Source organism: Dipodomys spectabilis, unplaced genomic scaffold, assembly GCF_019054845.1.
Source record: "Dipodomys spectabilis isolate Male_0828 unplaced genomic scaffold, ASM1905484v1 ptg000054l, whole genome shotgun sequence".
NCBI classification, from domain to species: domain Eukaryota; kingdom Metazoa; phylum Chordata; class Mammalia; order Rodentia; family Heteromyidae; genus Dipodomys; species Dipodomys spectabilis.
This window is the reverse complement of record NW_024870731.1, coordinates 35,128,526-35,705,241: the sequence shown is the minus strand read 5'-3', so window position 1 is coordinate 35,705,241 and position 576,716 is coordinate 35,128,526. Positions and strand designations below refer to the sequence as shown.

The 576,716-nt window shown below is 36.8% G+C and overlaps 1 protein-coding gene across 1 annotated transcript; it reads right to left on the bottom strand.

Annotated features, from left to right (window-relative positions):
• Window positions 1–251,040: 251,040 nt before the first annotated feature.
• LOC122108014 (contactin-6-like) lies at window positions 251,041–505,002 on the bottom strand. The gene is given in 24 exon segments (XM_042679950.1): window positions 251,041–251,241; window positions 251,243–251,303; window positions 252,132–252,300; window positions 253,009–253,121; window positions 261,046–261,232; window positions 263,376–263,491; window positions 263,592–263,826; window positions 269,383–269,453; window positions 272,502–272,651; window positions 273,035–273,193; window positions 274,614–274,731; window positions 275,094–275,269; window positions 292,802–292,929; window positions 311,891–312,041; window positions 314,171–314,300; window positions 315,333–315,469; window positions 317,110–317,294; window positions 337,532–337,634; window positions 339,635–339,838; window positions 355,318–355,413; window positions 390,314–390,489; window positions 397,206–397,332; window positions 444,877–445,012; window positions 504,872–505,002. Coding segments are annotated over 23 exon segments (3,090 nt in total). The 5' UTR covers window positions 444,932–445,012; window positions 504,872–505,002; the 3' UTR covers window positions 251,041–251,198.
• Window positions 505,003–576,716: the final 71,714 nt, after the last annotated feature.

Genomic DNA, 576,716 nt, shown 5'->3' with positions numbered 1-576,716 from the left:
CATTGTCCTTTAATACGGATAGGTCAATATTTAGCCCCTACTTCTTTCATAAGCATTTAAGTTCATCCAAATATTTTGTTTGTATAAACAATTAGATAACAAACATCTATGAATGTTGTTCTGAGCCACAATGACTTCACATTTGAAATTTGAATAGCTAGTGCTAGCCAAGTGTCCAAGGCTTATGACTGTAATACTTGCTATTCAGGAATCTGATATGTGAGGATCAATAGAAGCCAGCCTGGGTAGGAAAGTCCACAAGGCTCTTTTTTTGTTAGTATTTATTTTTTCTTCTAAAGATACTATACAGAGGAATTACAATTACAAGTATATGTATAAAAAAAGAAGTAGAGCTGTGGCTCAAGTGACAGAATGCCAGCTTTGGGCAAATAAGTTCAGAGACAGCACCCAAGCCCTGAGTTCAAGCCCCAGGACTGACACAAAAACACATTCACACACATGTATACATACACACACATAAATGCAGGTGTACATATACACACACATAGAGACACAGACCATAGCTAGTGTTAAATACCCATTTGGGATGGCTGCATAGCACACTTCTCACTTTCTTTCTAGCAGTGGAAGAGTCCATCAGTCCTCATACCCAGACACTGATATTGCCAATTTTACCCAAGTGGTTATAAATGAATTGCCTGTAGATGCTATGGAGAGCACATAGTGTGATTATTTAGAAAGACTAAGTCAAAGCCCAACTAAATAAATACCAGGAAATAGGTATTTGCAGGTAGGGAGAGGGGTAGAAGAATGAATGAGGGAGAGGAATAGAATGAAGGTAAAAAAGCATTGTATATGCCACAGAACTGAGAACAATAAGGGAAGAAATGGGTAAAAGGTAGTGTGAAGATATTGAAGGGATGACATCGATCAAGATACATTGTAGACATAAATTGCTTTGTTAAATGGCACAAAAAAATCAACACAGTAGATAAAGATTTAGAAAGGTAAGGGAAGATATAGGTTGGAAAGATAAGTAAGCATGTTAAAATGGGTGATATTGATTAAGAGACACCATATTCATCAACTGCCCTGTTGAAAGACAACTGCTTTTGTAGAACTACATAAAGAAATTATCTATCTATCTATCTATCTATCTATCTATCTATCTATGTATCTATCTATGTATCTATCTATCTATCTAATACCAGTGCATTGGGTGAAATAAATAAAACCTCCTCATCATTTTACTCTACTCCTGTATCACACACTTTCTTTTATATTCACACATATTTATATACATTTATAACCATATATGTATACATATATCATACTTAATGATTCCAGGTTCAAACACACATGTGGCTCAAATTAACACCTATATATGTGTATGTGTATATATGGCATTGAGTATGCTATCACACAGTCATCTAACTATCCTTAGGAAATTGCTTTCATCAACCCAGTGCTTTTCAATGGGTACCAGAAATCCATAGATGTTCAGGTTCCTTATATAAAGGAGGTACTAGTTGTTTATAACCTCTCTGTCTTCCTATATGCTTCAACTCATCTCTAGATTATCCATAATACCTAATAAATTGTAAATGCTGAGAAAATAGCTCCTATGTTGCAGTGTTAAGGAGATAATAAGAAAAAATCGTCTGTACCTATCCTACGGACAGTAACTTTTCAAGTATTTTTGATCCAAGATTTGTTGACATGGTAGAGAACTCTTAGATATAAGGGCAATAGCACAACTTAAATGTATCCTGAACCCTGAAAACTAGCCATTGTACATATTGGGATGGAAAGTCTCTGGAAAAGTTCCCTCAAGAAACTGTTCTCAATGGTGCCAAATAAAGGAAGTGCCTACTAAGATAAACAATGCCTTGTAAGTGACCTCAAAACATTTAAATCATAGAGCCAAACTTAAACTAAACTAAGATAAATGATCAGGAGTTCCAAAAGTGGTGGGCCACATTCAGGCGGCTAGAGAATGTTTATGTTCACTTGTATTACGAGCATTTTTGGATTTGTTTGCTGTTTCTTGTTTCCATTTCTGCTGTTTTCCATCTCTTTCAAATGTGTTATTTGGATTGTTTGGGGCTCTTAATTTATTTATGGTGTTTTTGAGGTATTGCTTTATATTGTTTATTCGGTTTTATGGAGTTTCCTGGAAATGGCATTCTCAAAATCTGGTGATAGCATCATTTAACCACTTCAAATGGAATGCTGAGAAATTTCTCTCAGGCTCTTTCTCTTTGTGATATATAGGACAACTCCTAATTTGGAATTCATTTAAGAATCATGCCTACTATTTCTTAAATATCTTAAGATATTTGAGTGTGAGGGCATAATTTTTTCTTTCTAATATGAAATACAGTGTGTTGATGGATAGTCTAATGATAAAATATAACCAATTAATAGGTACTTTATATATATATATATATAAGTATATATATTACATTAGAGCATTTTTTTCAAGTTGGGTTATAGTTTAGTTATAATGTAAGATCTGATATTCTTCTCTCTTATTGCTTCTTCAAAGCTAAAATGGTGCATCGTTAAAAATGTCCATGACTATCATACATTTTTTTTCATGAATTTGTAAATGATGTAAATTCTTCTTTGAAGATGGAAATACCCCTTCCTTGTAATGTTTTTATATCCTTACTGTTAAACTTTTTGATCATATTTATTCCTTGATTAAAAACATAAACACTCTAACTTTGTTTTTTTGGGGGGGGAGCGGGGCAGGATTCAGTTGTAGGGCTTGAACTCAGGGCCTGGGCACTGTTGCTTAGCTTTTTTGCTCAAGACTATTGGCCTACCACTTTCAGCCACAGGCCCCTCTTCCAGTTTTCAGGTGGTTAATTGGACTTAAGAGCCTCATGACTTTTCCTAACCAGGCTAGCTTTGAACCACAATCCTCAAACCTCCGTCATTTCAGCCTCCTGAGTAGCTATGATTATAGGCATTAACCACAAAAAACCTAGCAAAACATTGATTTTTTTTTCTTTTTATCTGATACCAGAACTCCAACTTAGTATCTGATACTCGGCTCATTGTCTAGCACTCTAGCAGCTCAGCCATGCCTCCAGCCCTTCTAACTTTTCATTATATCTTGTCGAAAGGACAATCAGGAGAATAAAGCCTTATAGGTTTAGTTTTACCATAATTCAGCTAGAGTTTATGAGAGTGTTGTCTTTGATAGCTGTGTTCATATGGTCATTGTTATCTAGATTTTATTCTCCTTTAAAAAATATCCTCCTTGGTGTGTTTTGTCTTTGGAAATCATTGATTCAGTATTTTCTTTTTTGTCGGTCACTTGAACTCTGGGCCTGTGTGCTGTCCGGCGCTCTTTTGCTCAAGGCTACCACTCTACCCACTTGAGCTACAGCACAGATCCCAGTTTTAAGTAGCTAATTGGAGAAGAGTCTCATGGACTTTTCCGCCTAGGCAGAACCATGATCTTCAGATCTCAGCCTCCTGAGCAGCTAGGATGATAGTTGTGACCCACCAGTGTCCAGCTAATAGTTTCTATTTTAAAAGTCACGTTAGCTTATGAGTAAAAACAGAAATTTCATTTCATAAAATTTTAATTACTTAGATTAGCCTTTAAATGTGTCACTTGGAGGGGCGGTGACACACTTGTTCCCTCTTTCTGAGTTCCCTTTGGTGCCCCTGTGAAATCATCCAGGAGCTAACCAATACACAGAAGAGCTGAGTATCATGCAAATGCTTGCCTCTTCCAGTCTACGCACTCTCCTTTAGAGCCATTATTAGGGAGAAACTAAATTACTTTACCAAAATGAGGAAGAAGACTAGACACAGCACTTATTCCTAGGACCCTGACTTTTAAACAATGTTTCATCCATAAAACCTGATAAGCTTACCCTTGTCTGTTATTTTTTAACTCCCTCCTCTAAGTGCTGGCAAATCCATGAACTTTCATGACCTCTAACATTCATTTCTGGAGTGGAAGAAATAACATTGGCTAACGGAACAAGAGGCATTCATGCATCGGCCAAGGCTCACAAAACACAAAAAGCAACAGCCATTCCTTTCCTTCTTGTCTATACATTAATTTATCCTACAGACAAACTCTGAGAAGGGAAGATTTATACCCTGTGGCAGGTCTTTTCCCTCCATCCCCACTGTGGTTTATGCCACCTTAAGTGGTCAGTGAACCACTCAACATTATATATTGTGCCAATCTGGTAAGGATGCAAGTGAGAGTTACTAATCTGAAGTTCCACACTATTTTTTTTTTTATGGGTGGTGTCAAAGCAAAGGCAAATTCAAAATAAATAAAGCCAACACTCTCATTTGTAAGCTGAGGGCTCCAAATCAGCAACATAGCCAAAACTATAAGCAGTATATTTTGCAGTAACTGTTCTCTTTGTCATTAGGCTTAGTAAAACAACTGATGTCACTGTAGCTACACCTGGTTGGATGCTTCAAAGATAAGATGCTAGAAACTTCCTCTTAGGATGAATAACCAGTCGTTTAGACACATTTTGACCTTATCCCTGTGTTTCTTCCAAAAGGGTGATTTCATGTTTTTTCGAGATGTTTGACAATGCCTGGAGACATTTTTATTTCTTCATTCATAGGTGGTAGAACTATTGTCATCTTAGAGGCCAAGGTTGCTGCTATCAGTTCTGCATTGGATGATGTCGTCCTCATCCCTAACCAATTGTCAGGCTCTGTGGTGAAGATTGAGAAACAGTTTTAGGCCATCTGCTTTTTACATGATTCACTCCTTTGGCAAGTGTGGTTTGTGTGGTTTTATTCAATTTTCACCTTACATCACAAACACTGTCATTTGTTTTTGTTATGTATCCACGGGTGTACAATGAATATATCACTCGCATATATTAATATACTATGATCTCGGTTACATTTCCATCTGATTTTTGTTAGTTACATGAGCATTGCCTTGCAATTTATTATTTGGGGGTGCAATTTCCCTAAGTTTCTTTAGTTCTCCCCTGACTCTCTAGTTTAACACTGAAACTCTGCTGATCCCAGGGAATAGAATTTGCGAAACTTGTTAGTTGTTCTATTAATGTCTACACTCAAGATAGATACCATTCCCAAGTTATCCCTACCATTTCAGAGTAGTTTTACCTCAACATGATTGGGCATCATGCTCAGGATTTATAGCAGACAACTCTTTCATCTGCTTAGAGGTACAATCAAGGAAGACCCAAGAAGTGTTTGAATTCCAAAGAAAATACCTATTCCCTAGGACAGCTGACCAAAGTTCAAGTAATTCAGAGTACAAATCATCAGATGTCTCTTAGGTCCACGTGTTTAATTCATTTAGACCACATTTAAATCCTTTTAAGCTAAGGCATACAGAATATGCTAATTGGCTTGCTCCAATATTCATTAAGGATCTTAAAGTTCACTACAATGTCAAAAGAAACGCTTCTCACCCCCTACTAACCCCCCTTTACAAGCTGATAAGTAATAATGAGAAACTAGTAGTGCCTCACTGTCCTCCTCTCCCTTTTTTTTTTTTTTCCAAATATGAGCCATGGAACCAGAATCAGTAGGATAAAAATCTGAAATTGCATGATCTGTGTTCTATATCAAACTGCACCTCCATAGTTCCTTCAAGCTGGAGTCATTAGTATAATTTTCATTGAAAGGCTATTATGACACAGCTTTTAGCTTTTAGTAAATTTAATCTCCATACCATTTCTGTGTGTTTATTTCCCTTATCAGGAAGCAGATATGCTTGCTCTCAGGTTGAGTACCGAATATGTACACACGTGAAGAACTTTGGAAGTAGAAGAAAATTTCAAGATAAGTTAATCTCAACCTTCTCACATTTTATAGAGCTAAAACTGAGTCCTCTGATGAATACCAGACTGTCATGTGAAAAGAAATCAGGTCAAGAACTTGTAATGCCAGAGCTCACAATTAAGTGTCCTTTGTCATAATTTTATCTCCGTTTGTGATTTCAAAATATCCAGACCCAATTTTATAACATTGCTATTCTTTCCTTACCAAGAAACGCAAGTCATTACTTTCTATTACAGACTATACTTGGTAAGGACATAGTCTCCCGAGGCAATAATAGTCTAAATGAAACATTTCTTTTAAACATGAATTCGTTTTGAACAAATCATTCTCCTTTCCAAATAACTTAGAAATAATTAGTCTTTTGGATTCATTTACAATTAATAAGTTCTATTGGAAGTTATCTTTTATCTACTATCTTGAAATAAAGAATTAATGGTATGGATGTGTTGTTATTTTGCTCTTTTTTAACTACTTCTGTACTTTGGGCAAGCCACTGAGCTTCATTTAGTGTCCTTACCTTTAAGTCATCATTTGCTTTTTTAACATTTGCTTTTCTTTTAATAAGGCCTATAAAACATGATAAAATACATTAAATCACCTGTATAAACTAAAAACATGGGACTTATATAAGTTAAAAATTATCATTAACATTAAAATATTTACTTTGCTCAAAAGACAAAAACAGTATTTTAATCATTCAATTTATTATGTGTTATATTATCTCAATTTATTGTATTTATCATGCTTTTCTCTTTCCCTCTTTTCTTTCTTTCTTTTCTTTCTTTCTTTTCTTTTGTCGCGACTGCCTCCACCCGCAAGGATGACGTGACAACAGGTTCTTCTTTCAGGCGGTTTATTCAGGACCTTGTTTACAGCTTCTTTTCTCCTACTTCTCTCCTGCCCACTTCTTCCTGCTTCTTCCTGCTTCTTCCTGCTTCTTCCTGCTTCTTCCTGCTTCTTCCTGCTTCTCCTTCCCATCCGCCCCCCCCCCCCCCCCCCACTCTGGTTATAAGCCTCCTGGATGGCCAATCCTGAAGCACCACGTGGCATATACTGATAGGGCTGCAAACACGGAAGCAAACTAGGAGCCAAGTCATAGCCATATAAGGAGTTGTTTTTTACAGAGAGCACTCGTCACCGGGAAGACGGAAGGCGGGAGCCCGCGCCATCTTAGGTCGGAGCCGTGCCACGCGGCCCCGCCATTTTAGCTACAATGTTGCTTTTGCGGCCGTCTTTGGTTGAGGCTCCCGCAGCTCTCCACATTCTTTCTTTCTTTTCTTTCTCCTCTCTCCCTCCTGTCTCCTTCCTTCCTTCCTTCCTTCCTTCCTTCCTTCCTTCCTTCCTTCCTTCCTTCCTTCCTTCCTTCCTTCCTTCCTTTCCTCTCCTGGTTCTGGGTATTGAACTCATGGATAATTGGAGATAAGAGTCTCACAGGCTTTTTTGGAATTGTGAACCTCATGTATCAGCCTTCTGTGTAGCTAGGATTACAGGTATGAGCCACTGTGAGTACAATGCTTCTTGATCAATATCACCCCTTCCATCATTGCTATTTAATATACCATTTTTAAAAGAGTTTAAAATTCACAGAAAAGAATGAATGCAAAATTTAAATTTTTCACCTGTAACCTTTGTTCTGGGACCCATAATCTCTTCTACTATCAACCCCATGGTCTACTTGTTACAAGGAATGAGTTTAAAGAGACACATCTTGATCACCTCAAGCTCATGGTTTACATTAGGATTTCACTCAATGGAAAATCTTTAAGTGTTGAGAAGTATATGAATTTTGACACGTATCTACCTTTATAGTATCATACAATGTGTTTTCATTCAATTTGACTTTTCTTGCTTTCCAGTTCCTTGGCACCATTTTGCAGGGAGGAAGGTACCAGACAGGAAGGCAGCCCGGATAGGAAGAGACCCAGCAGTAGCAATAGGTTTGGCTCTGGCAATATTACAGCAGGAGATAATGCTAGAGTCCAGTAAAGGAGGTAGTTGGGCTATGCTATATATATGAAAACCATATTAGAGCTGGATGCCAATGACTAATGTCTGTAACCCTAGCAACTGACATCATGGTTCAAAGCAAGCCCCGGCAGAAAAGTCTGTGAGACTTTATTTCTAATTAACTACCAAAATTCTGTAAGTGGAGGTGTGGCTCCAGAGGTAGAGTATTAACATTAAGTAAAAAAGTTCAGGGACAGAGGCTAGGCCCTGACTTCAAGTCCCAGGACTTCACACACACACACACACACACACACACACACACACACACACACTTCTGGTAAATTATCTACTTTATCTAGAAATTAGCCAAACCTGAGAGATGGCAAATTATCAAATATCAAAGCAATAGTATACAGAAAATGTTAAAAAAAATACTGAAAGTTAGATCTAAATTACACTGGTACATGACATATTAGACAGAACTCTGGGTATTCACACACAATGAGACTAAAGGATACTCTTAGCAGAAGAACACAAGGGCACAATGCCTATGTGCATCTGGTCATACAAAATAATACTTATCAAAATGAACTCCATGAAATCAAAACAAGAGGGTTTTTTTTTTCCCTTTGTTAAAATATTGCAAATAGGTCCTCGTTTAATTTATTAAATAATTGATTCTTTCATTATTCTACTAGCCTTTTCTCTTTCCTCCCTAAGTAAAAATCTAATCCAAACATAATTATCTCTTGAACAGGAGTATTTCAGGAGTTTCAGTATTACCTTCAGTGTGATGCTTTTCCAAGTTTTGTTTTCCTGAGCACTTGCTCTGTTGACCATTTGCCATTTGTCCTATTTCAGCATAACCTTACTGTATGCTTGCTGCTCACATTTGCCCCCTCTAGTTTCAGCTCATTTAATGTATATATTGTAAGCCCAGAAAAACACTAATGAGGTTTAGGGTTCAATGTTTCTACAGGAGACAGGTTTTTCCTTGTAACTGAGTCACTCTAGTCTTAAAATGGCAGCCATAAGAATTTACAAATTTCCTTCATTTGAAAATCACAGGTTATTAAATTGTTCCTAATCCAGAGAATGAACAGTTCCTAACAGAATTCTGCTAAGCGCCTATGAATTGGCAGGCAGAATAAAACGACATCTCTATTGCTGTTTCTGTGGCAGGGTCAAAGGTCACTCAGAGTTAGAGGAATTTTGGAAAATGTGTGAACCTTTTCCAAACTTCATCAGCTTTCTTCCTTCCTCTTAGAAGTAATTACAACTATGTGCCTTTTCTCTCTGTTGATATCGGTTACAATTCCCAGCAGAGCAAGCCATTCTTTGATTCCTTCAATCTCTTCCCTGATAATAGTTATTTTCCTAACTTCTGGAATGCTATCATCAATCATTTGTGGGATGCGCTGTATCACCCAGGTCTTTCACAATGCCGGTTCCTCCTGCACTACAAACTGTGCCTGCTGGCGCCTATCCCACAGCAGGTCACCCTCTGCAGTAGGAAGAAGGGGCGTTTCCGTAACCACTCACACTCTTCATTCTTCAGTTTGACTTTACTTCTTAAACTTTTCACCCATGACTATTGTATCATCAGTTTCGAACAATACTTCTTTTGGAGGTCTTCTAGATATTCCAGTGTTGTTCACTTAGTTCTTGTTGAGATATTTTGCTCGTGTCAGTGCCAGTCAGTCTCCTACACTACACTAGTCATTATTTCTATCTGTAGAAATGCGCCCCCCCCCCCCCGACTCCCATTACTTTTCCTTCAGAGATACTTGTTGCACTCAAATCCTACTGTCTTGCACTCTGATATCACTGTCTCCAGTACAAATATCTTCTAACTAAAACACTGTGATAATTACCTCAATTTTTGACCACCAGTTCATATATTCTAGCTTCACACTTGACCCAATTCTAATCATTCTACTCTGTCACTGTGATGTAATATATTTCTTTTTTTTTTCTTTTTTTGATGCCAGTCCTTGAAGTTGAACTCAGAGTTTCAGTGTTGTCTCTATCTGAGCATTTTTTTTTCCTCAAGGCTAGTGCTTTATCACATTAGCCACAGTTTCACTTTTGGCTTTTTTGGTGCTTAATTGGAAATAAGAATCTCAGGGACTTTTCTTGACCAGGATAGCTTTGAACCATGATTCTCAACTCAGCTTTCTGAGTACCTGGAATTATAGGCATAGGCCACCAACACCCTGCTTTCTTTGATGTGTGTGTGTGTGTGTGTGTGTGTGTGTGTGTCTGTGTCTGTGTCTGTGTCTGTGTCTGTGTGTTGTGTAGTGCTTATGAGAAGTCATGGCCTTATTCATGCTAGGCAATTGCTTTACTTTTAAGCTACAACATCATCCCTCTTATTTTTAATTCTTTCTAAATTTAGTTAAGTAGATTGCAATTTAGTAATAGTTATCCTATGGGTAGGGTAAGCCTTTGTTTCTGGGGTTAACTAACACATTGACAGTGGTGTTTAGCAGTATTTTTATTTTCTGCTCCCTAAATATCAGTGCTCCAATACTGAAAACATTGTTTCCCGGCATTTCTAAGTATACACTGGGATGAAAATTAGCTACAAGTTGAGAACCAATTATTTAGAATAAATTTCACAGTGAAATTTTATTATTCCCTTGCATGCATCCTTGGCTCTCTGATGATTCTTGTTTGTCTCAAATCTGCCATGTATTTCACTTTGCATCAAGGCAATAACTCAAGAAAATACAGAACTCTTGTATAATCATACTCTTTAACGTGATGAAGGTCTTCAAGATTGATGTTTGTAGCATATTCTCTGGCTCCATACTGGACTGGGGACTCTCAGATCAAATTTCTATCCATTCTTTTCTCTTTAACCCATTACCTCTCCACACCCCACCTTCCACCTTGCTGTCTTAATACTGACTCTAAGCGGGATTCTAACATTATTTCTCCTCACACATAGAAAAGATCTCTCCTCTAATTCTGTGGTTCTGTGATTTGTTGTTTAATGCCTGTTGACCTGTTTCCAGGACAAAATAGTTTCACATATTGTAAACACTTGAGACATGACAGTCAACACTGTGAACTATAATTTAGAGGGAATTGTCAAAATGGCTGTCTGTCATTGTAGCCTGTGGTTAAATGAACAGCTTGTATACTCAGGCAGGCCTGGGTTGGAGTGGCAACTTCAATTTTTCCTTTCTGTGTAATCTTGGCTAGTAATGGCAACTTATCTGAATCTCCTACAGCTTCCATTTATAAATGGAGATGGAATAAAAACCCAACTCATCATGTTGTTATGATATTAAATGAGAAAATATATGCAAATGAGTAAGTTGATATATAACTCCTTACAGTACTCCAGAAATAGTTCTCACTGTGGTATAATTTTATCTGAGAAGGCAGTAACCACATAGTTATTCCTATTCCTATTCTATTAGGAATGAAAAGCGGTACTGAGTGATATTTGGGAAAATACTGTTTTTAACATACAGAATACCCAAAATAGAATAATGTTATCTGAACAATAGCTGATCTGAAGGGAGAACCATCATTCATGTTTATACACACAAGACTACATTATCACAGCATCTTTAAGTGATTTGTAAGAATCTTTATGAAGAATCATTATGAGATCTGAGGGACACATGGATGGGCATGATTGGCTGTAAGGGTGAAAGGACATCTTAAATCAAGGAATTAGGTTTCTTGGGGCCAGGAAAAACAGAAATGGATTTTCCTATAGAACTTCCAAGAGAGAACACAGTCCGGAAAAGATATTACTTTAGTCCATTGAGAACCACTGCTGGTATTGCCCGCTGAAATTATGGAGTAATACATATGTTTTTATTTAAATCACTAAGGTTTGTGGTAATTGCTTAGAGCAGACCTAAGATGCAAATACTAAGAGTAAAAAAACATAAACAAGACACATGGAAAACTGTTATTTTTCTCAGCCTGAAAGGTTCAGAGATTCAGAATTCATTTGGGGGGGAAAGTATTTTGAAACAAGATTCATCTATGACATAGGTTGATTACATGAATCTGAGGTCTAATAGAACAGTTAGGAAATCCAGGTGATTCAATCTTTGATAGATGGATTCAGCTGCTATGTTTTTCTTGTTATTTCAAGTGAAGGAAGCTATTACTGTTGATATGCAATATGCCATGAATGTAGAGAGCATTCAAAATGACTCTCAAGGCCTCATACCTGGGTTTGCCCTTAACCTTTTAAATGGAGATAAATGCACCACTCTTGAGATGGAGAGTCAAGTTTGCAGTAACAGGTTCAAAAAAGCCCCATCCAACCTTATTTTTTTTCCTGCTACCTTGAATGCTAGGCCTGCCTCTTATCAACAACACAAACCTTCAACATGGTACTATATGTGAGTCCATTTCATTTGTTGTCTGAATAAGTAATGGATCCAGGAAAGGCTAGTGTATCTCACCTTTCTGCATTGCCAAGCCTTTTCCCCACAAAGGCAATGTCACGCTGATATATTTTAAATCACATTTATTTTGGACCAAGTTTTGACTTAGAATCTGCATCTAACCCATTTACAATAGCACTTCGTAATGAATACACAAGGTTAAGCTAGGTACATTTTGCTGATGAGCACACTTGTATTTCAAAGAAGTGAAAACAGTACTACACACGCAGTGTGGCAGATGGCATCGCATGTGGTTTCCATGTTTGTTAAATTAAAAGCAGAAAGAAAACACGGAAATGTGTGATACTGCTAAGAAAACAATTCAGCAAACCGATTCTTGTTTGTGGTGGATGGAAAGGAGAGGGTTGGTATTCAAAAATCCAACCACTGGGTGCTATAGGTAAAAAAAATCCGTATTTTATTTTAATGGGTGAAAGATCCACAGTACGCATCAATCATTTTTACTTGAGTATTTTATGTCTGCAGATCATCTAAATGTTTATCAACATTTAAATCCTTGTGTCTACTACTTATGGCATAGAAGTGGCAGAGGAGCAGATTTTTTTTAGTACCCAGTGGCTAGTTGATCAGGGGTAGTAAATCTTGACGACTCTGACTTTCCCAAGGTACCAGTACTGATGTGGCAAAGCTAAAGCTCAGCCTCCTAATGCCTTACATTCTCATATTGTTGAACCTGCATTTTTTTCCACCTTGAATTCTGGATCCTAAAATAGGAATACCAATGCAGTTACTATTTTCTGCTAGAAAATATCTCTCTGCTTTCCATTTCTTTTCAATTACTGTAACAACCGTTGTGCAATGTTTAAATCAGGTTTGTACCTCCCCATCTCAAACATTTATCATTTGCAATGAATGGATCTGGAAAATAATTGTGCCAAGTGAAGTAAGTCAGGCTTAGAAATGGAAAAGGGCTCATGCTTTCTCTCATCTGCAGAAGTTAGATCTATAATTAAAACATATATGAAAATGCATAAAAGGACATATGATATATACATGATCATAAAACTGACAATGGATGAATTTTAACTATGGCTGGATTCTCATAATGTTACCCCCTTGGACAATTAACAGACAGTTTAACAACATGAATTCCAGGAAGCTGAACCATGGCTTTGTCTGAGGAGGCTGGGGGTTTAGAGGGGGAGTGTGGACATATGGAGAGAGAAAGAGTGGGGAAATGTCATCATACCCAGTGCATACACGTGAAATTTGGAGCCATAGTAACTTGAGAGTCCTGGGTTTAGATTTAGGTTGGATGGCTGGGAGAAGGATGAAAGGTGTGACAATGTATTCATAAATTCACATGATGAAATCCCTTTGTACAATTATTCATAGATAATTAAAAATAACTTTAACAAAAATTATTATTTCAAAGCCTGTACTGATAGTTCATGCCTGTAGTTCTAACTACTCAGGAAGCTGAGATCTGAGGATTGAGGTTCAAAGCCAGCCCAGGGAAAAGAAAGTCTATGAGACTCTTATAACCAATTGACCATCAAAAAACCACAGGTGGAGCTGTGACTCAAAGTGGTAGAGCATTATCCTTGAGCACAAAAGCTCAGGGACAGCACTCAGGCCCTGAGTTCAAGCACCATGACCAACAAAAATAATGTCTATCATAATAATTATCATTTCACTATGGTGAAAACATTCAAGATCCTCTCACCTAGCTTGAGGAATTCTTAAAAGAGGAAGAAAATCAGGAGAATGCATGGTTAAATTCTAGTTTTCTTAACAACCTCTCTATAAGCAATTTTTCATAGAGTCAGATCATTTTATATTCTCATTCTAAACATACCATTTTCCTTCTTTTTTTCCACTCAGTATCAATACCAGTTGATGGTAAACTGTGCCCATCTTCCTGTTGATGCATTTCAAAATGGCAATGACATGCTTTCCTTAACTTCAGCTTGTTTTATCTCATCTATTCCAAAGGGACCTTATTTTTGCTTTACATCAGAGAGAGAGGGAGAGAGAGAGAGAGAGACAGACAGACAGACAGACAGACAGACAGACAGACAGAGAAGGAGGGAAGAAGAGAGAATAAATAGATCATGCTCTATAGAAGAATCAGACCACTGACCACTGTCATTCTGGCCATTTTCTAGGGCTAAGCTGATGACTGTGTGACATTATAACATTATAACCTTGTTTAAAGAGATATATTACTCCAACCCTTATATCATTGGCAATGAGAATGAGAAATACAAGAAAGCCAGAAGTGTCCGATATAAACAGTCTTTGGCCCTTATGTACTTTGTGTCACTATATTCTAAAACATACACACCGTAGACAACATAGGCCACTTTATATTTTTTTCCTTCCCATACAATTTGGCTTCATGCTCTGTAAGTGTTTAAATCAAAGAATTTTACATAATAAGTTCATCACACTAAATTATTACAGAATTTGTTTATTTCTCTCTCTCTCTCTCTGTATTTTGATCTTATTGCTTTTGCTTTCTTGTTAGTATATAGAAGAGCTTACATTCTGTTCTGCAGAATTGAAGAGAGAGAGAGAATCTGCTTGTCAATATGACTGGCTGGAAAAATCTATAATTAAAAGTTATGTTACTCATTACCATGGAAAAAAATCAAAGTGGGAACAATGCTTACTGGCCGTTTTTGGAAACAATTTCTTGCTCATTACTTTCTGTGATCTTTTGTAAAAACAAAGCTGTGAATTGCCACATTTCACTGAGGTGGCAGCTCAAGAGCAATTTGTATTTATGCAAAAAATCCCATTATTCATTTTTCTTTCAAATTACTTTCTGAGAAGTTCTATCTAAAGGAGTGTTAACACAGGTAATTATTTTAAGATGGGTTAGGTAGCATTTGCCAGAGCAAAACATTCGTGTTCTTGGGTTGACAAAAAACTATCAATGTTGTTCATTTTCCCCAGTATAATAGTGAAAACATGTAAGCCTCAAAATCAATAACATGAATGATTATTTGCCAGTGAAATCAATGGGTGTAACTCCTATTAACTGTGTCCATCATGAATGAAAAACAGTATGATAATGAATGCATGCTGGCAGGATGAGTTTCTGAGAGCCCTTTACTTTATCAGCAGATCAATTGTGGTAGTAGTCATATAGATAGTCTTAACCCAATGAAAGAAGATAATAGAAAGCATATATTAGAATGAAATATCAAACTGATTTCTGAGAGATCAAAGACTTGTCATACAGCCTAGATAATCCTAGCAATCTTTGCTCCCTCCTGCAAAATATTGTCATATATTTGTAGACTGTTACCCTCTCTTTCAGGGTTGAGTGGTAGTTAATGGCATTGGATTTGATCCATTGCCTGATATTCATGTTTAATCAAATATTGGAAAATTCATTCAAGGATGGGAAATTACCGTGTTTCTAGGTAACCAGCAATAGACTATGGGATCAATATTGGAGGAGCAACAGGAATACCCACAGAAAATGTAGCGCCAAAAACACACTCAATGGCAATTTCACTATGAAATCACTACATTTCAAAAATGAGTAATTCATTTGCTACTTTCAAATGTAATTCATTAAAAATAAAGGCATTGACATTTTAAATCTTGTTTATATGGGACATGGCTTTAGTGTTAGAGGTAATTTCATCAAATGCATGACTTCCACACCGATGTGGTAAAAGTAAAACAACTCCATTGCTTTCTCAAGCAAATTCAGCTTGGGGAACAGGCATGTCAGCGGGGAGAAGGAAAAATAAATGGAGAGAGAAAGAGTGATGAAGTCAGTCATAGTATGAGTGGGCCTAGGTGGAAAGGGAACAGGAGAGGATGGTAGGGTTGAGAGAGATGGGAGAGAACAGTGAACAGATGACTTGGATCAAGATTCAATGTACTGGACTGGGAAGGTGGCTCAGTGGTAGAGTGTTTGTCTGGCATGCATGAGGTCCTGGGTTCGATTCCTCAGCACCACATAAGCAGAAAAAGCCAGAAGTGGCGCTGTGACTCAAGCAGTAGAGCGCTAACCTTGAGCTGAAGAGCTGAGGGACAGCGCCCAGGCCCAGAGTTCAGGCCCCATGACCGACAAAAAATAAAAATTAAAAATAAAAAAAGATTCAATATACTCCTAACTTGAATGCATTGAATTGAATTCCCTTTGTACAACTACTTACAGATGATTAAAAAATAAGAACACAGGAAAATCAGGACTCATTATTGCAAAGCATCTACCTGGCTATTGTAGGGTTTATCAAAGAACGAAATGATATTAGACCTCTCTGGGTTAGGACCGATAGGGTGAACAAAACTGAGGGGAATAATTTCCTTTTGAAGCATAGGGTCATGATTTGGGTTGACCTACTAACCTTTTAGCTCTGATGTCACTGGGATCAAAGGTGATTTAACACATGACAAGGCCAGCAGAGGTTGACCTACTGAGGATTTATTAGAATAGAATATGAAGCGAATCATACCAGAGCTGTGACTTGAGCCTGACCAAATGTCAAGCAGCTGCAAGATCCTGGTAATACTAATGCAACAAGGTGATCTCACAGATGAGGTTTCTCTAGAGCAGATCAATGGAACTATATTTATATAGGCAGAAATGAGAAATATCCTTCCCACTTTGAGAGAGCTATAGCCATTAATACATGCGAGGTGTCATTCTAGTTAATGAAGATGGAAATCTGTACTTTTCACACACTGTTTTAAAGGAAAATCTGGAGTGATCATGGTTGCCAAAGAGTTGATGTAATTCTTAGATAGATAATTCCAGAAAGACCTTTTCAAGTCTGGAGTCTGGTCATTTGTTTATATTCATTCATTTATTGAACAAAACTTGATTCTATAATTATAATGGCACTCATGCTATTTGTGTAAAAAATATATCTTTAATGTGGATAAATTAAGTGTTAGGAGAAAACAAAAGATTCAAGGAAAAGAAAAACAGGTAAATCTCTGATCATAGTTTTTTATATATAAACTTTCATAATTAATTAGTTTATTCAATTGATCGGAATATTTACTTTGCTAATGATTAATTACTCAGACACCAGTTTATAAAAGCTGATTAGCACCATTTTATAAAAGTTTTTCAATTTATTATAATAATTATTGCCACAATTCACTTGTACCTTTTCAAATATTGTTTCATCATAAAATCTTTTATTTCTCTAGGAGAACTGCCACATCCCACCCTATTATTCTGCTTTTAGCCTACCTTCTTCACACCACTAAATATTTTCTAGAGTATGATTTTCTTATTTATCTTTTTGTCTCCATTCAGGATGCTGTAAATTCTGTGGGAATAAAGGTTTCTGACTCTTTGAGTACTTTCTGTCTACCTATTGTTTAGACTTCCAGTGAACAGAGGTTTAGGGATATTTGCTACATGATTTGACTAATGATTGGATAAGTAAATGAATGAATGAAACTGACTGCATCCATAGGTAATTCCACATGAAATGAATTTTCATGGCAAGCAGACACTACTTGAATGTCAGAAAGAAAACCAACTGTATAAAATAAAGTTATTTTCCATTTATATTTGGATGTAAATTTATAAACAAGAGAATCAGTTTGAAAATGATTAATGGGATATATGAAAATATTTTCCAGATTTATATATGTGTTCATATTTGGTGCACTTGGGATTGAAGGCAGTGTCTTGTTCTTGGCAGGCGAGAACTCTATCACTGACCTACTTCTCTAGCCAACTTTGAAGAATTTGAATAACTCCTTTCCCATTAGAATTTCATCTTCTTTCCAGACTTGGGGAAAGTAAAGGAAATCAATTGAACAAAGAGTTATAAAACAATGTGGTGAAGCTATGAGCCACAAATTCATCAGCATAAATCTCTTCCTCGATATGAAATTAAATGTGAGATATTTCATTAGTGTAATTTCTACAACAGTTAATTTGTAGAAGCATCTCATCTGTCCATTAGAATTCAGGCTTCGTCTGCCAGAGTAGATAGATATGTGGAGGAAATATCATTGTGCTGCTTGTCATACATTAGAATTTCTCTAATATATCACAATGATACGTGGTCAGTAACATTTTGAAAAACTATGATCTGAATATTTTTTTCTGGTTGTTGCCCCACTGTGGATATTAAATCTTTCTTAATATTTAATGATAATTACTAATTTTCAAAAATATATGACTGTGTATATGAGTGGCAATTGTTTTTTACCATTTATTATCTATCAAGTTATTCACTTTAGCAATCAGTTATAGCAATCCAGCAACCTGGGTTACTTGAAAAACGGCTAAATATGTACCATTGTAAAAAGAAAAAACTCAATTTATCCTATACCTCAGCAAATGGCATGCATAAAGGAATGGATTTTTGAACATTTTTTGAAGGCATTTTGAGGTTATACACTGGAAAAGTAAATAGAAGCCATTAATTCTAAAGATATTTTATTTCCTTTTGAAACATGGCACTGTAGCTCAACCTTTTGCCTCAGATGAAGAAAATCATCTCTTCTAATTAACTTCATATTCAAATGCAGTATATGCAAGGACAAAGAATATGCAGATAGTGCTTGTTTTCCTGAGGAAAACAGGGGCAGTGTGTGGACTAGAACTGAAATAATATCCCTTTCAATGTTCATCAGTGGAACTATGAACCAACCATTATTAATGGAAATCTGATTTGGCCTTCCTACTTCTGAAATGTTATATAAATACCAATTCACAGCATTGATTATTATGCTTTGAAAAATATTGGTATGGAATTTATGCCCACAAAGTCCCAAGGAAATCACTTTAATGGTGCAAGAGACTATGAGTCAGCTTTACAGCAAAATCTGATCGACACATGCAGATAATTGTTGGATCTTTGAGAATTGTGATGATCATCATATCTGACCTCCAGATTTTAAATAAGGAACCTGAGTCTCCAGGAGATGAAATAGCATGAATTCAAACAGCCAAGTAGTAAGACCATAATATCTAACTGATTGTAAAATAGATCTTCACAAATGTGCCCCAAATCGCTTGCTTTTTTATTCCTCTTTCATCATTTTTCAAAACACATTTCATTTCCCTAGCTGACGTTTAGAACATTTGTTCTCTTTCTATTTTATTAAAACAATATATACCCACAGTATTAAAATGTAAGAATCTTAGCAATAAGAGAAACATGTTTTCATAATATTATCACTCAGAAAAATCTAGTTACTGTCTAAAATGGGGCACCTTTCAATACGAATAACTGAGGCTCTTTTTTCAGTTGTTCACACAATAAAATTTCAGAGTGAAAAGAGGAATTGCACAGGATCATTAGAAGGGTGAATATGCTGAGTTTCTCTCTCTTAACAATAGATTATTTTATTGTGTGACGTGTTTTGAGATTCTTTTGATAAGAAGACTGAACCTAATTTTGCATTGGTATTTCATTGGTTGTACCTGGGCTGGTAGCATTTGTGCATCACTTTTCTTTGGGTTTGCCTGATTATTATCAAGTGGCCTGAGCAAACAGGCACACCAAAGAATGAGAAGCTGTCAATTCACTACAAACTGTCATGTAAAATACGTCAGTGTCCATGAGTTTTGATGAGGCTGAAATACTTAGGAGCATCTTGTTGATTAATAAATCACCAAACTCTTTGACTTTTAATTTTTACATAATTGCTTGTGGACCAGGAAAGGCAATAAAAGGAGTAGAGTTCCAATTTATTTATTTAGTCAAGTACAGGCAGGGCTTCTGTGTTGTGGATTGGAGATTTTATTCAATTTTAAATATTCTCATGTCAAAATCATGTGTGAGGACATTTGAATATTAATATTCATTTCTTCCATAAATGACAATAGGTTCTAAATTAGCAACAGAACAGACCTATGTGCATTGAAAGAATCTCCTCTTTAAACCACATTTGCTGATAGCTGTGTTGTCAGTTAAAAAACTATGACACATATACAATGAAATTATGCACAATTTAAACTGTTCTCACTTTACAAAATGGACAATTGGAAAACAGTAATTGATTTATATATTGCAATTTTCATTTCCATTAGCTAGAATATATATTGCAAATTGGAGTTGTCAATCAGTGAAAGTGAATGCATGTTTTGTGTTTTATTGTATTAATTGGAGGAGGAAAAAATCATTCTTTGTACTCAGACTTAACTGGTTTTTGCACGTGTTAGCTATGTGATGGTAAATATACTTGTCCCTCTAAACATGCAATTAATGGGGGCACCTTGGGAAATTTATGAAAACAAATTGACATGCAGCCTTGTACAATAGAAAAAGTGATGTTCATTTCATTTAAGTTCACTGTATTGACTATTTTACTTTTCAAACTGTCATTATATTGACTTAAGCATTTACTTTTGTACTTAACAGGAGTCTATATTTATTCAGAGTTTATAAAACTATACTGAGTTAATAACTCAAGTATGTTATCTCATACTTTGAGGATCAACATATTGAATGATTTGTTAATAAAAACATAGGATAAAATAAACATACATTCAGATAATCATTGTATTGAACTCAAAAGTTATGAAAGTTTATGAGTTCTCCATAATGATCTTTTCCAATGTATGCCCTTTGAGGGTCTGTTTATCTTTTGCCATTTCCTATAGAGTGTTACATCTTTTCAGTGTGTTTGATTTTTAGTGCAATGGGATGCTTTAAGCATCATTTCAAGAGAGTTCGACTTAAGGACTGAGGGAATGTCTCAGGTGGCAGAGTGCTTCTGGAAAGCTCAAGTTGTGAAGTTCAGATAGCAGAAACACATACATACATATGTATATACCTATGCTATTGTTGTGTGTGTGTGTGTGTGTGTGTGTGTGTGTGTGTGTGTGTGTGTGTGTGTGTATTATAGCTGGGCACTGGGGGCTCGTGCTTCTAATCCTAGCTACTCAAGAGGCTGAGATCTGAGGATCATGATTCAGAAGTCAGCCCTGGTAGAAAAGTCCACAAGACTTATCTCCAATTAACCACAAGAAAACCAGAGGTGGTGCTATGGCTCAAAGTGGTAGAATGCTAGCCTTGAGCAAAAGAGTTCAGCGAGAGCACACAGACCCTGAGTTCAAGCTCCATGACTTGCAACAGCAACAGCAACAAATATAAATATGTGTGTGTGTGTGTGTGTGTGTGTGTGTGTGTGTGTGTGTGTGTATATATATATAAAATGTTTCAAGATCAGGTAGTATAGATCTAGATAGCACCAAGCAAGTGACAAATGAACACAAGTTTGGGGCAGGTAATAAGTTTAATTGATCAAATAATGAATCAGTGTTAACTGAATCATTCTAATCTTCATTTGTGATTAAATTTGCATTTTTTGCTAAAGTCATTTATAGGGTGACATAAAAATAATATGCAACATAGAAATCCCTTTAAATAGGCTCAGTTTTCAAAGCTAGACCTCCAAGAATATATCATAAAAGTAGGAACATGCAATGAACAAAATAGTGGGATATATAATGGCAAATCAAACAGAAAAGTCTTTGTGCCCTGGAATTGTGTGGTCCAGATCACAAGCAAATATTACTAAAAATATTGAATTGCAATTATGTGCACTGAACCCTGAGACTGGTTGTTGACACTTCATACATCAAGGACCCTGGACAATGTGCATGTTTGGGAGAAAGGGCAGGAGATGGTAGAATAATTACATTTTCCTAATTGCATGAAAGATTAAGCAAGTACAATTTAATATAGCAAAACACAGGACAATTTCAAATGTACATAACAATGAATGAAGTACCCTTAGGAGAGAATGAGCTGGCATCTTCCCAACTCACAGAAGGCAAATGGAAGAAGTGGGTTAGGATTGCAGAGGAGGGAAACCTCAGAGACCTCTGGGAGACATTGTTCTTTGTCTTTTGTGGGCATTTACCAAACAAAATCTGATTCTGGTTATTCAAAAAATACCAAGTGTGTTAGATTTTGCTGATGGAAGGGTACTCAGAGTTAGCAATTTTATTGTGTCATAAGACGATCTGGAAGAGAATTGTTGTTCAATCCCCAGATACTCTATTAGGAATGAAGGCAATTAACATCTGTTGCAGGCTGGCACTAGTGGCTCATGCCTATAATCCTAGCTATTAAGGAGACTAAGGATTGAGGTTTGAAGCCAGCCCAGACAGGAAAGTCTATGAGACTCTTACTTCCAACTGTACTAAAAAGCTAGAAATGGATCTGTGGCTCAAGTGGTAGAGGGTAAGCCTTGGGCACAAAAGCCAGGGACATCTACCAGGCCCAGCACCAGCACCAGCAATCCACCAAAAAATATCTGCTGCAGAGTGAGAGAAGAAAAATAAGAGACAAGACCACCACAATGATCTAAATTTATGACACCTCCAACTCTAGTCAAAAACACATCCCTTTATGCATAGTTGTATACTTACTTAAATGGCCATTGAGCTATGTGTGTCCTTAATGAAAGTCATTTTTGGAAATTTCTATATTCATAGTGAATAGATACATTATCACTAACAAGGTGTTGGTAGAAACATATACATTAGAAGCGTTTCTGGTAAAGACTGAGGTCATTCTTAATATTCAAGTTTGAATAGTAAAGGTTTTACTAATAAATACAGACTTTCAGGCAAGGAAATTTCCAAGCAAATTTTGAAGATATGTGTTGGTTCCTCTTCGATGTTTATAGTAAAATGTGAGGCAAAAGAGAAAATTGAGAAAGAAACCCGTTTGCGGTGTTCCATCTAGTCACATGAAAATATTTAAACTTAGGAAATTTTCATTCTAATGTATCCCCTATTGTCACTGTATTTGAGTTTGGTAGTCTGTGTCTTGTATATACATACATTTATCTGATTTGGGGATGGGAACAGGGAACAACAAAATGGTGAGACTAGGGACAAAGGGCGAACCAAGGCAACAGCGATAATCACAAAACACTATGTTTGAAATGAACTTTACTACTGGGGGGTCATTGGTGGGGGAAGGGAAGTGGAGGAAAAACGATGCTTGACAAGTAATGTACTCACAACCTTACATATGTAACTGTCATCCCTCTGTGCATCACCCTGACAATAAAATTAATTTTTTAAAAGGATGTTCTCAAGACAGTTCCCAAGAGTATAACTGGGCAGCTTTTGGCTTAATGAAATTAGGTAAGTGAGGTTTGGACCCATTAACTATCAGAGCAGAATCCAGCAATAGAGATGTGGTTACTCAGAAATGATATTGAAGGAACCTTTTGAACTAATGGGCTCCATCTTATTGGAAGAAGCTGTAGAATCACTTGTAAATCTGGAGGCCAGGAATGGACCAAAAGAGGTACCTGGTAACATATAGTAAGAACCTTCAAGGAAAGGAGAGAACAGTTGTCAGAGGACAGTCCCTTCAGCAGAGATACAGGTGGCCAGCATCATGGGTCAAGAGTGTAGAATAAGATACTCTAGAGAAATATGCCTGGTCTTGAAACCTAGTAGAAAGTTCCCCTGCTGTATTTCAGAGTTGTTGGGACTGGCAATGAATTTATGCATTCCAACTGAACTCCTTAAAAAAGAATGATTAATCTAGGCCTATTTAAAAATAGTATTGGGGGAGGGGGAGAACTATTTATTGTCTACTAGCTTCCTTGGTCCACAGATGATGGAGAGGAATTGTGTCTAACCATTGTCTTATTTACATGCTGAGATCTGCGATTTGAAGACTATAGTATCAGTCAACTCTGTTAACCTGGAGTTAATCATAGAACAGGTCCACATTTTGGACAAAGGTGGAAAAAAGGTGAATATTTCATACAGACAGGATGAATATGAATATTTGGAGAGCGAAGAACAGTAGATTCGACTAGCTTTATTGGTGGATCTCAAAACAGATTTTTTTTAAAAAAAATGCTATAATTTCAGGTATGTCGGAATGCTACTTTCTTTGGATTAAAATATACTTGCAGATGAGGCGATCATATGAGATCATACTGTTGTATGTGGGATAGTTTCCTTAGAAGACAAATAGAGAGGAGAGCAGAAGAGAAGACAGAGAAGTGAAAGCACAAAGTGGCCATGCCAGCAGAGACTGGAAGACTGGGAAGACTGAGGCAGCCAGAGAAAATTGGAGGAGAGAAGGAACAGATTTTCCCCTAGAGGCACCAGATGGGGCATGGTGGTTCTGACTCTTGATTTAGGACTTTCTGTTCTTCTGAATCACGACACAATAAATCTCTCTTGTTTTACGTCCCTAAGTTTGTGATAATTTATTTTTAGCAGTCATAGGAGTCTACTAATAACCTTCTCCCCTAACACCATAGATTTCACTATCAGCCTCTAAAAAGGAAAATATGTTTCCCAAGTTAGAATTTGCAGTCATGAAATTCGGATTTATGCTCCGTACAGTTATGAAGACTTTGGGGAATATATATACACAAGCAAACACCTACAGATAATACCCTTTAGGGGATGAGAGGTAACTCATTCACTCCTATGGCATTGGGAGGCCACTCCCTGCTCTACTGGCTCCAGGTCCAAATGTGACATTGAAATGACCTTGGTGACAAATACTACGGTGTGTGAAAAGTTGCTGTGAAGCTGACTTGTATGCCAGAAAGCTGTCATGAGGAAAATGAAACAACAAATACAAACAAACAGGAAATAAAAACCTTCCTGAAAACTGATGTCATTTATTTGTAGAAGCCATAGGGGTGTTCAAAAGAGTCATAGCAGGGGTGATGTGCAAAAAAGCACAGTATGATATATGTTTCAATATTCTATCTAAACTGTAATTCTTTATTCTACATACTCTATGATATTTATTTTTATTTTATTTATGTATTTTCACCAGTACTGGGATTTGAACTCAGAATCTCTCTCTTGGTTAGCTTCAGTGCTCAAGACTGGTATACTATGTCTTGAGCTATGTACCCAGCCTGGCCTTTTAGGCTGTGGAGTGGACATAGAATCTCAAAGCCCTTACTGCCTGGACTGGCTTTAAACTATGATGCTGCAGGACACAACTCAAATCCTAAGATTACACATCTGAGCAACTGGCACCCAGTTGCTTTAAGATTTATGTCAGTAACATGAGAATAATGTTGTGGAAGATGGAAAAAGGCATGCTTTGGCACCCAAACTAGACCTAAGAAATGCAGACTGGTTTATAAAATCAGTTCTGTAGCTGTCTTAAGGTTTCATGTGTTCAGAGAAGGGTTAAGGTATGGAAAAATGAATGAGAATATAGCATCAAAACCCTGCCTCTCCCTGACTTGCTCACAGTTACTTCTATGAATTTCTGTTTTACAAATTTTATTTTAAGTATAGGTCACCACATCAATACCAATTGCAAACAACTGGAAATTACTCAGGGTATTATGTATATTTTGCCCTAAATATTCATCTCCTAAGACAGGACTGGGTCACTGTGAATTTGAGCTAACCTTTCCCTTTCTACACTTTAAATGGTGGTGAAATAAGTGGAATATAAGAAAATATTATTTTCTTGTTAAATATGTAGAAAGGAAAATTATATATTTCAGGAAATTCTTTCATTATTTCTCTGTTTTCTATTAAAATTGCAGTGAAAGATATAGATTCAGACACACGATTTGTACCCTGATGAAAGATATTTTTTTAATCTTGAAACTTTAAGTTCTCAAGTATTACTAATGGTATCCATTAAATTTTGAAATTAGGTAGTTCAGTGATTTGCTTATGTTTCATTCTCCCAAAGTCTTGTTTTTGCTTCAAGCTGGGTCCCCAATATAATGATATTTAGATAGCAAAGTGATTTAGAGGTAGAGTTTAATACAAGGTAATTAAGAGCTGAGAGCTCCACTCTTAGGAATGAAGCAATGTTGCATCAAAGAAATGGATGAGTTATTGTGCCTCTAGTGTCATTCTGCAAACTGTGTTGTGCTAAAGCAAGTTTGGCTGTTGCATTTTCTTTTTGTTTTCTTTCCATATGTCTACCATTCTATGACGCAGCCATGGGTATTCTACCCCTGATGCCAGGGTCAATATCTTTGGACCTGGTCCAGGATCCTTGGATGTTCCAGTCACCAGGAGCACGAGACAACTAGACTTATTTTGTTTATAAAATACTAAGCCTCAAGTTTTTTTTTATCAGAACACAAAAATAGAACTTAGAAGTAACATGTCTTAATCTGTTCACATTGAGGTTACATACTACATTAGGGTACGGCCCATAATTACCAAAATTGTTTCTCACAGTCCTAGTGATCCATAATCAGTCTGCCTGCAGATTTAATGCATGGTGTGTGTGTGTGTGTGTGTGTGTGTGTGTCTGTGTGTGTCTGTGTGTGTCTGTGTGTGTCTGTGTGTGTGTTTATGTCCTTGTACATATACAGCAGAATAGCACAGGCCTCTTCTATAAGAGTGCTTATATATTTCAGGAGAAGTCGGTTCTCCTAACCTGATCATATCCCAAATGTCCCACCTCCACATACTGTCACAAAAGGGGTTAGGACTTCAGCAAAGAGATATTACAGGAGGTAAAACTATTCAGGTTACAACATTGCACCCTGTTCGCAACCCCCAAATTTATGTCCTTCTCACACATATTCAGTAGCCCTCAACATCTTAACTTGTTCTTGAGTTGACGCAAAACTCTGAAGTCTAAGACGTCAACTCAACTGTCATCTGGATCAAGGTGAAGTGAAGGCACACTCATCTCCAGGATTTTCTTTTTCCTCAGTGTGTACTAATTTATGGTACACACACAGGGCAGACATTTCCATTCGAAGGGAGACAATAGGAAAGAAGAAAAGAATGACAAGGCCCTGACTCTATTGGGGTAAATAACATCAAGTGATAAGCCTCAAGAATAATCCTTGTCCATTTACCCTGCCTGGCAGATGCCCTGGGACACAAAGCTTAGCAGTTGGACCTGCTTTGGGATAACTGGGAGAGCCAAAACAATATTCACAAAGCAGATTTTCAGGATTTAGCATCCTAATGATAGGAGACATGCCAGAAAATGATCCTATCTTCAGTTATGCCTGAAGACAATTCTGCCCGAGCCTCCTCATGCTAAATCATATTAAAAGTTTGACTCACTGCATCATTGAATGTGATGTGCAGTATGACATACTCCCAAGTTCAAGGAAGTTATTCCCACCCATCTTTAGTCCTTTACTATGATATGTTTCTAGACTGAAAAATAAAAACCCGTGCTTTTCTAGATAATGCTATTTCAGTATTCCACTTGATGATGGTGAAATCAATGCATCAGCCTCTGTGGCAGTTTCTGACCTAGACTATATTGTCCTATTAACCAATCAACTTGTAAAGACATTCAAAGTAAATCCCCTTTGGCAGTCTCAGAGCTGAGGGAGAAGGCCAGGGGAAAGAAGAGCATTGTAGATAACACAAATCGAATAGGATTAGGCAAAAAAAAAAAAAAAAAGACGTTTAGAGGTCATTCAGACAGGAATGTTACATGATAGCTTTTGGGTTTGGTCAATAAATTGAAGAACTACATTTCCTCCTATGCAAAGCTCAGTGGCACATTATAACTATATTAATAAGTTCTGGTGGGAAAGGAACCCCGGATACTACAATCATGTGAGATTGCATGAGATTGCTATCAAATTTGGCCTTTCGACATGTTAACTCTCTATTTTTCTTAGGGTTATAAATTATTCAGGAAGAATATGGAGATGCAGAGGTATTGTCATGTAATGACAATGTGTTAGTGGCAACGCTAAAAACATATTTACTTCTCCATTTCATCATTTCAAAAGACTTCTTGTCTTCCTTCTATTAGACAGCTCCATTAAGCAAAGCTTTAATTACAGAAAACCTGACACTATTTAATGATGAGAGAGCAAACACAGATCAGTGCGGAGGTTACAAGAGGGTATTCTTTTTACCAGTTTGCACAGAACTCTTTACCAATAGAAAGAACAAACATTCTTTTTAATGAGGGGAGTCACTGAGAGAGATGTAGTGATAGGCTGGAACTTACCACAGCTGATTATGACTGTGCTTTTTAAGGAAATTGCTCAACCATATTTACCATTTCAGATACTAGAAAGTTCATGAGGGACAATGATTATTCATCATCTCTCTCTGTCATTTAAATGTCTTAATATGTCCCCCATTAATGATTCTCTCTCCATACATCCATCTATCCATCCTGCATCCATCCAGCTATTCAGCTCATCTGCATGGGAGTTGCCATAAAATAGGTGTGGTATATAATCAAAACTGGGAGTTATCATTAAAAATATATAATGTAAATGTATTTGATAGACATAATGTGTTTATTTTGTCTGCATAAAGAACATTGAGCTACAATTCTCTTTTTCCCCCCAATAAAGCCTTATGGTTACATTTTGCTCACCTCATTGTATTTAATTCATTCACCATGTTATTTGCACTGTGCCTCATTGAAAGAATCCATTGTATTTTATTGATTACCTTTGTGGCATGCAGCTTTTTTTCATCTGTTTGGGTAAAACTGTGATGCTAAGTATATCCTGTACATGCCATCACATGGATTTACGTATAAGAGCTTCTTCAAGCTGACAAATTGGGAAGCTAGGGAATAATATTAGGAGTAGTACTGGATTAATGCATACTTAATTTCATTAATTTCTTATGGACTGTTGTCTAGAAAGCCTGCATCAGGCTACATTCCACCAGCAGAGTCCCACTTGTCCCCATTCTTGCTTCCATCGTTAGAGGTGAAATGATCTCACAAACTAACTTTGGAGTATTATAAAAATAAAATAAAATAAAACTCCACAGGTGTTTTGATATTAATTTTCTTTTGATTAAAAAGATATACTATATCTCTGCATATATACATACATATAACACACATATATCTATGTCCATCTATATATAGATATATAGTTTCTGATTAGTGAATTACTTTTTAAAATTTTTTCCTATCAAGTCTGGTCTTCTTAATACTACTGGTAATTTAAAGATATGATTATATATCCTGCATTAACCCTAATCTTACAAATTGAAATATATGTTCTCCTAGATTGTTAATTTTGTCCATGATGTCCTATTTGTGAAATGAATCCATAATTTGAATGTGATCAAATCTCTTCTGTCTCACAGTATCTTTTCTTCTCATTTGTAAGATTAACTTTCTTTCCTCTTTTTACTTTATTGTTGGTATAGAGGTGATATGCAGAAGAATCACCGTTACATAAGTCAGATAATGAGTCCATTTCCTTTGGAACCGAGTCTTCCCTTCCCTCATTCTCTCTCAGTCCCTCCCTCCCATCTCCACCCTAGAGTTGTAGAGTTGGCATTCATCAGTGTCCAGAGAGCTCCACTGCTGTACTATCTCACACTTTTCCCCTCCAGCTTTGTACTCTCCCTGCAAACCTCCCAAAGATATTCACCAAACGCATCATACACAATTAAAACAAGAGAATCATCAAAGAATAAAAATTTAAAAACAAAAGAGATCTCTTGTTTCCATATCTAGGAGATCACTTGGATATGTTATTTTATACAATTATAAATAGGTACAACTGTAAAAAAAACTCTAAAAATTCTTTAGATCTAGCCTGCAGGACTTTATTTTAGCTATTTATTTATCTTTGTTTTACTTCTAATGTATTTTTCTTTTCATTAAGTAGCTGTACCAAAGAGTTGCCAAGCAACAGAGCAGTTTATGAATATGGTACCTCCTGACCAACACCATTCCTTTCAACATTCTCCCCCTCCTCCCTCCCCCCTTCCCTCACTTTTCTTGAATTTTAGGGTATGAATTGCATGTTTTTGCCACTTAACAAAGAAATTATGTCCAGGATTTTAGTTGGGCACAATTTCCATGTCTCTTTCTAGTCCTCCTTTCCATCATGCCTTCATATTTTTTATTCTGATTAGAATCAATCATTTGATTTTTAAAATTCACATAATGATGGCCCTCAAAGGGGTCTCAGGAAGACAACTGTTATGCTTGCTCAATGCAGACACGGTACTCGAAAATATTATTATAGAAGTGATGTATAGAGGGTTACAGTTGCATAAGTCAGGTAATAAGTACATCTCTTTTTGAACAGTGTCACACCGCTCTCATTTTCTCCCAGTTGTTCTCCTTCTGATCCCTTCTCCTCAAGATGTTTAGTTCATTTCCAACATGGTGCCTAGTGAGTATCACTGATGAATCTGTTCAACCTTTGTCTTTTTCTTAACCTCTTTAACTCTACCTTGCAGTATGTATCAGTGGTCCATTCTCACTCAGCATTTTCTATCTGCACACACTGCCCCAGAAATCTTATTCACAATTTTCCATACAACCTTATGAGTGCTCAAGTTTTATATCTAGCCTCTAGCAGCAGAATACTGTATCTAAATGCTTATTTGAATCAAACACCAGTCAGAGTTCAGCCAGTCAGTAAGAAACAGAGAGAGTTTTACAGAAGGGAATTTGTTTACTCAAAAGTAGACACTAGATAGAAAAATCATAAATACAGAGGACCACGCATGATGTAGGCTGTCATGGAATTCTCAGGAAAGGAAAAGCCAAGTTCTTCTTCTTGTGGAAGACTAAACTCTGATTGAAGTAGGCCTGCTAACTCAGATTACCCAGGATAAAATTCAATTTATTGGGTATTTAATTACCTCTGAAATAAAGATGGTGAGTGAGTAGTTCCTATGTGCCCCAAGACTGTTCAAAGAACTTTACATGCTTTATTAGTAAGCCCTGTATAATAGCACTGAGAAACAAGTATCTTGCCTGAATGTATATACTTTGGGAGTTAAAGAGATTGTGTATGCATAAGGGACAGTCAGATTTTAGTTTTTGTCTTCAGGTTTATTTACTGTAGGAAGCATTCTACATTCCCTGTTTATAGGGATTAATCAATAAAACAGAATGGGAAGATGTCGCAAAGCATCCTAAGATGTAAAGTAATGCTTTTGTCAAAATAACTGGCCACAAAAAAAGATCAAATAAAATTGGGAGGGTGTGTTCCTTGCTTAAAAAATTCTTCAGAAGAATTAACAATGTTAGGACATCTTTAGCATTTAAAATGTTCTGAGGGAATTAAAGTTTTATTTATAAAATGATGGCACGACATGTCTAAAATCACAAAACCTGGGTGTCTTTTCTTCTCATCAAATGATGTATCAGTATATATCTCATGGCCATTTTCTTTCTCTGTTTTTTTCCCCCCAATTCTATGATGTCCGAGTCTACAAAAATTAGGGAAAGATAGTATTCACAAAAGTAGAAATGAAAGCTGAATAGAATGGAAAGAACCTGGTTTATTCTGTGATGGTAGGTTTTATGACTGTTATTATAATTGGCTTTGTCAATGCATGAAATAAAACTATACTTGAAACTGAGGAATGAGTCTACATTCTATGGCTTATTGTTCAAATCCAGCCAGCTCTCTCTTATCATTCTTTCAATACATTTTAATTTACACATAGCCCCAATCACCATTTATATATTGCTCATGATTCTCTTCATGGTAGTGGACAGAGTAATTTGGGAAGAGACCACAGGGCATGCAAATGTAAAAGTAATTAATGACCCTTTACAGAACATTATATACCACCAACCTAATGAAAGCTATTGAAAATTCTTGTGAAATGGTAAGGTTTAAATTTTGATTACTCGGTCAAGTTTGTTGTGAAATGGCCTGATTCCTTGTGACAATGGAGGAAATTTTTCTATGCACAGGGGTCTGTGGCAAGAGGCAGCAAACAATACTCCTGCTTTGTGGTGATGTACAGGGTCACCATTCCAGGACGGTGAAAGCGCCCCCTAGAGGCACAAGCTGTGGTCCAGAGGCTAACATTTAGAGAGTGAACCTCCTTCAAATCATTTGACACAAATTGTAAGGCAAACTTTGGAGTTCTGCGAACCCTCTGGGAATCATTTGTTTGATTCATCGGCTGTTAAACAGATGTCCTCACATTAGAATTTCAGGGTCCATAAAATGTGATAAGATCTGAGAATACATCTAAAAAAAGAGACTTTAAAAAAAAAGACTGTCTTTGTGAATTTTTTCCCCACTCTCTGCTCCTACCTTTTTGTATGTGCTCTAGCTACCCATGTAATTCAATGTCAAAGCTACAATAATTAGCCATCGGAGACTTATTGACTTTATGTTGCAAACACATGATTAACTGATAAAAATGATCAACTGTTAAAGAGAAACTAAGGATACAGAGGATCAAAACATTTCAAAATGAAGTAAGAGATACATAGCATCCCTGACATAGGATGGTTTGCTTCCTAAGATTGTGTGATACTGCAGTGATGCCAAAGCAGTGGGCGGTGAGCAGTACCGAACCCGTTCTAGGCTACTAAAATGCTGTACTGTACCTTCTTGCAGTGTTGGTTAGAAGCAACAAGCCATGCTCTGCAGGCAGCCAGGAGATCATCAGGGGAAATAACGATACTCTCAGTGTATTGCGCTGAGAAGATTTGATGTTCAGTGGGTACAATGGGTGAATTTTTCAGTGATGACACTTTCAATTCACAATGAGTTTGAAGGGATATAACCCCACTGTAAAGGGTAGGGTATCTGTGTTTAAAAGTAAGCTGCTATTTAGCTAGCAACTTCCATATAAATGAGTGCATTTTTGGCTCATTTCAGTAATTACCCAGGAGTATTATCGTGCAGCATTTTAAAGACATTTAACTGGGAAACTTTAACATGAGACTCGTTTCATTTATCATAAATACCAGCACTCACTGTTGTATGATACATGGTCATTCTACGTTGCTCTGACTGGGGTTTTGATGTGTAATAACTACATAAGAGCTTTTTTAAAAAACTCATTTATGGTTGTGAGGAAACATTTTTTGTTTAAGAGAGGGAAAAACTCTTCATACACAACACAAACTTCAATTGACCTTTCATTTTAAGAAGCTAGAAGTTGGCACAGAAACCTCTGACTTGCATTATTTCCCTGCAGGAGATTTCAGAACACATTTTTCTCTCTTGAACCGGGGCCATGCCCATGCTATACTAGCAGTCTGCTATAGAGCCCTGGGCTCCAAATTCTTTTTCTTTAGAGAACTTCAATGTTGAAATAGTTCTTTTTATGCTGTGTATACTGTTCCAAAGGGAGCATTTAGAAAAGCCTTAGAAGATATAATGTTGATCTGAATCTTGTAGAAAATAGAGTTACTTGTGTTCTGGTCCTTTTCTCAATGATGTCATGATGAACACATGCACTAAATAAAACCTCCTGCGCTACACAAAAGTAAGGTACTATATAATACCAGGAAGTTCTGAGTAAACTTCTGTTTTCTACTCCATGTATATAATAATAATAGTCCAAAATCCTAATTGAATAAAGATCTAATTCATCACAAGACAGTCCTAAAGATGATAATGAACTGTAAATATGTTACACGGGTGATTCCTTTTAAAGTCATTTTTCCCCTTGAGTATCCAAGTAGATATGAGAGGAAGAAGGATTTCTGGGTAGTATTCACCATGAATTTAGGCTATGAACTTCTCATTTTGGTCGGTTTTATACTAGCAGACCTTATTGGTTGTAAAGTAAAGGTTGGAGATAGCTTTGACAATACTCTCTTGTTCAGAAAGGACCAAGTGACAGACATAGAAGAAGGAGATATAGTCAAATTTGGCATTGTTACTAGGTATAAATGTACTTTCTCACAGCAGAAAAGAATGACTTCTTCCAGTTAACAATTATCTGCACAGTGATGTGCTTTAATGACTACATAGAGAGTACAAATGGCATAGAGATTCATCAGGGAGTATATGCATAGTTAATTATGTCTGAAATAATAAATGTATGATTTGCACAGGATAAGGTAAACAGCCAATTAAAATAAGATATGATATAGCCCTTCTCTACTCATTAGTCAAAGCATAAACCATTTTAACATTGCCTAAATAATTTACTTGTGTTAAAATAAAGGGAAATGCTTAAAACATTAATAGGGTACTTTACAATCTTGAAGTCAATAAGTTGTTATATGATGGTTATGTAAATAATTTACAATTCCATTCAGTACTAAGGCTTCTATGAACGGAGCAAATATTTCAGGATTGCAATGGATTTCTCTACTGGGCCAAGCTATCTCCAATAACTTTTCACAAATGAAGCCTGAAGGGGATATGGTGCTGATTGCACTATTTCTGTTTCTTTCCATGGAAATGTTATCTTTGAGTTTTTATTGATTTATGCTGTAATCTTCCCACCACTCCAACTGCTATGAAAAGCTACACATAAGTGCCAACAGGCTACACCTGCCTTTCTGAGGAATTAGAAAATGAGATAAGTAAAAAAAAATAAAAGATAGATATTCAAGAAAGCAAACATACATGACCTGACAATTCCACTCCTGGGCATCAAAGATTCCAAACCAGGATAAAGCAAAACCACCAGCACAGCCATGTTCATTGCAACACCATTCAACATAGTGAAAGTATGGAATCACCCAGATGCTGCTCAATAGATGAGCAGATCAAATCAAGAAAATGTAATATATAACCATATATAATTATATATATGGTTTTATGTTATATACAGTACATATAGTATATAGTATATATGCTGTGTAATATATAATTATTATAGTATATGTAGTATATATAGTGTACTATATATAATTAAATACTATAAAGTATATATGCTATATATAATTATATATGATTATATATAATTATGTATGATTATATATAATTATATTATATAATAAAATGATATATAATATATAATAAAATTAGAAAGAATGATGTTGCATTATTTTCAAACAAATGAAAGGGACTAGGAAAAATTATGTTAAGTGAAGTAAGTCAGGCCTAGAGAGAAAGAAGTTGAATGCTTTCTTTTATATGTGGAAGCTAGAATTTGATTACAAATATATCAGTAAATGCTTTGGATGGCATGCAAGTATATATAAAGGTATTAATTGAAGTTCAGTAGATTTGGGGGAGAACTCAAACTGTGTAATTTCTTCCAATTTTAAAGTCATAGTTCAAAGAAATAAACATCAGGACATGAGTACTTGAAATGGGTGGGGTGGGCTCAAAGGTACAGTGGGTAGAGAAATGAAGAGAAGGGGGAATAATGAAACAATAACATCCAAGGTATATTCTACACAATTTAAGAAAGGTGAAAGAAAGGCTAAGTTGTGAGGGATGGGTGAGAATGTTCAAAGAGGTGACATTGATCCAAACACTTTGTATTGAAAATGGCTTTGTTGCATATCAATTCCTTTGTATAATTTCTTAAAGGTAATAAATATAACTTTAAAGATAAAAAAGTGAAAAACTTAAACATAGATAAAAATCTCTTTTATTAACCGAAAATGAAGCATAAAATAGATTATGTGCTCAAAAGTACTTAATACCAATAAGAAATCAAAAAAGTAGAACGTTGCTGACCACTTCCTATAGTATTTAGTTGAGATGGAAATGTAAGTATAATTTAAAGAAGGGACGAGTTTAGTGCTCCCAAGGGAAGGTAGCATGGCGTGTTGTCCAAATGTAAAGAATTTAGAGACAAAAGCTTGAGGTTCTTCACTGTTGAAGGGAAAATGCCAGACAAACAGCTCCACTTTCCACTAAGTTAGATCAAATACAACTAAAGGACACACAGAAAACATGACGTCATTTCACTTAACATCATTATATGTACATAGCATTGACCTTTTCTACTTGTCCCACACGCTTAAGTTATTTCAAATATGGGTAACCATGAGACCTATGTTTCTTTGGGCCTGGCTTACTTCACTTAATATAATTTTTCCAAGTCTTTCTATTTCCTAACAAATGGGGCAGTGTTATTCATGAATTCCAAGATAGGTACACAGTTTTCATTTTTTCTTTCTTGCTATTGTTCCTAACATTTATAATATTTATAATGTACCATGTGCTTTTTTTTTGTTGCTTATTATGTTTCTCCCCTATGATATAACCCCTGTTTTCACTATATTTGTTGTTGGTGCCCTGCATTTTGTACATACACTTCTCTAATTCAGGGAGGGGAAGGGAAAAATCAAAATGCTTAAATAAGGATACAGGTTGATCTATTGTAACAATGAGATGTAGGATAAGACATTATGTTGAAAATGAACTTTACAACTTTGGCTAGGGTGGGAGTAGTTGTGGAGGTGGGAGAAAAGGGATGGTAGGGGAAAAACAAAGGAGGAAGCAACAATGCTTGATAGGAAATGTACTCATTACCTTGCTCATGTAACTGCAACCCCTCTGTACAGTATTTTTACAATTAAAAATGTATAAAAAAAGAAAATATGATGTCAATATCTTTTCAAACTGTTCCATCTCCTGTCCTTAAATTATCTTAATCTCAAATGAGTCTTCCTAAACTTTCAGTTTCTTAGCTTGTTTAGTCTATGGGTCACAATCTATGTTCAAATGCTGCAGTAAAATATATTGTCAAACAATAGAAATGATTGGATCATATAATAAAGATATGGACATGTTAGATCAGCCCTTTAATTAGATACTTCAATATAAGAGACAAAGCTACTTATCTCCATGCTTTATAAAATTCTGTGAGTGTGTGTGTTTTTTGTTTGTGTGTTTTTGTGTGTGTGTGTGTGTGTGTGTGTGTGTGTGTGTGTGTATGGATGATCCTGGGAAAATATCAAGAACTACATTAAAATAATGCTCCAATTGGCATGTCAATATATCTGTTCTCTTAGAAGTCTCCAACATATTTTTGGCTATATATCTGATCCATGTACCTTATCCACATTTCTTATATATTTTATGAAATATTCAGTTGAACTGTTGAGGAGCTCATCATGGTAGCTTGATCATATCAGGAATAAAAAAAAACTGAAGGATTTGATAATCTGTACTCAATCACTAGTGAAAGTTACAAAAATTACAATGGAATCCACTTGCATTGAATTTATTCCCCTTGAAGATGCAACCTGAGAATTAAAAGCTGATACTAAAAAAGCCTTCATTTTGTCTGGGAAGCCTTTCTTCTGTAGGCTACAATTTTATCAGAATCTCAACAGGCAGGTTATTCTATACCTCTTCGTAACACATTTAAATATACAGTTATTGCTGTCCAAAGTTATTGCTGTAAATATGCAAGGCATCCTCATGAATGAACAAAATCCCATACATCCCACCCCCTCGTTAGCATAGCAGTCAGAAGACAGCCACTGAATTTGACACAATACTCAGTTCTCCCGTATAATGAGAAAAACTCTAAAAACGGTTGAGTTTTCTAAGCTGAAGCACAATAAAAATACACATATAAGAAACTTCCCAGATGGGTGTTTCAATCTCCTTTCCTTAGAGGACATTACATTTTAGAGTAGCAGAAAGTGAATTGCAACTGGTATCTCTATATCATGGTACACTTCTCAAAGACTCTAACAAACAGATATGTTTAGACATATTCATGGTTAAAGTTTCATGATCACTTGTTCTTTGTTTTTAACCTCATGAGACAGAATATTTCAAAAATAATGAACTAGGTTTTATTTGTCTGTTTAAATTCCAAGCAAAGGATAATTTAGTAGATCATCATAGTCTAAGACATATAGTTGTACAAGGGCTCACACGTATGTGGCCTATCTGTAAGCTGGTATCTTCAGTGGCAAACCCTCATTTTATTATGAATATTATAGCTTTTCAAATTTGAATAGCTCTTTTTCCTTGTTTTATATATAAATGTTTGTGTTTGTGTTATAAATGATATTTGAGTGAACTATTTGTGGGTTGACAATATAAAACACCTAAAAATGTCATTAAGATATCTATAACCATCCTTGATAGGTGAGTTTGACTTATATTACCCACTTAAAGCTTCAAATTTTCAAATGATTTTGTCTTTCTGAGCCCCATAACTTTATCTTCAAAGTACAATAGCAGTTATTTCCTCCGCATCAGAAAGAAAATATCTCAAATTAACACTGCTGCAATTGAGGGCACAGCTGATTCTCAAAGTAATTTTTTGTTCTTCCTATGTCTTTTCAGGTATGCCATATAAAAACAACATCCTATTAAAAGACTTTATAAAAATGTAATAGGCAAGACAATCTTAAAGTCAAGTGTGTCAGCTAATAAACCGTCAGAGCTGTAAAATCTATACTGTCTTCTAGCCATTGAGTTTATTCCCTACCAAAATAAAACTTGTACAAATAAGAAAAGCAATTTTAGACTCCCTAAAAACTTTAGACCAAGATAGAAATGGAGATTTATTTTGTTTTTCTAGATGCTACCCAACTCGAGAAAGAAAATGGGGTGAATTGGGGTGAATAATTAGGATGTGTAGGTAAACAGTATTGTTCTGTATAATGGCAAAAACTGTGAACCACAACCACTGCCCTCATGTGCCAAAAAAGACCTAATAAAATTTAAATGGATGAAAATTAAGCTAATTAAAATAATTAACTAGTCAACATTTAAGAAAAATTTAAAATTCAATTGCTCATTCAAGCAAATGACATTTCAAGTGCTCATGTCTAGTGTTTTTTAAATTACTACAAAATAGAACATGTCTATCATTGTAGAAGGTGATCTTACACAGTCTAGAGTAAAGCAATCAAATTAAAACTTAATTTTAACATATCTAAAGTTTTCTTTACAGCTTGAAATAACCTGGCCTTTTGGTAATAGGAAAAATACCAACATTGTGATTTTTATTTACATGTAAGGTGGATTAATCTCTAAAACCCTTTATGGTATACGTGTCCATAGGAAAATGAATTTTTACAAGCTGAAGTTCAACTTGTTCATGTAATCAGACCATAGATTAAAACAAAACATAAGTAAAACAAAATAACCCAGATCATACAAATGCTATTTCATAGCTGCTCATACTCCTGAATTGCTTCCTGTCTAGTTATTTCAACCCAAGAGTATAACCATTACCATAACATCTAACCATATAAATTTCTTTGGGTTGATGCATTATTTTATATCAGGACCACATATTACCTTATTACCTAGTCCTGCATGCTGAATTTTTACCTGGTTTTGCATGAGATTTATATAGTGGCATTGGTATATTTTTATATGTAACAAAAGTCAACAGCCTTTTTGAAAGTAGTCCCAGGTCCAGAAGCCAAATGATCTGTTACCTTGACTCTACTCTGTTATAGAGTAATAGCTGCCATACAGAGCACATACACAAATAAATGAATATAGTGAATATAGTGACAGTGTACCAATAAAACTTTATTTACAAAAAAATAAGGCAGGAGCTCCTATTGATTCATGGTGGGCATTTTATGAACTTCAACTGTATACGTTTCCATTGTGTAAGTTCATCACAGCCTAGCCATCCTTCTGTTAATAGATATAGGAGCTGTTTCCAATATGAGGCAATTATTAGTGCCCTGTGAATATTACTATGTGTGTGTTTATGGTGTAAACATTCATTTTATTCTGGCTTCCCTTCTAACTGGCATGCACCCCTATCACAGTTAAGGTGCTTGTCTTTTAGCAGATAATGTCAATCTTATCCTCCAAAATGGATTGGATTGTGGCCCCTCTAGTGAGTTTGAGGACTTAATCCACAGTATCTTGTGAATGAAACCATAGTGGGACATAGGTCTCTGTAGGTGCTGAAGCGACACTGAGATTGCTGGGGTAGATTCTACTCCAATCTGGTTCTCCTTATACGAGAGACAATAGGACTCAGAGATTAACACAGAGCAAAGATGATGGCACAAATGCCATCCACATGCCAGGGAATACCTAAGCTTCCCAGAGACTGGGGAGGTTCATGGAGCAGGAGGCCTCATGAAACCCCAGGAGTCACCGACTATTTGGACCACACTCTGATCTTACACTTGTAGCATCTTAAACTGTAGACAACAACTCTCTATACTTTAGTATGTTTAATCTACACAGTTTGTACTTCTTTGCTTCACAACAGAAGGGAATTAATCATATAACCTCTTAGGTCTCCCCAATCACATATATCTAAATGAGAACATTCTCGATATTGTCACTCCGACTTGTTCATTTTGCCCATTACTTACTTCCTAGGTTTGCTCTCTGTAAAACTTGATTGAAGTCAATTCTGTGCGAGCAAACCACTTGACTGTCTTTTCTTGGCCTTACAAAGAATAGTATAGACTACCAATTGATATTTTTGGATTAAATCAATGTGAATACTGTTGTAACTTCTCTGCTCTTTGAAACTGGAAGTAAATGGGCTAGTTGGACCCCAGGGCACTGGTGAGCTAAATACAGTGGTTAATGATTTCAAAAGACCTGGAATGAATGACAATGTGAACTCATTAAAAATGAATTTAGAACTGTGAAATATAGCTTAATTTGGTGGAGGTTTTGCCCAGCAAGTAGAAGGCTTAGAGTTTAATCCCAGGTATCATCTAAAAAAGTGGGAAAAGAAAGTGTTAAATAGAAAAATAGAAGTTAATATCATAAGCTAGTGTTTACTAGGTATGGGCTATGAATCAATTAATATGTTTATTTTTTATTTAAACGAAAAGGTAAAGTTAGTATCATTTTGTAGAAATAAGAAAATGCCTACTACTTATGTAGCACACAGATCAGTTCAAGAAGTATATAATAAATGCTAAATTTCAGAATTCTCAACACATTTAACAGAAGAGCTAACAATTGCCCAAAAGCTTACAGCTTGTAAGTGGTAGAAGCAAGTTTTGAACTCAGGGTTATTTGATTCAGCTGATTTTTCTGGATCTTTCTGGATAAATATGTTCTTTCTGAACATTTTCAGTTTTTGGAAATGATCTTTAAGTAGCTGTACAAAGAGGTGTCATTTAACAAAGCAGTCTATGAATACAATGTATCTTAATGTCATCCCTTTCAACATCCTCTCTCATTCTTCCCTGCTCACCTCTTTCCTCGTTTTCCTTAATTTTCTTGGTTATCCATTAGATTCTTGCCTTCATTTCCTTCCCTCTTCCCCTTCATTTATTCAGACCTTTCTTTTACACCCTTTTGAGTTCCTGATTCCTGGTGTTTTATTGGGCTGAACTTTTGACTTTGCCTTTTTAAGGAACTGCATTATTTGAGTTCTCCCCTTGAATCTCCCCTGAATCTCAGTATGGTAGCTAAAAATGTACTTGGTCTGCAAACTTGCATCTGCAAACAGATTCACATGAATTTTCTAAGTGTATGGTGATTTTTATTTTGAATGAAAACAGAGCTTCAGAGTCAGCTACTTACACAGTGAAGAATTTGTAGTCTATGTTGGAGCAAGAAGCCCAAATAAAAATGTCAAGGCTGGGTCCCAGTGTCAGGCAGACAAGGACAGGGAGAGCAGAGGGCCTTTCCCTCATAATACAGGTGATGCTGAGGGCAAGAACATCATTTTCAAAGGTGAGAACATTTGTGACATCAACTCGACAGCTTCACCTTTTGGTATCTGGTGAATTTTAGCCCTAAATAATGATCTTGCTTTCCTTTCTCACTCTTAACTTCTTGTCAACCTGATAAAAATTACTGAAGTAGGTTTTGCTTTGAAACAGTGACTAGTGTTTTATTGCATTAAGAGGCTACAATGTTATTTAAAAACAGGAGTAGAAATCTTGTCTATCAAAAAGACAATGTATGTTTCAGGACAACCTAGCAGAAAAAAATTGGATTCAAAGAAGCACTTAAATAGCTACAACTGAATGGTTCAACCTTCCTAGGACCCATGCAGTTTGTAAAATCTTCATCGTTTAAGTGTTTAGCTGCTCTTGGCTGTCTGATTCAGTGTTTCCTATTCAGGGACATGGAGTCTTCCTCTGGGACATTTTCTGCCAGATGATGACATGGATGCTGTTCCAAAATGAAATTTGGAAGCTACTTTAAATTGAATCTCACCCTCCAGAGTAAACAGTGGATGGAATCTGCCTATTAAATCATCAACTTTTAATTAAATCCTTCGCAGTTCTATGATCCCTGTACTCAACAAGGTGATAAATGCATTGTGTTTTAATGGACTTATTTTTGTACTAAACTCATTTTTTTTAAAAAAAAAAAAAAGGAAAAGGAAATTTGATATTTACCAAGTTACCAATAGGAGCTTCACAATAGCTTTTATTTCTGACTACAACATTGCAAAGTGTTTACAAATCGTAATCAGTAATGCAGGGGCAAATCCAAGGCAGACTAATTTTCTCACCTTGGCAGAGACTAATGCCCGGTACTAACCTCAGATTTTTAAGTTGATTCAATTACAAGTTTCAATAATCCCCCAGTCCTGCTAATATCCACACCACTCTCATAGCCTCGTTATGAATAGATTTTAATACCATTACATTCACTGGATAAGTATCGTCAGGTTTCAAGAGAAGAAGTAGCTGGTGAAATTAAACCACATGATATGTAGCCCACAGAGAGATGGTCAAATTAGACTTCAAGTCGAAGACCCTTGACTCTGGAGCAGGGGTTCTCAAGGTTGATGTACATAAATTCACTTGGAGATGTTAAAATCCTTGGGCTTGGTCTCAGCAAAGAGAAGACCTTTACAACCAGCATGTAAAAATCTCTTGCCAATGTGAAGGTAATTCTAATATGCAGTCCCAGTTGTAACCGCTACCTTGATCTTTCTGTCTCCTTTGACCAGCTTTACCCTTTAGGAACAAACATTGAGAATAAAATTATGCTTCAACTTATAATGTACACACATTTTTTTTCTCCTTAACATTGGATTTGGATTCTTCCAAGAGAGACTGGAAAGATGACAAGTGTTCATATAAGAGCTGAGAGTTGACTGGAAAAAAAAAATAGATGCAATTAGCCTTATAAAAAGAAGAATTTCCAGATTAGCTGGTGGACATCAAGAAAATAATCTCATTAACAATGGCAACAAAATAAAAATATTTAGTAGTTCACTTAGCAAATGAGGTGAAAAAGTCTCTGCAGTGAAAGTGGTAAAACATTAATGCAAGAGGAAGAACACAAGAATTGGAATGGTAGTCTATGTTTACAGACAGGACGGAGTGTCACAAATGCTGACCGAGGAAAATGAAAATCCCCATGCAATGCAAACTTTTTCTTCACCTCCCAATAATCATGAAAACAAGAAATTTTCCAGAAAATAGTGGCTTGTTTAGTAGCCATTTCTCACCCAAGGTTCTGTGGATCACGTTTGAATCTCATGACATGTGTGAAGTTGTTGGGCTTTCATCAATTCACGGACAGGCAAATGTCTTCCATTTCTCACTGTTGTTAATAGTGCTGCAATAAATTCAGGAATGGGCTTTATAGTTGTCCAATGTGTTAGGAATTCTTGAATATATTGCTAATGAAGGAAAGCTTTTTACTATAAAGTAAAATGAAAATTTACCAGCTAGTCATGAATGTTACCAGACTGGAGGTGGAAATATAGATAGAGTGAAATAAAGGAACAGACTTAAAATTCCCAATTCTGGGACTCTCAGAAGGGAGATAGCTGTATACAGCACTTCATATGGAAGACATTTAAAACATTGGAATTGGCATGGAGTTTAAGAACTGGCAGGGGTGGGGAGGTGAGGGATGGAGGCATTAAATATACTATGAAAGACATGAGTTAATAGTTGAAGAGCTGAAACCAGGAAGCAGAATGCAACCTTACATTATCTCAGCTGACTGTGCACAGGTCAGGAGAGTCAACATGTTTACCTCTTCTGCATTCTAAGAATGAAATTGGAAGAAGGTAACAAGAACAACTTTAGTGCGCAAGTACATTTGAAAATAAGAAATCCATAAATAAAAAGAATTGGTTACCTACAGAAAGATTACACATGGAGACAGAATCATCTGCATGTGGTCTAAATAAACAATTTCAATGTCTGACACATTCCTCATAGAGAAATATAAGCTCTGAGGGGTATGAAACATGCAAATGGAATAGAAGGAGTGTGAAAGAGAGCAATCTTCCCCCCTCCCTCATGGCAATCAAAATAGAACTGGCGTAAGATAAGAGATGGTATTTGAGGTACACTTTGGAGATGAAAAAGGGTTCGTCTTTCAGATAAAGGAAAAACCTGTGCAAAGCCCCAGGCCTATGAGTCCTATGAAGCTGTTCTGTTTTAACAGACTGAGGAAGGGATAATGGGAATTTGGAGAGAGTGAGGAAGAAAAGGTAAGTTGGGTTTTGAGTGTAAATTCAGTGCTCATGGAGTAGGACATGCTTGCGGTTGAGTTTGTGAAGGATTGCCACGATAGTGTAGAAGGTGGACTGATGGGGGAAGAGGATGAGAAAGGAAACCCAGGGAGAGCAATTCAGATGGACGAGTGATGTATTTCTAGTTTTAGAAGACACCACCACCATGATTTTCATAGTTGTTACACTAGTTTACAAGTCTATCAGTAAGGTGTAAAGGTTTTGAGCCTCCAAAATACGTTATTGTACTAGCATCCTCTTCCCCCATTCTCCCCCCCCTCCACCGTGTGTCTGTGCACACCTTGGCAAATAGTGTGGATAAATGAACATATGTGAGAAACAGCCATTCTAAGCCTGCATGTATACTATTTATTCTCTTCTGGTTTATAGAGAAACACCAGCGCCCTTATAAGTTACTCCTTTTCCAGTCTTTTAAGTTACCATTATTGAATCAACGTGGAATATACTTTAAATACATAAATCTTAAACTTCAATTTTCAGCAAGGCAAGTGTGTGTGTGTCTGTGTGTGTGTGTGTGTGTGTGTGTGTATGTGCATGTGTGTGGTTTGTATCAACTTCAATCCTTCAGACCTCAGCTTCCTGAGGAGCTTGGATTATAGACATGAGCGATCAATACCCAGCTCCTAATACAGTATTATTTTGAGAATTTAAAGAGTAGACCAGAGAGGAAGATTGAGGAAACAGCTTCTCAGTAGTGACCACATGGACTTTCTTTAGCATTTTCTATGAGTGTTTTTAAATATCCTTCCAAGGCTTTGTAAGAATAAAATAGCATGGGGATGACAAGTCTAATACTGTATGTGTATATGTATGTATGTATGTGTGTGTTGCTGGTACCAGAATTTGAACTCAGCCTCTCTTGCTCTGTGCTCATGCATTCTCTACCACTTAAACCACACCCCAGCTCTAAATGTACTTTTGTTCAAAGTCCAAATTGATAACATTCTTCCAGCTGACACTACTAAAAATATATCATAATTATTAAGAATATCAAAGATGAGCCTTTCTTCCTCTTGAAATCTGGGAAGGGTTTGTACCCCCAAACTGAAGAAATGGCAAGAAAGATTATGCAGTTTCAGAGAAGTTAAGTGGGACTGATTACAGAAATAATATCAGGTGCCTCAGCTATTCTTTGTCAGGAATTAGGAGTACACATTAAAGGTATAACTGTCTTTGCATGAAGGGCCTCAGAGATGACACTGCTCCCTGGGAGTCTTACATTATTTTTCTTAAGTTATCTTGGTTCGCACACATTATTTCTATGTTTACCTTTGCAATTTCCTCAGCTGTCAATTAACTAACCTCGCAAATTATTATAAGCACTCCAAGTACAGTGGTCTAATGCATATTCCACACAGTCCCAATACTCCCTTTTCTTTTTACAATTCATGGAGCATTTAAGTTTCATAATTCTTACTTATGGGCAATAGTAAAACTTTACAGACTTTTTTTTTTCAAATTTTAATTCTTTGGAGTACAAATCCTCTTTTCTCCTATCTTCTGTTCTGCAAGCTAATGCTCTCAGGGAAAGAGAAGTATTTCTGTTCAGAACTCTGGCTCTATATGCAGGTTCAGAGAAAAGTAGGAATTCAAGAGGCAATTTGAAACCATCTCAGACCCACAGCTTTCAAATCTAATTGATAACCTAATAGGAATATATGGTCACAATAAACCTGTTAGCTTACTGTCCTTTCAGTTTAGAGTTCTTCTTTAGTTTCTCTCCAATTAGTTTTTCTCCCCTCATTTACTGAGAAGGCTACCATTTCTAGGCTGATTCTTGGATACATGTATTCCAAAATTAAACCGTGATTATTCAAAATCGAATCTGACATAGAAATCACCATTTTATTTTTGTTCCATGCAGTGGTAATTTCTATTCCAACTCATTTTTCGCATCAGTAGCCTCTAAGGATCCCAGAAGGAAAGGATTAAATGAATCAACATGTGTGAAGTCTTTTGAGCTCACACTTAATGAAGACTTTGAAATTCCCAGGAGTAAAGTACGATCAAAGTGGTAACCACTATTATCTTCTTAATAAATGACTTTTGCTTTTCCTTTCCCTGGTGTCACTTTTTTTTTACTTTTCAGATATTTTTTCAGTTCTTTTGAATTTAATTTGAAATGAGTGAAAATGTCTCTTGTAGATTTTTTTTCCTTTGGCAAATTAGTATGTATTAGTCAGATGCATTTCTGAAGAGACTAATAATATTTTCCTTACATTTAGTTTTGGTCCTGACCATTGTATTGAGTTTTCTTTTCAACTTTGCCCTAAGTGATTGACAGTTATATTCATGGAAAATAGCTTCTCAGAGAATTTGAACACATGATTGTCATGAATGTATGACCATATGCTTTAATCCTATAATTCTCAATACTATATAAATTCCCATTTACAATGAAACAAAATATATTACATAGAAAAATGGGCTGGACAATGAAGGGAAATATGTTTTGAAATGATTTCACTTCACTTAAAAATAGTTTAAACTATGTCAAGAAACTTATTGAAATTAAATTCTAGAATTTAGTTTCAAACCCCCAAATGAGTCTGATGTTTGGTATGTGCAAATTGGATATTAGATAAAAATACCCCATTTGGAAAGACGTTGTTATATCCTGAATATAGGCTTTTATTTACTTTCACAAATATAGAAGGAGACGTTTTGATAAACATTGTAAGATGTATTAAAAACTGGTATGGATTTGTCATGTGCCTTATAATTCTTGGATTTAGGCTTGGGCTCCATGATGAGGACCAGAAACTATAAAGAAGAAAAAGGAAGTCATGTATTTTCCTGACTCATAATACATTTCATGACTGACATCACTAGAACAAAAAATTAACAAGAGAGAAACACACAAATTTACTTAATTCAAATGCTGTCAAGAATCCAATGTATATTCTACAAAATTAAGAAGAGTGAGGGAAAGACTGGGTAGGAAAGGGATGGGTAAGAATGTTGAAAGGATGACATTCATAAACTGCTTTGTTACATGGCAACTCATTTGTTCAACTACTTTAAAAAATAATAAAAAATGACTTTACATGGCATAGGGACCTTCCAAAGGGAAGACACCAAACTCAAGGAGAGCTGCGTTCTTATGAGCAGCCTTGAAGATAGATGTGTGATCAGCAAAGGGATCTAAAGTTAGTGTTCTGGGAAGGAGTGCAGAGGGTCCCTGGTATCTACTGTGTGACATTTCATTTCTTTGGGTGTAAGGCAGGGACTCTGTCACCTGAGGTTTTCAAGGACAGAGGAAGGAAGAATTACGGATGGTGACCATCTGAGATTGTGTGGTCTGTCTCACTGTCAAAAGGCTGACGAAGTTAAGGAAGCTCTTCCTGAATTAACTGTCCAAACGCTTGTGTGGCATCTTGCAGAAGCATGGTATGCCTTGACATTGCATATCATGTTCCTCGGGAAAAATTTGCTTCTCTTCAAGGCATTATAAAAATCAAAAGCAGATTAAGAACATGGGACAAATTGAAAGTTCCATACACTGACCATGAATCCAGCTGTTAAACATGAACTTATATTTTTAATTAAAGGGAGTAACACAATCCTCTCCTTGATCTGTTTATCTCAAGGTTTCTCAACATCTTCTTCCTAACTGTAGTTCAACCTGGGTGTTATGTCTTTGCATTGCCCAATTCTATCTAGAATCATGCAAAGGCAAGTTAGAAAGTATCTTTGTCCCCTGCTCAGTACTAAGTGTTTACCCTGAGCTGCCTACCGTAGGAACCTTGCTAGGTCTGTTTAGCTTAGCTTCCTCTCAGAGGAATGTTGCTTTTTTGTAATTTTCCATTCACTGACCCCTGTCTTCATCCTTGACTGTACATCCTCAATTATCCATGCTGTATTTTGAATTGAGCCCAGTTCTATTCTGAGGTATCTTTCCCTCAACTACAACTGAAATCTATTTTTTAAAATTTTTCAAACTACATTCCAGCTGTTTTTTTTTCTCTAACTGTATCTTAGTTGAAAAGAAAATTTGTATGGAACACTTCCTGGGCAGAATGAGGACTATTATGCATCCTGAAATGATGGCCAACCTTGCATGAAATTCGTTGAAGTATCTTCCTCACCATGTAGCCAAGGTTGGAATGTACCTAATCAGAATTGCAACACAGCTTTATTATTTTTCTTTTGATCACAGTTTCTTCATAGTGTTCATATTCCTACTTTCAACATCAAATCTATAACGAGGACTTCTGAAATCAAGTTAATATTCCATAGTTCTTTTTTATCCATGCATAAGTTCCTACCTATCCAGGTATTTTGGCATTTAGGAGGGGATTTTTTTAAAGTAACATCTTTACAAAAATATTATCAGTCATCAAGACGAAATCTCATTTGCAGATTTATTTGTACTTTACGGATATCATCATAATTTGTACATTCCATGTGCTATGGGCTCTTGCCCATATGAGTTTTTATTGTTTTTGCTGTTCTGTTTGAAGGGGGTACAATATAGAAACCTCCTTCTATTACTTTGTAGCTGGGCTACTCTGTGACCCAGGCTGGCCCTGGATTTAGAATCCTTTGTATCAGCCACCAAAGTGCTTGGTAAATAGTCATGTAGCACTGTGCATGGCCCTTGTCTATGTTATCCAGACCTGAACAACACTCTTATTAGATACTTGTCATTAGTTCCCTGGCTAACAGACTTGAAATATCTCAAATATTCCATCTCCTTCTCATGTTTAAACCAATTTTGCTGTTCAATTTTCTTACAAATCTACATGCCATATTTTCTAATTCTTGAATTATCAGCACTTCTTGATAAGTAGTTTAGTGCCAGAAGAAAAGTGTGTCACATAAAGAGAAAGAAAATAGTGGTTTAGAATTTGGAGTTTTGAATCACACTGCCTTTGGGTGAGGTTCAGCTCTGCTCTTTAATTTGAAGAAAGTTATTTGCAGCTTCTGTGAATGAGCCTCCTTACTGAGAGCCAAACAAACAAACATATTATCTGTCTTATATTTCTAAAGCTTTTGCTTGAGACAATACTAGAAAATCCTTGCAATAAAGAACTTAATAAATTACTATTGATGCTGTTATTACCATTATATGTAATGGTATTTTATGTTATTATATATTTTATTATATATTATATATAATATACGTAATGTTATATAAAATACACATATATCTGTGGTAGCTATTTAACTGTTTTCAAAGGCATCTCTCTAAATTTCTTCACAGAACAGTGAACTGCTTTCCAACAGTGTTCAAGAACATCTGCAAAGCTCCCTGGGCTTGAGAACATGCCAGCACATATTCACAGAATAAAAAAAAATAATCCTTAAATTCACATAGATATTTTTGTTCACTCAAATACACTCACAAAGAAATTGTTGAAACATTCTTAAGCAGAAAGAACCATGCTGGGGCCAACCCAACATCTGATGTTAAAATATACAACAAAGACATAGTATAAAATTATCATGATATTAGAATACAGATTGCCCAATGGGAGAAAATTGAGATCACGAGATAAACCCTATCTGTATCATACTATTTTTGACAAAGATGCAAAGAATACATAGAGAAAGAATAACATTCAGAAGATGGAGCTAGGTAAAATAGATATTAAATAGGAAAGATCAAAACTGGACAATTATTTCTTACCCCAAACCCAAAAACTTTGAAACTACTAGAAGAAAACATAGAGGAAATACTTTAAAACACCTACACAGGTGTATTATTTGGATAAGGCCCCCAAAATACAGGAAAGTAAAGCAAAATCTTACAGGTGGAGTTGAAGTTTGGTTATGCCAAAGAAACAACCAACAGAATGGCAAGACCACTGTAGAATGAGAGAAAAAATTTACCAAATACATATCTGACAATGGAGTGATATACTAAATATGTAAAGAATTCAAAACAGCACATTGTAACAAGGATGTGGAAAAATAGGAGGTTTGCTTATACACATCTAATGGGAATGTAAATCACTGCAGCCGTGATGGAAAGCAGTATGGAGGCTTACCAAATATTTAAAAATACATCAGCTATATGTGATGCTACGAAATTTGAGTATATATCTAAAAAATGTGAAATCAGTATGCTAAAGAGATACCTATTAGCCCTCTGCCTATAGGAACCCAACAGATAAATGGGTGAATAAAATATGGTATATATACACAAATGAAAAGTATGTAACTAAAAAGAATTAAATCTTGTCATTTGCCACTAAAACAATGGAATTTGAAGTTGTCATGTTAGATGAAATGAATCAGACATAAAAAATACAAGTGCTGAACTATTTGTAGGCACATTCTAGTTATTACAGATGAAGGAAACCACACAACCCATGTTTCTTTGGGTGTGGCTAACTTCACTTAATATAGTTTTTCCAAGTCTTTCCATTTCCTTACGGATGGAGTAGTGTTATTCTTTCTGGGGCAAGCATAGAAATCCGTGTTAATTTTCTTGATTATTGCCATTCTAATTGGGGTGAGGTGAAAGTTCAGTGTTATTTTGATTTGCATTTCTTTTATGATCAGAGATGTTGAACATTTCTTCATGTGTCTGTTGGTCATTCTTACTTCTTCTTCTGAGAAGTCTCTCTTTAAGACTTTACCTCATTTATTAATTAGGTTGTTTCTTCAAGGATTTGTTTGGGAAAGTTTAGTTTTTAGAGCTCTAAGAATATTTTAGATATGTGGCCCTTGTCTGATTCATAGCTGGCTGGTAAAGATCTCCCATTCTGTTAGTTTTCTGTTATCTTGTTAGCTATGTCCTTTGCCATGCAGAAACTCTTTTTTTAAATTTTTGGTTGGTTGTGGGGCTTGAACTCTGGGCTTGGATGCTGTCCCTCAGCTCTTCAGCTCAAGGCGAGCACTCTACCACTTCAGCTATAGCACCACTTGCGGTTTTCTGGTGGTTTATTTGGAGATAAGAGTTTCATAGACTTTCCTGCTCAGGCTGGCTTTGAACTGCGATCCTCAGATCTCAGCCTCCTGAGTAGCGAGGGTTACAGGCATGAGCCACCGGCGCCTGGCTGCAGAAACTCTTCAAGTTTCATGCAATCCCATTTATCTAGTAAACCCAATGGATAATAAAAAGGCAAAACATTACGGTGAGACATGATAAATTAAGCAGCACTCTAAACATTCATACAGTGAGACTGAAGGAGGGTATTCTCCAGAGAGGATCAGAAGGGCTCAATAGCTATGTGCAAATGATCATAGAAAATGAGGCTTCTCTAAATGAACTCCAAGAAGTAGAAACAAGAGGTATTTTGTTTTACATTTTGTGTTCTTTTCTTCTTCTATTTTTCCCCTTTTGTCACGTATTTGATTTCTGTACCTGTATCTTGTATGTAAGTTTATCTGATTTGGGGAGGGGAAGAAGAAACAGAGAATTGGTGGGACAAAGGGCGATTCAGCAGTGGTACTCAGTAGACACGATGCTGAAAACGAACTGTACAACTTGAGGGGGAGGAATGCCAAGAGGGAACAAATTGGAAGAAAATGAAGGGACAGGTGACATTGTTCAAAAGAAATGTAGTCAATACCTGACGTACGTAACTGTAACCCCTTTGTAGAGCATTTTTACAATAAAAGAATAGATGCCTCTAATTAATACCAAAAAGAAATACAGATGCTGTATATTCTCTATTATATATAGAAGCTAAGAAACTCAATCTGAAATAAAACAATAGTTATATCCAGGAATTGGGGGGGGGGCAGAGTTAGGGACTGTGTTGGTAAAAGGGCACATGGTTTTGCATGAATATACAAATAGCACATTAATGTGTGAAATGAATACGTCGTAATGAAAAGTATTTTAAAGCATTTCGATGAAAAATTAAATCACTCAAAGCCTCCATGGTAAAACAAAACAGTATCACTACCTCTTTCTCCCACTGAGTTTAGGAAGAGCTTCTAAGAAGAGGTACTTAATGAAGATAATTCAATCATAAAATCATATAATGTAAGAAAGATTACAGCAATAGCTATACAGGGTCATGCAAAAGATTCTGGAGTAAAGAATAAAAATATAATGGCACAGTATGAAGTTAATTCAAGTCTAAAAATAGCACATGGCTGACATTCATAGGCAAAGGACCAGTATGAAAATTACCTCTGTGGCTACACCGAGGTTACGTATTATATAAAATGATTGCAGTTGTTGTGAAAATAGATAGTAACATATAGTTAACTATTATTTTTTTCTCCCAAATGCATTTAAAATCAATTGACCTTTTTAAAACGTCTTTTCATGTAAGATTTTGAATATTTTATTGAAAATCTGAACACTTCAATGAAGTGACTCAGAATGTAAAATACTGACTGTTGGATTTGGATCTCAGCTGCATTACATTGAAGGCACATTGCATTGAACAAGTTGTTTAACTCTGATCTTAGCTTCCTTACTCATAAAATGAAATAGCAGTAATCCTTGCTGGAATGATGTCTAATGAAGTTAACATATTCTAAATACCTAGTGTTTTGGTTGTAAGGTTGAAAAGACAATTTGCTCGGTACTTTGGCTTAAATATTCATAGCCTTAAAGTTTAAGCTCAATACCAAGGAATTGATAGGGGTAGACCAAGTGGAAGGGTCAAAAAGTAATTGGGACAGGAAGATTGTGCTGCCAGTAAATTAAGCCACTCACAAATTAATGGGTTAATTGAAATATGGGTGTCTTCGGAGGATCTTTGCTATATTCTCTCTGGCTTGATTACCTTGTCTTAGCATCTGATACTCTGTGTAGTCTCCAAAAGTCCCAACCAAGCCAGGTGATGATGGCTCACACCTGTAATCCAACCTACTCAGGAGGCTGAGATCTGAGGATCCTGTTTTGAAGCCAGCCTGGGCAGAAAAATAGATGAGATTATCTCGAATAAACTACTCAGAAACAGCCACAAGTGGGTCTGTGGCTCCAGTGGTAGAGAGATAGCCTTGAGTAAACAAAGGCTCAGAGACAGTACTCAGACCTTTAGGTCAAGCCCCAGAATCAGCAAAAAATAAAAAACAAAACAAAACAAAACAAAATCCCGACAAGCAAGAAGGCTTTCACCTAATGTTGATTTGGAACTCTCGCTGAATAAATAAATCTGTATTCTTCATTACATCATTCACTTCATAGTACTGCCTTATAACAACTAAACATACTAAGATTATGGTAGATATTCCCCCCCCCCCATCTCTGCTTATCACATGTAGAAACCATGAAATGAGCTAAGGATTTTTGTGACTTTTACACCTAACCCTCTCCTATCAAGAAGTCAGATGAAAGAGATGAGCTCTTGGAACACAGCAGATTTATGTACATTTTCCCCTGTAGTTATAAAAGTTCTTCACTTCAAAACAAGGCCTTGAACTCAGAATGATTTTCAGATTTGCATTCAGCAAGCCACAGCTAATCAACCGACTAGAGGTGGCATGCAGAATAAAATATATATGTTTTTATTCCTTGACTAGACAGAATAGAAAAGGAAATTATATCAAAGGAATATAAGTTTAAATATATATATGTTTCATTCCACCAGTACATCAGATATTGAATTCATGATTCTCATTTTTATTACAGACTTCACATCACAGAAACCTATAAATAGGACTTTTATTTTTTAAAGGGAAAGGAACCCTGTAAGTTCAACCAAACTGAAAATTCCTCTCAGTTTGGCTCCTGTGTAGCTAAATAGATGAGCATATGACATACATATGTCTTATGAACAAATTTCAAAGCAAATGATTAAGCACTTTTATATGCTTCAGTATAAGCTAAATTCATTACAATCATGGAGTTGATTTTATCATTTTTCCCAAAACATCCAACCCCCAGGTAAGTAATAATCCTTAAAGATCGTTTAAAATGGTGAAACTTTTACAACCAAAGAATTAACAGGGGAAAAAAAGAACAACATGAACAATTGTCAATAATACCTAGACCAAGTAGAACTATGAAAAAGTAACACCATATAACCTATATCTTCATAGTAGTATGTACTGTTAAAAATATAAACAAATATAGTCTTGTTTGTGATCATTTGGGTAAATGCCCAAAAGTGGTATTGCTGGGTCATAGGGGAGCTCTATGTGGAGTCTTTGAGGAACTTCCATACTGCTTTCCAAAGTGGCTGAACAAGTTTACACTCCCACCAACAATGCAGTAGGATTCCCTTCTGTCCACATCCCCTCCAGCATCTGTTATTAGAGTTCTTGATTATAGCCATTATAACTGGGGTGAGGTGGATTTGCATTTCTTTTATGGCTAGGGAGGTTGAGCATTTCTTCATGTGTCTATTGGTCATTCTTATTTCCTCTTCAGAGAAATTTCTCTTTAAGTCTTTAGCCCACTTATTTATTGGGCAATTGTTTCTTTGAGGATTTGTTGTTGGGGATTTAATTTTTTAAGTTCCTGGTATATTTTAGATATGAGAACCTTGTCTGTTGTATGGCTAGTGAAGATCTTCTCCCAATCCGGGGGCTTTCTATTGATCTTGCTAGCTATGTCCTTAACCAGAGCAAAAGCTCTGCAGCTTCATGCAATCCCATTTGTCCAACCTTTCTTTGATTTGTTGTGTTTCTGGTTCTCTATTAAGAAAATTTCAGCTTGTGCCAAGGAGACCTAGGGTTTCTCCTATTCCTTCCTGTAATGTTTTTAGGGTGTCTGCTTTGATTTTGAGGTCTTTGATCCATTTGGAGTTGATTCTGGTGCAGAGTGATATATAAGGATCAAACTTTAGTTTTCTACAGGTGATTAACCAATTTTGCCAGCACCATTTACTGAAGAGGCTGTCTTTCTTCCATTCTATTTTTTTAGCTCCCTTATCAACGATTAGGTGGCTTTATGTCTGTGGGTTCATTTCTGGGTTTTCAATAATATTCCATTGTTCCTAGGATCTGTTCTTGTGCTAGTAACAAGCTGCTTTGTAGTAGAGTTTGAAATTTGGTATTGATATTCCTCCAGCACTATTCTTTCTGTTAAGGATCGTTTTTGATATTTGGGGGTCTTTTATTGTTCCATATGAATTTTTAGATTGCAAAGCTAACAATACAACTATGTTTATTGCAGCAATATTTACCATAGCTAAGATATGGAACCAACCCAGATGCTCCTCATTAGATGAATGGGATCAAGAAAATGTGATATATATATATATACACACATACATACACACATACATAAATACATACATACATATAATGAAATTGACATCTTCCCATTTGTTAGGACATGGAAAAACTTGGAAAAAATTATGGTAAGTGAAGTACGCTAGGCCCAAAGAAATATAAGTCCTATGTTTTCCCTTATTTGCAACAACTAGTATATGTCAGGGACAAGCTAAAAAGGTCAAAAGCTATGTATAGATGACCAGATAAGACGATGTTAAGTGAAATGAACCCCAAGTTAGGGGCACAAGTGCTTTTTATCTTTCTTGCTATTGTTCTTAATGTATTTATAATGTACCATGTGATTTTTTTTGTTTCCTTGTATGTTCCTCCCCCATGGTATAACCTCTGTTTTCACTGTATTTGATGCCGGGGCCCTGCATCTTGTATATACATTTCTCTAGCATGGGGAGGGGAAGGGAAAAAACAAAATGCTTAAATAGGTATACAGGTTGACCCATTGTAACAATGAGATGTACAAGACACTATGTTGAAAAACGAACTTTACAATTTAGGGGGGGCGGGAATGTAGTTGTGGAGGTGGGAGGAAAGGAATAGTAGGGAATAAACAAAGGAGGAGATGACAATGCTTGATAGGAAATGTACTCATGGCCTTGCTCATGTAACTGTAACCCCTCTCTACAGTATTTTTACAATAAAAATGTATTAAAAATATATAAACAAGGCCATGATTATTATGGTGGTAAATAAGGAACTTGGCCAAAATTATGTCCCCCAATTATCAAAGAACTCTGAAGTTTGTACCCCTCCCATGGGAATCACTTATAGTAATTAGAGAATGACCTGATGAATAAACTTGATTGCATTACTATCTTCACTTGAAGAGACTCGATTCATTAGATGGTTCCCAGATCTCTCTCCATGTTGATTTTGCAGAACTTCTGTGACAGAGAAATCTCTCTCTACAGTGGGCCTCACAACATCATTAGACCTTTGCTGAAATATACATCAGGATAATAAAAGTTTTATAGCAGGTTGAAAATACTAATATAGAAATAATAAGAACCATTTTAGGCACTGATCCTTCTATAGGGTAGTTCTGATCAATGATTAAATGGACCACTTTATTTAATTCCTGAAGACTAGTCAAACAGGAATCCCAAAACTTCTCTCTCAGAATGACTATAGAGACAGGCAAATCAAACGAGCTTTGCATTCTGTTTCTACCACTTAATAGGCACTCACTGTGGAGAAGCTTACTTACCAACCCCAACTCTTTTCTTCACATTTAAGATGAACACCTACCATGTGAGAATCAAATGATTTATTTTATAAGATGTGACCTACACAAATGCATAAGTAGTTGCCTTTATTATCTCTATTTATAGACAATATGAAACGCAATCTTCACAAGGGATATAGCTTCTTTGAGCATTGTCTCTGCCACCAACCTCCAGCTTATAAGGCTTCAGAGATAGAAATTATAGACAGGCAGAAATCAGCTCATGACAAGCAGAAAATATACTGTTCTATGATCTTGAACTGGGTACTTGTCCTGTGTTCCCTAGCATGAAATGGAAACTTCAAGAATTATTTGGTGGGAGTCTGATCAAGGACTGCCATTGCCCATCAATTCCCAAGATATCTAAGCAGTTTAATTCTTCAGGTTATCATGCTATGACTCTCTTTTTTCACTAATTTTTGTCTGGTGACTTGCTTTTCCAGTATTTTTTCCAAAAACAAATGTACACAGAGTAGGGTCTTCAAACAAATCACAGATATTATCCCACAGTTTCCATGAGTCCAAAGTAAAACTGACTTCTTTGTTTCAGATCTAATAAGACAGAAATAAAGGGGCTATGGATATAGGATACATGCTGGGCACTGTAAGAAATATGAATTCTTCAGAATTTCAGCATGTTTGTTCCTAGTAAATAAAGAACTAGAAAAGCATAACTCAGAATTGTTTTCTTCCCCATAAGGTGGTTTATTTTAGGTTTTTTTGTCACAGCAATGGAAAACTATGTCCTCTTCTCTCTGTTTCTATTTTGCTTTTCACTGTCTCTCTTTCTTTCTCTCTCTCTCCCTCTTTCTTTCTTTCTCTCCACACTACTACACTGTGTATATCCATACATACATGTATACATACATACATATATACCATATATACATACTTTGGGAAAGGGTCCCTCACCTCTATAATATCTACATGCTTCTGTTTTACAAGCTTCAGGATCATGCATTTGTAAACCAACAAGATACGAAAAATAAATAATAGTACTTCTTTTTGCACCACATTTGCTGTGGAATATTGTTTTGTTGAAATCTCTATTCATACCTCTGACAGGGAGTGGGGAGAGCACAGGTAATACATTGGCATAGGTACCTCGGCCAGCAAATCCAAGATTTGCACGTGGATGACAAAATTAATGAATGATATTCATTTCTGTGACTCTACTGTATTTTTAAAACAATGTTTCTGGGGAAACCAGGGAGATATTTCTCCAGAATACCGTTTCCTTTATAGTCCTAGGCACCAAAGAAACACTCAGCTTCTAGACTCTGCTCAGGAAAGGCCAGCTGTTCTTCTGGAGTGGACTTCTAATATTTGGAATATTTTCCCACTTCTTTTCACCTGTCTTTCTGAGTTTTACTCTATCAAACATGGACCAGAGTGTTCTACTTTCCTTACTCAGAGACTCCCTAAGCAAAAACATTTCCAAAATTATAGCAATATGCATTGCTTTCTAGCTTTATTAAATACATTTCTGAAAATAGCCCTCAAAACAAATAACAACAATGAAAACCACATCATACACACTTGAAACCATGATTTTCTCAGGCTGTATAAAAGAAGGTACCCAGACCATCCATCCTTTGTAAAATACTTATTATCCGCTTTGACTGGACTCTACACATTAGTGACATAATACAGAAGAATGAAGGAATCCATTTCTCAATAGTATATGTCCAGTGTATGGACATGTTTCGAACTCATCTTTGAAAAGGGTATTGAATAAAAAGCCAGGGTGGAAATGGCTGCCAGAATTAAATGAAGGCTATGCAGACGAATTAGAGTCCCAGGTTTTCCACACCAGCACTTCCTCCCAGATTTTGCATATTAATATACTCATTAAATGTTCTTCACTTTGTTGCCACCATCCCACACTGACACCCTATCATTAGACTGCTTAAGAAGAAAAGCTTAATAACAGTGAAATTTGAAGTTTAAATTTCTTGATTTTCCACATGAAATGCTTTCCTGAGTTATTTCAACAGAAGCCAAGACAGCCTAGGGAATTATTTGAAATAAATATTGAGAAAAAGAATTCATTTAAATAGAGATAATCCTTCCAGAAATGGATAGCAACAAGATATTTAATCACTGCATATCTAGTTAAATCACATCCAGAAACTGCTGGAAATTGAGCCTAGACAACTTCCTTAATATAGAGAACAGTGTAATACCTAAGACTTTAATCCCCTTATGATAGATATTGGACTTAGGGCTTGGGTACAGTTTTCATGATAAGAACATTTTCTGTTATTAAGATGTTTTAAACATTAGTCAGTACGAGTCATTTGTAAATCAACCAATGCACTGAAATCATCTCTCCTTCTTCAGGAAACATGAATATGGATGTTTCAAAATCAGACATAGTCAGTTTTTGTTTGAGACTTTTTCTTCTAAGACTCATTAAAAACTTACAAAAGAGGAAAAAAAACACAAGCGTGTGCCTTTCATCATACAAGATTTGAGATGCCTAGAGTATAGAATTTCAGTGTACTTTTTGAGAGCTAAAAAAAAAGATTTAAAAAGCATATCATGTGGCAGTCAGACCAGAATATAGAGACCATATGGTTTGGGCTTTACCCACTGTAATGGGAATAGTAAATTTTGATCTGATATATGTCGTGTAAAAATTACAAAGCATTCAGCATCAAAAGCTCAGCAAATTAAATTAAAAACATATATCTTATCCCCATTCTGGTAGGTAATATAGCCTCTGTAGTGAAATAAAGCCCATGAACAGATTTCAAATTAAATTCCTCATCGTATGAAAATAAAAATCATATAAATAATACAGTTTGTTATATGATTTGTCATCAAAATTGCTATAGTAAGGCTTATATATACTTCTATGACTTTGTAAATCTTTATCCCAAAGTAAACAACTTACAGAATTAAAATCCCTCTGTGAAAAAAGTATAGTAATTTATTACATCATGTAATACCCACATAAGCTAAAAAAATTTACCTCTAAATATCTATAGTCTCTAATGTATTTTAGGAAAGAGCAAAGGAAAAAAAAAACCTAATTTCTAAGGGTCAACTTGGTAAATATAACTGTAAGTATGTTTTATTACTTTAGAGAACATAAAAGCAAAGCTATAGCTTGAGACTGTGTATACTCAATTATTTAATTAAATAACCAAAGTACATTGCTAGAGAGAGCAGAATTTCCTATGGCATTTCACAGTGCTCTTAGGTACAGAAATTGTGAAATTCTGTTATACTAACAAATACTCATTGTGTCTCTTCTCTTGGGTTCTAGCAAATGGTTCATACAATCATTAATCTTCTGCATGCTAATTGGATGACTAGCTAATGGCCAGCCACCCCAGAGACCTTCTTGATCTGGGATGGGAACCAGAAAGACCAAAGCAGGATGAGACTTTGGACTTCCAAGAAGAGAGAGGTTGTAGATCACCATCAGCCAATGATTTAGTCATCCAACGAGGCCTTCATAGAACTCAGAATAATTGGCCATTGTGAGTTTCCAGATAACTGGAGAGAAGTGTGATGGGAGAAGATAGGTCTCTTCTGCAACCCTTTCACCAGGCCACACCCAATGACTGTCCTTTTCCTCTGGATATTCTTTTGTTGTAGACTTTGCAATAGTCTAGGATGCATGTTTCCCTGAATTCCATGAGCCTCCCTAGCAAATCAGATCATGGTGAGAAGGATTTAGTAATTCCTAATTTAGTGAAGAACCACAATCTAGCAGGACTACACTTTCAAATCCTAGGATTCTAAGTTAACTGCAAGTAGATAATGTAAGGATTGAACTGAACTAGACAATCCTTACTGGTTATCTGAGAAAGGCTGGCTTGGTGGGTGAAACTGGGTGTCCTGCTGGGTGTTGGGGAAGGGCTGGAAAATACTGCTTTATCCTTCCATATTGACATATATCTCTTGCCTTTGGGGAACTGCCTCATGTTCAAGATTATATTTGTGTTATTTTTCTGATTTAATATATATTCAGTTCTGTTTAAATTAATGAATGTTATATGCACGTGAGTATATTTCAGCAATCATCTCCTTTGAAGCATGATTTGTGATGGTCACTTTCCCTAATGATTTCAAAATGGAGGTCATTTTATTGTTTTATTTGATTTTAGATGCAAGACCAACTAAGAAGAGTGGCAACCACTTACAGCTTTTAAATTAGAAATGATTATAGTTAACTTCTTTGGACATACACTTCCACATTTGGTTCTGTGTATACACATACCATACAAGCATTTGCTTACACAGTGGTGACATTATACAATATTTAGGGCTTTGCAACTCTCTTCCTATATTCCTTACATTATCAATGTCAAAGATCTATGTCAATCCTGCTATCAGTCATTTTAATTTTATTATTTTTGAATGTGATTATTCCATATTGTTCTATGGTATGTCATTATTTTAATATACAATTGTTTGTTCAAGATTTAATTAAGCCTTCATCCAATAACAACTTCTTTCACTCTTTTCCCTTGATAAAAATATAATAACAGAGGAATTTTCTAATCTTATCTTTTAGAATGTGAATGACCAGAAGGACTAAAAGTGAGAATACCTAGAGACACAATTTGGTTAACAAAATCAACAAGCTTCAGGTTTTATATATATGTCAGAACACACAAATACATATGTTCTGATATTGGAAAAACAATAGTTGCAACTCTTGTGATGAAAAATGTACAAATAAGTAACTCTATTCTTTTTACTTTTTTTTTTTACTGGTATTGGGGCTTGAAGGCAGGGCCTGGAAACTGTACCTGAGCCTCTCCTTGCTCAAGGCTAGCGCTCTACCACTTAAGCCACAGCTCTACTTCTGGCTTTTTCTGAGTGGTTCATTGGAGATAATAGTCTCAAGGACTTTTCTACCCAGGGTGGCCTTAAACTGTGATCCTAGGATTACAGGTATAAGCTACCAGCACCTGCCTGTAATTTACTATATTCTGAAAAAAAAATAACTTGCATGTCATAGCATGACTTATTGGGTACTTAAATTGTGTCAGGGATCAGACAGAGATCTGTAATGAACATATTGTTACATCTGTAACATGTACTATAATATACATACCGTTTCTAGAAATGACAGGATAATGATTCTCACTGTAACCATAGTGAAACACAAGCAGAACAGCAGGTGACAGAACCACAGGGGAGAACTATCACATTTAAAAGGTAAAGTTCATATATAATTCAAAAACAATTGTAGTATGTAGGCCAAGGTAAGAAACTGCTGTACAAAGGTATTGATCCCCAGCATTTCCCTCATAAAGAGAGAGATATTAACTTTGAAAACTCAGTTATTTTTTAAGGTATGATTCCCATGAGTTTATAGTAGCTAAGTACATTGCCAATGACAATTGGTTTTAATCAATTGCTTACACCATGTACTTTCTGAATATAATAACATCTTTTAATCTCAGGATTCAAGATTTGCAAATAAGGGAGCCAAGTTCTAGGGGCCCATACCTGTTAATCCTAACTATTCAGGAGGCTGAGATCTGAGGCTTGCTGTTTGAAGCCAGCCAGGACAGGAAAGTCCTTGAAACTATCTCCAATTAACCAGCAGAAAACTAGAGTGGTGCTGTGGATCATAGTGGCAGAGCATTAACTTTGAGCAATCGAGTTCAGGGACAGTACCAGACCCTGAATTCAAGCCCCGTGACTGCCACCAACAACAACAAAAAAATGATTTGCAAATGAGGAATAGAAGCTAAAGGATCTTTATTTTTCTGACTCACTGGGTGAAAAGTAAAATGCAGTATGTTCTTATAACCTTTCCAAAAATGCTTCAGTTGTATAAAAACTAATTTTTGTCTTTTCTTCATTGTTTAAAAACTTTCCATTGTCTTTCAGATTATTGCTAGGTTAGTTACTTTACTTGCCTGAATAAAATATATTCAATCATTTTTAAAATAGAAAGCATTTGTACAGACTTGTGCCTTCTGCTGGGTTGGCCACTTACTTTATCTTAGAGCTAATTATGACCTGTTTTCCTCAGGAATTGTTTTCTTCCATGTGCTTTGATAGCCAGAATAATAGCTTCTTAACTTCCACAATCTCAGAATACACTAGTTTAGATGGTACTGCAGGTTTAAGTGTCCTCACATACCCAAACTCATGTAGAAATTTAATTCCCATGGTGACGTATTAGGAAATTAGAATAGGAGAATCTATTTAAGAGGGGATGAGCTCCTGAGGATTCTGACCTCAAGAATGGATTAATTTATGGATTAATAGGTTATAGAAAGAGTGAGACAGTCAAAAAAAAGAGTTAGATCTGTCCTTGTGAGCCTGTGTTGTATTATCCTGCCACACCTAGGACTCTACAGAGAATCCCTATTATCTAAAATGACCCTCTCCCTATGTGGTCCCTTGCACTACCCAACTCCCACAGTCATGAACTGAATAACAAAAGTGTTAGTCCCTCTAAATTTTCTGGTATGTGATATTCAGTTCTACTTGCAGAAAACAGACTAAGGCCCATATCACAAAGGAATGAAGATTGCAGATGGAAATGAGGTTGTTGCTCTCTTTGATTTGGAAAGATTTTCCTGAGTTAACTTGGAAAAGCCAGTGCAATCACAGAAACCCTTTAAAAAGTGTGAGGAAGATGGCAACCGCATAGACAACAGGTCGAGAAGGACCTGTCTTCTTGTTACTAGTTTTGAAGATGATGAAAGGATTGTGGATGACCACTGAAAAAGAAAAGAAGCAAATTCTCTATACAAAGAAACAAATCCTTACTGGCAACTTGATTTAGCCCAGTATGACTCACCTCCAACTTAACTACCATTTTGTCATGGCTTGTTAGAGCAGCAATAGAAAGCCATACATCTACCAACTGGTGATAGCAAGAGAATGGCTGCTGTTGAGAATTCAGTGGCATAAATGTGTGTAAAGTGCTTCGTTTAATGCCTTGTGTATAGAAAGAATCAATAGGCAATAGTTGCTATTAATGCAATTGTTTTCATAATTAGCATTACATTGTTTCTTAAATGCTGATAAAAATGATCAAAAGATATTGATTGGACTATCTTCTGCCAGAAACAATAAGAACACTAAGATCTGCTGGTATGTGATATTCCTGAGAATGATTGAAAACCTTAATATTTATGGTAGGCAGGATATAAACTGTGATAAGAATTAACATTTAGAGAAAACAGAAACCACAGGAGAGTCCCAGTATTCTTTTTTTTTCCAACTGGGCACTTTAATGAATATATTTAAATACTTGGAATAAATCTCTGTGTTTATTGCAACAGAATTTGATAGCATCAAAATTCCTAAGGGGTAAAATACTTCAAATTTCCATTTTCATGAATAGCTTCACTTTAGAGGCAACTAAATATATCTAATCTCCATAGGTTGGATTTTGTGATAGAAATCCTTTTAAATAGCACTTTTCTCCCTGGTGTCAAAGATGAGTGAAATCAATTTTTTAACAAATAATTTTATTCCAAATGACTTCAAGTGTCCATAGTTTCAAAAGTGATGGTTCTGTGACACAGATGGGGATATGAATTATCTCAAACTAAAATGAGTTTAATGATATTTATCCTATTCATTTACACAAAAGAATGTTAATACTCTAGGATTTCATGATCTGACAGAATTTTTAGGTTTTTTGTAATTTGTTTTCTGTGAGTGTTTAAAATCAGAAAAGTGCTTTTTTCATAATCAGAGAAGAGTTTTGTATATTAAGTTCACATTGTAATCCTCTTTATTGATACCTCTCCTTAGAAATTCATTTTAATGACACTGATTTTTAACAATTCTCTATTGCTTTCGCTTAAAACCATCACAGCTTTAAGAATGTTTGTTCATCCCTGATTAAGATATGACTGGGTCACACAAATCATGTTTGCAGATAAGAAGCAGAGAGGGGAGAATTTGTTATTCTGTAGAAATTATCTTAACAAAAACACACAACTAGACAACAGACAATAGATGCTTACAGACTTGTATGTTCATTCATTTATGCTATATAAAACATGGCTTGTTTGGTGTTATGGTTTGGATCTTAACTGTTCCTCTGAATCCACCTATATGAAAAGCTTGGCTCCCAGAAAGGGATTCTACGGGGAAGTCATGGAATCTTCACAAGAAAGAGTCTAGTTGGAGGGAATAGGTCATAGGTTGTATTCCCTTAAAGCGTGTATCTGGTCTCAGGCCTCTTCTTTCTGAATCCTGGCTTCTAGGTAACCAGCGTGAGGGGAGAAAATTTGTTCGTCCACATGCCACTCACCAACGGCCTGTGGCAGGCCCAAAGAAAGAAGACCAGAAAACTACAGACTGAACCTTCTGCAGCACTGAACCAAAGCAAACCTTCTTCCTTGCTAAGTTGATTTTCTCTCCTATTTTGATCACAGTGACAGAGACATAACTAATATTCTTGGCCTTGTGATGCTAATGCAAAAATAACTAAGGAAAATTCATAAAGTTAGTAAATCTACCATCAATGAGATAAATGAGATAAATCAGGATCACCACAGAATTTTTATGAAAATAAGATAAAGAACACTGAATAATCCTATGGAGCTGTGATCCTCTTTGGTGTTGATGCAAACCTTCAATTCAAACTAGCAGTTTCAAGGAAAAATTTGGGTTTGTGGCATATGTTCACATACTGAATTATTGTTAGTTTATGTGAAGACACTAAGAGCATAAAATAGCCTTTCTACTCCAGTCCATGATACAATTGACAAGAGTAAATGGGTAGTTCACAGAGTATATTTGAGCATACATAACATATAGTAGCCATCTCTCCTGTGTGGCTTTACACTCTTGTAATTAATGCCAATTGAGAAATGAAAGAAGTATGAAGTATGCTTTAAAATGTAGCTTGAAAATAATATAAAAATTCATCTTAAAATGGTGATCTGTTCAGATGATAATATTTTGGATATATTCTGTTAAATGTGATTTAATATGAAATGCTCATAGTGTGGACTTACTTTTATGACATCTAGTAGTGAAATCAAATTAATTGTGGTACTCAGTATTTTTTATTGTAAAGTACTCTTTCTAGATTCCAAATTTAACTACGCATTTTAGGAATAACTTGTTTGTATGTTTCAAACATGCTGTAATGGTTTTTGCATGGAATATATGGCATTCATATGTTCATTGTTCCTTTCAATTTTGTAATATAACTTGCTTCTCCATTTACTTAGAAATTCTATTCTGTCAATGATTGGGAGCCCTCTGCTTAAGACCCCTTGCTCTATTTTCATCTTACAATATCATGTTAGGCATTTAAAATATTTATGAATAGTATTATTTAAAAGTATAATTTTAAATTTCCATTTCAAATATGCAGGAATGCAGCCGATTTTTGCCTGCTAATTTTATGTAGGTTGCTTCTTTTATGCACTTTATAATCCCAGATTCTTCTTAACTAATTGCATTCCACTTCTATTTCAGATCAATATTTCTTGCAACTTAAAAAGATTGCAAGAGAGCTTTATGAAATTGTTCAAATAAAATATTAAGGACCATTTATCAAACATTTGCCATGCTAGGCTGTATGGTAAACAGTTTACCTGAATTATTTATTTAAATTCTGGTAATTGTATTGCTATTTCTGCTACTCAAAACTGTGAATTAAGGCCGAGAAATATTATGTTATAGTAGTCCGAACCCTCATTCACAGTTTGATTTTTGCAAAAATTTGGTTACCAGCAGACAGCTGTGAGCTATACCTATTAAAGGGAAATATCTAGGAACAAACAATTTGTAAGTTTCATATTGTATGATGGGATCTTCAACTCTGTCACTCTGTTCTGATCAGAATGTGAGCCATTCCTCTGTCTAGTGTATCCATACTCTGTATATCATTCATTCATTAGCAACCTTCTTGGTGCCCTATCTGCTTTGCGCTCATTGAAATGTTTGTGTTTAAGTAACCCTTATTCAGCAGGCGAACAACACATCAGGATATCAGTTTTATCACTGGGCATTTTATCATCATTACAAGCAGGTTCAGTACTGTGCAATATGACATTTTGAGAGATTGAGAGAGACTATGCTCATGCAACTATATTTTGGTGTAATTCATCTATTTTATTATTCTTTTTCATCTCTCACTGGGTCTAATTTAGACATAAACTTTTATAATAAACATGTGTTGTGGTGAAATTATGGTTTTTACTATGTGCTACTTCTGGGATCAGCAGGGCAGGGGGAAGTTAGAATATATTCCTTCTGAGTAAGGATGGACTATTATATATACATAACATTAAGGAACATATAGTAAAAGTTAATATTTGTCTCATTTCTAATTTGTGTCCTTAAAGAACATAGTACGGTGTCTCTTAGAGCTTTGTTTTTTTTCTTTTGGATTTCTACACCAGAGGTCTTTCTATAGATCTGAATCTCTAAAATGCTCACCTAATTCCATTCTTGATTTTTCCCAAATGCTATGTTATTTTACTATTGTTAGTTGCTCATAGTTTAGTGAAAATAAAATTTATTCAAACTCCATTTCTGTTAGAGATTAGGAAGGTTTTGTCCCTCTCAGTCTCTGTCTGGATTCCTTTCTCAGAGACTACAGGACAGTCCACAGCTCTGTCTTCATTCTGTTCTGACCGAGCTTCCCCAATACCCTCTGCCTCTGTCTCTAGGCTCTGGGCTGGAGGAAGAAAGCCCAGAGCCTCAGGCTCTTCTCCCTCTGCATGTGCAAGCAAGCCTTGACTTGTAGGGATAGCCAGTATCAGGCACATGAACCATGGCCATTTGTCCTTCTTATTTTAGGCATTAACAATATCTAACCACACTCGGAGGAGAGGTTTTGCTCATTCTAAAACCTGTGCTTCTCAGGAACATGCAATGTCCAAGAACTTTTAGTAGAGACGGACGTGTGTTGCATCTCCCTGAGAGTTAAGGGGTGAAAGTGGACGGAGGCGGAAGACATTTGAGATGCGCACAGATCAGGTGGGACAATGGTTGCCATTTTCCATGAAATTCCAAAAACTCAAAAGAAGGGGAATGTCTAGTAACAAACAATTTATGTTTTGAGTTGTATTCTATTGGGTTGTATGACAGGATGTTGAACTCTGCCACTCCATTCTGGCCAGAATGTGAGCCATACCTGTCTAGTGTTTCCATGCATTGTATATCTTTCCTTCCTTAGCAGCCTTCTTGTCTATCTCCCTGGCTCTAAATGAAATGTCTGTGTTCAAGTAACCTTTATGTGGCAGATGAACGACATATTACATAATGGATCTGAGAGATTGTGTTTTTCCCCTCTTAATACCTATTTTAGGAAATGAATGAAAGGGTTAAATACATTTTCAATAGCTGCATGATATTTGAAAGCAGAGTCTCTGAATTAATAAATAATCATCTAAATAAGCTGAGAAGTAAATGATGATCTCTGAATGAGAGATTTTAGCATTCACCTTAGCAATGAGAGCCTAATTATCTATATCAATGTATATTTTTACAACATTAATATATTGCACCTCTCAAATTTCCTAGGTTGTATATTTAAAATAATTTTAAATTTATTGAAAATATTTATTTGAAATAATTGTTATTATTAATTATACTTAACATTTTTTTGAGGTAACATGCAAAATATTTATACATTAGGCATAATTAACTAAAACTAACTGATAAAACACTAGAAAAAGAAAAAAACTTAAATCTAAGTATATGTTTAGATTAAATTCACTTTTGAATAAGCCTACACATAGTATTGAAAAACTATGAGTACATTGTGTTGAGATAATCAGTCTGTCTTTACAACAGACTTGTGTCATTGTCTCAAAGGAAAGTTTGTTTCTATTGTCACCGGAAAAAAATTTTTTTAAACATTTCCATGAATGTCCATAGTGGATTCTTGGTGTGATGTTGTGAATGGACATTATCACATGGCAAGCCACTGAAGTGGCCTCAAGACTCATTTAGACAAAGCAGAGCTACAAGCATTACAAAATCACAGGGTGAATTTGCTTCTTTTTAGGAAATAATCTAACATAGAGTTACCAATTAAAAGACAAAATGGATAGCGTATTAAATTCTTCTATTTTTTTCACATCTAAACTTTGGAGCAGAATTGCCAAATAAAGACTACAATCTCTGGAAGAAAAATGAGACACTATAATTTACACGGCTTACTCAAAAAGTAGACCCCCAAATAATGAAAACCAATATTGCCAAAGAGAACATCAATGTATGCTGACCGTATGCCTCAGAGAATGTCTATATTATTTATTCCTGAAAATACTTTGGGCTAACTTAGATACCTAAAAGAGTTTTCTTTGCAACTATATGGAATAAATACAATGACAAGCAAAATAACTAGAGGAGAAAAGCAGCCATTAATATCTTCCTTAAACCACACTGTGAAATAAAGCCTTCACAAATATTTTTAAATATTTTAAATATTTTAAAGCAACATCAGATGATACAATTTTGAAGAAAAATTAATGCAAATGCTATATTGACTAAAGCAATTCTTTATTTGTATGCTAGCTCTAATGTAGCTTCTGTGATTTATAAGGCCCTTAATCTTTAAGAACAGACCCACACATAAAATGTACATTATTAATGTCTTTCTCTCTCTTCTCCAAACTCATATTGATTACACCATATGTTGTAGAGAATCATTGATCACTCAGCTTATCAATTCTTCATGCCTAGCGATGAAGTCCAGTCTATAAATCTATGACAGTAAATCTGTTAGTCCATTTTTTCCCCACAAGAACTTTCCAGCATGCAAATTAATGAAGAACTTTATTGTGTCCATTTCCTAACACAAACCCATTACTAAGGAGCCGGGCATTGATTGGGTGTGTGTCCCTTTAAATCTTTGGATTGCCTGTAGTTGAATGGTTTAGGCATCAGCAGAGTGCACTTTAATTAGCCCTGAGGAAATCACAGTGGGAGAGAAACAAGTTGGCTTGTTATTTTTCTGTTTGTACTAAAGGCAAATAAAAGCATGTCATTGGATTTTTTTTAATGTATCCTCAGTCCTATACTGTATGACCTGTTTACATTCACAATAGTCTCATTTGATACACATGTCACACCTGCATAACAAAGATCTTTCTCGCAGGGTAAAGAAGTTGATACACCAGGAAGACTATGTTTAAATGGTGCAGACCAGACTTTCACCTCATGCACTGAAAAGAAGAGGCTGCCTGTTGCTCAGTATGGCTGTGTCTATGGCTATGGTGTCTTGTGCTTGTTGCAGGCCCATTAGTGTGTTTCTCCACTCAGAGCTACAATTACCCAGAAAGCAAAATCAATGATGGGTGAAAGTCACAGAGTACTACTTGGGAAGAAGCAAGGCAAATGTTTCTCCAATTATCACTCCAGTGACTAGGGTGGTATAAGAAAGAAATTAACTCCCTGTATCCTTGCAGGGACTATTGTCTTTATTGTATTCTTGCATAGAATACTCATCTTAAGCATAGACTACTGAGACTTTGTATGTACATATAAAGTTATCTTTCCATTTTTATGAGGTTTGCATCCATGGGTTGAACTGTAGATAGAAAATACTTGGGGGAAAAATCTATATTTGACACATTCATTTTCTTTCATTTTATCCCCTAGAGTCTAGCTATTTATATATACTTAAAATGGATTAGGCTACTAGGAGTCATCTGGAGATGATATAAAGAACATGGAAGGATAAGAATGGGCTATATATAAATTCTGTCATTTTATAACAGAGAAGAGATTTCATATTTGGTATCTCTGGCAAATCCTGGCATGAATTCTCGACATATTGTGAGGCCTTGCAGCCCTCTACTCCTTTGCTTGGATCTGCCCTTTCTAAGTTATAGGAACAAAATACAGGTGTACTCTAATTTCTAAATTTGTTAGCATTAAATATTTAGTACTGATATTTCTGTGATTTTTGTCTCATGAGTCAAAAGAGTCATACATATAAACACACACACATGCATTCTTAAGAATAAACATTGAAATCCTTAATGTTAGGAAGTAAAGCACAAAAATACATAAAAGTTACATTATATGATAGAAAGAGTTTACCTTACCGTCATCAAATGAGTCTAACCTTTAAGAATCAGTCAGTATAATTTACTATATTCATGAAATAAAGGACAAAATGGCATAAATATCTCAACTGGCACCATCAAAGTAAAGAATTTTGACAAAATTCAACATTCACTCATACTAGAAACTTTCATTATTTTTAAGATAAAAGAAAGCATTTATAACTTTGTGAAGGCTAAAATCACACTTTGTTGAAAAAAGACTAGAATTTTGTGACTAAGACCATCATTTTTTTTTCAATATTTTCCTGGTTGACTTGGCTCACAGGACTTTAAAACCAGGAGTTGGAAAGGTTGAGGGCTGGGGAAGTGTTGTCAGGATTAGTAAGGATGTTGTCAGGATTACAAACCAATTGGAAATAAAAAGTAAAAGATTTTTCCCTCACATGTACAGAGTTAAGTATGAAAAAAAGGCATCTGGACAAATGAACATTGAGTTTTGAAAAGTTTCAGCACATAAGATCAACATATAAATACAATTGTATATTCACAACATATTTGAGAAATAAAATATAAAAACCAATGTCATTTCCTATAGCATCAATATATGAAGCACTTAGAGACAAACACATATATGAATATATTATCTAAGACCTGTAAACTACAAATATCATTGTGAAAATCGAAAGGCTGTTTAAAAATAGAGTGATAAGCCATAATCACAGACTAGAAGATTCAGTATTTCTATTAGTTAACTTGACATTAATTTATAATTTTAATACAATCCTAATCAAATATTCTAGCAAGCTTAATTTTGAGGGGAAGAAACTGAGACACTAATTTTCACATTTGTTGAAGCATGAGAAGGAGCCAAACCAACCTACATTTTAAAAAATCATAATGGAAAAAGATTTTGTTGTTGGAAAATTTACTTGATTTCAAGGCCTTCTGTTACACCTTAGCAATAAATATGTATACATAGGCAGGTAGACTGAGGATATGGAATGAATTTTACTCCAACTAGATGACCTCTCTCTCTCTCTCTCTCTCTCTCTCTCTCTCACACACACACACACACACACACACACACACACACACACACACACACGCATTCAACAGACTTCTAAAGTGTAACTGATAAGTCCTTAGGGAAAAACATAGACTTTTACACAAATGAGTCTGGAACAATTGGGTATAGCCATGGGGGAAAAAAAATGACCTGCAACGCTTACTTCAGAGAAGGAACAAAAGCTATGGAAATATCTACTCTCCTGAATCTAAAAGCTAAAGCTATTACCACTAGGATAAATCATAAGGACTACCTTTTTTACTTTGACTAAGGAGAATTTTTCTAAGATGCAAATCAGACCAGAACAAACTCATAATGTTCATATCCTCAACATTAACACTTTCTGATTATTAAAAGATACCATAAAGAAAAAGACCCGATTTCCATTTGTGATCCCTAGCCTTTTTTAATTGTGAAAATACCGTACAGAGAGGTTACAATTACATGGGCAAGGTAATGAGTGCGTTTCTTATCAAGCATTGTTGCCTCCTCCTTTGTTTCCCCTTCCCATCCCTTCCCATCCCCCCCTCCACCAAAGTTGTAAAGTTCATTTTTGGCATAACATCTTATATATCTCATTGTTGCAATGAGTCTACCTGTATCCCTATTTAAACAATTTGTTTTTTACCTTCTCCTCCACAAATTATACCAACATCCAATACAGTGAAAACTTTATACTGGTCTGAAGTGATGAACATTCAAGCTTTGATTTTGAGCTTTTCCAAGGTACACAGTAGAAATATGGGCAATTAGCAGTCATAATTCTCTACCAGTCAAATAGTTCAATTTGAGGGGAAAATAACCAATATGCTATTATGCTCAGATTTTTGGTAAGTTTGGTATATGAAATACATTTTGAGCTCTCCTACTTTTTAACTTTTTAACAGATTTATCAAGACACAGCCTCATCAACCATAAGTTGAAGAGGGTCTGTATATGTGGATATGCATAGGTGTTTCAATGATCTTATATCCATAATATACAATTTTTACAGCTCAATAAAATGAAAACACCCTTGTACAAGTGGAAAAATAATAAAAATAGAATAATTTCATAAAAGAAATGCATTTAGGTTCAATAAGCAGAGTAATGCTCAATATGATTAATCCCTCTGGAAATTATTCTACAACTACTACAATGAGATATTACTACACAGGACTGACAGTAACCAATATTTATGAGAATATACTGCATTTGAAATACTCATAAACACAGCACAAAATCACTTTGAAAAAGTTTGTCTTGTTCTACCCCATTATTTCCAGCTAAGTAGATAGAACTGACCATTATAATATTTGAAAAAAAGTGAAGATCAGATAGATAAACATAGCTTTTCAGTCATTTGGAAGTACAAGAAAAAAAATCACAGCAGTGTGGCTACTAGAGACACAGAAGTAATAGAAAATTTGGTAACAGGTACTAAAATACAGCTAGAGAATATGTCTAAGTTCTGGTGTTTTACAAAATAGAAAGTGATAATAGTTTACAAGAGTCTTGTAAATTATCGGAAGAGATGGAGTTAAAAGTTCCCAACATGAAGAAATGAGAATTGTTTTCAAAAGATAGAAATGCAAATTTTCCTGGCATACTCATTACACATTCTACACAAATATCAAGTAACCACACAATTCCCCATAAATTTGTGCAATTATTTGTCAACTAAAATGCTTTTAAAATTCATCAGTCTTATTCTATTTCAATATATACCACTTGCCTTATAAACTAGCATACACCTTCCTGCTGATTCATTAAGACAATGAAAACCACAAGGAGATAGAAAAGACAGGGCCATTTCCCTCAGGAATTTGCTGCTCCATGGATAGAATAGAACCTCATGTTAAGTAAATAAATCAGACCTAGAAATACCAAGAGATGATTGCCAGAAAATACCCTACTGAAAATAACCTACTAATCCTTATTCAAGTAAACAGACAATGGTCATTAATACATAGAACTGAGTATTACTGAGCAATAATAAATCAAATATAAGGCAAGTGCCAGTGGCTCATGTCTGTAATCCTAGATATTGAACAGGCTGAGATCTGAGAAATCGAGTTTTGAAGCCAGCCCGGGTAGGAAAGTTTGTGAGACTCTTATCTCCCATTAACCACCAAAAAGCCAGAAGAGCAGCTGTGGCTCCAGGGGTAGGGCACTAGCTAGTCTTGAGTAGAAAAGCTGAAGGACAGTGCCCAGGCTTTGAGTTCAAATCTCAGGAATGGCACAAGCACACAACAACCAATTAAAGACAAAAGTACTGGTGTAAGCAACACCATAGATAAATCTCAAAACCCTGAACAAAAGTCTAAATCCAAATGACTATCAGTCTGTTAGATATTCTGTTTAGGAAAGTGGTTTAAAAAAAAAGATGTATTATTCATGGGGCACCAGCATCCATGAAAACCTTTGATGGATGTCCTTTCTAGACACGGCTGACTGTAGAAGACATGACCTAAAGCCGCGAGTCTTACAGAAACCCACACTAGCAGTGGCCAAATAGAAAGAAGTATTATGAATACAATTATCTTAATGAGAGACGAGGTCACACAGGGTCAAGCACGATTGCCAGGAGGCTTGACCTGCAAAGAGCTACAGAGATGGTTCATAGAATAGAGTTCCATAAGTGTCATACAGTGTGTACAAGGCAAGGAAATTAAAAATGTATAATCAAAGGTTCAGGTTAATCATCTTAATAAAGGTTTCCGGTCCTGACTTAGTAGTCAAGTTGGATATGCCCATTAAAGTAGAACTCAAGTTGCTAGGAAAGAGAGCCTTTAACGGGACAGAAACTGTGCATGTGAAAGATTCTCTCTAGTCTTCGCCCAAACAAAACCCATAGACTTTTACTTGAGAAACCGCACCACTGGGGCATTTTGTTGGACCCAAATGGAATTGACCTGGAGATTCAGTCATGTACCATGTTGACTTCCATGTTAGGGTGATTCACAATCATTTGAGACTTATTCGGTAACCTTTCCTCCAGCCCTCCACATAATTAACATGCATATAAACTGAGTAGTTGGAAGAAGTTTTATACTGACTGCTTGCTGTATGGAGGTGGAGGCTTTCACAGTGAGGAAGAGCAAGCAACTGTCCTCAGATTGTAGATCAGAAAGCAATCAAACGATAGGGGAAAAGCACACACAGGACTGAGCATCCTACACGGTTCTCCTTCAGCATATTCCTGTACTGTATGGGGAAGGGGCGTCCTGAGAGAAGGTGATAGAGTAGGAAGAAACTCTGGCATTTTGGATGAGTACTCTCAGCACCAACTGGACAGTTACTGCTCTCTGGTCCTACCTGGAAGGCCCTGAAAATCAGCAAGGAGTGAAATATTCCTCAGGAACTTAGCTTTGTTCCCATCACTTAACTTGTGTAGGAAGACAGAACAGCTAAAGTGAGAATACATATGGATTGGCAAATGGCCGATGGAATACTTACTCATTTACGAATATAGAAGGAGGAATACTCAAAGACGGAAGAATGAGCTCCATGGAAAAGGCCCATGAATAGAAAGAACATGAAGTATAATGATTCTTCTAACAAACCATCTGGGACACCTAGCAAGTATCTGAGTAGACAGAAGGCCTGGCCAGCTGATGGTGGCAGCCTCTATTTTAGACCTCCTCAGTGAAGAGTCAGGCTGCTGGTAGAAGTGAGGACTCTGTGTACATCTATTATCGTGATCTTCCTTACTTACAATGCTCTTTCACGTACATCTAAGGCAAAGTGTCCTATCCCCTAGCAACAGAGACCAAACAATCAGGTATACCTGGTGGGACAGGATTCCTAGATGTACAAATCATAAGTGGAAACTCATCACATTTCTGATTGGTATTATCAAAATTAAACTATGCGAGTTTGTCTTTGGAGGAATGGAAGGAGAAACACTCTCTAAGAGTGTTACAAGATCCCATATGGGATCTTATAAAACATTTCCTTAGACCAAGGCATCTACCTCAAAGCAAAGGATCTCCGGCAGTAGCCGCAGGAGTGTGGGTCCGTGGATCCTTTGGGCCCAGGAGATCACAGTGGGGAGCTAGAAGTCCTTTCTTCTCTACCACTTCAGAGTATGGCTCAGAAGGGCCTGTTTCTTCTATCAGGATCAGGGATAGAAGCCTATTGAGGAAGAGGTCTTGTCTGCCATTGTTTTTGTCTCCTTGCTGAAGCAGAGAGAAAGGCATCAGCCCAATAGGATGGACTGTCTGACCTTGATAGTATAGAGGAGGCAAAGCTGCTATAAAGAGGCAGAGAAGAATAACTTTGGTAATCTAGTAAGCATATATATTTGGTCAGTTTTTATTTTTGGTTGGCTGTCAGTGGTGAGGCTTGAACTCAAGGCCTGGGTACTATCCCTGAGCTCTTTTGCTTAAGGCCAGAGCTCTACCATTTTAAGTCACATCTCCACTTCCGGTTTTTAAGTGGTTACTTGGAGATAAGTGTTTCATAGGGACTTTTTTGCCCAGGCTGGGTTCCAACCGCAATCCTCAGATCTTTGCCTCCTGATTGGCTAGGATTACAGGTGTGAGCTATGCGCTGGGCTGTGTGCTGGTCACTTTTAATGATAAATTAGCCAACTAAGTAGCCATACATGAGAATTACATACTGATCACACTCTCCCACTCCTCAGGGAGGAGGCTCTATGTCACTCTAAGAGCAACGGCACCTTGAACAAGGGAGCAAGCAGAATGGGAGAATAATCTAGGCTGGGAAGTGGAGGAGAAAGGAAGAATAACAGACAAGCCTCTAAGATGAACTGTAGAAATAGGAATTGTAATGCGCCCCTCACCTTCCACTGTCCTTGGAAGGTCCATAGTGAATGAATGAAAGGCTGTTTTCAAGGAAGGTGAACGCATCCTATGAAGCAAGTACTTTCGCTCTGCACAGGATGCAGGTTCCATTGGGGTACCTTCATGATGTTCTTCCTTCGTACTGAAATATTCATTGGCCAGGGACTCAAGAATATTAGCTCCAGTGGCTTACACATGGATCTGTCCAGAAGCAATACTTTCTTAGCCTACAGCATTGGCCTTGCCAAAGTTTAAGGCATCTTGCAGGGTGAAAACAGTGTGGTTTGACTCGTGTGCGTGTGAGAATACGAAGGCCCCAAGACCTTTGTGTTTCCATCATTACCTTATTACTGAGTCACCTTCTCAGTCTTTCTTCTTCATATACACCTTCATTAAAAATGTGTCTGCAGAGAGCTAACTGAAGATACAGAGCAATGTAGTGTGTATGTCTCACACTCCTAAAACTAGGCAGGAGCACCTGTTTAGCTTAAGCCAATCAAAATGAAGTGAGCTGTGTGTAGTGCGTCTCTTCCTGATTGAAGGCTCTACAAAAGCCATGAGAGCAATATTTGATCCTTCCAGAGTTGGCATCAATTTTGTCCTAGAGAGAAAGAACTTCTTTACAATTCCCTAGCTGTTAACATTTGTTGAAATGGATTTCTCTGTGGGCATGAGTAAGCAATAAAATTACATGTCTTGCATTCTGTTCTCCAATAGGAGATAATTTGTGTAGAAGACATTGGTGTATGTATCTTCTCTGCACTGTTGTTTCTTGGATTTATATTAGAAAAGACTATCTGTTGAATAGATATCAATAGTTGTCTACTGTCCAGACTCCTTGGATTCACGTGTCCTAGCCAGTATATTTTTGTGTCTCTGGGACACTACTGTACAGTCCTGAATAAATAATGAAAACACTTAGTCCCACAGAAGCTTGGTTTTACTTCAACCAACTACAGAAACGTAATGCCTTTCTCTATTCTACTACATGGAGGTCACCACTGTGAGATTTATTTGATTTTGCAGACTGGCTAATTAATTTGTTCATTCAGTGCACTCAGCATCAGCTGGTTTTTGGAGCGGTGCTACCAAAGCAATAGATTAATTTACATGGTACAATGCATCTAGAATAATCATTACCCCATAGAATTGTTATTGCCTGAATTCTAAAGAGAGAAGATGTTTCCCCACCGAGATTAAAAAGTTTCTGCCGCCACTTTGTATTCTAAAAAAGAAAAAGAAAAGAAAATTGAAATGCCAATTTTTTTTGGACAGCAGAATTTTATAGAACTTTTAATTTAATTACACTAGGTTCTATTCCTTTACTTTGCTGATGATTCTAGACAAATTGTTTTGAGTTCATTAAAGGGCTAGAATCCTACTGAAAGTTATTTTACATGAGAACCTTATCAAGGGCAGTAAGTTCAGAAACTTCACTGGAAAAAAGTTACCATATCTACATTTCAGTTTCTCAGTGCTCACCATTGACCATCTTTTCTTGCATGTCATTTATTTTCCTTCGCTCTCTGTGACATTTTTGTCTGTATGTGAATCAGATTTTACTTTCCACCTTCTATTTGGATATAGGTCCACTGAATTTTATGGCAAAATGGCAGCCTAGCTTCCTTAATCCTCAGGGATTTTATTTCAACTACCCATTGTCTTTCACTATCCCAGGTGAACATGACCAAAGATCAGGTAACTAGTACAGCCTCATTTGCTACAGTTAATCAGGAAGTTGGGGTCATGGATTTCAACATGCTATCAGAAGCTGTTCATTCAATGGTGAAATGCCATTCGTATACATGCCTAAATATACCATTAATTGCTGATTCAAAATTTGTCAAGTGTTGGGCGCCAGTGTCTCACACCTGTAATCCTAGCTACTCAGGAGGCTGAGATCTGAGGATCATGGTTCAAAGCCAGCCTAGGCAGGAAAGTCCGTGAGACATTTATCTCCAATAAACCACCAGAAAACCTGAAGTGTTGCATGGCTCAAGTGGTAGAATGCTCGCATTGAGCTGAAGAGCTGAGGGACAGTGCCCAGGCCCGGAGTTCAAGGCTCATGACCGACCAAAAAAAAAAAATTGTCAAGTTTTCTAGGCCCAAGATAAAAGTTTTCTATTATTCAGCTTATAGCTAACGTCAATTACAGTAGCTAATTAAAAATTTATGCCAACTGAAGTTTCATGAGTATGAGTGTAGGCTAAGGAAACACATTTATATCTAAGACAGATTAGGCTATCAAGATCAACTGGTGTATAATAACTGCTGGCTAAATGTTTATAAAATAGTAAAACAAGCTTTCATAATAGCAGACATTTAGCTGCACACAGAAATACTATTTTCAGATTTGTAGCATGTATGCACAAGAAGTTTCTTTCTAGGTCTGATTGCTTCATTCTAAATTGCTCTGTAACAAATATAAATTACAAAGACAAATTCAGGATATAGAGCTCAACCCTAGCTACTCAGGGAGGCTGACATCTGAGCACAACAGTTTAAAGCCAGCCTGGGAAGAAAAGTTCCCCATTAGACTCTTATTTCTAATTAACCACTCAAAAACTGGAAATGGTATTGTGCCTCAAGTGGTAAAGTGCTAGCCTTGAGCACAAAAAGGCTCAGGCCCTGAGTTCAAATTTCACAACTGTCCCTTCTCAAACTAAAAGTGGGTTTTTTAAACCAACTAGCTACTCCCGGCACAAGATATAACTCTGATATGAAAATGTTTGTTTTACAGAATTTTATATGCTTTAAACTATGAATGCTAACCAGAAAAAGTTGTGTTGAATCTAAAGCAATTAGCTGTACGTCATCAATGTTATCGAACCATAACTTATTTGCCACACTTATATCAAATGATTAATAATTTATACCTACTGGCACTACATTTCAAATGAGAAAAAAAGCTGTGAAGGTATGGAAGGTAAGTCAAAGTTCATAAAACAAATCCTAGTCCAATGGGGCAAAAATCCATAGAGCTTTCCTGAAATTTAACTCTTCCATGATACATAGAGTTGTAAAACTTCAGGAAATGCCTTAAAGGGCATTCAGACAAAACTGCTCCATACTTTAGAAACTGAGTCTTCGTGGATGAAGATGTATATAATTGTAGCATTTATATAATGTGTGCAGTTCTAATGTACAAAACTGTTAAACAGTAATTTATTATGTCACAGAAATGTTGGGACAAAAGCTGAACAAATACAGCAGTGATACTCACTAGACGCGATGTTGAAAATGAACTGTACATCTTGTGGGTAGGGAGGGGAGGGAAAAATAGGAGAGAGTGAGGACAGAGATGACATTGTCCAAAAGAAATGTCCTCTTTACCTGACTTATGTAACTGTAGCCCCTCTGCAAATCACCTTTACAATAACTATATATATATAAATTTGGGGGCTGGGAAGATGTCTCAGGGTTAGAGTGCTTGACTCATATGCATGAGGCCCTGGATTCTATTCCTCAGCACTACATAAACAGAAAAAGCTGGAAGTGGTGCTGTGGTTCAAGTAGTAGAGTGCTTGCCTTGGGCTGAAGCGCCCAGGCCCAGAGTTCAAGCCCCATGATTTACAAAAAGAAAATGGGGAGCCAAAAAAAATCAATATGGTTTATTAAAAAATTATGTCAGATTCTCCCAAACTTTAATATTGTGGAAAATTGGTCTGAGCACACATTATCTGGAAGGACTGGTTATGAATTGAAGGCTATTATCTTTTAATGAGAGGGCTTTAATAAGACAATTATTCAATTTAGGACCAAATATCAGTTCCAAATGTTGCCTCTCAGAATTGAACAACTCCTATGGTCATATGCATTTATGAAACCTAAGTAGGGAGAGAGAATTCGGCCTAGCTCAGGGCCTATTCTTGTCCAATCCACAGAATAGACCATTTCATTGGGAATTCTAGCATTTATTCAGAACATTTGCTTAGGGAGTAGCATCTACCTTTACATTGGCCACGTTAAGCTGCCCTCCATACAACTTAAGAGCTAGAAATCTGTAATTTCAAATGCACCTATAAAGCTTCAATTAAACATGTCGTATGTCAGTATATATGTATGTATGTATGTCAGTATGTATAAACATGTAGTATGCCAGTGCTTACAAATGAATTTAAAAAGTAGAGTATACTCTGTGAAGAGCTCAAATAGTATAATTGTTCAGAAAGACTTTAGCCTTTCAAAGCCCAACAAAATAAGTGTCAGGGAATGGGTGCAAGTAAGAGGAGTTAGTGGGGCCAAAAGGAAAGGGGTGAGTGAGGGAAGGAGGGAAGGGGAGGAAAAGGAGTCAAGAATTTATTTATTTATTTATTTTTTTGTCAGTCGTGGGGCTTGAACTCTGGGCCTGGGTGCTGTCCCTCAGCTCTTCAGCTCAAGGCGAGCGCTCTACCACTTGAGCTACAGCTCCACTTCCAAGAATTTATTGTATATACTACAAAATTAAGAAAAAGAATGGAAGGGATGGGTTGGGAAGAATGGGTGAGAATATTGAAAGAGGTAACATGGATCAAGATGTGCTGTCTTCATAAACTGTTTTGTTCAACGCCACGCCTTTGTACATCTACATAAAGATACTAAAAATATGAACCCTTGTTTTCATTGTATTTGATGTCGGTATAATTTGGGGAGGGGAAGGGAAAAAACAAAATGTTTAAATAGGAATACAGACTGACCCATTGCAACAATGAGATGTACAAGACCCTATTGCACAATGGCCTTTACAATTTAGGCTGGGGGAGGGGAGTGTAGTTGTAGAAGTAGGAGGGAAGGGATGGTAGGGGAAAAACAAAGGAGGAGGCAACAATAATTGATAAGAAATGTACTCATTACCTTGCTCATGTAACTGTAACCCCTCTGCACAGTATTTTCACAATAAAAAATCTTATAAAAAATAAAAAATAAACCACGTGACTTGGACATGATGATACCATGAAGGGCTGTTGTCCTGGAGACAGAAGGATGAAGGGTCCATTACTGTGTCAAAGGCAAAGATCTGATCTAAAGTAGCTGCTCAATAAATGCTATTGTGTTCGTTAAAAAATAAATAAAATGGAAAGGAAATATAAAGAAACTGAGGTACACTGCCACCTATTGGCACAACTGTGTAGTAAATGGCCGAGTAAAATCTGAACTGAGGTCTGTCTGATTATATGTTCTTTGTTATATCTCACCGTGAGATTCTTCGAATCACATTCATACATGTGAAAATAGTTGAATTGGAATAACTGAAAAGACAATGAGGAAATTATGCAAACATAGGTTAATTAAAGAACTGCTTATTTTCATTTTGAAAATCATTCTATTTGAAGTTGTTTTCAAATGTTTTACAAAATAGTACAAAGACCCAAAAGAAGTGATTAAAATGATGAGTATTGTATTTACTATGACTAAAGTAATTCATTAGGGAAAGGATTGTCCTTTGAAAAATGATTCAGAAATAATTGGATAATAACTATTAAAAATATACAATGAACTTCAGACCCTACCTGTTAATGAATATAACTTGAAGTATATCAATGACCAAAATATAAGACATAAAAATCACAAAAACCTGTCCACCCAAACAAAGGAGAACATTGTGGTGGCCTTGAATTAAGCAAAGATTTCTTAGGATACAAATGCACAAATCAAAGAAAAATTTTCATAATTATAGTCTCAGAATTAAAACATTAGACTGAATTCTATTATATGTAAATAATATATTTACATACCACAATTTTAAGACAATATATACACTTGTCAGTTTATATAAAGTAGGTATGCAGAGAAATAGATAAAATCTTCTCCCTCAACAAATTCACAGCATAATAATAGTATCTACTAAAATGAGTAGACAGATAATACACATAAGTTCTGAGCATTAATAGGGATTTATCAGAGTACTTTGGAGAAGCTTTCCACTAATTTGACTTGTCAGAGAATATAGAGATAGAGCCAAATATCCAAGAAATTTAATATATAATAAAGATAATATTGTAAGTATTAGTGATAGAGAATTAATTATTCAATAATACTAAGGTAACCTTTAAAAATAGCATAGTTATGGGCTGGGAAGGTGGCTCAGTGGTAGAGTGCTTGCCTTGCATGCATGAGGCCCTGGGTTTGATTCCTCAGCACCACATAAGCAGAAAAAAATGCCAGAAGTGGCACTATGTTTCAAGTGGTAGAGCGCTAGCCTTGAGCTGAAATGCTGAGGGACAGTGCCCAGGCCCAGAGTTCAGGCCCCACAACCAGACCAAAAAAAAAAATAGCATAGTTATGAAAGTACTACTTAAGTGCTCTCTATGAACTAATCTAAGCCAATTCTGTGATGCATTACTGATATTGTTGTTATTTCAATAATAGAAAACTGAAGTGCAAGAATATTAAACAATTTTCTGAAGGTCTCACATGAAACTATGAATAATTCAAAGAATAAATTAGAAAAATGTTGCAATGTCAGTATAGAACACATTATTTTTCTTAACTAGGACCAGGAGCTATAAAAATTATTGATAAAGTCAAATATGAAAATAACAGAATTGTATACCCAAGCAGTACTATGTATCAAGTTGGAAGGCAAATGATAAATTGGAGAAGATATTTCTTTAGAAAGTATAATCATTTAGAACATACACTAGCTTCATCTATAAGGATTTCCTACATATCAAAAATAAACTCTTCAATAAAATGGATAAAGAGCCAGGCACTGGTGGCTCACGCCTGTTATCCTACTACTCAGGAGGCTGAGATCTGAGGATCACAGTTCAAAGTCAGCCCAGGCAGGAAAGTCCCCATGAGACTCTTATCTCTAATTAACCACCAGAAATCCTGAAGTGGTACTGTGGTTCAAGTGGTACAGTGCTCACCTTGAGCTGAAGAGCTCAGGGATAGCACTCAGGCCCATATTTCAAACTCTATGACTGACCAATAAATAAATAAATAAATAAATAAATAAAATTAAATGGATAAAGAACATTGACTTTATTCTGGAAGAAATACAAAACTTCCTTAAAGATCAAAAAGGGAAAAATTATGGGGCTGGGAAGGTGGCTCAGTGGTAGAGTGCTTATCTTGTGCATGAGGGTATGGGTTCAATTCCTCAGCATCACATAAGCAGAAAAAGTTGGAAGTGGCACTGTGGCTCAAGTGGTAGAGCGCTAGCCTTGAGCTGAAGAGCTGAGGGACAGTGCCCAGGCCGAGTTCAGGCCCTACGACTGGCAAAAATAAAAAAGGAAAAATTTCATTTATAATTAGATAAAAGAAAATGAAGCAAGGCAGATGTGCAAAATGGAAAACATTAGAAAATAGTGATGTGGCCTGAGGTACAAGTCTATTTTTATACTGACCTGTATATTTAAATGTTGACAGAATAAAACAGAGAATGAGGAGTCCATGGAAGAAAATTTGTACTATCCATCAATATTTGTGATGCACGTGGCCTGTCTAAAAGCAAAACTTCCCAAGTTTGCTTTAAATTCACAGCCAGTTTTATATAAAATATGTATTTCTAATGATGTTCACAATGTACTGTTTTGCATAACAAAATCTAACAAAAATAAGCAAAAATCAGTCAAAGGTTACCAAGCAAAATTATGAATAGCTTGAGGCTTTTTGTTTTTATTCTATAAGTTGTTTTAATACCTCTCTGCACAGAAGAGAAAAATCAACCAGAGTGGCCTCAGGTTGGCTTTGCCTTGCCCCACAAACCCATTCTACTCTTTTTTTTTTTTTTTTTTGAGTTTACCATTTCATTCAATTCAAATACTTACCAGGTGCTTTCTATGGCATTATATCTTGGGTTGGTTTGCGGGGGGGTGGGGGGGGGGGATTGTTTTATATATATTTTTTGAGCTTCAAAAAGATGCACAAGGGAGTCACATCCCAACACATCAAAAGGGAAGGAAGGGATGATATTGCTCCAAAAAGAAATATATTCATTACCTAACTTACGAATTGAGAACCTCACCATACAACACCTTCATACTAACCGTACACTGCTACTTTAAAGAAATAAAAAAAAAAATAGAGGTTTATCATGCCCAATTTAAGTGTCTAATGCTTCCTGATCAGAATCACCCCTTCCAGCTTTCTTCCCCAGATTCATCTCACACAGTCCACTTTCCTTTATCACATAGGTTAACGGGAGTCGAAATGAAACAAAACAAAACCAGGAAGGTGGAGGAAGCAAAGGCAAAGGCTCTGGCTGTCAGCCAAGCCTTCTTCTGAGACAGATGTCTGTCAATCCTGGAACAAGATGGCTCTCACTTCCTTTCTCAGCCCCGCACGTCAATAGAGCCAGGGTTGCACAATTCCCAGTTTAGTATCTGGGTCTGGGCTTGGAGGTTGATCTTTTCATGAAAACCAGTCTTTCCCTCTCACTCTGAAAAGACAAATTGACAACTTTGGAAGAAAAGCCCATTCAACACTTGAAGACAAGAGGACACATGCTTTCCAAAGATAACCAAAAATGTCTGAACATAAGTATTGCATTTGGGTAAGATGTCATTTCTCTGTAAGTACAGCTGATAGACAAATCTAGCACATAAAAAATTCAGAGGGGGGAAACAAACCCTACTGGACAACAGCTCCAATCAAGTAAGATAAAACAAAATTAAAACTCAACAAAAAAAGACATATTGACACCAGTTTGCAATTTGAAATGACACCAAAGTTTTCTGAGAAGTGTATTGAAGAATACAATGTAAGCGCAATAAATATGCATAATGTAGAATTAACATTACATTTCAATAAAATTGATAAGACTAAGACTGGAATCAGGATGAAGAGAAATCAGGAATAAGATAGTACAATTTTTTATATTTCAAATAGAACAAATAAAGAATAAAATAGGAAAATAAATAAAAGCACTTTCCTACCCTTTACAAGGAATTATTAATACCATTATTTCAAGATGTTTAGCATTGATAATAATGAAATTGTCCCTTTTTTCTACTTATGCTCATATGGATGAGTCTAAATTTCTAAAAATATTTTATAGGTATTAAGATAAATAAAATGTTGTATTATATAAAGTTTAATATAACTAAAATTTTGCACCATAGACCGTGTATTTTTGTTAACCACTGAGCTCAGTTTTTATTGGTTGAGATGGGGATCTTACAAACTTTTTACCTAGGAATCAAACATGATCCTTCTGATATCAGCCTCCTGAGTAGCTAAGATTACAGGCATTAGCCACTATACAGATATACAGAATATAGCAAAATTTACATACATCTATGTTTTCAACAAGACTTTGTTGGCTAATCGTAAGGATGCATCTTAGTTACTCAAAAGGCAAAACAAGAATGATCTTAAATCCAAGGTCAAAAGATAAAGGGAGATGTAAACAAATACAAATGTAAACAAATACAAACACACACACAAATGTGAAGCAATTGGTATAGATTAGGTAGTTAAAGCATAAAACAAAAAACAGCAACAAAAACAGTCCTAGCATGGCACCTGTGGCCCATGTCTGTCATCCTAGATACTCAGGAAGCTGAGAACTGAGGTTTGAGGTTTCAAGGCAGCCCAGGAAGGAATGTCCATGAGACTCTGATCTTCAAATAACCAGCCATACAGCTAGGAGTGGAGCTGTGGCTCAAGTGGTAGAGTATCACCCTTGAGCAAAAAAATCTCAGGGATAGCAACCAGGCTCTGAATTCAAGCCACAGGACTGGCACACACAAAAAAAGTCAAAACCAAGAACAGGACTTTCTGTCCTAGAAATAAACATGTATATAACATGTATATATATGTTTATGTATGTATGTATATATATATGTGTATGCATGCATGCATGTATGTATGTATGCATGTATGTATGTGTAGCACTCATACTATGTTACTGCAACACAAGCAGTCCTTCAATGTCCTTAAGGATCATCTCAACATGGCTGTGAAATGTTAGTACATGAAGAGGAATATGAAATTGGAAGAGTTTTACTCTGTTATGGAAGGCTGTTTGAGAGATGTTCTCAGGCAATAGGCTCACCAAACAGGTGATGCCCAGAAGTAGAGCATGTCGGCACAGTGCTTTATTGGGAGCACAGGAGGAATACCCATGCAGGGGCATGGATGGCCTAGCTGCTGGGGTCCCAGCTCACCCTTTGTGTGCAGGCTGCTTACTCTGGGGGATGTGGAGACATGAGGAGAACATGAAGTTTCAGATTCACAATGCGATGTGCATGAGTGTGTGTCTCTCTGTGTGTAACTTAGATAAATGTTCCATTTCTACCTTTCCTGTTTCTATCTGCACCACACATTAAAGTATAGTTCAATAGCGAATAGACAGAAGCATGAACTCTGAAGACATAAGGACAATGATTACAGTCCTTTTGTCTAATACCTCCTCAGCCTCAGTCATCTTGTGAGGCAGTATAAACACACATTATTCTATGAAATTGGTTTATTAGGCTTACCACTGCTTTAGTAAGTTTGCCTATCTCCCACTGTAAATGTGAGAATTTACAGTAATATAAAGTTCCCTGCAAAGAGCCTGGCATAGGGTGCATGCAGAAAGAATGATTGCAATTTGAAGGCATTGTGTTGTCCTACAGATTCTCAAAAGAAAGAAGAGAGGGAGAAACTCTTTGCCACAAGATGTGCATTAAAATCTTGAGTTGAAAAGCTAAGAAAAAAAATCTTGAACTTGATGTTTGTATCAAACGTGCTGTTTGATAAACCTTAGAGTTAATGCTTATTCTTCCTTTTGTCCCTCCACTTGAGAATTACTGTGACAATTCTTCACCAAAGGTTGGAATAGAACTGATGATTTGTAATCCACTTTATAAACTCACTGAAAAAGAAGCTTTTTGTTTATCTATCTTTTATTCTTCTGTCTATCTTGGCTCCGCACAGTAATACATAAAATAGAAGTGACAGGAAATAACATTTGTTCACAAAACATTACTTTCTTGCTGTCGTGGTGTATTTCAAAATCATTTTTTCCCAAATAACCTTTCTTCCTATTCATTCAATTCCAATTCCTGAGAAATTTCTAATTAGCTACCTGGGAAACAGCCCTCTCTCACCCCAATTTTTTTGGCCACCTTATTAATCTTCTGGATTTGTCTCAATGAAGTATTTATTCACAATCTTTTCTGGCCTACACTTGGTATTTCAAGAGCTGGCATTTCCCTTGCTTGTCTCTGGACACTAATATTTAATCATATAATCATAGGAATTGGAGATGGATGAGACCAAACGGTTCATTCTCCATCTGCCTGCCAAAGCTGCTGTTGTTTTCTTACCATTTGGCATTGATTTTTCAAGAAGCTAGTGATTTATCCAGCAATATAATTTCAAATGCCATATTTTTGCACATTTATCAGTAGTACCTGCTACACAAAGTTTTCTGTTTATTACATAGCTCTTCCTTTTAGACGATGTCACTAAAATTTATGCATATATGTCTTTCCATATGGTGGCTGGAAGCTACCATATAAATATTTAGATGATTTAAAAATTGACACGCAGCTAATGTGTACATAATTGTATATATAGTCATATGTATATATATATATGCATACAAAATTTTATATAATATATATCACTATCCAGTCTATCATTATGCACACTTGCACACACACACATGAACACTCACAGACTTAGTACAAATGCCCAAATCACATGTGATTTTTCTTAGCTTAGTGCACCTGCTATTTAAATGAACAAAATAAAAGTCAATCAAAGAGCCGAGACTGAGATGAATAGCCTCTTAATTTAAAATTTCAGATCCAGTCTGAAATTACTACTACTCTCTGCTTTGTTTTCACCATCAAATAATTTCTCCAGATTTAAAATCACATTATAAATTTCTGGTAGTTTTCTAATTTTTTTAAGCAATAAGTTCTCTTCTGTTAAAATTTCTGTCATGTTCTAGAGAGACTAGCTTAGTTGAGTTTATTAAATTTCAAATATAAAGTGACAAATGGATTTAAAACATCAAAACCAATAAATACTACATTCATCTCCAAACATTTTTCCATCCATGAGACTTACATCCTCCTTTTTGAGAATTTATTGTACTTCTTAGATTTCAGTCCACTAAGAAATGTCAGTATGTCAGAACACTAATATTTGGAAAAAGTACTTTAAAATATAGATTAATGAGATTATTCTGATAGTAGGATTTGATTTATATGTGATTCTTCATGTATTGCTAACATTTCTCTAGGATTTCAGATGTAGGTTAACATACACTTTCTTCTCTGTCCCAATAGCTTTTGTTCTGATTTAAAAGTCAGATAATGATGAATTCATATGTGCTAAGTCAGCTTTTGATTATCTATAAAAGATGCCTGCAATAATCAGCTCCTTATAAGTTTATTTCTGCATATAACTTTGGAGGCTTCATTCCTGGACCAGTTGGCCCTGTGATTTTCAGTTCTGTGGTAAAGCAGCATATCAGTGCAGAAGGTATAGTGGTGGAAACCTAGTCCCCTCATGGCTGAGGTGTTGAAAAGACAGGTAAATAAAGAGATCAGAGGCCTATAATCCTCTATGAGGGAATAGCCATCAACGACCTAAACTAGTCCAGCCTGTTATAAATTCCATTATACCTCCCAACAGTGTCAAGGTGGAAATGAAGACATTCACACATAGCCCTAGAGGACATTTAAGTTACACAGAGTACTAATCCCATACATCTCTGCTATTGCTACTTCACACACACACACACACACACACACACACACACACACACACAAACACACTCACTTTATTGAAATTCACCTTGAATTCATTTTACCTCTTGCATAAGAAGATCCATTTTCTCCCCTACCCACCCTCCAGGTGGTAAACCATTCACAAGCCATCACTAGTACCTCATCATATTCTGTATTTTACATTGCTTGAGCTTTTCAAAACCACATGAAACTACAGTAGCTAAATGACAAATTTAGCTCTGGCTCTGTAGGAATTTGAAGAAATAGTAAGATTTGCTCTCAACAGTGAAGCAGTAAGCGGAAACAGGGTGTAACTGCCGAGGGATTATTGTTGGTTGGGAAGCGCTGGGGATCTGTGAGCTATCGAAGGTGAAAGGCAAGGTGCTGGTAGACATCCCTGTGACCTGACAAGATTCCCAGGTCACCTCATTGCTGTCAGCTGACAAGTTCCACATTAGGTGTACAGTTCATACTCCCCCAAACTTGCCACGTGCGTTGATAAGAAGAACAGCCAACACATTGCTTGACCTGATGTGCCACAAGAACACATCTTTGAGGAGTAATAGTATGATCCTATAACAGAGCAACACACTTAATTTGCCTAACCTTGATATTAAAAGCTTGTTTGAGCTTTTGATTATGAACTAGTTGACAGTGCCCCAACTCTTCTTATTTTATTTTATTTCATTGCAAAGATGTCAGTTCAGCTCTCTGTACCTTGTTTGTACCATCTGTGTCATGATACTAATACTCCATATTGCCTACCAGGCAGGATGGCTATAAGCATTAGATAATATATGCAAATCATTTATTATAATGCCTGAAATAGAGTAACTATACAGTAAAGGGTAGCTACAATCACTCATGTCAACACAAGACATTCTAAGGTTTGCAACTTTTAATCACATTTTCTTCTGAATACTTCTTCCTACTTCCTAAATAATTGTTGTGAGGATGAACAATGTTGTGATGATTGAAACACCTCATACATATGTATTAAAATAGAGTCCATTAAAACTGGTTTAAAGAGGGATGAGAGGGTAGAATGGGGATAATAGAAGGGTTGAATTTGATCAAAGTACATTGTATGCATGTTTGAAAATATCTCATTGAAGAACCCTTTTATATAATACACACTAATATAAAAGAGAGAAAGATGCTTGTTTTATGTCTGTTAGATTAAAATAAGGAACACACATTACTTATTAGAAAGAAGCTTATTGGAGAACATAATCTAATACCTTTAGAGAGTATTGAGCTAAGTATCATCTATAAAATTGATTTGTAAAAATAGGCAAGAAAGTAATCACAAGCAATGACCATGCCATTAGTTATTTTATCTGAGGAGAGATCAGTACCTTCCAAGGTACTTAGAACAAATTTAAGCATTACTGCAATAAAGGAACTTTAGTAAGTCACAATTACAGAAGTAAAACCAAGTTTTAAGATACCTTTATGTAAAGTTTAATAAATGGTTCATTCTGTATACATGTGCCATTCTGAATATTTAGCTCTAAAGATAACTCTATGTATAAAACCTTATGGGCAAGATAAATGCAATGAATTCAATATCATAGAACATAGAATGCAACACTTTTACAAAAGCAATACCCTACAAAAGACTTTTGAAACCTAATAGCTATGTCTTTTTAGGAGGGTAAATATAAAGTGTAAGTGCCTATGTCTCTTTATTCTGAACAGTCATGAACAAACACAAAGGAATAGAAAATATTAAAACAAATGTAGGAGTGATTTGTGGTCAGCAACATTCACATGGTGTAACAATAAGAGAGAAAAGACAATGTCTTATCTTGAAATCAAATAAAATCTTTTAATTCTTTAAATCATTTTTACAAGCCCTCCAGCCTTTTTGCTCTAATCTATTTAAAGCTGTAATGTAGTTGTTATTGATAGATTCTGCATTTACTCTGCAAGGACATGACTTAACTTTGTCACCTTGTAAATCCTCTAAAAATTTTATTAAGAAAAAGAATCATCTTTCTGGGGTTTCTTTCGATAATTTAAAAATTTGTTTCTGTTCTAGTCCACTCCACAAAATAGACTTAGGAAGCATAAATAGAAACATTGTTAATTTCTAAAGGCTAATACAAGTTCCAATACCAGTGAACACATATAATATTTATGCACTCTGCTTTGTAAACATGTGATATAAGGCATACATATATACTAATTGCTGTAAACAGCATAACTGTAATCTCATTACATTGTCACTAATCATCATTACCCACCAGCTGTGTAATCAATTAATTAATGTTATAGAAATTTTTTCTGTTCATTTGGAATGTATTTGCTGGCCTCTTGTGTCAACTACTATTTCCAGTATTGAGGGAAACCAGTGACAAAGTTGAATGAATTCCGCTCTCACAAAGACCTGTGTTCTGATCATTGTACATAGACAGTGGATAAGTAAACCAGGAAGAATGAAATATCAAAGGAAAATGTGATGTTGAATACATTTCAGGTTAATCTGAGATGAGAGAGAGAGAAAGGACATTTCATTAAAGAACAACATACTTACAGAAATAATAAATATATATGCAGAGTGTACATTTTTTATTAAAAAATTGGAGTTTAACTGGACATCAATGGGTCATGCTTGTAATCTTCGGTACTCACAAGGCTGAGATCTGAGGATCATGGTTTGAAACCAGCTTATGCAGGAAAGTTTGTGAGACTCTTCTCTCAAAGTAACTATCAAAATGGAACTATGAATCAAGTGGGAAAGCACTAACCTTGCACACAATAAAAGCTGAGGAACTATGCCCAGGCTCTGAGTTCCAGACTCAGGAATTGCATAATAAGAAGAAGGAAACTCTACCGAACATTGTTGATGAGCTTACTTTTTTGATATGCCTTTGAGAAACTGTTTCCTGTTACTAAACTACAGTTTTATTTGGTATGCACTACTTCTGTTTTACAAAGAGTTCTGCCTAGACACATACAAGCTGACATATGTAAATATGTCTCTGTGCTACATCATAAGGAAATGGAATTTCACAGTCACAAATGATGCTTAATTAAAGGTTATCTTTCAAATAAAAATGTTTTTGATTCCTTAGAAAATGTAATGTTACACTTTATGCTCATTTAGTATCTCGAATACTTATATTTTTTCATTTTTCACATATTTAGTGAGGTTAACTCTTGTTTTCATTTGGGGGATGATGGATGACAAAAGAAGTAGGAGGAAGAAGAGGAGGAGGAAGAGGAAGAAGAGGAAGAGGAAGAGAAGAAGGAAATAGGAAGGAGGGGGAGGAGGGGGGGAGGAGGAGGAGGAGGAGGAGGAGGAGGAAGAAGAAGCAACAGTCACACTAAGAACTAAAGGCAGTACCTCAGCTTGCTAGGTAAGCATGTAGCCATTCGAGCCATTATCTCAGACCTTTCATGCTTTTAGTTTGTTTTCCCAAGAAGGCTCCTTCACTTTGGCTCAGAATAGCCTCAACTGATGATCCTTATATCTCAGCTCCCTGAGTAGCTGGAATGAAAGTCATGTGACCTCATGACAAGACTCTGCCTTTCTGATTGCTTGAGTTGTCTTTTCAGAGCCTTTGTTCATATACTTGTGCATTTTTATGGAGCTCTTTTGACTTGTGTGTGCATGTATATATACACAACAGAATGAATATGTATCATACATAAATGGTAAACCCATACTGCACATACAGAGAGATATATCATATATGTGTACATATAATCATGCATGAATATGTATACAAATATGTATAATCACATGTGTAATTATAATTCAATCTCTGCAACTGTGGGTGATTGAAACTTGGACTCCCATAAATACCAAAATCTTTAGACATCTGCTTAGAACTTACTCACATCTTACTGTATCCTTTAACCTCTACCAAATAAATTATAACCAATAGAATACAAATACAAATACTAGTGAATGGTGGCTACCCTTGGTTGTTTTCAGACTGACAAAAACATCTACATATATTTAGAGGAAACAAGATTTCTTTTTCAATATATTTTACCTGGAGTTGGCTAAAATCTATAAATGTATAAATCAATGGACACAAACCATGAGAAATCTGTAGATTCAAAGGCAGATTCTATATTACTAAATTACTTTCTCCTCTAGGAATGTTACCTTTACAATATTTTAGTGTTTTCACTATAGAATGACACAAATGTCATGTTGTTGATCAGGCATGTCCTTTAATCTCCTTATTGCCTTCATTCTCACAAATTCAGAATACAAATCTTTCCTGTACTGAAAAGTGTATGTTCATTGCTGATCTGTGACCCTCCTTTATTTTCATATTCCTAGAACATTTTCTTAATGATTCTCTCCTTCTCATAGGTTTTGAGGTATGGGAGATAAATCCTTCTTCCTCATTTATCTTACCTCCTCTTCAAAATTAAATTTTAAGAAACGTTCTGAGTTTCATTAATAACAAAAATAAGATTTTAGTGTATTGTGGTTTATTTATAGATTAATTTAGGGATTATTATTATCTTGACAATATTAAGCCATTCAGAATATGGCTTCATTCGCTATTTATTTATGTCTTTTTTATGTCCTTTAGTAAAATTTTATAGTTTTCTTAATGTAGGCTTTCTGCTTATTTTTATGAGAATGATCTTTACGCATTTTATAGTTTGTGGCTATTGGAAAGCAGATCTTATCATCTATCATACATTCTATCATTTCTAGCATATGAAAAAGACAGAGAAAATGTAATCTTTAGTTTCCTGAAAATAATAGCATTTTTTCCCTTCCCAATATTTGTACAATTCATTTCTCATAACTTCTTTCTAAAATTTGTACATCTATTTTGTGGCTCTCTAAATATTGCTTGGTTTACAGTTCACTTGCAAATTTCTAACATGGTAAGAGTTGTACTTATTAATTTTAAACCAGTATTTGGGGAAACATTTTATAAAACCTTTCTTAAATATAATCTCATTTTTCCCATCCTTTAATCATTTAGAGCAATAAATTGTATGGATTTTCTAATCCCACATAAGCCTTGTATTTTTTTTGACAAGACATCCTTAGTGATCACATTCTGCTTGGCTTTGCTGGAGTTTACTTACTGATATTTTAATTAGGATATTTTTATTTGAGATTGTTCTATCTGTTTGTTTTGATGTCTTTGCTCTGTGTTATCTTCAGGTGGATTTAAAAAAAAATTGTATTCCTAGCTGGGCGCTGGTGGCTCATACTTGTAATCCTAGCTTCTAAGGAGGCTGAGATCTGAGGATTGTAGTTCAAAGCCAGCCCGGCAGGAAAGTCCGTGAAACTCTTATCTCCAATAAACCAACGGAAAACCAGATGTGGCACTGTAGCTCAAGTGGTAGCATGCTAGCCTTGAGCTGAAGAGCTGAGGGACAACGCTCAGGCTCAGAGTTCAAGCCCCACAACCAACAACAACAAAATTGTATTTCTGTAAAGTGAATTGTCCAGCATTACATCTTCATGCAATAGTCACAGAGTTTAACCTGGGGATTTCCATCAGTTTATTGTCCTTAAAGAAACCCTAGTTAATTTTAGACTCCTTTCAGAAGTCATTTTTTTTCTATGTCCTTTCATCTTTTTGTTCTTGATCAATTTATGTTACCTCTTTGGATCGCTGATGGGAACTATGTAGAAAAGTCATGGCTATCCATGGCAGCGAGAGAGAACAAATAGGGAAGGAGAAGAAAGGGAACTTTGCTTTTATTCTACTTGCCTCTCCTAAGGCCTGGACTTCTAACTAGCATGACAGCTATAAAGCCATGTTCCTTAACACTAATATTCTATATGAGTAATACCCAGAAAGGATATTCTAAATCTACAACTGAATATAAAAGAGTATCACCAGAGAGAAATTATTTATGAGGGAGACACCAAGGACACAAGAGACACAAGGGACACACACCATAATTTATTTTTACATGGTGATCTCGGTTCAGAACACCGCAGACTCCTCTTCAGAGCGAGTACATCAATTATGAGCAAGAAAGGAAAGGGAAAGTTTAACACTAGAGTATATATCTCCCATACATAGTATATGCTTATGCATACACACCGATAATAGATACTTTGTTGGTTCGAATCATTACAAGCTGTGAACCGTGAAGAGAAATGAGTTATAAATAAAGTCTCAGGATCTTTTAATAAATGTCCCCACGTCACAGCCCACAGAATATTATCTATTCACAATGAACTCATTCATACTCCACCTAATTCTGCCAATATAAATGCTATGCTACCTCTCTCTCTCTCTTTCTCTCTCTCTTTCTCTCTCTCTCTCTCTCTCTCTCTCTCTCTCTCTCTCTCTCTCTCTCTCTCTCTCTCTCTCTCTCTCCCTCTCTCCTTGTGTGTCTTTATCTGTGTGTAATCGGGCCTATGCTCAGGGGCTCGGCACTGCTACTTAGCTTTTACACTCAAGGATAGTGCTCATCAACCACAGCCCTACTTCCAGCTTTTTGGTACTTAATTGTGGACAAGGTTCCGCAACAGAAGTGCCTGGACTTGCTCTTCACTGTTATCCTCAGATCTTCGCCTCTTGATTCACTAGGATTACAGATATGTGCCAAGGGCACCAGGCTATATATGACTTCATTACATTAACTTTCAGAATACTTTATTAAAGTACCATACATAGATATCAAACATTGAAAGAGAAGAATAAGGTTGGTTTTGAATGAGCAGTTATTTAGGCTCTATTCACCAGAAGAAAGTATGTAACAACTATCACCAAATACACTAATGAACTACTGATGTTATAAATCTGTATCAGTCTGAAAAGCTCCCTGAACCAAACAACCACAAACCAAGGGACTTAAAGCAATAAGCATTTATGGCTTCAAATGACTGGAGATCAGAAATCTGAAGTCAAGGTATCTACAAAGCCATGACCTCCATGAAAGCTGTACAGCTTTCCTTTCCTGCTCCTGCCTGCTTGGGTTTTGCCAGAAAACCTGAGCTAACCTAACTTGGCAGCTTTGTAATTCCATTCTCACACAGTATCTGCTCTGCCTGGAACTGTGTTAGAAGGAGTTGGTGTTGTTCTATTTCAAGTTCATCCAGCTTTGCTGTCTTCTTCATGAATCTCATCCACAGGAACTTATTCCCAAATCATCTGACATTCTGAGGGACAGGGTGGTAGGACTGCAACATATCGTACACTTAGAGGTAGGGACATCATTCAAACAACAGTAGTAACTTTGTAGTCGAAATCTAGCATAGAGCTTATTACCAAGTGAAAGACAGTGTCACTGTGCTCAAATTTTATATCAATCACAATTTTTTTTTAATTTCAGGGAAGAAGAAAAAAGTTTTCAGAATTTATAAATGCGCACAGACAAGGTAGGGGTATGTTTGTATGCCGGAAGGCAACCTAGTCTGAAGAGTGATTTCTGGTTCTAGAGAGACAACACAGAAAACTGAAGGCCAAAGGAGCAAGATTCAAGCACAGCCCTTGGGATTCCCTTGTGACATCATCAAGCAGAGACAAGTCAGCCTGGCTCACGCCTTAATTGTAGCTACTCAGAAGGCTAAGATCTGATAATTAAGGTTCAAAGCCAGCCTAAGCAGGACAGTCTGGAGACTCTTATCTCCAATTAACTACCAAAAAGGCCGAAAAGGAACACCGGCTTCAGTGAGAGAGCACTAGCTAGCCTTGAGCATAAAAGTTCAGAGACAGCATTCAGGCCCTGAGTGAAAGTCTCAGGATTGGCATATACACACATTAAAAAAAAGAAAAGATAACTCAAGATCTTTTCCATAAATAACAAAATAAATAACAAAAAAGCCCCCTGCTTCGCTTTACAATAATTTCCAGCCAACTATTTGATACAATATTTGTCAATCATGACTACAAAGGATATTAGAAAAAAATTATTTATCCTTGGATTTGCCAGAGACATTAAGTGTTTTTCTCTGCCTCACAACATTTCCAGGAAAATCTCACAGTAAAGGACTATTTTGCACTTCTTTGCAAAGAATAATTTTGTCATTGTGCCGAAGAGCAAAATGTTTGATCACAGATCTCAAATTCTCTTACAAATCAATGTACACTTCAGTTAAAAGATCTTCATTGTAGAAGAGACACAACCCTAAAAATACCAGTGCTCATTCTTGTTCCATAATGATTGGTTGTAATGATTCTAATTTGCCATTTAACCCAAGATTGGGAGGCAAATCACATCACTGTCACGTCTATAAATTATTAACAATAAGCCGTGTGAACCTGTGACTCGACAGGCAGAAAGAGGTAAGAGAACAGAACCAGCTACAACAAAGGCAGGATTTTGTTTTAGTAACTAAATCTGATTTTGATCAGATGGCTTCGAGCTCTTCACAAAGATACATCCGTCAATGTTTTATAACCCAAGAAGCAATATTAAACTTGATTTGTAAGCTAAATTTAAGTCCTGTGATATTTGAAAAGCTTTCATCTACTTTAATAGCTCAAAATCGATACTTTCATGAGAAATAAATACTACTTAAAAATCACCTAGCAAGTGGAATGAGTTTATTAAGATGTAAAATGTTTTTGTGTGCTGCAGACTTTTAAAGGTACAGACTCACAAAGTTTCTGACAGAAAAAGAGAATCCTGGCTAAAGATAATATATAATAGTATACTAAAAATGAACCTTTTTTCTCTACTATCTAGGAAACAAACTGGTGACAAATAGGTAAATTAGAATGGTAGACAACACTTTTTTAGTATAATGCTTACTTTTTCATTTCTGCTTTAAAAAGAAACTTGTTTCTACTTTTAATTTAAATAAATTCCCCTGTATGCCTCTAAATAATACTTTAGGGAACAGTATAATAGAAAATGTGAAAAATATCATTTAATATTTGATCCTTGGAGACCATATTTGTCATTGTTTGGTATATAGTTTCCAGTATTAGGTATTCACATGTGACTATGCGTAACATACTGTGTGTTTTTTAGTATCATTTCTGTATCTATTGCCTCAGATTTAAGTAATAGAATTCTGTTTGAAATCTCATTTTGCTAGTTCACATACATCCTGGCTCTCTTTTCATACAGAAAATGAGAGGAGTTTTACAACATTGTCTTCCACAGAAGATATTGTACAGTATTCAGAATACAAATTAAATTAATCTGCACTACACATACAAAGAGAGAGAGAGAGAGAGAGAGAGAGAGAGAGAGAGAGAAGAGATACCCTGAGATAGAGAAACAGACACACAGAGGGAGAGATTATCCCCTCTGGTAAAAATTCTAGCTAAGCAATTCAACAGAATAAAATTTCTGACCTCTACTCTTGGGTAAATGCAATTCATTCCTCAGGAGTTTCAAAACTCCTCAGTATGAGTTCACAACAATTTCCCTGGATTGCAGTAAGGAGAACATAATCTTCCTTTAGCTTTTCCTCAGGTGTTATGTATTTATTTTCTTTGGAATCATTGATAATTCTTTGGGATATGGTGTCTAGAAGTGTTGCTAATATTAATTATAACTTATGATTGCTGTATTTTAATTTCTATATGTTCAGGTCTATAAAAAGAGAGTTTATCAAGGTTTTCTTACAATATGACTGGATAATAATTTATTTTGTGGCTACTGAGTATGTTGAAGCACATGTACAGCTTGTAGATATTTCATTTATTTCAATGTCTCATCATTTAACTAATTCTCAATAAATTCTATAGACATTTCATGGGCTCAATCTTTGAAGTGAAATTTACAAACAAAATGATCAAAAGTATATTTTTAAGTTCTCAGTGAATCACAGATCATATTTTGAAGAGAAAGCCTTTTTGGCCATCTGTTGTTTTTTGTGTGTGAGTGTGCACTTTCGTTATTATTAATTTGCTAATGCAAGGCCCAATCACTCTTAAGATACCTGATAATGAAAAACAATATAAATATAGGTGCTGGGTTCCAGGGAATTCTAGAAATTGTGGAAGATGGAGCAGAAATGAATCTGGATAGCAAGACATTTTCAAGGATTTTCAGACCCTGCAGAAATTGTAGCTCATGAAGAAATAAAAGGAAAAATAATACATCTCTCAGGGAAGGTAATAGAATAAACTACTGGAGATGAGACCTGGGGTTGAGGTCAAGCCACAAGGAGAAAGGAAAGAAAATTAACAGCATATTTTCAATCACTAACTCATCCAGCACACTCAGTGCCTAACGATTAAATGAATTTACGTACCAGTGAGTGGAGGAGTCCGCAGAAGCTACCTGAATTTGGAATGGTTCAGGCAAAGAAGCTTAGGTAACTATAAACTGAAGGAAAATATTTTAACTTTTGATCCAAGGGAAACATGGTTTTGTTTAAGGAAACAATTGATAATAGACATTAGTTATTATCTCTTTATTCACTCTTTTAATATTAGCTCTTGGCAGATTATTTTCATATTTAAACTTAGGACTAATAACAACAGATGATGGAGGGGATGTGGCCAGAAGGGAACCCAACTGGACTACATTGTTGGTGGGAGTGTAAACTTGTTCAACCACTTTGGAAAGCAGTATGAAGGTTCCTCAAAAGACTCCACATAGACCTCCCCTATGACCCAGCAATCCCACTTTTGGGCATTTACCCAGATGATTGCAAACAAGGCCACTCTAAAGCTACCAGCACAACTATGTGCAGTATTATTTACCATAGCTAAGATATGGAACCAACCCAGATGTCCTTCAGTAGATGAATGGATCAAGAAAATGTGGTATATATACACAATGGAATTATATGCCTCTATCAGAAAGAATGGCATTGGCCCATTTGTTAGGAAATGGAAAGACTTGGAAAAAATATATTAAGTGATGTAAGCCAGGCCCAAAGAAACATAGGTCCCATGGTTTCCCTTGTTTGCAATAACAAGTATATGTCTGAGAAAAGCAGAAACAGTCAGATAAGTTGATGTTAGGTGAAATGAACCCCAAGATAAGGACTCAAATGGTTTATCTTTCTTGCTTTTGTTTCTAACATATTTATAAAGTGATTGTTTTGTTGCTTTGTATGTCCCTCCCCCATGGTCTAACCCCTGTTTTCACTGTATTTGATGTTGGTATAATTTGTGGAGGGGAAGGGAAAAAACAAATTGTTTAAATAGGGATACAGGTGGACCCTTTGCAACCATGAGATGTACAAGACGTTATGTTGAAAACAAACTACAACTTGGGGAGGGTGGAGGATAGGAAGGGATGGGAAAGGGAAACAAAGGAGGAGGCAACAATGCTTGATAAGAAATGTACTCATTACCTTGCTCATGTAATTGTAACCCCTCTGTACAGAATTTTCACAACAAAAAAAAAGCACTGTGGTACTCACTTGAGCAGGTTTTGAATCTCTTTGGAATGTATTCCTTATTTTCAATACACTATCTCATGGTTTAAAAGACCTCAACATGACCAACTGTTCCTCCATTACACTTAAAGTCCTTAGGCAATTGTAAGCCTATTACAGTGGACTGGAAAACAACAACAACAACAACAAAACATCTCTTATACTTTTGAAATTTGTCTTCAGAACCAAAGATTGCCATTGCTATTTTAACACTTTATTTTTCCTATTCCTTAGTGGGAAAATGATGTGACAATCGTAATTAAGAAGTGAGATTTCTTTGTACAAATTCAATATAACATCCATGTTCCCCTCTGAGGAACTAAGAATCTTGCTTTGTTTCCTAGATGTTCGTGTAATTGTTGCAGGAACACTCTTGAAATTTGTTTTATCCCTATACAAATTAAACAGAAACTAAATAAGCCCTGTCAAGTACAACATATCTTCAGAAATGTAAACACTTTCTGTGGGAATATTAAAAGATTTCCTCCTTTTTCCCCCTTCAATGCAGCATTACTTTATATTACAATAAAAAAGTAAATGAGAAATGGGATTTCCTTCTTGCAATCAACTCTCCAAAGAATGAGAGAGGAGAGAAAATGAACAATTTGAAAGGCCAACTCCTATGTTCGCTCTTCTCCCTTTGTTTTCCTTACCTATGTTCGCTTTGGGAGAACTTGATATCCGGGATAATTCAGAGCTCCTCTTAGCCAGAGGAATTCTGAAGAAATAAATAAATAAATACATAAATAGGGAATTGGGAATTCTTCTTGGAAAGGATTTCACAATCACAGCAGGAATGTGTCCAGAAAGTTTATGTGCCTGAAACAGAATCCAGCAGGCACGTGAGCGAGGAGGTGTGGTCTAATAAGAGCTGAATCCTGAAGTGTTTGCTCTCTAGGATGAATTTTTTATTGTTATGTCGGAAGCAGGCTAAGGATCACAAGTAGTGTATGGGGTCTGAGTTCAGTCCCTTCTTGTTCTTGCTCTTCTCTCTACTTCTTCCAGGAGGGTGAGCTGAGAGATGGGCCCTATTAGGAAGAGATTAGGCCACTAGAGTTCTGCCTTTATGAACAGATATGGGAAGGGGGTTAGTTATCCTACAGGTGGCTTGTTACAAAAAAGACTTTAGTATCTTCTTTTTCTCTTGCTGTTTTATGTGTTTATTTTATCTTGGCCTCTTCTAAATTGCCATAGGATGATCGAGTGTGAAGTGTTTTTCCAGGTGACTATATTATGCTCTGAGAATTCTTAGTCTCCAGATCGATAAGCCAAACGAATGTCTATTCATTATGTTACCCAGTCTCAGGTATTCTGTTGCAGCCTAAAAACACAGATCAAGACAGATGTATTATCTCATCAAATAGATGCTTCAGAGCAGAATGGGATTGCTCCAAGATAAAGATTATGCCCTTCTTTTTTCTTTCTTTCTTTTTGTTGTCAAGTTCCTGCCAGTCCCTTGAACTCAGGGCCTGAGTTCTGTCCTTGAGCCTCTTTGTGTTCAAGATTAGCACTCTTACCACTTGAGCCACAGGGTCACTTCTGGCTTTAGCTGAGCAGTTTATTGGAGGTGAGAGTCTCATGGACTTTCCTACTCCAGCTAGCTTTAAAGCACAATCCTCAGATCTCAGCCTCCTGAAAGATAGAACTATAGGAATGAGCCACCAGCACCTGGCTTTGTGGCCTTCTTTCTATTGATTCATGATCCTTTTTGCCTCTGTTAAGGTTACCTTCACCCACCGGCTTCATCCAAGAAGGAGAAGCTGTTGACTCAGTGTAGAAATAGCTGACTGACTCCTGTTTGTGAAGCTGTCTTTTAGGAAGTGATTACATTAGCACAGAATCAGCTTCTCCAGTAATGAATGTAAAGTACTTCCTGTAGCATGATAGAAAGATGTTTATCATGCTACAGGAAGTACTTTACATTGATCTTCTTTATCATTGATCTATCATTATTTCTTGCAGCCATTTTTTCTTTTGGGTCAAAGGAATGAAACATCTTTAGGGACAATATTGTTGGGTCCTGGAAAGCTACCCAGGAAGAAAATCACAGTATGTAAACTGTGTGATTTGTATCCCATCCATGTTGATGCTAACAAGAAATGCATGCTATTATCAAGTGTTATTTCTCAGTGTCTAAAAGCTTTGTATCGCTGTTATTTTATAGGGAAATTTTCCTTTTAGCCACTGATGTCAAGCAGGAAGTTGGTTTTCAGAGTGGATGTTTCCAACTTCAATCTCCCTTACCTCAGATCATCTAGTTTGAGTGCAATCAATATCAATAACTGGAGAGTGTTGGAAAATCTGTCCTCTTACCACAGTTCTATTTCACCAGATCTAGCTGTTGCAACTGCGAGGTTTGTTTTCATCTTCGAACCTCATTATGAACTATTTCCAATGAGTGAGATGGTGGATATTTTTGTTGTAAAAAAAACTAAAAGAAGACTTGATAAGAGACAGACTCATTACCTTGCTCATGCAATTATAATCCCTCTGTACAGTATTGCCGCAATAAAAAAAAATTAAAAGAAGAATATTGGGATTTGAATAAATTGGATCAACTGCTGGGATAACCCTTGTGAGCTTGGTGGTTTAGAAAACCTTTAAATGCATTCCTAGCCTTCGAAGAAATTCTCTCTGTAAGGTTTGTGTGTTCAGGTCTTAAATTTCCCGAGTCTATAGATTGGACGTGTTGGATCTGCTGTGCTGAGGGAATCTGCTTTCTTGAACCTGGTACTTAAATGTTGTCTTATTTCACGAGGAAGAACTAAGATATGAACAAATCCTCTCTGTACTAAAGCTGCGCTGGACATATATGAACTAAGCAACCCAAAGACACACATACAAAACAAAATTAACTAATTAAAAGTGATAGTAGCCAGGCACTGTTTGCTCACAACTATAATTCTAGCCACTAAGGAGGCTGAGATCTGAGGATCATGGTTCAAAGCTATCCCAGGCAGGAAAGTCCATTACACTCTATCTCCAATAAACCACCAGAACACTGGAAGTAGTGCTGTGGCTCAAGTGGTAAAGTGCTCACCTTGAGCTGAAGAGCTGAGGGACAGAACCCAGGCCACAGTTCAAGCCCCATTACTGACCAATAAATAAATAAATAAAAAGTAAAAAGCAATGGTAATTATAAACTGCCTCTTTTGTTCCAAAGGAATGGGGTAACTTTTCAGTACATGTATTGAGGAATGTACAATGTGCTACTAAATAAAGTAAGTAGAAATCACAACCTTATCATGTCTAGCATATTGAACTTTAGGTTATGGGAGATTTCTCCTTCTTTTCACCAAAATTACCTTCAATGACATTAGGATATATTTTAAAATTATGCTATATACATATGAGTTAGTAACATTTTGGCTATTTTGATGAATATGAATATCATTCATCTTCAAATTTTTGCATCAAATTATAATAAAGATTATGACTTCAAATATTATTTCAGCCCTAAAAGGCTAGATAATAGGGCAATTTGTAACCCAGAATCCATAATGAACATAACTGACAGATTAGATTATAAAACTGTAAAATGTTCCAACGTGGCAATCATTTTTAATGTTAAGAATTTCATCCATCAATTTTAAAGGACAGTGAAGTCAAAACTAATACTTTTTGTGATGCTATTGTATAAAGCACATCAACAAAATGTAAACATTTCAGAGTTTGGACTGAAAAAATATACTAACAAAATCAATAAAAAGGAAATATTTATTAGTAGTCACTAAGAAAATATATGAGTGGAACAAGGAATGTTTGTCAAACAGCTTTTTACTTATTGGTGATAAAACTATCAGACTATATGCACAAGACAAAGGAATAAGTTGCCAGATGCTAAAATATTTAGAAAGGGAATCAGCATTGGCACCAGCTGTTTACTGTCATGTTATATTCAGATTTAACTCTTGAAATTTCCTAGTTCCAAAGGTACTGAAAACAAACGGATAAAAACTGAAAAACTCTGAAAATTATCCACAAATTCGAGTAAAGTACCAGTATGTATTGGTGGAGAGTTTTACACGTATTTGGGAAGTAAAAAAGTATATACACACATTTATATGTAAAATACATACAAGTGTACTTATGAATGTAAGCTAAGTTATTCTTCAAAATATATACATTCTATGTTGCATATTTATTTCATATATATGTCAACATGTATGGAAAGGCATAGTTTATATATATGCATAGATATATATATATAGCAATTGTTTAATAATTGTACAACAATATTGCCATATATACCACTATTACTACCTGTACTTTAACTCAGTGATATACATAGTCTTTACCTACAACAGTAGGGAGTCTCATGAAGATAGCACTAAAGGATGCTGAAAAATTAATTCAGCAATATAATTTCTCAAATATAAAGCTCATAGTCCTTTTCTTCATTTGTTCTCTTCAAATTCCTGTTTCAAAATGTAAAAGGAGACGCCACCCAAAGACCATTTCCATGAATAGTAAATAGAAATCAGCAAACAATAGTGTAGCTTATTAAATTTGCAGTGTCTTTTATGAACCTATCTGTTCACTGTCTGTCTTCAAGAGCTTTGCATTTCCTGTAGAAGATGATAAATATAGCAATAGGTTCCTTTTAAATGTTTAAGTTCTAGAGACCAGTAAATAGCTTCATCTGTTTCCTACTGGAAATTATGATAGTAATCATGATGCAGATATAAAAATGTCTCCATTCATTCCTCTGGATAGGTTCTACTAGATCACGGGCAGGGAAGTGGAAGAAGTGAACACAAGTATTAAAAGACTGTTTCAGTGCAGCTCCAGGTTTGAGAAAATAATCTCAAAATCCAGCATGCTGGAATGTTTAAAACACCTCACCAAGAATCCATATGCATTTCAGGGAATAACTATGATCATTACTTTGGGGATAAACCTCAAAGAAGATTCCCTCAATAGGACAAAGAGTTTGGGCAAGAATTCAAAGCCTCTGTACATCATTTATTAGTCACCCACGAATGGACTTTAAATGAGATTTCAAGATAGTGTTTCACAAAGCAGGGAGTGAGTGAAACTACAAGAACCTTCCTGGCGAATCTTTCTATTTTGCTTTTTAAAAAATTATCTTTAAGTGGATGTACAAAGGAGCTGGCATTTAACAAAACAGTGTTTGAATATAATATTTGATCAATGTCACGCTTTCAACATTATCACCCATCCTTCCCCTACCCGCCTATTCCGTCATTCTTCTTACTTTTGTAGGATAGACATTGCAATTTTGACTGTACTCTCCCTCTCTTCTGTACTCATTTGTCCACTCCTTTCCCCTTGATACCACCCACCCTTTTCTAGTACCCTCTTCCTGGTGTTTAATTTTGGTGAACTTTGTTTTGCCTTTCTAAGAAATTATACTATTTGAGTTCTCTCTTGAATCTACCATTAATATGTTTGTCCAGAGCCACATACCACCCAATGTATTTACTTATAATTTTTAAGCTAAATCTAGCTTCCCAGTGGGTCTTAATTGATTTGTAAACCAATTGTAAGCAAAGAATGCATGGGTTCACACAGACTCAGGATGAAAATAGAACACTGTAGGAGCAGAAAGGCTGCCATAATTATGATCACTGGCACCAAAAACACTATACCTGTGACCATGGAAAAGGTATTTACTTTATCCTTACCTACTTACATCCTGCTTGGATTATTTCTACTCTAAAAATAAAAAGTATTATTAGGTACCTTTCACTGGAAGCACTGAACTGGTAGCAGACATGACTATATTTCTCTGAGGCTATAACACATCCCTATGGAAATATTTAATAGAGGAAACCATGTTAATTTTAAAAGTTGTGGCAAGTTAACAGGGTTATACTACTGATGAAGTCCCCGTGGAAATATCTGAAAATACTTTTTCTTCTAAGTTAGAAGTGCTACACTGATATGAAGCTTTTTGACAATAGAGCTTGGTTTTGTGACAAACATCATTTTGAGTTCAATTTCCTCTTTGTCAGGGAAGGAACAAAACTGCAAATAGTGACCACTATTGTCTCAACCCATTCAAAAACTACTTCCTAGAGCAACCAAGTGAGATTGTGATGATTGATTTTAGGCCAGGCTAGGACTCTTTGACCTGACTTTCAAAACTCATAATGCTTTTATATTTTAATATTTATGAAATCTAAACTTGGCTTTGTTTAATTCACAAGTTAAACAAATGATGAGCATGCCTTCATTCTCGCTTTGTAACATTTGTCAGGTATATTTTAGTTGAAGTAGAGAGACATTAGAATAGAGCTTAATAATCACACAGTGCCAGATTTGCAAGAAGAGCCAATAATATTCTGTTAAGATAGGTATATGGACACATCAATAAAGGATATAAGGCAGAAAGAGTCTTTTTTAATTAATTAAAGTATCCAAGATCATAGGTTTAGTCTTCTTTGTTAAATATCACTGTAATATTTCCCATATTTACCACCATGTATTCTTGGGGAAAAATACAATAAACCATTATTAAACATTAATCTCTTACTTTAATTTTACAGATTAATTAGTCACATAGTAATATCCTAGCTATAAAATAAATGAGGCCTAAAGGAACGTTTCAGGTTACAAATTTCCTCCTTTTGGGCTGGCCTTCCTTCCTTTAGTAGTTTGCTATGATATAGGAGAAATACATTTATTTGTTTTAAAGAAAATAGTACAGAGGACATTAGTTTCTGATTACTTTTTAACAAAAAAGAGGCAAACAAAGATTATTGACATAGGAAATATTCCAATGTCATTTTGTCTGAGTCCCAGAAAATGGTAGAGTTACTAGGTAGGTGTTTGTATGAGGTAAAGGAAATCGCGGTCATATTTGTGGTCCATTCTCAGTTCTTATATACTGGACTTAACAGAAAGACTAGGCAGAGTTTATGAGTCCTTTTCTTTTGTTGGTTTCCTGGTTACTGTTCTTTTACGTCTCCTCTTATGTAATCCCTTGCTTGCAGACAGTTTCATTTCTGTTCTCTCCTCCTAAATGTGTACTGGAAGTCCAGATCTCTCCTCTAAAGAGCTTCCTAATATAGTCAAATACCTCTACAAGATATGTGTGTGGATATCTATGACCATCTTAAGTAAAAGTCTTTTAAAACTAAACAAATGTAAAGGCTTTAAAGTAGAAAAATGCTCACTTCACTCAAGTATTAGCAAGGAAGCTAGCGCTATTAGAGCAAAGTAAATCGAGAGAGAGTAGGAAAGTCTTAGAACTCTTCAGAACTATGGAGTTTTATATTCTCTTCCATGCCTAAATGTTTTTAATGATTACATATAAATGTCTCCACTCCTTCTTTGTAGTCTCTATAACAATAAACTCAACCAAACACAGATTTAAAATATTACAGAAAATATTGTGTGTGTACTGAATGTGTGCAGACATTTTTCATGTTATTCTTAGTTTGACAGTATAATATAACAACTATTTGCATATTATTTATCTTGAATTAAGTACCATAAATAATCTAGAGATGATTTAAAGTTCTCAAGAGAATGGGCATTGGCATTATGAAAAGAACTATGTCTTTTATAAGAGGTACTTAACTATCTACAGACTTGAGTAACTGCAGGAATTTCTGAAACCAGTATCTCCATGGATATGGAGAGAATTCGCATTTCCAGACTCAAAAAATGGTATATATCGAGTTTAAATAAATCAGGGCAAATATTCTGAAATATCTTTGAATCCTTAATTTCTCTCTGACCTTCATTCCTACACCTCAAACTATAAGCAACGTGCAACCACTTCTAACCATTGTTACTATTGTGATCCAAGCCACAATTATCCCTCTCACTTCAATGACTACAGTAGTTTTTTAATTGGTTCCTAAGCTTCTACTCCATCTTTGTCTCCATATTATTCCACCTGAGTGGGAGAAATTCACACAGAAAGAGACTGTGTCACAAAACCCTGTGGTGATTTCACACAAAAACAAAAAACACCAATCCCAACTTGTAATCATGGACTAAAATTGTGTGTGCTATTCTTTCTAATATTAATTCTGTTCCTTCTAACTTCTCATTCCTTTCCTTTTGCTGGCCTATAACCTTTAAAGCATTGCAAGGCATGGTTCCTTGTCTTACTGCCTTATCTCCAGTTATGTTTTGGTTTGTTCCCTCTGTTCATCTAGTTTCCCATTTTGTATGCCACAGCACTCAGAAAATTTTACATTAAAGGGCATTTCCCCCAGGCCCTTATTCTACTTTGTTTCCCATAGCACAATTGCCACCAGATATACAATTATGGTTATTTGCTGGCTACTGTCTTGAGTCCAATAATCTAGAGATATCTATTAAGCTCATAAGATCCTTGAAGACAGGATTCTTCTATGTTACATTTAAGCTTTGCATCTTGCCAGCAAATGCTAGTTACTTGGAAGCATTTCCTGGATGAATCTTTTCTTATGGGGATGGAGATACATGAAAGTATGTGAGCAATGCAGTAAGTATGAGAGGAAAGGCATAGTTATCCACAAGAGGGTAGGTAGAACTGAGGTTGGGCACTACTAGTGTAGTGAGAGTAGAAAGACATAGAGGTAAAATTATAATACATTTTAAAAGCATGTGTCATTTTCTAATGCTAGCATTAGCTCTTCTTAAAAAACCCTTCTGAGCAGTCTACAGGTATATGAAAAGTTAGCATGCTGCACCCATTTTCTGTATTTAATTTCTATTTGCTAAAATTATACCTTTACACTTCTCTGGAAGATTATGAATTGGAATGCTTCCTAAACGTGATTTTCATCCTCAGGAACATAGCTGAAGATTTACAATTGGCTTGCTATAAAATGAATGGGGGAGATTTATTATAAACACCCTTTTCTCTATATTATGTGAGGCAGGTTATGATGGCTTTAAGGTCTTTGAACAATTTACTCTAAGCACCTCTTATTTTCTTATGGCTCACTTATTTATACTACATCTTGTTTATGGTAGAAAAAATCTGGTTTTATTTTTTTGGCACCTGCTGACTTTCTCACAATTAGTTTCTCTACGTTATCATTTCCTACCCTGGGCCCCATCTCTCTGGTAGTGATTATGATATTCTTCCAAAATGCCCATAACAAAATTATGATGTAATCTACATAATTGGATAGTTAATGTCAGAGAGTTCTACTAATTTGTTTTCTCTCATCTCCAGATTGACACCATTGGTTCTCAATTGTAAGCATGGGATGTTGCTTTGAAAAAGGGACAGTTTTGCTTTTGCCAGTTTTCATAATATCCAAACACTTTTGGCCAAGCTGAGAAGGAGAAGAAGGAGAGGAAGAAGAAAGAGAAGGAGAAAGAAAAGGAAAAGGAGAAAGAAAAGGAAAAGGAAAAGGAAAGGGAGAGGAAAGTAGAGGGAAAGGAAGGGAAGGAAGAGGAGGAAGAAGAGGGGAGAAGGAAGAGGATGAGAAGAAGGAGGAAGAGGAAAAAGAGGTAGAGGAGGAGGAGGAGGAGGAGGAGGAGGAGGAGGAGGAGGAGGAAAACTATTACAGCACAACAAGAAGATGGTCCCCCTGAAGATCACGCAGGTTCCTGAGTAAAGTGAGAATAATAATTCAGACCACTCTTTTCCTTGAGAAACAAGAGAAACTGCTAAGGCATGAAGTAACTTGCCCTAGGGCTTCAGTAATAGAAACTAGGAGATGGAAAAGTTTTACTGAGTAAAACACAATAACAAATGTGAAATCTTTCAGTCATCTAAGTTGCTTCTAACAGTAAGAACAACAACAAAACAACCCAGTTTCCTAAGAAATATTATGCAGCACATGCCTTTTTGTCTATAAAATTAAAGTGCTTCCAAAGTTTGTTATCATGCACTGTGTTTAAGAGATAAAAAGCAATGATATTGGTGTATATGTAAATAGAGATATTTAAGAAATAGTTTATTAGACAATCTCAAAGACATTTTATTTAGTCTTTTCAGTTCATTCTGCCCCCTGGAGTTGAGTCTGGTTCACTCTGCCTGTGTTGAAAGTGTATTCAGTCTGTCCTGAGAGAGGCTCCCTAGGTAAAAATCTGTCTCATTGTATTGACATCTGTGGCCCAGCATTCATAAAAGGGAATAGATTTTCTTGGTGTTTCCCTAGCCTTTTTACAGCTACTGGATCTAGTGTGAAAGATGTCATTTAAATGTTCATTCACTTTTCATTTATGAACTCATTTCATATTAAATTATTACCAACTCGTGATTTGTAGTACATATAATCTATATGTACTATATTTGCAAATGTACTACTAGTTTCTGCATCTCAACATAAGAATGATGAAATTTAGTGGGCTGATTTCATATCAAATTTTTGAGGGCTTTTTGTTCAACGATTGAGGGATACAAAAAATGGTCTATAATTTCTCAAATAACATGATGCCCTTATTTCTAGGTATAAACAAGTTTGTAGATGTGTTAACCATGCCAAAAATAGAAAAAAATAAACAAAATAGCAGAGATGGGCTTTGTTGATCTCAAGAAATATATGAAGGAAAGTATATACTACATGTTGATTAAAGGCATTGTTTTATGCAAACTATATTCTATAAACATTAAAGTTTACAAATTTTTCTGAAAAATAGATTTTGGAAGGCTTTGAGCAAGAGTTTCTAAAATTAAAATTAAATACTAGATTTACTTTATAAGCTTATACGTAAATGCATTGGGCAATATGTAAGTTACACAAATGAATTAACTGAATGAAGTATTTTCAAGGAAGAATACAAACATATATAATGTATGTATAATTCCTTAGTAAGGCAAAGTCAAAGTTCAGCAAAATAAAACACCAGAAAGAAGATAGTTGAAAGAGGTCTGCTGGGGTCAAGGGGAAAGGAGTAGAGGAGCCAAGAGGAAAAGACAGGAAGCATGTACTCACTGTGATTCCTACAAAGGTAAAAAGAATGAGGGAAGTGTGAGGTTGGGAGGGATGGATGAAAATGTTGAAAAGGGTGACATTGATCAAGAGACAGTGCATTCATAGAATTCTTGGTTAAGTGGCAATTCCTTTGTACAACTACCTAAAGATAATTTTAAAAAGCAAAAAACATGTGCTGTACAAGTAATTCTATATTATTTTTAAGCTGGGCACCAGTGGCTCACGCCTGTCATCCTAGCTACTCAGGAGGTTGAGATCTGAGGATCGCGGTTCAAATGCAGCCCAGGCAGGAAAGACTGTGAGACTCTTATCTCCAAATAAACACCAGAAAACTGGAAGTTGTGCTGTGGCTTAAGTGGTAGAGCACTAGCCTTGAGCTGAAGAGCTCAGGCCCAAAGTTCAAGCCCCACAACTGACAAAAAATAATTTTCAGTCCATGCCTCCTTGAATCCTGTCTTTCTTCTACATAACATACTATCTTAGTTTCATATAAATTCTAGTCAGCTTCCCACATTTTTACACCTCTCTATCCCCTAGAATTCGTGCTAAAAACCAGCAGAATATCTGGAGGGATAAAATCTAATTGGATAAAGGTAGAGAGAGGCTATGACTTGGGGTTAAGTGATAGGGAAAAGGCACTTTCCGATTACTAAGTCTTATTCTGTTAAGTAGATTTGGAAATCTTTGAATAATGACACAAAGGAGTGCTGATCATGTTTGACTATTGTGTTGTGCCATGTGCTATTGCTTGTAATTTGTATTGCTGGCAATTTGTTCTACAATAGCACATACTTTATTTGCAAGAATCAAACTCCATAAAAGATTCATTGATCAAACAAAATAATAAAAAAATAACAAATCACTACAAAGTTTTGAGCATCACATATGTAATTGGAGCACAAAAATGTTTCAGTAAAAATAAATTAAATAAATAAGGAGGAATAATGTCTTTTTATTGGCAAATAGCCTCTATGATTTTTTTTTTGGGGGGGGTCCGGTCATGGGCCTGAACTCTGGGCCTGGGCGCTGTCCCTCAGCTCTTCAGCTCAAGGCTAGCGCTCTACCACTTGAACCACAGCACCACTTCCGGCTTTTTTCCTTTTTGCTTATGTGGTGCTGGGGAATCGAACCCAGGGCTTCATGCATGCAAGGCAAGCGCTCTACCACTGAGCTACCTTCCCAGCCCTGGCCTCTATGATTGAACATGAGGCATGATAGGATGATCCATTTTGAGCGATTCAGATGTATGCTCTTCTATAAAGCATCTTCAAATTCAGTAGACAGGGACTAAAAGACTAAATTTATAAGAAAGTGTTGTACACTAGGACACATGTCATAGAAAAGTAGAACACCAAGTGGAGAAGAAATAAGACAGGTGATTTAAAAATACATCAAAATGAAAGTAAATTCAAATTCATTTCATATTAATTCTATGATACATACTAAGAATCTATTTAATTAGAGCAAAGCAGAGCATGGACCAAAGAACTTGTTTCCTAATTCTCAGACATCCTTAAAAGGACATACAAACATTGGAGACTGTAGAGTGCCTACATACTTAGGATATTTGGTGAGACTAAAACAAAACAATGTTGAATGGAGGATAATTTTTCAGTTATAAGAGCTATGCCAGGGTCTGGGAAGGTGGCTCAGTGGTAGAGCGCTTGCCTTGCATGCATGAGGCCCTGGGTTCGATTCCTCAGCACCACATAAGCAAAAAGAAAAAAGCTGGAAGTGGCACTGTGGCTCAAGTGGTAGAGTGCTAGCCTTGAGCTGAAGAGCTGAGGACAATGCCCAGGCCCAGAGTTCAGGCCCCACGACTGGACCCCCCCCACCCCCCCAAAAACGAGCTATGCCATTCTTGGGAATTTTAGGTTAGAGAAGCAAAGCTTAGATAAATGGAATAATATTGTCTATTCTTAATAGAATTTGTTTTCCAGTATATCTGCATTTTCCAATGATTTCCAGACTTCTATCTATGTATATTATGCCATAAGCATCTAAATACTTCCTACCAAAACAATAACTACAAAATCCTACTAACTTAATTTACTACGCACTGAGTATTCAATAAATACAGATTAGACACTAATTCTTTCCATACATGTCTTTCTTTTCACTACAACAACTTGTTGGGTGGTTTGGATAGGATTTATGAAGTTGATAAAATAATAGGTAAATATCAGAGTTAGACTATCAACTCAGATTTATCCAAAGTAATCACAAAACCCAACTGTCACACTGATAGTATTATTATTCTGATTCTATAATGTTCAACTAAATGAAACATGGCTAAATGGAGCGTGGAAAATAATATGATAATGAAAAAAGAAAACTTTGTTACGTTGCTCTAACATCCCCAGGTACAGACTTGTAATTCATACATTTTCAAAGAGCATTCAGTAATAATTTGGAGATTTCCTTTTAAATAAGCTTCCTGAGTAAAGCAAGTGAGTGTTTTGTGATATAACAGTCAATTCCTATGATATTACCTTCTAAGCTTAATGCTATCCATGCGCACAGGAAAAATCAGGAATAATTCATCACAATTCTCCAATGCAGTGAATTATACCATTATAATTCATAAATATAGAAAGGTTTCTACATCTTATAGACAAAACTGATTGTTTCTGAGCATACCAGAGCATGGAACTGACCATGCAGTAAAAATGTCTTCATGAAACTCTAAAAAACAAGAAGCTAAGTGAGATTGCTATAGTTTTTTGTTTTTATCATTTTTCCTTTCTTAAAGTTCCTTTTGAAACTTTCAATAAGGAATAAGGGACAGTGGTGGTATCAGAGTAGTTTTTAGTTCCTTTGAATCAAAAGTCTAACAAGAAGATTAACAACAGAAATGATAATACCATGTAGATCAAACTTATCAAAAGCCAGTGCACTTTAATTTTTCCAATGTCCAGAAAAGAATCAGCAATCTCAACTCTCAATCTCTGCATCAAGGATATAGTTTTAAAAATAAAAGGAGAAATGTGTTGCAGAAAAATATGAGATCAATATCTATATGCAAAGAATCTTACTCTAGTTCAAGGAAACCTAGCAGGCCTTTGTAGACTCTTATAAAGCCCAGGTATGTGACATACTAATTCTTAAAAATTTTCAAGTCAGGAAATGATTGTAATAGTTAAACCAATAGTCTAAAACAATGATATATACATATACACACATATATATATTAGGTCAAATTATTTCAAGGTACACTTGGGAATAATATGCTTTGGAAGTAAACCATATGCATTGCAAACTGTGTTGCCTTTATGTCCCAGCTGCCAATAGAAGAGTTAATCTCAAATCAGGAGTTTGAGTCTTGTCCATCCTTTGGCTGGAAAAGAAGGTGCTATTTCAATCTCTTAGGTAATTTGTTGATTCTGAGTATTTTTCCTGACAGATACACAAATAAATAGTCAGAAAAGATTCTCCTACATCTAAGTTAGCCCTCTATAGCCAGGGACAGGAAAAAGAAGCTAACTCACGCCAAAGAAATGGATCACAAAAATGAGCTTGCTGTAAGAAGGTACAGATACTTTGTACAAATAAAAAATGAAATATGAAAGTCGACATAGAATATCAAGGTGTAGCCCAAAGAAATATCCTGGTACCATAATATGTGATTTGAACGGAAACATTCATTAAGTGAAGACGGCAAAAATTAGAAAAAACAAGGGCAAGAATAATACAAAAGAAACATTCTAAATATTAAAGATTGATATGGATAAATATTAGATGGATAAATATTGATAAATATTAAATATTAAAGATGAAGATGGATAAAGCACTGATAAAATATTATTAAAATACTGAAATCCCAAAGAGATGTCATGTAGCTCCATTTGCTCATCTGCAAATAAAGACAATTTTCGTTTTGGTGATATCATGCATGGAGCAGATCAGAGGATAATATTGATAATAATCTCAAAGTGCTTTATAAATTAGAAACTTTCTGAAATAAAAGATGATTATATAGGCATATATTTGTGCATCTATGTACACTTAGGTATACATACCAATTCAGGTATATGTATATGCATTTGTATAGAAATATATATATATATATATATACACATATGCACATACATGTATATGTATGTATATATAATTGGAGATGAGAGTCTCACAGACTCTTCCGCCAGGGTTGGCTTTGAACTGAAATAATCAGATCTCAGCCTCCTGAGTGGCTAGGATTATGATGTTATACATTAGTGCCTGGCTGGTGATATTTTTATTGAACTATGACACAGATGGGCAGTAATCACCATAAAACTAAACACTTCCTAGGATGTTGAAATCTATTATTGGTATAAATAGAATTTTAATCTACTTAACAATCATAAATACCAAGTACATTTTTATTTGAAGAAAAGTCCCTTAAAAAGCACACAGCAATAAATCTTTTACAGTTAATCCTCCTAAATTGAATTGCAATGTTGATCTAATGAGGACCAGATGTCCAAATAAAATTTCTTGTTTTTTAAAATCTATCCTGAGAAAATATTATTTCAGTAAGTGAAATATGAATGAAATTTTTAGAGAAAAATAAAAATACTAAAATAATACTTTCTTTTTCTTACTTGAAGCGTGACTTAGAAGTTGTAAACCCTGGAAGACAGAGCAAAATCCATCATTTGACATTTGAACTGTCCTGGATGTGGCTTCTGGTTTCATTCTCAACAAATGGAAAGGGGAAACAAGATCAGTCCCTGTGCCTTCGCCTTCAGTAGCAATTGCTTTTTATTAGTGACTATGAGCACTGGAAAGAGATTTTCTCTGTGCTTTAATGAACTGAGCTGTGCAGGTGCATGAGAATATGTTCATAAAGAGAGGATGCTGAGGTGCCCAGATCCCTCCCAGATTTCCTCCAATATTTCCTGTTTCTCTTCATGATGACTAAGTAACGATGGTAAAACTAATGATGCCATTACCCCGTAATTGGGAATTGAGGCTGTTTAGTAATGATAAAGCATGTGCTGAGCAGAGTCAATGGGCCAACCAGGCAAGTCCCCCTGGGTAGCAGCCCACAGAGCAGGAAGACAGAACAGTTACCAAGGTAGGCTGCTGTTCATAAGAGGCAGAGAGAGAGCCAGGAAATGGATCTCACCAACTACTGTCGGCTGCTCTGCCAGTCTAGGGACAGTTAAGAGAATTCACACAAGGATTTAAAAGGATTCCTGATGGAAAAATACGAGAAAAGTCATCTTTTCTTCATAATCCCATCTGTTAAAAACATCTCACTGATCTTATTTACAATTAAAGAATCCATTGCTTTCGTCCTACCATGCTCAACACACTGTCATTTTAATGGGGGAAATACACTGCAGATTTTAGAGTTTGTGAGCATGTGCTTTTATTTTGAATGAATATGCCACTGTTGAGAATTATATATTAGTATGGCTATTCTATTATTTAATTAGCCCTTTTAAACATTAAAAATTAGTATTTGCATTCATGAAAAACTACATATGATTTAGATCAATTTAGTGGGAGTACGTTGAAAATTGTATAAATTTTTTTTTGCATTAGAACCACATTTATCCTAGACTAGTCAGACTAAAATGAGAACAGAAATCTAGGAGTCCATAAATTAAGAAGAAGTATTAAATAATGGCTTATGGCTCTAATCCTAGCTACTTGGAAGGCTGAGGATGGGGAAAATTGTGATTTATAGTAAAACCAGGAAAATGGTTTGTGAGACCCCATTTCAATGAATAGAAATCTATGAGGTAGTGCATACCTGTCATCCTAGATACACAAGCAGGATAAACAGGGTGATGTCATTCCAGGCTAGCCAGAACAAAAAATAAAATAAAATAAAATTACATATATGTATAATATATATATTATACATACATACATATATATATATATATATATATATATATATATTCCAACAGCAAAAAAAAAAAAGATAACCAGAGCAAAAAGAGATTGGAGAATGGCTCAAATAATTGAGTGTCTGCTTGCTCATCAAGTGCAAGTTCAAACACCAGGACTGTCCCTCTACCTCCCCACCCCCCCAGCCTCCCCCATTGCAAAAGGAAGAAATAAAGGAAGCAGAAGAGAAAGAAGAGGAACAGGAGCCGGGAGCCAGTGTCTCACACCTGTAATGCTAGTTATTCAGGAGGCTGAGATCTGAAGATCACGGTTCACAGCCAGCCCAGCAGGAAAGTCCTTGAAAATGGTATCTCTGATATATCACCAGAAAACCGAAGTTGGACTATGGCTGACGTGGTAGAGCACTTCCTTGAGCTGAATAGCTCAGGGACAGTGCCCAGACCCTGAGTTCAGCCCCACAACCCACCAAAAACAATAAGAAATGTACTCATTACCTTGCCCATGTAATTGTAACCCCTCTGTATGGTATTTTCACAATAATGAAAAAAACACAAGAATAGGAACAGGAGGAGGAGGACCTTCAGAACCATGCATGAAAAAGGCAGTTCTGTCTCAAGACTTGGTTATGGTAGCAGCATTTTCCCAAGAGTTCTTTTTTCTTTTCCTTTTTTTGAAATTTTTATATCTACTTTTACCCAGATCAGAAATAAAATAACACTACTGTAAATGACATAATCCTTCCTATTAGGAATAACCAAAATAGTGATTATTATTTTAGCCAGCTTGTCTGTTAAACACTTTAGCTAAGTTTTATTGTATGTAAGCTTCACACACATCTGTAAGTTATACTTGACTAGAATCTGAGTTTAGAAGCATGAGATTTATGGAGGCAAAGCAATGTGTCTCGAATTATACTCTTCGTAAGTGATACAAAAGTGATTAAAAGAACACTGGTTGGCAGGGCACTGGTGGCTCACGCCTGTAATCCTAGTTACTCAGGAGACTGAGATCTGAGGATCATGGTTCAAAGCCAGCCCAGCTAAGAAAGCCCTTGAAACTGGTATCTCCCATAAACTACCAGAAAACTGGAAGTGGAGCTATGGCTCAAGTGGTAGAGTGCTTGCCTTGAGCACAGAAAGGATCAGGGGCAGGGTCCCTGAGTTCAAGCCCTGGAAATAGCAAAAACAAAACCACCTGGAAAAAAAAACCACTGGTTCAATTCCATGGTCCTTAACATGAAACCACAAAACCAGGTCTTGATCTGTGTTTTCTCCCTGAAAGCAGTATATCAACTTGTGCCCTGAATAACATATCTCCTAGACAACCCTCAGGCCAAACTTTCAGGCTGAACGGGTTAGACAAAGTTAATCAATGTTATCTTGGTGGAACATGAAAGTCTCTTCCCTCAGCTATTGGTGTTCCTTCCTTTTCTACATTATTCTTTCCCTCCAACAAGAGATGATGCATCCCACACCCCAGGCTACCTCCTTCATCACTCTCAATTTCTTCTGCTAAGTCCTTTTCCTACTCTTCCAGTCACATGCATTTGAATCTAGATATTCAATTTTCCAGGTCATCTTAAGGAGGATCTGTTATCTCAGCTTTTCAATTCACAGAATGCTGAAGGACATTTTGCTGCCCACTAGTCCCCACCAGGCTGGTTGCTCTTCACCCTTCCAATCCCTGGGATTGCTGTGTGACCTGGGCCTTAGACATGAGCAGCAGCAGATGTGAGTTCAGTATCATTCCCTCCAAAGGCTACTGTCATTCTAATAAGCAAGCCAAAGCACTTGCCATGAGAACAGTTAGTCACAGTATTGTACAGGTTCTGGGGCTCTCTGGGCATCTGTTTGCTTTTCGCAGGTATCAGAAGGCTGAAGTGGTTTTCAAAATTAAAATATTAGGTGATACACTCTTCTAGGAACAGTTCTGCTGGCCAAATGGTATATATCCCACAAGATACTTTCCAGTAAACATCCTTCTATCTAGGGTGAAAAATCAACTGCATATCCCCTCCTGGGTTTTTCCTGGGTTTCAAGACATCTTGGTCACTATTACAGATGGACATGCATTGACAGATTCTGGGAATAGGAAGAAGTAATAGTGACAGCTTAATCAAGTGCTGCTGCATGCATGTGGTTTAGAGTGGGGTACAGATGCCACACATGGGGATTTAATGTATGATGCCCTTGATACGGGATATTTACAGATAGAAGCCAGTGTGACATTCCATGGAAGGAATACAGATAAAACACAATGATAAAACCGTGTCTCCGGTTTAGGATGGCAAACATAATTCAAGATAAAAGAAAAGAAAAGCTGGAAAATGATGTGAAGAAACTGCATGGCTTCTTCATTTCTTCCCACAGATGTCCTTCTTTCTTTGCCTTTTAAGATTCAGATATTTCTATCTCCTTTCCTTTGCATGGACGAAAATGGCTGCTTTTGCATTTCCCCCTTATTTGATTTCTGTTAAGTACGTCTGAGGACACTTCTTAGAAAGGTAAGTAGGTCACTCACTAAAATAGCATGTAGATGGGTAAGTTACTTTTGAGTATCATTGAGATGTAGTTACATCTATTCAATAATGATGGACAAACAATCATTCCTGGTAATTGACAACTATCATTTTGGCAATTTGCCATATTATGACTATTTGTAGTCATATGTATGGAAGGAATCAATCCCTTTTTTTGTCCCAGAGAGACTCAAATTACTGAAATAAATCATTACTTCTTCCCTGATATCAAGTAATGTGTTTCTCAACAGAAGAAGGAAGACATTGAGCCTGTTACCTCATTACAAAGGAAAAGACTTAAGAAATACTAATGTAAAAAGAATACTGCCATTATGAAATGTTCAGTAGAAGGTAGATTTTACACTCTGGGTCTTGGTGATCTCTTATCATATGCCTCTAGCAAAAGCACCAGGTGGCTCAAAGGTTACTCGTGGCTATTTATAATTACAATACCACTGAGCATCAAAACTATTTTGTAATAGCGTTATTAAGGCAGTTGAGAAGAACAATCTCCTATCCTCATATCCTCTTTCTCTCTGTACCATCTACAACTCCCTGCTCAGCTTTTACATCTTTTATTATAGATTGTTTTTTTTTTTTTCACCACGAGATATTACTCTTTTCCACCTATTCCAAACCATCTTTCCAGCAAATACCTCCTGTCTATAATCATCACAGTTATTGCTTTCTCTACTGGCTTGTGCTCCTGAGTATAAAAATGGTTTATTATTTTTATTATTTATATTTTTTCTGCTACTCTGTTCTAATTATTGCAATGCTGGTTCTATTCTCTGTGCTCAGTAAAGCATTCAGATGTAGCACCCAAAATGGGCCACTTGTGGTAGTTGTGAGTTTCACATCATTAAACCCAAAAGTTTACCTTTGGTCCTCTTACTGGTGCTGAAGCATGCACTATTGCAGACAGCATTCTTTCTACAAATACTTGATTCTTTTGGCACAATGGGTGGCTTTTTTTCAGCGCCTCCTCCTCCTCCTATCTGGTTGGCATCTCTTTCTAAATCTGTCCCGCCCTACACTTTGACTTTTAATTGATTCCAAAATTATTGTTGGACTTCTCTCTTCACTTTATGATTTCTTTTTTTCTAATGGCATTAAACATGATGCACAGATCAGTTATTTACATATTGATAGCGATAGCTTGGATTTATTAGCGCATTTTAGATTTCTTCACTCCACGGCCTACTTGCTACCACTTACCTTAGACTTAAATGTATAACTCAAGGCAATCACACTTCCAAATGGAAATTTCTCCAACATATATTCCAAATGAATCACTACAAACAGGAAGTCCATCCCTGTGGAATTCCCCAAATTTTCGAGTCAATTTTGACATTTTGACATTTCTTCTCTCACACGTTGTAGTCAATTACAAGATTTTTTTTTTTTTTTTTTTTTTTTTGCCAGTCATGGGGCTTGCTCTCTGGGCCTGGCCCCAGTCCCTCAGCTCTTCAGCTCAAGGTGAGCGCTCTACCACTTGGGCCATAGCTCCACTTCCGGTTTTCTGTTGGTTAATTGGAGATAAGAGTATCACAGCTTTTCCAGCCTGGGCTGGCTTTGAACCGAGATCCTCAGATCTCAACCTCCTGAGTAGCTAGGATTACAGGCGTGAGCCACTGTTACCTGGCTTCAATTACAACATTGTACGTGCTCTATTTTAAAAATACCTCTACACTGGATACTGGTGATTGACGCTTTAATCCTAGATATACTCAGGAGGCTGAGATCTGAGGACCATGGTTCAAAGCCAGCCTAGGGAAGAATTAATTAATGAGACTATTTCTTATTAACAACAACAACAAAATAAAAGCTGAAAGTAGAACTGTGGCTCAAATGGTTGAGCACTAACCTTGAGTATAAAAGCTTGATGATGCCCTGGCTCTAGGACTAGTACCTAAAAAAATCATCCAAAGTAAGAAAACAAACAAACCAATAACAACAATAAACTAAACAGCCAACATCTACAGTCTCTTCTGGATCACTCACATGCTACTAAATTATTATAAGGGTTCCCAACCATTTTGCTGCTTCTATCCTTGCTTCTCTCATTTCTTTGCAGTTCCTTTCAAAACTGTAGTCCACTCACATTTTGAAGCCCTACTTAATGGCATCCTTCTTCTGTCCCAGTAAGTTTAAAGCCCAGGTTCTTGAAGTGGAAAGCAATGTCTTGACCCTCCAATCTTGCTTAACCTCCTTCACTTTGGATATCAAGTTCCCCGACATTCACTCTGCCCCCTCCTCGCTGATCTCAGCCTTGGCTGAATCTTCACCCTGGACTGGCTTGCTATGTTTTGGTAGCACAAATAATTTGCTTCCACCCTTCTTCTCTCTCTCCTTTTAAGTAAAATTTATATTTGAGAAACAGTTAAAGTTATTTGCAATAACTAGCATATGTCTGAGACAAGCAGAAATGGTCAGATAAGTTGATGTTAGGTGAAATGAACCCGAGGATAAGGACTAAATGTTTTTTTTTTCTTTCTTGCTATTGTTTGTAACATATTTATAAGATGATTTCTTTGTTCCTTTGTATGTCCCTCCCCCATGGTATAACCCCTGTTTTCACTGTATTTGATGTTGGTATAATTTGTGGAGGGGAAGGGGAAAAACAAATTGTTTAAATAGGGATACAGGTGGACCCACTGCAACAATGAGATGGACAAGATGCTATGTTGAAAAACAAACTTTACAACTTTGGCAGGGAGATGGAGGGAGTAAGATGGGAGGACAAGGATGGTAAGAGGAAACAAAGGAGGAGGCAATATGCTTGATAAGAAATATACTCATTACCTTGCTCATAGAATTGTAACCCCTCTGTGTGGTATTTTCACAATAAAAAAACATAATAAAAAAAGCTTGTAAAAGAATCTCTGTTAATCATATAGAGTACAAAAGTCACAGAAATCAAGGGGAAATGGGTAAAAAGTGCAGCACTGGGACTCACGGGACACTGATGAAGGTGAACGACACAACTTGTGAATGAAGATAGGAGAGAGAGACTGGGAGAGTGTGAGGAACAGAAGACACTGGATGAAAGGAGATGTACTCATTGCCTGACTCGTACTTGCAATCCCTCTGTACATCACCTTTATAATAACAACAAAGTAAATAAAAATAGTAGAGTGCTCTAATGTATTACACATTCATCTTCTCCTTTTAATATCAAACACTAGTATGACATATGTCATAATTAACCAGTCAATATTGATACAGTACAAATAATGTAAGTCTATATGTTAGGCAGATTTCTATAGTTTTAATTAACAGTATTTAATACTGTTATCATCCTATACATGACTCTAAACTCTATAATGATAAATATATTTCTCCTCTCTTATCAGTGCTTCTAGTAGTGGCTGGTACACGGGAAGCACTCATCATGTTGAAGATAGAGAAGCTAAAAAGTGACACATCTAAAAGTGAGAAACGATGAAGAATGTGCCTCATCTTATAACACACACCCCAGATTCCTAGTATAGGCCTTCACTTCCTAAATGGTAATAGTAATGGAAACCCTACTGCTCAATGCAAAATTCCTTAAACAGTTCAGAAGCAAAAATGGGGGCAGAATGAGGAGAAATGCCAAGCCATGCATTGATCTCTACTTTAGCAATTTGCACTAGAGGCTAGAGGGGCTTTCTGAACATGAGCAATTCAATGGAACACCCTCCTAAGTCAAAGAAAGTAACTTTCAGAGAAGGCAGGGTATAGCTTTGCATAAGTAATCAGTTGATCTAAATTAATTTTATTGTTATAAGTCGAAATCCACTGAACAGGTAGCTGGATGGGAGTTTTTAGCATTCAGAGTTTTCACGATGCTATTAATCTTGCATTTAACAAGAGAGACAAAAGAATAATTTCTTTTTAATCTGTCTGCTACAAATTTTACATTTTCAAATTTACATAAATAAAATGAAAAAAAGAATTACAAGTATAAATGATTAAAAATTATCACTAATAAAATGACTCATTCAAATATACAATTCTTCTAAGCTGGCAGGAAGTGAAAATGTAGTACTTTCACATCACCTTTGAGTTGAGATAAATATTTATTGTAGTAGCAATTATTTTAAAAATGATTTTATGATTAATTCAATTTATCAAATATAAAATGTATACTAGTCAATCTGGTATTCTTAACAGCTGTGAAATATAAATCTTTAAAACGTTTAAAAGGGAAGATATTGAGGTTTCATTAAGAACTCAATGTACACTTTAACTGATTCTTCATATATTTGAAAATGAATTGAGCCTTGGGAGTTAGAGAAGTGAAAAATCTATCCATAAATTATCTATGTATGTGGTGGCAAAGGAAAGGAAGTTTCAGTCTTCACTTATTTTTAGAATAAACTATTTTATAGTCTTACTTCCAGTCATTGGAGAATTAAAACCACGGGAAGTTTCTAAAATACATATACATAGATTTTTTTTAAGTAGACTTTTTAGAGATCACATTGCTACTTTGAATCTGGGAAAACTCATCTGGACATAAAAGTTAATTTCATTTCCTTTAACTTCTTTTTTCAATTCTTTCACTTGTGTCCAAACAAGGAGATGGCCAGGCTTTTGCTAAACACTGTGATCCTGGTGGATCACAAAAGTAAAGTGCATTTAGCAAGTTGAGTTCATGGCTGAATATATTTTCTAAACCCCATTAATGTTTGCTCTAAGTGAAGCACATATGCATGACAGACTTACCACTGGCAGATATTTCCCAATCTTATTTTACAGCATGGACATTGAACCCAATGCAGGAGTCATTCTCTCTTTCCCATCAAGCTAGACTCTCAATCTAGATACACACCTTCCGGTTTGGCATTGATGTTATGGACATGACTTATGGTTCAGCTACATGTCTATGTGTACTTACTGTGTCTCTTTTTCTAAACCTAAATCAATGAATAAAGGAACAAACCATCACTGTCAAAAGAAAAGCCAAAAATAAAATGCTTTGTCCCCTACTGTGAAGCTTCATGACAGTAAATAATTTGTAAATCTCCACTCCCGGCAGTTGAATCAGCAACATATCAAGTGATACATTCAAGCACTTGATTGCTGTTAAAGTGTCAATTAGAGTTTCTACTATCTATGGATATTAACCAAGCTAACCAAGAACGTGGTACTGCATGAGTGATGGCTAATTGTGTAGTGTCATTTTCTGGTTATTATTGCTTACAATCTCCTTTCCCTATTTTATTCATCACCCTCCATATACTGCAAGTGTATTATGTCATCTCAAATTCAGAACTTTTCAATTCTCTTTAGCTTTTGGCACTGGGTGATGACACCCTTGTTTATAGTTAATTCAGCTCCAATCTATTTCAAACCTCAAACATGAAAAGACGACATTTTTTACACATTACAATAAACATCACATCCTTTCTATCACTTTAGGGAATATGCTAGTCGAGTGCTATAATTTTTGCATTTTGCTGTTTATAATATTAATAGCTGTGCAATAAGTAGTGTACTGTTGGACTGTCAGGAATGATTTGTTACCAGCTGTTAGCATAATTTGCCAGCTGTCAACATTTTTGGTAATTTTTTATTTGTGTAAAATGTGACACCTAACTTTCATGGTAAATCAAGACATGTAGAGCAACTTATTTGATATTACTGAAGCTGAGAGAAATCATGGGTGTGGCTTGACAGTTTGAACAATGTGAAGTGAGCACAGAGTTTGCATATAGAATTTGGAATGTAACTTTTGTGATAGATTGGAAACTATGTGCTTTATGATTTTTATATATTGAGCTTTGGGCAGAGATGGACAACTTATAGCTCTTCAGCACTTACATGCTGGATGAAGTGATGAAAAGCTACTTAATAAAATGTCAGTTGCATACCAGTTCATTTTCTATTGCTCCTATCTTTTTAATATTTCAAGAGGCTAAAAAATCCAAGAAAAAATTCCTTTGAAACAAGCAAGTGATTGTAACCACTCTGTACAGTTTTTTCACAATTAAAAAAAACAAGCAAGTGGATGGTAAGGGAAAAACAAAGGAGGGGGTAACAATGCTTGTTAGGACTCATTAGGACTCATTGTAAGGCCTCATTACCTTAATCATGTAACTGTAAACCCTCTGTACAGTATCTTTACAAAAATATATTTAAAAAACAAGCAAGTGTATGTGTGCTTAGTGTTAACTAACTTGCATTATTATTCATGATACATAAAGTTTTTTAAATATAAGTTTATCCCATCCGTAATTTCCAAGGTTCTGTGAAGAAGCCATGACACTGGAGTTATTACTAGATGTACACTACAAATAGGTGTAGAGATATTTGATTGGTGTAGGGGTATTTTGTTTTTTCCCACTTCATATAATGTTATGGGAAAGCTAAAAATTCAACAACAAATTTCTAGTAAATTCACAGTCAACAAAATCTTTGTGAGTGGTTTAATAATGTTGAATTTTATGGGAAATAAAGATAGAAGCAGTAGAAGCAGCAGAAGTAGAACAAGGAGAAGGAGAAGAAGGAGAAGGAGGAGGAAGAGGAGGAGGAGGAGGAGGAAGAGGAAAAGGAGGAGGAGGAGGAGGAGGAGAGGAGGAGGAGGAGGAGGAGGAGGAGGAGGAGGAGGAGGAGGAGGAGGAGGAGGAGGAGGAGGAGAAGAAGAAGAAGAAGAAGAAGAGGAAGAAGAAGAGGAAGAAGAAGAGGAAGAGGAAGAGGAAGAGGAAGAGGAAGAAGAAGAGGAAGAAAAGAAGAAGAGGAAGAAGAAGAAGAAGAGGAAGAAAAGAAGAAGAAAGAAGAGGAAGAGGAAGAGGAAGAGGAAGAGGAAGAAGGAGGAGGAGGAGGAGGAGGAGGAGGAGGAGGAGGAGGAGGAGGAGGAGGAGGAGGAGGAGGAGGAGGAGGAGGAGGAGGAGGAGGAGGAGGAGGAGGAGGAGGAGGAGGAGGAAGAAGAAGAAGAAGAAGAAGAAGAAGAAGAAGAAGAAGAAGAAGAAGAAGAAGAAGAAGAAGAAGAAGAAGAAGAAGATTATTTAAATTTTTAGCTATGACTACCCAAATCAATAAATTATCTTCTTGCCTGAGAGTTCTGATTTTTTTACTCAGAAATATAGCTAAGGCTAAAGTAATGATTATGGGTAAGCTATGATTTTACAGAAATTGTTTATGACATTAGGATGTTTTTTCTCAATATTTTTATAACTTATAGAATACACACAGACAATATTCTAAAAACGGGAAGACTTTCAAAGTTAATTTTGTAAAAGAAATGTCTATAATTTTATATGCAATATTTATATTCTTTTCCAGAACTTTGAATTTTCTGAGATCTGAGATGAATAAACAAATGGCTCAATATTCACCTAATACTAACTTGTGAAAAAATAGTGTTCTGGATATTTTGATTGTATATTTGACCTTGTGTAAGATAATCTCCAAAATTGAGAACCCCCAAAACCCTTGTTTTATATGATCTCCAACTCATATAATCCAAAGTAGGCTTTTTGTCCCAATCTCCATTAAATAAATTAAATACAAATGACAAATATTTCTCAATGCATGATAAAATAATGAAATTTTCTAGAGTCTTTCACATGTACTTGGCCTCCTAGATTATTATATTATGGTAGCTTTACAATGATTCCTATGGGCACTTCATTCTTTATCTTTTTTTTCTTTCCAAGTTGTTGTAAACAATTTGCTTGTTGCAACGTTTATTCTACTTTAAAAGCTGCAATGCCATTTAGTTTTCTTTTATAAATACCATAGAAATAGCTGTTGAATCCCGAGTCAGGTGAAGTAAGAAAATCTCTATAAATACTGGCTTCTAGAGAAGTAACATTTGACTAGTTCAAGGACCTATCAAACATGAAGGGTAATATGGGGAGAGTTCTTGTGCTTGTTTGAAAACTGCTTTAATGGCTATGATGATTTCCAGTCTGTCCGTTTATGAGGGAACTAAGGAACTGAGCGGGTAGTGGACAAGAACAAGCCAAGATGATTACAATGATTTATCCATTTTATTGAACACAAGTTCCTCAAATCATAATGAGCCTTTGGTTACTATTCAAAATGGATTTTGGCCTTCTTTTTCTGGTTCTCACTGGGTTTTCCAAGATAACCTTTCTAAAGTGTTGGCTTTTAAGCTGGTTGCCAATGGGTCACAGGTATTTCATCAGAGCATATCAGGAGGCTGATATCTGAGGATCATGGTTCTAAGCTACCCAGGGCAGGAAAGTCAAGTCTATGAGACTCTTATATCCAATTCACCACCAGAAAACTGGAAGTGGAGCCGTGGCTCATAGTGGTAGAGCACTAGCCTTGAGCAGAAAAGCTCAGGGACAGCGCCCAGGCCCTGACTTCAAGCCCCATGACTGACAACAACAACAACAAAAGTGTGCTCTGAATCCACGCAGTTATATTTACAGTGATTAGGCCTGTAATACGCTTTTCCTAACTTGATTTCTGTACTAGTTGTTATGGTACTTGAACCTATCATGATGCTTCCATTTCTCTCTTAACATACTTTTCTTAAATTCCATCACCCCTCCATTTGACTTGGGTTTACAGCATGGTTGAAGAAAAATACTTTATACACAACCATACCCTTTTTTACAAGTCATTTTTGGGTCCTATTGAATAAAATATCATTTTTACCATAACCTATTGATAAAAGAGTTAACAGTGTAATGCAGACTCAAGAGATTACAGCTATAAATGGAAGAAGTATTAAAGAATTTGTGGTACACTACAAATTTGCCACACTAGCTACTTCATCTTCGCAAAATTTTATGGATTATTCATTATTATGCTTGTTTTCCTAATGTTCAAACTGATGTCAGATGACTTACAAAATATAAAAAGCATAATGAGATGGTATGAATCTGTCTTAAAATATTAGAGCTCTAAACTTGTAACCTTTGGTGATTACAGAGTGGATAAGAGTTTTGTGAAATCTTGTTATTTCATGGAGTCATAGTAGTCTGAAATTTTTACCCAAAGCCTTTGGATAATGACATATTTAAAAAAATAAATTTAGAAATTATATATCTGAACCCTTAATTTGGACACTAGCAATAAATATCGTCATATAAAACCTCCAACCCACCAGAATATACCTGTAAAAAATTTATTTCTGTAAAATGTTCAGGAATGTATTCTGGAAAAGATGTAGTAAATCGTTACTACTTTGATTTACTGAGTTAAGAAGGAACATCATTGTTTAAGTAGAAATTAGTGATTGTGTAAATTGGTTGTGCTGTATGGGAAACATAGAACACAACACCTAGGAATAATGCACTGACAAGACCCTTACTGTAACATTTTATGCTCAGACCCTCTTCTTACTAATATATAACATTGCATTGAAAAATTATTTGCACACTGGGCCTCTGATTTCCCAGATGTGATATGAGTCTAAAACGAATCCCCACTCTTAGGACTCTTTAAGGTGAAATGATAAAATGCCTAGTAAAATTCTTGGCACATTCTGGGTAGTCACTAAATGCATCTGATAGTGGCAATAAGAAACTTGGTCTTCTAAAGTTGAATGGTAGTCTATTGTATTTATGACTTCATCATCCTGATTCAAGCAAAAATTTACTAGTAGTACATTTTTATTCTGGTGGTACTAGGGATTGAACTTAGAGTCTCACAAATTTTTGGCAGGTCATTCTACTATTGAGTTATAGCTCCAATTATGCATCAATTACTTTTTATTGTTGTAAAATACAATAATTATTGCCTGGGAATGTACTTGGACCACAAACCACCTATTTTGGTTTGCCTTCATAACTGAGGTAACATAAATGTCACTTCTCCTGGGTGTTTCTACTGAGATATAGTCTCAAAGAGTTTTCCACCCAGGCAGGCTGGGAATCACTATCCTACTAATCCCAGATTCCCATACGGCTGGGATTGTAGGCATAGGAACTGCACTTAGGTTTTGCTTGAGAATACATCTCACGTACTTTCCTATCTGAGCTAGCCCCAAACAATATCACCCTTTTCAGTCTTGTAGTATGAAATCAGTGTAATTTAATGACAGGCCTCAAGAGATAAGCAGAGAAGAGGCAGATTAAGTTCTCCAGAATCTTCACATATATGAAGATACTCCATAGGCCAAGAGTTGCTTCCTTTCTTTATGTACAAGAACAAATTACAGAGATTGAATTTCTTCATGCCTAATATAACCTACTGAATAAAAATGGACTAGTTGCAAAATAATACATATATGACATTATTTATAATATATAATATAACCCATAAGGAATAAAAATATATAACATAACCTATAAGGAGTAAAAATCTAGAAAATTGTAAAAAGGACTTTTAAAGCTCATTGTAGGGGTGGGCTTTTATTTCTACCCTAAACAATTAATAAAATAAATAATAAATAATTTAGTGAATCGCATAGGGAACTTGTTGTTCTTTGAGTAAGCAGTTAATACAAAGTTCTCTCTGTGAGAAACCATAATAGAGTGCTTTTAAATAAAGATTAATTGAGAAACTGGCAAAAAATAATGTTTACTAATTTTTAAATTAAGGAACTATTATATTTGCATATTTCCTGCACATGAATGGTTGGGGAATAATACAAATAAAAGAGAACTACTTAAAACAATCAGTTGAGTTCTATCAGGTTTATTTGCAAACAATGTTTTCTTCTAAAGATTAAAAGGCTGTATGAATTCAACAATTTAGTAATTTTGCTTCAGTGAAATGAGCTTGCAGATTTGCATGTCATTTTAATTCATGTCAGAAATACCCATGATAATAAGAGCTTAAAAAATCTAGCAGTAAAATAGTATCAAGACCATCAAACACATTTATTGCTTGCCATAAAAATATGACACAATATAAAATGCAGTGAATGCATTAAAAAGGCATCTTATTTATTATAACAATTAAAACAGCAAAGCTTAATAACTAATAAACCCTCAGAGAACTTTGTATTATAATAAATTTTGTGATAAAGAATAATTTTGACAAGAATGTCTCTCATGAAATACCTATAACTCTGGCATCTATTTGTTGTACTTAGTAAATGCTAAAAAACAAAATACATTTCCTTGTATCTAAGCAGCTTAAATATGCATTCTGCAATCTTCTTGGGAAATTTTAGCCAAGTCTAATTAAATGCCTCTAATTAAAATTGTGTAGATAGGAAGGAAATTAATGGTTTTGTTTGAACTATTTGTTTATTTCATCAAGTGTACTGGATGTAATTGCAATGCCAAAAAGAAATCGTCAAAATTATTCTTTACCCTGTTGATTTCCTGTTATATCAATTCATTCAGAACCTTCATAATTTTTTGCAGCTTTAAAGGAAAAAAATCTGAAGGAGCTAAATATAAGACTTTGACTTAGAGAAATTTTTCTCCACTCTATTAGTTAGCAACAATATATCTTACCAAAAAAAACAAAGGTTGAACTTCAATTAAGTGTTCTAAATATATTTAGTGAGATATTGAAAAATGTATAATGCAACCACCTACACGATTCATCAAAAGATTTGAATAAGGCAAATTATAACAGATGCCAAAAGAGTGCTTAGCTGCTAGATGTGTCATGTAGCTCTCCATGATAAATTTGGACTGCCTCCACATTGTATACAGTTGTTTTTATGAAGCAAAAACATGTATCCTACAAAGGAATAAATAAAACTTTGCACATTGCAAAATATCTGTGTGGAGATAATGGAATTTCAAGTTTCAAACTTACAGAGGTATTTTCTCTTTTCCAGATTCAAATTCTCTTGGAGGATCTTGAAACTATTAGTATCAAGGTCACAGACTCACCACACTGAAATCCTTCATTACAGTGAAGACATCAGTCATTTATTTCCTTCAAAAATGAGAAACACTTCTAGCTTCCAGAACAAAACAGAATAAAAACTCAGCAGTGAAATAAAGATTGAGAAAGATATTTTTCCGTGGAAATGGTAGAGATCATTCTTTCTTGGAGCGTCCCTACTTCTGAGAAATATTCATGACATTGGCCTCAGCACAAGTTTTCTGATTCCTAGCTGTGAGCTGTCTTGGCATGTATACTTTTATTTTTGACAACAAAACTCCCTTCGTGGTCTAAAACAGGTGTTGGGAACTTGGTTGCCATTCTGAATACAAAGCCAAGTCTTCTTTATCATAATAGAACACAAGGCTGTCAAGCACAAGGCTGTGGGTCCATCCTGAGTAAGTCCAAAAATATATTTACTTCATATGACATCAAACACAATGTGATTGCTAGAGGAAAGCCTAGAAAAATAGCTAAGTGTCTTGAGTTTGGCAAAGATATCTTCAATATGTCACAAATAAAATGATATATGAAATGAGTACAGAAATATGTTTGACTTCATTAAAATCACAAACTTTGGGTTTTCAAAACATGCTGTTGCAAAAATAAAAAGGCAAGCCTCCCAGTAAGAAACAAATGTTTGCAAACACACATCTAGCAACAGACTCCTAAGTATACCATGGTGAGAAACGATATAAACCAATCATGAAAAGGTAGCAATGCAAAACGGATGAAATCAGTAGAGACTTCACGAAAGAAGATAGTTAGTTGGAAAGTTAAGAATATAAAAAATTTTCCAACATACTTAATCATTGGAGCAACACTCATTAATACATGAGATACTGTACATTTTTCTAAATGGCTAATTGAGAAGACTGAGCATTGTAAGTGTTGGCAGTGATGTGAAAGACATAGAGCTCTCATACAAATCCAACCGAAATATAAAATGCTGCAACTCCTTTGGAGTCATATGTTCTAAAACATACATGCAGCCTAGACATTTTCTTGCTTCATTTGATTGATATTGATTGAATGATTGCTGTACTGATGTTGGAACTCAGGGCCTCACAGTTGCTAGGCAAGCACTCTTCCATTAAGCCACACCTTCTCACTAGGTAGTTTTGATAGGGTCCTGCTTCCTTTCTAGACATATGTCTCGATGGCTGTACACCTTAGGCTTCCCATGATGGTTGGGATGACAGGTATAAATAGCCATGTCCATATTCTCTCCATTGAGAAGGAACTCTTGGGAACTTTGCTGCCTACTCTGGCCCAGAGCTACTATTCTCCTAATCTCAGACTCTATAGAGAAAGTGTCACTGCTCCCAGCAATGGCTTGAGACATTATCTGTGAGACATTATCTGAGACATCTGCCTGTGTTGGCCTTGAACCATTCAATATCCCAAGCAACTAAGTTACAGGTTTGAGCCATCAGTGCTCAGCTTCTGTTAGATATTTAATGAGTATATTAATAAGTGTAATTTAATAAGAATATATTAATATAAAGCACTGTAGATGAAGGTTTATAGACTTCTCTCTTAATAGAAGTCCAAATTGGAGAGCAAATATTCATCAGTAAATGAATGGATACATTTAGATATATTTGTATATTACGATTCAGTGAACATGGATACACTATTGACGCATGAAACTCAATGAGGAATTTTAAGAATAATTGTGTTTAGTGTAACAAATCAACTTAATGAAAAAACTACACACTCTTAGTCCCAGAAAATGCATTTTGTGTGCCTAGAAAACACATGTGGAAAGCAGAGGAGAAAGCAGAGACCAAATGATTTTTTTATGTTCTTTATCTTGATATTGGTGATTCTGTCTCCACACATACCTCCACAATTGTAACATACATACTTTATGTATGAAACTGCTTGCCAATTTTAATAATACTTCAATAACTGTGAAGACAAATGAACAGATATGCAATCAACTTCAGGATTCCCTCCTTGTTTCTATCACCCACCTCAGCTTCCTACCTTGTCAATAATACACAATCATTAGAAGGAAGTACCTTATTCATCCATTCCATAAGTATCGATTGGGTTCCTTCCATGTGCCAGTCATAATTTAGATGTCAGGGGAAAAATGGAAATAAGATGTCAAGGTCTCTAGCCCCGTGAAAATTTATTTTTAGAAATGACAAACCATCAAGTAAAACTCTAACGATGACTGACCTGCACAATACTGTGATAGAGACTAAAAGTAATACCTGTATTGGAGCAACTAAAGGAACTTCTCTGAGAGAGAATATCTGAGCCTCTGTCCTCCATATTGGAGAAAGAAACCTTTATACCAAGGTAATGGAAATGCAAATAGCTGGCATCAGACTAGAAATTACAAAGGCTTACCAATGATAATAAAGGCAGACATGCTACAGAAATTGAAATATCACAGTGGCTACTCTCTTCAGTGACCCATATCTCATACTGCCTGTGACAATAATGACTTCATGTTAATTGTACATTCTGAGGGCTTCCTCTTGGAGCTGTGCTAAAGTATTTTTACCAAACTTTTCTAATTCCTTCTGAAGTCTACAATGCAAGATCAAGAAATCATTGGGAAAAACTAAAATTGAAGAATACACTAGGTCTTTTGGAGTACTGGGGAAGCTATATATATTAGAAAGAGTAATTCTTAATTTAATCAATGCTCACTGCACTTAATCTAAACCAAGAACAACTTATGTTTTCTCTGTGTGCTTAACTGACACTTGACACATGCCCTTTAGCTCTCCTTCAGCTTTTTTTTTTTTTTTTGATCAATACTAGTGCTCTGTAACTTGAACCAGATCACTACTTGTAGATTTTTGCTGGGAAATTGGAAATAAGAGTCGCACAGATTTATCTGTAAAAGCTGCCTTTGAACCACAATGTTCATATCTCCTTTTTCCAGAGGTAGTATTATAGTTGTGAGCCACTGGAAACTGTCAATAATGATTTTTAATTAAACCAAGCTCCCACGAAATAAATGTCACATGTTGATAGCAGGATATAAATAGATCCAATATCAGAAAGGAAAAAAAGAGGAAAAAGAGACCAAGTATATAAGGAAGATAACAAGGAGAAGGAATACCAGGTATATAATTAAAGAAATAAATTTACAGTGAAATATATTTGTCAATATTTCTGATGATAGAACTCACCTCAATTGACTTTTCAAGAATCACTAAAATATAACTGTGAAAACAGTTCTCTCTCTCTCTCTCTCTCTCTCTCCCTCCTTCCCTTTGTCTCTGTATGTGTCTCTCTCTTTCTACCCTGCACATACAAAGAAGCATCAGGAGCACTGAAAATGCAAATACTCATATTTTTACCCAATATTCACTCCTATTTTCACTCATACTATCATATTTTATCACCTATTTTTCATTCGTGAATGTGTTACATGAGGGGGAGGGGCTTTTCCTGCAACACAAAAGATAATTCAAGTTTCCCAGGTGAATATTAACTAAAGCCCAACAATGCATAAAGGCCAAAGGTTGCCATAAAATAATGGAAGTTATTATTATAAATATGTGTCCTGTCTGCCAGAAATCAGGATCTGCAATGCCAGCAGGTTTGGCTTCAAAAGAAACAAAAACATTGACAGAACAGAAACTTTCCTGTAGACTAATGAAACTAAGAAAATAAATTAAAAAAAAATAAATCCGAGTCATATTTTCCTTTGGAAAAAAACTCAGTCTTGCATATGGTCAGATTTAAAGCTACGAACTATATTGAAAAATCTATTACCAAGGACAGAAATCTCTAAAATAGCCCCATTTTCTTGTTTTGAAGTATCTCTTAGGGATTAGTGCCATAAGAACCCTTCCTTCACATTAGCTCAGCAGAGAACTCTGGCTTGGAATTACCAATTAACTTAGGTTGACTCATTGGCCAATAGGCCAATGGTCCCAGAAAAGGTGGTTGGAGGATGCGTGGTGGATTGTATTAGTCAAAGGACTCCTAACACAAGTAAAAGTAGAAACACAGTGTATGTCACAGGAGGAAACAAAGAAAAAAGAAAGAAAAAGAAAGTAGCAGCTGGAGTTTCCACAGGTGCCAAAACACTGAATTATAAAAACGGATAACAGCAATACAAAGCTAAATTGGGGCCAGATCGCCGTTGATCCAGCACTGGACGTCAAACAATTCACATAAAATCATACATATTAGTGCTATCTCTCGCGTGGAATGACATTTTCCTAAGTCTCCAGGAGAGTGTGAGGGCTGAGTAAGATAGATGATATTAAAACACATCTGAAATTGTACAATCCACACAGATGTTAGCCGTGAATATGGTGATACAGCCAGGATGATGCCTTGTGATGTTTGCCATTATATTAGTATGAGAAAAAAAGATTTTTGGCTCAAAATGATTTTGGATGGAAACATAGTTGAAGTCAACTGGTACAATGGTGGAAAAACAACAGCTGGTTGTCTATATTAGTCTCTTTCACTGTTTTCTTCAGCATTGGGCTTCTATCACAGATAATATACCCCCTAATTATCAAACAGCATGTAGCTTGGATGGGCTCAGTGGCTTGTGAAATAAAAACCTACCCAAAGACTTACTGTGGCCATAGCTCACATGGATGGAGAGGGCTTGTCAAAGAGCGACGCATGCCTTAATAACTATGTAATTTGCTTTTTCTCGGAAATAACTAGATTCTTGTGTCTTGTGGAGCAAATAAGACTCTGAACATAATTATGGTCATAAACAAAACATAGAATAAAAATGCATATGAAAAGATCAGGCAAAGTTATCTTCCAGAAAGACCTAGAAGGGGTTAACATGGGAGTAAACAAAAGAATAACAATGACAAAAACTTAGACCCTAAGGTTATTGACTCAAAGACATTTTGGTGGGAAAGATTATGCTTTTCTGTTTCTGAGTTCTCAGTTAAAATTCTTATACTGCACTACCGCAAGAGATACCTTTCATAAGTATAATTCTCGTACTTTTTAGAGATAGTAGGGAGAACTAATAGCATGAAAACCCAGTGTCTACTATTTGCTCTTGCATATTCTTTTGGGGATACATATATTACTAAACATGGATCTTAATGCAGGAAAGGTTGAGTGACTTAGTTTAGTCTATCTCCTGCACTGACTCATATGGAATATCACCTGTGTCTCAAATGCTCCTACATCTCTGTACCATTCTGGGATGACAAGGGCATGAATAAAATGTAATTCAGGGATTGAATATTATTCAATTACATTCTATGCATGTATAGGAATTGTACTATGTACAATTAGTATGAACTAATAAAAGATGCTGATTCTTAAGTGGTTTTCTCTAACAGGAGTTGAGATAAGATACCACAGTGAGCTTGAGAGGAAAAAAGAGCTAATTCCAACATAGATTCTCATCCTTTTTTGTTTTTAAATCTTGGACTTACAGAGAATTAACATAGAAACAGAGGATGAATCTGACATGCTGAATCAGTTACATACTAAATTCTACTATGGACTGTGACTGAGAAGTTATATGGCTTCTCATGACTTCTGAAGAAGGCTACCAACTGTCTTGATGTGTGCATAGGATCTCCTCCACAGAAGGCCAGTGCTAGGTTCATGAAGATCAACAGCATCCACCAACATTGATAATTGTTTTTGTTTCTGGTTAAACAAGACTCTGTGAAAGAGACCTGTGAAAATATTGCACTCCTTAAAATAACAGCCATTTGACTAATTACCCAAGAGAAGTCCTACTTTAAGGATAAGTCAAACAGTAAACATGAGCATAAAGTCAGTCTTTCCTTGTGCCAGATATCTTTAGTTAGAACTCTGCTTCTACTTTTAATTTAATGTTACCTAACATCTTAGTTGTCCATGATGTATAATTTCAATGTAAGTCATAAGTAAATGACTTTAATACAAATTACAGAAAACTAAACGTACAAAGGTGTACATGATGTTTTGTGGAAGTCCCACATCCATTTCCCACGGTTGTGTGTGATTGCTAATAACCCAGATGAAAGTGTCTTTGAGGCAGGGATTCAATTTGCTACATAGCAAAGACTCTGCAGGCAGGTGGAGCGCAAACCGATCAAAGCACTTCAAAATGGAGCTTCCAAGGTTGTGAATTGGCTTCTTTGAGAGGGTCCTGACCTTTGAGTAGTCAGGTAGAAAGTCACAGGCAGGAAATACACACATCACTGTTCTATAGCTAAGGCAAGAAGGAAGAAGAGCACAGAGCCAGTGGCGCCTGCCTATAATCTTAGCTACTTACAAGGCTGAGATCTGAGGATTGCAGTTGGAAGCCAGCCTGGGCAAGAAAAACTATCATCTCCAAGAAATTACTCAGAAAAGACTGGAAGTGGCGCTGTGGCTCAAGTGACAGATCAGATCGCTAGCTGTGAACAGAAGCAGCTCAAGGGACAGCGCCCAGGCCCTGAGTTCAAGCCCCAGGACTGGCAAAAATGTAATAAAAAAAGGAAGAAGAAAGAGCTTTCTTTGTGGTATTTAATTGTATCATAGAGGAAAATCCTTTCCTAGCAGATTTCTCCCCATAGACGACTTGTCAGGATCGAATCACTTAGCAGTATATTCTAGTGGTAACTAAGGTAAAGTAAATATGTATCTGAAATACGCAGTTTCTTATAATAAGTCCTACTTTAATAAAGAAAGGAGAGCAGTGGCTAGGGAGAGCCCATCACCGCTCAGAGACAGGAGGAAGGGAATCTAGGTTCATTGACCTGGAGAGACTATGAGGAAGGAACTCTGGGAGAAGGAATTCTTGCTGGGATGCACGAAGAGCAAATACTTTCACGTGTGTGTGTGTGTGTGTGTGTGTGTGTGTGTGTGTGTGTGTGAGAGAGAGAGAGAAAGAGAGAGAGAGAGAGAGAGAGAGAAACATTTGAAAAGAAAGTGGGAAATAAGACTTTGTTTTTTCCTTCCTAGATACTGAATTCTCTTTATACATACAAAACCTGCAGATAGATCATATGATCATGAATGACAACTAATATGGAGTTTAAAAGCTGATATGATTATTTACTAGTTACTAAAATCAGGATCTGAGAATTCCAAAAACTAGTTATTATTAGCATCAACTGGGGTAGTAATTTTTCAGGTTCTACAGACTGAGAAATCTAAATGCAAATTGACTGATGCCAGGAAGTCTAGAGTGATCGATCAGTTACAGTTCAGTGATGAGAGATTAAAAAGAAAAAGATAAAGAAAAATATGACATGAAGCCTAGTGCATATATATATATATATTAAAAAATAATACATCCATATATATATATATATAATAATACATCCATATATATATATATATACATATATATATATATATATATATGGATGTATTATTTTTCTCCAAGGAGCTAAAATTCCTTATGCTTTTTCAGTTTGCTGCCAGACCGGACATGACTAGGCATGGGGTACACATTGAGCAAACGTGTGATACTATACCTTATGTTGTATTTCTCCCTTGGCTACTCAGATTTCCATGGGGACCAAACTGTACCTGTGGCTGCAGCCAGATATTTTGCATATTCATGAGCTGTGTCTCATGCTACACTTAGCTAAAGAGATGCATTTGTACAATTTTATCTATACAGCCAGAAAAATGTTAAAGGTGTTGGCTATAGAGTTTTCAGAGCAGGAACTTAATGGGATCAGAGTCTAGTTGTCAGGGCCACAGCTATTTTTCTAGAACCTAGAACATAAACTATGAAAAATAGGCAGCTGTGTGATAAACAATCATTGTCTTAGTAAGAGATGAATTTACTTACTAGTTACTAAAATCTTTTTATTTTATTTTTTTGGTCAGTTGTGGGGTTTGAACTCTGGGCTTGGGTGCTGTCCCTGCGCTCTTCAGCTCAAGGCAAGTGCTCTACCACTTGAGCCACAGCACCACTTCCAGTTTTCTAGTGGTTTATTGAGATAAGAGTCTCACAGATTTTCTTGCCCGGGCTGGCTTTGAACCGCAATCCTCAGATCTCAGCCTCCTGAGTAGCTAGGATTCCAGGCGTGAGCCACTGGTGCTTGGCTACTAATTACTAAAATCTAACTGTGTTGATTTTGGGGAGAGAGAGCCACACTGAATACTTATCTTTTAAATGAACCATTGCTAAGAATTTGGAGCTAAGTTTTCTTGCTTCAAATGTAAACTCCTTGTGAGCCTTGTGACCCACACTTCATTTTACCAGGATTCAATATTGTCATCAAAAAGAGAAGAGGATATAACCAAAGGATTTCTTTCTTATTTGTAAAAGATGCAACCAAAGTTTTAATTATGTTTACGTATATCAAACATAAAATTCATAAGGATGGAGAATTCCCACTGCACTCAAAGGCAGCATTGGAAAAGGGCATCTGAAAGAAATCAACATGAAGTGAGGAAGGTTGCAAGCAGTTTCTCCCTGTTCACTTGATTCTAGTTTCTCTTATATTTCTACCTACCTTGTCAAATCTCCACTGCATAAGCCAGAAAACCTTGCCACCTTGGATCTTGTAATAAGATCCAAGTTCCTGAAGAGATAGGTTCATTCATTGAGTCCAGATACCTTAGAGGGAGAGATTATAGCCATCTGATTTGAAGCAGTCTTCCATCTATGGACCAAAAACGAGGTCAGGAAAGATGGTAGATATATTGGGTAGGCAGTGTGGGTTCCAGGTGTGCATTAGGGATGAACTGTAATTAAGAGGCAGGAATTACGGAGGGCCTCAGGGACAGCACAAGTTGTTAAGATTTCAGACTAGAATTCCGTTTAGCATTTCAGCCTCTACAGCAGGCACTGTGGTATTGTGTTACACACCTCATGAATATGAAAGGGAAATCACCTGGCTGGTGATTAAGGATGTATAATCTAAAGTCATAGGCAGTATAAGCACAGGAATCACTATACACCTAGTTATCAAGGAAATGAGCCAACGTCTTAAATAATCTAAAAGATCTGATCATGTAAAGACAATGCCTAGTTTTTTCTTTGCAACTGCAAAGAAACGGAGTTAGCCTTTTAGGTTTTGTTCAGGCCCGAGGATTAATCTTGATTTTTGCAGTAACTATCAATCGCTGCAAGAGAGGGTGAGATCAGTTGTGGGTTTGGATATATACTTCTCAAGAAATCATCCTGAGATTAAAGCAGCTCTGAATAATTCATATATGAATAATTGACAGATGACTGACAAGTGGCAATTGACTGACAACTAACCTTTACAGGTATTTATAAAACTTCCTTTATGAGCACCAAGCATTTCTAGAACGGTGGAGCTTCTGATAATGCTTTCTCTGCAAAGCAAGCAAAGCCCTGACCTTCTAACACCAAGAAAAGCAGAGCTGGAGGTCAGAAATAGAAAGGAATTAGACAGACTTTAAATCCTTAATGTCTTCATTTTAAAAGATTTCCCCAGGATTATGAATTTATTGCAGGTGATGAGTTAGTTTACTGGACTTGCTATATCAAAAATCTGTGAATGAGGTGGCATAAGGAAAAAAATGTATTGCTTCAAAATTCTGGAGGCTATATACCAAAACTCAGAGTGTTGGATGGATTACTTCCTTCATAGGACTATAAGGAAAATCTGTTTTTGGCTTTCTTCTTATAGATGGCCAACTCCTTCCTTCATCTTCATATTATCTTCCTTCCCTGAGTTTCTATCTCTAGCAATACTTCTTATTCTAATGGCATTGCTCATGTTACAGAAAGGTCTACCCTCGTCATTATATTTTAATTTGATTGCATCTTTGAAGATCCTATATTCAAATAGGATTACATTCTGAGATACTAAGAGGAATCTAACATATCTCAATGGGAAACACAAAATTCAGCCTAGAGTGGAAGACTTTATTTAGAAACAATAAAGCAAATGTCTGTACAAAGTTTGCTGTTAATAAAAAGTTACCCCCTTCTTGGTTTTTCCCCTACTATCCCTTCCCTCCCCACCTCCCCAACTCCTCCCTCCCCCCACCCCGAAATTGTAAAGTTTGTTTTCAACATAATGTAGGAAACGGACTCATTACCTTATTCATATAATTGTAACCCCTCTGTACAGTATCTTTACAATAAAAAGTAAAATAAATAAAATAAAAAGTTACTATTAAGTAATGACTCTCTATAGGAAGTGAACAATGTGATTATATCAAAATCCTGCCCTCAACAACCATCCTTGTATGTGAAAAATAAATTTGAAGGGTTTAATGTACAGGTTTTAGATAATCAAAGGGAATTTTTTTAATGTAGCAGGGACTGGATGTTCAGCTAAACAGAAATAACTGCCTATTCATAAAAGAGCCTTGGTCAGGCCCCAAGTACACAAGAGAAAAGAAAGAAGCGAAAAGAAAATAAAAAAGAAGAGACAACAAAAAAACAGAAAAGAAAAAGGAATGAAGGGAGAGGAAAAGAGAGAAAGGAAAAATGAAAGAAGGAAAGAAGAAAGGAAAAAGAAGGATGGAAGGAAAGGAAGGAGGGAAGAAGGAAGGAAGGAAGGAAGGAAGGAAGGAAGGAAGGAAGGAAGGAAGGAAGGAAGGAAGGAAGGAAGGAAGGAAGGAAGGAAGGAAGGAAGGAAAGAAGGAAGGAAGGAAGGAAGGAAAAAAAAATAACAGGGAATCTCATGCAAACTAATTAAAGAGACAGTTCTATTGTGGCTGCCAGAACTCAGAAAATGAGAATGAGTCAAGAGTTAGCATATTCACCCTTTCGAGTATAAGTTTTGACAACCTGTAGCTAAAATAAAAATCCAAAATTCATCTGGTTATAAACTAATTTTTGCCTCTGATACAATGACCTGCTTCAGCACCCTCCTCAATGCCTCACACATAATATAGTAACTCTGTCCTCCTGTCTACATCGAGTAATATGCTGTTCTTTACCATCTCATTTTCCTTCTCCGCTCGCTTCCTCAAATTCAACAAATTCAACCTATTCTCTACTTTTCTTTTTGTGCTAGTGCTGGTTCTGTAATTTTCTTTTGTTCCAGTACTGAGGTTGGAATTGAGGGTCATCTTTTCCTCATTTGGCTTTTTCACTGCAGACTGGTAGTCTATCACTTGAGCCACACCTCCACTTCTAAGTGTTGGCTGGCTAATTGTAGATAAAGAGTCTCATAGACTCTTCTTTCTTGACTAATGTAGAGCCACTCTGCTCAGATCTCAGCCTCCTGAGTAGCTAGAAGGCCTGAGTCATTAAAGCCTGCCTCTATGCTCTAAACTTCAAAGTATAAATCCACACCTATCTTAAAGTAGCTCATAGTATGATGTGAATTACTTTAGAATTAAGAATCATGCTTAATTGGTGACTTCAAAATCAAATTTCTTATTTGTCGAATGAATAAAATATTCAAAATGTAATTTCAAGATTATTTTCAAATAATCCTCATAAGCAAAGTTCGTTCAATTCAAAATTAGGCATTTTTTTTTGCTTCAGTGTCAAATACTAGGCCTAGAATGATCTACATATTGGCTAGAAAACTCACAATTTCAGCCATTTTGGGCATGAGAAAGATCATAAGACAATACTTAAAGAAATAGTCCCACTTCTATTCAGATGCATAGCAAGGTGTGTATATTCTGCAGTGGAAAAATGATAAAATATTCTATTTTACAAAAATTTTATGTTCACTTTTAGGACTTAAAAGTTTTTTTTTATTAATTTTCTCAGTGAGAACTTTAAACTGTTAATCAAATCAGACATGTAATTTGAATATAATGAGATAAGAATCATGAAGATGAAAACTTTGCTGATTAAATCATGTTATACATAAATACTTGGGCTTCCCTAATTCAGAGATAATAATGACAAACCTTTAAAAGCCATAAGATAGTAGGAAAAAAATTTGAATTTCACAAACATTATTTGCAAGCACTTGATTCTAAGAAAATTGCAACTTTAAGAAATACTATTCAGTTATGAAATTTGAAGACACCCCTATCTTTTATGTACCTATGAATAGCCTATGTAAGCAATGTAAGAAGCTAATGATGGCTGATTTGGATACATCATGGAAATCTATCGATTGAGTCTTTCCCTGTGTTTTGCAAAAACAAGATAAAGTTCTCAGTGGGAACAATGAGCAAAATGCTCTGAATCCCACAAAAATGAGATAATTTTTTCTAATAGTCAAGTGGCAAGATTTTTTAAGAGTATTATCCTTTAACATTAGCAACTGGTTTGTAGGTAAAAATAGTTCAATATATTCTACTTTCATTGTCTATATTCATTATGACTTTTTGATTTGTTAAAATTATATAATGTTTTCCTCTCTGTATTGAGTGAAACATGACACAAATCAGTTTTTTCAAATTGTGGGTTTGAGGACAAGAGTGCTTGTCATGTGGAGAATTCGGAGAAAGGAGAATGTTTTCAATTAATACGGCAAATATCCCTAATGAAGATAAATGTCATAGAAAAACATGTGCCTTCATGTCTACAATGATTTTTTTAAACTCAAGAATTTGGCTCATGCTAAAATATTTATAGATAAAGATTAACAGAGAGGCCAAATCACCTGTCATCAATCAAATCTATAGATACTTAGCATTTGGCTGGCATCGTGTTAGATTGCTTAATTTGAGCAAAAAGCTATCTTCTTTTGAATTATTTGCCATAGTAGAAAACAGAGTAAATATCTGCTGAAAGCTCATTTAATTGGAAAATATTTCTTGAGACACCAGGAAATAACATCCTTTGGAACTCTTAATTATATTCATATTTACAGATGCTGCAGAGGTAATGATGGTTTTTCTATGTCAATTTATGTAGTCAGACATAGCAAATTCAAAATTATTATATCATTTTAGCAATACAATAAAATTATTCATCAATACTTTATTAACTGTTTATGCACTACCAAGTTTTGCTTCTTCCACTGCTATTTCAGTTTTTTTTTATTGTGAAAATACTCTACAGAGGGGTTACAATTACATGGGAAAGATAATGAGTACATTTCTTATCAAGTATTGTAGCCTCCTCCTTTGTTTACCCTTCCCAGCCTCCCCCCCCCCAATCCTCCTCCCCCACCAAAGTTGTAAAGTTTGTTTTCGACATGACAACTTGTACTTCTCATTGTTGCAATGGGTCCACCTCTATCCTTATTTAAACGACTTGTTTTTCCCCTTCCCCTCCACAAATTATACCGACATCAAATACAGTGAAAGCAGGGGTTATACTGTGGGGGAGGGACATACAAAGCAACAAAGAAATAATCTTATAAGTGCGTTAGAAACAAATGCATGAAAGAAAAAAAAAACATTTAAATACATATCTTAGGGTTCATTTTCCTAACATCACCTTATCTGACCTTTTCTGCTTGACTCATACATATACCGCTGCTATTTCAGTTTTTAAAGGACCATTTCTAGGTAAGCCTAGACCCATACTAAACTTGAGAGTACATACAGAAGTCACAAGAACAAATCCTCACAGCTTCTAAATCAGTTAGAATAGCATCCTGATAGAGCTATGCAGATACCCAGAAGGCAGTGGGATAATAAAATCAGCAGCGCATGCAACTGAGTCACAGCCTGCAACAATACAACGATCAAAATAAGTGACTTGAAAAGAGTCATAGTAAGCTCAAATAACTTCCATCAAAGCTTGCCCAATTCCAGAACAAGTAAGTATGCAATGGCTTTAACCAATTAGACTTGGACAAGTGAGGGACCCCTTTTGTCTTGTCTGTTTGTAAAATGAAGACTCCAGTGAGTAAGAATCCTGAGCTCACAGCAGCAAGACTCCCTAGGGAGCACATGGCTCAACTTCCAGCTAACATAGAGAACCCAGCGCGCTCACCCAACAAGGCCCAGGTGAAGAGGAGACCCATCAGATGGCCAGGTGCCACATTCTATTACTAGACAGCATGAAGAGGACATGAAGGACTGGCACCTTTGGACAGAGCATTCCCATTTAGAAGAAGCTCTCATTAACATTATTCAGGATAATGACATAATTGTAGAGGGGACATTTGTATTAACAATCCTGATTGTGGACATCGGGAAAATTCAGAGAGGATAAATGGTCCAGCTGCCATCTCATAGCCAGTGGAGCAAATCGAGGTGTTTGGATTTCAAATACAGTGCACTTCTTACAAGGTTCCACTGACTCATATAATGTCCACCCAGATGGCAGTAAAAATCTACTTGTTGCCTATCTGTTTTTTTAAAATAAGTTTTTTATTGTGAAAATACTGTGCAGAGGGGTTACAGTTACATGAGCAAAGTAATGAGTACATTTCTTATCCAGCATTGTTGCCTTCTCCTTTGTTTTCGCCCTACCATCCTCTCCCTCCCACCTCCTCAACTACCCCTCCCCTCCCCTTCCAATTGTAAAGTTCTTTTTTCGACATAATGTCTTGTACGTCTCATTGTTGCAATGGGTCCACCTGTATCCCTATTTAAACAATTTGTCTTTTTCCCTTCCCCTCCCCAGATTATACCAACATCAAATACAGTGAAAACAGGGGTTATACCATGGGGGAGGGACATAGAAAGCAACAAAAAAAATCACATGGTACCTTATCTCTAACTGTGGATGGCAACATTATCATTGGGATGAAGGACTATCAGATATAACATAACAAATATTTCAAAACTGGCCCTTCTGTACTCGAATATTTTTGGAAGCCAATTTTCCTATGATCTAAAAGGGTCTGTTGATAGGCTCATGGATATATTTGAGGAGACACTGTGGTAGAGGAAGGAATGAAAAGCTAGCTAAAATATCTTAAGGGTCATTCAAGAGGAGTCATTATTAATTATATATCAATCAGAAGCTTCAAAGTCAAATATGAGCCTACACTACAAGAGTTAATAGAAACCAGAAAGGTTAGTTGTAATCTCCTACTACATGGACTATTACACTCATTCTCCATTCTTCACCAGTCTCCCTCTCCTACTGTTATGATATTGATTACTAGAACAGTCTTGTAATATGCTCATTATCAGAGAAGCTCGAAAGACTCAGAAAACAACCCTTAATTGTGTGAGCATTTAAGGTTAATTTGGTCTTCATTACTCTCTTTTAAATTAGGCTTCATTTTCATATGAAAATTATTCATACCTTGATTTTTGAAACACAATCCATTCAACTCCCTAAAAAAGCAGAGTGTAGTTATTACTTGGAGCAATTTTTAAGTGTAAGATCTATCAAAAGATTACAAGACTGGAGCAAATGCTGTTTAACACCTTATTGGCCATCTGTCATTCTGTGAATTGTAGTCAATAATGATTTGTCAAACAATTAACAGAGTTAATAAATAGTTGCAGGGTAACCTAATCTGCTTGCCTCCAGTAGATTCTACTTGGGATTTCATGTACTGAGAATATTGTACACTGCACCTGATACCCAACTAGATGGAGAAAAAAATGACTGAAGAAATGATGATTTATGATAAAGATGATATAATTTACTATTCATATATATGTGTGTATATAGCACATATCAGAGTCAAATTTAAGGAGAACTAGCTACAAAATCTTTCAAGTTTTTCATAAATGCTAATGCATATATTTAAAGAACTAAGTTCTAAATTATTTGAGCATATCCATTCTCCACTTGAGTTGTCCCATGATAGGGAAAATTACAATCTGTGTTATTACCAAAATTAAAATGCTAATACTTAGCCAAGTCACCAGGGGTGCTGAGCATTCATGTTTACAAAACCAAGACTGTTTATGAAAACAAATAATCGAAAGGGAAACATCTGAGAATAGGAGAAGAAAGGATAAAATGAAAGAATCAGTCAAACCAGCTTTTTTCTTTATATCTTAGAAATCAGAAGGAAAAAAAACAATTTCTAAATAATTTAATCCAATTAGTTCCTAACAAAGAAATTTCTCTAATAGCATATGAGAAACACATAAACATATACATATGTGAATACATTCACACCACGCGTGCACACATACACAATATTTCCCATTATTCAGGAAAACATGTGCCTTGAGAAGAGCTGTCTCATTCTAAATTCTTCCCCTTCTGTTACCTTGAACATTTTTTGTTTAGTGTTTTCTGTTCTACAGCACTGAGTATACATATGTGCATTGATAAGATTATGGATCATATGGAAAGTATTCAGGTTGTACCAGTACTATCAAAATTCAGTGTGAAGGTTTGCAGTGTGAAGGAAGAGAACGCCTATCTGCACAAGGAAGCTAACTCATTACTGAAAACCTGATTGCCACATACCTTTTTCTCAGGCCTTGTCTAATATGCTTCCTATGTTATGTATCTACTTTTTTCTTTGTACTTATTCTTCGATATGGTGATTCCCAAGGTGTGATTTCAGATCACAGGCACTGTTAGCTGGATACCAGTTATAGAATAAGTGCTCAGGCCCTCTCCTAAGTGTCTGTACCCCTCATGGCTCAAGCAGAAAATTGTTTGTGTAGGTGTATGTATGTGTGTGAAAGAGATACGAGATCAAAGGACAGTGCTCTCCCATGGCTAGAATGGCACAACCTCTGTAGCTTTCAGGGGCTTTGGTCAAGTGCTTGACCTGGTACTATCCATTGACTTGGTACTTTGACCTGGTACTATCCATTGTTGATTCTCCTAAGCATTGTCATTTATCTCTCTAATTTAAAGTGCGCTAATTAATCAGGATGTTACATGCTCAAAATGCTTTCACAGCATCACCTAAATTATTGGGAAGGGATTTTTGTTTTGTTTTTTATTGTGTTTGCATGACACACCATGACAACTTCCTCCATTCCCCCCTCCTTTCGTGGCATACCTGATCAGGAAATACAGAAGAAAGAGAATTATGGGGAATGTAGTTTAGTGTCACCAAACTGATGCACCAATTAAATCAGGAACTTTGGGAGTGAGCCTTAGCTACCTGTGCTTTAACAGGTTTCTAGAGATTCTGAGGTACATTTAAATTTGAAAATGACTGCCTTAAAATAGCATAGGTGGATTCAATATTTCTTCCTTATGGCAAGCACCATATTCTTGAATATGATTAGTATATGGCGATTAGAATATATGCTGTGACATTTTGTAGATAAAACTTGTGAGCTGGTAAAAAAAAAAGGGAGTGCTTCTTTTAATGATATTGCTTCAAAAACGTAGTTCATCTTTTAAACTATGGTATTCTTTTGCATGTTCTTCTTGCTGATTCACTCTGTACTTTGCAAATTACATACCAGAACTGCATCTAATAGTTCATGTAATGACTTTATTATTTTATAATAAGCACATTCACTTAATTGAATCCCATTCATTTGTCTCTAATCCATGTTCCATTAATCATGCATCATTTGACTATCAATCCCAAGGTAAAGGTAATCCATATGTATATATTCACATACTCAGCAAGTGAACCTGAGGGTCCCCATGAGGGGCCCACCTATAAACTTAATGCTGAGTGATTTAGGAATGAATCACATGGATGCTATTAAAGAAAGTGTATGATAGCTCACTATCAACATATAAATATGTGAGAATGAATTAGTGGGATGTGTCTCAGCGCTGAATTCATACCATGGATGCCTTTTGTGAGGTTTCTGTGACCTTTGTGAACATTTCTCTGGTTACAGGTTATCATACCAGTGCACTGTCTGCAGCCACATTATTTACAGTTGCTGACGTTGAGACCCTTGTCCTTATCAAAGTTAAATTTCTGGATGAAACACGTGTCATTGAAATGTGATACGTCACGCATAGAACGTGGCTAAAATCCTGGGAAGTGGAAAGTGGAATATATCACTACATTGTTATAAAGTCAAGGTAAATATATGCCAAAAAAGCATGTTCATGGGTACCAAAGGCTAAAAAGGGTGGATATTTCAGCATCACTTGTGCAATCTTAACTTAGACTTCACTTGGCTACGTTTCCTATATCCTTGATCCTATGCCGTCTGGTGAGGAAGACTTCCTCCCTCCCTTCTTCTTTCTCTCCTTCCCATAGGAGATCTTTCTACTATTCTCCATGTCTCATTTGATTGGAATTGGCGAGTGTTGATTCTGGTAACTCTTCCATTCTTGCCTATTGAAATATGAATTTTTATTTTGTTATGATTTTAAAAAACAGATAGTAAAGCCTCTTTCAGGGATTCCTCAACAATTGAGAAGGTATTTGTGGGGTGAATAACTATTCAGCTTCCTGGGGTGGGTAAATCATTGGAGGATTTTATTCAGCTCACATCTTGGTCTCACTCCTAGATGGTTTTTATCCAATACAAGTTCCATTCATTTAGCCTACTTTCACTATCACATAATATCTTCTCAATTGAATTGACTAAATCCTATAGAAATCCCATTATATAATAGTATATATAATTGCAAAGCAATCCATACGTTTTTATCAATAAAATTATACTTTATTTCCAATTATCTCTAATGGATTTTTCTTGTTTTTCATTTTGAATTTCCCAGTGCATGTCCCTTTGTTCAACAACAGTTTCCCACATACTTTCAAGCTGACAATGTTAAAAATATATTTTTTTAAAATAATATGGTGGCTTCCCTCTTAAGGAAGCAAATCTGTTTTAATAACAAGCTTAGTTACTTGCTGAAATTGACCGATACATTTTTATTCAATAAGAAGCAGATATAATATTTCTGCTTTAAGAAGTAAATCAGTAACTAACAAATTAAGAAATGTTTCAAATAATTAGCAATACAAAATCTGTACAGATAATTATGTCACAGTAACTTTCTGAAAAATTCAACTCACAGAAAAATAGCAAAGCACTCTGAAAGTCCGCAGGGGGAAAAAAAAGCAAACAATGTATTTCATTAGTAAAAGGTTATAAATTTTCAAGAGATGATAAATCACACAATGAAAACTGCTGATTTAGGAGTGATAAAGGAACTGAGGCATACATTAGTTGTTTTTAATAATTTTTGCTCTTGTTAAAGTAGAGTTTCCTGAATAATCAAAAGCTAATAAGCAGGCAAAGTGCTCTATTGGTTAAAAACCACATGTTATCTGAAGAAAATGGAAGATATAAATCTGTCTGTGAAATTCTTCAATATGTTTTATGGACTTTATCTAAGTTGTCTTTATTGTCTCCTACTTTTTGTGAAGATGTAGTCTCCTATTAGGTTATAATTGAAAAAACAAACTGGATTTATAACTGTGAACACAATAATAACACCAATGTTAACAGGAAACAAGCAATTGTGTGGCAAGCTTGGTTTGGTGAGAGGTACCCTAGACTTTTGGAGGCAGAAGCAGAAAGTTATGGATTAAGCAGAAGTGCTTTGGTGCTTAGCTATCAAAGGATGGATTTGATAGCTTTCCTCTTAGTTCCTAGGAGTTACATTAGAGGATTGACAATAGGATGAATACTTGACCATAACATACTCTCTCTTAGATTGGATGGAACAAAAGGAGAAAACACAGTAGTCCAGGAGCCAGTGATTCATGCCTATAATCCTAGCTACTCAGGAGGCTGAGATCTGAGGATCATAGTTTCAAACCAGCCAGAGCAGGAAAGTCCTTCAGACTCTTATCTCCAATTAACCACCAGAAAACCTGAAGTGGCGCTGTGGTCAAGTGGTAGAGTACTCGCCTTGAGCGAAAGAGCCCAGGGACAACTCCCAGGCCCAGAGTTTAAGCCCCACGACTGACCTAAAAAATAAAAATAGTCCAGAGCATAAGCATTTTCTCCCTCTCCCTTCCCCTTTTTCCTGCCTCCTTCTTTCTCCTCTACCTCTCTTCCTCCTCCTCTCTCCCCTTTCCTTTTTTCTCCCGCTCTCCTCCTGCTCTTCTACTTTTCTCTCGCTACTTTTCCTTCTCTCTGTTTCTTGGCTGCCATCAGGTGAGCTTGCTCTATTCCACCATGCCCTCCCTACCACCATGTACTGAAATAATGAGGCAAAATAAATATTTCTTCCTTCAAAATAAAAAAGCCCATTAGACAAATGTGGCCTTTAGTTTTAGTGAGTTTATCTACTGACTGAGTTGTGTTCATTTTGTAGGGAACAGGAAAATTCCTTCCATAGATATAAAGACGAAAGGGAGTGAAGATTGATGGATTTCTCTTCTTAGAGAAGATGACTTCAGAAAAATTTGTCAAAGGAAAAAAGTTTTTCATGATTACAGAATCACCATTTAGACATTCCAGAGGGCTTTAGATTTACTGACCATACAAAGAAGTACTTTATATATGTTAATAACACTTATTAAAAAATCTATACAAGCAAAAGTGGTGGCTTAGAAATAAATATCCCTTGCATAACTGCACAAGCACATAAACTAAATAAAATGCCCACTGGTCATAGGTATTTATTACTAAGAAAGGAAAACAGTTTGAAGGTATAACAGTTTGTATGTTGTGTTTTGAAAAATCACATGTGAAAATTTAATACGATAATGGTTTGGAAACTTTTATATTAAATTACAAGAGAAAGACATGAAAGAAAATGTTTGGCGTGTATAAATAAATTCTAACACAGCCATTGAGTTCTATCCAAATGCAGATCTGAAAGTGTCCAGATGGTGGATTAGCAAATTCTATAATGGTTAAAGAGTAAAAAAAAGTCATAATATAAAAATGTTTAAATGTCATTCAATGGACACTCTTGATTGGGCAAAAGTGTTTTAAAGGAGAGAAACTGAGACATTAAAAATCAATTTCTTAACTGTATGAGAGTTTAAGCCACCAAATAAAGTTTTTAAACTATGCTTATGAAATACAATGACAGAAGAGTTTTGTTTATGGAGGGACCACATGGTAATATTGCTGACTCCATTTTGAAATATATTAGTAAGGACAGTATAAGTTAGTATTTTATGGTTTAATAGCAAAACTTTGATGTGTGTTTGCAATACACCACAGAAAACTAGAGAATTAGACCTGATGATCCTATTTGTGAAAGAGAATATAAGTGGGCTGGGAATGTGACTTAGATGTAGAGTACTTGCCTAACATGCATAAATCTCTGGGTTTGATTCCTCAGTACCACATAAAGCCTGAAGTGGTGCTGTGGATCAAGTGGTAGAGTGCTAGCCTTGAGTAAAAGAAGCTCAGGATCAGTGCCCAGGCCCTGAGTTCAAGACCCAGGACTGGCAAAAAAAAAAAAAAAAGGAGAAAGAGAATATAAGTGATTCTGAGCTTTGACTCCATGAATTCCCCTATAACATTTTGCTTTACACAAAAGAAATATGAGTAACTATCTTGGAGGAATTCAGACTCTAAGATAGCTCCCTATGCATATACACATCAATTAATATAACAAATCAGTGTGCACTATGACAAATACTGAAAATAGCATTATGATTTTAGGTTGTATAACTCTTGCTCAATATGAAAAAAAAAACTAGGATTTATAACTTGGATTTTTAAGATTTGAATAATGGTCATTCACTTCCATTTGAAAGAACGATTAACATTGACTTGGTATATGAAAGACAGACTATGGTTTTAATAGAGGTATATGAATGAAATCCAGGAAATGATCATCACTAGTGATTACTGTTATTATCAGTTATTGTTGGAAATCTAATAGCAAATGAATGAGGTAATAACATGAATTAATTTTAATGAACTATAGCAATGGTGGTAACATTTCAAACTCTGTCATGATTCCTGTCTCCTCCATTCAAGCCAGGAATCTACACATGCTTGGTTGGGTTGAGATTACATGCAGGCTAATAAATAATTTCATAGTTAAATAAAACAAATACCAGTAAACTGGTACCTGAAAGTGGTGGGGGATGGGGTCAAGGGGTTGGGAGGGGAATAGAAAAATGAAGAGCAATGGGAAGAATGCAGGTAAAAATTCAATGTATGCCCGACAAAATTAAGAAAAGCAATAGAAGGGGTAGGTTGGGAGGACAGATGGATGAGAATGTTGCAAAGTGTGACATTGATCAACATGCATTGGATTTATAAACTGCTTTGTTAAATAGAAACTCCTTCGTATAACTACCCAAAGATAATAAAATACATAACAAAGAACAAAGCAGAAAATTTCTATCAATGTCTTAGAAGAGTAGCTTCTGAATCAGCATTTTTAACCTAACAACATTTTAAACTGGATTGTGTTTCTTTTCTTTTCTTTTGCCGTGGTTTTGCCCATTTATAACAAAATGATTGAAGCATACTTGAAAAATTAAATCCTTTGAATTCAACAAATTCAGTTCCATGGGAAAGCTTTCAGTAAACTGTCTGTGGCACAAAATTCTCTTTCCCTCTGGAATGGATTTAGAAATTCCATTGCTGAAAACATTAGCTTCTGTATGTTCCACGTTTGATATAACTTTTGTTTTGTCAGTAACAGGGAATGAACTCAAGACCTTGCTTTTGCTCCCGCTAAGCAGGCCTCTGCTGCTAATACAGGACGACAGCCTTTTGTATCCCATTGAGTTATGAAATTGCTTCCTGTCCTATGCCTGCGATCCCCATACTTCAGGACTTCCATCATAGCTGGGATGACAGGCCCATGGTAGCATGTCCTGATTCCTTCCATTGAGATAGAGTCCAGCAAACATTTCTGCCCAGACTGCCTATAGTAACCCTATCTTCCCAGACTCAGCTTCTCAGGCAGCTAAGATTCAAATGTGAGCTTGGGTGCCTGGCTTTATTTGACTTCCTGATGAGAATCATACCCTCCATCAAATGATCCACAATAATCAGGGATTTATGAATGCCGGGTATTGTGAGACTACATCTCACATTCAAAGCAGCACCACACAGTGGCACAATCGCACAAGTCAGGCCCATATTGGATGGGTTCTACAGGAGTATGGTTTCTGTGAAGCACAGAGAACCCGTTCTTCACACAATCACAAAACTTAAACATTGGTATAATTGTGCCATGTGTATGACTGTCATGTACATGTACCAGATGTCAAGAAATCATAATTCTCAAAGTGTCTGTGCATGAGAATAAGTTCTATTACTTCAGTATTACACTAGATAGAATCTTCTAGAGATTATTGGGTATTTCTGTGAGTGATGTTTATGTCTAGCTAGGTGAGTTACACATTTTGCCATTATCTTTCTAAGGGAGAATGAATATTTATTTATTGATTGATTTATTTTTATTGGTCATGGGGCTTGTATTGCCTGAGCTCTTTTTTTTTTTTTTGTGCTCAAGGCTAACTAGTGCTCTACCACTTGAGCTATAGCACTACTTCCAGTTTTCTGGTTGTTAATTGGAGATAAGAGTCTCACAGACTCTCCAGCCCAGTCTGGCTTTGAGCCCAGATCCTCAGATCTCAGTCTCCTGAGTTGCAAGGATTATAGGTTTGAAACACCAGCTGGCTGAGCTTTTATGTTTTTATACTATACATCGTATAGTCTGAAGTGGAATTGCTTAATTTCTTACATTTGAAAAAAGATTTACATGATAAGTGAAACCAAATATAGTGTGTGTGTATATATATATATATATATATATATATATATGTAAACTCTATACATACTCTGTGAAATCTAAACACATACACATACAAGCTTATATAATCTGTAAGACAAAATGTAGTGTATACGTGTGTATTTATTTCATAAAACCCAGTCTGCTTGGTAAAATCTCCTGCAACATTCAGGAGGTTCCGGTTAGAAGAAGTTACTATCAGAAAACATTGACTTCTAAAAATGACTTGAATACCTGACTCAACGAGATGTAGAACAGCAATAGGGGAAAAATGTAAGCGAATCTTATTTGATCAAAAACGCATAAACTCTTTCATATGTTAGTACCAAATAGACTCCTTGCAAAGTATGTTGTCAAATGCAGTAGTGAAACATAGGAGTGACTGAGTTTGGTATAAATTAACAAAGGACTATCGCCATGAGCTATTGATTGAATAGGATTTATCCCTTTTGTAAAGAATAGAAATGTCACTCAACTTCCCTATGCACATTTTAATGTTAAACTCCACTTGAATTAAAAAGGATGTCATGTAGCTTATTTTGTGGGCAGGCAAAATTTCCAACTTATCTGTTGTGAGGTGAGATAAATATAAAATACATACTTGAGATGCTTTGAAATGAAGGCAACAGCCACCACTGAGATATAAAACAATGACTCAGACTCAAATAGTATTTGAGATAAAGTATTTGGAAGCAGATTCTTAAAAATAAATATTACCTTCCACTTTAATTAAAATTGTCCAGAAAGAAATATATTTAAAAAAAATATGCTTCTAATGTCCTAATCAATAGATGTCGTTGATCACTTCATTTTATTCCTATTTTTTAAGAAGGGGATATTTTTTTTCAGAATCTGATATGATAGAAATGTATACTTGGCTCAAACGAAAGCTGCAAAGTCACAGGAGTGTTCAGACATAAATGTCTAATTTCATCAACAGAAATAGTATTTTAGTTAAAAAGCTAGGATGGGCATCGGCACTATAATTTCTGAGGGAATTAAAAAAAAAAAAACAGAAATCAAGATAAATAATCTCTGAACAGACCAAAAGAGGACAGAAGCAAATGATATCAGATGACTTCTGAGAGCATGGGAGGTAAAAGAAATTGCCTTGCATTATATGATCATTGCTAATGTACACAAGCGAGAGGGAAAGGATTGTTCAGGTCAAAGACATCTCAATGAAGAAGGATGATTTGCACTAACACAGGTGAATTGAATTGGAAAGAACGGAACCAAACTATGTCATAGATCCACTACTTAATAAATGAGAAGTGGATGAAGAAAAGCAGTGACAGAAGATAACTGCTGAGCAAATGCGAATCAAACCAAGATAAATAATGTTCGAGGGTTGTTACTGAGACTTACAGGATGAACTAAAATAGATGTTATAAAACAGCTGACCTGAAAGGGAACGAGTGACAAAATAAGGTCAATGTATCCAAATTTAAAAATATAGAAGTATTCAGCACAAGCCTTTCCAGAGCTAAAACGAAAGCTTTATCGGGTAGCCACCACTATTGGCTTGAAAGACATACCCGGTATCATCATCCATCATTACGGTATGTGAACTCAGTTCTGTTGGTTTATCCATTACTACTCGCTCCTGACCAAATTAATATTTGAATGTACTCATAATATGTAGTAAAACTAGTATTGCTTACCCATACAGAAGAGAAATAATTGTAGCATTCCTAGAAAAAAATGAGAAAAGTATTACCTAAAATTTGTTTCAATAGGTCTTACCTGGCTCCTACAGGATATATGAAACAATGCAGACAGACAACTTAAATTACAAACAACAACAGCCTTTGGACAAAAGCAATCACAACTAGGGCCATTTGGCAGGCAGAAGCCATCATTGATCCCTGAACTAAGCTATTCTGGAGTGTTCTCAAGTTTTTGAAATCCTTAACCTTTAAGTCAGTCTGAGTTTGTTATTTTTGTCAGCAATTATGGTAGAAATAATCCTAAATGATAAAACTTCCTCCTAAAGTAAAAATATCCAACCTCCAACACACACATACACACACGCATGTGCACGCGCACACACACACACACACACACACACACACACACACACACACTTCTGCCAGCAGGAAATAAACATATCAATCTATTTTAGACTACCTCTTCTGAGGCCCATACTCACATTTCCAACAAGCTAAACATTGCCATGGAAGAAAACTCCCTGAGCTTCATTTTCCGAAGGTGAATTGACAACTTTACAAAGTTGAATGAGGTATTAAGTAGAACTTGTGTAAATGTTATCTGAGAAAGGCAAAGTTTGCTTTATATCTAGGCTGATTACTATGAAATACTTTCTTGATGCCACACAGCCTGTCTCCCAGATTTTAACACAGGTGGAGCTCCTAAGAAGCACATGTTGAAGTGGGGTTGAGATGTAAGATGATTTTATTTTATTTTATTTTAATGGATCAACACTTGTGAATGGAATGAAGAGGAAGCAGGGTGGAACAGAAGGTAAATGGGTATCTGACACTTTAGCCAAAGGGACAATGAGGGAAGAGATACCAGAACCAGTAACGGCTTTTAGAAATTTCCCTGGTTTGGCTCATATGACACTGTGTGTGCTCAGAATTCTGGGATGTGAGCTGGACCACATTTCAGTAACAGTACCTGCTGACAGCTAGAAACTGTGGGATCTGGAAGCTAGAATACACCAACTCACCACACTTCCTTGATGGAAGACTCACATAGACACATTTCCCAGGTTAACAAACTCATCGGATGGGAATATATGGTTTCGCTATTTCTATGGATTGCCTAATTGCCTTGACTTAGGACTCTGCTCTAACTCTGATTCTGATTGTGTTTGTGGAAGTGTCTTATTCCATTGGTTTGAAATTTTCATACAGATGTTTCAATCTGGGTCTAAACCTTTTCCTAGATTCTACTTCCATCATAGTGCTATCATAATCTCCAAGGAAACAAAGAACATCCATTTTTATGACTCCGTTTCAAAGATTTCTTTCTTTCTACTTATCTCTATTTCCTAAATTTCTTCCGAGTGTCCAAGAAAACAACTCAAACATCTTCCCTTTGATCAATTATCTGTTGCCAGTGGCTTTCAAAACACTATCTCTGCATATATGGTCTGGCTCTTATTATTAGACTCTCCCCATACATTTTAAAAATAATTTGATATTTGCCATCTCACTTAAAAGCTCTACATTTTAAAGATATTCATTACTTTTGCTATTGACTTGACAACAATAAGTGATATGTTGGTTTTGAGATCAGACTCACAGTTTTACAAATTCTAAAATAAAACCAGAATGGAAATATGAATTATATACCATATAAGGCAGTGGTGCTATATAATTTTTAGAAAGCGTTAGTATGCATTCATGGAGCTCAGTGGGTAGATGAAGTAACAAATAAACAGATAAATCAATGCAATCTTGCTTTGTGTTTGAGAATGGCATGCTTTCCATTTCCTGATTCTACATCAGGAGAAAAAATGTGAAATATCAGAGTTCCAAAGAAAGCTTATTTTAGTAGCTGAAATCTATCTCCCCAACAGGAAGGAATCAAGCAAGAATAGGAGGGAAAGAAATCATGTGCAGAGAAAAACTCAGATGAAAGATTATAAAGGGACATTACTCGCATTGGGAGAAACTGACAAGAGGTTGGACTAGAAGTAGAAAAAAAAAAAACAAGAGAAGTAGGAGATGAAGTGATTGGACAGAGATAGGTAGAAGCAAGAGCAATGAAAGCTGTGATGATGATGGAGGTTTTTTATTTCAATCAACAACCAAAGATACTGAGGAAAATGAAACAGAGGTATAATAGATTTTCCAGAGAATAAAATAAGTCAAAATTCCATTTCCTAGATCATTTTTGACTCTGGTGTAGGAACTCAATGGATGGGGTAGACATGTGCATAGTATTTATGAAACTATTCCTTTGATAAGTTGAGAAGCCAGTGTTACCTCTTAATGTGCTAGGAAGTGAGGGATATGTGTGGAGTGATGCTTTTATCAGAATATAAACCATCAGTGTGTGGCGTTAACTTTGGATTTCAGGAGATGAATTAAAGATCAATTAAAAAAACAAGAAATGTCTGATGTCTGGTTTGCCTAACTGAATATAATGTTCTAGGGGTATAAGAAACCACTGAAGAAGGACCACACTTACAAAATGGAGAGATAACGTGCTTGTGTGTAGGAAGAGGCTTGGTATACTACCACAGAAAGCTTTAAATAAGATGGTGACATGTATTAGTCTGGAACTCAGAAAAGAGATATAGCTTGGAGATCTAAATGTAAGAGTCAATATGTGCTAATATATATGTTCAAAACTCCACGCATTATGGCTGTGGAACTAGAGAAAAATGTGTTCTCTGAGTCCATTCCCCCTTAATCCAGCTCATCTAGTCATGAGGCAAGTGGTTATAATACATCTACCCTCTCATAGCTAGGAGTGGCTTCATAGCTCGTGGTGCCCATCTGTCCTCTTCAATGGAATGTGATAAAATGCATGTAGTGAATTTCTAGGATACCTTTGTGGAAAATGCTTACCATCAATTCATTTTTTTCTCCCCTAAATTGAGTCAAACTAGAAAAAAGTTTAAATCACCTGCCCAAATTCCTAGATTACTTTCTGGAGTAGAGTTGTGAATAGTTACTTTAGACAAACAAACTTGTGTTATAGTGGAGTCATTATATGTTTGAGTTTTTGTTTGCAGCAATTGAGGTTTTGCTTCATTAGGAAAAACTAAGCTCAGGTATCATGAGTGTATGTATTTGGAAAACTTCTAGGCTAAAGACAAAATTTGCAGTGTATTATTTTAGCTGATGATGGTATGCAACTGTTTAGATTCATATTCATCTTACAAGTTAAATTCCTTTTACTTCCTGTTATCAGAATAGGAAAGTGAAGCTTAATATCTTTCAATAAATGGCCTAAGCCATTAAGTTGTTGGATAATCCAGGATTTAAATAAATGTCATCATGAAGGACCATATTTTTCTTATAATTTGTGTGTGTACCTCTAATACTTCAGTTCCTTGAGTAGCAGTAAGATGGTCTTGCACTTTTTGATTTACCAGAGTATCTAACATGAGGCCTCCAACATGGTTGGAGCTCATTAAATATTCATTTGTTTCATCAGAATGGAGGCTTTTATAGTCCAACTGGAGAATTCACTTCCTTCCATAAAATTCAGTTGTGAGAATGAGCCCAAAGAGAGTTAATTTCATTTCAGAGAATCTATATCTGATACCTTATCCCCAATATATTATAGCATGGACTCTTGGTGAAATGGAAGCTCTATTTAGATTTGAGCCCTTCTTTTAATTTTTTTTTCAATTTTGCTCACGCATGTAAATCAGCATGCCAACAAACAAGAGAACTTCCACAACCCACATAGTTGTGCCGTGTGATTATTTGTTTTGTTTTCACTCGAACAACTCTGCCTCATTCCCAAGGAACACATAAGCACTGAAATTGGCACTTCTGCACAACACTCACTCGGTAGAAATAACTAAATAAATGTTCTGCATCTTTGAAGAATAGCTATTTTCAAGAGTATATCATTTACATATTTATTATTAATATCCAACTACTTGTTTACCGTATTATTACAATTCCATGTGGAACTCCTGGAAACTTCTCAATATTACATTCAGCATGTCTACTCATCAACTTATTCCCCCTGCTTTCATTAGCATTCATGCTGCCTTTCTGGTGAGGAATAAGCTAATGAAAACTTAACCTGCACAGACCTGTGCTCACACAGGCAGGCCTGGATGGGAAGTTCATTTTGGCTGTGAATCCACAAGCTCTCTGATTTGCTTGCTTATTAATGTTTTCCTTGTAATCATTAATATACTTTTATCGCATCCTGGGAACAATGTGGGAGCTAAATACGGTCATTAAATAAATTGAGGCATGTGGTTCAGCTTCCCCGCTACTCTGCAGATGGCAAAGAAAAAGACACAGAAATAGATGTATAAAGCACACGTGTGCAGCCGTACCTGCATCTTTATGCCAATATCATGACTTATCAACAGCTCACAGTTGGATATTGAGAAGACTTCCTGCCATAATACATAGTGAATTAGCATATCCTTTGCTCCCAATTACTAAAAACACTCACACACCAAAAAAGGTGTCCAGTAAACAACACACACACACAGAGGAAACAAACGACTGCTCACTATGTCTCCAAAGGAACTCCAAAGGAAGCCGCTGCTCAGAATCATTCACTTGCTTTTCCATTCATAAAAATGGGCTAACTTTCTCAACTTCCCCAAAGATAGCCAAGTTCTGCTTGACCCTGAACATGACTGGTATAAATGAAATAAAATGTGAAAGTTTAAAAGAATGACCAGCAGCAGCTTATATCTAAATTTAACGTGCAGCCTGTCACTGGATCTGTGGACTCTAAACAGGTACTGTGATCATCTTCTTAGAACAAAGAAGTGCTCAAAATCACACTGTATAACACTGTATAATAACTTCAGTAAAAGCAGCTACCAAATGTTGAGACCCAGCTCATTTTAGTAATGAGGTCACAGTCAATCTCATGAGAAGATCTTAGAGAAGGAATCTGATTATATATATTTAATTCTAACAGATCATATCTATTTACTTGGGAAAAGGATATTTGAGACCACATAAATCCAAGGAAAGTCATCAGATATTAACACCAAGTAACTGCAATCTATATTACATATATATATAATATTATATATTATAATTATATTATGATGGTATCACTGATAGTATAAATAATATTGATATCATTATAAATAAGATGTTATTCATAATCATCATATAATACTTAAGACATCATTGATATCATCATTTATCATTATTGCGATCAAATAGCTAACAATCAACAATTTAAGTCGCATATTCTTCTACATTTTGGACAGACAAATTAACTCATTTAGTCCTCAGTATGACTCAAGATACGGGTACTATTAGTGCCTTCATTTTTCAGTGGGTGAAACTGAAATACAGAATGCATTGCTCAGCGCTAGTGAATGTTAGTTTCATGAAACCTAAATAGTGGGGGTGCCAGGTCTTTGTTCTTACTTGACTCTCACACTCACTTTCAGTGTAATGTGCATTTTACTAGTCAATTCACTGATGTTCATCATCTCCAAATATGACAAATAGCCAGTATTTTCTCATAATCTGTGGTCAAATGTGTGAAGATAATCATTTAGAGCCTGAGCAGGCTGTACAAAACAAAGATGTTGTGTGACAGGTAGGATCACATGAGAGATGCATTTTTCAGTATTCACAAGATTAACTGAACGCTGACAGGAACTACTGGGTTAATAGAGTGTTGGCCAAAGCGGGAAATTTTTGGTGAATTATGTTTGGGAAATTAGAAATACCAACCACAGGATAAGGTCTTCTCTTTGCCATGAGGAGAACAATGTTGTAAGATAATCCAAAGAGGAACTAAAAAGCAGCAGCATCAAAATGTATTTCTCTCCTTTCAAAAAAAAATAACGAAGAGGGCTGGGAAGTTGGCTCAGTGGTAAAGCGCTTGCCTTGCATGCCTGAGGCCCTGGGTTCGATTCCTCAGCACCACATAAGCAAAAAGAGAAAAAGCCGGAAGTGGTGCTGTGGCTCAAGTGGTAGAGCGCTTACCTTGAGCTGAAGAGCTGAGGGACAACGCCCAGGCCCAGATTTCAGGCCCCGCAACCGGACCCAAAAAAAAAAAAATAACGAAGAAAAAGAGAATGAAATGTAATCAGATTACAGAATAGGAAAACAAAACCTCATCATTGTATGTTTAAGAACATACCTCGTGGGGGGGGGGGGAGGGAAAATGAGAGAAAATGAAGGAAGAGGTAACAAGCTTGATAAGAAATGTACTTATTACCTTACTTATGTAACTGTAACCCCTCTGTACACCACCTTGACAAGAAAAAAGTGCATACCTCATTGTAATAGTTTAAAACAGAGCATTAGCCAAATAGAATTTAATGGTACTCTCAAGGGACCACACACACACAGATTTTAGAGAACTATATTTGTATAATTTACTTTTCATTATCCTGCCACACATTTGATTAGATCACTCACATATCATTTGCTGGGGGGAATGGCCCTGTTCTAAAATACTGGATCCTGGTATGTTTCCCTCCTCTGCTGTCATTTCAATATTTGAGAAATAAGCATAAACATTTAAAGTCTTTTAAAAAGTGGGTGGTTATGATTTCAGATATGAGTGATACATTCAATGTATATTAATAGAGGCACGTATTGAATTTGGCTCATGTACACATAGATAAATGCATAATTTGGCTTTATGTATGTATGTAGTAAAAAGAGCTCGCTTTTTCTCTCATTTACTCTTGCCCTGTTATTGCCTGCCTCATCAGATCAGGAAGGTGGAAGGAAAATTAAATGAGGAGTAGTGAAAAAAAATAAAATTTAAAAAAAACAACTGGCTGGAAAGAATATGTGTGGCATTTGTCAATTCTCTTTGGAGACGCAATTTCCCATTCTAAAGTTGGAAAACCTCTTGTTGACCTGCCATCTGTGTTTCATGACCCTTCCTATCATGATTCTCATCAATATGGGTATTTCTAGGAAGCATAAAATGTTACCTGGGCAGTTTCAATTTGTCTGGGCATGGCAGATGTAACAGGAAGAGTTGTATATAATGGGTAGAACACTGAATTTAGAATCAAGACCATCTGGAATTTTGAGCAATTTACTAGGTACATCATTCTTGCATGTTATTAAAAATGTCTCCACTCCAAATTCTATTATGTTACATGGAACTGCTGTCTACAGCCCACTACTATCATTAGAATGAACGCACATAAATTATGGGAAAGAAAAAAAAAATTAAAAGGTGTTTCATAGGAATTCAGTGACTAAATATAAACTGAACAAAATTTGTAGTCTGTTTTGGTTGAACTGGGTGTAATGATGCATGCCTGTGGAGATCAGAAAAAAATGTATTCAAGTCAAGCCTGCACAGAATTGGAGACCTCACCTCAAACCATAGCTAGACACAGCGGTGTGTTTCAGTCATCCTAGCTACATAGGCATGTTGTGGCCCAGATTAATCCAGGACATACATGGAGACACTTTTCAAAAATAATAAAGAAAAAGAAAGGCATAGAGTGGTGGAGCTTGTGGTAGAGTATCTGCCCGGCAAGCCCAAAGCCCTAAATTCAACTCTCAGCACCAGATCCTTCCTGTCCGACTTCCTCCACACATTGATGTCATGTTGGAAATATGGCTTCTCTCATGCAATTCCATTCTCATGTCTATGTAGTTATATAACACAGGAATTTTGGTGGTGGTTTGCCTTTTTTTTCTTTGCCAGTTCACCTGGTTGACAAATTACTTCTAACTTTCACTTTTTATTAAAAAGCTTAAATCAGACACAACAATTCCCTGTTGCTATCTGCCTGTCTTCCAGCGGGACTACTCTACAAGTTCTAAATGAAGATTGAGCAGTTAAACAAACATTATTGAGAACATCTCATTTAAAGCCACCCCTAGCTCACAGAGGTAGAGATGCTTTCGAAACAGTGTATCAAGCAACAAAAGAAAAATGTCAGAACAAATGTATAAAAACGAAAGTTTGAGGCTAAAATTCTCCACCATATGAAACTAGGTAGATATAAAAGTGAAAGAGAATAGTGACTGAACAATTTTTTTTAAATAAGGAAACAGAAATAAAAGAAAAATTTAAACTTCTTACGAGTAAATGGCTTTTCAGAAATGGTCCTCTCTTTGGCTATATTTACGTGCCCAACTTCAAAAGCTCAGCACACTGTTTTGTGCTTTTGAAGTTAGATCAGTGTTCAGGAATGGGTATAGTGTGCCCAGAAGCAAAACTACCACTTTGTTGTTATTAAAAAAAAAAAGAAGGCACACAAAGGAACATTCCATTAAAGTAGAGTTGTTGTTTATTTTCAAATGAAGAATTTTATAGGGTCCTGGAGATTCCACTACATGGAAGCAAATCATAAGCAATTAAATTTGACATCTTGTACTGTAGTCAGAAAGGCCAAGAACACAATTTTAAATTATTAAACAAACACATGTAGATGAAAATTACACTTGACTAGCTGTCTTCATGGACCTTCTTCCTGTTCCCACTAATGTACCTTTGAAACATCCACAAAAACGTGAGCACCTTCAAATAACCCCTGAAATGCAACTGGCTTTTCAGAAAGAATTCCAAGAGAGAACTCAAACCTATAGAATTGAGCTGAACACATACAGAAGAGCCCATTGGAATCTCAATCCACAGGAAGGAAACAGATCATTGGAAAGAGAAGAGGAAAATGGCGGCATTTGGTTCCCTGGCACACCACAGTTCATGAGGTGACCCTGTGAAAGGCACTGTTCTAACACCTGGATGAAGACGCTCATCATCTCCTTGGGCTTGAACTCTCATGAAAAGTGGGAAGAAGCCAGGCACTGGTGGCTCACGCCTGTAATCCTAGCTACTCAGGAGGCTGAGATCTGAGGATAGAGGTTCAAAGCCAGCCTGGGCAGGATAAGTCTATGAGACTCTTACCTCCAATAAACCACCAGAAAACTGGACGTGGTGCTGTGTCTCAAGTGGTAGAGTGCTCACCTTGAGTTGAAGAGCTGAGGGACAGCGTCCAGGCCGAGTTCAAGCCCCACGACCAAAAAAAAAAAAAAAAAGAGTGGGAAGAATAAAAACACAGATGCTCTATTGGCGCCCGGAAAGAACACAAAGCAAGATGACTGTGACAGTTGGCCCTGAAAGAGCCATTTGCCGTAATTCCTAACTGCTGTCTTAGCATTGTGCTCCTTAGGCACTGGAAGTGGGCACAGGCTGTGACAACTTCCGGAGAACAACATTTGTAAAGTGGTGGAAGTAAATGAAAAAGAAAAATCAAGCCAAGTACCAAACAAAAGGCATGCAGGCTTAACAATCAGGGCCGCTCATGGCTTCTGTGTACTTCTGGTGCCATCTCCCTAATACTCTGCTCACATTTCCCAGCCTCATCACAGATGTACAGAAAGAGTCAAAAATTAAAATAGATCAGTGATTGAATGTGAAACAGACATGTGAGTCAAGTATAAAAATGGTATGGAAACAAGGAAATAGTGTTTGCTGTGATTCTTTCATAAGTTGAGATTTGATATCTTTCTCTTAAAACTTTAGGTGAGATCCTACCACATCAGTAATGTCAGATAGAGGACACTTATAACCTAACAACAATGCTAAAGACAACCAAGGAAATATAAATAACAGAATTTTAGCTGAGGATAAAATGAATAACACAATTAGTCTTTAAAATCTGGACGGGGGAGGAGACTCTTCACTTCCAAAAATGGGGTCTTACTTCAGGAAAACCTTCTCAAATGCATAAGTGAAATGCTGTTGTGTATATAATTTTCTTTGAAAGAAACCAGCGTAGGATAAGAAGAGAATGGAAGAACCAGATAAAGAATTCACTGCACATATTTAACTAGTGAAGCTAGATAAGGGTACCTACGTGTTTGATATACTGTTCTTTCATTTTCATGTTCATCTGAAAGTTTCCATAATAAAAATTTAAATAGTTCACTGGGTTCATCTTTAACTCAAAACACAATTAAAAACATTTTCCCTCTTTGGATGCATCACAACTTCAATCTCAGTGTTGTATCTTAAGGTTTAGCTTTGCATACAACCTCAAGCATAGCAGGTGTTTAATATAAGTTCACACACTAAATAAGACACATCAAGAATAATAGAGTAATACAAAAGTAGGATTCCTAATAAGTCTCCCTTGACCTTTTTATTATTTTTTCATTAAGTGGCTGTGCTAAGATTGTCTATTTAAACTGCACAGAATGATATGTGAATATAAACATGAGAACAATTAAAGCAGGTTCTTCGCTTCTAGATCGCTGCTTCCTCCAATCACAATTTCTATCACTCTGAACTCTCCTAATGTAGCCTTAGCAAGAATCAGTTAAGCAGTTTTCTGAAATTGTCTTCATGCTAAGTGGGTATATATTTCTGAAAGGCATTGAAAGAAGCTAACACTTTAAGAACTTCAGGCTCCTCTCTCTGACAGCTACATAAAAACACTAATCTGTTATCTGGATCTCACAAAGCTGGCCAGAATCTTCAGGAGGAAGTTTGATCATGACTCAGAACTTTGGTATCTTGATCCACAGTTGCTGCTATACACATACAGATATTGTGTTCTTGTGAAAGCATTTGACTCTAGGCTTGTGGAGATTTTGCATACTTTCTACCCAGTACAACTGAAAATTAGAAACATCATAAAGTATCCCTGGGGTAGCAGACATGAAATAAATTACTCCTATGCCACCTATAACTCAATTGAATGTGCAGATTTTGTTACTGAACCCTAAACTACTTGGTGGTTCAGTCAATTGACAGAGTGCTGAGTATACTTTAGCCACCACAGGCGGTGCAAAGTCAATCTTCAAAGATGTTTGTTCAGGGCAATTTTAATATTAGGTGCGGGAGAATGAAGGTGTTTAAATCCTTTGTGTACTAAATAACATTTCAAGATGTAGTGTTTCCCGAAGACTACAAAGCTTCTCATTTAATTTCGTGTGCCATCATTAGCAACAAATGTGAAATTTGCTGAGACAGATAACTTCAGTCCTTCAAAGTAAATCAGGAATTAACTTCACAGTATGGCAAACTAAGAAATTATCGAAGCAGGTGATTAATGAGGAGCTGGAAGTAAAGGTCAACACTAAATCTTTGTGACCTTCTTTACATTCAGATGAATGATTCTGAAATGGGTCATCCTCTAAAGCCATCCATGATTCTCAAGTGAGCGAACAAACAAACACTGAGATTTAAAACTTGATTGCTGCTGAGATTTAGAGACCTGTGGAACAAAATGTGTTATTTTCACACCTGATCATTTACCTTCTCTTTCCCTCTTCCCCTTATCTAATAAAATGACCAAAAAATATTGAGTGATGAATTAAATTATTACTAGGATCAAAAGTATTTTCTGTCCTTAAAGAGATACATCTTCTACCTGTATCTTAAAAAAAAATATTTAAACCCAAAAAAGACAAGTAACTATACACTCATGGTTTCCTAATTCTACAACTGGTTTTGTTCATGTACATATCCTCCCAAATTTAAAAGCGCAACCTACATATAATCCAGATTTTATCAGTTGATAAACGAGAGAAAGTGAACCCGGGCACCGGTGGCTCATGCCTGTAATCCTAGCTACTCAGGAGGCTGAGATCTGAGGATCACGGTTCAAAGCCAGCCTGGGCAGGAAACTCCGTGAGACTCTTATCTCCAATAAACCACTAGAAAACCAGAAGTGGCGTTGTGGCTCAAGAGGTAGAGCGCTCGCCTTGAGCGGAAGAGTGCAGGGACAGCGCCCAAGCCCAGAGTTCAAGTCTCACGACTGACAAAAAAAAAGAAAAAGAAAGAAAGAAAGAGAGAGAGAGAGAGGGAATGTGAAATAATTCATTGAATTTTATTCATAGTCAAAGTTTGAGATCCTACAAAGGCAACAAATATGTGATTCTTTTCCTAGTAAGATAAATGGTATGTAGGCATAAATATATAGAACAAATGCATTCTTAAATGATACTTTTTCTATATGAGCAGGCCATATTTAGTTTAATAAAAAATAACTTAAAATGAAAACTTTCATTATGGAAGCAAGAAATTTTGTCATTCAATACATTCTGGAGGAGAAGACACTGATTTTCATACCAAGTGTCACAAGTTTAAAGATAAAACAAGGCCCCAGGAATCTCAGCCTTTAAAGCTATATAAATCCATATGGATGATTACCATCTCTAAAGAAGTCTTCACATCTGAACCTTGTTGTGACCTCAGATTGAGTAAATTTCGACCTTATTTAAGGAGAGTTCAGAGGTGTAAGTCCAGTTTGTGACTTTCCTGTCATAATAACAAGTTGAGCTAAAGATTCAATTTTACTCTGAAGTTAGAAAAGGCAGTGAGATTAGATCACATCTACCGAAAAGCAAATTTGTACTAGAAAGCAAGGCACAATGGCATTACGCAAGAGATTATGGTATTATTTTCTAAAGTTTCCATTTTAACATAAACTTATGTGCAAATAAAACCCACATAGATGTGATTTATCTGAAAGCCGTCTATATACACAGGCAATTCTACACATCAAACTATGTAATTTCTGTATATAATTATGTTGACACAGACATTGGTAAGTTAGGGACAGCTACTCAATAAAAATTTCAATGCCAAAGAAAGTAATCTATTGACCATTTAAGCTAGTAATTATCTCAATTTGGATCTAAACAGAATTATTTTTTAATGAAGGGAATGTTATCAAACCTAATCTTTCTGAGAGAGAAAGGGAGAAGGAGAGACAGAGACAGAGAGAGACAGGGAGAAAGAGATCAGACAGACAGACACAGACAGATAAAACCTAATCTTACTGAGACAGAAAAGGAGGAGGTAGAAAGGCAGAGAGAGAGACAGAGACAGAGAGAGACAGAGAGACAGAGAGAGACAGAGAGACAGAGAGACAGAAAGATAGATTGACCTAATCTTTCTGAGAGAAAGGTAGCTGAGGAGACAATCAGAGAGACAGAGAGGGACATTCAGAGATGGGGGAGGGGGAGGGAGAGAAAGACTCAGAGAGAAAGCCAAAGAGAAAGAATATAAGAAAGAAGTATCGGAGGTTTGAAGGTGAGGGTGTTTCATCATTTGAGAATTGATCTCATACAATGCCTTTCTATCTCCAAGGGACCCTGAGTTTCTGAATTCTGATGACACCATTAAACAGCTGTGAAGCACTCATTCTGAAACAAAAACACTCAAGCAGGAACACTGGAATTAACTGTAGAGAATACAAATTAGCTAACAGATTTATTCCTTACCCTGACATAATAAACAAATATTGATGGATTCCTGTGGTGTAATACATCCTTATTCACTGCTTCACAATGCACTCAGACCTTCTTCATTTTCCCTTCAATGCGTCTAATGGGGTGATTCATCCTACACTTCTCGAAATATTAGTCTGTTTACAGTCTTCGGATAGCTAACAGATTGTGTATCATTAAAGCAGTTCCATGATGACTTTCCCTGCAGATCATTGTCACATTTCATTTTTTTAACTTTTGGAAAAATAAATGCAATATCTTTATTTACCAAGATTTTTATTATTTACAATAATATTACCATTGTGATAGCTTTCCGTTTCTTTTAGTATCTTGCATGAGTCAACAAAAAAGAACTAAGAACCGTACAATGTAAAAAACGAACCAAAAATATCTCTTCTTTCTCTTTTTCTAATTCCTTCCCAACTATACAGTTAATCAGAATGGAAATCACTACAAGATCTCTGTCCATCTTGCTCTATAGAGCCACAATAGGATTGAGAAATTGCTGTCATTTCCATAAAGACTCTTGCATATTGGGATTCAAGCTGTCATATTACTCCATGATGAAGGATCAGCAGTAGAAACATTGCATGCTTATTCCAGGCTATGTATTTCATTTAGTCAGAACTACTCCTTTGAAAATCGGTTGGCAAACCACTCATGACACTATAAAGGATAAATAATACATTCTCACTATCAAATAGGTCACATTAACACATGTCCAGAACATAAACAGAGGATTTTGAATGTATAAATATATTCTGACAGCACATACTGTCTATAATAAAGAGTACTAGCATAGGAATCCACATGGCCTTTCTTGCATGCTTGCTGGTTGAACATGTCTCCACACCAGTGTTGACTATTAAATACGTATGTTTTCTGGAATTCACACTAGGACCTAAAAACATCTTTTAACAATACTGCACATTTTATATAAATACTTCCACCCACAATAAAAGTCATCCTTATTGGTCTTTGTTTCTAATAATATAGAATAAGAAAAAAAAATCACATGCCATCATGCTATTGGCCAAAGTATCACAAAATATACTTGGTTTTGGAAAAGACAATTAGATCAGTTGCAATAAAGTTATATCAGTCATAGTTTGGTTCCTATCAATATAGGAACAAGATCTTTACAAAGCATTGTATGTGAATGTGATCCAATATTCTCCTCACGTTGACGCTATGATGTTTGATGAAGCAAAAACAGCTGACTGAACTCAAGAAAAGTAGCTGTCACTTTGGAAAGATATACATTATTAATTGAGATATAGAATTAACTGCTCATTGATAAGATGCAGGAAATAATCCATGATAATCTACTCAGAAAAGCATGATCAACATTCTGAACACACATGTCTATCTTCACCAGGTCACTTATAGCCTGAAATAACAAGAAACAAACAATTGATGAGATGTGTGTATTTTGTAGGTCATGGTTTTCAAACAAACTCAATATGTCACTAAAAACTGATGTCATGTCATACACCCAAAGCCGACATAAGAGGAAGGTTGTCCTCTGAGGATCACAGGAAAGATACAGTGGAAGGAACTTGATTTCTGACACAGAAAACTGTGTGACATCCTTTAATGTCAACCTTTGAGGAAGACATATAAACTTTTTTTGAGCTCAGTAATTTCAACAGATGTAAAATGTGATATGGAACAGTTTCACTGTATAATGAAATATACAACTATGAAATTCACATCATACATGAAATCCATAAAACATGCATACTGGAACCATAGCATAGAGAGACCTATGCTTTAGTCCAGTTGTCATATTCCCCATCATTATGTATTTCCTTCTGACCATAAAATCCACCTCCCTTCTTATGTCTATGAGGCTCATTTATAGCCAGACCAGAGAATAATGAGAAACAGGATGAAATGTCAACATCATATCTATTATCTCTTAATGCCTAGAGACCTGACAAAGTGATTATGTTATCATTTTTTGTGTGGTGGTACTGGCATTTGACCTCAAGGACTCACGTTCTCAACCAATATTTGTATTCAAAGCTGGAGTTCTACCATCTGAGCCACACTTGCAGTTCTAGCCTTTTTCTGGTTAATTAGGGATAAGAATCTTACAGACTTTTCTGTCTGGGCTGTCTTCTAACCTACACACTCAGATCTTACACTCCTGAGTAGTTAGGATTAAAGGTATGAACCACCTGCATCCAATTTATCAACACTATCTTATTTGACATATTAACTCTCTTCTCTAGGTATGAATTTCCTTATATAAAACATGAATCATAAAAAGTCATGATTGTTGAATAGAGTAGAAAATTACTATGATAAGTTATTTGCTCTCTAATAAGGAGTTATCCTAACTCTGTGCCCCATCCTTGCTGACAACGAGACCCTGCCAAAATGCATTGATAATCTGGTGTTGGACCTTCCTTTACATGATAAAACCACTGCCTAGCAGCTGGAATCATTATCTTTTTATACAGTTTCATTCTTTGAACTGTACTTCTTTTCACATCAATTAAAGCAATTAAAGCTGTGATCAAATATAAATTGTGCTTGTAATCATATCTTCATCTCCTAGAGTCTAGACATCTCATTGGACAGATACTAGACAATGTAATTACATACACAAAGCAATAAGGTTGATCTCAGAATACTGATATGTCATATTGCTACACTGGGGATTATTGAAATAATATTCCCTAAAACACAGACACACAGACACACACGCATACACACACATACACCAAAAACATGCACATATTTTGAGAAAGCAAAATATGGCAGTATTTTTGGGTTGCTTTCACAACCATAATGCAGTTATTTTTTAAAAAATCCATTTTATAGGTAAAGAAGCTAATTCAAAGAGGTTCTAAGCAGCATAATAAAGTCATGTTACTATTGAGTAACAACTTAAAAGTTTAGGAACTAAATCACTTGTTACTTATATTAAAATATTAGAAACTGCACATTTTTGTAATTTACATGTGCCATATTTGCCGACAAATCCTAAAATTCTAAGGGATAGTAGCAGCCATACCCACTGTGCAAGTGATACTAGGGTTTCAACAAAATAGGGCTTTTCACTTACTAGGCTCCTGCTCTACCGCTTTTGCCACGCCTCCAGCCTTGTAATTCATTGGAACTTTTTTGGATATAGAATCTAGACAACTGTCCAAACTGGCCCTGAAGTACAATCTTTTGGATTTTAGCCTCATAAGTAGCTAGGTTTATGAAAGTGGGCCACTAGCCCCTAATTTATACCCCTTTATTACGTCTTGTAACTGAGATTATAGGTATGAAGTATGGTTCCCTACATACATTTTGGATACGGTCAGAATACATCATCTGCAACTATAAACATTTTTGAATGTAATAACTTAAGCGAGAATGACTTCCAAAGCCATTCTGATACAGTCACTCACCATCTCTGCTACATTAGTACGTATAATTCATCAAGAAGGAACATCAAATTTTAAATTCTCATCTACTTCTTAAATTAAAAGACATGCGTATATGACTACTGAACTACTACTCCTTACAAAACCAATTTGTTCAACATTTCAGGTCATACAATTTTGCCCCTGGCGACCTAATCTAGAATCTTCCTACCTATCTATGCCTCTTGTATGGCAAGGATGAAAGGTCCACAGCACTCTTTCTGGCTTACTGGTTGAGATGTGGTCTCACTAACATTTTTATTGGGGCTTGCTTTGAGCATCAATCCTCCCAATCCCTAAGATCTAGGATTATAGCTCTGAGCTACGTCCTCTAGCTCATTTTACCTCTTCAAGTGAATAGTTAAGATTTGATGATCTGGAATGTGTCAGTATCTTCCTCATGCCCCATGTTTTAGGCATAACAGAAAACCCAAACATTAGATTATTCTGTTGGTAAGGAATACTTCTGTCCATTTTCTGGAGTGTGTCATTTTCCTTCTGTATTCATGGAAGATGTTGTTTTCATACAGATCTCACAGAGTCACATACACACAAAAAGAAGAAGACAGTAATCCATTTACTGGATCACACAGTCACAAGATATTTCCTCTTCTTCGAAAAGTTATTTATGTTTCCCTGTCTGGATTCTTACCTTTCTTTAAATTAGTGACTATTTCTCCATTCGCTAATAATGCTTACTCTCTTTATGATAACCTTTTAAAAAGTCTGGCTTGCGTATTGGGTATTGCATGGTGCTTTCTGCAACACTCTATTAGTAAAGACTCCTCTTTAGTGGCCGGTGGAATGAGCTGTGACAGTTCATTATCTACACGATCAGCATTTCCACGGCTTCCTTCCTCCTTCATGCTATTAGCCCTCCCTCTCAGTAATCTTAAGAGACTCCTAACTCTATTCCTCGGCATGTGCTTGCTCTGTTGGTATTTTTGTTTTGTTTTCTTTGTTTTGCTGTTTTCATTTTCTTTTTGTTTTCTTTATATGTCTTTGGGAAGGTAAAGGGAAGCACAGCAAACTAGACACTATGTTGAAAATGAACTATGCAACTTGTGAGTGGGGATGGGGAGAAAACGGAGAGAGCGCGAGAGAGGGGGTGACACTGTCTAAAAAGGAATGTACTCTTTACCTGACTCATGTCACTGTAACCCTATCACCTTTACAGAATAACAATAAAATAATAATAATAGTTTTTAAATTTTATTTTGTTGTAAAGATGCTGTACAGAGGGGTTACAGTGACATGAGTCAGGTAATGAGTCCATTTCTTGTCAAGCATTGTTTCCCCCTCCTTTGTTTTCCTCCCACTATCCCTTCCTTCCCCCACCTCCCTCACTCTCCCCCCACACACCCCGCCCAAAGTTGTAAAGTTCATTTCCAACATAGTGTCTTGTGAGTATCACTGCTGCAATGGATCATCCCATGTCCTTGTTTCAACATTTTGTTATTCTCCGTCCCCTCCCCAAATTAGGTAAATGTATGTACAAGATGCAGGGTGCCAAAATCAAGTAGAGTGACAACAGGGGATGTACTATAGGGGGAAGAACATACAAAAAGTCACATAGTACATTAAAAGCAAAGGAAAACCTCTTGAACCCCGTATCTTGGGGTTCATTTCACTTAACATCATCTTATACGGTCATGTGTACATAGCTTTTAACCTTTTCTGCGCTTCTGATAAGATTATCCTAGACATATATTAATTATTGCAAATTAGGGAAACCATGGGACCTGTATTTCTTTGGGTCTGGCTTACTTCACTTAATATATTTTTTTCCAAGTCTTTCCATTTCCTAACAAATGGGGTGGTGTCATTCTTTCTGATGGAAGCAAAGAATTCCATTGTATTTATATATACCACATTTTCCTTGGCATTGGCTGTAATTTTCTTAATAAAGACCCAGAACCACAACAAATAAAAGGTTGAACAAATGAGATTTCATGAAATTTCAGAGCTTCTGCATGGCAAAGGACATAGCTAGCAAGATGAATAGAAAGCACATGGATTGGGAGAAGATCTTCACTAGCCATGCAACGCACAAGGGTCTCATATCTAAAATATACTTGGAACTCAGAAAATTAAATCTCCCAACAACAAATCCTCAAAGAAACAATTACCCCATTAATAAGTGGGCTAAAGACTTAGAGACTTCTCTGAAGAGGAAATAAAAATAGTCAATAGACACATGAAGAAATGCTCAACTTCTCTGGCCATTAAAGAAATCAAAACAAAACAACATTGAGATTCCACCTCACCCTAGTTAGAATGGCTATAATCAAGAAATCTAATAATGACAGATGCTGGAGGGTTTGTGGCCAGAAGGGAACCCTATTGAATTGTTGGTGGGAGTGTAAACTTGTTCAACCACTTTGGAAAGTAGTATGGAGGTTCCTCACAAGACTCCACATAGAGCTCCCCTATGACCCAGCAATCCCACTTTTGGGCATTTACCCAAATGATCACAAACAAGACCATACTAAAGCTATCAGCACAACTATGTTTATTGCAGCATTATTTACCATAGCTAAGATATGGAACCAACCCAGATGCCCCTCAGTAGATGAAGGGCTCTGTTTGGTTTTAATTGCAGCAGTTGGAATGACATCCTCCAGTTAGAAGGGGGTCATGTGGCTCCTCTGCTGGAAAATTTTCACTGTATTCTTATCACTCTTGGGCAATAACTAAACCATTCGCAGAGTACCCCAGGGCTCAAATTAGAACTGCACTCCTATCTAACATCGGCCATGTGCTGCACTCAGTCACACGTATTAACCACGTGGTCTCATATCCCCCTGGACACACACCACCCAGCATTTCCATTTAATTCTCGCTACTGACATCTGCTTGCAAGGCTCTCCCTTAGACACTAATATGGCTCAACCTTTCACCTTCTATTCAACTTCACTCAAAGTCTCTCCAAGTATACTTTGGACACTCTAAAATTTTACCCTATGCTTTTTACCCCTTCCCTACATTTTTTACTAATCATCTACAAAAATCCTCCTATATAGTTTTTTCACCTTCATCTCCCTCCACTGCTTGTATAATATTCTCCTCTGTGTGTAGGGGTGTGTGTGTGTGTGTGTGTGTGTGTGTGTGTGTGTGTGTGTTACTCTGCCTATGCCTGATAGGTGAGCCTTTTTCAATGGAACCATACATAAATCCCTCTTGACTTAATTTTTGTGGAGGGACTCATACTGCCTGGACTCCAGCTTGCGGCTTTTGCGTATCTGGAATCACTGCCAAGTGGATACCAGGACACTAGCTTGTTTAGTTGGGATGTAGTATCACTCACAGTTTTCTTCCTGGTGTTTAAAAGATGATCCCTCTGATTTCTGCCTACCTTGTAACCAAGATTATAAGCATGAGGTACAGTTCCCCATACATTATACATTCTTCTGCCTCTAAAATTCTAAAATAATACTTGATACATAGTATGCACTCAATAATCGTTTGCTGAATGAATCTTTGAGGGACAAGACATTCAGGAAAACAAACACATTTAAGATAACATAAATTGAATACAAAGAGAGTAATATATACCTAAGAATTACTCTAAACCTGAATGATTTGAAGGATCATTCAGTGGATGAATATAATTCTTTTAATTGTTATTGTAGAGGTGATCTACAAGAGGGCTTTCAGCTAGTTAGTACATTTCTTTTTGAACAGGGTCGCCCCCTCCCTCGTTTTCTCCCATTTTTATTCTCCCAATCCCCCTTCCCACAAGTTGTATAGTTTATTTCTGGTGAGCATCATTGCTGAATTAGTTCTCCCTATGTCCCACCCTTTCTGTACTTCCCCTTCTTCTCCCCAAATCGATAAACTTAACTGATAAGACAAAAGGTAATGAAATTAAAAAAACAGCAACCAAAGGGGGGGGGGGGGACAGACAAAACACTGCACAAAGTAAAATTAAAAATCTCTTGTTTCCACTTCTCTGAGTTCGACAAAGATCAACTCCTATGATCCAGTGCACATAGCCACTGAGCCTAATCATCAGCCTTATCTAACTCTTCTGCACTCTGAGCAAACACACATTCCAACAGCTGCAGTGCAGATTTCTGACGGAGAATTCTCTAAGCCTCTCAGCTATTTGTTGGGCAGCTCTCTTGTTCCACTCGTTAGATCCTGTGATTGAGAATCCTGCTCCAGTGGTGATGTTTTCTGGACTTGTGAGTCTTGTTGTCTCTGAGTGATGCTTACAATGCCAGGACATGACTCAAATAGGATGTGAATTTGCCTCGTCAAAGCAGTTTGTGATGAGGCATTTTTTTTCTTGTCATTTCAATCTTCCTGTTTATCTACAGAGAAACCTGTGGAATACAAGCTTTCAAGCAATGTCTCTTAACACAGGATGCATCATTTTGTGTGGGGGGGTAGGTGTGTGTCTCCCCTCAAAAATCAAAGGTTGTCACTAAAGTCGGATGAATTATAGATAATGTAGCTCTTGTGTTCCCCCTGAGCATTGGTTCAATCATCATAGCTCTTCTTTGAATGTCTAGGGTCGGTTCCAAATGCCCAGCCACAGACAACATGCCTGCCTCCTCCACTTCGCTGGACACCCTGGAAGCCCTTACTGGCAGCCTGCACGTGCCTGCCAGGTCTGGCCTTGCTGTCTGCACATAGCTGCTCTATTAAATGGTTTTTTTTCCTACCTTTATCAGCTCTCTCTCTCTCTCAAAAAAAAGATGATTGTCCTTTTTTCTGGGCTATGCATGAAAAAAGCATGCCTGTCGGCTCCTGTACATCACCCCAGAGATTCTGCTCCCTGATTGCTCTTGCAACTCATAGGATTCTAGCCAAAAAAATCGGTTCCCTAGGCTGAGAGGCACACATCACATTCTGAGCATGCCTTAGAAATCTGCCTCCTGGCTTGTGGGTCACTTTCTGGTTTTAGACCAGGCACAGGACAGCTTGCTTCTCTATTAAATTGAAGTGGTCCTCATCAAAGCATAGACCCTCTGCTGCGACTGAAATTAACAGCATATCTGATGCATGGCTGGCACTTGGGTAACAGGGATTGCTGACCACACAGCAGAGTGAATGTGACTTCAATGAGGGTAAAGTAAAGGCTCCACACATGTTCCGATCTTACAGTCAGACAGGATCAACACTCAGCCTAGGCAAAACATGGGAGATGGTGATGAGCATTGTGCTTATATAGACATGTGATTATTTTCTCTTCCCAGTAATCAGTGATATGTTTATTAAATGCTAACTTGATACCTAAAATAAGGTCAATCTGTATTCTTAGCACTGTGTTAATCTGCAAAGACTTTTGACTTTCCTGTGAGCTACATGATAGACAAAAAGGGAGAACTCATAGAAAGCAACACAACTGTAATCAAGGAGACAATGTATATTAGTTAATGAGGGCTGTTACTTTGGGTACCTCACCATGAGTTAGGATAATGGGAAACAATAGTAATCATGGAGATTGTGTACTGATTTTTGACTGGCTAAAAGCACAGAGCACTTCTATAAAGAGTTTTTATTCTTTTCAAATCAAATTTGTAATCTCTGGTCTGACCACAATTTAGTATATTCTCTACCTATACATTTCATTTGTCCAACATCACCTCTGCATTCAGCTATTGGTTTTCTGCAAAGGCTTTGCCATTTTCTCTCTGTTCACAACAGACTGTTAACTCCTATAAGCTTTACCCCTGAAGTCCTTGATCAAACACCAAATTTTCATGTAGCATTTCTAGACCATTTGCAAAAGAATGTGTTTCCTTTCCTTTCTATGCTCATAACATTTGGTAAACAATCCTTTATCACTGTGTGCAGTCTTCTTAGCAGTACAGACACATTATATGTGCATGTGTGTGTCACTGTTTTCCTCTAAGCAGATAATAAAGTGTGATTGTGTGCTCTAGTTGACATTTAAATGGGAGATAGAACATTTCACATATGCCTGTAAAAGCAGTCTAAATGCAAAAATATACGAATAGGATCTCTTTATATAATTGATAGACACTATTGCGTTTATTTTTGTAGTGGTTATTTTCACTGTCTAGATTCCCCCCCCCACCCCAGAGCATTAAATTCACTGTTCTCTTTCTACCTACTTCCTCCAATTTGGGGAAGAAGGCCAAGGGAGAGTGAAAGCAAAGTCAATACTTCGGTTAGGATTAAGGCCGGAAATCAACAGTTGGCTCCTCAAATTCACTCACAGGCTACTAGAATCTAAGTATTGGAGGTATTCAACAGATAGATTCCACTCTCCCAAGCACTAAAGCGAGCAAAATTTGCTCTAGAAAATTAGTAACTCTGTTGGGGACCTCAAAGTATAGTCAAGAAAAGAACTCAAGGGCAAAACATCTAACTATTGTAACCTAGCTTGCTCAGTCTCTTTAAATAACAAGAGTATGTGTAATCCTTGGGAATATGGTAATGCTTGGAGAGACAAAAAGTGAAGGACTCAACAATTCAAGGCCAGCATGGGCTAAAGCAGTTAGGGGACCACATCTCAACAGAAGCTGACTGAAATGCTTTACCTTTTTTTTTTTTTTTTAAATTTAATTTAATTTTATTTGTGAACATACTGTACAGAGGAGTTACAGTTACATGGGCAGGATAATGCGTACATTTCTTACCAAGCATTGCAGCCTCCTCCTTTGTTTATCCTTCACATCCCTTCCCAGCCTCCCCCCTCCCCCCCAATCCCAATCCTTCTCCTTCCCCCCCCCCCCCCCGCCCCGCACCAACATTGTAAAGCTCGTTTTGGACATGACAACTTGTACTTCTCATTGTTGCAACAGGTCCACCTGTATCCTTAAACAACTGGTTCTGAAATGCTTTACCTTTTTAATGCTAGCTAAATAGGAGGTTAAGTAGGAGGATCACAGGTCAAGAATAGACTGGGATAAAAATAAATGTAAGCCCTATCTAGAAGATAATTAAAGCAAAAAAATGGCTGGAGTAGTGGCCTAAGTGGTAGAGTACTTGCTTAGCAGGGACAAGACCCTGAATTTAAACCTTGATAAAAATCAAAAAAGAAAAACAAAGATTGGGAATCCTCAGTCCTAAGTAAGATTATTGAGCTATGGAAGCAATACAGATATCAGTTGAAAGAGGACCTTAAAATACGAAGAACCTTAAAATAAGCCAGATGTTGGTGGGTTGCACCTGTAATCCTAGCTACTTAGGAGGTTGAGATCTGAGGCTAGTTCAAAGCCAGCCTGGGCAGGAAAGTCCATGAATCTCTGATCTCCAGTTAATCCTTCCACCCTCCTCCCTGCAAAAATAATCCAGAAGTATCAAGAAAATGTGGTATATATACACAATGGAATTCTATGCCTCCATCAGAAAGAATGACATTTCCCCATTTGTTAGGAAATGGAAAGGCTTGGAAAAAATTATATTAAGTGAAGTAAGCCAGGCCCAAAGAAACATAGGTCCCATGGTTTCCCTTATTTGCAATATCTAGTATAGGTATGAGTCAAGCGGAAAAAGTCAGATAATGTGATGTTAGGAAAACGAACCCTCAAATATGTATTTTAATGTTTTTGTTTCTTTCATGCATGTGTTTCTAACGCATTTATAAGATTATTTCTTTGTTGCTTTGTATGTCCCTCCCCCACAGTGTAACCCCCGCTTTCACTATATTTGATGTCAGTATAACATGTGGAGGAGATGGGGACAAACAAGTCGTTTAAGGATTCAGGTGGACCTGTTGCAACAATGAGAAGTACAAAATGTCATGTCAAAACCAGCTTTACAATGTCGGAGTGGGGGGGGGAGGGGGGTATGATTGGGTGGGGGGGAGGGGGGAGGGTGGGAAGGGAGGTGAAGGGTAAACAAAGGAGGAGGCTGCAATGCTTGGTAAGAAATGTATGCATTATCCTGCCCATGTAATTGTAACCCCTCTGTACAGTATGTTCTCAAATAAAATAAAATTAAATTAAAAAAAAAATAATCCAGAAGTGGAGCTGTGGCTCAACTAGTACAGCACTAGCCTTGAGCAAAATAGCTCAAGGATAGTATTCAAGCCTTGAGTTCAACCCTAATATCATGACCAAAAACAACAACAACAAAAGTATCCTAAAGTAATTTTCACAGGAGTTGAAAGCAATAGAATAAAAGACAGGAAATACACAGGTACAAAAACTGAAACACTCACATACTGCCACCTGCCAGCTCTGGCTTCATCTTCATATTTCTCATTTATCCCCTACTGAGCTGACAATAAGTAGGACAGTTCTGGATTGGATTCTGGGACATCCATCCTCGTTTGTGCCTTGCAGAGGCTGCCTGGCAGGTGATATACTTTTTCTTGCTCTTCTCTCCCTGTAGATTTTCCAAAAGGCTCCCAAGGCTCGGTAATGCTTTCATTTATGTTTGAAGAATGCTGCTGCAGGCTGCACAGAAGTCTGTAGGCCTCCATGAGGTCAGAGCCCGAAAGCTTCCACAGCCTTATTTATAGAAAAGAAGCTAGAGCTCCAGAGCAGGGAGCTACCCAAGGGCGTCCAATATGTCCCTGACGATGTGTGCCTACACTTTCCAACTCAAAGCATGGAATTAATCAACCATTACTATCACAACATTTCTGGAAATTCAAGGCAGCTGAATTGCCTTAAGTGTTCATCTCCAATCCTTCTCAGGAGCCTACTGGAGGTTCACTTTATACTGACAAATGTTTTATGTCCATATGTACAGATATCCACATATCCTCTTCTAAAATATCTATGTTGGGATCCATTCCTTCAGGAGGTTGAGAGATGACTATTTCCTCATCTGGTGTGCAGGGCCACTCCATAGCTCAACAGGATGTTAAAGACAATGCTACATCTTCTCAAGAGAAAGGAAGGAAGGAAGGAAGGAAGGAAGGAAGGAAGGAAGGAAGGAAGGAAGGAAGGAAGGAAGAGAGGGAGGGAAGAAAAGGAGGGAAGAATGAAGGAAGGGAGGGAGGGAGGGAGGAAGAAAGCAGGAAAGAAAGAAGGAAAGGAAGGAAGGAAGGAAGAGAGGGAGGGATGAAGGAAGGAAGGGAGGGAGGGAGGGAGGAAGGAAGAAAGCAGGAAAGAAAGAAGGAAAGGAAGGATGGAAGGAAGAAAAGAAAGAAAGAGAAAGAAAGAAAGAAAGAGGGTAGAGAGAGGGAGGACGGGAGGGAGGGAGGGAAGGTGGGAGGGAGGGAGGGAGGGAGGGAGGCTCTGTTTCCATTTGTTCATTTTGATAAATATTATTTTGTATGCTCAGGTGCACATAGGCATTGTGACTTTGTTTTCCTCTCCTAAAAGTATCCTCCTTTGATCTTACTGTGTATGAATGCCTAGAATCCTGTAGAATTTATTATTTCCTGTAGTATTTTAGATCTAGTCTCTGCATATGAGATAAAACATGTTCCTTTTGTCTCTCTGAGCTTGCTTACCTCACTTAACATCGTTCATGCTAGGTCCGTCTAGTTCCCTGCAAATGACATCGTATTATTCTTTCTAATGGCTGTGTAAAATTTCACTGTGTTTAGTTACCACCTTTTTTGATCCACTCATCTACTGTAGGACATCTGGGCTGTTTCCACAATTTTCCTATTGTGTATGGTGCAGTAATGAACATGGATATGAAGTGTCTTTATAGTATCCTGGCTTATAATGTTCTGTGCAGACAAATGGTCAGATTTTAGTCTACATCCAGAGTGAGGAAAATGTGCCTTAATTACATTTCACATTTTGTTGATGTGAGAGTCTCGAATTTTTATTCCCTTTGTTTTCTACTTCCGTGACACTCTATCACCACAGCATAACTAATGATTCTCCTACATGTTAAAGTGCAGAGATGAGGTAGCAAGTATGATTCTTGTAGTAGCTCCTACTTTAGTTGAGGTATTATTAAGCAATGGGATGGAAGTATGAATGATGAAAATGTAGTCAGGATCATTATACAGTCTGGAGGAAAAGCCATGACCAAACTCTTAAACCTGGAGCCAAGAGTGCAATTTGCCACTTTGGGAAAATACATGACACAGTATTCCGAGGGATTAATTTTTTTTAACCCCATATCCAGATACACTCATGTGACAGGTCCTTCTGTGCAAACCAATAATCATCCTATTCATGCTTTATGTTATAAACAAAGTAGAAATCTTTTTTTTCCCTACAGGCATTTTCAGATACTCCCCTGCAGTGTATTTTCTGAGTTTCTACTATTACCTAAAAATGAAAATTAAAAAAATGGGTTTTATTTCTGATTCTCATTCTGTATCCCATCCCTTTCTCCCAGCTGATGTTAACAATCTTGACTTATTTGAAAATTGCTTCAGGTGAGATAGCACTGGATACATTCATGCATAGTATTATTTTATGCAAAAGAGCTCGTGAAGGAAACTTATTTGGAACTTTTTCAGTCTACATTTGACAACTTACATTTTTTTTCAAATATTACTTTCAAAAGTGACATTTTGTTTTTGCATTTGTCAGTGATAGATGATAAATCCCCTTGGGCATTCTATACGTTGTTGCTTGTGACTTCCATAAGAGGTCCTATTTTTATACCTGAATTTTAGATTCTCTTGAGGGGAAGTAAGACATATCAGAATATGAATTGCTTCTAGGACATCAAATAGATCACAACTTGGAGAAAACCAGCACATACATTCCACAACTTATTTCAGTTTTTTTTTTTTTTTTTTGCCTGTGATCCATATGATTTTTTTCCTCTCTCTTTTTTTTTCTCAGCCTCTACTAGGCCTTGAGTTCCCACCTCCCTTTGCTTCATAATTATCATTCTCTCTTGATATTAACCTTTACTGAAAGATACTTTGAAGTCAGGCTTGTGATAAAGGGGCAGAAGCATAAAAGAGCATTGAATGCCACAAGCCTGGCCATATCACTTTGACTGTCACAATTCTATCTTGTCAGCAATTTAGCCCAAAACTCATCACAAATGGCCTATTATAAAACTTTGCTAATGATACTGGCAGACAATCTAGAAACCTGGAACACTTATTATGTATGCTAGAGTCTTCCAGATTTCAACTAGAGAACAGTTTTCTCTCCTTTTGAGGAATTAAACAAGAATTCTAATGCCTTTTTCAGCTCTCTATCATTCCACTGGAATGGAACGGTTGAGTGAGTGGCCTTCTTTGTATTAATTTTTACACATACTTATAATCCAAGCCTTGCTAGCTACCATTTCCAAGCTGTCAGAGAGCATGCTGAATTTTATTTTCAAATTACTAACCAATCCTCCTGATTTTACCCCTATTGACTTTGATGGTTTCAACATAAATGATACTCCTTTTGGCAGTACACGGGAAGTAAATATTCGCCAAGAAACTGCACGTATAAGACCTCATACAAGATTTATCTGGTAATCATGTAAAATGAGATGGAAAGGAATGGAACACATATCATTATTCCCCTTCACCAGTGTCCTCTCCTGGATCACTTCTATCCTCTGCACACATCTTACAAGAAGTAATTCCTGAGAAGCCCAAGCCAGCTGTCTCAAACTTGAGTATTGGCTTCAGACTATAATATTCTAAATGAATGCTTTCCTCTCCAAAACAAAGTATAAGAACAAGATTTCATGTATTCACTTCCAAGTGAATGGCTGAATTAAATTCAATATCCACTTCTCACATGAAGTTGGTATTATGAATTCTGTTTTCAGTGACCCAACTGACTTTGTGTATATGGTTGGTAATAGCAAAAGTAAAATAGAGACCTAGGACAATTTGACTCCCAAGGCTATACTTTACCTACTACACAGGTTTGCAACAATGAAGATCAGAGAATATTACCTTGAGGCACCTCTTCTCTGGTCTATATATGTGACAAAAATTAACATCTAAGCATGGCCCTGATAGCTCAAACTGTAATCCTAGCTATGTATGAAGCTGAGATCTGAGGATCACAGATTCAAGCCAGCTCTGTCAGTAAAGTCTTGTTTCCAATTAATCTCCAAAAATCCAGATGTAGGGTTGTGGCTCAAGTGGTAGAGTTCTAGCCTTGGCACAAAAAGCTTAGGGTCTGAGTTCAAGCCCAGGAGCAGCACCAAAATAAAAAATAAAAGAATATGATCTAATATTTATAGATCCCTAGCAAAAATGAGCAAAAGCTTTGGACATACATTTTACAAAAAACTATATAAGGAAAAAGTAATGTGTATGAAAACATTGTTTATAATTAAAAATAAAACAATACAACACTGAGATACCATTTCACCCACTATAATGGTTAAAGAAAAAGACTGATGCTTAACATAAATAGGCTTTGTGCCTAGAGTACTTTTTAATTATTACTATCTTTGTACAAAGGAGTTGTCATTTAACAAAGCAATTTATGAGTGCAAGGCATCTTGATCAATTTCATTGATAAAATGTACTTTCAGCAGGATTTTTGTTAAGAGAATTTCAGAATGGATTTTTCTTGGTGACTTCAGTCATTAGTTAGAATCAAACTCTCTCTTTCTCAGGAAGGCTTCTAGAACAATCTTTCATGTGACCACTATAATACCAGGCATTCTTCATCTACAGTTATGATATATGCGACACATTCAAACAACTGATGTGTGTGGCCAAATCGAGAACAAATCAAACTGAAAAACACCACTAAAATGTAAATTTGATCATTTTTTTTACCAAGTAAAAACCAAGGGGCAGGTACTTTACAAATCACCAGAGAAGGAAACGATTTATGTTCCCTCAAAGTTCTTCTTGTGATTTTCAAGGAGCAGAGAAGAGGGGAATTATTTAGTGTTTAATATCAGTTAACATTGGTGTAAGCAATTGTTTAAATGAAAAACAATCTAAATACAAAGCAGGATTTGGGCAGTGAACATCAAGAGAATGTCAGAGAGAGAGCCACACTCCAGAAACACAGGAGGTAATTCTAGTCCTGCTTTTTGCAGGTCTTGAGGCCTCCTGCCCCACTGTGTTGAATTTAGAAATAAGATCATCACCAAACTGACAGGGAAAAGTCATTGAGGAATAAAGTCTATGATAATGATGTATTTGTACCCGAGTACTGAAAACCTGCTGTGTGCCAGCTGCATATCTGGCTCAATCTCTTCACATGGAGCAGGTGATGATGCAGAATAGTGCCTTTAGATAGTACTAAGCTTTCATCATTTGGTTCAAATGCTGACATTGAATCCAACTCAAAATGAGGAACATGGTATAATAGGAAACTGACATGAAATGGAAGCTGAGAGCCTTGTTTTCTCATCTCCTCATCACAACAATGTGTGTAATTGTCTCCAGTAATAAGGACCCAAAACACCCAGAACAATAAAACTAGCGGAAGAAAATTGGAAATACTCTAGGTCAATGAAAGGACTAAGGATTTGTTTATCTAGACCAAATAAAAAAATAAAGTTTGTACATAGCCAAGGAAATAATCACCAGAGTTAAAGAGATCATCTACAGGATGGGAGAACATATTTCGTAACTCTACCTATGACAAGAGATTAGCGTCCTTTTGAGTGATTTCCTCTTCAGAGAAGTTTCCAGAATTGCAATAATTCTGAGTTCAACAACCAAAATTCAAACAATATAATGTAGAAATAGGTGACAGTCCTCAACAGACATTTCTCAAAAGAAAACAGATATGTGATAAAAAAAAAAAAAACTTTATCGCTAAAAAAATAGGGAAATACCAATCCAAACCACAAGAGGGCTTGGTGGCATGGAACCCATTTTCACCCCCGGCCCTCCCCACCCCAGATGATCACAGCTGCAGCCCAGCCCAGGCAAATAAATAAATACATAAATAAAATAATAATAATGTGATCTCACTTCAACAAATAAACTGTGTAGGAGTTCCTGCCTACAATTCCAGAAAATGGCATGAGTGGGAAGATTCCCACTTGAGGCCAGCCCTGAGTGAAAATGCTAGACCTAAACCCACTAAAGCAGAAGACGGCTGAGTGGTATAACTTAAGTGGTAAAGTTCTTATCAAACACATATGTGGTTCTGAGTGCAAACCCCCAATATCCCTGACTCAAAACAAAACATCACACACAAAAAATCATCTTACTCCAGTAAGAATGATTGTTTAAGTATTCAAATGTTTTTTTTTTCTTTCATGCAATTGTTTCTAACATATTTATAAGATGAATTCTATGTTGCTTTGTATGTCCCTCCCCCATGGCATAACCCCTGCTTTCACTGTATTTGATGTTGGTATAATTTGTGGAGGGGAAGGGAAAAAACAAATTGTTTAACTAGGGATACAGGTGGACCCATTGCAACAATAAGATGTACAAGTTGTTATGTCGAAAAACGAACTTTACAACTTTGGTGGGGGGAGGGGAGGAGTATGGGAGGGGTGGGAAGGGGAAACAACGAGGAGGCAACAATGCCTGATAAGAAATGTACTCGTTAACTTGCCCATGTAATTGTAACTCTTTTGTTCAGTACTCTCACAATAAAATAAAAATTAAAAAAAGACTACAGATAGCAAATGTTGACAAGAACATGGAGAGAGGAGGCCCTTGCTAACTGATGGTGAATGAATGAATTAGTCCAGCCATTCCCATAAACAATCGGCAGGTTCCTCAAAAACTTAAGTAGACAGTTTCTCTATGATATTGCAATCCTACATCTGTGTATATACACAAAGGAAACTAGATCAACACAGGGACAGATGCCTGTACCCCATATCTATTAAAGCACTGTGCACAATAACCAAGGAATGGAAATGAATTCCTTATGCCTCAAGAAATGAGTGGGGGAAAATAATGTAGGACAAAGATGCAATTGAATACTATTTAGCCATTAAAAAAAGGTAATTGACCAGACACCAGTGGCTCACACTTGTGATCCTAGCTACTCAGGAGGCTGAGATCTGGGCATCATGGTTCAAAGTCAGCCCTGCCTGGCAGGAAAGTTAATGAGACTCTTATCTCCAATTAACTACCAGAAGTGGACCTGTGACTCAAGTAGTAGAGCAAAACCTTGGCAAAGAAAAAAAAAAAAAAGCTCAGGGACGATGGCCAAACCCTGAGCTTAAGCCCCAGGACTGGCATTAAAAATGCTATCAGGCATCTATGACAATATGTGAGTGAGGCAGGGTACACACACACACACACACACACACACACACACACACACACACACACACACACATGATACATTATGATGCATATGTATATATACAATACATATGTATATATATAATGTGACTACAAATGGATATTTAAAAAACACATGTACATATATATATATACATACACCCATTTGTGTACATGTTTGTGTGTATGCATGTGAGTGTGTGTGTGTATAGCAAAATAAGCCAGTTTCAGGAATTAAAACAGAACCAGGAACTCCAATAGCTCATGCCTGTAATCCTACCTACTCAAGAGGTGAACTCTGTAGATTGCAGTTTGAAGCAAACCCAGGCAAACAATTCTGAGTTCAAGTACCTTTACAGCACACATGCACATACACATAAACATGCATGCTCACATGCACACAGATTCATACATGTATACACACACTTGTAATTCTTCCTCTGAAACAGTGCAACAAACAAAAAACAAACAAACAACAACAACCAAAAACCACCAGAAAGCCAGCATTAAAAGTCTCCAGAAAAAATCATAAAATGCTGTAAAACAATGTGGTTGCTTATTGTTTGGGGACTAGTGAAATCTGCACTTGAACACACAAGAGGCCAGAATCTAAGCATAGGGACAAACATCAACCAGCTGGGAGAAATTCCATGTAGCACAATATAAAGCCACTACCCGTCTGTGTATATTTCTGTAAAGTAACGGTGCTGTGCATAGCAACTTACCAGGCACTAGGGAGGTCTAAATATTTCATGGTCTACTACCAGGACAGAACTGGTTAGGAGATGCAGATCAAGGATTAGGTCTAAAATTTTCCTGTACTGCAGGATTAACCTGTTCATGGCTGGACAGCTAGCTGGTTTTGCTTCCCGCTATGCTCATAGTTTTGTCTCTCACACTGTGAGCAAGTTAGTGAGGGAACGCTGCAGTCAGATCTCTGCCTTTTCTGATATGACTTAAATTTTAACTCACTCTTGGCCACCCAAGTTTCATTTCATTTCTATATTCTACCCCAGCCAAACATCAACATCTGAAGAGAAAGGAAAAAGAATTTTCTGATAATAATAATGATTACTTATTTCTAGGAATAATAATCTCTCTTAATAATCTTTTTCCCTCCCTCCTTCTCTCTCCGTTTCTCCCCGCCTTCCTCTCATTTGGGGTTCAAACCTCAGACTTATGCTTGCTAGGAAAGTGCTCTACCACAGCTTTCTGTTACTCACAAAAGTATCTCTAACAAATAGTTTTATGACTTTAGTTTGTGACTTTAACTAAGCATCACTATCCCACAATACTGTGAAATTCAGGAAATTATGTAATCACTTAATCACAACAAAGAATTTGAAAAAAATGATATAAAATATCAACTGTAGTTACTATGGTGATATTGTACACCATTGCCTCTCCAGACCTATTTTGAAATGTATGTTCAATGTGATGATGAAAAACGTTCATGTTCCTCTGATTTAATTAGCTGAATGCTTTGTAAACATCATCTATACAAAGTTAGATCAAAGTCAACAGACATTTCATATCACAGGAAAGCTTAAATACATGGACAAGTGTTTTGATTTAAAGGGCTATCACATTTTGTTTCCTTGAACTTCCATAACCCTCAATAACTTTCCCAGAAACTCAACAACAACACATTCATTGGCTCAGCAAGGTTTTCCTCTATTTGCATTTCCACAGAGGGAAGAATTGGAGTAATAGTTTGGCATTTGTGAAATGGAAGGTTCACCAGAGAAAGAAAATCTCTTTTGTTTTGTTTTGTTTTTTACTATAATTTAGAGCTAAATGTCTCCCCATGGGCATTTATCTGTGCATTCAAATCTTGGCCCACAAATAGCTCTTTAGGGGGTGAGTGGAAACTTTAGGAGGTGAGCTTCAGGTCTGCAGGTCATTAGAGGCTGTCTGAGAAAGAGCCTGTGGGGCCTCCTCTCTTCCTCCTTGCGCTCTTGTTCAGAAGATCCGTGAGCTCCCATCATGAATGGCTGCCTTGCTTCAGGCCAATGGAATAGGGTCAACTCATCATAAACTAAAAACTCCAAAACTATAGTCACAATAAACCTTTCTTCCTTGTGCATTTACCGTCCTGAATATTTCGTTATAGCAATAAAACTGTGACGAAGCACACTTTTAATAAGACTTTTTTTTATTAATAAGTTCTTTTTAAATTGTGAAAACACCATACAGAGGGGTTACAATTACATGAACAAGGTAATAAGTACATTTCTTATCAAGCATTTTTGTCTCCTCCTTTGTTTGTCCCCTACCATCCCTGCCTTCCCATCCCTACTACATTACCCCCCCCAACCCCCACCAAAGTTGTAAAGTTCATTTTTCAACATAGCATTTTGTACATCTCATTGTTGCAATGGGTCCACCTGTATCCCTATTTAAACAATTTGTTTTTTCCCTTCCCCTCCACAAATTATACCAACATCAGATACAGTGAAAACAGAAGTTATACCTTGGAGGAGGGACATACAAAGCAACAAAACAATCACCTTTTAAATATGTTAGAAACAATAGCAAGCAAGAAAAAAAAACACTGTGTCCTTATCTTGGGGTTCATTTCACCTAACATCATCTTATCTGACCTTTTCTGCTTGTCTCAGACATATACTAGTTATTGCAAATAAGGGAAACCATGGGACCTATGTTTCTTTGGGCCTGGCTTACTTCACTTAATATAATTTTTTCCAAGTCTTTCCATTTCCTAACAAATGGGGCAATGTCATTCTTTCTGATGGAGGCATAGAATTCCATTGTGCATATATACCACATTTTCTTGATCCATTTATCTACTGAGAGGCATCTGGGTTGGTTCCATATCTTAGCTATGGTAAATAATGTTGCAATAAACATAGTTGTGCTGGTAGCTTTAGTGTGGTCTTGTTTGTGATCATTTAGGTAAATGCCCAAAAGTGGGATTGCTGAGTCATATGGGAGCTCTATGTGGAGTCTTGTGAGGAACCTCCATACTGCTTTCCAAAGTGGTTGAACAAATTTACAGGCCCACCAACAATGCAGTAGGGTTCCCTTCTGTCCCCATCCCCTCCAGCATCTGTTGTTATTAGAGTTCTTGATTATAGCCATTCTAACTGGGGTGAGGTGGTATCTCAATGTTGTTTTGATTTCTTTTATGGCTGGAGAGGTTGAACATTTCTTCATGTGTCTATTGGCCATCCTTCTTTCCTGTTCAGGGAAGTTTCTCTGTAAGTCTTTTAGCCCACTTATTTATTGGGCGGTTGTTTTTTGAGGATTTGTTGTTTGGGGATTTAAGTTTTTGAGTTCCAGGTAAGACTTTTAATGCTACCTTATGAATAGTAAGTCCTTTATTAAAAGTGTCACCATCCTCTATTCTCTTAGCTAAGAATACTAATTAGGCGTAAAAGTAGCAGAAGTAAGTGGCTATCACTCCTCGCACAGATATTCTGTCTCTGAATTCAAGTTTGCAGGTGTCTTGCTTACATACGTTTTCTCCACTTGTAAGACACACTGGACATGGATGATGTTCCTTGTTCACTATTGTAGATTTGAATACATTTATCTGCAGAGCTTGCTTTTGGTAAACATTATAACATTAAATTCAGCATTAGAATCTAGTATAGGTTTTGATAGATGGTCAGTACTCAGTTAATAGATGGGAGCCAACAATTATTGGGAGCCTGTGTCCTCAATGAATAAAAAAAAAGTTATGGCCTTTAAATACCTTCTTCTCAGTTTCAAAGAAAGACCTGACTTTCTGCTAGCCCAATAATATATGGAGAACTAAATTACCTCCCATTTTCATCAAGAGTAGCACAGGAAAAGAAAAATGAGTACCATCAAGGCAAAGAAGAACTATCTGATTAGGGAAAAAGTATTGCCATAAGTTACTGAAGTGAGAAACTTTCTTTTTAACAAGGTTGTTCAGTCAATCATTAAATGTAATTCTGTGTCAGCCTAGAAACTTGGACCTTGTCTCTCCTTATCTTCGCTATTCTTTGATTCTATTACGACCTGATACCTTAAACGTACAGCTCTCTCTCTGGCTTGCTAGCAGTGAGGAACGCTGACATTTCCCATGACGGGAAGCATGGATTGCCTCATTGCAGTGTAATCATTTGCAATTATGCAAAAAAAAAATTGAAAACCAAGATCTGCACTCAAATGTACTGTACAAATTCCATTTAACATGTAATTGCTTATATTGGCAATCTCTCTGTATTGACTTTTCCCAAGCAGGGCTCAAATTAAATTGGTCTGTCTTTCTTATACAAAAAAAAAGAAAGAGATCATTCCATTCATTTTGAGCAGTTTCGTAATCAACATACATTTGTATGATATTCATGATAACCACCTCATTACAGCACAATGCTGGATTTTTGTCTGTTAGCAATTACTACACTATCTGGCATTACATTACAAAAAGTCAACGTGCTATTAAAAAACATAAAACACAACTCTGCTCAACCACAAGTGGAATAACAAATACATTTGTCAAAATTCTTAGCTAACTTAGATTCGGTTCAGCTTACCTCATGTGACATTTTTGATAAATGCTCCTAAATCTCTTCTCCTCTAAGGTCTTTAACAAGGTAAAGGGACAAGAATTGGCGTAACATTTTTCTGCAGAGGATTCTTTAATTAGAAGAACAACTGTCCTCTCCCCTAAAAGAAAATAAACTTAACTGGGGAAAATGCATTTAGTAATATCATTTAGAGAACAATCTGTTAATATGTTTGTTCTTTGAAACTTAGAAGTGTAATACAACTTCTTACAATGCTCATGTAAATGTTCCTATTACTTTGCAAGACTTTTTGCAGTATACCTTATATTTTTCTCAAAAATATTTTTTGCTCAAAAAATATCCAGTCAAGTTAATCTTTTCTAAAAGCATATGGACCTATGTGCTTCAGTGCCTTAAAATAGTCCTTCTTGCTGTCTCTGCCTCCTGCCCTTGTTGAACAGATCCTTATATTATGTGTAGTGAACACTGGTTTTGTTCGTTGCAGTCATAATAAAAGCCCTCCATCACTGGCCACGAGTGGTTCATACCTATCATCTCAGCTAGCTAGGAAGCTGAGATCTGAGGATTATTATTTGAAAACAGGGTATACAAGTCCAAGAAACTCTATTGCCGAGTAACCTGCAAAAAGCCAGGTTGCAGGTATAGCTCAGGTGGTAGATAGAGCAGTAGTCACGAGTAAAAAAATCTGAGCAAATATTTGAGGCCCAGTAGAATCATAACTAACGAACCAATTAACTAATAACTAAATCATTAATAATACACAGAAGTCCTCACTCAATTAATATCTGAAAATTCTCGTTATGCTTGATAGATTATATTATTGAGTCATTACTTTCCCATTTCTAAGTTGAATACATATTTAATAAACTTCTGCTTGGAAAAATATGCATCCATGTCTTGTCCTCTCGGGGGTCTCCTGCCTCCCAGGGGATATTCAAACAGATTTAATGACTTTTCACGTCTCACAATGTGGGTGAAGCTTCTCCTGGCTTCTAGTAAATTCTGCTCCAATCATTTTATATGTCTATAAGTCTCATGTTTTTCTTTTGGCAGCCTCTAACACTTTTGAAAACATAACCTAAGAATTTGACATTTTGTTCCTTAGATTAAAAGGGATGTAACTTTTGAGACAGAATCAATGTGGAAGAATGTACAATGAGAAAGGTGAATCTGAAATCAAGATAATATTCATGCATTCACTTAACCATTAACGTAATCATAAAAACATGACGCATCCTAAGTCTCTTTACAAAAATGGAATCAATGAACTTATTGTTAACCACTAAATGTAATGCTGTGAAAGCATTAGAATTAAAACCTTGAGGTCAATTGCCAGCATCTTATGCTTGTAATTCTAGATACTTGGGAGGCTGAGGGCAGTCCTAGTCTGCTTTGGCTTGTTGGTATTGGCTTAGATACAGCAATGGCTGTTAGGATTATCTACAAAGTTGGCCTATCTTTCTAAATCACTTGAACTACATTGGGTTCCCAGGTCCAAATGTTGGATCGGAATCTGCATAAGAGATTATTTTCTTCAGGAAAATTGAAGGAATATTTGTTCCAATATCAAAATCACTGGGGAGGAACTAAGACTTTCCTCTTTGATGTAACTAGTTAAAATCCCAGGGCCTTTTGTGTCTTCAAAAGGTGCTAATAATTGGGGGATTTTGAGGGAATTAGTAGACAGAACGCACATATGAAAGAGGCTGGAACAAACGGTTTTCAGTCTATCATTAGCATTACTGCCATCCATGGCTAGAGAAGGGGGAATATACCCTATCTCTTCCTCAGAATCTGTCAAGAAGAAAGTTTGCTACAGTGAACTAGCAATTGCAGTGACGGCCTCCACTCCTTTCATTAAAGTTACCCCATCGAATCTGCCCAAGTATTTGATAGTCCACCACAAATTAACACTTTTACGTTTGTGTACCTCAAAGTTTCTGAATTTAATGCTTTATGGTTCTCGGTCCTTAAATTATAGCTTGAAACATCTTTATTGTATCTCAGCTTCATCTGCAGAATCATTTAAAATTCACAAAGGCTTGCATTATCACACATCAAATGTCACAGTCTGGCAGTTAATCTTATTGAAAGGTTAGTTATGTGGCACACCTGCAAAGGTGTCTGAACTGAAGAGTCCCTGGATTTGATACTAAAAAGGGGGAGGAAGGAGAATTAAGTCAGAGATTGGAAAGCAGCCGTGGAGTAATTGGAGTGCTTTTTCATCTCAAGTTCTCAAAACTTCCAGACTGTTTTTCATTCACTACCCATGATGATGATGATGACAACCTATATACACACAAACGTGCATACACACATGTACACATGCGTGTACACAAAAATGCACATGAAAACATAGAAATATACATTCATACATACACGCATTCAATCATAAATGGCCACCAGTCATTCATTCGTACATGAATGCAGGCATACAGAACCACCTGCAAACTTATATGGATGTATGCAAGCTAGACACATACACAAGAGCATGTGTGCATGTATGCATATAAGGTGATGATGTGGAGTGTAAGATTAAAAATTCTTTTTTTTTTTTTGGTCGGTTGTGGGGCCTGAACTCTGGGCCTGGACGCTGTCCCTCAGCTCTTCAGCTGAAGGCTAGCACTCTACCACTTGAGTGTCAGCCCCACTTCCGGCTTTTTCTGCTTATGTGGTGCTGAGGAATTGAACCCAGGGCTTCATGCATGCAAGTCAAGCGCTCTACCACTGAGCCGCCTTCCCAGCCCCAAGATTAAAAATTCTTTAAAAAGCTGCTGGTAGTTCACATCTGTAATCCTAACGACTCTGGAGGTTGATATGTGAGGATTATGGTTTGAAGCAGCCTCAGAAGAAAAGTCCATGAGACTCTTATCTCCAATAAACTAAACCCCAGAAATCCAGAAGTAGAGCTGTGGCTCAAATGGTAGCATGTTAGTCTTGAGCAAAAGAAGCTCAGAGACAGCATCCAAGGCCTGAGTTCAAGCCCCAGAACAGACAGACAGACAGACAGACAGACACACACACACGCGCGCACGCACACACACACACACACCTACATACACACACATTTACATACACATACACAAAAATATTTGTTTATAAAGTATTTGTTTTTACTCATCCACTAAATGAAGGATTTTTTAGAATGTCAAATGCTGTGGATACTTAACTAGATATGTGTACATTACCTTTGGTGTGCAGAAAAGTGGAAATGTTAGTCTAGTCCCACTATGGAGAATGCCCTTGATCTGTATAAATGTGTGCACTGGAAATGTAATCATTAATATTTAACTCATTCCAAATATAATTAGGAAGGACAAACTACAGGGGGAAAGAAAAAAAAGGCAGTTCCCTTTTGGGATCTATACTTTTTTTAGTACCTTAGAAACAGAAACAGCTAGGAGAGAAAATTGATAAGAAAATTGATGGTCATGGGTAAGTTCCAGCATGGCTTTCTGACTCTACTGCTGGCTTACCCCTGACAGTCAGCTACAGACAATGTGAAGCTGTGTTGCTGCTGTTCCTGGTGGTGACTCATTCATTAAAAGCCCACCATGGCGTCCAAATGAAAGCTCACCCAAGACTGAATGTGGATCTGACTCCATTCCTTGATTACTTCTGATTGAGGTGTGTGTGGGTTTGCCATTGCTTGGATTCAGTGAAAAATATACTAGGTCTTTAGGAAACTGTTGGTTTATCAGTCCTCTTGTAGGACAGTATTCTTATGAGCTATGTGCCAGAAAAGTAGGGAATTTTATTGCTTTACAACAATGTTGCTTCACTCTTTGTGTAATTAAGTGGTCAATATCATCCATATGTGATATAAAATAGGAAAAAAATAACTCGTGACTTATAAGACACTCATTTTAAACACATTTTGAACTAATAAGTTATACAGGACTCTGGACCTTTACACATAGCTATGTGCATATGATCATCTAAAATGATGTTTATTGGAATGAACTCCAAGAAATGGAAACAAGAGGGTTTTTTAAAATTTATTTTGCTGTTTTTTCTCCTTTGTTTTCTGCACCTTGCATCTCGTTTATAAGTTTATCTTTTGGGGGGAAGGTAAGGAGGAGCACATAAATGGTGGGACACAGGGTGAATACTGCAGCAGTGATTCTCACTAGACACTATGTTGAAAATGAACTATACAACTTGTAGAGGAGGGGGAAGGAAAAACTGGGAGAAAACGAGGGAAGAGGTGACACTGTTCAAAAAGAATAATACCCATTACTTGACTTACATAACTGTGACTTCTCTGAACATTGCTTTTCTGATAGCAATTCAAAAAAATAAAAATAATTTAAAAATAAAAACACTCATCCCTTGAAAATCAGAGACATAGAGTGGAAATCTCTAGGTGTTTCAGGTCCATTCCATTTGGGATAAAAGGGTCACCATGTGAAGATGGGAGATACATGATTTCATTTGCTCAGATCCTCCTGCACCCATGAAAGCACTGTCTCCTCCACTTCATGTGTCTGCTTCTAATATTGTGGCATTGAGAGAGGCAGCAGTTAGTGCAAGGGGAAAATACTTCTTCTAACTGCTGTTGTAAGGATTTCTTACCCCAAACGCAAGTAGCTCTTCTCTCTGTTCATCAATATATAGACTCCACCATGAAGACTGATAGTCCAGTAGCCTCTTCTCTCATAGCTTAGCACGCTACTTTTCTACGCAAACACTAGGCCCATTTTGTTTTTTTGTTTTTTGTTTTTTTTTTTTTTTTTTTTTAATTTAATTTAATTTTATTTGTGAACATACTGTACAGAGGAGTTACAGTTACATGGGCAGGATAATGTGTACATTTCTTACCAAGCATTGCAGCCTCCTCCTTTGTTTATCCTTCACATCCCTTCCCAGCCTCCCCCCTCCCCCCCTAATCCCAATCCTTCTCCTTCCTCCCTCCCCCCAGTCCCCCCCCCCACCAACATTGTAAAGTTCGTTTTGGACATGACAACTTGTACTTCTCATTGTTGCAACAGGTCCACCTGTATCCTTAAACAACTGGTTTTTCCCCATCTCCTCCACAAGTTATACTGACATCAAATATAGTGAAAGCAAGGGTTATACTGTGGGGGAGGGACATACAAAGCAACAAAGAGATAATCTTATAAATGTGTTAGAAACACATGCATGAAAGAAAAAAACATTAAAATACACATCTAAGGGTTCATTTTCCTGACATCACATTATCTGACCTTTTCCGCTTGACTCATACATATACTAGATATTACAAATAAGGGAAACCATGGGACCTACGTTTCTTTGGGCCTGGCTTACTTCACTTAATATAATTTTTTCCAAGTTTTTCCATTTCCTAACAAATGGGGCAATGTCATTCTTTCTGATGGAGGCATAGAATTCCATTGTGTATATATACCACATTTTCTTGATCCATTCATCTACTGAGGGGCATCTGGGTTGGTTCCATATCTTAGCTATGGTAAATAATGCTGCAATAAACATAGTTGTGCTGGTAGCTTTAGTGTGGTCTTGTTTGTAAACATTAGGGTAAATGCCCAAAAGTGGGATTGCTGGGTCATAGGGGAGCTCTATGTGGAGTCTTTTGAGGAACCTCCATACTGCTTTCCAAAGTGGTTGAACAAGTTTACATTCCCACCAACAATGAATTAAGGTTCCTTTCTGTCCACATCCCCTCCAGCATCTGTTGTTGTTAGAGTTCTTGATTTTTGCCGTTCTCGCTGGAGTGAGGTGATATCTCAATGTTGTTTTGATTTGCATTTCTTTTATGGCTAGGGATGTTGAACATTTCTTCATGTGTCTATTGGCCATCCTTCTTTCTTCTTCAGAGAAGTTTCTCTTTAAGTCTTTCGCCCACTTATTTATTGGGCAGTTGTTTCTTTGAGGATTTGTTGTTGGGGGGTTTAATTTTTTGAGTTCCAAGTATATTTTAGATATGAGACCCTTGTCCGTTGTATGGCTAGTAAAGATCTTCTCCCAATCTGTGGGCTTTCTATTGATCTTGCTAGCTATGTCATTTGCCCTGCAGAAGCTCTGCAACTTTATGCAATCCCATTTGTCCAACCTTTCTTTGATTTGTTGTGTTTCCAGGTCTCTATTCAGAAAATTTCGGACTAGGCCCATTTTGTAAAGGTAGTAAATAATTATCCTCCACCACCCCCCCTTGCCTTGAGATGGTGCTTCTTTGGGACAGCTATAATTATTTAAGGCAGTGAGATCCCCTAAACCGTGCAGGTTCTACAGGGTCACCTGACACAATAGCCAGCAATTCTCTCTTGTGAAAAGGGGTCTTGGGGTCCCTTTGCTGTAATAAACTTTCTGTTGTTATTGTTCTTAGTACCTGGATGTCTGTGTGGTTCTCTGGCAAAGTCTAATTCAGTCTAATCAAGATGAAACTGAGTTTTGTTGACCATGTAGTCCTTGTTGTCACCCAAGAACTAACTGTGAAAGCAATTACCCTCCAAAGCACAACTCAGATGATGTGAACTCAGATTCTCCATGGTATCTCCACATCCAAGAGGTTCTGTAAGCTTGCTTTTGGGTTTCCCCTCTAAGCTTATCTAGCAAGAAATGTATCTTCTCTGTTTCTCTGTTGTTGTTTTTTTTTTTTCCTTGTCCTGGGGCTTGAACTCTGTGCCTGGGTCTGGTCCCTGAGATTCTTTTGCTCAAAGCTAGCAATTTACCACTTGAGCCACAGTGCCACTTTAGGCTTTTTTGAGTAGTTTATCTGAGATAAGAGTCTTACAGACTTTCCTGCTCTGGCTGGCTTCGAACTAAAATCCTCAGATGTCAGGCTTATGAGCAGCTTGGAATAGAGACATGAGCCAGGATTTCTTTGTTCTCTGTAATTGAAGACTTCTGTGCCTTTCCTTTCCAGCTAAGGACGTTAATTTCAAAATCAGATGTGTGTGTGTGGGGGGGAGGGTCTTATGGGTTGAGGAAGCCACAAGGAGTAATTACTCTGATCTTTTCCAAGAACCCTGCTCTGGGAAGGTAGCTGAGATCCTCAAGCTGTTCCCTGCAGAAAATGTACAAATTCCACTCATCCCCAACTGCTTCCAGCCAAGAATGGGAGAATGTAAAGGCATTCCTAACAGCTCGCCCTCCCGCCCAAACCTGGTGAGGAATTCCTAAAGGCAATTTGTTTAAAGATATCTTATTGACCTGGGAGAGAAGCTTTCAGGCCAAATCTGTCATCTGAGGCTCTCCATTCATAATTACTCCTCCAAGCTATCCTTCCTGGTTTGTGACTCCTTCCCTCTGCCCCTCGCAGTGATTACACCTGCCTTATGGATTAAGCCACATTCTCCTCCATCCACATCACTGCCTTTTCTGCTTCACAAGAATGTTCTCTAACATACCTGTTGGACAAACATCTGTTCACTTCCATAGATAAAGTGGTGTGTGTAGTTATTTTATTTTGCTTAAACGTATGTTTACCCCAGTAAAAACTCCATCCTATATGATTGTCATAGAGCAGGGAAATACAATAATATATTGAAATTGCATGAGCATATATTTAATTTTTTCAGCTCTTTAGTATTTTGAAGCCTTTTAAGACAAGTTTTTCCCAACACTAAAAGACAAAAGCCTTTCTTGAAAATAGAAAACCTACATAAGTGCATTTCATTTGTATCAATGATAGCTTCAGGCACCATGAAACATTTTCCTCTCAAAACACACAGTATTTAAAGGCATACCACAGAAAAAGGGAAAGATATTTGCAGGTCATGCATGGACCTTCATGATCACTTGATAAGTTCAAACACAAATGAACACTCAAGGTTTGTTGTTTTAAGCAAATAATAAGAGGAAAAGATATGCTTCAATCTGAAAGTGAAAATGTAGTTTATCAAATATTTTTCACTACATCTTCATAGATGCAAACTATTCTACCTTTAAAAGTTATGCAATGAATTTTCCCAGTACCAATAGCAAAGCCTATAAATCTGTTGTGGTTTGCAAAGCAAAATGTCCTATATACATTTCTAGGTCCTGAAATACATAATCCTTACTTGGAGAGAAAAGTAAAGTAGTGCATCATAACGTTTGCCCTATTTGAAAGCTGAAAAGAGAGATTAGGACATAGAATAGGAAATGTGGAACTTGAGCAATACAAGGAAGTCTTTCCTGATAAGAAAAACTGTAAAATATTACAATATTTAGAAGGATTACAAAGATGATGAAATCAAGAATCAATCTTCCAAGTACTGTACCCTAGGTTGAAAGAGAAGAAAGAAAATGGCCAGAACTAACAATTCACTCACATGCAATTACTTTTTTGTTAGTGATGGGGTATGAACCCTGGGCCTGGGAGCTGTCCCTGAGTTCTTTAGTTCAAGGCAAGCACTTTACCACTTGAGCCACAGCACCACTTCTGGTTTCCTGGTGGTTAATTGAAGAGTCTCATGGAGTTTCTTGCCTGTGCTGGCTTTAGATTGCCTCAGCTCTCAGCTTCCTGAGTAGCTAGGATTACAGACGTGAGCTACTGGCACTTGGCCAGGTACTACTTTTTGTATGACTTTGCCCGATGATTTATATGACCTGTGTTATCCTGTTACCTTCATGAATTGTTTCATGGTTATTACCTTTTTTATATTAACATGTTTAAGAAATAGAAAAAAGCCAGGTGCTGGTGGCTCACGCCTGTAATCCTAGCTACTCAGAAGGCTGAGATCAAAGCCAGCCCGAGCAGGAAAGTCTGTGAAACTCTTACCTCCAATAAACCACTCAGAAAACTGGAAGTGGTGCTGTAGCTCAAGAAGTAGAGTGCTTGCCTTGAGCTGAAGAGCTGAGGGACAGAGCCCAGGCCCAGAGTTCAAGGCTCATAACTGACAAAAAGAAAAGAAAAAAGAAAAAAATCATCACCACTTATTCTCTACTGGTGGACAGAAAACGTGGACAGAAAACGTCAGCTTTTCAATGAAAAGCTCAGTTTTAATTTTAGACTCATTAAGTATTTCTAATGAACAGCCAGTCACGTTATAGAACTGATATATAAGGGCTATGCTGATATTTAAAGCTTAACTGCATGTAATTGTTCTAAAATACATACTTGAAATACCCATCAAGAAGAAGACAAGCAGGGCCCAGTAGTTCATACCTATAATCTCATCAAGCAAGAGGCTATGATCAGGAAGCTCATAATTTGAGATCAACCTGGGCAAAAAGTTTGTGAGACACCCTCCCACCCCACCCCAACCACGACTTCAACCTATAATAATGGTAGTGGTACATATCTTGCATTCCAGCCACATAGGAAGAATTATATAGGATTATGATCCAAGCTGACAAGGGATCCTATGGAGATCCTATATGAAGAATAATGAATGCACAACAGGGCTGGGAACTAGAGTGTCTGCCTAACAAAGTTCTGGGATTGGACCCCAGTATTGCCAAAAACAAAATCAGAAAAGCAAAAATCAAGCAAACGAAAAGCAGGATCAACTGTTTAAAACTCCACATGGAGAGTTAAAGGGACTTCAAGTCCACTGAGTACTTTTTTAAGTTGCATAGTTATCGGCTAGCTTCCTTATTAGAAATGGTAGGTTTTAAATCAACAAAAAGTAAATGTAATTCATTGGGATGCTTGCTAACAAACAGTGTTTGGAATCCAAATGTTAGGAACAGGTGGGTGCCAGTGGTTCACACCTGCCAGCTTAGCTACTTGGGAGCCTGAGATCTGAGGCTCAAGGTTTGAAGCCAGTCCTGGCAGGAAAGTCCATGAAACACATATCCCCAAGTAGTGACCAAAATGCCAAAAAGTGGAGGTGTGGCTCAAGTGGTAGAACATTAATGTTAAGCAAAAAGACTGAGGGACAGTGCCCAGGCCTTGAGTTCAAGTTCCAGAATTGGTACCAAAGTCAAGAACAGATGTTGTAGAAAGTAATATGGGTTAGCCCTCTAGTGGATATTGAATTGTTACTAGGTATGGAGAAGTATTACATTGCTGTATGAAATGAGTGAGTTTAACCATTGTTATCAAGAATACACTGAATACATTGTGGATGTCTGAGGCTACAAGAATTTTCAAGCCAAATGCAGGGGTGAGGTAAGGGCTGTGAGGTAGCTTGTCAACTCCTGGGGGTTGCCAGTACCAAACACAATCTAAACCCTTTCCCCTCATTCGCTTTACAGGTAATAATTCACTGTGGCCTCTAGAATATGGCTTAGGGCTTATAAGTAACTTACATAAACATTTATCTCCTGAATAATTTGAAGACTATTTGGAATGGAAATAACTCCCAAGACATAATTTGACACAAATATTTATATTGCAGGGAAAAGGATTTCCTCATTGAATATCCACAAAGGAAGAAAAGTCAAAATGTAAATTTTTTAAATCATAAATTTTCTTATCAACTTCATTGTAATTACAGACATCTACCCTGTCTTTGGTCTTGGTTATGAGGCATATTCTCTACCAGATGGTTCAGTGATATTCCCTCTCTGTCTTCAACTTCAAATGACATTTGAAGGATGGACAGTTGCCAGTAGGTAGGCTGCTTCTTCCTACTTTAATATTAGTTTAAAAACTGCCCGGATCTGGCTGATTAAATATTAAATCCTTATTCCATTATTAATATGTTATCAACTTTTTTCTGATTATTAAACCTGGATGGAGAAAGCCCTGGTACCCACATGCAATTCAGCATTACTAGTTCACAATCTTGGGATGTCACATATGTCAAATGGTTGCTTTACTGTCTTGGGCATCAAAACCTGGCTCAACCATGCCAAATTTGAATGGAAATGCAATTAAAAACTACTCCTCAAAGTTTCTAGTGAGCGCATGGATCATTTCCAAGAAGGATGTTGAGATTATTGCTCAAGGCAAAAAGACTAGATTATCATTTCACCATTGATCTAACAGGAAAGAATTGCCAGCTAATGAACTTCAGGAAAGAGATTCATTAAGGAATAAAAGATAGCTCCTACCTCTTCTCTCTATCAAATGTGTGTCTAACAATAAGATGTGAAACTCATTAAAATGAGACAGTAACTAAGGGAAATTAAATGTTATAAATAACTGAAATTCTTGATAAGTAGCAGCCTTCTATAAATACTAACTCAATTAACACATGAAGTTCAAGATTTTATCACCTTCACGTTGCCATATTTTCTGTGCTGTTTAACTCCTTTTTCTTAATTTTTATTTTCTTTAAGTAGTTGTTCTAAAGAGTAACCATTCAACAAGAGCAGTGTATGAATACTGTACCTCTAGATCAAGGTCCCCCCTTCCCAACCACCTCCACACCACCCTTCCCTCACTTTTCTTGATTTTTAGGTTATATAGTGATTTTTTTTCACCCTTTAAGCAACATACTGGCTGATCTTCAAGCGGTTGTAAGTGAATTAACTGAAGCATAATAGACTCTGGAGAGTAGAAATAGTACAATTCTTTAGAAAGACTAAGTCAGAGCCATATATATATTTTTAATTCCAGGAAATTAATTAATGAAATGAGCAATAACAAATATCTCATGTCATTTACTGGCTTAAATAATTTTAGAACTCCCCTGTACTCCTGATTATTATTATTATTTTTGCTAAGTTCTTACTAAAATGGGAAAGGGACATTCTATAGAATTAATTTTGAAATAAAAGCACCTTGATATATCTGCTGAGCACCCAGGATTTTCCACATCTTAGAGTAGTAACCTACCTTTCTATAGCTAAATTAGTATAGATGAACATTCTTAAAGTTGGACATGTGTAAAAACATCCAACAACTACCATATCACATGGTTCCTAATAGATATTGTCTATAAGACATGCATAAAGGTATCAACATGAAAAATGACACATCAAACCCAGAAGACTGGTAGCTATATGTTCTGGGCTGGGAGCTCTGCTGACCGGCTCCAGCCATCTGTTACCACCACTCTCAGGTTATATGACTTTGGAAGACTCATAGCATGTCATTGAGAAAAAAAAAAATAAGGGGCTGAGCAAAGTGCTCTTTCTTCTCACCCTATCGTTTTATAATATGTACGTTAATAAAGGGAAATGTGGCTGAAATAATGTTGGGAAATAAAAAAGTCATTAACATTTAACCTTGGGATATAATGGTTTTCTTATGGAAAATTGCTTTCATATTTATATTCTTGGGTTAGTGTTACAACTAGTTTCCATTTCTAGGTCATGTCAGATGACAAAGAAGTCAGATGACTCTGATTTATAGTTGGACAAAAGGCAAAGAATATGCTTTACAACCAGTTAACACTTAAGGATGCATTTGATGTGTAAATGAACATGATCTCCCATGTGCATAGCAAAGAATAAGACATGATTTACCAAGCAAACATTTACCATGTCACTGCTGTGATTGAATCTGTGCGGCCCCAAATAGGATGAAAACATATAGACTAAACTAAGTTGACAGAACTCCAAATGCAAAAGCCCACATCATTTAAACCACTAACTATAGTTGATCAATTCTTACACTGATATGCTGAAAAGTAAATTCAAATATCTTAATAAACATATAAGGACAAGTAAACAAAAAAGTACAGAGGTAACTTATCACTACTCAAAAGGGAGTATCTTATGATAAAAAAATAACCAATTAAAAAAAGTAACCAATTAACTGGAAATCTAATGAAACTTGAGAAATGGTTACAGATATTCAGTTACCAGAATCCCTTTGGAGACAGAACACAAGTACCTGATTTAATTTCAATTTGTTTCTTCATATCCTGTGAGACTGATATTCACTTATTACAAATAGACAGTTCTATATGATATACTTTATAGTAGAAATAGAAACATAAATTTTAAAATATAAATAGCTCTTCACCTTTATGACAGAACTCACTCATTACTTTAGTTAACACATAATGGATTTTAGTTTTCCCCCTGCATTGGGTAGAACAGAGCAATATTTGCTTCAGCACCCAAACTCTAAACCTAAATGGGTCCAGTTCACCTGCTCTGGGATGCAGGTGAGGAGAGAGCCTCACTCTGCAATCCTGTCTCATGTCGTGGTCCAGGAGAGACACTGAGCACCCTAGCGCTGCCTAAGAGATGGGCATTTGCTACAGCAATCACACAAAATAGATGGACCTGGAGAAAGTCAGGTTCAGTGAAATTAAGTCAGGCCCAAAGAAAGAAAGGGTGCATGTATTCTCTCACAGGTGCAAGTTAGTTCTAAATAAATAAGTTCACCTATATCGCATCATACCCATACTCGCATGTGACTCTCAAGAGAAAAAGAATGAGTTTTCTATGTTGTTGGTACGATTTCAAGTATGGAAATACGTTCTTATAGTTAATTAAACTGAACTTGGTTACATCATCTAGGGAATAAGGCTCATCTTCCTTCGGAAAATGAGCTTTGGAATTCCACACACCTGAGCCTGAAGGAAAATTGTGCCATTGGCTAGAGTATGGCATTCCAAAATCCTGAATCTCCATGTCCTTCACACGAAAACACTTTATGCATTTGGGTATTTTCAGGATTTTCTGAGATAATTATGGTGCACAATAACTAACACAGGGCTGGGTGCCAATGGATGATTCACACCTGTTATCCTAGCTACTCAGGATGCTGAGATCCGAGGATTGTAGTTCGAGAACAGCTTGGGCAGGAAAGTCCCTGAGACTCTTTATCTCCAATAAACTATTCAGAAAAATACAGAAGTGGGAAGTGGTGCTGTGGTTCAAGTGGTAGACCACTAGCCTTGAGCAAAAGGAGCAGAGGACAGTGCTCAGGCCTTGAGCTTAAAGCCCAGGACTGACAAATCAAAAACCCAAACAAAAAGAAAAACAACGTGACATAAATTGGATGTCCTAATAATATTTTTGCTGCTGGGTGCCGCGTGTCTCACGCTTGTAATCCTAGCTACTCAGGAGGCTGAGATCTGAGGATCACTGTTCAAAGCCAGCCGGAGCAGGAAAGTCCATGAGACTCTTACTCCAATAAACCATTAGAAAACCGGAAGTGGTGCTGTGGCTCAAGTAGTAGAGCGCTCGCCTTGAGCTGAAGAGCTGAGGGACAGCGCCCAGGCCCAGAGTTCAAGCCCCACCACCAACAAAAAATAAAATAAATAAAAAATATATTTTTGCTAACATTCAATTTTTATTAATATTAGTATTGATATGGTTGATAATTGTGGGTGTCTTCTATTGTGCATAGAAATCCTTTTTAAATTTTAAAATTGTCAAGGAACTCTACAGAAAAATAAACAAAAGACCATGTACTAGAATCTGATAACAGAGTAAAGGCTTCCTGCCTTCCAGACCTCTACAGTCAAAAAAAAAAAAAAAATCAACTCTCTGGATATATAATGAGCATGCCACAGAAAATCAGGAAGTAAATAAGTGTCAAGAAAGTTTAAAGACAAAGTAACTTAAATCACCTCTATTTTGCAATCTATCAGAAGTTTGTGAAGTGTCATTACATTCATTGCTTGACAGTTGAAATTAGAAGCAGAGGGAGATTGATTTAATGGGTCAGCTTGTCCAACTGCATGGCTATTTCAGGTAAAGCAGTATGAGAGTAAAATTAAACTCTGTTACAAAATGAATACCATAATTACACTGGCACACCAGACCTGTACAGGACCTGAAGTGAAATATATATATAACATATAATATATATACATATATATATGTGGATAAAGCACTTGCATTGTCTATGTAAAGAGGGAGGCCTTCCCTTTGTTTAGTTGACACTTGCATTTATATGAGAAATTCAGTGCAAAGGTTTGATCTATTCATGTTCTGTCACCTTTTGATTCATCTCTTGTAAAAGTCAATATGTCACTATTCTGCGTGTGTCGGTGGAGACTGATTGGTACGCTAACTTTAAAGACAGGTCAGAAAGTCATTGCAAGAAAAAGGCAACAACCTTTCATGGGACAGAATGATGCTAAATGTCAAAGAACAAAAGATTTTAGATGTGACGTGAAGAGTGACATGCAAAATGTTCTTACTGAGAGTATTAGGTTCCTGACAGTGCAGTGGACGTTGATCCACACTTAAGTTCAGCCATTGAAAATCTCTCAGTTTTTCTTAGGGGTCAAAGGAAGGACGGATAATTATGTATCTTTTTTTGGGGGGGGAAGTGTCCATGTATCCTAAGCCAGGTGGGAAATGTAAATACAAAATGAAAAGTGTGATTCCAAGTTAAAAATCAAAAGTTTGCACTTCCTTACCATTTTGTGAATGAAAGGTATCTTTAGAGGAGAAGGTCCAGGTTGTTTTTGTTTTCAATTATAAACTGGACCCATCAAAATTTGAAATGAAGAAATATCAGTTTTATTGTGAGTATCTGACCAGTCAGGATGATCTTTTATGAAACTTTTTTGTTTTAAGTCCTGGAAAAGACGATCAACCTTAAATGAACCCTGAACTTCTCTGCATTCTTCAGGCTTGCTTGTGTTATGTAGGTGAGGAGATGAAGAATCAACCCCATAAGACAATGAAGTATGATGTTAAGAGTTTAGTTGGGGTAGAGAATTTTAGCACGTGGCTAGGTTATCTATTGTTTATCAGAAGAGTTAAAACCGAGGTTATTGAAGAAGCGACACAGCAGGTTCTTCCAGTTTGCATGGCTTTTTTTTATATTTCTCAGCAATGAGAATGTGCCACACATTTGGTTCAGTAATGACAGAACATGAGGAATACAACTTGCAATGCCCAAGTTGACCCCCACACAGGCAGTCAGTCATACCCCAGGTTGTCTTACCGCCATAGGCTAAGGTACATGAAGGCATGGGTATTTTGAAGGTACTTAGTGAGACCATCACTGACAGAGTTAGCTTCCTGGAGAATGTAACATGTTATCTGAATCAAAGAGAATGGGCATTGGAAAGGTTCTGTGGATGCACTGTCTAATATGTGACCACGAGACTCGTGGAACAATCAAGCATCACACATAGCTAGGCGAAGAAGCTAAAGACCTAAATCTGAATGGCCAGATGTGGAAAAGTGGCTTCCAGTTGGGGGAGCAAAATTCCAGAAGTGCGTGTTATTGGTACACAGTGGAAATGGCCCTTAAATACAATTCTGAGAACAGTGTAAGGTCCGTGTTCATTTCAAGGGGGCATCGCTGAAATTAGGTTCTAACTCAATGGTGCTGACTACAACACTGCTGGTAAATCGCTTCAAAGGGATAAGGCATGGCTGAGCCAGAGACTGAGTCTGACATCAGTTATTATCCAAGGCAGGGAAAGGACAACAAGGAGAAGAGACTGATTTTTCTAAGCAATTTTTAAGAGTATAGGACTTGGTGAGAAAGAGTGAGAGAGCATTGAAAGATTTGGGATTGGGTGACCAGGTTTAACTGGGGACAGCAGTTATCAGACTGCAGTGGAGAAGAGGAGAAATGGATGTTCACAGCAGTGACTCTTCCAGGAGAAGACGACCTCCAACACTGCCCGCAATGGAACCTCCAGACAAAGACTTAAGCATTCTGAAACCCTGCCAAACTGGCATGCACCCTTTCCCCACACCTAGCAACTCTGCCTTCCTTCAGTCAGAATAGTATTTGACATAGAAGGATGCCTTTCCCCAATTCCATGAGACGGTTCTGAGAAGCCATACGGGAAGCAATGTCATGGGAGACCTCAATAACATTTTAATTGGCACCTAGATCCGGTGATACATAAATTATAACACTAGATGTTACTGGAATTTCCAATTGCATAACTGGTCATTTCCTTTCCATTGTGGTCATCGTTAAATAATTGAGTCTGTGAACATCATCAACGAAAGGATCTTGTCTTCACACCAATCAGGACAAGACCAGTTGACAGGGGCGGTCTGGCCACGCCACTCCATCATGGTGAGGGAATGATGGGATACATGGTACCGCCAAGGGATCATCTGATATCACCCCTGCTTCCCTTTGCACTCTGCCATTTTAGGGGCAAGTAGAGAGAGCACTATTGGTGAACAGGATCGGATGGTCATGTTCATCTCATCAAGCATTCTCCAGGTATCTCCCAAGAACTCAGTTTCTAAGGCAGCAGTTACAACTGGCACCTCAGTAACTCTCCAGAGTAATGAAACTCAAGTTTCTCTGTCATACGAAAGTAGAGAGGAACCAAAATGAAATATCCTTCAATTTCCCCTATTGCTAAAGAAGTCTCATGGGATTACTGTACAAGGACTTTTTCAAATATGAATGTTATGAAAGAATGAATGTTATATATCAATAAATATACTCTTTTAAAAAACAGTTACTGGTATCATGTTCATAGAAAAATGTTGTATGTTTTTTAAGTAAACAAGTGTTCAAAATTGCTGAATAAATGTATTTTTTAATTATGTTGACAGTTTCAAAGAATATCACAGTAGCTGAGGGGATTAGATCTGCATGTCCCTTAGGCCCAGGCTTTACTAGGTGACCTTGAGTTCATTATTTCATCAATCTGTGTCCTCTATATTAAATAAGTTACTATGCAAGTTTTGAATACTCTTTGACAAAAAATAAAATGTTTTAGTTGTGTGTGTGCCTGTGTGTGTGAGAGAGAGAGAGAATGAGAAAGAGAAATAAAAAGAGAAGTGTGTGCTAGTACTGAGGCTTGAACTCAGAATGTAATGTTCTTCCTTGGCATCTTCTGTTCAAGGCTGTTGCTCTACCATTTGAGTCATACCTCCACTCTTCTTTTAATGCTGGTTAATTGGAGGTAAGAATCTCAGAGACTTTTGTGCCTAAACTGGTACAAACTGTTATCTTCAGATTTCAGCCTCCTGAGTAGCTTGGATTAGAGTTGTAAGCTGCTGGTTCTAGTCTTTGAACTAAGTATATTAAGGTCAGATCAGCTAAATAAGAATTTTTATAACCAGTCAAATAGAGCTATATGAATATCTTCATTTGGACTATTCTGGTTAATAGCAGGTACAGACCAGATCTCCCGTGTTTAAATGTTCCAATATCATACTAATTAGGTTTAAAAAATAAAGGAAAAAAAAATCTTATTCTCACCTTAAGGCAAAAAATGCTAAAGGGATTTTTAAAAGCCAAGAGCTATGCAGTAATTAATTTTGTAAAATCAATGTTTGAATTCTAGTTAAAAGTCTAAGGAAAGAGTAAGGTAGAGGATGTTTTAGTGTACCAGCTGATGAGATGGATAAGGCTAGGGTTTGCAGGCTAGTGATCAACTCACAGCTGGTTTACTTTTATTTTTCTTCTCTTTTCGTCCAGAAGCATTATTATCTGCTGATCCGTGTGAGATGACTTGCTGGTAATCTCAGTAAAACGTGTTTGCTGGCTGACTCCTGGTTTTAATTGATTGATGTTTCTGTTATAGAATCACGGGTGCACCAGGAGCTAAGTGATGTACTGCTGGCAGGGTTTGTACAGAGGCCAGGGAATGAAGGGGCCATGGAGAGATAGCCTTTTAGACTAGGCGTTGATCTGTACAACCTGGGCAGGGAGCAGACTCGCAGGTGAAGAAGCAAAGAAAACATCTGGCGGCTGCAGCTGCCTTTGATATTTATTTTGTAGTTGGCAAATTTCAAATAGAGTAAAAGATTAAATTGCTTGCGAGTGTCTCTTCTCTGTGGCTACATAGCAGGACCCAGTGGTATTCCCAATGTGTCTTATTCACATGTCATATGCAGAAAATATCCATGTTCCCCATCACTTACAAGGAGTTTATTATCATGTTGCATCAGCGTGGGGATGGCTTGAAAGTTGGCTCACTAATCTGAACACAATGGTTATAATGTTTAATTTCCTTGAACATCAACTACCTCATTTGTAAATTAAATTATAATTTCAATATCTACCTTATTAAGTTGATAGAACCAACTTACATGTGGAAGGCAATAATGATAATAATAAGAATGAATATAATGTTGTGTAATAATTTTAAATGTTTTGCTTTGGCAAGGGCTTTTGTTTACTTGGTTGCATCATACTTTCTGGGCAGGCTCTCTAACAATTAGCCGTACCTCCAGCCCTTTTCTGTATTCCTTATTTTGGTGATAGGATCTCACTTCCTGCTAGACTGCTGACACAGTATTCTGTCGATTTTGAGCTTCACATCATAGCTAAAATGATCAGACTATTCCACCATGATCAGCTATCCATTGAAAAGAGGACTCATGAGCCTTTCTTCCCAGGTGGACCTCAAGCCATAGTCCTCCTTATCTCAGCCTCCAAACTGGGCTCCAGGTATGAGCTGATGGTACTTGTCTAGGCAAGATATTTAGTATATCGATTTCTTCACAGTAAAATTCAAGGCTTGTCGTGGTTTTTGTATCATCTCCCGGGTAGAGTGAAATAAAATTTAAATTCTCACAAAGAAAGACCACCCAGTTAATTCTCCCTAAAAACATCATGCAGCCACTAAGCATCCATCTGCCTTGCGAGTGTTTCAAAGACTTTTCTAATGTGTCGTGGAATTCAATGCTTCATTTTATTTCAAGGAAGAGCCAAGCCACGCCAACTTAACGAAGTCATTGACAAAGTTTCCTTATGCCAGTAGAGCTGAAGATGGAGGGGAAGGAAGCAAGCACACCTTTGAGCAATGTAGAGGATTTCCTGGGGTAAACCAAACCCAGACACATGAGCTGCTGTGAGACCACCACTAGAACAATAAGTTCCTGGTATGGAGGGGGGTAAGGGATGAAGTGGGCTAGGGTTACTTATGCACATACATAGGGCTGTATTTATTTCTCTCTGAGGGCAATAAGTGAACAATAGAGAGCAAATTGTAACTGCTGCCAAGAAGGTGAGTGGCCAGTCAGTTTGACTTTCCATACTGCCACTGCTCACTTCAAGTGATTTAATCTTTCCAGTTCTGATACAATTACAAGTACTGTTTTTGCCTTCCTGTTTTCTGAATTAGATTAAGATTTTCATGTATCTGTCTTTGTATTTTATCTCCCAGCTCTGAACTAGTATCTATTCTTAGCTATTCATCTATCTCTCTGACTATCTATCTATGTAGACACATACCCTCAATGGTTATATTTTCTTTCTAAACAACTATTAGTTGGGAAAATAAAAGAAGAAGCCAAGACACTATAGGTAATAAACCTTTTGCATTAACATGCATAAATGCTGCTCATCTTCTAGTACTCATGTAAACCCTCAGGTTATCCATACGCAATTACACAGGAAGATCCCTAAAATAATTATTCTCTCAGATCAAAAGCCCATTGTATGTCTCTGATGCCTCACTTAATGTATTTCCTCCTGCATTATATTCCTGTTTACCCTAACAAAGATCCACTTTTTACACCCCCTCCCTTTACCCTTTGGCAACGATGTGCTTATTTAAGGGGTGTACATTTTTTTTTTAGTATGTTGAAGGATTATCTTTTTAAGTGTTATCACTCACGAAATTTCTTCTGGATGAAAATTCATCCAATTTCTAACACCAGAAAAGAACAAGGATGACTTATATTTCATCATTTATGTAATTGGTTTAGTATCCTTCTGGCAGTTCTGTGACATTATTCTGGGCCAGCAAATGCTTCTTTTAGATGTGGCTCATGAGTGGCACAAAAGGCCCTGTGCGTTCACAGGCATATATCTTTTTCTTCACTGACAACTTCAAAGGCCATATTTTAGCTCAGTCACACACACACACACACACACACACACACACACACACACACACACACACACACACACACACACACACACACACACACACACACACAGCACCAGGTAGCTGAGGTCAGGTTCCTTGGTATCCTTAGAATTAACATAAGGTTTGTTATGCAAATGATCATTGATTATATAAACTGATAAAAGTGCTCCACTTTCATCATCCCACATCTTTTAAGAGTAGCTTCTTCTACTCACTTCAAATCTCTATCTCCATCACCAAGAGAAGTATAGCAACCGACAGTACATGCTCTTTGAGGGGACAAATGTGTGAGTGTATTACAGCTGCAACATAATCAATATAAGTCCATGAAGAGGAATTCCAAAGCCCAGTGAGGTGTGCCTGCAATCCCAGCACTCAAGAAGCTGAGACAGGAGATTCTCAGACCAACCTGGGCTACGCAAAGACTTTGTCTCATATAATCAATGGTTGTGCATACAACTTAGTAGGAGAAGATTTATCTAGCATGCTGGATCTAGGCATGGGAATTGAACTCCAGTGTCACTGCAAAATATAAAAAAATAAAACAGGGATTTCAAAGATAGGTTAGTATAAGCTTATTCTTTTTTTAAATTAAGTTTTTTATTGTGATAATACTGTATAAAGGGGTTACAGTTACATGAGCAGGGTAATGAGTACACTTCTTATCCAGCATTGTTGCCTCCTCCTTTGTTTTTCCTCTCCCATCCCTTCCCTCCCACCTCCTCAGCTACACCATCCCCATCCCCATCTAAATTTTAAAGTTCGTTTTTCGACATAGCATACATCTCATTGTTGCAGTGGGTCAATCTGTATCCCTATTTGTTTTTTCCCTTCCCCTCCCCAAACTATACCAACATCAAATACAGTGAAAACAGGTGATACCATGGGGGAGGGACATACAGAGCAACAAAAATTCACATGGTACCTTATAAATGCATTAGAAACAATAGCAAGAAAGAACAAAACCACTTGTGTCCTTATCTTGGGGTTCGTTATTTACCATGGCTAAGATATGGAACCAACCCACATGCCCCTCAGTAGATGAATGGATCAAGAAAATGTGGCATATATACACAATGGAATTCTATGCCTCCATCAGAAAGAATGACATTGCCCCATTTGTTAGGAAATGGAAAGACTTGGAAAACCTTATATTAAGTGAAGTAAGCAGTCCCAAAGAAACATAAGTCCCATGGTTTCCCTAATTTGCAATAACTAGCTTATTCTATTAAAGAACATAATGAAGATATCTACACAATCCAGAAAAGACACTTGAAACCATGAATGTTTCTTCACCATCTTTCCTTTCCCAACCTTTCCTTTGTCTTCGATGTTCCATGTTAGCTACATTTACAGTATTGTGCCCACAACACCACTGCAGAACCCCTGGGCCTTCTGGTCTAGTCCTCTGGTAGTTCTTCATCCAAGGACTGCTCTTACCCTCCAGGATCCTTTAAGCAATACCTGCAGCACTCTTGCCCTTGACATTTCTGAATTGCCCACAGCAGCATTAACAGCATTATTTTCATATCAGCTCTGAAACACAGAGACAATAGCTTGCTGATGCATAGAGACAGATGATGGACTGAGCCTAAGCCACAGCCACTCTGCATGCAAAACACGATCCTCCTGTGATAGTCTGATTGGTTGGTCCTGTGACCTTAATTCTCATCGATTTTTTTTTCTCTTGCTTTTACAAATACCTGAAAGGACTTCAAGTTGTCTTAAGATAAGGAGCATGATCTGGACATAATGCTTCTTTTTCCCTTTTTTTAAAGTTATCTTCCTTCCCTGCCCTCCCCAAGGCTTAGCTAAATATCTTGTTTCACAATTAAGTAGACCAGAGCTGATTGTCTCTGTCCTTAGTGCTGTAAAATGCAACTGAAATCTGAACTGCCAAATAATGTCCCTGCTAATTCCCTTCAAACAAGTGGATGATAAAAAGTTGGATTGTAATCATTAGGACTCATAAGCCAGTTGGGTTTTGGTCTCAGTCTGCTCATCTGCACAATGGAGTGGTTGTGTTACATTATTCCTTTCTGATTTAGTATAGCAGCCATCAATATTTATTTGCTGCTTGGGATATACTATGCTTGAGCAGTCTTAATCTTACTCATAAGGATGGAATGGGATTGGTGGTGTTTTCCCTGCTTTACCCATAGGAATTAGAGTAGCCAAGTAACTTGCCCAAGGTAACACACTATGTGAAGTTTGAGATCCACATGATCTTTCTGTTTTGCCCTCACTTTAATCCACTTTATAATTTTTTAAGGAGTCTGCTCCCTTTTCTGTATTGCATCAGCTCAAGTCCATTTGACCTGAGAAGTCATGTTTACATAACATATTTTCTGAAGTAACCTGTTCCCCTACCTGGAATGACAACTTCGCACTTTTATGACTTCAAAGGGTCATGGAAACAGACTCTGTATCAATATTAATGGGATGTGGAAAGGCCAATAAATCTGTCTCCTGTGCACGCACCTCACAGGAAGAACCAGCATGCAATGACAATCTCATAAAAACATTATTAGAAGATAAAACAGCACAAGTGGGATTAATGGATCAGAGTAATACTGATAGCACTCCAGTGCGGAACATTTGGATTTAATGTTATCTAGAGTATGTGTACATAGACTCAGGGTCCTTCGGATAAATTATGATGATCATCGATGTGGTGGATTCTTCAACTGTGTATGAGAGGGACAACCAGAATATGCTATGGGACAGCTGTTGCAGAGTTTTTGTTTTGTTTGTTTGTTATGGGAAAGACAGACCAGAAAAAATTGCTTGCTCCATCTTTAGGCCAGAGACCAGATTAATTATAGCTACTCTATATAATTGTCATGGTTTTCATACAGTTAGACTTGTCTGGCTAGAGATGGAGCATCTTAAAGTCTTGTTTAATTTCCTCCTTTACCTTCTCAGCCCAAGAGAAATGGGTCATTCGTGGAGAGGGATGGTGAAGTTAGGCAGTGTGTAATGAGATACACAGCAGGAAGTTCAGCACTGTTTTCTAAGATCTCAAATCTATACGATCAAGACAAGAATAGTTTACCAAGAATAGATTTAGAAATCCTTGGGTTACACTTTTGGAGTCCCAAATCACATGGGCTTCTTTCTCAGAATCTTGTGTTTTTAAGACACTAAAGAACTCTGCAATACATTGAGATTATCATTATTTTTTAACCCCTCTGTTTCCGTATGTGACCCATGTGAAATAATATCATCCCACTTCAAAAGCAAATATAAACACTTTAAAAAATAATTAAAAATAATTTCAGGAAATAAATTGGTAAATTATAAATCATTTATTTATAATAATAATACTTTATCATTTTAATTGTAAGTATCTCAAAGCCCAGGTGTCTGGCATCTTTAGAATTAAATGTGCTTTTATGTAACAACTCCTGAGTAAATATATTGAAATTTCATTAAGAAGAGGCATTTTGTAAAAAATTAATTTCACAATTCAGGGTTTGTTTAAATACTCATATTAAGAAATTGAACCAAAAAATTGCCCTACAGTTTATATCTTCATCTCTTCACTGGGATAAAACCCTATAGGTAAAATTGGCATACATTTTAATTCATTGGGGTATACAAAATGTGAAGCAATAAGGGAAAATTTTTATATACTTCTTCTGACTCCTTCGTGCTATAGGGGCTGGCCAAGTATATCAGCATTGAACAAGGGTTATAGCATAGTCTAATTAGACACTATCAATTTCCTTTGACTGTGAAATGATCTTGAAACACACAAAGCATCTAATGTTTGCTTGACAAATGCTTTCTTGTAAAATTTCAAACTCTTTTTTCCCTCTCAGACCTAGACATCTTTCAGCCAGGGATGGCTCAAGAGTGTTCTTCAAAATGAATATACCATAAATAAACATGTCTGGCCTTCTTCTTTTAACAAATTAGAAATCCTAAGAAAATGTCATCTTTAGAGTGTGAACATTGGAAATATTTGAGAGGGAGATAGGAAATCTTCATTATTTTGCCTGCTCTGTTGGGTCAAATTGGTAATCTCTTCAAAGTGGAATCAGACAAGTCAGGAAATAGTTCCTCAGAATGGCACATGGCCGAGCTAGAATCTGACCTTAACAGAGAATCTAAAGTCTAAGCTCAATTTATTACAGATTCTTCATAAGTAATTTTAATCTTGGAAAGAACACATTTATGTATTCAAAAATATTTCACGGTGCTTTATTGCTAGGAAGACATAAATTTAAATTCTCTGAGGCTGTAAATGCCAAATGCCCACTTGTCTCCAAAGGAAATGCAGGATTTATTATTTCCAAGGAAGAAAATTGAAGAAAACACTCTAAATTCTACTTCTCTTTCTGTAACACATAACTATGTTTTGTCCCTTTGTAAGAGGAAATAATAAAATAGGCCTAAAATCTGCTGAATTTATTCATACAAAACATAAAGTTATTATTTATTGTCTTCTCACAACATAGTTGGTTGAAAAGTCATTTCTACGAATTCTGTGAATTTCTATGACAATATATAGGTCTAACATATCATTTTCCCCCAAAGAAGGAGCATCTTGCTTCCTATCTTTCAAGAAGGGACAATGGCATCTTGTTGGTCCCCACTAGTTTTATGCTATGAGGAGGACCCACAGAGGCTGTGCTGCGTTCACTGGAGAGAATCACTAACACACAGTTGTTTGTGCACTGTGAGCTGAGTTCCAGAATGGTGGGAAAACATAAGGCAGGAGAGTTGGTTTCTATTGCAACTGGAAACTTCTCCAAGGCAGGAAGGGCAATAGAGTGACTTATACCAACAGGAAGTGTGAAGACACCATCCGCCTGCTAATAGCATCTGACACACACTAAATGTTCCTGGCCTTGGGGTGGTTTGCTTCAAATAATTGTAACTCAGTGACTAATTAAATTTTGGTGATTTCATGAAGGGTTGGTGAGTGGCGAGACAAAAGCACGATTCTGATCAAATGTTGCCCTCCACGTTGTACCCACCCAGAAGGGAAGATACACAGTACTATTGATGAGGCTGCAGACACACAAAGCTACCACGTGTCAATGTTCTGTTAAATGCATTGAACCTGAAGAAGCTGAGCACTGTCACCTACACACACACACACACACACACACACACACACACACACACCCCTATGAAAGCCATCAGTTTACATGCAAATAAAAAAGCTCAGTACCACCTATTCAGGTGCAGTTCCCGTGTCCACTCCTCGCTCTTGCGATTGACTCATATTTATTGACCATGTCATCAAACTCACGATGCTCTGTGTTTTCAAGTGATACTCCTCTATTTAAGAAAGCAAGCCTATCAACCTAAATTTTCCTGCCTCCTAATGATTACAACACAACAAGACTTAGCTGGATGTTTTGGAAATTAATTTGGATTACCATTTTCCTGTCTCATGTGACAAGCTTTTGAGTTATGGCTTAATAGTGACTTTCAAAAACAACCTTGTGACACCTGTGGGATCAATGATGCAATGGACCAGTTGAAAAGGATTGTTTTTAAAGGATGAAAGCACAAATTGGGATTATCTCAGATAGCAGGACTTGGTACAATCTGCACATGAGACTCACACAAAGATGTAATTAAATTGATTTTACTCCTCACCATTTTTATCAGCATCCATTGCTTGTATGGGGAGATTCCACTGTGATATGTACCTATATGCATGTGATATACTTTGGTCAAACACCGCCCCCCCCCACACACAACTCTTCCTTAGTCCTCCTTTCTCAAACCAATCTCAACAAACATCATCGCTTCAGTTATACACATCTTCATGAAGTATTTGGACTCAATCCACCCTCGCTGACCCTCTCCATTTGTACTAGGATACACCCATAGACAGGACCTGTTTTAAAATGCCGGCATTTGCAATTTACCTTGTGAAGGTTATCTTTGTGACTTTAACTAACTATCACTATTCCACAATACCATGAAAGATGTGAAATTGATGTAATCACCAAATATCAATTTAAAAGAAGAAAAGTGAGCGAAGGGGTGGGTTAGGAGTGATGGGTGACAATGTTGTCAGACACTTTGTATCATACACTGTTTTGTAGAATGGGAAAGTCCTTGTACAACTGCTTAAAGATAATAAAAAATTTAAAAAAATTTAAAATGCCCTCATTTATTTTTTAAGTCTGGCAATTGTTTAAAAGGGTTTTATTCTTCCGTGTGGAGTGAAACCAAACAGTGAACTACAACAAGTAGCTTCGAGTGATGTTGATATAGGCAATCTGGGAGTTGTAGTCAGGAAGCAAGGCTCACGTGACTATGATGGATATCGGTATCTACCCACCATCCTTTTTCAAATTAATCTAACCATGACATTCCTTGCTAATATTCTTGATGCACACTTATGTTCCCTAGCATACAAATGGGTAAATGTAATTCTATTCTCCTAGTAAAGCAGACATCTAGAAATTCTCTTTTACAATATGGCCCATAAATTGCAGAGATTTGCTGTTCTCAGGAAGATATTTTGATTCCCAATAAGCAACATCTGAATGAACGAGGAGTTTTGCATATATTACATGAGGGGCCAGGCAACGAGACATAGGGCAAGGTTGAAGGGGAAAGGTGTGCATTCTATTTTTTCTCAACTAGGAATGAGTTAAGCTCAGTGGAGGGCTCATTCTTTGCTCTGATGGAAAATAAATAAGTGGTATTCCTCAGGGCAGAAACTGAGCTCTAACAAGGAGAAGGAAAGGACATGCTCCCAGTTTCTCATCTTTGTAGGCATTCTGATTGACCCCTGGGGAGCTGGCTTCACCTGGGCAACTCTAATTGGCCTCACTTGGAAATTCTTTTCTCCTAAGTTGGAAAAGAAGTCAGATTATACAAGAAGGCAAAAAAGTGAAGGAGAACAAAATAAGAAAAGAAGGAGAATTAATATGGGAGCTAGTGAGAGAGAATAACTACCATTTTCTTTAGGAAGTGTGTACTGTCTTTCTCTCCACAAGTACAAAAGACACAAAGATTAGCCCAGAATTTTCAGAAAGACTTGGTTGGACAAAGAGAAAATGTGTGTGTGTCTATATCTTTTAGAGAGAGAGAATAAGAGAAACAGAGACAGACAGATTTAATCTTCTTAAAGAGCGGGTACTCTATTTTGTATTTTGTTATTTCAGTAAGTATATTAAAAACATATTTTAAAGAATTCTTTTGATATTCACTATCAAAAAGCTCAAGGTGAAATTAACCATTGCTTGTAAGCTGAAATTACCCAGGCTTATTGGCTTTTCTTTTGTTCTTTTAACTTTAGAAAGCTCAGTCTGAGAAAACCAAACCTTAGAGCAATGATCAAGTAAATTGTCATGCTTAGAATTTTCTGAGGTGCAGAGTTTTTAGAGTAATCAAAATAATTGAGGTAATTTATGAAAAAGCTGTTGAAAACAAAGCAATGCTCTTCAACCTTGGCTGCAAAGTAGAAGCACCTGAGATACTATTAAAACTCTTGACCCTCAGCCATACTAAGATTTACTCAGAACTTTAAATGTTGAACCTCAGGCAGGTGTTACTTGTAAAAGCTTCGTGGTTGATTCAATACACAGTCATGGGTAAAGAGAGATACATTTGTACTATCAGCTCACATTTACAAAGATGACTTAAGTTATTGTTTTAAGTATTTTATGTGAACTATGTAATCCCGAAAAGAAAACTTCAAGATAAATAGTATCATCTCCATTTTAAGGATTGCAAAACAGGCTGAAAAAGGTTTTAAAAAAACTTAGATAGCTAAATTTGCACGTTCAGTAAGCTGGTACAAATCACAAACAAACAAAAAACTTTCCGTCAAAACTTTACAAATCCCCTCTGCCTATAATCAAAGACTCCATTAACTTTCAACAGCATTGGAGCATGATCCAAATAGACATGTTGATTCTCGTAGAGTTTCTCTAATTATGATTTTTTCCCTTCCCGTTTCAACTGTTACAGTGGTATTCTGAAATTCTGATTCCATAAAATCTCTTCCCACCCTCTCGCAAATGCAATGCATCTTAAAAGAAGCCCGCAAACGTCATAAAATTCACCATGACCCAAAAATTCTAGGGGAAAAATGAAGTCTGCACCAGTGTTATTTCAATACTCTTAACAGCTTAAGTTTATGTGATCTTAAAGCTAGTTCACAACCCTGAGATTTTGGCATCTTTTTCCCAACTCTTGCCTTTTTCTTTGCCTAAAAGTAAGGATGAAGACAGAAGGCCAGTGTCTTACCTTACGCCTGTAATCCTAGCTACTCAGGAGGCTAAGGTCTGAGGTCAAGTCTGAAGCTAACTGGAGCAAGAAAGTCCAAGAGAGACTCTTCTTTTCAGTTGACCAGAAAAAAAGCCGGAAGAGAAGGTGTGGCTTAATTGGTAGAATATAAACCTTGAGCAAAATAAGCCAAGGGAGACATCCTGCCCTTAATTCAAGCCCCAGTACCAGCACCAAAACAAACAAACAAATTTAGTTTAAAAATATAAACTTTAATTGTGCAAAAGTAAAACAATTGCTAGAATTCAGGAATTCTAGAGATGGCAGTTAAACAACAAAATTTGCATACTCAGTGCTAATTGTTCCCCTCGTAAATTATGACTTCTAGAGAAAATTGGCATTCCTTATCTTGAAATGCTACTTAAAATACCTAGAAAGACATAATTTCTGTGCAATTTCTGAGATTATTATGTCTTTTTGAAATCATACTATTCTTCCAGGTTGTTAAAAGGTAAATGACCTCTTCTACAAACGTGCATGTCATTACCTTTTGGCAATATATACTAGATTAGCCCTCCACTGTTCAGTGTTGTTGTTTTTTTAAATAGAGTGCTTTTTAAGCAGTTTGCTCTCCAAGGTTGTGTAATGATTTCTATTAAAAAAAAAAAAACTCACAGCAAATCTCTGCCATCCATGTATATAAAGACTCAAAAGGATACACATAATGCTAAGAATAGATGCTGTTGTTTAATAAGAAATATTTGCTATATTTCCCTCAGCTTTCAGGCATCAGCCAAAGTCACCATGGTAGCCAATTGTCTGTTTTAATTCAGGCACCTGTTCATTTACCAAGCCCATTGCATTGTAGGTTGAAGAGATGTGTCCGCAGATTGACTTTTTTTCTTTTCTTTTCTGTTTTTTCCATCCTTGCTGCTGGTACATATGTTGTCAGCATGGATTCTAATCTCTATTCTTTACAGGATAGTTACTTCGTATGTTGCCCTTCACATGACTGGACATTGGCTCAGTTGTGGAAATTAATGGTCAACATGTGAATCATAGTTGTTTCAAAATGATGTAAAAACTGCAACCCAAACATGCTACTACTCAAAACATACTGATATTGAGAATAGGGTTCTTCTGCTGTGCTAGTTATCTTTGGGGCATTATGACAAAATGTCAGCGTGAATCAGAGATTTCATTTGGGTTTGTAGTGTAGTTTGTGGTTGGGTACTCGATTGTTTTGTTCTCTGTGGTATGGCAGATGTGGAGATGCAAGGTGGTTGGCTGACGTCTATTCCTGGGGGCATCTGGGAAGCAAACAGAGAGACAGAAAGAGTATGGTTAGCATGGCAATATCCCTTTCATGAAGACTCCTTCCAATAGAGCCTACCATTCAAAGGCCCTCACCTCCCCAGTGTGCTACAGATGGCTTTAACACGTGGTCTTGTGGGTGGGCAGCATCTAACATCCAAATAGTAACATAGGTCTAGTAAAATATATCTGCATTCCTTGCCATGAGCTGGTAGCTCAAACGTCTCACCCTGAAGTACAAAGATGGCGGTTCAAGGCCAGCGCAGGCAGAAAGGTTCTATACATTCTATTTCCAATATAACCAGCAAAAACATCAACAGATTGGGAGGCATTGCTCGAGTAGCAAAGTGCCATCTGAGCAACCAAGCTGAGCAAATATGATGTAAATCAAATAACAAAACTGAACGACCAAACAAACAAACAAAACATATACTTTACAAGGTTGATGAATGTCCTCATACCCAAAGGATTAATTTATTTTGCCAAAAAGTCTCTTTTAACTGCCAACTCCTACCAACTCTCATTCGAGGAGGTCCTCATTGGAAGGTAGGTAGTACTATTACAGAAGAGTGAAAAAGAAAACAGACTGCCCAAACTCAACCATGAGAGAGGATATGATACTTGATTTATTAGTATGCCTAAGTCTCAGATGTTATCTGGAGGGGTGGGGGAGAGGGATAGGAAAAAAATTAGGGCAAGGGTCTTGTCTGGCAATAGCAGATGTGACTTTGAGGGCAACAAGAAAAATAATACACAGATTTCGCTTTGCTTTTTTGATCATTTTATATTTTTAAAGAAAGTAGAGGTGGTTTCGCTTCTTTGAAAGTGAAGAGTATGCTGTGAGACTCTGTTCAGAACAGAGGACGTCTCAAGGTGGACTGACACAGTTCATTTTCAGCCCAGAGGTCACCATACTTCTGAAGTCATCATCTCCAAACTCTGAGCCTTAACGAGAGTACAATAGTAACAGTGGACTATGTTATGCAATCACTTGCAAAATTGTATGTCACGGCTGCTCTGGGACAGGGGGGGATGCTGGAAATGGTTGACGCCAAGTGTTCAGAAACAGGCCGTCCTGTCTGTGGCTGCTTCAGCCACAGCTTCTGGGCCTAGTGAAAATGGAAGCAAACATGAAGCCCTCTCAATATCCTGGTGCTGATTGCCCCAGCTGGCTGTCAGTAGCCAATTTTGCTATTCTGTACTGCACAGATCAATGGGAACCAGGAGGCCTTAGTTACCATAGCTCAGAATACAGTGAAGGACAAATGTTATTCCCTGCTGCCCTTTTCAGCCTGAAGAAAAAATTTCCAGTGCCGAAGAACAGCTAAATGCTTCCTTTTGTGCTCCTCTGATTGTGGACAGCAGTGACCGAAGCTGTGAAATCAAGTCAGAGGCAAATCGGCAGACCCACCAAGAGAAGTAACAAAACACTCACAATGGGGGCAAATGGCATGTCACAATTGCCACACTAAATAAACTCCTTACATTTCACCCAAGAGGGAAACTTTCCTGACACCCTGAAGTGTTCCTTTGCTTACTTCTCTGAGCTGACTTTGGTAACTCAACTGTTGTGGAAAGAGCGCTGCAAACTTCTTGAATTTTCTCAGCTTCTTCTCCTGGAGTGATTAGGGAAAGAGGTTCATTGGATATACTGAAAATGAACTCTGCTATGCTTGTACAGATTCCTACTATGGAGATAATAGTATAGAGCCGTACCGACTTTAAGAGAGCACTGTTTTAATGTTCAAAACAAAAAGATCTGGGAGTGTGCTATATAATATATAAAAGAGTATCAGGACCTTACATTACAAAGAAACTTTAAAAAAATGACACATTTTTACACAAATATGCAAAGAGATGAGTAATTAAAGCAAACATAGGATTTAGAGATTCCAAGTTTCAAAATGGTATTTTTTCATTAAGATGTTGGTTCATATAATCAAGGCGTGAATATTTACATGTGTTTGTGTGAGAGGGGGTGAGTGGATAATTTTTAAATAACTATTTTTCAAACTGGACGGGTGCAAGGTCTTTGTATTCTAAGCCATGGAAACAAGTGGGAAAATGAGATGACCAGTTAAAAAGGGCAATATATTTTATCTTTACACAAAACAGAAATGTCTCTTTTCATACTCAGATTGTAAAATATTTGATTTCCAAACAAATTATCTACAGTTTGCTTTGCTTGAGTTACCAGGGTATTGAGAGACATAAAGCAATCTGGACCTTACTGACATTTGTTAACCCTCTAGACATTAAACTAAAAATATTGTTGTTAGAATCATTTATATCTTGTTTATATAGTAAATAAAATTAATTTTGCATTGAGAAGGAATTTATTTCATTCCTTCAGTTACTAAACAGTATTTTGATGTGTATTTATCATATATACATGTATATTTTGGTATTTCACATTATGTATTTTGATTATTTGTGTCCCCATAAATGAATACCACACTGGCTAATTCTTATAGATTCACAGTGAGTTGTGAAGGTAGTTAACATAAGTCCTTCAGCCTCATAGGACTTGAGATTGCTTTAGATAATCTAAAGGTTCTTTGGCTCTTCATATCATCGTACAAAAACTTGCCGGATCCTATTTTAAGAAAAACCTTTTTGGGACTTTTATTGGGTCACATTGGTTCTGTAAATTGACTTGAGGAAAATCGATATGTTATACTGAATCTTTTAACTTATGTCCAGGTCATTTCTGAATACCTTTCATTCTTCTATCCATAAAATTCTGTAGGCTGGAGTGTGTTTTCCCACAAGTGCTCCATTCCACTCATTGTCACTACTTTTGTTTTTGTATGCTATTATAAGTCATGCTTTACATATTTCACTTCTCAATTGTCTGCTCTGTTTGTGTGTCACAGTGACTTTGTATTTTGCAAATCTTTTAAATTCACTCCTTAGATTTTAATCATTACTTTGGAAATTCTTCTGGTAAATTCTTTTAGATTTATATGTGTACACCATTATCACAATTATGGTGTCCTTTAGGCTTTAGTGTATTACCAAATTTATGTCTTTTATTTATTTTATTATATTAACAAGAACCTCAAGGTAGAGAAATTATATGAGAAAATATCCTTCCTATTTAGGGAGAAGCATTTCATGTCTCACAAACCATGTAACCTTAGGATTTTTAAAGAGCCTACTTATTGTAGTTGTTCCATTTTTTAAATATTTTGATGATTTTTTTCTATTTAGCTTTGAATAGATGCTGCATTTTTGTTGAATGCTTTCCAGTATCTTTTGGAAATTTACAACTTTACTCCTTGTTATTAGTGACTGATTATAGTTTACAGTTTTTTTTCTTTTTGTTTTGATGTGCTAGTCCTGGGGCTTGAACGCAGGGCCTGGACACTATCACTTGAGCCACAACTCAACTTACAGGTTTTTGGTAATTAATTGGAGATAATAGTCTCATGGACTTTCCCGCCCAGCCTGGCATCAAACCACAATCTTAAAATCACAGCCTCCTGAATACTAGGATTATAGGTGTAAGCCACCAGGGCCTGGCAATAGGTTTTTGAACATTAATCTCACTTTGCCTTCTGCACCCTACTATAATGTAGTATAAAATATGCTGAAATAAGGATACAGGATGACCCATTGTAACAATGAGATGTGCAAGACACTACATTGAAAATGAACTTCACAACTTTGCCAGGGGGTGGGTGTGAGAGGAATTGGGGAGGTGGAGAGGAAAGGGATAGTAGGGAAAAACAAGGAGGGGCTAAAAATGCTCAATAAGAAATGGACTCATTACCTTGCTCATGTAACTATAAGCCTTCTGTACAGTATCTTTACAATAAAAGATATATTTAAAACAAAAAATATATACATTCTGCAGGTTTAATATATACATTTTTGTTCATGAATGATATTTTTCTTATTTTAATTTACATTAGATTTAATTATGACTAGTATTTATATATGTACTTATTTTTATATAATGTATTTAGCAGTAGCAGTATGTTTAACATAGAATTATAATTCTATATAAAATGTATTCTATACATAGATATCCTTTATTGTCTAGTATGATTATCTTATATAAAGTAGTAGAAATTTTTACTTTTCCTGTATTATCTGAATTAAGTTTACAATTGCATTGTCTCTTCTTTCAGTTTATGATAGGATTTACCAACATAGAAGTCTAGGCTCAAAATATAAGAAAAAAAAAGCAATCCAGCCACATGAAGAATGAGAACCAAAGCAATTTAGTGGAGTAAAAATATTTGCTGCAGAAAGTCAGGGAGCCTGAAATGTAACTTTGCATTTATGTCATGCTTGTATTCTGTGAAAATTTGCTCAAGTCCCAAGTTCACCTGCTTTACATCCTTAGTGTAATGAGGGTTCAAATACTGTTTAACCAGTCATGAGGAAGAAGAGGCAAAGTGGCTGAGATTGTGAATACCAAATAGAACTCCAAAACAAGGAAATGTGGGCACCAAAAGAAAGCATGGTCACAAAGAGAAAGGAAGTAGGTTAAAAAATAAGGTTAAAATAAATAAATACATAAATAAATAAAGACAGATCAGAAGTGTAAGACAGATTTCTATTATAATTACCCATTAGCCTGGAATTATTCCACGAGGCTTCACTTTTCTGACTTGGGTTCTCTTTTAAATCCAGTTGTTGGAAGACGATTCATTTCCTGATTGTCATACTGCAGGTCAACTAAATCTCAGCCTTTCCCAAATGCAATTTTTTTTGAGAAGATACTTTTGATCCTCTGATGGAAATACACAAACAACAGTTATCTTGAGGAAATGCTTTTCTCTTAACCTGTGTGTCTAAAACCTACAAGCATTCCAGTGGTTCAAGTTACTAGTTAATCTTTCAATCACTTTCTAGTATTTGTTGTGAATAATAATCTCCAGCAATGCAATGATATCAAACACTAATCCCTTAATCAACTGTACATGAAACAAGGAAAGCATAGATATTTATTCAATAGCCAGAGATTAAAAAAAAAATGTCTTGACAATTCAGAACCTTACATTTAAGGAGAATGTTCATACATCATTTAGGGTACTGAATATTCACACCACATGGATGGATTGTTACATACTACAAAAATCTTGTATATTACATGGAATTTAAATCTCTGAGACTAAGAATTAAGTTATTTACCAAGAAATTATTTGACAGTATTTATTGTATTATGCAATTTGCACTGCAAGTCTTCATTAAGAAATAGTCCTTCATTAACTAATAGTCCTTATTGAGTGAATAAAAAACACAGAAGTAATAAAAAACAAAAACAAAAACAGTGAGTTGGTATCATGTCCTGATAGTTTGAACTAAGTGGTTTTATATTCATATATTCTGTATCACACGATCATTAAACTATATAAATAAAAATGCATCCCAAGCTAAATATCTTACTTCATTCACGATGAAGTAAGTCTTAAAATTAAACATTTTCTCATTAGCTACTATATTAAAAACTTAGTATTTGCTGAGCACAATGGCTCCACTATAGGCAGATATTAGAGGTCCCTATTGGACCCCAGACGTAAATGTTGTTGCAAAACTTCCACAGGTGCACACCTATTATCCTGCCAATGGGAGAATCATGATGGCTAAGTAGAGAGGTGTGACTGTTCTACCCATTCATTCAGGGAAGCACAAGCACAAAGATCAAAGCCTAGACCTATTTGGGCAGAAAGAGCTCTATCTCAAAATAACCAATGCAAAAGTGGACAGGAAGCATGGCTCAAGTGGTAGAGTGCCCACCTAGAAAGCAGGAGTCCCTGAGGTCAACCACAGTACAAAAAGAGCCAGAAAGCTGAGAGCTGGTGACTCATGCCTATAATACTAGCTACTCAGGAGGCTGAGGTCTGAGGTATTTCGGTTCAAAGCCAGCCTGGGCAAGAAAGTCCATGAGATTCTTATGTCCAATTAACTACCAGAAAACCGGAAGTGGCGCTATGGCTCAAGTGGTAGAGCCCTAGCTTTGAGCAGAAGAACTCAGGAATAGCACCCAGACCCAGAGTTCAAGCCCCATGAACCACAGCACCACTTCTGATTTTCTGTTGGTTAACTGGAGATAAGAGTCTCACAGACTTTCCTGCCCAGGCTGTCCTCACCACCATCCTCAGATCTCAGCTTCCTGAGTAGTTAGGATTATAGGCATGAGCCACCGGCACCTGGCTTGCACTGTGTATTTGTGTGTGTGTGTGTGTGTGTGTGTGTGTGTGTGTGTGTGTGTGTGTGTGTGTGTGTGCCTGATAGGGCTTCTTCCAGCTACTTCACAAATTCAACCCAGAAATCTCACTGAGCAGAAACCATGGGGTCCATTTAAACATCTGCCTTAAACTTCACCTCTGATCCAACACTTAGAAACTTTCCTAGCTATTTCCAGCTGCTCATTCTCTTTTGGTGGGAGAGACACAAAGCGTCTGAAGCCAGCCCAGCATGCTGAAATTCAGCTGGATAAGAGATAACACTCCAGAATGTTATCTGAACTTGGGGTTCAAGAAGTCAATATTTAGATAGATTCTCTTTAACAGCCTTACTCTGGCTTATCTTTTCAAATAGGAGTTCCTCTGAATTTGAAGCTTCCTTCACCTATCAACTGTGAGATCATCTTTTGACAATTAGCACTTGATAGAAGTCAATGGCTTACTATGTAGACAAAGGCATATTATCATGGAACCAATAGTGATAAAAGATTTGCCAAGTGAGAAGTACATTAGCTCACCTTTTATCATTTAAAGCACATTTATGCTCTTGGAATACCATGTGGGTATGAATCATTCCTCCTGCAGTGATTTGAGTAGTAACAGTACAATGTCTCTCTTCCACCCGCACCTCCATATTATATTCACTTGCCACCCATTATAGCTTTTCTAAAAACATGTTTTTTCCTGTAAGATATTTACAGAAAATATTCTATGTGTTCTTTAATTCCCAAACTTTAAACACCTAAGACAGAAGAATAGTTGAATAATAAGAGATCTGGTAATAACGATGCTGGTAGCCAAGGAGTCACCATGGAAACACTTAAAACAAAGAATATGATGATGAACACTATTGAGTTAATTTCTTCTCAGGGTTGTGGCATTTTGGTTCATTGACTTGAATGCTGAGATGTCTTTTAGAGGAAGCACTGTCAGAGACAGAAGTTTCTCTCTAACATGACTCATTATGGAACAAAATTCAGAACACATTAGACCAGATGTCTTATGAAAACAGTCACACAAAAAAAGAAAAACCAACAAATAAAATAGCTCTCAAGTGTACAAAGTCCTAACACAAACACAATCATGTGTGACTTGAAACATGGACTATGAGATACACCCCCAAGAAAGTCATTATCATAAGACCACAGTAGATTCTTTCATTTCAGATGTTCTGGCTTAGAATTCCTGTGTGCAATAAGTCATCAACTGAGTGCTCTTCTTACCCTTTAAAGGTTTAGCCATGATGGAGGCACGCTAGAATATTATGCCTATTTCATATTTGGATTCTTTTGGGAGAATGCAGAGTGACATGGATCAGGTGAATTTGACTAGGCTACATTGTATGCCACATATGGAAATGTCACCGTGCATCGCCATGAATAACCAATATATCCAAATGAAATTTGTGTGAAAGTAAATCAATATCAATGATATTTTTTAAGGTTCAACCACAAGCTATATCTTTTAAATTATCTTTAAGTAGTTGTATAAGGGAAGTGTCACCTAACCTGGCAGTATATGAATAGAATGCATCTTGCATAATGAGTCCCTTTTTCAAACTAGAAAATTGTCAGAGGGAACTTAATTGATGGGTAGAAAAATGACTGAACTAAAAGGGACTTAGTACAGCTGAGGCCATCCATAGGCCCTCCAGTACTGAAAGCTCTCCGTCATCCAGGACAGATAGATATCTGCTTTCACCCTAATGTTATCCAGGGAGAAAATGTCAGAAACGTAATTCAATAATCCTTTCCAGGCCTTTATCACCTTGACCATCTACCTATACATCTTTACATCTCACAGAATCTCTGTTGTAGCCCTCCTCTCCATAATGAACACAAAATAAATTATTAACGTGTTCTGTGCAGTTCTCAAAAACATTGCTAGGTACCAGTCCATTGCATCATGATAATGTATTATCTTGGGTCCCTTCTGGGTTTTGTTTTCCTAAACATTTAGTTTGAAATAAGATATAGCTTTTATAGATCTTAAGTTTCAAAGGAAAATAATGAAAGCTACTGTACTTTGCAATATACAGATGGTGTCTCGTGTATTATTTCATTAGCTCTACAACATCAGCCTTGTTAATGAGGCAGGGAATGAAAGCTTTGTTTATATTTTTATGGTTATATAAACTAAGCATAGTCATGTGAATTAAGGTACCTGGTTAAACAAAACCTTACTGAAAATATTGTGCTCCTATTGCTTTATCATATTGTAGCCTATATTTTCTATATTTTGCCATAGTGTTTTAATACTGTAAGGTAGTTTGTTATATCATCTGGTAGTTGGGAAAATTAATTGTTTAGGTACTGGGACTTGAAATCAGCACTTCACATTCTTGTGTGTGTGTGTGTGTGTGTGTGTGTGTGTGTGTGTGTGTGTGTGTGTCTGTGTCTGTGTCTGTGTGTGTCTGTGTGTTGTTTTGTGTTTTTCCTTTCAGGGTTGGTGCTCTTGAGCCATATCCCTGCTTAGTCTTAGTGGCTAATTGAAGATAAGAGTCTCTAGGTTTTATCTGACCAGGCTAGCTTTGAGTCACAATCCTTAGACCTCAGATATATGAGTATTCAGGAATATAGATGTGAGCCACTGGAACCCAGTAGACATTAAATTTTATCTTATTCATAGTACTAATTTATCCAATGGCAAGTATGTAGCAGAGAGATAAGATATACATACATGTCTCTACAATTAAGTGCAGAAGTTTTTCTGTTTTAGATATCTCCTTTTTTCTTGTTATTGTTTCATAGAATGGAGTTATAAAATACCACAACACTGCAAAATACTACGATGAGTACACTAATTAATATTTATGTTTGAATTAATGCTTAGAATAAGATGTATTGCATATTAATTATTCAATTAATAGTTATTTTCATTAGGTTTAAATGGACAGTACAGGAATCAAGCAGTTGTCAATTGAGCTGGTTAAGTAATTAAAAGCAACAAAACTACAATAATCTCTAAGTGTAGTAACTTTTTGCTCCTTTTTATCCATTTTTACAAACACTGATGCACAGCTGAGGGTTATTCATGAAAAACTTAAAAATGTGGAAGCTAACAATAATAAAAAAAATACAGGCGTATTCTGAGACGTGAGGGAAGCTTGATATTTAATAATAATCAAGTGTCTACATTCCTGAGAATACTAGTATCAACAAATAAAATAAATTAATACAGTGGTCAGTAGATCCAAATGTCTACTGCTGGGAAATGTCTAGTATTTCAGAACAAGACGTTTGATTTTCTCTGAGAGAGAAGAATAATGAATAATTTATTCATCTCTTGACTATGAACATCATTCTGTAATATTTCTCATTTTAGCCATTTTGCTTTTAAATATACTCAATCCGATGACATAAGAAATTCTTTTTCTTTGCATTAAAAGAATTTCAAATGCATTATTGCTTCTTATTTCCAAAGGGATTGTGCAGCCTTTGTTCCTCATATTAAAGTCTAAGCAGACTGCTTATTCTGCATGCATGTGGAAAATGAATCAAGATTTAAGAGCTCTGGACCCTCAGCTTTATTTGATAATCAAGTTATTTTAGTAGCTTTCAAATTACCTGTCAAATCACCAGTACATTCTTTTTGAAGAATGTACTGAAAGAATGGAAGAACCCTTTAAAAATTAAGGTAATTTGTACATAAGTAATTTGTACATATAAAGCAAGCATCTACTTCACATACTCCAAAATTAAGAAGAGTGAGGGAAGGGGTGGGCAAGGCATAGATGGGTGAAAATATTCAAAAGGTTGACATTGATCAAGATATATTGCATTCATAGATTGCTTTGTTAAATGGTAAGTTTTTTGTACAACTACTCAACATTAATAATGAAAAGTTAAAAGTCATCCTTACAGTGTCCTAAGTTTATGTCATTCTGTATAGTTTTAAAACAGGCACAATTAAGTTAACTCATGCTCTATCAATTGAATTATGTTGTGTTATATTAGTTTTCCTTCTTCTCTTTCCTTCATTCAGCACTTTTATTGAACGTGATTTATTTATTTAACTCAACTCTAGATTTTTTGGCATGCCCAAAGTTGAAGCTGCACCAAGATCTAGTTGCTTTCTTATTATTAAATATTACAGAGCTGTTAGGACCCTACTTTCAAACACACTGGGCTCCCATGGTTCCTACCGATAGTAATTAAAGTATAGAAAAATGTTTATTTGTCCAGCAAACAAGGATGTGAAAACTGATCCCTTTCTAATATGCAGCACTTTGTCAGAAGAACTTTTACTCCATTTTCAAGTTCAGAGTGAACGGTTTCCAACTCTGGGAACCCTGGTTGACATAACCAAGGCCGAGGTGCTCACCTTCTGAATATGTGTTCTCAACGCTGACTCAAAACCCACATGCTTGAATACCCACTGCTTCATTGGGATGGTTCAAGTATGCCATCAAAGTGATACAGTTGAAAGTTTATAAACAACTACTATCGACTCTGACTCCTACTGCCCATCAGCTGCAGTAGCCAGTGGAATTATTTTTGCCTCATTTTCCCTCTTCCACCAGACAGCTCAAGAGGTGAGAATTGAAATATTTGCCTATCCATGTTATCTGAATTCTGATTGGGTAGCCAGCTACTAAAATAAACCCACCCACCGGGTTTACATGTTTTGTGCTTGATCCATGAGCTCCTAGCATGACAACCAGTGCCAGGGGCTGTCCATTTCTGAGTCTCACTTGACTCCACACTGCTGTGGTCTAGGGTGACTTATTCCTCAAGCATTCGTGAGAGAGAGGCTTTGTTCCCCGAGTAGTAGTGTCAAGAGAATGTGTACACATGTATATGTGTATTTGTACATATGTTTATGCACAGAGATATGCTAGGATGATAAAAGAATTTACTATCATTAAAAACTTCTTTTTAGTTCATAGGCATATGTAGTATACCTCCAAATGCAGCATGGAGAGCACTCTAAAAAGTTTTCCCTCAGTAAAGGTGATCTCACCCTCATTTCATCTAGGACTTCCTAAGTAGAAATGTTGGATAAGCAGGAATAGACTGCAATTGGTTATGGCATTGAATACCTTCATAATCTATATATTTTTAAGTGTGTTAACTGGCTTCTTTTGAGCCTTCTAATCAACAACAAGGTTAAAGATTCATGGTAATCAATGCACATTCACTTAAAGAGATAAATCTTCCGTTCTAATGAATCTAATACCTAGTCCCAAAGCTAATGACAAAATAACAGAATCTGTGGGTATCATTCATTGAGTTTTGTATGTTTCTCCCTGCCATGGACTGTATAGCATACTTAATATTTTCCTTGCATTATTTCAATAGAAAGTAACTGGTACTACCTTCACTTTGAACCAAGGGAACTAAGACTCACAGCTGTGAAATATTGTTTCCCAAAGCCTAGAACTGGATCTGAAATAGGATTTAAGCCCAAGCCCCATGTTTCTCTCTGTATCTTTCTGGGCAGGGAATGCAGAGAGCTGGGCTCTAGGGCTCTGGAATAGAGTTGTTTGGGATGAGTTCTGCAATCTTCAACTTAGCTGCCTGACTTTGGGGCTATTTTTCTAATTATGTTAATATTTGCAAGATAATGATATGATAATGGATCCAAATCTCAGGGTCTTGGAAGAATTCGGTGCTACAATAAATATAAAACTTTTAGCCATGTGCACATTGCAATCTGAATAATGGTGTTTATAATCATTTCTGTTCACCTTCTCTACTTCTGACTCATTTTTCTTCCTATAGAAAGGTAGTTGCCCATTCCTTAGACTCTTCCACAGTGTAGGAGAAAAAAAACCCTGGCATCTTAGTTCATGGTAACATATCAGGGAACAAAAGGGAGGTTTTTATTCATTATTTTCTCAACATACCCCCAAAGCTCTTCCTTCACCCTAATATTCCTGCAGAACTGACTCCTGACTAAAGCTACCTTCCCCTGAGATGCTTTGCTTCTCTTTCAATAGGAAAGATGTCATCCATGAGAATAATACAAATAGATAAAATGATGGGCCCTGTCTCCAAGGAAAATATTCCTTTTATTATATATAGATTAAAGGAAAGAAAATCAATCTTGCAAGATCATGAAAATCTGGGAGACACTAAAGTTGATTTATTTAAGATTTATACCCAGTCTACCTCCATAAAGGATTCAAAATGACAGCAGAGTGGGCTAAAATCCTCTTCTTGTTCTGTGTTTCAGACCGGAATGAGAAATTTGCATCCTAGTAGATGAAGTTAAGCTGATTATAGCAAATGAGCTATTGAAAATCAATACCACAAACCCATTCCATTAGTACCTGTACAATCATCTCAGGATTATAAGTCATATTTATATTCCCAAACGTTGACATTTTCAGGAAATGAGATGCAGAACATTGACACCAGCCATAGCCACTTTCAGTTGCTTGGCTCTGATGATTAAAACATGTGACTAATGAGGCCAAGGTTATGGGCTTGCTCCCTACATAGACCAATTAGCCCTGTTCTTAACCATCTATGAATGGAGCCAGGTTCTTACAGCAGTGTTTTACTATCTATGCAAGAGGGCAAGGGAGGTGAATGCACATTTTTTGATTCGGGCACATGCATCTCCATAGGAAACAAGTACCCCAAAGTGCATGGAATGATGGCTGTGCCTCTTATATGGAAAGCATTAAACACAGATACACACACACCCACACACACCTAATCACCATCCCCACCACCTCCATCTCCACCAGTACTACCAGGGGTAAAAGAAGACAACATAAGGAAGCATACTCGGAGTAAAATGTTTAGATTGGAGGGGGGCGGGGAATCAGAAGAAACCGACTATAGGCATAAGTAGGACAGGTATTAGTAGCAAAGCCTTAGGTAGCCAACTTGTCTCTGTATGCAAAATACAAAAAAATGGGTGATATATTTATCTTAAATTAATGGGATATAATAAATATAATATCTGTAAAGCGTCCTCTTATTGTTGAAGGTTTCTGAATGATTTTATTGTTTTGTTGGTTTTGGTTGGTTGTGAGGCTTGAACTCAGGGCCTGGGCACTGTCCATAAGCTCTTTTGCTGAAGGCTAGAGGGTTATCACTTTGAGCCACAGCTCTATTTCCAGTTTTCTGGTGGTTAATTGGAAATAAAAGTCTCACAGAAATAAAGGAGGAGGCAACAATGCTTGATAAGAAATGTACTCATTACCTTGCCCATGTAATTGTAACCCCTCTATATGGTATTTTCACAATAAAAAAAGTCTCACAGACTTTCTTGCTTGTGCAGTCTTTGAACTGTGATCTTCAGATCTCAGCCTCCTGAATATCTAGGACTACAGGCACGAGCTACTGGCAGCCAGCTATCAATGATTTTAGAAGTAATATTTTTTATTGTTAGCAAGAACCACTATTCTAGTAAAGTTTCACACATTTCTACATACATTATTTTTTCAATTAATTTTTTAAAACACCTGATGAGGGAAGTACTATTGTATTTTTCTATAGTGAATGAAAGCAAGACTAAGTAATATAGTGTGCCACACATTAAGTATTTGTAACTAAAACACCTTAGAAAAGTAAAGTTAGATCCTTATATGTCATCCTGCACCAGAATGAACTCCAAATGGATCAAAGACCTCGAGGTAAAAGCAGACATCCTGAAAACATTACAGGGAGGAAAATAAGAGACTCTAGGGCTCCTTGGCACAGGCCAAATTTTTCTTAATTAAGACTCAGAAACACAATAATTCAAAGAAAGGTTGGACAAATGGGAATGCATGAAACTGCAGAGCTTCTGCATGGCAAAGGACATAGATCAAGACAAGATCAATAGAAAGCCCACAGATTGGGAGATCTTCACCAGCCATACCTCAGATAGGGGTCTCATATCTAAAATATACTTAGAACTCAAAAAATTAAATCCCCCAACTACAAATCCTCAAAGAAACCACTACCCCATTAATGCATGGGCTAAAAAATTAAAGAGAGACTTCTCTGAGGAGGAAATAATAATAGCCAATAGACACATGAAGATATGCTCAACTACTCGGGCCATAAAAGCAATGTAAATCAAAACAACATTGAAATTCCACCTCACCCCAGTTAGAATGGGTATAATCAAGAAATCTAATAATAACAGATGCTAGCAGGAATGTGGACAAAAGGGAATGCTACCACACTGTTGGTGGGAGTGTAAACTTGTTCAATCACTCTGGAAAGCAGTATGGAGATTCCTCAAAAGACTACACATAAGAAATCACCTATGATCCAGCAACCCCATTTCTGGACATTTACCTAAATGACCACAAACAAGGCCATACTAAAGCTACCAGCACAACTATGTTCATTGCAGCATTATTTACCATAGCTAATATTCGGAACCAACCCAGATGTTCCTCAGTAAATGAATGGATCAAGAATATGTGATATATATATATATGAATTCTATGACCCCCAAATCATAGGTCCCATGTTTTCCCTTATTTGTAATAATTAGTATGTGTCTAAGAATCCTAGAAGATGAGCAGAATAGCTCAATAACTATGTATAAATGACCATACAAGATGATGCTAAGCAAAATGAACTCCAAGACAGGGACAATAGAGGTTTTTCTTGTTGTTGTTGTGTTTAATGTACTATGTGATTTCTTGCCTCTTTTGTATTAAAAAAAGTATTTGTAACTAGTGGCCAAACCTAAGGCCAACTTACTTTCTGGCCCACGTGTTCATATACTCTGAGTTATCTATGCCTCTTCTCCTGAAAACTAAATAAGCCACTGTTATCATCCAAGTCTCTGCTAACTGGCCTTTCACACTGCAGTGTATACTCTGACACAGAAATATACTTTCATCTCTCTCTGGTGCCTGCTTCTTCAACACAACATCCTTTCTCTGGAATCGTTTCGGTCACACCTCAGGAATCTGCTAGAGTTGATTTGGATGGTATGTTCCCTCGGGAACCTAAGTGAACATACATTCCCTCTGTCTCTTTTTCTCTCCCTGGTGGCTCTTTCCAGGAAGCTAAATGTTAAGCACATAAAGAAAAGCAAACAAGGACCACAGGCTACTTTCCCCTCTTGTTGCACACATCTATCTTTTTGCTCCTGGGCTTCTACAAGATGGATTTCCAAGGCAGATTTATTGGGAAACTGCACAAACGTCGGGCAATGGCCCATTACAAGCGAGACCGGTGACTTGAAATCTCTCCGACTAAGGGCCAAATACGTTAGATCCATTCGATGGTGTCAAAATATGCTTTTTACTCTTGTGACCCTAATCCCCTATTCTCAGAAAAAGAAATTACAGCTTCAGCAAACCTTTTATGGAATAGAAATCCTGAAATCCCCATGTTGATGCAGCTGGTCCTGAAAGTCTATGGCTGGGGAGCTGTTTAGCACTAAAGTTTTCAATTCCTGACAGAGCTTGATGGCGTAGCAAAAGCATGAATGTTAGAGCAAACAGAAGGTCTAGGTTTGAGTTCTGACCTGCCCTGATTGAATAATATATCTGTTCATATATTTTACCTCTCTAAATTCCTTTCTCATTATTGAATGAGGCCAAAAATGAAACCTAATTTTAGCTTTTCACTGGTAGATATTAGAAACAATGTGAGCAACAGGCTTAAAAGCAAAGACATATCATGTACAATTATATTATCTCTGATTTGGCAAATAAACACTTCTATTGATTCAAGCTTGGGGGCAGGGCCTAGACTAACTGGATCAGATATAATCCAAAGAAGAGTTTGGCTGTGTTTCAGATTATTGTGGGGAGATTTCCAGCCACAGTGTGGATGGCATGCCCCCCAAACTGACAAGGTGAGGGGAGGTTTTGCACAAAAGGAATATTCATAAAGGCATATGCTAGTTTGGTTACTGTATCAATTACCTACTACATAGCAAAACTACCACCAAACTTGGTGGTGAAGGCAATGGTTTATTTGCTTAATTTTGGTTCAACTATTTAGGCTGAAATAAACAGAAGTCCCTCTTGCTACTCTACTTAAGGTTACATGTGTAGATACACGGAGCTGGCAGATTGAGTAGGGTTTAGATACCTGTCCTCATTTTCACGTCTAGAGGTTGGCTCTCATTGGCTGGACCTCTCTCTCTTTGTGGTCAGGCATCCTCAAGAAGTCCAGCCAGACTCCCTTACATGGAAATCTCTGGATTTCTTCCAAGAAGAAAGAGTTGAAACTGAAAGTCTGAGGCTCTGGTATTTGCATGGAGAAAAAAATGTTACATTAACCCCATGGTGTAGCGATAGCTCAGAGTAATGGTAAGGAAATGGTTTCTTCTTCTGTATTAGAGGAGATATGAAATCATTACGACTGTGCATAAGTTTAAGAGGTGAAGGGATAATGGTAGCCATTTCTGCAAGCAACATAACACACAACCCTTGTCTTAAAGAGAAAAGAGAAGAAGGAGTAGCAATATCATAAGGAAGAAAGTATGGAAGTATCTACCCTGAGAAAAACTATGATTGTAGAAAAGAATCAGACAAAAATAAACAACCAAATGATAAAGGCATGCATTTCTCAAATCATCTGTCATGGTACAAATTACATACCACTGTACCCTATTGGCCAAATTTAACTGGAAGAGAGAGAATAAAGCATTCACTAACATAAGATATTCAGCTTAAGAATGGAGTCAGCATAGCCTAGTGACTTAAGAAGATGGATTATGCAAAGGTGTAGACTGTATTTGAACTTGTGGTCTATCATATTCTTACAACATAATGATTGGACAAACCATTTCTTTTCTGTCAGCTTTTGTCTTTGATTTATCCAACCAGCATAAGAAATAGCTTTCTTGAAAAATTCTCATAAGAAATAAAAGAGACTTTATAACCTACGTGTGTGTGTGTGTGTGTGTGTGTGTGTGTGTGTGTGTGTGTGTTCAGAGACAATAAACATACAAAACATGATTAGCAACAGAAGACTTTCTATATCAATAGTTTGGTTTTTTTTAAGGCCATGTGTATTGCTTTGCTCAAATCAACTTCTTATGATTTGGTTGGGTTTTAATTGTCTGGTTAATCATTTTGTTTCTCTTTTGCTCTTTGCTTGGGCAGGCAATTCCTGATGAGGAGACTCTTGGGCCCATTTCAGCCCTCCTAAGAGCCTACAGAGCTCTTTCTGCTGCTCCCTGCCTGGGCTCTCGACCATTGGCTGAGACAGAAGATGATCTTCCTGCAAGGAGGAGAGAAGCTGTTAAGCCAAGGTTTCAGATAATTGTTTGCCCAAAATGTCACAGTTGTCTCATTTACCGACAATAACTCCTCTCAGCCTCCTCCTCCACATGAAGTCAGCGTGCAGTCCCCCTGGACGGGGCACACATAAAGCGACAGCTAGCAAGAACTGGTATGGGCTGAGACAGAGAGAGGAGAAATCTCTGTGTAAATTGGTCCCTGAGAAGCTGCCTCTTCCCTATAGTCCATTCAGCATGCACTCTGGGCCCAGGAACAGTAGAAACTATTCTTCCAGCCACAGACTCTGGCTCTGTGGGAGAGGACAGAGCTACAAAGAAAGAATGTTTCATCCCTGTATCTAAACTAAACCTTCCAGGAAGGACTCAGTACTGGGGGACTTGGAATAGAATCCATCAAGCATATGTCCATGCCTTGTAGTTGGGCATGATGGACGATTATGTGAATTTTCACAAAGAATTTTAATATGATTAAATAATATGGGATACATTATATTCGACCAAGGTATTGAGTTTCTAGATTATACAGCTTCTTGAGCATCATTAGCTCCACAAAGTATCTCGTGAAGCTGCCAGAAAGATTGTGGTAGGTTTCCTTTGAGAAGAGTCTTTCATGGGCTTAGGATTACTCAAACTGCATTTTGGAGAATTCCCTCTGTGGCTCTCTGTCTCTGTGTCTATCTGTCATCTGTCTGTCTGTCTCAGTCTATCTCCCTTTCTCTCTTCACCTCTTTCTGTTAATTACCAATACAGAGTTTCAGAGAAAGAAAACAGTCTCATGTGATTTCTTAAAATATAGGGGGTTGTAACAAATTTTGCACTGGACCACCTTAAAAAATGAAAAGTCAAAAAGAATTTCTTTTTGAAATTGCTCATTCCCTTTGTGGACTAAAGTCTGCCACATATCTAAATGTAGGACATTCCTTTTCAATTCTTTTCTCACAAGGATAACTTGACTGTGGTCAGTCAGTCACCATCTCTGTGACCTTGTGACCTCTGGGCCCAAAGACATGTGCTTTTCTTTACTTTGACCAACCGACCATTTTTAGGAGCCAACAGCTACTCTTTTCATGTAATGGAATAAATGGCAGGTCAAATGATGGAACAACCTAACAGTAATCTCATTCTTGCCTGGTACTTTTAACTCTACATGGTACTTTCGTAAAGTGCCTGTAGTATTTCTCACACAACTCTGCAAAAGCAACAATGAATGAAGATCTTTAAATAATTAATATTTGTTTTAAAGTTAAAATAATGAGAAAAAACACAGATTAAATTAGATGTTCATATAACCTGAAGTTAGATACTAGGACTTTAACTCTTCTAATATGTTTGTCCTCTAAGAGGTGCTAAAATAAAGAAATGTAATTAAATTAACTCAATTTGTTTTAAAAGTGGAAACAAAACTCATTGTTGTATGTTATTTGATAGTAATAAATGTGGAGAAGTAGTATTCTCAAGCATGGAACAATTTGTCAATGGAGAGAGTAGAAGGGAAGAAAGAAAAACATTTATATTGGGCACCTACTCCATCCTACGTGATTTAGAGTACATTGACTTATTTAACAACTACAGTCGCATCACACAGACATTTGTGTGCTTTAAGAAGAGAGAAGCCTAAAGCTCAGAAAGAGGGTGGATATATTTCAATATCATCCTTTTGGAACAGTGACAGAACATTTTGTTTCTTCCCCTCTAGGAAGTAGCCGTTCCTTCCCATCCTCTTAAAAATATCTTCGAGTCATCCCGGCCCTGGGAACTCACACCTGGAATTCTAGCTACTGAGGAGGCTGAGATCACAGTTTGAAACCAGCCTGAGTAGGCACTTCTGTGGGACTCTTCTCCCTAATTAAACACCAAAACGCTTGAAAAAAGCTATAACTAAAACTGTGGCTACCCTTGAGCACAAAAGCTCTGAGAAAGCACTCAGGCCTTGGGCTGACAGGCTAGATAGATAGATGGATAGATAGTAGATAGATAGATAGATGTAGATACACACACACACACACACACACACACACACACACACACACACACACACACACACACACATACACACACACACACACACACTTCTCATATTTCCTCCAAGTAACATCAAAGCTATATTTCTCACAGAGCACTGCCCTACCTCTTCATGGAAATATACACTCAAGCTCATTCTCATGCTTACACACCCTTATCTTACTAACTCACACAAGTCTAAGGACCTGGTATCAGTTCTTATCTATTGCCATTAGTTTGGATTTCAAGAGTTCCTATGTCTAGAGGCTGGGAAGGTGGCTTGCCTTGCATGCATGAGGACCTAGGTTCAACTCCTCAGCAAAATATAAGCAAAAAAAGCTGGAAGTAGTCCTGTGGCTCAAGTGGTAGAATGCTAGCCTTGAGCTGAAGAACTGAGCAACAGCACCCAGGCCCACAGTTCAGGTTTCGCAACGAATAACAACAACAAAAAAAGAGTTCCTATGTCTAAATCATAAAGAATTTATCAGCAATAATTGGCAACAATTATGAACACTTCCCATGTTTAGGAATAGATATGCATGTGCATGCATACATAAATAAACACTAAAAACAAACAGAATCTATAAACTATGATCAATGACTACCTGAGAAAAAATACTGTAATTTATTTTAAGTATTACCTTGTTTGGTTCGTGGTTGGATTCTCACAAATAGGCTATATAAACAGTTTTTAGTATGGCCTTCAGACCCATTATATCTCTGTTCTTTCACTAACATGTTGTTTTCTAATCATCAAAATCAAAGACGAAGCACAGAATTGGTAGTGACATGAATCTATATAATACACACATGCACCTGGGCATACATATGTAGTTGTATGCATGTGTATATTTATATATGTATGTGTGCATGTGCACATTTTTTTTTTCGTTCTTTCTACAAGGACATTAGTAAAATGGGTTCCTTCTTACCTGCCAGGATCTGTTCTTTGTGTCTGTCTATGCCCCATGTGAACTTGTCAAGTTTCTCTCCCCTCCCCTACAAATTTTTACTCCTGTCACTGCTGTGCCACAAAATTACAAAAACACAAAATGGATTTCACCGGGATAAAAATCAAGGTTCTTGGCAGGGTTGCATTTCTTCTGCGGGCTTTAAAGGAAAAATCTCTCTTGTAGCTTTTTCTAGCTGTTGCGGCCCCTTCCTCTGCCTTTGGTGTCAGAAGTGGCCCGTCCTGTCTTTCTTCTATCAGCTCACTGTGACCTTGGTCTTATTTTCCTCCATTATCATATCATCCAAATGATTATATTCGGCTTACTCTGATAATCTAAGATTCTCTCCTTCTAGTAAGATCCTTAATCATATCTTCAAAATCTCTTCTATCACATAAGTTCTCCTAATCCGAAATTCTGGGAATTAAAAAAAAAATGAAGATAACTGAATGATCACTATTATGTCCACAATATTATTCACTCTGAGATATCCTAGTATTAAATGATGAAGACTTCATGCCAGGAATAATCTCTGAGAAATACATATATAATTTATCTTACAAGAAAATAAAAGCTAAATGTCTTTTGTGGGAGCTTTTCACAAGGCTGTAGAAGGACTTTAAAGCCGTTCCTCAAGGTATAGTTGGAATCAAGGCAACATGGATGATTAGAACAATGTTTGATAAGCATTGTACCCATTTTTTTACTTATGTAATCGTAGCCCCTTTGTACATCACTTTTACAATAAAAAAGCAGAAAAAATATATAATTTAAGAAAAAAATAAAAGAAGTGCTTTAGTCAATTTTCCATGGCTATAACAAATAGTGAATTAACTTGAAGGAAAAAAATCTTTTTGTTTAATATTACATTTTTGGATGTTTCAGTCCATGCTCAGATGGCTCAGTCACATCAGTGTGTGTCAGAGGAAAGTGCTCACCCTGTGACATCCAGGAGGTGAGAGAGATGGATGAAAGGGTGAGCCCAGTATCTGCTTTAAGGGTCTGTTGCCAGAGATCTAACTTTCTTGTACTAAGCTTAAAAGTCCCAGCACCCCCAAGAAGATCATCAAAGGGACTAAGTATTTCATATACAATCTAAAAGAATCATCTTAAACATCCCAGAAAATAATTCTTATGAAGTCACTGGTCACAATTTCTTAAAATGTTTTAATTTTCTCCATTAGCTTGCCAGGGATGAATAAAAGATTCATGTTGATAACATATTTTTGATTTTCTTTCTATGCTAAGACACATATTTCTAAGTCTTTTTAAAAATTCAGGCAAGCTAAGCTATTTAACATTGTAATTTCACAGCTCTGTGTTTTTGATTTTTAATATATGGCTAACAATACAGATTCAGGAAACACAAAATTGTATTCCTTTTCTTCTTACCTACTTTCTTGCATTCCTTGTAGTTTTCACAAAGTCATTATGTTCCCAGAATATTAATCAGTGCTGGAGAATTCATAATCCCTAATTAATTTACCCGCAGAGTAGAGAAGCGGTAGCAAACCACCGTTTCAATACTAGGTGCTATGTAGTGTGATGGAGAAGTTTGCCAAGGTCTCAGAGGATACGTGGCCATTCACACTCTGAGAAGGGAGAGCCGACAGAGATCCTCACAGGAGTTGGTGACTGAGATGCTGTTCCAGGGTAGTCAAAGGAAGGAGAATATTCCATGTGGGAAGAGAATGCATTAGCAAATGTCTGAGTCAAAAGAAGAATGTCAAGTAATAACAAACCACTTAGTTCTTCCAAGTTTAATCATTAGAGGTTAGTAAGTATGCATGTGTGTGTGTGTGTGAGAGAGAGAGAGAGTGAGAGAGAGAGAGAGAGAGAGAGAGAGAGAGAGAGTTCTAGGGCTTGAACTCAGGACCTTTGTGCAGTTCCCGAGCTTTTTTGTTCAAGGCTAGTGCTCTACTTTTGGGACACAGCTCCACTTGTAGGTTTTTGGTGATTAACTGGAGGTAGAAGTCTCATGGACTTCCCTGCCTAGGCTGGCTTTGAACCATGATCCTTAGATCTTAGCCTCCTGAATAGCTAGGATTACAGGTGTGAAAGTCTTTTCTTTTCTTTCTTTCTTTTTTAAATGAAGACAAAACCAGTTTTGATTTCTTACTTTGGCACTTGGTTAAACCTCTATAGCCTTTCTCTTCTAAAATGATCAACATTCCATTCTAATTGCCTAATATAATCTGGAATGAAGTTTTCTGCTCATTTGATTTTTATTTAATTATCTAATTTTAAGTTTTTGAAATACACATAAAATTAAAATGTCTCCATCTTGTGCAAGGTGATATTGCCAGCTAGTCAGTAAATCTAGCTAACCAGCAGGCATTTGTGGTAAGAATACTCTTTTATTAGCCATCCACACTTGGTTGCAAACAGGCATCTTGGATTTATACCTATCCATCTTAAAACATGTTACCCTATTTTCTTCCATGAAACAAAAGTTCATGAAAGCTAATATGGAATGTTTATGTTAATGAAGATAAATTAATACACTGTTAAAAAAACAATTGCAATATTAATCAGATCTATGGCATGCAGAAATGCCGTTAAATTAAGAACGGACATAATTAGAATGATCTCAGAGAGGGTCTGACAGCCGCATCTGAAAGTTACTCATACCCTTCATCAAAAAAAGTGAATGTGAAGAGGGTATGAGACAATTGGAGCCACTTCTGATTTTTGAACTCTTGAATCTATAGACTGTTTTTCCGGACATAATTTTGTGCATTCCTTAAAATTACCTCCCACGAGGTCAATGTCATTGTCAATCGTCAGATGAAGAAAGTAAATTTCAGAGCAAATAGGAGTTGTGTTTAGGCAATTACTGTTTGCTAGTCCAGTGGTCTTTATGCCTCAGCACATTGTTATGAATGTATATTACATCGTGTACAACAAGGGTCACAGTTCAAAGGAACTGTGGGAACTAGAAGAGGAGCACAAAGGAGGGAAAGTGCTTCATCTCCGAGAGAAGGTTTATTTACTACTTCACTCCATTGGCCTCATGGAGAAAGGCTGGCCCAGACTCTCCCAGTGCCAACTAGATGCATGCTCAGTCTGATCATAACTGGAAACCGTTTCACACTTCACATCAACAGAGCCTAATACGAATTGTATGTGGTTGCAATGCTCTTGGTCAAAGAGTTAACAAGTTCTTGTCACTCTTAGAACTATTTTTTTTCCTTCATAATTTTCAGAAAGTCCATTGTATAATTTGAGTTAAAGTTCTGGGATTTCAAATTTGTGGTAACTAATTATAGCTCTGTCTTTAGCTATCATCTAGCTTAAAATATTAATTTCAAATGCTGCTTAAAATATAGGAAGCTATGTGCTTGCACTTAGGAATCTCTTTTAGAAGCTTCTGGAGGCTAGACTGCTGGAAGAATTTGGAATTTGAACATGAGAGAGCTCTGTACGTATTTGCAAACCTAAATGCAATGATAATTCAGATGACAACTTGCACTTAGAAAAACATAAAGGAAATAATCAGATTGAGAAGGTTAGTAATATATTCAATTATGCTGTCAACAAAAATATGCTGAATTTAATCTGCTCAAATTTGGCTTGGTAGACTTTGTAACTATCACACTTACAGGCATAAAAGTTGTCTAAAGTTATTATCATTACTATCTGAAGAACTGAAGAATTCTATCTCAAGAATTCAAGATAGTTAGGGGTCTATATATCTAATGTAGAAGGAACAAATTTAGTTGCTATAACATGTGATTCATAAGCTGAAAATTCAATCAGAATAGATTTAGATGGCTTCATGTTTGAATTGAAATTACTTTGTCTATGCAGGCTATTAAGAATTTGTCTACAATTTCAGTATCTCCAAATTATTACCTTTCAAGCTTCCCAATTACTATTTTCCTCCAGGCATAGTACCTAGGCTCAGTCACTAATGCATGCTTTCTCAGAGTGCCATTGCAAAACGTCAATATAGTTCTGGGAAAAAAAGACATCATAATAAGAATTATTAGAATTTATGTAGTGCTTTTCATCTTCAAAGTGACTTATAAATATTAATTAGCACTGCCCAAGAGTAGGACCTTATCCAAAACAACATTCAGTTCCAAACTAATGTGTCAACCTGCAAATATTTCAGGCAAGCCCACTTCCTAGTCTGTGATGAGGGTATGGAGAGAAATAGTTTATAGCAGGGTCCTTTCCTCTCTCTTGGAGCTGTGGCTTGCTACCTTTATTCAGAGTTATCAAGTTTTCCATCTCCAGAGATTTCCTCTGAACAAAATAAACACATTCTGAAGTCTAACTAGATTTTAGAGTGTATGTTATGAAAAATAGCAAAAAAAATCTAGCATTTCTCTTGTTTCCTAGAAAAATTCTATGTTCCCCAAATTTTACTTGTATTTATTGCATTTGTGCCATGAGTCTATTATTTATCCATCCAAGTCTAGATTTTAGGTTAGTTTACTATTGGACTCAGTGATTATTTTCTCTAAGACCCATGTACTAGGATCAGGTTGAATATCAAAATCAATAGAAAGCCAGGTGCCAGTATTTTACATGTATAATGTTAAATACTAGGAAGGCTGAGAACAGGATTGGAGTTCAAAGCCATGCAGGGAATAAAAGTCAATACGACTCCAGTTTCCATTAACAAGCAAAAAGTTGGACTACTGGCATGGCTCAAATGATACAGTGACAGCCATGGGCAAAGAAGTCCATAGAGTGTCAAGTTCTGAGTTCAAGCCTTGGTACTAGGGGAAAACAAAATAAAGAAGATACTCTGATTTCTTTGTTAGAGGTTTTATTTATTTTTTGATTGCACAAGTATTTGGCTAAACACAAACAATGAGAGGACAATGAGAGGACTATGGGTGGTGGCTCCTATAATCTATAATCTCAACTCCCTGTGGTATGAGATAAGGAGGATTGTGTTTGTTAGCCAGCTCTGCCTGAAAGTTGATGAAACCCCATCTCACCCAGTAAGACTGATGTGGTGGTTATAATCTCAGGTATGTGGGAGGCTAAATTAAGTAGGGGGATAATAGTCCAGATTAGTCTACTCAAAAATATGAGCTGGGTACTGTTGACTCATATGTGTAATCCTATCGACTAAAGAGGCCGAGATCTCAGGATCAAGGTTCAAAGCCATAAGACTTTTATCTCCAATTAACTACCAGAAAACTGGAAGTAGCTCTGTGGCTCAAAGTGGTAGAGGACTGGCCTTGAGAAAAAGAGCTCAGAGACAGAGCCCAGGTCCTGAGTTCAAGCCCCATGCCTGACAAACAAAACAAAACAACAAAACCAAAACAAAACATGATCTCCTGCCTAAAAAATAGCTAGCATAAAAAGTCCCAGGGTTATTATTCAAGTGGTAGAATGCCTGCATAACAAGCATGAGTCCCTGGATTCAAACCCAGTACCATCAAAAGGAAAAGAGAGGCAAACCAAAGCCATGGTAAAGCACAGATACACTTAGACACACACACACACACACACACACACACACACACACACAAGACTCATTCTCAATCAATATAAGCTCAGTATGGTGGTATACGTTTGTCATTCCAGCTACACAGAAAGTATACAAAGGAGGACTGCTGAATAGATTGTCATGGATACAAACACAAAAGCCTATCTTGAAAAGAACCAAAGCATCAAAGGGTTAAAAACATGACTTGAGGGGACTTAGAAAGCACAAGGCCCGAGTTCAAACCTCAGTCCTGCTCCCCCCAAACAGTCAGTGTAGAAATAAATATAGTTCTATAACAAGGTACTAAATTACAATATCAGAAGTAGGAAATCTAAAATGAAATAGAGATCACCAATGTAGACAGGTATAAAAGTACTGGATTTACCTGCCAGATATAATGATTATTGGATGTGAAATCCACATGGTTTCCAGGTGATACCTGCTTTGAAAATGGCAGGCATAGTCCTTCCGTAAGCCATGCATTATTAGAGGAGAGACACTCATCAGGAAGGATAATAGTGTGGATGACAGATGAGAGAAAATGGAGTTGTGAGAGGTCAACTTTATCAGGGTTAACTTGGAGCTTAGTTACATGGAGCCACTTTTCACCTGTTGAACAAGTCTCCTTATCCCAATTCTTGGATCCTTTCCTGGATGTTTCCAGACATCATCTCATCTTTGCTCTCTCCTGTAAGAAATATGAAAATGAATTATCATGTGGATAATTCTAAGAACAACCCACTCAGTCAATAAAGGGATCTTCCAGACAACCTTGCCGAATGTCAGAGTGGTACTTACTTCATGAAGAAGATTGTCCCAAAGAACACTGGTAGACAACCACTGATCTCATTGTGTAAGGCTGCTGAGCACCAAGTAGGTAGATAATAGATAATTCCTTTTGCTTCCAGCTATTTTTGGCTTCTGATACAAATAAAGATTGAATTTTCTTTCACAGTATATTAGACAGTTAAGGAACAGCAGTACCATGTTTCACTGGTGCTGACTTCATACTAGCAGAAGACAGCCATTCCACGTTAGACAGCTGATAGGATTCCACACACCATTTCAAATACTGTCACTATTACGTCCTCTAATGCTGAAATTGGGGATGTTAAATTACGTGTCTCAGGCCTAAGGGCAAAGATTTCAAACTGAACCACAGGGCATGGGTAAACACTTCTTTAAAGTTTAGGATGGATTGGGGAAAATGTAAATAATAGGATTGTGAATAATGCAGACTCTTAATACTCCAATACCACGGACTAAAACAGTACTATACAAACAGATGTAACACTGATAAGACCTGATTTAGCTTTTGGAGTTATACATAAATGACTGGGTATCTAACTCACTGGATTGGCAGAAATACAGATCCATCAATTTACTTCATTCTCAACCTCTTCCCTTCACTCCCACCATGTCCACTGTGTAAGGAAGACACAGAAGACACAGTTTCCTCTCACTGAGTTTAGAACAGACCGATCAAGTATGGGGATCAGGAATGGTTCCTACCTGAAATCCATCTTTCCAATGGTTGCAGGGGTTGGTGGGAATGTAGGATTTGGGGGAAGAGGAAGGTTTTATACAGTTTTACACAGATACAGATGTGTCTTAGACACATAGCTGTTCACTAGCATGTGTCAAACAGGCAGCTCCTGGCAGGATTGAGGACCACAGGCTCATTAATCTGTACTTTGTGCTTGGCAGCGCTCCAGGCCAGGAGCAAGTTGTTCTAACTACAGGAAGGTATTGTGCATCTGCAGCTGACCCTGTGGGGGTATTTCGAAGAGAAAGGAAAATGACAGATCGAACTTTGAAGATTGGGTGACTTGAGGGTTGTCAGGATAGTTGGAATGTTTTCAATGCCCTTAAAAGTTTGGACCACATTAAGAAGGCAACATGAGTGTGATTCTTTGGTAGGTAGGTCCCCACAACAAAACACTAAAAAAATTAGAAGTATAGCAGGGCCAAAACCTACCAGGGTTTCATGAAGGAATAGAGAACTACATAGAATGCAATCTATATTATATTTCCTGAATATGTGAGAGAGTTAGGAGGGCTGATAATTGTTTGAAAGGTTTCACCCTAGAGAAAAGTCAGTCCACAAAATTTCATTCTAAATCTTAATTAACGTAGGATCGTGACGATTATGGATTAGTTGGATAAAAATACATTTTGACCAAAATGTAGAACCTGGACAAACTACTCTAGTCCCAAACTGATCTATGGCATAAAAGGAAGTCCACAAATACAGGGTTGCCAATTCATAGTAATTATCTGAAATTCATGCATACAACTTTATCTTAGGATAATATAAAACTCATTTGAAGAGTAAAAATGTGTCATAGTAAATTATTTCCTACATATTATCATTGTTAAAGGGTAAATTTTAGGGGTGAATTCATTTTCTTTCATTTATTTCTTTTCCATGAAGCATTTTTTTTCTGTCAATATTGTTATGAAAACTTCGAAAAAATGAGTCAAGTAAAACAAACGTTTTGTATCTGGACATACATTTCTTATTCCAATCTGATTCAGAAGTTAAAAAATATACCATGCTTTGGAATTATGTCTATCTTTAAACAATCCCTACTACAAACAGATAATCATATTTTATTTCAAATAGGGTTAGCATTTGAAATACTGAAATAAATGTTCTGGAGCTTATAAAATGTGCATAGATTTATACCTACCTCTCATCGCTCATGAGTATTACAGGACATTATTTATATTCCTCATGTAATTAACTTGGACATCAGTGCCCTGTTCCCAGACTAGTTTAGAACCCTTCCATGCAGGGAGCCATGTGTGGACTTCAAGAATTCCAAAGTGCTTAAAACGTTTTTTATTAATGTGTCATAGATATTTACAAGATCTTAATAATATACATTTTGTTTTCTTTCCAAACAAGTCAGTATTAAGAATATGTCTTATGAGAGAGGCTGGAGACCACACGGGCAGAATGATTTACTTTCAGAAAACTCCCAAAGATTACGCTTTTATTCATCGTGTAAATGGGTGAATAGCAAAAGAGTAAAAAATCAGAACAATCCACAGGAAATGAGGGCCTGGTCCTAAGACTTGAATTCCTTTGGAACTTAAACCTGCAAAATATGAAAAAAAAAAGGACTTGAGATAAAACAAAATTGCTGAACAGATTGCTTCAAGACACACAATACAAACTGCTATTGCCCTTCTCACGCTCTATTTTATTACATTTCACTTATGTTGTATTTAATTTTAGGAAGTGCTTTTACCCTCTGTCCTCAGGTATCTGTCTTAAAGGTAAAAATGCAAAAGAGAAATGACAGAATGTGTGATACAGATTAATCTGGAGGACAGATTAAAAATGGACCAATATTTGGACAGCTAGCCCTTGCACTTGTCAAGAGTTTCATTCTGATGAGTAGTGGCTTCTTCTAGTCAAAATAGAGTAAGTAAATTATTGCTGAGTAGCAAGTGTTGGCCTGCTTAAGGAAGCTCATTGAATTCAATGTAGTATGGATGCTGCCAGGACCAATGGGTGACGCCCCGCCCTGCATATGGAAATAAGAAGGTGCATGTACTTCATTTACCATTTCCACTCTAAACACACCTTTCAGAATCTATGCAAAAATATCCCATTTTTGTTCCAATCAACTGACTCATGAAATCATGCTGCAGATATCAAGTTGTTTTATGATTCTTCGTAAAATTTATTTTTTTAAGTGAGGAATCACGAAGACTGTAGATGATAGGCATGTTGGAAATTACTGTAGGTGATAGACATGTTCATCACCTCTGGCTCACAATAAAAAAAAATGGAAGCTTAGCCAATTGCTTTAGTTTTCTTTCTTTTTTTTTTTCTCAGCAATTAATCAAGAATCAGAAAATTTCTTAGAGCCTAGATTGCTGGCTGCAGATGCCCGGATTTCAAATCTGACTCAACCTACTTGACATTTTTGGAATCCTAATTTCTTCACTGCTGCTTCCATCTCCCCCATCGCTGACTGTTCTTATTTCAATCAAGTAGTCTTCTTCAAACGGAACCAGGAGCTCAGCTGACGTGTTGTTGGTTTCCAAAACGTGAGTTTTACTTTGTCTGTTTTGTCGATACAGAATCTAAAGATAAGTATAAATAAAGTTAATAACAGATGTGAGGGTGAGTTGCAGACAACCATGATAGGACATGTACAATTTGAGCATATAAATTTGTAAGTATTCCTGACGTGGAAATATTCTATGGTGTCGTTCTTTAAGCTGATGTGTTCTTAAGGAAAAACTGCTTCTTTGTGAACAGCAGTTCTTGGGAACACCACTAGATTCATTTCTATTAATTAAATAGTTGGATGCTATCTTCTCTGGTGCATACTGTGACAAGGTATTGTTCAGTTTGGAATTATTTCAACTGTGTGACTCAATTCCTCTATCAAGAGCTGATACTCATTACCATGGAAGGAAATGATGTGCTGTGTGTATGCCAAGACGCTCTGGTTAGATTTCCCCTCATACCATTAAAATATCATAACACCTTGCGGTTGGCATTCTAGAGATGCTACTGGAACATAATCTTTGACCTCTTTCTAAGCTCACAGCTACTATTCAAGTAATATCATAGCAAAGTGTGTCATGTGGAGAAAAGAAATACTGTTCAATGCACACCTTTGCTTTTTGATGTTCCGTGATGAGGCCATACAACCTTTCACTGGAGAATTTGAAGGCAGAAATGGCTTCTGTACAATTAATTTTTTCATAGTTTCACATGGCAATGGTATATCTGATTTCTTGGGAACATAATTTATCTGACTAAAGGGAAAACTACCTACTCACCTTGTAACCCAGCACTTCAGACTCGTTTTCCATGGTTTTCACGTGCTCCCAGTTCAAGCATAACTTTGAGTTTGACAGCTTCCAGGCAATGTTTGCTGGTGGTTGGCTTGGAGCTTTAAGACATAATCGAAGATGCAAATGAGTTGTTATTCAGGGTTGTTGTGCCATGCCTACATCCTTAGGAAAAGCAAACACTGGTGATTCACACAGAATGAGCTAGAATGGGTTTTAATATTATTTGAAGTATCATCCTAATTCTCATCAGAGTAAGCAAATATGATCAGTTGGGGTGGTCTATTTTCCCAGACTTATGTATTAACAATGGCTTAATGAATGTCCAGGAATAATTTACTAACCATGCCTATTGAGTGTTTTCATTTATCACATATTCAGAGATGGAAGGTCCTATTATCTAGTGTTTCATTTGGTAATTAATCAATGAGTGTGTGAACCAAATTCAAGTTGTAAACCTTTTATACACACAGACCTACACAAACACATCCCTAGCAGTCTTTTACATTACCACATTAATTTAATGACCACTTTAATTAGTAGTCTTTAACAGTAATGAACACAGAAAATGCAAGATACTTCAAGCAAAAGAATAAATTATGAACAATATAGAGAAAACTTTCTGAATACTTAACACAATGCATCAAATCCACACACACACATACACACACACAGCCCAGAGATTTCTCTCTCTTCTGCGTATAGCCGAGTCTCCTGCATGTTCTTATTGCTGTATAGACCACCTCCATTTAGTCTGAATGTATGTTCCAGAAATCGTAACTGCACAATACCTGAAGTTTGAATTTTCCTATACTCAGGCAAACCCCAGACTAAAATTCCTACAGGAAAGTCTATGAAGTAATTTAGTCATATATCTATCTTTGGTCAATCAACTGTTCCTACACACTGAGAAAGATGTATGCTATTTAATATAAATAGAGCTATCAGGAACCCAGAATAGTAAAAAACATTATGAAATTATTGATTACCCTCTATGATGGGAACTCTAAACCAAAATTATGCCTTTTAGGTCTTTGATATTAATTTTATATTCTTGGAGGAGAAAGATGGTGGGAAATAGAGAAGGAAAGATATAGAATAACCATTCCAAAGTAACAGATCTAATGCAACTAGAGACATTATAATCACCTAAATTGAACCTATCCAGCACACAGGTAATAAGTGACTGAGTTAAATACACATCCTGATCTTTTGGTTTTCAGCCCAGTGTTTGCTCACGACAGCATGCAGCTTCTCAGAGAATTGCACCTACATGATTACTTTTGAGATTAAATAAATAAATAAAAGCAACAACAACAATGAAGAACTAGGAGAGATTTATACAATACTTCAGCCATAAAGCTGAGGCAAAGATAAAACTGTCCAGAAAGATATTTTTAGCATATATATATGTATATATATATACACATATACATATATATGTGTATATATATATACATATATATGTATATATACATATATACGTATATGTATATATACGTATATATGTATGTGTGTGTGTGTGTGTGTGTGTGTGTGTGTGTGTGTGTGTGTGTATATATATATATATATGGGAAGCCAAATGAGCATAATATTTAACTCTTTACAATGCTGATAGCAATGGAAATTACTTCATTTGGAATTTTGCACTGACTGCATTCCAATCTCTAATGCATTCCTGGAATATTTTGATCTTATTGCATGTAGGCAATCTTACACTGCTGACCCCTGTTCCATTTGTCTCCCACGCCCATCACTCTTCTTCATGAAGTCATTTTGACACACTTGGTATGTGATGGATTGACAAGTGTTTCTCCATATTCTCATGGCACTCAGCTTATGTTTCCTAGGGATTTGTCATGTGGAGTTACCGCAGCTCTTGGCAGCATGTTTCTCTAAATTTCTTGTGGATGTGTTCCTTGGTCTACTCTTTTTTTTAAATTTTTTTATTATGAAAATACCATACAGAGGGATTACAATTACAAGGGCAAGATAATGAGTACATTTCTTATCAAGCATTGCAGCCTCCTCCTTGTTTCCCCTTCTCAAACCTTTCCATATCCCGCCCCCCCCACCCATATCCCCCCTTCTCCCCACCCCCCACCCTGGCCAAAGTTGTAAAGTTCGTTTTTCAACATAAAGACTTGTACACCTCATTGTTGCAATGTGTCCACCTGTATCCTTATTTAAATGATTTGTTTTTTCCCCTTCCCCTCCACAAATTATACCTTGGTCTACTCTTAACAACAATTACTAGCACAATGATTAGTGAGTGAGTCGGGGCACACAAGTCAAAGGTCTTTAGTAACTCACTGGAAGAAATCAGCTTCCTAATGAAAACTGCTTAGAAAGCTTGTGTCTCACAGCCGTTGTGGTTATGCACTGGAATGGGGGCTGTTCAGAGGTGACTGAGTGTAGCCAGTCCATTAACTATGCTTCCCTGTGATCATGGCTAAGACTCAGGATCACTGCCATGATGGGACTGTAGCAACCCATTTATGAGATAGACTAGGCCAATGGGATTGACTACGTCCTGGAATGTTTCTCTGCAAATCCAAACCTTAAAGACTTCATGTTCTGTGATTTTAAACAATTGATACTTGCCTGTCAATGCATTTGTGTCTTCTAATGGACTGATTCCAACAGGAAGTTTGTAACTGTCTTTCCTTAATTTTCAAGAAGCAGCTCAGCCATAAGCAACCTAATTTGCTATCTACTATACTCTGGATTCATTTCTTTGATCTTTGTTCTCTAAGCACTAACAATAACAACACAATACAATCAATAGAGAGAAGATAAAAAAGTCTTTCCTTCAACAGCAATGGTAGTGATGGATTCTAAAAGTTGTATTTATCGTCGTGTCTTTTGGCTGTCTGACTATTTTAGAGGTAACATATTGCTTTCTGCACTATGCATACAGTACATTGAAGAAGCAACTGGTAAGGAAGCAGAGAGTTGGATTTTACCAACTTCTTGGACTACTTTTGTGACCTTGGCAGTAACCATGGCATTAACTTGTCCGCATTTGTTCCTTCATTTATCAGAAAGTAAAACATACTACAGGTTTAAAAAAATACAAGACAAGTTCTGTGACTACTGAGTATGTTGGGATGGCTAGTGAAGTATATGGATTACCTACAATGCTGTATTTGTCTTGCTTTGTAAGGGAGGTGGGATGAAAAGTTAGGTTTTGAAGTCAAAAAATTTGAATTTGTCAAGAGCCCCAGTATTTGTATCTATAAAATGAGATCGATAACTCCCACTTCATAAAATTCTTAGCTTATATGAAATAAAATATAAAACCTTCCTTATTTCATTAGTGGTACATATTAGAAATCTCAGGAACTGCACTCAACAGCAGCTCTCTCTGTGATGTTATGACAAAAACATTCTTTTGAATTGTGCTTAACGTGGATTGTCACCCAAAGTATGATCCTCAAGTTTGCAAATGATTCACTTCTTAAATATAATTAACATACATTCACGATTGTGCCTAAGTGGCATTGTTCTTACCTGAGCTCTTTATGTGCTTTGAGAAAGGAAGATAAAATGACAGCTCAGCTAATTATCTGGGAAGTTTTCATCGTTTGAAGCCTTTCTCATCTTTATCTATGGGTACTTTTTACAAAGTTACTGCCATATATCTATTTTAAAAAATCTAATAACAAAAGCTGCAGGCTGCGTTAGATGGTTATCACCTTAACATCAGCACTCTTAACAATTCTGGATAGATGTGGCTGATTAAAGTATATTCCATATGTCTCTAATAAGTTAAAATTTCTATCACCTAAAACATAAGTCACTGTCCCATGAAAATACGAAAACCCATGCCAACTTTTTGAACGGTAAACACAACACACAAGGCCCTCTTCTATTTTGGTTTAATTTTTGCAGGCAATTTCCCAGAGACAAAATCATTTTTTCTATTAATCAAATGACAGAGGAACATTAAACTAGCCCTCCACAGCTCTAATAGTTTCCCTGTAATCAATTTTTCTGTAGATGGCATTTATATTCAGCTGTAGTTCACACTGTGAACTCAATTCAAAAACAACTTCTTATGTTACACTTCTAAGTAACAGCATGGGGTTGACATTTGGGAAAGAGAGAAAGAACATAAGTGTAAGATGGAATAAAGGCTTAATGTTTCCTTTATGTCTAAATATGGATTGATTGCATATTTACAACAAGAAAGAATCTAGTACAGCCTGCTAGTCAGTCAAAGTCAGGGGCCAAATTGAGACAAAATTTGCAAACACTTTGTGCTACTCTCGCAGAATAGGACTGTCTACATAAGCAGTGTTTTGTTTGTTTTATGTTCTTTCTTCCTCTTGCAATTGATGTAAATATTTTTCCATGCTGTCATAGTAAATTTAAATCACATGCAAGCGTTGTCTGCATGGCTCACAGTCGATTTGCTTGTCTCCTCAGTTGTCTTTTAGAAACGCATGGTTTTCACTTAGTGTGGTACTCATCATTATTTCTTTAACGGTAAAAATACCACCATTACCATCCTTGATAGTAATAACTGCATTTTTGAGGAACTTTATAGAGCTGGAGTCATGCTCAAGCGATAGAGTCCTTCCTTTGCAAGTATGAGTCCCTTCTCTACCATCAAAAACAAACAAACAAAAGAAGCTTTAGCTTTACATGAGTTATTCCTTAATGTGGATGTCCTTTTGGCCTGTAGCTCTTCAGAACTCTTATGTCATATTCAAATATGCAGCCTGGCTTACAGAAGGTATACCTTCTTACAAGCATCTTTGCCTCTTGTTTATTTTGTTTGTGGTATTTTTTCCACAGTTTATTACTTCATCTCTTTGTCTTTCCCTTGTTTTAGATTATCTCCCCACTTAAAATTGCCAAAGGCAAAAATCCCAGTGTGTGGCTCTTGGGAGGTGCAATTTCTTGACTGGATGCATGAATGACCTTATTTCAAAAAGAAAAGTTCTGTCTTCTGTTTGGTGAATCATAATGGGAATTTTCCTAAGTGTGAGTTCTGCATTTTCAGACTTTACAATGAAAGATCAGATAACCAGATTGAAAATCTTGATGATGGTTGTCTGAATGTGTGATGGATGTATTTTTTTTTTTTGGCTGCTATTATTCAGAGGTAATTTTGATGTCATCTCAAGGATAAGGGAAATCAAGGTCCAAGGACAGCACTTGAATCAGGACTACCTTCAAGATTTCATTAAAGCTATTTCTCATCTAGGCATTGGGTATCCTTCCAAGATCCTTAATGAAAATTTCTGCAAGAAACATAACAACCAGAAACTAGCTGGGCTTTCCTACTTTAAAAAGATGTTAAAGATCATGAAATCACAATGAAAGGCATATAATACAAGTAATCATGCCTAAACCCTCAATGTTTGTCAGTCTCAGAGTCACCTTGGTATATGCTACAGTGCTTAGACCTCAGACAAAGCTCTAGGAGTTAGGACTATCAGCTCTGCTTTTCCTGTGAGAAAGTGTTTCAGAGTGATTAAATAATTAGACCTGTCACACAGACGGTATATGGCAGATCCTAGATTCACACCCAAACTTCTCTCCCTCTGGAGTCCCATTCTAGCTACAGCACTGACTTGCAGTGGGCCAAAGTTATGGGAATCAATGCTGATCAATGAAAATACATTACAGAGGAAAATCTGGGACATAAATAAAGCAGTAGGAAGAACATTTCACTGTAACAGGGATGGCAAGGATATTGTTTATAAATGAAATCTTATTGAGGCTTTATGTATTTCTTATATGTGAAAACTGATGTAAATTAGTACTTCATTTTTTTAGGCCTGAATAGGCCTTAAACTAGCCAGTCTTATTATGTATAATAAAAGTTGACTTGAGTCTTGGCTCAGTAAGTATACTAAAATATCTGGAAATTTATCAGAATACCTGTATCCAGGTTTTTACAAATACTATTCTTGCTGGTAGTTCATACCTGTAATCCTAGCTACTGAGAAAGCTAAGATATGAGGACTGCAGTTCAAAGAGAGCTTGGGCAGGAAAGACTATGAGACTATTATCTCCAATTAACCATTCAAAAAGAGCCAGGAGTGGAGCTGAGGCTCAAGTGGTAGATTGCTTAGCTTTGAACAAAAAGCTCAGGGAGGGGCTGGGAAGGTGGCTCAGTGGTAGAACGCTTGCCTTGCATGCCTGAGGCCCTGGGTTCGATTCCTCAGCACCACATAAGCAAAAAGAAAAAAAAGCCGGAAGTGGCGCTGTGGCTCAAATGGTAGAGTGCCAGCCTTGAGCTGAAAGTTGAGGGACAGCGCCCAGGCCCAGAGTTCAGGCCTCACGACCGGACCCAAAAAAAAAAAAAAAAAAAGCTCAGGGATAGCACTCAGGTCCTGAGTTCAGGTTCAAGACTGGTACTATAGTATATATGCTATTTATGATATATATATATACATATATATATCTCATACATATACATATACTATACATATTATACATATTATATACTATATTATATATATAATGCTTGAACTGACACTAGCAATATATATATATATATATATATGTATATTCACATACACAGACAACACACACACACACACACACACACACACACACAGACTCCTTACAGATTTCTAATCACCCTTGATTTTGTGTGAAATAGCAAATAACTCCATGAAGAGTTTTTGTGGCTTTGGTGCATCTCAACCAGCAAGAATTAAATGTCTGAGCACTCTAATTGGAGATTTCCATCCAGAAATTGAGATTAGCTAAATACTCCAGAAGAAGCATCAAAGCAAATCATAACAAAGTTACTGACATTGTCTTCGTTGACTTAGCCCATCGTGTAAAATGGGAAGGAAAACAGAGCTGCATCTGTAGCCAACCCATCCCTTAGAATGGCTCAGAGCCCATCCTGTCTTAAGCTAGGTAAAGTGTAGAAAATCTGGTTCACAGATTCCTAGTATAACCTCTATACACAGACAGCTCCTAGAAGCTATTCCTTCATTTGTTTCCTTCTTTTAACAATTCTAAAACACTTCATATTTTCCAAGGTTCTCTCACTATCAGTTCTTTACTTGTGCTTCATTGACAATGTAGAAAGATGATAATGGAAGATTTCCATTTAATTACAGCTTCATACTTGTAATTCTAGCCACTCGGAATACAGAGATCTGTGGACTACAGTTCAAAGCCTGATCAGGCAGTAACGTCCATGAGACTCTTATCACCCAATAACTACTAAAAAAGGCAGAAGTAGAACTGTTGTTTAAGTGCCAGAGCACTGGGCCTGAGCACAAAATCTCAGGGACAATGTTCAGACCTGTGTTTAAGCCCCAGAACTGGTAGAAGAATGAAAGGAAGGAAGGAAGGAAGGAAGGAGGAAAGAAAGAAAGAAAGAAAAAGAAAGGAGAGAAAGAAAGGAAGTGAAGGAAAGAAGAAAGAAAGAAAGAAGGAAAGAAAGAAGGAAAGGAAGGAAGGAAGAACAAACAAATGAAAAAAGGAAAGAAAGAAAGGAAGGAAGGAGAGAGAGAAAAAGAAAAGAGAAAAAGAAAGGAAAGGAATGAAGGAAGGAAGCAGGGAAGCAAGCAAGGAAGGAAGGAAGGAAGGAAAAAATACAGCATAACAAATGTCATGTCCTAGCCTCAGGTCACAAGTCAGTGACATGCAGAGAACTGGTATATATGCAGGTTTTTGGAGGCTGGTTCAAATTTTCCATGTATACCTAGAAAATTTGTTAATTAGGGCTTGTTGACTAGCATAATTTTAAGTTCCATTCACACATGTATAGAAAAGAAGTAACCTTTAATATCACTTGATTTTCAAGTATTTTTCAACTGGCTGTACTTTCTTAATATACAGGAGTAAAAGAAGAAGACAAGTTAATACTCAGAGTTCTTGCTTTAATGTAACATCAGAAGAGTTTATTTTCATTATTCCCAAAGAGTTTTAACAATTAAGGCACAAATGTTTTTGACCAACCAACCAATTGGTAAACTGATGGAACAGGCATTGACGAACAGTATGTTCCTTATAATACATAAACCTCATGCTCTGGGTACTTACGAGACTTTTTGGTGGTGATGTTGACTGGGGGGCTTGAGGGCCCTGTCCCAGCAGTGTTATAAGCTCGAACCGAGGCAAAGTAGACCGTATTAGCTTTCAGCCCTGTGATGTTCTTGGTTGTGACATTGCCACTGACTCTAATCCTACCAACCATCGATTCCTTCGAATCATCTGTCCAGTATAAAATCTGATTATTAAAAATAAAGAATAAACAAGTCATTACTTTTCAACAACTACCAAATGCAAGGAGGTCTGGGAATGTAAAAAACAAAACTTGAGTTTTCAATTAAAATGGCAATATCAATCCCAACGAAATCATCACAGCTGAATACTTATAGAATGGAAAGAAGAAATCGTGTATGTGGATAAACAAATATGATGAAATTTCAGAGAACCTGGGCTTTTGAAGAGTACCAAAATAATTTAATCCAAGAACCATCTAATTTATGAACTATATAACTATATCCGCTTTAACAAAGGACACGTAAGAAAGACAGGTCAAACAGGTTCCATGTCATCAATCAAATTTTTACATTTTGCAACCTTATCATCTCTTACAGTGTTCTTTGAGTCACAAGTAAATCAATAGTTCACCTTATACTGATCAGTTGCTATGCATTCTTGTTGTTATAAGAGGTATTAGAACAAGACAAAAGAATATAGAGTTTAGTTCTAGTTTGGACTTTAGAATATATATGTGAAAAGAAAGCATAGAATGCAGTCCAAAGAAGAGATAAAAACATGAAGAAAACCTTTCCTGACTGGTGAAGGAGGGGATGCAGATGAGCTGTGAAAAATAAGCAAGGTTCACCTTAGAGGTATGGCCTTCTAGGCACAGACTCGGTATGATAGTTATCATATGAATAGAAAAGTTTGTTTAGATTAGAGGATTCATGAGAATGAAAAATAATGGAAGGATGGGCTGGGAAGGTGGCTCAGTGGTAGAGTGCTTGCCTTGCATGCATGAGGCCCTGGGTTCAATTCCACAGTACCACATACGCAGAAAAAGCCAGAAGTTGTACTGTGGCTTAAGTGGTAGGGCACTAGCCTTGAACCGAAGAGTTGGGGGACAATGCCGAGGCCCAGAGTTCAGGCCCTACAACTGGCAAAAAAATAAAAAATAAAAAAATAAAGAAAAATAATGGAAGGGAAAAATGGCAATGATTAGAATTGTACTTTTATTGTAGCTTTAAAACACAATAAAACACATTGTCTATTTTGTGAATTGTTGTACCTTCAAATGGTAAATAATTAATAACTAATAGTATTTCCCTTTCCACATTCTCATCTCTTTGTGAGAACAGTGTCACAAATACATGATTTACTTCATTCTATATTGAGTAAAGGAATCAGAATTTATCAGAATTCTGATAGAAACCGAATTTTTTTAGTCACTTAGCTCCCTTTTCAGAGATGATTACGTTTTTTTCCCAAGTTACATTCCAGTTTCCAGAGCAAATTTCTCACTGAAATTTTTCCTACAGTTTAAGATCATCAGGATTTGACTTCATTTCTCCCTATAAACTGGAATGGATGCATTTTGAGTATTTAAATATGATAAACTTCCTCATCACTTAAAAAAATCATATTGTGTCAAGAATACTTACCATAAAATCTCTCCTAAGAAATTTCACCTTTATAATAACAATTTATCAAAAAAAACCCTATAAACAAAATCAGTGAATGATGGTTGACAAGAGCTGTGACATTACGTAGCACCTCCCTAGAACATCCTCAGCCTACTTATCTGAGAACGTATGCCTTTCTTTGTGGCCATTATTTACCAATTAATTTGCTTAAGATCACCTAGAAAGATGCCTTTCCCTTCATTTTTTTTTTCTTTTCCTCTTTCTATATTACTATAGTTTGGATCTGGAAACTTCCAGTGTTTTGGGATCTTGGTTATCAGCCCTGGATCTATTGGGTGGTGGTAGAACCTTTAGCAGGTGGGTCTTAGTGATAGGCATTTATGTCATAGAGAACATGTACTGAAAGAGGTCCTGAGACCCTGAACTCAATCCCTGTTTCAGTACAGATATTGTTTCTCTGTTTCCTGTTTCCCAGTTTACTCTGACAGGAGTTCCTACTATGCCTCTTCAGCGCAGGCCACAGAACTAGGGGTGTAATCCATAGATTGGAATTCTCTACACTGTGAGCCAAATAATTCTGGCTTTAAGTTGAGTCAGGTATTTTGCTATAGAAAGAGACAGCTCACTAACAGAGCTGTGAGTCCATGCTAAGTGCTGAGTTTGTGATCCAGAACTGCATACAGGAGCTATTGGGTGGTGAGCTGGTGCATTCACAGGGAAAGTCAAACCAATATGGATTACCTCATAGCCCAGCACTCTTCCAGTGTTTCTATTCCAGGCAATAGCATTCCAAGAAACTTCCATTTCAGAAGCAGAGACACTCTGGACCGAAGTTCCTCTTGGAGCCAGTTGAGGTTCTACCGTCAGATAAAAGATATTTTCACCTTGGACAGCCCAAAGTGCCAAGCACATACATAAGACTCAAGGAAAATCATTCCAGAGCTGAGGACAGCTTACCATCTTCCCCTGAGTAGACAATGGATACGGTACTCAACGATCCTTCTCCTTCATTATTATATACACCCACTTTGACTTCAAAGGGAGAGAGGGGTGTGATGCTTTCATTTCTGTAAACAAACCTTGAAGATTCCACAAGTGCTACCCTTTCTTTGGTCCAGGTTGTTGAGCCAACTGGCCGTAGCATGATGAGATATCCAAATCCCTCGCCATTTTGTAGTTCTTCTGGAATGGACTTGGTCAAAATGAGATCAATCATTGAGTATGTGCAAAAATAGTTCACTGAGCTATTATAATATTTACTGACTGTCATTTTTTTGCAGATATAGTTATGGATATTTGCCCTATTTAATGAAGTATTGTAGAAAAATACTTCTATTTGGAATGTCAATTAGGAAAATGATCCCAGCCAAAGGCACTCAGATAAATAATTGTTTTCAAATAGAAATATAAAACATGTTTTACAAATTTATATTTTTCTTTGATGGCTCATAAATTGCAATAATAAAATGATTCACAACATTGCAAGATTTTACAATAGGAGCTACACCATAATTTTCAAACAAAAAATGCATAAAACAACTTCCACTAAGTCTAAAGCATATATCTTTATTAAAAACATTAGGGTATATTTTTTCTGACATAAAAAATACATTTCTAATTCTCACAGACATCAAATTCTACAAAGTACACTTAAAACTACAAATGAATTTAAACTACAAAACAGAAATAGATACAAGTTTCATCAGAACTCTTCAGATATAACAGTTATAGTCAAGCAAATGAAAATAGTTTTGCTTGAATTTCAACAAACCTTCTACCTGATTAGAACAAACTTATACTTCAAAAAACAATGGAATTGAGTTGGCTTTTCCAAAGCAAATGCTCTCTTTTCTTATTGATAGATAATGAGAGATAGATAACTATTTTGATGAATAGATATAGCTATTTTCTAGATATTATACACACATACTCAAATTGGTTCTTGGAGACAAGGTAGCACAAATTGACTATGACCCTGATCTAGCCTAAAATTCATGATTCTTTTGCCTTTGCCTCCTGAATACTGGAATCACAGGCATGAACCACCATATCCAGACTATATTGTAAATGTTGATCAACTAGCATAGATCTACCTGGCAAAATATAATGCTCTAAGTTCCTCATGCTTGCAATACTGTTCCTAGTGTTTTCCTTATCCATGGAAGTAAATGTACTGTATCACATTATCCAGCCATTTGGGCCATTATCTGATTACCAGCCCCATGCACTGGCACCAAGAGCACCATCTTGGGTCAACATACATGAAGATTTCTGGTATAGACTTTATAGCCAGTAGCAAAGAACAGACCCATTCAATTCCTCCTGTTTACAGGGCTTGCAAATGAAACCTAGAGGGCAGTGGTAGGAATACCCCATGCAGGCAATAATAGAAAATATTCAGTAGCAGGGTCACTGGGACAGGAGAAGCTAAGAGAAATGGAGCTGCATTAGAGAGGGAGGAGATGGAACTCAGGTAGCAGCCAGTTGCTCCTGGCTGAAGGAAAGGATATGGAAAGACCAATACAGCAATCGAGGTGGGGCTGAATTGTGAGCACCGCTACTGACAGTTTCCTAGAATTCCTGTGCAGGGGACAGTGATGAACGATGCTCAGCTTCTCCATTTGACCTGCTTGCTTGGTTGCAGGGACTTTTTCCTGTCCTCATTACTTTCCATGTAGCTTTACAATAAATCCCCATTAACCGAGATGACCTCAGCGGGTCTCTATTTGCTGCCATGTGGAGTATGGTAACAAATACAGAAAGTGAAAGATGAAGGAAAATGCAGCTGCTGAAATCTGGGAAGTACAATGCTTCCCTCTATTAACACTTTTTGTTCTGACAAGAAAAACAGGATGAAAAATTAATTTTGAATTGGGCACTGGTGACTCACACCTACAGGAGGCTGAGATCTGGAGATCCTTTCTGGAAGCTCTAGACTTAGCTTTAATTAATCAGCAAAAATGCCAGACGAGGAGCTGTGGCTCAAATAGTAGAATGCCATTCTTGAGAAAAAAAGATAAAGGCTGGAGCTCAGGCCTTGAGTTCAAGCCCCAGTGCCTGCACAAAAATTTGAAATAATTTAGAAGAGGTGTAAGAGGATTTAACTAACTTGCTAGAGCCTTTGATTTAGTTCTTCTGCTCTTTTGATCTGGTGGATAATGATTATTTAATGCATCACAGTTGGTAGAGGACTCCTACTTTTGTTACAAGTAAGGTAAATGTTCTTTTATTAAGAAAGATCTGAGTGCAAGATAAGCAGTTTAAACCAGAACAAAAGAGACTCACAAAAGTTTTTCCTTTTATTTTTCTCATATGGACAGAGAGTCAAAGATAAAGAAATTTGCGTAGCCGTTTAAGAGCACCAGAGATGTTCCCCCTCTAAGCAATTAAAATTGATAAAGTATAATAATATAATTCCTAACCACAGTATCTGTAAGAACTCAATCTTTAGTATAAACCAAGGTTCCACAAGCAAAGCCTTTCTAGCCAAGTCTGGCATGTAGCCTAGTTTTCACAAATCATGGCTCCTGATTTATCTACCCGCTTTTGAGCTACGGACTGTCAAAAAAAACCACATGGTTCACAATGTTGAGTATTTTCACCCTCTGTCTCTACATAAAAATTGTGCTCACTATTTCTATTTAGCTTCTAGTTAATCATACTCCATCCTACATAGATAATTTATAATTGCATTTAATAGGAGACATTTACCACAAGCACCTCAAACTTGGAAACAATAACTATGAGCACATAGTAATGTGCATTTTGTGTCTATTTATTTTGGTTTGGTTTGTTCCCAATAATTAGACATGATGCGAAATGTGTGGGATGGACAATTGCTAATTCCTTAAGAAAAACAATATGGTTAGTGTTCCTCTCTCCTGTTGTGTAACCACACAAAAACAATTATCTACTAAACTTTAGGAATCTATGGCTATGGCAGAGAAAAAAGAGAAGCATGAAATCAGCAAAACTCTCTGGACAAGATAATGAAAGTATTTATGTGGCCTTGGAAGAACACTGAAAACTAAAAGACTTCCTCAGCATTAAACAAGAGTAATTCCCCAGTGAGATTCAATGAGAGTTACTGTTTTACAGCAAATATTGTCAAATGGTCAAGAATAATACAATTACTTCCTACTTAAGGCAGATGTGCAGGAGTTCCTGCTTTTCCCTGATTTAGGACCAAGTAAAGGTCCTAAATGAAAGGTCTGTGTTCAAATGCTCCGCTGCCCAGTGAGGCCCAGGTGTAAGCTCCTTTTCCTTATCTGTATCTGGTTTCCCAGCCCCAGAATTGTTGTGGGGACTAAACGGCATAGAAGGGCCAGGGTGGCACCCACAAATCTGGCAGAGCATGGTGAATATGCTTTCCCTCCCACTTCGCCTTGAGATTTCAAGTCACAAACCAGAGAAGATGGAACACATTCTACACTCTAGGCCCCCAAAGAACCGCATGAAATGCGACATCCAGAAATAAGGATGACTTTTAGGGTAGCTGTACCCCATGTTTGCTTGTGATTGCTTTCTCGCATATAAAACTGGGTTAATGATACCTCTCTCTCATTCTCACTCTCTTTTTCCCTCTTTCTCTCTCTCTTTGTCCATCTCTCTCTCTCCCTCTATTTCTCTCCCTTTCTCTCTCCTCTTCTTCTTCTTCTCCCTCTTTCCCTGCCCCCTCTCTGCCCCTCCCTCTCTCCCTTCCTCCGTTCCCTCCCTCTCACCTCTGAACTTTGTGACAAATAAAGCACTGTATTTCTAAAATAGGATTTCATCAGAAACCAGTGGCCCATGCCAGTAATCCTAGCTACCCAGAAGGCTGAGATCTCAGGATCGAAGTTCAAAGCCAGGCGGGGTAGGAAAGTCTGTGAGGCTCTTATCTCCAATTAACCACCAGAAATCCAGAAGTGGCACGGTGGCTCAACTGGTAGAGCACTGGCCTTGAGCTAAAATGCTAAGGGATAGCGCTCAGGCCCAGAGTTCAAGCCCTAAGCCGACATAAAACAAAAAATAACAAAAACCTAAAATAGGATTTCTTGCTCTTTGGGGCATGATAATTCTTGGCAGAGGGACCTTTCCTATGTCTATGGTATTTAACATCATCTTGGCTTGCTTACCTGCCATATATAATCTATAAATATGTCTCTAGCCACTCTAACGTATACACCAATGATAAATACATCCCTGCTTCCCAATGAGGCTCACTTTTATATGTATTTCACATGTCACTATTTATTTAAAACTTTCATGGTCTTCTTATCATTAGGTATAAGTTCAAAATGTCTCAGGATATAGCCATATATTTCTACTTTTCTACCAAGCCAAAGTCAACAAGCTCCATCCTCTTGCCAACTTCTAGTTACAAGAGACAGGTTCTAAAAGATATATCACATGGTCTGTATTTTTTAGGAATTCAGGACATGCAGGTACTTTAAACCAATGAATGCCTTGAAATTTCTAAAGTTGAGAAAGCACTTTGGAGCTTAGGATGGTAGAATGAAGAAAGAAAGTGTAGTGGGCCTGTACTGACCTTCACCAAGTGTGCAACAAAGGTATTTGTTTACTGAGGGCCTTGAACCCTTTCAAGGTTCTTCCCATTGAATGTCAAGGGTCCCAAGAGTCTGGCCTAGGAGTACCAGAACTTAGAAATTGAGGAAATTCTTCAGTTGTTACTTGGATCTGTATCAAGGGATTATAAAGATCCCCCCTGATGGGAGATCTTCTAGAGAACATCCCCCAAAACTCTACAAAACACCAACCTCTGGTCATTTGCTGTACTTGGTAAATGCCAAAAGCAAATGACAAATGTATTAGAAAACGCTCTTTTCCACATACCCCGCCCCTTGTATTGAGCTCACAACACCACCTATTCGGAGCTCTACAGTGGTAACACAATGAATGAGAGAAAAAAAGAGAAAAGTAGAAGAAAAAAAGATAGAGGACTGAGTATAATTCATCCCATTTCATATGATAGAATTCTACTCTATTGTAGTAGGCTTGAGCTACTGGAAATGAGCAACTTTAGATTGGTGAAAAGTGTAATATTTACGACAATAAACCTGAGTAAAAATTTAAAATCAGTAACAGCATGAATCTATATGTTGATATTGAATACAATCACTGGAAAAGTGATTCCATGTACCTAACTTTTCATGCCAAGGCAGGGTAAGAATGAGATGCTGAATGCAAAGATCAATGTTAGGACAATAATTCTTTTTTGCTTATATTCTTCCACAATAAAATAGTTCTAGGGCTCATGAAGCAAACTGTGCCTAACTCACCTTGTCATAATGAAAAGTCTCCTGACCAATGCTCTATAGATTTTTTTTAATTTTATTTTATTTGTGAACATACTGTACAGAGGAGTTACAGTTACATGGGCAGGATAATGCATACATTTCTTACCAAGCATTGCAGCCTCCTCCTTTGTTTACCCTTCACATCCCTTCCCAGCCTCCCCCTCCCCCCCTAATCCCAATCCTTCTTGCTCTATAGATTTTGAAATTGTTTCCTTACATTTAAATTGTGCTGAGTTAGTCACATTCTCTGACTTGAGCAGAAGGAAACATTTTCTAATACTAATCCTTAAATAATTCATCATAAGGATGATGTATTTTTATTCTACATCTTTTAGATACGCTTAGGAGTGATCAAATAAACCTTTTTTTTTTGTTTGTTTTTCAGTATTTCTCCTGGCCAACTAAATCATTTTTTTTTCTTTTCAAAAGAACTCAGTTGGACAGAAAATTACCTCCCACGTAATGACGAGCTCAGATCTACTTCCTCCGCCACCATTGATGTTCGCCGGAGCCACGACTGGGACTAAAAGCAACCGAGAGGAATGTTGGAAGGCAATTAATGGAGGGATGTCTTCATCAGGATGAAGTTTTGTTGAGGAATTTTACCTTGTGAAATCTCACTCAGGCACACTCTGAGAGTCTTGCATTTTTAATGAACATAAATTATGTTTACACACATCCAAATTTCTAAGAGAGGACACAGTTGTGTTTGATACATGAGCACCCTGGCTGCAAAATTAATTAAAAATCGAGTAGCATCATGTATTTGACATTATTATGCATCATCTACTAATTGGCAAAATGATGTCCCATTCAGATGGTTAACAGGGACACTGTTGATTTAGTGCCTAATTATACAGTTGTGCTATAAACAAGTTACCGATGCAGTATATTAATTCATTATTTTTTGTCAATAAAGAAACTAAAAATTATTTTTGTCTTTGTGAGTCATCAGAATATTTGAACATTTAAACTTAAATTTTTTCAATGTTAAGAGATTATTATTATGTAACACTACTGTCTGAATCTCAAGTCTCTTCCGGTTCTTGCAAAGGCGATGTTTGTGGAAATTTCCATTGCATCCTTACATCTAATGCCCTAGTGGAACAAGCAGGATTATTCTGGTCAATTACAAACAATATGTCCTTCAACTCCACCCTGGTGAGGACTACTGTGATGAATGATAGTGCAAGGCATATTGTAAAACTGAGGAAAACTGTGAGTGTATGCAGTGAGGCTGCAGTCACACACATGGGAGTATTAAAATCATCATTTTCCTTAATACAACAACAAAACTATCTTGAATCTGTGATGGATAGTGGCTAAATTTCCTAGTATGCTTTTATTGTATTGCATTATAATGAATGTGTATGTATATGTATGGACATTATGTATGTGTGTATGTGTGTGTGTGTGTGTACATATAAACATTTTTGACCAGTATCCTTTGGAAGGGGTAGAAGTGTCTGGGTATGGTTGCGAACCGGTAGTCAGGGATTAAAATATATTAGTCTTAAATGCTTATTTCAGAATCTTTTTCATTGTAGATATTGCCTAAGCAAATCTAGGTCTTAATTGATTTTTTCCTCTTTCATTAAGATGTGTGACATGATAGAGATATAGTAATATGACTGCCCAATAGATATTATCTACATAGAAATACACATAATTTTGCACTTGAATTATATACCATATATACATTATAAAATTAAACGTTACTTGAACCTAAATGATCGTTTCTTTAAAATTTTCTAATACCTTTCATCAGAAGAAACACGAATCAAGGTAGAGCCTACATATTTGCTAGATTTGTTGTACTTGGAAGTTCATAGTGACACTATTCCAAGACATTTGCAGGGCTTAGCTATGTAAAAAATGTATTTTTAAATGACAATTTTATTCTCTCTGGAGTTTCCAGTGCCCTGAGAAACATGAAGTACTTTTTCTATATTCAATTTTAAAATCACCTCTGTGAAAATGGAAACCACATTAAGAAGTTAGCATTTGCTACTTAAGAGAGGGAGAGAAAAGGGAGAGGGAAAGAAGGGAAAGAGAGTGAGAGAGAGAAAAAGAGAGACAGAAGAAGAGAGAGAGATAGAGAGAGAGACGGAGAGAGAGAGAGTCACAGATCCAGAGAGAGTGGAAAGCTTGAGTATTATTTATAATGTTAGGAAAATTGGTCTGAATACCCTGTCTTACTGCACAGGAAACTATTAATGGTCAGGAGAAGGTAGCATGCAATCTTTACTAGAAGAACTTCAGTGTCTGGATCAGAGTTATAAGAGTTAGCATATTTCAAGTTAGCTATAAACAAACAACTGGAAACTAAAGCTGATATCCAGAGGAATACAGTTGGAGATTCTGGCCCAGCAGTTCTATGGTAAGTCCTGGAAGTTTCTACTTCTATATAACTCAGCTGATCTTCACTTATCATGGCTAAGAACCACTGCTATTTGGAGACTCTTGGTCACAGAAGTCCACAGTTCATGTATCAAACCTCAACTTGGCCAAAATAAAACCTATCTAATGTCCTGTTGGTTACTTTGCTCCTCAGTAAGACTTGCAGCATAATTTAACTGAATACAATTCCTGCCAAATATGCTTTCTCTAGCATCATCCCTTGGATGAAATATGATGTTATGGCTGGAAATACAGCTCAGGTGAGCAGAACATGTAACTAACATGGGAGAGAGTTGGGTTTAACCTGATAAAAATACAGGAAGGAAGGAAGAGAGGAAGGAAGGAAGGAAGGAAGGAAGGAAGGAAGGAAGGAAGGAAGGAAGGAAGGAAGGAAGGAAGGAAGGAAGGAAGGAAGTAGATCATTGACATCTGCTTATTGAAGTCACTTATATTTGTTCAGCTAAATTAGCAACAGCAAAATGATTCCTTGTTTACATAAGTGAGGACGAATGTGATCTTTGTGAGCTGCACAAATCCAGCAGGGCTTATGTTGTCCTGGATGCGAAAGTTGGGATGGAACAAAGATGATCCCATGAAAAGAGCTTAAGTAGACATGAGTTACAGCCAGGTTCCACTTGTGTTCTGCTGTTCAGTGAACCAGTTAATGCTCAATTAGTGCTTCAGTTAAATGACTGGAGGATTTGCCTCATCTGGATATGGAGGGATTTATAGTATTGCTGGATGAAGCTATAACTAGGTCAGAGTTGAGAAATGGCTGAAAATGTACGACTGCATGTGCCAAATGGAGACAATTAATTCTTGGCTACATCATCTTAATGAAATAAGCATTTCATTTGCCTCCGTCAACCACTATTGGATTTGATAAGGAAGAGACCAGATGGAAAGACAGCTTCTGAAAAAGCCCTTATTCTAACATGCTGCTTAAAGGTAATCATCTGTAATTCCATCTATGTTTGAGGGGAAAGACACGTTTCTATAAACACATAAGACCATGATCATCAGAGCCACTGGTTTGCTGACTCTGATTTTGGTCTCAATATACTACATACAGGACCCCCCCACACACACACAAAAACACCTTTGTGCCTTTTTTCTTTAAGAACTATACCATAAGGAATCTTCCATGTTTGAGGAAATGTTGGTTCCTTACCTGATGCTTTAGTTCTTAGCAATTCTGATGGCTTACTGGGTTCTCCAATCCCAATGCTATTCCCCGCAACAACACGAAATTCATATTCCACCCAAGGACTCAAACCAACGACTGTTGCATTGTACGTGTGACCATTGAGAATTTCAGGGACTAGAAAGAGCAAGACACTTCAGGTACCAGGCAAGAACCACAATGATAAGTTAAATTACTAAATGCTAAACTAATCAAGATACATATCAAATAGATCACATTTAAATCATACTATTATTTAAAAGATTATTTCCACGCATGGCACGGGTGGCTCACATTTGTAATCCTAACTACTGAGAAAGCTGAGATCTGAAGATGGAGCAGGAAGCCACTTCATCTTCAATGAAGCAGCAAAAAGGCAGAAGTGGAGCTATGGCTCAAGTGATTGATTGCCAGTCTTGAGAGGGAAAAAACCAAGCAAGAGTGCAAGACTCAGAATGCAAGCCCCAATATAAGCACACACATATATTTAAAAAAAATCTCCTTAAACCTATATTACTTACCTGTAGCAACCGCTTGCCAACCCAGAGAAAAAGGCGTCCGTGTTTGAATAGTGAATATTTGAATGGGACTGTTATTATCCGGGCCTGGCTTCCAGCTTAGCTGGGATGTAGTGCTAGAAACGTGTTCCACTCGCACATCTTCAGGAGGACCTGGGGGGCCTTGAAATGGTATTTTAGGATGACCACACTGGAAGTGTTTACATTCATTGACTGAAGACAGGATGGTTTATTTTTTACAAATAATATCCACCTTAATGCATGTATAGCCATAAATAGAAATTAGGTCCTCTTAATTCAGTTTACACAGCAAGTCATTAATTGAGAAATGTTCCTTTTGGAGGGTGCAAAATTTCTTTCGTGGGGTGAATGGATACCCCTGACAGATGGCTAAATTTAAAAACTGAGAAATACAGTCTGATTCCTCCCTCAACATCTAACCCAAGTAAATATAACTTCTAGAGACAACTAGACAAACATTTCACTCTGCTCTGCCAAAAATGGTGTGTTATAGCTGGGCATGGTGGCACATGACTACAAACACAGCTGCTCAGGGGGCTGAGATAGGACGATCATGATGTCAGACTAGTCTATATAAATAGTAGCAAGATGCGATGTTGAAATCTGCCGGGTTAGTTGGTACCTACATATAATCACAATTACTCAGGAGGGGCAATAGGAATATTGTAGTATGCAAGTGGGCAGAAGAAAATGTGGGAGAGCCTATGTGAAAAGTAACTAAAAGTGTTGGGGATATGCCGCCAGTGATAGAGTTTGTCTAGTTCCTGAATCCAAGAAAGATGGGAAGAAGGAAAGAAAAAGAGAGAGAGAGAAGAAAGGAAAGAAAGAAAGAAAGAAAGAAAGAAAGAAAGAAAGAAAGAAAGAAAGAAAGAAAGAAAGAAAGAAAGAAAGGAAGAAAGGAAGGAAGGAAGGAAGGAAGGAAGGAAGGAACGAAGGAAGGAAGGAAGGAAGGAAGGAAGGAAGGAAGGAAGGAAGGAAGAGAAAAAGGGAGGAAGGAAGAAGGGAGGAAGGGAGGAAGGGAGGAGGAAGGGAAACTATTTTACTACAAATAAAAGGCCAATATAAAAATTTTAGGGGCTGATAGTGTTCTCCAAGTCAGATCATTCATTATCAATAGATAAGATGCACATTGTTAATGTCCAAACCAATAAGGCCAATAATCTGGGGTCCTGGACTTGTGGAAATAAAACATCTGCATGGTTTTGAATCACTCTCTTATCATGACTTGGTACCTCAAAGAGCTATCATAAAGATATCAAAAATAGGGATGGTAAGCCAGTGCCTAGCTAATCACGAGACTGAGATCTGAGGATCATGGATCAAAGCTGGCCTGGGCAGAAAAGTTCCTGTGAGATTCTTATCTCTACTTAACCACTCAAAAACCAGAAATGTTGCTGTGGCTCCAGTGGTAGAGCACTAATCTTGAGCACAATGAGGCACAGATACAGCACCCAGGCCCTGAGTTAAAGCCCCACAACTGACCAAAATAATAATAATAACAATAACAACAACAATAACAACAAAATTGGGTTGATGAATGAAAATGTGTGATCACTCTTACCTCTAACAATTATATCAGCTGCAACAGATAATCTTTCTAGAGTTGTTTGTACTGTGCACATATATTTTCCTGAATGACTTAACTGAATATTCCTTATCATTAAATCCCCAACAGATTCCTGCAGATAGAGAGAGGGAAATGGATAAAAGCATAAACACACACAGCGGGTCTCATTTTCTTTACAGCTGGATAAATACCAAGTATGAGGCAGTTCTGAAAATTTGAAGATTTATTAGAATTGTTGTTGTCGCTCATAATTGATTCCTCTTATTATCCCCTTTATTATAATTGCATTGAGAAAACAAGTATTTCTATGAAAGATATAAAGTAAAGTAAAACAAAACAAAACCAGATGCAGCTTCATAAACAGACAGAGATAATCTTCACAAATAAAGATGGAGAGAATAATTATGAAAGATGGTGATTCATGTAAGCGATTTGATTCATTTTCTAAAGCACATAAAAGTCTCAGTTACTTACTCCTCCAATCCTTTCAAAATGAGCTACTCCTTTTTTTAAGTCGATGACATCTCCATTGAACGACCATCCGAATACAACCTCAATGGACGGGTCATGAGATACTTGGCAAGGGAGGACAATGCTCTCCCCGACGGTGACATCCATTTTAGACGGGGGCACCGTGATGACAGTTCTCTCTGTTGAGAGAAAGAAATTGTGTTTGTTTAAAAATGAACAAAATACCATCCTATGGGGAGAGGATACCACTGGATCTTGGCATGGGATCAGTTGGGGCAAATTTGATCTCTACTACAGTTTCATTGCTCCCTCCCCCCCAATGCGCTGTGCGCTTCACTAATGCAGATTATTACTTATAGTTCTAGTTAGACTTTATGTAGAAATAGCTTACAAAACTGTGTAGAAGTCAAAGGGGAGCATTTCACCTATGTAATGTACAATGTTCTCTCTCTCTCTTTCTTCTCTCCCTTTCTCTCTCTCCTCTCTCTCTCTCTTGTTCTCTTTCTCTCTCTCTCATTTTGTTCTAAAATTCCAGTTATAAATCTTGGTGTGACGGCTTGTACTAGTAAAATCTAGAAAATTCTAGCTACTTGGGAGGCAGAGAATGAGGTGATCAAAGTTCAAATCCAGCCTCAAGTAAAAGTAAATGAGACAGTATCACAGCCATCAAAGACAGGCATGGAGGTACATGACCGTGGTCTGGGATATGCAAGGAATGTAGAAGGAAAAACCCTAATCAAAGTTAAAAAAGTTTTGTGGATGTGATTCAAGTGGTACAATGTCTGCCTGAGAAGTAAAAGATCCCAAGTATATATGTATGTATGTATGTATGTATGTATGTATGTATATATGTATGTATGTATGTATGTATATTAACATTATAATTGAAATAATAGGTACAGCTCTAAATAGTCTATGTTAGATTTAGCCCTTGTGACAAACTCTTCCGAGGATTATAACCATTATAGATTTTAATGAATTCATAACATTACGTTTAATTTTAGAAGGATGAATCAGACAGATTCTATGACTCTGTTTTTCTTTTATGAAAACATAAAACATGAGTATCCACGTTTTTTCAATGCTTGAATTACAAATCCATCATAAAAACCACTCCACTAGAGATCCCATTTTCAATGTCAATCCTTGTTCTACAAGCCCTAGTATATCATTGGCAAAGATTTCAAAGAACAATTCAAAGAGTACTCCAGTTTTCTGAAGAGTCCTACGTTTAGAGACACACAAAGATAAAACATTTTTGTTTTTTGTTTATATTTCCTAGTGGAAGAAATGGATGGAATTCCACAATGTTGTGAATTACTCAAAAAGATAGCTTTATATCTATATGGAACCCCCACACCTACATCTAGATTCAGATAATCTCCATATCACCAAAAATATGTATCAAAGGAGGTATATGCAGAAATAGAAGCTGAAGGCAGATAATTGTGGGGAAAAGCTTATACATGAAAATGCTTTGACATAGTAAAATGACTTTTGAGAATCTCTGGGTCCAGAGATTATCTGTACTGTAAATTTTTTCTCTCTGAGATGCTCAAAAGCATCAATTCCGCTTGGTTTCTAAGTTATACTCACAACAAATAACATTGAAATTGTATTCTGTGTTCACATGGATTCGTGTGTTCTTTTCCCACGAAAGCTCATGTTGAAATCTGTCATGAATATGAATTAGAAGGTGGAGCTAGTTGGAAATCTTCATGAAATGTTTAGGTCATGACCTTCTGAATGTAATTTAATATTAATGAATCAGTGGGCTAAGAGATTATCTCCAAAGTAGGTCTGTTACAAAAGTCAGTTTGCCCCTGTCTCTGGTATATATTCTTCTAGTCATATGATGCCCTATGCTGTCTCTGTCCTTTGTTTAGTAATCCCCAACAACAGAGCTATATGTAACCCCTGGTCCTCAGAATTGCATAGATTTCTTTATCCATTATTTTTGTCTCAAGTATTTACACTAGGAAAAGGACTTAAAAGCAGTTTGCCACTAAATATTACCAATGAAATGCTGAATTCAAGAATTTTAAGTTTTTAATGTTTTTTTTTTACTAACAACTCAGAAGTAGAGAGTAGAAAGTAGTGACATGGATATTAAGGTACACAGTGATAAAGGAACCATATAAAATGCAAAAATATATTATATTTCTGAATATAATGTAGTAAACAATTCAATCTTCACTAGAAATGTTCTCCTTTTATTACTATTCAGTTACTTTTCATTATTTCCTGGGAGAAGTATCAAGAAGACTTTTGTGATCTATTCTTATCCTAAACCCTTTTTAATTCTTCCTAAATCAGGGTAAGTGATATCTAAGGCAAAAAAAAAAAAAAAAAAAAAAAAACCCGCTTCTTAAAGACAGGTGCAGGTGGCTCACACTTGTAATCCTAGCTCCTCAGGAGTCTGAGATCTGAGAATTGTGGTTCAAAACCATCCCAGGCAGGAAAATTCCTGAGACTCTTATCTCCAATTAACCACCAGAAAACCAGAAGTGGAGCTGTGGCTCAAAGTGACAGAGTACTAGCCTTGAAAAAGATCAGGGATAGTGTCCACTCCTGAAAAAGATAAAAACAACAACAACATACACACACACACACACACACACACACACACACACACACCCTCTCAGTACTTTCGCTGAGAACAATGCTAATGTCTTATTTACATTTATAAGATGAGTTAACTAAAAGGTCATTTTGGCAGAATCAAAATGACCTAATTTATTATTAATATTTACTGAGCACATATTACATGCTCATGAAGACTTCTGCTAAGTATTAGAGACACATAGTGAGAGAGATGCACAAACACAGCACAAATAAAAAATGAAACCATGTGTGTGCCTTCATACAGCTCTATCAATGGAGAGAAGTTGGTGTTCAAGAGATCAGAGGAGCTAGTTGCCAGTGGCTTAGGCCTGTAATCCTAGCTACTCAGGAGACTGAGATCTGAGGATGGAGGTTCAAAGTCAGCCTGGGCAGGAAAGTCTGTGAGACTCATCTTCAATAAACCACCACAAAACCAGAGGTGGTGCTGTGGCTCAAGTGGTAGAGCAATAGCCTTGAGCTGACTAGCTGAGGGACAGCACCCAGGCCCAGAGTTCAAGCCCCATGACTGACCAAAAAAAAAAAAAAAAAAAAAGTAAAAAGGAAAAAAAAAGAGATCAGTGGTGTTAAAGAGATCATCCATTAATCAATCCATTGTTATAATTATGATAAATGCTCTGTATTACAAGTAATCCTTTGAAAATGTTACTAGCTAGCATTTTTGGATGATTCATTTATTGGGGAAAGAATTGTTTTCATGGAGAAGTAAAAGATAAGAAGATTTAGCTAGGTAAAGAGAATTGCAAGGAGAGGGAACAATGCTCTACAAAAGCATCTATGATGAGTAGGTATGGAAGTCACTGATGGTATATGCAAAGTAGAAATCTTTCCAGCAGGTCTAGGACTCGGCAGAGAGAAATGTAGGAGTTCACTTGTGAAGAAGAAGCTGGAGGACATTTGCAGTATGGAACTGACTTGATCTCATTAAAGCCAGCTACTTCATCTATAGGTCCCTGTGAATAATGAAAATAAAAAGTCCTCTGTTCCAAAATAGGAAAGAATTCCTACCAAATATATGAACAACAATACTCTTCCTATTAGAAATAGTTCATTACTCATTAAATGTAATAATGATACCAAAGCAACAGCATGCATTTGCATATCACAAGTGGCATACTTTTCTTGTCAGATTGCTAAATAATACTATAAATAATTGGATTAAAATGGTGAACAACAGGATACTAAAGTTGTATCTTGATCACTTGAGATTCTCACTTGCTTTACTTAAAATTTATCATACCATCGAAATTTATATTTTTTAACAACTGTATTCTTCAATTGATATAACTGGCTCCTACAAATAAAAAGTGGCAAGTGCTTCTTGATAAATTTTGACATCGCAAAACGTTTTCCTGCCAATCAATACTTTTTGTTAGTATTAAGACTATTCTATATCTTATGAAACATTAACATAAATTTCTGTTCAACATCAAAAGTAAAATTCAGATAATTAGAGATAACGATTACCATGAAACACTTTTCTGTGTGTCTACAAGGACTTAACCCTTCCTCTGTCAGGTTAAAGTCATACTGTGTAAGACCGGATTAAATGTTTATGTAAGTGGATGTCAGAGGAATGCAATGTCTATGTGTCAGAGCCTGGAAATTGTGGAGTTGGAGTGGGCACTGAAAGTGGCTTGTGATTTACTCTTTATTCAGAATTCATGTTCGTCCTTCCACTGCTGTAGCTTCAATTACAAGGAAAAACTTATTAATAATTAGTTCCCCTGAAGCATCCTATAAAAATAGGGCTTTTGTCCTTGAATAGAATAATCTTCAAATTAAATTTTTATATCGAGGATATTAGCTAGGGAAAGTTGCCCAAATGTTCACAGTAACAAATGTTAAACTTTTGAGGGAGTAACTCTCTGATATACTTTGTTGCAAATGTCCAAGCTTAGAAGCCACTTTCCTTTTGTAGTCATTTACTATGGAAGTCCACTGCTTGACTAATAATAGTTCCTGTATGCTCCAGTTGGGCAGTTAACATTTCTACAACTCCCAAGGAACAGTCTCTGGTGTTAGATGGGCAAGCTACCCTCTTCTTAACTTTAGTCCTGGAGGTGATTTCCCTCAGAGTCTCTTTCACGTGCAGTCTCTGTTTCATCCAATGAAATTCCTGCTGCCGCCTCTACCACCTCCATCTATCCTGGTCCAGAACCACTGACTGCTACGGAGCATGGCTGGGTGGATGTGCCATAATCTCACTAAACTTTACTTGCAGAACACTTGAGATGAAATGAGTAAGTGGTTGAAAGCAACCACAGACCATTGAACCAGGCAGGGGATATTCTCCAGCAGGGAGCCCTGCAGAACTTGTTTAGCATTCCATTGACAGTGGTCCTGGATTCCATGCTATGGAATGTTCTCTGATACAGAAGTAGACAGGACAGGATGTGGTTCTGCAGACACTGGGAATAGGAGGAAGGGGACATACCTGCATATCTTCTATATTTTTTCTAATGAGTGATATTTCCATCAGAGTTAGCCAGGATAATTGCAGGTTATTAACACTGAAATATTTATAGATAAGAGACATCCCTAGGACATGAATTATAACAAATTTAAACAAAGGGGAAGTTTGCTGGGCACTGGTGATTCACACTTATAATCTTAGCTACTCAGGAGGCTAAGATTTGAGGATCTTAGTTTAAAGCCAGCTTGGCAGCAAAAATTCTGGGACTCTTACCTCCCATTAACTACTCAAAAAAGCTGGAAGTGGAGCTGTGGCTCAAATGGTAGAATACTACTACCCTGGAGCAAAGGAAGCTCAGGAACAGTACCCAGGCCATGAGTTCAAGGCCCAGGACTGGCACACACACAAAAAAGTATAGAAGTGATTCTTGGTAGACTCTGTCATTTATGACACATTTAGATTAATTAATCCCCCTTTTCATGAAACAAAAAAGTGTTATTGGTACTTTTTCTTTTCATATCATTTTATTTTTCTTGAATGTTCCTTAGATACTTGAAAAAAAAACTAATCTAGTGGTTTTAATTTTTTAGTGTGGATATTAATTGTAGAGAATGAGTTCAAAATGTCAATTCATTGACTTCTACCAGAAATAACTGCGTAGATCTCAGGGTACCCTAGAACATGGACTAGTGATTTGCCATAGTTAGTTGAAGGATCATTCTGTGAGAAACATTGCTTTTTGAAATTTGAACCTTAAGGGAAATCTGAGCTTATTTGACATAATGTCAAAAAGTCTCTAATGTTTCAGATCCCTGAAAAAGTTCAGTCAGTAAAAAAAAATCTAGATTAACAATGCTTCTAAAATATAGAAAGGTTTCAAGATTAACTTATTATTTCTAAACATTTCATCTAATTTCTGAGCTTCATCAATACCTTAGCCAAAATGAAGTTCTAAGAATTCCTGGATGGAAGAAATAGATAAGATTTTTCCTTACTTGCTAGTTTATGGAACATTGTAAATGGATAAACCATCTCTTAGTATATTTAAGGATGAGAAGAAAGGAAAAAAAATGTTTGGAAATGTTTCATTATTGAACATGATTACATAACATATATCATGTATATGATATATATTCTAACATATATATTCATGTTTAAGAAACAATCATAGAAAATTCAAATATTTTACAAGTAGCTGAAAAAATAAAAATAAATGTTAAGCTAAAATATGGAGTTTTTTAATATTCAAAAGGAGATTCCCTAATCCTTTCAAAGGACATTTGAACACATGTTCTAGTGCACCATACTTATGAAATCCTAGCTACTCAAGAGCCTAAGATCTGAGAATCTCACTCTGCAGTCAGTTCAGCCAGACAAATTCAAATAATCAGAAAAAAAAGAGAAAGAAATAACAAATGCTCATTGGGTGCTAGTGGCTTATGCCTGTAATCAATGCTATTCAAGAGGATCAGATCTGAGGATTGTGGTTCAAAACCATTATCTCCTATTAACCACCAGAAACCCAAAGTGGTGCTGGGCACAAAGTGGTAGAGCATTAGCCTTGAGCAAAAAGGCCCAGGGACAGTGCTCAAGCCCTGAGTTCAAGCCTAGGACCCAAACAAAACAAAAAAACAAAGAATAGATGCTTGAGGGGTAGAGAGCCAGCCTAGAGAGTAAAAAGCCAGGCAAAATAACCACATAAATAAATTTTGAAATGTGTGTAGAACGTATATGATTTACAGAATTTATGTCTTGTTAATTAACATTTGGCTGTAGCAACATTGGACAAAGTTGTTTATTATCAACAGTGGGTGAGGTATACATGAAACATCCTTGTATTATTTTCTATGGTTTTAATTACCAGTAACAATAAATGGCAACCAAAGAATGACGATAAGAGAATGAAGATTTATTTCCAAGTAGTGAGAAATATTTTCCACTCAGCTTCTAAAATGACAAGAAGATGGCCCTACATATACCTGAGATAAGTCCCTAACGTAATAAAATCCTGGAGTTTCCATAATTAGTATTTTGAATCTACATACATGCCATTATATCTAAACAACTTCACCTACCCATTCTATTTTTAAGAAATTTAAGGAATGCTTAATAGACTACATGACATTTTTTATGACTAACCTGGTCAAATTTACATTGACACAATTACTACAGATGCTTCTAAAATACATTTTCAGTTAACAGTACATCAGCTAACATAAAACAATATAATACTTGTTGCTACTGTCTCACACCTGTGACTCTAACTCTTCAGAAGACTGAAGCCATCCCAGGCAGTTAACCAACAAAACACCCAAAGTAGAGCTATGACTCAAGTAGTAGAGTGCTAGCTTGAGTAAAAAAGCTAAAAGAGATAGCCCAGACCCTCCTGTGTTCAAGCCCCAGTATTCACACACCCATACACACACACACACACACACACACACACACACACACGGACACACGGACACACACACACACATACACACAGTTTATATGAAGGCTTATGTCAGAATCATGTCGTATAATTTATGTAGAGAGAGGTGGGATTGGTGCTCTGTTTTCTCTGTGGTGTTAATAGCCAATTATATAGTTGCATACCATTTCCAGAAGCCAGGGAATAGAGATCAAATGTGCAATGGTTCTCATCTGCCCACACAGAATAGACTTGTTTGGGAATTATTCTTGATCTTTGTTTCTTAACCTTAAAGTTGGCGCAAATCTTCATCTGTGAGGGTATCACTCACAGTGTTAGTTTTCAGAATAATGACAGCTACATTGTTTTTGAAATTATCCACTTCTCTCAAAGGAAGTACAAGCAGTCTATTCCTATGTACCAAAAAACCATGGTTCTGCCTTGGTATATCCATAACATTATAGAAATGTTGCTAAGATACCAATGTAAAGTAAACTCATGTAAAAATAGCACTTCAAACAGGTGACAGAATTCTCTGATATTTTTCTCTCCCTAGCTAATTTGTGATGACTAGAAATAAATTCTTTAGAAACTAGGTTCTCTTCTTTTAAATCTCAAATGACACCACGCATAAGCATTAGCAATGCTATAATTCTTTCCACTGCTCTTTCATTCCTTTTCTCCCCATGATATTCATTGGGATTGTAGTCTTTATAAGAACATTGTATTTGTTTTCATATAGGTTTGAAAGTAAACAGACATTTTTCCAAAGCAGACTGACAAATGGTCAACAGAAATAGATGGAGCTCAATATCTATAATCATCAGGACCATTGGAATCAAATCCTTGGATCTGTTCAGATAGTTATTAACCAAAAAATAAGAGATAGGTTTTAGAAAGGTCCCGAGTAAAAGCAAATTGTTGTACATGGCTGGGGAGATTGTGAGTTGATATAACTCTTATGAAAGACAACACGGAGGTGTGTAATTAAAAATAGAATTTTCAGTCAATCCCTGGTGGCTACTTGGAAGGCTAAGTCCCAGAGGACAGAGCCTCCAAACCAACCTAAGCAGAAAAGTTTGAGAAAATCTATATCCAATTAACCAGCCAAAAAGCTAGACTGAAGGTGTCAGCCAAGAGGGACAGTGCTAGCTACCAGTAAAAAAAAAAAAATGAGTGAGACCATGAGATCTGAATTCAAGCTCGAGTACTGGCATGTACACACACACACACACACACACACACACACACACAAAACACACACAATGGATGGTAATATTAATTAGCCTGATAGATAAAGGAGATATGACATTTCTGACAACAGAGCTAAACACAGATGAATGATATGAAGCCAATCAGACACAGAAAGAATAATACCATATGAATTAATCTACACATGGAACCTAAGAATATCACATACAAAGAAACAGTAGAATGGTGGCCCCCAGAAACAAAGTCTTGAGTGACATTAGGACATGTTGGTTATGAGTAAAGAATAAATCCAGAGATCTAATCATCAAAATGATAGCTATTGTTAATAGCACTAAACTTAACACTGGCTATGTGCTGAGAATCGGGTATTCTCAGCTCAAATACAAGGTAAGTAACTATGTGAGGAGATGGCTACATTACTTTCACTCTAGAAATCATCTGTGTGGAAAAAACATGGCACTGTACTTAAATACATGCCATGTGTACTTAAAAACAGCATAGAATGATGCTGATGTAGACGCATTGTACTCATATACTGATGTGTTCAACTGTGATCTTTTGTACAATTACTTAACTATAATAAAAATGTAATGTAAGAAGAAGACAACATAATGGGAATCCTCTCAGGCTTTATTTGTAAGTATCTTTATCTTTCCAGGCACCAGTGTCTCACTTCTATAATTCTAGCTACTCAGGAGGCTCAGATCTGAGAGCTGAGGTTCAATTTGAAGCCAGTCCAGAGAGACAGGAGCTGTGGCTCAAGAGGTAGAGCACCAGCCTTCAGCATGAAGGACAACATGCTAGCCCAGGATTCAAGCCCTAAGACTGGCACCAAAGAAAAAAAATCTTTACTTTGTCACCATTTGGAGATTATTTTCACTGAAAAGAATTATTGTGGAATCCAAGTGGAGTGCTTGAGTTTTTGATGAACTATCTCCTGAATTGTGCTTTCTTAGCTACGTATTATATATTGCTCAAGCAAGAACTGACATGCTGCTAGCATGACAGAAAGATGCTCAACCTTAAGGATATGAAACAGAAAGTAGTAGACTGTGGGTAGTGCAGCACAATTGGAGGTGGGGGAATTGTGCAGAACACAAGGGAATGCAAGCATTCACACAGGAGTGAAATACCTGTCCTGTAACCCTCACTCAGCTGCAAGGATGCTACCTGGGGATTTTTGTTCTCTGGCAAGGAAATTGTTAGACAAATGTCCCAGGAAACTAATGAGCTCAAGAAGGAAATACCTAAACACAATGTGCTTCGGCTTTTCCCAAGCTAGTATCCCGGGCATATTATCATAGTAGGAAGGGCACTAAAACAATACATCCCAAACCCGATTATAACTTTCACCGCTGCCTCCATCTTAGCTATGAGGAAGCAACAGCTTGGATACACAAGGTATTTGTGTATACTGCTGAATGCAGAGGAAGGATTAACACAAAGGGAGTTTAGGGAAGCAGAGATCAATCAAGGGAAATAATCGTAAATAAAAAAAGTTATAAGCAATAGTTTCAAGGAGATAATAAAGAATGATTATATACAAAAGAACATCCATAACATAAAACATAGTAAGAAAGAAAATTGACAGTGTTGGGGATTGAAATATGGGCCAGGACCTTGCTCAGCTGGTGCTCTACTGCTTGAGTCTTACCTCCAGCTCTCCACCCTTGAATCAGTTCTTTTCTAGGTAGAGCCAGTCTTTATATGCCCATACTGCATGGGCTATGATCCTACTACTTGTTCTTCTCCACCTGACTAGAGGTAACTGGCATTCATCATACACCCAGCCACTGATTGATCTGGAGTTTTGAGAGCTTCTTTGTATCTGAGCTGGCCTCAGACCACAATCTCCAAGTAGTTAAGGTTATAGGCTTGAGTCACAATGCCCAGTTTTGTTGTTTGTTTGTTTGTTAATGGAAAAAACACAAAAAAAAGTAATTAAAAATATAGTCTGGTTGAAAATATATAAACCACAGCACCTCATCCTGAAATTGTGGTACACTGGGGGATAAAAAAAGAAAGGGAAAAAAGGGAGACAGAGAGAGGGAGGGAACAAAGAAAGGAGTGTTTAAGCAACAGAGTTCTGACACACAGAGCAAGTAGATAATGATGGCTGATAACTGAGAGGGACTCGGACAATAAATTATTATCAAGTCCTAGAAAGCTAGGCAAACAAAACAAGGGAAAGCAAACATAGGAAAATCAAAACCAATATCCTGAAATAAGACATGGTGAAAAACCAAGCCCCAAACAAAGAAATTAGTGTGACAGAGTCTATATTTTTCTACTTTTAGCAAAGCAGAAATGCAAAATGTTTTAAATAATTATTTAATGTACTTTCATCCTTCCTACATATAATGATAATGACAAGAATGTTGGTCTCAGCCATGTACAAGATTATGTGCTCAGGCCTGGGTCTCTGTAGATTAAAATCTACATGCGATATCTGTTGTTTTCCTGCCACCACAGGCAAAATATTATTTGAAAGCACCAAGTAATTACGGTCAATATATCCCAGTTTTCCTTCAGATACTATTACCCATTTGTCTTAATCTTCAAAATTTATATGATTTAGAGTAAATACTGAAAGACTATCAACAACTCCAGAGTAAAAGAATAAAACAAACAAACAAACAAACAAAAACAAGGGAACAGTCTAGAGAAAAAAAACAAACTGTTCAAAATTTGAGATTTAAAAGAATCTTGCAAGTAGCATTTCTGGCTCTTCGGCTAAGATCAAATCATGCATCATGCAAATATAGGAAGTATGAACAAGTTCATAAAATATTTTCCTAGGAAGCAATGTAAATGTAAATCAAAGTGTAAATACAGATCCTCCAGGCTAACAAACAAACAAAATAGGACTAGCTTTTCACTTACTCATGAAAAGTACCTTCACGCCGGCTTTTACTTAATAAATCAGATATGTCAACTACTCAGTTTCAAATCTGTTAGCACTTAAAAAGCAGTGATTACATACTTATAGCATCATTTTTATATTTCTTCTGAATAGACAGTGTTCACAGACTCTTCTACAGCTGTAACTTTTCGCTAAATTGGAGTGTGGTAAGTGATCAGATTCAGATTTTTGTTGGTGGGGTGGGGGGTGGAGCTTGAACTCAGGGTCTGGATGCTGTTCCTGAGCTTTGTTTGCTCAAGTCTAGCACTTCACCACCTGAGTCATACAGTTCCTTTTCAGGCAATTTTGATGGTTAGTTGAAGTCTTACTGAATTTCCTGCCCAGGCTGGCTTTGAACCTAAATCCTCAGATTTCAGCCTCCTTGGTAGCTAGGATGTTGGCATGGGTGTCTGGCAAATATTTTATATTTTATTAGCTTAAATAATTCAAATAATAAGAAAGACAAAGAAGAAGAAGAAAGATGAGGAGGAAGAGAAGGAAGAAGAGAAGGAAGAGGAGGAGGAGGAGGAGAAAGAACATAACTAGAACATAATTTAACTAGGGAGCAGAGAGCTGGTTAGCTAGTTCAGAAATGGAACAACCTAATTGTTTCTTTCAGGGTTAGACTAGAGTAAAATTAAAATGATTGGACCTCTGATTCCTAACCAAATGCAGTGTGAGTACAGGTTTGGAAGGGAAACTGTAGACAAGGAGAGTTAACAGTTAGCGGTTCTTGTAGTTTTAACTTTGGCTTTGCTAATTTTTAATGAATATAGGAGGTGCATAGGAACAGACTATTGCTTGGAAGAGGAAGCTAGCTACAGATATTTTCTGTATGAAATATAAGGTAGGAGAAGATTTTAAGCAAAGCTGTTTCTGGGTTGAGGATGAAGGTTTTTTAGCATGAATGGAAAGAGTACATTCTAATTAATTCTAGAATGATGTCATGATCTGCTTCTTGGTATGTTGCGGTTTACAGGCATATTCATTTTCAAACATTCAGCAAACACATGTAAAACTCTGCTTCTTGGTATGTTGCGGTTTACAGGCATATTCATTTTCAAACATTCAGCAAACACATGTAAAACTCTGTATTTTTATGTGTAACATAGACTTCTAATTTTTAAAAATGCAATAAATACTAAATGAAAGCTCACTCTACAAGACAAAGTACCAATTCCTTTTCATTACAATATTATTTCCTCTAACCTTGTCAACACAATATGTGAAATTGTCTTGTGTACATAATAATTCATAAGTTTACAGAAAGACTAAAAGGAAGGGAAAAGGGGGGGGGGAGCCCTCTGGCACTTATTAACTTTTGCTGCAAAGACACAGGAGAGGAACTGCTTAAGTGCTGGTCACAGTGCTGTCAACCAAGTATGTATTGAAGAAAAGTAACTAGTGATGATAGCAAGGAAAACTATTCATGAACAACAAACAAAGCCTTCAGGATCCCTCCTAGTAAACAATGGGGCTATGTGTCTAGCACTACATACATTGGTATTTATCTTTATGTGTCTAAGCTCCTCTACTTAACATCCACCTCTAGACGTACAGCTACTATCTCATCTAAAAACAAGGAAAACCAAAATCTTGTCAATCATAGACTTCATCATATGGAAAAACTGTCTTGAGCAGTAAAAATTAAAATGTGAGCCTAAATTATATCTTTCCTGTTCAATATCTACTATATAATATACATTCAGAAAAACTCACTTGTTTAACATAATTGTATATTTAATCTACATCCTATGTCTTATATTTTTTAAGACTAAATTAATTGAATACCAAAGAGCACTAATATTAGTGAATGCATATACTGATACATTTTCACATGTTTACTTGAAGGAATTTGTTTTCCAAGTATCTAAAATTCACTAATACTGGGTACTGGTGGCTCTCGCCTGTAATCCTAGCTATTAAAGATACTGAGATCTTAGAATCACAGTTCAAAGCCAGCCTGCGTAGGAAAATTCATGAGACTCTTATCTCCAGTGAATCACTAAAGGCTGGAAGTAGAACTATGGCTCAAGTGGTAGAGCATCATCCTTGGACATAAAAGCTCAGAGGCAGAGCACCAATCCTGAGTTCAAGCTCCAGGATCATTGCCAAAAAAAAAGAAAAAAGTAAAAATAAAAATTGCTTCAGCTTTTTTTTTTCCACTACTGAAGGGGAAAAGCAAGTTTCATTCTCATCAAGATAATAAATTTTTATATATCCTTGATCTCAAAAATAATTTTACTATTGATAAACCCCTAAAATAATCATGGGTTAAAGAAAAATAAATAAGTACAAAGGAAGGAGATGTACAAGGAGATGTTTACTTACACAGTGTACTTCTCTGCTTTTGTCAGCCCTATACTATGCAATAGGTATTCCAGGATGTCTTCTTAGTAGTCTGGAATTATACTTTTTGTTTGTTCAATTGAGCTAGGTTTTCCAACAGGGCTGAATGGTATATCTCACAGCCTTTGAATGCCACAGTGTCTCCAATTATCTACCTGTCTCGGGGATTTCTCTTAGTGAGTATTCAGTATTAGGAAACCCACTCATTGAGCTGGAGAAAATGAATAGGCCATTCTGGTTGTTGGTATAATAAAGACTTCTATCACAAAGAATAAACAACTAAATGAGCAGCAATAAACTTAATTTGCACATTAGATATGCTTTTCCAAGTTCCGACATTTCAGTTGAAAATAATGCTGAAGCAATGAGGCCTATAATTGAACATCCAAAACTTCTCCAGTGGGGAAACAAAAACAAATGTTGCCTGCAAACATGATCATTTTTATAGCCTGCTGTTACTTTGCTTTTTAATAATTTTCCAAATGCCAGATCAAGTAATTTTCCTTTTTTTAAGGTGAATTTCATATACCTCTTAGTGTATAGGCACTATGTAATTTTAATCTAAGTCCTCTAAAATAAAATCCCTTAAACTCTCTTTCCTTTGGAGTCCCTGTTGGTGTCTTGGCAACATGTCTTCAAATTACATCCGGCTTCTTGCAAGGATCTAGCAAGGCGGCCGCTAATTGCCCTTGCAGTGTCTGAATGGAAAATTGCCTTATCCTGGAGCATTAGTGAAATAGAAATTTCTGACAAACAGTGCAGATAACTTCAGAATCCTCTTAACACTGATAAGCCATATCAGCTAAAAACTAAGCTGGGAAATATCTTCCTCTTGTAACTATTATCTTTTTATATGTTATCCAACAACAACATTTCTTGCATGACTGAGGATGATAAGTAAATTCAAAGAGAGATGATTGTTTTATCAGCTGTACTGAAATTTCTCATTTGCTCTTCAGCACATTATTACATTTAAGGTCAGCATATACTGAGTTCCAGTTGAGAAGCAAAATTATATTTGACTCTGTTTTAACAATCAGATGAGAATTTATCAGAGAGACACACACACAAATATATATCAAACCATCTCAACAAAGAGTTATATACTCAATAGGCAAGAAAATGGTGGAACCAATTCATATTAATACAAATTTGTCCCAGACTAAGTTTGTGGATTGCTAGACTATGACGTGATCATTCTTTGGCATGGCTATCTTTAACATTTTCCTATAAAAGACAATTAGATACAGTCAAATTCCTAATTAGCATTCTAATTAAAATGATGTGTATGATGGTGACACAATTTAATAAAATCTATACTTCACAGATCAATAATAATAATGATTTCTAAAAAAATTACTCATACGTGTTTCATGTGCTTATGTAGTTACTCTGTTTATACATGCCTTTGTATAATTGAATATATATTAATACTGCATAGGGTAGGTTTTGCTGCTAGAAAGGTAAGATACTTTGTTTCAATAATCCCAGCAAAGAACATGAAAATTACACAAAGACGTAGGCTGGCCTACTGAATTATCTTATTCCACCATTTCTGCCTTGTAAGAAGAGAAGAGTATTTGTGGATTCTGATGTGCTTTATAAATAAAGATCTCAAAGTGCACCTCCACTTCTTTCCATTTCACTTAGGACATTGTCTGGCGGAGTACAGGGCATTGTACCTGCCTTGAACATATAATTGTTATTATCAGAACAATGTGAGCAGCACCTGCTCACAATCTTCTTATTCAACATTCATGTGAGTCTTCTGTCAATTCTTCTCCATCAGCTATTAATGCAAGTGAGTGACATCATGCCAAAGGTTTAAGAATCATTTGAGGGAAAGAGAGTACATTCAGTCATCTCATTCTATCCAATAATTTGGGGTTTTATTTGGCTTTTGGAGTGAAAGGATGCCCATTCTGCACTTAAGCAGGAAAACTACTGGTTCTTCTAAGGTACTGTGGACCACATACCGGTGTAAATCACTAGTTTGCTTTCAGAGCAAACATCTCTCCTACTGATCGCCTCTGTCTTCCCTGCTTCATTTGAATGCCTCTAGATTTGTTCATGTCTGCAGGATTTAACTGCAAAGCTTTTTTTATCCTCTATTATAGCTTAATCAACTACTGCTATAAAATAAAAGCATACTGCATGTGCCTTTTAACCTTACAATGATATTTTTAAAATAATATCTTCCATTTTTCCCCTATACAAACTGTCATTTCCTCAAACACAAAGTAGTGGTACATTTCAGCATATGAGAACTGACAGTGGGTAGTTGCCGAAGTACCCTGTTATTAAATGATATACTCACAGCTTATAGCTTGAAACACTGCGTCCATCCCTGTCTTAAAAACTGATGACAGCACAATTTTAAGGAAGGATTTTTTTCTTTTTCAAAATGTACCACACTGGTGGGATTTTGACACATCAAATTTTATCAATCACATTTCCCTCAGAGTGTTTCAGACAACTGTTGACATAATTTAATATGCCTGAAACAAGTTGGCAAAAATATCTTCCTAGGATAAAGGTGGGTATTTATTTTCCAGAAGCCATTTTAAATGATAGTTGAAGTTAGCAGCTATTTTATCCAATATATTTTTAATAGAAGAAAATAGAGAAAAAGCATCAATTCCTGAATTTAATCATTTGGGCTTAATTAGCTGCTCATATTGCTTTACTAAGACAGTCATTTTTATCATCTGGGAGGTGAGAACTGATAAAAGTGGCATGGTTTCCAGTAAACATACTAGTTTTATGAGCTGAGATTAAAAATAGTAAAGTAGTAAAATGGAAAATAGACACTTCTGATACTAATTATGTCCCTTGCTGATAAATGAAGGTTGGATTGATACTAGTTTAAAAATCTTAAAGAAATTTAATATCAGAAAGACATGAATGACTGGTTATATGACTTTAACCCACTCCTTGATGGCACAATATGGTCAAAACTTTCTCGAAGATGCCCAAGCCAACTGAAATACTAAGCAACTCTACTGAGCGCTCACTCGCCTTCTAGAGATAAAGAAATTGTTACCTCTCAAAAAAAAAAAAAAAAGAAAGAAATGTAATAGCCCATATTTTCCACCCTAAACTGTACCAGTGTATCTGTTTACTGTAAAAGGGATATAATAATGACTCATAAGACCACTGTGATTTAATACTTTCACTTTGGAAAAAAAACCCTTATTATAATAGAGGGTCTATTTTACTGATTATTAGAACTACATTGTTCAAAATGGACTAGGTGTGTATCAGGTAGTAGCCTTATAGCCACGTAAACCATTCCTACATAGAGAACCCCTAAATGACATTTACTGGCTAATACTTTTCATTTACTTTATCCAAAGGTGTGGTTCCACATAGTAACATATTTGTAAAAATTCAAATATTTCAAAGTATAGGTTTTAATATTGCAAAAGTTATATATTGGCGGAGGAGTGTAGTTGTGGAGGTGGGAGGGAAGGGATAGTAGGGGAAAAACAAAGGAGGAGGTAACAATGCTTGATAGGAAATGTACTCATTACCTTGCTCATGTAACTCTAACCCCTCTGTACAGTATTTTTACAATAGGAAACTTATTAAAATATATTGGTAACATTTTTAACTCTCAGTCCTGCATTCCTATTGAAAGGAATGCATCTCACCACCGAGGACAGTGCCAGAACTTTCAATGAAATCCAGGTATATTATACCAACCACAATATATGTGCTTGACACAGTGATACAGGTCAGGAGATGCATAGGCACTTCTAATACGCCTAAAAGAACAAATGAAGATGATAAGATACCTTTCACGACGAGACTGCCCGTGTTCCTTGCAATGCCAAATTGATTGGTAGCTACACAAGTATAAGAGCCAGCATCTGACCTGGTCACGTTACATATCTTGAGGCCACCATTTTCTAAGAGGAGCACTCTAAAAAGGAAACCAGATTAAAGAAAGTGAGGCTACATTGACATGAATAAATCAGAACCACAACTAGTTTCACTCTCAAACGTTACTCACCATGAATGCATATGATTAAATAAACATATTTCCTTTCCTTAGCCCTTTTAATGTCTACACAACATGGTTGGGAGTCTCGACAGTGTTCAGCATTGCTAGAAAATGGAAGGAATTATCTACGCCCTTCCACGGGCACAGGGAAGATGAAGGATTCATGGATCACCTGGGATTCAATGTTCCTAAAGTATATGGGATACAAAGGAGCTATAGCTTAGAAATTCAAGTGTTTTAGAGAATTATCTCTACTAGGGTTTCTTTTTTCTTCTGAAATTCAGAAATCATTCAAATAAATATCACAATGGCACTGCCATCAGGGAAGTCTCCCAAGCTTTTAAAAGAGAAAAAGTATCATCAAAGATTATAATGGAAATGAAAATAGGAAAAAATTTGAACCTTTGCCCAATTTTAGACTTCCCTTATTTACAGCTTATAAATTGAGTTCCAACCTCTTAAAACATGCAGTTGTTGTAGAAACACTGGGATGTTAGGCTTTTTACCAAAGGAAGTGATGACAAATTAATTTCTAAGCACTACAGCTCTAAAAGAAGGAAAGGCAAGACAATTTTCATGCATGTCATATCCATTAACAACAACAAAACAGTATTTGTTGCATCGCAAATATATCATTGTTTCTAATATGGGTGTAACATGAAATGCAGTTAATATAATTAATTATATCCAACTTGAAACACAGAGACATTAGCCAACAGGAGTTTTATAACAACAGCTTCAGATGTTAAGCTTGTTATAAATGAAGGATTCCAAACACTGTCAGTGAGGGGCAAGAGCAGGGAATGTTAAATGACACAGAGTAGATACTTTAGAGGTCATTCTCATAATGTATTGTCCATGACGGACATCTGATAGCATATTTACTATCTGCAATATCTAGCTTAATAGATTACACATTTATATTAAACACTGAATTGTAAGTTGCATGTGTTTGCTCACCTCCATAGTCCTAGCTAGTTATCAGATTGAAATCAGGAGAATAGAATTTGAAGATAGCCCAGGCAAAAGCTCACTAGACTCAATTTCAACAAATAAAAAGCTGGGCAAGGTGGAGCACAGTGGCCATCCCAGCTACCTGGACAGTGCAGCTAGGAGGATCAAGGTCCAGGGTCGCTCAGGCACACATAGGATACCTTATTAGAAAAAAAATCTACATTAGATGTTATAAGAAAAGCATAATGGATTGGAATGTGACTCAAGTGGCAGAGTGTCTGGTTTAACAAGTTCAGGTCTCTGAGGTCCAACAGCAAAACAATAACAGTAACAAAGAGATTTTTAGTGTACATCCAACTTCTAGCCAAATGCATTTCTTTAGAACAAATGAAAAGAAATCAATGAGAGAAGGATTTACAGACATCATCTACCTCTAGCATTTACAAATGACTGAATTTTGTTTCAGTCAGTGGCATAGAAACACTGAATATTGGTAACTAAAACATATTGCTTGATAAAAAATAATTTACTTCTGCTATCTAGCAGCCATCAAACAAGTTTACTTTTCAAAACTGTTTAAAAAGATAATGAAGAGATAAGAAGAAACACCCAATTAAGGTCAAAGTGAACCCAGAGACTGGCAGTTTTAGATAGGATAAAATGCATTGAGCATTTTACAGAACCTTGTAGTTTATGATTTGGGTAACATTTATAGATAAAGATAAAAACTATTTTATCTTCCTATTTTTCCTTTGAGAAAGAGTAGTTGAAAATATAACTTTAACTGGACGATGGTCAGAACATACCAATAAGGGATATTAAATTCTTCTGTGTTCACTCTACTTAGGCTACACTAGTTGCTTTAAGAACACAAGCTCAAGTATAAAGTTGGCTTTCTGGGGTGGGGAGGCGACAGAAACAAATATTCTAAGAAAAGAAATGGATGAACTGATTTAAAAGACTAAGTCAAAGCCCAACAAAATAAGTATATAGAGAGGGAGGGCCAAGAGAAGGGTTAGGAGGATGAAGGAGGAAGGGCAGAGGATGCAGGCAATGGTATATTATACCACAGAATTGAGAGATACAAGGGACAGAGTAGGGCGATGGGAGCTAAAGATTTTGAAGTGATGGCACAGATCAGGATGCATTGTACCCCTAAACTGCTTTTTTAAGAGGCAAAAATTTCAATATGTAACCTAAAATTAAGGTAAGTCAGGGAGGGCGTGGGCTGGGAGGGGTGAGAATATCAAAGAGGTGATGGTGGTCAAGATGCACTGGATTCATAAGCTGCGTCAGTGAATTGCAGCTCCCTTGTACAACTACTTAATCATGACAAAAATATTTTTAAGGGGCTGGGAAGGTGGCTTAGTGGTAGAGTACCTGCCTAGCATGCCTGAGGCCCTGGGTTTGATTCTTCAGTGCTACATAAACAGAAAAAGCCAGAAGTGGTGCTGTGATTTAAGTGGAAGAGCACTAGCCTTCAGCAAAAGGACATGCCCAGGCCCTGAGCTCAAGCCCCAGGACTTGCCAAAAAAAAATTAAAAATGAACACATTCACCAACAATTAGCAAAGAGAACAGGAGGTAATAATGTGATTCCTTGCATACTGTAGTTATATTTTTCATATTGTGATTTAATGTTGAGTTTACCATAGTAATTAGACAACAGCTGATCAAATTATGAAAGAAAATTGGCATGTATCATGGAATTATGGAAAAGGCTTTATATATTCAAGCATGTGTGGTAGAACAATGTTATCCCTATTTTTCTTTTTTAAATTTATTCATCAAATATTTGGTAGATACTGACTATGTAGGAAGCCATATGCTAGTTGTTATAAAAAGGGAAAGGAGAAATAAAGTGTTAAATATCATGAGTCATTATTTTCCATGATAGTAAAAATTCCTTGTTCAAAATATGAGGTGATCAGCTACTTGGAACTGACTTTATACAGCCACGCTACTGAGTGTGTAACAAGTGTTAGATCATTGAATCCTCCAGATAAATTCTGGGTACAATATGGTCATCTCCAACTCACAAGCCATGAACCAGCACACAAAGAAACACACAGGATATCAAAGCAGTATCTATATTAATAACTCTAGGTAGTATATAACCAAGATGTCAACAAAAAGCACTTATTCTTATCAAGCGTTCTTAAAGTTTCTAAAACCTAATTTATCAAACATTTACTAAAACCAGCCCTAACTTCATAAACATAGGTGTGGGTGAGTTTATTTGTCAAGAATGCCCTTTAATACTGGAGGTTCTTAATTACAATGCAGTGAAAGGTGTGTGTGTGTGTGTGTGTGTGTGTGTGTGTGTGTGTGTGTGTGTGTGTGTACATGTACATGCAAATGTGTGCATATCGGTAGTCCTTTTTTAAGTTCTTAGATTTCCTGAGACCTTAAAGGCAGGCATAACACTGTTATACCCTTGTGATTGAAGCATTTTACCCATTGATGTTTCAACCTCAAGGTAATGATAGCAAAGTGACTACTGAGGATTGTTTTTCATCTATTCAACTTTTCAAAGTATTATTAACTACAGTGGGAAAGAGTCCGTGAAGGCTTTGGGGGGTCAAAGTTTATATCTGAATCTGAGCCCCAGCACAGAATGTTTGCATAGTCAGAGCCAAGATCATTAACAGCCCAAGTCTTCAAGGTTCTTATGTGCAGCTCAGGGAGAATAATTCTACCTTGTCATAGTCACAAAGACCAAATGCTGCTAATGGTTTAAAACAAGTGTAATACTGTTCCTGACCCCAAGTTAGAAGTTAGTAGGTAACGTTTTAACAAATTGATTTCTCATCTCCTCTAAGAATATTAGCTACTGCTATACTTCTAGGAGAAACACCAACTCTGGGAAGAGAAGGAAAATTGTTATTGTGGTTTAGTTTGAAGAAATAGATCTAAAAGCTATATACCAGGTTTTAAAATCTATAACTCTATAAACATAATAAACATTTTGATTAATATATAGTTTCTGTACAGATTTAGTACTTTCAGTGATTAGTATGCCCATTACCACCTTGCACCATTTCTATTCAAATTCCCCTCTTCTAATTGTTTTTGAAATTCACTGCTGAATTATATTCACCCTATTATACTTCAGAACACTAGAACTTATTTATATTGTCAAAACGTAATGTGACACCTGTTGACTGACCTTTTCCCATTTCCCTACAAACACCACAATTGTTCAGTCTCTGGAACCATTATTCTGAACTTCTGAGATCAACTTACTTAGGGTTATACATACGAGTGATGCTATCTAGTTTTCATTTTTCTGTACTTGGACTCTTTTACTTAAGGAAATGTGATGTATGCACAATGTAATATTTTTCGCTCATGCAAAGCAAGGAGTCCTGACGTAAGTAATCACATGGATACCTCTGGAGGACAGTATTCAAGGAGCCAGATACAACGCAAAGTATCTTCAATGTTCAATTTCAATTCGTAAAGCTCTCCCTTATTGTGAAACTTCTTATCTTGATCATTTGGTCTTTCTGATCCACAGTGTAGTTAAATTCTAGGTGCCCATCAAATTATTCTTATCTGCTCAAATCACTATTTCCTTTTTGCTCTTCTCTCGATTGAGACTATTATCTCATACTCATGATGGTTTCTGTTGCTACTTACTATTTTCTAATCCTTGCATCTGAGTAGGCCCAGCAAGATGTGTGAGACTTTAAGTAACCTATAGTTATCCTTTTCTAGACTGTTTTTATTTTAAAGTCACCAATTTCTGGCCTTCAATTTGTGATATCCATATGTTCTCTGCTTACCTCTGCCACTACGTTCATTTCTGTAATAATACTTTCCTGCTCTTCTTTATTCTCAAATATCTATTTCATTAGAATATTTCATCTATTTCACACAATCAAATAGAGAAGTCTGCCTTCAATTACAAAGCTTAATAACCTATTTAGATAATCAAATTATAAATTATGACAGTTGCATTTAAAATGATCTGCAATTTAACTGACGGAGATGTTATTTCTCTAATTCTATGATTGCTACAAAAGGCAGGATTTAGAACAAGCTGCGCCCGACGGTAAGTGATAATGGGTAATTCTTATAAAGGTGTGAGAAAATAGAGCATAGAGACCTGAGCTAACACCATATGTAAACATTTCAAGGTTAACTGATGGGTTGAAGGCAGCCTTCCGAGAGTGACTGAACAAGGAATACTTCAATCTTCTGACTGTCAAAGAGGTAGGTAACACAACAAGGTAAATAAAAGTCATAGATGCCTTATACACTTGCCTGATTTTATCCCCTTCATCTACCTGATGAGCTACTGTGAATAAGACACCAGGAAGGCAGTGAATCACATCCTATTAGCTTGTAGGATTCCTTTACTTGGAACATGCACATCAAATTTGTGTCATTATAATAAACTACATAAACTCTACAGTCTAGGCTCTTCCATTGATCCTTAGATTATGTCCACTACCCATTCGTAACAAACTAGATATACATATATAAAATAAAGATTAATATTTCCATCGATTATGTGAGTGAAATTAATCTAGTATGTCACTAATCTTTCATTTTCTTGCATACATAAAACATAGGTACATATATAGATTCCAAGGTATAAAGAGAAAAATGAGAAAAGTCTGATACCTTTGTTTGATACCATTCATAGCTCATCACAAAATTTGAGGACATAGAAGATTTACCTAAATTTTTTTAACTGATAGAAATTAGGACAGTGGGCAATTAAAATTTCTTATAGCTGAAACTAGAGAAATACTGCTATTTTTATCCTATGATTATTAACTGGAGTATTGCTTCCAGTCCTGTCTAAAGATAATACAGTAGACCATGAAATTTTAATTGACTGTTTAATTTTACTGATATCTGGGAAATGTAAAATAGATTGGATTAAAATGAGTTAGTTGAGAAGTAGAAAAGTGTGTATAAATTTTTACTCTTCACACAATTTAATTTCTAAGTATAATGTCCCATTGGATTACATTTTAGATCAAACATTGGTATTTCATCTTAATGATTGTTGCATATGATTATCATAGCTAAGGTATAATATCTGCTTTTCTCAATGTTGGTTAATAAGCTATCTTTAAGAAAATTCATTCTTTTATAAGCTACAAAATAAAATGATACAATGATCTACAAACTAATTAATGCCAAGCTCGCTCATTTAAGTACCAATAAAAAATTTCATTTCCAACTCTTTGTGTCAATAATTTTAAATGGCACTGATGAACACTGAACAGAAAACAGCTAACACACCTGGCCAGGCTAAAGTTAAAGATTTAATCAATAAACAAACAGGAACCTAATCTATAATTCTATATATGACATCATCTCTTATAAAATAAGAAAAAAAAATAAGAAAAAGAAAAAGAAGAGGGAACCATAAATTGCTAGTACAGAAAAATCCAGGTTTGATCAGGATTCAGATTTTCTAAGGTATCTATGAAAGACACATTTCTGGGTATCTTTAAATTACTTTTTAAAAGCCATTCTGAACAGACAAGAGAAATGTTCATGTTAAACCAATTAAACAGCTGAGACTATAATTCCCATGTACTCATTACAAAGATGATTCCAGGTCTTTATGTACCTAACTGAAAGGATTTAATCAGCAAAGGGTTGTTTAGAAGTTTTACCTAGGGATTAGAAATTGACTCTGACTTGTTTTGATAAGATGAAAACATTATTGCTACCAGTCTCATTTCAATTTTTCTTTCTATATTTTCCAGTTTCTGCTATTGTATTTTATGTCTAATGTGTAATTATGGGTATGAATAGTCAAGTGATTCAATGTAAAGACTTTGGTTCAATTCCCCTAACTGCAAAGCAGAAACAAAGAAGCAAATATTCAGGCTTCAGGATCTACAGATATAATTTAAGTGTCAGCTTTGTAGTTGCTGGCACAGAGCACAAACACAAACTCAGGGTGACTGAATCATGACACGAATTAGGAGATGGTAGATAACAGCAGTTCCTAAATAACATAATTATTTCCTGTCATGATGAGTCTTTACACCGACGGCATGCCAAAGTTTGCAGCTAGGCTGACTCTCAGAAAATGTTAGGAAATGTGATTTAAGGATGGAAAGCTTAGCTAAATTAATTCAGTGGAAATTTAGCTCTTTGCTAGAAGTAGTAAAAGATACAAAGAAGTATCTCTACTTGCTGAATTCTTTTGAGATGGCTGAGACTACACAAAAATAAATTAATATAGAACTCATACATTAACATGCTCTACAGCTCAAGCAAATTAAAAAAAAATAAGATAGGAAATCATAAAGTTGGCTGAGAATGACAACAACAACAACAAAAAGTTGAGGAACATGAGACTTTAGAAATTTTAAAAAGAGGTAGGCCCATTGCAACAATGAGATGTACAAGTCCTTATGTTGAAAAAGGAACTTAATAATTTTGATTGGTGGGGGGAGGTTTGAGTAGGGAGGGGCAGGGAGGAGGATGGGAAGGGATGGAAAGGGGAAACAAAGGAGGAGGCTACAATGCTTGATAAGAAATGTACTCATTATCTTGCCCATGTCATTGTAACCCCTCTGTATAGTATTTTCTCAATAAAAAAAATTTAAAAAGAAAAATAGTCTCTCCCAAAATAGCTAGAGAGGAACTACATGAATATCCAACTGATGGGAGAGAGTTGCTCAGGCAGATTGGAGAAGTGTGAACAAGAAAGGATACTTTTGTTATTGAGTTTGTGTTTTGCCTTTGTATTTACATTTATTATGATGGCCTATTTTATTTCCTTTTCAAAGTTTTGAAATTTTACAAACATAAAAGTTGTATCTGTCTTAACCTTTGAGATAGACAGGCTTGAGATAGAGCCATCTTACCTTACATTGTAACTTCATTTCCAAGGTCCTTGGTTGTCATGAGGTATGAAAAGTGATGAATCTGAGCTAGGAGATTAGTGCTTACTTAGCCCGTTTCTCTCTGCCTTTCTGTAAACACAGTGATCTCAGAACATCAATCTGGGAATTGATCCCCTTCTCTGTTTTAAGCATGGTTTTCAAACTGCTGTGTGTGGGTGGAATTTTCAATTCTGGGTCCCCTTGGGCTACTGAATTATTATATTCCTTAGAGACTGTAACACTAGATTTACAAGAGGAGTTGTGAAAAGGAATCTGTTGGAATGTGACTTCTTGCTATTAACCCTTGCTTCTTACAAATTCATACCCAAATCCATTCCTTGTTGAGGCAGAAGTAGTTTATTGGTGTTGGCTGAATTTTCAAAACTCTGCCTACATGTCATAAAAATCATATTGTATGTTTCACCAAAAATCTAATCCATGATTTGATCAGTACGGATGCAGGATGTAAATCACTAGAAGGACTTAATTACTTATTCACTGATATGAATCATCACGAGTTCATCCACTGGACCACACAGATTTATCTTATACCTATAACTGATAAAAATAGGTTGATGATATATATCACTCTTTAGAGAAGAACTTTTAACCCAACTCTGAATTACAGAGAAAAATAATGTGTATAATAATAATAATACTCTTTTCCATTTCTCAAATGAACAGAATTAATTAGAAATCTAATTAAAACTTATGGTTTGACAATTTATAGTTATAGATGATTTTTGGAGCCCAAGCCTTTTAGAATTGAATTATTTTCCATAACTTATTGGTTATATGACTCAAAGTGTGAAATTAAGCAAGTTTTACTAGCCTGTTTTTACTAATCTATAAAACACAATTACTGTTCATAGGTATACTACAAAAAATTACATTAAATGTTATATCTAACATCTTGATACAGTCTCTGCCAATGAGAGGTGTTGTATAAAGAAATACAGTCATCAGTATCATCATTTTTCTATGATTAAACTCAGGGCCAAATGTAGAGATGAGAGATTTCTGACTGTATTAGTTAATATAATCTGAGGTAGAAATAAAAATGTATATTATTAAGTCTAACCAAACTTATCTTAAGTAGATAGTCAATTATTAGATGACTCAGAATAATATGAGTCTCTTTCATTTCTATGCAGAGGAATCTTGAAGGAAATGTCTCTTCTTTGATTGGGCTGGGAAGGTGGCTCAGTGGTAGAGCATTTGCCTTGCATGCTTGAGGCCCTGGGTTCGATTCCTCAGTACCACAAAAGCAGAAAAAAAAAAGGTGGAAGTGGTGCTGTGGCTCAAGTGTTAGAGTGCTAACCTTGAGCTGAAGAGCTGAGGGACAGTGCCCAGGTCCAGAGTTCAGGCCCCACGACCAGACCCCCCCCCCAAAAAAATCTCTTCCTTGAATATGTATATTGAAGGAAAGTCACTATCTCAGTGGAGAAGTGCAATATGTTGCCTCCAAGTTTTGAGCTTGGTTTAAAGATATGCATGTAAGATCTTCTCCCTTTTTCTGTGCTGAGAAAGCTTTCTGCTCATATTCAAGGGTCAACCTTGTTACTGTCAATGTGATAAGATCTTTCTAACTCTTCCAAGTCAAATTAGTGAATGGTACTCTCTGTCATCACCTACTAGTGATGTACATGGCCCACTTCATCAGAGCCACGGACCCATCTATTTTCCCTTGAGACTGTGAGCTCATTGGAAAGCCTGCATAGAGAATTTCAAACTCTGTAATGCAAAAAATAAAATAAAATATAGTAACCCAGAATAGTTCACAAACTCATAAAGTTGATTTGCCTCTGTATTTATAAATGAGTGAATAGATTAACAGGTCACACCTAGGAAGCTGACTTCTCATTACAATATAGTAGTCATTAAACTACCATCTCGGGAAACCTCAGATCACCTTAAGGGTGAAAAATGGAGAAGGCACTGAGTAAGACTCTGGTTTTCCCTCCAGGACATGAGGCAGAATGGTTTGATTTTATTTGTTTCAGAAGATTAGTTCTTACACAAATTCCATTGCAAACGGAAAAAATAAAAAGAAGAAATAAATAGGAAAATAACAGCAAGAGACTGGAACAATGCTCTAGTAATACCATGTCATTTCCAAGATTAACAGTATTGGTCCAGCTTATATTTCTTCAACTATGTTATATAGGCATCATTTCTCTCTCTGCTTATTTAACTTCTTTATTTCTATAGGCTCACGATCATCAATAGAAATGTACTGGGTAACATATGAACAACCATTTTGCTTTTAAGTAAGGGACATTATTGTACTTTAAGTATGTAAGTAATCAGTCTTTTTTTTCTAAAGCATCACACCAAGAACAAAAGGTCATTTGTATAAATTACATGGAAAATTGACCTTTTCTGTCTATAAAATTATGCTCTTGAATATTTATGTGAATTTTGAAAGATAGAAATGTCACTGAGAAATTAGAAGTGAACACCAACAGTAGGCGAATACTATTCACATGTTCAAAGTATAATAGAACAGATGACTTAACATCTTTTCCATGGTGAAGTAAGATGAAGAGGTAAAAGTTTGGCATAGAAAGCAAACTTCTGGTCAGGGTCGGGGGGAGGAGTAGGGGAAGGAGAAGAATAAATGAAGGAAGCTTGTGTTTTGTCTGAGGATGTGTGTGCATCAAACTAGTGTTTCTCCAGTGTTATTCAAAGCCTCAGCTTTACTTGAGGTCTGAAGGGGTAAACTTGTAAAGTACGTATTGTTCTGCACTGTTCCTCAGCCACAGAATCAAAATCCTGGGCACAATATGGCATCTACCTTTGTTATCAAGGTCTCCTGATACACAATCAAATTGGAAACTGACTGACAAAGCCAATGAATTTACAGCAACTCTACAATGAAGTCAATCCACTTCGCTTCGCCAGATGTAGTATAAGAATTTATGAGATGGTACTTATTTTTGGTGAATCTTCTTTCTTTGATGTATTTCCCTTGGTCGAAGACCACAGGAAAACATTTTAAATAAGGACTTCCGGGCAATCATAGTCCAACACAAGACAACTCACCAGACTTATGGGCTTACAGGCAGACTTTACATCTTTAATGAAGCAGACCCAGGCAGGCAGGTGGTTCTGTGTGCACTGTGTAAATGGGTGAGAGACTGGGGAAGGCCAGGGGGAATAAAAGAAAGAGGATTAGCTGGCAAGAGGGAAAACGAGAGTAAGGCAGGCCAGGACACACACAGGATTTCAGCTTGTTACATCTCCCTGTGACACAGGCAGGAGTATCAGATGGCTCCTGACATCTTCAACATGTATTCCCTTGGAAAGGCTCACCTTAACAAGGCTCTCAGGAGTTGAGGACGAACAATTTAAAATTTTATTACACAGAGGCAGCACAGAAGGGAGGTCTTAATAAGTCTGGCATTATGCAGACTGTCATTCTTCCTTAAACATGGGAACATATGGTTCATTTGCCTACTTGATAGCCATGCTACCTGATGTACGAAGCACTATTAAATTAAGGAGTGGGTGATACAAAATAAAATTAGGTGTATTTGCTTGTTTATTAGGAAGCTCTACAAGGAGGAAGAGGCCTGGGGAAGGCTGTGTGGATGCATCCTGCCAAATCCTGCCTTGAAAAGATGTGTGGAGAGGCTACTGTATTATTAATAGTGAATGTTTAGGAGAAAAGTAAAGGGGGGGGAGCAGCGATGACTTAGAAGGTGTACATTGTAAACTACTGAAGGAGAGAGACCCATAGAAGGGTTTCTCTTCCATTCCTGCAACCAGATCCCCACAGGCTGGTGGTCCAGGAGGGAAAGTGAGCACAAAGAATCTTCCTATTGTTATGTTAAGCCATCAATAGGCTCTGTAATGAAAAGAACCAATTTTCCATATAGTTTATCCAGGAGAAAAAGTTAATCAAGACAAACTACTTTTTATTCTGTTTCTCATCTATGCTCTCCTTTATACTGTGATGTTCATTCAAATGGTTCTTTCTAAATTACGTGCTTACTGATGAAAAAAGAAAGAAAGAAAGAAAGAGAAAGAGAGAAAGAAAGAAAGAGAGAAAGGAAGAAAGAAAGAATGAAAGGAAGGAAGGAAGAAGAGAGAGAGAAAGAAAGAAAGAAAGAAAGAGGGGCTGGGAAGGTGGCTCAGTGGTAGAGTGCTTGCCTTGCATGCATGAGGCCCTGGGTTCGATTCCTCAGCACCACATAAGCAAAAAGAAAAAAGCCAGAAGTGGCGCTGTGGCTCAAGTGGTAGAGCGCTAGCCTTGAGCTGAAGAGCTGAGGCACAGCGCCCAGGCCCAGAGTTCAGGCCCCACGACCGGACCCAAAAACAAAAAAAAAGAAGAAAGAAAGAAAGAAAGAGAGAGAAAGGAAGAAAGAGAGAGAAAGCAAGGAAGGAAGGAAGGAAGGAAGATCAAGTGATTAGACCAATAGCAATCTCTTCTTTCTTGCCATGGAGAACTGTGGGACACTTTCTTTCTCCTTCATTTCCTTCTCCCTTATCTTGGCTTCCCTACTTCTCTACCTCTTTTTACAACTTTCCTCACACCCTCTACTTCAGTGGCTTACTGTGTCCACAAGAATGGTCTTGAGATGGTAAAGAGCCAGATAAAATAAAGTGGAATGTGTACGCTCCAAGAATGGGTCATGAAGACTAAAATATGGCATATGTACGGCTTATTGTTGGAAAGGGTGACGTGGATCAAGGTGTGTTGCACTCATAATTCTGTTCTGTAAAATGCCACCTCCTTTGTGCAACTACTTGAAGATGCTAAAAGTATTATTTAAAGACAAAAATAAATTGAATAGGATTCCTGAACATTTAATGGCTTTGCCTGGCTTCAAAAGGGCATGCTTTGACCCAGTGCCCAAGGCCATCCGGGGTTTAATGGTGACAATGCTGTAGGATAAGGCCCATATAATCCATGGTTTGATAAGGTCTGATCAAAAAACATGTAAGTGGGTAAGTAGGCAAAGATAATGGAATTGGCTGCAGCGAAGGCCAAGTCTCCTTCTGTTTCAAGCCTCTGGAAAATGATCACATTCTGAGACCAATTCCCAAGGGGTAGAATTTCTAGAATCAAGTGAACTTGATTGTGAATGTTGAAGTGCCTTTGTATTTAGCTTTATGAGACTTCCTCGGGGAATAGCGGTAGCTGTCTAACTACTTAATCTGTGATAATATTGATCCTTATAACTCCACCAGCATAGGGAACAACACAAAACCGATGTTCTAATGTTTAGAGATATGTAAAGTGCCCAGCAAATAGAAGATGTTTAGAATGCTTATTTTTGTTATTATTAACAATTTGGCATGCATTGAGATTTGATGTTTTAGCATTTTTTTAAAAAGGGAAGTGTGGAGAATCTTATGAATTATGTATGGATTCCTTTTATTATTCTTTCAATAACAGGACAAATTTTCTTCTTTCCCTCTCTTTGATTTTTATTCTTCCTAGCTTGCATGTCCACCAAAATAAAAAACACAGGTGATTCCGGCATTGTGTTTCATGCTGTCTGTCAGAGGACCACCTTGAGCTGGCTGTTCAGTGGGTTTGCGTTTCCTATTAAATTCAAGAGATGATCCCTGAGTAGGTAACCAGCAGTTTCTGGGCATAAGGAGCCCCATCTTGGACTTTTGATTTCTGTCAGTTCACTTGCTAAGTATTTCCACAAGGAAAAGCAGAAGTGATTCATCAAACTTAGCAGATGTGGAATTGATTCCCTCAGTTGCCTGACAATGCCTTGCAGAGATGAGCCTCATCTACATTCACACGGAGTTTCCACTGCTGTTGCTCTGTCTGCTGGATGGAAGCATGCATACCTGGGATCTGAATTAGCGGGAGGCTGATGGCACCACACGCATACGAGGGTCCTGCAGCACATGTACATGATGGTGGTAAATGTTTGCAACGGCCTCAGAGCCTGTGCGGCCCACCTGTGCTTCTACCGCAGATGGTTGCTTGAGGCTTGTACAAAACCACACACACACACACACACACACACACACACACACACACACACACACACACACACACACACACACACACACACACGAAGTACTGTTTCCCCCAAAATGGATCAACTGAGAACCAAAGAGATTAAAGGATTTACTCTAAGTTATCTATAGTGAGACTGAGGTATACTCAGTCTCTCATGCTGTCACTTTTCTGAATTACTAAGAGTGGCCAAAGTGAATTATATGGTTCATGCCACTCAGAGTTCATCCCCTAAGAATCTGTAGGAATGTGATTGGGGTAGAATAGAGGCCCAAAGAATATTTGTGGAATGTAAGAGTGAAGATACAAATGGAAACATTATGGGTCTATTAATGATTAAAGCTCTTGGGATAATTTCAAACTGTATGGAGTCAGTGAGACAAAGTGATTTCACATTGAATTTTGTTCACTGAATGAACATCATGAACTATTTATTGAGGCATATGTTTCAGGTTGGTGCTGAACATTGGAGCTATGTTGGGGAGTTTAACAGTGCTGCTGGCTACCTTTGAATAACAGACACACTTGCTATAAGAGCACTCTATAAGTTCTGGATCAATTTTAGCTCAGATCATTTGAGCTATTTGGTAACTCATGGCCATGATCCCACTTATTTCTGTCAGGTGGTAACTTGAGGAAACCACTGACAGATGTAGGAAATTATAAAAGAGGAAACTTGCAACTTGAACATGCCAGTTAATGCTGTCTATCAATCATAGTCATGTATACAAGCAGTCTCTACTACATAAGTGTGGTGTTTGATAATCCTTTTAAGTTTTCTTGTTCATGTTATTTCATCTTAAGCAGTGATTTCAAAGAAAACAATGATATTGTAACAGTTGAATTCAGGATCAAGCTACTGACCAAGAAGAGAATAAGACAAGTACACAAGCTTTCCAATTTCTAATGCAGTGCTGTTTTGAAAAATACCTTGTTTTACCCCTCAAAATAAACCTTTTGCTGTCTTCAGTTTAAATCCCTGATATATGTAAAGAAACAATAGGATTGATGTTGCTTGATCATTTATTCCTAGAGGAACCCAAACAACCCTTGGACTCATTTTAGTACCATTAACCTAGTATTAGGTGGAAGGCTATTTTCCTAGCTATGCACGTAGATTCTTACTGTAAAGATAGAACATTTAGCTTGTCCAGCCTTTGATGGTTGTTCATAGCTGAGTAAGGAATACATTAGCCATATTAAGAAAGGTTGCTAGATCTGAAATAATAACAAATCAAGTAGAAATATATGTATATGTAAATATATACATATATGTATGTATGTATGTGTGAGTCTGCAGTCTCAAACAAGTAATTGAAATTGTCCTCCATTACTTCAGAAAGTCAAAAGTTATAGAAAAGGAGACAGAAGACCCACTTTTCACTGGGAGCTGCATTGCCTACTGGCTCTTTAATAGAGGGTTTCTATTCATAAAAGAGAGGGAGATATTATCAAAATACATATTTTACCACCATTTTTATAAGTAGGCACTGCAGGATGATTCCTCTGAGTAGAATTCTTTAGGGCCCTCTCAACTCTCTCTAGATAGTTACACTTTACTGGCAGCCAGAGTTATTCATAGGGAAATTTCAAAGTAGACAGTGCCATATCAAAGTTTTATAACAGAAACTAAAATTGGACATTTCCCCACATAAGCATTTCCAAGGTCAAGAACTAAACACTTCTCCTAGGAATCACTGTGAAAATTTAAACTTCTTTTACTTTATCTCTTTCATTCCTCCTATATATAGAGTTGAGTCCTATCTTCCCAGAGAAGTCACGAATTACTAATGTCTACCTCTGCACTCATGACATATATACCACACACACACATATACACACATCACATATATACATACTAAATCATATAACCTTAATTTACATGTTCTAAATCAAAGGAGAAATGGTTTGTGCGTTGCCTATTATGTTGATTGTGCTTTCTAAAGAATTCTTCTACTGTGGTGGCTACATTCTAGTTGAAGCAGTTACCGTGTTAGGATTTAGGATCTACTCTGACAACACTGATTTTAAAAAGGGGGATTTCCATCCTGGAATAAAGAATCACTTTCTATCTAGTGCTTCAAGCCATCACTGTAGAAGAAAGGATCAACCTTAGACCCGATGGGTTTGAAGATACCATTTGAATTCGTGTGCTTTGAAAAAAGTGAATTTTCAAATTTGTTTTATAGAATCCTATAAAAGAAAATGACTTATCAAAATTCCTATTCTAATAGGATTTAATATGAACTAGATTCTTGTTCAGTAGACCACCTTATCTCTATGGTGAAAAGTAATGTCTCCTTTCTTTTCCTTTCTTTTCTTTCCTTTCTTGCTCCCTCCCTTCCTCCTTCCTCCCTTTCCTAAAATTCCTTCCCTCACTTCCTTCTTCCTTTCTTCTTTCTCTTCCTTCCTTCCTTCTCTTCCTTCCTTCCTTCTCTTCCTTCCTGCTTTTGTACCTTCCCATCACCATTATTATTTTTACCTTCAACTTGTTTAGAAGTCCCCATTTAAAAAGACTGCAAAAAAGTGATTAAACCAACACAAATTGTAGTGTAGATGATCTACTTTCCAATAAGTAGTTTGAAGTCATGTACTTAATGAAACAGGTCAGAAGCCAATTGAAGAGGGTACAGGGCAGGGAACACACAGAGAAACAAAGTCTCTTGGAGATGCTGCCTCTCTTACCCTTTGCAAACCACTGCTCAGTGTGATCTGTACCAGGTAGAGATGGATGATTGTAATTAGTGCATGTTGTTTGGGCTCAATTGTTTTTGTGGGGGTTTTTTTCCACCTTAAAAAATGCACCTTCAGGAGATAACTTGGTTGTTTGTTTTCTTTTGTTAAAACTTGTAATGAAATCCTAAAACAACAGGAAATAGAATTTGGGGAAAACAGCCTGTAAATCTAACTTACAGGGATCATACCTTTAATCACGGGGAGGCAATGTTGAACCTGATAAGGTTATCTGGTGGTAATTGCCCTGAAGTGAACCTGATATGACTAATAACTATCAGTGATTCTGAAGTTAAAAGGTTCCCATATTCATTCCATATAGGGCAAAACAACAGAAAGTAGAAACCTAAAACATTGTTTTAAAAGGCAATATCCCTTAAGTTACTGGTGACATTTCCCCACTCTCATTTTCTTAAGTTTATTCAGTCTTCTTTATATTTCTCCTTCTCCCTATCCATCCCTTGTGTTTGGGTCTTCAAAGACTATGGAAGGCAAATGGTAACCATTCCTGCCCTTTGGGTACAAACGTTAGAATGGCTTTCCTCAATGAGGCAGAAATAATCAACTTATCCAGACCCAGAGCTCAGAGCCCTGTGTTCGATGCTGTGGGGATCTCTGGTGTTTTCCTTCTGCAGCAGCGTGTTCAAAACTTGATTGGATTTTAGGAATACAAGAAGAAACTTGTAAGAACGTGTCCACACCCAGATCTCCTGGGAGTGCCTGTAGCAATCTCCTAGGCAGAGCACACAGCAGGAGTCCAGTGTGGACCCCCACCACAAGTCTCCTTTCACCTTACATTGGAAACATCTGTGCTGACATCTTGAAGCATTCCCCCCCACCTCCCCTAGAATAGCCTTTCTCTGAAGCTGGCAATGCTGCACATATTCAACCTTTCTGGAACACTCATCTGTTCTAAAGGTATTTACTCTTGAGCTCTAGGTCTGTGCCAGGACTCAGTATAGATAAATGCAATAGACTTTCCATCCTGGAAAAATGCATCAGTCCAGACATACAAAGATGTTTGGAGAAAGAGAGAGAAAAAGGGAAAATAATGCTCTAGATGGGGGGATCTTCCCTCCTGTGCATCATGCACTTGGAGAGATCTGGAAGAAAGCGGATAGAACCATGAGTGCTCTCAAAGCAGTCAACATAAATTTGTTTTTGTTTATTTCCTTTTGGTCTCTCTTTCTTGGCCACCAGTGCCATCTTAGGACTAGCATGTCAAAAAGACACCCCTGCATCCTGCCCATGAATATATTTTTTTTCTGACATGAGAGACTCAATGCCCAAATCCATATTTTTGTAGCTTAGCCTGAAATGCTGGATAGTCTATGCACTGGCTCTACCTTCAGACAAAACAACAACAGTTGGCAGAAATCAAAGCAGCGTCTGTCAATTTTAGGACTAATGCTTCCTCCATCCTTCATGATCCTTTTTTTCCTCTCAGAATTAAGCTTGCCACATTTTATTACACTTTAGTTGTTCTTTCTGTCCCATGGCCTTTTTTAAAAATCTGCCTCACCAGGTAAGAATATGAATTAATGACACACATGATACTAAAGATGAATTCACTGATTTAAAGATACAATTTGCATATTTTATGCACCATGGCTCATTGATAGCAGAGTTTCACTGCATATCTGATTCCTTAACACTGTATGAGGTAAGTCAATAAAACAGAGCTCTATCTGTGTCTGGTCATCTTTTCTATCTATGGAGTGTGTGAGTGCAATGGAATAAAGTGTGTTCTAAGATTAATGCTGATTTAGGCATTCTTGACTGCATCCATTATGGAAAGAAACCTCTATTCTTTCTCTGCAGGAACTTCTTTTCCTGTGGTGAATTCATTTTTTTTCCTGGGGTGAACACCTGTGTGGCTATTTAAAAACCACAACACCAGGTGTGTGCACATGAGTCTCTCTCTCTCTCTCTCTCTCTCTCTCTCTCTCTCTCTCTCTCTCTCTCTCTCTTTCTCTCTCTCTCTCTCTCTCTCTCTCTCCCTCTCTCCCTCTCTCAACATTCCTCTCAATGATTTCTTAGCAGGTTGAGTGAGGGAAAATAAAGCTTTCCAACTGAATAGGAAAAGATCTTAAAAAGCACTTAAATATATCTATTACAAGGGTATGCTCTGAAAATATCATAGCCAAATTACACAAATAGGGTCTTAGATGTATGAGGTGCTTTTTCTATTTTAGTATGTGAAAAATGTTGGCATCTGTAGACATGCTAGTAAAACCTCACTATATAAGAAGGAAGATTTGAAAATGGAGTAAACTGAAAAACTAGATGATGCGACTTTAAAATACCCAGCATACATTTTAAAATAAGGATTATTTTACCTTTTGCTTTGTCTCAGGTTCTCCGGTCCTCTTTTCCAAGAAATAGCTGCTCTGGGGAAAGCACTTGGCCTGCATTCAATAGTGATGTCCCCACCGACTTGAACCGCTGAAATTTTCTTAATGGGATTTTTGGAGAAATCAGGAGCAGAGGCTAAAAACAAATCAAAGGTTATATTGTTCCCTTACTCATTTAATTAACATACAGTGTCTCAAGAGCTAATTTCTCATTGTAGATGGAGTCAAATATTTGTAGTCAAAATCCATTCTCAAACTGATCTATTTAAGGTATATTAGGAACAGTTACTGTTTTCTGTGTGATATAATATATATTTGTAACATATATGTGTGTGTGTGTGTGTATAATGTTATACTCATCACTGAAATTTAACTATTTCAGGGTGATATTTATATACACAAGTGAAACAGATAAATCACAAATACGCCATCACTATGGCCACTTGTCTGGCAAACTTAAAAAGTATAAAACCTTGTCTGCATTTTACAAAAGCAGATGGGCTGAATACAAGTCTTTGAAGTAGCTTTTGTCAGTCTCGGCTTTGTCCTGACTAAGCAATGGTTGAACAAATAACCGGTTAGCGGGGTGTACCAATCTCAGTTTAGACAGGATCCAACAGTCTTTCCACCTGATGGGTGCTGGGGCTAGGTTCCAAACACTGTCCTTAGTCTGAGGTACAGGTGAACGGGGGTTTTAAGAGACACCAGGTGTTCTTGTTTCTGATCTTTTCAGGGATTGCTTCTCTGCCTTCACTTGACCTGTGTGTACTTTTTTTCATTTTTGTGATCTCAAATTGAAAAGCATGTCCTCAATTTAGGTTATATTCAACTTGCCATATGGTCAAACAGCAACAATTTGATTCCTGACTATAAAGAATCATCACATGTTAACTTTGGCTTTTGCCCAATAAAACTTGGGTTCATTGAAGGCAAGAAGGAAGCTTGGTTTTGATAAGAACAGTATTTTGAGGGCTAAGAATGTCCAATGAAACAATCATGATTGCAGAAATGAACAAAAGAGCTGATTAAGTCTGTTTCTTGTTATTGTAACTTTACTCTTTCTCTTCCTGTATCCTTTCTACTGCTGAAAGTGTTTGGGGGTAAAAGATCATAAATTCACTGTGGCACAAACCAGTTTGAATTTCACCACGTGTCACTTTCAGATTGCTTTAATCTTAAAAGTTTGGATTAGAGGAACTCATTTTTTTTAGTTTTCCTTAGTAGTTGGAGAGACATGTGATCTAGTTGTTTTGTTTTGTTTCGTTTCTTCCTTTGATTTAGTGCCAGTATTGGGCCTCACACCCAGGGCCTCACACTATCCCTTGGCCTTTTGACTCAAGGCTGAGGCTCTACTACTTGAGACTCAACTTCTGGCCTTTTGCTGGTTAAGTAGAGATAAAAACTCTCAGGGGCCTTTCTTCCTTAGATCTCAGCTTTATAAGTAGCTAGGTTTAGAGGCATGAATCCTCAGTGCCCAGCAAGACAGAGGGTTAATGACTTAAAAGGGGTTTATTGCTGAAGCTTGGGGGATGTTTGCTTTTCCAGTGAAACTAAGGCTAGGTTAGAAGTATGGATAAAGAAACCTGGCTCTTGAATTCAAGTCCTGATATTAGCCTAAAGGAAAGGGGAGGTGTGGAGGGGAGGGAATGGGAATGGAGGAGAAGGAAGGGAGGACGGAGGAAGAGAGGGAAAGGAAAAAGCAAAGGCACAGATCTGTTCAGTTCTTTAATTTTCTTCTTCTTCTTCTGTCTTCTGAAGTTAAGGTAGCTTTTAGAACCATGCACCTACAAAGATGTGGGGCAGGTATTAATAACACTTTCAAATTGTGCTGCTCAACTCCATAGTCTTTGCCCTTCTTGTTATGAGAAAAAGGTGAATCACTCTTTGTTGTCTCTGTAACTTTTGAGTTTTCTTTCTCATGGCTTTGAGAAAGACTATATTTCTTCTGCTTATACTTCGAGCTAAAATATTCCTAATGGATTCCTTCTGAGTTGAACTCAATCAGCATTTCATGTGAGAATGAGTTGGTAGAACTTTTTGTGTTTGGATACACCCAGTGATGGGCTCTTCCTCAACCCTAATGTATTGCCCAGGAAGAATGATAATTACCACCTTGAAATTTGTAGAGCACTAATTTCAACATTTCTCATTATTCTAATAGAAAGCAATTTCTGATTTACAGAAAAAAATTGGGATCAGATTATGTATAATCATAGCTTGCTAAAATGTCATTTTGAATTTCTTGGTGATAAATGAATGGCTTACCTAAGACTCTCAATTCTGCATTTGCATAAATTATCTGATACTTGTTTTCTGCAGCACATTGGTAAACACCAGAATCTGACACATTGAGCATAGATATGATAAGAGTTCCATTTTCAATTTGAATTCTCTCCTAACAAAGGAAAAAGTATGGAAAAATGTGAGCACATGAACATAAACACTCTCTTAAGCAGCATTTTATTAAAGAGCATTTGTGATTGTCTATCAGATCTGGTACTTAGATGTATTACTACAATAACTTGAGGAGCTAGATAGGTGGATGGATGGAGAAACATATATGCATTATATATGTATATATAACATATGTAAAATATATGCATGTATGTATTCCAGGGATCTATTTCCATTTTGCAAAGATAATAAAAGTAAGCTGAAGGGAACTCCATGCTACATGCAAAAGGCATATGGGGAAATGCCACTAAAGCTAAAAGAAAGGAAGACACCCTATTTAGGTACTAAATAATGATGCTCTTGATGAGTCTGTCTATGTTTGCATAACTAAAATGGAGAACTAACATAGTTATCTGGAAAATTTAATGAGGAAATTACCAACTCTTTCATTTTCCAAACATTGTAAAAGGTAGCATGTTTAGACTGAAAAATGTTATTTATAATTTATAATTATATTATTTGCTCACTTTCTAATGACTTTAGAGGAAGTTTTTTTTTTTTTTTTATAAAAGCAAGTATAGCATGGTGTCTGAAACTTACCTTGGGTCTTGATATTTGATAAAGTATAGAAAGCTCTGACTTTCACTAGCTGCTCTACGAGCTTGGAAAAATGACTTAACCCCACTAAACTTCATTGTCTTCATCTTGGTTCTATCATTAAGATTCAGATGTTTTGAAAGCTAATTCCAACTTTGACTAGCTGCTACATGACCTTGGAGAAGTAAATGACTTAACCTGACACTCATTGCCTTCATCTATCTGAAAGAAGGATAATTGTCTATTTTTCTTACAAGACTGTGTAAAGATTCAAGGTAATGTATGGAAAAATAATAACATCTGACTCATATGAGAACATAATACAAGTTAGGCACCGAATATTTAAATGTAGAATTATTGTGATCTATGTGACCCTGATCATCACTCTTACTATTATTCACAAAATCTACTTAGTATGTTGAACACAGTTGCTTACCTCTGGGTTAAGGCGTTCACCATTCTTCAGCCAGGTATACCAAGGACTGGGCTTGCCACTAGCTTTGCACTCCCAAAACAAACTGTCATAGATAGAGAGGTAGGTATTTTGGATTTTTTGTTCCCATTCTGGAGGGGCTGTGAAAGAGAGAGAGAGAGAGAGAGAGAGAGAGAGAGAGAGAGAGAGAGAGAGAGAGAGAGAGAGAGGAGAATGCATTTGGCAGGGCGATTAGCAAGCATCATAGCAATGTGTATAGGGTCCAGTTGGACTGAACTACTGGGATCTGGGAACTCCAACACAGAGGGACAGAAATCCTGGTTACAAATATCACTGGGTACTTGGCTCAAATTACCTGTTGGTTATGTGTCTTTTCGCTGCACCTATATATCACTAGAAAATTGTGGGAAAAGGCCAAAATGTAGAACACAGCTAGACAATATTGTGATGCCAAATTAAAGTACATAGGTCAAAATTTGGAAAATACAGGCCAAATACAGACCCCCTAATGGTAAAATTTCCTTAATTATATTTGATCTAAAATAAAAATGTATATGTATATGTATCAGAAATAATTTCCACCCAGTAGCTTGGGTCATCAACTAAGTATAAAGCTCTTCACTTTTTGTAGGATGATAATCCAGTATTTTATTCATTGATTCCTGTTAGGGAGTGAGAACTTCTGGAGTTGAATACGTATTTAGTACCTTGCTTAAACCTTAGACATGTTTCCTAAACCTATTCTTACAATCTGAGAAAGCCAAGCATAGTATTGAGGGAGAAAACTATTGGTATAAGTATTGCTGAACTAAAGCAACATTAGCTGTACTATCATTCATGTAAATAAGTAAGTGGGATAGAGATTAAATGTTTTTAATTGAACATTAATTCCATAAAGATGATTGCAAACTCCCCTGATGCACTCAATCGTCCCTCTCCTTCGTTGAGCTTTGAGTTGGGCTGTATAGGAGAACATGCATCTTTCTTTGGCATCTTCCTGGCTATGACTAGATGTTTTACAAGTGCAAATGTAATTAATTTGATTTTAGTGGATTTTCCCAGAGTAATAAAGTAACCTGCTCAAGGTGACATAAAATGAAAAATGCGAAGCCAAAACGTGAACCCTTGCAAGTGCAGCCTAAATAAAGGGCTGTATTTATTGGGGGATTACCACACCTTCCACAAAGGGAAATCATCAGCAAACAGCAGGGAAGGAAAGCCAATGCAAGATGAGTTAGTGAACTGATCATCAATATGGATGAAGAGTTAACTCAAAGTACAATATCTTCTCCCCACAAGGCAATCAGCATTCCTGTGATATGATTTTGATAAACAAAACTTGTCTAATTATATACGATTTACTTTGTTCAGTAACTTGATCACTGGTTATAAACATGTCTTGCAGGAAAATATAAAATATATTTTTATAATTCTCCTTCATTTGTAAATTCTACTCAGAATTATAATTAAGATTGCCATAAGCTGCTGCCATTTTATGAGAAATAGATTGGAGTCAATGTTACCTTGCAATACTTGCATGGTTTAACATGGACACTGTTGATATTTTCCAAGCAATTATAATAAATAGCAGCATGGATAAACCCTGCTGAAATTAAAGCTTTCTCTGGTCAGTGTTACTTGTTCACCATTGTCTGAGGTGTCCAAAGGTGTCCATGCTATTTCTCCATGACACTGTTCACACCTGCTAATAACTTCCACTATTTTCTTAGAAGGGTATTGCCACAGACTTTGTATAACTTCTGAAGGTCTACTCACTCACCATAGAAAACAAGTTGGCCCTTGGCAAGGTTTCTTCCCCGAAGGTTTCCGGCAATGCACTCATAGAAGCCTTCATCTTCTTGTTGAAAGTTCGGGATTTCAAGGATAGCTTGGGATTTGCTGTACTTGACTTTGCCTGGCAACGGGTTTCCATCCAACCTCCTCCAACTAATATCAGGGACTGGACTAAACAGTTATACCTCATTAGAACAGGTGACCTGACATCGTTATGGCAGTAGGATACAATAAGAGCATCCTTAAAAAAATAACTCTCAAAAAAAAAGAACCATTCAATCAATCCATTAGATTGCGAGTCATTTTTAGATCACACATGCACCATTCACTCATTCATCCCTTTATTTAATAGTTGACGAAGTTCTTGCCATGTATAAGTAACTGTACTGTGTTCAAAGAACATATTGGCAAATAAAAGAAATGTATAGAGATATAACATAATCAGGTACTAAAAATGAATAGATTTTCAAACTGCAATAACCTAAACAAGGAAATAGGGAACGGACATAATAATTATATCAGTTTAAGTCTGGTGATAAGTCAGATACCATTTGCTGTAACCCAGATACCATTTCCTGTCCTGTAACCCTAGCTACTCAGGATGCTCAGATCTGAGGATCATGGTTTAAAGCCAGTTTGGGCAGGAAAGTCTGTGAGACTCTTATCTCCAATAAACCACCAAAAACCCAGAAGTGGTGCTGTGGCTCAAAGTGATAGAGAGCTAGCCTTGAGTAAAAGAGCTCAGGGACAGGGACCATGCCTTGAGTTCAAGTCCCACAACCAACAAAATAAATAAAATAAATCTGGTAACCCAGAAAATTCTTATATGTGATATTTAAGTTAAAGCAAGCTCTTGCACATATTCATTTACAAGTTCTAAGGAGAAAATATAGATTCCACTAAAGCTAAACCAGTAGTACTGTGTCAGTAAAAGTTTGCATGAGAGGTGCACTAGATTATTCAGGAATACAAGATAACAGGTACTTGTGGGTTAGAAATACAGATTCCATGGTCCTCAAAGTTATGTACTCATTTATACATATTTTATTAAAGTATTAATGAAACAAAGATGAATTAATACTATACCTGTTCTGTTTGATGTAATTTATAGCATTTTTATTCATACAAATTGAGTCTAGTATTTCATATCTATTTTAATTAAATATAGACATGTCTTAAGACAACAACAAAGATCCATTTTATAATACATGAAGCCTGATGGTGAGCAATGAATGCAAACCCCTTGTGTAAAATGTTCATTTCATGACAAAGCAAAGCTGCAAGAGAAAAGCATTCACCAATAAACAGATCTTAAAAAAAAAAGTAAGCCTTCCTTCTATTTACATGAACACCTTTCTTCCTGTCAAGACATCCGTCATTCTCATATAGATTTTCAGATGATTTAAATATTTCTGTTCTAGTTCTATTTCAGATTAGCAATTATGATAGCAAGTCATTTGGCAAAGTCGATTTGCAAGCCTTGTGGGAGAAGCAGGGTTTCTTCAAGTCATCAAAAGTAAAGTGAGTGCATCCTCCAATCATATGCAAAGTGCTCGACAAATAAAGATCTGCAGAGTCTGAGCAGTAAATAACTGCAGAAAATGAGTGATGACTCAGGGCCTGCTTTAAATACATCAAGAAACCCTGGCAAAAGCCTATGAAGTGTTATTGTCAAACATGTTTTTGTTGGGCCCATCAGAGATAAAGCATGGACAATTGTATCAGGTGCTCACACAGATCTGTCAGAACACAGGACCCAAATCAATGTTTGAGTCATCTTTTTTTCTCAGAATTGACATATATTTACAATTATCACTTGAAATTTGTTAAATGTGGGGGGGGGCAGGGAGAGGGATTACTATTCTATTGTTGAGTTCCGTCCTTTTAAAAAGAGATGCCACTTGCCACAATTTTAGATTGACATTTTAGTGAATCAGCATATTCCATACAACAATTACCCTCAGGTTTTCTTAATAACGAGTAAAAATGAAGTCCTAGAACAGAATGCTTTTAGACAGAAAGGTATTCAAGAAGTGATGAATATTGTATGTGGTAGTATTTAATTTAAAAAATACACATGCCTTGCATATATGAACTTACTGAGGTTTTTATCTAGGGGAAATAAGAATCTGAATACCTTTTATTTTCCTTGCTACTTATGCCTATTTTCTATGACTTTCCCACAATGATCATGAATAATCTAGGTTATAAAACTTTTCTGGGAAAACTGATTTATAAAGAAGCTCTTGTCTGTATTCATGATCCTTTCTTATCTTTTTCTATGACAGTGAAAATTTGAAGCTTATGCTGAAGACGTACAAAATATCCAATTAAAAGAGCTTCTAACTTAAAGCATTCAGACAAAATATAAGCAAAAAGTGAATATTGTTCCTATAGTCATATCTTACAGCTTTGTATTGATAAGGAACACAGAAGGCCTTCTTTACAGATTCCTAAATACTGTATTGATTGATTATTTTGATAATACTCTTTTTAATACTATAATAAATTGCTTTACTTGGTCAACCATGAACTCTGAGCTGGGTGCTGTGTGTGTGTGTATGTGTGTGTGATATAAACATATAATTTCATTTTTTGTCCTATATTTTATTAGAACCAGATCTGTTTCATATTTCCTCATTGCAGGCACTATATATTAATCATAAGGAAATACTGACTGCACTTGCAATTGTAGGATGATCCTATTACAGTCTATCTGTGATCATGTGAAATGGATCCCCATTTGAAGTCACACAATTAATTGCCAGGAGTTAAACAAACCCAAGCAAATAATCTAAATTCTTCTTACTTTCCCAGAGAGAAAGAACTTGGTATCAACATTCAATTCTAATGAGTGTGTACCCCCCTTGGACAATAGCAATGAAGTATCCTGCATAGACTTTTCAAACACAAATCCTCAGCATTCAAGCTCTAATCCTATTAACTACTCATAAAACCTGAATCTGTACATAGTTCCACTATCCAAAGACTATTACCTGCATTTCCTTGTTGGTAAATGCCTTGAGATTGATACCTTTACTAAGTAGCAGCTAAAAGAATCTGGTCTTATGTCAAAAAAGGAACTTTACAACTTTGGTGTGGGGGGGGGGAAGGATGGGGTGGGGGGGAGGTGGGGGGGGGGTCGATGGGAATGGGAAACAAAGAGGAGGCAACAATGCTTGATAAGAAATGTACTCGTTACCTTGCCCATGTAATTATAACTCCTCTCACAATAAAAAAATAATAATAATTAAAAAAAAGAATCTGGTAATTTACATGCCTCCGGGACAGCCATTTTCACATACCCTGGGGCATGCTGAATACAAATGCTCCATCTCCTATAACAGGAGTTCTGGGCAACAGTTGGTATCACAGCATTCTTTCCAGAGCTCTCCTTTCCAGCGGAGCCAGGTTTAGTTTTAATGTTGTTCGAGTACCTACTATGTGTCACTACTTCTCTTTAGCTGACTAACTTCCCTATTTTCTTATGGGTCTTCCTAAGAATTCCTATGGTCACTTTCAAAAAAAATATTCTTTTAGGGACCATCTCTTAGAAAACACATGAATTAAAAGCCCTTTGCACTCGAATCAGTGCTGTTTTTGTTACAATACCCAGTGTAAGATATCCATAAGAATTTCACAATATGTGGACCTAAATGGGCACTGGACACATAGAAGTAGACATTTGTAGGTTTAAGATCAGTGACATATAAGATAAAAAAAAAAAGTAGCAGAATTGTTGTAAAAGCCTGTGTACTACACATCATATTTCAAGAGTTTACTTTTCTATATAGCTGATAGAAGGTCTGCCCTGGGAAGGCAGAGCAGACTCCTCCCTCCTCTCGGCCAAGTCTCCCCCCAGTAGCTGTGTCACCTAGATTACTAGCACACTTGGAGGCGGTCACCTCCCCTTCCTCCAAAGTCACATCCTGCCCTCCCTCCTGCCCTCCCTCCTGCCCTCCCATGGGACTGTGGGAGGGCCCCAGGTCCATTGTGGCCACACCTCCCCTCACCTGGCCATACCTTCTCCCCTCCCCCTTCCCTACTTAAGCCCAGGTGGGATATCAGCTGGACACTTCCAGCCAGGCCTCCTCACCATGGTGGGTGGGGCTGCAGGTAAGTAAATAAACTTCTCTTCCTGCCTGAAAACCACCCGGTAGTGTTCTGTTTAAACCTAATTAAACCAACCTCTTTAAGAAGCCTAACAGCTAATATTCCCTCAAATCATGGCAAGAGACAAGTAGTACTAAACAAAGTCAAGACTGAATCAGAAAAGGTTCCCCTTTAAATATTACTCAAAAATCTTTTATACTAGCCCAAGTATGTGTGGAGTGATAAATAGTTTCCAAGGTACTGAATTATGGAGAAGTTTATAAGATTCGGTATAAGATTCTCACTTATTAGCTCTCAATTGTGAAGCTTGCAAGAGTCAGAGTCCTACATTCCAAACCTACAGAGGCTATGCTTCTTCTCTAATGCGCTTTTCTTTTTCCTTAGAAAATCCAGTCTTACCAATTTGCATTAAGTTGGGTGATTTTACCTCTGGCAATAAGAAAGATCACTGCAATAAACATAGTTGTGCTGGTAGCTTTAGTATAGTCTTGTTTGTGATCATTCAGGTAAGTGCCCAAAAGTGGTATTGCTGGGTCATAGGGGAGCTCTTTGGAACCAACCTAGATGCCCCTCAGTATATGAATGGATCAAGACAATGAGGTATATATATATATATATGCAATGGAATTCTATGCCTCTATCAGAAAGAATGGTATTGCTCCATTTGTTAGGAAATGGAAAGACCTGGAAAAAATTATATTAAGTGAAGTAAGCCAAGCCCAAAGAAACATAGGTCCCATGGTTTCCCTTATTTGCAATAACTAGTATATGTCTGAGACAAGCAGAAAAGGACAGATAAGTTGATGTTAGGCAAGATGAACCCAAGATAAGGACTCAAGTGGTTTTTCTTTCTTGCTATTGTTTCTAACATATTTATAAGGTACTATGTGATTTTTTTGTTGCTTTGTATGTCCCTCCCCCACGATATAACCCCTGTATTCACTGTTTTTGATGTTGGTATAATTTGGGGAGGGAAAGGGAACAAACAAATTGTTTAAATAGGGATACAGATTGACCCGTTATAACAATGAAATATACAAGACGCTATGTAGAAAACTGAACTTTACAATTTAGGCAGGGAGGGGGTAGAGTGGGTTGTAGCTGTGGAGATGGGAGGGAAGGGATGGGAGGGGGAAAACAAAGGAGGAGGCAACAATGCTGGATAAGAAATGTACTCATTACCTTGCTTATGTGATTGTAACCCCTCTGTACAGTATTTTCACAATAAAAAACTTATTTAAAAAAATAAGAAAGATCACACGCGGCTGGAGGTATAGATCAAGTGGTTGTGGTATCAGTTCCCACATAGAACCCAGAGTTCAACCAACCTTACCCCTTCAAAGAATTTATGCCAGCCTAAGAGAGAACCATTTTTCAGCTGTTCCGCACATCATATCCAAGGGCAAATGATGCCCCATTGCCAACCTAATAGTTAAAGTATGGGAGCAGAAAGAGAGAGAAAAAGAGATAAGGGAAGGGAGGGAAAGGAATCACAGACATGGTTCTGGGACTGGTTTTGCAACATTGTTGACAGAGGGCTCTCTTTGTACAGAGGTTTGAATGTAAAATGTATTCTCAAGCCTCTGCTCAATAATTCACCAGCATATGGAGAAATTATCTTCCCAGAACTCTTCTATTTTGCTCCCTCTTTGTCTTCAGCCCATTTGAAATCATTTTCCAGCTACTGTCAGCTAAAAGAATCTCACATATAAGATTCTGAAGGTCTTCGATCACATGCTATTTAGGTTAATTTCTACCAGTGTGAATCTATTATATGGTGGGTTCTTTTTGGAATACTTTATTTTTGAATCCTTACAGCAACCAACCCATCAAAAGTAACTAAGCAAATAAATAAGTAAAGTCTTGTTAACAAAACAACTCAGAAATACCCAGCAATTTTTTAATATTCCACAGTGACTAATTAAATGTTCACATTTTTTTCAGATCCACTATGTCATTTCTGTACATAAATAGTATCCTCTTGATCATTAGACATGCATGATATAGAATCAGAAGTAAATGAAAAGTACTGATTATTTAAACACACACACATATATGTGTAAGTTAATTGATAGTTTTACTTTACCTTGTAAATTCATATCAGAATTATAAATGAATTGCTTTATGTTTTACAACTTCTTTCTTATCTGAGTCCATCCCAAACAGGAAGTGATTAGAAATAACTGAACTTATGAAAAATGAAAATATTACAAGACTGAACTGTAAAGTTCAATGAAAGTTAATTTTTTCTATGTACCACTCTGTGTAAATAATAATGATCAAAATAGAATTATTGTATAATGCTATTTATACCATCTAGAGAAGAATGTATCTTGTATACTCAGCTATATTTTGTGGGACATTTACACACATGGCTTTTCTCATTCAAATAATGGTCATTAATAATAGAATACAATTCATAGACTTGCCATGAGAGTTAAAGGAAATTACCCATATTGTGAGCTTAACATTCTGTTTAGCACACGTTAAATAATATAGTGGGGCATTAGTGATTAATAGAATAACAGTATCCTTGTAATGGAATTTATCATTTATCAGCCCAGGCAGGAAAGTCTCTGAAATTCCTATCTCCAATTAACCACAAAAAAAACCAGAAGAGAACTGTGACTGAAGTAGTAGAGCAGTGGCCTTAAACCAAAAAGCTCAGGAAAAGTGTCCAGGCCTTGAGTTCGAACCCCAGTACTGGTGCGTGTGCACGAGCGCTCACACACACACACACACACACACACACACACACACACACACAAACTGATGAATGAATCATTCATAAAGTCGAGACTCTGCTGTGTGAATAAAATGTGTATCCAAACGTGTGTAATCTCCTGAAGCACAATCCTGCCTCACACCATTGAATATTCCGGCTATGACCCTTGATCCTGGCGGTGATATACAGGTCATGAGGGAACTCTGGGAGGAGACAGGGCATGCATTCTGTGAAATGTGTCTCATTAACTGTCAAGGGACTATTGTCGTAGGTGGAAAAAATAAGACACTGTTCATCAAAGAGAAGAAAATTTCTGTGCATAAAAAAAGATGTGCATTTACAAAGAATATTAACAACAATTAATTGAGTGTTTACTATTTAAAGAGCATTATGGTTGATGACTCCCAGACATTGTCTGAGTTGAAGACTGAGCTGGTAGCTTCTAACAATGCTAATTACCTCCTCGGGATGATACTCACGTTTAGGTAGATAATTTCATCTAAATCATTACCTGCCAATTTTCTTCAACTATGAGTTCCAGAACAGGCTAATTTATTGTGATCCACCTTCTAATTCTTTTGAGTTACCACTCTAAATTATGAGCACTAGCTGCCTCTTCCTCCTTCCTTGGTTTCAGGCATTGTTTTCAGTTTCTACCGAGTTCATCCACGTAGAAGCTAATAGTAACATAGAATTCTATTTCCAGGCAGTTCATTTTGCTTCTACAAAGACTGATTTACTCAAAACGTAACCTTCACATATGAATCACATTAAGCATCCTATAGAGAAAGAAAGTTTTGTTGTTGTTGTTGCTGTTGCTGCTGCTGCTGTTTGTTGTTTTTTCTTTTTTTTTGGGGGGGGGGTGGAGATCTTGCTAATGGACTCTAGGGTTAAATTGGAACTGTAAGGTCACAGAATCAAATAAATGGTTCCATTGTCTTTGTAACTGCAGAGACCAGCCCTTTCTGGAAATGTTTCCCTTTCAGGTCAATTAGTGCCTTCTGATTAAGCATACAACTTAGGATTCCATGGCTGACAACTAGTCCAGGAGTAGAGTGCTTGAAAAGCAGGGCCAAGGCCCTGGATTCTATCCCCAACACTGGGAAGGAAGGAAATAAAAGAGGGAGAGAGGAAAAGAAAGAGGAAAGGAGGAAGGAAAAAAAGAAAAGAGGAAATGAAGAAAGCTTGAATAAAAAAATCTTACTGTAAGAAAGGAGGGAGTTCTTGGTTACATTTCTCCACAGGTACACATACTATTGGTCTCTGTAAACCCTTTTCCTCCTGCAAAAAACAACTTCAACAGGTTTCATTGTTCTTTTTTTTGTATACACAAATAAACCACTTCAACAATAATCCAGCCTCATTATGCTCTCCATTTGCTTTCCCAGCTCCCACTGGTAGCCTAAGACGAACAATCATACTAGAGAAAACCAACTTGAAATATCTCTGACTTCCAAATCCTCCACAGCTCACAGATAAGGGCTTCCTGAACCTTGTATTTCAAAATGAACATTTCAAAGGGTCCTTTTTTACTGTATTCCTATTTTAAAGCACTTGCCTGAAATGTCAGTGTTCATAGTTGTGAAATACTACTAGCTGAAAAAGACAAAACTTTTCTTTCTCTCTCCCTTTTCCCCTACTCTGGTTTTTCTGCTTCTTAAATAAGCATAGCCATAAATAAAGACTTTTTACTACTTTCTCTCATGTCTTTGTGCTTTTACAAAGAAAGCATCCTATTAATTTTATCTGAAGAAAGAGAATGTACTTGTTAACCATCTGGCCCAGTTCAACCTGAATTGGAAGTGAAATTAAAACTCTCTGCACACTGGTAGGAAGTGCACTTCAATTCTATGCTTTAAGCCCATAAATAGAATTTTCATTACTGGTGCTATTTGAGAAAGCTTATATTTCTCCCCCGGATTTCTTAAACCTCATTACCCACAGCTTAAATCCAGGCCATCCTAAGTTTTGGACTAGAGACTGGTAGAGAGAATCGGTTTCCTAAGATGCTTGTGTTTGGGATTATTCTTAACTTGAACCTCATTTCAGAAAATCTTATCGGCAGCCATTTTCAATCAAAGACAGTAAAGCAGAATAACAACCCCCCCAAAGAATGCCTTCGTTAATATTTTCAGACTCTTCTCCAAGCTCCTTTCATTTTTCCAACTTGAAATATTCAGAGAAAGAGCTTCAAAAAAAAAGTGTTTTAAGGATTGTCCTATGGGGATATAGTATGGACAGCAATCTCATTGTTAAGAAAAATTGGGGGAAACAACTGGAGTAATCTAAATATAATCACAATTCTGTTCTTCTGCCAGTTTCTGCATTAGACACAATGTTTCAATACGCTCAATATTCATGTTAAATTTTAATTTTTCTCATTTTTGGCTTTTTTTGGAGGAGGGGGAGTGGTCAGTCCTAGAGCTTGAACTCAGGGCCTGAGCACTGTTCCTCCATATTTTTTCTCAAATCTACCATTCTACCACGTCTGGCTTTCTTAGTATTGAATTGGAGATAAGAGTCTCAGGGATTTTACTGCTTGGGCTGGCTTTGATCTACAAACCTCAGATATCAGCTTTCTGAGTAGCCAGGATTACAGAGGTAAGCCTCTAGCACCTGTCTCATTGAACACAGGAGGGCTTTTTAGAGGTTACAAGAATGCTTTTCTATCTTTCCACCATGTAGTACCAAGGGCAGAGCTGAAGACACAGACAGAACATCCTATTTAGGAAACAAAGAGTGGCCCTAGTCATACACATCATCTATTGATGCCTTAATTTTGAATTTGCAGCTTCTCACTGTTGCTGAGCAGGGAGAAATAAATTCCTGCTGTTTATAAACCACATCATTTGTGGCATTTTGCTACAGCAGTCTAGAGGAACTCAGATGCTGCCTACAGCAAGTTTCCCTTGGGGAGAAAAATCTAACAGAGTGCATGTGTTCATCTGAAATTTGACACCACAGTTGCTCTGTGTGGAAATCCACAAAAGGTTTGTACATGACAGCAATGGTAGAACATACATAAAGTTTATTATACTACATATTGAGTCACACAAACTATATGAGACTCAGTTTTTTCTTTGCAGGACTTGAAGTTACCTAAAAGGAAACAACAGTGAGTGATGTTTTGATATATAAAGTTGAACCTCAAAAAAAGTTTTACATAAATTGCCTCACTGAATAGATATGGAAAGGAACCAGTGTTCAGAATTACATTGGATTTGGTAGATAACCATCATTTGTCCAAAATGTTTTAATATGAGTTAACACTAACCCTAAATTCATAATCCTATTAACCCTAAATATCTCTGCTATTCTTAGAAACAAAGAAAATGTTGGTCACGGTAGGAATTTGAGGCATGTATCACTTCCAATTTATTTGCCTTGATCTTATCTCAATTTAAAAGAAATACCTTCTAACCAAAAGTACAGTAGACATTGGAAATGTACTTGAATCTACTCAATCATTTTATCTTAGATTTACTGGAGACTTACTCTATAACAGGCAGTATGTGATGCCTTATAATAGCACTAGAGTACACATGACTATTCTTGTTTACATTCACAGAGACTAGGATAAGGAGAGTTTAGATAACTAGCTCAACACACCAAAACAAAACTTTTAAATAAGAATTTGAGTCAAAGCCAAACATCCCACAGAAAGCATGCCTCACTTTATCGGTACATAAACAAGCATGCCTTGTTGCTTTTGTATCAACTAACCAAATACAAAATGAGACTACATGTTATTAGCATGCATAATATATGAGTAGCAACACAGTCTGCCTAATGAACTAATGTGTTTTGCAACCAATAGACAAAATTCTTTTTGTTGTTGTTGTTAACAAAGGCTAGAAGATAATTTTTATTTTAGTTTAAGTATATTGCCATTAAATTTCAGTAAAGGTTTAGAGATAGACTCCAAGGTTAGATGAAAAATACAAGAAAAATAACTGATCTCTAAGATCACTTCTAATTTAGAGGTGGAATCGTGTGTGTGTGTGTGTGTGTGTGTGTGTGTGTGTGTTGCTTGTGGGGCTTGAACTCTAGGCCTGGGTATTGTCCCTGAGCTCTTCAGCTCAAGGCTAGTGTTCTACCACTTGAGCCACAGCACCTCGTCTGGTTTTCTGGTGGTTCATTGGAGATAAGCGTCTCACAGTCTTTCCTGCCTGGGCTGGCTTTGAAGTGCGATCCTGAGATCTCAACCTTTGGAGTAGCTAGGATTACAGGTGTGAGCCACCAGCGCCCAGCTTAGATGTAGAATCTTTATGTCCTCAAGCCATTCATGACTTCCAAGGAAGAATGATGGGGTTTCTCGAGAGCAATGGTCATAGCCTGGAAAGGCTGACAGGAACTTGCAATTGAAAACTGAAATCCATAGAGAAAAATCAATGATGCTGAAAGCTTCACTGCTTTGAAAGTATGAATAAACTTATTCAATTGTGAGTTGGACACAGAGGTTTGTATTTGTAACCACAGCTACGTGGGACCTGGAGATTAGGAGGATCATAGCTTGAGGCCATGCCAGCAGAACATTAGTGAGACTCTATCTTAATCCATAGCTAAGCTTGGTGATTGCATCTGTCATCCCAGCTACATGGGAAAATCACCATCAAGCATGGCCAGGACAAAAATGTGACACTCTGACACAAAAATAACTAATGGAGAAAGATGGCAGAGCAACAACCTCCCAAGGATGAGGGCCTGAGTTCAAATCACAGCACCACAAGAAAATAATAAGCAACAACAACCAAAATATTATTGAACAGAGAGAGAAAAATTAAATATCGAAAAGTGAAGTCATAAATACCAATTTGATGGATATTAAAAATGTAACTGAAATGGAAAAACTTCCCTGAAAGAAAAATTCTCATGAAAAATGGATAATCTAAATAGACCTATACCTATAGAAGAAATGAATAGTCAAGAATCCCCCAAAACACAAAGCCCAAACCCAGAAGATGTTACTGCTGGTAGCTCCCAGCACATAAGAAAAAAAAAATACTACTCAGTTCTCTTTGAGAAAATAGCAAAGGGGGAAGTTTTCTGGTTCATTCAATAAGCATTAGCAAAATGCAAAAATGAAACAAAGATTTTAAGAAAGTACTGATCAGTATACCATAAAAATATAAATAGAAAAGCCCTGAAAATATTACAAATTAAATATGCTAAGGTTTTTATAAGATTGATGTAGCAAAACAAAAAATTTACTTTATCTGTAAAAATAGCTTTATTTTTGAAAAAAAATAAATTGACAGAAGAAAACTCATAATGTCGGTGCAAAGAATGAATTGGAAAATTCAAGTCTGAGTGATGATAAAACTCTGAAAGAACTAGAAATAAAGACAATAACATCAATTTGGTGAATACTGCCTAAAAATAATGTAGAACTGCTATTAGGGTTAATGATGAGAAGCTGGATGACTCCACATGATTCAGATACAAGGTATCTATATCTCATCAGCAATGCTTTAGAAATACTAGCATTGTACAATATTAGAAGAAAATAAAATAAACTGTTTATAGTTTAGAAAGGAGGAAATAAAATAATTACTGTGTATAGATGACAACAATTTTTTATTTCAAAGCATCAACAACAAAGTAAGTCCAAAATTAATAACTTGTTGGAAGAATGTTAAAGAATATAATCAAGACCATTATATCCTTTACACTAGTCATAAACAACTAGGATTTGAATAAAACAACTGATTACTTAAAGTTTTTAACAAAATGATAGACAATAAGCAATAAAATCTTGAAAAGAATAAAGTTACAGCACTGACATGTTACATAACTTCTCAACTAGGGTACAGTCCTGAAGGTGTAGTAGAAGAGAAAGCAATCAAACAGATTTGACTCTAAGTAGAAACTTGCAGAATACAGCCAACTTATCTTTGAGAAAATAGCAAAAGTAATGCAATAGAGAAAAGTTTGCCATTTTCAATAAATACAGGAGCAACTGGATATTCCTATGCTATGAAAAGAATCTACACACAATTCAGATCTCCCAAAAATGAATACAAAAGGGAACACAGACAAAAATCTAGAACAGAAAGCTTTAAAGGTTCTCGAAGGTAACAAAGGAGAAAATGGGAATAACTGTGTCTAAAGTGATGAGTTTTTATATTCAACACCAAAGGCATAATCCAATGAAGAAAAAATAAATAAATGGACATGAGTATAGACTTGTAGGGTTGGGAATTTTGAGGAGAACAATGGAAAGCGTGAAACTGGCCAACATGCATTATACTTATTATACTTACAAACTGCTTCACTGAGCTAACATCCCTTTGTATAACTACTTAAAATAACACAATATGCAAAATAATAAGGAAACTTGTGTTCTGTGAAGCAACATAAGTGTTACCCAATAAGCTATGAGCTAAAGGAGGTGAGCAAGAGTTCTAAGCCCTGCGTTCAAGCCCCAGCACTGGCACAAAAAATAATTCATTAATTATAATTAAAATACAAAGCCAATAGCAAGAACCCAAAGGTAAGGTTTCCATAGAAATGGAGCAAATTAAGCCTAGAAAGATGGGGGGTCTGTTCAGTCAGCTCAATGATGGGGAAAAAACAGAAAACTACTTATTATATTGTCAGCATTAAAAATAACAAAAAAAATAAAAACCAAAAGGATCTGAAAATTCAAAGTACCTTACTTGATTTAGAAATGGTTTTGTCGCTGGGAAGGTGGCTCAGTGGTAGAGCACTTGCCTTGCATCCTCAAGGCCCTGGGTTCGATTCCTCAGCACCACATAAGAAAAAAGCCGGAAGTGGCGCTGTGGCTCAAGTGGTAGAGCGCTAGCCTAGAGCTGAGGGACAGTGCCCAGGCCCAGAGTTCAGGCCCCATGACCGGACCCAAAAAAAAAGAAAGAAAGAAAGAAAGAAATGGTTTTGTCATGCGCAATGGCCTAAGAATCCTTTTTGTAGTATATTACATGATGTGGACCTACAGTGTGTATTCCACAGCAATCACCTATGGAAATGCAAACATCTTTAGAAACAGCTCTTCTTGGGGCTGGGAAGGTGGCTCAGTGGTAGAGTGCTTGCCTTGCATGCATGAAGCCCTGGGTTCGATTCCTCAGCACCACATAAGCAAAAAGAAAAAAGCCGGAAGTGGCACTGTGGCTCAAGTGGTAGATCACTAGCCTTGAGCTGAAGAGCTGAGGGACAGTGCCCAGGCCCAGAGTTCAGGCCCCACGACCAGACCCAAAAAAAAAAAAAAAAAAAAAAAGAAACAGCTCTTCTTACATCCTCTATTCTGGAACATGCTAAAACACTGTGGTAACGGATTCAATTTATTTTATGGTGTTAATAACCATGCTGGGTAGTCTTTCCTTCTTAAATTAGAAAAAAAAAATGTCTACCTGTCCAGATAACTATAGTCTTTGTGTGAAGTTTCCAGAACACACAGGAACATTCAGGGCTGCTACTATCTGTATTTACGTTGCCAAACACTGACAACAGATCTACTAAATTAAGTATTTCTTTTTAAGAAGGGGAACCCATATGGTCTATTTCAGAAAAGCAGCTGAACAGACTTGCAGAGGATATCAGGTTAATTTCTTCACTGGGCATAAAGACCTCTGTATTCCTCAGAAGAGAAACAAACCTATCCGTCAGTCATAGCACATTTGCATGGCACCTATACATAGAGTTTCTCAGGGTATTGCACAATACAATTAATTTGCAGTTCAGGTAATTAAAAGTCTGTCATGTTAAACAAATGAGACAGAGCTAAGAGTGGAAAGCTGTGATCATGTCAGTTCACAAACCCCAACATAGAAACTGAATTACATATCCCAAAAGTCAGACCAATTATGGCTCAGGCAGACATTTGTCCTAATTATTGTAGACATATTTTAGTCGGCCATGGTTTAAGATGGTAAAACTCAAACCAGACACCAGTGGTTTCTGCCTATAATCAGTACACAGGAGTTTGAGATCTGAGAATCAAGGTTGAAAGCCACCATTGAGAGACAAATTTGAGAGACTTTTATCTCCAATAAACAAGACAAAATATCAAAAGTAGAGCTGTGGTTCAAGTGGCAGAGTACCAACTGTAAGAGAAAAAAAAGCCACAAGAGACCATGAGGTATTGAGTTTGAGCCACAGTATCCCTTCCCAGATAAAAAGTGTGATTAGATTCTATCAACTATTACATAAATGGAAACTTCAGTCATCATTCCTTAGTCTTTAGCACCCATATACCCAACATGCATGCGTGCAGGACCCTTCTCTAGTGGCTGTGATTGAAATTAAGTTTACTTTCAAGTAATCACCTATACCAGATTTTATTTTTCCAAGAAATACATTGCATCATCATACACAATCCAGGGGAGTATAGTCTCTTCATGGATTATCAATCATTTGTTTAAAAAGTCATTCTTCTCATGAAAATACAATTTAATTTTTGAAACATTTAGAATTACATATTTAAGATCAAATTCATATTGCTGAAATATTAGCAATTGACAGACAATATAAATGGAAAACATCCATAATTCTCTTGCCTAAAATTTGCTGAATTTTCTGACCCTTTTCTTTTCTTTTCTTCTCTTTTCTTTTTTGCCAGTCCTGGGGCTTGATCTCAGTGCCTGGGTACCATCCCTGAGCTTCTTTTTGCTCAAGGCTAGCACTCTACCACTTGAGCCACAGCCCTTGAGCCACAGCGCCACTTCTGGCTTTTTCTGTTTATGTGGTACTGAGGAATTGAACCCAGGGTTTCATGAATGCTAGGCAAGCATTCTACCACTAAGCCACATTCCCAGCTCCTGAGCCTTTTTTAATAAAACAACTGCATACTTGACAGAGAAAATGCATCCGCATATCAGTGAAAAGACATTATGCCCTACATTACCAAAGTCATTTGACACAAATATCAAAGAATTCTGAAGAAGAGGACCAGACAGTGAAACTGAAGTCAGTAAGATGTAGACTTGAACAGCAGATCTGCAATTTACATTATTCAGGCTGTCACATAATTTCTTCACACCTCAATCTAGTTATGCTCAAAATTAACATGAAAAACTATCCCTGGTTTCAGGTCATGTGGAGCAATTAGGACTGCTCTTAAGCTCCTATGAGAAATAATTTTAAAAATGGACAATTCTATGGGGGAAAAATAGAAATTTAGCAACTGACAGCACAAAACAGTAAAGCCTGAAAAAGGAGAAATAAATGGGTTAAGCTTTGGGTGGCCCTGTTGTCCTGAGGAGAGTGAATGGAGACATAAGAACTATAGAACTGTGTTACTGTGTAAAGGAAAAATACAGTTAGGATTTGCAGAGTGACATGTCTAGAATTACAGAGCAGTACACAAGTAAGGATGGTGCTACATGCATCTGCTCAAAAGATGGTTGTAGAAGTTACATGAGGCTGGACAAAAACTGATTTTCAGAGTTCACCCAGCACAGGGCAATATTACAGTGCCACCATATCACTGAACAAAGATTTAATACACATTTAGAGTTGTCAATAGAAAGACTCATCCTAATAGTAAAGTGACCTTAAAAATCATCCCTGTAAACAATCGTAGAATGCTTAATAAAATGGCACATAAAAATCAAGTAGTTCAATGTAACTTTATACTTTATAAGAATAAAATCCAATCTTTACGCAAATGTACTCCAATTGAGCATTCAATAGCACAATATTTATGATGCCTATTGGGCAATCTGCAATTATCAGATATCTAACCAAGCTGAAAAAGAGGGAAAATGTAACTAGAGAAAAATTAGTAGTCAATTAAAAGACCCATGAATGACTGCGATGATAGATTAAACAAACAAAGAGTGACTTTCAAGTAATCAATAGAGCTTCTAGATAAATAACAGGGGCTTACAGCTAAAATAACTGCAGGCCACAGGCTCTGTAAAAGTAGACCAAAGGAACACAAATGGCCAATGAAGTTGAGAAGAAATAAACAACATTTCTGGCCAAGAAGCCAATGCAAATCAAAAAGACATTGAGAATTCCACATATCTCTGGTCAAAATGTGTAGTATCTGGAATAGAACTACCAACAACAAAAATGCTGGTATGGAGGGAGGCAGGGAGTGGGGGATAATTTGAAAGGAGGCAGGAAGTCCTAAGATTCTGTTGATGGGAATATAAACTAATACAAATCTTATGGAAGTCAGCCTGGAGCTTCCTCAAAAAATAAATTAAAATTAGGAGTACCCTATGGACATATATCTTAAAGGTTACAACTCAGAACATAATAAAGGCACCTGAACATCTATGCTCATTGATACACTGTTTACAATAGCCAAGTTATGAAAACAGCCCAGATGCTCTACAACCAATGAATGGAGGTAAGAAAAATGGAACACATAGTGGAGTTTTATTTATCCCTCAGGAACAATGAAATTATGTCATTTGCAGGGAAATGGATGAACCTGGAAAAGAAATTATGTTAAGTGGACTAAATCAATTTCAGAGAGACAAAGGTGAATGTTTTCTTCCATAGGTGATGTTAGATCTAAAATATAAACATATATGTAAGCACATGTTCATATGCATAAATATACTCAAGTATAGATGCAAAAATAAAACCCAGGTTTTTTTGGAAATGGAGTCTATCAGGCTTTACTTTCCTAACTGCCTTCAAACAAGAATGTTCCAGAACCCAGAATCCTTAGTAGCTAAGATTATATGTATATATATATATATATATATATATATATATATATGTAATATGCCTTACATAGATATTATATATATATACAAACATTTCCCAAGTAAGACACTTTTATAGTAATTTTCCAAAGTATAACAACCATTTTATGTATATTTTGTTCATTTGAAGAATTCTTAATCTATTAACTTTTCAATCACACAAAAATACAAGCTTTTCTTTTATACAGCATTTTCACAGTGACACTGGGACCTAGGGTGCTTTAAGACTTCTTTTATTTGTAGTTTTGTATTAGTGACTCCTAATGTTTATTAATTTAGTTAGATACTTTAAGAAGTTTATTCTCTTAAACTCTAGACAATTTTCTCCAAAGTATGATTTAGTGTCACCATTTCTTCATTATTCGAGTAATATTATTTTTATATAAGCATATTAATGCTTAAATATGTATATTTAAATCAGAGTTTTTTTTCACATATACATTCTATTTTCCATTAGATACTTAACTATTGTCTTTTTAACTCAAATTTCTTTGGATCAAATATTTCTAGTTGAATTTTTAGGAAGTAATTTAGGCACTCACACATTTTTAAGATTGCAAATTTTACCTTGTACAATTTAATTAGGCATGAATTTTAATGTGATGATTGTTTCCATAACCATGAAATTACAAAATGATACGCAATTTATTTCTGAATGGCTCCATATCCCTCATTTCAAGTTTTCAAATGTCCTGACTGAAATTTTTTTTCCTTTTAAATCTTAGAAACCTCAGTCTTAAATTAGTGTCAGCTGTAGGCTTATCACCTATTTTTTTCAATTAATATTATTGTTAAGTAGTTGTACATGTCAGTTTTTTTTAGTATAGTGCATCTTGACAATGCCACCTTCCCCTTCTTAATGCACGCCTTCTGTTTTCTTCTTATGACCTCTGATTCTATCCTGTTTCTTTTCCCATCTCTCAGTTTTTCAAGAAATGGTTGAAAATGGCTATGGATCTTTATTAGTATTTCCAACAAATGAAATCTGTACTCTAAAATGCAACCTAAGTTATGACTTGTCACCAGGAAGGAAGGCAAGGGAAATATAAGAAGAAAGAGAGGGATACAAGAAAACAGAATATGGCAACACTTTATATTCTAACCCTTGGACAATTTGGATACATGAGATATGATTTCTTTCACATATCCTACTTACAACTTTTCTGTGGGTTGAAATCATTGTGCCATAGATGAAATTAAGGGAACTGATAAATCAGAAACCAAATACTATCAAATCCTTTCTCTTTCTTCTTCTTTTTACTCCAGATCTGATTTTTTTTATATCCTAATAGATACTGTCACAGTGAGATTAGGGGATTGGAGAAAGGAAGGGTGGTTACACCTCCCTTAATTTAAATACTTCCTATGTAAATTAGAGTTGAATTTGAATTCTAGATGCATAAGAATTGAGTGAACATTTCCTGACCACTGGCGACATCAGTACTAAATATTTTCATGTATTATTGTGCATTCTATTTTCATAAAACACATGCAAGTTAGTCATCCTGAATCATTTTCATGTTTTTATTATAAGAATCCACATTTCCATATGCCAGATATGTTAAAGTTATTTTAATTTCTATATTTCTTGATTTCATTTTTAAATTGAACATCTACCTCCAAGTGTTTTGTTGGCAAATATTTTGCTCTTTTGTAATTTCTGAGAAAGCTTAAAAATGGCAAAAGTGTATCCTGTCTCAAAAGATTGACAAAGGAAATCTGATTTAAAGGGACTACTGAGGCATTTAATCAATCAGTAATTATTTATGGGGCAAATACTATGAGACCAGTACATATAAAAATAAAATATGATCCCTAGGATCCATAAAAATGAGCAATATGAGAAATTTAATTCAAAGTAATATTCAATCATATTTGTAGATAAGCAGTCAGCCTTTTTCAGATTGTTCAGAACACTTAGTGTATAAAAGATTGACATTTTAAGGTTGCTTTCCAGTATTTGGAAAATAAATCTCTATTTCTATATGTTATGGTCACACTAGAAATAGTCTCTGGATTTAAAGGTAAGCCCTCAGAGCTCAGGGTGAAAATCTGTTCTTTTATCAAATTTTGTCTGGCAGACAAAAAAAAAAAAAAAAAAAAAACCAGATTAGAACCTGGTAAGAAATGGAGAAATTAGACCTTTTCCCAGATCATCACAATGAGGTTCTGAATTTAACCCCTTTCATATGCACACAGATGTTTAAAAATTACAAATCTAGTTTGTCTATCTGTCTGTCTGAACCTCTCAGTATTTACCAGTGTTTCTGGTCATAAAAATCATATTTAACTATCAGGGGAAAGCAAAGGAATTTTTCTGATCATGCATGCAAATTTAGAGAAAATCAGGTATTTTGCTGATATTCCAAACCTGTCCCTTACAAACACTGATCTGCTTAAAACAAACTACCCAGGACACTAGCAGGGCATCTTGGACTTCGTTCTAATTATTCACTATGAACAATGCACTTTAATTAGTCTTATTTTGGAAATGAGCAGTGCAGGTTTTTCATTTGTAAGAACTGCTGATTAATTGAGAAAGGAGACACTCCAGGCAATGTATTTCTGGATGTAGGACAAGAAGGGAGAGAGGGACCTGTTAAAAAGTTTAGATACCTGCCCACTCCTTTATGCAAGCATACATACTTTCTTTCAATGTGCTGCCTAATGGGGCCTCATTATACTCAAATTTCAGAATTTATCAGTACAATATGACTAGGGAAGAATTGCATCCCAGTTTCAGGTTTTTAGGCACATTTGCTTAAATTCAATCCTAAGTTCCACTATTGTCCAGCATTTGGAAATCTATTTGTTAATTTGCCTTAGGGTGGTGTTGAATAATAAAATGCTTAAAAAGAATAAAGCAACCAGGAAAAACAAAACAACCTTACTTTCCAAGGGCAAAGCATTCCAGTTTTACAGACGAATCCTTTGCAGCTTGTACAGTTTCAGGAAAACGCACTTCAATCTTTGGTTCATATTCCCCCATCACACCTGTTAAATATCAAAAGAGCTAGCAGCATTTCTGGAGAATAGAAGTTGTCTATGAAGTAAATGTTTCATTAGCTAACACTTGATGAGTTGGTCTTACTAAGAACGAGTGCTTCTGATTAGCACCTGGATACATGCTTGTGAGATTTCAATAAAGAACCTACTCTAGAGATAGCCAGACCCACCCCTTCGTGACACTTCTGGGGCCAGAGCTGTTCAGGAAGGAGAGGGTTTCCAGTGAATGTAAGAAGTCATATAAAACACCATAAATTAAACACCAGTGTTTTGGCAGCAAAACATATAAGGCAATCACACTAACTGACATTAAACAATAAACATTTGTATGCCAGGAAAATATGATTTTGCTGCTAACTTAATTGACTATGTACTTGTTTAAAAAAAACTCTTAAGTGTTTGAAAATTTCTTATAAGCCATTGTGGATATTGCTAAGGGTAGAATAAGAGAATGGTCCAATAAGGTATACACCAGAAGTTATAACAATCACAAAACATATTTCTAGACTACATCACCATAATTAATTAACCAAGGATGTCTTAAAAGTCTTCACAAATTTGATCTTTTTTTAAATTTGCATCTATATACTACATATATGCTATTATATCTATATTTATGTTATATTCCTAAAATAGAGTTTGGATGGCTGGTATGATTACATAAAAATGTAAAAATTATAATATAAATGTCCAATTTTTAAGATTTTTATTATTACCAGAATTAAGCAAGGTTAAAGGTGAGACGGTATAGAATACTACTTCATTTGACAAAATTGGCAGGTTGTTTTCTATTGTCTTGATAATCAGTATTTCTTCCATGATCATTTCTGAAATGGTTTCGTTAACTTGTAATATGTATATTATCAGTCTCCTTTTACCATTAAAAGGAAGGATGGAATAAAGGAGATGGAAGAAGGAATTAAAAGTGGGGAAAGCAAAAAATAAGAGCGGACAAGACAGGACACATGCGATACAATCTCATCATATGATGGCCTTTGAGCTCTTCTAATCATGAACACAGCACTCACTGAAGAGAAGAAATGAGTTTACAGATCCAATGATTATCTGAATTAATATCTTGCTGACTAACACACTTGGGTAGTTAGTGACTATGAAAGTTCTGCCATATGTACTCCCCACTGGGGCTGGCTTCATAGTTCTCTTAGCCTCTTAGCCTTTATTAGCACCATAACCTTATTTGTCTTAAATTCCTCACAGGGGAGAAAAATTCTATGAGGTACTGCATTGCAAGTCCAAAATGTGATCATGAAATGCACTAACAGATTTTCTATCCTTCCCTACCCCACTGTGAACATTTAATTAGAGAATCAACCAGAAGATTTTTTCCACTTCGATGGCTTTCTAACTCTAAATCTTACACTAGCTCAGACGTGACTGAGCTACAAAACTCTTCAGAGATCTATCTGAGTCATGTCCCTCAAAGGAATAAAATTAGTATGAATCTAGCAAATTGCATTCTTCTTTGAATGCCCATAATTAATGTTGGTTTCCTTGGCTTTCTTTAGATGTCAAATCTTTTATTTTTTCCATTCTGCCAGCTGAGCAAATAAAAGTTAAATGCAGAGGCCAAGTATGGAAAAGAAAAAGGGGGCACTAAACACAGGTTGTAAAATAAGTTCGTTAAACTATATATCAATTCACATTGGGTAGTACCCACACGTGCACACATACACAACAAGCCAACTCCGCCACACAGGTGTCACCCTGGAGGAACGAAAACACAAGCTGCTCCAATACCAAAAAGGAGAGATGGCACAGATTTAACATATCCAGACCCAGGTATATTGTACTGTGTGGGTGAATGATACCATTTCCAATTATTAAGAAACAATTTCCATCATGGCTATGATCTGCTCCCAAATTCACAGGTGTTTTGACTCCACTGAACAGAGAGAAGAAAGCTGTGCCATTCTCTCCACATGGAAGGGACCACGACGTCCAGTCCTAAAGAAAACACATCATCTTACCATCAGAGCGCTGGACTAAAGGTGTAGGTGGTCCTTGAACACTCCTTTGCGCCTCCTTGTTCGTTACAAAGCAAGTGTAGTTGCCCACATCTGATGGCTCCACTTTAGCAATGTACAGGTTTCCTGTCTCTTGAGACACAAACCTCCTCTTGTCCTCTTGGACATACAAGGGGTTATCATTGAAGGTCCATGCATAGGATAAATCTGAAAAACAGAAAAAGTATATTTATCTTTACTGCATTAATTCTTATCTGAGTCTTCTGGGCTCTCCTTCATCATTAGAAGAAAATCCTGTCCACATATTGGACCTATTTATAGCCAGTAACCTGCTGTAAATATATATATATATATATATATATATATATATTTACCTGCCAGGTACCAATAAGCAACTCTTATCTCCCATTTAACTGTCAAAAATCCAGAAGCAGAGTTGTGGCTCAAATGATAGAAGGCTAGTGTTTAGTCAAAAAGCTCGGGGACAGCACCCAAGTCCTGAATTCAAGCCCCAGGATCATCATCATATATTCATAATACATGTTTTAGCTGTCCATAATTGGATTTGTGGGATTAGGAATATAGAAATATGCAATTCCAGGCACTGTTGGCTCATGCCTGTAATCCTAGCTATTCAAGAGGCTGAAATCTAAAGATTGAAGTTCTGGCCCAGAGTTCAAGCCCACGACCAACAAAATAAAAAATAAATAAATAAAAAATAAAAAATAAAGATTGCAGTTCAAAACAAGCCCAGGCAGACAAATCCACAAGACTCTTATTGTCAATTTGCCAGCACAATTCTGCAAGTAGGGGCATGGTTTAAATAGAAGAGCACCAGTCTTGAGTGAAATAGCTAAGCAAGAGTGAACGTCATTGGATTGAAGCACTAACATTTGCCATGTGTGCATACACACATACACACACACACACACACACATAACACACATGCAATAAAAACATACGTAAATACACATGTGGAACACATACACACCCAATTATGACAGGGAATCAAGAAGATTAGTGGAAAGTCTTGTTATGAAAAGCTGTAAGATATAAAGCATTAATGGCCTAAAATTCACACTGAATCTCTGCAGTGACACCATTCTGAAGCAGTGTGTTCCAGTGTCCTGTCAGGATTAAGCATACCTAAGTATTCTTGTCAAAAAATGTAGCTCAAAAATGTAAAGTCCTCTCCCACAGATCTTAAGTTTATTTGTCAAATGTTTTATAAATTACTAGCACAGATTCTGTGGGAATTTTAGGACTAAAAAAAAATACATTGAGACCACATGTGTGCCCTATAAATGTCAGCCCATTCCCTGCTAATTGCCACTAGTGTGAGTGATTTCAATGCAGAAGGATGTGCAGGATGACAGTGACAACAGAAGCCCAGAGAAGGAGGTTTGTGTTCAGAAAATACATGTCAGAATGAATGATACAACCTGGTAACCAGCAGATAAACTGGAGCTATCCTAGAAGTGGGTGAGCAGAGAAACACTGCTTACAGTAAGCAGCAGAGCAAGAATTTGATGAAAGAGAACTCCCATTGTTTCGATGAACATTCATCTCTGAAAACTTCATGCATATGAGTTATGCAAGATAGGATGAACAAAATAAAAATGCTACGTGGATCTCAATGCTCAGTTTAATCAGCAGCCAAAGAATACAGAAAAAAAATTATGCTTTAGATGGGCTCAGAGGCACACATCTTTTCAATCTCAGCACTTGGGAGGCAGAGGTAGAAAAAATCTGTGAGTTTGAGGCCATCCTGGGCTCCGGAATGAGACCCTGTCTCATTCATAATAATAATACAAATAATACATGCACACACATGCACCAACACACACATCTATATTAATAAAGGATTATCCTATTAGTAACAAAAAGAAATAAAATTCAGAACATTTCATCTCTTTAGAAATATTCTCCTGCATTTTACAAGGCCTTCAAAGCAGAGCTCACACCAATTCTCCTCCAACTCTTCAATGAAATTGAAAGAGAAAGCTCACTACCGAACACATTCTATGAAGCCATCATAACCCTCATCCCAAAACCAGGCAGGGACTCATCAAAGAAAGAGAACTATAGACCCATTTCTTTGATGAATATTGATGCAAAACTTCTCAACAAAATTTTGGCCAATCGACTTCAACAATTCATCCAAAAAATCATACACCACGATCAAACAGGATTCATTTCAGGGATGCAAAGCCGGTTCAATATACGCAAATCAATTAATATTATTCATCACATCAACAGGAGCAAGAATAAGAACCACATGGTTATCTCAATAGACGCAGAAAAAGCATTCGACAAGATCCAACACCCCTTTATGATGAAGGTTTTGGAAAAATTAGGAATCCATGGAACATTCCTCAATACAATAAAGGCTGTATATGACAAACCTACAGCCAGCATTATACTCAATGGTGAAACACTAAAGCCATTTCCTCTTAACTCAGGAACAAGACAAGGATGCCCACTCTCTCCACTTCTCTTCAATCTAGTATTAGAATGCCTAGCTACAGCAATAAGACAAGATGCAGACATAAAGGGGATCCAAATAGGGAAAGAAGAAATAAAACTCTCCCTCTTTGCAGATGACATGATCTTGTGTTTAAAGAATCCCATAGACTCCACTCCCAAATTACTCAAGCTGATTCAAAACTTTGGCAAAGTAGCAGGTTATAAAATTAACCCCCAAAAATCAATGGCTTTTCTGTATGCCAACAATGAGAAAAGTGTGGCTGAAATTAGGAAAGCAACCCCATTTGTAATAGCCCCACAAAAAATAAAATACCTAGGAATTAACTTAACTAAAGAAGTGAAGGACCTCTACGATGAAAACTTTAAAATCTTGAAAAAGGAAATCAACACAAAACTTAAAAAATGGCAAAACCTCCCATGTTCCTGGATTGGAAAGATTAACATCATGAAAATGGCAATACTTCCCAAGGCTATCTACAAATTCAACGCAATACCTATCAAAATTCCACCCTCATTCTTCAAGGAAATAGAAGAGGCAATCCAAAAATTCATATGGAACAATAAAAGACCCCGAATAGCAAAAACGCTCCTCAACGGAAAGAACACTGCTAGAGGAATATCAATACCAAATTTCAAACTCTACTATAAAGCCATAGTAATCAAAACAGCGTGGTATTAGCATAAGAACAGACCTCAGGACCAATGGAATAGAATTGAAAACCCAGAAATGAACCTACAGACCTATAACCATCTAATCTTCGATAAGGGAGCTAAAACAATAGAATGGAAGAAAGACAGCCTCTTCAGTAAATGGTGCTGGCAAAATAGGTTAACTACTTGTAGAAAACTAAAGCTAGATCCTTATATATCACCCTGCACCAGAATAAACTCCAAATGGATCAAAGACCTTGAAGTCAAAGCAGACACTCTGAAAACATTACAGGATGGAATAGGAGAAACCCTAGGTCTCCTTGGCTCAGGCCGAAATTTTCTGAATAGAGACCCAGAAACACAACAAATCAAAGAAAGGTTGGACAAATGGGATTGCATAAAGTTGCAGAGCTTCTGCAGGGCAAATGACATAGCTAGCAAGATCAATAGAAAGCCCACGGATTGGGAGAAGAGCTTTACTAGCCATACAACGGACAAGGGTCTCATATCTAAAATATACTTGGAACTCAAAAAATTAAACCACCCAACAACAAATCCTCAAAGAAACAACTGCCCAATAAGTAAGTGGGCGAAAGACTTAAAGAGAAGCTTCTCTGAAGAAGAAAGAAGGATGGCCAATAGACACATGAAGAAATGTTCAACATCCCTAGCTATAAAAGAAATGCAAATCAAAACAACATTGAGATATCACCTCACTCCAGTTAGAACAGCAAAAATCAAGAACTCTAACAACAACAGATGCTGGAGGGGATGTGGACAGAAAGGAACCTTACTTCATTGTTGGTGGGAATGTAAACTTGTTCAACCACTTTGGAAAGCAGTATGGAGGTTCCTCAAAAGACTCCACATAGAACTCCCCTATGACCCAGCAATCCCACTTTTGGGCATTTACCCAAATGTTTACAAACAAGACCACACTAAAGCTACCAGCACAACTATGTTTATTGCAGCATTATTTATTATAGCTAAGATATGGAACCAACCCAGATGCCCCTCAGTAGATGAATGGATCAAGAAAATGTGGTATATATACACAATGGAATTCTATGCCTCCATCAGAAAGAATGACATTGCCCCATTTGTTAGGAAATGGAAAGGCTTGGAAAAAATTATATTAAGTGAAGTAAGCCAGGCCCAAAGAAACATAGGTCCCATGGTTTCCCTTATATGCAATATCTAGTATATGTATGAGTCAAGCGGAAAAGGCCAGATAATGTGATGTTAGGAATATGATCCCTTAAATATGTATGTTAATGTTTTTGTTTCTTTCATGCATGTGTTTCTAACGCATTTATAAGATTATTTCTTTGTTGCTTTGTATGTCCCTCCCCCACAGTGTAACCCCCGCTTTCACTATATTTGATGTCAGTATAACATGTGGAGGAGACGGGGACAAACAAGTCGTTTAAGGATTCAGGTGGACCTGTTGCAACAATGAGAAGTACAAAATGTCATGTCAAAAACGAGCTTTACAATGTCGGTGGGGGGGGGAAGGATTGAGTGGGGGGAAGGGGGGAGGCTGGGAAGGGAGGTGAAGGGTAAACAAAGGAGGAGGCTGCAATGCTTGGTAAGAAATGTATGCATTATCCTGCCCATGTAATTTAACCCCTCTGTACAGTGTGCTCTCAAATAAAATAAAATAAAATTAAAAAAAAAAAAAGAAATATTCTCCTGCTTCTTCTGGTCAATCTTCTATCATAACAACCAGTGCCTGATTTCTATTAATAAGTTGCCATTTGTCACTATTTACAGTCCATTAAAATAGAATTAAGCAGCATATATTTATTTTAGCCTTTGTCTGACATTACTATATCAATACTAGTTCCTGCTTTTTTTTTTCCTTTTTTTCTAAATATTCCACTCTATTTTGCTATTTTCCTATTGATGTGTGCTTGAAATTGTTTCTAGCCTGGGCTCATTAATGTAGTAGGCAAAAGTAAAAATTATGGCATAAGATTGTCTGTAACTTTTCTGTTGTCTCGGATAGTTTTCTAGGGTTGCACAACTATAAGGTAGATGCATGTGTCACTGTAGAAGCAAGTGTGACATTCATCATGCCTGACAAGGCTGTGCTTTCTTCACCAATGTATATGAGTTGCGGTTGTATTATATCTCATGACAATGTGTGGCTGTGAACTCTTTCACTCTGGCTACAAATCTTCAAGCGTAGACAAATGTTTTCATGTCTTTAAAGCTTTGCAAATGTATTTAAATATTAAAGAAGGAACCATTAGGGAAATATACAGAAGTACATTCAAGGGATTGGAGAAACATATCTGGTCCAAAAGGAATCATCAAAAGAAGAGGTGGAAAGGAGGAAACTTCTAGAATTAGGTTAAGAAAATAAAAAGAAAAATTCTTCTCCTGGACAGATCTTGACAGGCATGGTTATGTCTGTCACATTAGAGCCATTTCTGCAGCTCAGAGTCTCTTTTCCAGGAAGAGGCCTTGGGTCATACTTGTCACCACACTTATATTGAGACAACACCTTGGAAGTGCAATGAACACAACAAGGGTACATTTTTCTGTGGTATTCTTGTGGCCTTCGTGGCTGAAAACCAACCTTGTGCAGCATTCTTCCCTAATGACCCAGTAAGAGTACCATAAGCCATTCTGTAGTGAATCCGATGTGTTTAGAAAAACTTCTGAGGAATTGGGTATAAGACAAGGTTGTCATTTTAGGATCCATTCCATGACAGATAAAATATACATAAAAATGCATACAAAACAGCAAATGAGGATGTATAAAAGAATAAAAGGAAAGAAGGTAAGATTGAAGGAGGGAGGGAGAAAGGAAAGGAGAATGAGAGGAGATGGAGGGAAAGGACAGGGAGAGTAAAGGCGAAGAGTGAGATAGAATGGAAACACAAATCTATATATAATAGAAGAGTAAGTCTACTTAGGAAAAGACCACTAATCTTGAGGAAGAATAAAAGAAATGATTTCATGCAATTTACAAATGGTATTAATAGAAAGAAGTCCATCAATATAGACAGACGTCTGATATTGTTCTCAGGAATGAAAATGGGCCATCAATACAGAATAAGACACAGCAGGAGCATAACAGTCCCTTACATTCATTACACGAAAATGTAATGTGACATGTAAGATCACCCTCAACTCTATGAAAGTAATGTCAGGTAGAGAAAAATCCAAGCTATATCGCTATGTGAAAAGCAAGTTACAAATATGTTTATATGCAATTAGAAATCACCTATAACTCATCTGGTTTTAGCATTTTTAAATAAAAATGATTTTTTTAAAAATCACCTATTTGAATGTTGTAAATTAATGTGTATATATGTTCATACAGATTTTATAGTTAAAAATATGGGGATTTCTCAGTAAGGGGTAGGAAATAGAAATGACTTTTGCTATCTACATAAAGTTTCCATCATTAGGCAATTTTAAAGTATTACATAATGTTTGTGTAAATGAGGGGGAAAAAGGATAGATGGGAGCTAAATAGTGTCAGAATGCTAAACACTGGAATGAACAACAGCTTACAAAAATGGGAGGGCAGTATTTTCTTATTCTGATACTGAGCCGTTCTGAATGAGATATCACATTTATTCAGGCATTGTTTCCTTCAGGCACATTACACTCATTTAGGAAGTTTGTCTAAACATAGCTAAGTCTCATATTATAATGGCTTCATTACATCCAAGTGAAGGAGCCTGGAATGGCCACGTTCAAACCATTCGAATGCCTCTGGTCATTGAACTTGCATATTATGTTCACAGGCCTCTGTATTGAGAGGGGAATTAAAAGAAAAACCCTCAAGTGTATCAAGCAATAGATAACAAAAGGCAGCAAAGACTAGAAGAGAAGTAATCAAAGAGAATGTGGAAACAAAGACTTTAACACTGAGGGAAAGATTCTGGAAGAATGTCAGTGCTGTCTTCATCCATGGTGAGCTACCCTGCCCACGAATAGTTCATCAAACCCCCTGCATCTGAAGAGAGAATGGGAGTTGTGACTGTCCAAGAAAAATGAATGTTCTCTTTGGCCCTGATATAATAGACAGTACCATAGCATTCATCTCAACGTTCCCCTAGGCCCATGTGTAAAAGGCAGATGAAGAAGGAGAGGGAATTTTAAGAAGCCAGGCCCAGTGGGAGGTCCTGGACACTGGGAGCCAGATTGGAAAGGAGTGAAGGACCCCACCCCTTTCCCTTCTTCTGCTCAACCTATGTTTTCTTCCTGCAGGAGGTGAACCATCTGCTACCCATACTCTCCCACCAAGGTGTTCCACCTCAGCTCAGTCCCAAAGCCACAGAGAAACGAACCAAGTCATGGCCTTAAGCTTTCCCACCTCCAAGTCAAACAAGCCCTTTTTATAATCTCATTATTTCAGTTGTTTGCTATATTAACAGCAACACAAACAGTCTGAACTTCAGAGCTAGAGCAGTGGATGATTACAAGGTAATGAACAAGCTCTACCTTTGGAAAAGATGAAGCTGAGCATGGATACCATTGCTTAGGCTATCACAATATAAACAAACAAAAAATATTTGTCTGGATGCCAGTGAAGTAGCTGAATCCTAACCAGTGCTGTCTTGTCTGCATGGTGGAAGAAGGGGAAGTCCCACCTCCCAGATGATGGGCATCTGGAGCTGCCATTCTTGGGTCCTGAACTCTCAAGCATACTATGACCCTGCCCTCTGAACTGAACTTAATTAGGCCAGACCAGTTCAGTCCCAGGTACAGCATGCTGTGTGTCTCTTGTCTGTTCCTGTCCTGTTTCCAGTCTCTCCTGTCAACATGGAGTCCCACTTCAGCTCTGCATTGGAGCTGATCTGGTTTGTTGGCATGTTTTTTTTACTGCTTTTTCTTTCCTCTCTGGCTCTCATGACTGAGTTTTCTGACAGTGTTAAGTGTATCTGTGGGGCTGCAGGTCTTTGTGACAAGAGTCTGCCTGCGGTGGCTGGCTTTCTAATAAAGACTCCTGATTTGACCTCTCAAAATGTGGCTTCTCTGTTTTCTTGCCATATAACACTAGATGACAGGTGATACATGTTATTTCTACCAGTCATCAACACCAACTTCAATTTTCTTTTGAGTTTCATAAGATCATATACAGCATAAAGACAACTGCTATTTTATTTCCATAACTACATTTCTACTTTCTTGTCCTGTTCTCAGGTTTTTGAAATTTAATTTTGCAAGTTGCTGTTGGGGTTTATTCCCTGTGGTATCTAAGGATTTTAGCTCATGGTTTGGTTACCTTGCTTCTAAGCCTGTTGCTTTATTTCCCAAGAAGAGATGTTCAAAGGTTTGTGCTTGACACTAGAGTTGCCTAAATAGTAAATTTTCCTCAATATAAAAAGGATTGGAAAATGTAGTTTAGATTCCCCTGGTCCTCACTGATTAGGCATCTATTGAACTTTTGTGAAACAAAGACAATCTTGAGCAAATTCCCAGGGCTATATCTCATCTGAGCAATCTGTATTCTAGGGCTTTCTGGAACAGGAATAAACTTAAGTTCTCTGAAATCCAATGTTACCCCTTCCACTTAGCAGAAATAACAAGTTGCACTCGTGCCCAAGAATTCTATGTATTCTTCAACCTATAATCTTGGGACCTGAGACTGTGATTTTCTTCTCTCCCTTAGTGAATTCATTTTGTCCTCATTGCTAACACTTTCTGATCTGTTCCTCCATGAGATGCATCCTTCTTCAAAGGGAAAATATTCAGAGATACTTGGAGAATCTGACCCAGAAACAAGAAGGAATATGTATAAACTAAAAATTTAAAAAAACACTTTTTTTTCAACCTAACAATTATTTTCTACCTCTAATTGAAGGTACTCATGTCAAAGAGGGTATGCAGAGCATAAACTTCATTTTTCAAAATCATATTTCTTAACATGTGAAAGGGAATAAACATTATTTTCCAAAATCATATATATATATATATATATATATATATATATATATATATATATATACATTTTGTTGTTCGTGGGGCCTGAACTCTGGGTCTAGGCGCTGTCCCTCAGTTCTTCAGCTCAAGGCTAGCATTCTACCACTTGAGCCAGCACACTAATTCCAGCTTTTTCTGCTTGTGTGGTACTGAGGAATTGAACCCAGGGCCTCATGCATACATGGCAAGCACTCTAACCACTGAGCCACCTTCCCAGCCCAAAATCACATTTCCTAACGTGTGATTTAAACCTAAATCCTTGAGATCAAACACTGCTTGTTCTTTCCTGCACACTATTTTTTTTTTACTTTTATCCAGTTTCTCTTTTACTATGCCAGTTTTCTCTGTTTGGTCCTTCTTTACATTCAGACCTTCTGTCCAAAGTCTCAAGCTCTGTGTGTCTTCATCCCAATTCAAGTTTAGAAGACAAAATGAATGTCCCACCCACTACTCCCCCATCAACATTATCTGTGATGGGTTTCCTGAAAAAGAAAATCTCTTAACATAGAAGCTTAGCCATTCGTTTTAAATCACTCTGCAGTGTTAATGACTAACATTAGAATAGGAATCAAACACATGCAAAATCTTGAGACATTAATTCGTCTCCTAAATTATATCTCATATTCTGTTGGTTTGTTTCCTTCCTTCCTTCCTTCCTTCCTTCCTTCCTTCCTTCCTTCCTTCCTTCCTTCCTTCCTTCCTTCCTTCCTTTCTTTCTCTTTCTTTCTTTCTTGCTTTCTTTCTTTCTTTCTTTTTCTTTATTCCAGTACTGGTGTTTGAACATGGAGACTTAAGCTCGCCAAACAACACTCCGTTACCCGACTTCTGTCTCCAGCTCCAACATGTTTTGTTAGAAATCAGGTTCTAAAATGTCAATATGTACCTGGATCACCTTACCTAGTTGAGTTGTTAAAAACCAACTCTGGGCTCCCTGCTCAGGGTAGCTGGCTCAGCCTCTTTGTGGAGCACCTGAAGAATGTGGATCAAAAGCGGGTCTTCAGGTAATAGTGATGTACTCAAGTGGGGAATCTCACCTTGAAAGTCAGGGAATGCAGATGCTACAACTTAACCTTCTCTCTGTAGTCACTGAGGAAAGGAAATACCTTGGGCTTTGAGTGGGCCTCCCTTGGGGTAGAGCAGTAGAGCCTGGGAGAGTATTTACAGACTTGGGGCTGGAAGGGATCTGAGAAATCTGTGACTCCACCTTCTTTTATTTTTCAAGAAAAGATGCAGAGGAGGAAAGATTAAGCCTTTGGACCACAATTCAGCCATATTTCTGGGCCATTCTGTAAACCAATAAAGACACAAAGCTCTACGTATTTCCTCTCCTGTCATTGTCCTTGCTCACCCTGCCTGGTGACTTTTCCTCGTGGACCATCCTCAGTCTTCCCTAGTGACAGCTGGTCATAGGAGCTTCTGTCTTTTGCTTGTTTTTCCATTACCAACCATTTCTGGTGCTTCATTTGTATATTTTTTAATGGGGGAAGAAAAAAATGTATATATACCTCCCAAATTGAAAGTTTTAAAACCTCCCATTTTGGCTTTTCTTAATTAAATGTATAATTCATGAGCCACTTAGGTTGAAACCATTGCATTTTTAAATATTCTCTCCACTCTCTATGACATTTATCTGTTATTAATGGTCATGATACATTTTTCCCCATGATGATTCAGCAATAACTTAGAGCTGAATGGTAATTAGTCCTTCCAGCAGCCTTTGTGTAGCTTCTCATTGACAACATTCCCTACAATTTTATTATTATTAGAAATGGCAGTTCCACAGTAAGCAATTGAAGACTCTATCTGCTACTCTCTCAAGCATAAAACAAATCCTATTTTCCCCAGAGCATGATTATGCTTTGACATCTTTTACAGCCCTATATCTTGTACTATGAAATTTCAAATACAAACACAGAGATATAGGCCATTATTCCCATTGTAGGATATTTAATTTTTATTAAAAGGGAGCTACTTCATTGAAAAGAGTCCAAGAATGATAAACATCATTATCACAAACTTCTGTAGAACTGTGACCAGAACTCAAGATCAGTAGCATGTATCTTGAGGTAGAAAAGTAAATGAGAGAGATAAAGAATCTGAAGTATACTACTCAGGTTTAGTGGATACATTTTCCTTTTGGAACATTCCAGAAGGAGCAGACTTTACTGAAAACCTTGCATAGTGGTTCAGGGTTCAAAGTGACTAGCTTGTGGGTGGTAAATCATGGTTTCATTGACTCAGTGGCAAAGATCCAAGTCAAAAACAGTAATTCCTTTCTGGGTTGAAATCATTATATTGTGCTGAGCAAGTTTATGGCACAACCCAGAAAAGCACGTGACACTATTATAATCTATATCTATGTGAGGTCATATGTGTTCTATGATTGCTGCTGGACAACCTAAATTTTATTAGATCCCTTCTGAATCTTTTGGGGTCTACAAATAACCAAGTAAAGCCCTCCTGAGTATGGATTGTTGCTAAGTTCCAAAGAATTCTAAGACCAATTGTCCACTAGCAAACTTTACCTGGAGAAGAAATGAAAAGCATAACCAACTTTTGAGTGACTACTGAGAAACCTCCAGTCTACAGTATGTTGATGTTACTGATGTAAATATTCATGGTCCAGACTTCCTTTGGTAGCCCCTATTTCCATCCTTTCTGGATGAGATGATTGTCATGGTTGTTAAGAGATGGGATATCCAATAGTGGTGGAAGATAAGGTCTACCAGGGGATATCTGGCAAGATCTGGAAGAATTTTTCATTCCCAGGATAATAGGATTTTGGGGGGAGGTGTCCAGTTGTGGGGCCTTAACTCTGGACCTGGGCACTGTCCCTTAGCTCTTCAGCTCAAGGCTAGCACACTACCACTTGAACCACAGCACCACTTCTGGCTTTTTTTTTCTGCTTATGTGGTATTGAGGAATCAACCCAGGGCCTCAAGCATGCAAGGCAAGCGGGCTACCACTGAGCCACCTTCCCAGCCCTCCCATAATAATAGGAGAGAGACCACAGGGCATCTAAGCCAAGGATGGTGCCCAACATCTTAACAGAGCAAAACATAGCCTTCCATCACATGAATTCTTCCTAAGTTTTTCATTTTGTCAATGCTGACAAACCCTGTCTTATGTAATAGTAACAGTCTATAGTATATGTGTTCTATTGGATGGATTAGAAAGTACAGAAAACGCCGGGCAGAGGTGGCTCACGCCTATAATCCTAGCTACTCAGGAGGCTGAGATCTGAGGATAGAGGTTCAAAGCCAGCCCAGGCAGGAAAGACCAAGACTCTTATCTCCAATAAACCACTCAGAAAACTGGAAGTGGTGCTGTGGCTCAAGTGGTAGAGCACTAGCCTTAAGTTGAAGAGCTGAGGGACAGGGCCCAGGCCCAGAGTTCAGGCCCCACGACTGCCAAAAAAAAAAGAAAGAAAGAAAGAAAGAAAGCACAGAAAACAATCTATCCAAAAGGAATAGATTGTGAAAGTGGAGAGAGAGGGATGCAGGGTATGGGCCCTCCAGCGTGGAAGTCTGAGGTTTTGGTTAGCTATGAAAAATGAGAAATTCCATAAAGCTTCCTGTATGCCATACTCTACATTCACTTTACAAAATCACTCTACTTCTCTATATACATTCCTCAGCAGAGATAAGAATTCCTAGCATCCCTTTGCATACTTTACCACTTCGGAAGTGACTGTTCAGGGCTAGATTACACCAGACAAAATAAAACAGAATGAATACAGTGATAATTTAGATAGGATCCTGTGAGTTCCCAACACATGATCTTGTCCAAGTCAACAGGATTACTTGGTTTGTAAGACTGCAATTTCTTTTCCCTGAAAGGGGTAAATGAATTAAGATATACAAAATGCTTAGCTGAGCATTCAACACATATCAGATATGTGTTGAAAGTTTTATCTGATTATAACACAGTACATAGACCTAAGGTATTTTATACTACTCCATTTGTCTAAAACACTACACTCTTACCTAGTTAGCATCTGAGAGTTAAGATATCCTAAAGTAAGTTTGTCATTTTCCATCCCCAACTCTGCTACCAAATGGCTACCATTCCAATTTCCAGTTGCTCTGCCTGCCTTCTGCTATACAAAGAGTTCCAAAGTCATATAGTTATTGCTAATTTTACCTGTCCAATAAAACAACATCACTTCCAGTAACTCCAGAAATAATATATAACAACTGGTAGGAAGTAGATATTAAGAATTTGGTCCTTTCTTTTGATATAATTTCCCTTTTGTTTTATAACATAATTTTGAGCTTATTCTTGCAATTTTTGGTCTTGGTTGAATTGTCAACATCTTTTACCGATGTGAAGCCAAACATACTAAATGATTTCTTCCACCACGGACTCACATAATCCAAACTACAGGCATGAATTCAATTTTTTTATCAACCTAAAAATTGGACCTGAGGAAAAGGGAAATACATTTTTAAACAAATTTAAAATTTACAATTCCATGGGCCAAGGAATGAGTCTTATTTTTAAACCATTAACAGAATGAGTATATTTTGAATATCTACTAGTATTTCAAGGTGAATTTAATTATTTTAAACAGGTATCATTTCTACATCCTGGAAATTTAAAATGACATTCCATGGGTGCTATCTTTATGCATAGAATACCTGGAAATCTACTGATTGTATATTTTCCTAATCAAAAAATTCTCACCCCATAGGTAAATAAAAATCCTTATGGATCAGAAAAATTACTCTACACATAGCTTCACATTTGGCTGAAGGCCACATTTCCACCCCTACACTGCCAAATAAAGAAATCAAATGAATATTATATTGTCTCTGTCACATGTGTCAGTCTGAAGGGTGATGATTATAAACCACTCTAGGGACTTCATAGAAGAAACAAATAACTTCGATTTGCCAAATGGCAAAACTTGGGCTTGGTGAAACACTAAGAAACTCAGGGAGAATAGTTTTTTCTTTTTCTTTTAATCCGAGATGGCGTAAAGAGAGAGAGGGGAAGGACTGTTAATAGAACCCTTGGGAAGATGAAGACAGTCGTCTAACAATGAGGAAGTTTAGGAGACAAAGAAGCAGATATCTGAGGGAAGAAGATAAAGTAGTGCCAGGTAGTGCTCTTTGTGTTAAATTTTATTTGCTAAAATATTTTGTAGTCCGAAATTTGGAAGTGGGCAGGATGCCGGTGGCTCACACCTTTCATCCTAGGTACTCAGGAGGCTGAGATCTGAGGACTGCAGTTCAAAGCCAGCCCAGGTAGGAAAGTTCATGAGACTCTTATCTCCAATTAACCTCCAGAAAACCAGAAGTGGCACTGTGGTTCAGAGTGGTAGAATGCTAGCCTTGAGTGAAAAAGCTCAGGGACAATGTCCTGAGTCAAGCTCCATGACTGACCAAAAAAAAAAAGGAAACAATGGGAACAATGAAATCATGTGACCCCAAAGGAACAGATTCATCTAGAATCATGGAGTTGGAGGTTGTTCGGATCTTAAATATCCCTGAAGGCTGATGAGCTAAACGTTTAGTATTGAAGGTAGGCTAAAGAGAGGCAATGAACACTTGAGGGGACACAGGAGGTCTCCAGGTCACTGGGGACATGCCTTTCAGAGGAAATGGGGGATGCCAGCTCTCTACTTTGCTCTCTTTTGCTTGCTAGCCCTCGGCAGGTTTTCTCTTCAATGTTCTCCTCACCACCGAGATAAGGCACAGCCAGCAGAGACAGAGGCGGTGAGGCTTCCTGATCATGGGCCTGGAGCTGCTTAACACTGTGAGCCAGTCATATGGACCTGGAGCCGCTTACCACTGTGAGCCAGTCAGCCTGCCGTTCTCTTTCTATATTCATTAACTCAAGTATTTGTTTTGGAGACAGAAATCTGACTAACATGGAGCCCACCACAAGTTAGGAAGCAGGATTAAAGGAATCAATGCTCTCCTCCCTGAGTGCAAAGAATGGTCCCTATTCTACTTTCAAACATCCCCCTTTACCCCCATCCCTCCTCTCTCTCTCTCTCTCTCTCTCCCCCCCCTCTACCCCTCTCTCTCTTTCTCCTCCTCTTCCAATTAATGGGGCATTTCTCTCATCCAACTATTAAGGTGAAATTGTCAAGTATAGTGTTAAAATTTACTCCTCCAGAATCTAATAGAACCAATGAAACAACAATGACAATTTCAGATTTCTTTTTTTTTTAATGAGGTAGTAGCTCTTACCTGAACCCACTTAACATTCATTAGCCCACTAGGTATTCACAACAGTAATAACTATTAATATCAGTCAGCCTCTACTCTATAGATGAGGAACTGGAGGCTTAAAGAAGATGAAATACCTTTCCCTTTGCCATAAACTCCAAGTCAGGCCGCTGGATTACAGGTATTGTCAGTTTCCATACCAAGCCCCAATGTCAACACTACTTATAGTGGTGTCATTCTTTTTCCTCCTGATATTTGAGTAGGTACTTGAAAAAAATATTGGATGAAGATGAACTTGAAGATCCTTCATTGTCCTTGTCAACAGATGAAGAACTTCCACTCACTCCAAGACCTGACCTATTTCCCCCTAAGGAACCACATGGAAGATATCACCCCCCTACACCCCACATACACCCTATATACCTCCAAAATGCGGTGGTGGGCCACAGAAAAGTACCACGCCTTGACCTTCTCTGACAGACACTGTGCTTCTTGTTTTGGTTTCAAAGTCTTCAATATCTTGGAAAGCAAAGAAAAACAAGTTTAGGATTAGTTACTTGGGAGGAGAAGGGATTTTAAGCAGCATCTCTAACTTCTTTGCATCAGGAAAGGTGAGGGATACTCACTCTTGGCTTAGTGAAATTTTAGTTGATGATCTATTGACCTGCCCCCATTATTTAGTTTCAAAATCTCCCCTTTCTTTATGGCCTTTCTTGGTAACATCATTAAACCAAGGCTGTGAAAAATACATTTGTTTATAGCACTGTTTACTTTTATTCTCCCAGCCTGCAGCCCAACCAGGAAATTCCTTAAGCTCAGCACATATTGACTTTCTCTGTTCAGGGAAAATGTGATTTGAGAGAGGCAGGTAGTCGGTAGGGCGGGTCTTCTCACACCTTACAGGAAAGGTTACCATTTAGATGAGCGGCTGCCATCTGTGAGAGCTGAGGCTGGAATGGCGTGAGGGAAAGCACAACATACAACAGAGCCCCTGAGGCAGAACAGCCATGTGCTTTCTATGCTCCTTGACTGATTCCTTCGCAAGCTGCTTTATTTTCTTATTCGGAATGTTGTGATTGCCTGCATCAAACAATTCTACAAAGTCAGAGGCAGAGAAAGGGTTCCTGGCTGTCTTAATAGCTGCACATCCGAGGTATAAATCTTTCAACATTCCTGGGAAACAGTCACCCAGTCTCTACAAACAGGTAAATTATTTCACTTCTTTGACCTTCAGTTTCTTAATCAGTAGAATCCTTTCCTTCCTTCCTTCCCTCCTTCCTTCCTTCCTTCCTTCCTTTCTTTCTTTTCTTCTTTCTTTCTTCCTCCCTTTCTTCCTCCCTTCCTCTCTTTCTTTCCTCTTTCATACTGAGGAGAGGATTGAATTCAAGGCCTCACACTTGCTACACAAGCATTCTACCAATTGACCCATGTCCCCAGTACTTTTACAATAGACCCTTGCACTAACTTACTCTCATCTGGCCTTGGAACACTATCTTCCTAACTTCATCTTTCAAGTAGCTGGTATTATAGACATATGCTACCAAGCTCAGCTTTCAATTATATATACTCTTGACTTTGAATAGCAAAAGCATTCATCACATTAGACCCTGTTAATTCCAATCTATACCACTTTCCCTTTTCCCATCTGTTCTTCAGAAGTAATCATTAGTTTTATGCTAATTATTTATGTTCTGACATGCCTAGCTTATTTTTCCACTAAGCACTTATGGCCCTTTCCTCATTGGTTATGGAAAAATGAAATCTGCATATACATTTTCTACTATATGTATGTACATATATACATATGTACCTATATATATGTACATGCACATATATGTATGTATATATGTATCTACATCTTGCAGTTTAGGGAGTGTATTTCACTAGTAAAAAGTTTACCTACCCTGTATGAGGCACTATGAAGATAAAACAAAAACAACAAAGTATACAAATGAAACTATTGTATGGACTGTCAGTCCTTTGTCACTTCAGTGTGTACCACTTTAAATGCCTTGCTAGGCACTGGTGTCCAGGCTTGAAATTCTAGCTACTCAAGAATGTGAGAACAGGAGGACAGGGCTCTCAAGTTAGCCTGGGCAGAAAAGCCTATGAGATTCCATGTCCAGTTCACTATCCAAAAGCCGGGCTCAAGTAGTAGAGCATGCTCTGAGGCCTGAGTGTCAATCTCTCTGGGATCAGCAACAAAAACATCATATCTTAAAGCGAAAAAAAAAATCAACCTCGCTAGTAAACTCTATTTCAATATCAATATATTGAACCCATGGTTTCTGCTTCTCATGGTTATTGTGAAATGTGATCATACTGAGGCTATTTTCCTCTTACTTTTATTCATTAAAAAATCCCCACTATGTTGTCATCATGTCTTAGTGATCAAAGAAACACCGAGGCCAGGAGGGAGTTGCAGGAAGCTGAATGATCCTACGAAATTAACAAGCTCTGCGCGGAATCTTCTCGGTGTCTCACAACCACGGTTGTCTTCCCCCAGTGACATTCATCTTGTTTTGGGTGTTAATCAGAAATCATTATAACACAGTGTTGGTAAAACCAGGGAGGCTTTAATACATTCAGTGTTCACTGTCACACAGCATCCATTTGTGACATTATTCTTCCTCCCCTGGCCTTGGAGAATCTCAATAGGGTTTCTATTAGTTCTCAGGAGAGGAAATCAGCTTCTCTGGAAAGACATACAAGTCCTGTTAGCTATCAAAACAAATTACTTCAAAATGTTACTGGTTTAAAGGTTTCAATTAATAACTCACATTTTACAACTGCTAATGACACCTTAGATCACAGACAAGATATAATTTCGCCTTATTTAAACTAGATACCCTGACATCTGATATCCTTTGAACAAGACTGATTTTTATACATCCAATGTGTATTTCAGCTGTCTTCCTGCTAATGATTTGATTCCGATAGGATTTAGAGGCAAGGTCTGCTGAATTAGCTAGTCAAATAAATGTCTATCAAGTATTGTCTTTATGATGTAAGATGTTTTTTAATTTAGATTGATTCCTTTACAAGAAGGCAAAAATAGACATTCGCTGTATTTCTCTTCCTCCTCCTCCTCCTCTTCCTCCTCCACCCCCTCCTCCTCTTCCTCCTCCTTCTCCTCCTCCTCCTCCTCTTCCTCCTCATCCTCCTTCCCCTCCTCCCCCTCTTCTTTGTCTTCGTCTTCGTCTTCATCTTTGTCTTCGTCTTTGTCTTCATCTTCTTCGTATTCATTTTTACTTTGGAGAACACAGCTTAGTGTGACATTGTTCCCTGAGAATACCCTCCAATTCTACAATATTTGGAGATTTTCCCATAAAGCAAAAAGGTGACCTGCCTAGGCTGCCCTTGTACTCAAGGTATAAGTCCTGCCGAGCTGGTTGCTATTAATGACCCCCATTGTTGAGGCTGCTCTCATTAAGCCCTTCTGATGACCATAGCTTATCAGGTCCTGGGGTTTTATTGCTGGTTTTGGAGGAAGCATTTGGCAGGAGCATAAGCAAAAAATGCAGTCACAAACAAGGCTCTGTTCCAAAGGCCAGCAGGAAGTGCCTGAGAATGGCCCATAAAATGAGCTTTAAAGAATTACTGGGCCATATGCTCTCTCCTGGAGCAACCAAGGGACAGAGGAGGGACAGGGGCCACCAAAATGTACTTAAAATTAAGTCCAAGCAATGCTAAGCATTGCAATATCTAATTGTAAGGAGAACACATCTTTGCATCTGTCACATGGAAGAATGCATCTCAGCTTAATTAAAGCAAGGAAACTGTGCCTTCTCTGCCAAGGCCTGAGGATCACATGCAGACGTTGTATCTGATAGTGCCAGCACCTGACACAGAAGGGGACCGAGTGTGGTGCCAACTGGTATAGCCTAGAGGAAGTTTCTGGGTACCCAGAGTCTATCAGCTAAGACTAAGAGGACAGCACTTGGAAATTTGAGAAGGAAAAAAAATATTCACCAGGAAAAAATGAATACTGAAAGCAGAACTAAGGGTACTGAGTTATTAAAAAAAATGAGTATTATCAGAGAGACAGATGGCATGTGTATTTTTTTTCTCATATGTAGAAGCTAGATTTACAGTTCTACTGCACATAACTTATGTAGGACTCTAGTCATTCACACACAATCAGACTAACGGAGGATACTTTTAAGAGAGGAACCCAAAGGCTTAACTCCTCTGAACATCTAACATGTTACTTATCGAAACACATTCCCAGATGAAGAATGCTTTATTGTCGTTGTTCTTGTTAGTGTAGTTCGTTTTTGCTTTTTTAAAAACGTCTTCTTAGTAAGGGGCAAAGGGAAGCCCAGAAATGGAGAGGGAATGGTGAATAAATGTAGTCATGGTCTTCAGTATACACTATGCAAAAAATGAAGTATGCAACTTTCAGGCAGAGACTGGAAGGGAAAACTGGGTGAAAGTTAAGGAAGAAGGAACTGTACTCATTACCTGACTTATAAAATGGTAACCCCTCCATATAATACCTTAATAATAATAAAATTATATATACATATATATATTTAAATTGAGCTATATACTTTGGATCATACCTATAGTCCTAGCTACTGAAGAGGTTAAGATCTGAGGAACCTGGTTCAAAGCCATCCTGGGCAGGAAAGTCCTAGAGACTCTTATCTCCAATTAACCACCAGAATATATATGGCTCAAAGTGATAGGGCACTAGCCTTGAGCAAAAAAAAACTCAGGGGCAGTGCCAAGGCCCTGAATTCAAGCCCCACAACTGTCCCCCCCACACATACACACAAAAGAGCAGCAATTATTATGTCTTTCAAAATTTCTTACATATGAAATTCTTGAATGCTGTAAGCGTTTTTTCTATTTTTCTTATATGTGTGTGTGTGTGTGTGTGTGTGTGTGTGTGTGTAGAATAGATATATAATAATGTGTCTACAGTAGCTATAATTGGCCACATAGTCTGATAAAGATTGTCTTTGACTACTTTCTCTAGCTTTAAGGTGTCTGTGGGGAAAGGAGAAACTGAGGCTCAGAGAGGATTGCATGCTGACATTGAGGATTGCACAGCTTCTATGTGCTAAGACAAGACTGTGAAGAGTCAGAAAATAATGTTGTTCTGCTCTTTGGCTGTTATCTGGGTTTGTTGTTTATAATAAGCTAAATTGATGTAAGCTGTCATTCCATGTTCATACAAATAGCCAAAAGCCCAATGTGTTCCCAAAAAAATTGTATGGGTCCCTCGGGGAGAGGAAAGGATGCCCCATACTTTTGGATATTAAAACAGCTGCCTATCTGAAAGCCTGACTCCTGTGTGTTCTTGTGCTTCTTTCCTGTGTTTGTGTCTTGAGTTACCTCTATCCTCGTGTCAATGCAAACCTGACCTCAGTCCCTGCAGAGAGGCCCACACCTTCCACAAAAGTGTAAAGCATTTCTGTGCCCGTCAGTCATACTGATTCAGTATGAGATCATTCAACACCTTCTACACCTAATATTAAATATGTACCTATGTAGTTATTTTGCTACTCTTCTCTGTTATTTGTATGTTGGCCCTCTCTTTCCTTCCTTCCCTCTTTCCTTCCTTCCTTCTTTTCTTCCATTCTTTCTTTTCTTCCTTCTCTCTTCCTTTCTTTCCCTTTTTTTTCTCTCCTTTCTTTATTCTTCATTTCTTCTGCTCTCTCCTCCCCACGCCCTCCCTCTTTCCCTCTTTTCCTCCCTCCTACTCTCCCTGCAATTGTCTTCTCTTAAAGGAACAGAGGGAAATACCAGTCCTCTATGTTTCCTCTATAAAGAAGCTTGGTTATGTAGACTGTGTCATCATTCAAACACTAAGCCATTTGCGCTCATTCAAACAGGTCACAAACACAGGAAGTAAACTGTAATTCCAAATCTTAATGCTCTGAAGTGTCTTGCTTAACCCTGAGACTAGACTACTCCCTTCTAGAACTTAGTCCTCCTCCCCATTCTGTAATCTGCTCCAGCCTGGAGACATTGCTCAGGTTCTTTGTCCATCTCATAAAAGCAATTTCAAGGATTGGTCACTTTGAGGACATTTGATATGATTTTTTCAAACTAAAATTTATTGTCCCCTAACCCCTTGCTTCCCAGCAGACAACTACTACTCCCTCTGAAAAAGTTCCTCTGTTGAAGCCTGTGGTGTAAACAGGACTTAAGCCCTGCTCACCTTTACCAAACAGTTTCCAGGCTGCAGGTGCAGGCTTTGTTTTGGCCTAAGGCAAAATCGTTTTTTGCTGGGAAGAAAAAAATTCAGATACCTTGCCCAACAAAAGTAAAAGACACCAAGAAAAATTCCCTACCTCTGCATTTCACCCACAGAAGTCTGAGATGTGATCCAGGTAACTTTGTCAATGTGCTCTTTACGAATCTCAAGACAATATAATGAGGTAGTTCTAAATTCTTATCTCACCATACTTCACTCTTCAAAGAGGGTCATTTCATATAGAAAGTTGTTCCAGTTGCTATTTTCTATACCTTTGAGTAAGAAGGTTTTAGTTCTATTATTAATTTTCCCAGGCTTTTATTAAGTGGCATACAAAAATATCTCTACTTAGACCAGTTTCATTTTCGGCTATCATTTTCTGCATGCTATACACTCAGTTACACTGTTCATGATATGATTGTGTTTCCTAGTATAACTCATTAACATAACATGACATAACCTAATAAAGCACAATGCTATTGTCAAAGCCAATAAAAGAAGCAATAGCTAAATCTCGATATTGAACATAAATTTGGAATACTAATATCTAAGTAGGAAGTTAGAAACCAATTTCAAAGCTCCAAGTGTCAGTCCCATTTAAAATCCCAGTTAAAATCCTCTTTTTTCTTCTTTTTTTTTGGCTGTGAAAGGATTTTTATAAACATTCATAAATAAGAGGAGAACAATTTATTGCACAGAGTCCTGGGAATAAGAAATTCACCAAGGATTTATTTGTGAGGTTTAAGAAAAACTTGTGAGGAAAATTATAAAAGGGAGAGCAAATTCATTATTTTCTATCTTCCCTGAATTTAGATTGCTACACAGATATGCACCTAATAAATAGAACAAGCTAAAAAAGTATGAAAGACCTAATTAATTTGTTATAATGGCATATATAGGACTGGCTATGATAAGAAAGAGAGAGTGAAAGAAAGAGAAAGGCAGGCAAGCAGGCAGGTAAGCAGGGAGGGAGGGAAAGAAGGAAAGAGGGAGGGAGGGAGGAAGGGAAGAAGGAAGGAAGGAAGGAGAGAAAAAAGAGAAAGAGAGAAAAAAGAAAGAACAAAAGAAAGAAAGAACAAAAGAAAGAAAGAACAAAAGAAAGAAAGGAGGGAGGGAGGAAGGAAGGAAGAAGAAAGAAAGAAAGAAAGAAAGAAAGAAAGAAAGAAAGAAAGAAAGAAAGAAAGAAAGAAAGAAAGAAAGAAAGAAAGAAAGACAGAAAGAAAGACAGAAAGAAAGAAAGAAAGAAAGAAAGAAAGAAAGAAAGAAAGAAAGAAAGAAAGAAAGAAAGAAAGAAAGAAAGAAAGAAAGAAAGAAAGGAGGGAGGGAGGGGAAGGAAGAAGGGAGGAAAAGAGGGAAGGAGAAATAGAGGAAGGGAGGAAGAGAAGGAGGAAGGGAGGTAGGACAAATGTACTAAAGCTTGAGCACTAGTTATAGACAGGTTTGAACACTGTACTCAAACTTGTTCTTAACATATTTTATACAATAAAAACCAGATACGAACAGAAAAGAAATATAGGATGCTGTAACTTGAATGGAACATGATACATTGGCATACAAGATTTCTTAGAGTTTGGTAGAGCCTATAAGCATTTCTGACAGGAAAAGAAACAATGTAAGCAAGTATGCAAATTAAGTGAAACAATTGACTAATGAATTCTGTAAAAGGTTTGATGATAGAACAGAAATGATCATAAGCACAGGTTTTGAGCCAGACAATGGATGTGTGTTCCAAAGCTCCTTTTGCCAGGTACAAGGTGTTGATCATGGGCAGATTAATTAATCTGTTTATGCTGCTTAAAGAGAAGCCAACCACAGCTCATGCCAGAGATGAATGGTGATATATTAATCTCCTCAAATTGCACACAAGAAGTATGAAGTGAAGGAAAGGAGGACTTTCTAATTCCATCATTGATGTCATAACAACAAACCACCAAAATTAGGATGCTTGCAATTTTGTAATGGATTTTCTTTCCAGCATTCATCCCTGTCATGATGAAGGATACATATTTTTCTGAAGACTGACTGATTTCCTTCCTGGCCTCCCCAGTGGCCAGCTCAATTGTACAGTGAAGAAAATCGAAAGAGAAAAAAAGGCCTAAAGTCCGAAGCATGCGAATTGCATTCCGAGCCCTGTCACAGCGTGTTGAATTTTATTTCAGCAAATGTTTCACAAACTTGACCAAAGCTGTTTTAGATCAAGAGTCATGGAACCCAACCTCCCAGAAAGCTTGTCCAGCAAGCTGAAGCCAGACATATCCTCTCGATAGCACTTGAGAAACTAGAAAGATCTGACTGCCCCATTCACACATACTGTTAGGTTTGCCTTTGAGCAAATGTTCAACTTTTCCCATATTTGTTTTACAAGGACAGTGACACCATCTTTCAAGTCGGTAACCTCTAAAGAGATCTCTGAAAGTTGTTTGTGAATGAATGATAGAAACCTTGCTCCTAGGAGAGGCACTAGAAAATTCCAGGTCCACAGGTGAACACAGATGCACTGTCACACCTGTGGCATCAATCTGGATCACAGGTTTATGTTTTATTCAGAATGAGTATCTGAAGAATTGTGGGGGGAATCCCTGAATGAGAAAGAAAGAAAAAAAAAACAGAGCCAAACAAAACATATCTCTTTGGCCATTGTGGACACCAAAAGAAAGAGCAAGTAATTATTTGAATTTTAAGTATAAGCAAAATAACTAGAATTCAGTGAAAGCTTCCTGGGAGAAGAGCAAGGAATTCATATTTATTGACTCAAGTATAAACAAAATGACCTGGAGGTACCTGTGACCCTCATTTTATAAATAACCATATCAATGCCCAGTAATGTTAAACAATTTGTCCAAGTCTACACAGTTAGAAAGCACAAGGTAAGACTTCACATCTAGCTGAAATTAGTTTAGCCCTCAGGTTACCATTCTGCTTACTCCAAAGAGACAAGGGAAGGGGAATGAGTCAGAGGTCTGGCACTGATGGCTCATGACTGTTATCCTAGCTACTTGGAAGGCTGAGATCTAAGGATTGCAGTTGGAAGCCAAACCTGGCAAGACTGTTTTCTCTAAATAACTATCAAAAAAGCTGGAAATGGAGCTGAGGCTCTAGTGGTGGCGTGGTAACCTTAAATTAAAAAAAAAAAAAAAAAGGCCAGGGAAAGTCCTGAGTTCAAAATATACACATATTCACACACACACACACACACACACACACACACACACACACACACACACACACACACACACACACACAGCATCAAGGAGTAAGGAACAGAGGGTTACAAAGCAAGCACAGTGACATTTCGTTGAAAAGCAAGTGTGCATGACCAGTCCTAGGTCTGGGAAGTTTATCTCAGCCTTCCCACTTAGAGACACAAAGGCCTTGGCTTCACAAAGGTCTGAGGGAGTTTGGCCAGGGGTTCACTTATGTGACTTCCATTGGAGGAAAGGGGAGGGGCCTCTGTGGACCACGTCTCCCCTTCTCACAGTCAGGGTGTTTAATGTGCTCTGTCATACTGAACGTGACCTTTCTCACAGAGGGCCTTCAGCTGGCCCTTCAATCACAGAATGAGATTTCACTTGCAAGAACATCCACAACTGGGATTCCTCACCGTGACTTCTAGATGTGGGCTAACACTGTTGTTTTTGTATTAAATTGCTTTACACTAAACCCAGTCCTTAAAGTCCTGAGTTAAATCTTAATTTCCTTTTTCAGCTTTTCCCAGTTCAGCCCCGAAGGGAGTTTGGATCAATGATAAGAACCTCAACATGCATTATTCTATATATTTATAGAGAATTTTAAGTGGAAATCAGACTCTTTTCCAAAGCACTTTTACTTTTGTCATCTTTTTAAATACTGAGAGGGAAGCAGGAGAGATATCACCAAGACTTTATGGGTGATATATTTAAGTATTAGGGCAAAAGTTGTCATTAAATTTTGTAACTGTGCTTTGCTTTTGGAAGTTTCCTTGCATTTATGATGAATTCTACTGGCTTTCTAAATACAGTAGCAGCACTATCGTTAAACCTGGAGGAAAAAGGCAAGGCATAGAAAGCCACATACTCTACCATCTCATTTACATGTGAAAGCTAACAATGCTAAACTTAGTGAAGTAGAGGTAGAATGTTGATACTGAAGACTCTGGTAGGAAAGAGGTTGGCAGAGAGGTTGATAGGGAGGGAGTTAGGAGGGAGGAGGAGAAGGAAGGAGGAGAGGAAGAAAAATAGGGGAAGGAAGTGTGGATCAAGGAATGTAAAGTCAGAATTTGACTATCCTATAGACTATGTAAAAAGATACATGTATGTTTCAAAATTGCTTTATTAGTATGTCTTGACACAGAAGAGAGATAATAAATAAATACATAAATACATTAATCTAGTGAGGAGAGAGTTTACCTTTGCATTATAAAAGGAAGAATAGTAGTGAGAGAAAAGAAAATATTTGGGCTTTGGAGTCAGATAATCCTGTGTTTTAATCAAAGGTTTAGTTTCATAAATTGTGGGGCATTTGTTTGTTCCACAAAACTTTTCAATGTTCTTTAAAATGCTTTGAGCATATTAAGAACACTCTAGAAGCTGTGGCAAAAAGAGAAATAGATGGATAAATGTGCAAGTCTTTAAGATGATATTATTCAATTACTGGAAGAATAAGATGGTATCAACAACTTGCTTAATACACTACAAGACAAGTAGCCTTCAATAAGTAATAACTGTTAGAGTTACTTTAACTTACATGTGGATTCAACACATATATATTTCTACCATTATTCTTCTATTTGTTATTCATATTATGTCAAATTTACTTGTATTTACTCTTAAATTCCATGAAAGTTTTCTATTGTTGGCTCTTCTTCTGCATGTCTTTCTCAGATTCAACTGACCAAAGATCCTAGCATTTCAAAAAGATTAATTGTACCTGGCTTAAATATGTGTACACTTATCTCTACTCATTTTCTAAGCAATGTAACAACTATGTTAATAGCATTTACTTTGATAGGACAATTAGTCTCAAGATAAAGTAGTTAGGAGGTTAAGCAAACCTTGTCAGTTTTACACAAAAGACCTTAACACTGGTAGATTTTGTTATCTGAAGTTAATAGTCTGAACAATCTTTTACACTTACAGAGAAACAATTGCATAGTCATGTAGTATAATAAGGATGAGCTATTAGAATATATATTTTGCACAGGATATTCTAAGTATGGACTACTATCTTTGTTTCAGTATCACAACACCTAAATAAACAACTGGCTGACTTTCCAGCTCTATCCAATCTCTGTTGAATTAGCAACAATGTAGTCATTTGATGGCTGTTTGCTCTTGAATACAAGCCATAGAAATTCACTGAGTCTGCACTGCAAGGGTAGAAGGCATTCCAAAAGCATTCTGGAAGGTGCTGTGGCTCAAATGGTAAGGAGCCTGCAAGGCCCTGAGTACAAATCTCAGCATCACAAAAAAGTAAATAGATGATGTTAAGCGAAATGAACCCCAAGATAGGGACACAGGTGGTTTTTTTCTTCTTTGCTATTGTTTCTAACATATTTTAAGGTATCGTGATATTTTTGTTGTTATTGTTGTTGCTTTGTATGTCCCTTCCCCACGGTATAACCCCTGTTTTCACTGTATTTGATGTTGGTATAATTTGGGGAGGGAAAGGGAAAAAACAAATAGTTTAAATAGGGATACAGGTGGACCCATTGCAATAATGAGATGTACAAGACACTATGTACAAGACGCTATGTCGAAAATGAACTTTACAATTTAGGCAGGGAGGGGGAAGCAAGGAGGAGGCAACAATGCTGGATAAGAAATGTACTCATGGGGGCTGGGAAGGTGGCTCAGTGGTAGAGTGCTTGCCTTGCATGCATGAGGCCCTGGGTTTGATTCCTCAGCACCACATAAGCAAAAAGAAAAAAGCCGGAAGTGGTGCTGTGGCTCAAGTGGTAGAGTGCTAGCTTTGAGCTGAAGAGCTGAGGGATAGCGCCCAGGCCCAGAGTTCAGGCCCCATGACTGGACCCAAAAAAACAAAAAAAAAAGAATGTACTCATTACCTTGCTCATGTAACTATAACCCCTCTGTACAGTTTTCACAATAAAATGCTTAATGAAAATAAATAAATAATTAAAAGGATCAAAGGAAATCTCGGGGCCACAAAGCACAGGGAGCATAAGTTGGAAGACATGGTGCCTGTTCCTTCTTCCTTCCCTCCCTCTCACTTTGGATTTTTCCAGAATATCACCAGTCTCTGTTATCTTGTCTTTCTAGAACACCAACTTCATTCTTTTCCCTGAAGATGAGTCTCCATGTGCTGATAGTTCATGTACACCTAAAACCCTCATCTATGTCTCCCTTGGGCTTATCTTAGCCTCCCCTTTCTGATAAACTTCTCAATTCCTAAGCCTACCATCAAGTTCTTTCAGGTCTCTTGCTTTAGATGTGTGAGTTCAAAGTCAGACATTTCTGACTACAGAGACAAGGCTGCCCATTTGGTTCCTGTAGGCTACTCTTTCACAAGACAGGTAAAAAACTGTAATTATCAACTTCAGCATAATGATTAATCAAGGTGATCACTGTCCAATTTTCTTAATGAGGTAATAAGTATAGCCATTCACATACTGAGTATTTAATCAGAAACCACTGAAGAATTATCTATTTTCTTCTTTACACACTAGGGCAAAGTATGTGTAATAAATAAATAAAACAAAACAAAAACCATAAGTGTAATTCTTGAAAAGCCATCCTTGAAATTCTACATAAAAAGTTGATGTTTATGTGTGTATTCCTATATATAAATATGTACATATATATGTTTTCATGCATGCCATAAGTATCAATGAGCCAAGCACTGGTGGCTCACACTGGGAATCCTAGCCACTCAGGAAGCTGAGATCTGAGGATTAAGGTTCAAAGCCAACCCCAGGGCAGAAAAGTTCCCATGAGATGCATATCTCCAATTAACCACGAGAAAACTGGAAGTGGCGCTGTGGCTTAAAATGGTAGAGCATTAACCTTGAGCAAGAGAGCTCAGGGACAGCACAGCACGTGGGCCCTGAGTTCAAGTCCCAGAACTGGGAAAAAAAAAAAAAGGAACTATCAATGATGTTTTAAACTGTATGATAGAAGTTAATACCAAGCCAATTTCTTGAATTTTCCCTAATTATTGCTGACCTTAACAAATTGCAAGCTTTGGAGCCCAGGTTAGATTAGCATCAGTTATTTTGAGAGGATGGTCAGTTATTTTGAGAGGGATGAGCTTGCCACCTTCTACCCCTACATCTCAGGAACCACTATTGTTGCTCTGAGCTCATTTCTATCCACTGGGGCGTGCTATCGACATGAAAAACTGAGCCAACTGATAAAGCTTGAGGGCCCACAGGTGTACCACTCAATCACTGACACGGGAGTTGATGAGAAAGTGCACCCACTTTTCCTGACAATGACAGAGTGGCCATGCACTTCGCAGAAGGCCCACCGATTGCCCACAGCAACCACACATTCATGAGCCCTTCTTCCTTATGTGTTTCTCCTTTCTCTATTTTCCCTCTTTTTTGCAACTGATCCTTCTGCTTGCTACCTAAATACACTATATGAGTGACTCTTTGTCACAGATTTCTGCTTTTGAAGACCAAGAAAGGGGTGTATTACAGACACTGAAAGCAAGTCTCACCTCCTAAGTTTATTAGGCAGATACTATTTGCCAAGCCCCCTTTAAGAATGCACCATTGAACTAACCAGATAAAACTATGGAAAATCAATGTCTCGCTTAATTTATTTCCCTGGTTCTATGTGCACTTTCCTGAAGTTTTCCACTAATTGTGAAAAGTCAGTTTTCTTCATTTCTTGAAAAAGCAGGCCATGTAATAAGTTGTTGGAAATGCATCAGATTTGAGTTTTCTTTCATGGAAATATTATCTAAAGCACCAATGAATGGGTAAGAAGACTGTTGTTTCTGTTGCTACTATGAATTGTCAATCGGGAGCAGAGAAACTCACTGTGGTATTCTGCAACCTGAGCGTGGCATAGCATCAAACAGCTGCCTTGGATCCATCTTTGAGACTGCACAGTTAGTGGTATGAAAGATTAAGAGTCACCTCTGGCCTGTAAGAGGTGCTACGTTGCACAGTTAAGCACTGACTGAGCCTCTGGATGTTTGGAGTCTGAATCCCCATCTAGAAGCCACAGGCATGCAAAGCAATCGACTCACCCAAACACAAAACTGGTTTTGATCTTCTGTGTTTTTGAAAAAGTTCCCTCTCGCCTGTCATCACAAAGTCACTTGAAATCAGGGAGCAAATTTGTATTCAAGAGGTTTTTCTTTCTATCAGCAAATGGTTTATAGGCACTTTCACTAAATTGCTTCTCTAAAAGAAACAGACAGGGTCTGATTTGCATTGGCTTCAGGATATCTCTGCCTGGAGACCTGGAACTGCTCTAGTTGACCCCCCAACCCCCCCCCCCCAAAAAGAAATCTTTATGCCTCAGAATCTAGAAAATTTTCTTCTAAAATTAGGCTTCAAAGAAATTTTAGCCTAGAGCATTCAAAAGAAAGAATTTTTTAAACTCATCTAAAAATAAAGTGACCTTTAACTGTCTTTTCAGATAAGAGTCATTACATAGGTGTGTTAATGTACATATATATTTAATTGTATGCACATTACAATGCATATATGATTATGTATTAATACATTTCTGTAAGCCCTGACATCTTTACTACTTCATTAGCTGCTCAAAATAATTATAATGTGGAGAAAATCAAGACTCAGATTGTGACTTGCCAAACTCACATAGTGAATTGTAGAATCACAACTTAAAGATTCAACCCTTTTAATTTAAGCAAGTGAGTAATCGCTCATTTCTTTTCTTCATTTTCTTCTGTTACAGAGCTTGTATTTTGTCTTGAGTCTTTTTCCTCCCCAGTAAATTCATGGCTAATTCTCTCTATAGAGAAATATAACAATTAATTTAAATAGTAAATCAAATTTTAAAAAGAAATTAAATAATAAATTAAATTACTGTTTTAACAGTAATAATCTAGTATCCTACAAGTAGTAGAAACAGATGAGATACTTCAATTTTAAACATAAAAAACCTATTCACATAGAAAAATATTTCAGTAAACTAAGTTTTCATAACATTTGCAATTTTGTTCATTAACTGAAAAGCACAATATAAGAGTCTTTAGAAGCGTGTGCCCCAGTACCAGCCTGGATTCAAATTCTGTGCCCCATGTACAAATGAATTATTTGATTTTCTCTACTTCAGTTTATTTATTTTATAATGGGATTAGGATGGTACTTAACTTTTAGTTTTGCCAAGCAATAACAGAAATTAGGTCCTCTAAACAGAACTTTTGCAAATGCTCAATAAATGTCAGTTGCTATCATTGACAGAAAAAATCTATAAAATAATTTTCAGTTTATACAAGTTATGCAAGCTACAACCCTATGAGCTAAATCCTATTATTGCCTGTTTGTATAAATAAAGTTACATTTGAACACAGTCACATTCATGTATTTTCATATGACTTGTTACTTTTCCCCGAAATAACAGAGACTCTAAAAAGCAAATCAACCCTATCTATTCATTTATTGGTTTGTTTGTTTTTGTCAGTCAAGGGGCTTGAACTCTGGGACTGGGTACTGTCTCTAAGCTCCTTTTGCTCAGGGATAGCCCTCTAACACTTTGAGCCACAGCACCATTTCCTGTTTTCTGGTGGTTAATCTGAACTAAGAGTCTTATAGACTTTCCTGTCTGGGCTGGCTTTGAATCATTATCCTCAGATCTCAGCTTCCTGGGTAACCAGGATTACAGCCATGAGCTACTGGTGCCCAACTTTCAACCTTATTTATTATATGGATTTTTTTTTTTACAAAAATTGTTTGACAAGCCGTGAGGCTCTTATCTCCAATGAACAACCAGAAAATCGATAGTGGCGCTGTGCCTCAAGTGGTAGAGCACTCGCCTTGAGCTGAAGAGCACAGGGACAGCTCCCAGGCCCAGAGTTCAAGCCCTACAACAAACCAAAAAAAAAAATTGTTTGACAATCAATGTTCTAACCTATTATCAACAAGTGTCCATGAACTTTCCATGACTTACAAGTGACACAGATAAATGTGTAGTGCAGCAGATAAAATTTGATTCTAAGAGAATGGAGATGAACTGGAGATAAAGTTCCTCACAGAGTCCAACGATATTAGCATGGTGCCATGGGAGAAAAGTACATGGAGAGAGTAGACATTTTAAAGCCCAAATTCCCAGACACAAATTAAACATTTTAGTTGACAGCAACTAAGCTTCTTCGCCCACACCTTTTCTTTTTTTCCCTTTCTTTTTTATTAAAAGTATTTATGAGTACTCTTTCAATCCCTCACACACATAAACCATGCACCAGCAGAGCCAAGACACAGCACACTCAAGCTTTGTGACTCGTAAGGAACAAGATTTACCTGCATTACAACAGTGGAAGGGAAATAAATTGGGTGATTTCATTAGTTTCTGTTCAATGAAATCCTTATTTTATTGCTACGCTTTGACACTTTTTGCAGAACCTCCACTAGCTTTTTTTCTCGCCTCCTAAGAAGTAGCAGCAGCACTAAAAAATCATCTGGACATCTGGATATTGCATGCAATAATTTATTGGAATCTCAGTCATACCACTACAAGGAAAGTAGCAGAGATAAAAGGAAACTTCACCCACACGACAAGTAGAGGACAAGGAAAAACAGGATTCCTTTCCATCCTCAGCCTCTCACCCCCCACTCCACCCCCCTTCCCCCCACCTACACTCTTCAAAATATTAAATTTTATCAATCAGAATCTAAGAGCTCTGGGACCAGAACTAGCTTTGTTGTTAACAATATCTCAATCACACATATTGCTTTTCCAATGCAACTTAAAGGAGACTGATTTGTAATAAAGCCAATGTAGGAAATGCAGAAGGGGACAGACATATAGCCAAATAAATCAGATTAAACGAAATTGATGGAATGAGCTCAAAGGCAACTTCTCACTCACTTTCTGTGGTTTAGATGTTGCACTTGGTCTAAATACTGCCTTTGAATCCTTAATATTGAACCCAGTCACAGAGTGAATAAAATACCAGAAACTACTACAATCTAGATAGTGCTGCCATTTTTAAAGTTTTTCTTTAGTTGATAAATGGGCTTTCTCTAGGGGAGAAATATTACCCTGTCATAGAGCTCTGGGCTCTGCAGAACAATTCACTCTAACCAACCAGTGTTGCTTCCTACTAAAAGCAGAAGGACAGGGAAGGAATTATTGAAAGCTACAGTTCAACTACTATGCTGTACTGTCTCCACAGCCAAAAGCTATTTGCATTTTAAGTAGAAAATAGACTGTGGCAACACTAGACCATTTACTATATAGATTAAGAAAATTTTCTATAGTAGTTGTGGACATGTAAAGTTAGGTATTTATCTCATGCTAATTCTAACAATAAATTCAAGGTGAATTAAAGACTTATTTATTTATATTAGATGAAATTATGGGAGTACAAAACAAAAATAATTCTTTAATTCAAGTCTCAAGACAATGTTTTCTTGTGTGTCACAAAACAAAAATTGTAAGCTACTAAGAGATTAATGGAACTAAAAGCAAAATAGCAGTGTTAATGCAGACATACTTACTATAACATATAATAGAAAAGATATTACTATATTTAAATTATATCTGGAAATTAATCTGAGTGTTTCAACAGAAAAGTAGGCAAAGAGCATGGCTAGGGAATTGTGAATGTGCTCCAAATTGCCAATAAGCTTATGAGAAAAGTTCAGTCTAATTAGTAACCCAGGAAATGCAAACAACAACAATGTGACATTCTTTAGACTGCTCAGAGCAAATATTAAAGAATATAAGTCTAGAGAACCTGCAGTAATAGCATACTCAGGATGACACTGCACATATAATTTGCTATAGCAATGTTTTTCAAGAGTGATTAGTCAAGATGGATTCAAACTTAAAGTATATATAATCTAATTCCTCCAGAAATTCTATTTCCTAGTATGTACTCAAAGGATATAATTGGTCAAATAAACAAAAGAATGTAGTTATTTTGTGAAATGAAGTCTAACGAACTCCAACAAACTCCATCTAAAGTAATTATTGAAAAGGCATATAAAAGTATATGATAGACTATCTACCTTCTTTGATGCAGGTATGAATACTGGATTAATTTTGGAATTATTTCTGAGCTTTCTCTTCATGACATTTTTTTCCCCTTCTGGGGTTTGAACTTAGGGTCTAGAGCTTGCTAAGCAAGTGTTCAATGCAAGCCTTGTACCTACCTAACCTCTCTCTCAAATGGAAACACCACAGTGTGATTATTTTCTTGAGATCCCAGACTGGTCTTGAAATTCAATCTTTTCAATCTCCATCTCACATGTAGCTGGGATTACAGATGTGAAGCACTATGTCTGCTTTATGACTGAACATTTTATTCCTGATGATTTCCCACACCTTGCCACTGGAAAATCCTCATGGCTTCAAAAAGCATTTACATATAAGTCATTTTCAGACGAGATAGATCAGTGGAAGAAAATGCAGGAGTTGAGCCTTCTGTAGTCCCAACATAATACTTTCTTCAAACAGGGCATCTTTATTAAGAAAATACCCTGACATCTTCCCTTGGGCCCTGGTTTGAGCTAAAATTAAAGTGGTCCAGGGGGATGTACTTGGAACTATATCTTAGAACTACTTAATCTATTTCTTCACATCATATTGATGTCAAAGATACTTTTCACATGGGCTGTCTACTTTCCTTAATTCTACTCTTGTCATCTCTAAAGTCTGATTATCTGGAATTCCATGAGCATCTCTGTAAAGAAGCCAGAAATTTTACAAAATATATAAACATACCTATCTACTTTGAGATGTTTAAAATCTCAATAGTAAAATGTTCACTAATAATAATTATTTCCCTCAACAATAATTCATGATAGAAGTACTTTAAGTGTAAATGGAGTCATACTATTCAATGTACTTCTGCAAATGGACCCCGGTAAATTGGAGGAAGAGTAGGGCTGGGAGAGAAGGGGGAGAATAATGAAAGGGGTGACACTGATCGAGATGCATTATCCCCACAAAGGGACAGGCTGAATTGAAATCCCTTTGTGCAACGATTGGAAGATAATATAGAAAATTCGTTATAATCCAAATAAAAGTCAAAGGCCTCAGCATCAGCTTGCCTATTAGATCCCCACCCTCTGTCCCTATCTGCTTACCAAAATCTGTGGTTTCAAGATGCCTGCATGCTGTGCTCTTTTCCCAGTGTGACATACACATCCTGGCCCCAGTTTCAATTGTCTCCCTTCTACTCCTTCTCTGAATGTAACTCTCCCCCAATTCACAGCCCATAGAACACCTTCTTGGAAAGCACTCTCCCCCAATTCCCACAGCCTACATAATGTAACCCAGGACAGCCTCCTCAAAGTTTGTTGAAATTTCATGTACACCTGTCCACTGCTGTGGCTGCCTCCCTTCTCATTTGGAACAGCCTGGAAGCTCTGTCCCCCAATGAAGACTGGAGCTCATATGGTTGCTCACCTCTTATCACTTACACAAAGTACCTTCATATGTTAGAGCATTTTTTGTGTGTACAGTGAAAAAACTGTCCACCAATAACAAGTATTTATTCCTATGAGCACAGGTGTATATGTTTAATTAATAAGAAAAGTTTTAGCAGAATTGAATGTTAACATGATTCTTTCTTGTTCAGGTGATGTTATCAATGGGATTTGTTTATGCTCAAATAAGTGTTACATATCATCAGGTGTCATAATTACATTAAAACCTAAGTAGGAGAAGATAAAGTCACACATTTTACTTTCATTTAAAATGTGCCTCTGTGCTTCTCTGTAAGGAGAGTACATGGTCAGATTAGAAGAGAACTTTAATAGAGAAAATCATTGGTAAAATACTTTTTTTTGTATAAGGCCTTAACATCCCAGATAAAAAGTGAAAGTAGATAAATAAGATGATATGAAATGAAGAAACTTCTTTTTTTTGTTTTTTTTTTTGTTTTTTGTTTTTGTTTTTGGATTCGGTCGTGGGGCCTGAACTCTGGGCCTGGGCGCTGTCCCTCAGCTCTTCAGCTCAAGGCTAGCGCTCTACCACTTGAGCCACAGCGCCACTTCTGGCTTTTTTTCTTTTTTTTTTGCTTATGTGGTGCTGGGGAATTGAACCCAGGGCCTCATGCATGCAAAGCAAGCGCTCTACCACTGAGCCACCTTCCCAGCCCCAGAAATGAAGAAACTTCTAAACCGGAAAATAAGTTATCAACAATTAATTTGGTTGGTGATTTTGTTTTTGTGAGAATGGGAGAAAATATTTTTAAGACTATTTATCTGACAGTGTCCAGAATATATGAGAAACTGTACTAACTGGGGTCATTATGAAGCTTTACCTACACAGAGGAAAGGGCTACTAAGAGCGAAGATGCTGATGCTGATATCTGGGAGAGTGGGGGCAGGGAGGGTTTATGATGACCCCCTCTTTATTCAGGGAATGAAAAGGTATAGTTGAAGGGAAAAAAGTGTTTTATCCAGAGCACCATAGACTAAAATCCCTTTCTGTTCACAGAAGAAAGAAAGGTAGAGGATGAAAGTGAGACAACTGGATGGATATACAGCCCAGAGGAAGATACTTCTTTCGAACACCTACTGTGGCAGAATGCTTTGAAAGGCCAATGTTGAATTCAAAGCAGAATTTTCTTGCCAATCAGCCCAGATTCAAAGTCCTGCTTTTGCCATTTCCCTGCTGGGAGAATTTAACCAAGCCCTCACACCCACCCCCCACCCTCACCACCCAAATTGCTTTGCCTGGTCTTCGGCTCACTGGATATACATTAGCTACTGTTAATGAGAATATTCCTATCAGTAACAATATTCACGATCTTCAATCAGCTGCACTTGCCAAAAGAGAATTTCCTAAACTTTAAGTGCGAGCTAGACATATTCCATGCCTTTTCAAATGAAAAGGATACGCTCAACTTCTAAATGAGCATTGAGAACAGTGCAACACACAAAAGCACAGAGCCTTCCAGAAAGCTCCAAGACAGCTGGCAATGGACCATCCCTCTAGTACAGTTGTTTATATTTGATTACTTTTCCTTAATCCTGATGAAATAATTAAAATAAATCCTTTCTGCTCCAGGGAGAGACCTTAGTAAGAAGAACTCTAGTAGTCTGTTTGGAAGGGATTTCTAGATGAATTAAGGGAGGGCTACATAATCTTCATTCATAAAAACAAAATTGATTTATGTGAAAACAACTCATTAATATGTATGTGAAAGTAGATCTCTCCATTGCACAATTCTCAATAAGGGGGAAAACACCCAGCAATTGACTTGTTAAATCATGTCTATAGATCTAAGCTTTTCCTCATTTGCATTTTCTGTCTTGAGTTAGAAGCATTGCCTAGGAGGATAATATTTCTAGAAAGGGATTACAGTTTGAAAACCTATTGCTGTGTTGAATGCATGAGTACAAATTTCCCCCTTGTTCTTTATTCCAATAGCATTAACATATTTCCTTATTAAAGAAAAAAATGAGACTACAGTTATATTCATGCAGATAGAAAAATACAGAAAACAAACCTTATTTTGCTTATGATTGTGTTTGATCTATAGAAAATACTCTATAAATATGTTCTTGGAAAGTAAAAATTATATGTAGAACAGTCATTCTATTGTCTAGAAATACAGATTGCCATGTGCCTCTTCCCTGGATTTGTGTAGACGTTCTTGGAGTACCTTGTGGCAGCCATGTGGTAATGCTGCTAATGGCTCTGTGTAGGCTCTGAACTGAGGAAATTCTAGACCATTTGCTAATGCTGACAATATCAATGATCCCAGGGAACTTTCTAGAAATGTCATATGGTAGGCCCCACTTAAATCCACTGACTCACAATTTGCTTTAGATAAGAGCCACAAATGATTCATCCCTGTTAAAATTTGACAAGAGCCAGTTGAATGTTTAGAGAAGTTGTTAAAAACAACGAAAACCTAGCATGGGATCCCAGCTTCACTATTTCTTCATATCCTTGACTTCACTTCATAACCTTATTTTGTGAAAGACAGATATTGGGTCTAACCAGTGACATCTTAGTCACAGAAGAGAGACAATTGGGTTTAACTGCCACCATCTTGTGTTCATGGTGGAGGAAGGTGAAGTCCCACCCCAGGTGATGGGGGGTGCCTGAATTCCTGGAGGTAGGGGTGGGAACTTCGACAATAGGTTACTGGACCTGTCAGTCCTGTGCTTTGAACTCTTGAGACTCCATGGGACTATGCCCCACCCCCTACCCTATTTAGGCCTAGACCAGATCAGCTGACATAAATGCCATGCCTTGTGACTCGTGGTTCTCCTCTAGTTACCATGGTGTCCTACTTCAGCACTCCATTGGACTTTATCTGGATTGTTGGAATTGTTTTTCTGCTCTTTCTCTCCTGTCCTGCTCTCATGGCTCAGTTCCTACTAATTATGTCAAGTGTCATTAAAAAAATGTAGAACATTTTCTGTGATAAGCACACAAGCAATACATTTCAACTATCTAGCCAGATCCTCAAATTTTGGAGTAATTATTTAGTCAAAATATTTATTAATTTCCATCTGGCTTATCATTATCTATAACTGTTTCTTAATTTAAAAACATTTCATAGCTGGGAGCTGTGGTTCACACCTGTAATCCTGGCTATTCAGGAGGCTGAGATCTGAGCATCATGGTTTGAAGCTAGCTGGAACAGGAAAGTCTGAGAGACTCCAATACACTACCAAAAGAGCCAGAAGTAGAGATGTGGCTCAACCTTGAGCAAAAGAAGCTCAGGGAAAATGCCCAAGCCCAGAGTTCTAGCCCTAGGACTGCACAAAAGAACAATGAACAAACATTTTAGGGTTATTGTTTTAAGATTACAGATCAAAACATGATGGTAAGAAAACAAAATAATAATAGACAACAGTTTACTATTGATTTTTTTCTTTATTTCTTTGTTGTTTATTTAGGTAGAATCCCCTATGTCTATGTATCCCAAGCTTAGCCTCCAATTTGTGATCCTGTTGCCTGTCTCTGCATCCTGAGGGCTTGGATTACAGGTGGGATCATCATAGGCCTTTTGAGTCTGTTGAGTTTGTCTTTTGAGTTTGTTCACATGCATACCACACTGCCTGGTAATTCTGTTTTTTCAGGTATACAAAAGAGAAATAATGGTGAAATGTTCCAAAATATATGTTTGATATTGTTAGTATTATGCTCACCTTTGGTCCTCAGCCACCCACACCAGGGCCCCCTCCCATTCCTGGAGTTCCCTCCACACAGCTGGCCCTTCCCTCTCTCCACCCAGACCCACCTGAACTCCCATCTTCCTCACTTCCTATCCCCCAGACCCTCTTGCTACCTGGATGGGGATGGAGGCCATGTGCTCCCTCTCTTGGCGGTGATATGGGTTCTCTAATAAACCTTATAATCTTTCTCCTGTGCCTGCCCGCCTCTGCATGGTCCCCTGGGATTGATGCTCTTCCAGATAGATACAAAGAAAGAAAGAAAGAAAGAAAGGAAGAAAGAAAGAAAGAAAGAAAGAAAGGAAGAAAGGAAGAAAGAAAGAAAGAAAGAAAGAAAGAAAGAAAGAAAGAAAGAAAGACAGAAAGAAAGAAAGAAAGAAAGAAAGAAAGAAAGAAAGAAAGACAGAAAGAAAGAAAGAAAGAAAGAAAGAGATATATGGATATATATGGATATTGGGTCTAACTGGTGCCATTCTGGCAACTTGGTGGATGATAGAGAGTTTTACTGGCACCAATTTGTCTTCTTGGTGGATGAAAGTGAAGTCCCACCCTCAGGTGATGGGTGTGCCTGAATTCCTAGAGGCAAGGGTGGGGACTGGGAAAATAGGTTACAGGACCTGCCAGTTCTGTGCCTTGACATTGTGAGACTCTAAAGCTCACTGTGACCCTGCTGCCTGACCAGGACTCTATTTAGGCCCTGACCAGTTCAGCCGCCATGTTTCACTATGTCTTGTGTCTCCTGGCTCTCCTCGGGTCACCTTGGAGCCCCACTTCAGCTCTCCATTGGAGTTGATCTGGTTTTCTGGAATTGTTTTTCTGCTCTTTCTCTACTCTCCTACTCTCTTTGCTCAGTTTTCTAACAGTGTTAAGTATATTCGAGGCCACAAATTTTCCAGGGACATATGTCCACCTGCAGTTGCTGGCTTTCTAATAAAGACTCTCAATTCAACTTCTCAAAAATGTGGCTTTTCTGTTTGTTGTGATTGAATTCCTATATAACAATGTGTAATTGGGTACATTTTTGCCCTTAGAAATAACTCAAATTTCTAGTAACAGCAGACAATATATATTAAAAATAGCATATTTATGCAATAAATGATTCAGAAATGAGAAAGACTGAACTATAACAACTTAAAATATCACAGATAAATCTTACCAAGATTTGACTGGAAAGTCAGACATCAAGAAACATATAATAAATGATTTTAATTTATATGAATTCAATAAGTCACATATTAAACTTTAGATTTGTACATCATGATATGTGTCAACTTATGGAAGAAGAAGCAGAAAGTTGTAAGAGGAAGGTGGTACAAAAAGATGCCACTGTGACATCTGAAGTGTTCCTTTCATGGGCTTCATTTGGTAATGGTGAATGAGCTTCTACTGTCCTTATGTACTTTTTGGATATTCATTACACTTCTTGGGAATTGTAGAATGTCAATAACTTAAAATGGAAGGAACATGTCTGGGGATTTCAAGTTCTTTATTATTTGTATTTTCTTCCTAAACATCCATTTATATTTTTCTTTTTATAAAATATTGGCTAAACATACAAAAAAAGAAAAACAGAAAATCTTCTATGTGATCTTGAATTGTAAATAGGTTTTGTTGTAATTTTAGCCAGTTCTATCAAGTACATAAAGCTGAATCTATGTGGACTATGCACATAAATTCCTTAAAACCATTTGTCAAGGCGTATAAAAGTAATCAAAAACCACATTTAGAGTGTGTTTCTTTTTCAGGTTTGCAAAGCAGAATCTCTAGGTTTGCTAGATTGGATCCTTTACTTTCTTATATTTTCCTCTCCTACCATGACTCTTGGCCTGTGTAGCTTGAATATGCAGTTTTATTTAAATAGAGGGAAAAGATTAGATCTTGCTGAATAAAGTAGAGGAAGGCACTGGGAAAAGGCTGAGTTCCAAAAATGTATCATTTTTGATAAGATACATAAATAGATTTCCAGCAGTGATGATGGGAAAATTGAGGCAACAGCAATGGATAATCTACCTTCCTGTTGATTTTTCAGATAAAAATAATAGTGGCTTGGTGTACTTTATGCAACCGCTTAGAGCCTATTTGTTTAAGACTGAATTATTTTTAAAAGCAAAGTTTTCCCCTTGATATACCATTTGGAGGTTATGCTATTATTTTGTTAACACAAATTCAGAACATTAAATCTATTGCAACATGGCTAAGTGCTATTTCAACATGATAATAAAAAATATTAACTTATCAACTTTTTTAATTTTAGAAATTAGAGAAAAAAATTCCTTCAAGTGTCTTGTTTAGCTAGCTCTTTTCTGATATATTAAAAGGTTGAAAGGCATTTAGCATTTTCATTTATAATTAGATCTGCATTACCCACTTAATACATACTTCACAATTATCAGAGTCTTTACATGTTCCAAAAGCATTTTTAAGTGCTATTTTATAAAGTTCTCTTCCTGGGTCTTAATTTCTTTTTCCAGATGTAAATGCAACGTTATCACCAAACTGTCAGGATCATAGGCAAGTCTCTGAATTTCTTATATATTAAAGCATTTTAATGACTTTTGGAACTTCTTGCTGCCATTTTATTCTTTTAAATATGAGGGATATTTTTCCTCCTGTTTGCAAAGACCTTGACTAGGAAATGGAATAAAAATAGACACCATTTTCAATTATGAAAAGTCTTTAGAAATTCTCTTCAAGGAGCCAAAGTCTTGATATTAGGACATATATTGAAATGAGTCTATTGGCTCTAACAGGTGCCATCTTGGCCACATGGTGGATAATAGAGATTTGGGTTTCACTGGCGCCATTTTGTCTTCTTGGTGAACGAAGATCTAGTCTCACCCACAGGTGATTGGGGGGCCTCCTAGAGGCAAAGGTGGGGACTTGGACTTAAGTTATTGCCAGTCCTGTGCCATGAACTTCCTAGGCTCTCTAGCTCACCGTGACCCTGCCCCCTGACCAGGATCCTATGTAGGCTCTGCCCACCTTGGGCACCAGGACACCATGCCTCATGTCTCTGGATTTCCTCAAGTCACCATGGCATCCAACTTAGGCTCTCCATTGGAGTTGATCTGTTTTGTTGGGATTGTTTTTCTGCTCTTTCTTTGCTTTACTACTCATATGGCTCTATTTTCTAAGTGTTAAGCAATCTTTGAGACAGAAGTCCACCTGTAGTCACCAGCTTTGTAATAAACACTTCCAGTTCAACCTCTCAAAATGTGTCTTCTCTGTATCTAGCCATTGAACTCCCATATAACAATCTATTTTGTTATACTACTATTGTTTTCTTGCATTTTTTTTCTTTTTCCTTTCTCTTTTCATTTTGTGGGGAGGATTGGGGTTTGGCCACTCAGGTCCTAGTACTTGCTAGGCCTCAACTTCTTTTTCACTTTAGTTTTTATTTTTAATCATTTTTCAGATATAATCTCCTACTTTTGTCTGGGACAAGCCTCAAACCAGCACATATGCCATCACACTTAGCCCTGAATGTGATTTTTTCATTTAAAAGGATTATATTTGATTTTTCTTTATCTACAAAATAAATATATGTAAAAAAACATTTTGAGTGGAGAAATTCTATATCTACTGTAGTTTGTATGACCTTGGGCAAATAAAGTAGTTTTTATCACATTGAATTTCTCCATCTGTAAAACATGACTTAGAATAGCTTACAGGTTTAGAATAGAAATGAATGGCCTAAAAGGTATAAATGGTTTGCATTCTTTTGGAAAAAATTACGATGATTGTAAATGTCTACATGTTTATAATCCTTTAAAATGCATTATTATTGCATTTTCACCTTGAACACTAAAAATCCATCCTGAACTGTGGTGCAAGAATTCTTTGTCCTCATCACATATGTTATAAAAACAGAGCTTTAGATCACTCATAAATATGACCACAGTAGTTTAAATATTAGTAGTACTAAAAGTATCAGCCTAACACATCTGAAGAAAAAATTATATGGCATCAAACAGCCTTTTGTAAACATCTTCAAAATCCATAACATCATTCTAAGTTTCTTTTGCCCTGAGGATACAAGTTGAAATACAGACCTTCGACTACACATTGCATGGCCAGGCCCCTAAGTAACTCCTGATATTCATCTCCTAATAATCTCTCAGTTCCCACTATACTTTAGGTGGTAAGAGTTGGGTCAACTGGACACTGATGGCTCATGCCTATCTATAATACTTGCTTCGAAGGAGGCTGAAATCTGAAAATTATGGTTCTAAGCCAGTTTGGGGAGAAAAGTCAGTGAAACTCTTATCTCCAACTAGCCAAAACTGGAAATGGAAGGGTGGTTTAAGTGGTAGAGTGGCAGACTTGCCTAGAAAAAAGCCAAGCCAGAGCATATGGTATCAAGTTGAAGACTCAGTACCAGCACCCACAAGAAAATAAAGTGTTGTATCCCCTTATGGACTGATACAAAGTAGACAAAAATGACCACCTCATTTGACATGTAAGTGTCAAGTGGGCAAGTGAATACTTGCCCACAGTGTCATACTGGTTGTAGAACATAATGTGACTCAGGCAGTTTGCCTCTGTCCACAGCATTGTATACTCCAATGGATTTCTCTTTGCTACTTTGGGATCTCACAGTATCACTCAGCTAACACACTGTTTACTGATCAACCTTGGATACAAGGGCCTTTTATTTTTGAACAGCTTTCAAATTATTTTTCAGCCGCAACCTCAAATACCAGCCATTTCTTAAAGCCAGCATTGCATTCCTGTTTCCATGTTGCCCTTCCTATAGTTTTGTCAGTACATAGCTTTGGCCACACATGGATTTTGCCTCTTCTCTATATTCGATTTCAATGGCCTTCTTTGCCTCATTTCTCTGTTTTGACCCAAAAATAGTATTTCAAGACTCAATTAAAGCCCTGTTGCTTTTGTAAGCTCTCTTTGTCTTTTCTCCTATGCACCAAATTTAAAAGCTTCCCTTCCACTCTGGACCCTCATCTTGAAATATGGATACTGGTTTTAACTGGTGCCATCCTGACATCTTGGGAGATGATAGAGACTTTTCAAAACCTCTTAAGGTAAAATTCATTCCCCCTTCCCCATGGGGCAGAGACTTAGACAATAGATTCCTCCGCTTGCCGGACCTGCACCATGAACTCATAAGACTCATTGAACTCTTGAGTTCCCTGTGACACTGACCTCTATCCATGATGTTACTCAGGTCCCCCCAACTCTGTCACCATTGCACCATGACTCATGCCTCCTGACTCTCTTAAAGTCACCACAGTGTTGGTCTTCAACTCTCCATTAGAGTTGGTCTGGTTTATTGAAATTGCTTTCTGCTCTTTCTTACTCCTCTTGTGGCTCAGTTTCCTAACAGTGTTAAGTGCATTCGAGGCTACAAGTCTTTCAGACATGAGTCTGCTTGCAGTCACCAGCTTTCTAATAAAGATTCCTGACTCAACCACTCAACATGTGGCTTCTTTGTATCTCATGATCAAATCCCCATATAACAATCCCTTAGAGTAGAAGATCACTTCTCTTACTCCATTGTATATACTTCCTGAGGCCAAAGGAGGATTGTGGGAACAGAGAACCTTACCCTTCACTGCCTGGGTTTGACTAGTGACTTTGCCATTTATTATTTGTGTTTAGGCAGGTTGGTTTAACCTTATAGGCTTCATTCTGCCCAGCAGAATATGGGTATTTGGATCATCTCAGAGGGTTTGTCGTGAGGATCTTTGGAGTTAATTTATATAAGGAATACGAAATAATCTCTGCCACGCAGTATGTACTATGCATTAACATTTATTTTTTTTTCTTTTTTTTGCACTTAAGGGTTCACATGTCTGCTCTGTGAGACAGGTAGTAGTGAAATGAGGATATGAGTCCAACCGGCACCATCTTATAGGGAATTAGGTCTAACTGGCACCATCTTGGCTTCTTGGTGGATGAAGGTGAAGTCCCACATCCAGGTGATGGGCGTGCCTGAATTCTTACAGGCAGGGGTGGGAACTTGGACAATAGGTTACTGGACCTGCCAGACCTCTACCTTGAACTCTGGAGACTCTTTGAACTCTCCAGTTCCCTGTGACCCTGCCTCCTGATTATGACCCCATTTAGACCTCTACCAGCCAAGACAACATCTTGATCCATGCCTCCTCCATCTCCTGACTCTCCTCAGGTCACTATGGTCTCTCTCTTCAGCTCCCCATTAGAGTCAATCTGGTTTGTTGGGATTGTTTTTCTACTCTTTCTTGTGTCTCATACCTTCATGGCTCAGATTTCTAACCGTATATTAAAAGTTGCAAGGTTTGGGGAAACATGTGTCTACTTGTAGTCGCTGGCTTTTTAATAAAGACTCCCAATTCAACCTCTCAAAATGTGGCTTCTCTATATTTTACCATCAAATTCCCATATAACAGTAGCTTTCTGGGTTAAATCTTCCATTTAATCTTTTGGATCTAGAACTGTGCTTGATGCATATAAATTACGCATTCCTAGGTGGCTGTCAGATGAATAAATGAATAAGCAATTAGGAAGCTCCAGTCTAGCTGCTTTCCTTCTGTTACAATGGAACAAATATGTTAGAAATAGATCTGTGGTTAAGTATGAACCAGAACCTGATCAAAAAGTCTTATTCATAGATTTTACCCTAAATGTTTATTTTCTTCCCATTGGTAGAATTCTATATTAAGAATAGAAAAAGAAAAATGGAATCACAGGTTTCCTTCAAAATACCTAACTCATTTTCTCACGGATGACATTTTAAATGGCAATGACAGATGTTCTCTCACAGAACAGAATAATTCATTAACATCCGTATGAAAGGAAGACATTCAACCTCAATCTACACTCAACCTTTAGCACCAAAGACCTTGAGATAAGAATGCAGAGCTGTTATAAATGCTTTTAAAAGTCAAAATGTTTTTTTTTATCATTCAAGAATTCTAGAAAGGCAACTGGAGCATTTGGTGACTAGACACCTGCTCAATGTACTGAAGGAATGAATCTGCCTGGGGTTAATGGGGGAGTTTACAATAGAACCTATCGGCTTTCCTGAAAGGGCAGAATATTATACTAAAGAAATAAAAGGAACTTTCAAGTTCTAATACCTCAAAACTTTTATAATCTAATAATTAAAAAGCCTAGAGAGGTGAATGAATTTTCTAGATTACATAGGTGGTTAAAGATTTAGGAGGATGCTACATAATAATCAGTTTTTAATAAATTACAATATACATTTCAGTCTTGTTCTATGGTAAGATGATTCACAATGAAGGCAAAGTCTAAAAAAGTCAGCCAGACCCTGGTGGCTCACACCTGTAATCCAAGCTATACAAGAGGATCTGAGGCTCTGAGGATTAAGTTCTGAAGCCAGACGGGGAAGGAAAGTCAGTAAGACTCTTATCTCCAGTTCACCACCAAAAAGCCTGAAGTGGAACTATCACTCAAGTGGTAGAGCACCAATCTTGAGCCAAAATAAAATAAATAACTCTGAAGGATAGAACCCAGGTCTTGAGTTCAAACCCCAGGACCAGCAGAAAATAAATACATAAATAAAAATGAAAGAAAAAGAAATTCAGATTATGCTTCTGGATTACTGAACTTCCAGACAAGCAAAAGCCATCAATTACCAAAGGGAATATTAGTCTCTTTCATGGACAATCCACAAATGAAAGGCTATTCCTAAGTCCAATTCTTCTGAAGGTCAAAATGACCCTCAACAATGACTTGTCAACTGAGAGAACTGGAACATCTCTATTCTAATTCTACCCTAAGGAAGTTGTCTGAGTAAGGCTTCTGGACCCAAGATTTCCATCAAAAAGTAGACCAAATATCTGACAGTAAATGTTTAGTTATCTGTCATTTGAATTCCTTAAAAGTAGAACCTGAGGCAAGGATTTATGCCCATCAGATCTATGGAAGTAGTGTTCTCAGCAGGGAGTAGGGAAAGAAGATAGGATAAGGGGAGGAGTTAAGCCAAAAAGTCTTCCCATGAAATGCAGAGAGAGAACAGGCCTGGGTATTAAGAGCAGGACCTTTATCACTCATCCAGGGGACTCTGGATAGGTTACCCCAGCACCTACCTTACTTATATGGTTTACCTATGTCTTAAATATATGGTTTGTTATTTAATACACATAATTGTTTAAAACCATAATTTAACTTAACCTTAATTGTTTTCATTTAAGTTATTATGCCATTTGCAACTGGAATAAAGAAAGTTTCCATGACCTGTGTGGCAGGGTTTGGTAGGAACTCAATATTGTAACGTGAGAAGTCTAGATTTCAGATTCTGAATTCTTTAGCATCTATGTAAAAAGTGTTCTTAAAAAAGTGTTCTCACTTGAACATGAAAAAGTATGCAGGACTTTAGACATTTGCAAACAGTGAAACCAAAGGAGGATACTATTAGGAAAGGAACACAAAGGTGTAATGCCTAGGTGGAAACATCATATAAACTAATATTTATTGAAATGCATCCCAGGGAATGGAAACAAGTTGTTATTTTCTTTGTTATTGTTATTGGTTTTTCTTTTCTTTTTCTCTTGTTTATTCATTTATCTGACTTTGGGAGGGTAAGAAAGGAGCATAGAAATGGAGGGACAAAGGGTGAACAAATGCAGCAGCAGTACTCACTAGACAGTATGTTGAAAATGAACTGTACACCTGTGTGTGGGGAAGGAAGGGAAAAGCTGGGAGGGACTGAAGAGGGAAAGGCAACATTGTCCAAAAGAATTATGCTCTTTACCTGACTTAGGTAACTGCAACCCCTCTGTACCTTCCCTTTATAATAACAATGATGAAAAGTGTTCTCTAAAAACATATCTGAACAAAGTCTTGATTTCAGTGAATCTTGCAAGGTCTTTTAATCTAGCAAATGGAAACAGCAACGAAATCTGCCACCCATCATGGTCCAAGAGAGGTAAGATAGACTAACGTATCCAAAAGACTTGAAAATAAGAGAGTCAGAAATTGGCCTGAAGAAATCTTCAAAGTATAAACTAGAAGATTTTTCTTTTGAGAAACATTAGCAGATTGAAATGTGCATTTGGCCAAGCTAAGAGAAACAATAAACTTAAGAAAGAACGGTGGATTATTCTTACCATGCGCAGAATGGAAGATTTTACGTCTTCTTTTTTTTCAGTTAATTCAATCACTCTCCTCTGTGGTAGCCATTACTTCTAGTCTTATTCTACAAATTCCTTGCTAGATGTTCAATGTTGTTAAGAACTGGCCAGATTTCATTATGTTGCATTTGACAGAGATGCAATGTTGAACTCAGACTCTGTCTGTATCAGGCCCCATCCACTAACCATCATCAATATTCTAACAAAGGCTTTTTCAGGAAAACAACCACTGTTGAACTTTATGAGGGAGATGGTGAGGAATCAAAATGTGGATACAGAAGTCCATGTACTTCAGGAACTTTCTGTTTTGTTAGCATGTATTCAGGATTAATCATTTCCATGTTTACACACTAGCAACTATCTCTTGGATCCAATAAGAAAAAAATTTAAATATGACATCTCTGTAAAAATAGGACAGAAGAAGTAAAATATGTGGTCCTTTCTTCAATTGTCAGTGTAATGAGCAAAGACTCTTTATTATACCTTGCTAGGAGAAAGGTAAGATCATGAATATAGGACATTTTACATTCCAAATAAACGAATAATAATGATGCTTTTAAAGATCAACAATCATACACCTTTAGCTATCCCTCCAGAAAGAGGGATATAGATACAGGAAAGTCATCAGTGACCAAAGTTTCCATTTCTCTCATTCATCTAAATAAAGGCATTTAATTCTCACTTTTTAACCTTGCCTTATTCTTTTGGGCAAAGAAAGAATATGTTCAAAATAGAGATTCTTTAAGTTATATGGATTTTTAAAAAGCAAACAAGAGGGTAAGTTAAATAGAGAACTTTAAAGAGTATTTTTGTTAAAAATCGACAGGATATTAATTGAAATAAACAGATGAAGTTATTTTGTAAAGAATAATACTTTGATTTTTAGGCACAGAAAATCAGTTGTTTTCAAGAACAGATAGAATCCATAATTATTGCTAGAGAAATTTAGGAGTTATTTAGAAAATAAGTACTATAACCTATATGGAATCTCCTTTTCCAGGGAGTCAGATTTATCATTCTGAAATCGGAATCAAATTATATGTATCTTCGAGGGACATTGCCTTAACACACAAGAGAATTAATTATTGTGATAGAATCATTCAGCCTCTGGAGCAATTGCTCATTTAGGTAATGTATTATATTTTGTTCTCTACGATTTTACCAAGTTATGATTCCTAGCTGGAATGCAGAAATCAATTTTAATTATCTCTACTATCTTAAAAATGCTACCAACTTACCGACCTCTGTTCATCTATATTCTACTTAGATCCACTGACTTCTTATTCCACGTGTATAAACTTGTACAAATTTGCATATACTCAGAGCAATTTCAGTGTATAAACGTGTGTGCATTTGTACATATACATGTAAATGAATGTGTGAACACACACGTGTATACACACACTAATATAAGATACATGACTGTATCTTATATAGATGATATATAGATTATATATATAATATAGATAGATGATATGTAGCTAGCTAGCTAGATACACATATATTTAGGATCAAATCTTAAAATGGTCAATAGAAATAGAATTGTGTGTAGGCTATGAGACTCCTCACATAAAATACCCTTCAACATCACCTTTTTGAGGAGAAACAGACACAATTATTAATTCATGTATCTTCTGATGACTAAAGTAATTTTGCAAGGTGGCTTAGGGCACACATTTATTAATGAAATTTCAAATCATTCAATTTCTTGAAGTTATAAGACAGTGCAGACATTTCCATTAGCCCCTCAAGAGTAGCAGCTAAGACTGTGGATCCCAAAGGTATAGTGCCAGAGTGCAGGGAGCTTTCTCTACAAAGGAGAAACGCAAGCCTTCTGCTTTGTCGACATCCACAGATATAATTACTCTCCAACAAGGCTTTCACTGAAGCCAATAAGAAACATTTTTGTCCCTGGAAACACAATATATAAGGAATATAAGAAACAGTATGTCTATTGTTCATCGGCTAATGTCCCCAAATGTCACCAAGGTAATTACTTGGATGACATTTATGTGATACAGCTGGGCATTGTTACAGTTAATATAAAGCCTGCCTTTGGCAACCACTTCATTTCCATCTCCACTGCACCATGGGTATGAGATCGCCCTTCCAGGAAGAACACACTCCTCTTTGCCAGTGACACCTCTGCCCTCTGATTTTCTCCTGTGGGTTCTTCACATAAATACCCAAAGCAAAAGAAAAAAAAAATTAAAGGGCCAATAATACTATATTAGAAAACTGTTATCTTACTATTTATATCTGGAACTTTTTGAGACTTTCTAAAAATAATTTACCTCGTGTAATGGCACTGATGTTTTCTTTCATTTTACTAGGTTTTTGTTTTTTTTTTTCTTTTTGGTCTGTGTAGAGAAAGGTTTCCTTATATAGATCCCCAAACTACACAGTCAAAACTTTGGTGTGAATGTGTGTGTGTGTGTGCCAGTACTGGGACTTGAACTCATGGCCTGGATACTGTCCCTTAATTATTTTTTATTTTAATTTCTATTGTTTCTCAAGGTTGGTGCTCTACTGTTGGAGCCATTTCTTTACTTTCTGCTTTTTGGTGGTTAGCTGCAGATAAGAATCTCATGAACTGTTCTACCCAGGCTGACTTAGAACTGTAATCTTTAGATCTCAGTTTCCTGAGTAGCTAAGATTACAGATGTCAACCACAGACAAGAACATTAGTCAAATTTTTTTACATTCATAAAACCATTTCTTTCCAAAAAGAGGTTATTGGCAAAGCTTGCTATTCCCCATAATATACTTATGAATATTATATTATATTTTCAGAAACACACAGAGGAGAGATATTTTTCCCTCTAAACTTACATGCAAACTGTAGTTTTGCCTTCCGACTTAGAATGGTCCCCAGAACGTTGGTGGCCAGGCATTGGTATGTGCCAATGTCTTGATCTGTGTGGGGGCTCCGGATAGCCAAGCTTCCCCCCTCCAACTTGTAGTGATAACTCAGGTTCAAATCAATATCTGTGGCATTCTGCTTCCACCTTCAAGGGAAAGACATGAAGTTATAACACAGAGAACTGATTGCTCCTTGTCTTAATATGCAGTTTTAATCCCTACAAACGTAACAACAAAACGAAAAGCTCCCAGATTCTTCTAAGGTAACTGCCTTGAGCTCCATGATACCAATAATTAGGCTATTTGAAAACTCTCGTACTCTTCAAGAAGTTCATTCAATTGTATACCAAAAGGCAACAGAACCCTTGAACTGAGAAATAAAAATGAAACATAAAACCAATAATACTGGCCACCTTATTCCTTTAAAGCCCTTTCAAATTCTATACTATCCATGAACTCTCACAGCTGATGCTGCATAAGTGAAGGTCAAAAATGAGTTAGAGATAGAAATCAAAGGAAGTTATATTACCAATGGCACAAAATTGCCAACAAAGACCTTCCAATGCTAATTGGAGCCTGATAACGAGGCGAGGATAGCCTGACAACTTTGTGCATTCGGTGACTTCAAAAATTAATCATGCTGATAATATTTCAATGGCACTGAGGAATGCCAAACGAAAATGATATGTTAGCAAAACAAATGCAGCTTGAGGAGGAGGTTTTTGTTTTTGTTTTTAATTTTAGGAAGCCAGAAGTCTCTCAATATTCCTTTAGTCCATGAGGTGCAATGGAGTTGTATGTTTCTGTTCAAACATAAGAAGTTTGGAAAAAGGGCTGAGCAGGTGGCTCAGTGGTAGAGTGCTTGCCTTGCATACATGAGGCCCTGGGTTCGATTCCTCAGCACCACATAAGCAGAAAAAATAAAAGCCAGAAGTGGCACTGTGGCTCAAGTGGTAGAGCGCTAGCCTTGAGTTGAAGAGCTGAGGGACAGCACCCAGGCCTAGAGTTCAGGCCCCATGACGGACCGCCTCCCCCCCCCAAAAAAAAAGAAGCTTGAGAAATTTCACTTGGTTATCATTAAGGCACACGAACAACCACACATTCTTTAGCCAAACTTTACTTCTCCTGTCTTCTACTACCCAATCAACCCTCAAATATTTTAAATTATGAACACAGCATAGTTAATAAGATCTATTCCTGGGGGGGGGCAAACTGTGTGGAGTCATATAAACAGTTTAGGGAAACACACTTAGAAATAGTAAATTACAGCAAACAGCAGTAAGAATGGAGAACAAAGCAAAACTCTCTACCCACTCCTGCTCGATTCCTAGCTGAGGCTTCGATTACTAAAGATTGATTAATAAGAGAAAAGCATACAAGTTCATTGAATATAAATTTATTTATTCATGTATGTGTCTGTTTGTTTTGGTCATTACTGGGGCTTGAACTCAGGGCCTCAAGCCTACATTTATATTTTTGCTCTAGAATGATTTTCTACTACTTGGCTATACCTCTACTTGTAGCTTTTTTTTTTTTTCTGGTTAAGAGGAGACAAAAATCTCACAAATGTTTCTGCACCGGCTAGATCTGCACCTCAGTCTTTAATTTAGAATATATAAATGAAATACATAAAAAATTTACAATACACTTGATTTCCAAATCAGACTTTGTAGGATTTTTGACAAGTGAGATTTTTTTCATTCATAATGAAATCATTTCTAAAATATTTTGGTGAAGTGGGCCAGTTAGTTGTAAGTAATATTATTCTATAGAATTATATCAAATGAAGAGCTTCCTGAAATATCCAATGGGGAAAATCTGGCAAATACGTGTGAAAGTAGGAAAGAAGCATGAACTTAGGATATTCTCTATAAAAGACTTTGTACAGTGATGGACCACAACCATAACAAGTTTTGAGACAACCCTGTTATTTTTAAATTATTAGCTTTCTGTTGTTGTTGGTCATGAGACTTGAACTTGGGGCCTGGACGCTCTCCTTGAGCTTTTTTGTTCAAAGCTAGAACTCTTTGAGCCACAGCACCACTTCTGGTTTTCTGGTGGTTAACAGAAGATTCTGATGGACTTTTCAGCTCAGGCTGCCTTTGAACTGTGATCCTCAGATCTCAGCCTTCTGAGTAGGTAGGATTACAGGTGTGAGCCACCAGTACCTGGCCATTATTTTTTTTATGCTTCAACTTTTCTTCAATAAATAAAGACAACATTCAAAGAGTACATTGGGTTTTTTTTTCTATAGGGCTTTATACAGGCAATTTCTTGTTTTCAATATTTGTATAAGAAAACACAAACTTTTCTTTCTGTAGGCTTGTCTCAAGAGGCCCATATCCTCCTAACAAATGCTGTAATTCTGTCTTTCATAATTTGCTTACAGGACACGATCTTTGGACCTCTGTGTTCCCTATCATTTTCAAAGCAAAGTATATACCCTTACTTAGTTTGCCAGCTCTCTTTAATTTTGGAATCAATCACTGAAATAACTGCTGTCATCATTACATGCTCCTAATTAAGCTCAGTAATTGTTTTTCAACACAAATTCAAAGTTGTTGGCTTAGCTGCAGCAAATGAATTTTTCACAGTATCCTCGTAATCATTCTAATCACTATGGTACAATGATTATTAAACTGTGCATATAGATCAGGAGTTCAGCTCCTGGTGTGGGCTTTGTCCTAATTAATATGTTTAAATCAATGGAAAAATAGTACTAATGAATTCAAGCAAATGTCATAGACACTTTACTGATAACATTGCAAATCTTGGATGTTTTCTTGTGATAAAACTCAGAAGTGTAATTTAGGTGGTTATTTTTTAGCATATAGTTAATATATTAATTCCAGGAAGTATAATGGATTTGAACTAAAATCTGGACTTTTTCTTGGCAACAGCTTTTCATGTTAGACACTTATGTTCTGTGTTAAAAAATATAACTGGGGTTGTATTTGGTGTCTCTTGGTTGAGTGTGTGTGTGTATGTGTGTGTGTGTGTATTTGTTTCAAAAACTAAGCCTTTATTTTTCACTGCTTATTCTGAATCTGTTCCCAGACTTTGTAGAAAATCAATAAAATCTAAATATTAAATATTACTAACTGATCTCAATATAGAGTAAATATGAGACTGTTTTACTGAGAAAAGAGTTCTAGTACTAGCCTTAGCATCCTTTGTTTTATATGGTTGGATAAGTCATGTGACTTCCCTAGGAACCATTTTCATTGGTCATAAAATGGGCACAATAATATGCACATAATATGCAATAATATGCATTCTGCTTTATCTCATGGGATTGAACATGATTGAGCAAGATGAAGAGGAAAATGAACACATTATAACAAGGAATTATCTCTGGTGACCAGGTCATGAGAAAATGTGTTAGAAATCTTCAAAAACACATGTACTAGGGCTAGGAAGGTGGCTCAGTGGTAGAGCGCTTGCCTTGTAAGCCTGAGGCCCTGGGTTCGATTCCTCAGCCCCGTACCCTAGCTAAGGCCTAGCCCAGGCCCAGACATCCTCTCTCTGCTCTTTCTTAGCTCTTTCCTTCTCTTCTTTTTCCCAGCTCTCATTCCCAGGCCTTTCCCAGCCATGTGGAGGGCCAACATGGCCTGGTGCCAGCCAGAACGATGAATAAACCTACCCCTGACCTGAAAAGAAAAAAACAAAAAAACAAAAAACACATGTACTAAATCCTTTTTGTTTTGTTGTTAGTTTTGGTTTTATTTGAGAAAAATGATAGCCTACAAAGAAATAATTTTTATATGTATTATTTCATTTACCTAAATAAAATATTGGAACAAGCTCATTGCTATCGTATTTTTTCTGGATTTAGTAAATATAAATAAGCAAACATACTCAAGCACCATCTTTGACCAACTGACCAGCTCATTTCTCTCTCCTTTTCAAGGCTCATTGGCTAGATTTTTGTCTCTTGTTATTTGATCTTTGAAAATTAGGGAAATCCTTCCCATGGGAAATCTTTTGACCAGATTTGCCTAGTGTTTCCTATCTTCTAGCCATCACTAAACTCCTGTTGGTGAGAACATGAATTTCATTGGAAGTGACTTTCAGCATACTGCTCTTAAACTTTCCAAAGTTCTACTTTTAACATTGCCATCTACCTCTGTGAAATTTTGCTTGCTTTATTGGATTTAGTAAAGGAAACAAAAAATACAGCTTAATTCCCTTCAAAAGAGAGAACAGAATACATTTGTTACAACAATGTGTTTATTTTTATTTTTTTGTTTTTTTTATAAATTAAATATTAGATTTCACTTGAGCTCTCTTTCTTTAAAAACTACTATGCAAAAAAGGACTCCATATTTATGAAGAAGGGAGTTTATACCAAGAAGAAAATAAATGGGATGACAGACTAGAACACTTATTTCTAGTCAAAGGCTCTTTGTTTCTGTTTTACACTATACCCAAACATTTTAAATATCTTGTCTGTGATAATAAAACTTTTCCTTCTAATGTACCTGCTTAGTGACTGTCTGTCTTAGTGTCTGTCTCTCCTTGGTTCTTACTCTGGCTCACTTTTCTCTTTTCTCTTGTTTTCTCTGCACAGCAGCCCGCCCCTTCCCCCCACCCTCCCCGGGTGAATACAATTGTGGAGAGTTTTCTAAAATAAAAATCTAAGTAAGAAAGGGTCATATTAAAACCAAACTTTCACGTTTTGTTGCTAATGCATTTTATCTGAAATACCTCTGCCCTTTGCTTTATTATCAGTGAAATTGGGTCTGAGTCTGACATTTAGGAATTAAAAATTTAATTCCTGCTCTCTCTTCAAACTTCTATTCTATGAGTGTTTTGTAATATAATGTTAGAGATGAAGTAAGCCAGGCTACAGAGATTAGAAATAAGAAGCTAAATTACTTTTCTTTAGCTTTTCAGTTTACAAGTATTTTAGGAATATAAGCTATTTAGTGACATTATTGTTTTTAGTCTTTATTTTATTTATTTCTTCATAGAAATGCTAATTTCCAAATTGTCTTCAGAATCACATCATTTTACTTACCACCATCCAGTACTTTTACATGAACATCATTTATTTTTCTTACCCTTATATGTATATGATGTACTTAACTTATTTAAAAGCGAACTTTAAAAAAATTATGGAGATTTAAATATTACTTCTTTCCCTACCAAACCTTACCAACTTCTATAATCAACTGAATTAGCTTTCAAAACATGAAATTACAACTGTAAATATTAGGTGTTCCTGGAAGATTATGTTAATCAGATTTTATATATGTAACTTGATGGTAAATTAAATAAAACAGATCATTATTTAAGGAGAGCAAACTAACAATCAAGCAAACCTTGAACTGAGAGAAACAAACAGTAAAGTGATCAATCTTTTCCTATCAGTTGAGTTATGTTGGCTAAGTAATTGTAATAATAGGGAAATTTTCATAAGTGAAATGTTAAAAAGACAGTTTATTAGGAACTTTGTCATAAAAAGAAAAAGAAGATAGTTGTATAAAATACAAGATAAGGTTGGGGTACATTTAAGCCATGTAGTAGATTAACCTTGAAAAAATTAAGATAAAAGGAATTATGTGTATTTACATATATTTATATTCTCATCTCAAAATTCAGCATATCCGGCCTATTTTGCCAAAAAAATTGTTGATTTTTGTATGTGTGTCAATTTGCCCCTACATATGTGAAACTTTTAGAAAATGCCTTAAAACCCAGATCCTCAGTAGTCATTTTAATATTCATTTTCTTCCCTGTATTCAGATCACATACACAGTTCATACCAGCTAAATATCCTTGTCATTTAAATAAGTATAATTTATACATGCATCTATTTTTAAATGTGTGAATTCCATCCACAATATGGACCAAATTGCCTTTCTGTCAATTGCATAAATAAGAAGACATTACTGGCCCTTTTCCACTATTATTCCTTCTTTAATACATAAGAAATATATCTATTTTTTCCCTATTTACATATAACAGAAATTCTCTGTCTGCCTTAGAAGGTACAGAGCTATCCTAAACAACATTTTTCCATAGCTTTCAGAGTAATGAGATCTGCTGATGAAGTTATGGAATTTTATTGGTAAAATAAATTCAAGCAAGGTGCAGGTGGCTCATACCTATAATCCTAGTTATTCAGGCAACTGAGATCTGAGTATCAAAGTTCAAAACCGATCTGAGCAGGAAAGTCTGTGAGACTCTTATTACCAATTAATTCATAAAAGGCCAGAAGTGGAGCTATTGCTTACGTGGCAGAGTACCAGCCTTGAATGGAAAAATCTCAGTTACAATGCCAAAGCCTTTGGTTCAAGCTCTAGTACCAGCACACACACAGACACACATAGACACACACAGACACACACACACACAATTAATCAGTGTGGCTTTTATGGGACCATTTTCAGGGTCATTGTGAATGGGTGAAGTCAGGCCTTGGTTCCAAACTGGTGTGGGGTTAGGGAAAGCAAGGTGAGCTTGCACTTTCCCATTGCCACTGAAGCAATCAAGTTTGTTTTCTTGTCTCTCTTACTGCCATCCTGCCCACCTGTGTTTCTCTGTTCCTATATCTCTTTATTCTTAGTTCTAATTACAATATAGCTCTTCATGGTGTTGAATCTCAAGAACAAACGCAACAAGCAAGTAAGACAGAGTGGTTACTTGAAAAGAGAGCCTGAAAATGGCACAAGGGACAGATTTGGAAATGTCTGTGTCTTTATGTGAATAGCGAGTACACGGCTGTGTACCAGTAGAAAAAAAATGCCTTGAGCTGTACATGTCCAATTATGGCCCTTTTAAAGCACTTCACTGCATGGATGCTTTACATCAATGACAAAGGGAAAAGCTGAGCAGGACCCAGGGGTAGGATTTTTACCTATAATGGGGTGAAGGGTAACCGTGAGCTGCGCAATTCAGGATGATTTCAGATCTTGATAAATCCAAAGGAAAAATGACATCTTGTGGCTCCTGGGTAAAAACAGGACGGCTCAAACGGCTCTCACCTGGGAATAGAAAAGAAGAGCATCACCTAAGATGCGTGCCCTCGCATAAGTGCAGGACTGTGTTCAATATCATCTCTGTACACATGTTAAAATACTTTATATAGAAACCATCTCAAGCATGGAGGAAATGTTGCAAATAGAGAGTTTTTTTCTTTCTTCTGACTACATACATCAACTTTGCTACAGAAGCCAATTTTTACCCTAAATAACTTTGTTTACATTTCCTGTCAACAAAGGAGATTCTTCTAACTTACCATACAATAATTACAATAAACCAAGAGTACCAACACATTAACATTGATTTTGCAATTAGCCTCTAATCCTTAAGATCTCATTTTATCATTTTCTCCCTAACCCAATTATTTACAGAAAAAGGACATAGGTGAGAATAAGAAGCATCATTTCATTTCTATGTGTTGTTTTTTTCATTGTAGTCACATGTATTTTTTTTTTTCCTTTGTACCAGAACTGGGTCTGGAACTCAGGATTTCATCCACTCATTTGGCTTTTTCACTCAAGGCTGGCACTATATCACTTAAGCCCCACCTCTACTTCCCATGTCTTCCTAGTTGATTGGAAATAAGAGTCTCCTGGACTCTTCTGCATGGGCTGGCTTCAAATTGCAATGCTCAGATCTCGGTCTCCTGAGTAACTAGGTCACAAGGATGAGCCATCAGCGCCCGGCTGCAGTCACTTTAAATCTAGAACAGAGTCTTCCCCAGTCTTTCCTTGATCAAGTTTATGGTATATTTAGATCTATGATCCACTGGAGAAGGAATAGAGAAAGAGAAACCATCAGAACTATTTTTTATCAAGTACTTAAAAACACAAGGATAATTGGGCACTGTCAGCAGGAATAAAGACAATGAGAGTGATATGGTACCTATTGTGAAGCATTTAGAAGTAAAGCCAAGAAAATACTAAAACTGATCCAATGTGAGGGATGAGGAAAGATTAAAGAGTATTATAAGCTAGTCCATTTTATCAGTGAAGTCAAGCATGTGGGCCCATTGAAGCCTTTAACTATTAAAGAAGAAGGACAAGAGAAAGATGAGAGACAGTAAGTATGAAATAAGAGCAGAAAGTAGTTGTGTTTCATTCATTTTTCATTCACGTATTGAACAAATATGTGGAGGCCTGTAGAGTATAAGAACTATTGAGACCTAAAAAATACAGCAGTGAACCAAACTGCGAGCTGCTGTTGTGACTGACCTTGTAATGTAATTAGAGGAAGTGTGAAAAGAATCAACAAATAAACACATGGTGTATGAGACTGGCAGGAAGAAAAACAGAAGGTAAATAAGGCAAGAAATCTGGGTGGATGTGGGGATGCCATCAATGGTGACAACTGAACAAATGCTTAAAGAGGGTAGGACTTAGAAGATGCCTTGGGAAAGAATTCTAGACAGAAACACAGGTGCTAACTCCCTGAGGCTGAAGATATTGGTAGTATATAAATGAAAGCTAATGGTGGTTTAGACCAGAGTGTTCCTGCTAGAGATGGATAATAACTAGGTCCCAGATGGATTTCTATTATTTATATTTTTACAGAATGGGGCAATGAGAATTGTAATGGATTCGAGGAAAATTTGCAAAGTGAAGATTGGTAAAAGATAGTCAGGCTCAGAAAATATAGTTTGAGATCTATTTTCTGAAAAAAGGGAAAGCCTCAGATAGTGGGACAGTTTGCTGAGGCAGATGTAAAGCAATGGTTTGGTTTTACAAGTATTGTGTATGCTGCTCCTGTTGGGCATCCTTCTAAATTGACCTAAGATGCCATTCTTATACCTGAGTCTGGAGTTCAGGTGAGATTTATGGGCTGAAGATACATGTGCTGGGCTGGGAAGGTGGCTCAGGGGTAGAGTCCTTTCCTTGCACGCATGAGGCCCTGGGATCGATTCCACAGCACCACATTAAGCAGAAAAAGCTGGAAGTGGTGCTTTGGCTCCAGTGGTAGAGTGCTAGGCTTCAGCTGAAGAGCTGAAGGACAGCGCCCAGGCCCAGAGTTCAGGCCCCACATCTGACAACAACAACAAAAAAGGTACATGTGTTTTATGGCCAGTGGAACAAGCATAAAGAAGAAAAAGAAGCTCAATGGAGGATCAACACAGTGAGACTAAACCAGGTACCAAAAGACACAGGCCACAGTGTCACAGGAACTGTTCTGAAGGACATCATTGAGGAATTGTTTCCAAGAGGAGAGACCAGTCAACTCTGCCAAAGAGGGACAATAGGCAGAATAAGAAGAATACAAACATAGGATTTAGAGGAATTGGAAACTGGTTTACAGCTGCCAATTGGACCATAATCAAGAAAGAAATTGGGCCAGGCTATAGTGGCTCATACTTGTAATCTCAGCTACTCAGGAAGCTGAGATCTGAGGACGGCAGTTCAGAACCAGCCCAGGCAGGAAAGTCAGTGAGATTCTTTTTTTTCCAATTCACCACCAAAAAGCTAAAAGTGAAGCTGTGTGGTACAACACTAGCCTTGAGCATAAAATCCCAGGGACAGTGCTCAGGCCCCGAGTTTAAGTCCCAGGACAGGCACACACACAAGCATACACACACACACACACACACACACACACACACGTGTCATTAAAAGTAGTTATATTTAGGGCTGGGAAGGTGGCTCAGTGGTAGAATGTTTGCCTTAACAGCACATAAGCAGAAAAAAGCTAGAAGTGGTGCTGTGGCTCAAGTGGTAGAGTGCTAGCCTTGAGCTGAAGACCTGAGGGACAGCACCCAGACCCAGAGTTCAGGCCCCATGACTGACAAAAACATAATACAAAACAGTAATTATATTTAAATTGCTCAAGCATTTCATAGACATAGATATTAGCAGGTGATGACATGCCATGCTATAGCTGGAGAGAGGCACAGTTCATGGCATTACATCGTGGAAAGGAATCATAATAACATAGAAAAAGCAGAAATGAAGTTGAGGACAGAAGCCAGAAATCTTCAACATTTATGAAATTGAAATAAATGACTCAAATTATGAAGAAAATTTTCATAACATATTGCCAATATTTATATAGGACACTATCATATTAGTTTTCTATAGGTACTTTAACAAATTAAATCATGACAACAAGAAGTTATTTTCTTGCAGTCATATAGGTCAATATTCCAAAATGGTGTCCCTAAGCTGAACTCTCCACCTCTTAGAATCAATCTATATTTTGGGCTTGTGAACATTTTTCTCCAGCTCCAAAGTCAGCAACAGAATATTTCATTCTTCTCATATCAACCAACTCCATTGATAGGCACATCTTCATGACTTTTTTCTGCCTTCCTCTCCGGCCTTTAAGGATATTTATGACCATTTTGACTATTAATGGACCATGTCAGCTGAACCAAGTTGCTCTTACTGTTTTATTTTATTTTATTTTTTTGCCAGTCCTGGGACTTGAATTCCTGAGCAGGGTCTGGACTCTGTCCCTGAGCTTCTTTTACTCAAGGTTAGCACTCTACCACTTGAGCCACAGCGCCACTTCCATTTTTTTGTTTATGTGGTACTGAGGACTCGAACGCTGGGCTTTATGCATGCTAGGCAAGCACTCTACCACTAAGCCACATTCCCAGCCCAATTGATCATTTGCTGTAATCTCAACAGAAATTTTAATTCTTCTTTCTTTTCATTACAATCCAATATATTAATATGTTTCAAGAATTAGGGCATGGAGCTTTTTTGTTGTTTATATACAAGAGGCATATACAAGAGACTTTATACAAGAGGCATAATATATTATTATAATATTTATAATAAGGCAGTACTGTTCCATGATAAGAATTATACATGTTAGTGGCTTAATGATAGAGAAACAAAAACAATAAAACTCTAGTGTTGATACTCAGGAAGCTTCTGATTTGTTTATTTTCTGGGAGAAATTTCATATTCAAAGTTAAAATGGAATGAGATATTCAGGCCATACTTTCAGTAATCTGGAACAAAATTATGGCATGGTAGAGTACATAGCCTACTTTGTAAATATATGAGATAATAAAGAGGAATAGATAAGTAAAGAAAAAAACCAGCAAGTTAACGTGTTAGTGTGTGTGTTAGTGTGTTGATTATATTTTTAGAATAAAAGACAGCTTATCTGGATAGTGACACTAAGAGGCCAACAAATGAATTTTTTGAACTTCTGGGTCTTTGACCTTATTAGTTGCCCAATTTTAGAGCATTTTAACATTAACCCTTGGAAAATAATAGCATACTGTCAAGCACACAAAGCACCTAAAAGCACTTTCCTAAAATGTCCTTGAATAAAGATGTTAGAAAACCCCATAAAACCTATTATGATCATTTAGATATTACAATGGCCCACTGATTACTTCCTGAGATAATCTCTCTAAAAGGGCACTGACTCCCTATACACACCAATAAAAAATGGAAAGAGCAACATGTGGAAGAAACAAATACACAACTGAGAAAAATGTCTTAAACAATCTCGAAAGAGCAGACATTTGATGATAAGCAATATGGAGTTTTGGTAAGAGAATCCCAGCGAAGTATACCAGTCTATCAGTCCTGCCTCTCCATGCGTATTGTCAACATGCACATCTTAATGAAATCAGTGCTTTTGGGTTGAATGTTACCCAACCGGTCTTGTTTGGAAAGCTAAGAGGATATCTCATTCTAATAGATGTCGTCTATGCTTTTCTGCCTCCTCAGGTTGAATTCTCTCTTTTTCCAGTCACGTTTTTACTCTGACCTGGGTACCGTGCAAAAAATGCCACCAATTTTGTCAGAAAAGATTTGCCCTTTGTGAAACTAGCTTGATTAAGTTTTATCAGCTAATATCTCTCTGGATGTTTGGTAGCCTCACTCCTTATTTCTGTCTCAGGAATCTTGCCTAGAGCCAAGAGCACAGCTGTTCATTTATAATTCCATGCTTCTACCTGAGTTCTCTTCTCACAGGATGGCTAGTGGAGGCAGACTCGCCCTTGTTTGTGGTCTCTCTTGCTATAAACTGTGCAACAGTTTTGCTACTTCTGTCCTTATTTGGATTCAAAACTTATTTCTGTAGAATTAGATTCATGATGGGAGCTTCTAACCAATGAAAATTAAAAGTCCTCTTCTATGTTTTCTGTATGTGGCAAAATAATCTCTCTCATGAAGAAATGCCCTGCCTGCTGCGAGTGCAGATTGAACACTCATCTCTCTATTTCCTCTCTTGCTACATCAGTTTAAACTCCATAAACACCATAATTACACAAGACTGAATTCAACGATGAAATAACAAAATGAAATAGCATCCCTCGATTCATTATGCTATATTGTCTTTGACTCAATATAAAGATTAGATGACAAGGACAGTTTATAGAAACGCCAAGCATGAGGGAGGTTTTTTTAAATTTTTTTTTCAGGCTTATAATCAATGAAGTTTTCTTTCATGAGCAGGAAAACTGTTTGATTCCTGGTGTGAGCAAAGCCCTTGATATTTTCTTTTTATTTCTTCTATATTCAATCTGTTCTGAATCTTTTAATTTGGCCCTCTTTCTTACTGCAATGTTTCAACATAGCTAGTTCCCCCAAGATGTTAAGATGATAAGTATTTGTAAGACTTTCCTCCCTCTCTTTCTTACTTTCCCCTCATTCTTACTGCTTGCCATCTTGTTCTAGTATTTTTATTTATATATTTATTTATTCTTTTTGTCAGTCGTGGGGCCTGAACTCTGGGCCTGGGCGCTGTTCCTCCATTCTTCAGCTCAAGGCTCACACTCTACCACTTGAGCCACAGAGCCACTTCCAGCTTTTTCTGCTTATGTGGTGCTGAGGAATCGAACACAGGGCCTCATGCATGCAAGGCAAGAGCTCTACCACTGAGCCAACTTCCCAGTCCCCGTCTACCAGCACTTCTTTTTTTTTTTTTTAAATTAATTTAATTTATTTCTTTTTTTCTTTTTTTATTGTGAAAATATTGTACAAAGGGCTTACAGTTATGTGGGCATGATAATGAGTACATTTCTTATCAAGCATTGTAGCCTCCTCCTTTGTTTCCCCTTCCCATCCCTTCCCATCCTCCTCCCACCCCCCCACCCAATTCTCCCCAGACCTCCCCCCCTCCCCCGCACCAAAGTTGTAAAGTTTGTTTTTGACATAACGACTTGTACATCTCATAGTTGCAATGGGTCCACCTGTATCTCTATTTAAACGATTTATTTTTCCACTTCCCCTCCACAAATTATACCGACATCAAATACAGTGAAAGCAGGGGTTATACTGTGGGGGAGGGACATACAAAGCAATAAAGAAATAATCTTATAAATGTGTTAGAAACAATCGCTTGAAAGAAAAAAAAACATTTGAATACATATCTTAGGGTTCATTTTCCTAACATCACCTTATCTGACCTTTTCTGCTTGACTCAGACATACACTAGAAATTGCAAATAAGGGAAACCATGGGACCTATGTTTCTTCGGGCCTGGCTTACTTCACTTAATATAATTTTTTCCAAGTCTTTCCATTTCCTAACAAATGGGACAATGTCATTCTTTCTGATGGAAGCATAGAATTCCATTGTGTATATATACCACATTTTCTTGATCCATTCATCTACTGAGGGACATCTGGGTTGGTTCCATATCTTAGCTATAGTAAATAATGCTGCAATAAACATAGTCGTGTTCTACCAGCACTTCTTAAGCTTATTAATTTATTCCATTATAAAAACAACAGGTGGGATACTTAGAAGACTCAAGTATAAATGAATAAAATACTCATTTTTGTCACTGAAAAATAATCATTAAATTGACCATCTTTAAAACTTTTTTGTAAGGTTTTGGTGCTGGACTTTGAACCCAGCACATTGTAGATGCTGAGTATGGATTCTACCACTGAATTAACCCCTTCAGTACTCTGCCAGCGTTTAATACTATTATTATCCAGGTAACAATATAACCTAAGTATTTTCTGTTATTCATTGACTCTAGCAAATTTTTATTTTCTTCAAACAATACTTTTTAAAAGGCTCATGATAATCCTTTAGGGTCTGATATATCCAGAGAAAAACATTTGTGTGGCCTGATTTTTCTCTGAGTATAAGTAATGCAACAAAATACACTTCCACACTTAATATTTCCTTAGCATAAGTTCTTAGAAGTGTTTGAGATGTCCTGATAATTAATATTAGTTTCAATCTAATGGACTCTTGTAAGGCCAGAGATTGCTTTATAATACAAGTGATATCCAAGCTGATGTTTGGAAGATGATAGTAATAGTGACATTTTTGTCAACTTGGTAAGTGTTTGTCTACTAACTGGACCTTTATTACCTGATTTCTGTCTTACTATAACTCTCTGATGAAATGTTAATTTCCTCAGGTTTGAGAAAACAGAATTTAAACCAGCTAGCTAACATTTGAAGCCATGATTTTAACAATACAAGAACAGAAGAGTTAGGAATAAATGCATTCTTTCAAAAACAGCAAGGATAAGTAAGTACAAATGCTTTGATTTGAGCCAAGTGCTGGTGGCTCACGCTTGTAATCCTAGCTACTTAGGAGGCTGAGATCTGAGGATCACGAATCAAAGCCAGCCAGGGCAAGAAAGTTTGTGAAACTCTTATCTCCAATAATCTACTAAGAAAAAGCTTCAATTGGTGCTGTGGCTCAAGAGGTAGAGTGTCAACCTTGAGCACAAAGAGGTTCAGTGACAGAGCACAGGCCCTGAATTCAAGCCTCAGGGCCAGCAAAAAACAAACAAAAAACAAATATAAAGAAACCTTGATTTGAAAGAAATCACAGAACATTTAGAGAAATCCAGAAAACCTAATGAGGGTACACAACTGTAATCCCAGAACTTAAATGACTGGGGGTACACAACTGTAATCCCAGAACTTGAATGACTGAAGCAGAAGGGTATTGTATCTGAGGCCTACTTCAGCTGCACTGGGCAACTCTATCTTAAAACAACCATCTAGTTAAGGTAAGACTTGATAAAGACTGGTCTACAAAGATAAATCAAAGTGACTTTTCAATCATTGTAAAGAACAATGGATTAGTTGATATTGGTATACACCCCTAACATCTCAGCATTCTGTACCTTGAGTTTGGGATGCATAGCCAGAAATGGTTTCAAAATACAAAACCAAACAAATACGAACAATCAAAGAGTAATGATCACAACGGCAATTAGAAAAACATGTCATCTGCCCCATGTCTCAAGTGCTGATCAATTACAAGACTCTGTGCTCAAATGATAGATATTGCCAAATTTAAAAAAAATCAAAATTTAACATTAAGAAACTAAAACATAAATGTGCATTTAAAGAGCTCCAAGGTGAGTCCAGATTTGAGGAGATAGTATATACAAAGGTTAGAACTATGATTTAGAGAAATCTTTCTTAATTGCCTGACAGATTAATAAGAGATCAAACAACCTTATCTGTTTTTTTCCTTTATTTTTGGTTTTGTTTATGGTTTTAAGCCATAATCTTGGCTATTTCTACGGTTGCTCTGGAGTCAGTAGAGTTTGTCTGTTTGTTTTGGATGGAACTGCTGAGGAAGATTACTCTCACATCCTTTGGACAATGAAGTTCACATCTTTTTCTGTCTTCCTTGACTTCTTAAGAGTTCTGGCCCGAACTCTTAATACACCATATATATATAGTTCCATAGAGACAGCAAAGCTAGACAGTCCTTTCCTGATTGTCTGATTGTCTACAGTCCTGGTTAAAATGAGGGAATTATTTTTTAATGTGAATTATTGGAAAATGCATTGATCCTTTCACATTTGTTTCAGGGAAAAGGATGGTTCTCTAGAAAATAACAACCTTATAATTAGCACACATTATAGGGCAGGAACTGAGATGTAAGATTTTATTTCAGGCCATTTAATTATTTCCATAATCCTGTAGATACTAATATCATTCTCATCTAACAGTAAAAGGCTCAAAAGTCAGAGCTGTGAGTGGCCAAGTATAGAGAAATTATACAACAGGGAGGGTTCGTCACTAAACAGTTCCTCTATTTTAGCACCTTGTATGTGTGTGTATCTTAGCATTGCATAAACAGTGGCTAGTTATTATTAGTTTTCACTGTATGAGCTCCTTAGCCATCATTAAATGTGTGTAATTGACTTGGAGATAAAAATGCCCACTTAGTTATCACCTCTCACAACAATTTGACTTGAATAACTTGAGCGATACCCCAAGCAAATTACTAAAGCTGATTAGTAAGGTTTTCAGGGCTATGCTTAGAATGGCTGGCACCTCTATCACTCTAATACTCAGGAAAAGGATTAGGTTAGAGACAAAATGGTCTAATTAGCCAAGAGCTGCTTCAGTATCCTCAATGACCAGTCAAAGATTAATCAGAAACCAGGACCTTGCTTTTCAGATGGCTGAGAGATGATGCTGAAATGTATGTCAGTGAACAATGGCACCGAAATGACTAATAGCCAATTATGTCTATAACCTGCAACAACTGGCTGAGGAATTATCTCAGGCAGACACAGGCAGTGGAGAGGAGAGTCTGTGAATAACCTCTTGTCTCAGGGAAAATGCTTTCATAGTTCAAGAGTTGTAGAGCAGCTGACAGATCCACAAATGACAATAGATTAAAAGTTAGTGAGCTGAATACCTGTTTCCTACACATCTCTTCTTCTATAGCTATTGATCACTGACAGACATAAGGGAGATCAGCCCTGACCAAGACAGGGCATAAGATTTTAATGGATGGACATCTTTTATTTAGGACTATTTTTGTTTATAACCACTACGTGCAATAGTGCAAGCCATGTAATGATTGCTGGAAGCATATTTAGTGAATCAATAAGTAAAAGGACAAAGGAATCATAGTTCAAAAAAATTAGATTGCAATTAACGTATTTTCTATAAACCCATCTCCAAATATTTTTTTTAATATAAAAGCATTTATTTTGTGTTTGCTAAAGGTGGACATTGTTTTGAATGAGGATCTCAAATAATGGCTTAGAATGTGCCAGGTCTTGGTCCAAAAGGATTTGCATCCATGATGTCAGTTAATGTTCAACAAAACCCTTTTTTATTCAATGGCAAACATTTCCTGGGTGTCTCTTTAGAGGTGTGCCCTTAGAAGCAGGGAAAATGGGAGAGAACCAAACAAATAGGCAAAAATGAATGAACAAAAAAAAAATCACCTTTATTTTTCATGCATCTTAAAAGTAGAAAATTGTGGCAATACTGTCTCTATTTTATCTGGGCAGTGAAGCAGTTTTGCTGAGGTGATAATGGAGTGGGAATATCAGGTCTGGCTGGCACCATCTTGGTCACATAGTGGATAGTAGGGTATGGCATCTTGTTTTCATGGTAGGGAAGTTGAAGGCCCTGCCTCCCAGGGGCTGGGTGTGCCTGAATCCCTGGAGGCAGGAGCAGGCACTTGGCTGAGAGGTTACTAAACTTGTCAGTACAGTGCCTAGGTGAGGGTCCCCTGATTGTACCCTGTGTAGGTCCAGACCAGCTCAGCGCCATTACACCAATCTCCATGTTTGTATCCTGTCTCTTGTCTCTTTGCCAGTCACTATGGCATCCCGCTTCAGCTCTCCACTGGAACGGAATTGGTTTGTTGGTATTGTTTTGTTCTTTCATTCCTCTCTGACTTTCATGGCTCAGTTTCCTAACAGTGTTAAGTGTATTTGCTGGCTGCTGGTCCTTGAGACAGGAGTCCACCATGCAGTTGTCAGCCTCTTAATAAAGATTCCTCATTGGATCTTTCAAAATGTGGCTTCTCGGTTTTATCACTGTACAATAAGCATGGATCCAGTGACCATCCAGCTACATAGCCAACTAATACTGCTAATTCATGGCCCAACCCTCCACCACCCATGGTACTCCAGGCTTCCTGATCCATATACCATGAGATATGTCTGCAGAGATCACCACGCTAAAGAAACACAGAAAGCTCAAGATGTACGTTTAGCCTGAGCAAATGCCAAATGCTGTTAAACAATACCTACTTCTAAAACAAAATTCTTCCTGATTGTATCACCAAGGTTTAAAAGAGATCTTTCCAGAACTACTAGCAAATTAGTTTGGAAATTCCTATTACCAGTAATGAGATGGAACCTAACCTTTCACTGTGTCTTTTTGTGTTGTGACAGAGAGAGTAACTTTTTGGACTAAGGAGAATAAAAGAAATCACTTGCTGTTGACTTTGGGGCAAGCTTCTGTGAGCTCATGAAAAAAAATTCTCCGGCTGTGGAAATATCTGGTAAAGGACTTATATATATATATATATATATATATATATATATATATATATATATATAGAGAGAGAGAGAGAGAGAGAGAGAGAGAGAGAGAGAGAGAGAGATTATGGAAAGCAACAGTGATGTATCTCCACAGAATGGCTAAGTCAGATTACTCTAGTGGTGAGAATAGTAACATCCTATGCATAATGAATATGCTCCAACATCTGTCAAGATAGCCCCAGGGGTTAGCTATAAATATGTACCCAAAAAAGTCTGTGGATACTCAAGTTCATCCAACAGCTAAACTGAGAAATCAGAATAGGGAAGAGTCAAATCAAAGGCTAGGTAGAATTTTCATCCATTTATACTTCATTATCTTGAGTAAAATACCTTAACTGTGTAGCAGTATCTACACTGACGTACCACAAAAAGAAAAGTACAGTGAATACGAGTTTGATAGTACTTTTTACAATGTTCAGGCAAGAAAAAAATCCATTCATACTACTATTTATCCATGAATGACTTAGTACTAAGACTTACGAATCACACAAGCGTTTATTATACATTTAATGAGTGTGGAAACATATATCTGCTCAGTAAGAGATTAAATTTGCCCAAAGAAATGTTTGACCCTCCCTTCCACAATCCAGGAAGTAATCCTTGAGCTCTTGGAATCTCCTACCTGATAATAGTGAATGTTCCTGGGAGCTTAGGACAACTTGCCACCCAATTCATGCCAATAAATGGTGTGATTTACGGTGAGAGATGAGGGCATTACTGGGGGTGTGTTGACAGTATGATTTATGGTATGGGAGGTTACTGGGAGACTTTGAGATTACACTCTCCATTGGACACTGAGAAGCTAGAGATTATGGCCAGTCAACAGGCTGTAACCATACCGATACCATCAAACTTCAAAAAATAAAATTCGGTGAAGATAAAGGATCAAGTGCAAATCCTCACATATTGTCACCTCCCTTTGCTAGGGGAAGTGAGCACCATGAGTATACCTTCAGGAGAGAACAAAAAGAAGTTTGGTAGACTGGGTGTGACTTGTGCATTTCCTTAATCCTAGCTATTCAAGAGTCAGAGACTAACCTAAAAACTAAGTGCAAAAAATGAGTAGAAGCTTGGCTCAAGCAGTTGAGCACTAGCCTAGCAGGTTAAAGCCCTGAGATCAATACCCAAGTTGCACAGTTGTTTTTTTTTAATGGGAAGCTGTGTGTCTGACCTTGAGCTAATTTGCATTTGCATCCTTGGATGACAATAAACAGTGTCACGTGTTACGGGTAACCATCCCAGCTTTGCCAAGTTCAGTGACTTCTTCAGCAAAAGTGAGGGCAGTTTGGGGGGTCTCTGTAAGCTTGCCAGCAGATAGGGTCCACACAGCGATCCCCTCATGTTGTGAAGTATCGCCCATCTTGCTTAATTCTCACAGCAGACCCACAAAAGACATACCTATTCTCACATTGTACCTATGACAAAATGAGGCCCCTAAAACCAGGACATTAACCGGTTACTTCACAAGGAACCGGCTATTTGCAAGACTTTATCATGCCTCTAACAACTACCCTCACAGAAATAATGATATTACATTATTCGTAAAGAAATGGATAGACCTGGAAAAAATTATCATAAGCAAAGTAACTCAGGTCCAGAGATAAATGATACTGTCACAGGCGGTCCTGTCATATATGGAGGCTAGAACTATTTATTTACTTATTATTTATTTGTTGGTCATGGGGCTTGAACTCTGGGCTTGAGCTTTTTCCTTCCAGGGTCATGCTCTACCACTTTGAGCCACAACACTACTTCCAGTTTTCTGGTGCTTAATTGGAGATGAGAGTCTCACAGGACTTTCCTTCCTTGGTTGGCTTTGAACTGTGATCCTTAGATCTCAGCCTTCTGAGTAGCTAGGATGACAGGTTTGAGCCACCTGCACCCAGCTAGGACTAATTTATAAATGTACAAATAAAAACAACTAGGTTGTAGACAATAATGCACAAATATATAAACTAAAGTGTGATATTTTCGGGGAAAAATTCAAATGGTGTAATTTCCTTAGAAAAACTAACAAGAAAATCCGTGCGAGTCTTATCTACAATTAACTGCCAGAAAACTCGATGTGACACTGTGGCTCAAAGTGCTAGCCTTGAGCAAAAGGACTCAGGGTCAGAGCCCAGGCCCTGAGTTCAAGACTCAGGGCTGACCAAAAAAGAAAAAAGAATCCAATCAACAAATAGTTTGCTAAGATAAACCAGCCTCAAGTGCTGATATTCAGATGTAGAGGGTGATGTATCTTTATTTATTTTTTTTATTGTATTGGGGTTTGTACATAGGGTTTTAATGCAAGGCTTCAAGCTTGCTAGGTAAGCAGTCTACTGCTTGAACACACCCAAAGCTCAAGATTCAGAAACACGATGCTTTCTACAAGATGCTGTCTAAGCCATTTTTCTAAGACATTTTCTCCCATCTACCTTTAAAATAGGAATAGTTTCACAATGATATTTTATTTAAAAGGACTCCTACCTTTGGACAATCTGAGAAACAATGCTTACCGAGAGTTATAAACCTTAAATAGGGGCTCAGTAGCCTTTCTGGATGAATTATTCCATTCTCTTCTTTACAATTGCTACAGGACATGAAGGAAATGGTTTGAGTGGTAAGGGCAAAACATATGCCAAATGCACTTTGGCAACAGGAAATTGGTATGATAGAGAAAGATTAGCATGGATCCTACATGAGAACAGATAGACAAAAGACAGGGGGACATCAGGGGTAAGGAAAATGTTTTATCTTGTTGGTGAGTGGTGCTTTCATTGTATATATAATGATTAAAATCTATCAAACTGAACAATTAGGAGCATTGCATTTTATTTACTATCAGACTGATTCATATCTAAACAAAATTGACCAACTAGAGTACTGTACTTTAGATAGCAAATGACAGTTTTTCAGAATATCTTACATTTGTAATTTAAACTACAGATTGGTGGGAAAATAGAGAGGAAGTTGCCTTTATAAGAATTGCCACCAAATGTGTAACACTGCAGAAATGACACTCAGGGATATACATGATTGCTTACTGAATGCTGGCATTCTTATTTCATTTTATGCTAATGACAATCCCGCAATGAAAATCACTGCTACTATTTCTTATTTTCCACTTTTTGAACAATGTGAGTCTAGAAGAGTTGGAGTCTAGAAGAGACCTATCAAAGGCTCTATAGCTAACAAATGGTAGTGCCAAGCCTTTAAATTAATATGTTGATATTCAAATCCATATTCTTTACTTACTAAGGTATATTATATTAAATATTAAAATGATTAACTGCCATTATTGTTTTATATAAAAAAATCATGAAGTGACCAACTGCATCACGGTGTCCATTCTACCTTTAAATATGTAAAGTTCCTTTATGAGGATTGCATACCAAAATCTGATTTTTAATACATCTGCATAATTTGGCTAATCACAATAATAATTGAACATGGCCAGAAGGTGGCAATGGTGTTCCATTAAGCCAATTCAGCAACTTTAGGCCAATTAATGTACATATAATCTATACATTGGCAAACAACAAAAAAAAGTTTCCTACTGTGCTGGCTGTGTTTACAAAATAAGTTTTATCAAATCGTTTAAATAGGGATACAGGTGGACCCATTGCAACAATGAGATGTACAAGTTGTTATGTCGAAAACAAACTTTACAACTTTGGTGCGGGGGGGGGGGGGGGGGGGGAAGCGGGGAGCAGGGAGGATTGGGTAGGGGGGGGCGGGGGGGATGGGAAGGGATGGGAAGGGGAAACAAAGGAGGAGGCTACAATGCTTGATAAGAAATGTACTCATTATCTTGCCCATGTAATTGTAACCCCTCTGTACAGTATTTTCACAATAAAAAAATAATAAAAGAAAAACAAAGTAAGTTTTATGACTGCAGTACTAGATTTTTATGTGCGTGGACTCTTGGATATGCTTTATTTGTGAGTTATTCACAACTAAGCTGAGGAAGCAACAATGGATCCATTGAAGTCAGGCCGACTTTTAGAGTATGCAAAAGATTGGTTTGCATGTATTGATAGAGATGAGGTTGTACATATACACGCATGTATACACACACAGTCACATCGCACCTGACAATGTTTTGGTAAATGATCAACTTGCACATGAGAGGATCCACAGGACTATAACAAAGCAGAAAATTCCTATCACCTGGTGATCCTGTGGCTGTCTTCACATTGTAGTACCATATTTTACGCATGTGTTTGTGTGTTGCTGGTGGAAACACATCTACTGTGCTACCAGTCATATGAAAGTATAACACAGACTACTAGGTACTATCCACAAAATATTGGTAATATTAAGCAACAACTATGGCAGGGGTTCATGTATTTACCATAATTTACTTGCAGTTATTATTTTAGAACAGATTCTTTCCACTTATATGAAAAGCTCACTGTAAAACAGTATGCCAAATTACACTAGTAGCTGCCTCAGGCTAACTTTACTGCTTTCCTGGATTGCATCAGGTGGCCATGTCAACCGATTGACTTATAACCCATCTAGGTTCGTGTAAATGACCTCTAAAAAATCTACCCAATGACAAAATCACATAATGACTCATTCCTTAGAATACAACTCCATCAATAGAGGGGCATGACAGTAACTGTGCACAGGAGGTGCGTGCACACGCACATATACGCGTGTGTGTGTGTGTGTGTGTGTGTGTGTGTGTGTGTGTGTGTGTGTGGTTGCCTTTGCTGTCATTGCAGTTAGTGGTACATACATGAAACCTAGCATCAATGTGTGTGTATTTGTGAAAACGTGTGAATAATTTTAGACTTAGTTCCTATTTACCTACAGAAGGATTCAATTCTATTTATTACAGAAGAAATATAATCACTTCTGAAGGTAGTTCTGGTTCTGCAGACTGGCAATCCAGTTTGGTGATCACAATGCCAGTACTTGCTCTGCTGCATCAAAATCACATGTGATTTCAAATGCAGTCCAAGGTTGTAGTCTGGCCATCGAGGCACACTGTCCCACAACCAGATTCTAGACAGAGGACGAAGCTTTTTATTTTAGGACCTGGACATTAGAAGTGGTCAGGGAAGAGATCTTAGGAAGAGACAGTAGCTAGTGAAACAGACATAGGGAAATGAACATGTGTAATGTGGAAAGTTTGGCAAAGAGAGAATTAGCAGTATTCGTGGAAGAACAAAAAAATCAAGGAGGGTCTTTTATCTATGTACAGATTTTGGACTTTGCCTTATAATTATCTTTTTGATGAGTTTATCCAGGAGTCAATTAGAAGACTTCCAACAAGAGTCCATGAGCCAGTGGTTTAAAAGGTTCAGAAGGCAGGGGTAGATGGAAGATGACATGCAGAGAAAATACATTGTGATACATGCCATAAGCATGCAGTAGCAGTCAGGGCAATGCTCTGATTGTCTGCTGCTCTGATCAGAATGTAATCTTGAACAACATTCCCTTCTTATATTCAAAAATCACAACCTGGCATAAAACTCTTTCTCTCCTCACAAACTTGAGATGTCAAATATGTGAAGTTTTCAACCCAAGCATGACTCTGCAAATATCAATGGGTATTCTAAAATTTAATTCCGTCCTGAGACACCTAGAGTTAGTGTAAACCTTAAGGTGAAGGCTGCTTTAAGTCCTTCCTCCATTTCAGGAACTACTTGCAAGTGTTAGATGCCCAGAGTTTTCTTAGTTCTGTTTAACTTGGCTTTATACCAAGACCTGCCTCAGGCTTGAAACAGGATCTAGTAGTTCATAGTAATATTTATGGGTCTATGATAAAGGATGTAAAGGAAGACTCAGATGAAGAGCCTCCGTGGTTGACATCTAGAAGGGTCTCATGCACAGAAGCTTCTGTTCCTATGGAATTATCAGTGCCTTGCTCCCACAGCATATGGTTGCAGTCAAACCCAGAAGCTCATTGAACCTCAGAGTTGGGGATGTGTATGAATGATTTTAACATAGATATAATCAACTATTAATTCAATCTCCCACCCACCGCCTTGCTCAAAATGGGACTGAAAGTTTGAAGCTCTTAATCATAACTTGGTCTTCTTGGCAACCATCTGCCATTTTGAAGATATCTATGGGCCCTTCAAAAGATATTTCCCTAATACAAAAGACATTCTTATAACCCAGCATGTGATTGTAGCTAGATAGATTAATGAATATAGTCATAAGATAAATGAAAGCCATGTCAAAAACCAAAACCAACAAATACTAAATATTAAAATAAAAAAATACTCCTGACTTTTCTTCCCTCTCCTCTATGTTCTCTCTCTCATATGAGCCATTCTTCCTCTCTCTTTTTCTCACTCTCTTCATATATATTTCTTACAAAGGTTTTAGGAGAACAGTGTTAGAAACTAAATATGTATTTTTATTATGTCACAATTGGTGTCTTCCTTCCGTCATCCCCAAAGTACATGTCAGTAACTGTGCTCTGGAATGATTGAAAATAATAAAATAGAAATAACCTGTACCCAAAACCAAAATAGCAAAAGCAAGATAAGAGAAGGGGTGAGTAATGGCTTCTCTACTTGTGGAGCAAGTATTTACCACTTGGGTAATAAATTGCTTCAGAAAGATGGCTTCCAGAGAATGAAATGTACGGCAAGAGAAGAAAATTCCTAGGTAGTGAATCAAGCATCAGAGAAGTGTCTGGGGGTGACTTATGGCCAGTCCACAGTGTATTTTATAGATAGCTCCTGCAAATCCTCCTCTCTCAACTGAGAAATGTTCCCTGTGCCATTGTCTCTTCTCTTACGGCGTAGACCTTTTTTCTGCATTGTAGATGTGATTAATAATTTATGCAATTTCTCCACTTGGCTTAGACTTGCCTGGGAAAGCCACCTGTTTATAAACAATCAGTCAGCATTTGATCACCTCGTGACTCTGTTTATAATTCAACACACTAAATATATATCTTTTTCCTAGAGGTTATTTAGAATCCTCCCAACCTAAGAATAGCTATGATTAAAAAAAAAAAAAACAAGTCAGTCTCAACAAACAACAACAACCACCACAAAATAAACAGAGAACAGGACTTAGGTAATATGGAAGGAGACATTGAGACATGGAACACTTACTTATATAAGTAGGATTATGGACTCTATGTTTCCAATACTGAATTGGGCAATAACTAGGTTTAGATGAGGTCATAAGAACGGGGTTCTCATGGTAGGATTAACGTCCTTGGTAGAAGGAAGGACCAAAGACACCCCTGTTCCTGTCGGAGGATTCAGAGAGCTCTGGAAGCCCAGAAGAAAGCTTTCACCGTAACCCACCCTGATCTAGAATTTCCAGCCTCTAGACTTTAAATAAAAAGGAAAACAAAAACAACTCAATTTCTACCAAGGCTGAGGTATTTTGTTGTGGGAATCCTAGCTAGGCTATCACAACTCTGACAGTAACGGTGCGACATTGATTCTGAAGCCCTGTTTGCTTGCCTGTATGATGTGGGCCTGAGCACATCCTCAGGCAAGTGTCACTGCACAAAAGAGGACCAGCATCTAGTCCTGGGGGTGCACTGGGAAGACATTACTATTCACAGAATGTTCTCCCACTGAGCTCAGATGTAAATCCAAAAGCTGCCATTGCAATTAGCAGTAAATATGAGCATTTGTACCCAGTGAAGTAGATTCAATAGGGACAAATGTATTACCAGATCAGAAAAGTTTAGGAAATCTAAATGTTATGTCTCCTCTGGAGAACAGCACCTTCCTATTTCCTCTTCACCTGCCTGAAACCAGTAATCACCTGACTATCAATCACCTGACTCTGAGTCAGCAAAGGATGCTAGGCTCTGAAGTCACTTCCTCATCCACTAAGGTCACTTCCTACACTGCCCTGGTTACGCCTTTCTTGGACAGTAATAGGTTCCCTGGGCTCTGAGATCACTTCTGCATCTGCTCTGGTCCTGCCTCCCACCCTTCCATGTATAATCTGACTCAACACAAGATCCCTCTCATTCTCTATTATATTTTTTCTCTTCTTCTTTCCCTTCTGTCTCTGTATGCCTCCATCTCTTGCCGACCTGCAGTTTGCTTTCCCCCTAATAAACAATTTTCTGCCTGAACCTTGTGGTGGGTTTCCTTTCTGAGGAAACTTACACTATACTTCTCGGATCTCCAAAATTATTATTTGGATGAGTTCATGCATTTGTTCCTTAGACAAATCACAAGTGTTTCTAGCATGAATAGGTAATTGTGATACGTTCATCCAAGGATTCAGAAAATAAGGAGCAAGCTTTAACCCTAAAGGATTTATAGGTCATCTGAGAGGATGAAATGCAAACATATAATTACAGAATTCAAATTAGGCAGTGATAACTGCCTTGGAGAATGTTCTGAAAGGAAATGGGATAGGAGGGAATCTGGCAGGGAGCGGGGAATGGTTCACAGATTTGCTTCATATAGCACCTAAGTATATAAAGTAGGGTCATTGGATGGGTATAATCACTCCTTGCCAAATATATCAACATGAGCTATGTACACCTGGCTAATGATGATCAATACAAGCTGTGTTTGATTTTCTTTTTGGACTAATCACCCAGAACATCAGCAAGCTATAAGTGAGGCTCCTGATATATCTCTGATATCTACCACATGAAGTAACACAAGGCTAATCTAGAGGGATAAGCAATTATAAATTTGCACAGAGGAAAAAAAATAAAGCATCCTATCCTTCAACAGCAGGGAATGAGCCAATCAGTGAAAAAGAATTCAAATACGTCTGATAGCAAAGCAGTGATAACCATTTCACATTGCAGATGTGAATTCACATTCACGACGGTTTGACAAAGAACCAAATGAACTTTCACTTATCTGCATTCAAATTGAGAATCTGCCTTGTATTTGGGTCGTTATTTACCTTGTTAATTGACAGTATTTGTATTTTTTTCTTTTTTCTTATATCAGACTGTTTTTTTTTTCAGTTTGGGTTTATTGAAATAAAAAGGGTTTATAAACTGATACTTTTTTAACCCATATCTAATTCTTGGAAAGAAATAAAAATCACAAATATACAAGAAATGGATAATTCTGTTTATCCAGTGTACTTATTGTGAGGTAAATTACATACCTAAGTTCAATTAGGTAGCCAATGAAGAGAACATCATACAGTATTCTGGCAGGAGAGACAAGTTTTATTAATGTACTGCTGCTTCACCGTGCATGGTGGAGACACACATGGCCCAAAGGGGCAAACCAATGTCCTGCTGGTTGAAGTAGGGAAGGGGTGGGGAAAAGGTGTGGCCAGGGCTTGGTGGGGAGATTTGTCCACTTCAGACGTGGATATGACCTTAGATCCTGGGACCCTTCCATAGTCCTATGGGAGGTGTGACCAGGCCAGGGCAGGAGGGGGTGGGGAGGGAGGGGGAGTCCAGGATGTATCCTCACAGAAGGGGGAAATATCTGCCTCCAGGAGTACCAGTTACCTAGGAAACACTGGTAGTAGGCAGAAACTTAACTAAGAGGAGGAAGGTGTCTTCCTGGTAGACCTTACACTTATGATAACATTTTTTCCTAATGCAAACTTTGAAACGTGTTATTGTATTATCAATACATGCAAATTCCAAGCTGTTAAATTCTTGCTAGTTCCAAGAGCTGCACTTTAAGAGTCTTCATTGTTTTTGATTTTTTTTTTTAAATCTCCTTTGTGGGTAAGGGCTGCAAGAAAAGGTGCCTCAGAGAGTCTTGTAGTCCATTCTGGAGAGGAGACGAGGAGAAATCTTACATGATGTAATGCACACATCTCTCTCCAGTTCTGAGAGAGCAGAACAGTTACTGAGTTCCTACTCTTGAATAGGCAGCAGCTACTTAACATTGCCTAACTATTCGCCTTCAGTAATCACCTCATTATCCACGACTCTGCATTTGAGTGAGGTGGGCTGTACCTGGGAATTTTTCTGGGATAATTACACTTTAGGACAAGAAGTTCATAAGGATGGTGGGAAGGTCTAATTATGCCAGAGTTATACACCAGGAGAGTGGTACATAGCAGAGTTTCTAATTGGGAAAATATCAGTCAGCTTGGAATGGTGTAGGATCAGGAAGAGATAGATTGCTTCATCAATAAAAATTTAAAAATAAACATCTGCAGGATCTTTGTTATCCAAATACTCAAGGGCTGGGATGCCAGGAACAGGGCTCTGATGCTAGGGAGAGAACCAAGATCTTGACCATTCAATGACCTGCACAGCTGCACAGAATACCATCCCTCAAAGGCCTCCATGCTTAGATGCTCAATACTTTATGAATATAAGGTCTTCATTTGCAATTTTCCTTAGATTCTGCAAATTATGTAGCCAATGCTGGGTAGGGAAAATAATGGATCCTTGCTGTCAATCTTTAGACCCATCCCCTCCTTACTCCCTACTTCTGTTCTCCATGATCCAGGGATCCAAAAGTAAAATCCAGAGAGGATAAACTATAAATTGATACTTAGAAAACAACAAGATGGCTCGGAATTGTAGCCAGACACAATGTGTGTGTATAAACATACGATGTTTTCTATAAAAGATCAAATCAAACCAGTGCCTATGGAGAGTGATTTTTTTTGTACAGCAAGCACAAAGTTTAATTATTTCATCCTCACTGGCTTCCACAGCTCAAAGGAGTATAAGGCAGTGGGTGATATGGGAGGAAAGAAGAAAATATTGTATATATAAATAGAACTGGTGTGCACTACAAAATAAAGGGAGGGGGCTCTTTTATTGTACATCAGGCATTTTTTGAGCTTGCTTAGCTCCCACAGGAAGGTTTTCACTTTAGAGGGGAAGGGAGCCTTGGAATTTATCAGTAGGAAGCCTATCAATTGCAAAAATCAACCACAACAAAGACCTTTTGCAGTCCTTCAAGGTGAATAAAATAGATAAAAATCCTCACGTGGGGTCATTTAGGGGAACCCCTTGGCTTTCCTCATCTTCTGCCACTTTCCCTAATTGGCCTCATTCCCCACTTCTTACACACCATAAAACAGACCTTTATAGACGGCAAGATGGCTTTCATATCTCTGTTTGAGCAGTGGTGAGAATCTGTACTGCCAAGGGCAGCCTATCTTATCTCTTTTTAAACCCCTTTATTAAAAAATAAAGAAGAAGAAGAGAGCCAATTGACTTCAGAAGGGCAACTGAAGGCGGCAGATATTTAAGAGCTGTGAAAAGGGCTGCACCTGATAAGAAGTCTCCAGCCAGCTGACCAAGCGTCCAACTCACCAGTCACTTCCAGCCTGCCTTTCCCATTCTGAAGGCTAAATTAGGAACGAAGAGGCAACCATTTAGCTTTTCACACCGCAAATAAAATAAAATAAAATAGCCCAAACTCACAGAAAAGCCAAGAAGGAAAAATCATATGGTGAGAAGTAGTGGGAAATCACTTGTATTTGGGTTTGATCTTGATTAGTGGTCTCTAAGACCTAACATTGGGGTTCTTCTAAATTAAAATCTCTGTCTCTCTCTCTGTCTCTCTGTCTGCTCTGTCTCTGTCTCTGTCTCTCTCCTTTGCCCCCCACTCTACATGTGACTTTCTTAAAATGGCCAAAATGAATCAGATCATTTTCTCTCCTAAATGATGTTAGCAGAATACTTGGACTGTGCGAAGCATGCTGTGACAATTAGATTTGAGTTGATACTAATGACTGAAGGTCTGTACTATTTTTCAAATTTTAAGTATATATATATATATATATATATATATATATATATATATATATATGTTTAAATAATGGAAGAATTTCAGGTGGCATGAACCACCTCAAATGGTACATTCTAACAATTGTCTAGGTGCTACGCAAAATGACGTCTTCCATAAATGAAATACATGAAGTATACACCAGTATACATAGTGGCTGTAAAGTAAGGGCCAGCTTTTGGATGTTCTTCTTACAAGAGGCTATAAGAGAAGTCAGATGCTAGCAGTAGGTAACTACTTAGAAGCTGAGATCCAAGGATCAAGGTTCAAAGCCTGTCCAAGCACTCAAATCTGAGAGTCTAATCTCCACTTAACAAGGAGAAAGCTGAAAGTAGAGCTGTGGCTTATGCGGTACAGTACCAGCTTTTTGCAAAAAAGCCAAGCAAGAATGGAAAGATCTGGACCAGTAGGAGTGGAAACATGGATATAATTTCATAAAAATTACATTTTAATTCCTTTTGTACTCCTCATATTATTTGGCACAGTGCTTTGAACTCAATAGATGAATTAATTAATATTTGTTAAATGAATTAAAGTAACAAAGGCCTAAAATGTATTCATAAGATTCTATCTGTCCTAGAAAGTAGATAATAACAATAATTTTAGAAATTACATAGTTCTTAAGGCATGCAAGGAACCATTTTATTAATTTATATAATACAATAGCTTCCTGAGTTATTATTAATAAGTCAATATCACAAATGAGAAAATGAGGTCCAGGGATTAATTTATTCCAGTGTACAAAGGAGCAGAGCAAGAATTTGAGGCAATGCTGTGTTCAGTCTCTGAACTCTCCATTGCTTTCCTAAAAGATAACGTTTACTGTGCCTTAAGTAACTGTTTTGCATGTATTACCTCATTTGTATTATAAATTCTATTTAGAGAATCTGGCTACATGCAAAGGCAGCAAAGATGAACACTTAATGTACTTTTTGGCCCTACTATAGCAGACTTAAGTATTTCCTATTTTTAAATCTTGCTCTACTATATTGTTTATCACACAGTGGGACTAAGGCCACCTTACCCCTTTTAGAGTACTTGGGTAACCAATGTGTGACACATTCTTCTTTTCTTCATGGGATTTGTAAACATTCTTTTTAGACAAACAGAAAGCAATAATCTCTAAATGTAAAGAGCACTTAGAAAAGATAAACAAAATTAAAAAGGAATGCACATAGTACTTTCTTTCATATAAAAATATTAGGAAGTCATTTTGGAGTATTGTATTACATAGGACTTACTCGACTAATTCCTGAGCCATCTGAAATTCCTTAGGAGATAAAGATTTTCATCAGTGTTGATAAGCATAATTTATTAAATAAAGAATGCCTTTTCTACAAGTTTTTGGGATACATTTTTCCTTATTTTTTTTTTTTCAGTTTCCCCAAGATAGTATTTCAGTATGCAGCTCAGGCTGGCCAGCAGCTCCCAACCTTGTTTCCTAAGTCTCTGGAGTCTTGTGATTACAGGCATACTCTACCACATCCTTTCTGTGTCTTACTAACACAAAAACAAAAACAAATGGCCAACATTCATATCAAGTGAATACGAATATAATATTTTATCTCATGAAAATGCAAGCTTCTTCTTAATATAATGGACAAAACCAACACATTCTTATGTGGTAGTCTATAAGGTTTATAGCTTTCAATAATTACCTGCTGTATATGTCTAGCAATGGAAATTTCATTCTTGAGGAATTTCCTTTGTGGAAGAGTTTTTAGACTTACTGAAATAATTTATTTTTCAGACTTTCACACGGACGGAGCTATTTACTATGTGAGTTCCAGTGCAATCATTAGTTTAGTGTACTAGGACTAGAGGCAAATTTGAAGTTTGAGCTGTTCAGATATTTTACCTCCAAATAGTATATTACTATAGAAATAAGTATATGACCTTAGAAGAATCCAAAACTAAGTTAAAGGGAAACATATTTACAAAACATGTTAATTTCAAAACATAATCTTCTAAATGAAATATTTAAGAATTTTGAGTTCTAGGTAAACAAGCAGAAAAAAAATTGGCATCTACCTGAAAAGACATTAACTTTCCTGTAGCTTCTGTGTCAGATCTAACTTCCATCATATTTCTATTATAGTCTTTGTGTGGAAAAGAAAAGAAAAAAGAAAAGAAAAGGATGATTTTACATTAACCTTCAGTGTTCCTGACTCTTGGTATCAACACCCTAGTCCAGTCCCCTGATTCTAAGGGTGAGTGGAACCTATCACTTGTCTAATCAATGAAACCAAGGAGAAAAAATCTGTCTGAGCCCATTTTGTGCAGCTATAACAAAAAGCATCAACTAGATGGTTTCTAATAGATAGAACCTTACCTCTCAGTTCTAGAGACTGTGAAGTCCAAGATGAAAGTATCTAGTGAGGGCCTTTTCCTGGATCATCATTGCATGGTAGAAGGAAGGGAGTTTTTGAGCATGAGATGGGGGAGCGGTGTAACCTTACCCTTTCATGAGGGTAACTGTACCCATTTATGAAAACAGAGTGCTCTCACATCACCGTACTGTTTCATCCAGGGCAAAGTTGGCAGCACATGACCTCTGGTGAGATTCACTGGAACCAGAGCTCAAGGTCACACTCCTAATTAGATGCCTACAAGATTGTACTGTCTAGCTCGAAAAAAGATGGCCTCTGTACCCTATTCCCTATGCACACCGAGCTATAATGAACATGAAAAGAAGCCAGCTACTATGTCAAAAGGCCTATACTGCAAGGGACAGAGGGCCAGCTCCAGTCAGTATACAACTGGGAATTGAGACCCTCACTCCAACAGTACTGGAGAGATACTAAGTTCTGCCATCAACCATGTGCCTTTGAAAATAGATCTTTAGTTGACAGCTTGATTAGAGCTTTCAGTTGAGAACTTGAAGCAAAGAACTCAGAGGACCTGTGTGCGAACTACGGACCCACAGACAGCATGACACATTCAATCTGTTTGTTTTAAACCACTACCTATGTGAATAAATTGATAGGCAGCAACAGGAAATCAATATGGTGATTCTGACAACACTTTGTTTGGAAGATTGCCAGAAACAGAGTCAGTGCTTCACATCCAAGAAGTAATCACTCTTAAAATGTAAAGCATATTTGTGGGAGATCATGGGAATATTTCCTAAATGCACAGAAAATGAGTGATGCCAAAATGAGTGATCCAGTTAGGCATCATGAAATCAATAGAATAAGAGGCTTTGTAAAACAGTTTGGTATTCAACTAATGATAACAAGCTGGTCTTCATGAGGGTTTTTTTTTAGCCTAGTCTCTAGCCAACTTCTTTAATTTAAAATTGTTACTTTTATATTTTCATATGATAAAAATTACTAATTAGTCAACAAAAGATACTAAGCCATGGTATGTGAATAAATATTAGTTTCTTTTTCTTTTGTCAGTTCTGAGTCTTGTGTCTTGAACTCAGGGCGTGGGTGCTGTCCTTGATCTTTTTTAATTCAAGGCTGGTGATCTAACACTTGAACCACAGCTCCACTTCTGTGTGTGTGTGTGTGTGTGTGTGTGTGTGTGTGTGTGTGTGTGGGTGTGTGTGTGTGATTAATTGGAGATAAGAGTCTCACAGACTCTGCTGCCTGGATTGGCTTTGAATCCTGATCCTCAGACCTCAGCTTCCTGAGTAACTGAGATTATAGGTGTGAGCCACCAGCACCAGGATTATAGGGTTCTCTTTTTTTGTATTTTTTATTTTTATAGAATTGTCTTTTAATAGAAGAATTTGGCACATGGCATATTTAGATTAGGAAATATCTTTAATTTTCCATTATATTTTTCCTAAGATAAGCATCATGTCAAATTGAATTATTCTAATTAGATAATAAATTAAAATTAATTATATATTCATCATGTTAGAATGAATAATTATAAGTATAAAGGTTTTAATATTATGTTGTCAACATAATACCTTTTAAATTCTATGTCTGTGTATAAAGCATCGCGGCCTCTTTGAAAACATCAAAACTTTAAATCCCACAAGAAAAATAGGGAGAAGCTGGGTAAATTACATCCTTGCTTCTATCTCAACAATGCAGTTTAAATAAAATAATTATTCAAGTCAGTATATTCTATGAATTCCACTTGGACTTCCATAGAGCTATTTCTATTTGAATCTGTTGAAAAGGTACAGAATGAATCTCTCCAGGATTATTTTTAAAAGAAAGAAATTAAATTGTCCTTCCACTGTTATGCATGCAAGAACAAACATCCACAGATGTATGATAAACATTTCAATTGGATTATACTTTTATGGCAGGGGCTGAAATATACTTTTACACCACAAGCATTCAAGCTTATTTCATCCATTTTCCAGTTCTTTTATCCCCATATGAAATGTGTGATGTATGGTATCATATATGCACATGCTGTATTTGATTTACATAATTATGGTTAAAAACAAACAAGAAAAAACTACAGAAAATAGCAATAGGCTATGGACAAATTGTTGCCTTGATTTTAATACAGAATCGTGATTAACATTTCATTCCACGCTAAGAGAAAGTCCACTATCGCTGCTATCATTGCCACTTCAGCCTTCTGGCACACGATGATGACTTATAGTAGAAAACAATTAGAAACTTCAGTGAACAGCACAACCTGGCTACCATGATCTACTTGTCTAGGACTGTGGAAACAAATTATAGGAAGTCAGTTAAGTGGAGAGCCTCCTTGAACTTGGACAAAGAAGGAATTTACTGACAGAGTCCAATCCAGACAGATACTGAAAGTTCATGCATAGGGACAATAGTTTTGTCTGTCTTTAATACTGAGATAAAACAACGAATATCTTCCTCAGGAAATTTCTGAGCAAGTTTTTTTCTTTTAACAAGAATAGCTGCAGTATTGAAAGCATGCAGTCTCTACTAGATGTCTTAGAAACGATTAAGCTTTGAAAATCAGGATAATTTGGTAACAACAACAACAACACACTGATTGAACACAAGGAAGAGATACTTTGTAGTGATGCTGTGGAGTCAGGATTAACAGTACAAAGATCATATGGGTGATGGCAGGCAGAAGTGTTTCAAAATGGAGAATGTGGAGTCATACCAATGTGTAGAGTAGATGCACATTGCATATTCTGCATAGTATTCTTTTGCAACTGTGTTTACTGTTTGATTCTTTATAAAGGATAAGCCTGGGGGAACAGAATATAATGCTCTTAAATCTCGATTTCCCATACCAATGAATATCCTAGCTGTTTAATCATGGAGTCATTAGCAGGACAGAAACATGTCACAAGAACAGTGCAGCCTATGTGGCCAATTCACTTCTGGATACAAGTGAGTCCCTTTGCAGGGATGTGACACCTGGATGTGCACAAGCACACAGAGTCACAGAAGTCTGTATAATGTTGTGTCTCAACAAGGTCCCTCCACTCAAATTGATGTTTCTCTTATCAGAGCGCATGAAAAATACAAAAGCAAAACCAAATGCTATATTTCTTGCTGTAAAATTTTGCTATTGACAAGGAAAAAAATTGTTTTTGAGTTTTATGTAAAGCAAGATGAAATAACAAAAAAGAGCTAAGATTTGGAATACTAAATAAGGCAGCTCGTATAATTTGATGGGGCACCTAGAATCACAGTATCTGAGATGTGAGATCCTCCCAATACTTGCATATTTATAGTGGAACTGACCACTAACTTCTTCCCCCTCCCTGGATGAGACATGGGTGTTTGTGTAGGAATGTGTTTTATTCATTGAGCATCTCTGGAGAAAATCAGGTCACCTTCAATGATCTTATCCGTCAAAGAAAATAGTACTGCTTCACAGAGCTATTAAAATGGAAGAGAATTAGAATGTATAAAAAGCTTTCAGATGCCAGGATCAAAGGGAAAGAAAGGTCACCAAGCTAGGCAGGGACTGTTGCTTTTGCTGAAATTCACAGTTTTGATTAACATGAAGTTGTAAATGGCAGTAACACTGGAAGCAGTAATAAAATAATGTAAGAGACAAAGGCCAAGGGCATTACAGAAATGTAGAGAAGGGGGGTGGGGGAAGAGTCACAAAGAGAATTCTAACCTGTGTAGGACAATAAACAAATGAAGCAGAATTATGATATTATGGTTGTAGGTAATTTGCTTATGATTCACACCAAAGTACGTCAACACAAACCTGGGGAACGGAACCCTGACCAGTGAAGTAGGTATTGTGATCTATACTTCATAGAAAAGGAGACCAAGAAGACAATAAAATTCCACAAGAGCTTAGAGACCCAGCATTCAGCAGGGCTACTATTCTCTTCTGACCTCCTAACAAAACATAGGAATCTCCATGGATGCTTTGGGAAATAAACAAGTTTACACACAAGTCCTTTGTTTCCTAAATCCAATGCTCTTTCTAATTGGCTAAGTCCTTCAGTGGAGATGAATTCATACAAAAGCTCTCCTATTCCCTTTGACATCTTGCTGAGAGATAAGTTGACAAAAGTTTTAGCAACATGGATTTTAAGAACAGAACTAGCAGGAATGGTGTTTTAGGACGATCACCAGAAAGGAAAAAAGAAGAAAAAAAGATCAGCCTACATTGTCTGGGACCAGTAGAAATAATGTCACAAAACAAGATTATGTCTTAATTGAATTTAAGGTATGCTTTAAGTACTGTGTTATCAACACAGGCATGAAAGAAAGGTATTAAGAGTATGTATAAGAACTTTACCCAGATTAATCAATTCTTAATAATTTCTCCTCATTGGTGTTTTCTTTGTTACTCTCTGAGTGTTTTGCTCCCTCTGAATTTCTCCTTGTTTTGAATACTCTCTGTAGCTACTTTCTTTCTTTTGTTTCTTATTTTCTTTCTCTTGTTTTCATTTTTGTTTATTTGTTTACCCAGTCTCTTATCCAAGAACTAACTAGGCCCAACCTTGATCAGTCAAAATCAAGCATGTTCAAGCTGGTACCAGTGTTGACTTTTGTTTGTTTCTTTGGTGCACTCTGAAGTTAAGTTTTAGGGACTTTCAGTTTGTGCTTGTGACATACAATTTTTTAAATTTATTTTATTTTTATTTTTTGTCAGTTGCGGGGCTTGAACTCTGGGCCTGGGTACTGTCCCTCATCTCTTCAGCTCAAGGCAAGCACTCTACCACTGATATACAAAATTATAAGAACATATTATATTTGCTTGTAGAATAACAAAAATAAACTAGACAAATAACACATTAACAATTTCTCTTGAGTCAGAGAGCACAGATGTCAGGAAAAGCAACAAACCAAATATCTAGACAAAGATATATCTTTGGGACAAAGAGCAAATGAACATTGCTTGACTAATAACAAGCCAGTAGAGGAATTATTGACTTGTGTGGTTCAGTTCACTTTAGACATAAAACCAACTCTTCCTCATTTATAGATTCTTACCCTAGGTACTTTTGTGGGGAGAAATATGGGGAAAATTTTACCCCATGTTAGATTCTGTCCTTCACATACACCCATGCACTGGTCAATTGGTATTCAGATTTCAGTTAGGAAGTCAATTCCTCAAAGGTGTCTCATTTGAACTCTCTAGATCAGTACTGTTTCTTATTATATTCTCACCAAAATAGGTATCTTTGGACAGACATAGTGTCTATCCACTATCATCCTAGCTACTTGGAAGATGAAGGGGATTACAGTTTGAAGCCAACCCAAGGCCATAAATTAGTGATACTTTGTCTCAAGAAATAAGCTGGATATCATGGTGTGTGTAGGAATCCCAGCTTCTCCAGCACTGTAGGTAAGAATCTCCAAACCCAAGGTCAGTTCCAGGTAAAAACAGGACACCTTAACTGAAAAATAACTAAAATAAAATAGTGTTGGACCTATGGCTCAAGTGGTGGAGCAGCTATCTGCCAAGCAAGAAGCCTCAAACCCAGGAAAACAAACAAAATATAATAGTCTTTAAATGCCTTAATCACTTCTCTCTATCTCTGTCTCTGTCTCTCTGTCTCTGTCTCTCTTTCTGTATAAGGATAAAAAAATCTCTGGAATATACAATATCTATATCTATCTATCTGTTCATCCATCCATCCATCATCCATCCATATTGTGTGAAGGTAGGTTGAATGAACTAGACAAGTTACAAGTGAATTCAACATTGGCCATTGAGCTCTTTCTACATGGGAGTGACTTTCAGCACAGAGAAGATAAAGGACCCATTGTTGAATGGGTATTAGAGTTTATGAGGTTGGTGTGGCCTTTAATTATTAACAGAATTATGATTCTGATTTTAGTAGGAAGGATTCAGACTTTGTCATTTCCATCATCTAATCTTCAGGCTCACACTGACTACAGGAAAGGAGAATGTTTTCCATAGAAAACCTGGAATATTTTCTGATATGGGGCTAAACAATTTCATTTTGGAGTGGAGTCCCTTCCACTGCCTAGGAAAACAAGCATTCTGAGAGTATCTGTTCTATACCTTTGTAATTAAGAAAATAATTCTTCCCATTGCCTCTCAAAAGGCATCTTACAAGCTCCCATGCCAATTAAAAGACATTTAGCAGTTCGGGTGCTTCTGAAGAGACATACAAATTGTTAGCTTTACCTCTGGCTGTAGCTAAATGAACAGGAAATTCTTAAGGGAAAAAAATCAAGCTTCTGTAGAGTGAATGTATTGTGTGGGTTCCATAGAATGCCTCAAGCTGAGATTCACGGAGAAGACACATTTTATAAAGGGCTATATTAGATTAAGTAAGTGCTAGGAATCTCTAGAGAGAGGTACTATGGAGATATTTGAATGAGTACAAAGTTAAGTAGATGTGAATGTAGAATTTCCTATTATTGGTGTGTTCTCCTTTGTGAGACACAAATGCCTTCTGTCAGAGGGCAATACAAAATGTCAGAAACAGAAAGGAATTAGAAATTCTTCATTCCAACCCCACCTGTTTTGTATATAAGGAAACTGAAGTCTATAGAGCTCACCTCGGGTTTTAGGGGTTAGAGAGCAAGTAGCAACATATCCCAGATAAGAATAGTAATCCTGTCTATTATTTTCCACAGGAAAAATATCAACACACAGGTAGTTCCAGAGATGGTTTCAATTGTAATATATTTTATATTCCATGAAGAATCTAGAAATGCATGCATCTCGTTCACCACAAAATAAAATGAGGAAGAAAACAGTATTGCTGACTGAATAATCAAGGTAACACCAATTGGATGTCTACAAACCAATACTCAGATGCTCGCAGGAAGGCATGTGCACTGGATCAGTGTTAAGCATTGGGAATGGATACATTCCAACGTGGCACCCACTAGCTGTTTTCTTTTTCTTAAATCCACATCCTTTGTCTACAATGGGAACTCATAGTACTCACTGGCTTTAGGGTTTCCTGAGGATTACCCGAAACACCTCCCATAAAGCAGTTACAACACATTAGGCTCTTGTCACCATGCTTCAGCAAAGTGGATTTTCCTGGTGCATTCATACGCAAACTGTGAACGCAAACTTCCTTCTCGCACATGGGCATTTAGCAAAAGGATAAAGTTCACAAGTGAAGAAGCCAGAGATGAGTCAGAGAGACACAAGCAGAACGACATGGACACAACCTCACTACCAACCGTTAGGAACCGTTTTATACACCATCTCTGTGGAGAAGTACAATGAGGAGGCTATACTCTGTTAGGGCAAAGCAGCGATCTTTACAAATGTCTTCTCCTTGACGTGTGTGAGGAGAGATGTCACAGATGGCAGACAAGCCAGAAGGGAAAGAGCCTCTCCAAATAGGAAGACAGGCAGGTTAAGTGGACAGTGGCACCAAGTCAGTTCTGGTGTGATATAAATAGTGCTGAGTTCTGTATTGCAAGCACAGACCTTGGCTTGAACCCATCCAGTCCTGGAGAAAGACTTTCCAGGAGCAGGACATGGCAGAGAGTCCTGCTTCTGATGATGAATGACCAAGCCAGACACAAACACACTAGCCGACAAGAGGCCAGCTGCCTCTAAATCATTTTTAAAAAGAGACAGCTTGCCTCATGATAGGTCTGTAGAGCAAAACTTGCTTTTGCTCTTTCGTATATAAGAGCTGAGTTTGCCCAGCCCAAACCTGACTCTCTGATCAAAAATAGGTGATCTGCTGAAACATGATTCATTCAAGATTTTATTGTGATGAACTATGAATTCATTATGAAATATGCACACACATGGCTAGCACAGGCTCCACCCAGTTTTGACAAGAAGTCTTCCACCTTCCTAAAATTTGAAATTCTTGAAGTCATAAGACGGTAGAGTCAGCATTTGAGATTGGTCATTTAGATAGACATTCTGGGATTTAGAAGCATTTCTGCTGAAGACTTTAAGCTCCTTCTACCATTCCCTTATTTTATTTTTCCAACTGGTATATATGTACATATATACCACACACATACATACATACATACACACACACACACACACACACACACACACACACACACACACATATATAGATATATATATTGCTGGCCTGGATTGAATTCAGGGCCTCACACTCTTGCATTTACATTCAAGCCTACCACTTGAGCCACACTTTCACTTCTGGATTTTTTGCAGGTGAGTTGGAGATAAGAATCTCTCAACTTGATCTGTTGGGTTGATTTCCAACCTGTGTCTTCACATCTCAGCTTGCTAAGTAGTTAGGATGATAGGTATGAGCCACCAATACCCAGCTCTAATAATTTCTAATTTTTTATTATTTTCTAATAATATTTTAATAATTGTGATAATATAAACAACTTTGAACTGCATAAGTGAGTGATTATATTAAAAATAGGATTTTTTTCTAGTAAGACTTAAGATGAATAGAATATTAGCCACTCATATATGACTGGTTACTGATAAGCAATTCGTTATTTATGAAAATCAGAATTATTGGCCATGTTTGGAAACTCAGAGTGACCAAATTGTATCTAATGAAGCAAAAATTTGAGGTCAAGATCTTAGTAGTTCAGTGAGAAAAATGCCAGAAGCTCTGAGACCATCTAGTTAAGCAACACCAAACTGGTTAAATTTTGTCCATTCATTTAAAGAGCATAAATCCGTTCTGAAAATTAAAAAGAGGAAATAGCAAAATACAAGGCTATTGCAGTATTCAGAATTCCTTTTCCAATTCAGCTCTAAAACTTGACCACAAAACCTCTTCCTATTATTTTTTAGCCTCTTGTTAAGTATGGTTTGTGCTAGAGAAAGATGAATAATTCTCATCGTTTTCTACAGTGTCCATCAAAAGCTAACGATGCAGTCAAAATCTAGATCATCTCACGAGCATGGAGGATTAAAGTTGGATGTGGATAGAATCAGAAAAGAGCAGAGAACAGCGAAGGGAAGATGCCTTGAATATAATACTAAGGCTCAACTTTGCCACTCCACAGCTGAGCCAGCCCTTAGCTGATGTGGTCTTTTCTTTTGGTATGTCCCTTTATCAAGCATTTAGAAATACCTAAATTTATTAAAGAATATTTAATGTGGCAGACTGCTAGGCTAAGTAAAAGAAAGGAGTCTTTTACTGATTCTCTAATGGAATCACATTGTTTTTAGAATTTAGTTTTTTTCTCAGCCATGGCCTCTATCTAGTACAGCTTCCCTTCTCTGAACTCCTACCATTCTTCCTTCTCTAAAAGTCCCATCTTCTGAGCATTGCTTACATTGGAGGCCAAACCTAGATAAGCCTGGGGATAGGGCACTATATTCTAGCCATAATAAGAAACATATAACTCCTATGATTTCCTATTGTTAGAGTGACAGGAAAGGAGAAGGTAACAATGAAAACAAGATGATTTCAGTCTCCTCTGAGAGATGCAGGGTGAAACAATGGGAAAGGAAGCAATCAGAGCCCAGGACTTTACCTCATTAGGGAGGTAACATGCTTCAGTGAATCCAACACTATATACAGTGCCAGTACCTGCTTTGTGTCCAGTTCTTCTAAGTCATAAGAGTAGGGTGGTGATGGTTCATACCTAGAGCTACTCAGGAGACTGAGATCTGAGCATTGACGTTTAAAACCAATTTGAAGAAAAGGTTTGAAGACAAATCCGAGAGACACTTAATTTCTAAATATTCAACCAAAAGTCAGAAGTAGAGATGTAGCTCAAGTGCAAGAGCACCAGCCATGAAGGGGGAAGAAAAAGTTGTATTAGAGAATAAGGCCCTGAGTTCAAGCCCACGTAAGAAAAACACATGACACCTCAGCCTTTCCAAAAAGTACTCAAAATCACAGGCAGTAACTGAAATCATGTGGGAATATGTTCTCTATACTGCGTATTTGCTAACAGTAAAACAAAAACGTATCTCCCTCTTTTCTTTTATGGCCTATAGTCCCCTATACTGGCTTCCAATTTTCTTTTTGTGAGCGGCTAAAGGTCTAAATATCATAACCAATTCAAAAGTAAATCAAGGAAATGGAGGTGTGATTCAAGTGATAGAGTACTGGCCTTGAGCAAAAATAGCTAACAGAGGTCTTGAATTCAAGCAGTCAGTACCAGCACATATGCACACACACACACACACACACACACACACACACACACACACACCAAGATTGGCAGTGATTAAAAGCACCTCCAGTCCTTTATTTGTTTGTGAATTACCACACTATCCCTAGCGATAAAACATGAATCCATTGTACAACAGGGAAAGTGAAAACTAAAGCTGTTTTGGGTGATTAGCAAATGGTTTAGAAGAGGTTAGGATGATAAGGAGGAATTATCTCCTGACAGCTACAGATAATTAATGATAGCAATTGACTCAATATAGGAAGAGAAAATACAAAAATCGGTGCTCTTTATACTGTTCTTACTAGTTGCAAAGGATTTAGTCAATGTACTAGTCACACCGTACGCCCCTGATAACCTCAGTATTCAAGATATCATAGGATGATTTGGATTCTTTCTCCCCACTAACTACAAAAAACATGTATTGTGTGAGTCGGGTTTTCCATCAAGAATGTAAAAGTACTACTGATAATGTGGATCAGAGCTTTGTTTTAGGGAAGAAGATCTTATACAACTAGAGAGAGAAGGAAATGGGGCCTCAAAAGAGGTCAAGAATGACAGTCACGCTGAATACTGGGTCACTGAAGCAGGCAAACTGCCAGATTTCACAAAGAATCTAGAGAGACAGCCAAGTCTAGCTGCCAGAGTAGGCTTGTGAGAGAGAGGGATTTTCCTCTGAAAATGGTAATAGGCCTTGCATCCTGAATGGTCAACAGTGCCAACACTTGGGACAAAAAGCCAAATATGAAGGAGGGGACCAAGGGCAAGTTTATCTGAGCTTTTCTCCTCCCAGACTCCCTTCCTCCTCTACCTCCTCCCTTCAAACACACTTCCATACCATTTTCACATACTGTAGTCATTTCTACTTTGTAAATCTCACACACATTCTCTTGGGTCTCTTCTAACCCAGAACAACACAGAGAAGCACAGAGAATCCAGGAAAAGCAATTCTAGTCAGGCCAAGACTATCACTCTATTGGTGCTATTATTTCCTAGTGCAGATTTCTCCTGATTTTTAGTTTCCCACTGAAAATAAGCAACAATGTAAGTTGTGATGAGTCAATTGACTATAGATTGGTTAAGTGGTTTTCCCATCAGCTTTGAGACACGTTTCAAGTTGTCTCAATACATTAAGAGTTTGTTTGTAGTAGCTGAGTATTTCTGTGAATTAACTGATTGATCATATTGACAGATGGACTGAAAAATCAATGACCTTTGAAAGCCTGGGCATGTGGCCATAGCATAGCCTTAGACTAGTGATATTTAACAACAGTTCTAGAGTTTTGAAGCATTACCCATGTGTGATTACAGGCTATCAACTGATATTTTCAAAATACAGAAATCCCTGACCTATCGCAGGAGTTACTTTCCATAGATCCCCGTGATAGGTGAAAATCCACAAAGTGGCAGCATTATATTTATTTTATTATTTACATATATTTTAACTCTTTATAACCCTTCCCGCTCTCCTATAAACCTTTGCCACTCTTATTAAATAAAGCTCATTAACATTTTTAATATTTTTACATTGTTTTAAAATTTTCAGGCAAAATGATTAAAATCATAAATATCATATAAATGCCTATATACAGAAAAATCTTATAGTATAGTGAAAACTCTGCCATACAGAATTAGATGTAATTTTTTTTAAACCTGTGATACTGTAAAGTTGCAATTAGTGCACTGAGATATAATGAGGGACAACTGTAACCATCAGCAATTGCTTGATGAACTAAATGGACCATAGAAGTTCATTTATACGGGGCTGGGAAGGTGGCTCAGTGGTAGAGCGCTTGCCTTGCATGCATGAGGCTCTGGGTTCGATTCCTCAACACCACATAAGCAAAAAGAAAAAAGCCGGAAGTGGTGCTGTGGCTCAAGTGGTAGAGCGCTAGCCTTGAGCTGAAGAGCTGAGGGACAGCGCCCAGGCCCAGAGTTCAAGCCCCACAACCGGACCCCCAAAAAAAAGAAAAGAAAGAAGTTCATTTATAGCCACCCAAAGTAAAAGCATAACAGAATAGTAAGATTCACAATAAGTTCCGTAGGGTCTCCTTAACAAAAAGAAACCCCATTGTTACCATTTGTTGTTTTGTTTGCTTTTGTCTTTCATCAGGGCTACTAAAATTATTCATTTTAAATGGTTTGATTTTAGTTCTTTTTTCTTTTCCTTCCCTACCTTCTCATTTAATATGATTTTGATGTTGTGGAAATATTTTTTTAAAAAATGGGCGGGTGCCCAAAGGAAAAATATCAAACTAATTGGTAACAAGAAAACTTAGCAGTTGGGTAGAAAGTATGTTTGGTGGACCTTGTTTTCTAGACCAATCTGTGTTAGTCCTTCCACCCTTTAGCTAGAGAAATACATTCTTAAAATATAGCATGATTAAAAACAACATGGTCATATAATTTGTCCCAGAATAACAAATCACTTAACCAATTGTGAACTTTTATTCATGAGAGGCAGAGAGTCTGGTTAACAAAACAAATTGCTGGCAAGCCAGGAATTTAGATATCAAATTAGGACCTTGGCCTCAGAGTTAGTTTAGCAAGCTATATAAAGAGATTGTGGTGGAAAGACAATTGGCAATTACTAAGAGAGGCTGAACCATGCAACAGAATCTAGTAATTTGCTCCCAGGAAGCACTCTTTCGTTAATTACTGGGGACTCTGAATATAATTCCTATGAGGAGCTTTGGTGTTTTACCTCTTTCTCACTTCCAACTACACAATGGAGGCCCAGGAAAGATCCAACCACAAAGGGTGTGTTGTTTGATTATAAGTGCTTTCTGAAATTCCTGTGTATGCAAATACAGGTAAAAGACACAAACAAAAACAAACAAAGCTCCCAGCCCTTACTGATACAAAAAGTTCTCATTGTTTCCTGGCTTGCCGTGCAGAACTGATTATAGAGCTAATCAGAATATTTGAGGAGGGTTTTGTTCTTTACTAAAATGTTGTTTTTAGTTCTGTACATAGTAAATCTGTTCTATTGTGAGCTCCTGGCAAAGTGAGAAGGAAACACCTGTTGTCATCTGCAAGCTTTAGAAAAGGCAGGTTTGGTGTTTAATTACATGTGAGAAAGAGCCTCTTTCCTCATCTGTTTTTCTTGTAACCTAATAGGTACATTTTTTGATTGAGATATTTTTCAGACACAAACATATTTCTAATCCCAAGATTTTGTGGGGCAAAAAAATTAAAATCTAAAAGTTAAAAGAGTAAAAGAGAACAAACAGCAGCATCTAGTGCAATATAGCAGATAATATATACATAGGTGAATGATGTACATGCATACATGCATACATACACATGTGCTCCAGGGGTCACCATGGTCTTAGTTCCTACTTCATTGCCTGGTTTTCTGCACCCAAAAAATAATTCTACTAAAAATGTGGCTAAATATAAAAAGTGTTTAGAAAATAAAGAGTAGATTAGCCAAGAAGTATGCTTGTGGAATTGTAGAGTATATATAAATGTGTATATGTATATGTAATTGCATACATATATATATATATAATTTGATAACAATTTTTACTAATACTATGCATAAATGGAATACCAATAAAATAATATAATACATCACCCTATTTTATATGCCAGTTAATTAATTCTCAGAGAAAGCTTTGCTGAGTTTTAAGACATACTTACAAGGTTGGCCAATGTTTGGTTACAACTCAACCATGGCATGACAATTAGAATAACCCCCAATCCAATAACTCTGTCCTCTATAATTTTATTTATTTCTGATCCGTGACATTATCTTAAACTATTTCTCAGCCTCAAAATTATATTGATAGAATGAAAATGCTCATCATCAACTCTAAAAGAAGTGCTAATTTGTAGCTTTAGCTAATTTCTTATGATGTGAAAATAACCCATGGTTGATTTAAAACAAACTACATGATGTGAGGATTTGGGAAGAGATAGAAAATAGTTCACCTTCATGTCATCCTTTCAGCATACAGATGCAAACAAATAGGAATATCCTCAAGATCATAAATGATAGTAAAATATATTAGAGCAATTTAGAGGTAAAATTTAAAGCATGCATTGTTTTTCATTATCTATTATGTATAATATATAATAACATAATATTACATATGTTATATTTTATGCATATATGTATGAGGCTTGAATTTGTGGCCCCTACTCTCATTTGGCTTTGTAGTTACCAGGTGGTGCTCCACCATTTGAGACATCATTTATTATAGCCTGGTTTTGGCTAATTGGGGAGTCTTGTAGAATTTTCTTCCCTTAAGTACTTTTGGACTACAATCCTTGTATCTGAGCCATTTGAGTAGCTATCATTAGAGGTGTGAGCCATTGGTACCTGGCTTAAGTTTATATATTTTAACGTTAATAATAGCTGTGTTTATGAGCTTGCTTATAAAAATAGTTGTATACTCTTAGCAGAAGCTGACCTCTACAAATAACTGATCTCCAAATTTTTAATAATTAACATAAATTTACTCCTATTATAAACTCAACAATGTTCATCCATATATTTTCATAATTTTGTATGGTCTTGTATAGTCTTTTCCTATAGTCTTTGAAATGCCAGGCATCGTCTTTGAATCTGTTTCCTTAGCTACAGCAAAGAGATAATCACCCCTTTTCTACCAACTATCAACTCAGAAAATGACAACAACACAACACTTCACATAAAATGTTTTATAAACTACAATACACTAGAATGTAATCAAATGTTAAGGGCTAGTTTCTATTTTCCATTTAGGAATGAACATTCTGTGATAACAAATTTATTTTCTATGGCAGTAAATACAATATGTTTCTCAGAATAATTATGAATTTGACAAACATGATTTGACTACAACCAAAGACCATGGAGATGACAAAATTCTTCTTCTGTATCAGAGCTTAAGGAAAAGGAGAAACTGTTGCATGAGGATTGTTCAGTGTGAGTATAGCATTTGTATTTGTCTGTGAGTAGTTTTATTTGACTTGATTATGACATAGAGCTGAAGGACAATAACACTGGGGGTAAAAAATGAAAACATATCAGACACTTTACCAGTGGTACAGTCAGATATCAATGAAGAATTCAGGAAGGAGTATAAGAGAGGTGTGGCCCTTGACACAGGTTGAACTGAATTAATCAGAGAACTTCCAATATTTGTCGAAGAAAATTGAATTTGAATGCTTGATTAGACAGTATGAATTTCAAAGGAAATAGGATCTCTGAAGGTCTTGATGTAGAGTAATGACAAAATCAGTTGTGCTTGATGAAGACTTGTCCACAGATGAGAGTCAACAAACTATATAGAAGATGTCTACGAATGGAAGGGGCAGAGGTAGAAGGGACTCTTAGGGAGCTACTGTAAAGGCTTTGAGGAGAAATGATAGGAAATTAACTGATTACACTGAAATTACAAAGGAGTGATAACCTCTAAAGATAAAATACAAACCAAAGGTTTTCAAGAGTTAGATTACTTGTGACACAACACCAAAGATATTGATAACATATTACCAACAATTTACCATTATAATATATTAATGAATTAATTATTAATTAGTATAACAAGTAATAGTATGTTAATTAATTGATAGCCTATCATAATGTATTAAAGTAATATACATGTTATATTTTTATGTTATATATGTTTAAACACTGTTATTGATAGGTGCGATATATTATGTATTTATCACTTTTCTTTTGCCTCACTGGCTGTCTTCCTGCCTTTAGTGAGATAATGAAGGCCCTTCTCTAATGTTCCTGCCGCTATGATACTCTACCGAATCATGTGGGCCATACCACCGTTGATAAAAACATCTGAATCAATGAGCTATCCTAAACTCTTCCTCCCTTAAATTGTTTCTGCCAGATATTTTGTTATATTGACAACAACAAAAGAAACTTAACACTATGCCTACAAGGAGATCCGAATACTATCCAGCAAAATTGCTCACAACATTCTGGAATTTTAGACTGCTTGTATATAGGAATAAGGGGATTCATTGGAGAGATTAATCATTTGCACATTAATTTAAAAATATTTGCTGAATGTTTGCTATGTATCAGGTACTGTGGGATGGGCATGTAGGATGCAGCCACATGAGTAGTACTGTTTGTATTTACCTAGTGTTTATATTATTCTATGTGTAAGCAATATAAACCAACATACACATAGATTAGTTTCAGATAATGACAAGTTCATTGACTATTGCAACAACAATAGTAACAAAAGGTGACTGCATCCAATATAGCCAGACAAATGCTGACTGTCTACCTAAGATCCTAAGGAAGGTAGCCGAATAGGAGAGACTGATCTGAGAGAGTGTTGTAAAAAAAGACAGTGATAGGAAGATTTGAAGAGTTTGCAGAAAATGCAATAAGAAGTGCAAAGACACTGAACAGGGAACAGTTTTGACCTTTCTGGGAGCATAAAAAATAAAGGATTAGCAAGGCTTTGGTATCTCATACCTATAATTCTAATTACTCAGGAAACTGAGGCCTGCGGACCATCGTTCAAGAAAAGTCTGTAAACAAAAGGTCCCAAAGGGAGGGTATAGCTCAAGTGACAGAGCACCATCTTTGAGCAAAAAATGCTAAGAAAGAGCAAGAGGCTCGGAGTTTAAGCCCCAGTACTGGCAAACACACACACACACACACACACACACACACACACACACACACACACACACACACACACACACACACACACACACACACACACACACACACCATAGCTCTAATGTAATGCATAAAGAAGAGCTTAGTATGTTCTGAGTTGGAAAATCGAGAAGGAATACAAATTGTTTAATGTTTTTTTTTCTGTTGGCCATGTTAAGGAGTTTGATTTTCAGTAGGGGAAGAAAAAATTCTATCAATTCCTCATGTTATTGTCAAGTTGTGGCTATTTATGAATTCCATTCAAATAAAAAGAGTAAGTGATGTTTCACCTCTGTAGAAAATCTGACACTGTCTTTCAAACACTTCCTCTTGAAAACACTATTTACCACATTCCATTCCACAGGGCCAGAATTTCCCATACTTACCCAGTCTGCATACCAATCATTTCTTTTCAATGCTGACAAAACAGAACTTCCATATTTTTTATTATTTTTTTTTAACTTTTTAACTACCTTGTTATCAGTCCTAAGAAACAATTCCATTTAGGGTTTAAGAATCAATTATTTGAGAAGGAGTTTGGATAATCACATAACCATCACTGTCAGTGGACATTGCATAAAATGGCATTTTCAGCATTTCTAAATTGGGCCATCTCTATTAGAAATTGCAAAGATGTCACCTGGTTTAAAAGTATAGCTAGGTGTTCCATTCCTAAAGGTGCTATTATGCTAACGATAAATCTGAACAAGACTTCAGGCAGAGTGTGGGTTGTGATCTATTCAAGTATTCATCACCCCTTGACCCAGAAAAATACCCTTTTTGTGCTTCTGGAATCTTTGAGCAGAACAGGTTTATTACACCTGCCAATTTCCATGGATTTGCTAAGAGATACATGACTGTCTTTGAAGAAATCATAGCCTAGTGTATATTTCCATTCCTAAGACATCTCTAAGGTAGTGCATTTACTCTGGTTCAATTCAGTAAAAGTGTTTGAGGCAGAGTCAGATTCAAGCATTCATACATATTTCTTGATGAGCCCTTCTTATAGTACCTTTTCTGAGTATTTAGCAAGGGGTACATCTTCTCCCTTATTCCTTCAGTCTATCTCATTTATAAAATGGCAAACTATAGGAAAATGTTGTTATCAGCCCTAGATAATTTAACTGAATTATTAAAATCAATTACTTTGGGAGAGACATTTTGAGAATAATATACACACATCTGCCAGTAGATGTTACATGATAATGGTGGCAGAAAAGATTTCAATACTCAGTTTATTCCTCAAGAGTAATTAAAACAATAGGAAAAACCAGTTAATTAAGCCCTGATGACATAATGCAATAGTTAGACTGTTTAAAAAAGGCTTTTAATTCTATTCTGCCAATAAGTGTCACTAATTCTATGACTACATCCATGAATTATTCAGTCCCTCTGACAAAACTAAGCTTCATACTGAAGAGCCAATTCTTCTTTAATTTTTCACTTAAATAGGTGTTCTGGTGGAGCTGGGAAGGTGGCTCAGTGGTAGAGCGCTTGCCTTACATGCCTGATGCCCTGGGTTCGATTCCCCAGCACCACAAAAGCAAAAAGAAAAAAGCCGGAAGTGGCGCTATGGCTCAAGTGGTAGAGTGCTAGCCTTGAGCTGAAGAGCTGAGGGACAGTGCTCAGGCCCAGAGTTCAGGCCCCACGACCGGACCCCCTCCCCAAAAAAAGGTGTTCTGATCATAATTGTAAAAGAAAGACATATATGTACACATGTATATTTATGTATATATATGCTCAATCAATAACAAATCAATAGAAATGATGCACAAATGAACTACTTGCATCTATGAGCCAAGAGAATTACACTAAAGGTACCATTTACAAATCCTTTCGTTATAGTAGCAAAAGTAAAATAGGAATTGTTAAGTGGCAGTTGTTAAGATGTGATGTATACTGAATAGTAGGAAAACCATATTCCTTCATTTTTTACAACTAATAATAATTACTGTCAGTTGTTTTATTTGATTTCATAGTCAGCCATTCACTATTCTGTGCACTGTTATGAAAAACTACAGTTTCTATGACCCACTGAATAAATTATAACACACTTTTATTCTAGACACAGTCTCAGACTTTTACTCTATTAACAATATTATTTAACTTTTTGGTCCTGAGTCTTGAACACAGGGCTTGGGCACTGTTCCTGAGCTCTTTTTGCTCAAGGCTAGCACTCTACCACTTTGAGCCACAGCACCACTTCTAGTTTTCTGGTGGTTAATAGGAGATCAGAGTCTCATGGACTTTTCTGCTTCAGGCTGGCTTTGAACAGTGATCCTCAGATCTTAGCCTTCTGCATACCTAGGATGACAGGTGTGAGCCACCAACACCTGGCTTATTTAGAATATTTTAAAAAGCCCATTTGTAAGATTTGAACTGGAGTTTCGAAAGCTGTCTAAAATTTCTAAAATTTTACATAATACCATAATGTGCTAGTGAGTTTTCTTACCATAAGAAACACTTGAGATAATCAAAAAAGAAAATGCATCCTTGGCCCTCAGTTGTTGTTGTTGTTTTGTTTTTTTGTTTGTTTTTTGGGTTTGTTTTATGTTTGTCGGTGGTGGGGCTAAAACTCTGGGCCTGGGTGCTTTTCAGATCCAGGTTAGTGCTCTACCACTTGAGCCACAGAGCCATTTCCAGTTTTCTGGTGGTTTGTTGGAGAAAAGAGTCTAATGGACTTTGCTGCCTGGGCTGGCTCTGAACTGTGATCCTCAGATCTCAGCCTTTTGAGTAGCTAGGATTATAGGCGTGAGCCAGCAGTGCCAGGTTTGGCTGACACTGTTAGAGGCTCTTGTCTTGATCAGTTAGCACTGTTGCTTTCAAGGCTGTGGTGAAAGGAATATAATGGTGGAAGAACTTTTCACCTTATGGCCAGGAAGATAAAAAGCAAAACGTTTTGAAATCCCACCATCATTTTCCAGTTCATTGACCTGAAGACCTCATAGAGGTTCTACAACTTCCAGAACCTGGCTGGGGAATAAACTTCTATCACATTGATGATTGGTGGATAGTTAAGACCCAAAGTTTAACATAGAGTAAGTTGTAAAGACATTAAAAAATGGCATATCTGAGCCACTTTTTTTCATTATTGGAAAATATACGACTTAACCATATTTGAAACGTTTTGATTTCTTTAACATGGGATATTATAGTATCAACTAATTTATCAGCTTCCGATTTATAGCCATCCAGCTTTATTCCAGTTGTATTGTTTGGCACTAATCTGAAGAAGAGAGGAGGTCGGCGTGAGTGAAAGAAGAAAGTATTTCCTTGTGAAAACTAGGTGTACATTGTCTACAAGGAAGAAAATTGGTTTACATTTGAACATTGTTCTCCATTTACTGTGACTTCCTAAATATGCCCTATATTTAAAAAACGTACTTCCTAGTGAAAACAAGAATGAAAAAGTACATGATTGTGGCAGATTTCCTAACCTTTCAAAATGAATAAAACGTAAACTGTGGAAAGCCAAGGTGTTACAAATATACGCAGAAATGAAGCACTATCATTATACAGTCTGATTTTCTAAACTAACGTGGTACCTACAAATGGATGAGACAACGTGAAATCTCTTATAAAACAAATAGATTTAAAGCAGTGTTCTCTTGTGTAAAACATTATCAGCATCTTTACCCTTGGGGAAATGTTTAGCTTACATTATCTTATTTAAATAACTCCAGCTTAAACGAAACAGATACAATGTGTTCTTTCACGAGGAAATTGTGCACCAAGGACATACAATTATTTTTCCCTTTAGGATTAACCAAAAGGACATGGTGAATCATATCCAATTTGGATAAATAAAAGTTAACAGGAGAGTTGGAATATTTCTATGATTTGATATGTGTTCTGAGAATAGTAATGCATTATAATGTAACACAAAAGTTCTTTTAGAGTCCCATGCTAATTTAATATATACATTTAAAGGGCAAAATGTTAATGCTGAATTTTGACGGGAAGCTGGAACTTAAGGAGAGAGATGGAATTCTTATTCACACACAGATAATTTGGGGTTATGTTGATGCGTCTGCTATCTTTTTGTAATCAATTACCAAGAAAAGGAACACATTATGATTTAATTTGGAATCTTTGCTGCAGAGTAAAAAGTGACATTAATGAAAACAACATGATCGCTTTGAATAAACATGACAAGTACTTTTAGCTGTTAGATTCACCAAGGGAAAAATACCTTTGCATGTTTTTTGATGTTTCTACTTGCTTTCTGGCTATTTCAGCATTCTTGTATCTTTCCATACTGTGGAATTGTTATGAAATATATGTCTCTTACAATTACTGTATTTTAGCCTTATAAATTATGATGTTTGTTCCTGTTTGTCTCCTAACACAGACTGCTGTGTTATGAATATATGAGTCATCAATCATGTTGCTCATCAAGCAGTCAGGACAAAGCTTCATGATAATGGTAGTAGGGCTTCTCTGACAATCAGATGACCTAATCGACATTCATGCTCAAGGTCATTGCCAATGTAACAGCTTAGGCAGGTAAACTGGACAACTAAGCATAGTGTGATCTTTACATACCCAGGTGGAATATTTACAAACACATACAAAAAAATACAGCCACATTTCTTCCCTTTTCTATCCACATAGCTCTTTACAGTGCTCTTCTCTCAAAGGAGAGTATTCTCACAACTCTTAAGTGTATAGGCGCGTCCTGTGACTAGTAGTGGTCAAAAGAATGCCACAGAAAGGACAGAGTTCCCAGTATTTCCCATACAAGGCATTCTTCAATTCACTTTTAGAAGCCTAACAACCATCCAGTCCAACATCTCAGACTCCAGAGGATGAAGGACAATTTAGACCAAGGTCTAGGAAGCCTCTTTGTCCCTACAGGGAATGTTATAGGACCCAGATGTTTTGCCTCAGATGAATTAAGGTGATCTGAGAGATAGAAAAGCATAGAACAGTGGGACCCATTCTACCATTTTCACCCATATAGCTATTACCTAAAATAGACATTTTTTTTTTCTTAAATGAATCCACTCTGATGTGTTTTGTTACTTATTGAAAAAGAAAGGAAAAAAAACTTCTAAGGTTATTTTAACTTTTGAATGAATACTCCATATCACTTTTTACTTGTATTTCACTGCAGCATTTTTCCATAATAATGCTTTTATCCATAATGAATTACAAATTGGAGAAAAATGTTTCATTGAGTTTTATAAAGCCTTCACTATAATGCAATTGAAAAATAATCCTTCTTTGTTAATTGAAGATAATTTAATCTTTTTTATTATGAAATGTCACACTTGACAAGTAAGTTATTTTTTGCTGGTTATTTTTAAAGAGTATTTGTATGTTTCTAAGGATAAAACTCTCTGTATTTGCATAAAGGTTATCTTCAAAACTTTTATCATTTAGTCATTCAAGCAACATGCACATTGTACATTTTGAAAGTTGTTTCACCTTGAGGAAGAAATACAAGCAACATGCACATTGTGCATTTTGAAAGTTGTTTCACCTTGAGGAAGAAATACAATGCCAATATATTTATCAATCTAAACTCATAATAGAACAGTTTACCTGCACAAGGGTTTATGAGTGGCAGCAGAGTAACCAGTTTCCATAGCAACCTCATCTCCACGTTCTGAGGTCAAAATTTTCTCCCATAAAATCAGCAAGGAATAAAAGTTTATCTTCTAGTCAGAAACTCAAGAGTCTGAAAGAAACAAAATGATCTAATATGAGTATCTTAATATGCATACTGACTGATAGTTTTGATTTAGTTTAATATTAAAATAGTATTATCCAAAATAAAGCAACCCAAGTGATTATTTTCATATATATATATATATGTATATATATATATATATATATATATATATCTGTTATATATATATATATATATATCTGTTTGGGGATGTTTCAACAAGTTCTGTTGATGTTTCATATATTTTGATATTTCTATATTTTTCATTTTTTTGCTAGTCCTGGGTCCTGAACTCAGGGCCTAGGTACTGCCCCTGAGCTCCTGTTGCTCAAAACTAGCACTCTACCACTTGAGTCACAGCACACCTCCCGTTTCTTTTTCATTTTTTGTTTATATTTCTGTTTATGTGGTACTGAGGAACTGAACCCAGGGCTTCATGCATGCTAGGCAAATACTCTACCCCAAATCATATTCCCAGCCTGCTATAGTCTCTAAGGAATTAAAATAGATTTTCTTTGAATATATTCCATATATTTTTCATTAAATTTAACTGTATTCTTTAAAATGTTAAATGTGATTAAAAGTACCATATTAACTAACTTTCACAATTCTTTTGATGGCTTAAATTTTTTACTTTTAATCCTTATGTTCTGTCATATAGATAGATAGCTAGACAATTGATAGATGGTAGATAGATGATAGATAGATAGATAGATAGAAAGATAGAGTGGTTTTGATAGAGTGATTTTATAAATTTCACAGATTTTCTCAGAGTTTTTAATAAATATTATTGAAAATATATTTATGAAACATATTTTTAATGTTATTAAACTAGGTCTAAGACTAATATTGTGCTATGAAATTTCTTCAAGAAATCAATTTCTGGCACTGTTATCTCTTAGGTAGGAAACAAGCTTTCCTAAGGGGTTACAACATAATTGTCTCTAAATTATTTTGACATTTAAGCTCTTCAGTGATAAATGAAATCAAGATAAAGTGTTAGTTTGGCCTTTACTTCAAAAAGGAAATGTAATAAGAAGTTCATAAAAACTGTCAAACTCATAAAAATTTAGGGGAAATAAAAGCAAAGAATAAAATCCTGTAAGTTTATATTTGGTAATAAGGTTATATAGAAAATGAAAATACTCTTTAGAATCTTTTAGCACAGTAGAAATATAGTTATCTTACAACTTCAAATACTTTCAGGTAGTATTTGGACTTTTAAGTGTAAAGCTAGTAATAATGAAGTTTTGGATCATTTCCTCATATATTTTTAAGTTTTTCAAAATTTTCATTCCTTCCTCCAGTGATTTTAGCTGAGATCAAATAGGACAAAATTCAGTATTTCAAAAATAAAACACAAAAAAAGAGAAAGAGATTCTGTTGAGGAGGCTACTAGCAAGAGGACATTGGGCTAACAAAGGTGAAAGAAGATGAATATGGGCCATGTATTTTATCAATATGTATGAAAAACAAACAACGAAACTAGTTGAAATTGTATCATGAAGAAGTGGGAGGAGGAAGAGGGAATGTGTACATTGTACACATGCATGGAAATGCCACAAAGTAATCCTTTCTCACATAGCTAATGTATCCTAATTGAAAAATAAAATAAAACATGTAAGTAGTGCCCAGATTTTTAGCAAGGGTTAAAATCAGAGTAAAGCAATTACCATTAAGGCCAAGATATTACCTATCACAGGTACTTAGCAACTGCTTTCGCTGCAAGCAGAGATTTTCCACTGGGGCCTATAACTGCCCAGTGCAGGACAAAAACTTGTCATCTCTGTCTCCATGGGTGTCTGTCCTCTGCTGTGAGCTTTTATATGCTGAGGTCACCTTGGATTTCACAAATGAGACACTGACAGAGAAACATCCTTACAAGAGTCCACACTAGGCCTATCTTAGGTAACAATAACTTTCTCTGATCTCACCAAAGACTCTGCCTGTCCATCTTGAGAACGTGGCCAAACATACCACACTTCTGACCGGGATTGTTAAAAAATAACTCATGCTATTTGCCCCTGTCCCAGTTCTTCCTATATTGAAATCTAAAAACTCATCTCTTTACCCCTAACGTGACTCAAGTGATTATTTGTCCTGTTCCTCACGTGGCTGATGTTTTAGTGAATCATTCTGTGCCTTTCATCACTTGGTAATTAGCACACGGAAGGCCAGTGTTCATACCTAATAGCTTAGAATCTATGGAGTTGGTCCTCTGGCCTAGAGTTTCACTCACAATGCAATGTTAAATCAACAATGTCTTTCCACAATGCATTTTCACTAACTTTCTTGTCTAATTGTCATTCACATCACAGCATCTGTACTCATTTTGCCAGTTATCACTTTCCAACAAATATTTATGCAGTTTTTCATTCATTCATTCATATTCTAAGACATTAGATACTTAAGCATTAGCAGTATATGTAGAATTCTTTATGGTAAGACAGATAAAAGAATGATACCTTTATGGAATTTTAGGTCGGTAAAACTATTCTCTTGATACCATAATACTAGCAATATAACATTATGTACTTGTTAAAATCCATAGAATTAAACAACACAGAGTGGTCTCTAATGCAAACTATGAAGCTTAGTTCATAATAATACATCAATATTGGTTCATCAGTTGTAATATACCTACCACTGTATTGTGAGAGCTTAATAATAGAGCAGAATGGAAGGGAATATGCAAGAACACTATATTTGTTGCATAGATATTATAAGCTTAACACTGCTCTGAAAAAAATGAAGTTTGCAAATTTTTTAAATAGATTTTTTTTTTGTCGGTTATAGGGCCTGAACTCTGGGTCCAGACACTGTCCCTCAGCTCTTCAGCTCAAGGCTAGCGCGCTACCACTTGAGCCACAGAGCCATGTCAAGCCTTTTCTGCTTATGTGGTGCTGAGGAATTGAACCCAGGGCCTCATGCGTGCAAGGCAAGCACTCTACCACTGAGCCACCTTCCCAGCCCTAAATAGAAAATCCCCACTTACAAACAGGTAAATTATTCCATGTAGTAAGAGGAAGTAAGGTTATACTTTGAATAAAACCATGAGAGTTATGGGAGTTATAGAGTATGGTTCAAGAGTCATTTCTGAGCTGAAGTTTGAAATACAAGGAGCCCTTCATGAGAGGAAGCGTGCATGAGGGATACAGAAAATAGAGACGCAGGATTAAGAGAAGAATGCATGAGAGATAAACAAAAGAGAAGAGTTGTGTGGAGTCCCTGAGGCAGAGCTAAGTTCAGTCTTCTAAGCTCTGAAAAAGGTCCAGTTTGGTTTTCCAAAGGACTAAGAAGGTTGAAAAATATTGCACAAAAAGACATTCAAAAATGTAGAAACCTATAGGTCCTAAGTCTAACTATTGTATTTTGGAATTATATTTGATGATTTTATGTAGGATAGTATCAAGATCTAGTTTATACATCTACCTACCATCCAAAAAAAAGGAAAGGATGAATGAATAGTAGAATTAAACAGATAAATAAAAGATAGATAAATTTGTAATCTAAGGAAAGAGTGGTGATATTTATGATTACAATAGTAGTTGGAAGATAAAGAAAATTAAATTTCTGGGTAGACATTTTACCTCAAAGTTTTTTTCCCATTCATTTACATTACAATCACCACCACTAAAACTTTCTTCCCCAAACAAAGATTTGTCCCATGTAATCCAGCATTAAAAATCTCCAATCTTGTTCCATTTCACTAACATCCAAAGTCCTTAGGATGGTATTCAAGGTCATATATAAATTCAGATCCATCCTTTCCCAACCGGTTTGCTCATTAAACACACCTGCAGCAAGATTTCCTCCATATTCATTCATTCTGTAGGTGCCTCAAACCTTACCTCTACAGAGATAATGGCAGATCTGCTTTTTGATTCGTGTAAAGTTCCCTCTAAGGAGACTTCACAACTCCTAAAAATGGCATGATTGTAGCATCACCACAGGTGTTTGTTTCCTCTGGACAGTTTCCAATATCTGTTTAGACAACTGTCATGACATATTTATTAGTACTCTTCCCCCCCCCACACACACCAAAAATCTTCTGGTTTATAAGATAAATTATATAGTCCATATTCATTATTTTTTCTTCTTACCCCACAATCTCAACCCCTTGTGACATAATCACAGTGATTTTCCCTTGAGAACACACTTGCCCACAACGATCTTTCCTCCTCCTCTTTACAGCTCCAAGGAAGCATTTGTGACTGGCTAAGAAAATGAACAGTTCACTCACCTGGCTACCATCTGTATAAAGAAAAGAGCCGCTGCTATAATGGGAAATAATGGCCTTGAAAGAAGGACTTCTGTGGATATTAATAGAACAAATGTATATTCAGTGATTAGCTTATGAATCAGTTGATAGAGATATGATTTCACAAGTGCCATTACCAGGCAATTTGAAGTTCTGGCTAAAAGCTCTGAATACCTCTTTTCTTGGGACAACATATTAAACCCCTACTGTATCTACTTTCCTTATGAGGACCTAGGAATCGCGTGTAATACTGTATGTACTACAAGACTCCTAATTGTTTAGCACTCAGAAAGAGCCTCTTCCTCCTTGGTCCCAGAAATGATTAAGCATACCCTGCTCCCAGGAAATCAGCAAAAGGAGCACGAGATCTCCTGGCCCTATTTGTCATGTGTTATACCTCCAAGGGGTTGTCCTGGCTGTTTTGCTTTTCCTGAACACAGTTTCCCATGTAGCCTTTCTCTCATTTGGAGCTGTTGGATTGAGAGATCTGCCATCCCAGAAGCCTTATAATCATATCTGATTACAGACTTAGGATGTGATCCATCCTACTCAAGCCCTGGCTGTTCTAAGTACTGTGAGCCAGTAAACAACCTTGTGCATCATCTTGCTTGTGCTTTTGTCTCCTACCACCAAAGTAACCTGCCAAGTATCTTTATTCTTCATGCCAAATTCATATCAAATTTTTCTTAAGGACTCAAGAGAGCCACAGTGTTCCTCTTGGGACATGTGTACCATTGGCTCCATTCTTCTCCCTGTTTCGTAGTTTACCTTGGAGACGAACTTTTGAGTAATACATAATCATCATTGGAACTCATAGTAAACATGTGTTGGTTTTGTATTGAATTTTCAAGTATTATAGATTAAAAGGCTGAGAAATTTTGTGTCCACTATTATTGACTCACTCTTAATCAGCTGAGTAATCTTAGGTAGTTCATTTATACTCATGCTGCTCTCATTTCTTTTTCTCCTTTGAACACTGACCTAGAAATCACCTTTAAATTTCTTCTCTTCCTAACATTCCAAAGTTGTTTGACTTAATTCAATGTATAATTTCATAGCAAACATTGCCCTTTACCATCTGATTGCTTATCAGCATACTGTAATAGGGGCAAAAAGCCCCAAAGATATTTTATTTAGAATTCCTCAGTAAAGCCAGCCTAAATAGCTAATATTTATGCATCTGTCACCAGTTGTAAAAGTTTCAATTGCCTAAGGAAGGAGAATATTCAATGAAAACAATCCAGCATTTACTCACAGCCAAACAGAGTAGGGATAGTCAGTGAACAAAATTTATGCTGGACAGTGATACTCAAAACAGGGCTCCTAGATTCCTGGAACCTTGTAGATCACTTGAGGCAAATTGGCAGAATAAAGGAAGGTCACTTTGTAAGCCTGACTTAAGAACTTTCTAGAATCTCTAAAGAGTTCCATAAATGTGTCACTGGCTTTTAGGTGCTATGCATTTTTTAACTGCTATTTTAGACCAGATGAGTAGGTTTCTTGCTTTCTAACCTAAACTGCTAAGATTACCATCCTATATTAACTAGATAAGGCCTGGTTTTTGTAGATTCAAAGAGATCACTTTTCCTATCATGGAATTTCTCAGTGCCAAAGAAACAAACTTTAAACAGCTAAGGCTAAGAATATATATATAGGGGCTGGGAAGGTGGCTCAGTGGTAGAGTGCTTGCCTTGCATGCCTGAGGCCCTGAGTTCGATTCCTCAGCACCACATAAGCAAAAAGAAAAAAGCCAGAAGTGGTGCTGTAGCTCAAGTGGTAGATCGCTAGCCTTGAGCTGAAGAGCTGAGGGACAGAGCCCAAGCCCAGAGTTCAGGCCCCACGACCAGACCCAAAAAAACAAAAAGAAACAAACAAAAAAAATATATATATACATATATGTAAATCCATAATCCTTTTGTTATTAAAAATACCTTAAAATAAAAATATACACCTGAATTTGGTGGTAAAACCTGTCCCAAATCAATATGTTGTAGATTAATTTTATCCAGTGTAAACAGAATTTTAATTTTTTTCTGAAACAGAAATACCAGCCAAGGGACTATTTCCCATTGGTCATAGACACACATATATAGAACATATAATGTTATATGTGTATGTGCACAAGCTTACATTTATAGATATACATGCTTTTTTACTGTGTTGCATTTTAAAAGCTAAATGTTAAAACAGAGATTGGCAATTTAATCTGCATTTTTATATATAAAGCTTCACTGGAACTCAATTTGCCTATTTACAGTGTGTCTATAACTTCTTTTTTGACTGAAGTCAGAATTAACTAGTTGTACCAGGGCACATATGGCTCACAGAGGAGAAAATATATACTTTATGGTTTTGGAGCTTCTGGAAATTTTTCACTTATCCCTAACCTAATGCATTCTAATCTCTAAAATATATTTGACTGTGAAGACTTCAGTATAAGGATTACAAAATTGCATTTCTCTAGCCCCATATATACATACTCAGCAAGAATATCATGTATTAAATAGAGAAGAATGCAGGGGTCTTGTTGATTGGAGAAATTCGGCCTTTATATACTCTCCTCTAATCATGTATCCTGAACCTTCATCTAATTCAGAAACACAGATAAGATACTCATTGAGAAGTTATGACTGGGGCAGAGAGTTTATATCTAATGCACACTGTCCTTAACACAGACAATGCTAACAATATTTTTAATGTGATTTAGAATAATTTCTTTCTTGGAAATGAAGAACTACCACTCAATCTACCCCCATCTGTTTATGAATATGCATGCCAGTAATCTAAGACTGAATATGGAATCCAAACATGGGCTAGGCATAAGGTGGTAGGGGAATTCTGGGAAGTTGTTGCATGTTCAACTTGGGTATGCCCAGCAGGCCTGGGAGATGTAGGCAGTGACCAAAAATTAGAGAGAAGTCATCCCTCTTCTTTATCTTTCACAAGAGAGCTAACATTTCTTTGTGCTGAGAACTAGGGACATTTACCTATCTAAAAAAGGAAAGGTATGTCTGTGCACACAGAGCTCTGAAATAAACCTTTCTAAGGAACTCATTGACACCTAACAACTCTACTTAACAAGATACAAAGAATATAAAAGATGACCTAAAACAGGACATTGTACAATATTGGGAGATGAACACATGGATACAAATTATTTTCTTGTCAAACTCTCTTGGCTCGGTGGTCTTTAATTTACATGAACAGATCTAGGTGACACCAACTTGGGTGACAGAATTATGGGTGTTAATAATAGTCTTTATGGAAATCCTTGGGTCAATTAAAATTTTCACCTTTTCTTTAACTATCTTTGCACTATCTGAAATGAGTTTTCTAACATTGACAGTAGGCAAAAGGAAACCAGTAGGGAAGGCTTTGATTATTGTTCTAAGTATAGAGCAATTGAATGACCACTAGAAGAATATCACTGCAAAATACTGGCCAACTTTTCTGCCCCACTGTGTCTCATGTTGCTTTGGTATATCAGGAAACCATTATTGTAGGTTCTGACTCTCAGTGCTCCTGTTCGCCATCGATGGTAACATTGCTTCAACACTAACTAATTTCCTAGCAAAGATCATGATCCTTTTCAGATGGTGCATTCATCAGTGGAGCAAATGTGCTCTACACTAATTGTCCTTTTGTTTTTAATTGACCAGTTAATTAACTGCATCAGATAAAATTAAAAAACCCAAATAGAACTTGCTTCAGGTAATTCTGTTGTTTTATTTCAGTGTGGTTAAAAAAATCTATGTCCAAAAGGAAGGGAAGATTCTTCATTAATTTTATAAGAGATTTTCAACTTTAGCATGCATGGAATTATTTATTATCAAACTAAATCAATAATAAATTTTTACAAAATAAATATTTATGATCTGAAAAACTCTGGATTAGGCTAGGAAACTACAACAGCCATGAAGCTGGGCAAGGTAGCAAGATAAATTGTGCCATCACATTTTTTTTGTTATATTCAGACGATAAGGCTATCAGTTATGATAACTGTTGTGCTAAACTTTCTTTTTTTTTTAATTGTGAAAATACCATATCAACCAAAGTTGATGTTAGGTGAAATGAAACCCAAGATAAGTATTCAAATGTTTTTTTTTCTTTCATGTGATTGTTTCTAACATATTTATAAGATGATTTCTTTGGTGCTAAACTTTCAAAATAGGCACTCACAATCGATGTCAGATAAGACTTTGCACTTTTAATGTGATCACAAGAAACATTACTGCTTTTCCTAGGGAAGGTATGATTACATGTGAATAGGTATGAAATAAAGGCAAATGTTTTGTTAAAAAAATAAGTTCATTTTCTACTTTTTACTTATTTTTTTAGTTTTTGAGATACAGAGTTTTACTATGTAGCCTATACTGGTCTGTGACTCATAAATCTCCTTCCTTAACTTTTCTAGGGCTAAGCTTACAGATGTGCATCACTGTATTCAATTTCATTGTCATCATCATCACCACCACCACCATCATCATCATCATCATTATTTTATCAGAGAAATCAAGCTGTAGATCAATCCAGTCTGTCTAGGGACTGATGTGAAGAAATGGGTTTTGAGACTCTGAAAAAAATCACACCTAATAATTTGAATTTGTGTTTTTGCCTTTTTTGTAAGCTCCAATTAAAAATAAACAAAACAAGAATATTTATAGCAAGATCATATTAATATATGTGTGTATATGCAGAACAATTTTTATTTTGCTTTGGGGGAAGTATAAATAGATTTACCTAAAGAGTATTATGGGAGCTATAGAGAAATAACTCTTTAATTCTTTATGCATTTAAGGAAAAAATGGACAATAGGAAAATTTTCTGCTTTCTAGTTTCGCTATAGTTTTCAAATCAGAAAAAAACCCCAAACAGATCAATAGAGGCTAACACGGCAAATAAATCTACTAGGATGGTATTTTAAAGGAGTTTGACTTAAGTCTTGTATTTGGATTTAAAAAATAGTTCACTTAGTTTTTTTTTCAGAGAAAGAGGAACTGCTTTTATTTCAATTCAAGTTTTGTAAGCATGATTAAAAATGATACAGGATAAACTTAGGCCAATACTCAATGATTACTTACATTTTGACACTGCTGTCAAAACATCTACATAAGCTGAAAGCAAACAACAATCGACAAAAACAAAAACATGGTGCCCAAGGAAAGGGAAATGGTACTGTCCCTTACCTTTATCGTCTATCCTTACCTATGCCTTTTTGGTCTCAGAGAGGGATCATGTTCCCTTCTGAGCATCAGGATTTAAGAGGAACTTTGTCACACTGAAAGACTCTCCTGAGGAAGAGAATAAGGATGATGAGGTGGCTAGAAGCGATGACTTATGAGGGTCTGTGGAAAGAAATGAGTATGTTTAGCCTGGGGAGGAGAAGGGATAGCGGACAGAGGACAGCCGTCTTCAAATATTTGAAGTGCTGTCTTTTGGAAGAAGGATTAAGCTTATTATTTGTGTCTCAAGAGAGCAGAACTGGGACCAAAGGGGAGACATTTCAGGGCAGCAAATTGCAACTTAATATCAGCCCTGGGCATTTTTAACAAGTAGAATTGCTTGGCCAGTGGTTAAGTGCACAAGCTTTACACTGGCTTTGAAACCTAGGTGTTCTGGGACTCTGTCGGGAAATATCTACAGCCACATCATGGCTGGGGGACTTTAGAGAAAGAAAGTAAACTTTCTGTGCTTGGATTTTTAATGGCAATTATTATGGAAAGAGCAGCATCCACCTAATAAGCCTCAGAGAAGGATTCAATACAGTTGTCTTCAATGAGTGACAGGGAAACATTTTCATGAGATACCTAGGAGAGTAGCTAGATGACACCACTTCTAGGACATGAAAGAGGGCATTTCAGATCAAGTAGAGGTTCAACTACATCACTTGTAAAGTCTTTCTGTACCAGTAGTGTTCTATTGCTATAGAAAAGCAGGAAGCTGTCAATTCTCTGAACCAGAGGTCATTAACAGCAGGCCCAGTAGTTAAATTAATCAGTGGAATTCAAAGATTGGAAAATTTGACACAAAATGAATACTCTAGGTTGCCTTTAACTGCCTGAAGATTTGGCATCATGGCGTCAACATTTCACACAGTTAAAACCCCATCGAAATACAATAAATACCAGGAGTCACTGGACCAAGCTGAGTGTGATCTTTCAGTGTTGTATTCCCAGCACTTGGGAAGCTGAGACAGAAGGCTGACAAGTTCAAGTTCACTCTGGGCTACATCATACTTGACTCTTAAGCTCTGTTAACTAGACATTGCTTGTCTAGCATCCTGCACATTGTACATTTTTTTTTATATTTTGTGCCTTGCCTGCCATCTCTGTGTAACACCAATAGGCAAGATCACGCAAGGGGGATCCTGTAGTCATGTAGGATGAGAAAGAACAAGGGGAAGGAGTGGGAAGTTAGGATGCCAGGAGGTGGGGTAAAAGGGAAGGCAATGATCACAGTCATATCAAGGTTTATTGAACACAGAACAGGAGTCAGTTTGGGTGCCAAGAACTTTATGAGCATTGCCTCATTTAATCTTCACAGTCCTGTAAGTGTATTAAATTATTCTTTTCATTTTACAGATGAGAGGGCTAACGATGGGAAGAGGGAAGTAACCAGATAAAGTACATATACCTAAGAAGTGGCAGAAACATCTCTCATTCAACCATGATCCTGTGAGCCTGAGCTTTCTACCATGGTGGTCAATCCTACCGGCTCTGTAGCTTTCCTTCGTTTCTACTCTGGGGGATTCTGCGCAGACATTTAGAACACTGAAAAGGAAACTTCTCCTCCAGTTAGAGTTGCAAATGGAAGCCTCTTCTTTGTTGTGAGTTACATGAACTGCTCTAAAGCTAGAGGGGGCTGGGCAAGAATTTCTACAGCATGGTTTTAGACTTGAAAAAAATTAGCACACAGAACATGCAAATTGTATGCAAAACTGGAGATAAAATGAGTTTCTCCCTTCCTGAAAGATTTCTGAGGCTTGCTTCCATGATAATACGTTGCTGAGATAGATAGATAGATAGATAGATAGATAGATAGATAGATAGATAGATAGATAGATAGATAGATAGATAGATAGATAGATAGATAATAGATAGATCAGATAAATGCATGTTGATATATAAACTATATATATGTTAAAATAAAAAATAAAATCGGGTGCCAGTGGCTCACTCCTGTAATCCTAGCTACTTAGGAAACTGAGATCTGAGGATTATGGTTCAAAGCTAGTCAGAGCAGTAAAGTCTATGAGACTCTTACTAGAAGTGGCGCTGTGGCTCAAGCTGTAGAGCGCTCTCCTTGAGCTGAAGAGCACAGGGACAGCGCCCACACCCAGAGTTCAAGCCCCATGACCAACCAAAAAAAAAAAGAAAAAAAGAAAAGTAAAGAATACCTATATCTATCTATCTATCTATCTATCTATCTATCTATATCTTAAAGAAAGACAACGGAATAGCATAAGCAAAGCCCTTGGTTTCTGTAGTTCGGTGATTTTATTTTCTTCAATGAGTTTTTTAAGCAGTGGATAGCTTACAGAACACACATTGGGGAAATATAAGTTAAAAAAAGTCTTGCAAAATAATTCCAGTAATTCCAATCATTCCAGTGTATTCTCAACTCCACACTAAGCTAATTATGTCATCTGTGGAAGCCTTACAAATCTTTATCTTTGGACAACCCAGGATAGAATACCTTACTGACTGATAGGTAAGGATAAGATACTTACTGCTTTACTGTCTGCTCCTAATTTTTGTAGGGATCACTAATATTGGATATGACAGAGTCCTTTGAATTATAAAAGGCCAAAGAAGCACATTATTAAATTTTCTCTCTCCTGCAAAACTGGTCAGGATAATTGGATAGACTTTGGTAATTTCCATGCCAATCAGTGATTTTCTGAACATATATGCTAGCATGTCTTCTTTTCAGTAAGGAAAAGAAATTTGACTTTTTTTCAGATTTCAATGTGGAAATAATTACTGTCCATATATCTGTATCTATATTGATATCTCTATTTATATCTCTACTATCTGTCTATTATCTATAATCTATTTAACTATGATCTACAATCTGTCTATCATCTATATCTATGTATCTATCATATATTCTAATGACTTCACTAAATCATACATCTGTAAAACTTCTATTGAGAGGGAATATGCTTTCTTGCAAAGCTATCAATTGGTGAAGCAGTATGTACACTCATTCCATTCTGTTCCCATTGGCTAAGGCTCACAGTTCCCAATCCCTGGACAATTAGACCTTTGACCTTCTCTTGCATCAGCCCACCTCCTGATATGCTCCTATTTGTAGTTGTGACCTCATGGAAACAGGAGTTGTCTTGGGAGAAAAATGTGGTTACCTATCAACAATGATCCTCCAAAACTCAGGGAAATGCCTCTGTGGTTGAGACGCTACAACTTTAAAAATAATGAAAATTAAAAGGGTGAGAAGAAGAGGGAGAGGGAAATGGAGGAGGGGAGGGGGTGAGGGAGGAGGGGGAGGGAGTTCTTTCCTCCACAATTCACAGGGCTCAGCGACTCTTTTGCACTCCCTGTATTCAGAAACAAGTTGAGTAAATTGAATTCTATATGGAGAGAGGAGATCAGGCAACTCAACAGAGAAAGGTGTAAAGTTGCCATTCATGGCCACAAGGAAGTTGCAGGCATTTGGATCATATTGTCCTACAATAATAGCCCTACAGCACATAGACATCATGTGACTGAGCCAGACCTTGTATGTATCTCTCCCTCTCCCTCTCATTTTCTCTCTCTCCTTCTTACTCTTCTTCACATTTTCCCTCTCCTTCTCCCTATCCTCTTGGTTTTGTGCTACTGGGGTCTAATTTCTGGGCCTCATACTGCAAAGCTGTGGCACTGCCTTTAGAACCACACCTCCATCCTAGCTTTTTGCTGGTTATCTTGGGAATAGACTCCAGCAAATTTTTCTGCTTAGGCTGGACTCAAATTGTGATTCCCAGATCTCACCTCCTGAGGAACTGAGATTGCAGGCATAAGCCACCAGTGATTGTCTGTATTGGGATAGCTCCCTTGCAACATGACACCCTGTTCAAGTCACTCATGGAGGCATAGGTCAGTCTCCTAGTCACATGCATTTGGAATTCTTCTCATATAACCCCCTTGATTGCAGTAGAGATGGCAGATAGACATAAAGGATGTTTGGGGTAAATGCCGAGGAAGGAAGAGGATAAAGTGGGATCAAGAGCAGATTGCCCAGAAACTACCTTTCTGGCAGTCAACTAGACTCAGAGGATCTGTTGAAAAGAACAAAAGAGCAAGATGGTACACACGCACACACACACACACACACACACATACACACACACACACATTCATACATACATATGTATTTTATTCATCCATCAGGAAGAATGTAATTATGTTGTTTTCAAGGAGATACATCTGGTAAAAATATCATATTGAACCAAGTAAGCCAGGCTCTGAGAGACAAAGTGTGCTTGTGGATATTCAGTCATTTTGAAGTGTCTGTTGCCTACATTAAAACCCTGTCTCAACCTCTAACCACATGAGGAACTTTATCCAGGTTATTGAACTTGACTGTATTTCAGTTTCCTCATCAGTAACAGCAGCTGCATATCAGTTTGAGATGAGAATAGCTTATTCATGTAAACGGTTTAAAACTCGTTCATGTGAATCCAAGAAGGCTCAATAAATAATAACAGCTACCAGTGCTGTTCTCACAATTATTTTATGTATAAAACAGTCAGATTTGAAAAGAGCCACTCATTTAGTGGATGCTTCTGTTTTTTGTTGTTTTTTTTAATGGTCCACTTCCCTGGATTTCTCTAATGTTAGCATTCTGCCAAGATTCAGTGATCTTCCTCACTCCAGTTAGAACGGCAAAAATCAAGAACTCTAACAACAACAGATGCTGGAGGGGATGTGGACAGAAAGGAACCTTACTTCATTGGTGGTGGGAATGTAAACTTGTTCAACCACTTTGGAAAGCAGTATAGAGGTTCCTCAAAAGACTACACATAGAACTCCCCTATGACCCAGCAATCCCACTTTTGGGCATTTACCCAAATATTTACAAACAAGACCACACTAAAGCTACCAGCACAACTATGTTTATTGCAGCATTATTTACCATAGCTAAGATATGGAACCAACCCAGATGCCCCTCAGTAGATGAATGGATCAAGAAAATGTGGTATATATACACAATGGAATTCTATGCCTCCATGAGAAAGAATGACATTGCCCCATTTGTTAGGAAATGGAAAGGCTTGGAAAAAATTATATTAAGTGAAGTAAGCCAGGCCCAAAGAAACATAGGTCCCATGGTTTCCCTTATATGCAATATCTAGTATATGTATGAGTCAAGCGGAAAAGGTCAGATAATGTGATGTTAGGAATACGATCCCTTAAATATGTATTTTAATGTTTTTTTTTCTTTCATGCATGTGTTTCTAACGCATTTATAAGATTATTTCTTTGTTGCTTTGTACGTCCCTCCCCCACAGTGTAACCCCTGCTTTCACTATATTTGATGTCAGTATAACTTGTGGAGGAGATGGGGACAAACAAGTCGTTTAAGGATTCAGGTGGACCTGTTGCAACAATGAGAAGTACAAGTTGTCATGTCAAAACCAGCTTTACAATGTCGGTGTGGGGGGGGAGGGGGGGAAGGATTGGGTGGGAGGGAGGGGGGAGGCTGGGAAGGGAGGTGAAGGGTAAACAAAGGAGGAGGCTGCAATGCTTGGTAAGAAATGTATGCATTATCCTGCCCATGTAATTGTAACCCCTCTGTACAGTATGCTCTCAAATAAAATAAAATTAAATTAAAAAAAAAAAAGATTCAGTGATCTTGTTCTATACCAGTTTTCACCATACCTTCCTTTAATCAATTTCCTTTCAATAATAGAATGAACGGAGTATGGTGTTCTGTCTCTTGTGTGTGTGTGATCTGCTTTCTACGGTCTGGTTTTCAGTTGTCTTCTGTACATCTGTGTTCTTGCACACCAGAGGCAATGAAATAACACTTCATTGACTGAATGACGAGTTGTTCCATTTGAGTATCGGAAATATGTTTCAGGATAGAAGAGGAAAAAGCCTCCTAGAGTCATGACAATCTGACTTAATGTTCCTTTGGTTTCCCTGACCAAACTTAGCACAGTCTACTGGAAAGGTGATGCACCAGGGCTTTTATTTTAAATAAGAGGTATGATGAGAAATAACCACGCTTAACCTTGGCTGACTGCCATGAGGGTCTGTCATCTAACGGGTAGGACTTGGCAAATGAATAGAAGAACTTTCATCACTAGGAAGACCTCAGGAAATAATATCACTGTCACATACATGTACAGGGTCAAGTACTGCCTAATGACTTCCTACCCAAGGCAGGCCACCTATGCAAAGAAAACCCCATTCACATTCTCATGGAGTTGAATATTTTAACCACTGAGGGAAATTCTGGCCACCATATGTGTTCCTGCAATACATTACTCGTGTGTTCCTTGTGAGGTTATGCAACAAATCCACTCAACTTCCAGCCTTTTGAGTACAACACATATAGTGATTCACTGTAATCACTGTATTATGCAGATATCATATAGGAGAATGGTAATAAGTATCTCTGTAACTACCTTTTGTATTTACAAGCCTGTTATTTAACATTGTGTTTATTTTCATTGGAAATACTGGGGTATGAACCCAGGACCTTTGTATTTATCAGAGAGACCTGCTAACGTTGTCCTTGGGCTGACCTTGAACCTCAAATTTTCTCATCTTTGCCTGTGAAGTAGCTGGGATTATGGGCATGCACCATACACTGAGTCCCTCTACTATAAATTGTATCATTATTTTAGATGTGTGTGTGTGTGTGTGTGTGTGTGTGTGTGTGTGGGTGGGTGTGTGCCTGTCCTGGGACTGAACTCAAGAGCTTGGTACTGTTCCTGAAATTTTTTGCTCAAGGCTAGCATTTTACCACTTGAGCCACAATTCTACTTCCTTGTATCTCTCAAGTTTCCTATATCTCTCCATTATGGAAGACCAAGAGAGATGCCTGAGCTCTCTCATTCAGATCTAAGTAAGAATGTTCTACAATGTTTGCACATGGATGTAGTTCCCTTCTCAGGAAATAGGTTTGACTGTAGGTGTTTTTTTCAAGCTTCCCACATGGTATGTCACCCATGGACCAATTGATCTTTAGTTCTCCATGGGCATTCCATCTCTAGTAAAGGGCAATAGTTTTAGAATTGTCTGGTAATCTCAGAAGCAGGGTATACAGAGGAGGGCATAGGGAAATCATCTTATTTTCTAGACAAATCACTAAGGCTGGCTCAGAAGTTAAAACTAGAAAGGGGTAAAATAGATAAGCTCTACTACCACCCCTTACATTTAATGCTAAATTACAAAGATTAGGAGATTTAGGAGGACCTGTCTAAAGCTGCTCTTTCTTCTTTGAAATGGTAAATATTTGGGAACTCCTCTTGGGTGGGTAAGGTCTAAGAATGAAAAGACAAACCTGGCAAAAAGAAGTCCTGAGTGCCCTGTTTTAAGTAAGCCTCACTCATTCTATCCCCCCCCCCCTTAAACCTTTGTTTAAGGAATACTCTGTATTTCCCCAGCTTAAAAAGATAAAGAAAACAAAAAGCAAACAAACAAACAAAACCTACAGATAGGAACTTCCATTCTGAATCTTTAACTCTCATTTCCTGAAAGGAAACAGGAAGTGTTCTCTTCTCTTCTTTTCTAAGTCTCCACACTTTAAACCTGTTAAACTGAAATAAGTTCTTTCTAAAACAGTCACCTTGGGAAAACACTTTCTTTTGTGAGATGCCCAGAAAAGCTCTGAGGGCTCTCAAGGGCCTGTGACGTTCACTGTTCGTGGGAACTAGAAACTGAGGGTGGCCTTCACCCACCCTCAGGTGGCCATCTCCAGTGTTATAAACTTGGACTTCTAAATGTAAACAGATTCTGGGCCACAACCCTTTTTTTTTCTTTTTAGCTTCTTGGTTGCAAAGAGTCAAAGATATTTGCTTGAAAACGTACTGAACATATTACAAGATGTTATTTAGAGGGTGTAGAGTAAAAAAATATATATATATAATCACAGCTGCATCATTGAGAAATTTCAGGCCAAATTGACCTGTCAATGCTAAGAACACACTAGCTTTGCAGAGGATGTGCACATAAACAAGTGAAATACATATGGAAAAGCATATATATATATATATATATATATATAAATATATATATATATGCTTTACATATATATACATATATATGTGTGTGTGTATATATATATATATATATATATATATATATATATATATATATACATATACATATATCTTTTCATTCTAAATTGCTTTCCTTCAGTCTACCTGACACACACATTCCCTGGTGTCCTGGCCAGAGAGGTATTTTTTTGGCACAATATTTTTCCTGATTTCTCTATTGCCTCCTGGGGAACCTGCCTCTCCAATCTCTAATGTGAATTTTCTCATGAATGCCAATGATATATGATTACATTTTTCCTTCCAACAAACTTTTCATTCTTCCAGGCATGCTAAGTACCCGGTGACTACTTTCAAGATCTCCATAACTCGATGAATTGCAATTGCTGGTAATAGAGGGTAGAAAAGGCAAAAGACCTTTTTACTGGCTCTGGGAAGATTTCAGTACATTGATGAAACATTGACTGCAAAGCTCCACAACCCGTAGAGTATGACAAATGGCCACCTCTCTCTCAGTTCTGTCCCTGAGGTTCTCAGGTACTCACTTCCTTAGGGTCTCCCTTGTCAGCAAGAGACGTTCCTCCCCATCCATTTTTGCATGTTAACTTGCATTTAGTGAGCAGTGAGCACTTTATTCACTCCCCATTCAAATCAAAATAAGGGTTTAATTTGCTTCCCTGTCTTCTGGGACTAATCTCCCTCCATTGAACACTCACACTCCCATTAAGTCAAGGAGAACAGCCCCTATGCAGCCTTTGAATTAGACACTGAAGGAGTAATTGTTCCTTTGGAAGTCTGCACATGAACGGCCCGCTGGCATCAATGAGAAGCTCCCTTTGTGTATGTACCCTACATCCCAGGGCAGACTGAGGATAAGACATGGCATTACGTGACTAGTCATTGATAATTAACATCCTGTCTACCACTGAGCAACTTGCTAAGTGTCTAGGATCCCACCATCCTCCAGCTGAGACTACGCTGAAGACCTACTATCTCTCTGCAGGGAAAATACGATGACACCCACTGTGTCAGCAACGTGTATCTCCCAGGAGTGATGAGAGCATAACCTTCACAGAAGAACACTTTATACACCATCTTCACAGTCTTCACTAAATGAGTCAACCTCCCATCTGCAAACAAAAAGCTCTTCATTTTTTGGATAGTCTTTTTGATTCCATGATTGTGACTTTAATCTCTGGAGGAAAATGAAAGTAATAATTTTCATCATATTTTTAAAACACGGTTTATTGTTCCCCTAACTCCCAGTTCCCTTTGTAACACTTATGACAAGTTAACTTAGAGAAAAGGAAAAGGACTCCTCTGTTCTAACAGAGAAGCAGAGGCTGACCAGGACAGGTAGTGTGTGCAAGCACAGTTTAGTGAACAAATCCGTGTATAACCATCATTATCTCAGTATCAATCGCCCCCTAAATAGACTCTAAGTCAAAGACTTGCATACGAAGTGTTTAGTGGGGAGGTTGAGTGGGCTGCCTAGGGAATGAAACCTATAAAGATTTGCTAGTGAAGGCCCCAGGATCTCAGGCCCTTTGGAAGTTGAGAGGAGACAGCAAGCAGGCATCCATCTTGGTTTGATCTCAAGGAAGCAGCTTATTTGCCAGTTCCTCACTCATTATTGATGGAGAGCTGCTTTGGTCACTTTGCCATTTAAAAAAAATATTATTGAGGGCTGGGAAGGTGGCTCAGTGGTAGAACACTTGCCTTGCATGCTTGAGGCCCTGGGTTCGATTCCTCAGCACCACATAAGCAAAAAAAAAAGCCAGAAGTGGCGCTGTGGCTCAAGTGGTAGAGCGCTAGCCTTGAGCTGAAGAGCTGAGGGACAGCACCCAGGCCCAGAGTTCAGGCCCCATGACCGGACCCCCCCCCCCCCAAAAAATATATTATCGAATAAAAGAAAACATACTTCCTAGGTCAGAAAATAGTTTTCAGAGATGGTGAATCCTTCACACTTTCCATGTCCAGGGTTGTAATGGTAAATATTGGGGTAGCAATGAACAGTGGGAGATTGCCTGAGCATCTGTTACAATTGGTAACTGCCTGTCATGTATTAAACACAGGCTTAGAGATGGGCCCAGAAATACAGTCAGTGCCTTGTGTCAAGACTGGATTTGGGTGAGGATTTGTATTACTCGAATAATCATCTTGTTGCTACTAACTAATCTTGTGCTGCAATTGGCTTGTTCATTAAGATGGGGAAGATCAGACTTTTAAGAGACACACTGAAAATTAAACGTACTTAAAAACTAACTTTCAAAACTCTGCCTGAAGGAGATATTTCTCTGTGTCTATACTCAAGAGCTATTATCTTATAAAATGTTTGCTGAGAGGTTACAAAAATAAACAAAAGTCAGTTAACACAAATAAGCAGTTTTTTGACATAAAGTGTTTTCATGAATATACAACCCAAGTCTTTATGGGCATAGCTATCAATAAATACATAGGAATATACACCTAAAACCAATTTTCAAATATTTTAATTATTATTTGGTATGACATAAGAAGTGTTACCCTGGGTCCCCTTTGTTATTACACACTTTCTGGGATCAAGGAAAGTATATTTAAGAACTTTGCATATGAGAAAGCAATTCACATTCAGATCATTACTTAAAATCCAAACTACAGGTGAGAACAGCATTACTGAATCAGATCCAAACACCAAATTTCACTCACTCCTATGATATGGCATGATTTTCTGGGGCTGTACTTTGTTATATCAAAAACAATGCTAAAGAAAAAGGAGAGGCTAAGTCCTCTAACTAGAAAGAAAAATATGCGCATGCTTTGTGTGGAATATGCTAAAATCTTTCACCATCATACCACCATGTAAATATGTTCTAGTTAGGGTTTGACAGGAGCACACAGTTGATCTCTTTTAAAACTGATTGTGTTCTATATATTTTATTTTAAGTGAATGCATGTTTTCCTAACAGCTTCTCAAGAATAGCATTACCTACATTGCTATTCTAATATCCACCTTGAGATATATCTAACATGTTTCCACTTGCATATATTTACATAAACACTCAAAAGACATATAAATATAAGGAGGCATATACCTTGATGTTCCAATATTGAAATAAAGATTACATGAGATAAGAAATGAAAAGTTAGCCAGCCAACATAGCATTATAGAACTTAATACTATTCAGAAAGCTTGAATTATTAAAAGCACACAATATCTTTCCACTTACAAGGTGAATTTTGCTGGTTGCTAAAGGGAAAAATCAGAAGTTCTGTTATTTTATCGGATCAAAAACTTTAGAAACATGCTGAGTGTCAGTGACTCATGCTTGTAATCCTAGCTACTCAGGAGGCTGAGATCTGAGGATCACAGTTCAAAGCCAGACTAGGCTTATTTTCGGTTAACTAACACAAATGCTGAAAAAGGAGTTGCGGCTCAAATGGTAGGGTGCTAGGTCTAAAAAAAAAAAAGAGAGAGAGAGAGAAAAAAAGCTTGCATACAGTGCTTAGGCCCTGTGTTCAAACCTCATGACCACCACCACCAAAAACAAAAAAGAAATCACATCGGTAGTATAGAAGCAATGTTGAGTTCCATGTGTATATCTGCTCATAACTTAACTGAATGGCTTTGTCATATTCTGGGATATTACTTTAACTTATTTTGAGTCAAACAAATAAAAGGCCCCAGAAAAATACCCTCTAGCTATATCTTTGATTGTTTTTATTCAGTATGTAAGAATTCAATCAACAAAATATATTTAATACCAAGAAGACTTAATATCAGAGCAATGGATTAAAAAGTGAAAAATTCAATCAACTATTATTTTTGTGTGCAATACACAAAAGTAGTTTATTGACTTCAAGGATTTCTTCTGGTTGTGTTCACTGAATCAAATTATCAGCTAATGTTATTTTGTCATGGCTCTAATTAAATCTTGTGAATATAGGGTAACAATATACATTCCTGGGAACAGATTTCATTACAAATAAGTTTAACTTTGTAAACCTTGAAACAAATATTTTAGTTAAAATGGATTTGATTTGTAATATTCAATATATCAACTTTATAGGTTTATTCATCTTGCCCAGTATGATAACATTACATATATGTATACTCAAATAAAACTTGTAATATAGAAGTAAGTTACTTCTTGGTAGTGTTTATGTAACTCCTTTTCAATTATTCTACATTATATCTATTGGGATCTGAACTTGGAGCCTAGAGATCTCTTAGCTTGCTCGCTCAGCTAGCACTTAACCACTTGAACCATGCCTCCAGCTCAAGTTTTTGATGGTTATTTATTTTTACAGATCCTTTTGTAGATGTAGGCTCATGAATTTTTCTGGCTTCGAGCCACAGTTTTTCAGATCCCAGTCTCTTGAGTGACTAAGATTTTAGGTGTGAGTCACTGATACTGTTTAGAGTAAATCTCTTAAATAATTCTCTTCATACTGAGTAGAGGAGGAGGAAATTTTAACCATTCTATTTGAGGCTCCATGGATCTGGTAATTATCTGTGCTGATTATCAATAGGGATGAATATTCAGAGCTAGGTAGTAGTGGCTGAGACTTTTGACAGGCTGAAATCTGGAAGATTCATTTTCAGGCCAGCCAAGCAGAAGAGTTAGCATGACCCCTTTTCAAACCCCAGCAGGGTACAACAGTGTCTACCTGTTATCATAAACTACATGGAAGACTGAGTTAGGAGAACCAAAGTGGCCAGGTCAGACAAGGCAGAAAATTAAGAGAGACTCCAGGTCCTGAGAAGAGAAGTTGGACAGAATGCTCTTCTCTGTGATTTCCATGACAATGAAAAGCCAGTAGTGGGCAGAGTGCACCTCCAAGCAGGAATACATGTCCAAGCAAGAAGAGAGACCCAATCTCAAAAGTAAGCAGTGTTTGTGGCTGGGAAGGTGGCTCGGTGGTAGAGTGCTTGCTTTGCATGCCTGAGGCCCTGGGTTCAATTCCTCAACACCACATAAGCAAAAAGAAAAAAGCCGGAAGTGGCGTTGTGGCTCAAATGGTAGAGCACTAGCCTTGAGCTGAAGAGCTGAGGGATAGCACCCAGGCCCAGAGTTCAGGCCCCATGACCAGACCCCCCTTCCCCCCCAAAAAAAAGTAAGCAGTGAAAAGCAAGATTGAAAGAACAGCTGTATAACTTAGCAAGTACATGACCCTGAGTTCAAACACCAGTACCATTCATAAAACCTCAGAAAAAGTAAGAACACAGTGGGGTGGGGGGGAGGGGAGGAGCAATTGGAAGGGTGTTAACTTTCCAGATGGTATTTCTTTTCTTCTTTTCTTTTTTTCACATTTTTCCTGCATTTCTTTTTCTTGTCTTCCTTTTTCTGTCTTCTCTCCTTCTTTAAACTTTGAGTTTTTTTTAAATTTTTTTATTAATTGATGTTGTGTAGTTAATACAAGTTACAAGATCCGGTACAATCAGTACAATTCTTTTTAACCATTATTTCCCCTTTGGTTGCTCTCTCCCAATCTTTCTTTTCCATCTCCCCCTATAAGATATCCAGGTCATTTTCTACATAGTGTTTGGTGAGCATCACTGTTCCATTTGTTCAATCTTGCTCCACCTTTTATGTGCCCTCCCTCACCCTTCCAAATACAGCATAAGAAATAATACAAAGCAAAAGAGAACAAAAATAGCAACGAGGGCAACTGAAGAGTGTCTCTTATTTCCTTTTTTGGAGTTAATTTCATGGAATATTATTTTATATGGTCTTCTTTCCATAGCTATGGAGCCTTTGTCCACTATTCCTGTGCTTAGCCTCCTTTGGTTAATGACCAGTGTCCTCTGTAATTTATCATGTCCTAGTTTATTTATTTGTTTTGGTCATTCGGTGTATTTACTTGTGGATTTATAGGCACATTCTAATTACCACAAATGAGGGAAACTTTACAGCCTGTGTTTCTTTGTTCCTGGCTTACTTCGCTTAATATATTTTCCAAGTCTTTCCATTTCCTTAAAAATGGTACAATATAATTCTTTCTGATGGATGAGTAGAATTTCACTCTCTCTCTGTGTGTGTGTGTGTGTGTGTGTGTGTGTGTGTGTGTGTGTGTGTGTGTGTGTTTGTGTGTGTGTGTCACATTTTCTTGATTCATGTGTCCTCTGAGAGAATCTGGGTTGATTCTATATCTTGGCTATGGCAAATAATGCTACAATCTGGTAGCTTTACTTTGGCTTGGTTTTTGGTCTGTTGGATAAATGCCCACTCAAGGCACTTGAGTTGATTTGAAACTTTGGCAAAGTAGTTGGTTATAAATCAACCCACAAAAATCGTAGCCTTCCTGTATGCCAACAATGAGAAGAGTGATGCTGAAATCAGGAAAGTAACTCCATTTGTAATAGCTTTAAAAACTACTTCAGAATTAACTTACGATGTAAAGGACTTCTACTGTGAGAACTTTAAAACTCTGAAAAAAAAGAAATTAAAGCAGACCTCAGGAAATGGCAAAATATCCCATGCTCCTAGTTAGGAAGAATTAACATAGTAAAAATGGTACTTCTGCCCAGAGCAATATATGAATTCAACGCAATAGCCATCAAAATCTCAACAATTTTCTTCAAAGAAATAGAGAAGTCAATCCAAAAATTCATATGGAATAATAAAACAAATAGTCAGTGCTAAGAACAGTGCTGGAGGAATATCAATACCAAACTTTAAGCATTATTACAAAACCATAGCAATAAAAACAGCTTGGTGCTGGCACAAGAATAGGTCTGAGGACCAATGGAATAGAATACAAGACCCAAAAACATATAGCCACCTAATATTTGATAAGGGTTGGAAGAAAGCCTCTTCAACAAATGGTGCTGGCAAAATTGGCTTTCTACATGCAGAAAACTGAAGCCAGATATCCATATATCACCTTGTACTAGAATCAACTCTAAACGGATCAAAGACTTCAATGTAAATCCAGAAACTGTGAAAATACTACAGGAAGAACTAAGGGAAACCTTAAGCCTTCTAGGCACAGGGTGAAACTTCCTAAACAAAGATCCAGAATCACAACAAAGCAAAGAAAGGCTGGATGTATGGAATTATATCAACACTGAAGAGTTTCTGCTTAGCAAAGGACATAGCTAGCAAGATAAATAAAAAGACCACAGAATGGGAGAAAAATCACTAGCTATACATCAGACAAGGACTTCATATCCAAAACGTACTCAGAGCTCAAAAAAATTAAACCTCCCAAAAATAAACTCAGAAACACAACAACGTAATCAATAAATGAGTTAAAGACCTAAAGAGAGACTTCTCAGAGGAAGAAAAAAAGAATAGCTAATAGACACATGAGGAACTGTTCAACATCTCTGGCCAGAAAAGAATGTTCAAATCAAAACAACACTGACATCTCACCTCACTCCAGTTAGAATGGACATTATTAGGAAAACTAACAATAACAAATGCTGGAGGGATGTGGCCAAAAGGGAACCCTATTACGCTGTTGGTGGGAATGTAAACTGGTTCAACTACTCTGGAAAGCAGTATGGACTATGGATGTTGCTCAAAAGACTAACCTAGAGCTTCCCTATGACTCAGTGATTCCATTACGGGACAATTGTTTTTTGAGTTTTTAAAACATATATACATCTGTTCCAGAGCACCCTTCAACAACTCATTATGTAGCTCAGACTGTGTTGGATCTCATGACATGACAGGATCTGCCTTAGGTCAGTGTTAGGGTTATAGGCATAGACCAGCTCAGATAATTTAATACTTTCTTTGGTCATATGAGTTCTTTGGTGTTAGAAGGAAGAGTCACGTTGAGGAGACAGGGACAAATTCTAAATGTAAAAGTCTTATATTATTTGTGATTGTCTTTCATTCACTTCAGACTTGGCCCAAGGCATTACTTCTCCTTTATTCCCTGTGGTCCTGGGGCTTGAACTCAAGGCCTGGATGCTGCCCCTGAGTCTCTTTGTAGTCAAGGCTAGAGCTCTACCACTTGAGCTACAGCACCACTTGTGGCTTTTTCTGAGTATTTTATTAGAGATAAGAGTTTCAAGGACTTTCCTGGTTGGCTAGCTTCCAACTGTGATCCTCAGATCTCAGCTTCCTGAGAAGCTAGGACTACAGGCCTGAGCCACTACTGGCACCTGGCTCAAGAGCATTTTTTTTTTTTTTGCAGGTCATGGGGCCTGAACTCTGGGCCTGGGCGCTGTCCCTCAGCTCTTCAGCTCAAGGCTATTGCTCTACCACTAGAGCTAAAGTGCCACTTCCCGGATCTTTCTGCTTATGTGGTGCTGAGAAATCGAACCCAGGGCCTCATGCATGTAAGGCAAGCACTGTACCACTGTATCTTCCCAGCCTGAGCATTACTTTTTATCATAAAATGTGAGAGTCACCATCAGAAAAGTCTCCTTTCTCAAATATTGATGGAAGTCCTAGTAGGAGCTCTTTGTGTCAATAATGTGAAATTGAACCAGACAAACCTGGTCCCCACTGCTATGGAATGTTTATGCTCATTGTGGTGTTGATAATAGAAAAACTGAGAGTCATAATAAATAAAGATTGTGATTAGCACACAGAGGGAAAACAGATGGACTGATAAGACAGTGATCAGTGGTGTGATGATATAGGAGCATTTGTGCTAGTTCAGAAAATCTGATTAATGCAAGTTCAGTGTCAGAACTTCTCCCAGCTGTAAAGTAAAGATACTTGTCTCCCTCCTATATAGCAAGCAGTGGAGGGAAACTAGCCAGTGTACAAATATATTTAACCTACATGATCAGATTTATATCAAGTGACTATAATTTAGAGGCCTTGAGTTTATGCTTGTTTTGAAAAATCAGGTACAAATTGATTTCTTCTATAACACTCCATTTTGCAGGCAACAAGACAGAGGCTCAGAAAATAAGCTAAAGAAATCTGAAACTTTCTCAATATCAGTGATCAACTTAAATGTACGATTGTGTGAGAAACACATAAATGCTCAGGAATATAATACTGACTTCAAGTATTCTTAGTGCTAGACAAATTTTGATGACTGTAGGGGTTTTGGAGCACAGTTAATGGTGAAAGGAGATAACATATTATGAAATATAAAAACACATTAAAATAAAGCAGACACTACAATGTCCAAAAGGGAGAATATACCTAGTAAGCAATAATAACATGGAATTGCCTTTTTTAAGTTGTGTTTTTCTTGAGACAGGGTCTTTCTACACCTCCCAATCTAGCCTTACATCTGCTCTGCAATCCATTCTGGCCTCAAACTCAGGTTCTTCTACCTCAGCTTGAGTCTAGAATTACCTGTGTGTTCCATCATACCTGGCTGTGTCTTTTCTCCTTATGTCTTTTCTTCTCAGATGACATCTGATTACATTATTGAGGCTACTAAATCACCATTAGGATATATTGTCAGTACTGTGACAAAGTGGAAACTTAGGCTTTGATTAAGGCAAGTCCCATGACAGTCAATTCTTACTTGAAAACACTACTCTGAAAAGCAACACTGAAACTTGGGTGCTTCTCGTAGCTGACATTTTGACTTATTCTCTAATGTTTGTAAAGGGCACTAAGTAATAACTAGTTCCTATATCATTTCACAAGATGGGTGGCTGGTTAGCAGTCATTTTTATTTTGACCTTGACTGAACCCACATAGCACTCACTCACATTGCCTCTGGCATTTGACTGTGTGCAGATTTCATTTTGTTACTTTTCCAGAAATTGAACACTGCCCAGGAAAATCAGAGATTTCTAGGAAACCATTCTCCAAGCTTATTGATTTGGAAGTCTGAAATGAACTGCTTTCTTTTGCCCAAAAATCCACTTCTGAGCCTTGTTTATGTATGAGATAGTATCTTCTCCACTCAAGTCCTGTTAAAATTGGGTCTGGGGCTCAAATTTTGCACAAATCCTAGATCAACCACTTAAGAATTTTATACAAATCAGACATGGTTACTGTCAATTACATCTAAGATGAAAAGATTTATATAAATGAAATAAAATAGTCTGATTGTTTCTGTTTCATGAGCCTATCTGAAGTATGCAAACATGAAACAATAAGTGGCATATTTTTGTCTAAATGCTCTAGATAATAAAGGGAAGTCGAGTTGAGGCCAAGTCATTTACTGGTTCTAGTGTTCAATATATATATATATATATATATATATATACATATATATATATATATATATATATATATGTAAAACAGTTTTCATATACCTATACCTGACTTTGCCCTTGACAATACAACAGTGAGTAAATGTATAGCACAAGCCTCATACAAGAGTGTACAGAGATTAATACACCATTTAAGAAGCTATGATAATTGCTATGCGGGGTAGTGCTGATTTAGGGAAAACATAGCAAAAGGAAACTCCCTCGAGATTAAGAAGAGCTAAAGAATCTTTCTATAGGAAACAACCTCAGGAACTGAGCAGTTTGAAGACACAAAACATGAGAATAAAATTTGTTGAGCTTGAAGAGTGAGGAGAAGAAGGGATAACCTGGCCAGAAAGAAGCTCCTGTATGGAAGATGAAGAACAAAAGCAAATGAGCATGCAAGAAAAATAAAGCAAGGGTCATGATGGCTGGAGAGTTGAAAAGAAACAGGTCATAGAAACTGAGAGCAAAAGTCCCAGAATGCCAATCAGAGGGACAACGGTGGTCTATACTAGAGGAATGGTAGCATGGTGAGGGGAGTAGAGGGTTCAACCTGAACACTATCAACACCTTGGACTGGCTAATTATTTGTAGTGGTCTGTTTTCTGTGTTTGTGTGTGTGTGTGTGTGTGTGTGTGTGTGTGTGTGTGTGCACATGTATGTCTGTGAGAGAGAAAGAGAGGTTACTCTGCCTGCTATAGACTAGTTTTTAGCAACCAAGCATTAGTGCTAACTATAATTACCCATGTCACTTAGCGGGGGGAGGGGTGGGGGGGGGAGAGGAATAAAATCATCTGCAGTTCAACCATGCATTTAAAGGATTATAAACCATGGTTAAGTGGGATTTGCTCTATGAACACAAGGGGATTTAAAAAAATCAATGAAGTACCCTACTTTAATAGAATGTAAGGGGAAAAATGCATGATCATCTCATTGATGCACAAGAAAGCATTTGGTAAAACCAACACCCTTTTATGATAAAAGCATTTTAAACCTAGTAGTAGGAAGAAACTCCTTCAGAATGACAAAAAACATTTACAGATCTGACCTTGTGCTACAATGGCAAAAGTACAAGAGCGAACCCCATCACCATCTGTATTCAACATTCTACTGCAAGTTCTCACTGAACAAATAGGCTCCCCCTGCCTCCCACAACACTAAATAAAATTCATGCAAACTGAGAAGAAAAACTGTAAACCATCCCCATAAGTAACATGACAATAAAAATTTTTGAAAACTCTCAATAAAGCTTTTAGAACTAATAAAGACATGCATCAAGTTCCAAATACAAGATTGACACACAAATCAAACATGTTTCTGTACACCAGCAAGACATTATCTAAAAACCAAATTAAGAGAGAAATTCCATTAACACTAGCATTCAAAACAATAAAGTACATAAATCTAATCACAAGATGAAAGTCTTATAGACTAAGAAAGTCAAAGCATGGCTGAAAGAAATTTGAAGAAGACATACTAATGAAAAGATAATCTATATTCTTGGACTGAAAGACAAAAATATTTAGGTATTAATCAAGTATTGTGTGGTGTGTGGATTCAATTCTATCAAAATTTCAATGACTCTTTTGTTTGCTTATTTGTTTTACAGTAATTGAGAAACTGATATTCAAATGTAAATGTTACTATGAGGAGCCCGAATAGCCAAAACATGACAAATAACAAATGTGTGAAACCTTATGTTTATACTGTACTTGAAAACTAGCATGTTGAATTGAAATTCCTTTGTACAACACTTGAAGATAATAAATAATTTAATTAAGTAATTAATTAAGCTATTTTTCTAATGTATAGAACTGCAGAACAGTTCGGCAGTTTCTAAACAATTTCCATCTGCAATCATATGAATGTTCACTTCTACTCCTATGAATATGTACCAAAGAATGACAGCTATCACTCATCCACATATGTATCTACATGTAAGTTTATTAAGTGAAATATAGTATAGAACTCATCATTTCATTCTTAAGTATAATTTACATCTACCAGCCTGAGCACTGATGGCTCATGCTGGTATTCTTAGCTACACAGGTGGCTGAGATCTGAGGATTGTGTCTCAGAAGCTAGCCTGGCCAGGAAAATCCATGAGACTCTTAACTCCAATAAACTATTCAGAAAAAGGTGGAAATGGCTCCGTAGCTCAAGTAGTACAGTGATAGCTTTGATCAAAAGAAGCCTAGGGACAGCTGAAGCCCTGAGTTCAAGCCCCAGGATTGGCACACACATACACACACACACACAGATACAGACACACATACATATATACATCTGTGTTTATACATATATATATGTATATACATCTACATATATATAAATATATATATCTACTAAAAGAATTGGATTGTTTATATATCTATATCTATCTATATCTATATCTATATCTATTTACCAAAAAATTTACAATTATTAATCTAAACTTTATTCGAAAGCTGGAGACAACTCAAATGCCTATCATTAGTAAATGGATAAATTGCAGCCTGTGAGATGCTTTAGAGTAATAAGTAGGAACAAAGTCAATGATACATGGCTTTAACAACAAATATGTGTCAGGCATAAAGGTATATTTTATAGTTAGGAGTGGTCATATGCACTTATACCAGCACTTGGGAGGCTGAGAAAAGATCAATAGTTCAAAGCCAGCTTGGTATCCTAGTAAAATCATGTCCCCAAAATAAAAAAAGTTTACTATGCTGCATATTTCCACTTGCACAATATTTGAAAAGCATAAAAGTACTAATCTATACTGCTCTAAATCAGATTAGTTGCTGTTGTCATGGGATGTAGAAGAATTCATTCCCCCATGATACATTAAATACTTTGTTGGTGATAAAAATACCTATAACCCTGTAGACAGGAAGAGGCAGTTACATGGAAGTATATGATTTTTTCCCCAAAATTATTGATCTGTAGCCATAGAATGTAGCCATGATTATATATGAAGTGTATATCAACAATAAAGTTGATTCTGACTTCCTATTTTGGAGGGAAGTAAAGGAGAATTATGTAGCAATGAAGAAAAAGGTAGAGAAATAAAGAGAAAAATGTCCTTTCTTAACAGGGAAGGGTTGCTATTTTTGCATATATGCCATGCTAAGCTGGCTTTTGTTCCTTCCTTACAAGCCTGGCATGCCTCAGTGCACTCTCTTCTGCTGACACTGTTGTTCATATTTCTTCAGAACCAGCTAATAACACAACTCAGTTTGAAAAAAATCTCAAAACTTCTTAAGGAAAGAAAAAGTCTGCATTTGAACATGTATAAGTAAACATTGCAACCATGATGTCTTTAAGACATAAGAGCCCTAAGAATTCAGTTGTCCAAGACGTGTGCTTAAATGGGTTTTGCAATTGCCTACTCATTAGTTTGTATGTAGTTCATCCTTGATGGTTCATGTGCTGCAAGTTCTGTCACCATGTGATGATGTTAAAAGGTAGTGAAAGCTTCAAAAGTGCAAAGTGATTTGGATTATTGACAACCCTAATCTCTTCCTCACACACAAGCTCCTGCCTTCCTCTGTATGGGATCCAGCCAGGAAAGACTCTCTTTAGAGAATCTAGGAGCCCTCCTGATCTTAGACTTGCAATGTCCAAACCAGTAACCTAAATAAAGCTCTTGATTCAGATGCCAGTAGCTCATGCCTCTAATCCTAACTACTCAGGAAACTGAGATCTGAGGACCATGGTTTGAAGCCAGCTTATTCAGGAAAGCCCATGAGACTCTTTTTGCAAATTAATCTCAGCACTGGAGCTGTGGCTCAAGCTGTAGAATATTAACCTTGAGCACAAAAGCTCAAGGACAGCATCAACACCCTTAGTTCAAGCCCAAATACTGGCACAAAACTAAATAGAGAAATAAAGTTATTTTCTTGATAAAGTACCCAGCCTTATTTCATTAGAGTTATGGAAAACAAATAGATGCACTGCTATATTAACTATGTAAAACTCCCCCTATCCCTCATACTCTTTCTCAAATGTGTCTGTATATTACTATTTCAAGTGTTAAAAATAAGGTTATTAACAGTGAACACAAAATCACAGATCTTTTATGATCTGTATTTACAAACTTAAAAAAAATCACTACTTGACAAATAATTCCTCCTAAAAATTAACATTCAAATTATCCAGAAGAGTGAATATTAAAAAGCCTGTGATACTTTTTAATACCTCCTTCCTTAATTTCTTCCACGCAGTCTTCTTTTTAATTTCTTTTCTAAGTGGGTAGAAAGACAGGAGATTCATTGATCAACGAATTTGGCCTTGTCTGAAAAACCATTTCGAAAACTAGCTTATTGTCATTCATATCCTTCATGTTTATAATTCAAAGATTACATTTGCAAAGGGAAGGAAACAGGAAAGAGAAGGGAAGTGATATTTCCTAGCAAGAAGTTGGAATGTATCCATCTTATTAACACTGAGGTTGTCAATCCGGCAGGAAACATAAATGACACAAACGCTAAATTTACCTGAGATGCTGTTGGAGTTGCCAAAATCATTTCCATTAAATTGTGAAATAGAGAGACACAGATGTAGGAAAGAACAAGTGACTGGTACTTGAAGAGAAGGAAATAACACAAATGGAATTGGTTTTGGAAATGAATCTCAAGTCAATCTTTTAGCAATTATGTAGCCCATATTGACCACCTGTATGCTGATCTTCATCTCAGATAAAGAATAATAATAAAGAACACTGGTAGTTAGGAAAAGTCAACAAAAAAAGCACATCATTAGGTCTTAGGAATTTTGGTCAGTTGATTGTAAAACTATGAGCTATCTGTACAGACTTCTTAAGACTTATAAGACCTAAAAGGACTTTTTTTTGGTTAATAAAAGTAAGACTTGACACTGGACTGTAAAGTCTTCAAGACTCTCTTAATTTGGGGGCTGTTCATCTCTCTGATTTTTATTTAGCCCTTTATTGACAGGACATACAAAAGAATGCAGTGACAACATGTATTCAGGTTATAGGATAAATAGGTAAGTGCTCACACTGACAAATGCATACAGTTCTTCAACTAATTGCTCTGCTCATCCTGCCTTTAAAACCACCTCTCTTCAGCCTTTTATCTAAATTCATCCCTCCTGTTCTGACAGACTCTACAACTCAGCAAGACATATCACATACTGTGTTCATAAGCTGTTTAATTAAATGGAAGCTCCTTTGTACAATTACTCAAAGATAACTTCAAAAATGAAAAAAAAGAAATATCACTTAAGAATCTGTCCTTTTGCATGTGGTTTGTCTATCACCTAATTATTTTTTTAATTCACTTTTTTAATTGACTAAAGTTGTATAGGCAGGGTACTACAGTTGGCATACACCTACAATCCTAGCTACCCAGGAAGTTGAGATTTAAGCATTACTATTTGAAACCAGCCCCATCAGGAAGGTCCATGAAACTCTTCCTTCCAATTAGTCAACAAAAAAACTGGAAGTGAAGCTGTGGCTCAAGTGGCAGAAAAATAGACTTGAGCATAAAAGTTTAGGGATAGAACATATACCCTGAGTTCAAGTCAGCAAACATACACACACAAAACAATTGTACATGTTGTAATTAAGCATAAATTTATACATTACAAGGTGCCACATAAAATTTTAATACATATAGTCAAGTGGCATTCAAATCAAAAATAGCATACCTATCTCCTCAAATCCTTATCATTAATTTACTCTGAAAGTTTCAAAATCCCTTTCTACATATTTTTCCATGTATGAAATATCATCATTGCAATAATCTTACTCTGTTATGCAACAGAACTTCTTTTTCCTACCTAACCATAACTTACTGTCCATCAGTCAAACTTTCCCTCACCTTTCCTCGATGTTACCTTCACCAGAGTATTGTAGCTTTCATTTCCTCCCAACTACTATGAGATCAAATTCTTAAAACCCCACGAGTGAGTTAGATCATGTGATGTTTGCCTTTCTCTACTCAGCTCACCACCTCACTTGACATAATGACCTCCAGTTCCATATTGTTGCAAATTACAGGCCTTTCTTCTTTTTCTTTTCTTCTTCTTCTTTTTTTTTTTTTTTTTTTTTGTTGGTAGTAGGGCTTAAGCTCAGGGCCTGGGCACTGTCCCTCTGTGCTTCAGCTCAAGGTTGCATTCTACTACTTGATACACAGCACTACTTCCGGTTTTCTGGAGGCAAGAGTCTCATGAACGTTCCTGTCTGGGCTGGCTTTGAACCGTGATCCCCTTATCTCAGCCTCCTGAGTAACTAGGACGAGCCACTGGTGCCCAGTACTTCTTTTTTATGACTAAATAATATCCAATTGTGTGTGTGTGTGTGTGTATGTGTGTGTTCCACATTTTAACTATTCATCAGATGATAGACTCTTAGGCTGCTCCATTTGTGGTTTATATGTTTATTGCCATAGCCTGTTCCTTAAAAATTTCTCTGATTGCTCAGATGGAAATCATACCCTTGTGTTTGGAATTCTGTAGTATTTTGTTATTACAGTAGCTCGCTGTGTGTGTGCAAATCTATTAATGAATGAACATATCAATGAATGCTGACCATATGGTTTAGATGTGTGCTCATACCATAGTGGTGAAGAGGAATTTTAGAAAGATTATTCTCCTGAGTAGATGTGATTGTAATTATTCATGAATTGCTGTGCAAAATCTGATACCATTTACAACTCTTTGGAGGTCCCCAGTTAACACTACAGTACTGTTCAAAATTACCTAGAAAACAGAACAGTTATCATTGGATGCTAACCATATGAGACAGCTCCCCAAACAGAGAGGGCTTTAGAGATTCAATAGTCTTATTGTGCCAGACTCACTAAGTTTGCAGGCCACATCGGTGAGTGTTTAAAATTACCTCTTAATTTAATCCTTCAGACTAGCTCTCTGTTTGTATCTTTCTTCAGAAATCAAGCCTTTTTCCTAGAATTTACAATGAAGTTGTTCCCATATTGAGCAATCTATTTTATTGCATTAATTACTCCCAGGCTCACATTTTTCATATGATAATGTGTTATTTACTTATCTTCTAAACCAATAATTAGACCATAAACTGAATAAGTCATGATTTTGGAAAAAAAATACACATGTCTCTCATGTATTCAGCAGCAGGATATACAAATTCAGCATCTTTTTCAGTAAGATGAAGCTAATTTGAATAATATCAATATTTGTGAATGGATTTGACTACTAGTTAATTCAAAGTAATTAGATCCCATGTTTATTATTTTAAAAGACCCAGGTCTCTTTAAAAGTTAAAGGCAATACAATGTTCCACTGCTATATTACCTTTCCAATCTCCCCTTACCATTGACCTGGATAGACTGTCTTCTGATCAGCAATTTTAGAAAATATGACAATCATAAGATAGACATTCACTCCATCACTTTCTCAATTAAAAAACAATATTTATTTTTAATTTTTTTGTGTTTATGGCACCAAGGAATTGAACCCAGAGCCTCATGCATGTTAGGCAAGCATTCTGCCACTAAGCAACACTCCCAGCCCTTAATTTTTTTTGTCAGTACTGAGGCTTAAACTTTCTTGTTTTAAACTAAATTTATACCAGCTGAGCCACATCTCTCATACCACTTTGAATTCTCATTAATGGGAGATAGAATCTCAAGGAGTTTTATGCCTCAACATTCTTTCAATTGTGATCTTTAGGCCACAAGGTCTCGAGTACCGAATACATTGTCTGGTACCTAGAAGTATTTAGTAAGAGATGTTATCATTTATGACTGCTCTACTATTCCCATAAGCATTATTCTGTACGTTTTGTCTGGTATAATTTCATTCATCTCTTCTTGGAAACTTTTTTTATGTTTGCTTTTCTATTCTATGAAAGCTCTCATTTCTCAAAGCCATGGGCCTTTGAATACTTACATAAGAATCTCTTCTCTCCTATACTGGCCCCTACCCTTCCCCCAAACAAACCTGTGTGCCTATATTCTCTGTTATGACATGAGCTTTTTGAGAAAAAAGTCTCCCAGTACCTGAGGAATTACAAGTGTTTAGAAAGGGCTTGACAAGGTGATTCTATTGTTTGCTATTGTATACTATTTGTACAGAAGTGTTTCATTGTGGTATTTCTATATAGAAATATACTGTATAGTGATTAGATACCTTCTGCTACTCCTTCTCTTCCTTATCCTTCCTTCCTCATAATTTCAAGTTTATAGTTGATTTCATTTTATCATTATATCATTATTATACACAGACACAGAGCACTTAAATACTTTTCACCCCAATCATTTCTGCCATTCTATTGCCAGCATCCGTGTCAGATACATATAGTAAATACATACAATAAATGTATACATTATGTATTATTTATAAATCTAAGTCAAGATTCCATCTCCAGAGAAAAATTCCTGTTGTCTTTCTGAACCTAGCTTATTTCACTTAACATGATTTTCATAATGGACAAACCAGTCCTTACGTACTGACTGAATTCTGGCTCTTGTGAGGAATATCTATTTTTTACTGCAAGCAGTTTACCTCCTTTTTTCTAATCTTACTTATCTCACAGAGACTACATATCTCTTAGGATTTTTGTGAGAATTTAGTTTGGAAGTCTAAGCTGGGCATCCTGTGGTTCATGCTTATAATCCTAGCTACTCCAGAAATGGAGATCTGTGAATTATGGTTTAAAATCAGCCTGAGCAGAAAAATCCACATCCCCAGAAAAATCTGGTCATCCACAGATAACCAGAAATAAAAAACAGAACTGGAGGTGTGGTTCAAGTGGTAGAGCAATAAAGGTGAGCAAGAATGAGAGTCTAGGAGTTTAAGCCCCATGAGAAGCACATACACGTAAATAAAAATTGTTAGTTGATGTAAAATAAGAAAGCATTTGGGGATAAATAAAATAGTAGCAATTATTACTGTTATTATTACTAATTTGCACTTGTAACAGAGAGTAGCCATATGCCACAAGAGGGTATAATATGCTTTTAAGGGGGGTGGCTCCACTTCTTCTCTACCAGCTAAAATATGTCTTTATTTTAAAGATATTAATGACACTATACTTGCTGAGCAGTTCCTCTAAGTCAGGTATTGTGCTATATTTCATCTTCATGTGTAGAACTTAAATTCTTCACCATTTCCCTTTCTGAAGAAAAAAAAGTCAGTTCGGGCACCACACAGATTCTCTGATCTCTCAGTGCCAATGGAGGCAGCAGAGGTGATCTTCATTCTCAATTCTAGAATCCTCTCAATTTGTCTTGACAACATTGTTAAATCTACAGAGAAAAGTCTCCGGGCTTTAGCCTACTCATTGAAAATCTTAATGGATCCAGTCCAAGAGAGATCACCTTTATGCAGAATGCACGTATAAACGTGATTAACTTTAGTATGGTCTTGTTTGTGACCATTTGGGTAAATGCCCAAAAGTGGGATTGCTGGGTCAGGGGAGCTCTATGTGAAGTCTTTTGAGGAACCTCCATACTACTTTCCAAAGTGGTTGAACAAGTTTACACTCCCACCAACAATGCAGTAATGTTCCCTTCTGTCCACATCTCTTCCAGCATCTGTTGTTATTAGTGTTCTAACTGGGGTGAAGTGGCATCTCAATGTTGTTTTGATATTGCATTTCTTTTATGGCTAGGGAGGTTGAGCATTTCTTCATGTGTCTATTGGCCATCCTTCTTTCTACTTCAGAGAAGTTACTCTTTAAGTCTTTAGCCCACTTATTTATTGGGTAGTTGTTTCTTTGAGGATTTGTTGTTGGGGATTTAATTTTTTGAGTTCCATGTCCATAGTATGGCTACTGAAGGTCTTCTCCCAATCTGAGGGCTTTCTATTGATCTTGCACAATTATGTTTATTGCAGCATTATTTACCATAGCTGAGATATGGAACCAACTCAGATGCCCCTCAGTAGATGAATGGATCATAAAATGTTGTATATATACAGAATGGAATTTTATGCCTCCTTCAGAAAGAATGGCATTGCCCCATTTGTTAGGAAATGGAAAGACTTGGAAAACACTATATTAAGTGAAGTAAGCCAGGCCCAAAGAAACATAAGTCCCATGGTTTCCATTATTTGCAATAACCAGTATATGTCTGAGACAAGCAAAAACAGTTAGATAAGTTGATATTAGGTGAAATGAACCCCAGGATAAGGACTCAAATGTTTTTTCTTTCTTGCAATTGTTTCTACCATATTTATAAGATGATTTCTTTGTTGCTTTGTGTGTCCCTCCCCCACGGTATAACCCCTGCTTTCACTATATTTGATGTTGATGTTGGTAAAATTTGTGGAGGGGAAGGGAAAAACAAATTATTTAAATAGGGATACAGATGGACCCATTGCAACAATGAGATGTACAAGACGTTATTTCGAAAAACTCCTCTGTACGGTATTTTCACAATTTAAAAAAAAGTGATTAACTTTTTCCTAAATTTTCCTGTTTTGAAAGGGACTGTTTTTAAGGTATTCAGTGGTCAGAATATGTTCATAACCCACCCCAGGCACTGTGGAGAGTATTGATTCCCTCCATCTAGTCACACCACCACACAATGTGTTGATAAGCTTCTAAATCAAGAAGCAATTTTTGCTTTTTGACAATGATATAGAAAGTATCTATTTTTTTTTCATGATAGTATATGGGCTTTATGTAGTCTATTCAGCAAAATAAAAAAAATAAAGGGAAATCATTTTTTTCTGGTTGTGGTCAAGAAGAATTGAATACATTTGAAAGTCAATCTTTTAATAAGAATGAACATATACATATCCTAAATCTAGAAAGCAATTCTGTTGTTGTCTTTTTTATATTAAAAATATATTATTACTTTAAAACATGTTTTTTTCCTCTCTCTTCTTGTATGACATGGTCACTGTTGCTCTGAATGTGTGTGATATGAGTATCAGAAGTGAAGAACATGAAGAACTTGTCCCGGAGAAGAAACAGTTTTGATAGGCACTAGAGATGTGCAATCACCAAGTGCAACAGAAACACTGGTGAATTCGGGCTCCACTAGCAGACAACACTTTTTAAACACCATCTCTAGGTAGGTTGAAACTGAACCATTGAGGAGGGAGGGCCCATTGATAAAGACCCGTATCTAGGACACTGCATAAAAAGCCATTAAACATTTCAAGCCAGGCCTGCTGTCAAGACTGTAATCCCACCTACCTGGGAGATAGCAATCAGAGGATTGTGATTAGCGGCCAGCCTAGGCATAAGAGATCCCAAGACTCCATCTCACTCAATGATGGATTTGGACGATGTAGACCTGTTATGTATGTAAGGGGCCAGCACAGTTGCTGAGTGATTGGTGCATGCACATGAAATCCTTAGTAAAATGGGTAGCACAAGTCGGAGGCTCACAGCCTAGGCCAATCAGGCTGTAAGACTCTACCTCAAAAACTAACCAAAGGGGGACTGGAAGCATGGGTCAAGTAACTGGCCAAGAAAGCTAAAGCTTGGGAGTTCAATCTCCAATACTGGCTATATTCCCACCCCACCCCTACCCCCCAACAAGCAATCAAACATTTAAAAATTAGAATAAATCATGGAATAGAGAATGGGAGGGGTACTAAAGAGTTACTAGATTCTTCATCAAAAGCTGATACAGCCGCATACATGTTAATTAAGATGCCATGTAAATTAAAAAAGAAATAGGGGTCTCATTGTGACCCATTTCAATGGTTCCGAGGATCAGCAGTAAAATTAATAAAAATAGAATACAAAAATATAACTAGTTCTTTTCAAATCTGTTCAGAGGAAGCAAATCATGTAAAAGCAATTATTCTGTGTTCTAAATAAGAATAGGTGTGAATACAGACTCAAAATAACTATACCCTTTCAAAAAAGTTCAACAGCATCAGAAGAGTTATTGGCTCTGTTTACAGCAGTTTAAAAAATTAATACTACAAAGATAAATTTTGTTTAAGCTGGGAATAGGAAATAATGGTCAGTAATACCTCACCAAAATTAAAAATAAAATATTAGGGACTATATTAAGAATATTTTATTATTTTACTCTAGAAATGTTGCGTGCATTTATAAAATGGAGCCTTGTATCTCTGAAAATTTTATAAAAACAATCACATCCATGGAGTTCGCTGTGAAAATTGGAGTCTGAATCCATGCTCTGTAACCTTAGGCAAGTACCTCTTTCCCCTAGAACTCAGGGTCTCAAAAGCTCATTAGAGATCAAATATTAATATCTAACTTACTACACAGTTTGCAGTGTAACTCATTTTTTCTCCTTAAAATCTTAACTTAAAGCATTTGTCAACTAAAAATAACAGAAGCTTCCTTTTTTTTTTAATTGTGAAAATACTGTACAGAGGGGTTACAATTACGTGGGCAAGGTAAAAGTACATTTCTTATCAAGCATTGTTGCCTCCTCCTTTGTTTCGCTTCCCATCTTCCACCCCCCCTCACTTCCCCCTTCTCCACCCTCCACCTCCCACCCCGGCCAAACTTGTAAAGTTCGTTTTTCGACATAATGTCTTGTACATCTCATTGTTGCAATGGGTCCACCTGTATCCTTATTTAAACAATTTGTTTTTTCCCTTCCCCTCCACAAAGTATATCAACATCAAATACAGTGAAAACAGGGGTTATATTGTGGGGGAAGGACATACAAAGCAACAAAGAAATCATCTTATAAATGTGTTAGAAACAATCGCATGAAAGGAAAAAAAAATTTGAATACATATCTTAGGGTACATTTATTCAGCTTCAGATTAATCAGCTAATTGTATTGCAATTTCTTTAAATATCATAAAAACAGTTAATGATTGAAATACTTTGTTTTGACTAATCAATATCATGACCCCAGCAAGAAAAATCCAAAAATTTATATCCTGTGCACTATCTTGACAATATATAAAATTTCAGCTTCCTTGAGCATACCAAAACTTTTTAAAGAAATTAGTAAACTTTCAGAGGCTAATTAAATTACATTTGCAAGTGTGAAATTTGTCATTTAATTATAAAATTAAAGGTAGAAATGCAAAACTAACCTGCCAAAGTTCCTCTAGGTCATAAATATAGCAAAAACCTTTCTCTACCAAACACAAAGGAGTAGCCCCAATTAATACAAACCTAATCTTAAACTTAACTCTATAGGATCAATACTATAGTTTATTTTATGACATAACTTTTGTAGTTTATTTTATAAGTACCTAAAATTAGAAGACATTTTTCCTCTAAGGAGTTTACTATGTCAAACAAGTTTTTTGTTGTTACTTAGATATTTGGAAACATGGAGATGGTAAGAACTATTCAGCAGTAGAATAATTTTCTGCATAACTTAGAGGTAAACAAAAATTATTTTATTTATTATTATAGCTACTGGATGCACTAATTCTAAGCTCTTCTGATCTCAGAGAATTCTATTCATATTCTTAAATAACCCTGGGGAACTTGACTTTTTTGAAATCTGACTTAGAATACAGTTGAAATCACTCCAATCAGGGCCTCTTTGCAGCTCAGTTAATTCCAAACCCATTTCATGATGTTCTTATCTGCTTGGACCACAGCTCTGATAGGTGTTTGTCTGCCCTTAGAATCACTACTCTAACATCATGCTAATTGTGTGCATTAACACCTAACATAGATGCTGAATGATACAGGAACAAAAAGAAGCCTCATCCTCAGAAATTAACCAGCCCAACTGGGAACATGGGTCAACATTAATAACTTATTCCGCTTTCATCACTCTGAAAAATTTTAAATTCTAGGCCATGTTATTTCATTCATTTTGGAGTCTAAAATATGATTAATGACACACTTAAAAAGCAATCTAATTTTAAGCAGGGAAGGTTTATTTTTTACTCTTCTTTCAATATATATAATAAAAAGTGATACCTTTTGACATCTTCAAGAATGCCAAATGTAAATGAATGTTCTTGAATTGGCTGTAGGTAAGTACCTAGGCATACTCGAAATAAAACAAAATTTAATTAGCTTAAAAATCTAGTCTGCAAACAAGTAATGGAACTTTTTAAGGAAGTGAGTATTCAATAATTTTCATATAAAACCAGATTGCCTGTTATATGGTCGTTTTGTGGGGCATCAAATGAAAAGACCTGGTTTACTAACACAGTCACTTGAGTTCTTCTACCTACAAATAATATCCTACTGATATTATTGGGGCAATTAACTTGATGTGTTAAGTGTCCTGTGCTCTCAGGTGCCCAGATGAAACATAATCTCTGTATGGATGAGATGAGCACTAGCACCGGGGAATGAATAAAATAGAGTGCCCTTCACAATGTGGTTGAACATCATCCACTTTATCTGCATGTGTGAAAATAAGAAAATAAATAAAAAACACAACAGTGGAGAATCCTTTCCACCTAAATGCCTCACCTGGACTATCAAAGTTCTCTTGCCTTGAGAATGGAATTGCATCATTCCTTGTCCTGCTGCTCAAACCTTTAGAACCAGTAGATCGATTCACATCTACATATAGCAGTGTTTCTAGTGCACAGTTAGCAGAATGTGGGATTTCTAAGCCTATATCACATAATTCAATTCACTTCATACATGTCCGTATACCTTGCAACACTGATTCTTGCTCCGCTGGGATCCATGACCATCACACATCCAAGACCAAGAACTCAATGCTTTTTTATACTTGTTATCATTTTTGACCAGAAAGACATATATTCAACAGAACAAGGTAATCACACTGTGGAATAAATTCATGCAATAACTTTCACTGTACTAGTAATGCTATGGCATGTATCAATTCATAGGTGCATGCATGCACACACATACATACACATGTATATTTGGTTTCCCTTTCAATTGTTCATGATAACCATGAGCTCAGAGAAATGCATGAAGTCAAAGGGGAAGTTCATTGAATAGACTTCTAACCACAATATTTATTACTTGATATAAAAATAACACTCAAAACCACAGCATCCTAAAATAATTCACTTAAGAAATTTATAAAGGCTTTCAAGAATGAACAAATCATTTATATTCTCAATTCTCAGTATAAAGGTATCTGTAAACTGGCTGTACTCTATTTTTTCCCCACAGGAGCCAAAATCAGCACAGGCCTTACATGTTGGTTTGTGCTCATAGCCCACATATATACATACATATATATATATATATATATATATATACATATATATATATGTGTATATATATGTTTGTATATACATGCATGCATATATGTATATGTGTGTATCACAAATACATTTACTCACATATCAGGAAAACCAATGGAAAATTTTATCTAACAGAATTTTACTATGTCTTTATCTCTCTGGTTTGATTTAAGAGTTCATCATTTTAGTCAGGCACCAATGGCTCCTAGTTACCCAGGAGGTTGAGATACAAGAATTGCATTTCAAAGCCAGCCTGAGCAGGAAAGCCTTTCAGGCTCTTTCCCTTAACCATCAAAAATACTGGAAATGGAGCTATGGCTCAAGTAACAGAATGACAGCCTTGAGCAAAAAAGACCCTGAGTTCAAGCCCTAGGACTAGAAAAATAAAATAAAAGAGTTTGTGATTTTAACTACTTTTAAATCCCAAATGAACTGAATACGACTTCCAGAGACAGGTTTGTGCCGTGTGAGTCTTGGTATGTTTTTAATAAAGATACACTCGTTATGGATCAAAAATAAGTAAAACAGGAAATGAAGCTACTCCATAACATTTTATTTTCCTTGTAAAAATGAGACACATATCAACTACCATCTTTTTTAATACTATATAATCAAGCCTTTCCAAATCACATGAGGGACACACAAAGGCTCATTCTCAAAATCACATGGGTTCTCCTGAGAGTTCATTACATGAGTGAAAAGATTCATGAAGCAAAGAGATACATGAAAGCCTCCCTTGTTCGTCTGGGTGCAGACTTGAGTATGGTGAGACTGTTTGCTCCGTGGGTTGGGCTCTCACTTTTTACACAGGGTCTCATTGTCTAGAGACTTTGTAGCCTCTCTGCTCTTAATGGTACTTGGGTCTCAACAAAGTGAAGGCAGAAGCTACCTAACACTTTAAAGGCTAAGAATAAAGACAGCTTTGCATTTACTATTTTACTTCACTAAAACAAGACATGGGGCATTATAAGTTAGGAAGTGGCAGACAATAACCATCTTTGAAGATGATCTACCCCAGTGAGGAATTTACATACCTTCATTTTTTTTTTTTAAATAAAGTTTCAGCTCAGGATGGAAAGGTTAAATCTGTTGTTATCCTTAATACATAACAACTTAGGAAAATACTCAGGAGCCCTGTTTGGAAAACTATCTATCATTTATTATTTATTTTTACTTTTTTTCTAAATTATTGTTTCATACATTCTCCAAGCTTTTACCTTTTCAGGTACATTTAAAAATTAGTAAATATATGTTATTATTTTTTTCACTAGCTGTTTCTAGTCAGTACTTTGAAAATAAAAACAATATATGGCACAAGGAGAAAAATATACTCAGTTTGAGTGAAACTCAAATCATGTTTGGGGTGTCTCTTTCCCTTTGAGAGTGGGCACACTCTGTTACAGTGTGCCTCTGTCTTTCTGCTTGCCTACTTGTCTGTTTTTTGTCTGTTCGTCTGCTTGCTTTATTACTCAATAAAGCTCTACCAAATTTTCTTACTATAAAAAAGCATGTTTGACTTTGTCATAACGTAAGGAAGCTAGATTGGTATTTTCTCACTGTCTGCCCAATTATCCTATGATCTCCTTATCTGCTTGATGCCACGTATTTCAGTAAAGTGAAGTTCTCTGACTGAGTAAATCAGGAGCTCTTGGCTTCCTTAGGAACATAATCCCAAGGCTTAGACCAGTTATGGAAGCTCTCTGCCAGGGTCTCCTCTGACACCTGACAGTCTGATCCACTTGTCTTCCCCTGGGCTTTATCAGTGCTTTCTTCCTACTATGTTCCTCTCCTTGTGTCTCTTCTAGGTGATCATTGTTTCCTCACTTTGAACTTCACTGTGACTAGTCATCACTTTCCCTTGGCAGTCTTCACTGACTTTCCTCTCTCCATTATTAAAAAAAATATTGTAAAGTAAATGTACAGAGGGGTTACAGCTACATAAGTCAGTACTGAGTACATTTTTTTGAACAGTGTCACCTATTCCCCCATTTTCTCTCAGTTTTTTCCCTCCCCACCCCCCACCCCTACCAAGTGGTACAGTTCATTTTCATTATACTAATGACTATGATTGGACTTTCTTCTCTTGGTTATTTTATCGATTTATACTATCAGGAAGCTTTTCTTCAAGGACACTTATCTGATATTGGATGTCATAATTCAATTCAAATATGTGCCCGCAAAGTTCTATAAGAATCATGATGCTAGGACATACCATTCTAGACCCTGATAGCTCATTCTTCTATTTCCAAGAGCATAATGGAACATCACTTCTTACTCCCCTCTGGGATTAGCGCATGAAATGTGAATTTAAGTGATACAGTATCACCTCTGGGTAATAGTAGCTAATTGCTACTGCAAATCTCTGGAATTCTTTGTAATAAATCGTGGATGAATGAATGCAGCTGTAATTGAAAAACTGGTTCTCATGGTGGTCAATTGCTTCAGAGCTGCCCACAGAGACAGAATTGTGTGTATGTGTATGGTTAGGAGAGTGTGTGTGTGGGGGGGGGGGGGGGGGTTATGTATGCAGTACTGAGGCTTGAACTCAAGCCTGAGCAACTTTTACACTCAAGGCTGTTACTCTACCATTTGAGACACAGCACCAGTTCCAGCTTTTAATTAGGCTAATTGGAGAAAAGAATCTCACAGACTTTCCTGCCTGGGCTGGCTTCAAACCATGAGTCTTACATATTAGCCTCCTGAGTAGTTCTCATATGGAAAAGCATGGGCCACTGATGCCATGCTAGAGAAATCTTTATTGGACTTATACTCTTGAAATCTGGAGGTAATTTGCCACTGTAGGAAATGTAGCTGGTAGGTTTCAGGTAAGTGTCCTTCAAGGGTTCATGTGTCAACGATTGGATCTCTAGTCTTTGGTGCCGTTGGGAGGTGGTTGGAAAGTGGAGGTCAGCAAAAGGAAGTCCATGACCTTGAAGGAGAAACTGGGATTCCAGGCTCTCCTTTTATGCTTTGTTCCTTTACTCCTTACTAAGCAAATTGCTCCACTGCTTATAATTTACTATAATGTGGTCTTGCCACAGGCAAAAATACAGAAACAAAACACAGGAGCCAACCCACCAGGGATTAAAATGTTAAAATATCTACAACCACAAACCAAACAAGATCTTCTCCTTACAAGTTGATTTTGTCATGTGATATTTCAGACTAACACTAAACAGACTAACTTAGCATTTTAACCTGATTCAAGAATGGCATTATTCTACACCAGCAGAACATTTTCACTTGATGCCTTCCAATTTTTTTCCCACTTAATGATGTCCAACAAATTGTGAATATATTCAGGTAGAAATCAACAAACTTGTTCCTAAAACTATGTAGAAACCAAGTGTCTTCCAGATTTAGATGACATCATATACTTAACATGTGTCATAATATCACTATGGCAAGTCAGATCAGCATACAATGTTGTTTCCTGCTCTGTGCATCTGGAAAGCAAGCTATCCATCTCCCATTCTTCAGGGGTAACCAAGGAAGAAAATAGCACACAGTTTGCCAACCCCTTTTCTCTCTGTAACATATAAACTGCTTTTTAATCTACATATGTTTACATATTTATACAGTTACTCACATTCACTTATGAATTTTTATACTGTACTAAATTCCTGAAAAGCCCACAGTGCATTTTGCTCAAGAGATAGTTCTGAAAAACAATTTATAGTGATATAATAAATTCTTAAATTTCCTGATTACTTTGTCCTAGAGAGGATTCCATGTTTGCCAAGAGCAGAGACATAAATTTAAGATTAACATTAATTACCATTTTAACGTGAGCTACTTTTTTACAATCAGATTTAGATGACACTGTAATAGCATACTTGGAATGAGCATGAATGTATATAAATTTATGTTTTTCTGGTGTATTTAAAATCTAATTCATTAAGTATGTGCTGAGTACTCACCAAAGCTGTGCTACAAGTTGGAGCTAAGTAGATAAAAATGAAATAAAACAAAACCATCTTAGTAAACCTGAAACTTATTAATTCTGATTTTTCTATTGCTTAATAGTCACTCTCAGTTAAAATGGATTGTAATAAATCAGCCTGCAAAAGTTCATGCCTCTTATCCTAACTACTCAGGTGGTTAAGATCTGGAGGATTGTGGTTTTAAGTCAGCCTCCAGCTGAAACCTTTCCAAAACTTCATCTCCAATATAACCTTTAAAACACTGGGCATGAAGCAAGGCTCAACTGGAGTTCACTGGGCTAGAAAGCAAACAAGATGAGCAAGATAAGGCCCTGAGTTCAACTATAATACAACACACACACACACACACACACACACACACACACACACACACACACACACAGGATTATAAAAAAACTAGGACAATGATTGTATATCACCTATAAGCAGAGCAGTAGTATTTTGAAACATTAACTCATTCTGTGTTCATGTTATGCTCTGACTCAGGTAAAAAGGGCTCTATTACATCAACTTGGAATCCAAGATTCACATGGTTGATGACAAGTTTGAGAATGTTGTACACAGAAAACTCAACAACATAAATGTATCCAAGCCTTTGAAAATAATTTGAGACATCAAAGTTATGAAATATTTATTGATAACTCTCTAGAGTATAAGAGAGAAAAAATGAAATTGCAAACAGAAAAACAACATAAGCTAGCCTTACCTAAAAGAACAGACTAGATACAAATGACCAAACAACATAGTTTGTTCAGCCCTATTTCTAGGGTATATTTATATGTTTTCTCAGTCCATGGTTTTTTATTTGTTAGGTTTTATTATTTTTTTACAGGGGTGTATGCAGGCTCTGGGTGTTCATCTATGTGAAAGTATATATGTGAGCTCTCTTTGTCTTTTGTGATGTGTTTATTTTGTTTACCACGTACTAAATTCCACAAAGGATTGAACCTTTATTTGTTCTTCTTTGTGTACTAAGTATCTGGGTCATAATAGATGGGAAATATTCACCAAGTTAGTGTTTCCATTGAACACTTGTGTGTAATTAGTAATAGGATAATTTACTAATCACCTTGATATATTTGTAAATATATGTACTTCTTGATATAGAAATTACACTCCATGAATTGGTTTTTCTGAAATAACTAGACATGTATAAAAGATCTGGGTATAAATAATAGTTACAGCATTATTCATAAATAGTAAAAAAAGGTAATTATTATGATAGGTTACTGGTTAGGAAAATGAAGGAGCACCTTTATTTTTATAATATGTAATGATATTTGACATTACTCATGTTTGTTTTAATAAAAGTATATTATAGCTGGGCACTGGTGGCTCATACCTGTATTCTAGCTACATAGAAGGCTGGGATGTGAAGATCATGGTTCAAAGCCAGCTGAGTTAGGAAAGTCTGTGACACACTTATCTCCAACTAACTACCAGAATACCAGAAGTGAAGCTTTGGCTCAAAGTGGTAGAGTATTTGTTTTGAGCAAAAGAGCTCAGAGATAGCATCCAGATCCTAAGTTCAAGCCCCATGACCGACTAAAAAAGTGCAAAAATATAAAAATAAAAGTATGTTCTAAAGCACACTGGCTAAATTCCTACCAATGTTTCATTTCACATAGACATACACATAGGGCTGAAGAATAAAAAATGTAGACTAGCAGAATAAAAGTAGCACTGATTACTCTTCTAAAATCCATATAGTACCTGTATCAGGAATTTATAGTTAGAAAAGTTATTAAAATACATTTTATTCTGCTTGTTGTTAAGTTTCCTTCACTTGCTACATATGATTTTGATTTACTATAGGTATTTAGGAAAGTGCTGTGGTTTGCAAATTTGGAACACATTTTACTATCTTAATGAGTCCACAATTACCATTTACTTGTTGAAAATGAATCACATTCAGGTAAGAGAAGCAAGCACGAGATGAGGCAGTTCTGTGAGTATGAGTATAATAGGAAATAATATGCTTAGTCAATACACTTGTTTTACAGTCAGATTCTGAAACCTGTGGATCTGGTAGACTACCCTAAATCACTACCAAAAAGGAGGGATAATCATTCTCTGAAAACATGTATCACTTTCATGTTGATCTTTTTATTCTTGCTTATAAGCAAAAGAAAAAAAAATCAAGGTTCAAGCCCTTGAGGAGAACTTAGCTTCTGGAGGACAAAATAACCACCTTTGTACAAAAAGGAGAGCACAACTCTGTAACTTAAGACAGATAAACTCCCATTGTCCCCATCCTTGTAAAAACTCAATGTTATTCATTTAAAGGATGAAAGGTCAACATAGTGATACCCCAATTAAAAAAAAATCACAGATGACCTAACCTTCCACAAACACAATATGTATACATAAAGGCTTCAAAACTTTGAATGTACCATTGATACAGGCAATAATGATTTTTATATACACACATATATATTTACAATATATATATATACAAATATTTCATACATATGTATATATACATATATGCATATGCTAGAAGATATGGCCTCAGTATCTTTTCTACAAACCACATAACAGCATATATGTATACACACATCATATATATATGTGTGTATGTGTATATATATATATGTATATATATATATATATGTATAATATACATGGGAACAAGGAAGTTCTCTTTTAAATTCTAGTTGTTATTTTTTTCCTGCCTTTGCATAAGCCATCTTCACATCTGTGGGATAAAGGATGAAACCAGAGAACTCAGCAGTAAGACAGCTTCTGTCAATGTATTGCATGTGCAGCACCCCTGACCACACCCATTTTAGACTTCTATGCTAATTCTAAAAGAACCTTTTGGACACACACATGTTAAAATTTATGTATTTATAGACTGGAATGTCATAATTAGCATATCTGTCAGCATCTCAGAGTCACAATTGCACTTTTAGGAATCTGCTAATGAACAAACATCTAGAAAACATCTGCCTAGAAAACATCATTCTGTTATGCACTTAAGAACAATAAATCCCTCCTACCAACCCTAGAACAAGGATACCTTTCATTTCCTTTCCCTCCCCTCCCATCCCCTATCCTGCCCTTCCCTGTGGTGGGGCTTGACAGCCCAGGGTGCTGTCCCTGTGCTCTTCCACTCAAGGCACGCACTCTACTACTTTAAGCCAAGCACTCTACTACTTTAAGCTACAGCGCCACTTCAGGTTTTCTGGTAGTTAAGTGGAGATGAGTCTCACTAACTTTCCTGCCCCAACTGGCTTTGAAACAGTATCCAAGTAGCTAGGATAACAGGCATGAGTCACCAGTAGCCAGCAAAAGAACATTTTTTTTTTTTAGGGATGCTTTTTTTTTTTTATTGTGAAAATACCATACAGAGGGGTTACACTTACATGGGCAAGGTAATGATTATTCTTATCAAGCATTGTTGCCTCCTCCTTTGTTTCCCTTTCCCATCCCTTCCCATCTCCCGTGGGCCAATCCCCCCCTCCATGCCAAAGTTGTAAAGTTCATTTTCAACATAACATCTTGTACATCTCATTGTTGCAATGGGTCCACCTGTATTCCTAGTTAAACAATTTGTTTTTTCCCTTCCCCTCCACAAATTATACCAACATCAAATACAGTGATGCCATAGTAATCAAAACAGCTTGGTACTGGCACAAGAACAGACCTAAGGATCAATGGAATAGAATTGAAAACCCAGAAATGAACCCACAGACCTATAGCCTTCTAATCCTCAATAAGGGAGCTAAAAAAAAAAAAAGAATGGAAGAAAGACAGCCTCTTCAGTAAATGGTGCTAGTGAAATTGGTTAATCACTTGTAGAAAACTAAAGCTAGATCCTTATATATCACCCTGCACCAGAATCAACTCCAAATGGATCAAAGACCTCGGAGTCAAAGCAGACACTCTGAAAACATTATAGGATGGAATAGGAGAAATCTTAGGTCTCCTTGGCACAGGCCCAAATTTTCTTAAAAGAGACTCAGAACTTTTCTAAAAGTCAAACATGGTGACTAGTTCCTATAATCTCTTCAAGACTGTAAGATACTACCTTGAAAAAATTAAAATCTACAACACACACACACACAAACACAAACACACACACACACACACACACACAAACAACACACACACACAAACACAAACACACACACACACACACAAACAACACACACACACACACAAACACAAACACACACACACACACACACAAACAACACACACACACGTGAAACAACGTTCTTCAATTCACTCTTTTATTCACCCGTAGAAAAGTATTAGCAAATCTGATTTCTGGTCTTTCCTTTCTTGCTCTGCTGATTGACACAAATAGCCAAAAAGACGATAATGTTCTGATAAGGAATCTCTTCCCACTGGACCATCAGAGTATTCATATTTACAATCTTCCTGAAGAAGTTTGGCATAAAAGTTCCTATGTAGCTCTTATGTAGCTCCTGAAGGTGACTTTGTCACAGAAGAAAATCATAAATAGCAGGAATGGTGAACCACCACCGGGGAAACACAGCAGATACACATAACTGGGGGATTTTTTTTCCCATAAAAGCAACAGTCAAACTTCAGCTCCACAAGAAGCTTACACAAGAGTTCAACAAACTGAATGGTGGAAGTGATACTGTTCAGTAAACACAGAATAGCAGGGGAGTACTTAAGATCTGGAAAATAATTGGCAGAGAACAAAAATACTCTTGAAAGGTAAACCCACTCGGGTTTTGGAGTGTCATGCTTGAAATCTTAGCTGTATAAGAGTCTGAGATTCTGAGGATCATGATTTAAGATCCAGCCCAGGAAGAGAAGTCTATGTGATTCCATTTCCAAAACCAACAGAGAAATTGGGACTAGAGACCTGGCTCATGTGCCAGCCATCAGCAAGCAAGTCCAGCAAGCAAGAGGCCCAGTTTAATTCAAACCCCAGTATGCAAAAACAAAACAAAACCTCTCTTCAATATATCTGTATATGGAGATCACACATCACAGACAGGAAGATAATAAGAGAAAAAAGTAAAATCAGAAGAAAAGACCAAAGTACAGAATGAACATCCCTAAAGGAACAAATAAAAGGGTTGAAAAGATTTAACACTGACATACACAATAGTTGAGAAATTTTTAGAATTGAAGGACAGATTTAAGAACTTGGAAGGGATAAAAAGAATAAATTTGAAACAACTCTAAAAATACACACATTGGTGAACCTGAGGACAAGAATGACACAGAGAAATTCCTAAAATATACCAGAATGAAATACCAATAAAATACTGAACTATAAAATAAAACTGCATGCAGTGTTCTCATGAAGAAAATTTTAACCTAGAAAATCTTGCAACAGACTTTGAAAAACATTGTCCAGAGGAAAATACACATCTACAGAGTTTCCATGGTCAACGGCAATATTGTTTTAGAATGTAAATAAAATAATATTCAATGCATAAATATTAAGGGAGCTTAATAGGTTTTCTAGAATGGCTTCTTTGTTCCCTACATATTTTAACATCCATTAGTTGTCCAGCAATGTTTGATTCTTCCATGTGCATATGTGCATACAATATACCTTGATCAGACTTGTCCCTCCATAACTTTCCCTCTTCCCCTTCCCAGATCAGTCTGAACAGGCTTCATTGTTCTGTATAACACCTGCTCATGATCTTTGATCATGATCTTCCTCCTTCACCCTGTCTGCTCCCCACTCCCTCTTGCTTCTACTTACACCCACCAGACCCTTGTTACATTCCATTATTCTTTCTTCTTTTACTGTCTGCAAATTGTCCAACAATTAGCAATAGTGCACATGGGAAATGACTAGCCGGTGAGCATGTTACTGACAAGAAGAAATGGTAAACAAAAGAAGTCAGGGAAAGGTGTGATCAATTTAAACAAACACTGGCAAAATTATTAGGCAGTTTAAAAATAAATGGTAGAGATATCTTGGGAGGAATTTGAGTAAGCCATAGTCTTGTTTGCAAAGAGGACTGGCATTTATGTGTAGTCAATCTTAGAAAATATAAAGTTGTGTGATGTGTTGTTACCTTATCTTTGTTCAATAAAACATAATGGAGAAGATTAGATTTACTGTACTAAAAGCCAAAAAGGTGTGAACAAAGGTTGGATTGGGTTATTTACAAGTGTTCAAGGCTACAGAATCCTAACTATTTAGGAAACGGAGATGTGAGGATCAGGGTTCGCTGCTAGCCTGGGCAAAAAAAAAGAAGTTTGAGAGACTCCATCTCAACTAACAGCTGGGTTCAATGGTAAACACCTGTTATTCAAGTTGTTAAGAAACCACAATGGCTAGGGCAGTGGTACATGCCTATCATCCCCATTGATACAGGAAAACACCAGTAGGGGGATCAAAGTTCAGAAATAAACAATACAAAAACACTCCAAAACACAAAAAAACGGGCTGGAGGTGTGGCTGAAGATAATTTTGATACTCTACATGGAAATTCTCACACTTGCTTAAAAGACCTAAATAAGGTATGAATGCCACATTTTAATAGTTACATTGTATAAATAAATATATCACTAAGAAAATAGGTAACAGAAATTTAATATTCACATGACGAAATACATTAACCAAGGTCAATGTTGAAATGAAATGTGGAATTAAATTAGTAGGTTCAATAAGTTTATTTTCAGTATGAGCTCTTTATCATTTGTTTTGTGTGTCTGGTATTACTAGGCTTGAACTCAGGGCTAGGATGCCCTTAGCTTTTTCACTCAAAGCTACTACCCTACAAATTGATCCATACCAATGCTTTGTGCTTTTTGCTGGTTACCTGAGGAAAAAAGTCTCAAAGACTTTTCTGCCTAAACTGATTTTGAGCTTCAGATCTCAGATCTCAGCCTCATGAGTAGCTAGGATTAGTTATGAGCCACTAGTACAAAATTTATATAATACTTTGAAAGAATAGTATACACACACACACACACACACACACACACACACATATATATACATATATATGTTAAAATTAAGATAACAAAGAACAAAAAAGAATGGCTTCTGGACTGAAGAAAATTATAATTTACTCCCATACTATTAGGTAATTTTCACTTAAAAATGTATTTAGCACTTTATGGTTCTAAATGGTAGAAATTAATAAGTATCCAATTTGGGGATTACATGAATATTTACAATACCTTTGATCAACAAAAATGGCATAAAAGATGTGAATCACTTCCTTGAAAATTTAAAACTTAGATAAAACATTAAAACATTTTTGTAAAAGTGTGAAAATTGCAAAATACAAAAAATTCCTTTAAGACAAAAACTTTCCCTGTGTGAGTACTAAAGTTGAAGTCCAAGTATATTATTTAAATTTAAATGGTAACCACAAGAAAATATTACAATAATATAAATTATTGGAAAATCTTTGGAAAATAAGACTGAAAGGTATATGTGGAAGGGAGATATCTATATTTTAATTTAGTATTTTCCTGGAAGTTCAAGTTGTTTCCAGATGTATGCCTGAGACATAAATATTTTATGTAAAAATAGAACAAAGGAATAAAAATAGGAAGAAATACAGACATTTTGTAATAGTTTTCTCTGTTGAAAGGGACCAATTTCTTCCAATGTTTTCATTTGCTTCTTATTTCTTCTTATGCTTCTTATGTATAATCAGAAATTTAAATAAACTCTCTTTTTTAATCAGACTCAATTGCTTCTTCTATACAAAAATATCAATTCTATTTTTAAGCTACATGGATCCAAGGACCAGCATTTCTAAATCTAAATTTAGATTTTTAACATTCTTTTTGAACGTCTTCAATCTCCACTTTTATTTCCAAGTATGATTTATATTCCAAATTTAATTATTTGAGACATACAAAATACAATTGATTAGGTGATGATTATTGTTTTGTTATCTTTATTGTTTTATATTACTTTCACTCAATCCCAAAGCTCATATAGAAATGTTCTAACAATAATAATGTAATTATAAACAATGAACACATCAGATTGCCTATTAATTGTCAAACATTCTTCCAGGATGTTTTCAACATTATCTTATCTATTCCTGTTAATAATACTATGAAGTCAATACTTTTATTATATTCATTATATATGGAGAATGTAGGGTATAGACAGGTCAATGTCAAAGTTATTGTATGCTAGATAGAGAAAAGAAAGCATTTCTTGGTGTCACCTGAACTCAGAAAAGCCTGGCTTAAGAGGTTTCGTTCTCACTCTCATTTATAAATACTCAGGGAATGGCACTTGTTTCATTAACAAGACGATGTTTGCTTCACTGAAGCATCATAATATCTAGGTAACTTCATCCATCCAAGCATCTGTTTTTCATTCACTCATTTATTCCATTGAAAACTATCATATACAAGGTATACATTCATTCTACTTCCAAAAGGGAAGGGGCATTTTTATTCATATAATAATCAAATTCATGTGTAAATTACCTTAGGATTTATTGCAAGACACTGATATCATCAATACAGGCTCTCAGAAAGAGGCTCAAGAAGCCCGTTTCATTTCCCTTATCTCCCTGATGTCATGCATTTATCACAACCCTTATCTTTTTGTTTTTTCTCTCCATCCTTCCTTCCCTCTCCCTCCATTTCTTCTTCCTTCTTTCCTTCCCGTCCCCTTCCCTTCCTACTTCCTTTTTTGTCTCTCTTCTTCCATCTTTCTCTCTTTCTTCCTTCCCTTTCTTGTTTGCTTCCTTCATTCTTTCCCTCCTTCCCTCCCTCCCCCTTCCTTCCTTCTTTCCTTTCTCCTTCCCTTCCTCCCTCCCTCCCTCCCTCCTTCCTTCCTTCCCTCCCTCCATCTCTCTCTGTTTCTTTCTTTCTCTCTCTCTCTTCCTTCCTTCCTTCCTTCCTTCCTTCCTTCCTTCCTTTCTTCCTTCCTTCTTTTCTTTCTTTCTTTCTTTCTTTCTTTCTTTCTTTCTTTCTTTCTTTCTTTCTTTCTTTCTTTCTTTCTTTCTTTCTTTCTTTCTTTCTCTCCTTCCATCTCTCTCTTTTGATTCCTCCCTCCCTTTCTCTCTCTTCTCTCTTCTCTTTTAATTCATTTTTTTATTTTGGGATAATCTTGCATCGTAGCCCAGGTGGCCTCAAACTCCAATCCTCTGCCTCATTCATCAACCACTCTTCCCATTAAGCCACATTTCCAGCCCAAACCTCAACTTTTAAAAAATAACTTTTATTCATCATTCATTCTACAGAAACAACAAGGAACAAGAGAAAGGTAGTGGTGATGGCTATAGGGATATCAAACAAATTCAAAGCAAAACCTTCTCTGCCCTCAAGACATTCACAGATTTAACCCTAAACCGCCAAGTGTGAGACAAATTCCCCCAGTTCTCAAATGCTAGAAACCATAGACCTCACAGAGGCATCAGGGAAAACCTACTTCTTTTCACTTTAACTTTTAGGAAGATACAGACAGTATAACCCAGAGACTTCTGCCTTAATGACTTTACTCTAAGTTATATCATTCACCCAAGTGTTGACCAAGTAAATAAGCATCAGCCAAAATAAGCAAGATGACCCATCTGGCAATTATACATCTTGGACATCAAATTTGCATTAAATCTGTAATAGCATGTCCACAAACACTGAACTTCACAGGTCTTCCCATAAAATCTCAAGAAACTATTGATAAACTTTAAAAAATTATTTTTTTCCTCTCTCGTGATTGTTTTGGGGGAGCAGATTCATATGCTCACATCAAAATTAGGTAACATAGAGTTTTCCTAGCTCCCTGCCTAGCACACACCTAACCCACAAATAAGATCTTGATTCATGATGATGAACTTGACTCACTCGATGAACTTCCATTGATCTATAAGCTCATCCAAAGTCTACTGATGTATTCAGATCACCTCAAGTCCATCAAAGAATTAGGGTTCACTCATGTGTTGCCCATTTGATGGGTTTTGACAAATATGTAGTAAGTTATATTCACTGTTACAGTACCATACAGAATACTTTCAAAGCACCAGTGACTCATGCACATAATCCTGCTACTCAGGAGGCTGAGAGCTGAGGACTGTAGTTTAAAGTCAGTTGGGACAGGAAAGTCCATTAGACTCTAATCTCCAATTAACCATTAGAAAACCAGCAGAAGCACTGTGGGTCAGAGGGGTAGAGCACTAGCCTTGAACAAAATACTCAGTGCCCAGGCTAGGTTCAAGCCACATAACCAAAGACAACCCCCTTCCCCCAGAAATGTAGTAACTAAATGGAAATAACAAGCTAAAAAATAAGAGAATAAAACATTCTAGAAGAAGATGAAAACACAGAACTAGAAGTTAAGTCAGAAACAGTGATACGGCACAAGTAGTTGAGAATCACCGTGAAAGATGGTAGGGCAGATTCAATAAAGAAAACAAAATGTAACTTGAAAATAACTTTGGATACCACAATAGCTGTGGAAGATGAACAAATGAGATACAACATGCCTACAATTGGTGACCTGGGAAAGAAAGAAGCAGTATAAATATCTGGCCCATCCCTGCTGTGTCAGGAAATCAAACTGCACACACACAATAAATCAAGAAATTGTGAAATAAAAGAATCTTTAATCAATGCGGTAAATGTCAAGAACATACTGATGAAGAATAAACAACTTTGGGACAAAAACAACAGAAAATAGCAAACAAAAACTCATGGACAAGGAGAATTCAGGAATAGAAAATCTATACATAGCCAGAAACCCCAGAAATATTGGTGAACTGATGAGCAAATACTGGTTGGCAAGGAATGACTTCTTTTAAATTTGAAGTGGGTCTAAATCAGGACCAGGAGAATTAGGTTGGAATGCAAATGCTATAAAACTCAGCAATGTAATCTGATAATAAAAATTTTAATTTAGGGAGGATGGGTGGCTTGATAATCATAAAGTATGTATGCTGATTTATTTCACTATCATAACAAGGATCTGTAAGATACTCCTTAATACTTAAATTTGCATTCGAAAATCACCTCCAAATAATATTTTCATATCTTTGTTTTCAAATTTAGGGTTTGCGGGAAGTAATACCTCCTTTGGAAAGAAATAGGTACCTAAATTTAGCCTTTTTTTTTTTTACTTTCATTTGGTTTCTTTTCTTTTTTTAGTTTAATTGAAATCTAAAATACAATCATTTTGTCAAATGTAGGTTAAGGTACCATTGTGATAAAGGAGTATCTATCATTGATCATAATACCATATCATTCTAAGAACTAAAACTGTATTACACCAAACCGTTCTTACTAAAGTCTCTCCCCTTTCCCCTCTTTTCTGTCACTCGTATCTCATCTTTATAATCAGAATTTAGGTATGAGGATAGTCTCTAAATCTCATGATTGTTATTTAGGAGTGATGCAATTTTTTCAAACTTTTATGTGCAGCTTATTTTTTAGAGTATACCTCATACTACAGCATCTAATCAATCTGATGATAATGAACATACATAACTAAATAAGTGTTTCATATTCCTCTTCCCCAGGTAACATCTTAAAAGGGTAAAAATGTACTTTTATGCTACTGAGAATTTTCATTTATCAAAAAAGCAAAAGTAGGTGGTAAACTTAATATAGCACAAAAATTTTTCCCAGTGTAATGGCATTGTGTGTGTGTGTGTGTGTGTGTGTGTGTGTGTGTGTGTGTGTAAGGAAGTTCATGTGCACTCATTCTCTATGGACCAAGTAAATCCACAAAGATTAAAACCAATGGGATCGTTCACTTAAAAAATGTTTGAAAGAAGTAACATAATGCAGTTGTTTATAAAGGATGTACTTGTTAAGATGTGATAAGTTATGCATTTATATAACCTCATATAGAGCCATGTATAAAAGTTTGCAGATTTGAAAATCTTAAGGCTGCATAGCTATGATTGTTGCTGACAGGAAAAAATAAAAATCAGTGAGGCATCAAAGATGACATGACTATGTATTTCTGTTTGTTACATAAATTATGCTACTGTTTTGTGTGCATATGTTTTCCCTGTGAAGATGTAGCTATTTACATGTGTGTGTGTGTGAGAGAGAGAAAGATAGAGAGAGGGAGGGAGAGAGAGTAGAGGTGTAGAGTGTTTATTAGCTCCTTCCATTATAAAAACAGTACACATAAATTGGAGAAACCTTCTACCACAGTGATTTTAAGAGATGATAAACAAATCCATCAGATAAATGAAAATTGCTCAAAACAAGTGATTCACTGTTCACCATATGGCTCCTTTTTATTACAGACATCTCTGGAAAACATTGTCACTGTAAAATAACATTAGGAATACCTCATTTTCCAAATTGATTCTATGTAATTTTACTCTTCTCCCTGTTTTCCTTTTTTTCTCTCTCTCTCAACATATCATTCATTTATTCATCTTGTGAATGCTTCTCAGAGGGCCATGTCAGGATGCTGATTATTTTAAACAAGTAGTTTTCATTTGGGCAAACAAGAACTCTGAATTCCAATTTCCCCCTCAACCCTCAATGTTACTGTATCACATTATCATAATAGGCTATGGATACATGCTTAATCTCAGAACTCTTCAAAGTTCTGTTCCCAAGCGATCAACTTCTGAAACTTTTCATAAACTATGATAAGAATCTCACGCCGAGAAGCTTTAACTCATGTGTGGTACAAAGGAAAAGCTATTTTCTCCTAGCTAAAACCAAAAAGCCAGACAACATTTGGTGAGTCTATGTGACCTGCAGTCTAGCTTATCTCCCATTACCAAAACCTTCCCTCAGGAAACTTTATAATCATTCCTTTCAATCATCCCTGGACATTGCAAACCACACCCCTGACAACCCTTTGGGGGGAAAATAAAAATTAGTAATCACATCTTCCCATCTGCCGTTCCCCAAAAGGAAGTGGCCATAGGAAAAGACCAGAATTAGCACTGTCATACCCTCTTGCCCATTAGTTTCTACTGCAGCAAAGACTAGTGAAACCCTGCAAAAAATATACCTGTATGCAATCTCTCTCTGTCTGGTTTGAGCCTCACTTCCCCCAATACAGATTTAATACATCGCTTTTCCCTCACAAGGAATAAATGCATTTTAATCATCAACATCATAGAAACAGAACATCAATAAAGCAGTCACACACACACACACACACACACACACACACACACACACACACACACACACACACACACACACACACACACACACACAAACACCCCAACCCCAGCTTTTACCTGTTATGCTAAATACAAAGAGACTGAAAGGAAGAAAAGCTGCGGCTTGCCCAGCAATATTCTCATTGCAGTAGACAGAGCAATTTTGCACTTAGAGATCTTACCAGGGAAATGTCTCGAGATCTTTACAGTGTTTTTTTTCCTTGCAGAACTCTCTTTCAAGCTCTCAGCCAAGGCATGCTGTGCATCCGGGCAGAACCAAGGCGTATGGACTGTCTACACAGCTGGGAGATAATGGGACGCTTTCTCTCTCTCTCTCTCTCTCTCTCTCTCTCTCTCTCTCTCTCTCTCTCTCTCCCTCCCTCCCTTCTCCTCTCTCTCTCTCTCTCTCTCTCTCTCTCTCTCTCTCTCTCTCTCTCCCTGGGACTGCAAGCCTTTTATCCACTGAGTATTGCGTGGCTCCTTTCTGGTGTTAAGCATGAAATACGTTTCTCCTCTCTTGCTGCATTCCTGACGGAAACTAGACAATTAGTTCTTCAGACCCATGGGCAAAGCTCCCGTTTGGAATATTCAAAAGGGAAAAAAAATTCTCTCTACACTGAAAACCAGCACTATCTTCATCATCCTTCACAGAATGAGAGAGCGCGGAGAGCAGCTGCCATTCCCTGGCATGCAAGATTAAATCCCCCCTCCTCTTCTCTTTCTTTGACTAGAGAGAGTCACTCCCGTTGGGTCATCAGAAAAAAAATATATATATATGTGTGTGTATATATACATATATATATATATCTGTCTTATTGCAAACTGGGTCAGAGTAGCTACTTATTACGTTTCCAACAGGAAAGGAAGTAATTTATTTTTTCCTTCCTCTGGTTTCTCCGCATTGTCATTTGCAAGCAAAGATTAAGCCGGTCAAGGGTCTGCACTGATTTCCACTGTATTCCTGTGTCAGCCCTTCTGAAGCACGCCAGAAGCTCCACTATTAGAAGGAAGAGAGGAGGGAAATAAAAGCAAAGGGTCATAGGCACTGTCACCAAAACCTTTGTAAATCACATGTTTGAAAAGATAGGCAGGAAGTATCTTAAAGCCAGGAAAGTACATAGAGAAAGTAGAATCAAAGCAATCCAAAGCTACACTGTTACTCTTACAAGGAATATTTATCATCTCCAGAAGTAGAATATAAATGTGTGAGTGTTTATATAACAGCTCTGTTAAAAAATAGGAGGGTCCTTTTGGGTTTTACACAGAGCTCTCTGACTAAACTTTTTAATATGTGCAGGTCTTATTTGGAGGAGGCTGCTTGAACAATAAAGTAAGCCAAATGAAAAGCACACATTAAGAACACAGAGATACTAACACAAGCAAACATGTGTACAACATGAGACTATGGTAAGAGATTGGATTTATTTGCATGGAATAACAGAAGACATTATACTCTTCAGTGTCTCATAAGGAGAGGATATTGGGAAAATGAAATCAAATCAAACATAGATGAGTGAAAAAGTAACTTTGGGAAAGATACACACACTTTAAGCAAAACCAAACAAGACCAGAAATAAATAAATGATACCTTTTAGTTTCTATGCTTTTCCTTTAGCACTCCATTGTTTGAATTCCTAAGGAGAATATTCTTCAGTAAATATTTCAGGACCACCTGTCATCTCTTTATAAGGACTAAGCACTGTTATCAGAGGCCACAGAGAGAATGTGATACTTCTTTATGACAGGTAAACTCAAAACAGGCTGCATCAGCTGGGCACCATGAACTCACACCTGTAATCCTAGCTACTCAGGAGGCTGAAATCCAGGGGGAGGGGAGGGGTTTGAAGCCAGCTCAGATCGGAACATCCATGAAACTCTTACCTCCTATTAATCATCAAAAAAACTGGATGAAGGGGCACTGTGGTACAAGTGGTACCAGCATTAGCTTGGAGGGAAAAAAACAAAAACAAAAACAAACAAACCTCAGGGGCAATGCTCAGGCACTGAGTTCAAGTCAACACACATACAACTCCTACCTCTCCCTGTCTCCCTCTTCCTCCCCCCTTTTTCTCTTCTTTCTTCTCCTTTTCCTCTACTTCCAGCTCCTCTCTCTCTCTTCTTCCTCTTCCTTTTCGCCTCCCTCCTCTTTCCCTCTCTTTCCATCCTGCTCCCCCTCTCTTCTTTCTTCTTTCTGGTTCTTCCTTCTCCTTCTCCTCCTCATCTTCTTCTCCCCTCTCCCCCTCCCCTTCTGCTTTTCCTTTCCCCCCTTTCCCCTCCCCTTGCTTCTCCTTCTCCCCCTCCCCCTCCTGTTTTCTTTCCAGTACTTGGGTTGAAGTTAGAACCCGACACTCTTGCTCATTAATACTTGAGCCACACTTCCTGCTTTTTTGCTGCTTAACTGGAGCTAACAGGCTCTTTCAATTGTCTGCTCTGGGGCTAACTCCACACAGTGATTCTCAGACTTCAGCTTCTGGAGTTGCTAGGATTCAATGGGTGAGCTGTGCCCTGTACTGTCACCCTTTCCTGAATCCTGTCTTTAGTTGCTAGGACTAAAGGAGCCTTTAGAACTCTTTATCATCTGCAAAAGGGACTTATGCATGGAAAAGTCCCACGGCTAATATTCAATCCTCATTTTATTTCATAAAGCAGTAACTACTACTCCTTTAAGCATGGTCTTTACTTAGGTTTTTGATTTCCTCCTATCTTACTGTCTGCATCTCCTCAGATCATTTAGAGGCATATTCTCACTTTGTAAATCTTTAAACACTGGGGAACATGCAAAATCTAAAACAGGCTCTGTACCCTAAAAGCTACAAAGAATTGTGGGAAACAAAATTCTAAATAAATGCAGAAATAAACTATTGTCATGAATCAACAAAACTCTGTAATTTTAAGAGGTCAGCTATCTTCTGGAATGCCTTAAGATTTCACATATTTCCAGCCAAAAACTCAGGAGACTATCTTTTGCCTTTGTGAATTGATGTACAGATACGTAAATGAAAATGACAAATTAAAATAAAACTGAAATGATATAGAGCAAAGTTGGAGAATTTACTCTTTGATCTTAGAATTTACTACCAATCTAAAGTTATCAAAGTGGCATGGTATTGGCAGGCAGGAAACATCTGTAGAACATAAATTAGTTTCTCAAAATAGATCCTCATACTTATGTTCAACCAAGTTTAGAAAAAGTTGTCAGAGTAATTCCTTGATAAAAGCATGGTATTCACTTGAAAAATGTTAATCTTCAGATTTACTTCACCCCATACACACAACTATGAACTCTAAGTAGATTATGAAAGCTAAGGCAAAGAAAATCTATGACAACTTGGAAATTGGCAAAGATATATTAGAACCTATAAACACACATATACAAAAAAAGCCAAATCACAAAAGAAATCCAATAAAAAGTATCTAAAAGACACAGAAACAGAAAAGGGTGTCCAATATCATTATTAACATAAAAATGAACACCTCAAGCTCATGATTCCACTGTGTACCCATTATTAGGAAGGTTAAAATTAAGCATACCAAAATAACAAAAGAATATTGAGAAATGGAGGAACCAGAAATCATTATATTTTGCTAGTAGAATAAAGTGCTATAATTACCTTCAAAATAAATTTGTGGGGTTTTAAAAATAACCATAAAGAAACATCACTCATATTTTTACCCAAGAAAATTAAAGCAAATATGCTCATAAATATTTGTCAAGAAGAGCCAAATCAATTTTCATTTTCCTAATAGAAAAATACTTTGAAATAATACAATGTTCCCCAACAGTCTAATATTTTTTAAAAGTCTTACATTCCTAAATATAATACTAGTTAGAAATAAAAGCATATCTGAACTTGGATTGAGTCAAAAAGTACCATAGTACAAGAAATATCATCTAAGAAAAAAAAATAAAGCAATAAAACCACCTGAACTTCCATATTCATGGCAGCATTATTCTCCATAGCCAAGTTATGATAAAATCTCAGATAACCCACAATAGATAAATGTACCAAGATGATAAAATATATGTACATATATATTTATATAATATCTACATATCTACATACATGCACCTACTCAATATTAGTTAGCCATTGGAAAGAAGGGAACTATGGAAAATCACACATGATGTAAGCAAAGGTCATATGTAGATCTTAGATGTAGAATACAACCTCCCAAGTACACACACACACACACACACACACACACACACACACACATACACATAGAGGATCATATGCATATATGCATGAGCAACCTGACTAAAGTTCAATATATGTAGTAATGAAACTCCATGGAGTAAATCCTTTGGACAATGTACAGACAGATTAATCAAATGAATATCAGGAAGCTGAAATGTGTTTCCTATTAGTGGGGAGAGGCATTGGGAGGGGCAGACTACTGGAAAGGGAAGCAGCAGATGATGTTACTCAATGCACATGTGTCAAACAGGAAGTGGGAAGTGATGAGACTTAACAAGGAAGAAGAGAGATATGATGGAAGGGGTTACTTAGGGTAAGATGAACTGTACACACAAATGACACAATAATTTGAAACCTTGAAAACATTGGAAGATTTAAAAAAGTTAAAAAAGAAAAGCTAAAGAAAAACCAGTCTACAATGATAGGAAGAAAAATTAAAACCTCAATGTTTGAGGTAATAAAAATATCCAGCAAAAGTAGACAGACAATATCATAAGGGTGGTGTATATCTATGTATTTTGACAAATCTTTTCAAATATATAATTGAGTATATCTGATTGAAAATAAAGTATGCCTTAAAAAAATAAAAATACTAGGGCTTGAACTTTGAACTCAGGGCCCGGGCACTATCTCTGAGCTTCTTTGCTCAAGGCTAGTGTTCCACCCCTTGAGCCATAGCTCCACCTCCAGCTTTTTGGTGGTTAATCAGAAATAAGGGTTTCATGGACTTTCCTGCTAGGATTGGCATTTGAATCGTGATCCTCAGATCACAGCCTCCTGAGTGGGTAGGATGAACATTAGCAGCTGGACATTTCTGAATATTCTTAAACATTGTCAATAACTTCTCACTTCTTGCAATCATCATAATATATATATATATATATACATATATATATATATATATATACATATATATAATAGGGATTTGTCTCTGTCCTTTTACTGGGTAGCTGATTCCACTTGCATTTAGTGTGGTACCTGATGCTTGTATTAAACTGATTTCTCCCTTCTTGGATTTACTCAGGGAGGCAGAGATTCTCAAGTCTCACTGGTATTCCAGTGGGCCTCAGACCCCCTCCTGGTCTGAGAAACACTGAATACCACAACCCATGTCCCTGGCAGTCCAGTGGGATGGTAACTTTGTCAGGACCCAAGCATTAAGCACAACTTGAAAGTTATACTCTTTGCCAAGAAAATTGACTCTGAAGAACATAAACCGGTAACTTCTGGTTGCTCTCTCAAGGTCTCAAGGACAGACTCCCTCTGTGGCTGCTTTTCCTTTGCTTTTCTTTCTTCTTTCTTTTTCTTTTTTGGTCAGTCATGGTACCTGAACTCTGAACCTGGGCGCTGTCCCTCAGCTCTTCAGCTCAAGGCTAGCATTTTACCACTTGAGCCACAGAGCCACTGGTGGCTTTTTCTGCTTATGTGTTGCTGAGGAATCAAACCTAGTGCCTCATGCATGCAAGGCAAGCACTCTACCACTGAGCCATACTCCCAGCGCCTTTCCTTTGCTTTTCTGATACCGTGTGTGTGTGTGTGTGTGTGTGTGTGTGTGTGTGTGTGTGTGTGTGTGTAAATGAATATCCAGTGTTTTTATTCTTCCTAACACTGTCTAATAGAATATTTAATAGAATATTTAGGCTCTGCTCCTGGGGAAAGACATCTAGAATGTGACATACTACTGAGTCCCCTCAATCCATCTCAGTCTCCTGCAGAAGATATGATATTGACATCCCCTGGTAGGGATGAAACCTGACTGAAATTAGTTCTCTAAACAAATTAACACATTGTAACTTATTGATCTAGGGAATGTAAACCTGAGTACTATTGTATTGCTAGTGTTATTTTTCTTGCTAGTGTTATTTTTCTTGCTCGTTGGATGCTTGCTTTCCTGTACAGATACTTTGATTGGTATGTACAACTGTTCTAAATAACTCATGGCTATAAAGTTGTTTTTAGAAGTCATTCTTCTCTGTCCATTACAGACAATCCTCCTGGTATTACCAATATATAAACATTTCTCTATGATCTTTTTCTAAGTGTTTCCTCTGATTCAAATTCTAAATTCTCACTTAGTCCTTCCTACTGTTCTATGAGGAATGTATCAGCATTATCTTTGCTTTACAAAGATCACAAAAAATAATAAACAAAAATAAACAGCAAAAGTCTAAAGAGGCATCAGAATCCTGGAGGATTTAAATCCACATATTTATGTCCCAAACTACATCCACTGATATTTCAGAGAGAAGGAAAAATAGGTGTAAATTTTATGCTTATCTCACTCCGTAAGGCCTAATACAAGGTTTCTCTTAAATGCAATATTTTGAGATATAAACAATTAACTGTACTCTTTAAAGAATACTTAATGTTTATGAAAATCTTGTAAACCTAAGTATTGTCTCAACCCTCCACTATATTTTTAAAAAGACAAAATGGTCTCAGGAAATCTAAATTGCCTTCCTGCTTAGATTTTTCTCTCCCTCTTTGGTGACAAAGAGGTAAGATTAGAGTATCCCAAAAAAATCCACTATGCATGTCACATTTGCCTTTCCTTAGGTTAAAGCACATTAAAGAATGGGTGATGAAAGAAAAAACAACTTCCTTTTTTTGCCCCAAATGATTTTTTATCACATTTTGCGACATATGTATAATTTTCCAGATAGTCAAACTTTCACTTCCCTCTGGGGGGAAAAAAATTCAAGTAACAAGGTTTTTCCATAAAATGTATTGCTTTCCAAGAGAGAAACTGTCAGTGAAACTTATATATTCTCCTTCAACCACATGGAAAGAAAAGGTACCTTTTAGAGAGCTACTGTTATCATTCAGTTCAAATCCCTTGAATATATTCATATAAAATAGAAGAATTGTTACACCTGATCACATCCAACAGGGAGTAGGACTTGGAATCTTGTGACATGAATTGTTTTGCCTCAACTGCAGAGGGACATGGCAAGAATTGTTCCTTGGAAATGCCTGCCACCTGCTGCTTCTAACACTGAATTTTAATGAGCACCAATTGCTCTGCAAGACTCTCCCTATTTTAGAAGTATCATTTCACATGAGCCCATTGTGATCTTCCTAAATTACGGGGTAAATTGCTTGGGTCCCAGCGAAAATAGATGTATTTCATTAATGCTGTTCTTCTTTTACTTTAATCTTTTTAACCCTGAAGATTGAGAGATTTCCCATGCATAATAATTATGATTGTATCCTACTTCCTAGACAATGACGGGGTCAGAGCACATGAACTCTAAAATCTGGATATTCATCAAGAGTTTAGCTGCTTAAACAAAGATCCTGCCTTTCCCATTCTCGCTGGTAATTGGTGAAATATCAAACTGACTTTCCGTGTTGGCTAGACACGGGAAGCATGAGTCTCATCAATTTCCAATAAATAGAATTTAACTCTTGGCATCATTAACTGGAATATTGCATTTTTTTCACAGTTAATGTGCCACATTTCTTTCACAGTCATGTGGTGGATTGATTAACTTTAGTTCTTCACCTTTCTGTACATATGCACTGGCGGCTCTGCCTCCTCTTCAATGGAGACTATTTCTCTGCCTCTTGATTGGGGGCCTGGAGATCTGATCAGTTAGACCAATAATATATAAGTAGATAGCACAGTGTGCCAGGCAGAAAGGCACACTGAAGAACACTATTGGCTGACCTGCAAAGAAGGGGGAAGATAGTCCTGGGGACAGTCATTCCACCTGTTCCACAGATGTCAGCAACAAGACAGCTTCCTAGCTAAGGCCCCCTCTGGAAGACTTGATCCTCCTCTCTTTCATATACAGACAGAAAATGTCAGTCATTGTCTTAAACCACTGCATGTTGACCTGGTTTGTCATGCAACAATAACAATTCATCACACTTATTCCCTCCACCCACGCCAAGGTGACCTTGTCTAGCTTCTTCCAAAGGCAACACCTGGATAAACAAACAGGAGGCTGAGATCTGAGGATCATGGTTCCAAGCCAGCCCCAACAGGAAAGTAAAACTCTTATCTTCAATTAACCACCAGAAAAGCGAAAGTAGTTTCTGGGCCTCCAAATGGTCGAGTATTAGCCTTGAGGAGAAAAGGCTCAGTGACAGTGCTTAGGCCCTGAGTTCAAGTCCCACAACTGTCTAAAAGCAACAACCACCACAAAAATACCTGAGTCAAAGAAGTCTTGTCTTTGCTTATGTGAACTATTCAAATAAAAATGTGATCTCAGAATATAAGTGAGGAAGTGAGAAAGGGGAGGGAAGGAAGGAGGGATAGAGAGAGAAAAAAGACAGTGAGAAGATATATTAACTGTTTTCCAACAAATAAGAATGTTTGATAAATACTAACGAACATCATAAAAGTACAGTTCATGAAATTCTAACTCTCTACATGGGGAAAGCATTGTAAAGGACTTAATCTATTAACACCTATTCCTTAGTGTTAAATATATGAATTCATATATATATATGTGTGTGTGTATAGATATATACATATATGTGTGTGTATATATATATATATATATATATTTATTTACCATGCAAACCCAGGAAATTATTAGAGTTAAAAGAAAAAGTATTATTAGGGATTTGGTCACAACTAGCATAACTTGTATCTACCTTGCATCAATGAGACTTTATGACACACTACATATTTTGCTATGGGATATTAGCTCTTCTACACATCCAGAGCACACATATATGTGAGTGTGGATCGAGTCTCCATAAGTACTCTGTGAATATGTAGAAACCAGATAAGTTATCTAGAAAAGAGAAGGTAGATGATGATGCATTGGTAGGTGACAGAGGTACTAGGCTGGAAAAGACATGTACTTAAAAATACCTGGTCAGCCTGAGAAATTTTGAAATGGCACGGGAAACAGCTTCTTTTGCAACACCCAGATCTACTCATGACCTGCATGAAGCTCAAGCCATCAACAATGGCATCAGTTGGGCAGAGTCTGCTAAATACCTGTGATGACTTTAAAACAACACACAAAACAAATGAACAAACAAAACCTACAGTCCCACTGATGTGAGTCTTAAGATGTAATTGCTCTCCATAGCCTCTCTCTGCAGTTCCTCATCTCAGGATGATGATGTCTTTGGATCACCTGAACCCTTTTCCCTGGAGTCCAGAGAGATCATATCTTTAGATCTTTTGCTCAAATAAGACTATGTTTCTGCAGCTGCTTTTCCACAATTAGCCCTGTGTAATGGAACTCAGGAGGTTACTGAAGTGAATTGTCAATAGCATACGTATATTATATTCCTCCCAGATTCCACTGGGTAGCAACAAATGAGGTTTCTTATGACCTTAAGGTATAGAGACATTCATCCACTGATTATTTCTTTCATTTTGGATAGGACCACTGGACTAAATAATTAAATGAGAGCTATACAAACATTAATGTTTTCAATAACAGAAGTCTTCTTCCCTCAGTATGTAGAACCTCTAAACTCAGAAACCTGAAATTTTAAAGATTCTGGCAAATGGAAAGAATTTGTACTACTACTTTTAATCTTTTAGATATTTGCTCCTCTTATAGCACAACCACATAGCAAATATAAGTGTAGTTCAGACCTTGCATTCTAGAGGACCAGGCTCTATTTCTGTAGGGTGTATTCTTGTATTCTTATCAACTTATCTAAATCTTCAAGTTGATTCCACCAGGATATTTTATTAGCTGTCTTGGGTGATGAGGTACATTGGAAATTTATCCAAATTCCCATTCATGCATTGTCAAAGTCACCAACAAATGGATCCCTTGGTCTGAGGAATCAATGTACAGGGTATAACAATAATCTATGTATCGGATATTCTGTAAGTTCTCAGATAGTGTTGATGGCAGAACTATAGGCACAGGAGGAAAACTTGTATCGTTGGTACTTTTCAATTCTGTTAAGAGTAAACCATTCTTTCAGGATGGATAATGTGTATTGCAATCATCTTGTTGCCAAATGGGAGGTTGGTTGGCTTGAGGAGGCCATATTAGACAATCAGTAGAGATAATAACAAGTAATCAATGGGAAGCCATAATGTTGAACTCATTGATAATTTTCTTTCCAGAGACAATGGCAACTCAACTCACAGCTGACTAAAATTCTGCTGTGAACAAGGAGAGGGGATATTCCACATGCTTTCAAAGTACTAAGTCATTTTTCCCAGCTTGATTGTTGAGTGGCTCTTTGCTGTGGGTGCCCTCTGGTGGACATTAATAGGGCACTAAAAAATAAAAAGAAAAACACTCCCAATAATCCACCATTGTATCTATCCATCCCTTGACTTTGATTATTGTTATTATTGTTTCCTAAGTCTGTATTCATTAGAAAAAAACACTCAAAATTCTTCAGGAGTCTATGTATATGAAATAGCTCCACCCTTGCAATCAATCGATAGTTCACAGCTCTAATTTCTAGAAATAATCCTGTTTGCTGCTTTATTCACAGCCATTTCCCCAAAGGAAAACATGCTGAGATAATAGTGAATTCTTGGGTCCCGCAACTGAGCTATTACATAGGTTTAAGGTACTTTTTTTTCTCTTTCTTCTTTGGTCAGTATTTTAGGTACAAAGTATGTTAGCTCAAAAGTCTCAAAACCCACCAAGTTGTATCTCTCTTTATCTTTCTTCAGTCTTTCTTTCTCTCATACTAGGGTTTGAACTCAGTGACTCATGCTTGCTAGCATGGTGATCTCCATTTGAGCCATTCTGCAAGACCCAATCATTATTTTAAATTATTTTTTATTGAACAGAAAGGTTACAGTTATATACGTCAGGACAAGAGTACATTTGCTTTTGGACAAGCACTGATTATTTTGAACAGTTCTTTTTCTTTCTTTCTGTCCTTCCTTCCTTCGTTCCTTCCTTCCTTCCTCCCTTTCTTCGTTCATTCTTTCTTTCTTTTTTCCTGTACCTTCCTTTTCTTCTTGGAGGTAGGGTCTCATGAACTTTTCTGATTGAACTAGCTTCTAACTGAGATTCTCTGTTCCCATTCTCCCAACTTGCCAGAATTACAGGCATGAGCCTCTGGTACCTTCCTGGCTCAGTATGTCTTAATGGTAGGGAGTTTGAGTGACAACAGTAGATCCTTGACATCCTCAGATATATGATTACAAGATGCCATTGTGGAAAGAAAACAAATGCTCAGGATGCATACAGTACTGTACTGGAGGTGCTTGATTAACTTTCCCCATAATGCCACCCAAAATGCTACAAGTGTTACCTTTCCAAACTTTTCACTTACTTTTTGGAGATATATTTTGACAAAATCAAGGGCAAGGAAACACTCTGTAGATCACACAATGAATTAAAAAGAAGTGACATGAAGGACTCATAAAGAGCTTCTCTGCTTAATTGACTTGCATCCTGCTCTAGCATGATACTTGTTTTGGGTTTGAAATTACTTTCAATATTTAAAAAATATTTTTCACTATTGTTGGTCAAAACTGCATGCCATATATCTGCAAATAGGTTAGGCTTCCTGTAAACTGTTCCTTTTCTTACAAGATATATCTCAGAATACCATAAATAGTTTGCTAGCTAATGATATTTTTCTGCAGCAATCCAACAGCCTTTGTGGATTTATCTTCTCCCATATGGTGTGTTTATCTTAATAGGACATCTAAATTTCTTGTCTTTCTTGCTGACCAGGTCAATTAGGATAATCTTTAATACAGCACACCAGTGTGATATTCTGCAAAATTCAAAGATGAAATCAAGATCCAGTGAACTACAATGTAAGAGCAACACAGGAGAATTCAAATGGCCCTGAAACCAGACAGTCATTTTTTTTTGGAAATGACTTTCCCTGTGTTTTTGCTTCCTTTGTTTGATGAACCTTGGGAAAAAAAACACAATCACCAAACCCATAGTTACATTCTAAATGCCAGAGGCTGTGTTGATATGTTCCAGAGAAGAAAACACATTTACCATAGCAGCTACAGTTGGGCATACACTTTAATTGTATATAGTAGTCCATCAACTGCCTTCTCTCCTGGCTAATTTATTGTTGTTGCAGTAGGCAGAGAGGCAATTAAACAGTGATATGGAACTACCAGCTCTGCAACCTTTAAGTCTTTGACAGTGGTACTAATTTATACAATTCTTGGAGGGTGTTACATTTCACCAGATTTCTTAGATTGTTTTTTTCCCCTGAATATGAAAAAGGAGAAAGACATTAAGAATCTCAAATAATTAAGAATCTAGGTCTATTTTCAAAACATCAAGAATCTTATAACAATTCTGGCTCCACATGATCAGAAACCAATATGGAGGTTTTGTTAGCTGGCCATTTGATACAGCAGTGGAATTGTTTCTGTAGGGCCTGAAAAAAAATAACAACACATATTTCCCCTTTATATATAATTGTCATGGACACGTGGGTTAGTACTATTTTAACTAGGATTTTAAAGTTCACCTTATAGCTAGAGGCAACTCATGACTTTCCAGTAACCCAAGTACTGGTTTGGGTGTCTTCTACAATAATTCTCAAAGGTTCTCTGAACTTTGCAGTTCCCCTTTGTCAAGCACGATTGCCCTGATAACTAGCCACTCTTCCCTTTAGAAGCATATTTACTATGTACTATTTTAGTGTTATTAAAGATTCTTCCTGGTCTCCTTTAGATCCAATTGTTATTGGGTCAAAACTAGATTCTGGAAATTACATCTTGAAAATAGAGTGTTTGGTCTGTTGAGATCATTGACCTCAACTCACTGTTCCAGGCTCTCTATTTCATTAGCACACCAAAATTATACATTTAATGGGTTCCCATAGTACATTTTTGTGCATGCACCTAAAGTAGTTTGACCATGTTCAACCTCCTATTACCATTTCCTGTCCTCCTTCTCCCTCCCTATTTCCTCTATCTCCATAAAAATACCCTTTACTTGCGCATCTTTTTAGCCTCTTAAATGCCACAAATGAGAAAACTGTGATATTTGTCTTTGACAGACTGGCTTATTTGACATAGTATGATGAACTCCAGTTCTACCTGTCCCTTGCAAATGACATAATTTCATTCTTTATGGTAAATATAACATTGCTGAGTTTATGTACCACATTTTTACTTATCTATTCATCTCTTGGTAACCACCTAGGCTAATTGTAGATAATATATGCCCATGATAAACATGGCATTCAAGTATCCTCATAGAAAGCTGACTTTTAGTATCAATGCATAAGCAATATGACTCTATCACATAGTTCTTATTTTAGACTTTTGAGAAGCCTCCTCACTGATTTCCATAAAGACTGGACTAACTTACAATCCCACACACATTGAGTAAGAGTTCTCTCCACACATGTCCTTGTCAGCATTTGTTGTTTGGGGGATTTTTTTTTAACGATATACATTTTGACTAGGGTAAGGTAGAATCAAATGTGGGTTTGATTTGCATTTCCATATGGTGGCTAAAGCATCTGAATATTTTTCTCTATGTTTATTGGCATTTGTTCTAAATTTGAAAGGTGCCTGTTCAGTTTTGTTTGTCCATTTATTGATTAGAATCTTTGTCCTTGGGTTTTTATTTTTTTGAATTTTAATGTATTAAAATATATTATATATAGGGTATTTAATTTTTTTGTTTTTATCTATTAATCGCTTGTTTGATGATTTGCTGACAAAAATATCCTTTTCTCCCATCTATAAGCTATTAGTCTATGTCTTTTGCTGTGCAGAAACTTTTTAATTCCATGCAGCCCCATTTGTCATTTCTGCCTAATTCATTTTAACATTAAAAAGTAGGTCCATGAATTTCTTCCTTGGGAGCACATGGTGGGACTTATGATCTATCATCTAGCGATGTTGATCCCTACAATGAAGGCATTTTGATCTTGGCCAGGCTCTCATTACTGGAAGTACACATAACTTGTTCTTACCAACCAACTACCGTCAGATGCCACTCCATTCTGGAATACTATCTTCTTATTGATTCCATTATATCTACTAATGTCAAAACTGGTCCTGGTCAATAGAGGTTGAAAACAGAGTTCCCCTTGCCAGAGTTTTCTTTATTGTCTTTTTGAAGGGATTCTCCTACTGAGCCATTAGGGAAACATGAAAATGAGGTGTGCGCTACTATTCCACATATTAAATCAGTTTGCACTTTGTCATGTTCTGACACTTGTGTCACTGAGCTTTATTTACTGGAGATGCTGTCAGGTCCAAGTTTCTAGCAATTCTCCCTCCAAGTACCAAAGACAAATTCCTGATATCCTTTCCACAATACTGACAAGGGATTCGCATGTGACTACTCACATAACGTTTTTTTTTCTTCTCTCGTAATACATGCCATGAATTTTACCTTTGTTTTCCTGCTAGGCTGAACCAGAAATGAAGGCTTACATGTGAAAGGCCAAGTCAGGAAAATACACTCAAGAAACAGTAGTGAGGCGGTAGGGAACACAAGAAAGCAAAGCCAATATAAAGACATGTCATTGAGTTATCCATTTCTGTGATGGATGGTTGCTCTGGACCAAACTTAAGTAAGTCTCAGAATCAGCTCCGGACTCCTTTAACTCAAGGCTTGCCTCTGGGGTGCGTTAACTCCTTCCACTCTTTCCTTGTGCACCTGTGAAGGTGTCCCACAGCCATGAAGTCAGAGAAGCCTCAGGGCAGGAGATAAAGGGGCTCAAACCAGGATCTATGGCCAAAGGCAGCCAATTACCGTGAGCTGTCAAAGAGCACAGAACCAGCTGATTCCATGCAATGGATGGGAATGATTTGAAGTGATGCTCAAAACTTGTCAGATAAATAAGCATCCTGAGCAAAAGAAAATGAAATGTTTATAATTTTTTATTATACAATTTCACTCTTCAAATATGAGTTCCCAGTCCTTCTGAGGGTAGAAGATATTTGATTTGCTGCTGAAACTTCCTTTGGATTTTAAGAAATGGCTATAGTCTGCCTTTCCTTCCCCCTAGTCCTAAGATGCAAACATTACCAGGCATTTTAGTTTCAGTTATTTGAACTTGACTTTCACTCTGTGAAGTTTTACATCCAGTATAGGGAGTTTGTTTTGCATATTATAATTTTGTTGTCTTTCAGTAGTTGTAGAGCACAGTTACAATTCACCAGTTTATGAATACTGTGCCTCTTCATCAAACACACTCTTCATCATTTTCCTCCACTCTACCAATCCCACCTCTACCCTCAATTTTCCTACTTTCATTTTACATACATACATTGAATGTTATGACTGTATTTTCCCACCTTTCCTATCCTCAATTATCTAGCTCCTCTTCTTGCCTTCACCCACTTCCCCGACTTCTCAAGTACTGGATTTTATGTTTAATTAACTAATACTTATTTATCAACTGAGGGTTGGGTAAATAGACTTTGGAAAGTATTCTCTGGAATCATATAACAAAATAACTTATCATCTACATTTCCTCCCTATATCTTGAGGGTTTTTCTGGAAGTCTTATTATTCACAGGTATTCTCACTTTTGTTTTTAAATTCCCCCAGTTACCTTTTAATGTTTTTTTATTTTTCTTTATACTTGTCCATCATGGGAATACTGGGTTTTGGTCCAGTAAGCATGATTAAGACTTTGGTAAGTTCTCTATCAATTAATTTGAAACATTGGAAAAATTAGCAACATTTTAACTGTTTGGAATTTGCTTTTCTTCTTTGTCATTCCAATATCCTACCTCTAAAACATATAGTGAGTGTGATACCAAATGCACAGATAAACTATCTAATTTTCTGAGCTTTCCTATTTCTGAGCTGTCTTATCAGACAATATTTTAGTTTTTTATAATTTCTTTGCTATATTATATTTTAAATTGTCACATTTATTTTGTTTCTTTTTATTTAAGGAAAGAAAAAATTCTATTGGAAACATTGTTTATTATTTTTAGGAGATTAATCCTTTCTTCTTTTGATAGACTTCAGTCTATTCTTTGAAAATTTTCAACTAAGGATTACTTTTGCTAATTTTTTTTTAAAATTTTGATTCTACCTCCATTTCTATTCCTTCTTGTATTGGTTTTATTCAACATTTGGTGTCACATAACCACAAAAATATTAGTTAAGTCTTATTATCTAAGAAATATGTATTCTGCCATTGTTTGGCTGATTGGTAAACACTTATAGTCAAAATAACTTTCCAATAAAGTTTGAAAACCAGTCCTTGTACTGGTTTTGCTGATACAGTATATTATAAATGCCAACTTGACTTTCAGTCTTCACTAGATTTTTTTTTCTGGAAGTTTTAGCACTTTCTGTTAGTGCTTTAAGATTTTATGATGGTATATTCAGGTATATCATTTTAAGAATCTCTCTTGCCTGTCAGTTTATGGATTATTTGTATTCTTAGACATATTTGTGTCATTTGGGTGCTGAAGACGTTTATTATTTTATTTCTAGAGAGTTTCTCCCAGTTACTTGATTTTGATTTGTTATTTCCCAAAATTATAACTGATTTGTCTTTGAGTGTGGAAGTGATCTTTATATCTATCATGTCTTTTCTACTTTACTATCCATTTTCTTTTTTCTAAAATCTTCATTATATATATATAGAGAGAGAGAGACATAGATAGAAAGATAAGATAGCTCTGTATCTATATATCTGAGTTGTTTCACTTGATGTTTCTGTGTTTGCCCAAACCTATTTAATTTTATTTTTAATATTTTTAATTTTACAAATATTTCATAGTCTAGCTTAATATTTGACTCAGGTGATGAAAAGCAGCTTTTAGTTTTAGTTTTTGTATTTTGCCTGCAAACACTACATTTGTAGTAGCCTCTACAAATCTCAGGACACCACGTGGATATCAAATAATTCAACTCAGTTCTAACACCCAGGAGTGTACAAACCCCACAGGTTTAGGACTGAGTCCCCAAGAGACATCTCCTACTTTGAACAAACCCCATTATTTCTAAGCAATAGCTTAGAAATAATGCAGCATCCTCTCAGGGTTAATAATTTAGCACAAGGACTCACACAACTCAGAGGCACTTTGCTATAGTTCCCTCTAAAGGACAAAACTGAAGAACAGCCTAGAGGAAGAGAAGCGAAGGGCAGGGAAGACACCGTGCAGAGCCACCATTCCTGTAGGCCTTTGCCATCACAAAAACCTCAGTTTGAGTACCAGTCTGGAAGCTGTCAAAACTAGTCACTTAAGGTATTTGAGAGAGCCATAATGAATTATGTTATTGCTATTGGTAATTGACTCAACCCACCATTCTTGCCCTTCCTTGGAGAAAGGGGCAGAAAGTTTGCTAAGTCTAATGATGGTTTCTTCTTCTCAGAGAACAGAGACATTGAGTAAACCTTAGACATCAACCATCTCATTAGCAAGCGAGTGACCCTCCTCCTCAACTAGCTGGGTTCTTCGAAAGTTGGGACAAAGGTGAAATATTTACTTTTTTTTGTGCCAGTGTCCTGACAACCCCAATGTTTTTTGTACAATTCCCAACATTGAACTTACATGTATACTTCTAGGAAAATACTGCTATGAACTGGATTGCATCCTTCAGCTGCAAAAGCCCTCCTCCTCAATAGTACTGTCCCTGGTTATAAGGACTATTTTCCCCTACGTGGCAACAATGTATGCAAACATATCTATTTAATAAAATAAAATAGGGCTTGAGCTGAGAGCCTCCCAGGATCTCAGTGTTCCAAGTGTTCTCAAGTGTTCCAAGGCTGGAACACAACCATTTGAACCATATCTCTACTTACAGATTTTCATGAGTTAATTGGAAATAAAGAGTCTCAGCTGGCTTTGAGCCATGACCCACAGGTCAAAGCCTCTCCTGAGTAGCTAGAATGAAAGCTGGAATGAGCTACCACTACCTGACTGAAGATGCATATAATAATAGATGCAAATATGTTATCGTTTTACAGCACACAAGAAGCTGAGAGTATTTAGGTTTATATTTAGTACTTGATGATTCAGTATTTCAAATTGCGCTTTATCTCCATCACATAATACATTAAAATACAGTTACAAACATCCAATTTACCAGATTTACTTTTTTTAGTAGCTATTCCTGGATTACCATAAAAATTGAGAGATTAAACAAACCTAGTCATTATTTTATGCTCTTTCTTTGTCTAAGTAAAACCCTGAACATTGTTATACTTGACTTAGAGGAAGTGATGGACACAGCACAAATTTAGTCATGACCCAGGGGGCAACACAGTAATCCAAAATATGTCACCGACAAAATGAAATACCATGAGGTCACCTGTGCATGAGTCTAAACTTCAAGATTTCCATTGCCTTTAGTCTTCAGATGACTAGAGGCCAAAGCTCTCAGGCAAGTGTTCACACATCAGCTCAGTTACGTGGAGAGAAAAAGGCCTTTGCCCTAGTAGCTTTTTTTTTTTTTTTTTTAATTTTACCTATTCTCTTTTTCGGTTTCCCCCAATCCACCTCGCCCTTTTCCCTGACTCAGATTATTTTAGGAGTCACTTCTTGGATATTTGAATTCTAGGTATGACTGGATGAAATAAAAAAACCTCTAAGTAACCTTGACCCATGAAATAGTTGTAATATAAGTGAAATTTAACAGATTCAAACTAGAGAAATAGAAATAGAGAAAGTCAAAAACAGAGAAACCTCACATGACAGCCCTGTGACTGTAGTTTAAGAATTACCTTAAGGGAAAATTTAAAATAACCATTTCAAATTTTAAATAAATCCTGATCCTCAAACAACACACTCATGAAGTAAATTCACTGGGGTGGGGAGGGGCAGGGAAAGGCCATAAAATATGTTATCATGATATCATGAACGCAAAGAATTTCAAAAGGTAGAAGAAAAACTAAACTCTTCCCTAATAACTCTGCCAAGAAGAGTGGAGAGGCTGCAGAAATCCCCACAGAACTATTCCTAGGCTTTCTGGGGGTTAATTCTGTTAGTCATCACCAAGCATTGAGACATCTGACGATGGTGGCGGAGCGAGCTCTCTCCTTTGGCACCCTAAAGGCTAAACTAAAAGGTTAGCCAAATGCAAATCCCACAATACTGGATTTGCATAATTTTCAAATTGGATCTATTGTTACAGGACTTTATACATTGGAAGAGGAGAGTTGGGATTATAAAATTTGTGGTTCTGGAAGCATATTTCTCTCTCTCTCTCTCTCTCTCTCTCTCTCTCTCTGGGAGTTCCTTTACTTCAATGTAAATCTTCAGGATGGATTTATCTTTAAATCTCCAAGACCTCTTCAGCCAAAATGAAGATTTCTCTCTTTGTTTCTCTTTTATCCCCTCTCTTTTCTTTCTTCTCTCCTCTTTCTCTCTCCTCTTTCTGTCTGTGTCTGTGTCTTTGCCTATGTCTCCTTCTGTTTCCATCTCTCTCTCCTGTCTCTGTCTTTGTCTCTGTCTCTTTCTATCTGCTCTCTCTCTCTCTCTCTCTCTCTCTCTCTCTCTCTCTCTCTCCCCCCCCCCCTTGCCTTCCCTCTCTCTCTCTTCTCCTCCCCTTTTCTCTCCTCTCCCCTCTCTCTCTCCTTTCTTCTCTTTCTCCGTCTCTGTCTCTCTCTCCAGTCTCCAGTCTTCAGAGATTTCAGGGCTAAGATGCAGTCACCTAGATTCTTGGCTGATCCTTATGCCCTCTTCTAACCCTGGAGCTCTTCATTCTCTCATCAAGACTCTCAAAAGCTGACTGGAGTATCTAATAACAGTTAGTGATCTGGTAGAAACTCCCAAATCAAAGATTCAGCGCAGCCACTAAATACACCCAGGATGACAGCAGTGCAAGACCAGAAAGTCAGGTCACACAGCAGTTCCTCTTTGTCTGTTCAGGACCTGCTTCCAGCTTTGTAGTGAGGATGAGCTGTAGCAGCCTTTTGGGAGCTTGAGTTGCAAAGACTGAGGTGCTCTCACGAGGAAAGCCCCTTCTACGCCAGCTTTGTTAGCTAGCATAATGGGTTGGCCTGTTGATGAAGACAAAGCTGATTAAGTACAAGCAGGAAACAAAATAATGAAGAAAGGTTGATTACCAGTAGCAAGTAAAGAGCACATAGGAGATAATTTTCAAGACAGTGCATCCTGTAGATAGAGTCTTTAGGAGATAATTAAGGTTAAATTAGGTCATAAGGGTAGGACCCTAATCAGACAGAACTGATTTTCTTTCCCCTTTTCTAGGTGAGAAGAGAGAAGATAAAATCAAAACCTCTCTCTTCTTTCCTCTCCCTCTTTCTCATCTCTCGTACTCACTTGCTCTCCCCGTCACTGTTTCTTTCTCTCTCCTTTTCTCTGCCACCCTATATCTGCTACATAAGAATATAGCCAGCAAAAGAGGATTCTCACCAGAGCATGACCATGCCCAACCCTAGTCTGGATTCTCCCAGGGCCCAAAATTGTGAGAATTATATTTTCTTGCTGTGTGTTTAAGCAACCATAATTTATGGTATGTTGTTATGACAACCCAGGCTCCGCGAGACACTTGTAGAAATATCAGGCCAACACCAATCACATTTGTTTTTTGATTCACAGATCTAGACCTGCACTACTGAAATATTATTTGGTCCTACAGAAGATATTATTTGTGTCTGTATCTCAAGCATGTAGTATACTTTTAGTTAGTACTCACTAAATCAATAAAAGCTTGTTGGATTGATTTTGCTAACCAAGCAAGCTGTGTGATAGTCTGCTGAGATTAATCTTAAGACATACTATCAACTGACTAAGGAGGGCTCTGTGTGGTAATAAATAAGCTTGAAATTCTACTGACCTAATAAGAAGCAAATCTGCTCAAGGCTGGACCGAGGTGCAGGTTGGAGGGTCCATTGGCTGTCTTCCAAAATGTAATTTAGAGGCTAGTCTGTATGTCCATCTCACCTTATGCCTCGTAGTCCTTTGTTTAGAGTTGTACTGAGGAGGGAGAGAGGTTAATTCTACAAGTATAGACCGGGAGGTCAATATTCCTCATTCGCTACTAAGAGAATGAAGCATTTGACAAATAGGACCTGCAAAAAGAATAGTTTCTGCTAGATGCTTTCTATGTAATTTTGAGGGCTAGGGGCCCAAAATTATCTTGTTGATATCTGAAGAATCTGAAAACATCTACTAGAGTAGTGATTCCTATGTTGGTAAGAATATGCTGTGATTTTTTTTGTCTTCCTTTTACATCAATTCTGATATAATGTGAGTTTAAGCATAATATACATATATCCTATAACATATGCATGTATCTTCTTATTTCACAGCTCAAGTACTACTGAAATCTGCAAATGGAAGAAATGAAGCAATAACTAACTATGGACCTGTCTGTACAGAAACAACAATACTTTTAGATCTTCTGTATAGCTGAAATTTGATAGAAACATTGTTAGCAACAATTTCTTTGATACTTAGTTGTTTGAAAACAGCAAATATTAATATAACCAGGTTAAGTGAGTGGAGTCATTTGGATAAAGGAAACACAAGTTAAAAGAATTTATTCTGAAGGAAAAAAAATACAAAATGACTTCGGGGTAATTATCTAAATTAGTAGCTCACAGTTTTGGAATTAATTCAACAGCTATTTCATTTTTACTGCATCCTTTAAATTATTTAATTAATGATAAGCCCTGAAATTTTCATGTCAAGTTCAACCATATGAAAGACGCCTGAAGTCTTTAAAAATCACTGACAGAAATTGGACAAACTGATGATAATAAAAACTGGAATTCAGTAACAAATATGTTATATTCTGGAAAATATTATGTTGGATTAAGGGTAAGAAGTAAGTAGACTGAAATGGAAGGGAAATATGATTAACTCTGGAAAGTATATGGGGCAGATACTGAAGCAGAAAGGAAATGATGTTCGTTGGAGTGATTGAAAGAAGACAAGAATCACTGAGAAGCTGCAGGCAGAGAGAGAAGGAAGTTGGCAAGGCTGAGAAGACTCCTCAACATTTGGCATTCACATAGAAGCAGATAGATGCATAGCAATTATTCTAAATTTATCATTCACTCACACACACATCTATTCATTCACTAAGCAACCTTCCAGCTACTTACTATGATACAGAGTTCATAGACTAAGGAGAAAAACATAGAGCTAGGCTTATATATTTGTTTATTATAACTCTGAGAAGCTCTATCAAGTATTTTATACTGCAAACACTCAATCATGTGCATGCTTGTAGTGTAGACATTGTGAATCCTTCATTGTATAGTATTTCCTTCTGGCTGACTGCCATCAGCATCGATGTCCACCTGAGTATACAGCAAAAACACAACAACTTTAGATATTCCATATAATTAAACTCCTTTGGTTTCCATGTTTACTGACTAGATATTTAAATTACCAAGTGCCAGAGTTGTATTAATTACTCACACTTTTGTAGATCACTCCCCTTGGACCAACATAGGCCTATAGTAGAGAGATATTTAGTAAATTAGTTTTTGTATGGGTCTGAAATCTCTCTTCCTGTAGGGCCATTTCCATTCTGCTATGCAGTAAAAGATTTGAGCATTTTAAACTGTACTGTGGGTATCCCAGACCAAGGAAATAAAAGGTCTGAATCAATATTTGGAGTTTATCTGTAATGGAATTGCAGACTTTTTAACAAGACAACTCACTGTCAGGATTGATGAGAGATAATTGGACATATGAAAAAAAAATACAAGAGAAGGTTGAAATTCTGATATCATTTAAGCAGACTACATTTTCCAGGTACTTTTCAATTAGTAATTTTGTCTAAATTATAAACCATCACACATGCTATTTTCTATGTATACTTCTAGAAGATTCATTATTTTAAACTCCAGATATTCTCCCACCCCTGGTGGTTGTTGCTTCTGCTGTTTGGAAGAATTTAGTAGCAGATAAGTAGATCATATCTCACACTGACTTCCTCATGGAGGAAAATAAATCAAAATACAAAAGAGACCCAAGTAGAAAGCAACAAAAAAGATGATAGATATGCAATGTTGTATGTTCTGAATTTGGTCAATGTCCTTAAGTCTGTCAATACATATATCCATCCGCAAACCAAGAGTCTAGAATCCCTAAGTGGATAAAGCCACAAATACAAACATCATTCACATCAATTCAGCATCATTTGCCATAGGTACTAGGAACGGGGAGACAATGACTTGGTTCTTGTTCCCTCTAAAAAGAGGGGAGGACCTCATCTCGGCTCAGATAGGCCACATAAGGAAGTTCAACAGATTGATCTACATGATGGTAGTGCCCTAAGATTACAATAGAGCCAGAAAATTCCTGTGACACTGTAGCCATCACCGCGTTGCCAGATAATACATTACTCACATGGGGCTGGTGATGTTGGTATAACGTGTGTGTTGCTAGTCATTTAAAAATACAACATTTTAACAAGGAATGTTAGTATGTGATACTTGCCTCTGATAATAAGGAATGAATGGTATGACTTACATATTTGGAATAGTATATTTTTTTCTCATTGTGTGTGAGAGTATTCATTCTGCCTATGATTTTATATCTCCTGTTTACCATGTTTCTTAAACTCATCCATAGACTAGGCAGGGTGATGATATACACACCTAGATGTGTGCAACTCTACTCTGGCATTAAAACAATGACAAAATTGCCTAATGATGCATTTCTCAATGTATCCTTGATTTGAAGCAATGCCTATCTATACTTCACTGACTAGAAGCATTCTGGACATCGGGGAGTGAGAAAAGCAGGATAGGGAAGATTGAAAAGGTCAATAGATATAAATTTACCTCAGCCTCACCCCAATGGGAAGTTGGGGCATGGATTGTACCAGCCAGTTGGTTCCATCTTGTGCTGATGAAAAATAATCAGTGTTGTGTCTCTGGGTGTCCAGCAACTCATCTTACCATGCACAAAAGCTCTAGTTGCTTGGGAGCACTGCTTTGAAAAAGCACAACCATCAGCCACCACTAATATGGCTGATGAGCAGGTGCATGAGTTTGAATGAGGAGTATGTGTAGATTAACCACAGCACTCATTATAGAATGGACACCAGGCCAGCATTAGATAACAGAAGACACAAAATGATTACTAAGAAGAATGAGATAATTGGTGGAGGTAGAAACAACCTCCTACTCCATCATCCTTAGAATGTTGTTGATTCTAGTATTCATTGCCATCAGACTTTACAACGACATGTTTGTCTTCTGAGACTATGGGAATGAGCAGTGTTTGATGCTTTACCTTTATCGGAGGTACTAATAGGTGGGTATGCATTGAGTGACTGGACTGTGAGTTAAATTTTAAAAGGTGGTCTTCCTCTGGAGTCACCAAGGAGTCACCCTTGAAAAGAGTATAGAATACCATTGAGTAATATTGATGTTTTGGTGTGTATAAGTCTCTTGGTATTTTCTCCTCTAATTCATATTATCTCTTTTATTATCCTTAACTAGTGAGGCAAAAGAGTTGCCATTTAACAAAGCAGTTTATGAATACAATACATCTCAACCGGTGTCACCCCCTGTCAACATTCTATTTAGTGTCCTAAATTTTCTTCACATTTTTTGAAGACATTATCTGCTATGCATGGGTTGCTTAATGTGTTTTAATTCTCACTCATGGTGTGGAAATCCAGAAACAACTTTGACCTGTACCTTTGTAGATTTGGATAGCTGATACTGCTTGCTTTTAGTGGGATTGCATCTCAGAAGTAGGAATCTTCATGAAAATTAAATACAGGAATTTTGAAATTTTGTTTTGTGAGCTCATTCACTTCAATACCAAACAACACAAAAAAAATAAAAAGAAAGTTTTCCTGTTGGCTTCAATCCAATGCCTTAATTCCTTCAACTCGTCATTTCTGTCACATGTCTTCAGTTACCTGGCCAGTACTTAGTGGTCTCCTTTGGAATTGTCACATTGCAATAACAACCAATCACCAGAGCCCGGTACTGAGACTGGTTGTACCTATTTTCTCTCTCATCAATGACTCGCTTTTTCCCACACAGGCTGTCACACTGCTGTGTTTACAACCCTGCTTCTGGCAGCTAATTATTGTAAACAACTTAATGCTATATGGGACTGACAAGTAGAGTAAATAAGATAATGACCATGCATCCCCATCATGTCTTCCTCTTTGGGAAAGCATTTCTGAAAGTAAGCAATTGATGATAGTTGGATGACAAAGAGAGGGAGAGGAGGGAAACTTGATTACTAGGTTTTAGAGGTTTCAATTTGCTGAAAAAAAGTAAATCTCGAACATAATAACATGTAAGAGTGTGGAAGAAAAGGCTTCATCATTGCTTGGACAGCTGTTTACATTTTCTCCCATCTGGAACACCAGTGAAAAGAATGAAATTTTGTTTGATTGCAACAACCCAGGTCAGGGAATTAAAAATGCAACAAAATTCCCCTAAAGCAGAATGGGCCACAAACTGATTTCCCCTAAGCCAACACAAATTTGTTACTTCCTCAAAGCAATCAGCATTCTGGACATTGAATAAGATGGAGATTTGTCTCCCCATTGTTTTTCCTTCTCCTAATCTCTATTGTTTTGCATTATTTCTGACAATGGTGGTATGTTAATCACAAGGCTCATTCTTTGCCTAGTAGGGCCAAACATGACTATGATCTGGACTGTAGGACAAAAGCAATAAAAATTGAGGAGATGTAGATCTCTGTTTCCTCACACTCAATGAGATAGATGCCAGTCCCTGGGCATCTGCAGTAGCAGAGACTCAGCCACATGAAGAGGCAATGAGTTGCTCTGTAGTGAAATCAGCTTCACTGACTTGGGGCAAAAAGATGCATTGTCTCAAAAGCTTTTGCTTCTTAGACTAACCACAAAGACACTGACTTTAAGAATCCAAGTTCTGGGGGCTCATGCCTATAATCCTAGCTGTTCAGGAGGCTGAGATCTGAGGATTACAATTCAAATGCAGCCAGAGCAGGAAAGTCCATGCGATTCTTGTATCCAGTTAACCACCAAAAAGTCAGAAAAGCATCTGTGACTCAAGTCGTAGAATGACAGCCTTTTGAGCAAAAGAGTTGAGGGACAGCACTCAGGCCCCAAATTCAAGCCCCTGTACTAGTACTCCCTCCCTCTCTCTTTCTGATACACACACATACACACACATACACACACACAAGAAACAATTCATAGTAACAAACTACTTATGGAATAATGAGGGACATTCTAGATGACATCAGCTTTTGAGGAGGATGAAAGACTTAGTAATAAACAAAAGTGACAAATAGGCTTCTAACAGAGATAAGTTGCCATTGTAATGTTTTTGCACATTGTCCTCCAATGTACACATTTCATACTGCTACAAAATGGATTTAATATTGTTTGAAAATTATATCATATTCCATATACATAAGAAAGTAATTGCATTACTTTCGAAATATAAGATACATAATGCATTCTGGTCTTTAACTTTCTCTGACTATTCAACTCATTAATTGTTTTAGTCATTTTTCATCCTCTCCCTTTGTGCAATTTCATCAACACACAGATATATTTAGATCTGCATGCATTTTCTATTGTTGCTGTAATATACTGCTACAAAGTCAATGGTTCAAAATGACATAGATTTATTAGTTATGATTCTGGTGATCAGTCGTCCAAAAATCTAGATGTTGTCCAGGATGTATTGTTCTGGATGTTAGTGGAAAGTCTATTTACATTTTTTTACCTTCCAGTGTTTCTTTACCCTTAGTTCCTTCCTTCATTCCAGTTTATTTTTCTTCCCTTCCTTCCTTCCTTCCTTCCTTCCTTCCTTCCTTCCTTCCTTCCTTCCTTCCTTCCTTCCTTCCTTCCTTCCTTCCTTCCTTCCTTCCCTTCACTTTTTGTTTTGCCAGTCCTGGGGTGTGATGAACTCAGGCCCTGGGTGCTGACCCTGAGCTTGTTTTTACTCAAGGCTAGCATGCTACCACTTCAGCCACTTCTGTTTATGTGGTCCTGAGGAATTGAGCCTTGCGCTGCATGCATGCTAGACAAGCACTCTATCACTAAGCCACCTTCCCAGCCCCCTTCACTCCAGTTTTTTGCGTCAGTATTCAGGGCATCTTCTGATTCTGATCTTCCTGCCTCCCACTTGGAAGAATCTGATACTGGATTATATTGTATTCTTCCAGATAACCCAGGATAACATCCTCTTTTGTTCTCCAGATCTTTTCTTAACCACATGTACAGAATCTGCTGTATTGATTAAGCTAACATATCTACAAGCTCTGAGATAAAGACATGCTTACTCTTGGGAGTCTGTAACTCAGCCAACTAGAAGGCCTAATAATTTAAGTATGAATTTAAGTATGAAATGATTGTCTTCCATATTACTTTACTCCTTGCTCATGAGTAATCTTTCATTTAAAAAATTTTCAATAATCCTACATTAAAGTGACATTTTCCTACAAGATAATAGTATATATCTCAGGTCTGCAGGTTCATCTAATCAAACTGTTTCTTAAAATTCCTTCAAACATGTACACATTATTACATAATGATTTTGTAGAAGATATATAGTTTATATATAAATGCATTGACAACTGATCTTAAAAAATTAAATCTTAACTCAAAGCATGACCTGGTAGTTAGATGGTGACCCAGAAATCATCAGGTATTAATGGCAAAACTGTGCAGATGATGAGTTGCTAAATTCTCCATACATCTGCAGCTACTTGAGGATGGATCTAAGCTCTGGTTAAAAGCTAGGCGCTTACAGTGAAGAATGGCTAAATTCCTTCAGCATATTTCATTATTCATGTAGTGGTAGGAAATCTATTTTTAAAATTCTTCTTACCTATATTTTAGTTGGTTTCTGAATCTATTACAAATAAATACATTCTCCATACGTCTCCAGATGAGGTTATTGAAATAAGGGAAGACTGCGTGGAAATTATACTAACGGATTAACACTTCCATTTTCATGGGTATTCTGCCATTCTCTTTTCATTCCTCATTCCCATGGAAGTTGTTCATAGATGTTATTTTCCTTAGGAGTCTCTACCTCACTGTTAGACAATGTTTGTTATCTTTGCTTCTGTGCAGTTTCATTTCATCCCTCCGTTGAATGAGCTCAGTTGAATTGCGCATCTCATCTCCACACTATCAGGTCAGATATGGACAGAGCTTGCCTATTTGCCTTGAAAACTATTTGATCATAACCTGGGCTAGTTCACTACTATGAGATATTCATTATATAATTGCTGATAGAAAGAAATAATGAATTAATAACTAATAATAATAATAAGTTTTATAGCAATTGTGAATATAATTAGTACAGCTTTGTATTATATTAGATTTACTGAGAAATTTACAATTTTTCTTGAGATTTTCACTATGAATTTGACATACATATACACCTGTTTGGTTTGATTGCCACTCCTAAAAACAAAAAAGAATGAGAGACACAGCATATCTAATTTTGTCAGCATTTCACACTAGAATGATGACCTTAATATAGATTGCATAGTCTTACATTATATGTATAATTATGATGATAGTAGAGACAATATAAATGTTAAACTTGTACTGCAATGCTAGTCCTCACTGAGGAGAGTCATTTCTGTTGGGAGATTGGATCATTTTATTAAATTGACTAATCAATTTCCTAATTGTTCTTTTTTAACCATTTAAACTAATAGTTACATGTATCCCAATGTAGAAAATAATGATTCATACAAAAGTGTCATGATTTGCTATTGTGTAGAAGATCTCATCAGTCAGTGAGCTTATCTTTTGTAAACAAACATTTCACCTGCACAGGTGAACATTTTAACTGCATATTTTCATTGTGATAAAACCAAACAGCTAAAAGGCATTTCCCAAGGGTTGGGAAATTATAGATTATTCACAGTTGAGTTATTTACAGTGCAAACAATCATGTTTTCCTGTTGTTATTGCTTAATTCCCTGGAAATCACTCAGATTCATCCTCAACAAGAAAAATTCATTTATCCAAAGAGGAAATAAATGTACTCATTGTTTTCCTTTTCTTTTGGTACTGGTCCTGGGGCTTGAACTTTGGGCCTGGGTACTGTCTTTGAGGTGTTCTTACTCAAAGCTAGTACTCTGCCACTTGAGCCACAGCTCTACTTCCCATGGCTTTTTTTTTGTGCTTTATTGGAGATTCTTATCTGCTTGGGCTGGATTTAAATCATCATCCTCAGATCTCAGCCTGCTGAATGATTAGGATTATAAGTGTGAGCCACCAGGACCCAACTAAATTTTACATTCTTTTTGTTGTTGTTGTTAGTTGTGGGGCTTGTACTCTAGGCCTGGGCACTGTCCTTCAGCTCTTCAGCTCAAGGCACATACTCAGTAAATTCATCATCTCTTCTCTTTGTCATTTTTAAAAAGAATTTGGTTCACTTTGTGCATGACATATACTCAATAACCATCCATGGGTTTCTCTGCCTTAGCACTGTCCATATTTATGTGGTGGGAAGGAGTCTCTGGCTTCCACTCCCTGGATATTAGGTGTCTAGCTAAAGATACTGCAAGGTACTTCCAGATATGCCTTCATGAGAAGGGTGAAGGCAAATAGAAGGACCAAATAGAATCAGGCCAGTGGGTCTGTTCAACCCGAGACATACTCTCTGATACTGCTGGACAGGACAGAATGAAGAAGTTTGTTCTGTAATGATCAGGGTCACTGCTGACTTTCTACACTAAGGACTGTGTGCCTGACTTCAAAACCCAAGAGATACACTACACTTTAGAACTGGGGCAGAGGGCACGTGCAGGCATGCCCTGGAAGCAGTACTCGCCCATTTGATTATTACCACTGTGGAGATTTATTTCCTTAGAGTCCAAACCTCTCCTGCATACCCAAACCTTCAGTTATGACAGCTAGCTTAGTTATCCAAGTTAAAGCCTTCAAGTGAATTCAGCCAACTCTGCTGACCCCATAGCACAGTATCTGGCTTTTCTCAAGCAATTCCAAAGGATTCCGAGTGGAAACTGCTGAAGGCATAGTTCAGAAATGTAAACAGCACTACAAACAGACTGGGATGGATAGGCTGGACCTTCTTTCGATTGCTCTGTGTCACACAGACAGCAGCTCTCAGCTTTTCAGACAGTCTCTAATCTTGAGTGACTGCATTTTATGAAGCAACAGTTTTGACCTTAGCTACACAATTTTGAGTATAATCACCAAGATCAAAGAATGAACCTATACAATTTGTTTAGCCTAGTAGACAACCAACATCTGCTAGGATACTATGAGTCATGACTTTATCAATAATTTATTTGTGTCATTAAGTGAGATCACACCTGAATTGTATCAAGTCATATTAGAAGCAATAGATACAAACAGATAGAAACGCATAAGTGCCATAGGACTATAAAAGAAAGAAAATCCCAAGACTCAGCCTGACAGGTGTCTCGACCCACCTGGTCACTGTCAGAAAGCTTGAGATAGTGGCTTAGGTCTATAGTCCTCATTACTCAGGAGGCTGAGATACCAGGGGCAGGAAAGTCCTTGAGGCTCCAATGAAGCACCAATTGATCTCCAATTAAGCACCAAAAAGCCAGAAATAGTGATGTAGCTCAAGTGATAAATTGTAGCCTTGAGCAAAAATGCTCAAGGACAGTGTCCAGGCCATGAGTTCAAGCCCCAAGATTGCACACACACACACACACACACACACACACACACACACACACATACACACCCCAAAAACCTTGACCATCAAAATCGACATAGTAAAGGAACTCTGCCTCTGTGCCCAGGGTGCAGCTGGGGCATAGTTCTTCATCTACAGTTCAAAAAACTCATCTAGTTCCCTAAGAGACAATTCCTGGAGTTTGTGGTGGCTCTGTGCTGGTGCCTTAAGTAAATATAACCCTTCTGAACCCTGCAGAGTGTTGAAGCTATAATTATTGCAGAACATACATTTATTCATATAAGTATATATATACACATATACACACAATCGTGTGGAGAGTAATCTGTGATCTGAGAGTTAATATTAACTACTATGAAAAATACATATGAGGGCTGGGAAGGTGGCTCAGTGGTAGAGTGCTTGCCTTGCATGCATGAGGCCCTGGCTTCGATTTCTCAGAACCACATATGCAGAAAAAGCCAGAAGTGGTGCTATGGCTCAAGTGGTAGAGCGCTACCCTTGAGCTGAAGAGCTGAAGGACAGTGCCCAGGCCCAGTGTTCAGGCCCATGATTGACCAACTAAATATATATATGTGTGTGTGTGTGTGTGTGTGTGTGTATACACATATACATATGATTGCCAATGGTCATAGTATCCAAATAAAATTAGTAGTGATTGGTAAATTAAAGCTACCAAAACTGATTTAACTTGTGAATTGGTATTACATGATTTCAGGCATTATAGAAAGATACCGGTATATCCATATATTAACGGTTTCAATGATGACATATATGTACTAACATACAGAACTCTAAACATGATACACCCATGTAATATTCCCCTTCTTTAGTGTGTTATACACACAGGGAGAAGTTTTTTTTTCATTTCTTTTTTTCCCCCTATTACTGTATTCATCCAAGTTGTTTTTCCTGACCCCTACCACTCTCATCGAATTAAAGAAATGGGATTGAATGGTAATCCTTTTGCGTGACTACTGAAAGATAATGGAAAATAGAATTTAACAAAATAATTTAAAATACAATTTCATTCTAAAATACAGTTTCATTCTATCTTGATGCCAAGTGGAATATTATCACAGAGAAAGAAATCAGTTCATCTATTTCTCACCTATTCCTCATAGTAAGTCTATGAGTTAAGTCATTACATAGCTGAAGCTCTGAGTTTTAGAGATAGAGATAGTTTTATAAGCAATACACAACATAGAAACTCTCCTTGGCTGACACACCTTCAGTGCATAAGGTTTAGACTTAGAAGGATGATTGCCTAAATTCAGAAACTTTACTCTTATCTAAAAGTCCTGTTCATTCCCTTCAAACTATTAGTTTTTTCATTATTAAAACAAGTCAACGTGCTTATCCATTTTTACATCCTTCATAACACTTCATAGGAAAAGAGTTCTATACCTAAGTATTTATTTTTACCTCAAAGTGCTACTATAAAGAAAGTCAGTTAATTAAGTATCTACAATAAAGCCATTTACTCGCAGGTGACACACTCCTTCAAAGATTTGAGAAGACCAGTGTTTCTACTGTATTTCTACTGAATAAATATTTATTGAGTGACTTCCAGAGAGAAAATAACAAACCATGTAGAACTAGCATGTAGAATCTATACTCTATCAGGGAGCAGACACTAGCAAGAAAGATGTAATAAAAGATTCAAATAACATATTCAAAGTATTAATAAGGGGTCGTCAGGAAAGTATTAGCCCATAGAAAAGACATCAAATAATTAGGCAACAGAAATACAAAAGTATTAGACAACAGAAAACTTTGTACTATCTTCCTTAGTAATCTGAGAGTAGAAAAGACTTGTTAATTATAATGATAAGTTAATCTTTCATAAAAAAGAAAAAATGATAAATTGAGCCATATAAAGAAGTTCTTCATGACCAGGAAATTGTACAAGCTAAATTACCTAGTTAGATAAAAATATTCACAATATTCCTAAAAGTGTTATTTCTGTTATAAGCAAAGAGTTCTTAAATCACATTATCAAAAACATACATAATCTGTGTATAATGTTACTTACTACAATGCTTATAATAGCAAAATTTAGACATATATGCTGATCAAAAAGGATCTGGCTATATATAAAATGTTGTATGAATTTTATTTTATATAGTATACCTTCTCAAAATAAGGTGATTTTCTCATAAACTGTCCTAGAGATATTTTAGAAAATACAGTGTAAAATTTTAAAAGACATATCTTGGGAAATAATTTATAATAATCTACTTATATATTTGTGAGTATGATACCCACGTACTTTTTAGGCTCTTAAGAAATTCAGGGAAGTGTTTGCCTGCCCTAGAAAATGTAACACTAGTAAATGGGCTGGGAATTTTCACTGCTACATGAATGGATCAATTCGATTCTAAAATTTAAATTAAGCAAATTGAAGAAAAATAATATTTTAAGAGACTGCTATGGAGGAGAGCTTATGAAGCAGGAATCCTAAAAAGTTTAATGGATAAAAGTTAGAAGATAATGAATTCAGCAAGTATGAAATTAGTTGAGCCTAGGAAATACTGAGTGAGTTTTGTTTTACAAGTGGTGGAATATGCCTTACTAGACCATGTGCAGATAGGTTTGGCAATGGAGGTCTAGAATGTTGAGTATGTTCAGCCTTACACTGCTCCAAAGCTAGAGAACCTGACCAGCTCCATCCTCTACTTATTCTAAGACCTGTCTTGACTATCCAGTCTAGCCGGCAAGTCTTGTTTTCAGGAATTCTGAGGAGCAGTGGTCACTGAAGTTTGACTTCATTAAAGACTAGTGTGAGGTTGAGTATTCAACATGAATTTTGCTGCTAGAAGATAGTAATGGAGAACACAGCCATTTTTTGCCCCTGTTAATATTTCATGCCAGCTGTGGTCTACTGGCTGCTTTTTTGGCTTTAATAATCTGTCCCCTTTATTTGGAGTCAGAAAACTCAGGCTCCTTTTTGATAAACCACATTTCCTTTCAATTTCAAGACATTGCTGCAGCTCTCCATGTAGAGATACAACTCATAAAATCATTAACAGCCAGTCCAGTTTACCCTATGCCAGTTAAGGAGAGAAGAGAAGAGAAGAGATTGACTCCGAGTTTTGGAACCTTCTTTTAATTATTTAGCCAGATATGGTCTCTCCTCAAGGAGAAAAATAGGTACATCTATAAATTCTGGAGGTAACTCCACAGTCAAGAACAAGTAGTTCATGTCTAGGACAAGCTAAAAAGGTCAAAAGCTATGTACATACGACTGTATAAGATGATGCTGAGTGAAATGAACCCCAAGTCAGGGACACATGTGTTTTTTCCTTGCTTGCTATTCTTTTTATAATGCATTATATGATGCTTTTGTTTCTTTTGTATGTTGTTCCCCCAGGGTATAACCCCTGTTGTCAATGTATCTGATTCCAGTGTCCTGTATCTTGCACATACATTTTTACATTTTGGGGAGGGGAAATCGCAAAATGCTGAAATAAGGATGCAGGTTGACCCATTGTAACAATGAGATGTACAAGATACCATGTTGAAAACGAACTTTACAATTTCAGGGGGTGGGGGTGGGAGGAATTGTGGAGGTAGGGAGGGAAGGGATGGCAGGGGAAAAACAAAGGAGGAGGTAACAATGCTTGATAGGAAATGTACTCATTACTCATGTAACTGTAACCCCTCTGTGCAGTAATTTTACAATAAAAATAGATATGAAAAAAGAACAATGAAAGAAAGTACCTGTATGTATGCCTAAATGTATGACCCAGAATAAACCCCAGAATACATCATTTGAGTTCCTCAACCAAATCCAACGTACTTCTGAAACATTATTTTTGAAATCAAGTCAAACTAGTACACCGATTTCTTTGTCCATTCATCCATCTAGCCATCTGTCATCTAACTCCTGAACTGGTTTAAATTGGGATTTTTTTACTTAAAAAGAGAACTGACATCCAAACTTTTACTTTTCAATATAGTAGGTACATTTACAAACTGTATGATTCAAATTCTCTTTTTCTGTTATTTCTATTTGTAATATACATATATATATATATATATATATATATATATATATATATATGTTTTCCAAAGTAATTTAAAGTAGCTCAACATATACTGGCTGACTGCTTCCATGGTGCTTTATTGAAATATACTTAAACAAAACATTTCAAGTCACCACTGGAACAAAAGCTCTGCTTCACTGAATCAAGCAATCACAGATGCAAAGTGAGATCAGATGACTGATTTCATAAGACTGGATATGAGAGATCTAGCTCTTGAAGGCTAATTCAAACCAGGAAGCACATGAACAAAAGGATAATATTTTTTCCCCTATTAACCTAGAGATTCACCCTTCTGTGATGCATACCTTTGAGTTTTTCCTTAAGCTTTCAAAGAAAAGAAACATTCAACATAAAAAATACTTAAATAGAAGTCAATATAACAATATATTGTAGGACCCAGAGCTCTGATCTATGTAAACTCATCAGGTTGCTTTTGAAAATATCCATTAAGGGCTAGGGTGGTAGCTCAAGTGGCTGAGCCCTTGTCTAGAAGGAGCAAAGCCCTAAGTTCAATCTCGAGTACCATCATCAACAACAACAACAAAGGTAGCCATCAAATGTATTACAAATTACATATTGTTATATTAGACTGTACCTAGAAAGCAATAAATAAAATCTATGTCTCATGGCATTTACCTACTAGTAGTAAATTTTATAGCTATTTCTTTCCTGCAAAAAAATGCAGTTATTTTGGAATCTCTACACCCATAAACCTGTACACTGATTTTTACAGTGCTGAGTAAGCTTGGATAAAATTAAAGCATAAAATTTCCCCACATGACTACTTTGGTTATTTCTGGGAATATTATTCATTTGAGGATTTTTATTTCAAATGGCAAATGTAGTGAAGTACTCTTTTTTTTTCCTTTTGTTTGATGTGGACCAAATTAATGAAACTAATATAACAAGCAGACAGAAATCGTCTGTCAAAGACATACTTGCAAGACATTTTGCATAGAAATGTCCTTGTGTTTTGACATTGTGATTTCTTGTTTTCTGACAGTGCTATAATTTGCTTTAAGAATTGTTTTAATCAGTTGCCAAATGTTTCTTGTGTCACACTGCATAGAAATAATTGAATTTTGTAAAGATATAGAACCGTGGCTAGGATATGATTAAATTTCTTTTCATTGACCTTCCTGCTTTCAAAACCATAGCCTAATTAAAAACAATGCATTTGGAAGGAGATGATCACCAAAGAGACTTTCAGTGAGGCTTTACAGGTTACTTTTGATAATGCTGCCATTTTCTTTAACTGGAACACTAAAATTGTTGCTACAATGACCAAAGTCATTAATTAAGCATCTTACAGCTACTCTGTGTTTTAACTGTGGCTTTTAAGAGCGTATAAATCCATGAAAATAAATCTCTCTGGGGCTATCGCAACTCAAGAAGGATATTTTTAAATGAGCAATACAATTGAACTTTGCTCTTTCCCTAAAGTATGTTGTGAATTTCAGAACATTTATTTATAGAACTACTTTAAATGCAATCATGGCCACATCTTTGGGGGAGAAAAATGTGGTTTTACTAAATTTTGTTTCATTCCACTTTGAGATGAAAGCTATCTCCTTTTATTTATGAAATTGTATTAAAAAAAGGCAAGCTTGTATTTTCAAAGGAAAGAAAGTTTTCCTTAAAGAATGTGAAACCCCAAATCATGACCTTACATCAACTTGGGGAACTTTTACAAGTTGAAAAGATCTTAGAAATTAACTAAGGAAAATAGAAGACTTTTTTTTTCTGTTTTGGTTTAATATTTCTTTTCATGCCCAGTATCTACATTTTTCTCCTAAAAGTGGTAACTCCATATTCTCTTTGTAGAATTGTTTCTCCTTCTCATGGCCAAACAGGCACATTTCTCTGAATCTCTGCTGTTTTCAGGGAGCTCATTTGTTCGCTAGTTTTTCCAAAACCAGAATTTACACATTCTAAACCACCTAATTCTTCTTATTAAGTCTTTGTTGATGGATGGATGACCAAGTGGGTCTTGCTCCAAAAAACTCCTTGCTGACTTCAACAGTCACATGCAAGCTCAATTAAGATAGAAACTGTGTTATTTATTGTGTCACGCCCATCCTGATGTTAGAAGCAAAAATGTAAGCACCCAAAATATATTTGTATAATTAAGGAATAAAACTTGGATGTAGGAAATGTGATGTGTGGTCTTATAGTCAGATCTTTGGAAAGACTGAGCTAGATGCTAATTTTCCCTTGGCTTCCCCTTCCATGGTTTCTTTTTCATATATAGCATGTTCTTAAACCATATATGCTCTATCTGATGTTCCTTAAAACAAAGCTGCAAATATGCTCTTTCTGGGTACATTTGCCCTTTCTCTAATATCAATTCTTCACTGTTTTATACTTCTGATGCTTTATCTGAGCATGAAGATACTAGGAAAATTATTACATATTGAATTTATTAACTATCTATTGATGCTCTTAGGCATCATCCTTAATGTAATAAATAAGAGTGACTATTTTCTCATTGATATACTAGACACACAATAGACTAGACAGTATACTAGGCACAGTTTGGAGAATGTAGCTAACAGAGAGTATAAGTTATCACTTGACTAGAATGATTGCTTTCCAAAGGGTAAAGTCAAACTCCTATATGTAAACTACACAGATGCTTTCTAGCTAGCATCTTTTTCCTTTACTACCTCAGGTCTCACTTGCTTTGAACAACCAGAGATTTCTAGTTGCACTCACATTTCACTTCAGATCCTCCAGGCAACCAAGAATTCCAAGAGGTTGGGCCTATAATCATTGCATAATACCTACGCCTCCATGATTGCCAGTGCCATCCCCTGAGCTCCTTAGTCTCATTACTTAGAAAAAAGTAACACATTCACATACTCCTTTTTAATTGATGGAGAATATTTATAGCCCTCTCCTTTGTCTCATAAAAATTTGTCTGCAAACATCTACTCCAGTGTTAAATTATTTGACCATAATTACTTTTTATAAATTATCCTTCTAGATAGTTTATGTGCTTGTCAATGAGAAGAATTAAATCTTGGGTTATATTCATTCTACTATTTTCTAAGGTGGCATGTTTTACACTTAATAATTGTTCAACAAATATAAGCATAAACAGCCAGCCCCTGGTGGCTCACTCTTACAATCTTAGCTACTCAGAAAGCTCAGATCCAAAGAACTGTGGCTCAAGGACAGTAAAATCTGTAAGATTCCATTTCCAAAATAACCAGCAAAAAGCCAGACAGCTAGAGTTTCTCCAACATAATCATTCACAGGAGATGTAGCAGCATCAACAAATATGGCTGTACTGAGCATTGATACCCCCTTCTGTATATAAATCTTCTATCATTGTAACAATAATATCAATGAGAGAAACTGCAAATATCTAAAGTCCAGAAGCAATGAGAGAGGAAACAATCAGCGAGCAAACTGATGGTATAAATACATCTCTTCTTAAGTGGCAGGGTGACAGCCATCCAAAAAGCTGAGTGAGCAGGAGCCTCTACTTAAAAATCTGTTATCACAAAGAAAAACCGAACAATGGAAGGGGAAAAAAAGTAAGTGAGCGAAATAACAAAGACAGCATAAACCCTTAATTCTGGACCAGGGAGTTATTTTATTGAGTTGTATTGACTTCATCTATAACAGACAGAACTGTAGGTATCATTTTGGATCTAACTGTAAGCTAATGTTGTTTCTCTCAATTGAAGCTACAGTTGTGATAAATTGTACCCAGCTAAAATGGCAAGGTTGCCATCTTTTCAGACAGTTGAGTCTATCCATTTTCTCATTTGAATATCTACATTTCTCAGACTATACATCTTGGTTAGAAATAGTTAATGCTTTAAGTTAGTAGTTAATTCTTCATTTGACTGTGGATGTGTGTGTGAGCTTATCTAATATTATAGTTTATAGTCACTTAAATGCAATTATAAATGCAACTCACACTGAATAAATAAATAAGTCTCAACCCTCCAGCTTTCCTTTGGTTGAATAATATGAAACAAACAAAGCTAGGAGCTCTGATTAGCAGGTAATTGTAACTGTGTAGGCTTGGACTGTCTTTGCTTGCTTGATCATGTAGCTTCAGTCTCAAACCTTGGTTTCCATTAGACTTAATTATGCCCCCCCTGCTACTTTAAATCGAGGGTATCTTCAAAATGAGGGCTGTGTCTATTAAATTTAATGACTTACTTCTGTGGATCAAGTGTCTGAGACACTGCTATTAAGAGGAAGCTGTTACTAAGAGAGGCTGCTGCGAAGTTGGAACATACATTAATAAAAACCAAAAACACTAGTCCCATTTTTAAGCATGGATGTTCTGACAATTCTTGCAACAATTATTTTTTCATTTTTATTTTTCTTTCTTTCTTTGGAAGCAAACCTGCCTTATGAAATCAAAAGTCAACATTATCAGGAATGGTAGATATGACTCGTTTTCAATGTTTTTTCTGCCTGTGAGCATTTGCTATTCCATTTGATTGTATTTCAGCAGAGAAATGGTATATATCTCAATTCTATCGTTGTTGTGGCTTGTGGCTACTTGAACATAAGCCTCAGGGCTATATATGTCTTTATAATAATTAACTTACTAGTAATATCCCAAAGAGAGTTGTAAAAGACACTGAAAAGGGATGGAAAGTAGGAAAACTGATAGAGAACTATGCCAGCTGTGTACCAAGATCTCTTAGTACAAACACTTTTAACGCAGATAATTGAACTCTGGGGAATATCATCACTTGAATTCTCAGTTTAGAATTGTCCCAATTTAATTCCACTGATCTTCAAATTCATTTATGAACAACCTTAACAGTGATGATTTGTCCAAAGAAAAACAAGATAAATACATCACCTTGTTTTCTATTAAATAAAACACTTATTTGACCTTACCTGCACCTGAGTTTCTGTCAACCGAATAATACTCTGAGAATCTTAGCAAACTGTTTCTGTAAATGAAGATGAGAGTTCGAATTCCCACTCTACTGATCTTCTGAATTGATCAGAATGACAGAATAGGAAGGGTTTGAAGTTCCACACAAATATTAATTCAATATCTTATCATAAAAGTATATAAATTCAGTATGGAAAATAAGAAAACAGTGGAGAAGAAGCCAAACTATGTTTGTATATTTAGTAAAAAAAAAAAATCTATCCCTTCCATGAACAATCTTTGTCTAAATGATTCTAAAGTGGTTTGGCTGATAGGATGTTTTGGCACCTTTATGATATCTATTAAAATAGCAATTACTGTCTGACCTTTCCTTACCTTCTTGTAGGTAATAACATAGACCGGAAAGCCAATGGTAGAAAGGAGTTTGCATCATGCAAATAAAGGAGCTCAAATCACTTGGCTCAGTTTCCAAATAAGCACTCTTATGTGGTCTAAGTCTTCCAATGAATGTTCCACGCTCCATAACTTGTTTCTCTCATCCTTCACTCCATGCGTCCTGATGCCTTTCTCAGAGCTCTTTCAATTTTGCTATGTTGCCATCTATTTGGATTGCAAATTATTCAAAAACAGGATCAAACAACGTGACAGTTAATGTGAAACTAGTCGGGTTCTGGAAGAAGTAGAAGAGTAAGATGCCTACAGTGCAGTATTGAGAGGTCTAAAGAATAAAATATGATATTTAGGAAGTCTTGAGACAAGAATATCTGCCCAAGGAAGGGGACCTTCTTTGACTGTGACTGGAGCTTGAGGACAGGACTACACCTGTGATAAGAAGCTTCACTAGTAGGGAAATAAGAATGCTAATAAGAACCATGACTAATATTTGTTCAGTGCTTGTACACATGAGGCACTTTGCCAAGTATTTTATAAGCATTAGGTAATTAAATTCATTGAACAACTTTACCACAGAAGTACAATTATTACCCTGACTTCATAAACCAACAAAGACACAGGAAATAAATTGAATAAATTGCTCAATGTTGCATAGCAGGATCCCCATTTAGGGAGACCTGATAACAAGAGTCCATTTTTTAATTTCCATATTATATTTCAAGGGAGATCAAATTAAGCTCAGGGTTCTTTGATCTGTCTCCAACTGCAGAATGAGCTTGTCAGGAACTCTTACTCATACAAATTAAACTTGAAAGAGTAACAGACCTGAAGTTGCCATATGGATGAAGAATAAACTCTGCAGCTCCAGAGTTCTTATCTTTCCTAAGCTGCTTAGAAATAGAGATAACAGAGATATTAATTCTCTTTTGTCTAACATAGTGAGACTTTTTCTACTACCTTGTGCTTTTTCTACTTGCTGCTGAAGAAGCACTGACAAGGATGTTGTAAATTTGATGAGAAATGGATGGTGTGAGAATCTGTTAGCCATTATTTTTGTCCATCTAGCTAATTTTTTATTCTTCTTCAAGTCATTGATGCTGGCTAGTCATAGGAATGAGTAAGAGAACGAGCCAAAGGTTTCCTATAACTCCCTAATAATACAACAATAGGATGAGCAAAGCAGAGTCCCTTTTTGACATTAATCCATTAATACTTACAGATGCTGTGTGCATCTGGACTGGCTAAAATATGATTATTGTTAAACTTACATTCAGTAGAAGGGAAATGAGCCTGCACACAAAGAATTATGGAAAAGGTCAAAGAAAATCCCAAGTTGTAAGTCCTAAAACTGTCAATTATTTGCTTGTTTTATTCATTTCTGTGAATTATCACCATATTTCTCCTTAACTATATGAGACAAATGAATTTACCTTTTCTTTAAGTTAGTTTTTATTAGGTTTAAGTTTCTTGCAACTAGAAGGAAAAGGAGGAATCTGAACATGATAAAAAGGCATTTGTAATAGCTCACATCTAATACTTTTCATAACTGTAAAGGACAGATTTTCCTCTAAAAATCAGGACATAACAAATATGCTCTCCTTATACCTTAGCAACATTGTACTAGTGATTTCAGCCAGAAGTATTTTGCAAGAAAAAAAAAGGCTACTCATATCTGAAAGGAATCATTACTATTTCAATGCCCTACAGAAACTTCTATGTAGATCACACTGATCCATCCCAGAAGAACAAAGCATTAGTGTTAGTAAATGAGTCCTGGGAGAGTTCCCATACTCCCAATAATGGAGAGTGCAGCACAGGGCCCCATCGTGCTTGCTAGCATGTCATCCTCCACATGGACCATGTGTCCAGGCCTTTTGCATTTGTTAGTAGATTATGGGACTTGAATTCAGGGACTGGGCATTGTTTTCGAGCTACTTTGTGCTCAAGACTACCACTTGAGCCACAGCATAACTGTGAGTTTGTGAGTGATTAATTAGAGATAAGAGTGAGTTTTGCAGGGACTTTTTTGCCCTGGCTAGCTTTGAACCATAATCCTCCAATCTCAGCCTCCTGAGCTAGGATCACAGGCATGAGCCACCAGCACCTGGCTCCTTTTGCATTTTTAAAATTGTTTTCCATGTAGGGTCCCTTGATATCTTTACCTGGAGTAGCCATGGATCACATTTCCTCTGTCTCTGTCTTCTGAATAACTGGGATTACAGATGTATACCACCATATCTGCTTACTATAATTAATTCCATTCTACAGACTTTCAATGTCTGGCATATTCTTCTCAAAACTATATATAAAAGATTTGGCTGGGCTGGGAAGGTGGCTCAGTGGTAGAGCGCTTGCCTTGCATGCCCGAGGCTCTGGTTTCGATTCCTCAGCACCACATAAACGGGGGGGGGGGGGGGCGGGGGGAAGCCGAAGTGGCACTGTGGCTCAAGTGGCAGAGCGCTAGCCTTGAGCTGAAGTGCTGAGGGACAGTGCCCAGGCCCAGAGTTCAGGCCCCACGACCGGACCCCTCCCCCCCCCCCAAAAAAAACAGATATGGCCAATCAGGCAAGCACTGGTGGCTCTTGCCTGAAATTCCCCAGCTGGTTGCTAGACTGAGATGGTTGGGATTGTGGTTCGAGGCCAGCACAGAAAGGAAAAGTTTTTACTGAAGAGCCAGACTTGGTCACAAGCCTGTTATTTTAAGCATTGGGAAGCTGAATATAGGTGGCTGGCACCAGGCATGCATTTGACATGCTCGTTATTTCTAAGACCCTATCTCAAAAATAAGAAGCAAAAATTAGGGTTGGAAGTGTAGATCAGCAGTGAGATTATCTATCTAGTAAGCATAGGGACCAGAATTCAAATCTGAGTACTGCAAAAAAAAATTATTGCAAATAAGCAAGGCAATCTATAATTAAAATAACTGTACTGATTTCACATCAACTCATCCCACCATAGTACTAACATCTTCTTCATGTTCATATAAGAAAAGAGAAACTTTGTTTTCATATATAGAAATAGATATGCATTGTATCTAAATCAAGTTTTTATTTTAAGTAACTAGATTGTAATATAAAGTCACATTTGTTCAATTCATTTAGAGGATGTTTAAAATAAGCAGAGAAGCACTCATGTTGTTGTACCTTTATATTTAACATGTAATTATTTTTCCATCTAAGCGCTGTAATTATTTTTCCATCTAAGTGCTTAGGAATCAACATATGAAGAAAATACACAATCTCATTGAAGGGTACATAATTCTTTCCATTTACTTATGAAATGTGTTTTCTTGTCAAATGTGATTTACTACATAATTGAATATATTTTCTTTTCAACATGAAGCACTTTTTGAAAATCATTGACATGTGGAAATGGCACCAATTCCCCTGAAGCTTTGAAAACAATTATGTTAAAAGACCAGTTTGGCTTGACTTTCAGAAGTTCAACAATTCAGTAAATAAAGTAGGTCAAGTGTTATATTCTTAGATAATATATTTTTACATTATAGCAAATGCATTTGGCTCTGGGACATATTACTATTTCACTAAGTTCAATATCTTCAATCACACTGAATCATTACCTTTTGTTTCTTAATTAATAAATATTTATCATTTAGAAATTAACTGAACACTGCTACTTACAGAAAAATCTATGGTATATACGTAGCATTATGATTATACATATGTATAGGCATATGCACAGGTGTATGTATGTCACATTATACTAGGGTATAATTAACACCTGTCTTCTATCACCTGGTAAATTCTCAGGACTTAAACTTTGTTATTTGGTTTCCGTTTGCATCTCAAGTTTGTAAATTTTTCAAACTAGAATGTGCTCAAAAATTAGATGTTGAATGCAGTTATGAATGAGTTTAAAATGCACTTCAAAATCATCCTTATACATAAATTCAATACATCTATAGCATACAATTTTTCCTATCTTTTTATTAGTATACATGAATACAGAAGAGGTTTCATTACAATATTTTATACATGCAGATGATGTACTTTGATAAAGTTGTCATAAAATCTTTAAAAAATGAAACTTGATGACTTTTCAGTCAAATATGCTTTCTAGAACTATGAACTTGACTAACAGTAGTAATCAATTCTTTAGTACTGTCCTGATGATCTTTCTGATGCAGCTGTTAGCATTTACAATGTTGAAAAAGATGGGTGTACCCTGAATCAAACATGCTCGTCTCCATTTAGCTTTTCCTTATGCTTGTGTCTTAATTTGTTTTTATATAAAATTAAGATTATACAATGAAATAATGGTCTCTGTGAAAACATTTTGCAATTAATAGAATACTCCACATTGCAGATTATTTTGTATTTGTATTTCCTGTTGTCTCTAGTTATATCCTGTTTTATTCTTTGTAATATTCCAGAAGTCACTTTAGCCAATTTTTTAAAAATCCCCTTTTCAATTAAATACTGTAAGCAAAATAACAATAGTTGTAGTCCTTGACTTTATAGACAAATTTCAATATATGAATACAATAATTTAATTGATTCAAGATTTTTATATATCATCACACTAAATACCTCTAAAGAAACTACTTATTTAGGCAATAGAAAATCAAATTTTAATAGAAGTCAAATGAATGCCCCTCTCATAATGTTTGTAAGCTAACACAGAAATATTGCAATTTTTCTAAGCACTGCTGCCTTACACAGGTAATCCTAGCTACTCAGGAGGCTGAGATCTGAGGAACTTTGTTCAAAGCCAGCCTGGGCAAGAAAGTTTGGGAGCCTCTTATCTCCAATTAACTATCACACTCCCTGCCAAAAAACCCCAAAACATGCAAGAAGTCTGTGGTTCAAGTGGTAGAGCACTAGCCTTGTGTAAAACAATGTCATGGACAGCACTGGCTCCATAAATCCAAGCCCTACGACTGAGTCCAAGAAGAAAAGTAAAGAAAAGAAAGGAAAAAAAAGAAAAGAAAACTGCAGTTTTATTAACAAATTTCACTTTTGTGAGTTTCCCACAAGAACACTATATTCATTTTTTGTAGACATTGTTTTCTTACAATTCAGCGATGATTTTTACTGTAGCTCACAACATTTAGATGATCTTTGACTCCAGCTTACGGCATCGTGATGGTCCCTGACTCTAACTTCATTTAGATTGTCTCTCACTCTGGTTTATAACATCCAGTTGGTACTTGACTCTAGCTGACAGCATTTAGAAGGTCCCTGACTCTAGCGTTTAACATTTAGATGGTCCCTGACTCTATATTTTCCAGTTCTTCCATTTTTGTAAGTTCCCACCAGGCAATTTTCTAGCCTGTTTATTTAAAGACCACTGTTCAATACAGCTGAAAATAATATGATGTATTAAATTATAAATTAGAATTCAGATAGAAAATACAAAACTTTTCTTGCTAATTTTGTCAGTCTATTAAGTCCAGTGGTAGCCTTTAAGAAAATCTTAGACACATGTAAGAAACAACTGAATTCACCTCAAGTTTAACAATATTTAAAACAGGCTTTTCAGGGCCTTCATTAACTTATAATGAAGCTAGTATTATATAAGCTAGTATTATACATAAGCTAGTATTATAAACAATCAATGAATCTGCAGTACTGCATTAAAACAGAGACAACAGAAGAGTTTTGTTTATATACTCTTTGGAACTAATGTGCTTCCGGTATAATTTTTTTGTAACTAAAATTAATATCTGGCTACTTCAATTGCTTAATGCAATGTAAATCAGCATGTGACTCTTAGTAACTATACTCATGTTTTGCTATTTGTTTTGCAAATTAGATTTGGTGTAGCCTGGTGCAAAATATCTGAAGTTTAATTGGAATATTGAAGTGTGTGTGTGTACCAATTCCGGCATTTCTGAGGCTTGAACTCAGACCCTGTGCACTGTCCCTGAGGTTTTTCTGTCCCTTGAACTACACTTCCACTTTATACTTTCTGGTGTTTAAATGGAGATAAGAGTTTCATGAATTTTCTCACTCAGGATAGCTTTCAACTTTGATCCTTACATCTCAGCCTCTTTTTTTTTTTTTTTGTCAGTCATGGGTCTTGAACTCTGGGCATGGGCACTGTCCCTATGCTCTTCAGCTCAAGGCGAGCACTCTACCACTTGAACCATAGCGCCACTTCAAGTTTTCTAGAGGTTTATTGGAAATAAAAGTCTCACAGACTTTCACGCCCAGGCTGGCTTTGAACCATGATCCTCAGATCTCAGACTCCTGAGTGGCTAGGATTACAGGAATGAGCCACTGGCGCCTGGCTACAACTCAGCCTCTTAAGTAGCTAGATTAAGATGCATAAGCCACAAACACCTGGAAAAGAGTTTTAAGGTAGCATGTTGCCTGTTTCTTGTAGTGAGTTCCAATTAAAATACCAGTCTTAAGATTCATAAAGCCTCAGAGTAAGTGATGAATTCTTTGCTTGTGCTGGTTCATTATGTGTTATATGGGCTATAGTGCTGTATCATTTCTTTTACATTTTAATGAAAGACAAATGATACATGGAGGGAAGGATGGAAGAAGGGAGGAAGGGATGAAGAGAAGGAGGAAAGAAAGAAAGAAGGGAGGGAAGAAGGAAGGAATGTTCTTATAATTTTATGATCAATGGACTTATAAAGACTATGTAGTTTAATTGTTTGATTTAATTACTGAACATGTAACTGAGTTCCTACTATAGACTGAAACTGATGAACTAAATATGACTTATTTTTTCCTATATTTTCCCTGAAATCATGTTTACCTAATATTCTGTAATTCTTATCAATGTGTAATGATTATTAGAACATCAAAGAATTACTTTAATTTTATAATAAAGCCTAGGAACTTAAGTTATTTTTAATTCACTGTCTAGTTTATTAAAAGTAAATATTTTTGAAGTAATAAAGAGAGCCAGGTTCTATCCATTATAGTACCATCAGTTCATAAGTATTTCAGTTCATAAAGAAACAGTGGCTACAGTACATATTTTGCATTACTGTGGCTCGGTCACTCAGATAATGTTACCTTTGCAAACTGAGAGCTGTGACCCGGATCAAAAGTCTCATAGAGATTTAGATCTTTAGTCATTACAATGACTTCACTTCGAAATACTGAGGACATTAGTTTTATTGGGGGACTTTTGTGGCATATATTAATTAGGTGCCCAATGTAATTTTCTTGAATAAGTTAAATGGAAATAAGTAGAACAGTGAGTCATTTTATTTTCCTGCAGCAAGTGGGAATTGGAAGTTGTTGAGTCCCTACACTGAGGGTGGACAAGGAAAAAAATGACTTAATGTGACTTTGTTCACTTTGCAAACCCCAAATCCTGGTGCCATGTACCCAATATCACCCTGTGACCTCATCAGGGTGATCAGCAGGACCGTAAATCACAGCTTCTGAATACAACTTCCCGTTTTTACTGTCAGTCAAGCAGGGCTGCTGTATAGTCAAACTCTTTCAGCAGCAATGACAAAACCCCCTGTTTCATACACCCTACTTCTGTTCAGGTCAGCTTCCAGGGACGAGAAAAGGCACTAGTGATTCTGATAGAAGAGGGTGAAGCTACATTTCTCGACCATGGTATTTATAATGCTTTAAGCAATATCATTCAGCAGGCAGCTGAGCTGATATTGATTTTACTGAAGTGCCCCAAACCCTCTCCACACAGCATTCTTAGTCATTTGTTGGCAGAGTGGCTGTTAGCTGTGGTTTGTAGCTATGAAATTTAACTCTGGTCAAATGGTAATTCGGGTCCAGCATTTAGAATCCTATCAATCAAGGAGTGATGTGGGATATGTTTTTAATGGAATGGACTCCTTGATGTTTGAGCCACAGAAACTGAAAATTGGCTCTCTGTGAACCGCACTCAATCTACTGGTCCTGGAGAAGTATGTTTGGCAGGGAGTGGAAGTAAAGCATGTAACTTAACAGACTACGCTGCCAGCAACTGCTGGGAACCAACCTGCACTGTTTTAGCCACAAGACCAAGAGACAACAAATCGCTACTCTCAATAGCCAGCAGGGGAGATCCTACCAAGTAACACTAATTTATCCAGATAAAGACACTTTTATTTGGCTCATATTCTCATGGGCTCTTTTCTCCATGGGTCCAGAAATGTCATCAATCACATGTTTTGCTATAGAGATAGTCCACAGACATGAGATTTCATTTCTCCAATTTCTTTCTGACAAAAGATTAAGCACACCGCTTGACGGCACTATTATGCTATAACAAGTGTAATTTAGATGTTACATAGTACGCATTGGTAATGGAGTTTTGAGAAACATGACAATATCTATTATATTAATTTATATATTTCATATTCAGTGCAAAGACTGAAAGCTAGGTGATCTCAATTAATTGTTAGAAAATTTAAATATAGCTCTCTGAATGGTACAGACAAGGAAATGTCTTTAAGTTCTGGCTGGTTGTCCTCACAAAGAATATTGAGCTTTAGCACATTTTAGGATATAACCTGTGGAATATTATTCTTGGGTACTTATAGGAAAGCACATTATCTGATGGAATGATTCTATCTCCTTCACAACCATAAAAGTTAAGTTTTAAGGCAAGTGAGTGTTACAAGGGTTAAAACCTAACCTAAAATGATGTATGCACACACCATTTAATATTAGATTTCTTTCTGGTGAGACTAGGATTACGAGTGTGAGTTCGGGAATCTGAGAGTTTCTATAGACTACTGGGTTTATTTATAAAAGGTTTCTTTATTACTTTGATTGCAAAATTCCCTTAGTCTTCTTGCCTTCTCCAACTTTTCCCTAGGACTTCTAACTCTCATTGTCCTCCAAAACATTCCTTGTTGAAAATCCATTTCATAATGGCTGGTACTAGTTAACTTCAGTGGTTCTACTTGTTCATTAATCATTATGAATTTTCTTTCACTAAAAAAAAATTCAATAGTAAATATCTAAATATAAACATTTTTAAAATATTAACATATAAAAATGCTCAAAGAGTACACCAAGCTTCTAAAGTATGCTTTACTTATTGACATTCCAATGGTATTTATGATTTACCAAAAGCAGTGTGATTTTACAGAATTATTTATGTAGCACTTGGGAATGTAGAAGTACGCATGCAGACACTAGTACACATAAGTCAATCTTGAATCCAAATCACACAGATTTGTAGCTTAAATTGCTTAATTTCAGGTTGTGCAAATATGCCATTCTCCTAACTGTAAGTAGTCACATCTACAATGCAGTTTTTTTGTTTTTGTTTTTTGGTCAGTCGTGGGACTTGAGCTCTGGGCCTGGGTGCTGTCCCTCAGCTCTTCAGCTCAAGGCGAGTGCTCTACCACTTGAGCTACAGCGCCACTTCCGGTTTTCTGGTGGTTTATTGGAGATAGGAGTCTCACGGTCTCTCCTGCCCGGGCTGGCTTTGAACCGCGATCCTCAGATCTCAGCCTCCTGAGTAGCTAGGATTACAGGAGTGAGCCACCAGCGCCCGGCTACAATGCAGTTTTAAGAGTAGATTTTCCCTAGGTTCCTGTGGCTTACACCTGTAACCCTAGCTACTCAGGAGGCTGCCATCTGAGGATCCAGGTTAGAAGCCAGTCTGGGCAGAAAAAGCCCTGTGAGACTCAAATTAACCTCCAGAAAACCAGAAGTGGTACTGTGGCTCAAAATGGTAGAGGGCTAGCATTGAGCAAAAGAGATCTGGGACGGCACCAGGCCCTGAGTTCAAGTCCCAGGACCAAAAACACTCCACAACAACAACAACAACAACAAAAACTAACAAAATAACACAGAGTAGACTTTCCATGTTAAGACAGTGTCAGCGCTTGCCAGACTGTAATTGACATACTCTTTAGATCTGTATTTCTTCTATTTGACCCAAAGGGAAGTATTGGATGTGGTGGTGATGTTGCAAATAGGGTTAAATATTTGATATATTTTGTTGAGAGTTATAACCAGGAGTTCTATTTATAATTATGTCAAATATTGGCATATCTATAACCTAAATACCTTTATATCTATAATGTTTATATATTTTTATATCTATAATATCTATATGCCTTTACATCTATAATATCTATATACCTTTACTGTATATCTATAGTATCTATATATAATATCTATATACATTTTGTATGACATATATCTATGTATACTGCATATAATTTATATAGCCTTGAAAATCTTTACTACATGGAAAGTTTTGCTTTGTTTAGAAAAATAAGTTAGGTCAAAGTGAATCCTCACCCATTCTATCATCACTAAGAAGTATTCCTTTTAAAGGCAATTATTGTCGTTAGAAACCTTTTCACTATTCAGGATACAAACATTGAAAGAAAAAAAGAGACTGACTTTAAGACACTACTGGAAATAAATGAAATGCGTTGAGACTTTCACAAGCTTCTTGAAAACTTCACTTTCTGATAGTTAACTGCAGAAACAAAGGTTAAAAAATGTGTCAAGTACATTTCTTGTCAAACACTGTTACCCTCTCCCTCATTTTTCTCCCACTTTCCCTTTCCCCAACCCCCTCCCTCCAACATATTGTCTTGTGAGTATCGGTGTTGCATTCTTTCAACCTTTGTCTTAACTATACCCTCTGTACCTCACCTTGATGATACAATTAAATTTTAAAAAAGGAAAAAAATAACAAAGAATTCCACAAAAATCTGAATGAAAAGATAACAACATAGGCAATTATAAATGTGTAAAATGTCAGCAAGTGCCAATACCAAAATAATGAGCCATTCTTGTAACATTTAGTGTCACAAAGTTGTAGTTCTATCAGAAGTTTTGGTCTCAAGAGGTTTCTTGGAAAGGGGAAAAATATGCCTCCAGAAATAATAACTAGAATTTGGCAAAGAAAGTTCTTTGCTAAGAAGTGTCTGAATGGCACAAATAATTGGAAGCAAGAGCTTCATTTGCCTTGACAGCTTCCCCTTGCTTCTACCAGGAGTGGACTCCCTAAAAGACCCCAAACAGAGAATGATGACCATGACAATACTCATCATCATCATCATCATCATCATCACTTGGGATAACCTGATTAATGTATTTGGACCAGGGACACAAATCTAAGTGGATAAGCAAACCACATCCCCTGTGAAGACAGGAAGCAATTATTGTACAGTTGAGACCCAAAGTATACAATATCCAGCGGGCATTTCCTTGGATGACCAGTATGTCAGACCAGCTGGTCTGAGAATCATTAGTGTTTCATGAACTGAACCTCCATGTTTTGTGTGGCAGTACAAATAGTGCTTGAGCTTTTTGAGTTCATTTCATCCCAGGGAAAATTCAACACTCATAAGAAAAACACTAGTGGAGAAAATAGGATGATATCAATGGTTACCCTGTCAGTGTCCTTGATGGGAAAGCTACCAAGAATCCACCAGAAATACTGGAGAAAGATAAAGAAATCCCAAAGTGTTCTTACTATTTATAACACTAGGTAGTCTTAAAATTCTAAAGCTCGATGATGAAGTGAAAAGATGTGAGTTAGCTAGCTAAGCAGAGAGAGTTTTTTTTAAGAGATAGAAAGGGAAGAAAAAAATAAGGAAAGAGAGAGGAGGGAGGGAAAAGGAGAGAGATTTAAGGAAGGAGAAAGGGAGACACAGAGACCCAGAGAGGCAGAGGACAGACAAACAAAAATCCAAATAATTGTTCTATGAACATCTTGACATTAGGTATTACTTGAACAATGGATATTTTTTAAAGGTTTGGTTGATCATGGCTCAAAATAATATCATGAGATTTTTTTTTTAAAGAAAGCAAACATTTCACTCTTGGGCATGTCAGGACATTTCTGTTCTGAAAATAATTAAGCACAGTAATGACTAAAGAATTCTGCATTTAGAGTGGATCAAAGGACAATGCTTGGTTTGTTTTATTTTTCTTTAAGAGCATAAATATGAAAATATATTACACAAAACCCCTTTTACTGTGTAGTGGCCAGGAGGAGCTTGATGGAAGGAAGAATTTGCATGATGTAGAAGGCATAAATGAAAGAGAAATGACAACATTTCATAGACTGCCTTTGTCAAATGTAGACATTTGCACAGGTGCGATGATTCTTGGCACATTCTAGATAGCCCCATTTTCTGGCACTGTGTGTTTATTAGTCTTCCCAAGATGGGACCTGGGGACTACAGTGACCCTTAAACTATTACCAGATGCTTGTCTGCATCAGCACAGAAAGGCTACAGCTTCTCACACACAATCTACCATTTTTTAATGTTTTTTATTGTGAAAATACTGTACAGAGGGGTTACAATTATGCCCCCCCAAAGTTGTAAAGTTTGTTTATCAACATAATGTCTTGTACATCTCATTGTTGCAATGGGTCCACCTGTATCCCTATTTAAGCCATTTGTGTTTTCCCTTCCCCTCCACAAATTATACCAACATCAAATACAGTGAAAACGGGTTATATCATGGGTGAGGGACATACAATGCAACAAAAATAATCACCTTATACATATGTTAGAAACAATAGCAAGAAAGAAAAAAACATTTGTGCCCTTATCTTAGGGTTCATTTCGACTAACATCATCTTATCTGACCTTTTCTGCTAGTCTCAGACATATACCAGTTATTGCAAATAAGGGAAAATATGGGACCTGTGCTTCTTTAGGCCTGGCTTACTTCACTTAATATGATTTTTTCCAAGTCTTTCCATTTCCTAACAAATGGGGCAATGCCATTCTTTCTGATGGAGGCATAGAATTCCATTGTGTATATATACCACATTTTCTTAATCCAGTCATCTACTGAGGGGCATCTGGGTTGGTTCCATAACTTAGCTATGGTAAATAATGCTGCAATAAACATAGTTGTGGTGGTAGCTTTAGTATGGTCTTGTATGTGATCATTTGGGTAAATGCCCAAAGTGGGATTGCTAGGTCATATGGGAGCATTATGTGGTGTCTTTTTAGGAACCTCCATAATACTTTCCAAAGTGGTTGAACAAGTTTACACTCCCACCAACAATGTAGAATGTTCCCTTCTGTCCACATTCCCTCCAGCAGCTGTTGTTTTTAGATTTCTTGATTATAGCCATTTTAACTGGGGTGAGGTAGTATCTCAATGTTGTTTTGATTTGCATTTCTTTTAGGCTAGAGAGGGTGAGCATTTCTTCATGTGTCTATTGGCCATCCTTCTTTCCTCTTCAGAGAAGTTTTTCTTTAAGTCTTTAGCCCACTTATTTATTGGGCAGTTGTTTCATTGAGGATTTTTTTGTTGGGGGATTTAATTTTTTGAGTTCCAGGTATATTTTAGATATGATACCCTTGTCCGTCGTATGGTTAGTGAAGATCTCCCAATCTGTGGGCTTTCTATTGATCTTGCTAGCTATGTTCTTTGCCATGCAGAAGCTCTGCAACTTCATGCAATCCCATTTATTCAATCTTTCTTTGATTTGTTGTGTTTCTGGGTCTCTATTAAGAAAATTTTGGAAAGTAGGAAGATGAACACTTCAAGATTGCAGCTTCTTAACCTTCTTAGTACAATTGGGAACGATGTACACTTCTGGCATGCATTTGGAAATCAGATGTCACATTTCTGAGGGAAGATCCTGGAAAATTGACTATGTTATGTAGAGATTCACCACCATTGCTTTGTTTCTTTTAATAAAGTTTGGGAAAGTGTTAAAAAAAAGAAAATTTTGGCCTGTGCCAAGGAGACCTAGAGTTTTTCCTATTCTATCCTGTAATGTTTTCGGGGTGTCTGCTTTGACTCTGAGGTCTTTGATCTATTTGGAGTTGATTCTGGTACAGGGTGGTATATAAGGATCTAGCTTTAGTTTTCTACAAGTGCTTAACCAATTTTGCCAGCACTATTTACTGAAGAGGCTGTCTTTCTTCCATTCTATTTTTTTAGCTCCCTTATTGAAGATTAGATGGCTATAGGTCTTTGGGTTCATTTCTACAACCTACCATTTCTCTCATAGAAGATACTATTGCTTAGGATGCCCAAAGGTAAATGTTGTATCCTTAACTAGATTACTCCTATAGGTATGACTGAGGGCCACTACTCTATACTTAAGTGTCTTCAATCATATAATAAAGAGCCTGGCCCAGAGAAATCCTCAGGTTGTTTGCACATCTCAAAACTAATGTTTCTTCCCTAGCTAATTTTTGCCAGGTTCCAGTGGGAGGTGAATGACAAATGATTTTTATCACTTTTTCAGGTATAGAGACATGCTTGACCTAACAAAACTCCTTTTGAAAACAATTTAGTACTTCCTCTTTTATTTCTTCTCTGATTAAGCAAACATTGGAGCCCCAACCTGCTTTGCTTGGCTGCATGTCTATGTTATTTACTTGCACAACAAAATAAATGAATGAATACTTTCAGGTTCGAACCCCCAATTATAGTCTCATCATAGGGTCATGCTCATACCCTGTTTTTCATACTTTAGATATTTTTGAGCACATATAATCTCTGCCATAGTTCAACCTATGTGTTCAGAAGAGAAGCAGTAAAAGAGAGCTATAGGGAAGGTTTAACAATGAGAGATCGAAAAACTGTATTGTTTGGTGAAAATTAAGGGACGAAAGGTTATAAAAGAAGACTCTAGCCTATAAAAATAGAAGAAAGAAACATTTTCATTTGAAACTTCTGAGTACATCAAGACAATTGTTAGTGAATTTTAATGTTAAGCAAAACACCAAATTAATTAATCAAAATACTCCAGAGAGGATTTTCCCACATGTCCCTTTGCAATGATTGAATGATAGCAAATCCATCTTATACCCATTTAGATCCAAAGGTCATAGACTAGCAACCAAGGAGTATGCTTAGGGACTGGTCCTTGATTCAGGCCACAGCTTGGTACCACATTTTTTTTATCATCTTCTTTTATCTAGGATTTTAGACTACTAATTACCTCAAATAATGTAGTGAACGTGGAAATCTCTTGCTTTATTTTATTCATGGTATGCCGAATATGGAGGTACTTGGCTGCATCCTGAAAATGTACCAGGAATTTATGAGCTGCAATGATCTCATTTGATCTGCATAGAAACTAAGGTAGTTAACACTATTATCTGGCTTCCTACCTAGGCATAAACTAAGGCTAAAGACAGGGGGTGTAATGGCAAAGGAGCTCATCATTAGGAAATGCAAGAACCAAGGATTTAAAGAGCATTCTGGATCTCTGCATGCTGCCCACTTAACATTTAGAACGTGCTTGTTCTAACTATAATTGTCCACTGCATGTAGCTCAAACACTGTAAGTTTCTTGCCCACAGAAGTTGAAAATATGTCCAGTGAAGTTAAGAGACAGGCCACTGGGTGACAGAACCAGAGGCAAGAATGTGTAAAATGGAACAGAGGTTTTTGTGCATACATATAGACTGAGATGAACTAGAGGGCAGGACTCTCAATTGTGTTTGAGTCCCTCCCTTTAGTCTCTGGTATTTTTTTCTTTAAATAACTAGCCCCTTGCTTTTTTTGTGTACACACAGTTTGAGAAATGCTGATGCTAAATATAGACCTGTTAAAGAGAAGAATATTCCCTCTAAAGTCAAGAAGATAAAGCAGATGACCTTTCATATCCTTTCAAGCCGGCCAAATGATCTTTAAATTTTTCTGCAGTTATTGGATAATGCTAAGTAAAAGTTCATGACCATTTGTTTTTATTTTTGTATTGATGGGATCAATCTTTCTATTTTCTTATGTGTTTTGATGTTGACATTGTTTCTAAAACAATTCTGACATGAAAGACTGACTTTAAACAGTTGATCGCCTCAACAATGACCTCTTAAGAGTTACAATTACTACTGAAAATTTGTACATCTCTGAGGATACATCTCAGTGACCTTTCTATTTGTGTCTGCTGGAATCTTTCATGTTAAATACACATGTTCCATCAGAAAATTAGCACCCAAAGAGTTGAATTATTATTTACTACTACTATTCTATACTCTTATTGCTTTCCCCTGTATCTTCACATAGGCCAAAACATTATTTTTTGCCTTAACTTCCAGCATTCCCTAACATAGGCTCTGTGCCACTGTGATTGCTTTTAAGAGATGTCTTCATGCCTTTTGTTTTTGTTTTTTGTTTTTCTGACACTTCCAAAACATTCTAATTCATGCTCTGGTAGTCTGATTAAAAACAAATCTCTTGAATTTTTCTCCATTGAAACCCTTTGCGATATAACACCGTAGCTTTCCTCATCATGATTAGAGTGTGTTTGCTTATCCTCTTGAATCTAGATTGGTTGTGTGAATTGCTTTGTCAAACAGAAAGCAATAGACATACAGCTGCCAGTTCCAAGGCCCTGCTTGCTGTCCTTGATCTTCTGATTTTCTGTAATCACAAACACCAGAGAGAGCTCAGCATACCCTGTAGGCCGCATGGCTGCCAGACTAACTCCATGTGGAAGCCAGGGCCATCATTCCACTAGACACTCAATCCCCACCCCCACACACTTGCCAACATTCTGTGAAGCACCAGTGAACCCAGCCAAGAAAAGCCACCCTAATTCAGATCATCATCTTACCCAGACATTGAATAACATAATACATGCTTATTACTTTCAGCAATTGAGGATTAGAGTGGTGTGTGTGTGTGTGTGTGTGTGTGTGTGTGTGTGTGTGTGTGTGTGTGGTGTATGTACTGATAGGTGACTGGCCTTTGTTGATATCAAATACTAGTCTTGTTTGGTCAAATAGCAATCCTTTTAGCCATGCTTCTAACCCCTCAAGTAAATTCATGACCTCATATGAAGAACCATGTGTAGTTTTTGTAAACCATTTTAAAAGCAGAACTAGATGTATCAAAAAAAATTATAATTGCCGTTCTTGTGGGACGAAAGGAGGAACATTAAAATATGCATTTTACTGGGCTAACTGCTGGTCCTGCCTGGTTCACATTAGCGACCTTAGAAAAGCTTTTTATTCCTCTGAGAAGCAGCTAAATTTTAAGCCCTGAGTGTTTAACGTGATACCAAGCTATCAACAACAGCATCGTGTAGATATGATCCTCCCTCTTTGGTGATAAAACCAGATACATACGCTTGTATTTCTCATTTTCCATCACCAGCCCAGATTTGAAAGCCTTACTCACTTCCAAACTCTCTTGGACATCTCTATCACTTTATACCACATTAGCATTTCAAATCATTTTTCCCTCCAGCAGCTCCTGCCTTTGCCAAGATATTAAACAGGATGGAAATTTAAATGAATTCTTTTTTGGGAGAGGTGGAGTCAGGAAAGGAAATAGTAAGTAGTAATATAGTAACTGCAGACCTGGTCAAAACAATGCACCTAATGTGGTCTCTACTACTGTGCAATCTGTGTTTATGTATCTGGGTAATGTCACCTAGTAATGCCATCCAAAAGTTAAATTCTATAGAAGAGCGCAAGTAAAAAAAAATACCAATGCAAGAATGTTTGAAATATTCATATGCCAATATTAAATTACTCACATAAAGCAAGCAGACAAAAAAAGCATCCAATAAATAGCTCATCAAACAGTGATTATATTCTGTATTGAGAAAAACTCGCAGGTGCCACAAAGCTCATTACACTTTGGCTTGGCTACATTTAATTATAACTATTTGCAGATTGCAAATAATCACATACATATAGAATCATTTAGGTGGCAGATTGCAGATACAAAGTGACATATTTCAGAAACAGTGAAACTATCACTGGAACTGCATTATAAATCTTTTAGCAATAAAATACTTTCATGGCCTAATATTAGCTAAACACACACACACAAACACACACACACACACACACTATAGATAGATAGATAGATAGATAGATAGATAGATAGATAGATAGATAGATAGATAGATATAATGTTTGGTTCTGGAGCACTTGTTCCTGGAAACAGTGAACTTGATTAAAAAACCAATGTAATTAGCCAGGGTTGGCAAACTTTCTTCCCATGTATAGAGGACAAGTTTTTGGTCATTTGCAATGCATAGGGACCTACCATTCAGTTATAACCTTTGTGTTTATTCTCCGGGGAATTGGAAATAAACAAGCTCATGAGAGCCCCTGGAAACCTATGAATAATGCCCCTCTTTTAAAAAGTATTAGACTTACTTGATGCAAAATAATTATCAAAACTTTATTTATTCCTCATAGTAAGTGGGTTGCTCTGCGAAGCTCTGCTGCTCAGAGTAGCTGGCACGGTAGGAAATCTCTATAAAACATGGGTCACATGCAAAGAGTACGTCTGGGCTCTTGGATATAGGAATTACACTAAACAAAGCACTTGCCCTTGTGTAAATTACATTCTGCTTTGAACGCATCAAAATTCAAATAGAGGAAAACCTTGTTCGACTCTTCCTATGTAATTTAATTCCACACTTTAAGCTTTCCATAAATCTTTATTTCCATTTTAGTGACTACTTCGATTCACTAAACTTTCCTAAGGATGCATCAGTGGCCGTCTCTTTCATAGTCCTCTGACAGATTAGTTTGAGGACATAAACAGGGATAATTAGAACACTGCAAGTCAAAACAGCAGCTATTTTGTAAGCATCTTTATTTTCTGATGGAAATATGATAAAGTAAGAATTTTGGGGCTGGGAAGGTGGCTCAGTGTAGAGCACTTGCCTTGCATGCAGGAAGCCCTGGGTTCGATTTCTCAGCACCACATAAGCAGGAAAAAAAAGCCGGAAGTGGTGCTGTGGCTCAAGTGGTAGAGCACTAGCCTTGAGCTGAAGAGCTGAGGTGTCCACAGTGCCCAGGCCCAGAGTTCAGGCACCACGACCAGACCAAAAACAAAGGAATTGTGAGTGATGTGTGTGTGTGTGTGTGTGTGTGTGTGTGTGTGTGTGTGTGTGTGTGTTTGTGTGTGTGTGTGTGTGTGTGTGTGTGTGTGTGTGTGTGTGTGTGTGCTTGCTAGGGATAGAACCCAGAGCTTCAGGCATGCCAGGTAAGTGCTTTCTTTAAGAAACATATCACTGCACAAACTCAAAGAATGAAGTCAGTGACATAAAATATAACAGAAGTGAGACTTTAATGCAGGGCTTACAAATTGGGTATGTGATGGACAGACAGGCACATGCAGAGCCATCACAGCAAACATTTTATCCTGCCAGCATCCTCACCCTGGCTGAATATTATGGGCTGTACAACCATCCAGGACATAGCCTAAGTTTTATTTTTAACATTTTAGTATTGATTTATTTTTGCCCGTCCTGGGGCTTGAACTCTGGGTCTGAGAGCTATTCCTGAGCTCCTTTTGGTAAGGCGAGCACTATACCACTTGAACCACAGCGCCACTTCTGGCGTTTTTGAATAGTTTATTGGAGATAAGGTTTCACAGATTTTCCTGTCCAGGATGGCTTGGAACCATGATCCTCAGATCTCAGCCTCCTGTGTAGCTAGGATTATGAGCCTGAGCCCCTGGTGTTCAGCTTCTAAGTTTTACTTATTTATTTATTTTTTAAATAAGATACCTTTCCATCTCTGTTCCCAGTTTAACTTTTTATTCTTTATAATAGTATTTATTTGTTCTTTGTTAGTTGGCACCTCTTCCTGGTATTCTGAGTACATAGGGAATTTCTAGATACATGAACTTTACAGTTGCCACTCAGCAAACAAGCCCCTACTATTGTTTTTAACTTGAGGTCAGGTCATTTACCTACTTTGAAAATGAACCACAAATAACGATTTCTTACAAATTTAGTTTTCAGTTTAACTTCTATTTCTTCTTTAGATTTTGAAAAAATGGGACTACCATTAATTATGTCTTACACTTTTCCACTGAGTGATATCTTTAGCCTTCCTAACCAATTACATTTACTTTTAAACTATAAACATATGTATTTATAACGAGACTGTATCTTTTTTCTTTAATATATAAGTCCAATTATTTTACTTTAGTAACTTCTTGTAGACAAAAATGTTCAATTAGCTCAAGGAAAGCTAATATCTATCTTCAATCTGTCTTTTTGTTATGTTTACAGTATACTGTAAACTATTTTGGTATTTTCAAATTAGTTTCACCATAGGAGAAATAGTGTACAATAAAATTAATTATCCAATTTCCCTGCTGAAGAAAATAATTGAAATGTGACTACCACCATTTCCAGTGTTTTGAAAAGGACTGTTTTATTATCTGACACATCACTATCTAAAAACATTAGTTTTGCTGGGCTCCAGTGTCTCATGCCTGTAATCCTAGCCACTCAAGAGGTTGAGATCATTGGATCAAGGTTCAGAGCTAGTCCTTGAAGACAAATACTTGAAACTCTTATCTCAAATCAACCAGGGTAAGGGTGGAAATAGAGGCATGGCTCAAGTAGTACCTCATCATTCATAAACAAAAATGCTTTACAAGAATCCCTGTCCCTGAGTTCAAGTTCCATTGCTGATATAAATAAATTAGGAATTTGGGGGAAAACTTGTCAAAATTATGCTACCTGTATTTTAAGTCAATCATTTAGCTAAAATTATAAAATTAAAGCACCGTAAACATACTTCACATTTTAGCAAGCCTGCATTTTCCAAAGCATAGCATATATATTTGACGTTCAACTCTGAAGTAAGCTATGTTAGCATTGTGCCTATCATTTTATGGCTGCTTAAACTGAGGCTAAGTTTCTTTTTTCCAAAGCTTTTATGATATATAAGTATTTTGAGTAAGAATCCCTAAATTTGTGAGTATTTTGTTCTCACATTTATTACTAAATATATTAAATATACTACATTTTGTTGAATTATGTTCGATATTCTGCTACATTTAAACTGTTTGTATTACACTCATGCTTTGGAAAGCCATATGGAAAATAAGCTGCAAAAATGCCTATTGTTATAAATGCATAATATGTCAACATAATAAAGACACCAAGAAATCTATAGGCTAACTGCAGTTTTTTCTCTTTTGATTTAATTTAGGGGGGCTGGAATCTTGCTACGTGTTCTGTCTAGCCTTGACAAATTTTTGAAGTAAAATTTGGCTCTGAGGTTGCAGTTACTAGTGGAAAGGGTTGTGCTAACTTAGAAGGTAAAAGAGGATGTACATTATTTAAGTGCATTGTTTACATGTACGAAAATAGGACAATGAAAGTTGTTGAAATTGCTTAAGGAAGAGGGAAAAGGTAGAAAAGAGTAACAGAGGAGGTGAAACTAATTAAAATATATTGTGTACATATCTGAGAATGACACAATGAACCTCACTCCCTTTGAATGATGTATGTGAATTTAAAAAAGTCAAAAAAAAGAATAGACAACATTTTCTCACAAGCACCGAATACAGAGGAAAACACAAATAAGGCTAGTGTGAGAGTTAAAGTATTGGGAAGAATTCCATTCTTCATCTGAACTTAGATTCCTTTCTTGGGATGAATCAGGTTTTCCAAAAGGGTGTTTTAAGAAGAAAAATGTGTTTATTCCTTCCTATTGCACCATGTCTCTGGAATTTTATATAAATGTGTTTTCTGGAATAAATTGTAATTGGCATCACTTGCTGTGGAATATATTGAGAGGTTCAATAAAGCTAGTGGAAGGAGATTGCCTTTGGAGACATATTAATAGTGTTCTACCACATAATGGTTCCCTAATAACTTGCCTTAATGTACCTACAAAAATTAGGCAATTTACCCCTGATTCCCTAGGTGATTTAAACATTGGGGATTTTTCATTCCTATGTCCAATGTATTTAGGGTAAAGTTTCTTTCAGGAAAGTGCTGAAGTAGGTGAAATATACAAATGTATTGTTTAATGGTCATTTTGTTAATTAGAAATGACTCCTTAAAGGACTATGAAGATTAAAATTATAGGAGCCATTTTCACTTAGAAGGTAGCTTCTCAAATTAGTTTTATACCCATTCCATCATTGTTTTGCCAATCTATATGGGGAAAATAAAAGTTTTCTACCATAAAATACTACATGAATCTTTAGATTTTATTAGTACGTAGCTTTATCCATAGTCAATTGAAACTCACAGTGCAATGGGTTTAATAGGCTTAGAGTTTACCAGCATGACTGAATATCAGCAAACAAAAGTAAATTATTATTTCACACAGACAGCAAACTCAAATTGTATGGTGTGCATCTACAAAATCTAAAATCTGGCATCTTTGAGGTAATTCACTTAATATACCTTTGCTTCAGATTTATATCAGTAAATGCAAATGAATGGGAATGTCCAAAACAAGCATGATGGATATGGGGATATGGAAGCAAAGCATTTCTCAAATTATCTACCCTCATGATATTCTTTTCTGGTAAAGCAACAACATATTAATAAAAATGCAACGACACCATATTCCAAGGGATGTAAAGTGGAAAGGGGAGGAGAGGTATTACTCTGTGTGTGTGTGTGTGTGTGTGTGTCTGTCTGTCTGTATGTATGTGTGTGTGTGTCTGTCTGTATGTGTGTGTGTGTATGTGTGTGTGTGTATGTGTATGTGTGTGTGTGTGGGAGTGTGTGTATGTGTGTGTGTATGTGTATGTGTGTGTGTGTGTGTGAGTGTGAGTGTGTGTGTGTGTGTGTGTGTGTGTGCCAGTCCTTGGTCTTGAACTCAGTGCCTGGACACTGTCCCTGAACTTGTTTTAGTCAAAGCTACTGCTCTACCTCTTGAGTCACACTTTTACTTCTACCCTGTTTTGGGTAGTTAATTGGAGATAAGAATTTTACAACTTATAAATTCACATGTACATAGCTTTTGACCTTTTCTGCTTGTCCTAGACATATACTAGTTACTGCAAATAAGGGAAACCATGGGACCTATGTTCCTTTGGGCCTGGCTTTCTTCACTTAATATAATTTTTTCCAAGTCTTTCCATTTCCTAACAAATGGGGCAATGTCATTCTTTCTGATGGAGGCATAGAATTCAGTTGTGTATATATACTACATTTTCTTGATCCATTCATCTACTGAGGGTTATCTGGGTTGGTTCCATATCTTATCCAAGATAGGGACACAAGAGGTTTTATCTTTCTTGCTGTTGTTTTTAATGTACTTATAATGTACTATGTGATTCTTTTTTTTTCTTTTGTATGTTCTTCCCCCATGGTATACCCCTGTTTTTCACTATATTTGATTCTGGGCCCTGCCTCTTGTATATACAATTTTCTAATTTGGTGAAGGAAAGGGAAATAACAAAATGCTGAAATAAGGATACAGATTGACCCATTGTACAAGACACTATGCTGAAAATGAACTTTACAACTTCGGGGTCGGGGGAAGGGATGAGTTGGGGAGGTAGGAAGGAAAGGGATGGTAGGGGAAAACAAAGGAGGGGGTAAAAATGCTCAATAGGAGATGTACTCAGTAGCTAACTCATATAACTGTAACTCCTCTGTACATTATCTTTACAATTATATATATATATATATATATGTATTTAATAAACAAATAATCTCACAGACTTTCCTGCTCAAGCTAGCTCTGAACCACGATCCTCAGATCTCAGCCTCCTAAGTAGCTAGGATTATAGACATGAGACACCTGGACTAAGCAGCTATCCAATTGTTTTAAGAATAGGTATGAGATGCAATGTGTATATATGAAATCTTAAGTAGGAGTTTTTTACACCAAGATGAGACAAATTACTTAAGAGGTTTCAAGATGTAGATGGCTCAGTTTGGTTAGGACTGGCCTGAGAAGCCTTAACTCTAAACTGACCACTAATTACTCCCAAGGAACACTGGCCAGGGAGGAGACAGAACTCGTGGATGTTTCCTTGCTAATCTGCCTCAACATGAAAAAAAATCTTTGAAATATTAGTCTCTCTTATTGCTCTTTTCTAAGTTAATGCTCAATCTGATACAATTTTTAGACAGTGAAAATGTAGTCAGACACCCTGAGCAGATCAAAGAAAATGCCAACTTTTATCTTTTGTGTTTCCCTCCACAGCAATTCTCAAGCTGGAAGGCTTCAATAGCTAGCCCTAGTAAAGAATACCTCAATCAAGTGTGACAATGTGTTAATGCATCTTAATAATAATAATGAAATGGCCTCCTTGAATGTAGTGAAGGTCTTCATTTGTTATTCACTTAAGAGCTTAAACCTCCGGTTAAGAAAGAACATATCTTTCTCTGATTGTCAGCCCACTTTGGTGAGTAGTACAAGGTACCTGGTGAGAATGTAGACAGAATCTGCTTCTGAAGATCTTCTTTATTTCAATGGTTAAACAAATATTTGTGGAATGCCTGTGAAGTTCTGGGCCAGGTGAGTGGCAGAATAAAAAGTAACCGAGGAAGAAAACCCAGAGCTGGTGTTCTTAAATACTATCTGAGAAGTGAGAATTCACTTCAAATGACAGAAGCTAGCTCTTACCTAATACTTGCAAATGTGAAAATCACTGATGTTTCTGTTTTGTTACATCCCATAACTTGTTAATTTTTTTAAATAATTTTTTCTAAGATAGGTATAATATTGCTCAGGTTAAAGCTAGGAAATTTAAAGGTAGGTTAGATAACTTGATTAAAATTTACACATCTAATATGGGTAAATGGATATTCACAAATATCAATAATAGTTACTTTTCAGAATTTAATATGTGATTAGCATTCCTCTTGAATTATTTTACTGATGCATCAAGTTAATTCTATCAGGGCCTGGGCACTGTCTCTCAATCTCTTTGTGCTCAAGGATAGTGTTCTACCACTTGAGCCACTGCTGGCTTTTTGAGTAGTTTATTGGAGAGAAGAGTCTCTTTCTTGGGGGCTTTTCTGCTCAGGCTAGCTTCAAACCGTGATCCTCAGATCTCAGCCGTCTGAGTAGCTGGGATTACAGTCATGAGCCACTGATGCCTAGGCAGGAAAAATCTTAATGCCATTTTACACACAAGATAATTGATGCTCATAAAGTCTTAGGTAGATCATCCACTCTCAAAGGAAGGAAACACATATGCTTAAACACATATCTGAATATTAACTCCAAAGGTCATGATCTCAGCCCAAGGTATAGATTAGAACATTTCAAACCAAGCAAGGCAGCTAATTCCTTTAATCCCAGGTACTCCAGAGGTGGAGACTGTGAGGTCCATTATTTGAGGCCAGACCAGTCAAAATGTTTGTAAGTCCCTATACCAATCAGTAAATTAGGCCTGGTGTCATATGCCTATGGTCTCAGTTACTGGGAAAAATAGGTAGAAGGATATGTTCTAAAGTCTGTCCTGGGAGGGGAAATGAGACCCTATCTGAAAAATTGAAAAAAAATGAGCAGGGGGAGAGTTGTTGTTCAAGTATTATAGCCTTAAGCACAATCCACAGTATTGCCAAAAGTTATATATATATATATATAAAGAAGACATTTCAAGCACTTTCTAATTTAGTCTGTCTTGGAAAATCAACACTAACAATGAAAGAGGAAGAAATCATAAAAAGAGATTTCATATCTGGGATTGTCTTTGGAATAAAATGCATTGCCTGTTCAGTATGCTTGCCCCCAGCATTTCACCAATTCTAAAATTCCAAGAAAAAGTGCAACATTTGGCTCAAGGTTAAATATCATCCCTAATTCTACCTTTTGAATAGACTATGTGGGAGGCCTCTGGAATATATAACCACATCTATAATTCACTACACAGTGTGATAAAAGTTCCACAAAACTTCAAGACCGATTACCCTCCTCCCCCATACAACAACATTTTTTTTTATTACATGAAGTAAAAAGCCCAGTTTCTTTATCTAAAGACTATCTGATTGGCATTGTGCTGACAAGACTCCTTCATTCCAATTTGGCACTATAGGATATATTTCATTATAGGGCAATTCTTCTCAAATCTTGCTCAGGTTATGCTGATGTGAACCTCAAGTCTTCTGAAAGGCTCTGACAAGATAAAACAGCCACATTCCAGCTACTTCCATTTCACTCTCACATGTAAGCAATCAGAATTTGGAATAATAGCTATCTGGGTCCATAAAGACCTCTCGTGTCAGCTCTTTCCATTTCCCACTAGGCCAGCGTGATAGATAAGAATGGGGACTGTCTCCTCTGTTGTCCTTTCTGAGTAAAGCTTTAACTTGTCAGTATTTGGGAGGGTTGAGTACAACAATGAATTCGTTCACCCAGAAATCTGAAAATAGAATTTTCTTATATGCTGATAGCGTGTGATTTTTATTTTAATGGATGAACACAGCTAACATAGTTCGCTTACATGCTGTGGAGATCTATTTTAAAGGCAGATCAACTGGGGAAAATCAGCAATGTCTTACCATAACCTAATCTTCATTTAAATGAATTTACAGGTCAAATTCAACCTGCCACGTATTTCTGAAAGAGACCTTAAGAAATACCTAAAAAAATAAAATCATAATCCAATGATGGCTCACATTTATTCTGATCTTAAAATAAACTAAAAGAACATTGATCAGTGTGTCACACCTATCCTCAGCATATAGAGGTCAAGTTATGGGAAGACAGACTTCAGTTTTAGGGCCTACAATATAAATTTATAAATTGTCTCAATAAACAATATAATCCCTCTTCATCTATAAGGATTTACATTAAAATGAATACAAAGATATATGTTTAGATTTCTAAGCATCAACAAATGACAGACTATATACAAACACCCTAATGAGGTATCATAAAGATAATGCTGCAGCTTCAGCTGAGGAAAATTCCTGCATTGTGTATTGTAAGCTCTCAACTGAGGATACAGCATTCAGATGTATGTATTATTACATGTTGTTATTGCAAATATAGAGATGGATGAAATGATGTGATAAAAGTGATAAACATTCATTGAACTTACAGGAGGCAGAAGTGATTCAAACTGCTTTGTCTAACTCAAAAGACTGCTGCCATTTGTTCACATCTGTAATCCTAGCTTTGCAGAAGTTACTTTAAACTATCCTATGAGGGCATCTCAGGGAGCTGATGTCCAATCACAGCTGCAGTCCAAGCACAGCCTATGAGGAAGACAAGAGGGCTCAGGCACCCTCTGTAGCTGCTACCTGTAGGCCAGAACTTCCCAGAGGACACAGCAAAACTGAATGTGTTTCCTAAGTTCACATGAGGCTCTGGTTTAAGACAGAACGATACATCCGCAGAGCCAAACCTCTCCAAATTTATCAAATGATGTGAAGAGTGAAAGATGCTCCTAAAAGACTCCCCCAAGTGAAGAATGTGCATTTGAAAGTACGTAAGGACACTGTTCACAGCCAGCTGAAAACACACAGGGGTATAGCAGCCTACAAGTCAGTAGAGGAAATAAAAGAGAATGAGAAACTAAATAAGAAAAGTGTAAAATAGAAGTGAGGAGCTAAGAGGTGATTGAATAAGATGCTATACATAAAGCAATCAGATTTGTAATTATATCAAGAGTAAATGTACTAGTAGTCCCAGGTAAGAGACGGAAATCGGCAGACTGAATACAAACAAAACACATGCAATTACAGGTTCTATATAAGAGATATACAACTCACTTGACCTGATTGACACGTATTAGCTCTACAACCAACAACTACCCAATAGATCTCATTTTTCTAAGGTAAAAGAACCACTCTGATCTATTATCAAGAGAGCCTATACTTGGCCGTAAACTACATTTCAAGAACTGTCAAAACTTTGAAATCTCACAGATTATATTCCCTGGATAAAACACACTTAAATTGAAATCAACAATAAAACAATGAGAAAGTGTCCCATTTATTTGGGAACTGAACTGCTTATTTCTATATAGAGTTCAATGAATAGATTGAAAACAAATCCGAAAATATACAGTTATGAAACTACAAGATGTCTATCAAATTTTGTGGAATAATACTAATGGCAGAATGAAAATTTATTCTAAAGATCCTTATCAGCTAAGCATGACAATTCATGCCTGTAGTACCAGCACTTGGAAGGCTGCAGCAAGAGCATTGTCAGGTAAAGACTAGCTCACATCATTAATTTCGGGTCTGTCTTTGTGCATAGTAAGACCTTGTCTCAAAAACAAAACGAAAAAATATTTCCAAAAAAATTTAGGACTTTAAATACTAGAGAAAGAAAAGGAATTAAATTGACAATCTATTTGCTACTGAAACTAGAAAGTTGGGAAAAAAATATTAATTAGAAAGAAATAAGCAAAAATAATAGTAACAAGCTGGGCTCTGGTGGCTCATGCCTGTTTAGGAGGCTGAGATCTGAGAGGATAGCAGTTCAATCATAGTTCAAAGCCAGCCCAGGCCGGAAAGACCATGAGACTCTTATCTCCATTACAAACCACTAGAAAACCAGAAGTGGTGCTGTGGCTCAAGTGATAGAGCGCTAGCTTGGAGCTGAAGAGCTGAGGGGCAGCGCCCAGGCCCAGAGTTCAAACCCCATGACCACTACCACCACCAACAAAAATAGTAAAAAAAAAAAAGACTAAAAAAACTAGCAAGAAAATAATAAAGAAGATGTTCTTGAAAAGATAAATTAACATAAGTAATATTTCCCTAAGAATAATAAAAGGTAGAGTTAAAATACAAGTTTCCAATATCAGAAATAAAAGTGGGAATCTGTAGAGAGAAATAAAGATTTATTACCTATTTATCCTTCTCAATATTTATTAGGACAAAGGAAAGCATAACTGGGTACTGTGACATGCTTGTAATCCTAGATACTCAAGGGGTTGAGACTTTAGGACTAAAGTTCAAAGCCAGCCCAGAAAGAAAGTCTGTAAAACTGTATTTCCAGTTATTCATTAAAAATCCAGAAGTGAACCTGTAACTCAAGTGCTAGAATGCACTCTGAGCAAAAATAATGTCAGGACAGTGCTCAGTCCCTTAGTTCAAGCCCTAGGGTTAGCACACGCGTGCGCGCACACACACACATGCACATGCATGCACACGCACACATGCACACACAAGCAGAAGTCTGTGTCAAAAAGGAGAAAAGAAGGGTAGACAAGTAGAAATTTAACAAAAGTACAGTAAATATAACTGACTAATGCAAAATCAGAAAATGTGAACAGCCATATATTTGTTAAATAATTGAATTAAAACTTTTAATAATAATAAGAGAAAAGTTTCTTTTGAGAAAAATACTAGACTCATGCTTTCACTTATAAATTCTATCAAGCATTAAATGAAGATTTTATAGCTATTATACAGAAAGAATTTAAGGGAATTGAAAAGGGAACACTTCTCACTCAAAGCTACAAGGCCAAATTCAGAAGATAGGAGGATTTCAGACAGATATTAGGAAATAAAATTTATGGGATCATAGAAGGAAAGTGGGACTTATTTTAGAAATACAAGATTAATTTGATATTCATAGATTTCAAGCATCTAGATTCTTTAATCTCAGAGATAAACAGTAAAATTTTATGATTAGCTTAATAGCTGCAGGGAAAGTATTTACAAATTCAACCCCTACTTATGATGAAAACTATAAAAACTGAATAAAATGAAACTCTTGAATCTGATAGATTCTATCTTTGAAGAAGTGACAGCTGACATCATAAGTTAATGAATGATTGAATGCTTTCCACCTAAAATCCAGAGATTAGTTAAAAATAATGACTTTTGCTAACTTATTCTCTTTCCTACTAGACATCATATTAAGGATAGGAATTTCAAAAAAGCAATGCAGTGGCAAAACTGCCTTTATTATGAGATTAGGTATATTCTACACTATAAAATTGTGAGATATGTAAAAACTTCCTTGATGGAAATAAGAAATAGAGTTTTCAAGTTACAGGTATATATCAATAAATAAAGATCAAGTTGAGTATGATGGTCCATTCCTGTATTCCCAGCACTCTAGAGTCTGAGGCAGGTCAGCCCGTGGTTCATATTCAATTTGAGGTCAGCCTCAAATTACATATCCAGAAACTGTCTAAACAAACAAACAATCAAACACACAAATAAACTGAATATCTATATACAAACATCAATACAAATACCAAATGAATATTCAAAATTCTATTTACCATTTATATAAAAATTTTAACAACACAAAGTGCACATAAGAACTCAATAGTCCAAACTGAAAAATGTAGGTGAGGATTTGCAAAAACTACACAAAGCATATAAATCCATAGGCAGATTCAAGGATTCTTCTTTCTCTATTGTTACGCTGATAAAACTCACTCAATCATATCAAAATCCCAGGCTGTCTTCGGTTAGAAATTGACAAGGTGATTCCCAAATTGATAGAGAAATATCCATCACCTAGAACAGTAAAACTGTATTTGAAAAGAATGAACAAAATTGAAGACTCGATGTTATCTGACTTCAAGAATTGCACTAAGGTTATTGTGGTCAATACAGTGAAGCAGTGACAGAGAGCAAAATGTGAAATGCAGGTTAGTATGGGTATAAAGAGAATAACAGAACAAAATTAGAGCCTAGAAATGACCAGCGCTTAGGTGGTGAACTGACGTTTCAAAAAGGCACCGAGATAAATGAATAAAATGGTCATATTTTCAACAATCATTCCTGAACAATTGTAAAACCATATGTGAAAATAGATTTTGAACCCTATATTCAATTTTTTTGTGAATACTATAAAAAATCTAATAAACTTGGCACTGGTGGCATCTGCCTGTAAACCAGTCCTAGCTACTCAGGAATCTGAGATCTGAGGAGTTTGATTTGAAGCCAGTCCAGACATGAAAAGCCTTGAGACTTTCATCTCCAATTAACTACTCAAAAAGCTAACCAGGGCTGGGAATGTGTCTTAGTGACAGAGTGCTTGCCTAGCATGTATGAAGTCTTGGGCTCAATTCCTCAGGACCCCCAAAACAGAAAAAGTAGGAAGTGGTGTTGTGGGTCAAGTAGCAAAGTGCAAGCCTTGAGCAGGAAAGCAGCTCAGGGATGGTGTCCAAGGCCCAGAGATCAAGCCCCAGGACTGGAAACAAAAAAGTTAGCCACCTCTCACCACAATTTTAAAAAAAGTGGAGTTGTGGCTTTAGTGGTAGAGTGCTAGCTCTAAGTACAAAAATGTCTAGTACAAAATCTCAGAGACAGTTCACAGCCCTGAGTTCAAAATTGGGACCAAAAGAAAAGAAAAGAATTATTCTCTTCCAATGGTGTGAAACCTAGTAAGGTTAGTTTCTTCTGGAGACGGAGACTAGGAGTAAGTCCTTTGCATGCCTCACATCTAGGCACTGGTGTCTCCCAGCAACTTTGATATTGCCCTGCTCATGCTGAAGTAATCTGTTTGTTCCTTCTCAGGGTCAGCCCTGTACCTTCCCCTTCTTTCTCTCAGAAGGACAACATTAAGTACATATTCACATTGCTAAACAACATGAGGAAATAATAGTTTACCCTCTTCTTTAGATAATGGAAACGACAGCTTATTTACAAGGAAGTTCTCCATGGCTCAGAAATTTTTAGGTTCATAGTAGTTAACAAAGCATTTTGAAATTGCAAGCTTTAGGTGGCAGGCTTTTGAGTTTATATCCTATTGCAATTAGGGAGTTGAAAGAGGATCTTTTCCATTAAAAATTGGAAACATTATCTAGGTCCCCACGTATTCATAGAAAAATGCAATTGTTCTTAATAAACTTTTGCTTGTAACTTTTTAAAAAATAAAATGTGATAGGACTGTATTAATGTTTTATGGTCACACACTTTATACATTATATATGTTAATATGGGAGTACTCATTTGAATGCGTACATATTGTTTTCTATGCAATAAATCTTTCATAGTGAATCTAATCAAGGTTTTTGAAGGAGAAAAGAAGCCTATTTTCCCATGAGGTAAGATTATTGAGAACTTTTCATTTTTCTAATGCACATATTATCATGTAAAATGGAATATATTTTCATGCACCCTGACCTCCAAGAAAAAGTATTTGCAATAGTGTGTAAAAATGTTTTGTCGAATTTAGTCTCACAATTATTGAGAGCATTTTTACCTAAAACTAGACAATTATTTAAAAGAGTGACTATCTTAGTGTATGTGTGTGGGTTATCAGCTCTTCAGACATGTAGACTGTGTGGTTAACAATAGTGAAAAAAATACTGGAAACCAAATGTATTGTGTTTTCTTTACTACTATTTTGTATTGATTAGAAATTTTATACTGATTCGAAATTTTAATTTGCTGCTGAAAATATATGCAGAAGTCTTTATTAAAAATCAAGCAATAAAAGCAGAGAACTGCTTATTTTCACTGCAAGTTTCCTTCCCATTGAACACTCCCTTTCACTCATTTTTCAACAGCTAAAATAACA